The sequence below is a fragment of the Camelus bactrianus genome, chromosome 10 (genome assembly GCF_048773025.1).
Source record: "Camelus bactrianus isolate YW-2024 breed Bactrian camel chromosome 10, ASM4877302v1, whole genome shotgun sequence".
NCBI lineage: Eukaryota > Metazoa > Chordata > Mammalia > Artiodactyla > Camelidae > Camelus > Camelus bactrianus.
Genome location: NC_133548.1, coordinates 14,864,695 through 15,441,410, shown reverse-complemented (window position 1 = coordinate 15,441,410; position 576,716 = coordinate 14,864,695). Strand labels below are relative to the sequence as shown.

At 43.6% G+C, this 576,716-nt stretch overlaps 10 protein-coding genes, 2 long non-coding RNA genes and 2 other non-coding genes across 52 annotated transcripts in view; 8 read left to right on the top strand and 6 right to left on the bottom strand.

The window, feature by feature from the left end:
• MAPK8IP1 (mitogen-activated protein kinase 8 interacting protein 1) overlaps nucleotides 1-18,743 on the top strand; it is a 19,420-nt gene extending 677 nt beyond the window's left edge. The window contains exons 1-12 of one of the 2 annotated variants that reach the window (XM_074372112.1): nucleotides 9,234-9,421; nucleotides 10,517-10,622; nucleotides 12,538-12,858; nucleotides 14,447-14,528; nucleotides 14,826-15,638; nucleotides 15,817-15,892; nucleotides 16,434-16,606; nucleotides 16,823-16,932; nucleotides 17,038-17,154; nucleotides 17,249-17,319; nucleotides 17,448-17,546; nucleotides 17,908-18,743. In XM_074372112.1, the coding sequence (XP_074228213.1) occupies nucleotides 9,351-9,421; nucleotides 10,517-10,622; nucleotides 12,538-12,858; nucleotides 14,447-14,528; nucleotides 14,826-15,638; nucleotides 15,817-15,892; nucleotides 16,434-16,606; nucleotides 16,823-16,932; nucleotides 17,038-17,154; nucleotides 17,249-17,319; nucleotides 17,448-17,546; nucleotides 17,908-17,980 (2,112 nt within the window). In that variant the 5' untranslated portion in view covers nucleotides 9,234-9,350 and the 3' untranslated portion in view covers nucleotides 17,981-18,743. Of the gene's footprint in view, nucleotides 1-9,233; nucleotides 9,422-10,516; nucleotides 10,623-12,537; nucleotides 12,859-14,446; nucleotides 14,529-14,825; nucleotides 15,639-15,816; nucleotides 15,893-16,433; nucleotides 16,607-16,822; nucleotides 16,933-17,037; nucleotides 17,155-17,248; nucleotides 17,320-17,447; nucleotides 17,547-17,907 lie in introns of those variants that run through there. The other variant, XM_074372111.1, reaches the window with a different exon arrangement.
• On the bottom strand, nucleotides 18,728-22,053 carry FREY1 (Frey regulator of sperm-oocyte fusion 1). The gene is made up of 3 exons (XM_010964627.3): nucleotides 19,406-22,053; nucleotides 19,170-19,243; nucleotides 18,728-18,976 (listed from the first exon to the last, which is right to left on the bottom strand). The coding sequence occupies exons 1-3, from the start codon at nucleotides 19,507-19,509 to the stop codon at nucleotides 18,855-18,857; spliced, it is 300 nt and encodes a 99-aa protein (XP_010962929.1). The 5' UTR covers nucleotides 19,510-22,053; the 3' UTR covers nucleotides 18,728-18,854.
• Nucleotides 22,054-22,186: 133 nt separating this feature from the next.
• Nucleotides 22,187-28,630, bottom strand: PEX16 (peroxisomal biogenesis factor 16). Its single transcript, XM_074372125.1, has 11 exons — nucleotides 27,728-28,630; nucleotides 27,487-27,522; nucleotides 26,583-26,659; nucleotides 26,104-26,237; nucleotides 25,867-25,967; nucleotides 24,996-25,076; nucleotides 24,698-24,850; nucleotides 24,536-24,608; nucleotides 24,282-24,401; nucleotides 22,860-22,924; nucleotides 22,187-22,373 (listed from the first exon to the last, which is right to left on the bottom strand). Exons 1-11 carry the CDS (start codon nucleotides 27,837-27,839, stop codon nucleotides 22,315-22,317), a joined length of 1,011 nt encoding a protein of 336 aa, XP_074228226.1. The 5' UTR covers nucleotides 27,840-28,630; the 3' UTR covers nucleotides 22,187-22,314.
• A 575-nt stretch (nucleotides 28,631-29,205) lies between these two features.
• Nucleotides 29,206-33,260, bottom strand: LOC141573322 (uncharacterized). Of its 2 annotated transcripts, none has more exons than XR_012509604.1 (4): nucleotides 33,122-33,260; nucleotides 31,694-31,795; nucleotides 30,309-30,409; nucleotides 29,206-29,361 (listed from the first exon to the last, which is right to left on the bottom strand). It is a non-coding gene; the product is annotated as an uncharacterized LOC141573322 (long non-coding RNA). The 2 variants fall into 2 exon arrangements; XR_012509603.1 differs by having other exon boundaries at nucleotides 30,309-30,340.
• On the top strand, nucleotides 32,585-38,098 carry LARGE2 (LARGE xylosyl- and glucuronyltransferase 2). Of its 2 annotated transcripts, none has more exons than XM_074372113.1 (15): nucleotides 32,585-32,810; nucleotides 32,903-33,062; nucleotides 33,152-33,273; nucleotides 33,615-33,697; nucleotides 33,876-33,993; nucleotides 34,242-34,419; nucleotides 34,547-34,651; nucleotides 35,114-35,226; nucleotides 35,295-35,420; nucleotides 35,530-35,685; nucleotides 35,812-35,972; nucleotides 36,390-36,668; nucleotides 37,019-37,168; nucleotides 37,272-37,467; nucleotides 37,742-38,098. In XM_074372113.1, exons 2-15 carry the CDS (start codon nucleotides 32,966-32,968, stop codon nucleotides 37,949-37,951), a joined length of 2,094 nt encoding a protein of 697 aa, XP_074228214.1. In that variant the 5' UTR covers nucleotides 32,585-32,810; nucleotides 32,903-32,965; the 3' UTR covers nucleotides 37,952-38,098. The 2 variants fall into 2 exon arrangements, with proteins under 2 accessions (XP_074228214.1, XP_074228215.1); XM_074372114.1 differs by having other exon boundaries at nucleotides 32,586-32,810; nucleotides 33,876-33,969; nucleotides 34,248-34,419.
• Nucleotides 38,099-38,374: 276 nt separating this feature from the next.
• PHF21A (PHD finger protein 21A) lies at nucleotides 38,375-209,875 on the bottom strand. 11 transcript variants are annotated; one of them, XM_074372120.1, is made up of 20 exons: nucleotides 207,171-208,126; nucleotides 206,373-206,594; nucleotides 182,146-182,186; nucleotides 180,685-180,796; nucleotides 175,563-175,706; nucleotides 170,745-170,777; nucleotides 168,529-168,594; nucleotides 85,883-86,086; nucleotides 79,536-79,787; nucleotides 78,227-78,316; nucleotides 74,611-74,904; nucleotides 59,470-59,568; nucleotides 56,851-56,902; nucleotides 56,018-56,097; nucleotides 55,491-55,551; nucleotides 52,738-52,901; nucleotides 46,681-46,836; nucleotides 45,379-45,454; nucleotides 44,595-44,698; nucleotides 38,375-43,266 (listed from the first exon to the last, which is right to left on the bottom strand). In XM_074372120.1, exons 5-20 carry the CDS (start codon nucleotides 175,614-175,616, stop codon nucleotides 43,003-43,005), a joined length of 2,049 nt encoding a protein of 682 aa, XP_074228221.1. In that variant the 5' UTR covers nucleotides 175,617-175,706; nucleotides 180,685-180,796; nucleotides 182,146-182,186; nucleotides 206,373-206,594; nucleotides 207,171-208,126; the 3' UTR covers nucleotides 38,375-43,002. The 11 variants fall into 11 exon arrangements, with proteins under 11 accessions (XP_074228221.1, XP_074228217.1, XP_074228218.1 ...); XM_074372116.1 differs by lacking the exons at nucleotides 206,373-206,594; nucleotides 207,171-208,126 and adding an exon at nucleotides 209,367-209,756; XM_074372117.1 differs by lacking the exon at nucleotides 180,685-180,796.
• Nucleotides 70,772-70,875, top strand: LOC123619627 (U6 spliceosomal RNA). Its single transcript, XR_006728308.1, has one exon. It is a non-coding gene; the product is annotated as a U6 spliceosomal RNA (small nuclear RNA).
• Nucleotides 209,876-210,048: 173 nt separating the features above from the next.
• LOC141578842 (uncharacterized) lies at nucleotides 210,049-223,021 on the top strand. Its single transcript, XR_012509605.1, has 3 exons — nucleotides 210,049-210,356; nucleotides 214,268-214,412; nucleotides 222,010-223,021. It is a non-coding gene; the product is annotated as an uncharacterized LOC141578842 (long non-coding RNA).
• Nucleotides 223,022-324,008: 100,987 nt separating this feature from the next.
• CREB3L1 (cAMP responsive element binding protein 3 like 1) lies at nucleotides 324,009-357,566 on the top strand. The gene is made up of 12 exons (XM_074372109.1): nucleotides 324,009-324,600; nucleotides 342,957-343,185; nucleotides 346,070-346,254; nucleotides 347,977-348,055; nucleotides 349,882-350,039; nucleotides 350,709-350,858; nucleotides 351,011-351,069; nucleotides 351,269-351,337; nucleotides 353,191-353,290; nucleotides 354,266-354,392; nucleotides 356,890-357,157; nucleotides 357,340-357,566. The coding sequence occupies exons 1-12, from the start codon at nucleotides 324,499-324,501 to the stop codon at nucleotides 357,374-357,376; spliced, it is 1,563 nt and encodes a 520-aa protein (XP_074228210.1). The 5' UTR covers nucleotides 324,009-324,498; the 3' UTR covers nucleotides 357,377-357,566.
• A 3,741-nt stretch (nucleotides 357,567-361,307) lies between these two features.
• On the top strand, nucleotides 361,308-361,380 carry TRNAA-CGC (transfer RNA alanine (anticodon CGC)). Its single transcript has one exon. It is a non-coding gene; the product is annotated as a tRNA-Ala (tRNA).
• A 4,166-nt stretch (nucleotides 361,381-365,546) lies between these two features.
• On the top strand, nucleotides 365,547-406,167 carry DGKZ (diacylglycerol kinase zeta). Of its 18 annotated transcripts, XM_074372101.1 has the most exons (32): nucleotides 388,611-388,745; nucleotides 393,135-393,896; nucleotides 394,206-394,314; nucleotides 394,640-394,735; nucleotides 394,996-395,073; nucleotides 396,245-396,301; nucleotides 396,703-396,771; nucleotides 397,675-397,746; nucleotides 397,856-397,972; nucleotides 398,071-398,142; nucleotides 398,437-398,532; nucleotides 398,814-398,896; nucleotides 398,990-399,050; nucleotides 399,130-399,243; nucleotides 399,335-399,475; nucleotides 399,918-399,996; nucleotides 400,159-400,214; nucleotides 400,379-400,441; nucleotides 400,533-400,606; nucleotides 400,695-400,806; nucleotides 401,090-401,289; nucleotides 401,466-401,566; nucleotides 401,665-401,744; nucleotides 401,835-401,904; nucleotides 402,040-402,080; nucleotides 402,647-402,786; nucleotides 403,774-403,805; nucleotides 404,058-404,101; nucleotides 404,573-404,693; nucleotides 404,768-404,801; nucleotides 404,919-405,111; nucleotides 405,371-406,167. In XM_074372101.1, exons 2-32 carry the CDS (start codon nucleotides 393,154-393,156, stop codon nucleotides 405,485-405,487), a joined length of 3,465 nt encoding a protein of 1,154 aa, XP_074228202.1. In that variant the 5' UTR covers nucleotides 388,611-388,745; nucleotides 393,135-393,153; the 3' UTR covers nucleotides 405,488-406,167. The 18 variants fall into 18 exon arrangements, with proteins under 18 accessions (XP_074228205.1, XP_045380099.2, XP_010962918.1 ...); XM_074372104.1 differs by lacking the exons at nucleotides 388,611-388,745; nucleotides 393,135-393,896 and adding an exon at nucleotides 365,547-365,773 and having other exon boundaries at nucleotides 394,999-395,073; nucleotides 405,012-405,111; XM_045524143.2 differs by lacking the exons at nucleotides 388,611-388,745; nucleotides 393,135-393,896 and adding an exon at nucleotides 365,547-365,773.
• A 909-nt stretch (nucleotides 406,168-407,076) lies between these two features.
• On the top strand, nucleotides 407,077-409,479 carry MDK (midkine). 3 transcript variants are annotated; one of them, XM_045524146.2, is made up of 5 exons: nucleotides 407,077-407,199; nucleotides 407,773-407,849; nucleotides 408,000-408,167; nucleotides 408,285-408,446; nucleotides 409,141-409,479. In XM_045524146.2, the coding sequence occupies exons 2-5, from the start codon at nucleotides 407,774-407,776 to the stop codon at nucleotides 409,164-409,166; spliced, it is 432 nt and encodes a 143-aa protein (XP_045380102.1). In that variant the 5' UTR covers nucleotides 407,077-407,199; nucleotide 407,773; the 3' UTR covers nucleotides 409,167-409,479. The 3 variants fall into 3 exon arrangements, with proteins under 3 accessions (XP_045380102.1, XP_010962917.1, XP_074228211.1); XM_010964615.3 differs by having other exon boundaries at nucleotides 407,188-407,259; XM_074372110.1 differs by lacking the exon at nucleotides 407,077-407,199 and adding an exon at nucleotides 407,335-407,486.
• Nucleotides 409,480-409,624: 145 nt separating this feature from the next.
• On the bottom strand, nucleotides 409,625-421,049 carry CHRM4 (cholinergic receptor muscarinic 4). Its single transcript, XM_010964614.3, has 2 exons — nucleotides 416,896-421,049; nucleotides 409,625-412,203 (listed from the first exon to the last, which is right to left on the bottom strand). The coding sequence occupies exon 2, from the start codon at nucleotides 412,172-412,174 to the stop codon at nucleotides 410,738-410,740; it is 1,437 nt and encodes a 478-aa protein (XP_010962916.1). The 5' UTR covers nucleotides 412,175-412,203; nucleotides 416,896-421,049; the 3' UTR covers nucleotides 409,625-410,737.
• A 98-nt stretch (nucleotides 421,050-421,147) lies between these two features.
• AMBRA1 (autophagy and beclin 1 regulator 1) lies at nucleotides 421,148-573,609 on the bottom strand. Of its 7 annotated transcripts, XM_010964613.3 has the most exons (19): nucleotides 573,372-573,586; nucleotides 545,563-545,816; nucleotides 545,117-545,175; nucleotides 544,260-544,443; nucleotides 543,361-543,533; nucleotides 542,350-542,416; nucleotides 541,656-541,802; nucleotides 540,349-541,385; nucleotides 517,127-517,213; nucleotides 512,833-513,012; nucleotides 501,472-501,552; nucleotides 500,960-501,060; nucleotides 460,179-460,289; nucleotides 450,530-450,718; nucleotides 449,524-449,678; nucleotides 437,295-437,434; nucleotides 430,391-430,483; nucleotides 428,907-429,100; nucleotides 421,148-422,707 (listed from the first exon to the last, which is right to left on the bottom strand). In XM_010964613.3, the coding sequence occupies exons 2-19, from the start codon at nucleotides 545,695-545,697 to the stop codon at nucleotides 422,211-422,213; spliced, it is 3,630 nt and encodes a 1,209-aa protein (XP_010962915.2). In that variant the 5' UTR covers nucleotides 545,698-545,816; nucleotides 573,372-573,586; the 3' UTR covers nucleotides 421,148-422,210. The 7 variants fall into 7 exon arrangements, 5 of the variants coding, with proteins under 5 accessions (XP_010962915.2, XP_074228196.1, XP_074228195.1 ...); XM_074372095.1 differs by having other exon boundaries at nucleotides 540,349-541,802; nucleotides 573,472-573,609; XM_074372094.1 differs by having other exon boundaries at nucleotides 540,349-541,802; nucleotides 573,372-573,587.
• Between the last annotated feature and the right edge of the window lie 3,107 nt (nucleotides 573,610-576,716).

Here is a 576,716-nt window from a genome sequence, read left to right as displayed (position 1 = left end):
AGACATGGGAGCAGCCTGGGGTGCCCCACGGGTCCCAGTTTCTTGGGGCAACCGACAATCTGGGTACTAAAAGGAGTCGTAGGCCCCTCCTCAGCTCTGCCTGGCCACAGGGGCCTAACTCCCAGGCCTGGCATGGCCAGGACCTCTGGATTTGGGAAAGCACTGACCTGGTCAGGTGTGCGCAGGTGCAGAAGGCTTAGCCTCAACCACGAGATCGTAGGCTTGGCTGTGGGAGAGGGAGTCTGGTTTGGAGAGCCCTGGAGCTTGAGGTGGTGGGGAGGTGGTCCCTGCTGGGGTAAGGACCCTAATCCGAGGGTTCCCCTTCACCCCTCTCCCTGCCTCTTATCTGGTGTTAGGCAGTTGGGAGGGGGATTTCAAAGAAGTGGCAGCGAGTGTTGGTGGGGGAAGGGATGAATATCCCTCATAATTCTGGCCCCAGTTGAAGAAGAGGAGGGTGTTACTGCCCCAGGGCCTGGGAGAAAGAGGCCTAGACATTCCCCATTGTTTCTCCCATCTAATGAGCTGGCGCTTTCCTCTCTTCTGGGGCCCTCACCCCAGCCAGGCCCCAGCTGGGCTCTGGCGCCAGCCCCTTTTCTGGCCAAGGGGTTGCTGGCTACCCAGGTGGGCAAGGACCCCTGGGGATCTCTAATGGCATCATCAGAACTGGAAAGTTCCCCCAGGGTCCTGAGCTGAGCTGGAAAGACCAGAGGGAGGGGACCAGATGGAGGCTAAGCCTGAAGGCTCAAGGGCCGGGGCCTTTGTGGTTAGTGCCTCAGAGTAATGGGCTGAGGTCTGAGACGGACTCCACCGGACACAACACATGCTTGTGGCACGCAAACGCTGCCTTCTTTCTGGGAGGCCCCTCTGCCGTGGAAGAGCATCAAACTTAGACTGACCTGGGTTCAAGTCCCAGCTCCACCACTTTCTAGCTGTGTGACCTGGGCAGCTCTTTGTCTTTCTGAGTCTCATCTGTTAGGTGAGCTAATTAATATTGATTCCTTAATGTGCATCAAGTCAGGGCTCAACAAGTGGCAGCCCTCCACACCAGTGGGCGTTTAGACAGCTCGTTATGCTCAAAGCATTTTCCCTGTGCTGCCTCACGTAACCCTCACAGCCACCCTGGGCATCGGCATCGACGTGCCCATTTTATAGATGACGAGACTGAGGTTCAGGAAGGCGGGGTGGCTTGCCCGCGGACCCTGAGGGAGTCAGACCGGGAGGTTGCACTGCAGCCCGGGTCTGCGTGTTCCTTCCATTCTACCTCCAGGCCCTGCCTCTGCCCAGAGAACAGCTTGGCCTCCCCCACCTGCTTCCCCACCCCTAGGTGATGATGCTTTCCATCCCACCCTGGTTATCATAGACCCCTTTGTGAGAGGAGCTGAGGTGGGCGAGCCAGTGAATGTGTCCAGTTCTGGGCCCAGTGGGCGAGGGTGGCAGTGTGCCCAGGTTGAGGCGTGGGCTGGCCCTCCAGGACACCATGGCCTGGCTGCAGATAGGAGGCCCGCATGTGGGAATAATAAGAGCAGTGTCTCCGGCCCCAGAGGGCCTGCCCCACCTGCTCCAGCCGCCCCCACTGCCATTTTCCTGTCCCGCCTCTCAGAGTTCTTAGCTTGACTCTGTTTAACCCTGGGTGGGCACTGCTCTCTTGTGCCTCCAGAGGAGTCATGGACCCAGCTGGCCTGAGTTTGAGTACTGGCTTGGCCCTCTTAGCTGTGCTCCCCGAGAGTGGGGGCTGAGCCCCCGAGTCTCTGTTTCTTCTCTGTGAGGCTGGTCTTAAGACTTGGAAGAGACAACACATGTTGAATGTTTCAAGAGCTGGTTTCACACAAAACTGGTTTCTCTTTTTTCTCTAATGAATAGTTGATTTACAATGTTGTGTTAGTTTCCAGTGTACAGCACACACACATATATACACACACACACATATATATACACACATACACATATATATATCATTATAGATTATTACAAGATACTGAATGTAAGTATGGGGCCAGTGGTGCAATGGATAACGCGTCTGACTACGGATCAGAAGACATTGAATGTAGTTCCCTGTGCCTTGTTGCTTATCTAATTTATATATAGTACTTTGTATCTGCTAATCCCAAACTCCTAATTTATCCTTCCCTGCTCTTCCCCTTTGGTAACCAGAAGTTTGCTTTCTATGTCTGTGAATCTCTTTCTGTTTTGCAAATTAGTTCACTTATATCATTTTTTTAGATTCCACATGTAAGTGATATCATATGGTATTGTCTTTGACTTACTTCACTTAGTATCGTAATCTCTAGGTCCATCCATGTTGCTGTGAATGGCATTGTTTTATTCTTCTTTATAGCCGAGTAGTATTCCATTGTGTATACATACCATGTCTTCTTTATCCAGTCATCTATCGATGGACACTTAGGTTGCTTCCATGTCTGGGCTGTTGTAAATAGTGCTGCTGTGACTATTGGGGTACATGTGTCTTTTCGAATTACATTTTTCTCCAGATATATGCCCAGGAGTGGGATTACTGGATCATATAGTAACTCTAGTTTTAGTTTTTTTAAGGAACCTCCATAGTGGCTGCACCAATTCACATTCCCTCCACCAATGTAGGAGGGTTCCCTTTTCTCCCCACCCTCTCCAGCATTTATTCTTTGTGGACTTTTTAATGATGGCCATTCCACATAGGGCTTTTTTTTTTCAATCATTGAGCCTTAGAAATCTGCTCATCCATCCCCTCCCCCTTTTACTTATGAGGAGTCCAGAGAGGGTGTGTGTCTTCCCGAGAACACATGGCAAGTTACTGCAGAGCTGGGCCAGCACCCAGGACTCAGGACTCCTTGGAGGGTGGTGGTATTCTTACCCCCGTGCTGCCTGGGGGATGAGAGATGAGGCCACCAACAGCCAAGAGACCTCCTTACTTATCTCTTCACAAGGTTCTGTACACTCAGCGTTTCCTTCATTCACTCAACAAGTATTTGCACACTGCCAGGCTCACTGAGTGAGAGACACTCCAGAGGCCCAGACATGGGCCTGGCTGTTGTGCAGGCAGCAGTGTAGAAGGGAGTCAGACAGACAGACAAGGCCTTACCAGACAGGTGGTAGGTGTGCTGGTGGCTCAGGTCAGGGCCTGGAGGAGCCCAGGCTCAGTGACGGTGGGAAGGGTCAGCTCAGCTTAGGGCTGGCAGGCGAGTGAGTGTTACCCAAGAGGAAGAGGAGTGAGGAAGGAGGGAGCGGACTGGGAGGAGGGCTGGAGGCAGGGGTGTGATGCCCAGGCTGGCACAGTTATGGAGAGCGGGGCCTGCAGGAGCTCAGAGTCCATGCTGGGACCCTGGCCTGGCCACCTGCAAGCAGGGGGAGCAAGCAGGGGTCTGGGGGCATCAGGCAGGTGTCTTGGGCGGCTGGGTAGCAAGTGGACAGGGAGGCAGGGAGACCCCTGGGAGACTGGCCATCCTGTGGGTGAGAAGGAGGAATGGGGAGGATATGAGGAGGATTAAGAGGGTAGATTAGCCCACTTCTGAGGATCTGGTATGAGGGGAGAGGAGAGACAGGAGTCCGGGATGGGGCTGGGCACCTGGGGAGGGGGTGCCCTATGGGTGATGAGAGCTTGGGTGGGCGGGGTGGTGGAGTCACTTGGAGACCTGCTGAACTGGAGGTTGGTGATCACTGGGGGCCCATTTGGAGGGTTCAAGTGGGCAACTGGTTTTGGGTCCAGAGCTCAGAGGAGAGGATGGGGCTGGGGCCAAAGACCCTGGGAGTCTCAGCTGAGAAAATGAGCAATGACTACTGATGCCTCCAGGAACGTCATACTCAGGGACATAGAGTGAAGGGTGGGGCCAGCATTCTGGTGAGGGGAAAAGGGATGGAAAGCTGTCATGCGAGTTGCCCTGCCCCAGCCCCAGAGCAGCACGCCCAGCCAGCCCCAGTGGACCGGCAGTGTGCAGACCAAACAAACATGGACTTGCCTCACACAACCCAGTGGGGCCAAGGCAGGATTTCAACACCAGTTCCTGGATGTCAGAGCCCTGAAGTTGGTCTCTGGATCCTTGGGGCCCCAGTGGATCCCACAGATTGGGTCCCTGGCCCCATCCCCAATCCAGGAGCCCTTGCCCTCCTGGGGCACCATCTTTGTCTGCAGGCCCAGCTCTTGGAATCATTCAGAAAATCCCTAGGAGTGTTGGCGGTGGGCCTGGCCTCACTCAGCACCAGAAACGCATGCAGGGCACTCATGGAGCTCCCAGGGCCTGGGTCAACCAGCACTTCCTCTAATAGGCATTTATTTCGTGTCTGTGGGCTTTATACGTGGAGTTGAGTGTGGATGGGGAGTCAGAGCCTGCCCTCAGGAAACCCAGCTCCATGAGGGGCAGGCCAGCCCAGAACTAGGCCTGGGAGGTGGCTGCGGGGATGATGTTGACCCAGTGCGGAAGGTCTGTCCGGGGGAGCAGAGGACAGAAGACGTCCGGATCCTACCGCGTCTCACAGCTGTGCTTCTGTCGGTGTTTCTTCCTGGGTGTGATTCGTCATGTGGAGCCATAGGGTCATACATTCTGTCTTCTGCTCATTGTATTAGTTGCCATTTTTCACATTAATACACAGACTTTATAATGTTCATCCCAAAGGCTGTGTGATTCTCCCTCCATCCGCCCAAGGGCCCCTGACGCTGGGCTCTGCAGTTGTTTTCCATTGTTTGCTGTTACGAGGACACACATCTTTGTGTCTAAAGGTTTTTCCAGGGGTGAGATTGTTTTTTGGGGGGTTGTTTCCCAAAAGTCGCGTCACCAGATCCCAGAGTTCTTGCTCCATATCAGCACCGAGGGGTTTAAACGGATCAGATGCATTGTAACCCCAAGCAGGGGGATGTCTCTTGGGGCTTGTTTCTTAGGTTGGGTTTTCAGTGAAGATGAACCCAGTGTGGACATGGTTGAGAAGGGAATTCCAGACCAGAGAGCAAACCCAGCCTGACCGCAGGGTCCACCCAGAGCTGGGGGTGGGATGGAGAGAGGCTCTGAGGATGAGGCTGGGCCTGGCTGGCCCCTACTCCACCTTACCAGAGGCCTCCACATCCTATCCCAGATTCTGACGTGGGCACGGGGTTTGGGGAGGGGGTTGGACACAGGAAGTTGACTTGAAAAGGGAACTGAGATTTCCAAGGGGAAGATCTAGAAAGATCTGGGGACAGCAGTGGCTTATTCTTCAACAGCGTTTATTCAGTACCTGTCGTATCGGGCATCACACCTTGTTGGCCAAGACACGATCCTGCCCTCACAGACCGATGGCCTCTAAGGGCAGCCAGCCCACCCCTGGTCTCCAAGCCCAAAAATAAAATTACAGAGATCCAGGCCTACCAGCAAGAGGGACTCAGCCAGTAGCAGGGCTCTTTGGCTTGATCCGGGAGGTCAGAGAAGACTTTGTTAAGGGAGCCAGCAGGGCAGGAGCCTAGAGAGCTGAAGGGTGGGAGGTGGGGGACAATGACACAGGCCAGAGGGGAGGGGAGGCTCTGCTGAGCCTTCAGACCACAAGTGAGAATTTTGGCCACTTTCCCTAAGGGCTGGGAAGCTGTTAGGATTCTGAGCTGGGGAGGGGTGACGAGACCAGATATGCATTTCAGATGTGAGTTTTGCTGGCCTGTAGGGGAGCCCGAGGGAAGCGGGGAGCCTGCTTAGACTAGAGCAGGCGCGTCGTGAGAGCCCCCAGGCAGCTCTGCTCGGCACTCAGACAGCGGCACTCAGACAGCGGCGGCAGGTGCCTCAATCACGAGAGGGGCCATGGGACACCATGGCCAGGACCCAGGGTCATTCAGCTGGCATCCTGATATCACTCCAGGAGAACCAGGAGCAGGAAGACAGAAACAGCCTCTGGGCAGCCAGATGCCTGGCTCAGATTTGGCCTTGCTCAGCAGAAGCTTCGGCACTTTCCCACGTAACCCTTACTCCGCATGCACTTCTAACTCAGCCCACTACTGGGCTGAAACAGCAAATTAGAAAGGTTGGAACGAGGCTAACAGGGAGATGGGACAGCACAGGGCAAGGGAAAGGGCCGTGACATAAACATCAGAACACAGAGGCTTGTCTGTCCATTCAGTAGATCTCTGCTCGGGAAGTGGGAGCCAGGAGGATGGCATGTTCTGAATGTGGTGAGGACCCGGCTTGGCCAGAAGAAAGGACTGGGGCACTGGAGTGGGCGGGGATGAGGTTAACATAGAAGAAAGGGCCTGGAATATAAAGATAGACTCCAAAGGTCAGGGAGGTCTGGAGAGACCAAACCCATGACATGGAGTCACCAAATGTTAACATAGATGAGACCTCAGGAACCATCTCACTGAATGGGCAAGCAAGTCTGAAGGATCAGCTGTGGCCGTCTCCATGGGGAAGCTGCTGGGGCTCTGGATCTAGAGGCAAGGGCTGCTGACCTGACCTGTGGAGGGTCGTGTGATTCAGCATGAGGTGGCCTCCTGGTGCTCACGCTCAGGTTTCCATGGGGAAAGTGGATTGGTGACTTCAGGAGGGAACCTGCTCCCTTCCTTCCTTCCTTCCTTCTTTCCTTTCTTCCTTCTTTCCTTCCTTGTCCGCCTCCTTCCTCCCTCCTCCCCTCCATCTTTTCCTTCTTCCTCCTCACAGTTGCCCTCCTTGAACTTGGAGGGACCAAGGGCCTGTTTAGCTTTCCCCCCACAACAGGTCTCCCAGGGATTCGGCTGAGAGATCCTGATCATCTGGTGCCTGAAGCAGTGGGAAGAAAGGGCAGGGTCAGGGTGCAACGGGGATTCCGTGACCAGTTCGTCCCCTTGATCCTTGGTCATGGCCTCCTCACAGCACCCTTACAGTTCACAAACAGTCCCCTCGGTTAATCCTTCCCAGCATCCTTGAGGTGGGTGGGCAGGTAGTGGGTGGGCAGGTATGGGTGGCCTGATTTTATATGTGGGGAAACCCAAGACCTTTGGCATCCAATGACTCAGCCTTAGTATTCCTTATCTGTAAAATGGGCAGAATAAAACCGTCTTCCAAGGCTGGAGTAAGGATAAAGGGAGATGTAGAGCATAAAGAAGGTTTGTATCCCTGGCCCAGCAGCTGCTCAGGAGACAAAGTGGCCACTCCTCATCAGTGGAGTCACGATTTTATCTCAGGCTTCCCACCTCCAAACCTGTTGTGGTGGCCATTCTACCATCTTGTTTGGCTTATGAGAAAACAGCAAGATTAAAGAGCCAGCGATCAAGTGCAGGCTTTGAGCCCCAGCCTAGCGTTCTTTCCGCCATTGCCCTCAGCTAACCTCACACCCTCCTCTGTAGAGGCTGATACTCTGTCCCTGCCTGCCTCCAGACCTGCTGTCCAGGAAGCGGGAATATTGGGTGATGCTGAGGGTGTAGAGGTGAGCTGAGCAGCTCCAGCCCAGGTCTTCCTCGAACACTTGGGTTTGAGAATTCCTGGTGGAGGCTGAGACTGTCCTTGACAGACATCCAGCGGGCATGCATTGAGTGCCTAGTGTATGCAAGGTGCCCTCACCAGCTCTGCCCTCCAGACCGTGCTGGGAGGGAGGGGACCTTTATTTATCACCTGCTAGGTGCAGGGCAGGGAGAGGGTGTATGAGCTGCATCTCAGTTTGGAGCTGCTTGGTATGGGGTGAGGGGTGTGCTGTCTGATGCAAGCCTCATCCTGTCTGCCTCACCACACTGCCTGGCATCCACGCGGATGGTGACACCAGCCACAAGTGAGGGGAAAGATAGGTGACCTGTGAGTGTTGCCTAGAGGGCTGTAAGGCACTAGCACAAGAGGCCAGGCAGGCTTCCTGGAGGAGCAGGCTTAACTGGGCTTTCTACCAGCCAGCAGAGGTTGAGAGCCTGCCATGTGCTCCATCCAAGCACTGGGTTAGACAGTGGCAAGGCAGATGGCAGAGCCAGGCAGTCACACACAGAGCTGCAGACCTTGAATGCCAGATCAATGAGTTGGCCATTAGCAAGGAACCTTGGAGGTTTTGAGTGGGGGGCAGAAGGGTTGTCTTTTCGGCAGCTCTGCCTGATAGTGGTGGGTAGCGTGGAGTGGTGTGGGCTTGGGGAGACAGGCAGGCAGGCCAGAGGGGAGGTCTGGGACTGTAGGGGCAGAAGCTAGACCAGGGCTGGACAATGAGGCAGAGACACAGATGTGTGCAGGGGTCACTGGCAGAGCAGGAGATGTTTGAAGGCACCTCTGGGTCAGACACCCAGTGTCCTGCAGCTGCCTGATGCTAGCTGAGTCCCAGGGTACCTTCTCTGTGATTGTCCAGGAAGCCAGTGTGTACTGACCATTTGCTTAGTGTCCGTCACTGGGTTCCCATCCCAGGAAAGTATGCTGTGCCAAAGATCCCAAGATCCCAAAGATGCTGTCCTGCACCAGCCAGACTGAGCAGGAATACTCTGGCTTCTGGGTGGAGCTGTCCTCCCCAGCCTATCCCTACTTCCACACCATGCCCTCCCCCAGCCCTGGGACCCTACCACCCTTGGGGTCCAGGTCAGAAGAGGCCTTAAAGAGCACCTTGTCCATCCAGCCCCTCACCCTGGGCAGAATCCCTCACTGTGGGGGCCTTCCAGTTTCTGCTTTTGCCATCCCCAAGTGGCAGGAGGTTTACCTTCCAGGCGGCCCTTCCCACCCTGCGCCGAGAGCTCTGCACATAGTCTGCCCTTAACCCTGGGTGGGTGCTGAAGGACGGAGCCCTGTGGAAGGCACAGGGGCAGGGTTCTGTCTGCACCCAGGTGGGCACTAGAGGCAGCCCAGACCCACCCAAGTCAGCACTGTCTGGAGGCCACCTGGGCCCACGGAAGCCTCCCTGATGAGGTGTAGGGGCTGAGGGAGTAGCTGTGTGGGTGGGGCATCCATTTGTGGAGAATTCCGGAAGCCCCCCCCCATCTCACCACCAGGAACCCTAATTGTGGTGCTGGCCCTTTAAAACAGATCGGGTCTGGCTTTGAGGGGCAAACATCCCAGATTTCTGCCATCTGTTTACAAGCCTGGGCCAGGGAGGGGGGTCACCCCAGCCCCCGACAGGGGCATTGGAAGGGCAGGTGGAGCCGGTGGCATTGATTGCGGTAACCTGATCCCGCGGGGGAGGCGGCATCGGCAGCGGCAGCGCAAAGGGCCCGGGGAGGAAGCTGCCTGCAGCTGAGGGCTGGCCGGGAAGAGCTGGGGCTGGGGCCCGGGTCGGCGGCAGCCGCTGCCTCCTCTCCCATCTATTTTTAATGAGCTCCCCAGGCTTCTGCAGTGGGCAGGACGCAGAAAGGCAGGCCCAGGCGGTGGAGGCCCGAGGCCCCAGCCCTGCCCCAAGCCCTGGCCCCCCCACCCTTCTGGGCATGAGCCGGTGGCCCTGGGGCCCTGCAGCCCCCGAGCCGGGCAGGGCTCTCCATGCAGCTGGTGCTGAAGATGGATTCGAGCCCAGACAATGACAGCTGGTTGGAGGATCAGTGGGAGCACTGGTAGGGGTGTGGGGACCAGTGGGGGAGTGGGGGAGTTCTGGGGCAGCTCCATTGAGCTCTGGGTCTCTGGTCTGGTTGAGGTAAGAGCCTGGAGATGTGGGCCTCCTAGGTCACCTCTACTGTGTGACCTTGGACTAGTGGGTCTCCTTTGCTCTATACCTCAATCTCCTAATCTTATTGAGGAAAAGACTCAGAATTCTCCCAAATGTCCCACCCATACCAAATCAGGCACGGTACTGGGGGCTGGGGCTGAGCAGGTGAGGGGACCAGCAGGCACTGCAGTGGCTGGGGCAGGGCTGACTTGGGAGGGAAAGGTTTTCTATAACCAGTTAGAGTTTGATACTGAAGTGCTTTGGTCTGGCTCCTAAGCTCAGCACACTTCCAGCCTTCCCTGACCCGAGCCGTGCAGCCTCCTGTTCAGGGTCCATATGCTGGGCAAGAGGATTCTGTGTTTGAATTGATGAGGCCAAGAACATAGGATGGAGGCACTGTCTCTCCTAGACAGGCTGAAACTCCTTTGACACCAGATTCTCCTTTACTTGCTCCCAGGGCTCATGAGGCGGGACACTTCCTGGGCTGGGGACATGGAGTGTTCCTCTGAGGCTGGGGCGGGGCCTCTGCCAGCACCTTGGGTTTTGTCCCTGCAGGGACTGCACAGGGAGGCCCCACTCCAGGCATCTGTTGGAGTCTCTTCACAACTCTCTGCCTCCTCCATGGGTGACCTGGCCTTGGCATCTGTCTTGACCCTGGGAGCCATTCCTCTGGCAGAGCTAAGGCTCTGACCAGCTGGGCCTTCTAGGCAGGCCCCCTGGTTGGCAGCAGGATGGACAACTCCCAGCTGGGAAGAGCTGGAATAACCCAGAGCCTCCCCTTCCACTGCCATCCCAGGCAGCCTGGCTTTTGACCCCAGCCCAGAACTCTTTCACTGCCTGTTAGGTTCCCCTTGCACTGGTGCAAGTAGAACCCAGGTCCCATTCTCTGGGGACTGCCTTCGAGGGGCTGCCCCCTCAGAGAGGTACTAGGAAGGCATCAGGGGGCCTCAGCCCACTGCCAGCAGTTCCCTGAATGGTAACTTTGGCTTCCTGTCCCCATCAGGCTCACCCATGACATCAGCCTGGAAGAGTTTGAAGATGAAGACCTCTCTGAGATCACCGATGAGTGTGGCATCAGCCTGCAGTGCAAAGACACTCTGTCCTTACGGGTAAGGATGGGCTCTCAGGAGCCCCTGAGTGGGTTGGCAGGATGAACAGGGACAGGAGTGAGGGCATCCTTGTGTCTAGAGGGGCTTTCAGTCTGTGTGGCGCCCTTACTAAATGAAATAACATGTAGGAAACATCCAGTACAATGGTTGGCATATTTTGAATTCTCAGATTTTTAATTGTATTGTACTGTGTTGTATTTTTAAGGCAAGAGGCAGCTTCTTCAGCTGCCCACAAGAAGGGAGAGGGCAGGAAGTCTTGAGGTCTAGGACAGCAGCAATTAGGGCCAGGATTAAGGGAAGACTCAGACTATTCTAAATCCTTTCTAAAGCAGCCTTGGCAGAGGGCCTGAGGCAGAGCAGGGTGGAGTCTGGTGGAATCTGCAGTGCTTTGGGGCAGGAAAAAAGAGCCAAGGCACTCCCTTGGCTACCATTGCACCAGACACACCACACAGCCTCACAGTCCCTCTCTGGCCTGCAATCCTAAAAGTCCCTCTGGAAGGTTAATCCCGCATTGCTGCTGCTTTGGGCCCTATGGTTTTGTCAGGACAGATGGCTCTGTTGGCTCCCAAAGTTATGAATCCTGCCAGGACGTCCCCAGCATCTGGGGAGCCTTGGTCAGATAGGGATCCCCTGATGTCTTTTTAGAACAGGAAAAGGGGCCTGCTAGCCAGGAGATGGAAGGGAAGCACAAGGCTAGCTTGCAGAGCCCTGAGCTTCTCTCAGCCCCCAGGAGGGCGAGTGGCCCAAGTAGAGATAGTGTTGGAAGAATGGTTAGCAAAAGAGAGCTGCAGTGGTGCCTCTGTGTTGACCTCCTTTTGCCCCTAGAGAGTCTGTAATCTCTTGCCAGGCAAGAGGAAACCAAGGAGTGAGGCTAACCTTATAGTACCTGTACCCCCAAACCTCCACCCTCTGGCTAGGCCAGGAAGGGATGGAGGCAGAGGCCACTTGTTCTAGACTAAAATGGCTTCTCAAAGGTCATAACACTTGTTCCAGACTCCCACTCTGCCCTCTCCCCGGACTTGCACAAAGCAGAGCCTTGGAGAAGGTGGTCCTTGCAACAGCAGGACCCTGAGGCAGTACTAGCTCGGGGTGTACCCTGTGGGGCCTTAGACAAGCTCCAGAAGGCTTTCACATACTCTTGCCAGTCAGTCCTCACCTCTTTGGGAAGCTGGGAGGCAGTTAGCTGGTGAGGGAATTGGAGAGTCAGGGGATCTGTCCAAGGTGCCAAGGAGTTAATGGCAGAGCTGGGACTAGAACGGGGCTCTGAATTGTACAAGTTAGGCTAGCCTGAGAGAAAATCTCTGGTTGGAGGGGCCTTGGCCTGTAGACAGGGGAGGGTGGGGATGCCAGTGTCTCTTCCAGGTGCCCCTTTCTTGCTCCTCCTCCTCAGCATCCCTCTTCCGGCTACGCTCAGGTCCTCCTGTCCGCACTGCGGCCCTCCTGTTATTTCTTGCCTGGTTGAGGCTGCTTCTTCAGTTTTCCTCACTTTGCCCCCTTCAGATACTAACTATGCCCCCATCCCCTATGGGGCCCAGAACTCCTTGGCTACCCTGCATCCCCATGGCAACAGTGGTGACCTCACTCTGGGCTCGGCTTACTACCCGGGTGAGGTCACTGCCGTTGCCAAGGGAACGGGAGGGTGCAAAGAATCGGGAAGGAGGGGACCTTGGGGAGGGAAGGTGTGGACTGTGAAACACACCGACTGACGTGGGGAGGAGACGGCTTCACGCACCCTCGCGGTGGCGGAGGAGGGCGCGGCCCCCTCTCGTTGGGCTCTCGTACCGCTTCCTCTCCACCGCACCCCCCCCCCGCTTTGAGGCCGTGGAATGGACTCACCCACGCAGGGGGCGGTGCGTGGCGGACTCGGCCCCGCCCCAGCCCCGCCCCCTGACACCCCTCCGTCCGCGCCGCGCAGCCCCCACGCGCCGGGCTGCTGTCTGGGGGCGGCGGCGGCGGCGGCGGCAGCGGCGGCGGGGGGAGCAGGCTGCAGGCCGAGATGCTGCAGATGGACCTGATCGACGCGGCGGGGGACACTCCTGGAGCCGAGGACGACGAAGAGGAAGACGAGGAGGAACGCGCGGCGCGTCGGTCGGCACCGGGGCCTCCCGAGGCCGAGCTCCGCCAGGAGACGGCGCCCCGCGGCCAGGGCCAGGGCCAGGGCCCGGGCGGCGGGGACACTTACCGGCCCAAGAGGCCTACCACGCTCAACCTCTTCCCGCAGGTGCCGCGGTCTCAGGTGAGGTGCCAGTGGCGTGGAGGCGGGGCTGAGGGGGCGGCGCCCTGGGGCACGCCCGAGGGGTGTTGCGGGCAGGGGCGCGGTAGGGACGGGGAGCGGAAGGGGCTTCGAGAGAGGGACATGCCCGTCCAGAGCGGGGAGAAATCCCCCGCCTGGTAAGACCTTCCAGGGCTTCCTAAAGTGGAGGTCCCTGGGGAGGTGGTCGTGGAGGGCAAGTAGGATCTGTCCTAAATGAGAGGGCCCGAGTCAGGCTGGCTGGGTTTGGAGCCTTGACAGGAGAGGTTGAAGTAGTGAAGGGGCTGAGAGGGACGGTGGACGGATCTGGGTAAAAAGAGAAGTGGGGGATTAAGAGAACAGGAGTTTGAAGGGTTGCAAGAGTTTAGGACTTGGAACATCAGGCTGTGTCAGAGTTTCCCCTTTAGTGTATGGGGTTCCTGGTGAAGGTGGAGCACAAGCAGGGCCTGCAGAAAAGGGCATCTGAAGTGGTTGGGTGGGGAAAGTCATGGGATATTGTGAAGAGTTGGGGATGGGGAGCTGAAGCCAGTTTGAAATGTGGGCAGCTGGGAATTCCGAGAAGGCAGGGAAGAGAAATGGGAGGCGGAGCTACTTGGCTGAGTTGGGGGCCTAGGGCCCCTGGGCTGGGTGGCTGGATGCCAAGGAAGGTTGAATACGGTCAGGGAGAGCCGGCTGTGGCCCTTTGTCTTCCAGGCCCAGTCTGGAGAAGTACAGAGGAGCAGCTCAGGGAGGTGGGGCTGTTGGTGGAGGGTGCAGGGGCTGCAGGGAAAGGATTGATCCCTTTCCCAGGATCACCCGGGGTAGATTTTGGCAGCCCAACTCATGAATGTGAGAGCCTGTGAGGGTGTTGCCAGGGGAGGGTGACCTAAGTTGTGTGTAGAGAGCCTTGTATGTAGGCACTGTGGAAAGGGGTCCCAGGAGACTAAGAATGTGGGGTGGGCATCCTGGATATCCAGGAAGAAGGACCTCTGACAACATCTGTCATTTCTCAGTCATGTGCTCCTAGCGGGTGGGAGAACCATGTTCTGGATTTGTTATTTGGATGATTCACCCCATTCCCTGAGGCCAGCTGCTGGGGAGACCCTTCATCCTGCTTTTTTCAGCTCTACTAGAATGTCCGTGCCCCTTCCCTAGGCCATAGCTTCCTAAACTCCAGGGCACATGGGCTGGAAATGAGCATCTTCCCTATAAATGCTCCATATTTGAGACTGGGGTCTGGCTCTGTCCCTAGATGGCTCTTGTTCCTCCCCTCACTCCCTCCCCCACTCACCACCACACAAGCTGGCAGTCACCACCTTTGTTGAGGCTGATAAGAGCATCTCCCTGAGGGTTGGCCAGCTTCCCTGAGCTGACAGGATGGGCTGTCTAAAGCCAGTAGGCCTGGCTGGGAGGGCTGTAACTTGTCACCCCTCCTGACGGCTCCAGAGAGCTGGGGGTGAGGCCCTTGGCAAGTGGTAGGGGGCGGGGGGAGCAGCAAATGGCCTAGGGATGGCTGATGGGGGCAGGGCCAGGGCCTCCCTGTGCCGGGCACTGTTGACCGCTTCTGTCACAGGGCCTTTTGTTCCCTGCACAGGACACATTGAATAATAACTCTCTGGGCAAGAAGCACAGTTGGCAGGATCGGGTGTCGCGATCATCCTCACCCCTGAAGACAGGTAAGTCGGGATCCTTTCCCTCACCTGGACCTGACTCAGTCCCCACTGCAGACGGCAGACCCAACAATCTCTGGCTTGCAGAGTAGAGGTGAATTGCCTGTCCCGCAGGCCTGAGCAGGCCCCCCTGAGGTCAGCTGTGGCGCGAGAGAGAGGCCTGGCCCCAGAGCCTGCCGTGGGCCTATTGCCAGGCAGGCTTTATCTTGGTTTCTGTGTCCACATTCTGAGTGGAGGGAGCAGGTAGCCTGGGAGTCAGGGGTGAGGGCACCTGCCTTCAGCAGTGACCGGCCTGCTCTCCAGGGGAGCAGACACCGCCACATGAACACATCTGTCTGAGCGATGAGCTGCCACCCCAGAGCAGCCCTGCTCCCACCAAGGATCGAGGCACCTCTACCGACAGCCCTTGCCGCCGAAGTGCTGCCACCCAGATGGCGCCTCCCAGTGGTCCCCCTGCTGCCCCGCCTGGTGGCCGGGGCCACTCGCATCGAGACCGCATCCACTACCAGGCAGATGTGCGGCTGGAGGCCACCGAGGAGATCTACCTGACACCAGTGCAGAGACCCCCAGACCCTGCAGAGCCCACCTCTGCCTTCCTGCCGCCAGCGGAGAGCCGAATGTCGGTCAGCTCTGATCCAGACCCGGCCGCCTACCCCTCAGCAGCAGGGCGGCCGCACCCCTCCATTAGCGAGGAGGACGAGGGCTTCGACTGCTTGTCATCCCCAGAGCGGGCTGAGCCCCCAGGTGGAGGATGGCTGGGAAGCCTGGGCGAGCCGCCGCCACCTCCACGGGCCTCGCTGAGCTCGGACACCAGCGCCCTGTCCTACGACTCGGTCAAGTATACGCTGGTGGTGGATGAGCACGCCCAGCTGGAGCTGGTGAGCCTGCGGCCATGCTTCGGCGACTACAGTGACGAGAGTGACTCGGCCACTGTCTATGACAACTGCGCCTCTGCCTCCTCCCCCTATGAGTCGGCCATTGGGGAGGAATACGAGGAGGCCCCCCGGCCTCGGCCCCCTGCTTGCATCTCCGAGGACTCCACGCCTGATGAACCCGATGTCCACTTCTCTAAGAAGTTCCTGAACGTCTTCATGAGTGGCCGCTCTCGCTCCTCCAGTGAGTCAGCAGTGGGGAGCTGCGGGGGGACCTGGGTGGGGAGAGCCACCATGAGGGTGTTCCTGGAAGGTGGCCTCGGGCCATCTGGTTCAGGGCGTTAGGACTGAGTGCTGTCTACCTGCCCCCAAACCTTGACCAGAGGGGCCATCCTCCTCTAGCCCGTGCCCCTCACCTGCAGGTGCAGAGTCCTTCGGGCTCTTCTCCTGTGTCATCAACGGGGAGGAGCAAGAGCAGACCCACCGGGCCATATTCAGGTAAGAGCCCGGGGCTGCGTTGGCCAGGTGGCAACTGGGGCCACACCCTGCCTGCCTCTGCCTTCCCCACATGGCCTAAACCCAACCCCTACTACTTAGCTCCAGGGGGCCTGTGTCCACCCTCTAGTAACTCAGAGTATGGTGACACAGTGGCTGGGTGCTGCCAGAGTCCAGGACTGAGCACCTAATCTGGCCGGGGCAAGAGGGCACCCAACAGAGATGCCTGACCACACACAAAACCTACCCCCTCACTTCCTTCCATGCAGAAATACTTGCTTCCCATGACCTCTCATGGTGTCTCAGTGGCCCTAGTCACTTGCTCCCTCAGCCATGAGTTCCTCGATGGCAGATGCATGTCTGATTGACCTGGGTCTCCCCCCGGGAACTAGCATTGTGACAGGCACATGAAATGCTTTACAAATGTTTATTCAACCAGTGATGCCAATGCAGCTCCCTGACCCCAGAGCAGGTGAGGGGTGGATGGCTGGCTGGAGAGGCCCCTCCAGGTGGTGAATTCCTCACGTTCCCTGGTTGGGGACAGGTTTGTGCCTCGACATGAAGATGAACTTGAGCTGGAAGTGGATGACCCCCTGCTGGTGGAGTTGCAGGCTGAGGACTACTGGTATGAGGCCTACAACATGCGCACGGGTGCCCGGGGCATCTTTCCTGCCTACTACGCCATCGAGGTCACCAAGGAGCCTGAACATATGGCAGGTAGTGTTCCTCCCCTTACCTGGTGCAACTGGGCCCCACGTCTACCCGCCCCAGCTTGCTGTTGGGTCAACCTGTGCTCTAGATCTCAACCAGGCAGAGGTGACTTCAGGTCCATTTTACAGCTGAGAAAAGTGAGGCCCAGCCCAGTTGGGACATCTGTGGGTGGTGGCGCCCTCTGCTGGGTCTGCCGCTCCTCACACTGTGCTTGCTTTCCAGCCCTGACCAAAAACAGTGACTGGGTGGACCAGTTCCGCGTGAAGTTTCTGGGCTCAGTCCAGGTTCCCTATCACAAGGGCAATGACGTCCTCTGTGCCGCTATGCAAAAGGTACCTGTTCCCTGCTCCACTTGGGTGGGTGCCCACCCCAGCCCCACCTCCTCTTTGTGGGGAGAGAGACTTCTAGCGCCTGACGTTCTGGTCCCTTACCCACAGATTGCCACCACCCGCCGGCTCACCGTGCACTTTAACCCGCCCTCCAGCTGCGTCCTAGAGATCAGCGTGCGGGGTGTGAAGATAGGTGTGAAGGCTGATGACTCCCAGGAGGCCAAGGTGACTGTCCGGCCCGGCCCCCAGCTCTCCCTCCACATCTCCAGCCTGTGCCCCCACAGGGTGATGACCACCCCCTTCTCTTCTCCTCCTCTAGGGGAATAAATGTAGCCACTTTTTCCAGTTAAAAAACATCTCTTTCTGCGGATACCATCCAAAGAACAACAAGTAAGAACAAGACAGAAAAGAGGTCGAGACGTGGGGTGGGGTTAAGGGGCCACTTAAGGTCAGGCGTGGATACATGTGTGTGTGGGAGGGGTCCTGTCCCACCCAGACTGACTGCTGTCTTCTCACAGGTACTTTGGGTTCATCACCAAGCACCCTGCTGACCACCGGTTTGCCTGCCACGTCTTTGTGTCTGAAGAATCCACCAAAGCCCTGGCAGAATCCGTGGGGTATGTGTGTGTCCCGCCAAGTGCCCAGCCCTGCAGCCAGCCCCAGGCTCAGACCTGGAGCACGCTCCTCATGCCCCGTAGCATCCCTCAGTCCTCCTCACAGCTCTGCGCACTGGCTGCAGGTCACGGCCGTGGCCTGGAGAGAGGGCTTGGGTGGTCGTGAGGTCCGAACTTCTTAGCTGCTGGGCCCTTTCTTCAGCTAAAGTCTCTCAGAAAACACCATGTGCAGAGAAAAGAGCCGAGCAGCTCCCCCTGGGAGCAGCGGAGCCCCATCCAGGGACCCCGAGGCTCCAGTTTGAAAACCCTGGGTTGAGATCCCGGTTCCTCCCCAGTCATCCCTGTGTGTCTGCCTGCCTCCTAGGAGAGCGTTCCAGCAATTCTACAAGCAGTTTGTGGAGTACACCTGCCCCACAGAGGACATCTACCTGGAGTAACAGCGCTGCTCTGCCCTCTGCACCCCCCGGGCCCTCAGGCCAGTGCCAGGACAGCTGGCTGCTGACAGGATGTGGCACTGCTTGAGGAGGGGTACCCGCCACCACCAGAGGATGGGGATGTGGGGGGCTGCTGGCTGAGGGTGGGGGAGGGCAGGGGTTATGGGGAGAAGCAAATGCAGTTTATTGTAATATATGGGATTAGATTCATCTATGGAGGACTGAACAGGCTGCCCGGGGATTGGGAGGGAGCAGGGCTGGGGGAGGTATCAAGCCTCTGGCCAGGAAGGGTGCCCATCCTAGGGGCAGAGGGTTCTGTCTCATCTTGGGCCTCACTTCCCCTGCCAGGGCCTCTGGGCATTGGCTCCTGCCCTGACGAAGCCTGTGCCACCTGCAAGTGCCCACCCACCCCCTGCCCCCAATGCCCAACCCCAACCCAAGGGCCCTGAGCTCAGGCTGAGCCCAGCCACCTCCCGAGGACTTAGCAGTAAGAAAATGGCAGCAGATGGAGGTGCAGTCCCTGTTCCCAGCTCTGTCACTTGTGTGGTCTCTGGATGGCTCCCACCTCCCACCTCACTGGCATGCTGGCCCCTGGCAGGCGTGGAGCCTCACAGGGAAGGAGAGAGCCACAGCAGGGCCCACCCTGGCAGGAAAAGGAGGCTTTCCACCCCGGCCCAGGCTAGCTGGGGCCTCTTGGCTGCTTCGGTTGTAGCCTCATTTTGGTCCTGTCACCCTGGCCATAACTATTAAAGTGCCATTTCCTGTCGGGACTGCAGTGGGTGTATCTACTTGGACCCCCCCTCCCTCATGCAGCTCATTTCCGTCCCAGAAAAGTCCAAGCTTTTGCTGCACAGAATAGCTTTATAAGGGGTTCCCATCACAGGTGTGCATCATAGTAATACTCAGCCATGTCTGGCCCATCCCGCTTGCGCTGCTGGGCCCGGGAGAGGAGGGGTTGAGGCCCTCGTGGCCATGGGTGCTTGGGTCGAACCCCGTAGTCTAAAGAGAGAGAAGAGGGCATGAGTGGGAGGGAGAATCTGTTTTGAGTCCACTGAAGTCTTCCCTGAATAGATGCTGTTTGGGATGAGAAGACCCTGAGGCTGGACCTGGGTGCCCGCTCCTAAAACACATCTCCCCCATCAGGGAGGAGCGAGGGGAGAGGACGGGGTAGGGGAGGGATGAGAGATACTACCATCCATCAGGCCGGAGAGTGGCTGCGAGAGTTCCAGTGGGGCTGAAAATTCCTCGGGGACAGATTGCTGAGGCCTGTAGGAGATGTTGGGGTGCTCAGCCCTGGCCGCAAAGCGGGGATCAGCCCCGAGTGGGGGACTGGGTGAGACCTGACGCCGGGGAAGGGCAGCACCGCAAACCCTCACCTCCCAGGCTCCCAGCCCTGCTGAGCCCTGACCCTGTGCCCCCAGGAGTTACCTCAGCGGCTGGAGGCTAAGGAGCGCAGCCGCCAGGCTGAGGTAGAGGAGGAAGAGGCTCAGCCCCACCCTGGGGTACAGCGCCCCCAGCATGGCGAGAACCATTTTCTACTCGGGTCCCTGATCCCAGCTTCTGCCTGCCTTCCCCCCACAGAAGGACGGAACCTGCTGCAGCTCCCAGGGCCACCTCACAAAGGGCGTGCGTTCCATGGCTCCGCTCAGCACCAGCTCCCCCCAAGGCCCCCACCTCCACGCTGAGGTGTGCTTGACTTTACTGAGGCTGTGGGCCAACAGGTGCCAAACCATGTCTTGTGTCACTGGTTAAGGGCACAGGCCTTTGGAGTCAGATCTCAGTTCAAATCCTGACCCTGCCTCTTGCTAGGCGGACGTGCCACCTTATCTCTGTGGGCCTCACTTTCCTCATCTGTGAGGTAAGGTACATAACGTGCCCAGGGACTGGCACACAGTAGGCCCTGAGCAGAGCCCACACGCACTGACTCCTCACCAGCCAGAGCCGCCTCCTCTCCTCCTGCTCCCACAACACCCCATCTCCCCCTCCTCACCTCAGTAGTCCCAGGAGAGTCCTGCCAGCTGAAGAGCCCTGAGCGGGTCACTCAGCCCCCAGCCACTCAGAGGTGCCAGCGCACAGAGCCCACTCTCAGAGCCTTCTCCACTTTCTTTGCTCCCCGCAGCTTAGACCCTCCTGGCCCTGGGGATTCCACAGGCCCTGCCACTACCCCTGAGGCTGACAGAGGGATTTCAAGTTAGGTGGCAAAGCCTGGGCCCAACCCCTAGAATGTAAGCTTCCCAAGGGCAGGGACTACAGGATCCCCAGTACTTGACGCCTGGTGGGCACTCAGTAAATAATTGTTGAATCAATCGGTGCAGCTTTACCATAGGCTGGGGACCAGTCTCTTCACAGGCCTGATGCAAGGCCTTGGGACCCTCTGGCTCATGTCCAGCCCCTCATGGACCTGGCTTACTTCAGAAGCCACAACCTGACTTCTCACCAGCCATCTCTCTATGTCCTGAACCCAGCTGTCTCCCACAAACCTGCCTTAGCATCCTGTCCCCACGAAGTTTCACCCCTGCTGGGAACCACAAGTTCCAGATGCTCTGGCTCTGCTGAACTCCAAAACCCTCCTCTTCACTCTCCTTGCCTCTGAGATGCCATCCTCTTCTTCTCTATCCACAACCAGTCCCCGAGGCCTGGCTGGGTTACCCTGAAACCTCTGTCCCCTCTGCCATTGTCTTAATTCAGCCCCACTCACAGCGTCCTGCTCCCACCCTCCACCTCTGCCCACAGGCCACCCTACACCAGGCTGCTAGGATGAGGTTTGAAACAGGTCCCCTTCCCACCGCCTCCTAGAGGCAGGTCTGTTTCTTGCCTGGTATGCAGTGGCCTGTTGGATATGGCCCTGACCTTCCCCTTCAACACCATCCCCTTGGCTCCTGCCCTGACTCCCTACCGCCCTAGCAGTGGCTTCACGCCACCACGACACCATGAGTGCTGTTTTTGCTCACACAGCCTCCATTCCGTTTGCCTGTCAAAAATGAATGAAGATATACCAGTTGAAAAAGCCTGCTTGAATGGAAGGTTCCCTGACCAGTGTGTCCTCCGGTTACTCCAGGCAGCAGGCACTCCACCCCCCACTCACCTAAGGTCTGCCTGTGTACACACTTCCTCTTGCTGCAGCAACCTGGCGCACCAGTGCACTCACACATGTCTCCTCCACCAGTCGTGAGAGCAAGGGCAAGGAACAGGGCCTGACTCCCTTCTGAACACACAGCACAAGGCCCAGAGCTCGCCACACGACAAGTGCTGGGCAACACTTGTTAGGAGACAGCAGGTTGTGGGCCCTGAGCGGTGACCACCTGAAGGCTTGGTACCTTCATCCCCCTGCCCAGGACCTGGGTGTGGCTTCTCAGAGGCACTTGGGGGAAAGCAGCCAGGGAAGGGAGGAGGTGAGACACAGCTAACACAGGGGCCTCTTAGAACCTAAGGGGCCGCCCGTCTGGCTAGAAACTAGCAGGAGTGTGTGGCCTGTTCACAAGGCAAAGGGGCAGAGGTTGAGGAAGGGGAAAGACCAGATAGATAGTGGCCGTACAGTCCAAACCCCTCTTCCCTCCCCAGCTGCTTGCATGGCTCCAGGCAGACCTGGCCTGAGTGGGGAAGACCCCAGCTCAGACTCCCTGAACCCACACCCGGCCTTGCCCAAAGCCTCTCAGGCTCCCATCAGCCAACCTTACCACCACGCCAGCGTTGGCCCCAGTGCTGGCTGGTGCCCGACATTCCTTTTCCCGCAGGAGGAAAGCCTTTGCTCTTAAGCAGGGGTTCAGGACTTGAGGTGCTGCTCTGTACTGAGCCAGGCCCACCATCACCAGGCTCTGCCATGGAGTGGCTGGCAGGGAACGAGGCCCTGCAGGGGAAGGCACAGGCAGAGGGTCTGTCCAGAAGTCACAGGGGCAGCTGTCATCCACCGCCCCGGTTCAACCTTGTTTGTCGTCAGCAGGGACTGGTGAGAGAGAAGCAGCATTCATTCCCGCAGCAAGCAACTTCCCATGCTCCGTAAGGTTAAATGCCAGCTTTCTGTGGCTAGAGGAGCCTTGGTCCTGGTCCTAGCAGAGGCTTCTCGGCCCAGTGACAAGGTGGAGGCTGCAGTGGCTCCATCACTGGAGGAGGCAAAGTCGAGATGGTTTTACGGGAGCTCTGGTGGCGACCAGTTCTGTGTGCAGAGCCTGGCCAGGGTGAGAGTGTGGTGGGCACAGAGAGGCCACAGGCTTTGACACTGCCAGTCAGTTTTATTAGGGCAGAGGGGCCCAGGGGTCTGAAAGGCTGAAGCACCCCCTGCCCACAGCAGCAGAGCCTGCCACCCTGCCCCTCCCCACACCCTACTCGTGGAGTGTCTGTCAGCCCCAACTGTAGAAGTAAATTTTCTGCCAGGTTGGCAAGTAATCCATGAGTGGCCCTGCAATGACAGAGAGGGAACAAGTTCAGGGCTGAGGGCCAGGCTCCAACTGGGCTCTGCTCTACCCAGGCCCCTCTGAGCCACTGCTGCCCAAATACTGCGGCTCCCTCCATATGACAGGAGCCCCCTCTCCCACCTCTTCGCATCAGCAGCCATCTCTGTCTCCATTTACAGACAGGCCTCTTAGGCTCAGGAAGCCACACAGCCGTCCGGCTGTAGATGCTGACAGCCCTGGCCCAGTGGCTCTCTGCTGAGGTGGGATCTCCGAACAGTCGGCAGGCTTCATCCCTGCCATGTAGACACCACCCAGAGAAGTCGGTCTCCTATCACTGCAAGAGCTCTCACTCACCCAGCCTGACCCCCCAGGGCTCCCTCTCCCAGCTGTGCCAAGGATCAAATTACAAGGAGACAAAAGAAAACAGGAAGATGGGCCACACATGAGATCTGTGCTACTCAGTAATCATCACGCCCCGACCCCATGCTTACTTGTGACCAGGCCAATGCCTGGGACATGGTCTGCCAGCAGCTGAAGCAGAAAGAGGATCTTGGCCCTGCAAGAAAGGAGCAGACTGAGTAGGGAGCCTGGGTCCCTGCAAAAAGCCTTTACAGGTCACCTGACTAAAGGCAGTGCATCCCAGAGACAGAAAGTCACTCTGGATCAAGGATGTCCCCTAGGACAAAAGGAAGAGAACTCTGGTCCTGTTGTCCTCCAGCCACAGGCCTGGGACACTCAGACCTCAGCCCACAACTGGAAGGCAGCCTGGCTTCAGAAACTATAAAGGGGAAGAAGTTCCCTTCCCAGACTACATCTCGGAGACCCTCAGCACCCTGCTCCCTGTCTTCTGGGGAAACAAGAAATTTCTCAAATGAGTTTCTGGACCCTTCTGAGTCTAAGCAGCTGCTCTGAGGGTGCTCGGCTGGTCAGGTCACAGGAGAGTGAGCCAGACTGGCCTGGGATGCCACCTCTGCAATTACCGTCTCCAGTCCCCTCAGTTCAATGAGCTCCCCGGGCGGTAATGCTTCCTCTGTAAAGGGCAAGCAATTTGCTGGGGGAGGTCATATGATCCACGTAAGTCTCTGGAACGTTTTCTCCAGAGTACAGAATAGGATTATAAGCTTTCAAACTTAGCTGAAAATAGGAACTGCTAGGCAGTTATTTTCACTGAGGTAGTTATTAAATATGACCTCAGCTTGCTTTCCACTGTCTCAGGAAAAAACCCTGAGGCCGTATGGACATAATATTAAGTACAATTCCAATTAATACTCAGTGTTTAAGCAGCATACTTGTTAAGACCTAGACAGAGAGGGTTCTTACAGCCCCAGTCACTGTCCGGGGACCCCTCCCCAAGTCTCAGTCTGACCTCAGGCAGTCACAATGGCAGGACTTTGGGAGACCTGGCCCTGAGCCACCACCCGCCCCCAGCAGGCCACTCTGTGTCTGGCTGTGGCTGGGAACTCTGGACCTTCACAGAGAACACGGATGTGAGGTCTGGCTCTACCACTAGCTAGCTGGGTGGCTTTGTTTCAGCCGCCCAACCTCTCTGAACCTCAAGTGTCTCCTGTGAGGAGGAGAGGTGATCCCAACTACTTGACAGGAAGATGGGCAAATGAGCTGAGGGCATAGAAAGCCCAGGCCCATGATCCCTGTAGCCCTGCCCTTGCCGCCAACAATGGCTTAAGCTCCTGCATGCAGGCAGATGGCTCTGAGAACTCTGAGGACAGGGCTGGGCTGCCACAGATAAATCAGGGAGTGACTGCACCCAGGACAGCACATAGCAGGTACTCAGTGAACCCAGATCCAGGAAGGAGGAAGGGAAGGTGTGAACAGGGGTGGGGCACTGCACCCCGCTTCCCTCCCCTCTGCCTCGCTGAGGGTGGGCCCTGCCCTTCCAGGGGCCAGGTCCTCACTCGGAGAAGCGGTCATAGAACGGGGAGCGCAGCAGGTAGTAGAGTAGCAGGATGGTCCGTCGCCGCAGCTCCAGCCGCTCCCTCCGGGTCAGGCCCTTTCTGTCGCTCAGGAGGCTCAGGCTGGTGGAGGAGGGAGGGAATAAGGTTAGGGCCAGAAACAGGAGGATCAGGGGCCCCTGCCTGCCCAGGTGAGGCCAGGCCTGCAGCACGAAGCCCAGCGAAGGGAGTGGAGGCCCAGGCAGGCCCAGGCTCACCTGGTCACATCCACGACACCAGACAGGAGCCAGGGAGTCCATGACCGCTGACCCCATAGGCCTAGACTGAGCACTGACGGCCAAGGCGTCAAGGATGTCTCCAGCACATGGCCTACCCGGCCAGCGCCCATCTGTCCCGCCCCTGCCCCATGCTAAGGATACAGTGCAGCAGGGGCCGGGCAATATACAAGGACTCTGCGATGGTCTCCTGCAGCCCCAGCGGGGTAGGGGTGATGCTCAGCTCCTCGTGCTGCTGCTGCTGCCATCTCTCATGCTGCTGGGGGGCTCCCCAGTGCCTTGAGTGCAGGGATGGAGCTAGAACACAAGAGTGCACGTGAGCATCTGGGCCTGGGGCAAGGCAGGGCAGGGGGAGGGCAGGCAGTGATGAAAGCCAGGCCCTCAGGCCCATGCTGACCCTGTCAGCACTGAGATGCCTCATCTGTTTACACCCGCTACTTACTGTTCTGGAGGGTTCGCACCACTCGGTTTGACCGCTTCCCCACATATGACTGCTCCTGGCTGCCCGGGCTGTGGTCACCATCTAGCAGGGATAGACAGAAGGCCATACTGTCAGAGGGACATGTTTCCAGCAGAGCCTGTAAAGAACACGTATGCAGTGAACACTCATGGGCTAAGGGGAGAATGGACAAGCTTGTACTAAGGCAGCAACTGAATCAAGGACACTGCAGTGGGGGCTGTGGCTGGGATCTGTCCACAGTGGGGAGCATTCTGCAGCCCTCCCCAGCCTGAGAAAGGCCAGTAACACCTGGCAGATGAGCCAGCTGAGAACCCAGGCTTCCCAGGGACTGGAACAAGGTAGGGAGGACCCTGGTCTCTGGGGATCACAGCATTAAAGGAGCCATGTGTTCTTAGTCCTTTGCTTTCAACATGACCGTGAAGAGAGGAGACACAAAGAACCACCCCCTAAAGTCAGGAGAATGAGGCCCAGAGGCCAACAGCGGATGGATCCAAAGCCCTGAAGGGACAGATCTGCTGGGCAGCCTGCCTCAGGACGCTGTGGCTCTTGATACAGAACCAGGCCCAGAGACGAGGTTAGCAGGACTTCTGCCTCCTGCCGATGCTCTGTCCCCTCTTCTTGCAGCCCACAAAAAAGAATGAGGACTCTGACGTCAGAGGTCCTGAGTTCAAGTTCTGACCCCTCCTCTGACCTGATCTTTTTCTTCTCTGAAATACAGGGTGATGAGAACAAAATGAGTTGATGGGGATAGTTGTGCTCCATAAACGGACAATACCGTATTCACGCTGGTCAGCTCTAAATCCACAAATTAGTCCCATGTCCCATTCCACTCCAGAGCAGAGAAGCAGCTTACCATGGGGCTGTGCCTGAGTCTCCCTGTTCAGAGGAACGATGGGGGGTGAGGTCTGGAGGCCAGCCTTGAACCAGATCAGCAGGAACATCCGCAGTACAGCCCTGGGTTGGGAGTATGGCAGGGCTGGAGGGGAGGTGGCTAGCCAGCAGGGGGTCAGGGGTGTTCTGCTGAACACCATCTGTACAGCTGGCCTTGGTTACCCCCACCCAAGATCTGCCCTCCACAGTCCCAACATACTTGGCCAGCTGGATGAGGGCAATGACGAGCCAACGTCCCACTTCGCCCCACACTTTGGCGGCCCCCATCTCCATGAACACCTCCACGCACTCCAGCACACTCAGCCATGTCAGCAGCTTCTGCTGGGACAGCGACTGCAAGAACCCCAGGCCAAGAGGTGAGGGGGCTCCTAGTTCCAGGCACTCCACCTAGGGGGGCTTCTCTGACAGATGTGGATTTTCCCCTTTCCGAGACTAAATATGTAAGTCTGAGTTCTCCCCCTAGGACAGGCTACTCTACCCTTCTGAAACCCAGTCTCTTTATCCAAAGTGGGGACACTTAACACCAGGACACTTCACCTAAGGAGAAGGCTTGAGGCTCAGACAGATGCAGGCATGTGTCATACTCTGTGAGTATGTATAACATGTGCTACAGAGACGGGGCCATTTTCCTGCCAGCTCCCCATGCTTCCCACCCACAGTTCCTGGCACAGTTCTCACCACAGGCAACTTCTTCCGAAGCTCCTTCCGTAGGATCCCGTCATTGAGCAGCACGAGCAGGTTAGAGGCAGAGTACACTGAGAGGTAGAATGTGGCCTTGAGAGGCTGGTTCTGCAGCCTCCACCTCCTCACCCTCTCCCCAGAGAGGCAAGGATCACCTGTCACCTGCTGTACTCAGCCACCCACACACTATGTGGAAAACCAACATGTCTCCCCACCCACTTCCTCAGCTCCACACTCGCCAATATGCTCTCTTGTGTGGGCAGCTGGAACAAGAAAGGATGGTTTGATCTCTGTGACAGACTAGCTACTGCCCTGTTGGATAGCACTGGTCATCCAGCTGCCCAGAACTACCCTTCATGCTCCAAATAGCCATGGATGTGTGGTCTCATCTCCGGGCCTTTGTGCTCTGTGCAGCCTGTCCCTGAAAGTCTACTCTATCTCTACCTTTCAAAACTCAGCTCACTCTTTCAGGACCTGCACATGGATAAGTACTACTGAGGCGTTTATAGTCTGGGGATCCTGGAATTTGGGAGATCTGGATTTGAGTCCTGGTTCTGGGATCTTCAGTGGCTGTTCTCTAATCTCACTTAAACTTCTGTTACCTTAACTGAACAATGAAGACCATAAGAGTACCCACCTCACGTAACTGTAAGGAGGATTAACTGGGCAAAGGCAGGAAAAGGGCTTGGCTCAGCCTCCTGGCCAGTCAAGGTCCCTAAACATGTCCCTCAACTATAGGGACATAGAGGGCTCAGGATAGTGGACCCTGGACCTTTGTCCGATTCAGTCACAGCACAAGATGATCTAACAGGAAGCCTAGGACTGCCAGCCCTGGTGGCCACCCCTCTGGGAAGCCCTCCCAGGCCCTCCCGCCCTCTACCCAACCCAGAGTTCGGCTCACCCAGCTCTGACAGCTCGTGCGAATCGGCGAAACGACCTGAGAAGAAGGCACAGAAGGAGGCGGGTGAGCATTTGCCTCACTCCGCGGCTTCGGGTCCCTAGACGTCCCCTCCCTACGCCCTACCGGAACCTGGAAGGAACTGCCCAAGAACAGTTATCACTACCCTGACTCCGCAGGAAAGGGGGCCAGTAGGGTCAAAGGTCAAAGCCCCGAAGGGATGGGTCAAAGGTCAGGGTGGCACCTGCCAGCAGGTAACTGAGGCCCCGCACTGCCGTCTCCAGCTGGGCCGTGGCGGCCGGGTGACGAGTCACATACTCCTGGTAGCGGAGGCCCAGAAGTCGCAGCTTCTCCATCCTGCCCTCGGGACCGACAGACTCACAGACCGACAGTGCGACTGACTACGGCGCCCTGCTTCCTGCGCCCTCCTTCCTGCTTCCGGCCCTAGGCCCGCCTCTCTGTTGCTTAACTTCCGCGGGCCAGAGGATGGCGACGTGAAAGACCATTGAACCACCCTTCACCATTTCTTAAATCACCTCCCACTAGTGTAGCGTTAAGCGACTGCGGGCCTAATCCCGCCCTCCCTACTCCTTCAGGTCATTGGTTAACATAGTCCCCGCCCCCGACACCAACTGTCCGGACCCAGCTCTTCCGCCTTCCGGGTTGGCTGCCCTTGCGCCTGCGCAGTTACAGCCCCAGGACACCTCCCGCGGCAGTCTGAGCAGTTCATTCTAGAGGGACCAAGAGCATAGTCTTTCCAATAGAACGCCGAGAGGCTCGAACGGGAGGACTGGATTTTAAAGAACTCGGAGGTAGCTTGCAGTAAAGATTCTCCATTGGACGTTGGGAGGTGCGGGGACAGTCTAAAGACAGCCGGACTCTGTTCAGGCACATATTTGGCCAATTGCCTCGTCTCCCGACCCCCACCAGAGGTAGTGCTGTGGAAACTGAGGCAGCAAGGAGTCCAGCCTCCTATGCAGTCACGATTTCCTTGGCCAGCACCGTTAGTTCCCTGGCTTTGGCCCCAAGCTCCTGCATGGATTGCGCCCCGCAAAGAGTGCGCACCTGCACTCCCACCGCCACGGAGAAAACCCTGGCCTGGGCTTCTGCTCTCGGTTCGGGGTGACCTTGATCAGGATTTTCCCTTCTCTGTACCTCAGGTTTCCCCATCTGTAAAATTGTTAGAGGGCAGAACTTGGTCCTTGAACTCGCGATCCATCTTAGGCGCTTTTCTGCCTTCGGATGCACCTTCCGGTCCTCAAAAGATTCCCAAGGGTTTGGGGCTACTACAGGGAACCTCTTCCCAAACGGAGTAGACTCCTTAGAAGGGGCAGCGGCGGGAAAGGAGCGACTTGATGTGTTGAGAACGGACGCTCCGGAAAGGTAGCCGCTGATTGGCTGTGGGCAAAGGGGTGGGGCATGGATGGGGCGGTGGAGCTGCGCGGTCCCGGACTGGGGCGGCAGTTTTACCTTATTCTGAGAATAGTACTGCATTATTTTACCTAATCCCCTCCACCACGTGAGGAAAGGATCTGCTTAAGAACGCCCAGTCGAGATTGGAATCCTGATAGACTTACTATATGATTCAGCAATCCCACTCATGGGCATATTCAGAGGGAACTCTAACTCGAAAAGATACATACATGCACCCCAATGTTCATAGCAGCACTATTTACAGTGGCCAAGGCATGGAAGCAGCTTAAATGTCCATCGACAGATGACTGGATAAAGAAGTTGTGATATATTTATACAATGGAATACTACTCAGCAATAAAAAAGAATAAAATAATGCCATTTGCAGCAACATGGATGGACCTGGAGATCGTCGTTCTAGGTGAAGTAAGCCAGAAAGAGAAGAAAAATACTTTTATGTGGAATCTAAAAAAAAAAAAAAGGGTGGGAAGGGGGCCACTAATGAACTCATCTACAAAAGAAACAGATTCAAAGACATAGTTAACAATCTATGGTTACTGGGGAAATGGGGTGGGAAGGGATAAATTTGGGAGTTTGAGATTTGCCAATGTTAACCACTATATATAAAAATAGATTAAAAAAACAGATTTCTTCTGTATGGCACAGGGAACTATATTCAATATCTTGTAATAACCTTTAATGAAAATGAAAATAAATATATATGTATATGCATCACTGGGACATTATGCTGTACACCAGAAATTGACACACTGTAACTGACTATACTTCAGTTAAAAAAAAAAAAAGATTGGAATCCTGGTCTAGTCTGACCACAGAATCTAGGCATTTTAACACACCTCACCAAGAAACCACAGCCCCTCCCTTCCCCAAGCCTCCTCCCCAGCTTAGTTTTCTTCTATACCAGGTGGGGAATCATAACTGCCCTCCCTACTCATTCCAAGGAATGAAAACCCAGGGAGATGTGTCCTGGACCTCAGGAAAGGCAAAGGTCCTGGAGAATAGAGGAGGTGGCACTGGGCATCATCTACATCATTTTTCACCACCACCTCAGTGCCAGGCTTACTCATAATCGACTCCTGCTAGCAACATGGCGTAGTTGGTTTGAACTCCTTTTCACAGATAGGGAGTAAGAGGCCCACGAAGGGGAAAAGACTTGTCTCAGGTCACACAGCATGGCATTAGCCAAACAGACCACAGTGAGAGTCTCCCGTAGCAGTGCCCTCTATCCTACTGCCCACAGCCCAGCAAAAGCAGTGACTGTTGAGACCACTTAGTCACGAGCCAAGTTAGCAACTGAGATTAAGACCAGGGCTCAGGGCTTTTGGTGTGGGGTTCTTCCTCCCTTCCTCCTCACATCCCACCATCTTAATGAACTTGTTCCCAGATCTTACCAGTGATATTCCTCCAGCCTCTCCCTCTGTGGCTGTGGAGAAAGTGAGGAAGGGGACTGTGAGGTTTCTTTTGCACTCCCAGGGCTGGTGGTCCTGTGCTTCTGGGGAGGAGAGAGGCAGGGAGGACAAAGGAGCACCCTCCCCATCTTGGACAGACTATGAGGGGTGCTGGGGTTGGAGCCTGTTTCTTTTGCCTCCTTCAGGACTGGGAGGGGATCACGGGCCCAGCCAGGCTGGCAGCAACCTGGCTGCCTGAATTACCTCTTCGGATCCCATGCCTGATTAGGTCCCAGAGACAGAATGGTCATGTGTGCAGGAGGCACCTAGGACAGCCCCTCTACTGGGCCCTTGCCTGGACTTGGTCACCTGGCTGGGCAGGTTGGACCCGATCCTTCCTCCTTCACTCTGCCCTGCACCACAGTGGAAGAGAGCTAGACCAGTCCAACAGGTAAAGATGAGGATACTGAGGTCCAGAATGGGGGCCTGATTCGTTCAAGGTCACACAGCAAAGTCCTGGGCAGAGCTGGGCCAAACTGGGTCTCAGGTCTAGAAGATCAGCACCCTTTCATATGCCCATAACTATCTCCTTTCCCACCTCCACGTCCCAGAAGAAGCTCTTGGAGGACCAGTAAGCATCTCGGCACCTCAATTTCCCCTGAGTGGTAAGGCTGATCGAGGGGTGGGGCCAGCATTGTGAGTGACCAGTCACTCTGCAGACCCAGCTCCCCGCCAGAAATGCCCTGATCAGGCCCTCACTGTATGCCTTATCTGCTCTTTCACATTTAACCCCCATGACAGTCTCTGTTGAGGGTCTCACACCCACCCCAGCTCCAGGCTAGAGATGAGGGTCTGGGGACTGGAGGCTCAAAACTCCAGATGCCTAGATGGCCCTTGCATCCCCTCATCTGCTCTCAATTCTCAGATGTATGAGGAGCCTCCTCAGTCTCCATGGTAACCGTTGCCCCTGGCCTCCAAAGGCCCAAAACCAGACCTTCCTTGCAGACCCCTATTTCCCACAGAAGGGCATTTTGGCCTCTCAGAGGAGGAGATCTGGCAGTGGGGGACTCTCAGGCTGGGCTGCTTTGCCACAGCTTATTTTGGGGTTAGGGCCTCTAAGACCTTCATTTTTTATACCTGGAAGCTGGGCTAATGGATACCACCTGAGCCCCTTTCTAGGTCACGGTGGGGCCCTCTGGGTCCCATCGGGTTCAGCACATACTTACTGAGTGCTAGGTATGTGCCAGGCCCTGGTTGGATGTTGGGGACCCAGTCTGGTGAGCAGCTACCTTCTAGGGGGTACATGGGCTATAATTAAGTCAGCAAGGTCCCCTTACAAGGAGTGCTAAGAAAACAATAAAGCAAGGGATGTGGAGAGAGGATCCTACCTTGTGAGAATCTGACAGAATCCAGGCAGAAGGAACTTCAAGGACAAGTCCTAGGGCAGGAAGCCTTTATGGAGTGGCAGCTCGGAAACTGCAGGGTAGAGCCTGGGGAAGGACGGGAGGGTGTTCTAACGGGTCACTTCAGCTCTCCGGGGAAAATAATACCTGTGTCACACGACTGAGGTGAGGGTTCACTGAGATGAGGCTGTGGAACCTCAGCACAGGGCCTGGGTGCAGAGTATACGCTCAGTCAGCCGTGACTGTTCTCGTTCACGGTCCAGGGTGCCACCACCTCCTCCAGGGCCTGCGGAGGCCTGGCTGGGGCCCTCTGAGGAAGGGGGTGGTGTGGATGGCAGAGGAAGAGATCCAGGCTGGAAGCCAGGCACAGTCACCGCTACGGTCTAGGCAAGGGTAGGGGATCCCCTGCCCTGCCCAGGAGGCCCAGGTGGGCCGTGTGAGTGAGGCCCCTTACAACTCCCGGGCAGGAGGCGACCTTCACAAGGCCACTTTGTGTCACCGGGCCACCTGGACTGAACGGGGGTGGAGCAGACCGGGAGGAAAGCGGGGGACTCCAGGTGCTCCGCGGCTCCGGGCAGATCTTGTTAGGGCCCCGCCTCCCGCCGCCCGCCTCCCGCCCCTAGAGCAGGTGTCCCAGATGCCCGAGGCCCCGCATTCCAATCTAGCCCCCTCCCTCTCACTCAGGCCATTCCTTTGATCTCGGGCCGGGGTCACGGACCCTTCCCCAGGGGAAGGTAAAGGGGTGGAGATGGGGTCACAGAGCAGGGGAGAGGGGGATGGGCTCAGAGCAGGTATTTGGGGCTGGTCCTTCCTGGATGGCTGCCCCCTAGCCCTCCAGCTGTCCTGAGGGTTCCCAGGTTTCTTACCCTGCTGGAGGGGGCCTTCGGAAGCCAGGACAGGGGCGGGACCAGCCCTCCCCCTCCCCCAGGGGGTCTCCCCGCCCCTTCGGGCTCAGCCAAGCGGAGGTGAAACCTGAACCCAGGTTGGGGGCGGGGCTGGCTCCTGCTCGGACGGGGCAGGACTGCGCCTCCACCTCCCCTTTCCCTGCACCCCAGCTGGCTTCTGAAAGAGTAAGGTCGGGGCCCGCAAACCGCTGGAGCAGGTGAGAAGGCTATTCAGCGCGGGAGAGAAGATCGGGTGGCCGTCGGGCCCCGCTGCCCTAGGCCGACCCTCCTCTCCCTTCCCGGTCCACAGGGCCTGCAATGGAGCCCATAGCTCGAGGTCGCGCCCCACCCTGAGCACCCCCCGGAGGTGGCCATGCTGCCCCGAGGGCGCCCCCGGGCGCTGGGGGCCGCAGCACTGCTGCTGCTGCTGTTTCTGATCGGTTTCTTCCTGTTCGGCGGGGACCTGGACTGTGAGCGCAGCCAGCAGGGAGGCGAGTGGTGGGGTGGAGGGGTGGCCCGGGATCCTTACCCTACTCGCTAACGCCACGTGTACCTCCAGATGGGCGGCCACAGCCGCGGGGGGCTGCTGCCCTCGACGGAGATCTGCCGGCGGGCTACGGGGGCCACAACAGCTCAGATTGCGATCCCCCGCGGCCGCGGCCGCGGCCGCCCAAGTGTGAGGTAGGTAGGTGCGCACGGCCCCTGGTGGCGGGAATCTCGGGCACCGCGCCCCCAGCCTGGTCACCTGGTACACCTGTGGGAATCCCAACACCTGGCTTGGGCTCTAGCACTGATCAGTCAGCTGGGGGCGCCTCGGGTTCGCACCTCCCTTTCTGACCCCGGTTTCTTCTTTTGTGAAATGGAGTGGTGGACTCCTGCTCTGGGGAGTCCCCCTCATCACCCTTCCCTAGTTCTGATGTCAGGTGGGGGTGTTACACTGCCCTAGGCCAGGTCCGCCCACCCATGGTGCTTACCTTCTAGTGGAAGAGGGGGCTGCTGCTGACCTGGTGTCCCCTCCCCAGCTCTTGCAGGTGGCCATCGTGTGTGCAGGTCATAACTCCAGCAGAGACATCATCACCCTGGTGAAGTCCATGCTCTTCTACAGGTACAGCCAGGAGTGTCCTTTTCCTCCCTTGAAGGTGGTTGTAAGAATATCCTGAACTGGATGTGGAAAAGCTCTTTGCAGAAGTTGACGCTCCCACTTCTGAGCACCTCGGGGTGAGGCTTGTCCCATGGAGTTCCTTCTGGGGCTTATCAGCTTTCCTCCTGTGTCTTTCCTAAAGGAAAAATCCACTGCACCTCCACTTGGTGACTGATGCCGTGGCCAGAAACATCCTGGAGACGCTCTTTCACACATGGATGGTGCCTGCTGTCTGGGTCAGCTTCTACAATGCTGATGAGCTCAAGGCAGGAGCCCTGGCCCTTCTGCACTCCTCCCCAGCCATGCCCAGCCCTCTCCTTCCTCCTAAGGTTGTGAGGATCAGGGGGAGGGCAGGTTACAGCTGCCTGGGACCCCCAACCCCATCATATCTACTGAAGCTCAAACCCCTCACCCTCCTGGGGCTCATCCCTTCTTACCCGTGTCACCCTGAGTATGTTCTGGCACTCAGAGGCCCTTCTCTGCCAGGTTCATGCCCTGTCCTTCCCACCCACAGCCCCAGGTCTCCTGGATCCCCAACAAGCACTACTCTGGCCTCTATGGGCTAATGAAGCTAGTGCTGCCCGGTGTCCTGCCCCCTGACCTGGTCCGTGTCATTGTCCTGGACACAGATGTCACCTTCGCCTCCAACATTGCAGAGCTCTGGGCACTCTTTGCTTACTTTTCTGGTGAGAGGCCTGGGAACCCACCCCTGTCAGCCCCCTTCCCTGGCCCGTCCAGTCCTCCTTGCAGCCCAGCCCTGTGCCAAGGTACTGTGGCAGCCTCAGGCAGCTCCCTCATGCCCTCCCTTCCCAGACAAGCAAGTGATCGGTCTCGTGGAGAACCAGAGTGACTGGTACTTCGGCAACCTCTGGAGGAACCACAGGCCCTGGCCTGCCTTGGGCCGGGGATTTAACACAGGTGGGGACAGTGGTGGAGGGAGGCAAGAGGCGTGGGCACTGGTCATTGGGCCCCAGGGACTGGGCAGCATACAGAATGCTAGGCAGTCCCCACACGGGAAGAATTGTGCTGTGGGAAGAACACTGAGAGAAGAGCCAGAAATGACAGTTCCAACCTTGGCTGTACGTGCTGGATGACTTTGGCCAAGCCACTTGGTCCCTCTGAACCTTAGTTTACTCATTCATCAAATGGGGATGATTTTACCAGCCCTGAGACTACCGAATTTGAGAACATGGTTGTGGAGGTGCTCATAAGCTGTGCTTTGCCTCCCCTTCACCCCCAAGAGGGTTAGTCATTGTCAGAGCTAGTCCATGCTCATGTCTGAACAGTCAGAAAATAAGCACTTAAAAGACACCTTCATGTCCCCTGGCCCCAGGAGCTGGGTCATCCCAGGTGGGCATGACAACCTCTCCCTGTGAGCAGGTGTGATCCTCCTGCGGCTGGACCGCCTTCGGCAGGCTGGCTGGGAGCAGATGTGGAAGATGACGGCCACGCGGGAGCTTCTCACCCTACCCGCCACCTCACTGGCTGACCAGGTCTGGGGGAGCTTTGGAGTAGGGTTGGGTAGGCTCTGGGCCGAGGTGTGATGGCTGTCTCTGCCCAGGACATCTTCAATGCCGTAATCAAAGAGCACCCGTGGCTGGTGCAGCCCCTGCCCTGCGTCTGGAACGTGCAGTTGTCAGACCACACACTGGCTGAGCGCTGCTACTCAGAGGCATCTGACCTCAAGGTGGGTGGGGCAGGTGGCTGAATGGTGGTGATGGGCCCAGGACGGGGACTCCTGCTTGCTGCTCCCGTCACTGCTCCCGTCCCTGCTCCAACACACTCCCGGGTCCCAGGTGATCCACTGGAACTCACCAAAGAAGCTCCGCGTGAAGAACAAGCACGTGGAATCCTTCCGCAACCTCTACCTGACCTTCCTGGAGTACGATGGGAACCTGCTGCGGAGAGAGCTCTTTGGGTGCCCCTGCCCACTGCCTCCTGGGGCCGAGCAGGTGAGAGGGAGCTGCCTTCCCTTCCCTCAGGGAGGCTCTACCCCTCTGCCCTGGTGGGACCCAGCCTTGTCTGGGGCTTGTCTGCCTGCCCACCCAGCCCATTCTTCTCTCCCCACATCCCCTCAGTTGCAGCGGGCCCTGGCACAACTGGATGAGGAGGATGCCTGCTTTGAATTCCGGCAGCAGCAGCTCACTGTGCACCGTGTGCATATCACCTTCCTGCCCCATAAGCCACCCCCCTCCCAGCCCCATGATGTCACCCTGGTGGCCCAGCTCTCCATGGACCGGTGAGGGTGCTGAGGGCAGCCCCAGGGAACATAGCATGGTCTGGGACTGGGAGTTGCAAGAAGAGGGTTTCATTTGGTGGAAGGAAGAGCTCTTACTGCCTGATGCTGGGGAGTTCCAGAAGTTGGAGCCACTGGCGGTGGTGAAAGGAGCTTGGGCTTTGGGAATCATTCAGATGCCTGGAACTGCCCCTCCGTAGCTGCGGGATCATGGGCAAGCCTTAGTATCTCTGGCCCTCAGTTTTCTCATCTGTCAAATGAGAAAGTACCCACCTGGTGGGGTAGTTGTGAAGATTAAGTAAGAACAGCTCAAAAAGTGCTTGGACGGTGCTCAGTAAGTCACTTGAGGGGGGTTGTCCGCAGCAGCTAACCTGGGAGGTATCCCAGCCTTCCCTGGGCTGACCACCCCCCTCACCCCAGGCTGCAGATGCTGGAAGCCCTGTGCAGGCACTGGCCGGGCCCCATGAGCCTGGCCTTATACCTGACAGACGCAGAGGCCCAGCAGTTCCTGCGTTTCGTCGAGACCTCGGCAGTGCTCTCCGCCCGGCAGGATGTGGCCTACCACGTGGTGTACCGTGAAGGGCCCTTCTACCCCATCAACCAGCTTCGCAACGTGGCCTTGGCCCAGGCCCTCACACCTTACGTCTTCCTCAGCGACATTGACTTCCTGCCTGCCTACTCCCTCTACAACTACCTCAGGTGCGCTGGAGGAAGGAGAGGAACAGTATATGGGTGGATGTAAACAGGGTCGGGGGCAGGACCTTAGGCGAGTGCATCCCTGCTCCTTTCTGGACCACAGTGTCCCGGAAAATGGGGTCTGTACGAGGGTGGGGGCCACGTGATTTCTCTGGGCTGCCATAGGAGAGCAGAGGGGCTGGGACATGCTTCCTGCAGCAGCTCCACTTGCGTCTGTCTTCTTGTGGGCTTCAGGGTGAGCTGGCCTTTGAAAGCCGGGTCCTACATCTAATAAAAGTAAGAGAAGCACTGGATCCCATGCTGGAGGCAGAGCCTTCCCCATTCTCTCCTGTTCATGGGCGCTCCTTCCTCAGGGCCTCCATCGAGCAGCTGGAGCTGGATGGTGGGCGGAAGGCGGCTCTGGTGGTGCCAGCATTCGAGACCCTGCACTACCGCTTCAGCTTCCCCACTTCCAAGGCCGAACTGCTGGCCCTGCTGGACGCTGGGTCTCTCCATACTTTCAGGTAGGAGAGGCCACTGCCCTGCCCCTCTGTGTCCCCTACACTGGCCCCACCAGCCACGAGCTCCTAGCCTCAGCCTGGCTTCTCGCCCTGTCCTGCTCCACAGGTACCACGAGTGGCCCCGGGGTCACGCACCCACAGACTACGCCCGCTGGCGGGAGGCTCAGGAGCCATACCGCGTGCAATGGGCAGCCGACTACGAGCCCTATGTGGTGGTGCCACGTGACTGTCCCCGCTATGATTCCCGCTTTGTGGGCTTTGGTTGGAACAAGGTGGCCCACATCATGGAGCTGGATGCACAGGTGAGGGGTGCCTTGCTGCCTCCCAGCCTTGATTTGAATACCTCCAGGACCAAGGAGCTCACCATGCCTCAGTGTAGCACACTGCTCTGTTAGGCAGCACTCTTAGAAATTCCACCCTTCTGCTGAACTAAAATCGTCTGCCCTTTGGCCCCAAGTTATGCTCCAGCAGCTATCGAGTAAGCCTGCTTCCCCATCCCCTGGAGCTACCATCTTTCCCCAGCCCAGGCAATGACCATCCATCTGCCTGCCCCCAACCTCCCCCCCCCCCCAACAGGAATACGAGCTCCTGGTGCTGCCCGAGGCCTTCATCATTCACCTGCCCCACGCTCCAAGCCTTGACATCTCTCGCTTCCGCTCCAGCCCCACCTATCGTGACTGCCTCCAGGCCCTCAAGGATGAGTTCCACCAGGACTTGTCCCGCAGCTATGGGGCTGCTGCCCTCAAATACCTCACTGCCCTGCAGCAGCCCCGAGGCCCCATCTGACCTCACCCCTGCCCTTCTCGCCTTGGCTCTCACACACTCCCTGCAGACACTGGAGCAACCTGCCAGCACCCTACCCTCCCTGCTATTTAAATTATTTAAGGTCTTTGTGGGAAGGGTTGTGATGGAGTATCTGTGGGGTGGGTCTGGGGCCCCCCTTGGCTGCTGTTCTATGGCTGGGACTATGCTATAGTGTTCCTCTGCCCCAGCTGGCTTGGGGCTGATTCCTGTTTCCTCAACTGCAACATTCTTTTTTCGTAAGTAAGTGTTAATGGCTCCTTTTCATGTTCCTCCTGGTCTGGGGCATGAGGGCGTCAGTGGGCTCGAGGAGGTGCTGAATCTGGCCAGACCCTCCCAAGGAGGCCGGGACTGGAGTGTGTCTTGTCTACCCTCCCCTGCCCCAAACCCAAAACCATGAGTCTGAGAGACTTTATTTGGCTTTATTTAGTAAAATGTTAAAATAAATAAATACAAATTGATCAGCTGCTCTGAATCCCCCCCACCCCCTCAAAACAAAAATCAAACGAACAAAAACAAAAACTTTGAAGCACAAAACTCCAAATACAAGTTCTACCAAGACTGAAATCACAAAGGGCGTGGACAAGAGACAGGTTGGGGGCTGGCTGGCTCTTTTCTGCTCAGAGCTTGCTGACCTCCGGCTGCCTGTCCTGTCCTGCCTGACTGCAGCTTACCCTGGGCTGAGGACCCAACGACACGAGAGAGGAGCAGGGGCCAGAGGCTGCCGTGGGGGACCAAGAGTCCTCGGGAAGAAGGGCTTGTGGGAGGGAAGAGTGAAGTGGAATTTGTGAGCCCTGCTCTTCCTTTACAAAGGCTATTCAAGAGTTCTACCCAGGCTCTCTGCAGGGGTACCCCCTCACCCCCCAGCTTCCTCCTGTTCACTCTCTGGGAGGGCCAGAGGAATCTTCTCAGGGGCCACCCCTCACTTGGAAAAGAACTGACACTGAGGACAGCTGTAAGTCAGGGTGAGAATGGGTCTCCTGTTTCCTGCCAAGGGTGCCCAGCTGAGGGGTGGGGGTGAGGCCCACAGTCTTTTACACAGAGCAAGGCTGCCTCCATCCAACAGAAACCATGAAATATGGAGAACCCAGGGCCTGGAAAATGTACCTAGGCCACCATCCATCCTACTACCGAAGAGCCTTTTGCCCCTGGGGTAAAAGTTTCCTAAATTAAGCCCTTTGGATAAGTAAGACAGACCACACCCTAAAAGGGAGTGAAGGGAGGAAACCACTTTGATTGCGTTGTGTGAGTTGTGGGTTGGGACGAGAGCCCAAAAGCCTCTGCTGGGCCCAAGAGAGCAAGTGGCAGAGATGGCTGGAGAGGCAGTTCACATGCCAAGACTGAGGTGAGCTGGAAACACAGTCACCAGGATGGGAGAGGCAGGGGCCAAGCGACTGCGACCACTCTGCCTGTTGAGCCTGAGCCAAGCAGCAGCAGGGGCAAAGGCAGGCCCTATAGGGCGCCAGCTGGAGGCTGCTGTGGCTGTGTCATAGATAAGGCCCATGAGGGGCTGCCCCGAGCCGGGTCTCCCTGCCAGGCACAACCAGCAGGCTTGCCTCCAAAGGGCCAGATAAGGAAGGAAGAAAGCAGAACTCAATGAGCTGAGCGGAGGAGAGACAAGACCCAGCAGGCTTCCTGAAAGAAAAAGGACCTACAGGCCACACCAGCAAGAGCGTGAGCAGGGACGATGACAGCAACGTGACCTCATTGCCTCCAGGGCACTGCACCTGAGTCACAGGACTGACAAGGGGCCTCCTGACCCAGAGCCCCGTGGGCAGCTCCTCCCTTGTCCCAGACCAGCCACTCCCTGGCCTTTGAAGTGCCTGCAAGCCAGCTGCTCTCAGATGTGTTGGTCAGGGGGAAAAAGCAGCAGAAGAGAAGGAGGGAGAAGGAGAAGGAGGCAGCTGGGGTAGGGTGCAATCATGAATGTGCGTCTCAGGTGGTCACGGGGACCCACAGGTCTGGAGGGACGGAGGGGTGGTTTTCTCTTGGTGGGAAGTGGAGGAGGAGACTAGGGCCCTTTCTTTGCCGTAAGGGGTGTTTGAGACTCTTAGTCCAGAATGCAGGTTTCGGGGCAGGGTTGCATTTTTTACTCCATATTAGCTGACCTGCAAAACAGCTGACACCTGAACCTGAGGAAAGACCCATACCCCAATCTGAGACAAGGTCAGAGCGTGACTGCTCACAGAAGCTAGCAGACCCCTGGTCAGCTCTAGCCCTGCCCCCTACCCTTGAGAATCCCCCAGGTAGCTCCTTTCTGAGCAGAAGGCCTCTAGTGATGATAGTTTCCCAACTTCTTTCAAGAAGACAGGTATTACCTGGCAGCCCCAGCCTCCTGGCCCAGACAAGTCAAATGAGAGAGCTCTAAGACAGGACGTGCAGCCTTCCTCTGAGCGCCCGAACCTCGGCCAACTATTCCTCCAACTAGTCCGGGCATCTCCCAAAGCTCCCTAACTAGACTTAGCACCTTGGTTTTTGCATGAGAATAGGGAGCTCCTTTCTTTCCCTCTCAGGAAACCCTGCAGCCAGGTCCTGGCTCAGGCCTGTGCAGTCCCTCTCAATCCCATCTTCCAACATCCAGGGCAAGTGGACAGAAATGGTTGGTGGAGATGAGACATGTTTTACTTAAGAAGTGTCTCTCTGCTGCAGCTGCTTTCGGGATCCATCTCTGGGCCTAATTAGGTGAGGGGGAAACTAATGGGACCATTTCTGCCCTTCCTCAGCTCTGGCTGTTACGGGGCATGGGGTGGGCTGGGGAGAGAGGCTCCGGGAGCGATGCGGTGCAGAGCCACTGCTTCCCTCCTGTAGCCAGAAGCACACACTGGGCAGAGGTCTCCAGCAGGAGCCCACACCTGACAAAATTTACTTCCCACAAGGCAAGATGATGGAAATGGTCGGAGCATTTCAGAACCCTGGTTTTCTCTAGGAGACAGGCCAAGCCAAGGCAAACACAGCAATTCTAGCCAAAGGTCATCTAGGAAGCTTGTGGGTGGGCAAAGTAGAGCCTGGAGCCAGCAGGCAGAGAAAGCGGCTGGAGATTCAAGACTCTCTTCAAAGGCAAGAAGACACAAAGGCCACCCTGGGGCTCTCTGTCTCAGAAACACCATGTACCCTCAAGACATCTCACTCCTTTGTTCCTTCTGAGCACCAAGGGCTGATGCAGCCAGCCTGCCCCCTGTACCCTTCCACCAAGGCCAGGGTACATGGGCACCAAAGAGCTTCACTCTTCATTTCCTTCAAAGTTGTCCCCCAGGCACTCAAAATGCTGGTGGCTGAAAGACCAAGAGCAGCACCAAAGGAAGGGATCTTGTTTAGGCACCAGCCTTCTGCTCTAGCAAAATCTGAGGAGACAACAGGTGGGGCCTTGATACCATCCACACTCCATTTGGGCTTCAGAAACAGGAGCCCAGATCCCTGCACCAAGAAGAGAGGACAGTCTTTTCTGAGGAGGGGAGGCTGGTGGGAGGGCTCTGCCCCTGCCCTTCAGGGCTGCAGCCATCCGGAGGACAGAAATCACGGAGACTAGCCCACCAGTCCTGAGACACAAACACAGCAAGATGTCATCATGATCAGCAGGTTCTGTGCTAAAAAATTATAACTACACAGCATTTTCTCCAGTTCTGACACCTTTTTAATAGAAATCACTGTTTTTAGGAAACAAATAGCACTTTCGTAATTTTTTTTTACAATGTTTCTTACCTTGATCTTAATTTAAGTAACACTAGGAAGACCTCAATATCTTTTATTTTCCTTTTCAATTTAAAAAAAAGTTGTTTTTTTTTCCCCAGATACAAAGATTTTTGCCCTTGCATAAAAAAACAGTGCCCCGAACGATGACACAAGGACTCACACAGACTCACTGACCTCACTGACACTATGATTCCTATTCTACCATGCAAGGTCTCGACTACCCTTAATTGGACTGTCAGCCTGAAAAACAGCTTTTCTATTCCTTATTTTAGTTTTTGTTACCAAAAAAGTAAAATAAACAACAAAATAAAACTTCTTTTAAAGGAAAAAAGAACAAAAAACAAAAAAAAACAAAAACAAAAACAAAAAAGAAAGAAAAGAAACGTCTCCATTCAATACACACACACCTGGGTCGCGTGCTGCTTCACTCAGGATCTTCTCTTCTTATAAATATAGAAAAGGGATGGAGCTTGTTTTCAAGTAAAATCACTGATCCACCATTTTTCCTTCCTTGACACACACACCCTTCTTCCCTGCCCCGGGCAAGGGCCACCTGAGGCCTGATTCTGCTTGTTCTTGGAGAGGGAAGGTAACCGGATCGTCCATGGGGATGGCGCCCACGTGCCACAGCAGGGAAGGAACTTGGGGAGGGTGGGGGCGTCCATGGCGGGGGAGCGGAGCGCTCCAGAGAATCAGCCGGTGGCTGTTCTTGGTGTCCATCTCTCCGTGCACCATGCCCGCCCCAGACAATATGAAATACTGCTTATTCGATATAATTTTCCCACCCCGGCTCCCTCCCACTCCCTCCCCATCCCTCCTCTGGGCACTGGGTTGGTTAAATCTCGATTTCCTCTTTTTGGTTTTATAGTAGTGAAAGTTTAGAAACAGGAAAGCCCACACACTCTTTGGACTTGTCTTCTCTACCTAAACAAACGGCTCGGCAAATAAGGATCTGAAACCTGCTTTCCTCCCTCCGCCCGTCCCTGCTCCCCACCCAACAAAACAAAAACAAACCCATCGTGGCTGTGGAGGCTGCTGCAGGCACACACTGGTGTATAATAGAGAGAGTAAATATATTATTTCACTTGGCATGGTGCTGGCAAAGAACCTCCAGCTGGCACTATTTCATGTAACATGGTCCAATCTTTGCATGTACACACAGAATAAGAAGGATCAATTGGCAAACTCTGGTGCCACCTGGCACAAGCATCTTCTCTCTCTCTGGAACCAAAGAACCAAAAGAATTCTGTACTTTCCAGAAGAAATCCGGCTTTGCTTTTCTAGAGTCTTCAGTGTTTTGCTCTCCTTGCCGCCGGGATCCCGTGGCTTCTCCTAGCGGGGCTCTGTTATTTAGTCTCTTCCCCCTGGTTACAGTTCGCTGTGCAGCTCTGGGAGGAGGAGGAGGGGGAGGGGGCTGGCGTGGAGGTGGCAGCGTTGGCAGGGGGGGTGCAGTCCGGGCCATTGGAGACGGCCCCCACAGTGGCCTCAGAGTCTACAGGTTTGGAGAGGTCGATGCCGTGGATGAGGCGGATCAGCTGTTTTACCTTTTCCAGGGAGCTGTGCATCTCCTTCTGCCGGGCCAGGATGGTGTTCTTCATTTCCATGCATTTCTGCAGCCAATGAGAAGGGCAGTGGCACTGAGCCTTCAGCTTTTCTGACAGGCCTGGGGCTGCCCTCTCCAGATAAAAGAATCCCTGTTGGCTGGTGTGCAGCCCCTAGACCTCGTTCTGCTCCTCACTGGAGTGGGTGTTGCTACCCAAGGGAAGTAGGCAGCCCAGGAGGCAAGAGGGGGCAAGTGAGTGGTTTAAAAGCCAACTCTACTTGACATGAGGACTTAAAACCAGATATGAATTACCACTATAATACTACAAAGTGAAAAGGTATTAAGAAAAAAAGGTTCCTACATCGGTGCTGAAGATGGTCTGGGCAGGTCTGGGTATGCTTCTACCTTGCTAATGGTGCTGAGATGCTCAGGACTGGACTGAGCTTTCCAGGGAAGAAAACCTGGATTAAATCTGAGGGCCTACTGAGGCTCATTCGTTCAGCAAGAAATTAAGAGGCAGGGCCTGGGACAGGACAGTGATATTTAGGAGAATCAAAGACCGCAGCCAGCAGAAGCCCTTCTGCTCAGTCATGAACTTGTAGTCTCTTGCCCTCTTCTACTTGGCCTCCCACACCCGCTGGCTTCTGTTCTAGGCACACAAAGAGATGTGAACCTGCTAGCCATGGGCAGTATGATGAGGAGGGACAGCACGACTGCCACCAAAGTCCAGGGCACCACCCGGCATCCGTGAGGACTGAGGCCACCTCACTCCAACAAGGGTACCTATTCAATGGAAAAGAGAGCCTGCTCCTGGGGGAAACGCCTTTGAATCCCTGCTGCAGATACAACCCTCTTTCCCACCTGCTCAGCCAGGCTGGGTAGTATTTACTTCCAATTCTTGTCTCTAGAAACCCTACTTTCGCAGGCTGCTCAGGAGAACCCAGAAAGGCAATCTGCAGGGTGTGGAAGAGGGGGCAGGAGGGTGGACCCACTAGCTAGGGTGACTGGGAAGATTCACACACAGGGACCTGGTCTGTGCCTGCCCAGTGTCAGGCAGCTCCACACGCTCCCCACCCCCACCCCCTGGCTCCGAACATGCTCAGGAGCACATAGGGATGGTGGCTGTGCTGCTGTAGTGGCTACTTGATCTTTTCAGCCTGGGGACTGAAATCTTCTCTCAGATCAAAGTCAAGAGAATGCTCCAGAGCTTGGCTAAGGCACCATATACCAACTGGCCACCTGAACCTGAGGGCAAATTCTAACTGGAGGCAAACAGCAACCACCGAAGTTAACAGCGCTAATATGCTGAAGGAGTGAATCAGCCCTTGAGAGCCCCACGTGTGTTACGTACACGGAAGGCCCTGTTCTATCACCACAGGCACGAGGCTTACTCACACTTATAGAATTGCTGAGCTGTTTCACCTTCTGCTCTAGTTGTTCTCGTTCTTGTTTTAAATCTGAACTCCACTTAAGTAATTTCTGTTTCTCTTCTTCTTTTGCTAAAAAAAAAAAAAGGAACTTGTTTTTAACAATAAATTCTTTGAAAAGGCCGCTGTGTTCAGAATGCCTGCCAGAGTGGTATTTTCCCCGAAGGTCCCCCAGCTTCAAAGTCAGTGCACGGGTCCTTCTCACCTGGACTTCCTCTTTCTGTATGTAATGGGACACAAAAATCATCAGTGGCTTGGGCCCGGCTTTACATACTAAGATATCACTTTTCATTTTTCCTTCCCAAGAAAGTACTATAATAAACTAATTTCATTCAATAAAAACTTTTCATTTTTAACTTTAAATTTCCTTTTAAAAAAATTTACACATATGTACTGTTCATTGTTTCTAAGAACATTTTAGAGCTTTAACTTTTTAAACTTACATAGTTATCAAAGGAATAAAGCCAACCACAAAATAATCAACAGAATGCAGTAATCCAATCATAAAGGACAGTCAAATGTGCTTACACATATTCAAGAAATCAATCATCCAAGTTACAAATAATAAGTGGTTCATTTGTGTCTTTTTTTTTTTTAAAGATTCCACATATTAGCGATATCATACGGCATTTTTCTTTCTCTTTCTGGCTTATAAATTTCCTTTTGAAAACAAAAATGCTGTCTTCTAATACTTTTTTTTTTTTAAATAAAGGGATACTTATACAAAAGGGGGTATATGGATAACCTGTTACCTGCTTTGTAGGCAATATAGGAATGAACAATTGCTAAAGTTCCGGGCCATGGAATTGCTTCTTCCTTCTTCAGCATCTGAAAAGATTTTTAGAATTTTATCCTTGAGAAAGAGGTATAAACACACATCCCCCATGTAATAACAAGCAACAGTGTGTGTAGCTATTGACAGCCAAAATCCAGGAAGAATTTATGGTGGCAGTGTTGCAAAACCCTGGTCTATAGTTTCTGGACTAGAAGGTTCCAGTGAACAGCCTGAGAAAATGAGGGTCAATGGCAGTTAGAGCCAAGCCGCCTGAGCCCTGGCTTAGAAAGAAGCTGGGACCTGGCCGGGCATTCCTATCTTTTCATGCCCGCCACCGACCCCCAACTACTCCTGAAGCCAGAACCACCAAGTCTGCATGATGGCAGCAGCCACTGGCAGTTTGGTCCTTGACCTGATACGAGCTGCCTGTCTCACTTTTAGCTTTGTATGTCCCTTAAAGACAGCCTGACCAAGGAAATTAATTTTAATCTAGACCCTCGGTAGAAAATTATCAGAAGGTCACAAAGCAGCATCAGGAAGAGAACAGAGAACTGTCTCTACTATATCATGGAGATAGGAAGGATGAGGACCAAGATAAAAGGGGGAAACCAGAATTCCCTCAAATCAAGATTCCAATGAACTGAGCGGGACCCCAAAGCTTGTGAGTTACTAGGCTTATTTATTTACTACTTATACTTTTGTCTACTTCCAAGAAAGACTTGAGACAGCTAATAATAAAAACATAAAGATGTAAAGATACATAGATGGTTGAGGAAAAAAAAACAGAAACTAAACAGAGAAGGGGGGAAAAGGCTTTTTCTTCTTTCAAGTCAATGCAATATTAAGACAGCACTTCATAGTCAGTCCTCTGTTCCTGATGACAGCACAGGTTAAAAGTGAAACTGTTCTTATTTGAATTAAATGGGCACTTTCCTTTAAGGACTTTATTTCCAGAGTTTCAACCATATGCTGAGTTTAGACCATTTTTAGAGAATGAGGCAGAGAGACTCACAGACTTTCAAAGGTAAAGGTAATGAGAAGGTAAGTCATTTCAAATAAAGGGAAGCAGGGCTCTCCACCTGTACACGGAGTCCCTGCCTCATGGACGTGATAGAGATCCCCTGAGGACGGATGTTGTGTGGGTGAGTGTGGTGCTGTGACCAGGGCAGACGTGGCCTGGAGAACTTCAGGAGAGGGAAGAGACTCAGCCACTCCCCCAGCTTAGAGGGTCCTTCTCCTCCCTCCCCGTCCCTCACTCTGTCCGACCCACCCACAGTACCTGGTCCTGACATCTGGGACAGATCCACATGCCCTTGGGAATTGTTTTCAGAGGAGGGTCTAAGCAGTCCAGATGATACACACGGGAACATGTGTCACACATCAGCAACTGGCCACTTTTTCTGCAAACGCTGCAAAAATCCTCATGGATATCACCCTATGAAATTGAGAGGAAAGGTAAGAGAAAGGACAAAAAAGGTAAAATTTGTATGTTAACATGCACATTCTGGAGATATATATAAATGTTTTAGGACAATCAGATGTACCCTTCCAACTCCTTACAAGAGTGTTCAAGAAAAGCAGGAATCACCAATGGTACATGCCTCCACCTGCTCCATACAACTGGGGCTCCTGGGTGGGGCCAGCATTCTTAATTTAAAGTAGAGTTTACAGGAAGCTATAACTCTGTAGTCACCTAGGCCACAATTAGCTTTACAGGTGATAGCTTGGCATTTATGTTTCGGCAGAGTCCAAGCCACAAATCATAAAGTTTAAAGACACTGAAATCCATTCATCAAAGTGTTCCACAATATGACACAAAAAATTCTCATTACTTATCATTTTGGGGAAGTTTAGAAGGACTGGCAAAGAACAGATAAGAAATGGAGGTTTTCACTGAACTCTTTGCTTGCTCTGGGAGAAAAACAACAAAGTTCAAACAGGAAAAAGATTAAGTCACAGGCAAATTAAACTTCTATGAACTTTCTAACATGAAGAATTAAAAAAACCAAACAGCTGACAACGTTCTCTTAAAACCAGTGTCTGGCATTTGCTGTTCAATGGACCATTCTATTCCGGGAGGCTTTATTCCTCCCTGTAAAATACTTCACCAGATGGAAAAAGGAGAGCAGCCTAAGTGCACTCTGCTGGTCTCCTCTGCTCCCAGCAGTCACAGTTCTTATACTCAGGTAAGTCTGCTGGAGCCCTTTGAACAAAGGAACCATCAGAAAAAGGCAGATCTATTTAAATATTGGAGAGAACACATAAAAAAAAAAAAAATGAGGTATTTTTCAGTAAGCCATTCCCTGGCCTGGTCTCTGAGCAGGATTAACGCTGCTGCTAAGGACAGCAGAGAAGGGAAGACCGAAGGGTCGTGCCACAGATTAGGCAGCGAGGCAGACCCCTTTTCACTTCCATTGTGTTGTTTCAGGATTCTAGGCTAATACAGGAATTTTGCATAGGAAACACAGAAACAAAGAGAAATGCCCAGTTTTTCCTTTCTATGATATAAGCCCTCAACCACCACTGTTGAAGGAACATATCTTCCCAGACCAACAACTTCTCTCCAAAGAAAAGGAAAGGAAACTATCTGGCAGTATCTACATATTATCTGGTGCCTAGAAAACCAGATATGCAAAGAGTTGCAAAATACATCAAAGCATAGATGGATTTTAATCTTTTTAAGGAAGACAATGTTACCTCTGGGCAGTAAAAAAAAAAAAAAAAAAAAAGATACTCTGTACATGTGCAAAATACTGCATGAGGATTAACTTCCAGGCACTGAAAGACGTCAAAGATGGAGGGGTTCATCCCAAGAGTAACTGTTACTTTCTTCTTTCGTTCTTAAAATCAGGCTGAGGGCTGCTCTCCTCTAGAGAGCTAGCCTTTCTTGAACTTTAGCCCCATGTTTTAAGTCTGCATCTTTTATAAAAATTTTATGGTTTCCGAGACTGCTTTACATGAACCGTAAAATTATCAGTGATGAATAAATGAGCCAAACTGGACACCTTATTCCAAATACCTATCTTTTTTGGGGGGTAAAGAATTCTCATTTTCCTTTCCTCCTGAGTAAGAAGGACGTCAACAAGTGAAAGGCAGAGAGTATATAAATAAAGGTTGAATAATTTCTTTCAAGTTTCTAACAGAAAGAGAACTTCTATTTACACATCCCACAGCAGCAGTTCTTAATCTTTTTGGTGTCAGGACACCTTTAAGCTCTTAAAATTACTAAGGACCTCAAAGTGTTTTTGCATATGTGAGTTATATGTAATTGCTATTTATTGTATTAGAAGTTATAAAACTTTTTATTTTGAAATAATAATAGAATCACAGGAAGTTACATAAATCATGTACTGAAAAATTAAAAAACCCAAGAACACGCAAGTGCACATTCAGTAAGCCTTCAGAGTGATGACATCCTCACTCGTCAGGTCGTATCTGGAAAACTCCACTGTTCTAACTCTTGAGAGAATGAGAATGAAAATGGCAAAGAATGTTATCATGAAAATATTTTTCATTTAATATTTTGATTGATATTATACTTCAAAATATATACAAATATATTTTATATTTTGATGCCCCAAAAGAGTCTCAGGGAAACCCGGACCACACTTTGAGAACTACTGCCCATAGAAATGAACATAAAATGCCAGGAGATATATTTCATTCACACAGAATTGGTTCTTTGCTTAAAGAGCACAGAGGAAGTCCCACGGAGGTGCTGTACCAGGTCCAAAGGCTTAGGCTTTGGTGACTGACCAAATTACTACCATAAACCAAATAGTAAGTTGAATGATGTCTAACCCATGAGTCTTTGCTAGGAGCTGAGGACCCTGGCTATATCAACTGCAACTTCACCATTCGCTAAAAAATTTTTATAATTGTGTCAACATATCTTCCCTTCTCATAAAAAATGATGATAGTGGCAACAAGGTACATCCTGAGGATTAGTGACTGGCTGGGTCTTATATTACAACTCCTTCTAGATGGTTATTGATCCCCAGGAAATGCTTGCCTCTCAACTGAGATTGTTTAATTAATGTTGTTGGGGCTTATGCGATCCAGCAGCAAACACAGAGCCCTGTGTGTTGATTTTAATCACTGCCACTGTTGGGACACTGTCAAAGTAGAAGTCAATTATCTTTAAAGAAAATCCATTTCACCAGGTTTAACTTAGAAAGTTCTCAACGTATCTATAGTGGTTTAGAAAAGCTTCCTTTTACCTTTAGATTCCTGCAAAGAACAAAATTTGTATTTTAAGATGAAGCTTGGCTGAAACTTTCAGCTTGTGATTTGATCTGAGTGGATCCTTCAGGTTCAATCTCTCAAAGAAAACCATAACCCTCCTCAACGAAAAATCGCAAAAAACAAAACCAACATTCTTTATGAAAGAGACTCTCATGCAGAACCACCGTCATCCGTTCCCCAGCATCCATGCCTCACCCAGTGAAGGATCCCTACTATGAAGCCATGAGCTGGCAATACCTTTGGCAATGCTTCAACTGAGGAAAATGGGGATAATCTTTGGTGCCAGCAAACAATGTTTCTGACAGGGACTCCTGGTGCTCATTGACAGGACAGGCAGAAAACCTGTATCAATCACTAATGGCAAAAGCCAGGAGAGCTGGAGGAAATGCTGAATCTTGAGAGCAGGGCTGGGTCTGTAGCCACTAGCTATGTCCAAGGAAGGAAACCTGCCAGAGAAGAGAACTCTTCTACGACCCTGGTCCTGCAAAGACACTTCCTTTGTTGCTTCTGGAATTGTAACTCAGGGTGTGCATTTGGTATTCTTTCGCTCTTTGGAGAGGGGTAGACCATTAGTAAGTACTAAGAACCTTCAAGTTCAAGGGACATTTAACCTCAAGATGATCCTAAAGACAAACTCTGCAATTCACAAAAGAAATGGGGCAAGTACAAAATGAAACTCTTGGCTTCACTCCTCAATCTGCTCCTCTTGTCATTTCCAGTAAAATGGCAGCTTCATCCTTCCTGTTGTTTAGGCCAAAACCTTTGGATTTGCCCTTGGCTATTCTCTTCTTCTCACATCCCATTATCTAAGACTGCTGGCTCTTCAAAATGTATGCAGACTCAATCAGTTTTCTTCATCTTTACTTCTGCCATTTGATTAGGCCAAGTTCTCATCAGCCCTTGCCTGGATGACTGCAACAGCGTCCTAACTGGTCTTCCTGCTGCCATCCTATCCTCCTCAGTCGTTTATCCTCCTCCATATCAGACACAGCCATCATTTCAAAATTCAAGTCAATTTTTCAAACTCCTTAAAAATAACAAATGCAGGCAGGAACCATCAAAGGATGCTAAAACCACTGAGTTAACTCTGTTAAGGAACTGGGTATTTTTACAGACTAGACGTCTATCTCCACCTAAGGGAAAAGGCAGCTTTACAAGTGGAGACATCTGATGGAATCTATCTTAGGAGATGAAAATTAATATAACCAACAATGGGACAGACCGATAACACATGCCTCTTGTGATGCACTGAGAAGGGCTCATCATCACCTAGTGCTCCTGCAAAAATGAATCTATTCTTGAGGAAACAATCAGATCATTCAAATGGGAGGGACACTCTACAGAGCAACTGGTCTATCTTTTAAAAGATGCCAATGTCATGAAAGACAAAGACAGGCTGAGAAATTGTTCCAGAGTAAGGAGACTAAAGAGACAATTCCAGAACAATAAATATAAAGAGTAATCTTGGATTGGATCCTGGAGCAGCAAACACAAAGCACCGCTAAGGCATTTACTGAGACAACTGGAGAAAGCTGAGATGGGCTGTATGTTATAATAACAGTTTTATCAGTATTAGATTTCCTCAATTTGATAACTGCATGGTGGCTATACCAGAGAATATCTTTGCTTTTAGGAGACACACACTCAAGTATTTCAGGTGAAGATTCATGATGTCTGCAAAAACTCGATAAGCAAGAAAAGTGGGGGGTAGGGGCGGGGGGGCAAGAAGCATCTGCGGCAAAATGATAACAAGCGGTGAGTCTAGGTGCAGGGTATATATTTGTTCTTTGTGTTGTTACTGTGACTCTTCTGTAGATATGAAAAAATTTCAAAATAAAAAGTTGAAAAATAATGTTACTCCTTTTCTTAAAGCCCTCCAGTGTCTCCCATTTGACTTGAGAGAAGAAGCCACAAAGCCCTACACGACCAGCCCCGCCCCCTCTGAGGTCCACTCTCCCACTCCTCTGGCCCGTGCTTTGTGCTTCCTGCTTTATTTCTATGCCATACACACTTCCTCCTACAAGCAGGGCTTCTGCACTGCTGTTCCCTCTGCATGGAACACCCTTCCCCCAACAGCTACTGCCACACACTCACACTCCATTCCCATCAGACAGTCTCTCTCTCACTACTCTCCGTAAAACAGCAGTCTCCTGCCGGAACTCCTCAAGCCTCTTACGCTGTCCCAGTGTTCTTCACAGCACTTATTACTTGACATTTTATATGTTCATTTGCTTATCACCTGCCTCTGGCCATGTAATATGAGCTTCCTGAGGGCAGGGAGCTGGTTTTGTTCCCTGTTCTGTGTCTGGCCTCAAGAACAGTGCCATCTCAGCACAGCAGTGCTCAGTATCTGCTGAGTGAATTCATGGCTGTGTAAGTGCTCATCTGAAAACGGAGGGCACTAGTTTACACTCCTGCCGCTTCTGGGTGAAGGGCTACTAAGTATCTGACACTTTTTCAGGAACCTGTTTCTGATCAACTCTGCTGAATAAAGCTGCTTTATTTGTTTGTTTCTTTGTCTGTTTGTTTTATGAGGGGGAGGTAATTAGGTTTATTCATTTATTTATGTTTGGAGGAGGTACTGGGGACTGAACCCAAGACCTCGTGCGTGCTAAGCATGTGCTCTACCACTGAGCTATACCCTCCCTCCTTGAATAAAGCTGCTTTAAAGAAAAGTTTTTCACATCTTGAATTTTACTTGAAGCAGGAAACAGGGATGGCTAGGGGAACGTACACTCTGTTCACTGCCCCCATCCCAAAACACTGATGACAGAAACCTGCACACCTCTCAATTATATGAGCTGACTTCCCCACCTCATCCCCCTTCCTGAGAACTCATTTACGGCAGATAAAATCCAGACTCTGAAAACCCTGCCTGGGCTTCCTAACGTGGTGTCTAACATAATTCTCAAGGACAAGGCAGGACCTGGGGCCCCAGCAGAAAGCTGCCTTACATGGCATACAGTGTCCTGTAGGGACTACTACTATTTCAGGGCTAGTCAAGGAGATGCAACTGGTAAGGAGACACATATGATAACGGTTTCCCCGATTTAAGCTCTGAGAAAGAGTGAGCTTTTCCCAAGTTACTTACGTCTGTGGAGGTGGGGCTGGGCAGGGACACAGGCTGAACAGATGCAGGGAAAGTGAATGTGGTCTCTGTCTTTTCATTTTCAGGGGAGTCAGGATGACTGGATGGGGGGGATGTTGGGGTAAGGGCTCCAAACCCCAGCACTGCATTGTATTTTGGAGGACGACCTATATACCGAGAGAAGGGAACAAAAGGGAAAAAAGGGGAAGGGAAAGAAGGGGGAAAAATGATCTTACATACCTTTGGCCAGTGTTCCTCATTGGCTAGCATGGAAAAGGAAGTGAGGTAGCAGACAGAAGGTTAATACAATAGTCCCAAAGAGAGGAAAAGAAGCAAAGATTTAAAAGTCATTAGAAACAAATGCACGAGTCTCAAAAGAAGGGAGGATAAGAGAGCCTTGGAGAATGACAGGAGGTGCTGAGTTATGTTGAATGTCCCTGTCTTGGGCAGATTACGGTGACATTCCTCAGCTATTACAACTTGAGATTTCTAATGCAAGAACCAGATATCAAAGCTCAATGGGAGCCAAGGCTAGGGATAAGAATTTGTTTCATTTTCCCGTATCTTTTGCATACTGTTCCCTAAGGTTTTTCTGCAATCATCATTCTTATAATAATATTAATGATTCTCAGTTCTCACAAATGGATTTATTGAGGAGTTCTGCTTTTCCTTTTCTCTCTTATCTACATTTTGGTCATTTCATTGCTTTTGAGGGTAGAGAACAGCAGAGGGTGGAGGCAAAATTCAAGTTAACTATTCTTACCCCTTGCTGGCAGAGCCAGTAAGAGATACGTTCTGGGAGCAGCTGGAACCCAAGAGCTAAAAAGATGTTCTGGGCTTACTGATGAATTTAAGTACGTCTGGACTCAGATACCCTCCACCCAGTTCATCAAGAACTGTCTCCCTGCTATCCAGCACAGACATTCCGGTGGACTACATGTCTAAGAACTGGGCTGCTGTTCCAAAGTCTCAGGAAAGGCCCTGTCAACAGCAACACTGCTCACTGGCAGAGCTCATCTGAGCAAGAGCATTTTGAATCAAATCTCATGGCTACAGAGGATCTATGAATAAGCCCTGATGGTGTGGGAAGTCCAGGCCAACCACTGTTGCCTTACGATATATCTAAGCCAGGAGCCAAAGTCACAGCCTCTAAGCTGTAAGTGATCAAAAGCGTATGTCCAACACACCACAGCCAGAAAAAAAAAAAAAAGAGCCAGTGAGGTACACAACTGCCTATGAAAACTGGTGAATGGTATGTGGGATCATGACTTTGCCAACAGTTATAATTTATATGAGAATTATGCACAAGAGTCACGATTTTGTCAGACATTACACGAACATTACCTATCTGTGTTAAACTGGCACTGTCTGCAGTACAAAGACAGGTTGTACTGGTTTGTCTTTTCTAGGGAATTTGGTGCAGCTAGAAGGGGAGGTGGAAGATGAATGCTCCTTGTTTACCCACAGAAGGCACGTCCTAGGCATTGTGAATGCAGGCTTTCATCCCCTGTCCTTGGCAAGAGATATCAAGGTCTTTCTGGCTCATTTAACCCCTGTCCTCTTAGCAGATACTGCCCACTTGCAGGCCAGTTAACTGTGGCTTCTGGCTGGGGGCTCCTTTCTGAGAACTGTGTCAGAAGTCACTAAAAATTGCCAAAAATGAAATAAAACAACAAAAACTAACCCATGACACTGGTTACTACAGCCCATGAACTGATATAAAGCAATGACCTGGGGTTTCCCATCTAAATATTTTTTGGCTACTTGGAGGAGGGGGCTGATGAAACATTCAAATGGGGTCCCTAAGAGTGGGTGTGCTATCTCTCTGCGGGGAGGAGGTGGTAATGGTACAATCATAGCCCTGCCTAAGGCAGACAAAGGGTCGGGCTGACCTCCTAAGCTTCCAACAGCTCTGAGACTGCGTGTGCATACACAAAAATTAGTATGCTACTCCAGTCACTCTGCAACCTTTCTAGCCTGGAACTGTAATTCAGGGACACATTACCATGTGGAGAAAGGGAACTTGGGATGTATTCCTGACATTAAAGAACAATTTCAGAGCCTTGTTTATGAGCTCAAACTCTGAGCTATTAAGACCTATTTACACCTGCAAGGTGAGAGCAGCAGCTGCCGCCTCTGCCCTGAGAGTGAGGAGAAACGCCCACCCTGGGAGGTCTGCAATTGTGGGACGGAGCTCTTTAGGAATTTGTGTCTTGGGGAGCCTGTTTTGATGGTGACCTTTTCTTCCTTAGTTGGAGGTACCCTCTTCTCATAGACTCCAAGTTCTCAGTGTGGCTACCTCTCTCTTTCCTGGAAAGTCTGCAGCTCACAGAAGCATAAGAGCCATGTTCTGGCCTCACTGGCATTAGGACAACTTAGATACTATTAAGAACACCTTGGCAATAGCAGTGTTCTGTACATTCAATGATGTTAAAATGCTTCCTTTTACAGGGTGTTCTGTTCACCGTGCTATTCATCGATAGGCTAGTGGGCCTGGGGCAGAAACGCTGCATTAAGCCATTCCCCTGAGTCAGCTTTGCCAGAATCCCAGGAAGGGCAGCTTCTGATTCAGTATATAGAACTCTTAATAAGAAATCTCACTCTCTTGCCCCCCCATTCTCAGAGAACAACAACAAAGCTATTTTCAAGGGATACAGGCATTAGACAGGTTCTAGGACAAGGGGAGGATGGAGGGGAAAGAAACACAATACAGAAAGCAAAGCAACAGCAAGGGAGAGGTCCGCAAAGGTACTCACCTCTCTTCCGGGTCCCAGGATGCATTGTACTGTTCAGGTAGGTGACTGCACTCTTCTTACGCTTTGGGGATTGAAGAAGGAAAGGTGACTGGTTGAACAGCATGGTTACTACTAATACTGGTACACACTAAAGACCAAGCACAGCATGTCCAGAAACAAGCCACCTAGTCAGTGCTGGTCACCCCAAGGTCTCGGTGCTAGCGGGATCTACCACAGGTACCAGGCTCTGCGAAAATATTCCACAGGGTCTGCCTCTGCTTCAGAAGACACTCCTGTTCAGATAACAGGAGTTAAATTTTTAAGGTAGGTCTGTATCTACTTTAACTTTGGAAAAAAAGCTAAGGGGGAAAACAGTGAATAATAAAAATGAAATAATGTGATCAGCCAGAGAAAAGTCCATCATTCCACAAAGCTGGCCAAGTGCTATCAGGGCACTGCCCTTAAGCAGGGTTTCAGCTGGGGGCGCTGAACAAGTCATGAACACAACTGGAGAAGCGAGGGGAGGGCCAAGGGCTGGCCAGGAATACCTCTGGCTCAAAGACCGCGCCGCTGTACACTGGGTTTGCTGTTGTTCTTCTTTTTCGCTCTTGCCTCTTGCTTTGGATTTCTTGGGAAAGCAAAAAGTGCGGATTAGAAGAGGGGTATGAAGAACCTCAAATACTGAACTTTGCTGGTTATCTATTGGTTTTCCCATAACAAATCAGAAATGAGGGCAAGTCTCCTGATTTCACTGCAACCTCAGCAGAGGCAAGCTCGCTGCTGGAAACAAGCATGCGGGACCATTTACTCTCACCCCTCAGAAAGCAAGGCCACACTGTCCTACAGTGCGGCTCTGTGACTGAGAGCTTAATAGTAGATAACACCTACAAACAAGCTGTCCTGGTTTATTTTTAGATCACTGTAATATAGGTGTGGATGAACTTTACCCATAGACCTAGACTGAGTAACCACAGTTCACCATTCTTGAATTAAATAACTAGGACCGGTATAGCTCTGTGACTAGTCTTAAGATTCTGATTAAACCTAGAGTGACTGATAAATACAGACAGGCTTGTCAGAGGGGCATTTGTTACTTTGTGCTGCCAGAAAAAGAAAAGTTTCTCTAAGTGAACAGAAGTCACCTTAATCCATGCAGCTAGGGAAGCTTCCCCAGGAGAGCAGTATGCATAAATAATGATCAGGAAAGAGGCAGAACATTAGATAGAGGGAAGGTAAGTTTACTCCAAAAGAAAGTCCACACTGGTTGAACCATACTCTTATTTGTGTTCCAAGTTTCTATTCTAATAATCAATCAAACGCCATTTTCAAGAACAAAGCTCTAGGCCAGAAGCAAGGCAGCACCATGAATGTCTTCTCTTACCTTCTAGATGGTCATGTGTTACCAACCCTAGAGACACCATGAAGGCAAGTTTCTGTGCCAGAGAAACAAAAGAAGAATATACTTTAGTTTGGGTTCTCACAAAGCCAATCTCTGTTCCTAATCAGACTCCTCGGGAGAGCCAGCCCAGCGGCTGGTGGCTTGGAGGAAGCCAGGTTCAGGTAAGCACGGGGTGGGCACCCTCTACTCCTGGCAGCTATGGAGCCACTCTGATGGCTTTCGGATCTTACAGGGACCAAAAGAGAAGGACCGAGACCTACATCTTCTACTTTCTCAATGACAGAAATCAGCATCTTGAATGACCTAAGTTCCCCCCCCCCCCCGAAAAATCCTCTAAGAAAGAAGAGGACTTCACACTGAAAAAACACGTAGGGTTACAAAGAGCCTCCCATACAACAAGTTCCAAATGCTACGTATCATACCAGCTCAGGGTTTCTTACATTTTTACCTCCACTGATTGGACAATGCTAACTCAAAGCTAAATGAGTTTGGGGAATGATAGCAGGTGGCTCTGCTTAAATACTGTAATTTTTCAATCAATCATGGATCTAAAAATTATGAAGCCATGTCTCTCTGACCACTAGTCTCAGGGCTCTATCAGAAGCTAGACTGATCAGAATACTTGACTCCAAAGCTGGAATGTTAGATGCTTACAGCTGGAGAGACCAACAGATTTATTACTATTTTGCTCTTTGGTCACATGTGGTCTGGAAAATATGCCTTTATTTTCTGCTGTACCACTGCATGTGGTGGCTAAATATGCCAAATAATATACCATCAATTCTTCTCTTCAATGAATAAAACATCATCAGTTGTTAGGAGACATATTCCTGCAGAATTATTTATACCACAATTTGCTCTCTGAAAATCCTGACAATTTTACCCTCCACATTAAATATCATGATATTTGGGCCTGAAGTGGCAGGCTCAGGCTATTCAAGATACTGCGTGTTTTATGAAGATAACCCTGAACTAGCCACTTGAAAACACAGAAATGACATTTACCAGTATCCTCAGAATTCTAAAGAAATGGTTTAATTTTATTTCTTCTTCAAAAACTTAGGTGGGCACCTATCCTCCTGACAGCCAGAGTACCTCAGTAAGGAATAACACTCTTGGACTTGCTGCCCACTTTCTACACTGCATACATTTTGTGGTTGCCAATTAACTACATTCCTTATTTTCACCATTCCTTCAGAATTTAAGATTACAAGCCTAGACAGCCAACCACATCCTCTGTTAATAAAGCAGTGTGTGAACTGACATTCAGATGCACCCTTCTTTTAATCCAGTAACAGTTAAGTAACCTTCTTGGCCACTGACATCCAACTCATCTTTGCCAGTCAAGATCAAGCTCATAAAAGAATTATTAAATGGGGAATAAAAAATCTCTTCTGTGAAATAGATTTTTCAGTAATAAACAGAATTAAAAGTTGTCAAGAACTTTTGCCTCATCTATGTACCACACGTATGTCAATAACTAATTTATTCTCTTTATGGCAGTGGCTCTGTCCAACTAGAAATACCTGTCACTACACACGATGATACTTGCTTGCCCACACTGTGCCACTCACGGGAAATATCCCTGTTTCTTTTGATAAGAAATTTTACTAATGGCCTGCTCTATTTTTCCTCCTGCAAGCCTAACACTTGTCATTAACTTGTGGATGATTTTGTAAGTTTCTCAGTAATATGCATGCCTAGTTCTTTTTGGTTCAAGTTTTAGTCTCTTCTTTAAAGACAAATTATTCATTCATTTCATATCAGAAAGAATTATAATTTATACTTATTTTAAGAAAACCTGAACTAGATTAATAAATCACTGCTTTAAAAAAAAATGACACGAAGCTTTTGATGGCTTCATGCCACTATTTGACATGGTTTCATCACAAAGATCATCACAAAGAATGCACTGAGGATAGAAGGAAATGGATTGCTGGTCCAATAAAATCCAACTATCAGATATTCATCATCATATTACCCGTCCACATTTTTCTTTTATAGCTGCTTGTACAAAAGCATCAAACTAAAAAATTCCCTTGTCTAAGGACATACAAATTCACATTCTATATTTGTACCAGAGTCTCACTTGCTATTTAAGTTTATAATTCTACCCTAAGTTGTAGTACAGATGTTACTATTTTCATCCCTACTTTTATGCTTCAATGAACTACATTTGAGCTACTGATTTACTTGGGATTTGAGGATCTAAGGCAATACAAAGGTAACAATAAAAATGCACATGTAACACCAGTAATTGCTAACATGAATAGAATTTAGCTCAGTGAACTGGACATTTTACAAATGCTGGCTGAGACAAACAAAACATAATGACCATTAGGGAAGTAGTGGGATACCTGGGGAAATGGTCATTAATCTTCCAGCTCAAATTTGTGACATGTGTATGAAATGCCTGTTTGCTAGTTCATGGTCACTCAAGGCCACACTCTTAATCTGCCTGATCTGGCAATAACACTACTGATCAGTGAGAAAGCACAGGAAAAGAAAAGTCAAGTGATTCAGAGACCAAGCGCCCCTCCTGATGTGTATGACTAAGTCATATCTCATAGACTGAGTCATGCCTCAGGGGGCTGGGCCTACCTGAGGGTTCTCCTCCCGTTTTGGTTTGGGTGCAGCCGGTGGAGTGACAGTGCGGCTCTCTGTTTGTTTCTCATCTGTTTCTGTGTGGGATTTAATTGTCTAGGAGGGGAAAATTTAATGAAAATTCAGAATTCACTTTTTATTAAAAGAATAAAAGCAAACATGGTTTGTAGCCAACAAGAAAGAACATAATCGAACTGAAAGCATATTAATAAAGGAGGTAATATGGATTTCATTTTAGAAGGGGGAAAAGTAAAATGTAAGGCCCCAGATGAAATGATTAAATTGCATAACTAGAATAGATATAAATCTATACATACAATAGTCTAAATTAAATGAGCAGAAAAATCCATGGTTTAATTCCTATGTATAGAAATAAAGTACAGGCTGCTCTTTCTGATTTTAATGTATTTTAGGATGCATTGGGGTAGTTTTCCAGAAGCAAGCCCACTCTTGTTACATATGGGTCAAGTGACAGTTCATAGTGTGCTTAAGATCCCAATAACGTCAAAAGAAATCTTACATACATGCATTTCTATTTCACAACAATTCCAATCATAATCTAAGAGAGGTTGTAGAAATACCTTCACTTGGGATATTTAATAAACCTGCCTGTATCCTCCACTACAGGAGAGATGCAATTGCCAAGGAAAGGTCATCTTGCAAGAGGCTGACATCCTGATTACCTCCAACCTCATCTTCCAGATGCATCCATCCAAATAAAAGAAACACCAGTAGCATTACTATCTTCAGACACAAATGGCAGCTAGCAAACTGATAGACTGAGTTTGCATTACTATTCTTAACATGACCCAATGGCTAATTCATTTTAGGAAGCCCTCTGTAAAAAGTCAAATGATGTTAAAACAGTGGATATAAAACTATAAACACAAACCTAATTCACTTCTTCAAAATTAAAAACAATGCAGATGCAAATGATCTTTCTGTATGGCAACAAGTAATTAAATAAATGAGAGTGAAACTGTCTGATTATTGATGAGTAGGAGCCAAATGAAAGACTGGTTCTATAAGCTGGATATTAAAAGTTCTCAAAAACCGTTTTATTGTGAAATATTTTACTAGATCTGAAAAGCTAACACAGTCACAAAGATTTTTCACTTTCTTTCCTGGCCATGTCCATACCGGCCTCCTGCTTCTCATATTACTACTTTAGAAAAGTCTAAGTATCTGCTTGATTAATACTGTGGCAACCACTGTCCTGGGACACAAATGCTGCCCTGTTGTTGTTGTTTTAACCAGTGTCCTGTTGTATTCCCACCTCTGGACTATACTGCTATTTGAGAACAGGACTGTTCCACACTTCTGCACCCCTCTGCGCCTGGGCCTCCCAGAGAGCAGACATACTGTAAAGGGATGCTGATCTTCTGAGTGGGGAGTATGACCTATAAGAGGAATCTCTTACTCGCCTCTCTCTCTCTCTCTCTCTCTCATTCTCTCTCTCTCTCATTCTCTCTCTCTCTCTCGCCCCCCCTTCTCTCTCTCACACACACATGTTTTTTAACCAAAATGACACATTTCCTCCATAAAACAAACCACCAACATGTTTACAAGGCAACACAATGGGAAAGTAGTTTACAGTGACATTTTCTAAGGCCCTGGGTGCCCAGGAAGCTTATTTTCACAGCTCTGTGAACTGGAAGGACGGAAGTTCGAGGGAGGAGAGAGAAGAGAAGGTAAACAATACGGGTCTGCTGCTCCACTCCAAGGCTGTGTGAAGTCCCTTGGGGTCTCTTATATTTTATCTCTAAGGTTGAATAAAGCACGTAGTGGTAATGCCTCCAGAGAAAAGCAAACCAACTCCTCTCCATAAGGAATTATCCAGGGTTCAAATTTTCTCTCATGCCAAGAAGAGTACAATTATCTCAAGGCTGGATAAAGAATACCCAAAAAAAGATTAAACAATCAAAACACTGGGGGGTGTCTTTCTCTTATGGACCTTCCACTCTAGGGGAAGCCAGTGGCCACGCGGTGAACAGCACTAAGGAGGGGCCCACGTAGTGAGCAAGTGAACCTCCTGCTCACAGCCAGGGAGAAGTCAGGCCTGCCAACAACCACATGAATGAGTCTGGAAGTGAATTATCCAGTCCCAGTTGAGCCTTGAGATGAATGCAGTCCTGGTTATCTAGTCTGAATGCAAACTAGTAAGGGAACTTGAGTGAGGATGACAGTGCTAAGATGCAACCTGAATCCTGACCTCAAAAACTATGTGGGATGATAAATGTTTGTTGTTCTAAGCTGCTCAAAATAAGCAAAAAACATTAGGGAGGGTAGGGAAGTGACATCACAGAAATGGCAGGACAAGATCCGTCCTACTGAAGCAACCATTAAGCTGGCAGAAACAAACAGAATCAGCTTTTTAAAACTCTGGAATATAATAAAAAACTAAGAGCAACTGGGGGGCACTTACTAAAGAAAGAAGCTGCTAAGATTTACTAAGAAAACATTTTTCCTTTCCTACCTACAAATCCATCCCCCAGCTGGACAGAGGCTGTGGAGATGGTAACCTGTGTTCCTGGTGTGGCTTGCTGAACCTTGTTCTCAAAAAGTTGTGGTTATATATTCTGACCTTTCTGGTGGTTCCCTGAGGACTGGTGCACAGGCTGACCCTTGTTTGCCCACCTTAGGCTGGAATGGCTTTCCAGGTGCCATCTGATGAAAGGATCTAAAGACGTTATGTTACCTGCAGTTACCTGGTGCAAAGGGTGGGGGATGGAGTAAATAGGAGGAGAGGAGGAAGATTCTTGGAGGAGTAAGGGCTTTGAAGGCCTGTCACACATACTGGGGGATCCAGAGTGCATGGGGCATTCCCAGGGTTAGATACATATTTAGAAAATATTTGAGAGAACCCTAAGCTTGCACTTCTGGCTGGTCTTTAAGCTCTGTCCAAGAAAGAGGTCAAGCCTGAGACCGAGTTACAGGTGGCCTGGCTTAGCATTAAAGGAGCGCCCCTGCTGCTCAGAGCCAATCTGCAAAGACCAAGAAAGGTTGTTTGTTTGTTCATTTGTTTTAAATTACTTATTATTTCTTTTTTCTTCTTTTTGGCTCTAGTTATTTAAGTAAATCTAATCAAACAGAGGTTTCAGTAAGTACACATAACAAGAAACAGTCTTTGCAAAAACAGTTTGGAAAAGGCACTAAACAAACAACTGCAGCCCTCAACAATCAACAACAGTAAACCTCGGGAGGAGAATCTAATTTCCATAGTTATCACATTGTAATTTCAAAATGAAGAGTTTTCACAAATAATTAGGAGGCACACAATCAGGAAAGAATGGTCACTTCACTGGAAAAAAAGAAACCAGAGACCAGAAGGCAGTGGGATCACAATTAAAGTGCTGAAAGAGGGGTAAGTATAGCTCAAGTGGTAGAGTGAATTCTTAGCGTACACAAGGTCCTGGGTTCAATCCCCAGTACCTCCTCTAAAAATAAATAATTAATTAAACCTAATTACCTCCCCCCTCAAAAAATTTTTTTTAATTAAATAAAGTGCTGAAAGAAAAAAAACAACTATCAACCAAAAACTCTATTCCCTGCAAAAAGCTGAGGGAGTTTATTGCTAGTAAACCTGCCCTAAAAGAACTGCTAAAGGGAGTTCTTTAGGTTGAAATAAAAAGACACTAGACAGTAACCTGAAGTCATACAAAGAAATAAGAACTCCAGTAAAGGTAACTACAGAGGTTAATATAAAACCCAGTATTATTGTATCTTTGATTTGTAACTTTTCTTTTTCTTTCCTATACGATTTTAAAAAGAAACGCATAAAACAGTAATTATAACTCTGTATTAGTGGCCACACAACATATAAAGATGTAATATGTGACAATAACAACAAAATGGGGGGCAGAGCTGTATATGAACAGCTTTTGTATACTACTGAAGCTAGGCTGGAATCAAATCAAGTTATATTGTTAAAAGTTTATGAATATTAAGTATAATCCCCAAGGTAACCACTAATAAAATAATTAAATATATATACAGAAAAGGAAATGAGCAGGGCATCAAAAGAGAACACCAGGGGAAAAATACACAAAAGACAGCAGGACTGGAGGAACCGAGGTCCAAAAAAGACATAAGACGCATAGAAAACAGCAAAATGGCATAAATCCTTCCCTATCAACAATCACTTTAAATGTAACTGGATTAAACTCACTAATTAAAGAACAGAGAGTGGTAGAATGAATTTTAAAAAACATGACCCAACAATATGCTATCTATAGGAGACACGTTTCAAAGCCAAAGACACAAAAAGGTGTCCATCACAAAGGATGGAAAAAGATACTGCATGCAAATAGTAACCAAAAGAGTACTGGGATGGCTATACTGATATCAGACAAATTTCACTTTAAGTCAAAAATTGTTACAGGAAACAAAAAAGGTCATTATATATTGATAAAAGGGTCAATTCATCAAAAAGATATGACAATTTCAAACATAAATGCACCAAACAACAGTCTCAAAATATGACATCAATATTGACAGAACTGAGGGGACAAATAAATAGTTCTATATTAATAATTGGAGACTTTAATATCTCAACTTTAAATAATGGAAAGAACAAATAGAAATAAGATCAGTCAGGAAATAGAGGAAGGATCTGAACAACACTATAAACTAACTGACCTAACAGACATATAAAGAACAGCCTACTCAATAACAATAGAATACACATTCTTCTCAAGTATACATGAATCATTCTCCAGGATAGACCATATTTTAGGACACAAAAAAAATCCTAATCAATTTAAAAAGACTGAAATCATATAAAATATCTTCTCTGACCACAACAGAAAGAAACTAGAAATCAATATAAAGAAATACTAGAAAAAATTTTAAATAAGTGGAAATTAAACAACATACTCTTAAACAACCAATGGGTCAAAGAAGAAATCACTACAGAAATTTTCTAATTTCCCTGAAGAATGAAAATGAAAATAACAACATAGCAAAACTGATGTGATGCAATGAAAGGAGTGCTCAGAGGGAAATTTATAGCTGTAACAGTCTACATTAAAAAGTAATAAAGATCTCAAGTCAATAACCTAACTTTACTATTTATGGAACTAGAAGAACTAAACCCAGAGCCAGCAGAAGGAAGGAAGGAAATAATAAAAATTAGAGTGGTTAATAAATGAATTGGAGAAAAGAAAAACAACAGCATTAGTGAAGCCAAAAGTTGATTCTTTGAAAAGATCAACAAAATTGACAAACCTTTAGTCAGACTAAGAAAAAAAGAGAGACGACACAAATAATGAAAATCAGAAATAAAAATGGGGACATTGCTGTCAATCTTATAGTAATAAATAGGATTATAAGAGAAGACACTGAACAACTGTACATCAACAAATTACATAACATAGACAAAATGGACAAATTCTTATAAACATACAAATTACCAAAAGCGACTCAAGGAAATAGGAACTCTCAACAGAGTTATAACAACTAAAGAGACTGAAACGGTAATCAAAATCCTCTCAAAGAAGAAAAGTCCAGGACCAGACAGTTTCACTGGTGAATTCTACCAAACATTTAAATAATTTAACACCAATCTTTCTTAAACTTTTCCAAAAAAAAAAAAAAAAAAAAAACAAACCCAGAAAAGCAGGGAACACTTTACTCATTCTATGAGGTCAGCATTATCCTGATACCAAAGCCAAAGACATCACAAAGATTAAAAAATTACAAACCAATATCCCTTATAAATATAGATGTAAAAACCCTCAATAACATACTAGCAAACTGAATCCAACAGCATGTTTAAAGGATGATACACAATGACAAAGTGGGACTTACCCCAGGAATGGAAAATATTTAACAGATCAATATAATATACCACATTACTAAATAAAGGCAAAGAAAAACTATATAATTATCTCAATGCAGAAAAAGCATTTGTCAAAACCCAACACTCATTCATGATGAAAACACTCAGAAAACTAGAAATGGAAGGGAACTTCCCAACTTCATAAAGGGCATTTATGTGAAACCACAGATAGCATCATACTCAGTGGTGAAATACTGAAAGCTTTCCCTCTGAGATAAGGAACAAGAGAAGTATGTTCACTTTCACCACTGTCATTTAACATTGTAGCATAAGTCCTAATCAGAGTAATTAGGCAAGGAAAAAAATACAAGGCATCCAAATTGGAAAGAAGATTTAAATCTATCTCTATTTGCAGAGGACACGATCTTAGTAGAAAATCCCCCAAAATCCACAATCCAACTACTAGAGCTAATAAATGAATTCAGCAAAGTTGCAAGGTTCAACACAAAAATTTGTTGTATTGCTAATACACTGTAATTCATAATAGCAATGGACAATCCTAATAGGAAATTAAGAAAACAAATTTATAAGAACATCCCAAAGAATAAAATACCTAGGAATAAATTTAACCAAGGAGGTGAAAGACTTGCATGCTGAAAACTATAACACTGCTGAAAGAAAGAAAGAAAGAAAACATAAATAAATGGAAAAACATCCATGTCCAAGGACTGGAAGACTGATTATTGTTAAGATGGCAATATTATACAAGGCAATCTACAGATTCAATACAATTCCTACCAAAATTCCAACAGCCTGTTTGTTGTTTTTCTTGTAGGATTGGAAAAGTCAATTCCCAAATTCATATAGAGCTTTAAGAGTCCCTGAATAGCCAAAGTAATACTGAAAAAGAAAAAAGTTGGAGTACTCATACTTCCCAATTTCAAAACTTACTATAAAACTACAGCAATTAAGACAGTGTGGTACTGGCATAAGGATATATAGTTCAAAAGAATAGGACTGAAAGTCCAGAAATAAACTCATAACATCCATGGCGAATAGATTTTCGTGATATCTTTTTTTCTCATTTAAATATCATCTGTTGATTTTATTTATATATTTTACATATATACACACATACTCTCTCTTTCTCTTTCATTACAGGTTACTACTACAAGCCATTGAATATAGTTTCCTGTGCTATATAGTAGGACCTTGTTGTTTATCTATTCTGCCTATAGTTTGTACCTGCCAATCCCAAACTCCCAAGTTATCCCTCCCTCTCCCCTTTCCCTGCTGGTAACCATAAGTTTGTTGTCTATGTCTATAAGTCTCTTTCTGTTTTGTAGATATGTTCACTTGTACCAATTTTTTAGATTCCATATATAAGTGATGTCATATGATATTTGTCTTTCTCTGTCTGACTTACTTCACTTAGTATGAAAATCTCTAGGCCCATCCATGTTGCTGCAAATGGCATTATTTCATTCCTTTTTATGGCTGAGTAGTATTCCATTGTATATATATACCACATCTTCTTTATAAAATAATCATCTATTGATGGACATTTAGGTTGCTTCCATGTCTTGACTATTATAAATAGTGAACACTAGGGTGCTCTTACATAGAAATTACAGTTTAAATTAGAGTTTTCTCCAGATATACGTCCAAGAGTGGGATTGCTGGATCATATGGTAAATCTATTTTTAGTTATTTAAGGAACCTCCATACTGCTCTCCATAGAAGCTACACCACCAATTTATATTCCCACCAACAGTGTAGGACGGTTCCCTTTTTCTCACATCCTGTCCAGTATTTATCATCTGTGGACTTTTTGATGATGGCCATTCTTACTGGTGTGAGGTGATTCCTCACTGTAGTTTTAATATGCATTTCTCTAATAATTAGTGATGTTGAGCATCTTTTCTCACGCCTGTTGAATGCTCAACAGATTTTCAATAATGACGCCACAATCATTCAAATGGAGAAAGAATAGTTTCTTCAACAAATAGGGCTGGGAGAACTGGGTATTCATACGCAAAATAATAGTGTTACCCTTATTTCACACTACATATAAAAATTAAGTCAAAATGGATTACTGACCTAAATATAAGAACTAAAACCATATAACTCTTAGAAGAAAAATTAGGGGTAAATCTTCATGACTTTAGATGAGACAATGGTTTCTCAGATATGACACCAAAAGCACAAGCAACAAAAGAAAAAAATTATAATCTGGACTCCACCAAACGATATTGTTAAGAAAGTGAAAAGACAACCTATATACTGAAAGAAAATATTTGCAAGTTATATATCTGATAAAGGTCTGGTATCCAGATTACATAAAGAATTCTTACAACCCAATGACAAAAACACAAACAATCCAATTTAAAAATTGGCAAAGAACTGAAATAGAGGTTTCTCCAAAGAAAATATACAAACGGCCAATAAGCATATGAAAAGATGCTCAACAACATTAATTATTAGGGAAATGCAAATCAAAATCACAATGTGATACCACTTCACACACACTCAGATGGCTATAATTTTTTTTTAAAGGATAATACTGAGTGTTGGCAAGGAGGTGGAGAAAATGGAATATTCATACCTTGTTGGTGGGAATATAAATCGATTCAGTTGCTGTGGAAAACAGTTTGACAGTTCCTCAAAAAGTTAAACACAGAACTACCATATAATCTAGCAATCCCTCTGTCAGTTATATACCTCAAAGAATGGGAAACAGGTACTCAGACAAATACTAGTTCATGAATATTGATAGCAACACTATTCCTAATAGCCAAAAGGTGAAAATAACCCAAATGTCTATAAATGGAAGAATGGATAAACAAATTGTGATACATACATACAAACGGAATACACTTGGCTATTTAAAAAGGAATGAAGTACCAATACATGTTACAAGGTGGATAAATATGAAAAACATCATGCTAAGTAAAGAAGCCAGACACAAAAAGTCACATATTATATGATTCCATCTATATGAAATATTCAGAATAGGTAAATTTATAGAGACAGAAAGCAGACTGGTGATTGCCAGAGGGAGGGGAGGAGCAAAGAAGGAGTAACTACTTAATGAGTACTGAGTTTTATTTTGGGGTAATAAAAATGTTTTGGAACTAGATAGAGGTGGTAGTTGTACAACATTATAAAACTATCTAATGTCACTGAGTTCTTTACTTTAACATGGTTAATTTGATGTGATATGAATTTCACCTCAATTGAGAAAACAATTAGGTTGGGAAACAAACAAAAAAGATTAAGCTAAAAGTTTGGTCTCTATCAGAGATTATAAACCATTATCCAGACCAGAGGTAAGGCTGTGTTGCAGATGTTATTTTTGCCTATGTGGTGTTTAAACAGTTACCAGTACTTTTTGTTAAATCTCAAAAAATATATCTCAAAATCTCTGGATTTCTGGCTTTTCTTTAAAAAGTTTTCATCTGATAAAAATTGACTATTGTCAAGATGTAGAAAAAGCATTTAATAAAATTCAACATCCAATCATGATAAAAATTCTTACCAAAGTGCGTAAGAGTAAACATCTCAACATAATAAAAGCTATTTATGACAAACCCACAGCCAATATATTCCTCAACAGTGAAAAGCTTAAAAGTCTTCCCACTAAAATCTGGAACAAGGCAAGGATGCCTACTCTCACCACTTCTATTCAACATAGTATTGGAAGTCCTAGTCACAGCAATCAGACAAGAAAAAGAAATAAAAGTTATACAAATTGGAAGAGAACAGGTAAAATTGTCATTATATGCAGATGACATGATACACTATATATAGAAAACTCTAAAGACTCAACACAAAAACTACTAGAGCTGATAAATGAATTCAGCCAGGCAGCAGGATACAAGATTAACATATAGAAAACTGTTGCATTTCTTTACACTAACAATGAAGTATCAGAAAGCGAAAGAAAAAAAAAATCCATTTTAAAATCACATCCAAAAAAAAAAAAAAAAAGGAATAAACCTGACCAAAGAGGTGACAGACTTATATGCTGAGAACTGCAAAACACTGATAAAGGAAACTGAAGATGATTCAAAGAACTGGAATAATATCCCATGCTCTTAGACTGAAAGAATTAACATTGTTAAAATAGCCATACTACCCAAAGTGATCTACAGATTTAACTGCAATCCCTATCAAATTACCCATGATGTTTTCTCACAGGACTAGAACAAATAAGCCTAAAATTTATATGGAACCATGGAAGACCTGGAATTGCCAAAGCAACTCTTTTCTGAGGAAAAAGAACAAAACTGGAGGCATAACTCTCCTAGACTTCAGATAATACTAAAAGCTTACAGTAATCAAATCTGCATGGTACTGGCACAAAAACAGATGTATGGATCAGTGAAATAGAATAGGGAGCCCAGAAATAAAGCCACACACCTATAGTCAATTAATCTTCGACAAAGAAGGCAAGAATATACAACGGAGAAGACAGTCTCTTCAGCAAGTGGTGTTGGGAAAGCTGGAGAGCTGCATGTAAATTAATGAAGTTAGAATACACTCTCACACCATACACAAACTCAAAATGGCTTAAAGATTTAAATATAAGATATTACACCATGAAACTCCTAGAAGAGAACATAAAACACTCTCTGACATAAATTGTAGGAATGTTTTCTTAGGTCAGTCTCCCGAAACAATAGAAATAAAAGCAAAAGTAAACAAATGAGACCTAACCAAACTTACAAACTTTTGCACAGCAAAGGAAACCATCAACAAAAGGAAAAGACAACCCACAAATCTGGAGAAAATATTTGCAAATGATGTGACTGACAAAGGCTTAATTTCCAAAATATACAAAAAGCTCATACAAGTCAGTAACAAAAAGACAAACAATCCAATCAAAAAGTGGGCAGAAGATCTAAACAGACATTTCTCAAAAAAAGACATACAGATGGCCAATAGGCACATGAAAAGATGTTCAACATCACTAATTATTAGAGAAATGCAAATCAAAACTACAATGAGGTACCACCTCACACTGGTCAGAATGACCATCATTAAAAAGTCTACAAATAACATGATGGAGAGGGTGTGGAGAAAAGGGAACCCTCCTACACTGTTGGTGGGAATGTAAATTGGTGGTGCAGCCTCTATGGAGAGCAGTATGGAGGTTCCTTAACTAAGAATAGAGTTGCCAAATGATCCAGGAATCCCACTTCTGGGCATATATCTGGAGAAAACTTTAATTCAAAAAGATACATGCACTCCAATGTTCACACCAGCACTATTTACAACAGCCAAGACATGTCAGCAACCTACAGAATGTCCATCAACAGATGAATGGATAAAGAAGATGTGGTATATATACATGATGGAATACTACTCAGCCATAAAAAGGAATGAAATAATGCCATTTGCAGCAACATGGATGGACTTAGAGATTATCACACTAAGTGAAGTAAGTCAGGAAGAGAAAGACAAATACCATACAATATGACATACCTAAAATAACAGAATATAAAATATGACACAAATGTGTTTGCTTTGGCAGCACATATGCTATAATTGGAATACAGAGAAGATTAGCATGGCCCCTGTGCAAGAATGACATGCAAATTCATGAAGCGTTCCTTATTTTTTGGTTATGGTGGGGGATGGTTTGGGTGGGAGGAGGATAAATTAGGAGTCTGGGATTTGCAGATACTACTATACACAAAATAGATAAATAACAAGGTCCTACTGTTTAGCACAGGGAGCTATATTCATTATTTTGTAATAACCTATAATGATAAATATGAAAAGACAAATATATATATATGTATAACTGAATCAATATGCTGCACACCAGAAACTAACACACTGTAAATCAACTATACTTCAATTTAAAAAAAAATTGGCTATTGTCAAAAAGTAGCTGCCTCCTTGAGATGGAGTACATTACTTTGCAGTTTACCACAGTCTCTTCCACTTTTTATTATTTTCTTGACACCAAGGCCAAATTGTCAATTTTATCATGCTTGTCTTACTACTTCAAAGACAAATTAAGAATAAAAGTGGCATATCTCTTGTACTCATGTTCCCATTGAAAGTGAAAAAAACCCCACTTGTTTACTCTAAGTCTGCTTTATTCATTTATATTTCCTACTCTGCACCTGTATAAATTTGCAAATCCTGTTCTTTTTTGGTTTTATAAAGTTAGAAACCAAAAACTGGATAAGACAAGAACTAAGTTAGCCATTTATACCTTGAATTCCATATTCATCTTCTGAGGCTGAGCTGCACGTATAATCAAAATTAGGCACTTGCAAATTTAAAAAATATCCAAATAGTTTCATCAATCAAGGTTAAAAAATTTTGGATTGAGGGCAAAGTAAAGTCCATCATTTGGTCACTTGGCTCCATTTTCCCTACTATAGAACCAGTATTAAAATGGAGCGCGAAGAGTCACCAGCTCAAGTTTCCTAAGAGGGAAGACCAGGATCTGAGGATAATACACTGGGTACTATTCACAACTTGGAAGTACTCTTTTTTTTAAGAGGATACTGTGTAGGTTCCTATACAAGAGATACATGGAAGTAGGGGAATGTGTGACAAGCTGACAAATTTTTCCATAGAACCTAGGATTTCTCAAGTAGCTTAGCCTTGGGGACATACACAGAGGTCTTTATTGCAGGGGGTGGGGCGGGATGTAAAAAATGAATATAATTCCTGAGAATTAACTGCATCAGGTACAGTCTAACGGACTTTAAACGCTTTATATCATTTCATCATCAAAAGGTGTTTAGCCCCATTTCCTAGAGTGCCAGAGAGGACAAAGACAAAAATGGAGGCAGTGTGGGGGCCATAACATAAGTTTGTCTGGTTTTATCTACTTTTCTGCCTTAAATATGGTTCTGGCCCCAAAGCTCTTTAAACGCTACCACTCATTTTCTTAGCCACAATGTAATAAGGCTTCTAATAAGGGGTAAGACAGGGGCTCTCTTCTCTGAGGTAGATAAGGAAGTTGGGGATGCCTGGTGGGGGAAGGAGAAGTGAGACCACCACTGTCACAGCTGACACTGCCTCTCCCTCTCCTGTACAAACGTGGAGAGGCCTCCGAAACTACACAACCTTCCATGCTTTCTCCCCCAGAGCAGAGCCACAGTGCCTGCTCCAAAGGCACTGCAGACTGAGCTGTGTGAGGGTACTGGCTTTGACATACACACTCGTGTATTAGACAACACGTGTGGCACAGCAGCTGGCACATGATCGACACCTTTTGATAAATGGATGTTATCACCCCCAAGAAAAGAGTAGGAAGCAGAAAAGAACCATCGAGCCTGGTCACAGAGAGAATGTTAGACACAGGTTATGGTAACTATGCGCAGGCTGTAAGTGGTACTTCCATGGCTACATATTGCCCAATTATGAGATCTCTTAATGGCTATCAATGAGATACTGGAAATTAAATGTGAAAAAAAAGAAGGATAGTAGAAAGATCTGAAGTAAAAGAATTCTGAAAAGGGAGTCCAGTCTAAAGAAAATCCTTGCTGACTGAGCTTGGTAACCTGCAAGACTGCTAGTCCACGTGGCCTACTAAACTAAACAGCAATGATTGCGTTACTCTATTAGATCAACAAGAAGAGAGACCATGGAGTTCACTGCTAGAAAATAACTTTTTAATAATTTTTAAGAATTTATGGGTACCTTTTTATGATGTTATAATTAAAATGAAAAGCTCTATTAGTATGTAAGGCCAGGACATGAAAAGATATTCAAGATCTAATAAGAAAAAAGCAAGTTACAAAATAATATATGGTTTGATTTTGCCTTTTACCTTAAAAAGGTTAGTATGTGCATAGAAAATATGTGGAGTAACTTTCTGAGGGGTAAAATTATGGGGGAAGTTTACTCTCTTCATAGATGAGGGGATGCACGCTCTACAATATATGATTTCTGTAACATTTGAATTTTCTCTTACAATGAGTATGTATCATCTTTGAAACAGAAAAAATAATGTAAAAATGAAATGAAACTGAAAAGATTTTTATCTCCTAAAATTATCTTTATCAAAAAAGAAAAATAGTATTTAGTAATTGAATACAGTGTTTGAAAACCACTCTTTACAAGTCTAAGGCTCCTCAGAGGTCCTCTGAGAGCCAACACAGAACATAAGGGCAGGTGGTCTCCAAACATGTCCCCACCCAAACTCCTAAGGCTTAAGAATTTCACTTTCAATATTTTAATATTGAAGTTCTGCTGATAATAAATTTGAAAACTTCTGATCTAAAATACGTGAAAGTAACTTATTTTTGAATGTTCCTCCAAGCATTTCCTGGGGTTCAAGTAGGTGCCCCAGGAATAGAGATGTGTTCTCCATTCTATTTCCTGAGTGCAAGATTTTGGTACCCAGCTTCTTAGTGCAAGCTTGGCTGCATTCATGAGCTGCCTGGGTAGAAAGGTGGTGTTCTATGCATAAGTTTCCTCTGTTCAAGAAGGCCAAGGCAGCAGGAAGCCTTCTCATTCCCCACAATCTGGCCAGCCTCAATGAATCATGGTTAGCCACCCAGAAGCAGAAGATTCAGGATCACCAGAGACTATTTTCAGATGAATGAGGACTCAAGCCCAAGTGATTAGAAATAAGTCAATGACTTTTTAAAGCAACTTTCTTGAAAGAGATGCTTTTCTTTGCAAAATTCTTTATTGTCACTGATGTTTCTTTAAATAGAAAGAGTATGGTGACCGCCTATACATTCTTTTTCCTGTTTTCAGAACTCTTTCTGTCATAGAATACTTAAGAAACCTTTTTGGAGGCTACCTGTATTTCTATAGCTTTATATTTTTAAAAGAAAAAAATCTGATTTTAGAAATATAAATGAAAGGCTTCAATATTTGAGCTATAATGTCTGCATCCTCTATAGAGTTAAAAGAATGCATTTTAAAAATCTTAACTTTTTTTCATTGGCTCTTCATTGTCTGTAATAACCAGGGAACATCTTTGAAATGAAATCCCTTTCCTTGTTTTGTTTATCCTTCCTGACTTTCAGTGATATCTTCATCTGGGTTCTTACTGGGCCGAAACTAATGTGGCATCTTCTGTTTACTATCTCATCTGTGCTTCTTGACTGAGGGTAGTGGAATCCATCTGTGAATTTCTGCTTCAGAACCAGCAGGGGGAGCTCACTTACACAGGAATCTAAACCCATCTATAAGGGTAAAGCAACCCAACTTTCTTCAGTAAGAATGGTCCTTCTGCACTGTGAATAAATTATCACAGGAAAAGCGGTAGATAATGGTGCTGAGATAAGGAGCCCTTGAGAATATAAGATCCTTACAGACCACGCAGCCTCAATGGCAAAGCTACTGCCCGTAGCAGGTGCATGCTCTGTCTGTACCTGTTTTTCAAGGCTTGGCTTGCTAAGCTGTACAGTTTGAGGTCCAGCGAGTCTGGTCCCTGGAGTAGCTATCACAATGCTGGTGAGCTGGGCCATGGGGAACGTTTTGGCTATGGTTGCAGTCTGCCCATTGACGACACGGACGGGGTGGATGGAATTCTGGGAGGTAGGGAGGGTTGTGGGGGTGAACTTGGTCAGCATGACGGGCCTCTGGATAAGCTGAGGAGCTGCAAGCATGGGAGGAGGTGCTGGGGCAATAGGAATGTTATTCTGGGCCACAGGCTTGGGTCGAACCTATGAAGAAAGAAAACAATTATCATATTACTTAAAGGTAATTCTCAAGTCCTATTTAAGTCTTAGACATTGTCAGATCTTCTATACTATATATGTGAAGTGGTATTCAGTACAAATACTTATTAATATTCATTTTGGTATTATTAATTCTATAGCTCTCAGGATAAATAATCTTATAAAAGATGCATCAGCTCTTAAGACGATCCAAATGCTACCCTAGAATGCAGTTATTCTTATTCCAAACCTTAGCTCCCTGTCCTATACCATGCTGCCTCTTCAGGCTGAGGTCAAATGCCTAATCCAGGGACTGGTCCCACCCAGAACTTGTGCCCAACATGGCAATAATGCTGACAATGGCCTTAATACGTATTCTGAATATCTTCCTATCCACAGCTTCAGTTCACCCCCATTTCTGGTCCTCTAACTCTTCATTTTTGGCCACTCCTTCTCTAAATCTCCTTTGTAGATTCCTCTACCTCTGCCCAATCCAAAATGTAAGTATTTCTCAGGATTTTGCCCTAGAATCCCTTTTCTTTCCAATGTCCTCACTCCTCTTGGGAGCTCTCACCCATCCTATGGCTTCAATTACCATCCAGTACTAAAGACTTCCATGCTTATATCTCAGGACCGATATTTCCTGAACTTCAGAATCATACATTCAACTGCCTGTTAGACATATCTACTTGGAAATTTCACAAGAAGTTCAAAATCAGCATGTCTGAAACTCATCAACTTCTTCCTCCAACCCTTTCTTCTTCCTACAATCATCATCTCAGTAAATGGCCTTTTCTTACTAAATAAACTCCAGAATCATTCCTAATGCTTCCTACTCTACCTCTTCTTCCTAAATCCTTCTCAAATATGTCTGCTTTCTATCCTCATTGCCACTACTCTAGCTTGTGTCTGGCTTACTGAAACAGTGGCAGAAAACTGTGATTAAACACATGGGGTCAGCCTTGCCTGTGTTCAAATCCTGGTTCTACCACTTAGTTGTGTAACCTCAGATAACATACCTGATCTCTTGAAGCCAGTATTTTTCAAACTTTCTAAACTGTGAACCTGTGGGCAAAATCCTTTATCCTATGCATAAGGGTCTGACCTTCAGTTAACTCTCCAGATGTATACCCCTGGAAACCTAGTAAGAGCAAGAATGTCAACTATGTTAGCAGGCAACACTGCCTATGGTAAAAATGACCCCTTATTGCTAAATCAAATCTCAGTGGGGAGAATTAAAAATATTTGATGAGACACCATGCTTTGGACTTCCTAAAGTGGGGTGACTCATAACTGGGCACGTCCACTGCAGGGACCTTAAAAGCCATGCCTATGCAGTTGTTAAAAGATCTATTGGGCTCCTGTGAGGCATAAGGCTTCTGTGCGAGGGTGGCTCTCCCACTTTCCTGATAAAGATCTCATTTCCCTGTACCTGAGCTATCCCTGGACAGCTGTAGACACTGCCATATGGACACTATAGGGTCTCCCACTGAAGAAAAATGTCTGATGCTGTCTTGCTGTCAAGCTCTAGTTTCTGTCCTATATCATTCCAAGCAGGCTGGTGTCAAGTGTGGCCCTTAACAGTCTTGTGAGTCTGAATATTTAGCTGCACCTAAGACAACCTTGCAGTGGTTGCTGCAGACACATAACAGGGAATACAATTCACACCGTAACCAGTACTCACATACAGATATGTATCTATTCCTCTATAACTTCATGAGACAATACTTACGTGTTATGTACTCTAGTATTTCCTATTCTATTTTGCTTATTTTGTTTAAGAACTCTGCTTACAATCCACTAAATTAATTTCACAGCCTACTAATGGGTCATGACCCATCATTTGAAAAACACAGACTAAACCTTAGATTCCTCATCTAAAAAAGAGCAGTATCTGCTTTCACAGGGTTGTTGTGAGGATTAAAATAGATAACCCTCATAAAGTACCTAGTGCACTGTTACTGCTGACAACATCCTAACTGTCCTTCCTGCCAGTCCTGACAATCTCCTAACTATTCTCCATGCAGTGGTTAAGAGGGAATTTTCTAAAACAAAAATCTGATCACGTCCAATACTTGTTTGAAAATAATTTAATGGATCTCCACTGTTCCTAGAAAAAGGGTCCAATTCCTATGTATCCTACAAGGTTCCAAAGGCTGTGGCCCAATGGGCTTCTCCAGCCTCAGCTCTTACTCCTGTGCTCAGCCACATGAAATCACCTTTGGTTCTTAAGCTTACATGCATCTCTCCACCCTGGACTTGCATATATGTTCTGCCCTCTGCCTGGGACTTTTTTTTTCTTCCTCCAAAATTCTCTCAGGTTAACTTCACTGGGATTTTGGGTCTAAGACTGAATGTCAATCTTTCAAGGAAACTTTCTGTAATAACTTTTAAGAATGAGTTGGGTGTCCTTCCCATGTGTTCTCAGACCACAAGGTACTTCCCATAATGGACATGATAATTGCCTGTACATGTGTCTGAAGCTCTAGGAGGCAAAGAACTCTCCTGAAAACTGCATAACCTTCTGATAGCTAAGGTACTAAAGATTTATCTGATGAACAATCAAAATACTCTTGTATCATGTTAGCACTGTCCATTCCATCTCCAGAGGCAATTCAAAAATCACTTTTGGTCCCAAACTTCTTTTCCCTTCTCTATTTGCCTGAAAGCTGGGGCCTCAGATAGGAAATCCCAACCTTTCTACCAGGCAAGTCAACTCCCCTCAAGGTCCAGACTGGGGCAATCCTGACATTCTGCCATGAGAATGGTGAGTTCAGCCCAAATGATGGAAGAATACACTCAGGAGAATATGGGCAGGCAGAGTTGCTTGAGCCTAGGTAGAAAGTTCCCTGTGCAGTTTCCTAGTGTAAATCTTAATCAACAAGGCTTTGGGTTTAAGTATGATGCTCAATGCCATCACTTTCCAGAGCAGAACTGAGTACCTTTCAATGGTTAGTTTGGCTATTTTTCCTTCCTTACTCTCTTTGGCATATAGTGGGGGAAAAAAGTGATAACTGCATTCCTTCCTCACTGGCAGGCAGTTTTGGCTAAATTCGTCCAGTAAGTTAACATTATAAGGTTTAAAATGGTGTTATCTTAATTATTTTAAATTTAGGAAATTTTCCTTTTTCTTACTTCTTTGGTCACTGCTAAGAAACCCAGATGATAAAACAAGCTTCTTCATAGTACAGAGATCAGCAGCTAGAATATTTAGCTAAATGGGATCTGACAGATGAGCTGACAAGTGCATCACAGGCTGCTCAGAAAGGGCCCACGAGGATTTCTGTCCCACCTGACCCATCACTGGGCTTGTCATTCATTTACACACCTGTGGAAGAAAGTTCGGACGTGGAGTGAGTCTAGGAGGGGGGATAAACTGTGGTACTTTGATGGGCTGAGGAGGTGTTGCCTGAACCTGCTAAAAAATGAGAAAGATAACTAAATCAGAGAGGACAATAATTATTCAGTATCAAAGCTAGGCATTCTTAAAGTATTTTCAGTATCATTATTCTCTGGATCAGACAATATTTTCTATAAGCTTTCATTGTAGAATTAATCATCTGAATGAATACTACCTACGAAACTGTTTTACTCTCCCACTTGCATGCCTTACCCCATGTGAACCAACCACATTTCGGTTTCCTTATTCACCTAATGTAGAACACAGCAGGCTCAGCAATCTTAGACAACTTCCTTTGACACTCATGAACTCCTGCACTCAGGCATTTTAAAAGTCAAGACTGGATTCAACGTAAAAATCAAACTTGCTGCCTAGAACAAATGGGCTATTTCCTAATACAGGAGCTTTATCTAACAGTGAATGGCTTTGTTCCTAGAGAGAACTTCCTAACTCTCAGTGTCTGGCGGAGTTGTCTGGTTACTTCTCTAAAGATTCCTGGGTAAGTAGTAAGCTTCATTTTAATGCTCTCTAGTTTCACTCACCACTAGTCATTATTTAAAAGCTACCAAGAGCTCTTAGCTTCCATTTTAGGAGCGTTATGTTTAAACCACAATTTGGATATATTATCCCCAAGCTTCTGAGAACATCAGCTTCTAGATGGTTTTACCCTAGAAATCTCAAGAATGATTTTTGTTCAAGTACTTCTTCCTTCTGGGATCTTTTTTCTGATAGACCTTAGACATGAACACTGTTAATTTGTGAGTTTCTGGAATATTTTTAAAGTGTCCCAACTAACTCCAGTACTTCCTGGGTGCAATTTCAAGGAACAGCAAACTAAAAGAATTCAGCAGAGTGTTTTCCCCAAATTAGTAATATAGCACCAGAGAGCTTAAGCACTCAAGTTTCACAGGAATGACTGTGGATAAGATGGGGGAGAGATATGTGAAAACAGTGTGAATGCCTCTGTGAAGGACATTTCCCCCTCAAGTCAAGTCATACTTTGACCTCAGATAATGCCTGAAAGAGTTTTGGTCCTTGGTGTCAGGACACCTCTATAGTTACTTGAATAGACAGTAGGAATGCCATGTTCCCTTGTCAGCCCCAAAGGAGAATTTGGTATAGTATGAGAGTGATGGAGACTAGAAAATCCAGCAGAAGCATAAAATGGATATATTCTACAAATGCATATCCTGAACCCTCTCATGTGAGCACACATGAGTAGCAGCTGCTGGCTTACCAGAGTGACTGTGTTTTTTGCCACAATTTGGACAGCCTCTGCCCCAGGCCCAGTGACCTTACTAGACGTCTGGAGGTTGACTGGTGTGTTCTGCACATCAGTGCTGAGCACAGCCTTCTGACTGTTGATGGCGGTCACCATAGCAATGGTAGGTCTCTGGCCCACAACAGAGGCAGGCATGGTCGCAGTTGCTGCTTTCAAGACGAGAGGTAGTGTCTTTGTGGTAATCATAGAAGCTGTAGTTACAGTCTTCTAGGAGACACGGAGAACAGGTATTAGGACACTGAAGTGTGATCCCACTAAACAATATGCTCATCTCCAGAATGAAACAAAGCAATAATTCTCATAATCAGTCAAGTTTCTTGGTATAACAACATTTCTTTTGTGTACACAGAGCACAGTTCCTATTACAGGGAAAGGCAATCTATAGTTTGCCAGAGTTCTCAAATTTAGCTTCAAGTTCTAGTAATAACTACAGGCTAATATGGGCACAGGGTTTTTAACAAGGAAAGGGGTGGACTTACAGATACAGAATATGAGTGTACCTGTTTCTTCTGGTTTTTCTAATCCTTTGCTTTCTCTCAATTAATTTAAACTTTGTAGAAGTTGCAAATCAATGAGGTACAAACCATCTCTATCCTTAATTGCTACAACCTCATCAATATGAAGAAAGCTACCATATAATTCTGGTTATCGGCCTGCTGTGACACAAAAGCTGGGATAAAAGGACAGTGTCTTTTAATTTTTTTGAGTGTCACCCTGGAGAGGAGGAAGGGAAACTCATGTGAGAATTAGTATAATTTTTGCCTCAAAGACAGTAAATCCCAAACTCTGCATAGGAAAACCTATTAACCAACTAGTATAGTAAATACTGGCTCTTGATACCAAAGGGATATGAGTCACTACTTACAATCTTTTCTCTGGAGAACTGCTGCAGAAGTGATCAAAGACGCAGTAAGATGTGACAAGGTAGAAACAAAAACACCTGGGTTTCAAAAAGTCTTACAGATCAGAGTCTAAACTGAGGGGAGAGGACTAGACTGATGCTCCAGAAGTGCTGCTATGGCTGTGAAGCTGTATTTTTCTAGGCTTTATGTTAATTAAAGGAGTCAGTTACAAAACAAGAGAATATAAACAACCTCGTTACATGACACACACATCTATCCAGTGCCACTAGTCACTCAAGACAGAGACATTTCAGGAACATGAAAACTGATCTGGTCTAACCCGTTGGTTCTGATTTTGATATTATTCTACCTTTTTCTTCTTACTCTACACTTGCACTGTCCAATTTGATAGCTACTGGCCACATGCTGGTATTTAAATTTAATTAAAACAAAATAAAAAAGAAAACATCAGTTCCTCAATTACACTAGCCACATTTCAAGCATTCAACAGCCACATGTGGCTAGTGGCTACCAAACTGGACAGTGAGGAAATTTCCAATGCTGCAGAAAGTTCTACTGGACAGCACTTCCCTCCACCACGGAAAGGGACCCCACTCTCCCTAAAACAGATCTGGACAGATTGCTTTGTGAATGTCTAGTTCAGCATCTATGCAAGACCTCGTATATTAAGTTGTTTGCTTCTAGGTAATTTTTCCGCCTTAAACACATACACACATGTATGTATTATCTAATCTTTTAACATCTTTTTTTTTCTTCTAACCAAAAAAATGTAATAATCCGGCCTCATCTATCCCACAGCCTAATCAGCAATCCACCGATGCCTGTAATTAAAAGCACCCAAATCTGTTTCCTCTCCTCTAAGTCAACAAAACAGGAGTTTATTCTCCTTGCCACTGTGCCCTCAAATGTGAAATGGGAGTAAAAGGGGAACACTGATAATTGTTTATTTTAGGAGGTAGCAGGTTGTCAACTGCCTATCAGTGATGAAAACCAAATGAAAGCTAAATGTTATTTATCATCAGAAACATTACAGAAGTATAGCAGCAAGGACTGACTTTACATTACCAGCCATTTTTAATAAGTGTTTTTAACCCAGTGTGATATTAGCTCTATCTTTCAATTTAAAACATTTAAATACAAAAAACTTTTGAAGTGGTGAGCAAGTCCCATCAGGTGGCGTTCAATGCTGGTGCCACTATGGGTTATGGAAGAAAAGCTCTAATCAGCAGAATTCACTAATATGGATTTTAGAAACAGTTGTGCATGTTGTTACTGTTTTAAAAGAGGTCAATATACTTTTGTTTGAAACATCCTTGGTTCAGGTAAGTCATTATCGATATTTTGAATAATCCTAAAGTGATTATTCTTAAAAAGTGAGTAAAATCTCAAACTCACCTGAATTCTATACTTACCATTAACTTCAACACTAAAAAAACACTGAAACCTAACAAGTTTGTTCACATCTTAGGTTAGCATTTTTATTCTACTTTATAATATTGAGTTGTAGCTAATTTCACTACATGTATCCTAGCATCTACATAACTCTGTACATACAAGCACAAGACTTGGTACAATATGCACAAATGAAAAGTTTTTGAAGAATACATTTGTTAATCTTTCACTGACACCAGGTATTGACACAGGTTTTGCTTAGATCTTCAGTCTTAGTCTGGTCCTTATTCTATGTATTAGGAAACATAAACCAAACTCTTGAGTTTTGAGTTTAGATGACAAAAAAGAATCTAGAATTTTGATATCCAAGCCTAATGAAAACCTCTGAATTGTTCTGGCAGGAGGAAGAGAAGACACAGAGAGCAAAGGTGTCCGACAATAAAGAAAATTGTTTTTAAGGAAGCTGTGATTAGTCCTTGGCTGACTGATGCTGTGCAAGTATGATCACCTTCAAGAGATGACAGCAGTTTCCCCAATTTCTTGAAGGGGTTCTTTCATTTTGACAAAACCCAAAACCCAAATTGCATGAAATTAATGCAGAAAACACCTGGCAAGAAGCAGTAAGAGTAAAATCCTTTTATTTACTTTTTTGCTAAGTTATTATTGTTTTTTTTTTAACCTGCAAAGCATGAAGTATTGATTTTAAAAAGATTGACTCCCATCAATGTACAAATCAGAACTTAGAGGGATTGTCACTATGGGCCCTAATTAACTTCCACATCTATTTTAAACTACTCATTTAATTTTGAATGGAAGGTAAGTGTTGTACAATCAAACAACTGCCAGTAGAACCCCCCTCTTTTTACTATAAGGGTTTATTTTGTTTGGTTTTATTAACTGCATGCTCCTTTACATTTGCATTACATCATTAAAAATGACAGGGTTGTGAATATAAGTTGAAGAGTATACCTGTATTCAACTGTTCTTTCGTTTTTTTCTGTAGATTGGAAAAATTTCAAAATATACATACAAGACTGGGTTGGAGTTAGCTAAGTAAAGGGATCTGGTCCCCGATTCCTCCATGCCTTGGTACATGCTAATCACTTGATACGGAATAAAAAACTTTCTCTTCCTAGCATCTCCTCCCTGCCCACACAGATTGCTAATTAATAGTCAATCCTTTCTGGACTTAAGATATTTAATATATGTCATATATTAAAATTCCCACTCATCCTTCACTTCATGACCCTTTAATGACTCCCTGTAACTGCCAAGACCCCCAAAAGCTCTGCCACACATCAGAGAGCTTCCACAAGCTAGCCTTTCCCTTCCTTTCTGGCTTTATCTCCCTCTCCATCATTTCCTGGAATCCATGCTCCAGCCACATCAGCCTCCTTGCTACTTCCAGGGCATGCATTTACTTTTTTGGTCTATACTTCTGTTCACCTTGTTCTCTACACCTTGATGCTCCTCACCCTCTGCTCTGTCACTGAAATCTCATTTATCTGTCAAGGCCCTGGTCAGAAGCCACCTCCTTTATGAAGCACACTGACCCCTCTAGTCAATATTACCATCCTCTGGTATTTCACAGCTCCTAGGTGGTACTTCCATTTATTCTTCTTTGTCAGCTGTTTATATCTTCCTCTCTTTCTCTAAATTTTTTTGAATTCTTGAAGACAGAAACCCTGTCTTATTTGTGAATTTATCCTCTACATTGCTTAGCACAGTGCTTGCATATAGTAGAGAATCAATGAATATTTACATAATGAATGAAAATAAGTATCATTGTATACCAGATTCTAGGCAGGGATCATTACTACCGCTTTGTATACTAGAAGCCAGCACACAGAGAGCACCCAATAAACACTTACTGGCAGTTTACTATAAAAACAAACCCCAAAACCTAGCGATCTTTTGGCTTTTAACACTAAACAAAACAAAATAACATAAAACACACTTAGCTAAATCAATTAAGCGTATGAGGTGGGCTCTCAGATGGAGAGATGCCACGTTAACACTGTTCTGGGGACAGCCCTAGGCCCTTCCTGTTACCACTCCAAAGCAGCACAGAACTCAGATTACCAGAGAGAAGAGAACAGCTATTGTACGTGTTACATGAGTATTTTCTCTGATTTGTGTGCTGTGGAATGGCACTAGAACAGGAAGTTTCCATGGGTTAAAAGAGAAAACTCCCACATACCAGGAAACAATGAATTATATACCACACTCCTTCCACACAAACACTTTTTGATCAAACTGTACTTTGGGAAGAGGACAACCAATCCAACTCCATTTAAAACTCCAACAAAAGTAAACTGATAGGCAATCTTTTAGAAGAAATATAAATTCTGGTCAGAGGGCTCTTAAAGTCAGTTTGGATGCCTAATTTTCAATTAATCTTGGAGATTAGGATAAAAATGATGTAGGCTACTCTAGTTACCTGATTTACAACAGAGATTCCTCATTTTCCTTCTCTGGTGTTTTATATAATGTTGAGATTTGATTTCTTTTCTTTTCTATTTTTCATTTGGTATTGTGTGGCAGTACAGAAGACCAGCAAAAGGAGAGCTTTTCTCAGTCAGAATATGGGGGTTAAAATCTTGGCTCTACCATATACTACAAATATGATTTTAGGTAATTGCTTAATTTCTCTGTGCCTTACTTTTCTTTTCTAACAAACAGAGATAATAACAATAATAACAACAACACTGTCCTTACTAGGGTTGGGGTGCGAGCTGCGTACATTACACATGTAAAGCACTTAGGAGGGTGCCAGTACATAGTAACCTCTATAAATGTCAACGACTTAGTAATCTTCAGTATTTTTATAAGTAATGTATTTTTCATTTGCAAAATATTGTATCTGAACCAGCCCAGTGTCCATAAACAGTGAATGATCAAGTAAACTAAAATCTTTTCCTCTACATATAAAACTATAGTGAAGATGGTGTTGGTGGGTGAGAGGTATCCATGCTTAGGTTTTAGAAGATCCCAAAGTTTTTGAAACGATGTGCAAAAATGAGTGTATTAGGTATAAATGTGTATTTTTCTGGGGAGGAAATTCATGGCTTTCAACAGTCCTAAAGGGGTCTGTGACCTCCAAGAATCGAGAACCACTGCTCAAGCGTCCCATTTTAAAAGGTTTGGTCCACATTACATATAAGTGTTTGGAGATCGAGCATGAATACTTAACTGAATGTCATCCCCAAATATGTCCTTTTTGTGTACCTTGACTACTTCGATACCTTCACATCATTTGCTTGTGAAAATATCCCTTTCAGTGAAATCATATGCACAGCTACACCAATTAGAATGTTATTAGAGGGGGAGGATATTAGAGGGGCAGAGCATGTGCTTAGCACGTACAAGGTCCTGGGTTCAATCCCCAGTACCTCTGTTAAAGAATAAATAAATAAACCTAATTACCACCCCCACACACACAAAAAAACAATGTTCTTAAGCTTCCATGCCTTAGTGCTACTTGTGACCTGTAGCTTCCATTTCCTTCAGAACAGAAACGCATTCTCCTAAGAGGTGAATGTGGATTTGGAAATGAGTATTTTGTTTCTGTGAACAATGGAAACATACAACTTTCTAAATGCCTCTTTCTACCTGGTCCCAAGGGCACTGATCCTGGAATATCTCTATACTTAATTGCTAAGAATTCCAGAAAAACAATTCCTGAAGAAGTCAAGTCACACAGATTTTTTAGAACAAGTGCAAATAAATACTTTCAGAAATTCAAAGTAACACTTTAGTTCTGTTCTAACACAGAGAAGTGATTTTCCTTTGTCATTGATTACCTTTCCCCCTTCTTTGGCCAAGTGGGAAATCATTTAACTTTTACTCCTTAATAATGTTATTTCCTTCTGCCAATGAATTTCAAGTGATTCTTATCCCAGTTGTACTATAAAAAAGTAACCAAAGTAACTTTTGTTTAGTGCTAGTTGAGCTTAATACAGTCTGAAACAAGACCCAGTTGTCCGTGACCAATAACAAATCAGCCTATAGCATGAAGCTTGCAGCGCGCTCCACCCACACGTGTACCTGTGAAGCAGTCAGGTTGGGAGAGGATGCAGCTGACTGGGCGTGGTGGTGGTGGTACTGCTGCTGCTGCTGTAGCTGCTGTAGTGGTTGCTGCTGTGCTGTTTGTAGTTTGTTTTCAGATTGTGGCAATGGCTGTATTTGGAACTTGTCTGGTTGTTCTTGCTTTACTATCAGGTTCTTCCGTAGCTGTTCAACTACTCTTTTCTACCAAATGAGGATAAAAAAGAATAAAATCTATCAGAATATCGTTCTATCAGCTATATAGAAATATGCAGCAATTATATGCCTCTGACATCTTTTCTTAACCTAAAACCCGTTACATCTAAAATTTACAGATTCAACAACTGAGGAGAAACCCATGGCATAAGAAACATTTTATACATAAAGGGTAACTGAGGCACACAGATGAGAAGAAATGCTAATGGAGGTCACACAGCAGAGCTAAGATTCCTTGGCTATTATCAGCTTAGTGTGCTAGGCTGGAAGGGCAGTATAGCGTAGCAGTAAAGACATGACTTTGGAGACATACTGCCTCAATTCAAATTTCAGTTTTGCTACTTACCACCTATATGATGTTGGTCAAATCGCTTAACCTATCTATGCCTCAATTTCCTGTTCTGTAAAATGAGGTGATTAACAATGTCCTTAGGATTCCTACAGATTGGCAGGTACTTTTTTTTTTTTTGCATCTGATAACATAGATACCAGTCATTTTTATTAGTTATTAACTAATTATTACTTTTTTAATCAAACAAATATCATGTATCTATCCCAGTTTCAAACATTAAACAGGCTTTTAAACAAAGAAACCTTATTCCCAGCACTATACAATATATACAATAGACCTTCTAAATTACTGAAGCATGTAACTCATGAGCAGACTGCTTTGCTGCGACAGGATTTGTGGAAACACATACATTTGTTTAGGCTGAGTAGAGTTTTAGTTACATGGGATGAAAATTTAAAATTAAGGTTTTTTTTAATTTTCTAGACCTTGTTCAAATTAAAAAAAACTGTGTATTTGGATAAACCTTCATTACTACAATAATATATTTCAACAGAATGTAAGCTCCACGTGGGCAAGGACTTATTTTGTTCACAACTAAACTCTGCATCTAGAAGGATGCAGCTAAGTTACTGTCCTGGTTCTCCTCACATGATGTGTAAAGTGATGGACCAAAGACTGGGTAGTGGCTCAGAGAAAATAACCATCTGGGGCCAGACCTGGGTTCTGACTCTCCTGCTCTAATGTCGGGAAGAAAGTACAGGCAGCACTCCTCTCCTCCACTGTCAAGGGAGCTCATCAGCTGAGGTTTGTTATTTCTGGCAAAAATAGACTGCTATTCTCTAATACAGAACAGCATTAAATAGAGAAGAAGTGAATGAAGATCTTTAAATAAAGGGTTAAGTGAAATCGTAAGGGCCAGGTTGATTTTCACATTCTTGCTTATGAGTTTAATCAACCTCACTACACATATTCTCTAAAGAATTCAAACTTGAAGGTTACTTGCTTAACATATTTGAACATTAAGATATTTACAAAATGGATTTTTAAAACCTTTAAGTCAATACAATATGTATTCTTGGGAAAATTTTTAGTATTTTTTTAGGCAATGAAAACAGCATATAAAGGCCAATTTTGGGGGGAAAAGTCTGCTATACTTTATACTTTTCTAGCACTTTGTCTTTGAGTAGTTAAATATTAAAAAGAAAAGATGCACAGTCCAAAGTCTTCCCAGAAACCATCTGCAGAATACTAAAAATGCAAATTAATAAAAATATCAAATTCTTATAAAAATAACTTTCAAATCCTATTTCTCAAGTACAAAATGCAGAGTAATTGAATGGATACAGTTTAGGAGAAGGGGAAGTAACAGCAGTGGCGCTATGGATAATTCTGAGTGTCACTTGCAGATTTTATTGCTTAGTGACTGCCAGAACATTTCGACATTTACAATTAAAGACATATTTAGAGTTGCTTTCTGTCTCCCTCCCCAACACATTAATCAGCATTAATCAAACATATTAACAAACTAGCTAAAGTGTAGCATCAGCAGCTAGAGAAAGGGACCAAGAATTTTTACCAAAAACACAAAAACAAATCATCCCAGCTTAAATCAGGGGGAGGAGAGAAATCAGGAGTAAATAATACAACACAAATGTGATATCTGCCAAAAAATAAACTCTGAACAAAAACAGCACAGGAAACTAGATAATTACTGTACCAGGCACAAAAGGAAAGGGTGTTTTTCTCCTCTACAGCCATCCTTAGGAGATACAGGGTGCTCTCCTACCTACTGCCTAACCGGGTTAAACTAGAAGCAAGAGACAAAGCTGGGAACCCACTCCCAGTGCTATGTACAACAGAAGGCAACAGTAGGGGAAAGAACAAGAAAGGGATGCAGGCTAGAGTACTCTGCAGCCATATGGCTAGAGCAAGGTGACGACCAATCAGAACCAGAATCAGGAAAGTGGGAGTCAGTGAGTCACGTTGCATTCACAACTGTTCCTCCCCCAGGGCCTGAAACAAAGCGGGGGGTGTCAAAACCCTTGCAAACTTACATTAGTCCTTGAGAAAAGGCGGAAAAAAGGAGAGAGCGAGCTGTGCAGACTGGACATGGGTCAGATCATATGAGCTGAATAATGTCTTATTTGAAAGAAGGTGCTGGCATCTTTCAGAGAGCCGCTCAAAAATGCATTGCCCCGGCAATCCTTGCTGTGTTCACCAGAAGATTAGAAGAATACTAAGTGTGTAGTTGTCCGTGTCTGTGAAATTTTTTTAAAACATCAACGTTCAGAGGAAGCACTGATGCCTTCTGTCAATTAAACATCTATTCACTGCATTTTGAAAATCAATGATCTAAAGTTCGGGGAGCTCTGCAGTGGAGGTGCTCCTTAGGTGAAAAGAGGCTGTGCACACTCTTAAGGGTCGGCGAATAAAGGAGAGCTGCCGTGAGCAGCAGTTGGCTTTCCTAGGTTCCACAGTCCAGCCTGTCCTAGTTCAGTCTTGCAGCTCTGGCAACTACAACAGTCACATGAACTCCAGCAGGACCTCCATCTGGGCCAGTACCAATTCTGGGTAGCAGTGGGAGAACACAGCTATAATGTTGCATAAATCTTAGCTGCGTGGTATCAAGCTAGGGTCTCAGGTAGCCTCTCATCTCCACATGGAGTGAGCCTATACTTTTACCACTATGTGTTTTAAACAAAGAAATCATGACTTCTACTGGTCACTAATGAAGGTTATACTCACATGAACAATTTGATATTTTCAATGTTATTCACATATAAAGGAGCCCTTTAAACATAACTGATTATCTTGGAACATTATCCTGAAGCTTTGAGAAAAAGGCTAAGTCTCACAAACTGGCCATTCATCACTCACTAACAGGTTAATAAGAGCTAAAAAAAAAAAGTGGGGGTGGGGGTGGAATGAAAGAAATGAAAAAGGAAAAGTTGGAAAAAATGAAGGGAGGGAGAAAAAGTTAAAAATTTATCATCTTATTATGTATCTCCTTAATACATTTTCAATAAACAATAAATCAATGTGCCAGGCATCCAGGATGGCCAGCAACACCCCCTTCAATCCATCTGTCAAGAACTGCTCCATAAACCCAGCATGTGATTTCAAGCCTCCGACTCCTCTGACATTCACATCACTAGGTTTCAGCAGGGCTTGTTCAGGCAGAAGGGTTCACAGGGCTTCTGACACTTGAAGTCACAGTTTCTGAGACAGGTAGTCACCGTGATCAATATTGTGACATTCAGCGATACTATAAACATGTTCACACGACAGCAAGACAAATCACAAAGAAAAACAGAGAAGTTTATAGGTCCGATTCAGCAGAAAATTGGGTTAATTTTTCTGCTATCTAAGTCAATCATTCCAAGTGCCATGGCCTTGGTCAATACAGAAGGGAGATGCAGAGATGGAAGGATAGGCCCCACTCCTTCAATAGAGCCACCAGTTTATTTCCATCAAATTTTCACACTAATTTTAGAGAGCTTCTCTCAAAACAAACTCCAGGCATAAGGCCCTACTCTCCACAGTTGGATGCTAGTGCCTCAAGTCTCTGTTTTTCTACACAGTCACTCAACTTTTTCTACTCAGCATGATCTGTTTTTGTATCAATTATGAGAGGGCTGCATCTACTCAGACATCTTCTTACACACTATTGCCTTAAAAATTCATCCTTTTTTCCTCCATGATCAAACACACAATCTGAAATATAATATTCCCCCTTCATACCAGTAACTGAGACTTGTAACCTTTCACAAATCCAGAAAGTCAAGAGCAAATCTTACCTATCTTCCTATCTAAAATGCAGTGAAAAATCTTTCCAGGTCTTCAGACTCATCAATTGCTCAAATGAAACCAGGGAATACTAAATTTTTTGTGTGCAGAAAAACTAACAAGGAGGAATTTGTATTTATTAATGAAGTTAGAATTTACTCAAAGAGAGGGGGGAAAAAAACGTTTCTACTGTCCAACTGAAAGTCAACCAACTGCATTTATAAGTAACACCGACATTCATCAACCCTGAAGATGCAGGGAAGAGAAAGGATGACAGTCTTCAGAATGCTACCACGTAATTATCCTCTAAGGAACAGGGTATGTTACTGGCATCACTTTAACGACAAGATTACAATCCAGAGTAAAAGGTATTTGCTGCTTAAAGGCAACAGAAAATTAAGTGAAGATTCCACCATTTCATGAACAAAAACAGAGGAAAAAAGAGCAATAAAATCAAAATAAGCTCCTTCTTGATACAGTAAGTGAAACTCAATGGAAGGGTATATACTGAAGTTATTAGAGGAAATGTTCAGTGAAACACAGGACAGAATTCTGACAGGGGAGGAGGAATACTGGTGTCAGCATCTACAAAAATCTACTTAGCTAAAAATAATTAATTTCATTTATTTTATAAGGCACTAGAAAGTTTTCCCCCATACTCTCAAATATTCAATTTCAGGTTTAGAATTAGACAAATAGCTTCTAACCCTTTAAAACCTTTCTAAGAAGGAATATATTCTTGGAAAACACCACCTGTTTTCCATCTACAACCTCATCTTACACAGTGAACTGTATATGTTGTCTAATAAAGAGGATTTGTTGGGTTTTGGAGGGTTGGAAACAGACATATTTTATAGTTCTGCAAGGTGTCATGGAATTTGTACAGTACCATTTAGATGAATTAAGGAACAGTAGCAGTTGGAATTATCAATCTTTTTTTTTTTTTCTTTTTTTGGTAAAGTTCAAAATTCTCTACATGGATGCTTAACAGATGGTGAATGTATATGTCATGATACTGATTAGACTTTGGCTTTTTTAATTAGAAAATATTCTTTGGGGTTTACTCGTCCTTCAAAACACACACACACACACACACACACACACACACACACACACACACACACACACACACACACGCTGGTATTTACCATCAACAGGTTTTACATCCCATTCTCCACAGGAGATTAGACCTTTTATTCGTATCAATGGGATGTTTATCCCATTTCTATTGGGGATTAGACCCTTTATTTGATAGCCTGATTGAAATGCAGTTTATTTTTTTCTTATTTAGTTCATTCACACTCTAATAGGTAAAATAGGTAAACTCAACCCCACCTTTCCCCAACTGCTTATACATAACTATAAAAGACTGCTAAGAGTGCTATAGTCAAACTTTGTCTAAATCTAGGAACCCTTCTAAGAACTTGGGGACTGCCTTTAATTCCATAAAAAGAAAGAGTGTAGATATTGTACTCAAGAGAGATGCGGTCCCTGGAGAACTGCAGTGCTTCAATATGTAACATACCCAGAGGCTAGGGCAAAATGGTACCAACACAGAGATAGACTAAGAAAGAGCACTGCATGCTGGGAATGGTAGTTACATATTTCTCTATAATAAAAGACAACGGAAGCCAAAAGCAGAACCCAGTTAGCTTGCATTTAAGTTCTCTTTGTTTCTTTGAAGTACTAAGCTACACTGTCCTGCTTGCTTCAGAAAAATGTTAAGGATCAAATAAATTAATTGTGGGGAGTGCTTAGGAAACTGTCAAAGGCAATATGAAAATCAGAGATGATAACCAGTGAATAATACAATTTCTCTAGTGCAGATTTTTAACTCAGAGCAACAGCTAATCAAATGTGACTTTTATTTCCAATGTCAATTATTTTTCAATTGCTTTATTTTTAACATCTAGTCAAACATTTCTACATTTGTTCAAACTATGTTATTTTTTCTACTGAGTCACTCAAAAAAGTACAGGATTAAGAAAAAGAATGCTACCTGTTGCTTTTTTTTTTTTTTAAATCTCAGAAATCAAATACATCAATGACTATTTCCCTGTGTAGAAATCTAGGAATGGCCCAGATTTCTTCTATACGTCTATTGGCGGTTCAGGGCCACATTCTGAATGCATAAAACCGATGTCCAACTTAAATGTAACCTGACCCAGCAAAGACCCTAGATACAGTAATGCGAACAGCATGAAAAAAACGTAAGAATCATTTATGATCTGCACAATTTAGCTGCTTGCTAATATAAAAAAGTGCCTGAACCATTGTGTTTATATCACAATGAGATATGACACAGAGGCTATTAATTTGTAAGTTAAGCTCCAGTTCAGGAAAATGCATGGCCCTCTGTAACTATCTGTTACAGACCTGCACATGCCACCAGCTTGTCCTTCATCATTCTATGGCTCTACTCCACAACTTAAAAGGCAGCCTTGCCTGGTAATGTCAGAGTTGTCCCATATGCTATAGAAATTCTCACTGCTCTGCCCTGAAGCTGCTATGGCTTTCCTCACAAATGAAATATGATTGGAAATGGCTGCACATTAGCTGTCCCTGACAAGTTGGATATGAAAATACAATTTAAGCACAGTAATGATCCTAAAATGGGGGGAGGAAAGAAGAACAAAACCAAAAACCTCTATTATTTTACCGAACACTGCTCAGATAAAAGAGATTGTTTTGCCTACTCTAAGCCCTGGGTACAATTTGAGATAATGTAGAATGCTCTCTTATCACAGAAACATAAGACAGAATCAGATTCTGGAAGAGGTAAATATAATAGATTATTTAACCAAATTCTACGCAGAATATATGTACTAAGTTGTGGATCAAAGATTTCCAAAGTGGAGGATATCTTTTAATAAGCCTCAATTCTGCAGTTGTTTCTTAAAAGAGAAAAAGACAGAAAACAGTATTAGAACAAGATACTGTGTCACGCAGGATACACCAGGTAGAAAATATTTTGATGAAATGTAATATTTTCCTTACATTTAGACAAAAATAAATCTTGTAAATCACTAAACACTAGTATTTTGAGTTGGTAAGTATTTTAACAAAACTACATACTGAACAACACTCTTGATGTAAAAAATGACAATTTTTATCATCTATCAATAATAGCATAAGCACATAGATTAAAAGATTCCAAAGCTACTGAATAAGTATCTCTTAATTTCAAAAAGTATTCACTATTTCAGTAGTCTAATTTATCACCAAGTATTTGTTACAATCATTTAAAGAAAAAAATGAAGTGTTATAAATTTACTTTCTGACGTGACTACACATAAAACATCACAGAGGAAGTAAATCCATCACCAACACAGGCTGCCAAGATGAGGGATAGTTAACTTTAAGGGATTGGATCTTCCAAGACACATCAAAGGATGATTTGCTCTGTTCTCTCTGTATTTAGTCTTGAGTTTTCTGCATCAGAAACAGAAGAAATCTGAACTCATCTTTCAGAATTTCAGAGTAGGTTTGATTTTTTTGTTTGTTTTAAATTGTCAGTACTAGAAATTTTATTAAAGAGAGATTCAGCAATCTAGAAAAAACCCATAATAATCTCTTAATGAATAATGAATTTTTCAGACTATGAAAACCACTAAATCCAATCCACAAATCTCTATATGAATATTTAAAGTCTTCACACAGACAGACACACACTCTCTCTCTAACTTTTAAAGATGGAGTGGCCACAGTGAAAACGATCTGCTATTTTTAATCTTCTTTTAGCATACTTCTTAGTACTGAAAGTGTAACTCACGCTTTCACTATACTGTTCTCCAGTTTCCACATCTAACGGAATTACTGAGGTGCAGGGTCGAAAAAGAAGAGGACATTGTACTGAACATAAGATATATCCCCTGTTTTTTTTTTAATAGACTCAATTTTTTAAAAGCAATTTTAAGTTTATAGTAAAACTGAGTACAGAGAATTTCGCTGCTCCCCAACCCACAGCCTCCTATCAATAGTCCCATCAGAATGGTACATTTGTTAAAACTGATGAACCTATACTGACACACCATTATCACCCAAAATTCATAGTTTACACTAGGGTTCTCTCTTCATGTTGTATTGTAATATGCTATAGGTTCTGACAAAAGTATAATGATATGTATCCATGACTGTACCACGTGGAATAGTTTCATTGCCTAAAAATCCTCTGCGCTCTGTCTGTCTCTCCCTCCCACAATCCCTGGTATCCACTGATCATTTTACTGTCTTTATAATTTTGCCTTTCTCATAATGTCATATGTTGTTGGAATCATACACTAGGCAGCCTTTTCAGACCGGCTTCTTTCACTTTGTAATACACATTAGTTCTTTCTTGTCTTTTCATGGCTTGATAGTTCATTCCTCTTACCCCTGAATAATATACCACAGTCTAAATATATCACAGTAGTCTCTTGGTTTTTTTGTTGTTAGTATAGTTTTTATTTTTGGTTTATGATTTAATTTTGTTCAAGTTCTTATGTTTCGTAAATAAAATCATGAACTTTACACTGTACATAAAACTGTAAGCTGTATTTAAAAATCTTTGTCCTGCTTTAAGCTGCTTTTACTGAATCTGAAAATTCCTATTTTTCTTCAACTCTGAGAGTTTTTATTCTACTTTCTCCTTATTATCATCTCATCTACTCTCTCTTTTCCCTCCTTTTGTAACTTCTATTAGATAGATATTGGACCTTAAGGATCTCACCTCCATGGCTTTCAACCGTTCTCACAAACTTTCCATCTCCTTGTAGTAGTCTCTTGATTTTTACATACAGTCTAATGTGGCAGCTGGTGAATTGTTCTATAGTGATTACAATAAAAACAACAGCATTAATATCACGTAGGTATTACCTGCCAGGTTGGATGGACACTGGGGCTCTGAGCATCTAAGTGATTTGACCTAGGTCCCAAGTTAGGGGCAAGGTCAGACTTGATGGTTCTAGTTCCTGATCTCTAATTTCTTCTCTCTCTCCTCCCCTCATTATTTCACCTGCTGGTAAGGACTTGAAGCCCTCACATCTATATATTATATAATATAACAAGTCACAAAAACACCTAGTTAAAAAAACTTTTAAAAAATATGTATTCCCCCCCCAACCCTTAATTCTGCTTTTAGGAAAAATAAGTAGAGAGGCAGTATAGTGCAGCAGAAATAATACAAAAGGTCAAGAATCTGAGTTCTGGTCCCATATCTGTCACTAGGCTAGGTTTGTGACCTTGGGTAAGTTATTTACCTGATCCTGCCCTCAGCTTCTTTCTCCACTCAGTCTTCAATATTCTCCACTGTTTAAAATGGCAAGAATACAATCTCCTGATGTTTAGTTTCCACAGCACACTGAAAACTAATAATGCTCACTATGAGGATCTTAACATACTACAAAGAAGCTAAATCATTAAAGAATAGTGTCATTCGGGGATTAAAAATTCACATGAACAGGGTCAGACAGGTAACACAAGTGAACGAAGCAGGTCAGCTATGAGATAACAGGGAGTGATGGGGCCTAACTCATGAAGAGGGAATGCCCTGTATAAAGGCACTAATGTAAAAATTGCTTTTAACACTGTTAAAATATCTTTGCTGCTTAGATTAAGCCCATGGGCTACCAGTTTTCAACTTCTAGACAGTAATTACATTCACTGAACTGTATTTACTAGGAGAGGAATCATTCATTACTTTACTTAGGAAAATTTTCAACAATAAGAGGTGAGTCAAAAAGGATTTCAGATAACCTGAAAATTCAAATGGCGTTTGTTAAAATCTTAGCATCATTAAAGGGTTGGGTGTGACTTTGGTGGGAAGAAGCAAAGACATAAAAGCGGGTTATCTATGGGAACTGAGAAGAATATGGTGAGATAAAATATCTTAAGACAGAAGAGAGACAACAATACACAAAATATAAAAGAATAAAAAAATTAGTAATAATGATCCATAATTGTGCCAATTTTATCCAAATAGCTTTAAGTACCTTACAGCCAATTTAACCTCCTCTCCATCATGTAACACTGATGTAACAATGAACTGGAATCAGTTTCTCTACCACTGAGTTGTAGCCCTCTCTAGGGCAGAAGGAAGCAGCTGTTTAAACGGCCACATTGTAGGGGTCAGAAAAACGAAAACTACCTTGCTGAAGCTGTCCAGAGAATTACAGTAAGCAAAATGTAATCATCAGACTTGGAATCCAATCAGAACACTGGGAACATCTTCTTCACCTAACTGGTTCTCATTTCTGAGTACTCAGATTTTTCAAAATCATTTTATTTACATGATTAAAGAAAAAGGAATTTATGTTATGAGCATATGGACTACCTAGTAATTTTTCAAGAATCCTACTTTCTCAGTGAACCCTAAATGAAAAATGATGGAACCATTTTCCACAAATATTTCCCTAATGGTGTGATTTTTTTTAACTTAAGTAATCATATGCTTACACAGCACTTTACATTTGTAAATTTTTACACTCTTCTATCAAATAAGATTCTCAAAACCATGTGGGGGTGGATTAGGGCAACTGTCATTGATTCAGACAGGTAAACTGAAGTGACTGATACATACCAACCAAAAGTGACACAGTTATCTAATAGTAAAAAGGGCACCAGAATGTGGAATTCCTGTCCTCGGGAAAACTAGGGTGAATGAAGCTGTGTTCACTGAACAAAAAGCTGGAGCCTGGAGTACCTGAGCCAGTACTTCTGGGGCTGACAGGAGGTTGGGTGATATCCAAGTGGACTGACTAAATGTGAAGTATACTGGTGTGGGGAGCTGGGCCAAGGGGGAAGATGTCCTTTGCTGGACATCAGTCTCTAGACACAGTAAACTGCCAGGAAACAAAGACAGGCTGTCAAAAGCCAAGGAAGAAGAATAACCTGTACAATCAACCAAAAGGGCCAAGCAGGAGGGAGCCGGAGGATGCGATCACGGTGGAAAATGGGACAGCCAGAGGCAAGGCATGGACAGCTCAAGAGATGGGTCTGGAGCAAATCACACCGAAAGTGACCATTTCAAGGCCAAATTTCCTATAAGCTCTGAGCACTACAAGGGCTGGGAATTTTCTTAAAGGGACTGGGCAGTGCTGGATAACTTGTTTCAAAATGCCAGAGAGACAGGCTGGCGCCAACCCAACAAGAATGACATACTTCCTCATCTATGGAGTATGATGGACAATTTTAAGATTCTGTTGCTAACCTTCCACCTCAAGCCAAAAACTTCATTTCTGGAACAACAACTTTAATTTAATAAATGTAATGCATGCTGGCAACAATTAGATTGGTAAAATACCACATTCCAGTGGGTCTTTAAGGGAGTAAATCACAGCAAACTTAACATACCAGCCACTAATATAAAGCTGGATTTAAAATTTTTATTCACGAACAGATTTATCTTACTGCCATAAAAACTATATAGCTATTTTGCTTTTAAAATAGAGCATGATGATCAAAACCTATATGCAAAGGGGCTGGGAAAATAACAATATAATTATAAACCACACAGAGAGGTTTTAAAATCAGCTTCCCTGCTTTCAGAGCCACTACTAGAAATCCTGGCTGCCCCACCCCCACCCACCACACAAGACCAGGGCTCAGTCAATAAGACTGCTGTTCAAGTGACACAGCCATCACTTCTGCTTAGTCTCCACAGGCCTAATGTATGTGTTGCTGAATTGACTTATCTCAGTAGGCAGCACGACAGCCTCGCCAAGAGTGGTTATGTTTTAGACTTGGTAAGAACAAGATGTCAGGGGTTTCGTTGTTGTTGCATCATTCTGCAACACCTTATTCCAACTCTGTGCTGAGCTGGCAAAAGCACTCAATCAACCCAGCTCCACAATCCAGCTCCGCTTACCCTTCAGATGGTTCCAGTAGCAGGACGAATTTGCGACATTCACTGGCAACACGATATACTAGTACCGCAGATTTGTCTAGTCATCACACCCTTAGAATGTCTCCTTGGTCCTTGTCTGTCCTTGTAGCTCCCAGTTGCAATTTTCCTTACTAAGTATTTCTTGCAATATTTTCAACCAAAGGGCCTAAGGATCTAACTCTATCTTGAGTGTGTAATAATCCCTGCTATATGTAGATCCTGGGAGAAAGACCTGTCAGGTGGTACTTGGGCTTTGGGCTTCCTACAGTCTACTCTGCTTAGATGCTGAGAATGAGAAGAGACGGTTGTTTCCATCCCCCTTAAAAGAACCCAGCTGATTTAAGGATGGATTAAGCAAGGGTATTTGTCGTCTGATGGATATAGTGGAATGGACCTACTCGTGTGCAGGCTGTCAGCCTTGCCACTAATCAGAGGGGAGAAAGCATCTTTAGGAAAAGAAAATTGAACAAATTGAGTGGAAAAGAAGAAGTGACATGAAAATACAATGTTTAACAAGCAGCTTTTCTTGGTGGTTGAAGGTGCTCCTTTCCTAACTGAGACTCCTTGTAACAGGAAGGAATCATTCCTACACAGGGGTGCATACCTATACTTCACGGGGTATTTGTTTGTATGACAGTTATACTGTCATAATTTTAGATGGTTAAACCTCTGCTCTAGGGTTTATAAAAGATCAGAGCACTTGTCACTCTTGGTGCAGGTAGAGTGAGATAGAGTGGTTGAGCAGTTCATTTTTCTTTATAATTACACTCCATTAACCTTCCACATGAGAGCTCCCCTGTGCTTTCATACCAGCAGCACCAACTGGCAGCATTTGATAAGGCTCTACAGAGTCTGCAAGACCAGCACATGCAACAAAAGGAGCACTTTAATACTGCAGACTTAAGCAGAAGCTGAATGCAGTTCTGCAGCTCCTCTCCTTATTGGCACACATATTCAGCTCAATTATACATGTGTTGACAAAAACAAACCGACAACGTAAAGCTTGGAAACCGGCAAACAGATGATGGGAGCTTATTTAAACCAAAATGATTCCAAATCTTCTCATCATCTTTACAGTATTAAAATCCCTAATTTATTACTATTTTTCTAACCTTTGATAATGTGGCATCCTATAAAAAATGTATTCAATATACTAAAGCTTATTCCAGGTTGATCCATATTATAATTAGATCACATTGGTGTCTACAAGCTGCATGTTGTGAAGGTAATTTACTCACTTAAGTACTTCTCCTTCTGTATCTCTCAGTAACTCATTAAAAAATTGGTTAAGAACTAGCACTAAGTCCATCTCTATCCTTCTCGACAGTGGCCACGCCACATAAGTGATTTCCCTTTTAAGAGAGACAGACAGAGACCTATCCCATTAATAATGCATTCTGCTATCTTTAATGCAGTGCCCAAAACACTACTTTCCATATGCACAAAGGTAGATTAGTGTCTTCGCTATCCTGAGCAAAGGCTAGGCATTACATGCTTGAGTAGATAAAATGGAAGCCAGCTTGAGAAGTAGGTGCTGGCACAATTCATCTTGAACAGGATCCCAATTACTGGCGAAACAAACGGTAGCCAAATTAAACCTCTGTCCTAGCCAATGGCATCCACAGCCCTGACAACATCTCAGAATAAGTTTTCCACCATGGTAGTTTGTGTTTCTGGATACATCCCCAAGCACAGCGATCTAAGGAAAGTTAACGGGTATCCTGATATTACTAGTCCGTACTAACTCATGTTCTTTGGCAAATGAATGCACTGAGGACGTTGGTCTATGGTTAAGTGTAATGTGACAATCAGAAAATTAAAGTACAGGAACTCAGTGGTACAGCATTTTCTACATCAAATGTTGTATTTAAAATACTTTTCTTGAGATAAAAAACTATAGCAAAACCTTACTTTCAAAAATTAATGAGATGCTTAGTACTTCTGAAAGTATTTGGCAGAGAAATGATTGTTTGCACTTATATTTTGAAGATGGATGATTAGATCTGGGAATTCTACTACACTCTTCTTGTTTTCTATGCTTTACATATGAAACTGAAGGATTTTTCCATTAATATTTCTCTTTTGCTTAATATCATTACAAACTTACATTACTACATGTCTGTAAGACACTTACCACCACGATATCCTTTTAAAAAACACTTTTCTTAACCCAAATATCAGATTTGTGCCTGCAACTAAGTAGTTCATAATTCTTTACAACTCAGTATCAAAGACATAATTTTAAGATTTTCTTGCTGCATGTTACATGCAGAAGCCTTCAGTATAATGATGTTGAATGACCATATGCCAAGAGATAAAGCCAGCCCATGCCTATAGGAAGCAGTTCCTGAAAATGTTAGGTTTTCAATATCCAGATCAAGTGACAGTCAGATTTCTCTTCTGCCTAATAATGCATATTTTTCATTTCCTAATGAGTAAAATTTCTTTTACTAAGTACTTGTTTTTCAGTTTTAAGAGTGACAGACAAATTAAAATTCCACTCTCTACAACCATGTTAAGACTCAGGCAAAAGCCAATCTACCTGCTCGGGATCTGTCACTCTGACTCATTGCTGGGCCATCTGTTTATGTGTGCTGCTTGTCTCATGGAGCAAATCAACCTGCTGCTGGGCAGACCTGCCTCATGCTGCAAACTCATTCTGCAATTTCAGCCTCCTTCACCAGCAATAGGTCCTCTTATCGGAATCTAAAACTACCACTTCAATCAACTAGTCAGACCTTATTCTACTGCTCTTGTACAAAAAAAATGATACACCACAGGCCCACGTGCAAACAGGTCATCTCTGAACACTGGGCTCATTAGGGAGGTGGCAGCACATTTTTGCTCCTATCAAAACACTTTAGTACCATCAGCAGCAATCAGCCTGCTACACAGGAATATACATGCACTACTGTGGAGAGAGGCTAAAAAGATTACTGAATCCCAGAGGACAAGAGCATGAACTGCAAATACAAACCATTCTGGTCTTCTTTGTTTTAAAGATTGGCAACTTATTCAGAGATGGGTTTCCATCTGTGTGATTAGCACACAAATTTAAAGCAGCATTAGAAAAGGTTCTCAGAACATGCTTTGAATCATCCACAATTATCAATCTGCATGCTGTTTTGCATGCACTTTGCTAATCACTCTTTCATCTTAAATTTAAAATGATGTTAGGGCTATGATTAGGGTGGTGGGCAGTATAAGGTTTGAAGGCAATATTTATTGAATATACCTACAGAATATATAGTATGGTATTAGATTCTGTGGTATAATATTTAAAAAGTTAAACCCCTTGAGAAGTTTATTTGGTTATTTTAGGAAATAGAAAATGTACATGTAAAAGAACTATAATATTTCTTATACATTATTAACAAGTAAAATTATTGGAAGATTTAAAAGACATGTAAACAGAGCAGAGAGAAAATGAAGCCAACAAATAGAAGACAAAGTCAAACCTGGGAGTGTACATTTTGAACAATGATAAATCCAAGAGAATTTTTTTGAGACAAAAACAATTAAATATAGGCTATCTAGAGCAATTAAATTTTTTTACTTTGGAGATATGGAGTAAGGCAAGTTTAGATGCTAGTGATTAATTATAGGTCCCTGAGTATGAAAACAAATATGCACCCAGTGAAAACACATGCACATACTTCTATTCTCAAGCATAAAGAATTTTAAAAGACCTTTCTTTGAGAACAGAATGCAGGATTAATCTATATGTTTCTAACAAATGCACCTGAAAATGCATGTCTATTTTTAGAAAGAAAATTTTTAAATTTATCTATATAAGACCAAAAATTGTATAATTTAGAAAGAGCTGAATAGTTATTAGACTGGTAGTTAGAAGATGTAGAACTATGTTGATAATGTGTGGAAATATACCTAAAAACCAGATTTGAAAGAACCAAATATTATGTTGCTTATTAGTATAAAAGGTGATGACAAAGCACAGGGATGAGAGGGACTGATACCTTCGTGAGAATTTCTGTATCTTAGTGGGTGAGAAATTCATCACGTTTCATTTTCTTCAAGGTCCTATGGTCTCCAATGTACACAAACATCTTAACTTTTCTCCTGAGGATGAGTCCTAGCAGGGGTGAATAGAAGTGCTTGTTCTATTTTGTCCGTGGTAAGGCAAAGCCACAGCTTTCTGCAAGGCTGGCAGCAATATGACTTTTATTAAACAACCAGCAATATCCTTAGGTTTTTTTTTTCTTTTTTAAACAGACTCTAATAAATGGAAATAATGATCTAAGAAAGATTCTAAGTTTTAAACTGACTGGAGAGTTGAGGCTAGTATGTTATAACCCTCTCAGCTGCTTGATACTTGCAAAACAAAAACAAAAACAAAAAAATAGTACCAATCAAATTTTAAATGAAGGCAGCAAACTTTAAAGAAGCAACATGTTTAGAATGAAGAAACTGCTACATCATTTCCCACCCTATACTATGAAAGTAAATCATTCACTTCTATACTATAGGCCAAGGAATATAGTGTTATTTGGAAACTATATTCTCTTACCTTTAGCTATAACAGCAGATAAACCCTACCTCTTAACTTACACTCTAGTGAGAGTTGCAGGGTCTCTTTCATCAACATATATTCATAATACTTCTGATCTGACTGCTGAAAATGGCTGTTAGCTGCAATGTAGGGCTAAAGACAAGAAAGTACACAATTACCAGAACTAGCTAACAGTCAAATTGTAGATTTTAAAGATTTTAATGTTTTCCTTTTGAAAAACAGCAGACTTAAAACTGACCGAGAACTCACCAAGTACAACTGTCTACGATTTTCATCTAACCTTTCTGGAACATTTCCATTAGGATATAAATTTACATGTCGGGTTTTTCATTATTTGTTTTATAGTCAGAGGCTGCTATTTGTGTCATTTTCTAAATTCAAAGCCTATGTTAAAATAAGAATTTAACACTCTAAACTTTAAGTAATGCCACATCAATAGTTCAACAAATCTTAACCATCAAACCCAAATGCCTTGCTAGCACAACAGAAATAACACACCAGAACTTATTAACTCAGCTGCTTTAAAAGCAGAAACATCACAGAAGTCGGGTGTTGCTCTGATAGAGAAGCTAAAGGGAACGTGGAAGTTGAAAAACCATCAAGGTAAAGTCAAGGATTCTATGACAACCAGGGTGGGTAAATGGGGCAATGTTTTAGAATTAGGTTTTACAATCAGGGCTCTACAATGCTTTAGAAAGGCTAATGATATGGCCATTGGAACTGCCGTATCAACAAACTTCTAATGAATTACTGCTGTGTACTTAACCAATGGGCTTGTAGGTTTTAATAAGATAAAACCACATTTCACCTGACCTGAAAAATAAATAAGACGACTAATAATGAAAGCCACAGTTGTGAATAATCAGTGCTTCCGCCACGTGCCCCACAGCTTCAACAGAACAGCTAATAACACAGGGAAGAAAACAAAAACACTGCTAGCTAACACTGCATTTTTGTCTAAGAAAAGAGCAGGAAGGGGATTAACTGCATTCCTTTTTCCCTCCTGATGCTTATATTTAAAAAAATTCCATTAGTACCTTGCAGGTTTTCAAGAGAAAAGCTGCACACATCAGAGTTAACTGGTACGATAGGCGATGGGAGAATAAAACCAATAAGAAACCTTTCTGTTCCGCACTTCACAGGGCTGTCACTCGTACTAGAAAAACGTCACTTTGAAGCCCTGTTTGCATTCCATTTTTAACTAGAGGGAAGAGGATGGAGGTCTTTGGTTTCTATGACAACCCAGATGGGCCATAATACAAGATACTTACAAATGTTCAATTGCAGGGATGCCAAATCAAATTAAGGCAGAGTTAGCACTACTTCATAAAAACTAGATGGGGGAGAAAACAAAATACTTATGGCAAAATGATGCCATTTCTAGAAGTGGTTCTGAAAGATTTCATGAGGAAATACAAGAAAAAGAGTAGCTACTTTTAGTAAAAACAAATAAAACGGTAAAACTAATATATAAAAATAAAGCTCCAATTTATATGGGTAAATGCATTCATTAAATTTGACTACTCGAAAATTACTACCTCGCTTAATGTTAAAAAAATTCCACTCAAATAACATGAATTTCATTAGTGATTTAAATCATTACAATCTGGCACACTGGCTGGGCTTTAATGGTGAGTTGAGCTCCTCTGAACAACTTTTTCCTTTGCTCCATCCTCAAGATTTGTTTCTACATTTTGCTTCCATAACTAGAGTACTTAGTCCTCAAAATAACTGTGGAATGGTTAATGTTTCAGAAAGGAACTGATTTGTAACTTGTACTTAGTATAACTTGTGAAATTTATTAACTTTCTAATAGAATGGAAGAGTAAACTACCATATCTCTTTCCATTTATAAATTATTATTTATTTGAGACTAATCCCCAGCAAACACTTCTAGCTTTTAAAAGCACTATTCTGAAAAAAGGAATTTACACGTAGCCCTCTTCATTTGAGGGAAAAAATGAAATGTTTTATATTCAAACCTAATATGGGATCTGATTTAGATCATGGATCTTATCAATGGGGAGACGGGGTATCACATCTTTAACATCATAATGAAGAACTATGGATCTTGCCCCCCAAAAGGCCATATGTGCTTAAATACACACACACACATTGTGCACACATTTCAGGGAGCTTAGAGTCCTACCCTCACACTGAAGAACCTCCAAGAGCTAGTTCACATCCTTATTCAGGTCCCTTCTTCCCCAAAGCCAAAATCCTATACTTGTAACAATGAAAGTCCCCAAAACAAAACAGAAAAACTTATTATTTTCAACATTAAGTGGACAGATGGTATCTTTCTACTTAAAACACAGGTCAAATTAAGTGAATTCAAATAAAACGCATTCGTTTAATAAATATGTATCTGCTGCAGAAATTTTACTAAAGTTTGAATAGTACAGTGCCAACACTTCTGGATTTGCAGTATCCGGTGAATTTGTTTCTAGGCCTTTTTTTCCTCCCCAAATGGTATAAACCCACTGTGAATTACTTTGAGAGATTCTGAGATAGGAGAGGTTGTAAAAACAGGACTAGAACAAGTTCCTTGGTAGAACCTTTTAAAAACTCAAGATGTTTCTTGTTTTGAAAAGAAAATCTGTATTTGAAGAGTTCTATTTAAACAAAAATAACCTTGGACACATTACACCTATACTGTACAAGGAAAGAGCTTGGGCCGAAGTCTAAACGACTACAAACCAGGATGTTGGTTTTCCTTTCACCCCATCTACGTGACTGTGGTCATCACTCAGCCTCCCTTTAATATTAGTTTCTTCTGCTATCAAATGAGGATGATACCTGTCTATCCCCCACTCCCATTCAAAGAGAAAAGAGAAAAAAACCACTTTTATACCATCAGAGTTATAAAATATTCAGTATTCCTAGTACTAATAATGACACTAATAATAAACTGACAGTTTAAAAATGCTGATGAACTTGCTTAAAACACCATAAAGCTGCCCTGCTGCCCATTATTATGATGACATTTTCACAAAAGGCAGTGAGAAAAGGCTGGAATTCTCACTAGGATGAAGACTAGTACTAACAGAAGATCAAAAACAAGAATGATATATTGTGTGTAACAGAAGTAAAGAAAGAAGTGTAAGCATGGCTCAGCACACTATGGGGAGTATGATACTTAATTTGAGAGGTACTGGAGAGGCCTTGCATGCAGGCTCATACAAGTGCCTTTAAAAGCTTCATTAGACTCCGTGGATATTTGCCCTTTATCAATTGCTTCCTATGCCAGGATCTCTTTTTTGAGTGTTGCAACCTAATATTCTTCACCCAGGCAACCACAGCCTGTTTTGGAAAAGTTCCCTATTTCAGAAGTCTGAATGCTATTTCCATTTGGAAATACATCTTTGTGAAAATATGTATCATCCTCAGAACTAAAATGCTTAGATATATTAAGTTTCAGCTGTAAGTGATATTTTTAGAAAAGTGGTAATTTCAGAATCTCTGCTTCAAAATTACAGAGTAGGGTTTATTTTTTATGGCATCACAAAGTATAGAAAATTAAAAAGGTATACCAATAATTAAACTCCTTTCTTCTCTTTTCCTAATTCCATTTTACTTAAAAATATAAAAAAATTATTTTCCTTAAATTTTAAAAACCAGCAAATCATTCATATTAGTAAGAAATTTAATCAGATATCCATCTTCATAAGAACCAAACAACTTAATAAAAAAGCTCTTAACAACTGTCAACGTTCTCAGACGGTCTGACACCATGGACAGTGCTATTGTACAACAGAGTGAATCAATCTGAGATGCCTTGTACAGCACACACACACACACAGACACACACACAAAGTGTGACTTTTGACTAAAGGAAAAGGATTTCATTTTTACCACATAGGAAGAAACCACTACATTATATGCCAATTACACTTTGATAAAAGTTATACAAATATCAAATCATTGTATCACACATCTGAAATCATGTTATATGTCAATTATACCTCAATGGGAAGGAAAAAGAAGAAAGAAGAGACACTGGGGCGTGGGGGCAGAGACAAGAAGGAAGTCCTTATTCTAAGACTGTATTGAAGCTATTTAAACCATGTAAGTAGCTTTCATGAACTAAAAAATGTGATCAGTGGCTAGCAGAATATCCTATATCCTTTTCTTCAACATAACAGTTTTAAAGAACTGTGCTCATTTGACGCCTTATCCAACAGAAACTCATTTTCCTTCACATTGGTTTGCACAGCACAGGAGTATTTATTTTGCTACAGTACTTAAGTTTTACTGCGGTGGATGAGTGCTATATCCTGCCAGGACTGGACAGCATTCCATTAAACTGTCTTCTCAAGACCAAGGGACTTAACACCCAAAGATCTGTTTGTAAAATAGAGTTAATGCCTCCCAAAAAGGCGCTCTCTCCCTCTCACTACACTCATACACCTACATATACCCAAAATTTATTCCTTTTCTTTCTGGTGTCCATTCCCAAGAAGACACACAGCATGTAGATAAACTCAAGTGCTATACAGCACTGTTTACTTTCCCCTCTATAGTAGTATTTCTGTCATCAGCAATTTCTCTGGATATAAAAAACAAAATTATGCAGTTAAATTTTAATACATGCCTGTATGACATCCGTAAGTACAGACATGTGCATAAGATGTGATTAGAAAGAAATGAACTAACTTTCATAGGTCACCAAAAAAAAAAATCAGTCACAATATAGTTATGCCCTGTATATACTAAATTACCTTAGGCAGTTGCCATTTTTTGGTTATAGCTTTCTAAGATCCTAAGAAAAAGTAAAACCCTCATTTGAGATACATTTTGATTAATGGGCACTAAAATAGTCAGACTTGTCTGTTCTGATTTATAAAACACGTTATTTTGACTCTATTGGCAAAAGCCCTTGATTATTCTCAGCTTTTTATTATAACCAGTGAATAAAATTATTGGCAATCTTTTTACTAAGAAATCTGAACTGCCTTACACTGGAATAGTTAAATAAACATTAAGGGAACCATCACCACCAACCACTTACTCCCCATGAGCAATGAATAAAAGAATAATATTTGTAGTGCAATTAAGCCTCTATGGCTCAAGATGGATCAGCCCATCAATTTTGAAACAATTCTATTCTAGCTGTATGAATCTGGTTATAAAGAAAAAAATCACTTCTAATAACATGTGGAATGACTTTTTTGCATGTGTAATGTATTCATCATCACTTCTTTAAAAAACTTCATGTCAGAACTCTTAAGAACAGAAGAAAATAAAACATATACGTAAAATAGCTTAATTATTAGATCCTACTAACGACTGTGGAAAAGCACAATTTTTAAACTTTGAAATGGGCTAATCTGTAATATAAAATGGTCTTTGTAGATAATAAATAATTCAGTTCACAAAAGAGAATTAAAGAATTGGGATGTTCATTTTATTTTACGTTTATGACTAAAGAACCAGAATAACCTACAAATGCACCATCGTTGATCTAGTCCTTACAAATAAGAACCAAATGATTTTAAAATTAAATCTGTTATAAACTATATGCTGTAAGAAGTATCTGCTTCCCATTTTCAATTGTTTTCCAATGTTTCCAGAAGCCCAAATAAGAATTATGATAATAGAGCAATAAACTATGAGGAAGGAGTAAGTTCAGCTTATCTTTCAGCTGGATATACAATTAGGGCAAAGGCTAGGGTCCAAGCTAGAATTAACTAGCACCTAACAAAATACTGTAGCTTATTACAGTTTTTCAGTTTGAATAAATCTGACCTCAGCCTTCAGATCTTCCTGGTATTTCTGAATAACCTCCACAAATCACACTATATAAATAGCAAGAAGTCCAAGAGTGTACTGCTATACCCACCCACTAAAGATACCTCAAATCAGTTCAACTACATAGGAGTCTGTCTGCTTAAGTTAGAGGATGAAGTTATCACTTAATGAATTAACGCCATCTAGTGGGATCAGTGAGATTTCAGCTGAAATCTGGTTTATTCCAAGTTACTACAATCTATTCGATTGGTCAAATATCTTATTTTAAAATATACACTTATGTTAATAAGTGAACTATCTTGAATGCCTACTGTTAGAATGTGGTAAACTTGCCTACAATAAAAGTGGCACAGAAATATTTTAAAACCAGCCATTCTCTCTAAGAAGGGAATAAAAGTATTTCTGTTCTTTCCTTCAAAGGCACAAAATATAAATCAATACATACTAACAATATGTATTTTAAAAGATCTCAGAAAGAAAATGCAAAGTCAAAATCAAAGCAGCATTTGGTCAATAAGAAATTTTAAATAATAACAACTATTATTTATTCAGTGCCTAGCATATACCAGGCACTTCACAAAGTTTTAATCTTTAAAGCTATCTTGCAGTGTAGTTCTACAGAAAATTCCCTGTTATAAAAACACCTAAATTCAGTGACTAATCAAAAAAGTGATCTTTCTTCCCTCCAACCATGATGTGAATGTCCCATCTACCAACACTAGCTCACTGCACACCTACTGTATTCCTAGTAACATACCAAGTGATGATGAGGTTCTAACAGATTAAAAGTCCTGGCCTTTGAAGGAGCCCAGGCTCAGCTCAAATCCAAGATCCAGTGGTACTTTACAGAAGTTACTTACTACTACCTTTTATCATAGTTTTACTGTTAATTTCCTCACATTAAAAATAAACTGCTAGTATGAATATTAAATCCATCATGATTTTGATTCAGTTACATAATTTAACCCAAAACTTGTTAAAAAAAAAAAAGATGTGCACCCTTCACATAATCTAACAATAAAAATATTCTTTCTTTAATTTCCATAAATATGATTTATCGTTAACATTTGTAAGTCTTAGGATAATGTCCAAGGTACAGGATCTATCACAATAATCAGCGTTATTATGTTCTTTACGTTCCTAGTAGCATATCCATGTCTATGTCTTCTCTTGGCACTTCTTGGGATTACCATACTCCAGGTAAGTATAGAAAGGAACTTCAACTAAAATGTGCTCATTGTTTTTTTACTCGCTGGTAGATGGAAATTAACACAGAGTGAAATTCAGAAAAGTAACCTACAAACCATTCCGTTTTCTAAGTGAGAATGTTAGCTTTAACATTTCAGCATCTTCTCTTATACTTTATATCTATTTACACACACACAATCCTAGTCCACCATGTCAAATATTACACTAATAATATATACATTGGATAATATATAATAATAACATCAGAACATAGTGTTCTGATAATTCAATTAAATTTTAGCAACTTTTGCAGGATCTTTAAGGGTATCAAAAATTTCCTCTGTGTGTATGTGTGTGTGTGTGTGTCCGTATCCTTATTAAAGAACGTACAGAGCAGAGTTCCATACTACAAGGCATATCCAGGGCACTATCAACCATCCATGGCCTGGGTTCTGAAAAGAACAGCTAAATTTAATCAAACTCGTGTCTTCTTTTCCTGAAGGAGTCAGGAAATAAGTGGCATACATCTCATCTTGACCCAGTTTGCTTCACTAGATAAGTGCCAATGGCCTGAAAACCACTCTATGGGTCAAAAGTAGAAGATGGGGAAAGAATGTACCTTGATTGGCTGAGCTGTCAAATTTACCTGTATAACCAGCAAAGGAAGAGAAACAGGAAGATATAGTGGAAAGGGCTGGATTCAGAGTATGAAAACCTGATGCTGCTGGGTAAGTTACAACTCTCTGAGTTCCAACAGATTTATTTGTAAAATGAAAATAATAACAACAATAATAAAATTATGTTCATTGTACATAAATACATCTGAATAATAGAGTTTTGTTAGATATAAGTGAACAAATGTGAATGCAAACTGCAAAATGCTATTTTCAGCCTAATAATCTTGTCCACCCTATCCACTCTCATTCCACCACTGATCTGAACAGTATTCACCCTCCATCTTAATCAGATCCTTTTATAAGACCGGTCTCTTCCCTGCACAGTGAACTTAACAAATCTGCTCCCGTTTTTAAGCTTTTGTTGATGATATTCCCTGGGCCTAATTTACCTTTCTTTCTCTCTTCTGCCTCTGTTTGTCCATCTACCCTTGAAGGTTCTGATAAGTCCCACCTCCTCTATAAAATTTCCCTTGACTCTACCTGACTCAGATGATCTGTGAAACCCTATTACATCAAGTGTCTGAATTATACAATTTAATATCTAAACATGTAACAATAGCAGCTGAGAACACTTATACAGTACTTACCTATATGGCAGGCCATTCTAAGCATATTAACTATGTATTATGTAATTTAATCTTCAAAGCAATCCTATGAGATAGGTACTAGTAGTATCCCATTTTACAGATGGAGAGACTGAAGCACAGAAAAGTTAAGCAACTTTCCAAGGTTCTAAAGGTAGAAAGTAGCAGAGCCAGAGCAGGATTCTAACTCTGGCAGTCTGGTTCCAGAGCCATACATACAGTACGGAGTCTGCTTGTTAAATGTTTTATGCACACTCTTTTGTCTTTTGACCCAGAAAGTATGATCCCTAAGGATAAGGGCATCTCATTTAGCGTAGCTCTTCCACAACCTTGCATTTTTCTGAGCTATACAATTAGGCGCTCAGTGTTTCCCTGAAAGTAGAGATGCGCCATCAGTCACTTTATATTCTAGGGAAGAAAGTTCAACTTTACAATGAGTCATTCCAAACTTCAGTGTTTTTATTAAATATCCTAATTTGTTAAGCTTCTAATAAAAGGTTATTTCTGCTTCGAGCCCAGAATAAAAAAATTTAGGATGTCTAAGGAATATTCATTCAGTCACTTAACAATAAGTTACTTCCAAAAAATGGTGGAAAAGATACCTAATTTGAATCAGTTGTAGGAATAAGGATAATCTTCCAAAGATAAAAACTAAAGCTCTCTCCTGATTCATATCTATGAAGCAGTCTCTTGAGCATTTGAAAGGAAAATTAATAATGGAGATTTAATAATTCAATGATTAAGTCACCTGAGACCAGGTATAGAACCAGTCCAAGATATTTTTTAAATGTCAGCCTTCTATAACTATAACTGACATTACAGTTTACAAAGCCTTTTCTTTTAAATATATTATGTTATTTATACATCACAACAATCCTGTGAAGATGTTTACTTTAAAGAACAGTAAAGTGACGCTCAAGGAAATTTAGTGATCTGTCCAAAATCACACAATTACATGGCAGAACCAGGACCCACATCTTTGTTTTCTGATTCTAATGCCCACATTCCTTTCTGCTTTATAACACTGTTGGGAACAGTAGTGTGGATAACTCGAAATTAAATTAAATTTGGAGTATTTTTTTTTGAATCTCATCTTTCGGCAGCTTGTAATACTGCAAGTCAACAACAATCTTAATGCAAAAATAAAAAGAGTCCTGGCTCTGAAAGAAAAAGCAGGTTTCCTAAGCCAGCGTGCAAAGCCTTGGCCCATGGAAGTTAGAGAAGAACAAGAAGTCAAAGTAAATGTACGTTTGTACCTCTCTTTTCCCTCTATTTTGGAAGTTTCCTATTCCTGTCCCCTAAAAAGCCCCATTCCTAACCCAGTGGACTAGAGGTAATAACGATTAATTGATTTTTAAGATCAAGCTGCTAGGTGTGCTGGAGCAACAGAAGTAACCAGCAGTGACCAGTATCTCCCTCTTCACTGGCTCCTTCCCCTCCAACTATAAACGAGCACACTCAAGTCTCCTCTGTACAAAAAACTAACACATTCTCTCTCCCCTCAAGGCTGCTGTTCTTTCTCCTCTCCTTTCCTGAGAGCTGAAAATGAAATATGTGATGACAGGAGCATCCTACAGACAACAGGCATCCACTAAGTCAGAGGTCCCTTTCCCCTTTTTCACTAAACTCTTTTCTTTTTGTTGTTGTTTTTTGAAATCGTAATTTTATTATGAAAGCATCTGATAGTTGTATCAGATTATACAGTCAGTCACTTAATTTTAAAACAATGTGACCTGAAGATGTCAAAAACAGATTTTTTCCTTTGTTCAACAAATATTTGAGCACCTTCACTAAACTTCTTAATGGATTTACTGGGCTTTTTGATCTTCCCACTAGACTGTGAGCTTCCTGAAGGCAAGAATGAGCTGTTTTAGCTGGTAGCTTCACTTTTTAGCTGGCTGATGGTAGTGTGTTTAAGAAGTGTTCAATGAATCAACTGCTGAAATAAGAAGACTGCAAATTCTAAGATACCTTCTGGCTCTCAAAGCCTAGGATTTCATGACATCTCCCTGTACTAAGCATTGCTTTTCATTTCTAAATTCATGAAAGAGTTTTGGCTGAGATCCTTTTTCTTCTCTGACTTCTGCAGAATAGAGATGTTATTTCAGGCAATGTCTTTAGCTAACAAAATTTCCCCAAAGCAAAAAAATGTGGATGCCCATGAGTTTGGCATAAGGGAGGTTTAGAGCAGTTTTTATTTACTGATTGACTTCAAAAATAAAGGAATTACTATGAATTCTTGCCTTTTAAAAATTTTAAAGCTATATGCAATACACCAAAACAAAAAGGAAAGACCAAAATCTTCTTTAGTATACAACATTAATGTTAAAACACAAAAATTAGAAGCATACCCTAGATCCTTCACTCTGTCTAAACTTACAGACTACCAGTTAGTCATGGCTTCAGTACTTTCTATGCATCTTGGGACCCATGGTAAACGACTTCCACTACGCTTGCACTAGACCCTCTCTTCCTTTTGACTTTGCCGATCCTTTCTCCTGAGCTGCTCACTACTACTGGAAACAATCCTTTAACCAGGCCACAGGCTTTGCCTGAAGTTCATGTCATCTTTACCCTCACCTTCTAGTCACCCTTATGTGATTATCTATCAATTTCCCTCAAAAGCTATTCGAAGTTTTGTCTTCCTTGACCTCTTTGTGCAAGTGCACTGTTGACCATGCTCTTCCTGGGACCCTCTGCTCACCTGTCATTACTGTCCATCATCACTTTCTTGATTCTCTCTCCCATAGCCCTGAAAGTGCCTTTAAGTTTAGATCCTCTTATATCCAGGTGCCTAAAAGTTCCTTTCTTGGGCCCTCTCTCTTTCCCTCTCTATACTCATTCCCTAGGTACCAATATTCAATCTCAGTGCTGCAACTATTCTCCTTGGATAGAATTTTGGCCCTTATGACTAGCTGTATGGCCTCAGGCAAGTTAATTCACTTCAGTCTGTTTACTCACCTCTTAAATGGGGATAACGGTATCTACCTCATAGAGCTGCTGTGAAGATTAAATGAGGTAACACGTATAAGGTACCTACCTAGGGCTGTGCCTATAACATAGTAGAGGTCAGTAAATCTCCATCTCTAGCTCTGGCCTCTCTTGGAAACCCACAGTCACATTTCTAGTTGTATGATAGACATTTCCATCTTAATGCCTCACCAACATCGCAAATCTGACCTGCTCAAGACCAAACGTATCATTGTCTTCCCCTCTCTTGCCATTTCCTACCTTAATAACTTCCTAAAAGCTCAAGCTGGGGATCCTATGCATGTTCACTCCCTCACTCTCTACATCTAATTAGTCTTTGCACTGCCTTGTACCTGTATCCCACTGCTGTATTCAGGCCTCTTATTAGGACAATTTGTAACATCTTCCTAACTGTTATCTCTCCCCACTAGAGTAGATAGATCCTTTTGCTGGTAGAATATTTTCTCAAAAAGGGATCTCACCATGACATTTCTCTGCTTAATATTTTTTGTGCCTTCTCTCTAGTAACTATGGAATAAAGACTAAACTCCTAGATGAGGCATTAAAGGCTGTTAACAATTGTACTTCATCTTCCACTATATCTACTCCTTCAACCACTCTGAGTTATCTGCTATTTCTGCAGCCTGAACTGCTTCTTCTTGCCTCTGTACCTTTGCTTAAATTATTCCCTCCCACCCACCCAACACCTCTCCTACCTGTCTAAACCTCACTCATTCTTGAAGACCTAGAACAAACACTGTTTTTCACACAAAACCTTCCCTATTCCCCAACTCAGGATTAACATCTCCCTTCTCTATGTTTGCAGAACACCCTGTTTATAACTCTATTGTAATACCATGTACCATAATCTATTTTAAACTCCAATTTATAGGTTATACATTTGTCTCCTATGCTATGCTGCCAGTGTCTTGAGAGTAAGGAGACTAGGTCCTATGCATTTTCATAGTCCACTGCCTGCAACTTGGTAGCCCTCCTAGATGTCTGTTTAACTGAACAGAATAGCTACATGACTACAGTATCTAGAATACAAACCTGTAGCACTTTAAAAAACTAACTGAACAGATACTACCTTAACCAATAATCAAACTTACCATCACCAATAACAGGGCAAATGGTCATGATGTGCCCTCCTGTGATGAAGGCATTAAGTACTCTAAGCAGTATTCTTACCAAAAATGTTTAATGTGGATTTAATCATGAGGAACCAAATCAGATAAATCAAAATTGCAGGACATTCAGCACTGCAATTGGCCTGGTCTCTTAAAAAATTTAAACAAATGAGCCCTCCCCCACCCCGCCACCAAAAAAAGGCCATGAAGCTGCTGCAGCTTAAAGATCAAAGAGAAATGGCAACCAAATGTGATATATGATCCTTGACTGGATCCTGGATTGAAAATACAAAGCCTTCTAAAGAACACAATGGTCACCTACTGCGTGTCCATTAAAATGTATATCTGTTAATTTTTAAACTATCTCACAGCTCTAAAACGGTGGAAAATGAGATCTTTATCAGCACTAAGAATGAGTAAAGGTGTAGAAGTCAGAGTATACTGAAAGCTAACAAGACTGCAGGCGACTGTGTGCAGACAGAACGTGGGTGTACCCTCTTCCTGCCCTGTGGGCGAGGACTGCAGATACTCTGTTTGCAGTGGTGCTGCTCCACGAAGCTAAGTGGTCAGCTGGGACTCCTGACAATGAAGAGCTCTAGATTTATAAGGGACACTTCAGGATTTGCTCTTTTAAAAAAACTCAAAACCAAACTGGGAAAGAGATCATTATCGTTACTCACTATAACATTTTACTTCTAATTTCTACAAAATTAACAAAAAATACACACATCAAAATGGTTTTGTCCCTGAAAACTATTAAAATATGTGGACTGATAGGAAAAACTAATTGTTTCCTTAAAAATAAGCAGGGTTCAACAGAAAAGACTACCAAGTTGCAAAGTACACAATACAGTCAGCTGCCCAAATCACGTTACTGTACTTTTCCTTTTCAATTTGTGTAATCTCAATTAATGAAAAAACTTTTTTTGCTATATTTGGTTAGTTAAATTAATTACTCTAGCTGTGTTTTTTAAAAAATGTGTCCTATGCTTAAAGCTTCCTTACAAAAACATTAAAATATACCTCCCCAGAATGCCCTGAAGACCTGTTAGTTGGGTATCCTGAAGGTCTGGGCTCAAGCTCATCACTATCTTTAGAAGAATGCATACTATTACCATTTAACCTTTGCCAGATAGGCAATCTATAGGGGAGAAATAAGAGAATCTTCCTAAAATTAAAAAAAAAAATTATCTGAAGACTTCATCTCTTGTCACTTCAGAGAAAACAGCTGTCGTGAAATACCCGTCTGTACATAATTTAATTTCTGTGTCCATTCGAGTGCCTTTAAAATTCCACTAATCAGGTTGACTCAATTTCTTATGGAAAAGATTCTATACAACTATAAATACATATCACATGACTCATCAAAAGACAATTTGGAAAATACGAACGAAATCCTGAAACGGACACCAAATTAAAAGAAAAAAACAAAGAAAGAAAGAAATCTGAGACAGCAATTGATGCCTGAAGAAAAAACGATGATGCTGTACTTAGAATGACTGCAGGTAGGAGCAGATGGCAGTAACTCGCTTAATGGCACTGCTTACTGCATACCATGACACACTCTCACAGATGCACATCACCAATCTCTAAAATAACATCTCAGAGTAATGCAACCCAGTGCAAGACTTTTTATGACAAAATCAATGTATCATCACTGCAAGAAGCAAGAACACGCAAATCATGTAAGAGGCTAAAATTGTGTTTAAAGACAAACTCATTTGGTCAAAAATAAGGCAAGAGAAAGAAAGGGAGAATAAAATAAGACTTTCCCATTCTGGAAGCTTAGTCTACTTTGGGTTTTTCTAGGGGGTTGGTTCTTTTTAAATTTGGAGCCTTTGAAACTTACATACTTCATTTTCAAACTTTTGTGGATGCTAATTTCTCAGCTATTGGTTTCTGCTTTATCTTCTCTGAAGAGGCAAGGAAAGAACTGCTTTTTAATGCTTTCCAGGAGATAGGAGAAAAGACTGTCAGCTTTTTAACTTGGCAGTAAAGGCATTTTTTGATGAGTTTAGGATCTGGGTTTCAAATAAAGTCGTATCAAAATTAAGCATAACATCAAATCAATCTTTTTTTTTTCACTTGAGACCTAGATTAACCTAGAAGCTAGAGCTGTTATTGATAAGTATACAAGCCATGCCAAAAAATAAGATGGCCTTTTCGAAACTAAGTAGGGATGAACCAGGCAGGTCCACACAGCACTTGGATATGGCTGATTCTGGGCAAAGTCTGTTTGAAGTAGGCACCAGAGGAATTTAAGGACATTCTGCCATATTCCTGAATAAGTTCTGGAGTTGGTAGGTATTATGCAGTATCATGTTCTTACTGATGCTATAAACTGCACTCTACCCACTTGAAACAAAAATTTTCAAGACCTGAACACTTTACTTTTGTATCAACTTAGGAGTGAGACTCCATTCCAATCTTAGCAATGAAATTGAGTCCCATCAGTCTGTTTGGATTTGACTGGCTCCTTTGTTTTTGATTTTTATATTTCAACTTGAGAGTTCAATAGCAGCTCTGCCCTAGAAATGCTAGCACAACACTGAAATATGAGTTACATTTCCTAGGTAGCAAAGGATCACATAACCATAAAAAGCAGGAAAACCAGCATGCTTGACTTTCAGGGCTCCTAATCATCTTACCCATCATGTCATTGCATCTCAAATCCTTTTCCTTCAAGGGTGTATCACTGTTCTCTACATTTTAACTCTCTTTTTTGTGGCCATCATTTTGAAAAGACTGCTTGACCTGAATGATAGGAACTTAGGCCAATTCTGACAAGCAAAGAAACTCTAGTGAAAGCAAGTCTTCTACCACTCCAATTTATTTACCCTGGTTATTTACTGCCAGTAAACAGGCAATTCTGCCGTTCCAAAATACTCTGACTGGAAGTATGATTATTTTTTCTTGGATCTGGTCCCTATTTTGTGGCATCAGTGGTGTCATTTCCCAGTGTCTTCTTTTGTTCCCTGCTGACATTCTCAGACATGGCATTTCATTCACACATATTGCATCTGTAGACTAAGATCCTGTGACATGTTTGGGGACAGCACTAGAATTCCCTGAAGTGGCTGCTGATATCCTGCAGCAAACCAATTTTTCATCAGAACTGCCACCAAGGAACAGGAGAGCCGGCTCTCACACTGCTGGACAGGTCTTCATGCAGCAGCGCAGGGAGCACTTTGTACGCGTGCAGTAGGTGAGGGCACTCACTGGGCACGGGTATTACTGCTGTTCAGTAAAGCAGGCTCCTGGTACAACTGGCTCCTGGCACAACTGGCTCCCACTTTCACTTCTGCTCTTCTTGAGTCTAACAAGACCTGATGATCTAGAATATAAAATATTATCCTCTTCGGTCCTTTTCACCTCCAGAAGCTATGAAATTTCTCAAACAGGAACATGACTCCTAGTTTCCTATGTCTTAAGTTATGTCTTGGGAACTGTGCACCAAATGCACTGACTCCAAATTCAAAAGTATCTTGTTTTGAATGCTGATATGCTAAACCCACAATAGTTACAACTGAACAATATTACACCCTAATCTAAGTATTTCAAATACATGGAAGGGACCGTTAGACAGATTTTTAAATACCTTCACCAAATTTTTAACTATTAGCTGGTATATACCACCACCTCCACTAGTATAATGCATCTGTGAACAGGATGCTGTGCTGTGCATCACAGAAGGTGCCACAGAAATTAGTCAAAAGACAGACCTTTACCTTCTTCGAGCTCACATTTTAGGGATTCCTGAGGAGAGGCAGAATAATCTGCTTTGGAAGGAAAAAAACACCACAAGAATAAAAAATGCAGGCATTACACTAAGTGGAAGTGGAAAACCTCTGTGTGTGGTGGGGGGGGTTCCACTGAAACAGGTAATTGTATGTCAACAATATCTTCTTTAAAGAGGCACAAATGCTGTAATGAGAGAAACAAATGAGAGAATGACATAAAGAACTAGAAGTTTATTATATGCATATATGAGTGTAATTTTTCTATTACATAACAAAAACATGTTCTATTAGTTTTTATGACAGTATATCTAGGCTAAGGTCTCACACTTTGATACGTGGATCTGAAGAAATGGCAAAAATAATAAGAAAAAAGATTAGAAAATAAACAGAGGAAAAGCTAAAGGAATTTGTACTATCTAGTCTGGAAAAGAAACAAGTGACATAGGAAAGGACACAATGTAAATCCAAGCATGGGTTTCCCAGTCTTCTGTAAGACAAGACAGGGGCCAGCAGAGTGAGCTGACGGATAGTTTACTCATGAACCTCCCACTTTGAATAGTCTCTCCTGCACAAGGCTATTTTGCACAGAGTATGAAGACCTAAGCAGAAGGGATTTAAGCAACATGTTGGAAACTAGACTAATATTTGGGAACTGCAAAATCCATTTCCAAAAATAGGTGAGGAAATTAAGAAGGAAGGCTGCTCTCTCTCTAAAAAGGGTTTAGATCAGCAATCCCAAATTATGTAATGAGGAATGGTGGTATATCCCTTGAGATATGAAGTGTGTTCTTGGAAAAGAGGTTAATACGTTTGCCAAAACCCAAATTAAACACAGTTAATTTCTTTACTATAAAATTTCAGTCTTTAAATTGTTAATATATGTTAAGAATCTCTAAGGGCAGAGAGTATACAGTATCTCCTAAAAATTTCTAATAACAGAATGCTTTTTCCATGAAACCTGTTAACAAACTGGGACTTTCATGTTCCAAGGAACACAGTCTGGGAAATGCTGGTTTAGGTGCAACTAAGTGAGAAAGCAGGGAAAGGACAAGATGTGTCTGGGGATATCTCCTGCAACTGTACGATCTTATATATGCAGGGCCAACTGGGATGCTGATCTACTTTCTTTCTTCTCATTCTCACTTATGCCTTGATCCAGGCATAAACCTACCTCCCAGCAAATTATTATTTTCTCTGATTTTCCTAATTCTCCCACTTACTTGTCTAGGCTATCAAAATCTCTCCTCCTTTCCTCCTCTCCCCTCCTGCTCTTCCTTCCTCATTTCTTCTTTTTCTTATTAGTAGTCCTCTTTCTTCCACAAAAGTGCCTTTCTTTACTTTCCATCTGTTAATAAGCAATATCACTCTTCTTTGATTAAAGAACGCTTATCCTTGCTTTTCACTTAAGTCTCACTCTGATGTAACCATCTAGTTCAGATTCTCTTCTATTTTTTTCCTCTATAATTTACTTGTATAAGAGTTGGGGATTTCTCTAAGACTGAACCTGCTGTTCTGATGATTCTTTAATTTCCCTTTCCTCTACCATAATGACTCTCTATCTCTAGACTACCCTATAAAACCATCATTCCTTATTATTAAACATCCCTTCCAAAAAATAATTCCTCACAGGAAGCTGTTCAAGATGAGCATTATGTTATGCTGTTCCATTTTTTATTCTTAATCTTGTCATCATTAGACACTAATCATCAGCTATGTAGCGGTGTTCTAGACACTTTATGAAAACAAGTATACACTGCCCACCCACAAGCAGTTGTCAGAGACAACCCTGACGTGGGTATGCTGAAGGGGAACTTTTCTCTCAGGCACATGTATAATGAAGCTTTATTCTTAAAACCTTTTGTCCATCTCCCAATTGAGCACAATATTATGTCAGAGATTTTTAAAAAGGGAGGAGTCTTCCCAAGTCTTAACACCACTGACTTTCTTTGCCCAAACTTACTGTGTCCCTTTCACTCAGACATGACCAATAAGCAGGTAAACATTTCAGTTGGTTTCTATATAAAAGTCAAATTCTTACTGATGAAGCAGATAAACCCTTCCTTCCTGTTTTAGCATTAAGTCTAGACCTTCTATGATACTAGTTAGTAGAGATGTCATCCTCCTAGTAAGACAATACTAAAACCCTAATCATTTGTAGTTCTGGGCTACAAAAAATCATTCATCTAAGGAGTGATTCTCTGATATCTTGAGAACATTGTGATTTGAGTAATTATACTTTTCCTATTATCTCAATTTATTTTTCCTTTAAAAATTTTTCATTTTGACATAATTTCTGACTTACAGATAAGTTTTAAGAATGGCACAGAGAGTTCCCATAAAACTTTCAGCCAGACTCCCCAAATGTTAACTCTGCCACATGTTTTATTCTTTTTTCTCTCTCTCTCTCAGACACACACAAACACTTTTTTTTCCCCTTGAACTATCTGAGAGTAGCTGCAAGTATTATATGCCTCTACTATTTTGCTAATAAATAGAAAGACAGGTAAGATGGATGCATGAACAGACATGTGACAAAGCAAGTATATGTAATAGGCATATGACTGTTGGAGTGTTCATTATAAAATTCTGTCAACTTTTATTGTATGATTGAATTTTTTTCATAATAAAATGTTAGGGGGAAAAATCAGAAAATCAACACTGATACAATATTATTTTCTACACACCTTACTCAAGTAGTTTTTGCCAATGTCCCAATAATGTCCTTTTAGCAAAAGAAAATCTCAGATCATGCCTTGTAAGTTATTTAAATGCATACTCTTTTCTCTAATTCTCTGATGGGGCAACAGAGAAAGTCAGCTTTCTGATTATTCACGATTATGTGAGAGACCTGGGCTAAGGATAAACCAAAATACAGGAACATCCAAAATTCTGTTATATTTGGCTTTTAAATGGTCCTTTGGGAGTTAGACGTATCTATATAATTACGTTTTGAGTTTTAAAGTTAAAATTCCATTAGAATGTTCTGAAAACACCCAAGCTCAGTGGCATAGGAAGTGTTTCTGAAGTAAAAGTGTGCCTTGAGGAACACAGCCCTCGGAAAATTTGGTTGCAGACAATCTCTGACATAGGCAGCATGCTCAAGGTGCGTGAAAGCTGCCAAGAGGTGGACTCGAGGATGCCATTCCAATGCTTTAACAATCCTTTGCAAAAACAGGTGTCAAGGTTATTTTTATTAATACACCTCTTTTTGGACCCTTAAAAATAAACCTAAGGAAGAGTATTGAGGAGGGTTTTTCCCCTTCTCAGAATAAAAACGTGGAAAAGCTTTAGCCACCTCTTCTATACCCTGCTTGCTGCTCAAACAAGTTTATGTGGTAAATCGTCTCCATGCTGAATAGCTGACTGCCTTTTATCATCTAAATTAGAAAATGCCCCACCCCCAAATCCTTTAAAGTCAAGCAGTGGAATCAACATATGAGCAGAGCTCCTGTGGGCATTTAAATCCGTAATTAAAAAACCTGAGACACGTTGGCTTGGCAATCGTTATTGTCTAACGTGCACAGATAGCCAAAAGGTACTGAAATGCGACATTCTGTCCCACATGACTTGCTCACTCAGCAGAGGCAGCCTCACGAAGAATGCCGAGAAGGCCTTACAGATTTAAATGCCTGGCCCACCAAAGGTCTTACCCCAGCACGGAAAAATGCCCAGAGGTCCTGGGGGGAGAATGTTAAGTGTTTAGCACCCACAAAATCTGCTTTTGCTAGCATGTTCCATTTCTATGCAGGAAAAGGAATCCTTTTCTGAAAAATTAGAAGTCTGAGAGTAGCAGCATGTGCACATACACACACACATCATCATTCCTATCTGATGTGTGAGGGCACAGCACACAGCACAGCAATCCAGCTATGAGCCTCCCAGATTATAAACAGGCTGCCAATCCAAGCAGCAGCTGTCTCACTTTGCTCTGCTTTTTCTCCCTGATTTATTATATTTCAAAGATGATGCACAGATTTCTACAGGTTTTTCTCTGTGTTAACAGGTACAACATGCACAGGCCAATGAAATCTGTTTTTAAGATTATTCACATCAGACAATACTCCATGCTAATCTGCCATTGTTTACCTTACTTATACATGTATAAGGGGTTTAACAGGTTTGCAACTCCTGCATTTTCTGTTATAAATTAGGCCCTCAGTATTATAATTCTGCACTCAGTCGCAGTCAACCAAGAAATTGCCTTTATAAAGGCAACTGAGCACCCTGCCCTTTCTGGACTTTGAAAACAGTACTACACTCCTGAATGCCAACCCCTGCACAGGAAAACACACAAATACAATGCAATTTGATGAAGTCTTTAATGCATACAACTCTTTCAAGAATGAAGCAAACCAATCAACTAAATGTAACTGCTTAAGTCTTTAAAATACCCAAGCGCTAAAGACATTCCGATTCACTTGCCATCACATGAAGACTAACAGTCAAAGCTATGAGAAGACACTTTTTGTTCCCACGTGGATAAAGCTACCTTCTCAGAAATCAGTATTCAGTGGACACCTTTTAAAGAATGTTTCCTATCGCCTCTTTATCCTATTTTCAGTATATAATTCACATTGGGAAGATACTTAATAAGCAAAGTGGCTATTATTTTATTTTCTTTTTTATAGTAAGTACATTAAGAATTCCTTTCTGGGTATCACAGAAAATCACTCCCTGTCCATGATGGACCCTGTATCATGCTGAGGGAAAGCAGCCCAAACTACCATTTTCTTTCTTTGCCAATAAAAAATTCACTTCAGCCTAATAATACAAACAGAGTAACATTTACTACAGTTGAAATTATTTAATAGGCTGGTAGTTAATTCTCTAAATGCTTGAGTTGGGAATATCTGGGGACAAACTGTTTTTGAAAGGTAAACTTTGGAGGATACAACAAAAAAGGATTTGAAAACACTGTCTTATCCAAAAACCTTACTTGTATTCTTAATTCTCCTGAAAACTTCAGCTTTCCAGCAACTGTTTGGTGTCAGGATACAAATGATTTCAATTTTCAAGAACATGCACATACAGCTGTCATCCTTGAATTTTTAACTGGAAAGTCCTGATTCTTTTGGGAAAATCTTACATTAATTTCTATTAAAAAAGACTGTACATCAAAATATTAATAGTTGAGTTATCCTATGCTTACATGTAGTTTTTGCTTTGGTGAAATAATAGAAGGTTTTACAATAAAATATATTATTTTCATAATTAGAGTGATATAATATAGAATAATATAATTATATTATCTACTGTATTTGGCAGGGGGAAAGGTTTTCCCCTCAAGCCTTCCTGATTCAGTTGTAATGCTCACATTAAGTCTATATGTCAAAATACTTTACGCTTTAAAAGCTTGCCTTTAAAAGGAGTTTTTCATTTTTCATTTGCTTTAAGTGTGTATTACTACACCCCTGAAAGACACATGAACACAGAATGAATCCTACTGGATCTCCAAATTGAGCCAAAGGCCAATGTTGATGTGATCACAGTTTATTAGTCTGAATTTTACCTTTCCAAAACAAAACATAGCTCCTAAAAGAGTGGTATCTGCCATGATGGACTAAACTTCAGGGATTTAAGGAGTTAACTCAGGATATCAATGATAACTTCTTATCCCATACTCTTTGGCAAAATTTTTTGCACTTAATGTTCTGAGATGCTTTTTCACTGATTAATTCTACTTGATACTTACTGAGTTTCACAAAGTCTAACAATGACTTGTGTTGAATTTTTCCTCATATAATAAATAGGTTCCCAAAACAATATATTCCATTCTGGAGATCCAAATGAGTAACTTCTGAAAACAGACTATTTTTTCTTTTATCCTACTCAAAATTCTCTTTGAGCTTAAGGTTCAAAAAATTCTTCACTGTCTTTATTGTTAAACTCTATTTCCTTAAACATAACCTAAAAACCTAGCAATAAATTTCACATCATTTCTAACAGAGTACCTGCAATAAAAACAACAAATCGCCACTAGAATGCTTTTAGTTAAAAGTATTTCTTCAACTTTACTCCAATCTTTCTAATCTTATCTATTCTCCAGTTTAACAGTAAAAATAACCATAAAGGCATAAAATAAAATTAAAATGCGAATTTCTAAATTGGGGGGAGGAGGCTGATAAAATACTCTTTATTTATGACAGGTTTTTAAAAGACTTATCCTTTGAATGATGTTTTATAACTTGATTTGATAATTATCCTTCTCGCTGAAATTTATTCTCAAAACTGAAATGTAATTCTACTACAGCAAGAAGAAAGCCCTGACATATACAACTCATACAGTAGTTTGTTATTAATAACAGCCCTCGGACAAAGAATCACCACGAAATAATAGAGCAAAACTGCTAACTCTATCTGGGGAATATCTTGCTAATACACTAAAAGCTACTATAGGTTTGAATCTCAGCCTCCGAAAAGAACTATCCAGAGAATACAACCAAGCTATATTTTTGGTTTCTATTCTCTTATTTCTTTGAGTGTCAACCAACCAAAAATATTTTTTTCTCTCCATAAACTTCTCTTCTCCAATCAAGAATGCTTCTTTCACTATAAGAGGACACTGCACAATTTTTTATTCTAATCATATGATTTCCCCAGGTTTTTAACATTTGTCTAACATTATGATCATGAGATTCTTCTTTGACTCAGTGGGGGACTAAAATCTGATTTCAATAATAGTACTTAAAAAAAATAACCTGAAAACGGACAATGGAGAAAGTATTCTTTTCTTTAGCCCAAAATGTATAAATAAGCTGCTTTTCATTAGTCTACTACTGTTACTAAAATTTAATTTTATAACATCCTTGAACAGAAAACTAAAAAAGATCTTTTAACCTAAAATACATACTTCTTAGATCCTTTACAGAAACAACCTGCATCATAAACATAATAAAATGTGTTCAAATCATATTTTATGCTTTCATTCAATAATTTTTGCTTATATTTTTGAATTTGCAATTTTCAGAACTTGAACATTGTTTCTTCTAAACTGCATTTCGTGTGTGAGTGTGAGTGTGTGTGTGTGTGTATGCAAGTAATTCTACTATTGTGGGGTGGGGCTGGGACTGACCAGAAAAAAGTGCTGATTTCAGAACAGTAGCACCTATCCACATTTACTCACAAGTAAATAAATGCTTTAAATAGCAAATAATGCAGAACCATAAGGAGCTAGAGACTGTATTAGGGAGTGAAGTTCTACAAGAAATTCTCGTATAAGGGCTCATTTAGTAAAGAAGTGCTCTTGGGCCATGTGCCATACATTTTTAGCCTCCCCAGCTCAAAGTCTCAGAATCATCTTTCCTTCTTCCTCTGCCTTGTGGCCCAGATTCAACTGATTCCTAATCCCACTGATTCTCGTTCTGCACCTGAAGTACTATTCATTCCCAACCTCTCTTCCTCATACTTCTTGCCCCTTACCTGTGTCAGAAATAATTTGCTTACCCAAACTGTAATAATATGATTCTAACTGTATGTCCACCCCCCATTTCTCCCTTTCTGTACAGTGCTGCCAGATTAATTTCAAGAAAGCATAACTCAGATCGATTATGTCACTTCCTTGGCTAAAAAAACCCAACAGCAAAGAATCATAGACTATTACAGTTGGAAGGGGCCCTGATGAACCCTGAAACCATCTGCTGAGAGAGGGGGGAAGGGAAGGGAATGGAGGTGAAGCCTAGAAACAGAAACCCAAAGACAGTGCACAGGACCCAATGAGGTGGAGATCTGGCAGCATTTAACCTAATTGTTCATGCAGACTGCACAAATTCATTATCTCTCTATAAAGTTTATTATAAACATGCATAACAAGGCAGTATGTATTTTAAATTATTTAGTTAGCAGATTCTTTTCCCTTTAGATTAACAGGCACTCGAGGCAGGTCAAATCAAGAGTTTAGCTGGGACTTCCTCTGATTTTGTCTGTAATGCCTAACAATTCCTAACAAAGGATACAATAATCTTATTTTTTCAGAGACTATTAACACTATACTCAAAAGCTGGAATTATCCTTGAATTTTCAGGAGTGACACTTACCCAGAGACTATGGAAATAAATGCTTGATTACATTTCTCAAAAGGAAAAGACACTACAGTTTGACTTAGAGAAATCTAGAGCAACAACCAGTGTCCTTAGGGTCCTGCAACACAAAACGATGCCAATCTTGGAAGAAAAAGGGTGAGGGATAGCCCTATATTTTCCTGTTTATAACTGTAATGCAATTTCATTTAAAAATTTCCAAAATATTAAAATATCAAGTAATTATCCCTCTGCCTCAGAGATAAGCACTGTTAACTGTTTGATTTATTATTTCTGAAGTTTTTCTACTTTTATATAACAATATTGGGATTGTATATTGCATACTCTTCTGTCCTTATTTTAACAATATGTCATGGATGTGTTTCGTGTCAATACATGTATTCGTCTACTTCTTTTTCTTAACAACTACATTTATGAATACACCATACTTCTTTTAACCAATCCCCTAGAGTGAATGGTTTTCAATTTTCTGTTATTATTTTAAAAAGCTTTAATAAATATCCTTGTAAATAAATCTTTAATCATTTACTTGACTCTTTTCTGAGAATAAATTACTAGAAGTTAGGTTGCTGGGTTAAAGGGTAGGCGAATTTAAAACTTGGATTCCTTACTACTTAGCCATAAAAAAGAATGAAATATTGCCATTTGCAGCAACATGGATTATCAACTAAGTAAGTCAGACAGAGAAAAAACAAATATTATGTAATATCACTTATAAGTAGAATCTAAAAAATAATACAAATGAATCTATATACAAAACAGAAACAGACTCATAGACATAGAAAACAAACTTATGGTTGCCAAAGGGGAAAAAGAAGATGGGGTAGGATAAATTAGGAATATGGTATTAACGGATTCCAACACTGTACATAAAGTAGATAACCAACAAGGATTTAGTATAAAACACAGGGAACAAAATTTGGTATCTTGTAATAACCTACAGTCGGAAATAATCTGAAAAAATGTACATATATAAAAGAGACTGTAGCTTAATTAGGGACACGTGACACATTCATATGAAAAAGAAAACAATGCCATTAGGAATAGAAGTGCCAAAATACTTTTAAAGTGCCCAGTTCAGAAGAGGAGAGTCCCTGAGGATTGGAGAAGCCAGGAAAGGTTTCAGAGGGGGCAGAACTTGTGGCGACACTGCAGGTTCAACGTCACCTCCTTGTAAAGTTTCACCTGTCCCCCACTTGGCCCAGCAAAGCTAGTCCCTTTCCTCTGCTGACTCAGTCCCTATCTTCTGAAGATTTTCATAGTCTCTGAACAAATATTTAGTCATAATTCTCAAAAACCGTTCATTCATTTATTCAATAAATACTAGGCACAAAGAACACAACCACCATGGTCCCTGTCCCTGAGGCTTACAGTCTAATAAATGCACTGAAATTAAAAAAAAAAAAAACTTGGATTCCTATTCCAAAACTGCTCTCCAGAGAGGCTGTGTATTCTCATCAATTGTGTGTGAACTGCCTGTTTGTCTATCCCTTACGAGTACAAGGACTTGACACCTTTAAAATATTATCAGTTCGATAAGCAAAAAATCACTTCATATTTACTTGCCATTAATGATTTTAATACAGCAAATAATTTACACAAGAGTATATGTATGTATGAATGTTTATGTATATGTACGTACATACATACGTATCTCTAGCAAACAGGCTATTATCAACATCTTTGCATCCTTGGGAGACTCTCTCCAACTGCATTCCTCTCCTCCTGCCCAAGAGGTAGTTAACTCTCCTGAAAACATTTTTTAACCATTCTCCTTTTTTCCTTTATAACTTTACCACTTATGTAACTATCCATACACAATGTTTTATCAGTTTTAATGTATTTTTCTGTGACTTGTATGTTTTTTGCCCAATATTGTGAAATTCTCCATGTTGATACATATGCCTGCAGTTCATTCGTTTTTTAAAGTAGAGTACAGCATTCCACTGTGGGAATTTACCACAATTTATCTATACTGTTAAAGGACATCTAGATTGGTTCAATTTTCTGTTATTATTAAAAAGGTTCCTGTGAATATTCTAGTATAAGAATGTCTCTAGAGCTGCACTGTCCAATACTGTATCCACTAGCCACATACGGCTACTGAGCACTAGAAATGTGGCAACTCTGAATTGAAATATGTTGTAAACGCAAAATATAAACATCAGATTTCAAAGGAAACATCTCACTGGTAATCTTTAATACTGATTATATGTTGAAATGGTAATATTTTAAATATACTTTTATATAAATAAAATTTAATAAAATTTTTAGTTAATAAAATTTAGTTTAATAAAATACACAAATAAGATTAATCATTATATATTTAGGTATTATGTAATTCTAATTACAATTAATTATCTGTTTACTTTTTTGTAATGTGGCTTCCTAGAAAATTCTAAATTACATATGTAACTTCTGTTCTAGTTCTACTGGACAGTGCTGTTCTTGAGTATGTATCTAGGAGTAGAACTGGTAGGCCATAACATACATACATCTTCTAATTTGGTAGACAATGCAAAATTGTTTTCCAAAGTGGCTGAACCATTTTACATTTCATCCAGCATGCACATGGCTTCTTGCTGCTCTACCTTTGGCAATGGTTGTTGCTGCTGAGTATTTTAATTTTTGCCAGTCCAGCAGAAGCAAAGTGGAATCTCATTGTGATTTTAAATCTCATTTCTCTAATTACTAATAAGGTTGATCCGCTTTCATATATTTTTGCCCATTGATGTTTCCTTCTCTGTACATACACTAACATTTTTACTTCTTTTGCGGATTGCCTATTAATGTCCATCATCTACTTTTCCTTTGGGATGCTCATCCTTTTCTTGGAGATGCACAAGAACTCTTTATATTTAAGACTAATAATCCTTTGTCACACGTATTGAAAATATTTTTCTTGAGTTTTTATTGCTGTTCTTGCAATTTTGTTTTTCCTGCCTTTGCCTTAGAAAGGTTTTTCTTCTTCGTTTTTCCCCTTAAGTTATTAAGTCTTTCCCTGGATGGTTTCTGGTCTTCTTATGTTAAGGAAGGTCTTCAACATTCCAAGATTTTTTAAAAACCAACAGAACTGTTTTCTTCTAGTATTTTTACACTTTTATATTTTTATCTCTAATCCACTTTAAATCTATTTTTTTTTTTTTGGAGTGGATGTGAAATAGACAAAAATTAGGGTGCCCATCGGTTCATCACAAGTCCCTCTGCGGCGGTGGCTCTGCTACCCACTTCCTTTTCTTGAGGAGACTTTCTTCTTACCATTACCCTCCCCACAGTGCACACACTGACACGCACACATATGCCCCCACCGAAACCGACATAGTTTAGAAGCTTACTGTACCCTGTCTCCTTGGACACAGCTATTGCTCTAAGCCTTACATGGGGATGTCAGGCAAGCATGGCACCCAAGCCACACAAATCAAAGTACTTCCCTGGGGATACTGAACATGGAGGTAAGTCTAGAGAGCACTTTTCTTCAAAAGGTGACAAAGTTTCGAGCCTGGAGGCTGCCACAGGCTACATTCCCTGCCGCGTAGAGTTAGTCTACTGTAGAAGAAAATAAAGCTGAGAACATACGATGTAAGAGAAAATACCCTAGCGGCTTCTGAGTCTGTAAGGGCTGAAGAGGTTTGCTGCTTCTTGTATTCCTGAAGCTTAGTTGTTCAGCTATTCCCTCCTTTCAATAATACCGTTAAATCCTTCCAATAAATCCTCTTTGGCTTAAGCTAGTTGGAGTTGAGCTTGTAACTTGCAACCAAAACAGTCCTAACTGATGTAGGAATCTCATTTGATATTTTTCCTTAAGTGGACAGCCAATTGTTCTAATATCATTTATTAAATAATCCATCTTTCCCTACCTCTATAGTAAATTAAGTTCCAGTTTACATTAAAGTTTCATTTTTGAGTCTGTTTTGCTCTGCTGATCAGTTAAATACTGCCAGCATAATACTATTTCACCTATTGTAACTTTCTAGTATGTTTTGGCTCTGGCAATTAATTCTTTCACTACACATATTTATTGAATACAATACAGTGTGCTAGGCACAGAGAGTATTGTCTTGAATAAAAAGATGACATCCTCTCATCATCCTGAGTTTAAAACCCAGAAGCCAGAAAAGATAAATGAACAGTTACAATTAAATACAATGAATGCTAGATTAAAGGGAATAGGACGCACCAGGTGAACACCCAACAGTTAGACCTAACTTGACCTAGAGGTCAGGGAAGGCTTCCAGGAGGAAAGTTTTTACACTGAGACCTGAAGGATGCATATGAGTTTGCCAAGGTAGGGAGAGCAGTGCCTCAAGAAGTAAAAATGGTTAAGTTCAAAGGCACAGAGGATCAGGGTCCATTTAGTTAGTGAGAGAACCTCCCAAATGGCTGGTATTTGGAGTGAAAGACAGAAAGAGTGGAATGCAGAGAGGTTGGGAAAAGCAAACAAGTATCATACAGGTTTTTATGTCATTTGGGGATTCTGGACCTGGTCCTAAGAGCAAAGAGAAGACACTGAGGGGTTTTAAGCCATGGTTCAGATTAGCGTTTTTGAAGATTCACTCTAGTTACAGTAAATGGAAGGGAGGAAAACTGGAAGCAGGGAGATCCACAAAGGGGCTCTTTTAATAAGCCAGGCAAGAGATGATGATGGCATGGACTAAAGCTGTGATTACGGAGATAAGACAGATTTAAGAGCTATTTAAGAGGAAGACTGGCAGGACCTAATGACTGAATTTTGGAGACGAGTAAAAGGGAACAATCAAGGAAGCCTTTCACAGGTTTCTGGCTTGATTATGACAGTAGACAGTGGTAACGTTTACATCAATGAGAAACATCACAGGAAGCAAGCTGGAGAGAAGATAATGAGTTCAGTCTGGGACATCCTGAGTTGGAGAAGCCTGTGGGACATTCAAGTGAAGTTGTTCAGTAGCAGCTGGATTACACGTCTAGGCCAGAACTATAGAATCAATCTGTCAAATTCCCCAAAATATCCAGTGGAATTTTGAATGGAATAGTATTAAATTTTTAGATTTCAGGAGAATAAACTTCTTTAAAATTTTGACCCTTTCGATACAGAAAGAATATGGAGATCTTGATTTATTCAAGTCCTTTTATACCCCTAGGTAAAGGTACAGATATTACACATTTCTTATTAAGTTTACTTTTGTCTTTTAAAAAATTTCTTGCTTTTGTAATTAATTTTTTTCCATTATTATTTCCTTACAGGACTGCTCATAGAAAGGAAAGTTCTTGGTTTTGATTTTGTCTTGTCTATAGCCACCTTTTATTAGTTGCAATAATGCTCACTAAATTTCTTTTACCCTCACACCTAAATGATTCCTTTCTTAAATATAAAGTTCTAGTGTCACAATCTTGTATCTTCATGTTGATGAAAAATGTAATGTTTATCTGATTCTTATTCCTTTATATGTAGCTCTTTTGGTTGTTGTTATTTAACTATTGAGAAGTTTGTGGTATTTTTCTCCTTATTTAAGTATTTAAAATTTTTAGCACAAGGATGAGCCTTTTTCTTCCCCAAATAATCTCGCCTGATGCTAAGAGCTTTATTTCAAGATCTGAGGCTTTTTTCAGCTCAGAAGCTGTTCTCTTTTGCAAGTTCTTTTTATCAGTTTTTCTTCTAAAACTCCTATTATATAGATATTAAATCACTTATATCTAGTCTCCATGTTCATTTTCTCATTCATATTTTCCACCTCTGACTCTTTGTTTTGTTATAGAATTCCTTAATTTTCTTCTAATTTACTGATTCATCTTCTTGCATCATCTTGTCCATCTTGTTATTTACTCCGTCTATTACATTTACTTTTGAATACTCCTGTTTTATTTCAATCTTTCAAAAACTACTTATTGAGCACCTACTAAGAGCCAGATCACACTCCAGTCTCTTGAAGGTGGTGAAGAAGCTAGCTAGCTGTGTATCTATTTAAGAGTTTCCCACACAGAGAGAATGGCCACTATGAAGCCTGAAGGGGGAAACAGCGTAACAAGCTCAAGGAACAGCAAGGAGCCCCAGGTGGCCGGAGCAGGATGAGTGGGCTGGAGAAGAGTAGGAAAGGAGGACAGGCCCTGGGACCCTTCCAGGCCACTATTACTGGACTTCTATTCTGAGGATAATAAGGATAGTCTGTTCTTGTTTTACTGGTAAAACAATATCCTCTCAAACCTTACTGAGAACACAAATGAAAAATTTTGACAGTTACCTCCTGTTTTTCTGCATTAGCGGTTTTAGCAGAGGTGGGGTGAGGAATTTGGTCTGATTGCTCAGGTTCATTCTCTACTTGCAAGCTATTGATTCTCTTCACATAACTAGAATTTTTTTTCTTGTCCGCTTATACTTACAAATAAAGGTTTAGCTAATCAATTACGTGTGGCCAGGGAAGTCCATAAGGCAGCTTTGTCCCAGGCAAAGTGAATGTGTGGGGAAGTCTGAGAACAGACATGTAAGTACAGGGCACATCCTGAAGGAAGCAGTTTGCCATAATTTTTACGATAATACTATTTCTCAGGAAGCATGTAAGGGTCAGATGGAGAGCTCTAACTTAAACCTAGAGACCTATACTCTAATAGTCAAACTTTTTCTATCAGTCAACAGCATCTTAAAAATCAGGATACAAATAGGCTCAATGGTACATTATAAAGACCAAATTCAGTTCTATATTTCAATCCACCTTTGTCAGTAGTAAAGACAAAAGGTCACTATTATACAGAGCAAACTAAAATTACAGATCACTATCAGGATCTCAGTCAAAACTGCACAGTCTGCAGCTTTCTAGAGTCCTTGACTAAAATCAGAGAAAATAATTTAAAATTTTTCCTATGATTAAAAATATCTGCATGAATGAAAAACACTGAATGCTTATCAATCTGTTTCCTTTTCTGAATCTTCCCAAGACTTCCAAGCAATGCATCTATTGAAAAAAATCCTCAAATTAAGTTCACTGTCATTTGATATGAACAGTATTTTTGGGAGAAGAGATTAGACCTTTTATAAGCCTAAAGCACACGTAACTGAAAATGTTCCAGAAGGAGAATTTAACCTTCCAAGTCTTTTTGTGCTGGCTCTGAGTATGAACTCTGCCAGATATAACAGGGTTACTAGATGTGATTTCTTCTGAACAATCTGTGGCAGCAATCCCAACTGACTTTTCACTTCACTCCTATATTTTTGCAGGTAGAACGTAATACAAGTCACATAGGAAACAGAATTTCACTAAACCTAGTGGTCTCACCTTAGTGGTGAATGGAGGTAGGATGGAGGAAGGGTGGGCTGGTGGTTGAAGGAAATAGCTACACTACACAGTGATGATACTACTTGTAGTTATAAACAAAGAAAAACACTATGTCACACAGACTATAATAAAGTTTTTTAGGGATTCTTTAATTCCAAAATAATTTGGCAATATAATTATAAATAGAAGATATAATTTGCGGATAGTGATTTTAAAAAGGTGGGGAAGGGTGAGAGCTTGGGGCTCTCTAGCCCTTGTACAATCTACGATGATTCTGAGAGTAAAACCAGTTGGATTACTCATTGTGGTGCATTAGGGTTTAGCAACTAATACAATCTAACGTGTGGAAAATAAGAGTATGAGCTAAAAGGACTGCATTAAAAGATCCTGCTGGTAAACAGTTGCTCACAATTCAATCCTGAAGTATCTTACACAGAATTGCATACTATGGTGGGGAGTGGAGGATTCTGTATATGTTCAAGGTTAAATACCACTGCAATTTTTTCTTACAGCTCAGATTCTCTCTCATGAATTGATTATTTACATAGAAAAAGAAGAAGAGCTCCCCCTTTCCTCTTTGGTTAAATGTAAATCTAATCACCCTTAGAACTACACTGACAGAGCTCACAGTAGGATACTACACACCCACCCTCACCCACCACACAAGATTAGGGTTCTTGATCCAGCAAGAGTAAGGACATCCCAGGCTGGTCCCATCTTTTGTCAGTGTGCCAGATCTGAACACAATTGTATATAGTAAATAGGTCACCCTTGCTGACTTTCATGGTGAAGATAATACAGTAAGCACTAGATACATGTACTCCTTTCTCTCATTCTTCTTTAAAACACATACAAAAAAATCCAACCTCCTATTCTCCTTTCTTTCTCCATCATCTCCTTCCCCATTGCCCCCCAACACAATTTGAAACACAGAAACAAAACAGGTCATATTTTTTAAAACTGAATTTTATCAACACACACAAAACACAAAAGTCACTAAAAAGGAAAAAAGTCAGAGGGTTGGAAAAGAAAAGTCATTAACAAGTGAGATCTTAGAAACATCTGAGATGTATAGAGAAAGCACTGTGTTGACTATTGATTTGAGTATTGTGGTTATTTCCTTTGAGCTATGACTTTTGCTGCACACTATAAAACACTCTGAAAATTATTTTTAGTCATTTGGATCAACTTTATCTTCGGAACATCAGCCAAGGGGTTAATCTGAAAATCAGAAGTCTCTTCTCCTTGGTATCAATTATACACAGGCCAAGATTACCTGCTTCCTTGGGGGTCATACGAAGTGTGCATGCCAAGATTCTGAAGGGACAGGTTCTGCCCAATTTGATACTCTGTAACCATACCTAACATACGAAGACCCAGATTTTAAATAAATTAGGAAGCGTTTCTTGTTTTTATTTTTATGACTTTTTATTTTATAAAATTTCAAACATACAGAAAAGTTCAAAGAATAATACAATGATCCCTTCAATAAAGCAAATATCTATGTATCCTTCCACCCTCCTCCAAATCTTCGTGTGTCTTTTTTTTCCCCATGAACCATCTGAAAGTAGACAACATGACACTAAATCCTTCAATACTTTCAGTAGCAGGCATTTCTATTACAGAAAGATTGTGCCTTATAGTAAAGACATACTGCAGAATTCCTTAAAATTCTCCACTACGAGATCTGAGACCAGGATTCATCTAGTCTATTTTTTAAATCTTACATATCTGTGTAACTATTAAAAATGGCATTTCCCCTACTATATTTAACATGATTTTAGATTTACAGATAAATCTTTTTGGAACACAAAGTCTAAGAAAGGTAGGCAAGTAACTCCTCAGAATTACAAGTTCAATAATATTCTGGTTATTTTCCAGGGTGTCAGGCAGCTAAATATAGTGCTAATCATTTCAATAAAAGCAAACACATCTTGGGTCTCTGGGAGAGCCACATCACTGACCATTTTCCTCAACAGAGCATATTTCAAGTTTTTAGGGATTCCTGAACCAAACTTTTAGATCACTGGACAAGTCTTTGGGCATTTTAAAGTGGGAGCTAGAATTTGGCAACGATCAAGAAGATCCTAAAAGAAGCCATATTAGTTTGTGTGATCAGTGCAATTCTGGGAGAATCCATCAACACTCAAGTTGCTGTAAGATAGGCCATGGACACATTGTAAGACTGGACTGAAACTATCAACTCATTTTTGTAAACCCTGTGGAACTGAAGGAGGAGACTGGTGAAATGTGTAACGTTTCTCCTGCACAAGTAATTTGAATTCTCTCAATCTCATTTATGTCTTATGACTAAGACGTGGTAATCAGAGTCTCCAGAAGCTCTCTCTCCCTCTAGTACGTCCTATTATCTAACACTCCCCTTCTCATCTAACCGTCCTACCCCTCCTATCCAAAAAGGATATTTAAATTTCTAATTTTGTGAGGATAAAAAAATGACATTTATGTTTAAAATGCCTTTTGGGTCCCTTAGATATAAGAAACTCAATCAATATAAAGTACACTGTATATAATCTTTAAGCTTAAATAAATGATGTAGGAATAAGATTCACCACCGAACAGTGATCCCATTCTATCCAAAGACCACTTTCAAAAGTCATCATATTCAAATAGAGAAATAAAACAAATTTATGCAATTGTGGAATTTATTCTGAAATACCATGCATCTGAAGACACAGGCTACTGCTGTTTACTTACATTGTTGCCTTTATCATTCGTCTACACATAAAAGGTTTTTCTCAAATTAATCCTTTCTAGTTAACATACTACATTCTACATCTAGAAAAGCACACAGAAAGGCAAATAAAGCCCCTATCATAATCTTTTGGCCATTAATATCTGCAGGGCTCTCTCCTTGCACTGGCCGAGTGAAGCCTTGGCCCCTGAAGTGATAAAGATGAGCTCTGCCAAACTATTCCCAGCTCTAAGGCAGTATTAACACGTTGCAAAGTGCCAAAAGGGCCATTAAAAAAAAACTGACCCACTTTTAGAAGTCAGCAGCTTTTTCCTTCTGGTGAAGTATGAATATTTAAATCAGGCAGACAAGTCAAGGAGCAAACATTCCATCCTGAATGCAGTATGCGCACCTCCGGCTCAGGGCTGAAAGGATCCTGCTGTCATATAGCAACATGGAAATGAATGCTCAATCGGGTCTCCAGAAGGGCAGTTTTCTAATCATTTCACTGCCTTTCGGACTTGAAGTTTCACGTTTGGATGTGAGGGCAGAAAACAGTAAAAGATGGATCACAGCAACTGCTTTAAATTATATACTTAATGATTTCTATCAGATATAATATAATTTAATTTGTAGTAAATCAAGCAAACTGAGGAAAGGTTAGGTTTGTGGTTAACAGCTGTAAATTTGTTTTTACCTTAATGATATAGTAACAATGCATCAGAGGAGTACTACATTTGAGAAGATGGTAAACTCATCATAATAAAATTGGCTAGAATCAAGTTTCAACCCAACCACCGTTTAAATGAGATAAATAATGGCAACTATCAACACAAGATATAGGAAAACAAACTGGAAAATAGACTACTATTCAAAAGCCTACCTACAATACAGCTACAGGCTCCTTCTGGCTTTACTGAGAATATACTATTAAATTAAAATGTACCTTAAACAAGTAGAAAAATAAATATCAAAAATTCATACTAAGGTAAAAGGTATAATTGGAATTTTAGGATCATCTGTTCCTACTCAAACCTAAAACTGTAATTTACAACAGAAATTCCCAATCTTTAGCCTGCCAGGGCCCCCTGAACTACTACCATCCCTCCCTCTAACCACTGCCACTTGGATCCCATATTTTATCTTTCAAACGAACAATATTTCTATGTAACATCTTGTGCAACTTATTATAGGTAAATGTAAGATTTCTTTTATTCTTTCAGGCAACCCCAGGTCAGGAAACAATGTTATAAATAATTTTGCTTTTGCAACAGTTATCCAAACTCTTGAAACTTTAAACCCATTCTTTCAGTCATAAATATTCTCATTTATAAGCAAACAGGCCAAGATTTCACAATTAGGAAACAAAATTCCTTTTAAGGGGAAAATCCCTGCTCTCTTAACCTCCTTCTTCAAGACAGAGAACTGATTTAGTTCTGTGAATATATTGTTTGAGCAAAAGAAACAAACAAACAAACAAAGAAAACAGGCCAATGAAACCTTATTTCTTCCAAACTCATTCCACCCTTCAAATGCTAAAGCATTCCATTCAAAAGACAGGTACTGATCAAAGTTCTCTGATCAAGTCTGGTTCTAAGCTGGGAACAGTATGGTCAATTAAAGCCTTCTAGTACCAGGCCCTATAATAACTACTCAATCTTAATTTTCATTGTTTCCCAACACATTTTATGAAAAAATTTTAGCATAAAGTTCCTATGTTCTTATGCTGTTCTTATGTCCCTTCAGTGCCATATTCTTGCCTCAGCTCATGTGATTCCTCTTAGAATGCCTCCACTCTTTCTACCTTTCTGGATCCAGGCCCCATTTGGGTTCCCTGCGCTCTTGCGTCTCATTATCTATATCACATACTAACTCTCTATTATGCAGTATCCTCTTCCACTATGTATGTTATCATTCCTTTCTCCCCACTAAAGATCATAAGCGTTAGCACACATACTAGATATTAACACAAGGGAGGAGCTGATAAAATACTTCCTGATTGATGGATTTTACATAAAAATACAGTTGAAATTTGCTGAGTGGAGTTGGGATGGGTGGAAATAGAACAGAGAGGCTGCCTGATTCAGCAACCGATATGTTTTCAAGACTCCACTACTACCCCAGCCTGATTACTTGCTAAATTTTACCCAAGTAAGCAAGATGAGAATTAGAAAAAAATAATTATTTCTTAAATAAGCATTTTAGGTCCTAATAAATAATCAAAAGGGTGATCCAAAGCACTACAAAGTATTTCAAAAAAAAAAAGAGAAAAGGTTTGAAATAAAGATTCTCTGTCTGCACATTTAGTTAATAAAAAAGGGCAGGGGCCTAATTTCAAAGGAAATCTCTATTTGTTCTCTAAAACGTGTAGGTTACTAGACTTTTAGAAAGCCCTACTCTCGCCTTTCATGAGTTTCCTTTATGCCGCAAGGAGGATATGGCAGCCACATGTCTTAGGAAGAAGACTCTGGACAAGGTTTACCTTCTTGGGATGTGGTCACCAGAGACATGAGGACAAATTCCACTCTGGGTTAGATCCAGTGGCCCATGAGTGCACCACTGGCTCTGTTTTCTTGCTCACAGAGATAAAGCACCATATTAAAACTCAATATATTTTGGGAAGAAAAGATAAAAGCACAAAAAAGGCCCGACTTATCTTCAGAAATGCAATTCTCAGCTTTGTGAGCTCCGGCATTCAGCTAGCCAGATTACCAAGCTTATTTAAAAGCTGAAGGCTTTACCCCAACTTCGTATTTTGCTGTTTCCAGGGTTTGTTTCCATGAGTGCGCCTGAGCTTGTGTACATGTGCTTCACTCAGTTCACACACATCAGTGAACAGCGGCAGCAGAAACCCAGTCCACAGCAGGTTTAATTAACTGTACACAGGACAGTGCCAACAGCGCTGGGGCCATCTCCCCTGGGGCAGCTCACCAACAAGGCTAATATGAAAGGAACTCTATTTCTGGAGTCGGGGGAGGGGAGAGTATGCCCACATCAAGTAGGATGAGAGATCAGGTTGAGAAAACAGAAACTCCTCCAAAAAAACCAAACAACCAAAAAAGCTTGCCAGGATAGCCTAGGCAAGAAACCAAAGCTTCACTTAACACAAGGAAAGAGAAGAGTCAGAATTTTGTATTTTCCAGTAGATAGGTCAGGCTTCACTCTGCTATCTGGTGGGTTATTAGAAGCTACTCTAAGGCAATCTCATACAGGCCTTTCTAATCATCATACACGTTCCTCTCATACACAGTCTCTGTCAGAGGGGTTGGTGATGGGATTAAGCCATAAGACCAAAGTAATATTAAATGATAGCAGTGGTGAAGATCTAGCTTGTAATCCAGATGGTAAATGAGCTTGCTACATGTAAACCTACTGTAAAACTCAGCGACTTGGAAGGAAGTCTGCCTCCACCCTGTTAAGAGTGTCTGGACAAATGAGAGTAGTTTCCAAAGACTCATCCAGGATTTCTCCTGTCTACACAGCAGGACACACAGCTGGCACTGCACCCCACAGTGAATGTTCAAGTAAAAAGTTTATATTCAGAAGTTCTGTACTGTTTCCTAGTCTAGATTCAGAACAACACGGCCAGGTCAAAGCTGATCTAAAGTGATTCAGGAGGGCTATTCAAGCACTGCTTTCATATTTAACAAGTGATAAACTCAGAGAATGAATGTAATTGATGAAATAAATATCACTAGGAGCAAATAAACGAGCAAGCGGTATAGTACAGACCCAGACTGAAATAAAGGCTTCAGGCAAGTTACTTCCCCTCTCTGCACCCTAGCTCCTCGGATACCAGTTTCCTGTGTAACTCACAGGGATGTAGGGAGGATTAATTTGATAATGTCTGTAAAGGGTTTTGAGCTCCGCAGAGAAAATAAGTGATATCTATTACACCCTACCTCAGAGGTTGTGAGGTTGTACAACAAAAAAGGAAAGGAAAAACCAAGACTTTGATAGTTTATTATAAAGAATTTTTAAAGCCTGGCAAGATGTTTCATAATTGTTTTTTATTAGTTAGTCTATTATATGTCCATGAAACAGGAAACATTCCTAGTTCCCACTTCTAGATAAAGAAATCAAGACAGAAAGGTAAGTGACTTCTGAGATGTGGGGCATTCTTATCTCTATTTTCCAGAAAAGGAAAGCAAGAGAGAAAGTGAGTGACTTTTCTAGTCATATTCAAGAAGTAAAAGGGTTAAATAAGCATAATTAAGAATCTGGAAAACATTAAGGGTCACCATTACTTTCTTTGCAATGTTCTGACATTGTTCTGACCAGAGTGGTGTGACCAGAAACCAGAAAGCCTAAATTAAACACTTGCTCTATCATTTATTGGTTATAAAATCTTAGAGAAATCACTTTTTCTTTATGTGTATCACTTTCATCTGCACACTGGGGTTCAGCGGGGATCAAATTAGATAAAGTACATGAAAACTATGGGTAAACAAGGGCACACTGTGCAACTAAGTTATTACCTTTATTAGATTGGTATTCTTATTGATAATATGGGTTCTCCTAGCCTCTACAACCTTAGGAAAGACAATTCAGTGCCTACAGACCAAATGAAATATGTAGTAATAATTTTTAAAATAGCTTTATTGAGATATAATTCACATACCATACAATTCAACTATTTAAAGTGTACAAATTCAATGGTGTTTAGCATATTCACAGTTATACAACCATCATCACAATCAATTTTAGAACATTTCATTACCCCCAAAAGAAAGTCCAAACACATTAGCAGTTACTCCTCATTCTCCACACACACACACACACACACACACACAAAACCCTCCCGCTGCCTTGGGCAGCCATTGATCTACTTTCTGCCTCTATAAACTTGCATATTCTAGACATTAATAAAAATGGAATCACATTATATGTGGCCTTTTGTGATGTGCTTCTTTCATTCAGCATAATGTTTTCAAGATTCATTCATGTGATAGCATGCATCAGTACTTCATTCCTTGTATTGCCAAGTAATATTCCATTGTATGGGTAAACCACATTTTATCTAACGATCTGTCAGTTGATGAGTTGTTTTCAGTTTTTAGCTATCATGAATAATGCTGTCATGAACATTTTGTACACAAGTTTTGTCTGGACATATGTTTTCATTTCTCTTTAGTATATACCTAGGAGTAAAATTACTGAGTCACAGAGCAATTTTATGTTTAACACTTTGAGGAACTGCCAGACTATCTTTCAAAGTGGCGGCACCATTTTACATTTCCACCAGCAAGGCCTGAGGAGAAGGTAACTGAAGGGAGACCACAGAAGGTAGACCATTAACTGGGTGACTGTTCAGGGAACAGCTAAACTAGTACTGTAGAATGACAACTTGTGTTACTGACAACAGGGATGAAAATGCTTCACACCAAGTCTTAGAAAGAAGAGATACTGGCTATTGGGGTATCTTCCACCTTTTCTTCCCCCCTTGCCTAGGCCCAGCTTAAGACCAAGGGAACATAAGCAGCTTTCTTACACACAGACTAATACTGCTCCCATCTCTAACAGGAAGTAATGCAGAACTTGCAGAGCCAGGCTCTGAAAAGTCTTTTACCATTTCTCAGATTCAGGTATTAAGATATGTTGTCCTTCTGTGTTACTAGAATTAGTGTGTAAAATTTCCGAAATTTTACATGCCGGACCCTCACCATTCCCTTCCGTGCGTCAGGCTGAGCCCAGCCCAAAAAATACATACGTTTAGTACAGGTCAAGCATACGCTAGCTCCAACACAGTGTATTCCTGTATAGTGGCATCTGTAAGCCAAACAGAACTGGTAGAGGAAAACAGATGGCTTCTAAAAGGAGAAGAGAAGAAAAACAGAAGGTCAGGTAGAAAAGGGTGGGGGGAAAGAAGGGAATAGAAAGAGGATAAGAGAAAGGAGAAGCATATTTTCTGGTTTGCTCTCCCCACCTGTCACAGCACTCTCCTTGCTGGTTGCCAGCATGCTCCCTTGCAGACACAGCTGCAAGTGACAAAGAGCAGCCACTGTCCTACTCAGGGGGTCCCTTCCATGTTCCATGTTGTAAACTGTACTGAAATGCCAACTGCTTACAAGAAAGGGAATTATACACCCATTAGAGCCACTAGTAGCAAAATGCCGTCTATATCCAACTAATTAGCACTGAGACCCATAGGTTTCCCACAAAATCATGTACAACTACCCAGAAAAGAGTAAAAAGCAACTAAATCAAGAGATTACATACTAAAAATGTGGCTTATTTTAATTTTGTAGATTTGTCAAACCTGATTAATTCAATCAATATAAGATCGTATTGTCATATATTTCCTGTAGTCACCACACATTCAGTTTGCCGTGGGGCTCTGCTCTTTTACAATTAAAAGAAAATTACCAAGTCTCCCCCCAGCAGAGATAGGGATTGCCGCTAGGGATTACCAATGAAGGGAATGCTTCACACCACGTTTTACAAAGGCCAGATACTGGCTGTCGAGGTATTTTCTTTTTTCTCCCCCCTTGCCAAGGCCTAAGCCAATGCCAAAGCTAAGGCAAAGGGAACATACACAGCTTTTTACACACAGACTAATGTTGCCAGCAGCGTTCCAGTGGCCTTGCTCACGGCAGGAGAAGGCACAGTGACTAATACCGCTGGGTCTTGTTGAAGAAAAGTGGCTGGCTTCCTTTGATCAACTGAGTGGTATGCTGATCAGTGTGATTTCCCTGTTCTGCTGACTGTGAGCGTGTTGGGGAGAGCAGGAGAGCTGGCTTCTGAGAGACCCATGCAGGGAAGCAAATTCCATAGCTGCCGAAATCACAGAAAGCAACAAGAAATAAAAGAGGGCTGAATTGGAAGCAGACACCTTAATTCTGCCAGCATGTTACTCACTGATATAAGGATCTTTGGGAGGGGAATGAAGTAGGTGCTTCTATAACTTTATCAATTGCAGTACTATACATAACTATTCAACACAATGCTCAAGACCAGAGTCCAAGCTCCTGAAACTATCACTTAACGGAAAACTTTTAATCACTTCATTTTGATGGATGAGAGGGAAAAATGGGAATTAAGATTTTTTTTTTAATTAGAACTGAAAAAACAGGAACTCATCAGCATATGTGGCTCTTGGCATAGTTTCTGAGACAAAGGAAGTATATCCAGCACCTGAGTGTGTGCAGGACTACAGCTGCATACCCTCTCTTCTATTTGCCAGAGAAGCAGCTGCTGGATTAACACGAGTTAATCTGCTTGCATGCTACACAGATTTTTTTCCCTAGTAAATTGCAAGATTTACCTAAAGATAAATATAGAAGTCTCCTAGTTCTCTGCTCCATTCAGCTGCTGCTGAGAAACACTTCTGTTATCTCAAATTTCATCAGCAGATTGTACTCCTTTCTGGGGAACAACAGCAAAAAGTAGCTTTCTAAAAGCATAGTTAGTCTCTGAGGTAAAATACATCATATTTAAATGACTTCTTCCAAAAAGGATAACTTTCCACCTTTAAAATTTTAATTCTTGATAAACAGAGTATGTGATTCCTTACACTAGATCTAATCATTGCTGCTTTAAAGAGTAAATAGTCAACTGCAAATTGAACAAATTGCTTTAGCTATCCTTGTACCAGAAATGAAATGGATTAGGTCAGCAGGTGGCATGTCATTTCAGTGCCGCCTGGGGGCCCAAAATACAGTTAGGTCATTTTTATTCTGGTGACAGCAGGAATGAAAACTAGAGCATTTAACATTACCTCCACCTCCATTCTCATAGCCATCTTGGGCACAAAAGAGTTCCCAGAAGCCCCTGCATCTCCAGTGACTAAGCTGCTTCTAGGGCCTCCTAGATACCTGAGACGAAGCTTTCCAAGGAAATCTGGGACAGGATACTCTGATTCTGATCTTCAGAGTCACAAAGCTTCCTGTCCACACAAGGAAAGTGAGTTCTCATTAACAATTTGTATGCATGTCAACATGCAATTCCATTCTGTAGTACTTTCCTTAAAGGAAGAGACTGGTTATTATGCCTCTACTCAAGGAGACAAGGAAACTGTCCAGCCTCTGCACTTACGGGGGCAGTGACTGGAGAAAGGAATCAACTTAAGCCAAGAAACAAAAAGGAGTGTGATGCGGGTGGGAAGAAGGCAGGGGAAGACAGGTAGGAAAAGACAAGGTGAATTAGAAGAAAAATCCTTCTGTCCAGAAATCAGGAGCCTCTCACAATGTTGGAAAATTTAAACAATGCAACAACAGATTTTCTGTTAAGCCTCCTTTCCCCTATATGTATGTCAAACTATTAGCAAAATTCCAAAACTTAGTAGCCTCCAAAGCTTATTTCTATGATAATAGTCAAAATGAGATCAGATTATTTAATAGTGTCTAGATTCTAATGATGTTAGGAGACGACAATACCCAACTTGCCAGGAAGAAAGAAAATGGGTTTTTATATTAAACAATTTACAGATTTCAAGATTTTATGTCCTATCTTCAGACAATTGTATTTATTTTTGTGATTACTTCCCTTGCCATTTTAGTAGTAGTAAAACAGAAAATACCATCAGCTTTAGAACCAGAAGTCAAGGCTCAGTAACTTACCAGGGACCTTATTTTTTTGCCTTCCCAGTATCTTTCTGGAGAACTACTCTTCCTCTACTCTCACATACGTAGTTCATCTAGGAGTGATTTCAGTCTTGCTTCAGGGGTGGCATGTGGCCCAGGCCTAGTCAATGATAAGACTCTAGTTCCCTGGCCACCATGAAGGATGACTGGTTCAAGAATGGGCCTGAAAATCATGTCCACATCTTGTGCTGATACTTCGGGAATAAAAAAAAAAACTTAACTCTTTTCACTGGGGTTGATAAAATGGCAGGTTGCAAACCAAGAGCTGCCAGAGGCAGGACAGTCTATACACAAATGAAGCCAAAAGAAGGAGAAAGTGTCCTAAATCATTTAAGCCCCTAAATGCAACCATGCCTGAAACCAGCCACATCCCTCAGCTTACTAGTAATGTAAGCCAGTACATTCACTTTTTTGTTTCAATAACTTTCTGCTGAGTTTCTCACTTGAAACCAAGAGTTCTCATTAATATACCAGCCAAATAACCTTGGACAAGTCACTCAATCTCACTGCATATCAGTTTTCTGAACTCTAAAGAAGAGGGAAAAAACATTTTTGTTTACCTTACAGAATCGAAGACTGCTAAGTACTACACAGGAGGCATTGATATTTTAACTAAAACAGAAGGTAGAGATAGAAGGAATAAGAGATTCATGGGGCTAAATTGTTCCTAGCTGCTACTGCTGATGAGATAATATCCTACTTCTATTGGTTTTCTTACTATTTGCCCTGGTGAGGCCTCTGAAATCTTTATCAAACCAGTTAATCACCTAGTAAATCTTTAAGTATTTTCCCTTTAATACTAAGTCTTTAAGTATTTTCCCTTTTATTTTCAGTTGCCAGGACTTTTCCACCTTCCTAGACATCTCTGACCAAGCTACCTATGTAGCTTACCATGATGGATAAGCAAAGGGAAAATTAACAGCTCCATCTTCAAGGGGTATGTCCATACATACATACATGTGCTGGGAGACGAGGTAAAGGAGTAGTTCTCACATGAAGGCAAATCAGGGATGAAAACAAGCTACCTCTATACAAGATGAAAACCTAAGTGCTTCCTTCACCTAGTGTGCCAGACCATCCCTTCCCCCAAGGCATTAGTATTCTAAAAGCAGAACTGAACTACTAAGATTACATTTTCAATTCAGAATTCATAATCAAATGTAATGTGTATTTTGGAATTTGTTGTAGTGTCCTGATAAATGCTGAGTTTCACAGAACACTAGCTCACATCTCTCATGGACAGAATATTGATAGTTTCTCAAGAAAGAATAAGAAATTTTCTCTAAGAATGTATCCGATCTACAAAACATCAGTATCAAAGGATTATTAGTGAAACAAACAGCTGAAAGTAAAGGTACTAACTTCTGGGGTCCTCTTTTGAGTGATATAAGTGGGAAAATAAATAAGAAAAGCACAACTACATTTTACAAGAACTAGGAAAAAAATAATGAATGCACTACACTTTCAACTTTCAAAGTTTCTGGGCCTAAAAATTAAGTATGAATGAAATTATTCTTTAAAGGTTTTATTTCAAGACATTTTGAATATCCTTGACATCAATTAGCTTTTGTTCATCATATGTAAAATTATAACTACATGCTACAACTGGTTAAAAAAAAAAAAGAACCCCATGGCTCAGCACTTCCTAACCTTAGTCAGTGTTTCATATAAAATGAACATTAATATTTTGAAGCAAACGAAAGATATGATGCTTTTCTCAAGATATCTGACTCACTAAAATGTTTCTAAAAGCTAAAATACACTGGTAAAAGTTGCATACTTCTAACTATAGAGAGAAGTCAAAGAAGAATTTCAACCAATTCATTATCTTTCATAAAAATTTTTTTCTACAAGAAAAAGCTGAAAAGCCTGAGTACTAATAAAACAGTTTCTTCTCTAGCAAGATTCAAACAAATCATTAACTCTAACAAACCAACACCGTATATATTTGTCCCCAAATGATTCAGAAATAAAAATGCTATATCTAATCACTTATATGTGGAATCTAAAAATAATAATAAGGACACAAATATATTATTATTTATAACTTAGATGAATAATTTCTTGAATGTGTAAGCACATTTGACTGCCTTTGTGATTGGATTACCGTACTTTGTTGATTCTTATTTTGTGGTTGGCTTTATTCTTTTGATAACTATGTTAAGTTTAAAAAGCTAAAGCTCTAATCTGTTCTTAGAAACAATGATCAGTACATACATGTAAACTAAAAAAAAGTGCAGTATATTGTATATATGTATTTACATGCAATATAATGTATATGTACAGTCAAATTAATAATTCTACCTAATAAAACTGAAAAAGGAAAAAAAATGCTGTATCTAATTGGCTGGGGGTTATCAGATTTAATTTGGGCAATATCAAGTAACTTTTAACTAAACGCAACTTGCCTTTTCCTACACATCTCTGCATGTTAGGGCCCCACTACCAGAAAGTCCAATCTAACTGGTCTAAGATGGGCCCTGGATGCAGTATTTTCAAAAGCTCTTCAGGTTATTCTAGGGTACAAGCTAAGGTTGAGAACCACTAGTCTGCAGGTAGATTTAGCTTTGACCTTCAATACAAAAACTAGATTTCATTTTGATAACTATCCTACAGCTGTTGAGAAAATAGCTGTGGAGAAAATCATTACTATTCAAATCACTATACTTTGACTAAAATGCCACTAGAAAGTAAGCTCCTTAAAAACAGAAATCCTATCAGCCTTGTTTAGTACCAAGGCCAAGTACAATGCCTGGCACATAATAGGTACTCCAAAAATATTTGTGAATCAATGAATTAAAAGCTGAAAAGTACACTCACTTTTAGTAGCCTGAAGCAACACAGAAGAAGCTCTCTTATATCAATAATGATTGGGACCAATAATTGTTCAGGTAAGGGAAAAAAAGTCATATAAATCAGTAAACCATAAAAATATGGTATCCACACCTAAGCATTTTATTTTAACTTAAATGAACATTCTTTTGCTAATCTTGTAATAGAGAACCAGGCCTCTTGTTTGTATGAACCTACACATTAAAGAGTGTCAAAATGTCTTTCTTTCATAAATTATAACCATAATGTGTCCTCTACCTTATCCACTCTTGGCTTTTAAATTATAGTAAGAACTTAAGATGTTTTAAAGCATGAGAGCCCTTTTGGACATTAATAATTTATCTCAATTCTTTTAGAGCTATCTTACCCACATGTAACTAGGAAGCAATTTTTTACTAACTCACCTTTATCAACTCTTTTCAAAGCATTCAACTTGGTTTTCATAAGTCATTGCTTTATGGAATAATTAAATTGTGTCATTACAATAACCAGAACAAATGGCATAAACAGGTTTAGGAGCAAACACATCTCATTCTTGATAAACATTCTACAACTGATGGGAGACCCTATCAGTACCCTAGACAGCAGCCTACCGGTCACAGGCATGCAGAGTGAAGAGTGACAGACAAGCCAGTCCATCAGTTGAGGCTTCTTTCCACAGAACTTCTACTGTTACGCAAATGCTAACCACAACTTTCTTTCCACTGACCCTTTCAATTCCCTAGAGCATTCGATTCATCCCTTCACTAATAGTTCATCTGAACTGAGACCCAACAAAAAGTATCACCAGGTCATTAGAGAATCATCAGGCGTACAGGCAGCAGAAGTCGTGAAATCTTTCATTTTAATCTGTAACAAAACACCCCAACAATATACATCCAGATTCCCTAATTCACATGTAAGGCATTTATAAGTTAACTATTTAGGAGATCCATTTAAAATAAAATAGAAGATGACCTTAAAATCAGAATTTTTTAATGCTCAGCATAGTATTTTACTCACAAGCCTCAAAAGGATACAGACAAGCAGAGCAGGTCTGTTGTGCTAATTCAGAATCAGTTCCCATTCGGCAGGTGTCTCAAATGAGGACATTCTGGCAAAAAAGAACTACTGCCACCAGGAGGCTCTGCAATGTGCCTTTTATTGAAAGTCTTGAAATTTAAAATATTCTTGCTTCCTTATAGCTAATGTGATACCTTTTCAAGTACAAAGTTTTCCATGGAAGGTTTTTAAAATAAACTTACAGCATTCCTGGTTCCTACTCTCAGGTAATAGGACCTCAGATTTTGAATTCTATCTTGTAAGAAAAAAAGAGAATTTTTTAAAAATTTAATTAGGCAGCAATTTTGTTTTTATTTAAACCTTCCCCAGCAAAGCTGATAACTCCAACTTTATTCCATGGGACATCTGACAGAAGACTTTGAGAGCAAAATAGACTGCATTTTCATTGGCTTGGGCTGTATGGGCCAGCATCTAAGACAAATTAACACAAATTATTTCTAGGCTAAATATGAACCTGATGAGAAAGGCAAAGGCAAAATTTTCATTCTAACAATCTGTAAACCTGGACTGTTTTCAAATTAGTCTCAGCTACTATCACAGTCAAGATTGTAAAACAAGGACCTAAACTTTAAAAAAAAACAGGTCCTTGTTAACATGTTTTCTAAAAGGAGAGTGGGGAAATTTGTTAAAAACTGTCAATTTCTAGGAATTTAGACTTGTTTAAGATGAACATGTCCATTGTCCACAAAACATTTCTTAACCTGTATGTTTACTTCACCAACACTGGCTCTCCCAATCAGTGAATCAAGATTTAGCTGTAAAAATACAGTGTAAATTTCATAGATGCTCATGTTTAAAAGAACTTTAGACAGGGAAACGTTAAGATAAGCTACAAAATCCTTATGCTTTGTGTTAGTAAACAAACCACGTGCTGTCCTCTTCCCAGGGCTTAGTTCCATAAAACAGTTACATTATTTACAAGCGGAATAGTTTTGCCTTTTGCTGGGCTAATGGGCTTTTAACTTATCTATTTTAAAAACTAATCAAGTGCCACATCTTACAAAGATAACTGATTTTATTTGCTTTAAACAGTAAAAAAAAAAAATTAAGGTAAAGTAAGTGCTGAAAAAGACCAAAATGTTAACATAAAAATTAAAATGTTACTGTTATTAATCTATTTTGATTAACAAACATCATAAACCATAACTGGATTTTTTTCCCCAAGCTCATACCGGACTTGATTAGAGCAAACAGCAGAGTAGTTCTTTTCAGTAATCATGTCCAGCCCAGCATGCTCTTTCTTAATGCCTGAGACCTTATTGTTTTCCATCTTAGAATGACATAAGTCATATCACTGCATACTCACAAAGCTAAAATCTTTGGGTGTCTGTGAGTTTTATGGGAGAGTTTCTTATCATTTTAGAACAGCCTTTCTCAACCAGGAGTCTTCATTTGAACCACAGAATACACAGACGTAGTGACTTATTTCCTCAATGATAAAAGAATAGTACAGAACTAGTAACATTCTAGATTCATAGGAATGTTAATTCAATACATATAATGAATGTGAAGAGCATTAGGGCTTCATTCCCCCACAGAACCCAAACTGGTTTAGAAACTGCAGAAGAGAATAGTTCCTTGAATTACATATAATATTATACATATATTATAATATATGTATAAAAAACCTTACACTTTTTGTTTTCCATGTTTTACTTTCTGAATAGAGAAAAGAGAGAATTGGTGTCTCTTTAAAAATGTCATCTATAATATGGCTCAAGCTGTAATCATCTAAAATCCTAAATCCAGCAGCAGCAAGAGGTCTCCCAGGTGCAAACAGATAGTAGTAGGCTGCTCTAGAGCTTGCCCCAGCTCAAGTAAAGGAGGTGTGCCCCATCTAAACTGAGATGGGATCTCATGAGAAGGCTCTATCCACTAACCCTGGCTTAAATGCAACATAGATTTTCCGAATGAAAGCCAACTCAGAGCAGAAAAGTATAAAAATATGATTCTTGGGGGAATTTTCCTCTAAAACACCAGGCTTGCACAGCACACTTTCAAGTTTGTCACTGACTGACCTATCTGCTAACCTGACTCATTGGTACAAAGCACTATCTGGAAAAAGTCTAATCTGTTTTTAATGTAAGCTCAAAACACACCTCTTTTCCTACTTTGCAGAGGGTTTTCTGTCGGTTAATTTTCCAACTTGGAGGAGAACTCTAGTCCTGTAATATCTCACCTGTGAGAAAGTCTTGTTAAATGAGAAGGATCTCACTTAAACTTGCAGAAAACAGAGACCCATAGCCTGAACACCTCCCTGCACCCTACTACTGCCCTACCACAGAGGTGGGGAAGGAGGAAGGATAAACTGTTAATATTCTAAGATGTCAAGCAGCATAACCTCACGATTTCCCATCACTCAGGAAAAAAGGGAACAGATATGTCCAACAGAGGAAGCATTATGACTGTTTCCTTTTTATAACTAGGCGTAAGTGTGTTTTAATATTAGTAAAATGAAATATGATTAAGACTCTGAAGGGCAATTGAAAGTGTATTAAACTTCTAACATGACTAAAAGAAAAGCTGAGACTTACAGGACTGACCTACAGTTGACCCGTAAACAACACAGGGGTTGGTGCACTGACCCACCTAGAAGTGACCTCTGCATATATGGTTCCTCTGTATCCATGGTTCTGCACTCACAGACTCAACCAACCGCAGATCATGCAGTACTGAAGTATTTACTATTGAAAAAAATTCACATGTAAGTGGACCTGTGAAGTTCAAACCCATGATGAAGGGTCAGCTGTACTCTCAGCATCCAGAAGGATGCCTGGTATATGAGAAGTAATATCTGCCAAATGAACCGACTGTTAAAGCTTTTCATTACATTCAAGGTAGAATTTCATACAGCATGTTGAATACTGAAAGCTAGAACATCAATGAACAAAACAAGTAAAAATCCCTTTCCCTCATGGAGTTTACAGCTTTAGGGCTTTTAATACATTAAGGTATCACTTTATGGGCAAAGACGTTACATCCTATGGGGCTAAAGTCATGAGCAGTAGTATGTTTTTATTATGTTTTATTATTATTAGAGACTAAATCTACTGTCCACCCAGAAGAAAAGGCCACGTTTGTCTCTCTTGTAGACTCCTGAGGGATATCAACCAAATTTTGGAGTTGCCTGGTGGCTTGTACTAATAAAAGTGAACAGGAAGAGTTAGAGAGGCCCAAGCAGAGTCCCTAAAATTGTCTGGGGTGGTGGGAGGCCAAAGACTTAGTCAGCAAATGACCTGCCTTGGGAGTCCAGGGTTATCCCACTAAGATTAATAAACATCTTCTCTAGTAAGTCCAGACTTTCATTTTTCTATCTAGTTTTTTTAATTGAAGTAACATAAATACATAGCTTTAAAAAAAATAATATAAGACTTATACTAAAAACATCAGTCCCTTGCACCAACCCTCTCCAACTCTCTAATCCTAATCCTTTCAGGAAACCACTTGCAACTCTTTTAGAGATTTCTTCAGGTGCTTATCTTATTTGTAAATATATCCCCTCTGTGATTTCTTGATTTTTCACTGTAATTATTACCTACTGAATTCCGACTAGATAACTGAAATTTAGTTCTACTACTACCTTCACTCTTCACACTCCCTGCTCCCATTATAGTCACATCAGTTTTTAGTTAAATCCACATTTAATGTTTATACTATTAAAATTATGTAAATAACATTAATTGGTGAGACAATTGATATACTAGAGTTATTTTTTGCACATTTGTTATTTCTGTAACTAAGAATGCCTTGCTTTGTCATTTGGTTTTCTATATTCCTATCATTAATTCTTCCCCATACTCTCCAAAGAAGCTGTAAAACATCTCTAAATAATGGCTTAAAATGCATCATATAATCTATCAGTCCACTTTTTTCTTGCCTACATCTTTCCTAGAGTCCTCCATTCCCCGTTCAACCTAAACTGATTGTTCTTTAAACCTGTTGTACAACAGTCATCTGGGTTTTCTCTTCATCAAATAGGGGATTTTCTTCATCTCTCTTTTGTAATGAATTCCCTGTTTTCTGGATCCATGTCTTCATCTTTATTGGTTAATTTTCTTGTTTTGATGGAGAACATCCTTCAATATCTTCCTCAAAAGGGCGCACAGGAGGTAGGTTTGTAATCCTGCACGTCTGCAATGTCTTTAGTCTACTCTCAGACTTGATCAGAGTTGGGATGGGTATAGAATTCTACATGGGAATTATTATTACCCTTGAATTCTAGCTTCCTGTTGCCGAGAAATCTGATGTCATCTGACCCCTAGTCTTTGTTCATAACCTTTTTTTCCCCCTTTGAAGAAGCATTTAGGATCTTTTATTCAAATTGTTTTTCAGAAGTTTCAGTGATGTGCCTTAGTAGGGGGGGTGTGGGTCTTTTTTTGCTCATAGTTTTAGGCACTCAGTAAACTCTATCATAACCTGGAATGTATGCTCTCCAGTTCTGAGAAATTTCCTTGTGTTTGTTGGATGATTTTCTCTTTTCCATTTTCTGTTCTCTTGTCTTAGAATTTCTATTAGTCAGGCATTAGACCTTCTGGATTGATCCTCTAAAATTTTTTTCTCTTCTATCATCCATCAGTTTGTCTCTTCTATGCATTTATTGAAAGACTGCTTCAATTTCATCTTCTAAACCTTTCATTATTTATTATCAAGCATCCTTTTTGGTATACCTGAAACTAACACAACACTGTAAATCAACTATACTTCAAAAAAAAAAAAGAGCTCTTTTTGTTTTCTAATTGTTCCTTTATTCCTAGCATCCTGTTCTTGTTTCAGAGATGCAACATCTTCTCTTACTGATCTAAAGTTATTCTGAATTGTCTCTTCCAATTCTCTGGATCTGTTTTGACTTTTATGTTAGTGGCTTCTCTTAAATATCTGGGATTCACGGCTGTTATGTTCATATTTAAGAATAAAGGGCTAAGACTATCTACAAGAGCCAAGACATGGAAGCAACCTAAATGTTCATTGACAGATGACTGGATAAAGAAGTTGTGGTATATATATACAATGGCATACTACTTAGCCATAAAAAGCATAAAATAATTACATTTGCAGCAACATGGATGGACCTGGAGATTGTCATTCTAAGTGAAGTAGGCCAGAAAGAGAAAGAAAAATGATATCACTTATATGTGGAATCTAAAAAAAGATACAAATGAACTTATTTACAAAACAGAGACAGACTCACAGACATAGACAACAAACTTATGGGGGGAAGGGGGTAGGGAGGGATAAACTGGGAGTTCAGGATTTGCAGATACCTACTACTACTAAAACAGATAAACAATAAGTTCATACTGTATAGCACAGGGAACTATATTCAGTACCTTGTAACAGCCTATAATGAAAAAATATGAAAAGGAATATATATATACATACATACACACATATATGTATCTGTAACTGAATCACTATGCTATACACCAGAAATTAACATTGTAAGTCGACTATATCTCAATAAAAAATAAATAAAAATAAAAGCATTAAGGCAAACACACAAAAAATTTTTAATTAAAAAGAGAATAAAGGGCTAAAGATATAGAGCAAATGAATTCTCATACACTGCTGATGGGAATGTAAAATGGTATAACCACTTTGAAAACATTCTGGCAGTTCCTTTATAAAGTTAAAAATACACATACCGTACCACTGGAGCCACACTTAAGTATTTACCTAAGAGAAATAAAAGCATATCTCTATACAAAGACTTGTATGTGAATGTTCATAGTAGCTTTATTTCTAAATAGCTAAAAACTGGAAAAAATCCCAAAGAGTGCATACTGCATAAATGTATTAATTAAAATTCTAAAATGTGTAAACAATCTATAGTAACAAAAAGCAGACCAATGTTTGCCTAGAGACAGGGCTGGGAGGGGAGGGAAGAGAGGGATTACTAAGGGACACAAGGAAAGCTTTAAAAGTGATAGATATGTTCGTTATCTTGATTACACTGATGGTTTCACCCCATCAAAAATTATACTCTTTAAAAAATGTGTGCAGTTTATTTTGTATTAATTATGCCTCAATAAATATATAAAAGAGGAGAAGGGGCAGGAGGGACAGAGAAGAACAACCCAAAATAAAAGAGGCTTTAAAAAAAATGAACTGAAAACTGTGGGGCTGGCATGTGTGTGTGTGTATGTATATACATATATACATACACACACACACACACACACACACACACATATATATATATATATGAGGGCCTTTTCATTATTCGGTATATACCCTGTTTCCAGTGCGGCACTCACTCCAGCTCTACACTGTTATACTATGACTACTATCTCTGAGTCAAGTGCCTCTCTGGTTAAATTTCTCTCAAACTGGCAACTTTTTCTATAAATGGCCAGGTCTTTGCTACAGCTACTCAATTTTCCTACTGCAACCCAAAAGTAGCCAAAGACTATATGTAAACAAAAAGATACGTGGTTGTATTCCAATAACATTTACAAAATCAGGCAGCAGGCCAGATATGGCCCAGGTATAGGCCACAGTTTGCTGATCCCTGCTCTAGAGAATTATACTAGTCTTTTCATCTTAGGAGAACTAATCAATTTCTCTTCAGAAGTCATGGCTATAAAATGCTTTACACCTAAAGAAGACAATTAAGCAAGTAAACAGAGGAAAGGAAGTAATGAAAAGGGGATACTTTAAGAAGAGTTATAGATCATCTTATCAGCTATTAGCAGAAGATTAGGCTCAGGGGAAGTATTTCTGATAGCTTGCAAACACTGTCTCATCTGATGAACTCACATCTAAGATAAACAGAAATCAGAGTAAGAAAAGTATGTGTCTTCAGAAGTTTATATGAAGGTGCTTATAAATGACTTCCAACAGTTACTTTTGTCTACCTTGACTTTAGTTGGGGGTTTTGAGTGTGAGTAATAGTCTCGAAGATTTCACTCCAGATGAAAAAAATCAAACATTCTAAGGAAAAGGTGAACTGCTGAATAATATTTTTTTAAAAAAGAAGTAAGACTGCTACCTCATTCTTAATTATAAGCAAGTGATAGATTAACTCAAAATCTTCATAAATGTGTCTCAAGTTCATGACCCAACTTCTAGAATCTATAATAAATGAGACACAAAGAAAAACGAATGTCTATTTCTGTCAATTAATGCATTCCCCCAATTTCACTCAATTCTTTCCCTTCAGGCAATACAACTTTTCAGGATAAGTTTATCTGTGCCTGATGATTCCATAGGAAAGGTAGTGTTAATTTCTCCTCCAATTACTGTATCAGATAACAGAAAAAATACATAAAATGAGATCAGCAATAATCATTCACTGCTCATGGGAGAAGTAAGTACAGAACTGATCTCTACCTTTGGTGTTCTCCTTGGTCAAAATGATATAGTTTGTTTTGGTAAAGGAAGAGAGGTTTTTAAGAAGGTGATAGAAGTGGGAGTAGGAGAAAAGGTGACAAATTAAACACATTAGTTGAAGATTTCTAGGGCCTCATTTTTTAGAGTTTTAGAGTTTGGTGCTTACCTTATAGAAACTAATAACAACTCAGTCATTTTCAGATAGAGCTAAGTATAAGAGAGGTTAGCCAAACCCTGCTGATTCACACAAGCATTTGCTTCCTGAACTTACAGTAAATCAACTTTGGGGAACATAGCCTCTGTAAAGGTATTTCTGCAGGGCAGCCTCTCATCTAATCAGCCACCATATGAAGACAATAGCTCAAGAGTAAACTTCTTTTTCCTGTCTGGTTCTCTTACCCTAATCGGAGGGAGGGAGGAAGGGAGGGAGAAAGGAAGGAAGGAAGGAAGGAAGGAAGGAAGGAAGGAAGGAAGGAAGGAAGGAAAGCAGGCAGGCAGGCAGGCAGGCATGAATCTGTGATTTGGTCTGTCATTTATAGCGTTAAACCTTTAGAAAACTGAAATCCATGAATACCACTGGGTTTTCCTGAATAACGCAGGTGGTGAAGGTACTGTTAACCAAGGGACATCAGGCTGCGATGCTTCAAAGGCATGGAATATTATTAATAAGTGATGACAATGACAGTTTACAGACATAATTTTTAAATATCAAAAAACTTCAAAATAATTTATAGTTCACATTTGAAATAAATTACATTATTTTCCTGGTAACAGATTTGCCCTTATAATAATTTATTACTTTGGCAAAGAATAAAATTATTTTTACTTTCCTTGCCCTAAAGCGGGTTTCAAGCTAGGGTGGCAAAGGGAGACTTTTCTAAAATAATCCACAAAACCACTAACAAGTACTAAGGGCTCACACATCTTCAAATATACATTATATTTAATTTATATTAGGAGAGAAAACTAATATATATGAAGGCAGACATTGCTGACTGCTTTTTAAAATCCATTATTCTCCATCTCTTTCCTTGCTAACAAAAACTAGTATTGTTTGTGGATCTAGCCTCCGAATGTTTGAGAGGTGAATCCTCAGCTCCAGGATATAAATCACTCTTGGATCCACTCTTCCTGCCAGTCACTACTTTAGACATTGGCATGTGACAAAACTGCAGTCAGTGAGATGCAAAGTCTGTTCAAAGTCTTTTAACTAAGTTTTTCCTTGCTCTTAAGAAGCGACATATAAGAACTGGGAGGATATGAAGCCTGAAGCTGCAGCAGCAATACTGTGACAAGCAATGTTTGCTGACTTGCTAAGGTGGCAGAACAGAAAGACGACCAGAACATGGGTTCTGATGTGCTGCTGAGATGCTGAACTGGACAACTCTAGCAACGTACTATGCGAATTACTAAGTCCACTTAGTGTTTTAGCCACTTTTAGCTGGGTGCTCGGTTACGTGCAGCTAAAAAGCATAGGAACTGACACAATTATATGCCCATATTACAGCTGAGGAAATCAGTTCAGAGGTTCAATAGACACAGACCAGTAAATACATGGCAGAGCCTAGAACACACAGAATAGAACCTCCTGCTTTTCTTTGACAAATATTGTTTAAGTACCACTGTGTGTGGAGCATTAGGCATACACTGGGTTTTAAGGATGAAAGGAACACAGTACTTAGGGACTCACAATCTAGAAGGGAGATAAATACACAAACAAATAATTAATGAAATGTGACAAGAGCAAGAAACTATCAATTCACAAGAGAACACATTTAACAATATCAAGAAATTTTAGGGTGGGTATATCCAGGAGATGACACACTTTCATTCTTCAGTGATTTCAAATTTCAAAAGACAATTTCCTGTGACTCTATAATTATTTTTTAAAGTTTTTAAAAAACTTCCAAAGAAACAGATATAATCTTTTAAACATAATGCTGAACAAAATAAGCCAGACAGAAAATAGTACACCCTATTTGATTTTAAATAGGCAAAATTAATCTAGGCTGTCAGAAGTCACAACAGTAGTTTCTCTGGTGGAGGAGGGCAGTGAACTGAAGAAAGCACAAAGCAGTTTCTGTGGTGATGGTAATGTTCAGACACTGATATAGGTGCTAGTCACCTGGGTGTTTCAGTTTGTAAAAATGTATCTGAGCCATATGTACATACATATAAATGAATACATATATGTATAAGTTTTTGTATTTATATTATACTTCAATAGTTCAAAAAACAAACAAAAAAAGAATATACAAAATTAAAAGTGCCAGCTTCCTTGGTCACCTCTTTTGAATCCCGTTTCTTAGAGGTAACCTGTTAACAGCTCCATGTAAATGATTCTAGATAGTGTAGACCTTTTCCCACATATTTCCAAGTATAAATGATCATGAATGTATATATACAAAAATGGTTTTAAAATATTTTGTATTTTAAATAATGAATCATAGTGTACATCTGTTTTACAATTTGCTTTCTTCACCTTCCAAACATCTTTCTATTCAGTTAAGCACCTCACAATACGAATATATAGCTTTTATATTTACTTGCTAATGCATCCTCATTTATTTGTTTTCAATTTTTCTTGTGCAGCTATTTCTGTACTATATGGTCCTGAAAATGACCCTATGGTCTCAAAAAGCAGAAGGTTTGCACTAAGCAAAGAAGATAGGAAAGAACATCCCAGGTCAAAGAAGCTATAGAGCATAACCAAGAAAATGTGTATGTGGCAAGTCTGGATGAAAAGGTACATATGAGTTCGGTGGAGAGGCAGGTATGGATGAGATAATTTAGCGGGGTTTTCTGAGCCATCATAAGGAGATTGGACTTTTTCCTAGAGTACAAGGGAAGGTGAGCTACTGACTGAAGAATCTCCAGCAGGAAAGCAACATACAAGGGTTTTACTTTAGATTGTCCTGAAAATAGTGGAAAGGTTGATCTCAAAAGATAGGGACTGGATGCAAGGCAACGCCATGGAAAGGGAGTAGGAGAGTATGGGCAATACTGAGAAGCCTGAATAAACAGGACTTGGTAATTATGGATGAGAAACCAAGGGAGACAGAGAAAGAAGTCCGTGATAATTTCCAGGTTTCTGCTTGGCCACTGGATGAATGGAGTACCATTAACCAAAAAGTGAAAGAAGGAGAAGTAGAATTTGAAGGGGAGAGATTTGGAGTTCTGTTTGGAGAATATAGAGCTTTGGGACATCCAGTCAGCAGAAGCTGAAAATGCACATCTGTTCGGAGTGCAGGAAAGAGAAAGGAAGAGGAATAAAGGTTTGGAGTGGTGGCACTCAGTGGTGGTTTAAGGCAGGATATCACCCACTGGGGAAAAACAGAGTTAGGGGAAAAGGAAGACATGAATAAAATATCACAGAATATTAATTTTTAAAGGTAGGCTGAGGAAGAATTGCCTGAAAAGGAAACTGAGTAGATGCATTCAAAGAGGTAAAAGGAGAACCAGGAAAGGAAGGCTCTTGGTTCTCTGAAGAAGATACTGGTCATTAAGATGAAATGCTACAGTTAGTTCAAGTAAGATGAAGTGTGAAAAACTTCCTTTAGATTTGGCAATTATGTTACCAGAAGTCTCAGTGAGTTCATTACAGTAGAATTCCAGGCCGATAAAGGACTAAAAGGCAGAGGAAAAGTAACATCAAATAGAGCCTGAGTTTAATAATGTTTAATAATTTAGTAAGTTTAACAGTGAAGGGATGGAGAGGAAAGAGAGGGCAATGGCAGGAAGAAATTAAGAAATGAAGGAATTTTGTTGTTGTTTACGAGAGATGTAAGCGTGTTTTACAAGGTCAGGAGAAGAAACCTGAAGAGGACTCAAAGAAGGTACAACAGAAAGAGCTAAGTGATAGAGCAACACTGCAGAGGAAAACTCTTTCTAGATATATTACATTTCCAGATTGCCGGACCCAGACTCATTTACTAGTTTATGCTACTTCACTTCATAGACGTTTTCCTTTCCTGGAACGAAGATAAAGCTGCTCTGAATTGGAAAAGAGGTAATAATGTTATTGAATGTTCTTAAAGCATTAAGTAGGAAACAATATTGAGAATATTTTTCCCCAAAAAAGGAGGAATTGAACTATTTGAACGGAAATCTCCTTTTAATGGTAAAACACCATCATACTTGGCCACCCCACTAGACTACTAGCTTCTTGAAAGCATCATGAATACATTCAAAAATGCTTGTTACATATCTACCATGCTAGGCTTGAGGGGCACAAATAAGAGCAAGACACACTCCCTGTCCTCGAGGAGCTGACAAATATATAATTACAATACAATGCAATAAGTACAAATAAGAGAGAGGCAGGCACAAATACCATGGGTACACAGAAGAGGGATATCTAACTCTGCCTGGAAAGTGGAAAGAAGTCAAGGAAAGCTTTAGAGAATCTTTATTCAAAGGATATGTAGCAAAGTCTTCAAAGGATATGCAGGAATTCACCAGGCGAAGAGTAAAGAGAATTCCAGCTGTAAAGAAGCACGTGCAAACACATGGAGTTTTAAGAGAGCCCAGTGAATTAAGGCAACATCAGGGAACTCAGAGGGTATGCATGGCAGGAAAGGATGCAAGAGAGGCAATCAAGAATGAGCCACCGAAGATGTTAGGGCTAATAAGCCTGCACATCTTGTAGGTGATGACTAGTCACAGGGAAGTAACATTGTAAGGTTTTCATCCTCGGCATCCTCCGTGGGCCTAGTACCAGCCCTTTCACCACAGAAAACTTTCAATAAACGTATGAAAGATGAGTCAGAATCCTAGAATCATAAAAGAAATTTGAAAAAAACACAGACCCTAGGGAGAAGGGAATAAATTAAAGGGAATTGATTATTTAAAAGCACAAATTAATTCACTGACAGAGTGGAGAAGTAGAGTCAAGAGTTACATTGGCTAAGGCCCTGTAGAACATTTGTTGTGTATACCACCTCCCATCCAAGAATTAGGTTAAAGTTCTCCAAAGAGTCAAAGTGAAAAGTCCCTAAACATAGGGATACAAACTTGGGCTTTGATTAGATTTTCATAGCTTGAAGCAACTGCTTTCCACTTACTAAGGGATGAGTAAAGAAGAAAAAATATACACTGGATTCCAGTAGCCCAGTATCAAGACAAGCAATACCTGATAACAAGGACTAAGAATTTCAAACTGAATTTAAAAGTCATTCCATTTACTAGCACCAAAAATAAATGACTGTGATGACCTGAGAAGATTACTCTATCTACGAAGCAAACAGATTGCTGCATTTGGTACAAGTCACCAACTTACTTGATTTCCTCCACTATGTTCAGGTAAAATGTCCTACAATAAGATAGCACAATATTATTAAAATATGAGTTCTTTCATCAAGCTTCTCTATATTAAAGAAATAATCAAATCTTTGACCACTAGGTTATAACTACAGGCCACAGAAAATCACTCCGAGAATAAATTATGGTTAAAACCCAGAAGTTAATGCAGCACCAAGCACCATAGTCACATCACAGGCACATGATCTCTCAATATTCAGAAACTTTATGTTCTTGGCCAGTATTTAAGCCCTTCCATTCATCTCATTTTGGTTGAATATAAGCCAACAGGATTTCACCAGGAGAAATTTGAAATAATACATTTCCTGTATTTGATGCAAGGGAGAAAGAACTGACGTACACAAGAAGCAGTAAACTCAGCAAACATTTGGACTAATGGTTTCACATAAATATTTGTACAGAAAGGATGAACTAGATTAAATCCTAGGGAACTCCTAAAGTCTGGAGAAAGATGAGGTTGGACTCCCATAAAGTTCAAAGGATCTCTAAGAAAATGACAATTCCAAATTCTAATGTGACATATCAATCACATTAGTTTGATGGGTAGTTTGGAGAGGGTAACATTCTATGGTAACTGGTATCAGAGGCTGGAGACAGTCATGTATCAGGTTACCAATATGAGACTACAAGAACTAATTTACTTACTTGACTCCAAGGCAGTGAAGCTTAAAGGCAATGTAATTATTTTGACTAATGTCCTATTTCAAAAAAATTTGATAGATAAAGGTCCACAGAATAATTTAAGAATATACTAAATAAAAATGAATGAACAGTACAGTGATCTGAAATCTAGTCCTGAATTTGATACAATTAATTACATAATCATGGCTAAGTTACAAATAGTCTATGTCCCAGTTTATGTATTACAGTGATGTACTCATGACTGAGTTAAATGTGAAATGTTCTAAGCTCCTCAAAAAAGTAGTACGCTACTTATAAGTTGAAGGTAATTTACATATGAGAAGTTAACCACCATGACTAAAGCTAACATTTTCCATTTAAATAGAACTCACCTCCAAAAATATTCAGTGCACTTAATAGATACATGTTCAGTAACTCTTAAGATGCATTACTTAAACATTCCATAAATAAGGAAACAGACATACTAAATTATTTAATAACTCAAAATCTATCAATAAGTATTACAGAGTAAGGAACAGAATCAAACTCTCAATGTTCTCCCCACACAACCCAGTCCATTGCTCAGCTCACCTACTTATCTTAAATTATGTTGTTCTATGCATCAGAAACATAGTTATGACAGGAACAGAAACTTCTCTCCCAAAGGCTTCAGAATCCATTTTACTAAAGTATGTTCAAATTTAAAATGAGAATGGTTCCATAAATGGCAACTATTTATTAAACCCAGAAAAATATTTCATCCTGTATTAGGTTAAACAGTCTATAAGGAATAGAGACTGTGATTTTTAAACATAGAGTCAGAAAAGCAAACCAGCAGCAAAGACCAAAGACTATGAAAGGGTCTACCTCAATCTTAAAAGAAGTAAGAAAAATACAGGAATGGGTGAAAGAAAAACAAAACCTAAAACTAAAAGCTATTCTATGGAAGACTATGGAGTATCTGTACCATGGACAAATGGCATGAAAAATATACCTTCAGATAAGCATCTGATACATATTAATCCATCTTCCAAAATAGCAAAGTGCTTTTCTCCCCCCACAAGATTATCTCCTCAGGAAAACCAGGTACTCTAATACATGCTGTTACTCCAATAAAGCTTTTTCTGAAAGCTATTTAGAAATAAGTAGTAAAGTGGGTTTTTTTTTTTAATACAGTAAACTTTTTTATACCCTCTGACCAAGAGTATTGGATGGATTATTGCTCTCAACTCTTCATATTCTGTCATAAAATTATACATTCACATGCTTTGTCATGTAACTTCGCAAGGCTTATTAGCCACATGATTTTTGTCTAATGGGACTTGATGCCAGCAGAGGCTTAAAATGCATTTTGGTAGTTTGGCCTGTTTCTTGCATGCTGGTGAGAAACCATGACATGAGTATGCTCCAGGTGGCTGCTGCCCTTTCATGATAGGCCTCAGAAGAAACATATTTAGAGCAGATCTAACCCTACCTACAGCCTGAGGCAGGGCCAGCCACCCCACAAACTGAAGTAGATGTAACTGGCCAAGCCCAGCAGAGATCAGAAACCCAGGTGATCTACAACCCAGTGTGAAAATAAATCCTTAGTCTTGTAACTCAATGAAACACTGGTTTGTTATGCAGAACTGTCATGACAATAGATGGCCAATACACCCAATAATTTTACACCTGAGAATGTATCCTGAGGCAATGAGAGAGAACAGATTCACATACAAGGGTATTTATCAGAGCAGCATTTATAATAACAAAAAGCTGTAAACATTCTTCATCAAATAATAGAGTGAACAGCTAAATAAGTTTTGATCTAGCCAGACTATTAAATATTTGAAGCAATTAAAAAATTATGTTCCTAAAGAACACTCAAAAACGTATGAAAATGTTCATAGTATATTTTAAGTTTAAAATGTATAAAAGCAAGATGCATTGTTTTAAAAAATATCTTTAAGTAGAGAAAAAGATAAGGTAGATAAAATAATTCATTTAAGAAATACATATGCTTTTCTGTGCTAAATATTATTTTATGCTAAATATTATACTAAACACTATACTTGAAATAAAGAAGCAAATAAGAAAAGTATGTTCTCTGACTTCTTGAAACTAATAGTGTGGTGAGGAAGACAGATACTAAAAAATAAAAATCACAGACATGTCATTACAAATTGTGATAAACTATTATGGCAGAAATTGCTAATTATCCACAATATTTATTTCCCCCTTCCTGCTAAGTATTACAGTCCCTGAATTTTATATGCCCACGGCTACCTGGAATAGACTATACTTCCCAGCCTTCCCTGCTCCTAGTTGGGGCCATGTGACCAAGTTATGAGCAATGGAATCTAATTGCAAGTGGTATGCACAACATCCAGTAAATATCCTTAGAAATAAAAGGCTTGCTTTCCCCCTTCTTACCAGATGGAGCAGCTATTTTGGATTATGATGTGGAAGCTTCATGCTGAGAATGGCAGAGCAAAAGAGCAAGAGGAGCCTGGGTTCTGTGGCACTGTGGAACCACTATCCCCAGCCCTAGTACACCTACACAGCTTCTACATGAGACAGAAATAAAATTCTACCTTGTTTAAGCCATTTTCATTTTGGGTTTTCAATCACTGACAGCAGAACCTAATCCTAAATGGCACAGCTATGAAGGAGACTCAATGAAGGGGTCAGTGAGAGATTATAATAGAAACAGTTGATTTTGACAGGAGGATAGGGTTTCAGGGATAGGTCCTCTGAGAAAGTGACTTTTAAGCTGCAACCTAACCTACCTGATGCCTGGTCAGGAGAGTACCAGGTGAAGGGAGGTGGTGTGGCAAACCCCTCAAGGCAGGGGAAATCAAAGATGAAACTATTATGGCTTAAGCCTGAGTCACAAAAGGAATATAAGCAACAAACTTTGAGATGTTAAGATTGCTTCTACAATAAATGAATTAGAATGAAAGCAGAGCACTAATGCAACTCAGTGTATCGGCCCCAGTATTAGAATCTCTATTCCGACACGCAAAAGACCACACACGTATGTCAAACATGAGAGGAAAGGGGTGCAGAATGAGAATGAACTCTGTTAAAAAAATTAACAGTTGCTTCCACACTTCAGTATTACTAGTGTTTAAAATAGTTGGATTCTCTGATTAGAGTGGTTCATATACCATGAGAAGAATGTTACTACATTTTTAAACATTAACCATCCCTGGAACAGACAAAGAGTTTGGTGTTAAAAATTTTTTTTAATAATGTTTCTTGTCTATTTCTGATTATAGAAACATATTTATTGTAGAGAATGTAGGAAATATACATAAGCATATAAAGAAAAAAACAACCTACCTGTAAACTCATCACCTCCTAACATTTTACCTGACACTGTTTTTACACACATTTACATGCCTACATACATATATACACACAACACACAAAAATGAGATTGTAATGCATATGAAGTTGCATGTGCTTTTTCACTTATTTTATCTTGAGCACATTCCTATGTCATTAAAATATTTTTGAAACCATGATTTTTAATGGCTTTGTAACATATAATTTATTTAGCCAATCAAGTTTGGGGTTAAAACTGAATTAAAACTGTCAACCACAAATTAAAGCCCTGTGGGTCAAGAATATGACTTCAAAAACTGCCATGGAGAGTTTCTACTCAGAAATCTCAAATTACAGTTTGAAAGCACTGAAACAATCTAAACAAGAATTCACTGAAATTCACTGAGTTTTAGCCAAGAAGGATGCTCAATAAAGACTGTATTTTCCCAAATGGAGTGCACCATTTCATAATTGGTCTTGAGGAAGAAACTGAATAAGTAGTAAATACTGAGGTAGCAGTAACAAATAAGAACTAATACTTGCCTACTGTAAGAATTAGTGATTGTCTGCAATGTTTTTTTTAATAAAGCAAAATAAGAGAACATATGCATTTATTACTTCTGTAAGTTTTCAAGTGGATCTGGAAAAATGATTATAGAAAAACACATACAGAAAAAGAATGGAAACAAACACGACAAAGGGTTAACAGCTGTTAATTCTGGAATACAATGCTCTTTGAACTTTTCTATATTTGATTTTTTCTCAAAACCAAAAAATATTAAATTAAAATATCAGTCATGTGAGTAAGGTTAATTCAGATTTTAGTAATTAAAGTAGAAGGAAAATCAGTAAGTTTTGCCAGAGGCTAAGTGGATCTTCAGAGAAAGAAAAACAAAAAGCTGGGCATACAGCATTAGGCGTCTGTTCTAAAATAAAAACTATTTTAAACAAAATATCAATGTTCCATGTTGGAAATAATTCTGAGGAAAGACCAGATTTTGAACTTTGTATCTGTGCTTCCTTCATGTACTATCCTACCTAAAAATGATATATTTTCTGTTCTATCAAAAAGGTTGTTTCAACAGTTAAGCAAATACTTTAAAAATTGCAAGACTGCATTTTAGTTTCTGATACTTATTTCCTTTACTTTGTAACCTAAAGTTTTCCAAATGCTTAAACCCATTTTTAAAAATTCTAATTTCTAAAATCCAAACTTAGTTCAGGTGACAGAGTTCACCACTTGATGAAATGTCTTACTGAACATAAATGTTTGCAATTTTCTATTAAGTGAGGTTTCTAGCAAAAGAAAAATTAAAGAATTAAAAGTTACAGAAGTAAACCAAATCTTTACATTAATTCTTACAAAAATTTCAAATACATGTAAATTTTAAAAAATTGCCCCTTTCCCCCAAACGTAGCCTTGGGTTGCCTTAACTTTGTGACAGCATCCCTCATCCCCTATTTCTCTCATCAGTTCTCACCTTCTTTCCCTGCTGAAACACGTGAATTTTTCAGCCAAAGTGACTCATTCACTGGCATCTTGTCAAACTAACCCTGAAACTCTAAGGAGGCTCAACATTAACAGAATTTTAAAGCTAGAACACTTTCACTAACACACATCATTTTGACTTTAGAGAACTGAATCACTTTCAGAGTCAAATACACCTAACAAAACTCTGTTTATATTTTTCCTTATAAATTGTTCTCCACCATGCTACCTCCACTTAATTTTAGTTTAGCAATTCCCTAATGTAAAACACCTCCTGTCTCTGAAGAAGACAAGATGGGGAAAAGTAGAAGCATTAGAAAAGGAGGGGGTTGAAAAAGCAATTGTTCACTTAGCTTGGAAAAAGATTCTTTTCTGAAACATTAACAACTCATATGTATTCCACAGAGTTCTCAAAAGTTTACTTCTCCCCTTAGTTAAATGAAAGTACAATACAATATATAAAACAAACACAATCAGAAATCTCCAGAAATAAATTATTCTCATTGTTATTATTCTCAATGTCATTCAACAAAAGTTTAAAAAACAACACAAGTATCAATTATTGAGAACTGTATAGCTAAAAATCTTCAATAAGATGTCACTAGCATGAACTATAAATGGCAAATCACTGTATCGTTTTGGCTCACACATTCACCTACTCCAAGATAGAAGACCTCTACCTTTTAACCAGAGGGAGAGTGATGGGGAAGGAACAGAAAACACTTTGTCAGATTACCACAGACTTTTACTTATAGCTCTATCAAATGTCACACTCCACCTGGTGGCAGGAGCTGTCTGAATTGGTGAAGCAATTAAACAAGAAATTCCTAAGAATATTTTCCAGATGTCCTTGCAAAAAAAAAAAAAAAAAGATGTTCTTTTTTTTTTCGGCCTATATACAATAAATCTAACAAGGCTTCACCAAAGTTTTTTCACATAATAGTAGGTCAACATCTAATAAAGATTAACATAAAGGAATGACAATCAGAATGGGAGACCTACATTTAGAGCAATCTGTTTACAACGATTCTCTCCATCTCAAGCCTTTAAAACAGGTAACAAGGCATATCCAGCAACTATAAGATTCTCTATTACATCCTCCCATTAACTTTCTTTACCCGATCCCCTATGGGTAAGCTATAGAGTTTAATTAACACAGTTAAGAGCAGCCTGCCACAGCACTTTTAGATATTTGCCAGTAACATATACCCATGGGATACTCTAGAGACTGATTTCAACCAAAAATAAAAATAGATAAACAGAGCTCAAACAAAATTAAAACTGAGTCTGGCTGCCCACACTTATTTTCACACATGAGGAAAAATAGCAGTTCTCCTAGAAGCCTCGAGCAGACATATCTTTAGAACACAATGTTAAAAATATGCCCCCCTCCTTTTTCCCCTACCTGTTTCTCACTCAAAGCTGTGATTTTGGCTTGAAGTTCATGAAGCTGTTTCTTTAAATCAGCATTCTGATTGGAAAGAAAAAATATCTGTGAGGAAGATATTTCATTTGTTAACAGAATAGTAGCAAGAAGACTTTATGCATACTGTATTACAAATGATGAAGCAATCTTAAGCATTTAGCCAATCATATGTGTCATGCATTAAACTGTAGTCATATTACTACCACCTAATGCATTTATCCTAAATGTAGGCTGCTAACACTAGAACAAGGGTAACTCCTTTGCACTTATTTTAAATTACAAGAAGTTTTATATTTTAGCATCTTGTACTGTAGTAGTACTCCTTTCTACCAAAATAGTTATTCTTTATAAGAGAGAATCAGTTGACAGAAAACCTTAAGTTCCACTAAATCAGACAAAAGCAGGAAAATGGAAGTTATAAGTATGAACACACTGCATACTTAACAGCATTATCAATGAAAAAAGGTCTTTCTCTGCATGCCCCTCTCCCTTATTTAGTAGTGTACATTTGTTATTTTAGCCTAGATTTGAAAGCTGTCAGTGCTGCAACTGCCTTAACACTACATCATTCAAATTAACACACTGACTAACAGGGCAACTTCTCAGTTCTAAAATGCTGGGAATCAAAAAGGAATACTATTTTAAATGAGATACACTGAAAATGCTTGCCTTTTACTAAAGTGGGAGAAAAATCCAAAATTAAAGTTTTCAAAAGTTTATGTAGCAGGATAGCCTACTGACTAGCTGACCGAACACCACCCCAATAAGACTATTTTTCCTTCATCATTTCACATACAATTCCTTCAATTCATCCTGCCTCGTCTTCTGACAGGGTCGGGGCATACACCCTCCCTCTCATGTTTTCTCCATGTACTCTTTTTTTATGAAAGTATTTGATATAAGGCCTCTCTAATGAGATCACCCACAAGATTGTCCAGCAACTTAATGTCCCCTCAAGTTCTTCACACTAATATCTCTGTTACATGATTCCCAGCTATATCAGAAATGCTAAAGTTTTCTAATAATATTTCAGTTACTGATAACATAAGTTACCACATTAAATATAAAATAATCTATTCATCTAAGGTCTATTGCCTCTTAGTTCCCTAAATCTAATTTAAATTATAATATATTTTTTAAATTAAAATGGAAAAGCTTCTCAAAGAAGTTGGCCCGTCAAACAAGAGTTAAGTGGCTATTAATGACAGCTCTCAGAATCTATGGATTGTTAAAAACACAACAGTTAAGCCACTGGGTGCTAAATTTGTACAAATGGGTATTATTTCCCACTTACAAAAATCAATCTGCTACAGTAACATTCTTCAATCCAAGAATCTATTTTATTTAACTTTACAATGAGGTATGAATGCTATGTTTAATAAGCTAAAAAAAAAAATACACACACACCCATCAGTGGGTCTATGTGTTCTGTGAACAGACTATGAGTAACCAAATGCAGAGGAGAAATCCTGAGAACGTGTGATATATAGTCTCCACACCTGTGACCCACTGTCTCATTGCTGCAAAAGAGATACCACCTGAATGATAAATATAATCATCAAAGATGAGGTAACTTTTTAGGGAGATTTCTCTTCAAAGATAGATAATAAAATGCTCAAGTCAAAAATGCCTATGAAACTTTAAAGAAAGGTAGTATTGATGGATCATTATATAAGGTTCTTTTAAACCTTCTTTAAGAGCTCTTTCAAAAATAAAATCTTTTAAAATGGTTTTTAAAAAGTATTCTAAATTCTCACTCTGAACATACTGGAATTAAGTATTTAAATGTTCTGTACTATAAACTATAAGAAAATAAAAAATGGTTCTGGGCCATATTTAATAATTTTGAGACGACAGAAAGCCTCACTAACTCTGATTTTGAGTAAGGCGGCTTGTGGAAATGAAATTTAAGCTATATGAAGAGTATTAACTCTCATTTTTTCCCCAAAATACTCAAAGCAACTAACATTAAAGCAAAAGAGCAGTAACAAAGATCGAATAATAGCTATATTATAATAGAATGACTAGATTTTTCTTAACTCTTAAAACATGAAGACCAATGTGCTAAAAATAATTGCTGTTAGAGATGAGATAGTTTTTAAAAAAACTTATTAGTCTATATTTTAGTATTTTATGATTATTTTATTTTAAATTATTTTAATTTAAAAATTAAATGAATAAAAATAGTATTTTACCTGTGGATCCTGCTTCATCTGAGCAACCAGTTTCTGATAATAAAGAGAGAAAAAGAGGCATCAGTCTCACACAGTAACTCACTATGGCTAATCAGGTTTAGCCCCCCAAATCTAGAGTTTTAGGCCCACACAAAAAAATGAGTAATACCACAATCAGGATAGACCATGAGCTTCTGTGGTCCATACAAAAGGTTAATGAAACACTCTTCCTAACGTTAAAAAAAAAAAAATCAAACTACCACTTTATATTTGAAATGAAGAGCTTCCTGCTTTTAAACAAATCTGGAGATGGAATGGGAGAGGGGGGCTTTTAAAAGGCAATTTAAACAAGCTGGATGCTCCAAAAGCGAAATATCCCTTTTAAATGTTGTCATTGTCTAGAGTCTCAAACAAGGCCTGGAAAGAAGCTGCTCTGTACACAGCAAACAGATTTGGCAAGTCTGTTGGTTTGGTTCTTACCACAGAAGAAGCCTAGTGTCAGATGTGACTTTGCCACTGACTTCTCTGTGGGGTAGCAGGGAGTACTCAGTGAAGCAGTGATGGTCAGTATTTGAGAAGTGAAAGAAGTGAAGGAAGCAGTAATGCAAAATTCTACCTACCTGGGTTCCTCTGGGAAGGAGAATGTTACCAGAATATTGAATGAGAAAGAGCTTTACTAGGGAAAATGTAAGTCCAAAAAAAGAAAAACAAGGAAAATGGATGTTGATTGACCCAATCTAACTTCTGAAAGTATGACTGCCCAGAGGTAACAATAACCAGAGACACAAGAATTTGAGGCATAAAGGAACATCAGAAGGCTGATTGCTAAAAGTATATGGGAATAAGCTGTTCTCCAAGTGACTTTTTCATGTAACTGAAAAATCTGTCCCTCTCTTTGGGTGAAAAGACACTTTTAAAGTTTTTAGCCAAAAAATAAAACCTTTCTAAAATATATACTTATCTGCCTTATTAAACAGAAAAAAGGCAGGTTTATTAATACTTACAGGCATGACTACATCAATACACTATTCTGCAAACATTACAACTAAGGACCTTACAATGAAGGCCCCAAACTACTATGTTTTTTAGAGTTCTTGTGACTGAATTTTAGTTTTTTAGTCTACTCCTTAATGCCAAGCAGTCAGTTAGCAAATCTTGCTACTATTATTATGCCCCCGTCTAACAGCCCAAGAACCCCAATTCAAATTTGCTGCTTCTGATCTGCTGTGTAATACACTTAGTGAACTAATTCTAAGATGAGCAAATAGGGTGTAATAACCTAAGAAATCCCCCTTGAATAAAATGTATAATCTCTGGTGAATGACTTCTGACATTTATTCTAGCTTGTCAAAAGCCTTACTTCAGGTACTAGGATACATTTTGGATAGCTGAGATTGCCAACCATGATCTCCAAATACAGAAGACATATGTTACTATACTCTATTTCATATGTGACAGTGGTTAACTCTTCTATATCTTGGTCTTAATCTACAAAATAGTAATAACAAGCATTCCAAGAGCTCAATGAGATAGAAACACAAGGTTTTATATATATACATATTTTTAAAATTTGGGGGGAGGAGGAGGTAATTTTGTTTGTTTGTTTAATTTTTTAATGGAGATATTGGGGATTGAACCCATGACCTCCTGCATGCTAAGTATGCACTCTACCACTGAGCTATATATACCCTCCCTCCCATACATATACATTTTTACTAATGTAGTCTAAAGGCCAGTCATATTCTTCAATGAAAAAAGTCCTTGGCTGTCCTTTCTGATTTGGTTATCAGAGAGTGGACTTCTATACTAAAGTTTCCTTTTTAAAGCTCAAAATGGTTTTCCTCAATGACACTGGAAATTAAAAAATGACTGATAACCAAACTCAGTCTTTTCTCTGGAGGAAATAAATAAGCCAACTTTTCTACCTATACTCAACCAAGCTGCATTTTAGACCATTAGAGGCAGGACAGAACAAGCTGGGCGGCTTAATTAGACCATCCAAATCCCTAGTGACTTCAAGCTGCCATTGTGTGTTATCAAAGTTAACTTACTTTCCACTGTAAGATGCAGCAATTTTTGAGGATATACTTTATGTCAAGGGTTGGCAAACTACAGCCCACAGGCAAATCCAGCCTACCACCCATTTTTGTAAATAAAGTTTTATTGGGGGGCAGCCACACTCATTCATTTATATATTGTCTATGGCTGCTTTGTCTGTACAGCAGCAGAGCAGAGTAGTTATGACAGAGACCACAGATGACTTGCAAATATAGAATACTTCACTGCCTGGCTGTATACAGAAAATGTTTGCTAATCTCTGCTTTATACTATTCTCCATTCCAGGTAGAGTAAATACTCCAAAAGTTTAAATAGGACTTTCATTAAATCCACATAAGAAAAATCAAAAAGGCAATTTCTCAAAAAAGATGAGATACTCATCACAGGCCACTATTATTTAAACATCCAGTCAACATCAACCACGTGTATGTTGCTACTTTTTAAATCCTCTCCCTGTCCACAGAGAACAAAAGTACTTCCACCAAAGCAAGACCAGGTAGTTCTGTAACACACATTCTATCTAGTAAGCTCATTTTCAGCCCTAATTTCATTCCCTAAGTGGAAATGAGGAAGGGGTGGCCCCAATATTTAGTCAAATGTATGATCTGGCTTTGCCCTCAGCCTAATACCCAGTGCCTACTTTGATGTCATTTCTGGCATCCCTGAATTTGTCATGACCCATGATCATGTAAGCTACCACATATCCAATCATAATAACAACATAAAATTTACAAGAAAGGCATGTCACTTGGATTTACTGTTAATACTTAAATTTTTTTAAATAAAAAAGTATTCTAAATGTAACTGGAATGAAATATCTTATATACTTTCTATGTTAAAATACTAGCAACCAACATTAATAAACATAAATAAATGTTTATTACTGCACAAACAAAATGCTCTATAATAATTAAGGGTGAATATAAAAGCTATTAATTTTATGCTAAAAAATAAATATATAGGGAAATAATTAATGTGAATATTAAGAGAGTGATAACTTTAGGAAGAATATTATATTCCTTTTGAGCAAACAAACATTAATTTTAAACTTTAAATTAGATTTTAAAACAATAAACATATTTTTCATAACTATAATCTTCATAAAATTTGTATGCTTGAATTAAAAATATGAAACAAAATAATACTTAAGAACTCTTTAATTTTTAGTAATTTAGTTCAATTTGGGTAAAGAGTCTTTCAATAAAAGTCTCATTTGGACTTGTTCATACCTTCTGAGGATGAACTAAAAGTATAACATTAATTTCATCATCTCAAAATTTCTTGAGAGGCAGAATATCTCCAAAAATCACATATAACTTCATTAAACTATCTTTGATCCATGTAAACTTCAGATTCATAATTTTTCTCCAGAAATTCATCCTGTGATGATGTCAGCTTTGAACAAATCTTGAATTTAACTGTCGTCATTTGCCCTTCAGCCAAATTGGATATTCAGCAAACCAATATGTTAAAATACTTTCAACAGGAGAAAAAGACAAGTTTGTTTTTGTAAAGGGGTTTTTGTTCTCCTCAATAAGTACCAGAAGCAAGGCCAAATAAAATAAAATGTGCATAACTTTTTATATACTAAATTTCTTAAAGTTACCATAAAAACAAAACACACTTCACATAGAGAAGCCTGCCTATACACAGCAAATGCTGAGACTACTGCTGAGCAGGAGTTTAATAGGATCCAAAGCAGCAGCAGGGATTTTTGAACATCAAGAGACAATGTAAAAAGTACAGCTATCTGTCTATCTATAGATATATGTGTGTGTATATATGTACTTTTGAAGCTTTTTTTAAAAGTTCTTATCCATCCTAATTCTGAGCAACCTGCAAATTTAGTAGTTATCGAAAGCCCAAGGTGTTCTTCCAACAACTTCAGAAATTAACCTTACATTAGACTATTCAGATAAAAGAAGGAACACCATATCTAAGAACAAACATCTTTAAAAAATAGTTCCCTTCTCTCTGCTCACACTGAACATTCAAAAGTAGTCAACTGAGCATCATTTATCACTTTTGATTACCAAGAATTATGTATGTGTGTGTACCTTTGTCTTGAACCTAGGACCATATCCAGCTAATGTTTAGAAAAGAGACTGTAAACAGTGTTATTTCTGTTTACAATATAAATGATTTAGTTATTTAAGGATAGTTTTTTGTCTTGGTTACATTTATACTAAATAAAATGTATGTATTTAAAATCATATATTTTATTAATATAATTATATTATATAAATATAGTAATTATCAATGTTTTTTATTTATATATTTTAAAGATTTGTTTAGCCTAGGTCCCTAGGGTAAAATGTAAGAATAGTGAAATTTGAAATTTAAACATTTGTGAACACATTTTCTTTGTTAAGGATTAGAGTCAAGTCATATAGCTGAATTATGAGTAAAACCTTCAGGACATATGGTAGTCAAGTTAATTACATCTTGTTATTTAAAATACGCAAGTCACATGAACAAAGTCCCTCAGATGAACCAAAAAACAGAAAAAAAGAGAGTTGGGTTTTTTTAAACACCTTTAACATACGAAAAAAAATATTTTCAGTTCTTTTCTCTGGAAGAGAAGTCAGGAACGTTTTAGTAAATTTCTTAAAAATATTATCAATGAGTTTGTTGAGTAGTGATAAAAGATGAATAACATAACTCTTGGACAAATGACTGCAAGATGATTAAAAACTGTACTAAAAATCAGAGATGTCCTGCTTACCAATTTTAGCCATTACTTACTAACATGATGTGGGAGAAGCCATGAATGCAGCGTACCTGGTGAACCTGAATTTCCACTTTAAGAGCCTCCTGTAGAGTCTGCAACTCCATCCTCTACCTTCTCCACTTTTTCTTATGTCTGTTAATTCTATAGTTTCTTCAGCCTCTGTTTAAAATAACAAACTCCTCTTCTCACTGCAGCTGTAGAGATCAATAAAATATTTTGGATCATTATGTTGGGCATAAAGGAAATACTCACATTAAATAAAATAAATTCTATTAGTCTAAAATATTTGAATGTCTAACAAGGGCAAGAAATTTCCCCAAATAGATTTCTTTCAAAAATGAATAGTTTTGCACTGAATTGGTACCAAAACTTTCTGGGTTTATGCTTTGAGTATTCCTCTACAAGATACTTAAAATAATTAGGAAATGAAGAAAGTGTGTTTAATCTGGCCATGAAAACATCTAAGCACTTACTACATGCTCAGCACCGTGTTACATACTCCTTTCTGAGGACACAGTGCTGAACAAGACCACTTCTGTCCTGGGTGAGCTGGAAGTCTAGAGGGGGAGAGGACAACCATCCAGGACACACTGTTCTTAGAAAGAGACACATAACAACATGGTCATACATTTTTAAACATCACACAGAGTGAACAGGATATTGCAAGGTCTCTCAGAGGTTAAAGAAGGTCGGAATACTTTCATTTGGATGACTCTTACTCTATTAATAAAGAAACTCAAAATGGGGGAAATTCTGGTATAATCGAAAGGTTTACACTTTACAAATTAGTATGTAACACAAATACACTGCAGTGTAACTCTGCTTTCCACAAAGTTATGACAGGGACATTAAAAAATAAATCTATCATGCACAATGGATGAGGTGGTCTAGCAACAGAACAGACACTTCCACCTTTACAATAAACACCATCTTTTCAAGCCTGAAGGTGCATCTCTTTGGCTGCATATATAACTGTGTGCAGAGATGATGTCAAAAGTGTAGATTTGTGAATGTGAACCTTTCTACTCTGCACTGCAATTTAAATTAACTCAATGGCTAATTCTCAATTTTTTTTTTCTTTTTCCTTGAACATGGCCTTAGGCATGATTTTAGGTACTCTCCCAAAGCAAAACTTTACTGGGATAAATTTAAACTTTACCTCTTTCTCCTTTCTTCTTTGTACCTATAAAATTTGTAGTTAGCACAGCTTTTCAGCATTCTTACTAAGGAAAAGGGAACTAAGGGACTAAGGAAGGGAACAATCAGGAGGCATCTTTATACTTTCTAACAATTATTTATCTATGGATAAAGTCTGTAGTCAACCTAAGTTTTCTTAAAACTTCTTTAAAACCTGATTTAACAGCTATAAAGCAATCATTGACTACAGGCTGTATATTTGTGAATATTAGTTTCCTTTATACTTGTTTAATCTCACTAGGCTTAACACATCACTGACAATCTGCCCCCTAAGGCTTACATACTATATTATGTAATATCAAAACACTCTAATCTAAAAAACAACAAACTTCACAAGTATAAAATTCCTTCAAACTTACATTTGTGAAGGCCAAGAAAGGATTATTATACAATGACACTGTGAACCAAAAATTTTCATAAAAGTAGTATGCTCAGGGGAGATAATTTGGAAAAGGGAAGATATTTTGATGAACATGCCTAGGTTTTTCAGCTATTTATTATCTAAAAAAAATCCTTGGAACTACAATGAATAAATATCAGAATCATTAAGTTACTAACTTAGACCAAGATTTTTGTTGTCATGTAAGTTTACTCTACATAAAAAAGCAAATAGTTCTTCCTGGACACTACTTAAGTTAGTTTTAAGATGCTATCAGAAAATGTGTCCAAAAGTGATTCTTTGTAATTGTTGTCAAATTAAGAATCATCTTGAAGGATTATTTTCAACAACTGAAAAGCCACATTTTATTTTACTGGTAGTAACATACAACATCATAGCTCAACTCAACTAATTAACTCTAGAAACAAACAGGATGTTAAAAACATGAAGAACTTATAATTATACACAACAAAGAGTTAACATAATTTGTACAGTTAGAGTGCTCACAAATTAATTTTTTTAAACTATGAAAAAGCAGCTAACAGAAGAAATAAGAATGACCAACATGAAAAATATCTATCTTCAAGAGTCATAAAAACGTACATTTTGTATATTTTAAGAAGACATGTTTTATCTATCAAACTGACAAATATTTGTAAAAATAGTAATACTCTGAGCTGTCTAGAGTTTGGGTCAGGTGGCACTTTTTAATTTGCTATTAGTTATCTCTTAGGGTAACACTAAGGGATACTTACTTTCTTCTTTTCAAAGTATCAATATTTTTGAAATTTTCCATAGAAAATATGTACTTATTTTTAAGTAACAAAAATTAACTTAGGATTGCTAGATAAAACATCAGAAAATTTTATACTGATGAAACAAAATGTTCAGGAAGAGAATAAATAAAATCAAGGTTTAACCTGGAGGCTCTAAACGTCAGAGGGCCTCACAGGATAAGAAGCCTGAAACTCAAGAGAATGAGGAGCTGACAGCTTTTACTTCCTTCATCAGATTGTTGTCTGCTTATTAGAGACACACAAAGGCACAAAATTTTATTTGGCATGGATTCTAAATGCCAATTACTCATTTTATTTCAAAATAAAACTGAAGGGTTAAAAAAAGGTGACTAGTTACTGAAAAACTTATGAAGGATTAGTAGATTGATCTGATATCCTTCTTCACAAAAGTCTTTTTCTAAATAGCAATTTTAAGAGATTGGCTTCTGCCTAAAGAACAAGTTATATATATACATTCATAGCTTACAAAAACAAGGCAAGCACATACTGAATCCTTTTAAAAAATATTTTGGGTGTTTAGACAACACATGCAGCCATCATGTTATGACCATTTGGGGGCAGTTTATAGCATTATAAAGAAGGCATTATTTGCTAAATTTGTAAAAAGATGATTTATCATAAACTGACCAATTCTAATAAATTACAAATAACAAATCAACTGCTGAAAGGTAAATATGAACAGACTTACAAAACAGTTTATTGAGGTACAATGCCTTTCACCACCCAACAGCTCTAAATACTACCATCAGAGAAGGCAAGTGCCTAGAACAAAATACCAACATTCAGTATCTTCAAAATTGTACAAGTCAAATCACTAAGACACCTAATGGCCTCTCACCTTCAAATAACAAAAAACCAAAAACAGAAACAAAAAACCTCTGCAAACCAACCAAACCAAACCAAATAAATATATAAATAAATAAATCAAATCAAATCAAATCCCACTAAAAGAGGCAGCTGTAACATCTGGAAAGAGCATTCGCTATTCTCCACCCCCCCCCCCAAAAAAAAAACCTGATTCCACTTACTCACTGTGTAGCCACTCTCAGCTTCAGGTTTGTTTGTTTGTTTACAAATCAGGAAAATGGGAACAGTATCACCTACTTCACAAAATTATTATGAGGTTTAAATTAGGTGAAAGCGTATGAAAAGCCTTTTGTAAACTATAAAGTTCTACATTATTCTTAACATACTTAACTCATTCATACACACAAACTTTGTATAAACTTCTCAACACGGTATATTGCTGAAAAGACTGTAGGCTTTCTTATTTTCAAATTCTCTAAGAAAGGGCCTTCTAACTATTTTTCTGGTTATAGTTCTGCCTGAAAATAGGTGACTTCTAGGTCTTTCATTATGATTCTAATAATGCAGTAATGCTTTAACTCTGAACTTACTAAGAAACACTGCTGTGTTTCTGAATTGATATAAACTTTTTCCAATCAAAACTCAACTCATCAATCAAGTTTCTTTAACTAACAATAACTCCATAATATTGTGCCTCCAGACTGAATTCCCTAAAAATGGTCAGCTCAGTGTTCTTTATATCATATGTTTACTTGGTATAAGACTCCACTTTTGATCTATAGTCTTAGAACAGTGTCTAGAGTGAGTTTAATTATTTAGATATGAAAAAGCAGAAAGTATTGACAGATCTATGTATTCTTACTTGTCACATGCCTAATACTAAAATAACAGGTTTCAATTTTGGCAAAATACTCACTGCTTACTATGTATCTATCATGCTGGGGGATAAAACAGTATCTTTAACTTTTAACTAATAGTTTTAAAAATTGTTAACTATTGATAAAAATAAAAAATTATTTTAATAGCACTTGTTGAAAACTAACATTTACTAACATGAATCAACAAAAATGGTATTAAAAACAATGTACATCTGTTTTCTTATTTTCCTGGTGGTATTCTATTGTGATATACCACAGGTCAACAGAAAATGCTACAGCACAAGGAGCCAGGCAATCCTGATTTTAGAAGCTACCCTCTGAATCTGGCAAAGTTAGTATGCTCAAATCCTGGTATTACAAGTGTTTATAAAACTCACCTCAGCTAGTGAGACTGACGTTTCTTAACCATTAAATTAAATTTCTATACACGCACAAAAAAATGGATTTATGATATCTGAATGCCTGAATGTCTTTGAGTATAAAATATGTATCTTTCTTTTCTCTGTTTTTTTGAGGGGAAAGAGGGCCACATCTTCATTAAAAGTAATACCTACACAGGTCACACCATTCCAACAGGAGGGTGTGGTATTTTGGGTCGAGTAGGGGTTTCCACAGGTCTGCTGCAGTGTCCTGCACCTCTCCCGACCACCAGTGTGCACTGTAACATACAGTTCCTACCACAGCTTCCTAGCCCAGGCCTAGCAGGAACACATGCATTCTTCTATTTCCCACCTTTCCTTACAGAAATCAAGTATGCCTACCAAAATCATCCCAACTATACCCAACAGCAAGAATGTTGAAGTAAATTTTAAAACTCACAGCAATTCAAAATGAAGAAGGCTAAATAGCATGTAAGAGCATTGTGACAATGAGGTCGAGATTTTAGAAATGGTTGCTACATTTACCAGAATGCTACCTAATGACAAAAAATAGTCCAGACAAACCTGGCCAGAATCATATAAATAGTTACTACACAAAGGATTACATAAGAGGGTGTGGTGGTCTTGGCATAACCAATAAGTACTTAATAGAAGTGGAAGTTATGGGAGAGAGATTTCAGATCAATTTAAGGAAGCGCTAAGGATTAGAGCTGTACAAAAAAGGAATGGGTTACCTTATGAGGTAGTGGGCTCCCTGTCATTAGAAGTATTCAAGAATGCTGCATATCATATCCCCCTCTTGGAGATTCACAATGCACATTAGCATATTAAAGGTTCTGAGAAGTCCTGCAGTAAAGAAACCTGTTTAACTTTGTTTAACGCAGCATTTTCCAAATTATTTGACCACAGAACATTTTCCCCACCTTCACCCCACCTCAAAAATATTAACTTCTGTGGAACTACTGTTCCTCAGAATACATTATAGAAAATACAAGCTACATTTTTTAAAAAATGTAGTATTCAGTATGTACCCGAATAACAATCTGTCAGGGATATAGGAGAAGAAATTGCCACACCCAGTAAAAGGCTGAAAGAGAAAGCCCTTCAGATCCCTGCTTCTCTAAGAGTCTGATTCCATCACATCTTGAAGTAAAGGGCTATAGGGTCTTGATTATTTAAAACGTGAGAGAAAGGCAAGTAGAATTAAAAGGTAGTAAAATGCAAGGTTAACTAGTTCAAATACCTCCCTTTCATGTTCAAAGCCCAATTTCTAAAAGGTAAGAGATAGCTTAAGGACCATAAGTTATGAAAAAGAAGCCTTAACCAAATATCTGCTCCACCCACTAAGTTAATTACTATCTGAGAGAGGGACTTAAAAAAAAAAAAAAAAAGAGTAGCCTTGCATTGGAGGACTACCCTATTCCAGCCACCTTGTTTGAATTTAGTTTATCACAATACGTGCTCTCCAAATAAGGTTAATATTTGTTTGATCCTTAGTTATTAGACTGCCCTGTGTAATCTGTGATCTTGAATTAGACATTCAAAGAAATGATTAAGTGTGATGATTTATAAGCCGTTAGATATTAAAGTTGATACTAGGGAAAAAATGTGTTTGCCTACATGCCGCCCAAATGGTACATCTCATCTCTCTTTTTATTTTTTCCTCTTCAAGAATTATACAAAACACACACTGAAAATGTAATATCAAACATGAAGCCAACCCAATATTAAATTTAAGAATATAAATGCTTACGAGCCCCAAATTTCAAAGTCAAGGTTCCCATAGTTACATTAACCTAGCCATTCTGCACATATACTAAAGCCATCAAATTTAACAGCATATTAAGTAATACAAAACACAATGGGAACCTCAACTTTTGAATTTCCTGACTTTTGAATTTACAGCCCTAACCAATGCATTAAGGACATTTTTGGCAAAGGGGACCTTTACATTTTAACAGGTTATCGAATGCAGGAACATGCAAGCTGAGCAGTATTATTAGAAACACAAATTCATTTGAGACACGGCTATGTGAAATTAGACAAAAATTCACTTTCACTCAGTGCAAAGAGCAAAGCCTCTTTTTCATTTCTGGGAGAGAGCTTTTTTGAAAAAAAAAAAAAAACCACTGAATATTTAAATTATTATCCAACTAGTATTAAGCACACTATGCCTGCCTGGAAAAGGTACTTACCAGTTCTGGGGAAATTGGCTCTCCTTCAGTTCTCTTGCTCCCTACAACAGAAAAAGGGGAAAATGGAATCAGACTACAAACACAGATTTATGACTTTGTCACCAAAAGCTAATGACTTAAAGATTTCCATCTGATTTTTACAAGAAAAAGCCAAAACACATAAAAATCTCCAAAGCTTTAAAACTCAAAACAAAAAAAACAAAAAAAAAAGAGAGAGAGAGAGAGAGAGAGAAAGAGACAGGTAGTTTTTTTACAGCAAGGAAAGAATTCAAGGGCAGTTAGATCTCTTAATTTTCCAGTTTTTTAACCTTTCCACAGTTTTTTCAAGACAAGGAGAAGTAAATAGTTGATGATTTCCCTTTCCTAAGAGACACAGAAATGAAATGCACCTCAATCAAAAAACACAAAAATACACCCTCATCCTCAACAAATGACTTTCACTGTTTATTGCTTTATATTAACAAATTAGGTTAACATCATTGGCCCTTAGTTTGGTCTACTTAAAAGACCTTTTTAAATTAATCTTGAAATGGATTTGTCTTATAAAAGGCTTTAAAATTCACAGCATTTTATATGTACAGCCGTAATTTTAATTAAACTTTTCATTCACATTCTTAAAGTCTCACCACTTTATAGACTGTAAACCACGTAACACAAAACTTGCCCTATGCCACATATTTAATCAGTGATAGAGCCAGAAAGAAAACCAAGGTTTTGGGATCCCAATACAATGCTCAGTAATGCTTTTATCAATTGCGTGTGTGTGGTTTTTTTTTTTTTTTTAAGATTAATTAAACTCCATTAAGTTGATTTCAAGTTCAGAAAAATCAAGTCAGGCTATGTTTGCTTTGTTTTTTTCGTGGGGGGGGAGGTCTTACTGCCTTTATTCTCTTAGACTGAAGACTTCCATTTCCTAAATGGTTTCAATATTCAATATTTGTCATTTTGCTCTCATTTCAATAGTATAGGTGCTTTTAAAACTTTTATCCACACATTGCCTTTGTCATTGAAAAGTTCTAATATGAAAGACACTGGTTAAATCCAACTATTTGTTTTTCTCCAATCTCTCTTTTCTATAATGTTTATTTTTAACTCTTCCTTGCCTTAAATTTCTTTTTCAGTTAAAAAAAATTAGGAAACAAAAATTAAAACTTGTCCCTTAATATTTTAGTACTAAATTATTTAAACTCTACATACCATGGTCTAAATCTGTAAAGTATCGTCCTCATGCGTTAAACATAGTACATTTGTTGACTAATGTTAGTCCAAAAGTGTCAATTCTCATTTCCTTAAGGGATATTTCAAAAAATCATGTCATCCAGATTATAAATTTTTATTTAATCATGCAAGTCATATAAAACATAGTAAAACGATTTTAAAGGGCTCCAATTTGTGCAGGTAACATTCATTTTCCAAAAGAAATTCAATTTGTTGTTTTATCCTGCCCTTTTTTCAAGCAGCAGTACTTTTTAAAGTTCTAAAGTCCATACAAATGGCAAGTTTAATCACGAAAATTAGAATGACTCCCAACCAAAAGAAAAATGATGCAAGAATCTGTAGAATAATGTGCTTATTAAAAAGTAGATTCTCATAAGGAAAAAATTTAACTATGTGTGGTGATGGATGTTAACTAAACTCAATGTTAATCATTTCACAATATATACACATACCAAATCATTATGTTGTACACCTAAAACACAATGTTTTATGTCAATAATATCTCAATTAAAAACAAAAGTGGATTCTTAACAGTACAGATACCTATAGGATTCTATACCACTCAAGACACTACCAGGCACATAGTAAATGCTCAGTAAATAGTTGTTAAATGAATGAATTGACTGAATAGACCCTTTACTCTCTATTGCAGGCTTTTCTTCCTTATTAGGCATTTCTTGTTAGCTCTTTCATGCTGGGGATAATTTCTTATGCATTGATCTCCCACAGCATTATTTGGTAAATGAATGACTCTGGATAAAAACAGTTGATTATAAAGTAAAATATTACCGTCTTAAAATATAATGAAAAGGAAAAGACATATAAATTGGACCAAATTAAAATTCAGAACTTCTGTTCATCAAAAAAAAACACCATTAAGAGAATGAAAAAACCAGCCACAAAACTGGAGATTTTAACAGCAACACATATAATAACAATGGCTTATACCCAGAATACACAAAGTATGTTGAAACTCAAAGTGATCAGTATGGGATTGGGATTTTAACTTTTACTTATAGGCATTTGAGACAGTACAGTCAAAAAAAAAAAAACTTCTGAAAAGTCATATTCAGTAAAAAGGCACAATGGATGCACCTTATCTTTCGGGCATTTTCTCCAAAAATCAGTAGCAGAGTCAATCCCTTAAGTGACAAAGAATTTTACTTGATGTCATGAAACCAACCTACTCATGAAACTGTTTGCAGGGGACTGCAGAAATCACATTGGAAATCAAAACCTTAGAGGTTAAGTGATTTCCCCAAAGGTCTCACAGCTAGTTGGTAGTAATGTTGGAGAAAAGCCTACAGATTCTGAGATTCCTTTGACTGAGCTGGCCTTTCCACTAAACCTCAATTCCTCTTAACCAGCTGCAGCAGTTAATCTTTTAAGAAACAAACTACAATAAATACTGACCAAATATTTGGGGGAAATCTTGCATATAAAGTTTTAAAGAAAAATCATGTAAGTAAGCTATCTAGGGCAGGTTTAAAAACTGAGATCCTTTATGCCTAAGGATCCCCGTGAATGGGCTTCAGAGGTGTGTACCAACTCCATGATACTACATGCTCAATTCTGAATGTACAAGAATTCTGAGAAAGGGATCCACAGCTTTTATAAGATTCACACAGGTTCAGATACCCAAAAACAGTAAATTATTTTTAGACTAGTGATTCTTTTTTTTTGGAGGGGGAAGGTAATTAGGTTTATTTATTTAGTTAGTGGAGGTACTAGGGATTGAACCCAGGATCTCATGCATGCTAGGCATGCGCTCTACCACTGAGGTACACCCTCCCCCCAGGTTAGTGATTCTTAAACACTGTGCATCAGAACTACCAAAGTGTTTCTTCTGAAGACTAATTATTAATTTGACTATCATTTGGATACTGATTAAAAAAAGAAAAGTGAATATTTTATTTCTGTAGTTTAATGAGTTAGCAGCAGAAAAGATTTATATACAAATCTGTACTTTTTACACTATCCATATGCAAAACATATATAATTCTGAAATGCAAGTTTGATTTCCTCATATTAAGCTGATTCAAAGCCCACTTAATTTGTTTCTCACATACATTTCACACTTGTAGCTAAGGTAGTTCAAAATTTTAGCCTTATTTGCTTAAAAATTTTTAATATAGATTTGTTCTTGAAAAATACATTCAAAACATATAAGTTGGAGTAAATGAAATAATTTTTGCTTTTAGAGATGAATACTATCTTGCTAACATAACTTCATGATTTTTTGCATACTGAAGATTGTTCACCTCTCCAGAACTTCACAGGTAGTTGCCTTAATTAGAGCTGGTAAAGAAATGAATCATTCAGATATCGGATATGATTGTAAAACTTAAAATACCATCAATAAATCAAAGGTAATTAATAACTATTTTGTAAGTACCTTTTGCAAAATATCTAAAACCTTTGTGTATGAAGAATGTACATTAAACAATAAACAAATTTTGCAGAGAAAAAGTTCAGCACTAAATCATGTTTTAAATTAGACTAAAATCCACCCCACTACAAATTTTGAATGATTAAGTTTATAGTCTGTGCTCAATCATAAATTTTGATAAGGGACTAGAATAGCACAGATAATTGTCATTCAAAGACACTTTGAAATGTCACCTTACACAGAAGATTCAATCTCTCCTCTTCTACTACACCAAGCTGATACACTAATTTTATATACAGTAAGTTTTACTGCTTTTTATCTGCCTTTCCTAACTTCTAATAGAGAGTATAACAAGTTTGAAATAAATTTAAATGCAAATAAATGCTCAGAACAGAAAGCAGAGTCCTGCTAATGAGATTTAGCCTGTTAGACCTCAATATCATAATTGTCCCTCTCTCCCCCATCCCTCTGAATCCTACCCTCTCATAGACATCCCTCTAGCAAGCACTTCTCCCCTCACTCTCAAGAAGCATCAATTTTTCTCTCATTACTGGATCATTTTGTTTCTTCCATCTGGGAAAAAGAAAAGCCCATGACTCCATATCCTAATCTCTAGTTATTGTCCCGTATCTATGCTCCCATTTATAGCAAAACTTCCAGAGTTAACCAAAGTCACTGTCTCTAGTTCCTCTCCTCTCACTCTCTACTGAACCCACTCCACTAGGGCATCTGCCTCCTTCAATCTTGTTAAAATCACCAGTGATCTCTCTGTTGCTAAATCCAGTAGTAAAGTCTCAGCCTTCATTTCCTTGTTTGATCAGTATTATTTGACCCAGTTGATCATTCCTTCTTTCTCGAAACCCTTTCGTCTCTTGACTCCCAGGACACCACCCATTCTTGATTTCCTTTCTAAACTCTCTAGCCACTTTTCAGGGTTTCTTCTGCTAGTTCTTTCTCATCTCTCAAGATCTCAAAATGTTGAACTGCCCCAGGGCTCAGTTCTTGGAACTCTTCCTATTAGGTAATCTCACCCAGTCTTATAGCTACAGAAGGATCTGTATACTGGTGACTACCAAATTTTCATCTCCAGCTCACACCTTTCCCCTGATTTCCAAACTTATATATCAAACTGCTCACTCAACACTTGTCAAATTGGCTTCTCAAGCTCAATAAGTTAAAAACTAAATTCCTGACTACCTATCCCCCAACTCCTCCCCAGAGTCACCCCCATTTCAATAAATGGCAACTCCATCCTTTCAGGTCAAAACCTTAAAGTCATCAATGACTCCTCTTTTTCCCACACCTTACATACAATCCAGTAACTAACCCTCTTGCCTCTACGTTCAAAATACATAGACGTTGACCATTTGTTTCAGCACTGCAACCACCTCCTTGGTCCAAGTCACCAACATTATTCACCTAGATTATTGCAATAGCCTCCTAATCCATCTCATGACTTCTATCTTTATCCCCCAAATCCTATTCTCTCAGCAGCCAGAGTAACCATTTTAAAATCTACGACAAATCTGGTTACTTCTCTGATCAAAATCTCAATGGCTTCCCATCATACTCAGAAAAAAAAGCTGAAGTCCTTTACAATGGCCCACAAGGCTCTAAGTGATTTGGGCCTCTGCTACTCTCAGACCTCATTTGCTCCCCTCTCCCCACTGCTCAATCTACTCCAGCCACACTGGCCTCTTTTCTGTACTTCAAAAACTCCAAACAAGTTTCCTTCTCAGGGCTCTTCTACTTGCTTTTCCCTATAGCTGCAACGCTCTACCTCATCAAATATCTTCATGGCTCACTCCCTCAAAATGTTTAGGAAATATACAGCAGTTTCAAGAGTAGAATACCAAAATAAAGACTACAACAGGCAGCAGAATTGTTCCCCTCCCCCAACTTTCACTTTAGGGATGCTCTTTCTTATACCAAGAATACTCTTTTTCACCTTCTCTCTGCCTATCCAAATCTCACCCAGTCCAGATAAAGAGACTAACTGATTAATGCAGACCTTCTCAATTCCCAGTTCTCCCTTTGAATTCTCAAAATGTTTATCATCTCTTATGCCTCTTAGAATTTAACCACACAGTCTCATACTGGAACTTATGTCTTATTTCCCTAACAAGATACACACGTACATCAGAGTACAGTAGAAATAATGCCTTGCACAAGTAGAGGGAGGGTATAGCTCAGTGGTAAATTGTGTGCTTAGCATGCACAAGGTCCTAGGTTTAATCCCTAGTACCTCCACTAAAAATAATAACTTTAAAAATACATAAATAAACCTAATTACCCCCTCCGAAAAAAGAAAAGAAATAATGTCTTGCACAAGTAGTTCTCAAACTTAGATCAGGATAACTCTAAAACTTCAAAAAATATATAGATTCACAGGCCATACCCTTAAAGATTCTAAATTCATTATGTCTGATTTGGAGACCAGATATCTGTGTATTTTTAAAGTTCTCCTAGAGGATTCTGATGGGTAGACATGATTAGGAACCACTGTCTTATAGTCCTCTATTTCCTTCCATATCTAGGAAAGTAGGCCTTTAAATAGTCTAAAGACAGAATGGACATCCCAGAGTACCAGATCCATACTTTTATTTCATCCAAGAAGTCTGGATGACTAGCCAAAAGCTACAAAGAGAATAAGAGGCAAAATCCCGTCTAAAACCAAGACATACTTCTCTATCTAGGCATCCATTAGACTATGCATAAATAAATGAAGTAATAAAAATCCATAATTCAGATAGGCATAGTAAACAGTGATTATCTAATACTTGACCAGTGATTGCAACATCCATGCGCTAAGACAGTGCACATTATTAGCTTCAAGATGATTAAAAACGTGAGCAACATTAGCTGACAAAAGACTTAAAAGGCTAGAGAGTAATTGTGGAAAGGCTTACATATAAAAAAGTAACTTTTACTAAGTCTTCTTATAATATTTACAAAAAACCTGTAAAAATTTTGTAGTTAAGTATTAGGAAAAAATAAATAGAAAAAAAAAATCTTCACCATGCTATAAAGCACAAAAATCCTTATTCATAAGCATCCACAGTTCACAAAGGTGTGAATGTTTTCTGAGTCTAATCATCGTAACATAAACTTCTTAATTACAGATCAGACTTAGTAAATTACCCCATATCCCAAGACAACTCAAACTCTTATCTTAATAATCAGTTAACCTCAGGACCAAAATTCTTGCCATCAACAACAAAAACCAACTCAGGTATCTATAAATCATTACAAAAGAGTTTGGATTTATCCTGGTGTATAGGGATTTAAACAAGTACCTCCTATTAACACTAATGGGAGTTCTGGGTGTAAACCATAGGCACCAAGGAGGAGGATCAAGGCTCAGCACTGCATCTGTGAAAACCCTTTCTGTTGCACTAACTGCAACTACTGGGAGTTGTTCTCTCAGAGATGGGATAATAGACCCAAATTCCTATGTCTCCAAAGCACAAAGATAATTCAAATAAAAGTCACTAAGGAGGGTTACTGGTAAACACCTGATTTTAAAAATATAAAAGAAAAAACTAAACTAAAAGAACAATTAACATATAAAGAAAATTTTTATAAAATAGCACCAACATGCACAGAAGAAACTTATAAACTGCTGGAGATAAAAAACCTCACAAAAAAATTCAACAGAATTAAAACAACCAAATTTTTAAAAATTAGAGCACAGAAAACTCAACTGTAGCCAGAAGCTTGTCCAAAGAAACACAATCACACACGCGCACACACACAAACAAAAAAACTGCTTCCCTGATGGAGCCTTCCGTACACCACAACCCTTGCTTTTAAAACACAGAAGAAAACTCCTGCTGCATTGATAGCCGGGAATAATCACAGAGTACTTCCAGACAAACGGATAACAATCACAAGCTGCCAAGGACGGCCAAAACTAACTAAATAAAAATTATAGCACCTTATTGTGTTCCATACTGCCTCACTTCTCAATATAGCACTGCTATACTCACCAGGCTGAAAAATGAGCAGGTGCCTTTCAGGCTACAAAAAAATTAGTGAGACACACACACACCCCAATCACAAACACAAACACAAAGGGAATGATGTTCTTTCACATGAAGGGGCTTAAGAAATGCAAGGCTTTGCTGTAGGCCCAGAAAACTAAGAGTAGGCCTTACTGCAGCAGTGAGGATAACGCCAAGGTTTATCCCAAATCCACATTCAAAGACTAAAAGAATTAACACTTATTTCAATTAAAAGGCTTTGAAAACAATCCTTTTTTTTTAATGAAAGAGGAAATTAAGATTTTCCCCATTTCTATCCCCAGAAGAAAATTAGAATCTTTCTCTCTGAATACACAGGTTTAGCTCCACAACACTAATGAAAAAGAACCCTGACTTAAGGCCTGAAAACTAAAAATGGTTTCATAATATTCACATTAAAAAAGAAAACCCATGAAGTCCAACATATTGATTCTTTATCATCACTGCTATCATTAATAAACATTGAGCTTTTTATCTGTACTTTGAAATGTCAATGAGAAATTGAAACGGCTACAATATGCCAGGGATTTTAACTTTTGAAACAAAAACCACAAAGAAACAGGAGTCTGAGGCATAAAGCCTCAATCATGCTGGTAAGTAAGTGGTCCTAAAACTTGAAAGTGAAAGCAATACAGACCAAAAAAAGAAGTTTGCTTGATATTAATGCTAGCCTTTAAAACCAAAACTATGTTCTGTTACAGAAGACCGAAATCAGGGCTTCCATTAACCTTGTTTAAAAAAAAAATCCCATGAGCATGGATTTTTTTCCTACGTCTCTTCATCAGAGCAGCATGGGGTCCCATTAGGCACCCTATTTTACTTCCACCTTATAAATAACGTTAGCTATTCGCTATTTCCATGGAAACCAAGTACAGAGAAACCCACTTAAATGAATACCGGTTAAAGGAATAAGTTTTATTTTAGAAAGGTTTTGCTGCTCTAGATGAACTCTACTGGGGAATACTACAACGTTGTCTTAAGTATAATTTTTTAAAAGATATCTTCGATACAGAGGGAGCTTATTAAGAGTCCTGTTAAATAAGTATACTCCTTGCACTAAACTAAACATGCCAAGCAACATCATAATGTGAGAAGACACCTTTCAATGCACTGCACAGGGGTTTAGATGCACAACTACCAATGACTATGCTTCTTCAGGCATTGGGGTGGAATAATTATCCCTATGGGTCTAATTTAAACTAATAAAAGCTGGGAAATTTAGATATGAGGCTACCATCACCTCGTAGTAACTAGTAATGAACAGGATCTACAACTGAAGACATACGCACAATTTGCTACCTCTCCAAAGAGAAGCAAACAATGACTTAAGTTCTAAGTTCCCAATCACTCACTGTTTACCAGATCCAGGGATATCAGGTAGTCAAAATTTCCTCCTCAACAAACTATTTCACAAGTTATAATACGTATTCCTTAGTTAGTCAATACATACACTTATGTGATATAGAAATAGAATATGCAGAAGGAGAAATGCAGAACAAGATTTAGTGATTTCCAACTTTACACTAACTTAAATATTTCCCAACACTCAAGAAACGATCATTAGTGGCCCATACAAAGGTTGCAGATAGGCAAATGTACCTAAAGTGAAACTCGTAAGAATAATAAATTCAAACCTAATAACCTTGAGTTTCCAAAGACAGGGTAGTAAGAAAACTAAAATCCTTCCAGAAGATACCGTTCTCCATTAAGCTGGTGGTGGCTCAAACATCTTCAGTAAGTTAAAAGACAAATGAAAGCAACATTATCCTAAAAGGTGATTACCAGTATTAAATTTACAGTGTATGAAAAGAGTTAACATTTGTGCACATACACTTTTCCTCCTTTGAGTATACAAACTTATCTATCTGTAGTACATGCTAAAACATAAAATTACTTTCCTTGTACGTTTCATACTGGAAAGTTTGCAAAATGCTGGTAATTGTTGAAGCTGGATTAACAGGTATGTGGGATTTGTTAATATTACTCACTCTACTGTGTATGTTTTTTAATTTTCATAAAAAGTCGTTTTTTAAAATCCTTTAAAGTTAAGACTCTTGTCTCAAGTATGTTTTTCTCTGTGTGTAATTGAATAATGGATGAAATGCCTGGTATAGATCTTAGAAGCTACTGAATTTAAGTCCAACATAACCATTAACATGTAACCACAGCTAATTCCCAAATTTTACTTTTCTTACCAAGACAATTCAGTTAATAGTTAAAAACCACTAGGAGAAATCTGAAAAGGAAAGGGTCTGCTATTTTCAAAGTACCAACAATGAAACGAAAGCCATCAGTGCATAATAACAAGGCATCATAGCTGTATTTCGTACTTTACAAACTATAGAAAGAAATTATACTAGCCCTCTCTACTACTAAATCAAAATACTTTCAGAATCAGCAACACCAACATTTCCATTTTCTTCTCCACTTAGGTCCACAGGACTACAGAAGGCAATCTAACAAATACTTCCTATTTCCTTTATCTTGGTTAAGTAACAAGGCTACCTCCTCCCCAACTATGACCCCACTTCACCCCTACCAGAAAATACAGCAACTTCTGAGGGAAAAAGTTCTTTTTCTATTCTCTCCCTTAGTCCAGATAGAAAATGTATCAAAAACACTGTTACTGTGCAAGTGATTTTAAGCTACTTGTTTTATCCAACTCCTGGCTGAGGGCCCTAAATGGAGAGGTCCACAAACTGTTAAAGCTGTAAGGTCTTGATAACAGCTCTCTCTGTTTAAAAACTAATAATTACAATGGTGTTGTGTTTTGTTTTGTTTTTAAGAGAAATAGATTAAGATGGTGGTTGTTTTGGAGGGAGTGATGATCAGCAGACAGGGAATAGCATACACGGAGAAGAGACAGCAAAGACAGTAAAGAAGCGGGGAGAGGAAAGCGATGGCGGGCCTGTGCACGGCCAACTGCTGGCAGCATCTCTCTAGAAGATGCATCACTGAAGCCGACAGGTTTCTGCACAAGTGTAACAGGACTCCAGCCCTGTCATAAGTAGCCTAACTTTTACAAATTAGGCAGGGACAAAATGACTTTCAACATTGTGTATTTCTTTAAATCAACCCCAAAGATACCATGAGGTCTATTTTCTAACCCCTGTTATTTGTTAAAACGAAATACCAATATGCTCTAAACTTTGTGCAATTCCACTCAACCAAGAGGAGCAAATTTTATAGGCCCTGTGTACGGGCTGAAGTAAAGGGAAAATTTAATATTATACATATGCTATGCTAATTTAAAACTACAAAGCTTTACTTACTGACTACTCTAGCTATTGTAAAGTGACAATTTTTTAATTGAAAAAACACTATATAACTGGCTATAAAATTACTTAATTTTTAAAATATTTGTTGAGCTAAAATATAGCACTTTATTAAAACAAACTTGTTGGAATTTCTGCTCAGAAAACAGAAACAATGTTTTAAGAACACAGACAAAATAAAATATAGTAAATACATCTATCCACCTACTAGGCCTTTATCAAAATAGTGCAGGTGGGTAAATGAGAACAAAAAGTTAATGGAAGCTGTTTTTCTATTTTTAACTCAAATGCTCACTAGTGGTAACATATACCATATTCAGGATGTTTTGGTAAGCTATTACAACTATATTTGTTGAACCCCAGGAAAAAAACTATATAGATCAAAGATCAAAAAAGTTTTAGATCCAAACTGGCAGTGAACAAATAAAATTAATTTTATTTCATACTTAGTGATCATTCTACTTCCCTCAACTACTGGTTTCTCTTACCAGATAGATATATACACTTATACAGACCTTCATACTAATGGATATATTAAAAACTCTAATTCTTCACCAAAAAAAAAAAAAACTTAATTCTGAGATCACTGTAAGGCAGAGACTTAAAGTATGGCTTTTCTCATGATCAACTTGTTCTCAAGCCTAGTTTCTTTCTAGGCTCAATGCAGGTAACATATGATGATTAAATATAGAAAGAAAAATAACAATTACTGTAAGAAAAGACCAAGCACCAGATGAAAGGAAATTTCACAAAGGCAAAATGCCCAAAAGCAGAAGGCAAATAAAGTGTGTCCATCATTACTACAAAGCATTTGCATGCCACTTTTATATCTCTGGGGTTCTACACTTGTTTCCAATAGTTATTACACCAAGCATGTGTTCTCAAGGGTTAAACAAACACAAATAATTTGTCCTGAGCAGTAGTCCCAATGGACTGACCAGCTGATTAGCATTTTGGACTTGTGACTTATACTGCCTAGCCTATTAGTGCCTTGACACTAAGTGACCTACTGTAAACTGCACCAGTATCTCAGTGCAAAAAAAATCTTTTATCACTAAGAATTTTAATAAAGTGCCCTGAAGTACTTTTTAAAGTCTCAGTTAAAACATATGCCCATGTATTTTATATTTCTCTCAGTGATTTTCACAAATAAGAATTTAGTAGATCACTTTTACCATCCATACCTTTTCTCATCATGACACTTCAGGAAAAAACCCTCCTTTCTACCTAAGTTGTTCCATATTTACTCTTTTCCCATAAATTTTTAGTGGGACTGTAACAGTAAGAATGATAAAAGCAGATATTCCTTAACAAATGTCTTAAGATTTTCCCATTTTATCTTCACATCAAGCCAAGGAGGGTGGTATTATCATCCCTATGTCATAAGTAAAGAAACTGAAGTCCAAGTGAAGAGTACAATGCTTGGTATACAGCATGTACAGGAGACATCTTTGTTGAAGGGAGCATAAATAATTAGTCCAAGGTCACACACTCAACTTTAAGTGGTTGTACTGAGATTCCAGTCAGACCCCAAGCTAAGGCTTGGTCAGACCCCAAGCTCAGGCTCTTTTCCCACTATGCAACATTTGTTTCAAGCCTTAAGAAGAGAAGAGTCCAGAATTAAGGTTAAGTAACAGTAGCTACCATTTATTTAGCGCTTACTATGTGTCAGGCACTTATTTATTCGTCATAACAACCTCAGAATAAGGTACATTATTTATTCATATTTTAAAGGTGAATAAACTGAAGCAGAGGCATGGAGGGTGAAATGATTTGGCCATTGTCACAGAATTAATACAAAGCCAGACTGAGCAGAGCAAAGCCAGGATCTGAGTCGATGTAGACTGGCTCAAGCTCCAGCACCCACTGTGCTGGAGCATCCACTTAACCACTGTGCTCTACTGCCATGCTAAAAACTTCCCTTCACTTGAATTGCATGAAAACAAAACTTTTAACCTTTTCAACAAAATTACTAAATTATAAGTCTTTGCACTTCCACTAACTGAGAGAACCGGTAGTGCTTTTCTGAGTATGCGCACCAGACTTCTTTACAGGCACACAGGATATGCCCCTGGTGATTAGATCACTGCACTGCTCAGGAAGTGGCACACTGTAAATCTGGTTAAGAGCCCCCAGCCCATCTCTCTCCACACTCAGACCCACACTAACCATGCATTGCAAGAAATAGGCAATTCAGAGATGTCCCAGTGTAATCTTCTACAAAATGAATGTCACTCTGGAAGTATCCAAGTATGTACAGTACCCTTCTATCACCCTTTCTTCTTCTTCCCAAACAACAAAAAAACACAGCAAAAGGAATGAATGAATCTAAGCTACTTAAAAATCACAACAAATGTCCAATGATAACTACAAATTTAAATGAGAAAAAAATGCAAAATTCTTACAGTTTTGTAACTTTTCCAAATTCTACATTCAAAAAGCACTAGGCCTCTTTGAAAGCCTCAATTCTTAGACTACCTTATTATCATAAATGTGCCTTGAAGGGTATAGAGAAAAGCCCATTTTTGCCTCAGATTCTTTATATATTGATATGCATATTAAAACAAGAATCATTACTGTTAGATTACAAGTTATTGGAGTTTTACCCTAATATCTATTAGTGTGACAATGCATTTAATAACATAAAACAAAAATATTAAGCATGGATTTAATATCTGTACATTCACATGTAACATACACAGAAAATAAATATACAGAGAAACGGGTCTGGACCTGGAGGTACTGAGAACTTGACACAATGAGAACAGAAACTACTGCAGCTCCCTCCATTGACATCGTAAAGTTGCCACATTTTCTGGGCTCTCTTTTGAATTAATGTGGCATCTGTTCCAAGTACAGCATGCTAACATTTTACTAAAAGATATTTTCATTCTACATTTGTATCTGGTTTGCTTTTTAATTTGAACTCCTGTTTTATTTCAGTGGTCATTATTTCTTTATACCAAGTTGTCAATTTGGCATTCCTGATCTATCTCCCCTGAGCATAAAAAGGGTGGGGAGGAACCATCAGCTTAAATCCCCCTAACAGCAATAATTACAATATGCTTTGCATATAGATTAAATAAAGAAAATAAGCAGCACAAAGATTTTTTGTGGGGTTTTTAGTATCAGGTCCTGATAAGCTAACGGCATCTGTTCCTTTCAGAAGAGAATTTGCTCTGAGGTATTGAGGGGGGCAGGGGAGTAGTAAACAAATACTAAATAGAATAATTCAAGTTACAAAGTTTGGTCTCCATGATACGATGATTTCAATAATTTTCACATATCCAACTCTATCGCGTGATAATTGCTTTTTAAGACAACCTCAAAAATGCTGCAGCAACAAGCCAAATACAACCACTTGTACTTAACATGCATGCTGCATACTCCACAATGTTACGTCACATCAGGCACGGAGAAGACGCTTACCAAGCTATCCTGCATGCTATAAACTGCCTAACAACAACAGAAAAAGGCAATGCTATCTCCATAGTGGGAGTAGGAGCTGTCCGGGTAGGCCAGCCTTTTCCTTTTGGTCAACTCTGAAGAAAACAAATAAGGCCTACATTTCTGTCTTTTAAGCTAACCTCTCTCAAGGCCTTTACTCTCGATCTTTCAGCCTTCACAGAAAGAAAGGCTGTTTCTTTAAAATTAAAAAGCTGTAAAAGATCACTCCAACTTAAAAGCCCCACATCTTGTACCAATTGTCCTTCAGGTGTCCCCATGGCTACCTCTTCTGCCGAAGAAGAAAGGCCTATCTAGAACGTTAGTCTCCAAGTGGGTGTGCCCATCCTGGGGAAGGAAGGGGGCCACGGGAAGAAATTATCACAACTTATCATTCTTAAATCTCATCCTTTTAAAATTTCAAATTTCCTGTATGTTTTATAACACACATAAAATACCAGGTTCAGGAAATTATATATAAATATACATTTACTGGTGGCCATAGTATTTAAAAGTTTGGGTACTACAGAAGACCAAATCTAGAATAACAAAGTTAGGAAAATAAGGCTCTGCTATTAACTTATTTAAATTCTTGTCTCTGCCTCAGTTTACTATCCACGACATGAACTGAGGCATTTGTACACTTATAAAACTATTATGAGAAATAATAAAATACTCTTCTCCAAGGTATGGTCTGAGCCACACAAAGTGAAAAGCACTATAAATGCTACCAATGAGAAATACCCTTAACTTGGCTTGTTAAAACTAGTTAACTGCTACATGCTATCAGATCCACTTCTTAGAATTTTAAGGCCATGCTTTAGCACTTTACTAAATATGGATCTAAAGAAGTATAAACCCCCTTAGATATGACTGCATTCTAGGCTTAGACTTTTTTTTAAAACTTCCATAATGAAAAACTTACTACCCATGAAATAAAATTTTTTAATTTGAAAGTTACAAAAGTGAATTATGAATAATACCCTTATCAACAAGTTAAAACTCTCAAAGTCTGAATCAAAAGATATTTAAAAGGTCTTGAGTATGGTGTGTGTGTGTGTATAATTATACATATACATATATATATATGCACACACACACATAAAGCACCAGAAAAACTAATTATTAGCATTCAATAAATTGTTTGCACTTCCAATAATTTACCTTTTTTTCCTCTTCTTTAAAAAATGCTAGGTTACCAGTACAGCATAGCATGTGAATGTGGCTGAGTGAGCAGGGCTAGAGATGAGGGTGAGGTCTGCAGACACTACTCATATGAAAAACTAATTCCTAGGTAGTGTATCCATCATGCCAATTAAGCAGTACTGGTTTGAGTTTCTATTAATTAAAATAGTACAAGTATTTTCTTGGTTTTAAAACTCTACTGGGTACATGTTGAATGAATGCCTCCTAACAATCAGGAAGAGAGACTACCAGTTTTAAAAAAGTTATCTGAAACCACAATTAATCTCTTTATAAGAAACTACCAGAATAAAATAGCAGAATTTAATTCTGAAATGATGTCTCCTAAATTACCTGTGCAGGACAAAACAAAGTTGTCATTTTACAACAACTGACATTCTTCAAAATGTCAAAAATAACAATGACCAGTTCTAAAGCATTAGGTGCAAGTAAAGAAAACAAATACACACACACACCCCTTAAAATGCTTTTTGGCCCATAGGTAATGATCAGGCAAGGGCATTACATTCATAACCTTAATGTTTATATATTAATCTTACCCACCTCTCTTCCTTCCAACCTCACTCCTACTTCCCACCTGAGCCTTATTTTCAAAAACAGGCAAGTTTTTAAAATAGCCACCTGAAAAACATAAACTTCAAGAGAGTATTGTGGTGTAATTCTACTTATCTTTAAAATGTATACATATTATGCACATTTAAATGCACAGGAAACTTTTTAAGCAGACTAAGAACGGGATAACTTTAGTTTTCTACTTTATACATATCTATACTGCAAGTATTACTTTAATAATTCCAATGCCCTGCCTTTTAATATTTAAAAAAAAAAAAAAAAAAGACAGCAATCACTTCTTGGCCTTTTGGCTAAGATCAAGTGTGAAAAAAAAGACAGCATCAAACCTTCTAAAATGTTGAAAATTACATAAGGACTAATTGAAATAACCAGTGTAAAACTATCTGCACCTACTAAGAAAACATAAAATAACCTACCATGCTACAGTGCTCAACTTTCAATCTTTAAGAAAGAGATGTTAGACCCCACTCTATACTAGGTACTGTGCTTGGCAATGGGCATAAAATGATGAACAGGACATACCTATCCCAAATGCCTTCATTTCATTTCATTCCATTCCAGTGCTCACTATTTCCAGAACTTTCAACCTAACTCAACCAAAATCAGATGAAACATTTTTAAAAGGATATTTCATAGCTGTTGTCCTTTCAGTAAACTGAAAACTTTTTTAGTAATTCACTTTCTAGGTTTCTATGGGAATTACACAATTTAATACAGCATTAAGAGGAGGGGCTCTAGAATCAAACCTGGCTTGAATTCAGATTGTATCATTTGCAACCGATGTGACCCTAGGGAAGCCTTCATTTCCTCATCTGTAAAGTGGCGGGGGGGGGGGGGGATAAGATAATAAGAGTAAATCCTCAGAATATTGCTGTGAGGATTAAAATTAAATGAGATCCTACATGTAGAAAGGCTTAGCACCACCATAATAAACACTTAGTAAATGTTAAGTTATTATTATAACAACAGATAACCTGAAAATAGACAAAAACTATTCACAAACTGCCAAATATTTAAAGCCTTTTATCTGTCATTTCTCTAAGAACAAATATGTTTGTGTAAGTCTGTATATTTAACATACAAAAATATTTTTCAACATAAAAGCCCATAATTGAAACTTTTCATTACCATAATACACAAGTACATTTATGCTATTTATGATATTCATATATATATTTATATATATGATATATACACACAAATGCATCAGTGCATATTGTCAAGAACTACACTGTAGACATACATTAAGAAGTTGTCTGTTGGGGACAGGCTATAGCTCAAGTGGTAGAGTGCATGCCTAGCATGCACAGGGTCCTGGGTTCAATCCCCAGTTATCTCCTCTAAAAATAAATAAATGAACCTAATCACCCCCCCAAAAAAAAATTTTTTAAAAAGGGAAAAAAAAGAAGTTGTCTGTTGACTGTGGTGGGGGGAACTAGCTCACCAGTTAATTCTAACTCACATATTTAAATTTTTAAAAATACAATCATTGTTAACACCATATAGACAAATATCTTAAAATCCAGCCATCTATTAGTGATTAGAAACTCAATTTATATATATTTCTTCAGTCTAAACCTTTCATTCATGAGTACTATCTCATCTAATCCTTTTAACAGCATAGTGAAGCAGGCTTTTACCAAAATCTTCATTTTACTACAGTACCGAGAAAACTGAAGTCCAGCTAGGCTGAATTTCTCAACAGTACAGAGTTAGTGACAGGCTTGGTCTTGAAAAAGCCAGGTCTTCTGACACCATTACAACTGTTTCATTTACAGTGGCCTGGGACATTTCCAAAAAAAAAAAAAGAAAGAAAGAAAGAAAACTGTGCTCAATAGTTTAGGTGTGTCAGAGGACTCCACAGAGAATTACATATGGCTGCCCAATTTTTACTCTCCTTATTTCCTCTCCTTGCTTTCAACTTTAGTATTTCAGGAATCACACAAGTGTGCATAACTATAAAATGTATGTAAGAATTCATCCAAACTTCTTGCATCGGCCAATTAATAGTAGAGAGTATTCTCTCCCTTACACTTAGCCTTTTGAATTTAACATCTTTGTAATCTCCAAATTTATTTCGTTTTAATATTAGGTATTGAAGAGACAAGTTAATATAAAATAAATAAAACCATTCATAGTGCGGAGGCATATCAGATTCCATAAATTTATGACACGTCTAAAGAATCTAATGTCCAATATACAAACATTAACAAATTTCAGTTCACATTTATGAGGAAAAATAAAGGTTAATATTATTACAGTGGGTTGGTTTGTTGTGGAAACAAGTACTTAAATAATTACTACCAAATACAGTTTTCTTAAATAAACACAACAGCCCTCAGCAGGCAATAACATTCCAGGAACTCTGCCGGAATAGACACTGACCAAGTAGGTAAGAATGACACTTCCCTGATTCTGCATACACTCAAACTGAGGCACCATACATCACAACTTATGCCTACATTTTTCAGTACTCCCAGGTGTCCCTTTCCTTTCTCATATGGCTAAAAGCCATGTAGATAAAAATATCCGTGAACAAGTTCAAGGGCCCAAAAGAAGTTAGAGTGTCCCAAAAGAGAAAAAATAATGTAAAGACTTATGATTTCTTTGAACCTAACATTTTAAGTACAACTCAGACCTGAAACTACATTTTCTTTCTGGGCCTGCTCAATGGCCTCCAATACATCAATCCTGTAACACTGTGAGCTGTGGTGATAGATGAGTTCATGCCTCTAAACACAACAGAATTTTTCTAAGGTTACATACACTGTGACACAGGGAACATATCTGCAGGATCTTATTTTCATTAATCAACTAGTTTGGATGTTCTAACAGTGCAAACATTACGAATGAAGAAATTTTCATTATCTTTTGAACTTTCCAAAGTCAACCAAAGGCCTCGGTACAGTGGCAAAGAGTACTGAATAGGCAGCACTGAATTCTGGTCAAAATTCTGCTCCTGGCTGGTTGTCCGACTTCGTGCACATATCACTTAGGGAGAAACTGAGGTGGAAGACATTTATGTACAGTGAAAAATTCTAAGGAATTACCACATAATTACCATTGGCCAAAAATCTCTAGGCCTTGGTAGAACATCCTGGGCCTCTGATCAAATAATGTAAGAAGAGAAGAAAAAATGTAAAGCATGCTACTTTTTTTAAATAACAATAACCACTACTACTACTGCTGCTGCTAATTCTAAACACTTACTGAGCCTTTCTTACATGCCAGGCACTGTGCTAAGCACTTTCACAGACTTTAACATTTAATCTCTGCAACAATACTGATATTAGTTAATAAAGTAAGAGTATTAGAATCCTCAAAAGGATAGAAATCTTAATTTCACAAATGAAAATAAAACTATTAAAGAAAACACCTTTTTCTCTACCTTTCAGACTATACCTTTGAGTATTAAATTCACAGTAAACAATATCTATTTTCAGGAATCTGTCTTCCATTTAAAGAGTACTGAGATTTAAGATGTTGACAATCATTAAATAAGAATAAAAAAACCTAAACTTAAATACTAGCCCCAAAATACCCTTCCATTCAACTTTAACTACTGAGTAACTGTCCCCATTCAAAGGAAAGAGAACAGCATATATATATCAGGCTCTACAATAATGGGCTTCTAATTCTAATGCCCATACTAGCCATCAGTTAATGCTGCAATTATAATGAGACCTGTATCATCACAGAAAAAAAAATTTACAATTGCTAAGTCAAGGTGTGAATATATACACGTATATTGTTATTTTACCAGTAAATCTTACAGTAACTGATTTTAAAAAACAGCAAACTCATCGAAGGTAAACTAAAACACTATGGTGTTTCTGAAGACTCACTTTAGAATATAAGCAGCATAATAATCGTGGTATTAGCAATCAAACTTTACTTAGCAGAAAGTTCTTACAGGCTTGGGAAGCTGTGTATAAAATGGAGTAGACAAGAGGGAAGGGTTCCCTGTGCTGTTTAAAGCAACTACAGGTCCCAGCATGCAATGCTCTAATCTGGAGCAAGGCAAAAAAAAACCGCAGTGCATCTTGGGACTTGTAGTAAGTAAACCACTTCACCCCATCACGTAAGTCCCAACAAAGTCTGAACTATCTAGCACAAATTGACAAGAGCTTATTATCAGGGCCTGGTCAAATTCACATATAATTGCTCTTTGCTCCAGCACAGATTCTTTAGCATATACTGGAAAAAGTATCAATTAATATTTAGACCAACACTGTCACATTAGAAAAACTTTATAAGGGATAAGCATACAACAGCATAAGCATAAAAAAGAAATACTTAAAAAGCAAAACAGATGCGATTACAACTTTTAAATTATATTTAAAGATACAATTTTTAAATCAATTTTTTTTAAGTTTGGCTTGATCAGTTTCAAAGCTTTCTATTCCCCTCTTCAAAAAAAGTTTTGTTTTACCGTGCTTTCTCTTAAGTCATTCAAGTTATGTTTAATAAATAATTTTTCTTGAAGAAAATTCTCATATGAAAACATTTTCCATACTCTAATACTGCCCACTACAAAATATATTCTTATAGTAATACATACGTATATAACACCATCTCATACACATACACACACACAAAAACTAAAACCAATCATACTGAAGTTCTTTTGTCAAGTCCTTGCTCAATATTTAAGCCCTCCACTCCTCACCCCTCATTTCACACACACAAGTTTCTGAAAAGAACACTTAGAAAAAAAATTCCAACTACAGACCCTTTTTTCTCATCCTTCTAAAAACACAAGTTTTTTTTAAGCTAAAGTGAATAACCTTGAGCTGTAATTTATGTATATAGTTTCTACACACACCCCTATTTTCTGAAAGACTGAGGAAGGAGGCTGGGAAAGAACTAAGTGCAATCTGCATCAGGAGGCCTAACACAGGTGGTGGGTTATTTTCAGGCAACAGCACCTTCACAAACATGCTGTGGAATACAGTCCAAGAAATTCCTAACAAGGAAAGATAAGCTGGCACACAAATTTAACACAATCCAGCTAAAAATCACCTGCAACACATGCTACTACATTTCACCATGAAAGTGACAGGCTACTACAGGATCTGAAGCATCATCAATACAACATACTGTCCATAAGGCCTGAGATAGCAGTTGCCATGGTTACTATCACCCACTTTTATCAGGAAATTATTGTCACTATTCTGAAGTTTTTGGTACTTATTTAAATAAAAAAAAAGTTTAGAGTTCTGACTGTTAATTGAGTGAGAGAATCAACTACTGTTTGATTTGTAAGCGTGCTGCTTTAGAGATGCACATGGTTAACAATACTTGGATCTGCAGCAAAAAAAAATCAATTCCTTTCTGCTGCTCCTTCTCCTCAAGTACTGACAGTTTGTATTCTCAATGCAGCCAAAACAATAAAACAAAACCCATCTTTTTGGCTTCTGTGTTTAAGTTATTTTTCTCCCCTAGGCCCACAAACAGAGTCAAAATAAAGCCTAGATCATCAACCTGTTAGGCCCCATCCCCTTCCTATTTCCACATTATCAGTTCACTTTTTTGTCTACTTTAAAAAGCAGAAAAATATTTCCACAGATGATTCCGAAATATAGGAAAGAATACTTTCCTTCAACCAAGACCTGCTAACTCACTATTTTTTATTTAAGGGGAGGGGGGGAGGCGGTGTGCTTTGCAGTGTACTGGAGGGAGAGAAGTGAAGGGGCATTCAAACTGCCAAACAAGTGTCTAGTTTAAGAAAGTTGCTTTAGAAAAGCCCAAAGGATGACTTAAACTCACATATTATCTCTAAAAGAGTTCCCCACCACCTCCAGTTTAAGACTGACCTGATAGACAAGCAATATAAAAGTTATTCTTAAAGGTCTACTTCAACATTCTCACAAACAGTAACTGTTCAGAAATTCAATACACAAATAAGAAAAATGTGAAAGCCTACAAAATAGTATGGGCCACATATACATACAAGTATACAAAGAAGGAAACATACACTATTTAAGAAATAATTATCTACAATAAATTTAATAGTGTTAACATATTACCTCTTAAAAAAAAAAAAAAAACATAAAGCAGTACCTGGTAAAGTTAAAGTGATCAAAATACATTGCTATGCTCCCAAAGAATATTTAGGGCCTACCAAAAAAAGTGCCTGAGAAGTCAACATAAATCATTAATATTTCCCAGCACAAATTAATATGAAGATTCAAACATGTTTCAAGACATCAGCTCTGTATATAGATATAAAGGAATTCTGTCAAAGGTTAGAGACCTAAAACTTTAATCCCTTCCTTTTTTCCTTTTCAACAGTAATTAATTACAAAAGCCTTTGGCAATAAAATACTAAGGATACAAAATTTTAAAGCACATTAATACAACCTTAATGTTAGTATTTCTTCAAAAAATGCTTTAGTATTCACTGCCTGTAGGATGAAAAAGTTAACGTTACCCTGAGAGGTTTCATTTTTATCTAAAGAGTTAAATGTTTTTCTCACCCTTCACAGAAGCAAGTTTCTATATTTATTTTCTAATTGAGGCTATTTCACAAAGAGCAGTCAATTCTAAAATTTAAGATACTATACCTTTTGATATACTCATAAACATAGGGAATCCCAATTATCAATGTTATTTTATCTTAGTTCAAATTTGTAAACAGAGTCTATTAAGAAAGCCAGAACTCAAAGCTTTGAGTTTTAAACTTTTGGGTTATTTTTATACAAAAATATTTCAGTGCACTCCTCTAGATTTGAGTAGTCATTTCCTCAGACATCCCTCTAAAGAAACAAAAATTATATACACACGTACCGAATACTAATGCATACTGACATATATATATATCTTTTTCACTTTGAAACAAGTTTGGAAGGTTTAAGTTATTAAGAATTTCTCAGGAAGTTAGCAGAATCAGTCAAAACAATCAAAATATTAACCATGACATCTGTTACTTGGTGTGTTAATACGAATCTATAGAAGAATCTGGAAACTTAAATATTCACTAAAATCAACTACCATCACAGCAACGGAGAAATGAAGAAAAACCTTAATAGGTGATACACATTTCTACAAAAGGAAAAATGATCTTCTTTTTGAATTAGGGGAAACTGCCTAGGCAGCATTTTTTAAACAAAGCTTCAAAACTGTAACAAAGAGCTTTTTGGTAACCACAGCAGAATTAAAAAAAAAACACTCATAAAGTGTTCCTGGTGCACTTTTAATGCACTCATTTCTCAAATGATATAGAGAAGGTTAACATTTTTAAGACAGAAGCTTCTGCCCATGTATTAATTAGCCACCTATCTCAACAATTTAACATCTGCATGGCTTCTGACAATTTACAAAGAACTTTCACATGTATTATCTCATTTGATCTTAATGAGAAAAAAGTACAGTATTATTCCTAGGAAACAAACAAAATTCAAAGCAGGTTCATCAAATTTTCTACACATTCCTAAGTTTTTAAAACTTTCTAAGCTACCACAGTAGCATGATATTTCCAGTGATAAACCAATTCACTTAGCACAGAGTTTCAAAGGATCATGTGCTGTAAATGCTATGAAACTACTTTCATCTTTATTCAGTTATTGTTAAGTGTTACTAATGGACATATCAGCAATGACTTATACCCACAGATATAACTTTATTTATAGTTCAAGAATCTTAGTCTTTGGAGGCCAACTCAAATGCATCAACCAAATGTATTTATAAGTTTATAAGAATTTATCTACTAAGATCACTGTCCATAGACTGGAGGGAAAAAAACACAAAAAGTCTAAAAATTTTTCTATACAATATTTCCCTAACCAAAATTTCAAATACTCTGTATCTTACTTGTATTAATATTATAGAGATGACCACAAAACTTAAAGCCCAAGTCATACCAACTACTTTTGTTTCTAGCCATTGCACATAATCTTTTAAAAAACTGTTCAACATCCCACTCATCAAAAAGAAACTAACTCCTCTTCAAAATAAAATAATTCTAACAGCACTCTGTACCTAAGGGCAGTATCCTTAACCCAGCCACAATAAGCAATCTGCTTTGTGTAATACAGTAAGCAGGTAAAAAGCAGTCAAAGATTTCAGTTTCAAATGGAAAATGTAATTTTTCAATGGACTTACTCAAAAATCTTTCTGGAACTTTAAAGTGTTAATCCTGTTGCTTAGTTGAAGCTAAGTAGAGCTGTAATAAGTAGCAAGACCCTCAAATTTCAGAAATTGCCTTTCTTGCTGCAGCACCTCCTGCTGGGTAACATTTAGAGTTCTTCATGTAAGCAGAAGAAGAGTATTTCTGAGGCAGCTCTTCCAGATGATTGAATGAGAAAAAGGACAGACTCTTCAAACCTAAAGAAATAGGGCCCTGTCCATCACTTATACTTCTTAAAAATAAAATTTGGCACAGGTAGGAGTCTATTACTATTACTATTCCAGTTTCATAAAGACCTGCATGAGTCCGAAGTGCAACATGTTTAAATGAAGTTTGCAAAATTATCTAAAAACTATCTTCAGAAGCACTCAAGCAAAAGACTATTAAGGCCATCCAAGCAATGCCAGTCGTATTGCAAATACTATTAGGTTAAAAAAAAAAAAAAAGGAAAAATATGACATTAAAAAAAAGCATCTGGAATATTCTGAACATGTTAGCCAGAAGTTTGTGTTTTGAGAATTTTCTGCACTATTACTACGCTCTTCGTTTAAGGATAGTTGTACATCTACAAAGTTTTAAGCACAGAAAATTTTTTATAAACATGAGCATAACTGCACACAAAAATTTCATCTTTGCCATCAAAAGATGTGTCCTGAGATTTTAAAATGCATTCTTTAGACATTTTAAATGGCCCTCAATAAGCTAGTTTTAAGCCCACAATGTAGATTCCATATACAAATGGAGACCGAAAAAAAGAATAGAAAGGAACTTACCAAAATCAAAATGAATAACAGTATTTCCAGTAAAAATGTAGTAACAGTTTCCTACAATGCTGTGAAACCAAGTAAATTGTGAAACTTAAAAAGGGGGGGGGGCGAGTCTTCAAAAACCAAAAGTAAGGCTGACCTATTTATTTCTACTGCCCAAACGTGAATGAACACCAGATGTAAACAAACAACAGAAACACTGAAAAGTATACTTAGATATCTTAGCCCCAGTTTCAGACCCCTTACCAGGCCCTCAACGAAGCTACAGATGTTGATGAGTATCCTCTCTAAAAGGAGATTTTCAAGCTCTGCGCCCTAAAGAACCCCTATAAAGTGTGCCTATGAAAAGGCTTCCTTCCTAGAGTGCATAACTGCTTTAAAAAAAAAAAAAAACTTTCATCAGCCCAAATTAATCTGATTCTAATATTCAGCTATCAATTATTAATACATAAATGTTCTTCCTTCTCTAACGTCCCCAGCTTAAGCATCTACATTCCTGACACCTACTATTAACAAAAATGCACAGCTCGCATCCCAGCTATGGGGCAAATCTTTGAAATCCAAAACACAGCCACAAAGTTCACTGTCAAGGCCAGTGCTAAGGCCCACACACGCCCGGACCTTAACTCACATTTGAAATTCTAGAAAGCATACTTGCAGACATCATTTAAAACAACACAATGTGGACGTGCAGAGTAAGATCCTCTACTTCAAGACCTAAACAAAGAATATTTCAACATATGACCGGAATATGATGACACCAGATTCACCAATGAAAACAAAACCTGCCTACCATTAGCAGTCGTACCCTCATCTCAACAACTCAACTACTTAGAAATCACTCTCTGCACATCTGCACCCCACAACCGGCGTGTGGCCTTCTGCGGGGGTGCAAACCAGACAAAGTTGAAAGGAGACATTCTTCCCCTGGTGCCCAATCGCGGTATCAACCCCTCCCCTACCAGGGCCACCTTGCTGCTACCCACCATCGCGAACGTGGTCAGGGGAAAAAAAGAAATCCTAACAGCACCGCTCAGCAGAATAAAGAGACCAAAGAGAGGATGACGAGAAGTGTTGGGAACTGCGTGCACGACGGGGCTGGACCAAACGGAAAGAGTCCCACTCCGCGCGCCCCTCCCCCCGGCGGGGGCGCGGGCGGGGGAGGGGCGGCCGCGGCCCCTCTCAGAGCGGCCTGCGGGCCCCGGCCCGCGCGGGGTCCCGGGGCGCCCCGCGGCCACGGGCGGCGGGGGCGAGTGCGGGAGGGCCGGCCCCGGGGTGAGGGGTGCAGGCAGACTCTCCGGAATAACAAGTTGCAGAAGAAGAAGAATAAGCGGAATTTCCCCAACGCTGCTCCGGCCACCCAAGACAAATGCACCAACACACACACACACACACACACACACACACACACACACACTCGGGCCCGGCAGCGTCAGCAGCCTCAGCTTTTTTTTTTTTTTTTTAAACCAGATCCTTCAGTCACCAAACAAGATGGTTTTCCCCCAAAAAAAAAAAATTAAATAAATAACCATAATAAAAACTTCCCCCCGACAGCATCCCGAGGGGGGGTGGGGTGGTGAAAGAGCCCCGGCGACCATCCCTGGGCCAAGGGAGAGCTCAAGGGGGCGGACGAAGCTCCGCGCCCCCCGCCCCCGCCGGCGGCCCCCTCCCCGGCCGCCCGCCGGGACAATGTGACGCCCCCTCGCCGCCACCCCCGGCGCGCCGCCTCTGTCACCCGCTCCGGCCCAGCACTCAGCGCCCAGGCTCCTGAGGCTGCTCATAAACTTACTTCCAATTTATCCTGGGGAGGGGTGGAGGGCAGAGGAGAGGAAGGGGGAGACAAGGTTTTTCCATTGTCTTTTTTTTAGGGGGGGAGGAATAGGAAGGGCACGCAGGGGGGCGCCCCGAAGGGGAAGTTACTGCTCAAATCTCAAGTTGACTGAGGGGTCCTGCCGAGAACACCCCCCTTTCCCTCCTCCCTCCCACACACCCCTCCCCTCCCCCTACCTCCCCCCCCACAACAAACTCCAAGCAAGCAGCCCCTGTTCCTCCCAGAGACAAACACCAGAGACAAGACAGAGAGAGAGGGAGAGGGGGAGAGGGGGAAGGGGGGAGGGAGGGGAAATAGAGCTACTCCAGAAAAAAAAAGAGAGAGAGAGAGAGAGAGTGAGAAGAGAGAATGGAAAAGCTGGGATACTGCACCCTCCTGCTGCTGGCTGGCTGTCCCCCCTGGCAGCTGGAGGCAGGAACTCTGAGCAGGAGAAGCAGGAGGAGGAGGAGGAGGGAACTCTTCTTCATGGGGAGGGAGGGAAGAAGCTGGAGCTGCTGCTGCTGCTTCTGCTGCTGCTCTGGGCCTCTCGCACTTTTTAGATATTAGTGTGTTAAGATGGTAGGTTGTTCCCTTCTCCCTCCTCCTCCTCCTCCTCCTCTCCTCTCCTCTCCCTCTCTCTCTCACTCACTCACTCTCTCTCTCCCTCTCTCTGGGCTGTTTCTTTCCTCCTCTTCCCCAGGCAAGGGGGGGTGGGGAGGAGGGGGTGGGGGGAGGAACTGGATCCTCCTCCTCCTCCAGGAGAGACACACACAGGCCCCGGGCCGGAGTGGTGGTGGGGAATCAGAGCAGCAGGAGAGAAACTGTGGGAGACAAACAAGCCCAACTCTTCATCCTCCTCCTCCTCTCAGCAGCAGCAGCGAGCACCACCAGCCCATTCACCACCCGGCCCCGGGCCGCAGCACCTCCGCCGCCTCAGCCCGGGGATCCCTCCGCCCAGGCCCAGACACACTCGCCCGCGCGGGAGCCCGCCGCGCGGCCCCGCCGGCCCGCCGCCGCCGCCGCCGTGCGCGCTCCCGCCGCTCCCGAGAGCCGGGCGAGAGGGACTGGGGCTGGGAAAGCGGGGACGAGGGCGGGGGGAGAGGAGGCGCCGGGGTAGAGGGGCACGGCGAGGTGGGAGGGGGCCGCCGGGCGGAGTTGTACGGCGGCCTGCCCAGGCTCCCGCGCCTCCGCCCGCGGCTCCCGGGACGCACGGGCCCTCCCCGGGGGCGACGGGGCGGCGGCGGGGGGAGCGGCGGGGGCCCGCGGCGGCGCTCGGGCGGGCGGACTACTTGACGTGTCGGTGCGGCGAATTTATTTCACTTTGCCTAAGGAACGGGGTGTGCTGCGGCCCCCATTGCCTAGGGAAAAAACCCGGATGTAAAGTGAGTGAAACTAAACTAGAGTGAAGTAGGGCAGCAGCAGCCAAACTCCAGTGCAGCGGCGGCGGCGGTGGTGGTGATGGGGCTGAGCACCGAGCGGCAGCGGCTAAACTCCGGGGCCGCCGCAATGATGGGCCCGTGCAGCGCTGCAGCTCGGCACCCATGTAGCTGCAGCCGAGGCGAGGCCAGAGCCCGCTGCGGCCCCCCCAACTCCGCGGCCCGAGCCCAACTCCCCCTCCCGCCGGCAGGAGCTGCAAAGGGGCTCCGGAGCGGCCCCAACTCCCTCCAGTGCAACAGCAGTTTGAAGGGGGGAAATAAAGCCGCGAGGGCAGGGGCGAAGAGAAGCTTATGGGGAAGCACTGCAATGGGGGAGCGTGGTCCAGGCAACAGGAGAAAGATGCAACCTCAAGTCGAATGCAACATGCAATCCCCGGCCGCCGCTCGCCTGCTCCCTCCCCTCACCACCCCGCCCCCTTTCCAAATAACTACCCTTGAACCACTTTATTAGCAGTACTTAGTCCCACACTCGCTTTGGGGAGGGGCAGAGGATGGGGTCCTTCGTTCACCTTTATTTATTGCTGCTTTCTCCCCCCTCTCCATGTTTTTTATTCCTAAGTTCTTTTGTTCTAAGGGGGATGATGGCATTTACTTTTCTGCTTTGTGTAGCAGGGCAATCACTGGGAATCGGCCACGTATAATCCGGCGGTTTGTCATATTTTATTAGTGAAAGTATTTTATGCCTATTCTACCTCTAAGGACTGTAACATGGAGAACTGCAGGGAGGAGAAAAACATCAGAATTCTTGTTTTGAGAGAATTCTTAACGGGGCGGGAGGAGGGTCTCTTTTTTTTTTGCGGGGGGGTGTTATTTCGATTTTTAAATCGATAGTTTTCAACTTAAAGCTGAATGTTTCTGTGTGGATATACTATTGGATTCTAAAATAACCTCCAACCACAATAAAGGGGGTGGGGAGTCCAAAATCTTATATTTAAAAAAAAAAAATCCCTACTAGACAGTGTGATATTATCTGTTACGTGCAGCACACTGGACTTAACGTAGTGTTGGCCTTCGAATGTTAAATAACAATAAGCCCCAACCTCAACTGAATACAAATGGGGGGTGGGGTGGTTTTGTTTTTAAAGCTCAGCACTTTTGTAGCATCTGCCACTACGCATTTTCCAAGCATTGATTAGCCATGTAACTCCCATAGGCATGAAGTCCAGTTTTTGCAGATAAAGAGCAACAGTGGAGAGATGATTTGCCCAAAGTCAAAGTGAGTCATTGACGGTACCAGAAATAGCCTTGGACTCTATGTGTTACTAGTCCCATCTTTTCCATTAAATAGTATTTCCTCCAAGAAATAAACAGTATTTAAAAATAAACAGACTTTATCTTGTTATGTATTTCCACCAGAGGTGCTTTGAGATCCTTGGACACGCAGGCATTTTCTTCTGTGGCCTGCAAAATTAAGTTCGGTTTCTCAAGAAAAAGCAATTTAAAAAAAATCTGGTATCTTAAAGCTAAAAAATAAAAGTATGGGCTTTACTTTACAGGTGTAGGCCATTTAGTACTCTGAGCTTTATGTTAAAAAAAATTCACAGCAGAGAAAATGTGTAAGAGTTTGAGATTGAAAATGAAAATCCCTATAAATGATTCAAGAAGCCTGGATGAACTCAAAATGTTGTGAAACTAAACCCATAACGCAGTCAGTGTGAATAACGGAAGGACTGGTTGGTAGTAAGACGCAGCTTTATCATCTGGAGATAACTCTAATGTATCTAAAAGATGAGTGAAGGCAGGAGCCTTTCAAGCTGGACCCACTAAGCACTGGACCATAATCTAATGGTGTCATTTCAAATCAGACCAGGCTGTCAAAATTTTTTCAGAGCAAGAGTGCTTTAGTGTTCTTCCTGGAGGGAAAATAAAAAAGTTTAAAATGTTTCAGAATTTCACAGAAAAAAAAATTCAGAAACTCAAATTGTGCCTGAATGTGTAAATGCTACAGAACAAGTGTCAGCAAACTTTTTTCTGCAAAAGCCCAGATAGGAAATATCTTAAGACTTTGTGAACCATGTAGTCTCCTTTACAACTTCTCTATGCAGTTGTAACACAAAAGCAGCCATAGAAAATATGTAAACAAAAGAGCCTGGCTATGTTCTAATGAAGGCTTTATTTATGGGCCCTGACATTTGAATTTCATGTACCTTTCACGTGTCAGAAAATATTCCTCCTTTTCAACCATAAAAAAAAGAACGTTAAAACGTTCTTAGCTCGGGGGTCTCACAATACCAGGGTTTGGGCAGGATTGGGCCTACAGGCTGTCATTTACCAATCCACTTTTGAAGACTAAAATCTCTGAACTTCTTGTACCAGGTATTTGGTTATTAAGATGCTTGCACAGTAATCAAAATTCAATGCCATGCAAAAATCACCTTTTAGATATTTACACTTAATTAAAATATTTTAACTGAATAATTATCTAATACTCATATAACTACCAAACTCTATGAAAAATAATTCTCTAGCTTGTGAATCATTTATAGACCACGTTCCCATTTACATACTCTGCCCTCACTCTAAGATGGTGAAGAGGAGTGGAAGCAAGTGGACTTGAATTCCCACACCTAAGAAGTATGACTCCTTTTCAGCTAAGGCACCTTGGACTAGTTGCTTAACCTTTCAAAGCCTCAGTTTTCCTATCTTGTAAAATGCAGCTATTAATACCTACTTTGTAGGGCTGTGGAGAAGATTGAATGAAATAATGATTCACCTAAAGTGCTTAGCACAGTGCCTGGCACATAGGACTACATCACACATCCTTTTCCGTGCCTTCAAATTCATTTTCTGAGTTAATGTAACTCAAGAGAAGGTGAACACGTGGAGTCCCAATAGCTTGTCCAGTGCCGATGTGGCACATGCATCCAAGGAGTCTCAGGGTGACTCAAGGTTGTGGGGTTAATATTGTGATACATTTCACTGGATCTTTCTCTAGCTCTAAGTGTACCTTTCCTGGGGCACTCAGTAGACACTACCTGTGTGGCCTCGTGCAAACACTTAGGCCTTCTGAACACTGGTGTTTCTCATACATAAAATTCAGATAATACTTTGTAGGATTTTTGAAGGGGCTAACTGGCATAAATGCTAAAGAAAAAAAGGTAACAATTAGTATCAGAGAAGATCCCAGAGATAAGCTGAAAACTGAAAATTTACCATCAGAAGCTCCTTTGAGATAAATCATTCAACTTTTTTTAAACTGCCTTCCTTTTTGATTAATTTAGTTTTTTTTTTAAATTGGGGGGTTAATTAGGTTTACTTATTTATTTATTTATTTTTTAGAGAAGGTACTGATGATTGAATCCAGGACCTCATGCATTCTGAGCTTACACTCTACCACTGAGCTATACCCACCCCCATCATTCAACTTTTAGACATAATATCAGGTGCACAATAACTTAAGAGTTTGCTCTCCTATCACTTACTTACCCTCCAAAAACCATTTAATAGTCATCAAAACCTGTTGAACAAAGGTAAAACTCAGTCTAATGCAGAGATATAAATATAGGAAAAATATAACAGAAGCATTACATATTATAGTATCACATGGAAGCATTATGTATTAGAGAATAAACAAGTTTCTTAATTTTTTTCTTTTGAAGTTTTGTAGTAACATAGCACACACCATACGCTAGATATTAAGTGTTTTTTGTACTTATATTTCTATATAATTGTCAATGATATTCTGCAATTTGACAGTATTTCAAACAACGTAATGAATCCTGCCCTCCTAGAGGACAACTTGAACAGCTTTCTCATCCAACTCCTCCCTCCCACCCCCAACCCCTGCCTGTCTTTCACTCAACCACTATCCTGTTTCCTACTTCAGGCTGAAAAGAAACCCCATTGTCTCTTAAAAGGTCACACTAAAGAAGATTTGAACACTGTCTGAAAACCTGAGGGTCCAACCAGGGAGATAACTACTGGAGTTCACCGAGCCTTCTTTTCTAATTTTTATTGGGCTGGAATAAATGAAAACCTGGCTTGTACCAAAAAGATTCTTAGGTAAGTAGAGGAGACATATCAGTGTGATTTTTAAAGAATTATGACAGAAAATCCCCAGTGACTAGCAGAAGTTGAATGTATGTTCTTTCTCTCCTCTGTCTCAATGGTTTCTGATCTTTTAAAAATCTCTTTAACTGTCTTGTGTGTGTATTTACTGTAAGCTGAAATTATAATTGGAAATGGATCAGATATAACTTGTAAATAAATAAATATTGGTGGAGAAGCAGTCAACCCTCTAGAGAACACCTTAATTTTGTTACTTTGCCATAATCTCCACCGTCAATTAAATCCTAAGCAGCTTCAGGTGTATGTGTTTTTTTTAGTAGAATTGACTAGACCAGGGCTCCTCAACCTCACGCTATTGACACTTTGGGCCAGATAATTTTTTGTTGTAGGGGCACTGAAAGATATTTAGCAGCGTCCCTGGTGTCCACCCACCAGATGCCAATAGTACCTCCCCCACAGTTGTGACAATCAAAAATATCTCTAGACACTGCCAAGTGCCCCCTGTGTGTGTGTTTATGGGGTGAGGGAGAAGGGTAAAATTGCACCAGGTTAGTGGTGGGGAGGTGGGGGGGACGGGGGATTTCAGGTAGTGGGGGTTGAGAACCTCTGAACTAGACTGAACACCACAGATAGATCTATCTGTATGTGTGTGCCCTCCAGAGAAGCAGATCCTAATTCTTTTTCCAAGAAGAAATTGATGTGGATCAGGGAGCCTAGGCCAGTCTGTTGTTAAAAACTAAAATGGTTACAATTAGAGCTGTAGAAATGTTGCCTTAAAGCTGCTGACCTGCTCCAAGTATCACAGGCAGATCCTCCAAGACTGGGTATGTGGAAAGAATTTTATCATCTTGTTATTTGCACCTTTAGTTTATCTACTATCAACACAAATAAATTGTATTGTGGGCCTTGAGCAAGGATGTTATAGTGGAAGGCATTCCCAAATTCAGAGTGTGAGAACCTGAGCTTGGGTCTGGGTTCTGCAAATGTCTAGCTAATCACTTTATCTCTCTGGGCCTATTTCCTTGTCCAAAATGGGGAAAACAGTAATACTTAATCCATTGGGTTGTTGTGAAGGTCCAAGCTGTTAATGAGAAGTAGCAGGGCTTATTCTCGAGGAATTAGGAACATTGGAACCATACAGTCCTGAGTTGACCTTGGGTAAATGATGCACTACTGTAAGCCACAGTTTCCTTATGTGCAAAATGCACAGATAATCACATGACTTCAAGAGAGTTGTTATGGAGGTTAAATGAGACAATGTATGTCATATATGCTGGATAAATATTATTATTAGTCTTTGGTAAATTGCATCACATTGCACAAATACATATCATTTTATTGTTATTTCTTTTCTGTCAACATTGAAACCTGGAAATCCCAAGAACTAATTAATACATCTATAAAACTGAGACCCTGTTTATATATATGTTACATCCCAAACTCCAACCCAGTTAAAGCAGCATTAAACTGTGGTGTGAAACCTTCTACCTTACAAGTTAAATCCAGACACAGGTTTGTTGTGACAACATAAGGTTCTCCTCCCCTTCTTGAAATAATGTTCTAATAAGTTTTTTACAACCTCTGTATCACATAAAACACATGGGGTCAGATATAGCATGCCCAGCTAGCACAATGTATGTCCATCCTGAACATTTAAATCTGACTACGTGCTGTTGCAAAATTCACCTTCCCCCAAAGCACTGGCAAATTGCACTGCAGCCCTAAAGTGGGGTGCAAGGAGGTGTTTTCTAAATTAAAATATAAATAAGGGGATCTGAAGGTATTTTTTATGAAACTTTTTAATTAAAGTATAACGTTCATACAAAGAACTGCACCAGTCACAAGTCATACACATCAGTAAATTTTCACAAAACAAACACACCTATGTAATCATTGGGTGTTTTTAAAGGTCTGAGAATTCTGTAACAAATATGTGTTTTATCATTAAGGGTGTCAGAAAAAAGGTTATCCTGAATTTGAAAGAAAACAGAAGAGATTTTCCCAGACAAGATAGCAACTGTCTTTGCTGTACAAATGTGATTTTGAATTATCATGTGGCAGTTTTGCAAAATGATCAATTGGAATCTGATTGCCCAATCATATCACCATTTACCACCTGATATATAATTCTGGGCAATTAACTTCAAGTGCTTCAGTCTTCTTATCTGTTAAATGGGGGTGATAATAGAATTGGTATTAGGATTAAATGAAATAACACTTGTAAAGGTTTGGATGAGTTCTGGTACATAAGCTTGAGTGTAAAATATTATCTATTTAGGATGGTGCCTCATGGGACTATAGGAAGGAAGTTACAGAGATCTCAAGAATTCTTTTAGAAAAAAGAAGAGTTTTGTACAGAAGAGGAGCTGGATCAGAATGGCTTAGGGGTGCTATCACTGAGCCCCAGGACCAACAGGGAAGGAGAGTCTGTGGTAAAGGCTAGAGAATGATGCCTGAGACAAAGCAGAGTCCCTGGAGGTGATAAACCAAGGAGCTGTAAAGATAGTGTGGTTCTGAACAGAAAGCCACAGGGGTGTGCCTGGCATCCAAACAGGACATGACCTGATTTTTCAGAGACCAGAGTAAGGTATAGGAGTGATTGTTTGTTTGATGTGGGCCTAGAGAGAAGAACGAGAGAAGCAGCAGCCACAGGGATCATAATCCCAGGGGTCAGATCCTTGCAAGGCCTGTGCACTGAAGGAAGAAGACTCACTTAGGGCTTTATCCACGGCTAGGAGACTAGAGCAACTTAGAGTTTAGGAATGACCTCAGATATATCTCCTCAGTCCTGCCATTCCTTCATGCTGAAATACGATGGAAGTGTGCACTGGGATGGACTAAGATCTTGAATGAGAGAAAGAGATACTACTAAAGATGAAAAGAACAGAGGCAGGCAGAGTCTCAGGACTCAGACACAGCAGAGAAGCCTCGCTGTCTGGATGATGGTCACAAGGAGTTACCCCAAATCCAGTCAACAGCCTGATTTGTCACAGCTGGATCTTCAAGTGTCCTCATTTCTTCTTCATTATCCCAATCTTGTATATGGCTTATCATCGCTCTAAGGGTCTTTGAAAGGCGGCAATTTGGTTTCTTTTTCCTTGATTGGTTGTAGGAGATGCATCAGAGTCTAAGAGTCAGCAGGACAATTTTGGTGACTAACTGTGACCCAGTGTGCTCACTTTGGGAAACACCTGTCACTGATGGGTAAAGGGTACGATACAACCAAGCCAAGAATGGCAATTCTGTGTCCTGTGCGTTTCCCAGAGCCTGAACTTGGCCTCAGAATCCTTCTCAACACAGTGCATCAGACAGCCATTACCAATTATTTGGAGCCTACTCCAGATAGAAATCCATTTTGTCATACCTGGACTTACCCCTCATCCCTTGCTATAGTAAAGCACCTATCCTATCCACTTCTCACCAAGTCCAATGCAAAGGGTATCAGATAGGTAATTTGCTTGGCTTCAACTCTGCATATTTAAATTAAGCCCTGGATAGGTAACAATCACCTCTCTATTTAGGGACCTGTTCTCAGATTTCTGAGTTTATAACTGATTTATGACCTATAGATAGTCACATCAACCTCATTGCTGAATAATTTACATACTGAGGTCATGATCTCTGGATGAACCTGACACCCATTAGTGTTAAACTCATCATCCGTGTGCTTCCCAGCTAGAACACTTGGAGAGCCACACCCCAACATGGTGGGAGTGGGAAAGCAGAAGGCCTAGATTTTAGTCCTTCCTTTTAAGTCCAGCCAATTTCTTTCCTTTCAGCTTCATCTCTAAAATGGGATATTTCCCCACAGGTGGCAATGCTAAGAAAGCTATCCAAATGATGAATGTTTTTAAGGTTCTCAAAACTCAAAAACTTTGGACTCAAAGCATTATATCCATAGATGTCTATTGATGAAAGCTGTATTCCCCACCAGGGCTAAACATTTGTGTTTTACACTTCGTTACATGAAGAAGCCAAATCTTTTCTGCACTATGAAGTTGATGAGATGGGACAGAGGTTGTTCACTGCTTTTGAGCACAGTCCACTGTTGTTCCCATCTGTAAAATGGACACATCATACTGCCTTTTTCCCTCTCTTGGCCTGCAGAGAACTGAGGAGACAGAAATCACAAAAGACTGAGTTTACTGAAAACCAGTGTTGTAAGTGAAAGAGGAATTAATTAAATTTTAATTTAAAATAACACTACCTCTGCTGTTCCAGCATCTGGATGGGTGACTGAAACTAGAGGTAGTGGGTTAGGGATTTGGGGCTAAGAATTGCATTGGTGGATATGGAAATAACACAGAGAAGTAGGGACCTGAAACAGCAATATGTCCTCCTAACTTATTGAGAGTGAGAATTAAAATACAAGAAGCATTTTCCAGTAGCCAACTGGGGACTTTTGACTCCCTGAAGGTACAGGGGTTATAAGTCTCAGGGCCACAAACACTTTATTTTAATACTACTTCCTCAATTAGCAGAAGCACAGACTTGTTTTTCCAAGTACATTGTGTTGTCGCTGTTCATCTAATAGAAAAGAAAAACTCATTCCAATTCCAATCTGGATGAAGACTACATTTCCTATGACAAACGTCAGTGGGTTGATGGGAACAGGCTCATTCCAAGCTGAAATGCTCGAACCTAAGCTTTGTGACTAACTGTGCCTAAAGACATCTCATTTCATCCTGGAGTGTCCTCGCCTCAGCAGCCTAGGTAAAACCGAAAAGACCACAGAGCAAAATCGACTGAGAGTATGACAGCATGAACATGGAGATTTTATGTTCATCTGTTATTGGAACGTAAGTCAATTTACAAAACTGCTGTTTTAAGGGAAAATGATTTGGACTGTGTAATTGTGAATAACAAGAAGAAGTAAACAAATGAACAAAATATGGTAGTGGGTAATACAAGTGGGCCCTGCTTCCAATCTAATTTTAGATCTAATTTTTAAAATTAAAGTTTCTCATTTTTCACTTAAATTTACAATTTCAGAGAAATGTTATCCTCATTCCTGATTGGATTTCAATTGGAAATAGCTCCCAAAGTTTTAAATCTGAATTTCCCTGCCTTCTCAGGTGCATTTAGCTGTTTGACACATCAGGGTGTCAAATTTCTATGAACTTGGAATCCAGGTCCCAGCTCTGCTATATGCTAGCTGGACATTGAAAAAGTCACTGGCTTAACAGGTTTTAGTTTTTACATCTGTAACACAAAAATGTCTTATCATACCAGGATAGTTGGGGGAGTTAAAACAGGGATCCCTAAAATTTTCCTGATGAGTTTTTCTTCCCTCCGTGAAGACTTACTGTTAATTATTAATAGTGAAAATAACAGCTGTCATTTGCTAAGCATTCTGGGCCAGATGTTTTGTACATACTTAAAATTTTATAGATAAGAATATTGAGGTACAGAGGGGTTAAGTAAATTGCCTAAAGTCACATAAATAGTAAATGGCAAAACTGGGATTCCTGCCCATGGCTACTTAGGTTCAGGTTCTGCTTTCTAATGGGAATTTCTGTGAGCCGGGAGGAGGGAGATATGGGGTAGTGCTAGGCTAAGAGATAAATCAGGCAAGGCTTTAAAAGGAATGAATGAATTCGAGACAAGGTCTCCAAAGTAGAGCAACTCACTACTCTTTGGCAAGAAGAGAAGTAAGTCTATCCCAGATAGGAAGACACATCGTATAATAAAATGTAGAGTTTGGAGTCAGAACGGCCTGGGTGAGAATCTTGTCTAAGTAACTATTTAACTGAAGGGCTTTGGGCAGCTTATTTATCCACTCTTAGCCTCATTTTTCTCACCTGTGAAATAGGGACAATAATACTTGCAGAGTTGTTTTGGTGGTTAGAAATAATCCATGTAAAGTGTCTTGCACATGGTAGGCATACAATTTATGGCAGGCAAAATATCATACCCTTTTGTAAGTATCTCTGCAGCATTTCCTAAAGTGTGTTGTTAGTAGACATTGGGTAAAAAAGGAGAAAAGATCAAAGAAATTTTAAGTGTGAGAACAATTTGGCAGGCAAGTAAATCTGGGAAATGCTGCTAAGCAAAGTTAAAGTGTTTCCTTACTGCAGGACTTCTCAGAGCCTTTAAATTGCAAAGATGCAGTAGAAATCTCCAAGAGGAAACATGGTCCTAATTTATTTGATTATATAACCTAATTTTGTCTTAAGCATTTTACAGGACCGATGTTCCTGTGAACACATATTAGGAAACATTGGTCTGCTGAGTTTTGGAAGAAGCTGGGTTCCTCTGGTCCAGTCATTATGATGCATTTGCTATTTTGCCGTACCTCCACAGCCATGGAGAAGAGATTCTCCATTTATTTCTCCCTAAAATAGGACTTCCCCTTTTTACAAATGTCACAGAATGAAACTCTAAAGAGTGATTTCCAGCATCCACTCAAGTGAAAAGTTCAGCTCCCAACAGGACCAGGCAACATCCACAAAACAAACCAAGGCAGGCCCATGGGGCCATGGCATTATTGAGCCTCTCAGGATGGCAGGATACAGATGCTTCTTCCTGACTGCCAGAGAAGCTTTTAAAAAGTGCAGGTTACTCCACAGACCAACAGAGGCACTGGCATGGAGAAAAGAGAACCCATGTCACCTACCCAGAGAGTAAGAGGCCAGCCCATCCAGAGTGGCCCCACTTAGGCTCCTGTCCCTGCCCTTGTCAAAGGCCAACCCAGCACAGAGAGGGGGAGAGAATTAAACAGAAGATCAGCTTTTTATTTTCATGTAAAAAGCACTTGCCCTCAGGTTATAAATGTTATTGCATTTGTGTAGCACTTTACTGCTGCCCTCAGCTTGCAAGCATCACAGGATCCCAGTGGCAGAACTTTTATAACCCTTGATCAATAGCTTATTTCTATCGCCTTCGGTCCCAGCTGCCAATCCGTTCTGTATAATGCGGGAGGCAGACTTTGCTGCTCTCCAGCTGTACATGCTATGAATGTAAACTGTGAGAGTAACATATGTATGTGCATTGAGTGGGGGACAAGGGATTTTTGAATAAGGACTGATAAAAATGGTCCCCTTGTTCTGGGAGACTACCACAGAATTGAGAGTTTTCTTTCTAGTGAGTGCTTTTCTCCCTCCCTTTCTTTCTCTCTCTCTCTCTGAAACCACATGCTTGGTATTCTTTGGTGGGTCTAGACAAATGAGACACGATTCTCTCTTTTTGTGTGTGTTTTTATTTTATGTATATTTGAGGGTGGTGGTGAAAAGTGGTGTGCGAAGATGTAGAAGTTCCAAGAAAGGGCCATAGCCGTCTTGTTCATCACCCCCTCTATACCCAGCCCCTAGACAGAGCCTAGCACAAAGTAGATGCTCAAGAAATATTTGTTGAAGAAATGAAAGAATTCCAGTTGGCAGTGGGAGGGGAGGAGGTGAGTCCAGGAACATTCTCCTGGGGCTGCCTGAGCAAAAAGCAAAGGACAAAGGCTTTATGTTGCCAGCAGCACTGGGAACCACAGACAGCTACTCCGTGTCTGCTTTATTTAAGGCTCGCTGCTAGGCACCACAGGAATGGCGGAGAAATCAGATCACTAAGTGTAACCAGCTTCTGCTGTTCTATTTTCCCACAGAGCAGAGTCAGTACTGCAACCCCTTATAGGTCAGATGCCTCGCCTCACCTTCTTCCTCCCACTTCAGAAACCAGTTTTAGGACCAACCCACTATAGGAGACGCCTTGAAGCAGGCCCCCAAGGCTCCCCAACATTTTCCACCGCCAGGAAAACGACTCCGGCTAGCAGTAAGGCAGTCCAGCCTGCCCTTGTCTGAACCTGCGTCCTTGAGACTCAGCCAAACCTCTCCCGGCTTGGCGGAGGGATGTTGAGGTGACATTCTTCTCCCTGCCACTCAGCATCTTTTAAACAGTCCTCCTCCACCTTGGGAGAATATGCATGAACTCACTGCAGACGAGCACCACAGAAGCTGAAAACTCCCTGTCTCCCTGGGAGGGGAATTCATCGCAAGTGAAAACTAAGAATCTGAGATGTTTGCAAGTTGTTCTGAAGTTCTTGTGGTTGCCAGCGGTAGGAAGAAATCTCTGTCAGGTGGAGCTAGTGAATGAGGGACCTCGTTGGCAGGATGGAGTGTCTCAGGGGGCCGGATCAGTGGGCCTCAGAAGGACCTGGACTTGAGCCCTGGCAAGGGAGGGGAAGCAGGAGCAGCGACTCCCCACGTCTGCCTGCTGCCAGCTGCACTTGGGTTTCCTCCTGTGCACGGAGTTCACAGCCTCGGGGGCATGTGGCGGGAGGGGAGCGGGAGGTTGGCACAGGCCTTTTTGGCTCTGGACCACACCGCCTGTAGTGCACCATGAATTAATATTTTTAATAAATCCTGTAATTATCTTGTGAACAGAACATTTTTTGTGGCACTATATTTTTTGGTGTTAAAAGCATTAATTTGTTCAATATAAACATTAAGAATATACCATTGGTTTTGTAACCTTGTTTCTTTATTTCTTAACGCACCAGGAGCCTCACAAAATAGAAGTGAGCTCTAAGGCTCCAACTAAGAGCTGTGCTCTGCTCTGTGTAGCCACTCTGAGTGGCCAGGCCAACTGAAGCCAGCTCTCAGGCCCTGTTCTGAATGTCTAGGAGAGACTACTCTGCTCCCCTTGGGCCAGAGGTTCACCCCGCACAGTCCATTGTGATACTTACTGCAAGGCCCCCTTAAGGAGGCAAAAGAAAAGGGGTCCCTATGAGCTGGACAGATTGACACTCCACAATGTATCTACTATACTATCCTCTTGGTGCGCTCACCCTGTGAAGATGCCAGGATGTTGGAAGTTTCTAGCTGGGCAAGACCTCAGGGACTGTGGAATCAGGGGAAGCTCACCTTACAGCTCAACTTTCATAAGTGTGCATTAGCCTGCTTCCCCCCAATCTTGTCTTTCTAGTCCATCACTATTTTCCTTGATCCTGATATTTTTTCTTTGTAATTTTCTATTTTATATTATCTTTTCTTTTGAGTTGTTGCCTCAAATCCATTGTGGCTTGACAAAAGACCAAAAAAAAAAAAAAATTAAATAAATGTGAGGGATTGTATTTAATGCCATCAAATCAACCTATCTTGTAGGCTTCTCAGGATCCTAGCTGTCCTCCAAGAGGACTTGGTCCAAGTTAGTCTTGGTTTGTCCATCCCTCCTTCCTTCTCACCTTCCTTCTTTCTTTTATTTTTCAGAGTAACATTTTTTCTATAGAAGCAATACAAATATCTTTTAAAAATATTTTTAAAGAGGGAAGTATCACCAATAAAATTTAAATTATTCAGATTCCCACCAGCCCCCCTCCCGGGAGATAACTTCTGTTAACATTTTGGTGTACCAATTTCCAGGTAATTTTCAACAAAATTAGCTCCACTCTTAAAATAACCCTACTATAACATTGATGTGTATCCTATTTTTAAACAGCAATATATCATATGTTTCTTTTCACATCATTGCATATTATTCTGGAAATGTTTTATTTCCTAAACTGGAATCCATTTTATTTTTTCTGATGTATAAAGTATTCAACCAATAGAGAAATTAATGTTCCCTTATAATCCCACTTCCTAAAGATAATCACTATTATTTTAAAAAATCCTGTTATTTATATGTATGTTATATATATAAACATATGTATATAACATAAATAAAATCATAACACATAGTGTTTTGTAACCTGCTTTTTCCTACTATCACTAGATCGTGAATATTTTTCCATGTCAATATTTATAGCAATGCATCATCCTTCTTAATAGCTACATAGAATTCCATTCCATCGAATGAATGTTCACAATTTATTTAACTAATCTCTTATTATTGGAAACATTTGAGTTATTTCCAATTTTTTTTTTTTACTGTTCTAAGGCATACTGCACTAAACATCACTGTATACACACCTTTGTCACACGTCTGATTATTCCCTTAGAAACAATTCCTAGAAGGTAAATTGCTGAGAAAAATAGGCTACATCTTTTAAAATTTGATTCATACTAATGAATGGCTATGTAGAAAACTGTACCAACTTACATTTCATCAACATGTAAGAGATAAGATGATTCTCCACACCATCTCCAGCATTAACCATTATCACTCTTTTTTATCTTTGCCAATATTATGGCTGAAAATGATATTTTATTGTGGCTGCAATCTGTAAGTTTTTGATTATTGGTGAGGTTAAATGTATTTTTATATCTTTATTTGTCAGTTGAATTTAATTTATGAATTTTCTATTTATGTTCTTTGCCTATTTTATTTTATTAAAGTACTCTCTTTTTTCTTGTTGGTTAGTAAAAGATTTTTTTATTAAGTAATAGCCTTTATTGAGGCTATTAAGCTTGACATCTATGTTGAAATTATTTTTTCTCACTTAGTTCATTGTGTCTTTTGCCATAGGAAGTTTTAATTTTTGTGTATTTCTGTCAGCCCTAGGGAACAGAAAGTCAAGTAACACAGGCTTAAACCATAAAATATGAACTATCTAATTAATCCAAAATCCAGAGGTAGGTGGTCCCGGAATTGGTTTTGTGATTCAGAGATGTCATCAGTTTCTTTACAGCTTTCAAATTTGCCATCTACAATGTGTTGATAGCGTCTCCCCTGGTAAAATGAGATGGCTTCTACACCTCCAAATATTACATCCTCATGCTCCAATTAGGAAGAAAGAGGATAAGGACTAATTTTTTTTTTTTCATCTCACAGATCTGTTATCTCATCAGGAAGGAAAATCTTTCCCAGTAGTCCCCAGCAGATTTTTATTTACATCTCATTGGTAACCAGTAGTGTCTGCCAAAATAGTCAAATCTGTCAATCATTTCCTCCATGACTGGTGGCTCAGTGCCATATTACCAAAGGCCCTTCTCACCCCCAAAATTCTTTTAAAATGTAGTCCAGTATCATCTTCTTGAACTTCCAAGTTTTTGTTTTATTTTCTTAATTTCCAAATGTTTAAATTATCTGGAGTTTATTTTGGGGGGTGGTTTAACATCACTTTTTCCCTTAGGATATTCAGTGATACCAATAACTTTTATTAAATAATCAGCACATTCCCCCACCATATTGAAATATCATCTTTGTTATATATGAAGTTCCCCCATATTCATAGGCTGATCTCCATTATCTGTCTTTTCCTGCACTAGTACCACAATGTTTTAATCACTCTAGTTTTATAGGTCATTTTTATATCAGGTAGAACAAATTATCCTTTTTTCATTATTTTCCTGGCTATTCTTCATTTGTTTATTTTTCTCCATAAACTTTAGAATTAGTTTAACTAGTCCCTTTCCCCTCCAACAAACCTTGTCTCTTGGCATTTTGATTGGAATTACATTAAAATTACGGATTAATTTTAGAAGACTTCACATCTTTACCAATATTTAGTCTTTCCCTCCAGAATCATGGAGTGTACCTCTCCATTTTTCAAGTCTTCTTTCATGTCCTTTAGCAAGGTTTTATTGTTTGTTTTTTCATAAATACCTATTTTTGTTTAAGTTTATTTGCATCCTGTTTTTTATGCCAATTGTGAATGGGATCTTATAGGAAGAGCCATTCTTGCATTCCTTAAATATACCCTATTTGGTTATGAGTATTTTAAAATATTGCTTGATTCAATTGGCTAATTTTTTCAGATTTTATTCCCAAGAGAGTTTGGGCTATAATATTTTTATCCCTCAAAGGATTTTTATAATGAAGTTTGCAAGGTTTAAAAATGAATTAGGGAACTTGCAGTCTTTACCTTACTTTAGAACTGCTTTATCCAATATAGTAGCCACTAGCCACGTTGGTAACTGAGCACTTGAAAAGTGGTTACTGCAACTGAGGACCTAAATTTCCAATTTAATTTAATTTAACTTACATTTAAATTTAAAAACTGATCCTCAATTCAGTTACTGGAAACCTTTTAAGTATGTTTGGAACAATGTAGGTATGTGACTCTACTTTTCAACTGTAAATTTCATGAAACCTAAATCTTCAGAGATCAGTATTTCTTACAAAAATTTAGCATCCTAATTGTGATATGCTATAAGTGTAAAATACACACGAAAGTTCAAAGATTTAACGTGAAAAAATAACTTAAAATATCCCATTAATAATTTTTATATGTTGAAATGATTTTTTTGATATATTGGATTAAATAAAATACATGATTAAAATTAGTTTCAACCATTTCTTTTCACTTTTCTATGTGGTTACTATAAAATTTTTAATTATATATGAGGCTCTTGTTATATTTCTATCAGACACCACTGCTCTAAATTTTTAAATAATAGCAATTATCTGATCTTTAATATTTGCTAGCATTACACTTTTTTAATATCTACATGTCCTATCAAATGGATGAACTAAACGTATTTAGCCAATCTGTCATTGTTGAATATTTACTTCTTCCTTCTATCTTTCTTTTTCCTTCCTTTCTTTCTTTCAACCATTATAAACAACTTCGTGTTTAACAAGTTGGTGGCTGTATCTTTGTGTAGAGGAATGACACAATCAGATTTGCTTTTTGAAAATCACTTTGGTTATACTGCAGAGAACAGGCTGGCCAAGACCAAGCATGGATTTAGCCAGTTTGGAAGCCACTGCAAAAGTTTTGGGGAATTGGGCAATGGGGAGATGGAAAAAAATGGGTGCTTTCCAGAGATATTTAGGACAAAGAGCCAATAGGATGTAGAATGAAGTGAATACCGGAATCATGGCATGGAAACCATCAAAGATGATTCATAAGGTTCTTGTTGGGGAACTAGAGGTTGGTGAGGTAGACACTGAGTTGGGAATACTAAAGGACTAGTTGCGGGAATCAGTTTTTGAGTTCAGGTTAGGAATGATGAGTTTAATTTGCTTTTGGGGCATTCAAGAAGAGATGTGGAATAGATGGTCGAGAGCAAGAGGAGAGGAGAGGATGGAGATAAAATTTGGGAGTCATTGGTGTATGGATAAAATTTGAAGGCTGAAATGGCCTGAATGAGGTTGTCTGGGGAGAGATCGAGATCTGCGTGTTTTGGGGAGAAGGGGAGAGATGACTAAGACCAAACCTTGAGGACCATTAGTAGTTAAAGCCAGGTGTAGAAGGATGAGTCAGGAATGGAGACCAGAGATGTAGAAGCAAAGCCAGCACAGTGTGGTGTGGATTGTCACAGAAGCCAAGGAAAGGGAGTATTTTAGGGAGAGAGTATCAACAATTGCTTGAGAGATTAAGTTAAGATTTTAAAAATACCTGTTGCTCAATCTCACTAATAGTCAGAAAATACAAATTAAAAAGTAAGATATCACTGTTCAACCACTAGATGGTTAAGATTTTCAAGATTAATAATACTTAGTGTGGGCAAAGATAGGGGAAAGGGTTACTCTCACATCCTGTTGGTAGAAATGTAATGGTATCAACTGTTGGGGTTGTCTTGACAGCATCTATAAAAATATAAACTACATACACTCTTTAACCCAGCAGTTTCTCTTCTAGGTACCTATACTAGGGAAATGCTCACTCATATACAACAGGTTGTGATTATAATACTGTTCACTGCAGCACTATTTGTAAAACTGAAAAACTGCTAGTAACATGAATGTCCTTCGGTAGAAAGAAAACAATGGCACATACTATTGAATACTGGGCAGTAGGATAAAATAATAATGGAAATTTATAGATACTTAAATGGAAAGCTCCCCAAGACAGGCAGAAGTGAAAAAGTAAGCTGCAGAGCAATATACTTAATAAAATCTTATTGGTATACATTTATAAACCTGAATATTTGCATATTTAGGTTTATATGGATATAAATGCATAGAAAGATGTCCAGAAGAATATTTAGCAAACTACTAACAATAATTAACCTAAAAAGTGGTTTAGAATTAGTGAGGATAGGTAATAAAAAAAAAAGACTTTTATTCTGTATGCTTTGGAATGGTTTGCATTTTTCAAACAAAAATTTATTAATGAATTGTTTAAGTTTTTTGTATTTTAATGCCCATGGAATTCTGAAACATGGGGATTATTGCTGGTGAGTTTAGCAAGGTTGTCTCAGGGATGAGTGATGGGGGTGCAAGTCATACTGGAGAGATTTTCCTCTTCACTTCTGTACTATTCTACTACCACCTTCATTAGACCTGTGACAGCTGTGCCTGAGCCAGGTTCTGGCGGGGCAGTGAAAAGACTATGAGCTTGGTGTTAGAAGACGCAGATGGATTTCTGGTACCGACATGTACTAGCTGAGCCTTTTCTTATCTGTCTGTTTAATGGGAGCATTCACTGGGTTTTTGTGAGGATTAAATGAGATGATATTATATTACAAACACCATTCAGGTGGTTAATTTCATTATGACTGCACTAGATCCTGGGGCCCAAAAGCTCATTTATTGTCCTGCACCTTGAAATGATCTCTCCAAGTACTTCTCCCAAGTAGTCAAGGCTTGCCTGGGACCTGGTTTCACATCAGCAAGGGTTTGTCTTACCAGCCTGCCCCAGCTGACTGGTAGTGGTACCTTGGGGAGCTGTGATGAAAAGGATGCTCAAGGCCAGTAGGCAAGTGCATCACAATCCATCAGCAAAATCTGAAGTGGATGCAGGAGAGGGGAGTGGACCGATGGGGACACACACACACACACACACACACACACACACACACACACCTCTTCTTTACACAAGGCAATGAAAGAGCCAGAGGCTTCCCACTACATTTTCCAGGACTTTGGCCCTTTCTCTTTCTTTCCACTTTTCAGCCATTCTCTTATTATCAACTGGTTCTATCTAATCTTTTCTGAGGTTTAGCCTCCCTTTTATGTCTCCCAGAACTATCTGTGTTCATGAAGGGCTTCTTGAAAATAGAAAAACCCTTCAAAATCCCCCAAAATGAATCTTTAATGGTGAATTGGAGCACAGTGGAAGATAGTCATTGAAATACTTTTGGGCCCAGAGTTTTATCCCTAACTTTTAAATCACACGTCAAAGCCTCCTTTTCTGCTCCTTCTAAAGTCAAAAGGACACTCAAGTTGTGTGATGGCTCCTATGATGGCATCCTCCCAGCCAGCCTGGACTGGCCCCAGGGGCTGCCTAGGTCCCCAGGGGAAACGTGACCTGAACGTCGCATGGAGAAGCCCCCAGGGATATCAGCCCTCCTGAGAAAAGCTGGCCGCCTTTGCCTTCCAGGACCACCGGCTTCTCACTTCATTTTGCTCAAACTCCCATCTCTTCCCTACAGGCACTTAAACAAGGCAGCGTATGAGACATAAAAGGACTGGTGTGTGTGATGACAGTGATGGCAGCTTTTATGGGGCCACCCCGGACCAGGGCACATCATCTGTGCAAGGACTTGAGCCATTTCTTTTCCTCTTTCACATAAAATAGCCCCTCTGCATGCACCCTCCTTTCAATGATTTCTTAATCTTAAAACTGACTTTCCTAGAACTATGTCCTTTCATTTTGTCTCTATCGTTAGATTTTTAAATTAATGAAAAGAAACAGACTTTCTAATAGTTGTCTCTGCCTGCATCCTTTACAGCTGAGTTATTTCCGATTTTCTTGAGTTTACTAAATGACAGCTGCATATAGTTTGAGTATTTGTCCTCTTAGAAAAAGCTTTTGATAAAATTCAATATCCATTTATGATAAAAAGCGCCCCAGAAAATGGGCATAGAGGGAACATACCTCACATAATAAAGGCCATATATGACAAACCCACTGCTAACATCATACTCAGCATACTCAGTGGTAAAAAGCTGAAAGCTTTCCAGAATCAGGAACAAGACAAGAATGCCCATTCTCACCACTTTTATTCACCAAATTTTGTAAGTCCTAGCCACAGCAATCAGAGAAGAAAACAAATGAAAGAAATCCAAATTGGAAAGGCAAAGGTAAAACTGTCACCACAGATGGGATGGTACTACAGATAGACAACCCTAAAGACATCACCAGAAGAGTACTAGAGCTCATCAATGAATTCAGTAAAGTTGAAAAATATAAAATTAGTATACAGAAATCTGTTGTCTTTCTATACACTAACAATGAACAATCAGAAAGAAAAATTAAGGAAACAATTCCATTTACCATCACAACAAAAAGAATAAAATACCTAGAAATAAACCTACGTAAGGAAGCAAAAGACCCGTATTCCAAAAACTGTAAGACACTGATGAAGGAAATTGAAGACAAAACAAACGGATGGAAGGATATAACGTGTTGTTGGATTGGAAGAATCAATATTGTTAAAGTGACCATACTATCCAAGGCAATATGCAGATTCAGTGCAATCCCTATCAAATTACCAATGGCATTTTTCAGAGTTAGAACAAAAAAAATTGTAATTTGTATGGAAACACAGAAGACCCTGAATAGCAAAACAATCTTGAGAAAGAAGAACAGAGATGAAGGAATCACGCTTCCTGATTGTACTACAAAGCCACAGTAATCAAAACAGTATGGAACTGGCACAAAAATAGACACATAGATCAATGAAATAAGATAGAAAGCCCAGAAATTATCACACATACTTATTGTCATTAGTCTACAACAAAGGAGGCAAGAATATACAATGGAGAAAAGATAGTTTCTTCAATAGGTGGTGCAGGAAAACTGGACAGCTACATGTCACAATAGAACATTCTCTAACACCATATAAAAAATAAACTCAAAATAGATTAAAGACCTAAATGTAAGACCAGATACTATAAAATTCCTAGAGGAAAACATAGGCAGAACACCCTTTGACATAAATCACTGCAATCTTTTTTTGGATCTGTCTCATAGTAATGGAAACAAAAGCAAAAATAAACAAATGAGATCTAATTAAACTTAAAAGCTTTTGCACAGAAAAGGAAACTATAAAGAATGAAAACACAACCTATGGAATGGGAGAAAATATTTGCAAACAATGCAACCAACAAGGGCTTAATTTCCAAAATACACAATAGCTCATATAACTCAGTAACAAAAAAAATAAAACAACCTGATCAAAAAATGGGCAGAAGACCTAAATGGACATTTCTCCAAAGAAGACATACAGATGGCCAGCAGGCACATGAAAAAATGCTTGACATTGATAATTATTAAAGAAATGCAAATCAAAACTACAATGAGGTACAAGCTCACACCAGAATGGTCATCACTAAAATGTCTACAAATAGCAAATGCTCGAGAAGGTGTGGAGAAAAGGGAACCCTCTTACACTGTTGGTGGGAATGTAAATTGGTTCAGCCACTATGGAGAACATTATGGAGGTTCCTTAAAAAAATTAAAATAGGATTACTATATGATCCAGCAGTCTTACTCCTGGGCATATATCCAGAAAAGATGGAAACTCTAATTTGAAAAGATACATACACCCCAATGTTCATAGCAGCACTATTTACAATAGCCAAGACGTGGAAGCAACTTAAATGTCCATTGACAGATGAATGGATAAAGAAGATGTGGCATGTATGTATTTTATATATATACATACACACACACATATATATATAATAAATAATATATATATTATTATATATATAATATATATAATAAACCAATAATAGTTTCCCCTATTATTCACATCTTACATTAGTATGGTACACTTGTTAAAATTAATGAATGTATACTAATACATTATTATTTTTATTTATTTATTTATTTATTATTATTCATTTATTTATTAGAAATTGACAAGCTGTTTCTAAAATCTATATGAGCAGGCAAAGGAAATAAAATAGCCAAAACAATTCTGAAAAAGAATAATCTGGATGACTTACACAACCTGATTTCCATACTTACTATAAAGTAGAGAAGACAGTATGGTATGTGATTTTAAAACAATAGACTATATGACTATGTATCAAGGGAGCATAATAAAAAGTCCAGTAATAGATCCACACATATACTGTTAATTAATTTACACAGATGCAAAGTCAGTTCAATGTAGAAACAGTCCTCTTTTTAACATGTTTCCAGTATATGCAAAAGATTGAATTTCTCTTTACAACTCACATTCAACACCAAAAAATTTACCCAAACTGGGTCATAGACCAAATAAAAAACCTCAAACTATGCAACATTTTGGTATCTTATAGAATCAGTCAAGTAATACATATCCTTACTAATTCTTTGTTGTGAAATTGTTCTCTTGATACCTGAGGGAGATGTGTTATAATCACCAATAATGTCATTTGTCTATTTCTCCGTTAAGATTGTCAGTTTTTGCTTCATGTATTTTAAAGCCCTGTGTTTTGTTTTGTTTTTTAACTTTTTTTATTGAGTTATAGTCATTTTACAATGTTGTGTCAAATTCCACTGTAGAGCACAATTTTTCAGTTATACATGAAGATACATATAATCATTGTCATTTTTTTTTCACTGTGAGGTACCATAAGATCTTGTGTATATTTCTCTGTGCTATACAGTATAATCTTGTTTATCTATTCTACATTTTGAAATCCCAGTCTGTCCCTTCCCACCCCCCACCCCCTTGGCAACCACAAGTTTGTATTCTATGTCTGTGAGTCTGCTTCTGTTTTGTATTTATGTTTTGTTTTGTTTTGTTTTGTTTTGTTTTGTTTTGTTTTTTAGATTCCACATATGAGCGATCTCATATAGTATTTTTCTTTCTCTTTCTGGCTTATTTCACTTAGAATGACATTCTCCAGGAACATCCATGTTGCTGCAAATGGCGTTATGTTGTTGATTTTTATGGCTGAATAGTATTCCATTGTATAAATATACCACCTCTTCTTTATCCAGTCATCTGTTGATGGACATTTAGGCTGTTTCCATGTCTTGGCTATTGTAAAATAGTGCTACTATGAACATTGGGGTGCAGGTGTCATTTTGAAGTAGGGTTCCTTCTGGATATATGCGCAGGAGTGGGATTCCTGGGTCATATGGTAAGTCTATTCCTAGTCTTTTGAGGAATCTCCATGCTGTTTTCCACAGTGGTTGCACCAGACTGCATTCCCACCAGCAGTGTAGGAGGGTTCCCTTTTCTCCACAGCCTCTCCAGCATTTGTCATTTGTGGACTTTTGAATGATGGCCATTCTGACTGGTGTAAGGTGATACCTCCTTGTAGTTTTGATTTGCATTTCTCTAATAATTAGTGATATTGAGCATTTTTTCATGTGCCTATTGATCATTTGTATTTCTTCCTTGGAGAATTGCTTGTTTAGGTCTTTTGGCCATTTTTGGATTGGGCTAATATTTTATTATTAACTAAAGTCCATACTTTATTCAAATTTCCTTGTTTTTTCACCTAATGTCCTTTTTTCTGTTGCAGGATCCCACATTACATTTAGTTGTCACGGCTACTTAGGTGCTTCTGGACTGTGACAGTTTCTCAGACTTTCCTTGTTTTTGATGACCTTGACAGTTTTGAGGAATACTAGCCAAGTCTTTTGTAGAATGGTTCTCAATTGGGATATTTGTCTGATGTTTTTCTCATGATTAGACCGGGGTTATGTTTTGGGGGAAAAGAGCACAGAAGTAAACTGCTATTTTCAGCACATTACCTCAAGGGTACATACTATCAACATGACTTATCACCACTGATGTCCACCTAGATCCCCTGGCTGGGGTAGTGTTCGTCATGGTTTTCCATTGTAACGTTACTTCCTTTCCCCCCATTTTCTGTACTGTAGTTTTTGAAAGAAAGTTGCTATGTGAAGCCTACACTTCTGGAGTGAGAAGTTAATCCCCCTCCTTGTGGGCACAGTACCTATGTAAATTATTTGAAATTCTTCTGCATGGAAGCTGTGTTTCTTCTCCTCCACTTATTTATTCAATCATCAATATCATTATGGATTCATGGATATTTATTTTATATTTGGGTTACAATCCAATGCTACTTTATTTTGTTCCTCAAATTGTTCCACTCTTAGCCACTGGGAGCTCTTTCATTTGGCTCCTGCTTTTCTTCAACACACTCTTATCATTGTGGTTTAGTCTTTGTTTGTTTCTTTGAGCGCTTCCTTACTTTCTGACACTATAGGATGCTACTGGCTTTTCTTGTATTTTTTTCTGTCTCAGTCCTAGAGTCAGCAGTCTACTAATTTTTGACCCTTGGATCATTTCCAGTTTTTTTTTTTTCTATTTCTAAACAAGACTGCAATGAACACTTTGAGAATATATAAATGGGTATATTTAATCTGATGCTTCATTTGAGTTATAAAAGAGCAGAAGCTAGAACTTAGACAAGGCCAGTGAAAGGAGTTAAGATCAAACCTTCCCCTGTGTAGCCACTTCGAAAAATAGTTTGGCAGTTTCTACAAAATTAAATGTATGCTTTCCATATGACCGGCAATTTCAATCCTAGATATTTACCCAAGAGAAATAAAAATATATCCACCAAAACACTACTACTAAATAGTCACAACAGGTAATAGCCAAAAACTGAAACAATCTAAATACCCATCAACAGGTGAATGTATAAACAAATTGAGGTCTATCCAGACCATGCACTACTACTCAACAATGAAAATAAATGAACTATTGCTCTGCATAAGAACGTAGAAATATCTCTAAAATATGCTGAGTGAAAGAAGACACAGAAGAGTACATTCAATGTGATTCCATCTCTATGGAGTTCTAGAAGAGGTAAAACTAATCTATAGGCACAGAAAACAAACCAGTGCTTGGGGTTGGGGGGGGGGGGAGTGGTGGGGGAGACTGACTGCAAAAAGATTTAAGGGAACTTTGGGGGGTGATAGGAGTATCCTACGTAGTAGTGGTTACACAGGCTTACACAGTTGTCAAAGCTCTTTGTGCACTTAAAATGGGTGCCTTTTTCTGTATGTAAATGACACCTTGATTAAAAGAAAACAACAACAAAGCTGAATCCAGATTCAAAAAAAGAACCCACAGGAGAGGAGAGTAGGCAGGGAGGACCACACTCACCCCAGCAGGCTGTCTCAGGGAAGAGGGTAGGGCCCTTCTGCCTCTCTCACCCACCCTTCCCCACCCAGAGATTCTCATTCTGATTCTGAAATGTGCCCCCACAACTCCTCAACTCCCTGTTGGAGGAGAGAAGGGACCCCTCATGCTGAATCAGCCCAGCTACAGGGCCCAGGCTTGGAGAGAACGCAGGTTACAGATCCAAAGAGTGGACCCACCATGCCCAGCATCCCTGAGGCTGAAGGTGCTTTGGGGGGTCTGCTTGCTGGGGTGCGGGGAAAAGGCTGAAACTCACTGGGACTCAAGCAACTTTGCTGCAGAACACTCCCAGACAGAACTTGGCATTGGCAAAAACTGGGGGGGCGGGGTGTCCCTCACTGCCTGTGCAGATGGGCAGAGGTCCACATCAAGGCTGCCTAGGGTGGGCTGCTAGCCTGAAATTGCCTCACCAATGGGTATGCCCCAAGTCCTGGTATGGCCAGCAGCAATGTGATACCTCCAAGAGGAGGCTGCACTGGGGCCAGGGAGGACAGCAGGCGTGTGTGACAACGGCAGGAGCAGCTCCTTGGAGGCTGTCAGGGAGACTAGGGTTTGTGGACTCTGGTCTCAAGGGACATACTTGAGTGTCCCCCTCCACCTACTGACAGGGGTGGTGAGTGATGGCCAGGACCAACTTATGGAAACTTCAAGGGGAACTCTAGCATGTGGGGGAATGGGACATTTGCAAAAGACTAGAGCCCCTGCCAATCAAGCAGAGTTTGGGATCTGAGGTATTTATGTAACATAAGATCCTTCATTCCTTCAGGAGTCTTTGTTGAGGGCCTCCAATGAGTCAGATGCTGATTTAGTCACTGGGGATAAAGCAGAGGCCAAACAGAAGAATCCCTGCTATCATAGGATTCACCTCCCATGACAGTTAGATCCTGTCATTTCAGCTGGAGGGCTTTGAAGGAGGACAAGGAATGCCTAAGGGAGGGGGGAAGCTATTCCAGTTGAGGTGGTCAGGGCCCCCCTGAGATGGTAACACTTGAGCACAGCCCTTTGGATCCACAGGCTGAAGATGCCTGGAATATACTGGTTACCAGATAAATTCCTAGCAGGGCAATTTCTGGGTCCAAGAGCATAAATATTCTAAAGCTTTGGATCATTCTCCAGAAAATTTCCTAGATTGTCGTTTTAAAGAAAGGGAGAAACACTATGTGTTTTAGGAGTGTTTCAAAGAGTTTTAAAAGTGTGTGTGTATGTCTTTGTGTATGGTGGGCGATGTCTCCTTTTCCAAAGGTCACCTCCGAAGGGATGGTTCAAGTCCAATTCCCAGTCATGTCAGACCTAAGATTTTAGGAGCTAAACATCCTAGTAGTTGAAACACCAGTCAGAAAGGCCTGCGTGTCTATCCCAGCTCTACTGCATATCGGCTCTGGTATGACTTTGGACAGCTTTTGCCTAAAGCAGTGTAAACCTTGATTTTCTCATCTGTAAAATGGGCTTTCTAATAGTGCTTAGCACAAAGGGTAACGTGAGGTTTGGACAAGACAACCCAAGTGAGGCACTTTGCAGAGTACCCAGCATGCAGTTAAGTGGTGGTGATTTTACCCTGCAAAGTCAGCAGTTCTGGCCGTCTCCTAGCACAGGGGCAGCAAGCTCCCACGTGATGTGGAGACCGTGCACGCCTGCTCTGTGCCTGCTTCCAGACACCAGATCAGTCCGTAAGACTTCCTATCTGGCTGAGTTTCCCTACCCAGGTGTGACTTAACCCAACTTTAAAAGACCCCAAAGGATGTGTGGGTTTTTGTGTGTGATTTTTTTTTTCCCAGGAAGGATTTTTCCACACTCCCCTAAGCAAAACCAGATGAGCAGAGTTAGCTCAAACTGCTCAAAAACATTCACATCTGCACTTACACTAGATATGGAATGTTTTGACCCCAAAGTATACTTGTGGGAGTGTGTGTCTGAAAAAGTACAAGTAACTTGGAACAGGGTCAGTGTGAAACCATCCTGAGCCTAAACACCCTTCAGTTATGGGTGAACAGACATGGCAAGTTTTGATTGTTTGCTTGTGTCTTTGAAAAACAAAAAACAAACAAAAACCTCAAATGCAAATACAGCCATTATTTTACCTGGAATTCAGACATGAAATGTTCTGCCTCTGCTTTCTTCACATACTTTTGTGCACATCAACTTCTCACACTTGCTCTCTAATCATCCCAAGGTCCCCCAACTCAGCAGTCACACCTCAGTAGCTCATTAAACTTAACACCAAAAAATGCTCTGCTCCCTCCTTGTCTGCCTACCCCTCCCCACCTCAGAGCAAGTTATCTACAGTAAGGAAAGGCTCATCTGGAAAGCCCTTCAGAGTTGTCAATGAACGCAACAGTTCCCAAATGATCTGTGATGTGTTTCCACTCGTCCCTAGTGAGATAAGAATAAGAACAATAATGCAGAGAGGTTTTCATAGGCTAAATGTATTCCATTTTTAACTCTTAAACGATGTCCGCTATTTTTTGCATTCAAATATTTTTTGTGAAAATAGATGGAGGTTAGTTGTGTTGTCTTTTTTTTTATATATTGTTCTTCCTTGGCAAAATTAAAAAGTTGGCAAAAGAAGAGGTTGGCAAACTTCACACTCATCAAAATGTATTCTGAGATTTTCCTAGTCTACAAACTCCAAGAGTCTGGGAATCACCTGGAGAAGGAGCCAAGCGCATGCACTGAAGGAAGCACACTAAACTGGGTACCCGCGCCACGCTGTGCTCATGAGCCACTTCATCTCATCCGTAGGGCAACACTGGAGCTGGTGATGGTATTCCCATTTGATGGATCAGGAAAGCAAGGCCTCTTGCGGTTAAGGGACTTGCCCAGGGTCACTCAGCTAGGAAGGAGGAGGGGGAAGGCTGGGATTTGAACACAGCCTGCGCGAAACTAGCTCCAGAGTCCCCACCTCCACCTCACAAGGTCTATCCTGAATTCCCACACACAGCAGGAGACTCCGCAAAGCATCTAAAATTGAAGTCGGTGTAGAGCCTTATTCAGAAGCCACTGTGAATAAATACATGCATAGATCAGGAACACTCCTTCCATCCACAAATGAGAGAGGGAGAGAGAGATGAACTGCGGTGTTCCATGGTCGATGCACTTTCAATAAACACAATGGCTGAAATTATGAAAGTGTTAAGTGTTGAACAATCAATCAGGGACAAGCTGATTCACAATGCAAAGGGGCAGGGGCGGGTCCTGAGCACTCTAACTGCCCTCTTCACATGCTAGGTCCCCAGAACAGGAACTGGACACGGCAGCAGCTGCCTCATTACCAGACAAATGTAGAGGAAGTGGCAGTTTAGGGAAAAACAAGAGTGATTAAGGGATGGAAGAATCCATGAGTAAAGACGAAGAAATAATTACGCGCAGCTTGGCTAACTCCTAAATCAAGGATGATCATTCCACTACAAACACCAGCAAGGTGAAAAGAATCAAAGAAGGATGGGCTATTTCATGTGCATTTAAAAGTGAGACAATGGCTGGAATTAAGACAGTGCTAGAAGCTGAAAGTCAGGGACAAGCGGACTCACTGTGAAAAATCACCTCCCCAGGGGAAGCGGCCAAAACCCCAGGGAGGCTGAGACACCAACAAGATTGGACAAAAATGTCAGAAAAGGCGCAGCGGGGAGCAGCCCTGCTCCAGGCTGAGACATGACCCAAGTCTCTTCCCTATCTTCCTCTTTTGGCTTCCCCACCTCTCTCCCTCCTCCCCTTCACCTCAGGAAGACAGGGTGGCAATCTGAGGAGGAAAACAGTGTCAACAAATATTGTAAGGTGTCATAACATCAGCCCGTGGCTGGGTTTGATCTGGGCCGTGGCAGAGGAGCGTTAATTATCCCCAGGAAACCAGTCCCACAGCAGCACGGTCCTGTGGGCAGAGGAGCCCCTCCCGGCCTCTCCCCTGGAGCCAGCAGGGATCGGGTGACCAGGCTTATTTATCCAGAACCAGCTGTCACAGGATTTACTGCCGGCACGCGAGGGGTTCCCCATCACTTCAGGCAGAGGCAGGCGAGATTTGGGCAGAGTTTGGGCTTCTTCAGCCACTGAAATCACCTTCTGCCTGAAAGTGCCTTAGGCGTGCCTGGGCCCTGTTCCCCAGAAAAAGAGGGAAGACCAGGGATTCTGCCTCCTTTCCCTGGGATCAGCATTGGGCCCAACCTGTGAAGAAGCGGTTCTTGTTCCAAAATGCCTCTCTGACAAAAAGGGAGGCAGGTGGGAGAGGAGGCCAAAAGGTTCAAATGTAGGCTTAGGAAGAGGCTATGGTTCCTAGAGCTGTGGAGGCCTTCCTGTGAACACACTGAACACCAAGGGAAAAACAAAAAGCCACAGAGACATGGAGAAACACAGAAACCTAGTTGAGCTTGTGTTATAAGCTCGGTTATAACTGGGAACTAACTGCCCATTTCTTACATTGTCGTGCATACTACTGGCACTCGGCAAAGGTTTATCATCAATGGCGTAATTAAACAAACATCACAACAATGCGATGAATAGAAAGGCTCCATGAAAAGTGGGACAGAGGACAAGCGAGGAGCTAAATAAGGCATGTGGCATAAATAATAAGCATATTGAGGGCAGGGAATTTGTCTACAAATTCTCTAGCTTTTCCTCCCCACAGAGCTCCAAACATTTAAGGGAGAAATGACGCCGGTTAGAGTCAAGCATTTTAAAATAGTGACAACCCCCATGAGGTGCGTTTCAGTCCTTTTCCAATTTCTCTCCTCGGTCTCTTAGTGATTTTTTTCCCTCATAAAACAAGCAGTCCAAGTTTTTAGTCTGACGTGCTTCTCAGAACAGCCTGTTGGCTTTAAATAAGTGAAAAAGAAATAACAGCCCTGGTTTGGAACATTGGGTCCAGCTGTCAATTGTGTGGCCAAGTGGCCTGGCTGGAGAGTGCTGGACCCCAGGTGCTCCATCCCCACATTTTCATGCTTAGATCCATTCACCAAACCAGGAGTCAGTAAGCACAGAGGGCGGACAAGGCATGGTGCTGCTGTTTGGGGATGGAGAACCAAAACACACAGGACACTAGGAATGGAGACCCTTGAGGACAGGAGAGGAGGACTATTCATTTTTTCTATTCTTCAGTATCTACCCCTGGTAAGGACACTGCAAATGACCATGAGTTATTTACTACTTAGTACAGATGAAGGCTCAGAGTAAGGTTAGTATAAGGGTTTTTGAGAGAGAGAGAGAGAGAGAGAGAAAGACAGAGTGTGGGGCCACAGAATGAGGGAGCACAATCCAGGGTGAGGAGGGGAGGACCGTACTGGAAGACTAGAGGAACCCGAGATGTCACGTAACTTCATTAATTAATTAAACACACACACCCAGAGAAGAAAAAAAACTTACAAGTCACCTTACTGGAATCAAAGATATAAGCACAGACCCTTGGAGTGATTGCATATGTGCGATCACATAGGACACAGAAAAATGTAAACAAATATCTATAAAACAGTGTGATGAGGGAGAGGGTATAGCTCAGTGGTAAAGCACGTGTTAGCATGCATGAGGTCCTGGGTTCAATCCCCAGTACCTCCATTAAAAAAATAAGTAAGTAAATAAATAAACCTAATTACCTCCCTCCTTTGAAAATAAATAAAATAAAAATAAAATAAATAAATCTATTTTTAAACTGTTTTTTAAAAAGCATGCAAACTAACAAAAAATAAAGTTGAAACAAAAAAATCTTTTAAAATGTGACAATTGTTACAATAAAGTAAAAGAAAGGGATAATAGATGAAATTTTAAAATGAACAGTGGATTAGATGTATTTGTATCCATGTTAAATATTTTGATTTTGATGACTGTACTGTAAGCTGTGTAAGAGAATGTCCTGATCTTGGGAATTATACACTGAAGTATTTCAGGGTTAAAAAAAGGGTTTTTTTTGGTTTGTTTCTCTTTCTCTCTTTTTTTAAACTAGGCACGTGTTTACAACACCTGAAGAGCACAGAGGATGAAAGACTGACTCCAAGGGGGAAGAGGACTGGAAGGAGAGTAGGGAGGGGCTTTACCCAGGATTCGACCTTTGAGTACAACGCAAAAGACAGAGAAGGAGTTCATGGGGAGAGGGGCTGGAGAGGGCGGGTTGGAAAAGGGCATGAGCAAAGGTGTGGCATAAAAGCACAGAGATCGTGGTCCACCTGGAAACCTTCAAGAATGAAGCCTAACTAGAGTTTCCTGGTGTGAGGAAGAAGGTGGGTGAAAACGAAGACAGGAGGAGACTCTTTGGGCTGGTGAAGGGCAAGCTCTGCAATTGGAAAGTCAAAAGAACTTCCTTGGTAGACACAATTCTCATCTACAAAATAACCACTGTCTGTCCTGTGAGAGAGCCTAAGCCTCTAACACATGCAGAAAAAAGGCTTAAGACAATTTTGAAGAAACAGTTTTAAAAATCAGGGTCACCTGAGGCAAGAAGCGCTCAGAATTGAGTGGGTAAACTCAGTTTCACAAGCATTTATGAGCAACTTCTTGGTGCAGGCTGGACCCTGGAGCTACAGAGATGAAAAGATGTGGTCCCCACCCTCAAGGCAGATCGATCACAGGCTGGTAATCAAGAAGAGCTTCTTAATACGAAAATGAATATATGTATGTATATGCATGACGAGGACATTATGCTGTACACCAGAAATTGACACATTGTAACTGACTGTACTTCAATTTAAAAAAAAGAGCTTCTTAGACACTGAGTTTTGAGCAGGAGAGAAGGGATATAGATTGACAACCAGCCAGATCTCCAAGGGCCCAGCTTCTTCACGCCTGCCACTGACCTCCAGCGGTATGTCTGGCTTTACTGTGGTTAGTAGCCAGGCACCAGTGCATTGATGTTGGGAGGGAAAGCCAGAACGGAAAGGCCATTTGGTAGCCAGCAGAGGGAAGAACGGCCTTCTAAACTGGAGAAAATTGACCTGCGCTAAGCCACAGTGACAAACCTATTGGAGGAATGTAAAGAAATTAAATTGGTCAAGAAAATGAGAGGCCAATCTCATTTATTCGCTTAGATGCAAAAATCCTAGAAATTGAATTTGGCAGTGTGTAAAAGAGATAATGCATCGTGATCAAGTTGGGTTGATCCTAGGAATACAAGAGTGACTTAACATTAGAAAAGCTACCAATATAATTCACCACATTAATGCATAGAGGAGAAAAACCATATGGTTATCTAAACAATGGAAGGGAAAAACATTCGCTAAAATTTACCACCAATTCATAATGAAATTTCCTACCTGATAAAGGGTTTTTTACCATATAATTACAGCAAACATCATTCTTCATGGTGAAATGTTTGAAGTATCGCTTTAAAATCAGGAACAAGACAAAAATGTCCACATGAAATCTTCTTTCCAGCATTGTACTTGAAGTCCTATCCAGTGCAATAAGAAAAGAAATAAAACATATAAGTTTTGGAAAGGAAGAAACAAGACTGATCTCTTTATAGATAATGTAATTGTTTATTTAGAAAACACAAAAGACTTTATAGATAAATTTCTGGAATTTTTAAAAGTTCAACAGGCTGGGTGAATAATATAAACTGATTGCATTTCTATACTCCACCAATAAACATAAAGCATAATTTTAAGAGACACCAATTATTATAGCAACCAAAATTAAGATACTTGGGAATAAACATGATGTAAAATGTGGAAGACCTTTATAAAGAAAAAAAATAGCTTTATTGCAAAGCGTTACATGAGGCAAATAAATGGAGGGATGAGACTTGTTCATGGATTAAAAAGTCATAATCTGAAAATAATGTCATTTATCTTCAAATTGATCTATAGAGTCAACTCAACCCAAGTTCTTCTCTCAAGAAGGGTTTTCAAGCAACTTGACAAAATAATACTAAACTTTATATGGAAGAGAAGCATCCTAAGAGTAGCCAAGACATTTCTGGAAAAAAAAAAGAATAAGGTATAAGGATATTCTCTACTAGATATAAAAACATAATATAAAGCCATAGTAAGTAATATAGTGTGGTATAGGTACAGGTACGTATTGACCAATGGAATTGAACAGAATGCTCCAAAGCAGAACTACACACATATGGAAACCTGATTTATGACACAGATGGCACAGCAGACCACCAAAGAAAGGACCGATTATCCAGTAAATGGTGCACAGTTTGTTATGTACATGGGGAAAAAAGATGGATCCCTATCTCACACCATATCCAAAAGTAAATTGTGTGAATTAAAAAATGAAATGTACAAGGCGACACTTCAAAATTTTTTAGAAGCTGCAAGTACTAACTACTATACATAAAATAGATAAACAACAAGTTTATACTGTATAGCACAGGGAACTATATTCAATATCTTGTAGTAACCTACAAGAATGGAAAAGAATGTGAAACAAATACATATATGTATAACTGAACAATTATGCTGTACGCCAGAAATTGACACATTTCAAACTGACTATAGTTTCAATAAAAAAATTTTTTAGAAGAAAATATAGACAAATTTCTTCAATATGTTGAGAGAGAAGGGTTTCTTATACAAGGTCCAAAATGTACTAACCATAAAATTAAAAATTGATGTATTAGACTATATTAAAAATAAGAATGTCATTCATCAAACTATATCTTAAAGAAAGTGAGAAGGCAAGCCACAAAGTGGGACAGGATGTCTATAATGCATACAACTGACAAATGAATACACAAGGAAATTTTCCTACAGCTGTCTGCATGTTCATTTCCTGGTCTGCTTCAGAATCTTGCTCAAATGTCATGTTTTTCATAAAACCTTCCCTGGCCACTGCTTCAAAAATTGCAAGCTCATCACCACTCCCTGCCCTGCCTATTGCCCTTTCCTGCCTTATTTTTAGTCATAACATTTATCATTACCATACATACTATCCATGTAACTAAATGATTTGATTGCCTGCCACCCACTGTCCTCAGTAGACTATAAACTCCAAAATGAGACAAGGAATTTTGATCTATTTTGTTCACTGCTATATTCCCAGCATATAGAAGAGTCCCTGGCACATAGCAGGTGCTCAATAAATATTTGTTGGATAAACAAACTCCTACCAATCAATAATAAAATTACCAAGAACCCAATAGAATAAATGGGCTAAAGACTTAAATGGGCATTTCAATAAGAAAAGAAAAAATACAACTTGTCAATAAACATACAGAAAGATGCTCAAATTTACTAATAAACAGGGAAATGCAAATTCAGACCAAAATGAGATACTATTTTATACTTACCAAATTGGCAAACATTAAGAATTCTGACAATACTAAGTATTGGCAAGGTTGAGGAGCACAGGCAACTCTTAATACACCTGCTGGTGGGTGTGGAAATTGTTTCCCTCTTTAGAAAACAATTTGGGATTATCTTGTAAAGGTGAGCATGTGAGTAGCCTGTATGTCAGTGTATCTGTTCTTGGGATTATACACTGGGACAAGGCCACTCAAAGTGCAATCCACAGACTGGTGCCAATATATGAATGAATGGTCTGTTATCAGCCACCATGAGACAAGTATGAAAATTGACAGTAAGGATTAACAAAATTTGATAGCAACTTGACACTACCATCTTATATTTGTTTTTAACTTTTTAGACTTTTTCATTGTGGTAAAATATACATAGTAAAAAATTTGATCACTTTAACCATTTTTCCTCATTTTTAAAAATTGAAGTATAGCTGATTTATGTTGTGTTAGTTTCAGGTATACAGTAAAGTGGTTCAGTATATATATACACACACACACACATATTCTTTTTCAAATTCTTTTCCATTATAGGTATTGAATATACAAGTTATTAAATATAGTTCTGTGTGCTATACAGTAGGTCCTTGTTGTTTATCTGTTATACATATAGTAGTGAATATCTGTTAATCTCAGACTCCTAATATGTCCCCTACTTCCCCTTTTGGTAACCAAAAGTTTGTTTTCAATGTCTGTGAGTCTATTTCTGTTTTGTAAATAAGTTCATTTGTATCATTTTTAAGTGCACAGTTCAGTGGCATTAAAAGTACATTCATACTGTCATGTAACCATCACCATCATCTCTCTAGAACTTTTTTTTCATCTTTCTACACTAAAATTCCATACCCATTAAACAATAACTCCCCTTTCCCCTGCACCCCCAGCTTTTGGCAACTATTCTTTCTGTCTCAATAAATTTGACTACTCTAGGTATCACATATGAGTGGAATATCATACAGTATTTGTCCTAATGTGACTGGCCTATTTCACTTAACAAAATGCCCTCAAGTTTCACCCATGTTGTAGCATGTGTCAGAATTTCCTTCCTTTTTAAAGCTGAATAATATTCCATTGAATGTATATGCCACCTTTGGTTTATCCATTCATCAATTGATGGACACTTGGGTTGCTTCTACCTTTTGTCTAGTGTGAATAATTGCCCCACTATATTTATTGAAATATAATTAATGTCTGCTGAATATAATAATTTAAAATTGGGCTTTATGTTTGCATTTTTTGAATTTTTAATAATCTCATTTTCCAAGTAATTCATTTTTATGGTATTTTACAAAAATATCAATCTGCGACAGATTGGAATATTTTCCAAATCCACCCACAGATGGCTCAAGAAGCACCACCCCAGAACAAGGGTTTCCAGACTTTTCTAAGAACCACAGTAAGAAAAACTCCACATCGCAGTGCAGGACACATGAACACAACTGAAACAAAAGTCTCACAAACAATACTTAATCATTTCTACAGGAAATGCACTAAGGTAGTTATGGCTTTGTTTCACTTTTTAAAAAAATCCTGGTTGAATCTATTAAATTGATTTCACAGACCACTGACTATCACGAATCTTGGTAGGAAAACCAGTGCTCTTGAGAAATTCTTGCACATGTATGTCAGAAACCATGTAAGAGAATATTCCCAGTAGCATTAGTTGTAAAAGAAAAAAAAAAAAAAGGAAAACAACCCAAACATCCATCAATAGGAAGCTAAACAAATAAATTGTGATATATTCACCTAATACAATATTACAAGGGTTCAATCAATGTTTATTGAATGAGTTAATAAACAGCTATGAAATGAAGTTCAGCTGCATGGAGCAGTTTGGACGAATCTTAGAAATACACTGTGGAGTGGACAAAGCAAGTCACAGTGGACTCTATACTGAACAAAACCATTTTTTAAAGCCTAAAAAGGTAAGAAAAAGTAAACACTATATTGTTTAGGGACCCATGCATGTGATAAAGCTATCTTAAAATCCAGGGATCAATAAACACAAAATTCAGGACAATAGTTACCTCTGGAAGGTAGCCAGAAGGTGGGATTGGGGAGTTCACAGGTAGTTAACAGAATCAGAAATATTCTTAAGTTGGATGGTTTACAAATGTTTGCTTTATTATTGTGCTTTGTACTTAGATATATGTTCTATGTATTCTTTAATCTATCAAAACATTTTTTAAAACATAGGAATGAAGTTGATGAAATTGGAGGACAAAGAATTCTACCCACAATGAGCAAGCCACATAAATCTTTCATTAATATATCAAAATATCTCAGAATATATAAACAGCTCATATGACTTAATAAGAAAAAAACAAACAACCCAATCCAAAAATGGCCAAAAGACCTAAACAAGCAATTCTCCAAGGAAGAAATACAAATGATCAATAGGCACATGAAAAAATGCTCAATATCACTAATTATTAGAGAAATGCAAATCAAAACTACAAGGAGGTATCACCTTACACCAGTCAGAATGGCCATCATTCAAAAGTCCACAAATGACAAATGCTGGAGAGGCTGTGGAGAAAAGGGAACCCTCCTACACTGCTGGTGGGAATGCAGTCTGGTGCAACCACTGTGGAAAACAGCATGGAGATTCCTCAAAAGACTAGGAATAGACTTACCATATGACCCAGGAATCCCACTCCTGGGCATATATCCAGAAGGAACCCTACTTCAAAATGACACCTGCACCCCAATGTTCATAGTAGCACTATTTTACAATAGCCAAGACATGGAAACAGCCTAAATGCCCATCAACAGATGACTGGATAAAGAAGAGGTGGTATATTTATACAATGGAATACTATTCAGCCATAAAAATCAACAACATAACGCCATTTGCAGCAACATGGATGTTCCTGGAGAATGTCATTCTAAGTGAAATAAGCCAGAAAGAGAAAGAAAAATACTATATGAGATCGCTCATATGTGGAATCTAAAAAACAAAACAAAACAAAACATAAATACAAAACAGAAACAGACTCATAGACATAGAATACAAACTTGTGGTTGCCAAGGGGGTGGGGGGTGGGAAGGGATAGACTGGGATTTCAAAATGTAGAATAGATAAACAAGATTATACTGTATAGCACAGGGAAATATATACAAGATCTTGTGGTAGCTCACAGCAAAAAACATGTGACAATGAGTATATGTATGTTCATGTATAACTGAAAAATTATGCTCTACAGTAGAATTTGACACAACATTGTAAAATGACTATAACTCAATGAAAAAAGTTTAAAAAAAATCAAAATATCAGTTAAAAAAAATAGGGCCCCCAATCTTCTTCCAAGACTGTGAAAAAATGGCTGATAAGCATCTTATTAGGCTGAAAAGAAGAGTATCTGGACAAGGTGTTGAACTGGCCATCATTTCTCCTTATGGAATAACTGCTCCAGTCTCCTTATACTCATCCAGCAAACTCCCACCCCCTGACTGCTTCCAACAATCATGGAATGTTCTTCTTCATCCCTGACTGTTGGTTGTTCTTAGAATTCTGGGTTAGGGATCTTGTGGAAGCAACAGAAGAACACTGCAGTCCCTCAGGTGTAGAGGCCAACCCTTATTCATCTTCATGTTTCTAATCTTCAGCCCAGTCCCTGTGCAGAGTAAGTATTGGATAGTTGTTTCCTGTATAAATGAATGAAGCACTGAATGAAAGAATAAATGACTATTGCAATTAAGGTAAGGATGCTATACCTTTTCTGTCACGGCCGATACTTGAGACTCTTTCAGGCTGTTCTGACTCATGATCTAACCCGCAACATAATAGTGGGCGTGGCTTTTCCCAAGGTATTTATGAATTGAATATTTGAGGGAGAAGGTAAGATGAGGTCACAGGATAAAAGTGGGGCAGCAGTCAGCTTTAAAATAAAAAATGAGAAATCTTGGGAATCTCTAAACCCCAATTGGTCATATCGGTAAATTGGTGATTATCATTTTTATCCCCACTTTAACTTTTATCATGGTACATCACAAAGTGTCATGAGCAGAGTACAGTGGTTAACAGCATGGAATGTGGAGGCATTTTCTAGGTTTGAATCCTGGTTCCTCCACTTACTGGCTAAGCTTGGGCAAATGACTTAACCCCACTGTACTTCAGTATTCTCATCTGTAAGTGGAGATCATGATAACACCTACTTCATAGAACTATAATGACAAGTGAGTCAGTGAGTAGATATTCATAAAGAGAACAGCGCCTAGCACACAGCAAACACTATAACAGTGTTGTTAAATAAAATCCTTACCTAGATCTACACATACACACTGGTATGCCAACACGCCTCCTGTCCTGTCCTCTTAAGGTTAGTTGCCATGTGAGTACTCAGGCTTGTACTGTGGCAAAGCAATTTCTGTGGTCTTTTCCATGGAAAGCCCTTGAAAGTTTTCATCTTTATGGAGCTTTGCTATTAGGACCCTTTGCTAAGCACCCTTGAGGTTCTGCTGTCCTTGCTGACACCTTCTAAGATGACTATCTTTAATGTATATATAGATTCCCAACAGTCCATTTTCAAAATGCCTGTCCTCCACCCTTTTTTTTTTTTTTTTTTGGTGTGGAGGGTTGAGGAAGTAATTGCGTTTGTTTGTTTGTTCGTTTGTTTGTTTACCACCATCCTTTCTTTTCCATTCTCTCTCTCTCTGCTTCCTCTACCCTCTTGAACCGTTACAACAGCCTCCTAGCAGCTTTCCCTGCCTCTATCCTCTATTTCTGCTAGTTCATCCTTTGCCCCAGGGACACATTAAATCTTCCTCAAACAACCCTTTGCACACATCATTCTCACCCACCCCTTCTGCTTAGAACACTCCACACCTTTGCCGTTGTGTGTAAATCCCTCAGCTTGACTATCAAGACCTCTATAGTTGACTTTAGCCTGGCTCTCCCAACTTAGCTCTTTCTACCTGCCTTTACAATTTTTTTTTTTTGCAGCCAAATCAGCCTATCAATTGCTCCATAGTAGTCATGCCTACACCCACCCAAGCAACATCATTTCTTCGACTCCCAACCCTGGAATGCTCTTCTCGTGACTTCAGAGTCTGGGGAAGACAGACTCTGTATGAGGGGTGAGATAAGAGCACCAAAATGGAGACTGGGGAATATCAAAAGCAGATTTTGTATTTGTCATTTGTTCCTTGACTTGGCCATGATTTCAGGAATGGGGGAAGGATTCTTTCCTTCTAGAAAGGCACAGAGCATGGGGGTTAAAAGCGTGGGCTCTGGCTCCGTTACTGCCTGGCTGGGCAGGTTACTTCTCTGTGCCTTGGTTTTGCTCATCTGTAAAAGGGGGTAGTAACTGTACCTTCTGGAGTGGATGTTGGCAGTGCTCTACACAGGTCCCCCTTTGAGACCGAGATACGGATTCTCCCAGCTGTAAGAGGGCTAGCTGCTGACCGTTCACACTGAGTGCCTTACAGGAATTGCCCTCAACCACAGGAAGCTGCACCATCCAAGATGATGCTTTCTCCCTGGGGCAGCATACATCCTGTGATGGGTCAACAGGGGGTACAAAAGCCTGGCATCCTTGCCTTGATTGGATAACTCTAAAGGGCCATCCCAGCTTCTGATCTGCTCATTGAATCCACTGAGGCCTCTGTTGTGACTGCATCAGAGCCCAGCTTCTCTCTCTGTTCAATCCAGCTTCCTCTTCTTCCCCTTCCAGGTGTTCCTCCCAAAACTGCTACTCAATAAACTGCATGCGTGCAAATCTCTGCTCCAGAGGCTATCTCCTGGGAATCCTGACCTATGGAAATTGGTTGGTCTAAGAAAGCAGTCCCAAAATGAGATTCTGGAGCAGTATCACTTGCTGGCTGACTGGCACTGAGGACCTCATTATTAACAGTAGGTAGACACTGAAAGCACGGGGCATGTAGTTTGGGTGTAACTGCTAACATTTTCACTGGTGGCGACCAGGGATGGGGCACAGTTGGACGTGAATGCACTGGGGGTGCAGCTTATCAAGTATGTGAGAGGTTCTGCTAAGAACTCTTTGTAAAGATTGTAGAATGAGATGGCTGTTGCTGGGGGCAAGGGGAGGGGCGGGGGATTGATTCATTGGAGAAAGACAATGAAAGGCCTGGAATGATTAATCACCAATATAAAGCAAAGTGTAAAAGCTTGAGGGTAACATATATAAGGCAGCATATAAAGAGACTCTTAGCTCCTGTACTGGAGGGCAGAGAAAACTAAGGATCAGACCCAGAACTTAATTATAAGAAGATTGAATTCTCAACTTCAGCAAATCTGCTATGCCAAGGTCAGGGGTCTGCTTGGAAAGAACGGGACCCTGAGACTCTCATGAGGCTGAAATGAAGATACGGGTCAGGGCTGCAGTCATCTCAAGGTTCAGCTAAGACTGGGGCATCTGCTTCCATGATCACTCTCATGGCTTTTGCAGGCCCTAGAGATCATTTACGAGGCTCATTCCTGCAGTTGCTGGTAGGCCTTGGTACCTCACCATGTGTCCTGGTGTCCTCACAACACAGCAGCTGGTGATCAGAGACAGAGACAGAGAGAGAGCAGAGGGTCTTCCAAGACAGAATCCACAGCCCTTTTGTATGCTAACCTCGAAAGTGCCATTTTCTATTCATCAGAAGCAAACCACTAGGTCCAGTCCACACACAAGGAGAATAGACGAAATCAGGGAGGGAGTGCCAGGAGGCGGGGATCACTGGGGACCATCTTCGAGGTTGCCGATCATAACCTGGCAGACCTTCTCCGGTTCTAGCGACAGCATGTCCCACATTTGAGGATATTGTTCAGACCCATTTACTTAGTGACAAGGAAAACTGTCAGCTTTCAGTGGGGTCCAGGGCAAGAGAGGGCTCAACAGCAGGTGCAGGCTGTGGTGCAATTGACTCTGTGGTACTCGAAGCATCTATGGTGGGAAAAGAAACTGTGTGGAGTTTATGGCAAGCCCCAAAAGAATCACAACATAGACCCCTGGGGTTCTGGAGCAAGGCCATGCCATCTATAACAGAGAATTGTATATTCCATTCCAAAAACAGCACCCACTATTCTACTGAAGCCTGGTAGACTTAACACCTGATTATGGGACATTAACTGACCTTAAAGCCAGAGATGCCCATCCCAAGATGGGTTCTGTCAGAACCATCAAGCCATAGAGTCACATGGGCTTGGAGCGCTCCATCACAAGATGGAAGTGGTATATCCAGACACTTTGTCCACAGCAGAGAAGGTGTGTGGTGGGTATCAGAACCAGCAGAGAAGCAGCAAGTGGAGAGTGGGCACCTGGGAGAAAAGTCTCTGTTCTCTGTGTGTTGAGGGTGGCAGCAATGCATCTCCCTTTCAGCATCACTCCCCATTCCATCATAACTGTCTAATAATTTTGCCATTCACCTATAATATGAGAATTGGGGCCCAAGAGTGACATTGAAGCCCAGCTTTCACAAAACTTGCTTAGCAAAGCAAAAGTTGTTTCCCAAATTGGGTCTTATTCTTCCTACCTAGACAACTCCTGCAGCAGTGTTAAGACACCCTGAGCCTCCTTGTTCTCTCCTTCCTGAGTCCTTGAGGAGTATCCCAAATCTCCATTCCACTTACATCCTCCTCAACCTGACCCTTCATTTTTAAGAGGCTTACTGGGTCCCACATCCATCCAGACTGTGATGTCCCAAGTGAGAAGGTAACAGGCTGGCACGCACTGATCCACTGACCAAGAAGAACACCACTGTCCACTCACGCACCCCAGCTCACCTCGACTCCAGTCTTGCTGAAGGAGGCTAGCCTTCCCATAATTATTTCCTACTCCAAATAGGATTCTTTGGTTGCAAGCAACAGAAATACATTTTGGCTAACGTAAGCACAGGGATGTATTGGGAGGATGAGGCCAGTTCACGGAATCAAGAAACAGCTGAGAATGAGGCTGGAAGAGCTAGGAACAATGACAGCCATGACATCCTGGAATAGGGGCGAATCAACTGCCTTGTTAGGGTGCTGCTTCTTGTACAACATTATACTATCCTTCTGCCATTCTGGTTAAGATCCCAAGTCCTTCACTCTGATTGGCTTGGCTTGAGCAAAATGCCCTCTCCTTTGCCACCTTGACTGACAACCCAGCTGAGACTGCATCCAATGGGACAGAAGCAACTTCTGTCCAAAACAGAAGTTGAGGCTCTCACAAAAGAAGGGAGCAGAATGTTAAGCAGCCAAAAACTCCATGTGTTCCAAACACGCCCAGCCTCTCCCCACTTATACAATTTATTTATCTACCAAGATTCCAGGTGCTGTGTACGAAAAGTTGGTAGAACTGTAAACTAAAGCTGGTGATAGACAGGAATGAAATCAGCAGAAGGAAGCTCAGTTTGAGGAGGAATTGGGCTTTTTGTGTCAGAAGACCCATATTCTAGTCCCTGCACTGCTGCTAATTGTGACCTCTGTTTCTTCATCTAAATGGTGGGGTGAGCAGTGATCCATCCAGCAGGTCATTATAAGCCTTAGAATAGATAGTGCACTTGAAGTCTGTTCAACATGCGAAGTTGAGGGATGGTTATCGGTCGTTTAGGTCTTTCTAATTTATTTTACAGATCTCATCCTATCGACCAGTTAACCTGAGATTGCATTTGGCCAGAAACAGTGTAGTTCTGACCTTAGCTGGCAGACAGGCTGCAGTGAAGCGAAATGAAGGAGAGACAGCTCTGCAGGTAATGCAGTGGGCAGTCTTATTTCAGCCTATTTTGCAATGCAATGATCTTAAGGAAATATTAGGATGCAGTTCATAGAGAGTTCTTACTAACTCAGAAATATTAACTCCAGAGAGAGCCAAGAAATAGAAAACTGCCAGAGTGTAGGAAATAGCCATTTGGAAGAACGCATCATATATTCAATATTCAACACAGTGGCAATGTAGCATAGTCGTTCAGAACACGAGCTTTGACTCAGGAAGACCTGAGTTTGAACTCTAGCCGCATGCCTTGCCTCATCTATATGAGTCTAACAGTGATCCATTCAACAAATATTTATTGAGGACTTATTATATGCCAGGTATTATTTTAAGCACTGATGATATAACAGTGAACAATATAGATGACAAACCCCTGCCTTCATGACCTTTACATTCTAGTGGGAGAAGAAAGTAAATAACAACGACAAAAAAAGTTAAAATATATGGTATATTAGATAGTGATAAATGCTATGGAAAAAATAAAGCAAAGAAGAAGCCAGTGGGGTGATTGGGGAAGAGTTACTATAATCTATAGGGTGATTATGGGAAAGACTCACTGTGATGGTGACACTTTAAACCAAGAGTTGAGAGAAGTGAAGGACTGTGCTGGGCAGGTCTCTGGAGGAAAGCTGTTCCAAGTAGAGGGAATAGCAAGTGCAAAGGTCTGGTGGTGGGAGCACACTTGGAAAGGCAGTCAGGACGGCTGAAGGAGAGCTTGTAGTTGGAGAGAAGATGGAGATCAAGGCAGAGTGTTGGAGACAGGGCAGATGTGTAGGGCCTGGTAGGTCCAGGACTTTGACTTTCACTGAGTGAGATGGGGAGCCACTGGAGAGTTCTCAGCAGGAAAGTAACAAAATTTACCTTACATTTTAAAGTCTCATTGGAGCTGCTATGTTGTGGGCAAGGGCAGAAGAGGCTAAACCAGTTAGGAGGCTACAGCAAAAATCCAGAAGAGACTTCTAGCTTCTGGTCCAGCATGTGAGGAGCTTGGAGGTTGCCGCTTTGTTCTAAAAAGTAAAAGGCTGAAAACAACCCTTCCCAGATCCATCAGAGAAGTGAGGGCTCAAGGCAAACTGCTGCTGGCCCTCCCCCCAAATTTGGATAGACAGGTGAATACGTAGAATCACAACTTAGAGCAGAGGCCATGAGCAGAAACCTCTGTGGGATGCAGTGCTGCGGTAGGAAAACCTGACCTGTAATTTACAAACTGCTGGAGGCTCAGTGTACACAAATCTGAGAATTAAAAATTCTAGGGGACCCAGTTATTGAGAGGTGCCCACACTTCATGAGTTTTATCTCTAGGGACTCAACCAGGTTCTCATGGTAAATTTATACTTCTGGCTTGGGTAAAGGAACAGGAAGCATTTTGAAATATACCAGAGCATTCTGTTCTTCTTAACAAGGCCTGCCCTCAAGAAAAACTATTTCACCAGAACCCTAAAAAATTGGGAATCTTCCAGAGCTTAATCAATATGGAGAAAGGGAAATACCCAACTCCAGCCTGCTCTAGTCATCCTTTCCCATCTAAAGGGGGGGGGGGGGGGGAGAGGCTGAGAAGCACTTGTGAAATTCACAGTCCAGAGGCACAAACTCACTGAAAGACTGAGACTCTCCCTCAACACCTTACCCTACATTACTTAAGACCTCTTTATTACAGTTCCTTTTACCCAGTACATCATGCCCAGCTAACAAGAAAAAATTACAAGGCATATCAAAAGGCAAAAAAGAGCTTGAAGAGACAGTACACACATTAAAACCAGACTCAGAGATGGCAGAGACGATAGAATTATCAGACTAGGAATTTAAGACAACTATGATTAGTATGCCAACGGTTCTAATGGATGAAGTAGAGAGCATATAAGAACAGATGGGTAATGTAAGCAGAGAGATGGAAGTTATAAAAAAAATCAGAAAGAAATGCCAGAAAAAAGAAAAAAAAAACAAATGCCAGAGATCAAAAACATGGTCACAGAAATGAAGAATCCCACAGATGGGTTCATTAGTAGACTGGACATGGCTGAAAAAAGAGTCACTGAACTTAAGGATATCTCAATAGAAACTTCCAAAATTGAAAAGTAAAGAGAAAAAAGACTGAAAAAAAAAAAAAAGAACAGGATACCTAAGAACTGTGGGACAACTACAAAAGGTATAATATACACTCAATGGGAATACTAGAAGGAGAAAAAACAGAGAAAGAAAAAGAAGAAACATTTGAAGCAACAGTGACTGAGAATTTCCCCCAAATTAATGTCAGACACCAAATCACAGATCAGGAAGCTCAGAGAACACCAAGCAGGATAAATGCCCCGCACTCCAGAAAAAACTACACCTAGACATATTATATTCAAAATGCAGAAAATCAAAGATAAAGAAAAAAAATCTTAAAAGAAGCCAGAGGGAAAAAATACCTTATCATAGAGGAACAAGGATAAGAAATACATCGAACTTCTCCTAAGAAATCATACAAGTAAGAATAGAGCAGGGTAAAATATTTAAAGTGCTGAGAGAGAGAAAAAAAAACACCACCTTAGAATTCTGTCCCCTGTGAAATTATCTTTCAAAAGTAAAGGAGACATATTTTCTCAGACAAACAAAAAAATGAGTAAATTTGTTGCCAGTAGACTCGCCTTGAAAGAAATGTTAAAAGTTCTTTAGACAGAAGGAAAATTGCATAGGTCAATAACTTATATTTACATAAAGAAAGGTAGAGCAACAGAGAAGGAACAAGTGAAGGTGAAGTAAAAAATTTTATTTTTATTATTCTTAATTATTCTAATAGATAACTGTTCAAAATAATAGTAACAATGTATTCAAAGTATGTGCATCTCTGTGTGTATATGTGTGTGCACCTATTTATTTATAAGTGAAAGGAATGACTGCAATGATATAAGGGACAGGAGAGGAAGAAATAGGATTATTTTGTTATTATAAGGTACTTGTACTACCTATGAAATAGTATAGTGTTGTTTGAAAGTGGGATTGGATTAGATATAAATATATATTGCAAACTAAAAAGAGTAATAAAAAAAAAGTAAAACTGATATGCTAAGAAAGGAGAGAAAATGAAATCACATAAACTGCTCAGTTAAAACCACAAAAGAAGAAAAGGAGTAGAAGACAAAAATAGGAATGAAGAACAGGGCAATGAATAACAAATAGTAACAAATATGGTAGATATTAATCAAACTATATCAATAATCACTTCAGAATTTAAACATCTGTGGTCTAAATAAACCATTTAAAAAACAGAGATTGTCAAAGTGGATTAAAATATATGTTTTCTACAAGAAACATACTTTAAATAGAAAGACAAACACAAAGTAAAAATAAGTGGATGGAGAGAGATATACCCTGCTAACACTAATGAAAAGAAAGCAGGAGTAGCTGTATTAATTTCAGACAGAATAGACTTCAGAGCAAGGAAAGTTATCAGAGATAAAGAGGAGCATTAGATAATAATAAAAGGGTCAGTTCTCCAGGAAGACATGTCAATCCTTTACGTGTAGGCTCCTAAAAATAGAGTGTCAAAATATGTGAAGCAAAAAGTTATAAAACTTCAAGGAGAAATAGATTAACCCACTATCATATTGGAGACTTAAATACCCCTCTATCAGAAATAAACAGATCCAGCAGGTAGAAAATCAGTAAAGACACAGTTGAATTCAACAGGACCATCAATCAACCAGATATAATTTACATCTATACACTACTTCATCCAACAACAGCAGAAGGTATATTCTTCTCAAGTTCACATGGAACATTCACTAAGATAGATCACATTCTGGGCCGTAAAACACACATTAAAAAATTTAAAAGAATAGAAATCATATATTGTCTGCTGTAGACCGTAGTTGAATTAAACTAGAAATCAATAGCATAAAAATAATTGGAAAATTCCCAAATACTTGAAGATTAAACAACACACGTCTTCTTCTTCCTTTTTTACCTGAAGTATAGTCAGTTTAAATATTGTGTCAATTTCTGATGTACAGCATAATGTTTCAGTCATACATATAGATATATATGTTCCTCTTCATATTCTTTTTTGTTGTAGGTTACTACAAGATATTGAATATAGTTCCCTGTGCTATAGAGTATAAACTCATTGTTTATTTTATATATAGTAGTTAGTATCTGAAAATCTCGAACTCCCAATTTATCCCTTTCCACCCTCTTTCTCCCCAGTAACCATGTTTGTTTTCTATGTCTTAAACAGCACACTTCTAAATAACACATAGGTCACAGAAGAAATCTCAAGAGAAAATTTTAAATTTTTGAACTAAATAAAAATGAAGAGGAGAGTATAGTTCAGTAGTAGAGTGCATGCCTAGCATGCATGAGGTCCTGGGTTCAATCCCAAGTACCTCCATGAAAAATAAATAAATAAATAAATAAATAAATAAATAAATAAATGAATGAATGAATGAATGAATGAATGAATAAATAAATAAATAAATAAGTAAACCTAGTTAACTCCTCCTGCAAAAAAAAGAAAAAAAGAAAAAAGAAAGAAAGAAAGAAAAGAAAACACAATTCATTAAAATTTGTGAGATACAGCAAAACCAGTAAGTAGAGGGAAACTGATAGCAAAGAATGTGTACATTACCCAAAAACAAAAATCTAAAATCAATTATCTGAGCTTCCACCCTAGGAAACTAGAAAAAGAAGAGCAAATTAAATCCAAAGTAAGCAGAAGGAAAATAAAGCTATAAAAATTAGAGCAGAAATAAATGCAATTGAAAATAGGAAATCAGTAGAAAAAAATCAACAAAACCAAAAGTTGGTTCTTTGAAAAGATATACAAAATTGATAAGCCTCTACCAGGCTAAGTAAAAAAAGAAAGAGGACACAAATTACTAGTATCAGAAATGAAAGAGACAGCATCATTACAGATCCCATGGACATTAAGAAAATAATCATCCCCAGTACCTCCTCCAAAAATAAATAAACTTAATTATCTCCCCCCCACCAAAAAATAAAAATTAAAAATTAAAAAAAGAGAGAATAATAAAAAAATACTATGAACAGCTCTATGCCCACAAATCTGATAACCTAGATGAAATAAACAATTATTTGAAAGATACAATCTGCCAAAAGTCATACAAGAAGAAATAGACAATCTGAATAGGCCTATGAAAATTAAAGAAATTGTGTCAATAATTAATAACCCTCCAAAACAGAAAGCATTAGACCAGATGGGTTCACGGTGAATTCTACCAAAAATTTAAGGAAGAAAGTATACCAATTCAGTACAATCTCTTTCACAGTATATAAGCAGAAGGCATACTTCTTAGCTTCTTCTATGAGGCTAGCATTACCCAAATATCAAAACTAGACAAAGACATTATAAGAAAACTATAGACCAGTATCTCTCATGAACATAGATGCAAATATCCTCAACAAAATATTAGTAAATCTAATCCAGTAATGTATAAAAAGAATTATGCACCATGACCATGTGGGATTTATCCCAGATATGTGAAGCTGGTTCAACATTTGAAAATCAATTAATCACATCAATAAGCTAAGAAAAAAATCACATAATCTTATCAATAGATGAGGAAAAATTATTTGACAAAATGAAACGCTCATTCATCATTTAAAAAAAAAACCTCTCAGCAAACTAGAGAAATAGAGGGGAATTTCCTCAACTTGGTTAAGAACATCTGCAAAAAAAACTACAATTAATATCATACATAAATGGTAAGAAATTGGGAACTTTCCCACTAAAATCAGAAACAAGGCAAAGATATCCCTCTTGCCATTCCTTTTCAACATCATCCTGGAAATCCTAGCTAATGCAATAAGATAAGAAAAGGAAATAAAAGGTATACAGATTAGAAAGGAAGAAATAAAACTCTCTTTGTTCACATATGACATGATTGTCTATGTAGAGAATCTGAAAGATTCAACCAAAAAATCTCCTGAAATGAATAAGGGATTATAGCAAGTTTGCAGGATAAAAGGTTAACTGATCTGTGACAAAAGAGTAAAGGCAATGCAATGGAGAACAGACAGTCTTTTCAACAAATGATGCTGATACAACTGGACATCCATATGCAAAAAAAAAAAAAAAAAGGAGCTAGACACAGATCTTACACCTTTCACAAAAGTTAACTCAAAATGGATCATAAAGTAGCTGAAGACATTTGAAAAAAATGAATCATAGACCTAAATATAAAAATCATAGACCTAAAAAAAAAATTTTTACTCTCTTGGGTCATGCACTAAATATAAAAAGTACAAGACTAAAACTCCTAGAAGATAACAAAGGAGAGACTCTAGATAATCTTGGGTTTGGCAATGACTTTTTAGATATAACACCAAAGGCATGATCATTAAAGACATAATTGATAAGCCAAATTTCATTAAAATTAAAAGCTTCTGCTCTATGAAAGAAACAATGAAGAAAATAAGATGTCACACACTGGGGGAAAGTTTTTGCAAAACATAAATCTGATAGAGACTGTTATCCAAAATATACAAAGAGCTCTTGAAACTCAACAATAAGAAAATGAACAACCAGATTAAAAAGCAGGCCAAAGACTTTGACAGACATCTCCCCAAAGAAGATATATATATATACACAGATATCAAGGGGCACATGAAAAAAATTATCCACATTATACGTCATTACAGAAATGCAAGTTAAAACAATAATAAGATTCCACGGCACATCTGTTAGAATTGCCAAAATCCAGAATATTGACAACACCAAATGCTACTGAGGATGTGGAGCAAACAGGAACTCCCATTCATTGCTGGTGGGAGTGAGAAATGGTACAGCCACTCTGGAAGATAGTTTGGCTATTTAAAAAAAACCCTAAACATATTCTTAACATACAGTCCAGTAATTACAGTCCTTGGTATTTACCCAAAGTAGTTGAAAACCTGTCCACACAAAGACCTGCACACAGATGTTTAGACCAGCTTTATCCAAAATTGCCAAAACTTGGAAGTAATCAAGATGTTCTTCAGTAGATGAGTGGATAAACTGTGATACCCAGACAATGGAATATTATTTAGCACTAAAAAGAAAGAATCTATCAAGCCATGAAAAGACTTAAGTGCTTATTAAGTAAAAGAAGCCAATTTGAAAAGGCTACATACTTTATGATTCCAACTATATGACACTCTGGAAAAGGCAAAATTATGGAGACAGTCAAATGATGAGTGGTTTCCAGGAGCTAGGAGGAGGGAGGGATGAATAGGCGGAGCACAGAGGATTTTTTTAGGGCAGTGGAATTATTCTATATGATACTCTAGTGAGATAGATGTCATAACACAGTTGTCAAAACCCATAGAATATACACCACTAAGAACCCTAATGTAAACTATGGACTTGGGATGATAATGATGTATCAATGTAAGTTCATTGACTGTAACAGATGTACCCCTTTGATGAGGGCTGTTGATAATGGTGGGGTGTAAGGGTGCAGGGGTTGTACAGGGACCATCTGAACCTTCCACTCAATTTTACTGTGAACCTAAAAATACTCTAAAAAATCAAATCTATTTTTAAAAAAATTCAGGTAAGAATTGATGGTGGTTTGGCAATAGTAGCAGCTGTGCAGGTGGGGAGAAGTGGTTGGATTCTGGATTTATTTTGAAAGAAGAGCCAACAGAATTGCCAGTGGATTGGATGTGGAGCATGAGGGCAAGTGAAGACTCAGCCTACAACCTAGACAAGATGAGATGTGACAAAGACTTCACACAGTGCCAAGCACATATTAGACATCTAGCAAACACCAGCATCTCATAAAATTTCAGAAGCGATGATGGTCCTCAGCAAGCCAATATCTTAGTTAGATAACTGTTGGGGGTGGGGTTTGGGACACACAAGGAACTTGAAAGAAGAGGATGGCCAAGCTCTAGTCAATCCTAGTAATAAGTCCTCTTTTATATGCAATATTTTCTTGTGGTCAGTAGCTCAGTTTTAGAAATAGGAGATAAATGGAGTAGGAGAAAAACAAGAATGATTCATCCCAGGATCAGGACATAATAATAGCTCCAAAATAAGTAAGTAACAGGGATGTAATGTACAGCACAGGGAACATAGTTGATAACATTATAATAACTTTGTATGAGGCGTATCTATAAAAATATCAAATCACTATGTTGTGCACCCAAAACTAATATAATATTATGAGACAACTATACTTCAATTTTCAAAAAAAGAAAAATAAAGTAATGCCAGGCTTAAAAAAATGATAACTCCAAAGGTAACACTTATTAGTAATCACAGTGGCAAATGTTAGCTAGACAGGAAGAATGTTGTTTTTCGAAGCCCTGTGGAAGGCCAGCCTCTTCATTGCAGTGCTTTCAGCATGAGGTGGACGAGGAGTGATTTATGTTAATGTATGAAAAAAAAAAAAAGGCAAAAAGATTAGTTCACTAAACATTGGTCGTCAATTCCCAAAGGATACACTCTCCTTTCGTTGGAGCATTCCTATCATTTTTGAGCCCCTACTATACATTAGGCATATATATTTCTCTAGTGCTGAAATCAGCCCAGCTGATTTCAAGGTAGATATTATTGTGTCCATTTTACAGATTGGAAAAGTTAAGGCTTATACAAGGTGATCACCAGCTAAGGAGTCATGAACCTGGGTTGAAACCCAAACATATGCGTTTCCAAAGCTCAGGCACACACCACCCTGCCTCACTTTTGTCTTGTTAACAATAACCAACTTTCACTGAGCACTTACCTCTGGCCAGGCTCTGGTGTTTCACAGCTATTAATATGATGAATAGCATTTTACAGATGAAGAAATTGAGGCCTAGAGAAGCTAAGAAGTTCACTGGAGACCCTTCAGGTGCTATGTCGGAACCCAGACAGTATGGTTCTAGACAGTAGGGTCCATACTACGTTTTTTTTTTTAAAGGTGCTTTTTAAAATGTAAAAGTAATATATATTCATGGTAACAATTTTAGAAAACACAACAAAGGAAAAATAAACAAATCACCTATAATCCTACCATACTGAGATAACCATGATTTCATTTTTATGGATAACCTTTTAATCTTTTTCTTACACATCCATCTATCCATACACACACACACATTTTTTTACAAAAATAAGATCGTATTATATTTGCTTTTAACCTACCTTTCACTGTCTTACTTAATAATATGTTGTCAACATCTTTCTGTTTTAGATATTTTCTACAATGGTGATTTTTTACTCTCTTGGGTCATGCACCTATTTGAGAATCCATAAGAATCCTCCCTTTCATCCAAAATGTGCGCGCGCGCACACACACACACACACAATTTTACATATAATTTCACAGACTCCCTAAACCATGGGCCCTAACTGAGAGCTCCAGTTCTACAACATCATCTCTAATGCCTGAACAATGTTCCATTATGGAAGGATGCCCTGTAAGTTATTGAACCAGCCTAAGTCAGTCCCCTGTGATTGAACAGTTAGATTATTTCTAGTTCTCCACTATCATAAACAACATTGCAATGACTATTCCTATGGATAAATCTTTGAGTATAGCCCTATTTGTTGCTTTGGGATCAATTCCAAGAGTACGATCATTTTTAAGGCTTTTGATAGTACTTCCAAATTGCCCTCCAGAAAGGTTGTATCTATTTACACTCCTGCCAGCAGCATCTAGAAGGGCCCATTTCCCCATATCATTGCTCACATCTGGTCTTATAAAACACTATATTCTGTACCTTTTTAACCCTGGCTCAGAACTTTTCTTTCTCTTTTTGCTGTCTTGAAGGCAGCGATTTCTGGCTCAAGGAACTGGAAACAGCAGTCTTTGGGGAAGACTCCGGACTGGGAATTGCTGTCTTTTCTTGTTTCAACAAAACCACAAAGGCTGTGGTTTCCTAGATTTAGCAGAAGACCCTTCTTTGCAAATCCCTTGTCTTTCGTAGAAAAAGTATTGCTAAGTGAAAAGAAAAACAGACTAACCTCTTTGGGAAAAAAAAAAAACCCTTGGTTGATTTTTAAACATTTATATTATGAAATGTTTGTCCCCAAAGGAACCAGGAGGATTCCTTTTAGTAGATCTTAAAATTCATAGACAAGTAATTCTGTAAAGTGACTGCTCCTTCTCTCCCACTCTAGACAGCCAAATCTGGCTCCTGATGTATAAAATTTACTAGGAAAAAAAAAACCCTTAAGTTTGGTTTAAGAACTCCACAAGATGGTTATAATGAGAAATCTCTTGCATATAGTAGGCACTCAATAAATGTTTGTTGAATTGCACCGGAAGGCTTAGACATGCACTCTGGAGTAATAGGGGATTTCATGTACGTGTTTAACTACCAAAGCTTTCATTAACTGTGGCAGTGTTAAATACAGTCGGTACTAATGACGGGGAGTGGTGACCTGGATACACCCAAACAGAGGGAAATCCCAGATCAACTCTATTTAGTCCGGAAGTACAGTCCATGAGTTTTTTTTTTCCTGTAACAGATGTACCTTTCCAGCTCTGTTTGCCTTAGGCGAATATTATAATAAGCTTATTTTCCACCAGCCCACAGAGTGACTGTGATGGGCCAGGCAATTGTTGGGCTAAATTTAAGTGTCGCCAAAAAATGTTAACATACTAGATAATATAAAGGAATTATTGTTAGCTGTGTTAACTGTGATATTGATATTATTGTAGATATGTAAGGATATGTTCCTTTAAAAAAAAAAGCACAGTGGAATTGACAAATAAATAAAGTTATCATGGACCAGTTATTATCTGCATGAGGGATAATAAAGATTTGACTATATTATAACTACTATTTACTGGTAGTTTTTTGTGCAAACCAGTTCAGATGTATTAACTCAAATCTTTACAATAAACAGATATCATATCCCCATTTTACAGATGAATGAACTTGGGCTCAGAGGCAGTAGTGACAATCCAATATTTCTGCCCTGATTCTGCCCCAGTTCTCCTTCAGAGAACTCCCCTCTTTCATTGATGAAATCAACAGCCAAAGTACCCTGCCCTTCTGCCCAGAGGTGCGGGACCCACAGCTCTCCTGTAATCATCAGCCTGCATGGAGTAATTATCCGGCCAGTGCTGGTAGACAGTCTGGAGAGCTCAACCATCAGCCCTTTCTGAGGTCAGGGTCTGGGGCTTTTCTGTCCATTCTGTGACCTTCCTCCCGTCTAAGCAGCCACAGTTGGTTTCTACTGCACGCAACCAAAGAATGCTGATCGTCAGAGAAATGTTATCTGACTTACCCCGTACTGCCCGCTAGGAAATGGCAGAGTGAGGATTTGAGGACTGTTTGATGTCAAAGCTCCATGCCATTTCTCAAAGGACATGCATAAGAGGTCAAATTCATGTGCCTTCCAAGTCCTGACTTTCACTTTCCCTGCCATCTGCTTTTTCCCTATAAAATTCTTACACGCTTACCTCCATGTCTCTCTACCCACAGGGTGTAGCAATACATCACTGCACTAATGTAACCACATCTCACACAGGGACCCCAGTGTTTAATTCAGTGATTAATCCATATTCCCCTAGACTAACAAGCTGTTACTGCTACTCATAATCCTCTCTTGTAACTAGAACAAACAACACTGAAGGGGAGGCATAAATGGGTCATCTGGTCCAACCAAGTTCTGGCCTCAAAGAAACAATGCCCTAAAATCAATAGAATGTAATCACATGACAGAAGTCACTTTTGCCATCACCAATATCACAAGTCTACTGATTACCATCAACCTTACAAAGTGCCATGTGCTATTCTAATACAGAATGTGTAAGCCTTAAAAAGACAACCTAAAAGAGAGAGCCTCAGAGCCTCTGCAGGTAGTGGGAAGACTGCAGGCTCTGCAGTCAGAGAGGCACATCTTGTACTAGGTGTGTGACTTTGGACTTTCCTTCCCTGAGCCTCAGTTTCCTCATCTGTAAAATGGGGATAAGAATAATGTTGCCAACCTCACAGACTCTTGAGATACTTGTACCAGATGACAAAATTAAACCACCACCTGATACACTGTAAGAGCCAACAATGCCAGTGCTTCCCTTCCTAAAGAATTTAGGACAGTTGATCGCTTATTCCTATTTTTAAAGATCTCCAAGGAAGGAGAAACCATAGCATCCCTTGGTAGCTACTGTGTTTCACAACCCACTTAGATGATGTGTGAATATAGCACAGAGGCCCACATCCAAGGAGGCTGGCGGAGGCTGGGAGGCATGCCAAGAAGCTTGCTGGACCGCTACCATCCTATCCCTTCCCCCGCCAGTGCCTCCTAAATATATATATTAGCTTAGCCATCCTTCACGGGCCAACCTCCTTTTGGAAACCCTCTCTGATAATCCCCTGGTCTGAAATGTTTTCAGTCTTCTAACTGCTATAACACCTGATGGCTGTAACATTCTTCAGGCATGTACCAAAAACAGGCTGGTACTATAACTATTTAATTACTTAATTGGTTAATTCGATAAATAGATATTGAATGCCTTCTCCATTGCCAGACAGCATCCTAGGCACTGGGTACACAGCAATAAATAAAGTGGATGAGGCCCCTGCCCTCATGAAGCTCACATTCTAGCAGGGGTCAGGGGGACAGAAAATAAATAGTGTGTCAGGTGATCAGAAGGGCACTGGAGGAAATCAGAACAAATTTGGAGGGGGTGACTATTGTACACATGAGGGATGGTGAGACCTGGCACCTGCCCACCTCACACTGGCTCCTTCTGGTTACCTGTGCCCCATGCAGCCTTTCTCTCAGCTTGTTCAATTCGCCACATTCCTTCCAGCCCCAGGACCTTTGCACACTTCTTTTGTCTGGAACACTTGTCTCTTCCTACCTGGTTAACCCCCTCTTTTTAATGAAGTGACATTTGATCAGAGACTGGAAGGAAGTGAGGGGACTACTTATATGTGCTTGGCTTCTCTGGGAAACTATAAGCTCCTGGAGGGTAAGAGGCGGCGGTGGGGAGCGGTGGTTAGAAATACAGGTTCTGGAGTTGGGATGACCTGTGTCAAATCCCTGTCCTACCACACCTTAGTTGTGTGACAAGTTTCTAACTTCCCCAAGTCTCAAAACTGAGATAGAACCATATTTATCTCATAGGAATATTGTGAAGGTTCAATGAGATCATGAGTGTACAGTGCAGGACACCAAAAGCAGATTTACCCTAAAGCTAATGAATCTACAGTAATGTCTCTCAGAGGGCCCCTAGCAGTGAGTTTGCATGGTCAAATGTTTTGTAAGACATGTTAACAATCAGTTAAAACAATCGTCTCAAGGGTGGGGTTGGGGGAAATGGATAAATTAGGAATCTGGGATTAACAGATACACACTTCTGTATATAAAATAGATAAACAACAAGGACCTACTGTATAGCACAGGGAACTATATTCAATATCTTGCAATAACCTATAACAGAAAAGAATCTAAATATATATATATATATATGTTTAACTGAATCACTTTGCTATACGCTTGAAACTAACAACATTATAAATCAACTATACTTCAATTAAAAAAGAAAAGACTGCTGTCTCTTTCCACTTTGACTTCCCTTCTGTCATGCTTCTTGTGTCAAATGGTACTGGAGAGGACGCAGGCCTTTTCTGTTCATAATTCAGATGGTGAACTCAACCACTGCACCCCAAGAGGATGGGAGATCAATCTTCTGGGAAGGTGACTGGGTCATCCAAGGATCCCTCCAGAGAGCTAAGGGCTATGGGCAGGTGCTGGGATTGCCCCACCCACTGGAAGAGGAGGCTTTGGGAAGGAGGACAACACCCCTCCCATGGGATCCTCAGCTCTAAGCCTTGTACTCAGAGCTCAGGATACTCTGGGATCTTCCTGAGTCATCACTGACAGAGAGTCAGCCCCAGGGTCAGGCGGTTCTCGTAGTTAAGCTGAAGGGTTCTTGAAATCTACACCCAGCATGGGAAAGAGCTGTTTTCCCCTGCTAAGGACTGAAAACAGCTCATGACCATCTTCCAAAGGAAAACCTCCCTACTTGAAAGCAGTTATAAAATGACATCTCGGCTTTTTATTTCCCAGCCAAATGATGCCAATTACTAATACCAAAGGGAAAGAACGTGACTCATTGATGTTCCCAGTTCTGACGGCTGATTGCCGTAAATTCCCAGGCCTCTAGATTTCGCTCCGCCTTCTCTTTTCTAACGGGTCTCCACAGTCATCGGCCACAAAGGCACCCTTTCTGCTTGCTTTTCTCCAGGAGACTTCTAGAAGGACTTTTTAAGGTCTATTTGCAAGACTGCACTAAGTCCCTTTGCTTACCTCCCAGACAGACTCAGAGAAGGCCTTGATTTCAGTGTCCTCGTGTGTATTTGTGCGTGTCCAGGCACATTTATCCCTAGTATCTATTAAATAAATAATCTCTGTCCATCCTCACCTGCCTCTGGTCCTACCCACTGTCATCTCCTGGGTTTGTGTCTCCCAGCCATGAACTCGGTGGGTTGATCATCATTCACAGTACACAACCGCGACAGGCAGAAGCATATTAGCCTGCAATACCTCTCTGAAGGGACACTCTGCTCAGAAGGAAATGACCCCCTGATCCTTTGCCTCCCAAGAGGTTGAGGCCTCATTCTCCCCTCTGCTTTCCTGCCCATCCCCCAAGTGAGAGTAAGACTTGCAACTCACAGGAGCATTTGCCTTTTTTGAGGGGAGGAGGGGGAATAACTTTGGTTGATTTTGAAATATTGTCCTAATGTACTGAACTCGTGGCCAACAATGTTAGGATATGTGTCACTCTAAAAGTATGATCATAACCTATAGTAAAAAATAATATGAAAAGGAATATATGTATATACATGTATGACTGAAACACCATGCTGTACACCAGAAATTGACATGACATTGTAAACTGACTCTACTTAAATTTTAAAAAAAATTATCAAAGTGTGATCATGTCTTAGTGAGGATGGGGGGACTACTTCCAGTAATCATTTTCCCCTAACTTTCTGGAACAATCTCAATAGCTGGGCATATTTGTTCTTAACTGAGGCAGTTTGTTAAATGTGTAATTAAAATGTGACTGGAATGTATAGCTTTGTATATACTCTAAAAAAAAAAGTCCTTTGTCAGACCATGTGCCCTGATTTGGGATTCAGAAAACATGATCCCTGTAACAGGAGAACACTGTATCCTCAAGTCCGGGAGCTTTTGTTGATGGATTCAAGAAGCTGAAGCTAGGGTGGAGGACGTGAAGATACTTTGAAAAGACCTTTAGTGATACAGATGCAAGCGTTTATCATCATCATATCATCATTATTAGCAATAATAAGTGGATGGGGGGGTCTTTTCAAATGCAAATCTAATCACATTGTGCCTTTCATCCAAGGCCTCCCACTGTTCTTAGGACAGAAGCCAGAGGGTACCACAGCTCTCCAGGCTCTGCGTGGCCTGGGATCCTGCCCGCCTCACACTGGCTCCCTCTCATTCTCTGTGCCCCCACGCAGGCCTTCCCTTGGCTTGAACCCACTCCTTCAAGCCCCAGGACCTTTGCACAATCGTTTTGTCTAGAACTTTTGTCCCTCCCTACCTCACCCGGTTATCTCCCTCTTTTTGTCCCAATATCAGTGTAATCACACTTCCTCAAGGAAGCTTTATCCACCTCTCCTGACTGGGTGAATCCTTCCCTTCTTCAGTCTCATAGAATTGTGTACAGACATCCATCCACTCATTAACTCATGTACATTGGGTGCCCACTATGTGTCAGACAGTATTCTTGGGGCTGGAAATATAATGATGAACAAAAGAAGTCCCTGGAGAGCTTCCATTCTAACAGAAAAGACAATAATCAAATAAATAAGTATATGTGTAACTGAAGGCCAGGCAGTGATCTGTGCTAGGAGGAAAATTACACTGGATAAGGATTGGTGTGGTGGCAAGGGTAGGGGTAATCAGAGAAAGCCTCTCTGAGCAGGTGACATTTAAATAGAGACCTCAGTGAAATGAGGGAGCAAACCATGGAAAGGTGTGTGGAAAGACGACTCCAGACAGAAGGAATAGCAAGGGCAAAGGCCTTGGGGCAGGAATGAACTCAGTCAGCCCGAAGAACGGCAGACAGCCAGTGTGGCTAGAGTTGAGAGAGCAAATCAAGAAAGTACTAAATGAGGCTGGAGGACCTGTGGACAACTCTTCTGAGGAATTTTGCTCAAAACAGAGAGCAGAGAAATAGGGCAGGAGCCAGGGAGCACAGGGAGGGTGTTTCTGTGCTGGTTTTTTGTTTTTTGTTTTTTTTTTTTTGTGTGTGTGTGTTAAGATGGGAAGTATTACAGCCTATTTGTATGCTGAAAGGAAGGCTCCAGGAGAGAGCGATGTTGGCGATTCACAAGAGGGGAGATAATTGCAGTCAGTCCTTGAGCAGGTGAGGAAGAATGCAGCCCAGGGCCCAGTTGGAGAGCTTTGGCATCACACAGGCACAGGGATGATTTGTCATTTGCAACAGGAGAGAGGACACAGCAAACATGTATCAATGCAGGAAACTGGTAAGTTTAGTGGTGGGGAATGAGCATTGTGATGGCCTGTTTTCTCAGTGAATAATAAGATGAGATCATTAGCTGCAAGCCAGGCCTGAGAAGGGCACTGGAGCTGGAGAAAAGAGAAGGGACAAACAGCCATCTTAGAGGGTGGCAGAGGGACTCGGCACTGTCGCATGATCACTGGGCATTGCTGAGGCAGTCCACTTACTTGTGGACTTAAATGTAAAATCAGTCCTGTGTGGGCAGTTGTGGGTGTATTCTCTAGCCATATTCCTATGCCCAGATTCAGGTGCCAAGGAGGTGCTCTGTGGGGCTTAACCAGGGTGGGAATTTGGGCAGGTGGATACAGCAGAGCAAGGGAGTTATGAAGCAATCATAGTACTAAGCCATGGAGTCCAGGTTGGATAAGGAGGAAAGCAAGGGCCTAGGTCAGGGGTGGTAGAGGACAGTGTAAAAAGTGGTTGAGGAATTGAAGATCTCAATAGGGTCAAGGAACTGTTAGAATGGGAATCCTGGGATAACTGAGCTGGGAAGGTATGTGCTGATGGTCTGACTGGGATGGTTGGAATGGAAACTCCAGAGATGCTGTAGTTATGGCAACATTTACGTGTGACTCTATGGCTGAGGTGGAGTGGAGGTGGGGAATCGCGGCACTGAGGCATCAAGAAATGAGACACAGGGTGATAGATCTTATGGTCACCATGGACAATGGCAGGAGGAGATGTACACAGAAAATGAGTGAGCCAGGTGGCCAAATTGCCAAGAAACACATGAGCAGGAAGTAGGCAAAGAGCACAAGACATGGTCTCATGATGGGGGCTCATATTTTTCATGTTTATATAATTATTTGCTTGATGTCGATTTCACCCACTACACTGTACATTCTATTAAGAGTAGGGCCATGTCTGTCTGTTTGTTTTCATCACACTTATCTGCAGCATTTAGCTCAATGCCTGGCACATAATAGGTACTTAACAAAAACTTCTTGAGCAAATTAACAAATACTATTCTCTGGAATTGAAGAAAGAGAGAGCGTAGGGGGCATTGGTACAATAATTTGTCCTTTTCTCTTCCCCTTAAAGTCTTCCATATAGTACTAATTTTCAGAAATTTCAGTCAATTGTCACTCAACTATGTATATTATTTGTGTGAAATGCCCAAAATTGGTAAATTAATAAAAACCGAAAGTAGATTAGTGATTTACAGCAGCTGGGGAAAGGGGGAAGTGGAGAATAACTGCTAATTGGTACAGGGTGTCTTTTGGGGGTGATGAAATGTTCTGGAATTAGATAGTGGTGATGGTTGCACAACTTTGTGAATGTAGCAAAAAACCCACTGAGTTGTATGTATTAAAAGGGTGAATTTTATGAAAAGTGAATGTATGTGAATTACAGCTCAATATTTTAAATGTCATCTGGTGTCCCTGTGGCATGTAGGTCATGCTAAGGGATGTGAATTAAACCCTCCAGGCAATGGACAGTTTCTTAGTAATGTGTGTGTGTGTGCACGTGCATGCGCAGGCGAGCGCATGCAGGTGCACACGTACACATACAGACACTCACTCTTTTTCCACGATAGCTGGAAAATCAGGAAGGTGAAATCAACAAAAAAAATCCCACGTGGTGCTGTCATCTAGAAGCAATCAGTATGAAAGTTTGTTGTCTTTCCTTATGCTCTTATTTGTTTTTGTATTGAGATTATATTTTATGTACAATTCGGTATGCTGCTTTTTTTTCATTTACCATAAACTTATTCTAAACATTACTTAAAAATAAATTTCTTATCTAATTATAAGGGTTACTTACAGTAGAAACTTTGGAAAATATAGAAAATTATAAAGAAGAAAATTAAAATCATCCATAATCCCACCAGTTACAAGTAATCATCACTAATATTTTATTTTGTCTTATTTTTCTATGAGTTAATGTCATTTTTAATGGCTATATAATAGGCCATCTAGTATCATAGATTACCTCTATTGTAATATAGTTAGGTTATTTCCAGTTTTTCTCTATATAAATAATGATGTCATAAATATCTTCGTGCATAAAGCTTTTTCGTAGATAGGGTTATTTCCTTCGCCTCTCAGAAATGGAATTACTGGGTCAAAGACTGAATATATTTAAACTCCTATAATATATCCTTAAACTACATTCTAAAATGATTCCACAAATTGCATTTCTGTTAGCAATAAATGAGATTGCCTGTTTCACAGCATCTTCATCAGCACTGCAGTTATACTTCAAAAAATTCTCCTTGTTGCTTTTATTTTTATTCTAGTAGATGTTTCATAAGAAAGAAAGTAGCATACTCAGGTTTGTGTTTTAGGTGATAAAGAGGCTGGACCGAAGAGCAGAGAGAGAGTGGAGAACAATGAGGAAAATGTACTAGTGGAAAAAAGAGCTGTACACCAGACATTGATGCAACGTTGTAAACTGACTATACTTCTAATTAATTTTAAAAATATCAGAGACAAGCAAAAAAAAAGAAAGAAGGAAGGAAGGAAAGAATGAAAGGAAGGAAGGAAAGAATGAAAAGGAGGAAGGAAGGAAAGAAGGAAGGAAGGAATGAAGGAAGGAAGGAAGGAAATAATACAGCCAGGCAGTGAGGATGGGTGGGTTTAGAAGACGTTTAAGATTAGAAAGACATTTCTAAGAAAGGATGGGTTGGATTTGTGACTGTTCTGAAACTGGCAGGAAAGAAGGGAGAAGTGTCAAGTTTGACTCCAAAGTGGTGGGTGATAGCATTAGCCCAGACAGGGAAGATGGAAGGAGGAACAGGTTTAGAAGGAAAAACAAAGCTTCCTGTTTGCAACATGTTACTTTGGGTGCCTTCCAGAGTTCCAGGTGGAGATGTCAACTTACCCGTTAACAACATGAGTCTGGAGCTTGGAAGAGAGGATGGCGCTGGGGATAAAAGTTTGGTAATCATCTGTATGTAAATGGTGATGAGTGAGTTCACTGGAGGATGAGGAATAAACTCTAAGGAAAATCTACATCTGTACGGCAGAAGAAGAATAAATGAAGGGAAAAGAGCTGCTTAGGAAGCAGGAGGGGAACCAGCAGATACTGGTGCCAAATGCCAGGAGGATGGAAAGATTCAAGGAGGTTGAAGGGACAGCCATGTTAAATGCTTCCAGTGCTACAAGGGACGGAGAATGAAGACTCCCATGGAGGATCTTAAAGAGGAGAAGCTGAGGCTGGGAAGGAAGTCGAGGGTCCAGGATATGCAATCAGAGGGTGCAGAGTTATCTCGCAGGCAGTTTGGGGGCGTCGGGAAGGTGTGGTAGAGGACTCTAGCTCAAAGGGAAGTCATTCTCCTCAGGTTTTTCTCTCCCCTTTCATGGCAGTGCGAACTAGTCCGTGACCACACTCTTGACTGCTCACCTCAGGGTATACATGTGATGCAACCAAAGCTGAGGACGATGCTGGGAGGCCTGCTCTCAGTCCTGCTCTGCTGTCATCTCAACGTCTGATTTGGGCTCGACCTTTGCTCTCCTCACCTATAACATGAAGGAGTTGGTGAGTCAAAATGTGCCTGAAGCTGGCCTGGGATCAGTGTTGGTCCACACCCAACCTGGTTTCACAGGACTGCAGTGAAATGAGAAAAATAAGGTCAAGGTTGTGCATTGTTCATGAATGAAGCTAACTTTATGCAATGTGAAAGATAATCCTTTATTCTGAGATTACATCTTTCCCACTTTTTTGATGGTACATCATCTTTCTTTTGTGAAATGATGGTAGATGATAGCTGGGGTTTCTTCCCCCCTGGTATATCTGTTTCATGTCTTCATTTAGCAAATAAGAAACTGGCAACTCTGCTGGTCCACCAAATCAGTTTGGGAATGTTACTGTTTTATGGATTGCCAAAGTGTAGGAATGAGTGGCCTAGATATGTTTCAGGGTTTTACCTCTAAAATCCTAAAATCCCAGCTCTCTGAAGACAATCTTAAGAGGGAAAATATAAAGAAGGAAAATATATTGGTACAGCTCAGCTAGTGTGGGGTGAAGAGGCATCATTGCTCTGTTTCACCTCCCTCCCCAGAGAGCAAGCACCTTTGGCCCGTGATGCTACATTCCCGGCCTCTTTATCCCACAATCTTCAGTGTGCTCTGTGGGTCCAGCCACCCAGGGCCCCGGGCCTCCATCACTACTGCTCCTGCTAAGCAGCTGGGCTCAAATACAGGCTCATATATGCAGTAGATGAATTCCCATATTCTCCACAAGGAAACTAACTCATCCCCAGCCTTAAACTCCTCAAGGACAGAAACGTTTATTCCCAATATCTAACAATAGTCCTGGCGGGTGCTCAGGGAATATTTGAGATTTGTTATTTTCCTAACACTGCTAGGCTAATGCGTGGCAGAAACTACATTTGAACCCCCAATCTTTTCACTCCAGCCCATTGCTCTCTTTCCCCACTGGCACCCCAGAATGGTGGGACATCCATCATCAGTTAGGGACCTGCGAGCAGGACAACCATTCCAGGCCTCCTCAAGTCCAACTCAGAGAGCGGTGTAAGCATGAGCCAGGTCTCACTTCTGGTGGCGATTTTGTTCAGACTGTTCAGACTGGCTGACGTGAGATACGGAGTTTTTAAATTTCAGCTTTATATTTCTCAGTGAAATGATGGCTCCCAGTTTAAGAAATCAAATTGTACTAAACACACCTTTAGTGAAAAACTGCTCCTCTTGGCCTGCAGAGACAGCCACAACCACTCTTTTGCACATTTCTTTCTGATATGTACCCGCATGTGTCTAAAGAACATGCTTAGAGGCTACATCCCGATTTGTCACATTTCCCTGTCATCTGTTAGCCAGCACCACGAGTGAAGAGTCCGCTCTTCACAATACCTGTTCCTCTTCTTCTGCTCAGCATAGTTATAACTCTTGCTTAAGTTAACACTCAATGTTTACTTTATTATAATATTTACATGCTTCTCTTCTTGGACAACTTCTTGTTCACCCTGAAGTTAGTCATTAGGTCTTTTTTTTTCTTTCTCATTTGCTTAATATTCTAGCTCTAACGGTAACTTTTCTTAGACCTTCTAACAGCCTTTTAACATTTCCAGATACCAGGCAATCAGGCCATCTCCCATTCTGTTTTTTTCCCGAAGACCTCCCACCTGGAACACTGTTTTTCTCCTTCCGTTTAGTCTGGTCACTTCCATTTTCACTCATCCAGGAAGCTTCCTTCGCCACTGTCTTAATATGGACTCCCTGAACTTCATGTCACCCTCTTTCTTGGTTTATTCCAAGAAAGATAAACTTGCATGTCTAAAAGCTTCCCCTCAGGGGGAGGATATAGCTCAAGTGGTAAAGTGCATGCTTAGCATGCACAAGGTCCTGGGTTCAATCCCCAGTACCTCCTCAGAAAGTAAATAAATAAATCTAATCACCTCCCCCACCGCAAGAAAATTTTAAAAAATAATAAATTTTTTAAAAAAAGAAAAAGGAAAAGAAAGTCCAAATGCCCTATAAAAATTAAAAATAAAAAAAAAACCACAAAAAAAAACTTCCCCTCAACGCTTAATTGATAATTGAACCTAATACAGAATTATAGGTTAGAATCCCTTTCCCTCAAGATTTCAATACCTTGCTCTATTTTCTTCTAGCTTCTGATGTTTTTATTGAGCCAGCTGGGGCAATCCTGACTGCTGATCCTTTGTAAAAAGCCTACTTTTCTGTGTCTCTTGGGAAGTTTTTAGGACCTTTTCTTTATCTCTGAGGGTCTGCAATTTCCCCATGATGTGCTTCAGTGGAGTCTTCTGTCCATTGTGCTTGGCACCGAATGGACCCTGCCAAACTTATATCCTTCAGTTCTCAGGAAATTTTTAATATTATGTATCTTAGTAATTCCACCCCCCTCCTCACCTCCATTTCTGTTCTCTCTTTCTGAAACTAGGCAGAGTGAGGAGGTGGAGAGTAACGGGAGACACTGTTTTGGACCTAGTGGCCAGTGGAAGTCTCTCTGATGAAGTGACACTTGAGCAGAAATTAGAATGAGTATCTTCTCATCCATCTGGGCAAAATTATACTTTTCTTTTGTTCTTTGCATTGTCTCTTTTTCTTCTCAGTTTCATTTATCCATCTTTTTTGGCCTCTCTCTCTTTTGAGAGACTTTCCTCACATGTCTAGTGTCTGGTGATCTCTGGCTGAGCGATCACATTAAGAAGGAGACACCAAAAGCTGCCGGGCAGCCACCGGTGTGACTGGGCTTGTCAATGGTGGAGGTCAGTGTTAGGTGACCAGGAGGCACGTTGGCTTCTTCACTGGGGAGCTCCTCCCTCTAGGATTGCTTAGTTTTTCCAGAGAATAATCTTCCAGTCTCCTGCCTGGAGGTGGTGATGGAGGGCAGACATGTCCTGGGCAGGCAGAAGTGACCATTCATTCATCCAGACTTTCACCTGATTCCCTTCACTCCACCGTCAGTGATTCCCTGGAATTCCTCGGCCTTTTTGGGATTCTGCAGGGCAAGCTTTTTGTCCTCCATGAGCATTCCCCCTGCAGGCTCTGCAGTGTCTGCTCCTTCCATCCCTCTCCTGTCCACTGGTAGCCCTTTGCCTGTACTGTTCTTCCTTATCACTTAGGTCGGATGTTAAGAGCACATGCACATAAACATGTATTCAACCTACTATGTATACTATGTTTAACCAGAACAGAAGATACTTTGTGAAATAACTTCTAGCAAACAGAGTACACTAAGAAAAAAGAATTAAAGAAAAAGAAAACCCTTGCAAGTTATCCCTCCTGTAGCGAGACCACGGTACTTGACAATCATGGAACTTTATGGGTGAAATGACTTCAGACATTTTCTACTCTCACCGTCTCATTTTACCGATATAGAAAACAAAACCCAGGCAGCATAAGTCTTGTCCAGAATCATAGCAGGGAAATGTAAGAGTCTCTGTACTTTGCACTTGTAATCCTATGCCTTTCCCACTACCATTCGGCCTTCCCTCAGGCAGTAGAAATATTTTCCTCCTAATGGGGCTTCCAAAGCAAATGCCTGTTTGCCTTCTGGGTCGTTCTGACCCTGATCAGCCCCATCTGGAGAAGAACCGTGACAATGAACTAGACATTGTTTCTCAGCAAGACCAGGAGCGTTCCTGGCATATTTAAACAGAGATCATTTCTTAAAGGACAGAGTCAAGATAACAAATCCACCTTAAAATAAACCTCAAGTCAGATGACCAATTAACACCTAAATGTATTTAAGTAGAAATAAGTTTAATTGTCTAATTAATTTTTCACCAATTAAGTCCGTTATTACGTTTTGCATTTTACACTGGCTGGGCAATGAAAGTAATTGGATCCCTTTATAACCATTTTACACTTCCTGATTTGCTAAGTAGTTCAGTACTGTTGTCTACAAAAACTTTGCATCACCCCAAACTGGTCACACTGCCACTTTATGAAGTTCATAAAGTACTGTGGGGGGGCGGGGTGAGTGGTGGGGAGTAGCTGCCAAGATGAAAATGACAAGATACGGTATGATTGAGTGGGAAAAAAATGTCGGCGGTAGGCAGTTGCTAACATGGTCCTCAAAGATCCCTGCCTCTTGGCTTTCACACCCTTGTGAAGTCTCCTCCGCTAGAGTGTAGGCTGACCTAGTGACTCACTACTGAGGAGTAGAATATGCCAGAATTGATGGGATGTCACGTCTGAGATTAGGTTATAAAGATTTCCATCTTGGTTGCTTTTTCTCCCTTTTCCTCTCCTCCTCCCCCTCCTTTTCTTTCTATCTCTGTCTTGCCCTCTCTTTCAGGTCCCTTCAGTCTGGGTAAAGCTATGTCATGAGCATCTCTGTAGAGAAGAACTGAGGCCTCCTGCCAAAAGCCACATGAGTGAGCTTGGAAATGGAACCTCCAGCCCAGGTCAAGCTTTCAGACACTGCAGCTTGAGAGCAGCCTCCTGAGACCCCCAGCTGAGCCGCTCCTGAATTCCTTACCTTCAGCAATTGTGTGAGATAATAAATATTCACCTTTTGAAGCTGCTAAGTTTGGGGATAATTTATTTTACAGCAAGAGTGGAGGAAACCTAGGTATGAGTTCTGACTCTTCCACTCCCCTGCAAAAGCATCTTGTATGTGTCCTTTAGCATCTCTTAATTATGCCTGTTTCCTCATCTGTAAAATGGGGAGGGAGACCTTATCTATTGCACAGTGTTGCTATGGAGTTCAGGGGCAAGGAAACTAATATTAAATAATCATGAAGCATTAGGCATGTTTAGCTAGGCTATCTCATTTAGTTATTTTCAAATAAAAAAAAATGTGAAACATTTCTGGTAAATTAGAACACCATGCTAGGATTATTAGAGCCAATTCATTTTATGATTTATTAAAACATTGTTTAAGCAAACATCAATCTTGGATCAACCTTAAATAAACCATATGCTTTTTAGAACTGATGGGCTTAATTAGTTTCTTAATTACCATGTGAGAAGTTTGTAAACCTGTTAGTTTTGCTATCAAATCCAGAAGGACAAGCTTTATATAGTTTCCATGAGAGGTGCTCTTCAGGGCCAAGGTTAAGGCCTACAGGCCCCTCAAGTTAATATGGCCCGAGCACAACTCTATTCCACAACCTCCTTCTCACAGCCTCATTAATGACACCACTATCCTCCTGCTCTCCAACTGGGAAACCAAGTCATCCAACCAGAAGCCTCCCTTTCCACTCCTCACCCTGCATCTTGTCATCAAATCCTGTCATTCTAATTCAGAAACATTTCTTCCCTTCCACCCCCATGCCACTGTTTTAGTTCAGATTAATCTCATCCTCATTTAATCATTAATAGTATTATAATATTATATATAATTATAATAATATGCATTAATATAATATTGCATGTAATTATGCTACTAAAATAATTAATATTAATAAGCAATATTTCTCAACAGTGCTTTATGTTTCAGAAGTTGAGCTCTACACTGGCGATCAGACTTACAGGCCCTTCTCTTCATAGATTTAACAGGCAGCTTCATTCAGCTTTGTAAGGGCTAAACCAGATTAAAAGTTAAGAGTAGGCTGCCTCAGTCTAAATCTTGGCTTTTCCACTTACAGTGTGTCCTTAGACAACTTACTTAACCTCTCTGTGCTTCAGTTTTCCCACCTGGAAATCAAGGATAACAATAGCACCAACCGCACAAGAATTAAGAGAGTTAAAATATTTGAAATGCTTAACAGTGTTTGGCAATCAAAAAATGTTAACTGTTACTATTTTGGGTGCATATCATGTTTTCTCCAACACCTACCTCTCTCTCGAGGCCAAACCATCCTTTCTAGAGCAGTCTGGCTCTTCTGCCTAAGGAGCCATTTAACCATGTCACTGCCACTTCCCTAGCAAACGTCAGTAACGTGCACCTTTCCATGCCCACCTCTCCAGCTCATCCTCCACTTCTCCCCAACCCCGTCTCCCATGCTCCTGCTCCACTGAATGTCTTACTGTTCCCAAATACACCACTCTGAGCCTAACTTTGTGTCTGTGTGGAGATATAGTAGAGAGAGGATAGCTTCCCAAGTGGTAGCACAGACAGCATCCAAGATGGCGGCTGGATGCTCCCACTTCTTTCAAGCTCCATAAGAAAAAGACTGAAGAGGGTTGAAACGTAAGTACTTCTTTCTGACAGGTGGTAGCACAGGCCTTAAAATGGCTGGGGATTTTTGCTACCAAGAAAAATCAGAAGAAAAGAAATTAGACTTGCTCTTACTGTCCTTGGGAGCATGGAACTGCCTCTGCTCTCATCAGAGAAAAGAGAAGAAAAGAAGGAAGAAAGCCTGGATTTTAGAGTGAGATCTGTGTCTAAATCCTGGCCCCACCTCTAGCTAAGCAAGCCCAGTACCCTCAGTTTCTTTGGCGGGAAAATAGGAATCATGATGGTTCCTTTGCAGTGTTGATGGGAGGACTGAATGAGAAAACTTTTGTGAAAGTACCCAGTACATCACAGGCTCTAGATGAAAGGCCACCTTCCCATTTTCTCCTGTCCTGTTCTCTGTGCCTGTGAAGGTCTCCCCGCTCGTTCTCCCTGACTTCCTGGTGAGCTCCCATTCAGTCTTCAAGTCTCGGCTCAAAGTCACCTTCCCAGAGAAGACTTTCCTGACTTTCTTGAGTGGAGATCATGGCTCCAGCCACTGTCTCTCACTGAACTGAAAACTCCTTCACATCAGGAATCCCTGCTTAAACACCTTCAGATCCTCAGAGCCTGGCATCATTCAAAAACTAAATGTCAGGTAGCGTTCTATGATTTCTTTGTGAAAATGAAGGATTCTTAGGTGCTTTAAAATATTTTCATTACAGTACTATTTGTAATAGAGAAGAGTGGGAAGTGGCATTCATGTCTAATAATTAGAGGTTAAGTAAATTATGGTTCCTCCTAAAAATGTGATGGTATGCTGCCATTAAAATCATCTTGTAGAAATGTGCTGTTGACATTTTTTTTTAATGTTCTCAATATACATTGTGAGGAAAAGAAGTCGTTTTCACAACAGTACTATGTACAGAATGATCCCGTTTTGTGGTAAAAATATAAATGTTTATGTATGCATAAAAAAGGTCTGGAAGGACCCAGTGGTTGTCTCTGGGTGGGTGGAATTTTGCATGTTTCTTTTCCTTCCTTATGCTTGTATGTATTTTGTGATTTTTCTATAATGAGCATAAATTACTTTTGTAGTAAAAAAAAATTTTTTTTAACTACCAAAAATTGTTTTTCTGATTGTAATGCATTTTCATTGTAGAAAATTTGGAAAGCCTGAAAACAGTAAAAAAGAAAAGCTAATTATGCATGTTGTTCTACCAAGAGAGTCTGTTAACATTCTAGTACATTTCTCTCTAGTCTTTTTTTTTTAATGCATGTATGAATTTTTTAACTATTGGAGATCACACTGGTATATAGTTTAATATCCTACAATTTTTTAATTACACTGTAAATATTTTCAAAAATAATGACAAGTTCTAAATATTAGATGTCTTACAAAGGGCTAGAAAAATCATCTAGGAAAAAAAATAGAACTAAAAACAGGGTTAATGCACAGCACGAGGTATTTTAAAGATTTTCCTAGGCCCTAGAGAGGCCTTATATTGTATAAAATACGTAAAATATTCCATATTAACCATTTGAACTGTAAAATTTTTGAAAGGGCTTTTAATACTTTTGCTACTGAATTTGGCTAAACATATTCATTTAATTTACAACTGGTGAACAACTCAATTTACAATTGACCATAATTGCTCAGTAACTATTGTGCATGTTTGGGAACTCCTACAAAGTGAGAAAAATCCAACCTACAAATTATTTTCAAATATAAAGAAACACTAAATTTTAACAATTAATGAAGTTAGCACAATGTTACATTTTATAGATTTCTTAATTTCAATAACACTTCTTGTTTTTACAGTTTTTTACAGTTTTTACAGTTTCCTTTTCATATTTTGGCACCAATTAAATTTTTTCAGATCTCAAATTTTTCCCCGGCCCTTGAAAAAGCCCCTAGGCTTTGGGCTCTGTGTCTAACCTGCCTCGCAGAGGAAGACATCCTGTGTGAAATCCTTTGGCTACTGGGCAGTCATGGCAGACAGACATCAGAAACTTTCAACAAGGGTGGAAGTCACTGCAAAGGCCAGCAAAGAGAGAGGCCAATTTATGCAGCAGAGTTGTTTTTTCTGTGCCAACCTCCAAATACAAAGTGGAAAGGTTTGGACAGGGGATTCCTGCACAGTAGGTTTTCGCTGCCCAAGTACAGCAGGTAAATTGGGGAGAAGGAGGAGTGGTAGGATGGAGAGGCAGAAAAGGAAGAACAGAAAAGAAAAAGAGGAAGGAAAGAGGGGGATGGCTGGGAGGAAGGCAGGTTACTATTCAATAATTGCTTGTTACTGCCATGCGCTGAGCTGAATGCTCTAATACTGCATTCCATTCAATACTCACAACAACCCTTGGAGACCCTTGTCTCGCTCTTTTTACAGATAAGGCTCCTGAGGCTCAGAGAGGTCAAGTCATTGGCTCAAGGTCACACAGCTAGAAGGTGTCAGAGCTGGTCCAAGACCGTTCATCTCCACAGCCTGTATATTAACCCTATACCACTTGGCCTCCCCAAACACACCTGTCCTATCTGTCCCTCCTCCTAGTTCCAGAAGGACAGAAATTAAAGCTAAAAGAGCCACATGAAATCAACTCACCCTTATGGTGTTTACCTTTACCAGAGCACCGCTCACAAGGGAACAATTTGTTCTCTCCCTCTGAGGAGGCAGGCACCCCCCTGGGGCACCCTGCCTGGCCCAGAAAATGTGCTCAGGATAAGTTGGCTGAATTAATGAATTAACTAAATCTCTCATTTTGCTGAAAAGAAAGAGCAGAGAAGGAAATGTGGGAGACCACACAATGGGGGTAATTTGCCCACGGTCATCCAGCCAGGTAGTGACAACAGACTCAGGATTAGAATCCCAGCCAGTGCTTCTTGCACTGTCCTACTTGAATTTATACAGGGTTTCCCACTTTATATTTTTTCATTTCATTCTCTCAACAACCGTGTGGTTATTATCATATGTCGTCAAATCTAAGATCGTTAGTAAGACATGCCACTATTTTATGTAACAATGAGAAAAAAAAATAAACAGCACTGCCATGTATCCTTGAGAGACATCATCAAATGTAAGATGCATCCCTAGAATGTGAAAAATATGTGATGTTATCCACATTTTATAGCTGTAGAAACAGAGGCTCAGAGGCATAAAGTGGCACGTCTTGGTCGCACAGCTATTAAGGGTCAGATGTGTGTGATTCAGGTTGGTCCTGGGTTCTCTCAACGATTGCACCTCAGGGCACTATGATTTGATGTTTGGTTTTTCGGTTTTGGCTTGTTTTATTTCTGCTATTTAAATGAGGATCTTATTTAGCTGGTGACACAGCTCCCTCCCCATGGGATTATACAGCTCGTTTTCCCAGCACCCAGCACTGGCACTGGCCCAGAGCCAGCCCTCAAAAATTATCTGAGAGATGGAGGAGGAGGTCACACTATGAGGCCCTCTCAGAAGTCCAGAAAACAGGGTCTTGACTTAGAAGTCCACTGAGAGTGGCCATTCCTTTGCGGCTGACACCAGGGGAGGAAAAAGGTAGGTGCAGAGTGAGAGTGAGCTGGGGTAGGAGGCCCTGTACTTAGAACGAATCCTGAGGAGGACACACCTAGTCAGAGTCCCCACTGGTAGTTACCAGCTACCAGCTGTGGGATGTCGGGGGAGTTATTTCATCCTTCTGAGTCTCTGTTTCCTTGTTGGTAAAACAAGAATAATGCAGTATTACCAGTCATGTGGGGTGGTGTGAAAATTCAATGAGAAAATACACGTAAAGAGTTTAGCAGAGTCTGGTGCATGGCAAACAGTCAATTGATCACTGCTAAAGCCAAGTACAGGAAGGAATGTCTGTCTTACGTCATCTCGAACAAACCAAACTGGCTGGTCACTGGGAGATTTGGCTATTGTGAACACTCAGCCTCAGACTGGCCACATAAACAGGCAGCCCTGCAGTAGAAGACCTCCCACCAGCTTTCTAAAGATCAAATACACAAAATAAGAAATGAAAGTTGGGCAACCACCATAGACACAGAACTAATTAATAAAATAAGCATTTACCTTGGCCAACCTAAGCAAAAAAAGAAAAAAGAAAAAAAAAGTTTAAAGCCCTAGGTTGAATAGATAATTTTCCAGGAAAATAGAAAACATTGCAATTAATTTCAGAAGAGTTTTTAAAAATATACTCCAGTAAAGAAAATGTGGTATATTTATACAATGGAATACTACTCAGCCATAAAAAATGACAACATAATGCCATTTGCAGCAACATGGATATCCCTGGAGAATGTCATTCAAAGTGAAGTAAGCCAGAAAGAGAAAGAAAAATACCATATGAGATCGCTCATATGTGGAATCTAAAAAAAAAAAGGAAGAACATAAATATAAAACAGAAACAGACTCATAGACATAGAATACAAACTTGTGGTTGCCAGAGGGGATGGGGTGGGAAGGGACAGACTGGGAGTTTGAAATTTGCAGATACTGACAGGCATATGTAGACTAGATAAACAAGATTATACTGTATAGTACAGGGGAATATATACAAGATCTTGTGGTAGCTCACAGTGAAAAAGAATGTGACAATGAATATATGTATGTTCATGCATAACTGAAAAATTGTGCTGTACTCTAGAAATTGACACAACATTGTAAACTGACTATAACTCAATAAAAAAATAAATAAAAATAGAATAATAAAAAGTCAAAAAAAAAGGGTGTTTTTTGGTTTTGGCTTGTTTTACTTCTGCTATTTAAATGAGGATCTTATTTAGCTACTGACACAGTTCCCTCCCCACCAGATTACACAGCTCGTTTTCCCAGCACTCAGGGGGCAGTATAGCTCAGTGACAGAGCGCATGCTCAGCATGCAAGAGGTCGTGGGTTCAATGCCCAAGTAACTCCATTAAATTTTTTAAAAAGAAGTAAGCAAACAAACAAACCAAAAAAACCAAGGCTGTCCTAGCCAAGGGAATGCTAAGGGAACATGACACATAAATGGAACATGGTATCATGGATGGGATCTTAGAACAGAAAATGACATTAGGTAAAAACTAAGGAAATCTGAATACACTATGGACTTCAGATAGTAATAGAGTATCAATATTATTTTCTTAATTACAGCAAATGTGTCATACAAATCTTTAAGCTGTTAATAATGCAGGAGAAAGTGGATGAGAAGCAGTATGAGAACTCTACCTTCCCAATTTTTCTGTAAATCTAAAACTATCCCTCCAAATAAAGCCTTTTCTAAAAAAAAAAAGTGTGTGTGTATATATATATATATACTCCAAAAGACTGTAACATGCTAAATCCTACAGAATAAATTGAGGATGTTTTCAAAGAGCTAAACCCCCCAAAAATGTCAAGTCCAGACAGTTTCAAGGGTGAATCCTACCTGCTATTTAAATTATTCCAGAGCAAAGAGAAAGCAGGAAAACTTCTAAATTCTTTTTATGAAAGCTAGCATAACACTGTGTGAAACCTGACAGAGAGAACACAATAAAAGACTCAGAAAGAGACACTAGAAGCTGCCTCTCTGCAAAGTCTGTAACTAGAAGCATTTCCCATAGAGTCAGGAGCAAAATGAAGATTTCTACTTACACCATCAGTATTTAACACTGTTCTCAAAATGCTGGCCTATTCGATTATACAACAGAAAGAAACAAGAAGTATAAAAACAGGAAAGGAGAAAGCAAAATTATCATCATTATTTTTAGATGATATGATTGTACACCTAGAAAACTCAAGATAAGTCAATCAGGAATTAGCAGTATATTTAATATCAATAAAATAAGATGACTGGTTATATGACCAATATACAAAAGTGAGTAGCTTTCTTATATGCAGTCAACACCAGTTAGAAAATATAAGAAAATATTCCATTCATATGAGCAACAACACAAAACACAACTATGACAAATATGTTAAATCTATAGGAAGAATGCTTTAGAATGCTACTGAGGGACTTAATAGTCTGAACAAATGTAAAGACATATCCTATTTTTAGATATGAATGTACCATTGTAAAGATGTCAGTTCTCACACATCATTATTATTTACAGTGATTCCAATGTTTAAAATATACTAAAAAAATTGCTTTTGGAACAAGAGGAACTGATTCTATAGTTCACATGAAAAAAAAATAAAGCATGCAAAAATAGTCCAGAAGGGTGAGGTGGGTTGGAGAGACAGTGAGGATAGACTATCAAACATTAAAACATAATGTAATTTCTTAGATATGACACCAAAACCACAAACAACAAAAGGGAAAAATAGATACATTGGACCTCATCAAAATTAAAAACTTTTATGCTTCAAAAGACACCATTAGGAAAGTGAAAATACAACTCACAGAATGGGAGAAAATATTTGCAAATCACGTATCTGATAAGGGACAGAATATATAAAGAGTTCTTACAACTCAATAAAAACAAAAGACAACCTAAGTTTTAAATGGGCAAAGAATTTAAATAGACATTTATTTAAAGAAGATATACAAATGTTCAATAAGCACAAGAAAAGATGTCCTACATTACTAGCCATTAGGGAAATGCAAATCAAAACCACAATCAGATACCATTTCACACCCACAAGGATGGCTATAATCAAAAAGACAAACATTAACAAGTGTTGGTGAGAACTGGATAAACTGGAACCCTCATACAGTGCTGTTAATAATGTAAAATAATGCAGCCACTTCAGAAAACATTCTGGCAGGTCTTCAAAATGTTAAACATAGAGTTATCATGTGACCTAGCAACTCCACTCCTATATATGTGCCTAAGAGAATTGAAAACATATGTCCACACAAAAGCTTGTACACAAATGTTCATAACAGCATTATATATAATAGCCAAAAAGTGGAAACCATCCAAGGGTACATCAGTTGATGAACGGATAACTAGAATGTGGTAGAGCCACACAATGGAATATTATATGGCACTAAAAAGGAAGGAAGTACTGATACAGGCTACAAAATGAATGAACCTTGAAAACATGCTAAATGAAAGAAGTCAGTCATAAAATGCCACACACCATGAAACTCTATCTATATGAAATGTCCAGGATAGGCAAATCTATAGAAACTGAAAGTAGATTAGTGATTGCCAGGATCTTGGGGCAGGAGGGAGTGGAGAGTGACTGCTAATGGGTACAGGGTTTCTTTGTGGGGTGATGAAAATATTGTGAAATCAGATAGCAGTGATAGTTACACAACTCTGTGAATATACTAAAAAACACTGAACTGTATACTTAAAGGGGTAAATCTCATAATATAGGAATTATACTTCAATAAATCTGTTATTTAAAAAATATAATGGAGATGACTGGATAAAGAAGATGTGGTGTATTTATACAATGGAATACTACTCAGCCATAAAAAACGACAACATAACGGCATTTGCAGCAACATGGATGTTCCTGGAGAATGTCAATCAAAGTGAAGTAAGCCAGAAAGAGAAATAAAAATACCATATGAGATGGCTCATATGTTGAATCTAAAAAAAAAAAAAAAAAAAGAACATAAATACAAAACAGAAACAGACTCGTAGACATAGAATACAAACTTGTGGTTGCCAAGGGGGTGGGGGGTGGGAAGGGACAGACTGGGATTTCAAAATTTGTAGACACTGACAGGCATATGCAGAGATAAACAAGATTATACTGTATAGCACAGGGAAATATATACAAGATCTTGTGGTAGCTCACAGCGAAAAAAAATGACAGTGAATATATGTATGTTCATGTATAACTGAAAAATTGTGCTCTACATTGGAATTTGACACAACATTGTAAAATGACTATAATTCAATAAAAAAATGTAAAAAAAAAATAAATAAAAAACATAATGGAAAAGTTTAGTAGGCAAAACATTTAGCTCAAAAGACCAGAATAGCTACAATTACCCACCGGAATTTAGTAAATAATCAAGGTGGCATTTCCAATAAAAGGAAAGATGGCTTCCTCTGAAAATGATACTAGAACAACTTTCCTTGATGGGTTAACAATTGGGGGCAGGGGGAGCACTTGGGACCCTACCTGGCTCCTTTTAACTAAATATATCCAGATGTGTCCAAGACTTAAATGTAAACATTAAAATCATAAAAACATGAGAATTAAACAGAAGAATTTTTAAAATCTTGAAGTGGGAAAGTTAAGACACAAAACACAAAGGCCTCAAAAGAAAAAAAGGTATAAATTTGACTTCAAAATATTTTAAATTTCAACATGGGAAAAAAATCAAAAGAAAAATAATAAACTGGACAAAAATATAATGCAAGTTTCCAATTTCCTTGTTATATAAAAAGATTGTATGTATCAGTAAGAAAAAAGTAAGCCCCTAGAAAAATAAACATGAACAGACCATTTCCAGAAGTTAAAATTTAAATATAAAAAGAATCAACAGACACTCAGTACTATATATAAAATAAATAAACAACAAGGACCTACTGTATAGCACAGGAAACTATATTTAATTTCTTGTAATAACATATAATGGAAAAATCTGAAAAGAAAAAATATATATGCATGTATATGCATAACTGAATCACTTTGCTGTACACCTGAAACTAACATTGTAAATCAACTACATTTCAATTAAAAAAATTTTTAAAAAGAATCAAACTTCACACTTCATTAAAAAATGTACATTAAAACAATGACTAGATACCATTTTCATCTATCAGATTAGCCAAGATGAAGAAGTTTGCTAAAATACTGCATGTTCAAAGGTGTGAAAAAAACTGGCACAGTTGAAAAACTTATGTCCACACAAAAACCTGCACACTGATGTTTATAGCAGCTTTATTCAGATTTGCCAAATCTTGCAAGCAACCAAGATGTCCTTCAACAGATGATGGATATACAAACTGTGGTACCTCCATACAATGGAATATTATTTAGCAATGAAAAAAGAGTTTTCAATTCACAAAAAGACATGAAGGGATCTTAAATGCATAATGCTAGGTAAGAGAAGCCAATCTGAAAAGGGCACATACTGTATGATTCCAACTATATGACATTCTGGAAAAGGCAAAATGGAAACAGTAAAAATATGAATGTTTGCTAGGGGGTTGGCAGGGGAGAGGGAGGGATGAATAAGCAGAGCAGAGAGGATTTTTAGGGCTGTGAAACTATTGTGTACGATACTATAATTGTGGATACATGGCATTATACATTTGTCAAAACCCATAGAACATACAGAGCCAAGAGTGAATCCTAGTGTAAACTAGGGACTTTAGTTAATAATAATGTATCAACATTGGCTCATCAATTGTAACACACATAGTTCCTCAATATAATATGTATATAATAGGGGAAACTATGGGGAGAGGCATGTAGAAACTGTATTTTCTGATCAATTTTTCTATAAACTTAAAATTGCTCTAAAATAATAAAGGCTACTAATTTTTTTTAATCGCACTGATACACTGGTGTTAGGTGTGCAAATTGGTACAATCCTTTTAGAGCAAAAGTTGACAATACCTTCCCAAAACTTTTAAACGCATGCCCTTTAATAGACACCACTTCTCAGACTTGCTCTTACATATATACCCACAGGCAGGAAATATAAAGACATTCATCAGTTGTTTGTAATAGCAAGACAGCACATAACCTTGTGGAAGGCAGAATAATGCCCCTCTCCAAAAATGTCCACATCCTAATCCCCAGAACCTGTGAATACACATGGCAAAGGGGAATTAAACTTGCAGATGGATAGGATTAATTCCTCAAAATAGGGAGATTATCCTGGATTATCTGGGTTGGCTCAATGTAATCACAAAGGTCCTTAAAAGTGAAAAAAGGAAGCATAAAAGGAGAGTCGGAACAATGTGGCTTAAGAAACGCTCTACCTATGGTTGCTGGCTTTGAAGATGAAGGAGGGGGACACAAGCAAAGGACTGCAGGTCTAGAAGTGTCTAGAAGTGCCTGGAAGCTAGAATGGACAAGGAAACAGATTCTCCCCTAGAGTCTCCAAAGGGAATGAAATGCTGCCAACACCTTGCTTTTAGCCCAGCAAGACCCCTTCTGGACTTCTGATCTACGAAACTGCAAGATAATAGGTTTGTGTTGTTTTAAGCTGCTAAATTGGCAGTAATTTGTCATAGCAGCCAAAGAAAACTAATATAAACTTAAATGTCTATCTGTAGAGGGCTGGCTAAATAAATGCAGTGTAGTACTATGCAGCCTTAAAAAAGAATGAGGTAGCCCTGTATATACTGATAATGAATTAGTTTCAGGAGACATTGTTTATGAGGTATCATCTCACACCCATCAGAATGGCCATCATTAGAAAGCCCACAAATGATAAAGGCTGGAGAGGTGTGGAGAAAAGGAAACCCTCCTACACTGCTGGTGGGAATGTAGTTTGGTGCAGCCGTTATGAAGAACAGTATGGAGATTTCTTAGAAAACTAAAAATAGACTTATCATATGATCCAGTAATCCCAATCCTGGGCATATATCCGAAAGGAACTCTAATTTGAAAAGATACGTGCACCCCAATGTTCATAGCATTATTTACAACAGCCAAGACACGGAAGCAACCTAAATGTCCATCTACAGATGACTGGATAAAGAATTTGTGGTATATGTATACAATGGAATACTACTCAGTCATAAAAAAATAATAAAATAATGCCATTTGTAGCAACATGGATGGACCTGGAGATCATTATACTAAGTGAAAGTAAGCCAGAAAGAGAAAGACAAATACCATATGATATCACTTTTATGTGGAATCTAAAAAAAAAAAAAAAAAAGGAGGGGCACAAATGAACAAATGAGACAGACTCACAGACACAGAAAATAAACTTATGGTTACAAGAGAAGGAAAGGGGTGAGAAGGGATAATTGGGAGTTCAAGATTTGTAGATACTAACGACTATATATAAAATAGATAAACAACAAGGTCCTACTGTATAGCACAGGGAACTATATTTGATATCTTTTAATGGCCTATAATGAAAAAGAATGTAAAAAGAAATATATATATATATGGTCATTAATATATATATGAATCACTATGCTGTACACCAGAAATTAACACATTGTAAATCAACTACACTTTAATTTTAAAAAGATACATTGTTTAGGAAAATACATATATATATATACACATACAGAATGTGTAGCATGTTATCTATATAAAAAGGAGGCAAGGTTCATAGATCCTTATATGTGCATAGACTATCTCTGGAAAGATGCACCAGAACCTGGTAACAGTTATTGTCACCAGGGGAGGAGAAATGGGTGATAAGAGGTTCCAGAGGGAGAGACACTCATTTCACTCAACCTTCTTTCAAGCTGTTTGGTCTTTTGTATTTTGGTGGGTTGTTTGGGGGGTTTTGTTGTTGTTGTTAATCATGTACAAGTACATAAGTTAATATATATATTATATATATGTGTATATTAATCGTGTACAAGTTTAAGAATAAAGAGGGGAATTTTTTAAAGTAAAGGGAGAGAGCTCTGCTCAGTCTTAAATGAGTTTGCAGTGTTTTCACCTTTTTCATGAGTATTGATTGAACCCCTTCCACAAGTGACACACTGTCATGTGCCTTCTCTTGTTTAATCTTCCTAACAACCCTGACAAGCTGGTGTAATTATTATCCCTAGCCCTAGTTGAGGCGCTGAGGCTCAGAGCCCAAACTGCACAGCTGGTAAGTTTGCAGCTGGGTTTTGAAGCCTCGTCTTCGGCTCCAGGGCTCTCCCTTCAAAACAGGGCACAGTTGTGGCTGGTTCCAACAGCCGCAGTGGGGGCTGGCTTAACCTTCAGCTGCTACTGCCGAGCTGTCAAACAAGGACCTCAGCCCCCTCCGTTGCCTTCCTTTGGGTCTCTTTCCCAGATCTCTAAGTTGAGAAGGTCAGCCTCCAGAGAGGCCCTGCCTACACTGCTTTCTGGGTTCAGCCTACCTTCTCCTGTTACATCTCTCAGCAAAATTCCTTCCAGGCCTTCTGGGGAGAGGCTGCCGCCTGCGGTCGGTCACCGTGACTTGAATTGTTCTCTCTGGTGGATTCACATTGCAGTGGGCCCAGCGCAGCCACCTGCTTTCCTCTTGCGAAGATGAAACCCTAGAGATGGCGGGCCTCCGAGTAGTGTTACATGTTGATCCAAAAAGGCTGCCCTGAGATTGCTCATTCCTGCAATCTGGGGCCAGAAATGAAGGGGGTCTCCCTGTGTCTGTCGGTAACTTATGACTCTGGGCAAAGAATTCACCTTCCCCAGCCTCACTTTCTGGTAAAATGGAGGTCAGATTCATGCTGCACGGACAGATGTTGCTGGGCCATTTACCTATTGGGAGTACTGTTTAAATATAGCCGAACTGCCTTTCATGTTGAGGATCTCAAAGCTTTTTTAAATGAGTCATTAATGAAGTTCAACCTCCAGAAAAAGCAAGAATTATTATCTTCATTTTATAAATAGATCAAAGGTCACACAATCAATGGCAGATGTAGGAAACAGATGTAAGAATCCTGCTTTTTGTCCCTGGCTGCAGCCACTAAATCCCACTCCTGGTATCACTGACAGACCTCTTTTCTGCTCTCTAACTTCTGGCCAAAGACGTGGAATTGGCCTTTATATGTTTCCACTTAAAGGTTTGAATTCTATGTATGGTTCATATGCCTTTGATATGTCTGGAATTTATAAAAGAAAGGGAGAAGAATGATATTTGATGCTTTTCAGAGATCGTTTTGGGACTGAGCCTTATATAGTGGGTCAAGTGCCAATAAAGCGAGGGGAAAAAAAAAAAACCTGCTCGCCAGATCTTCAGGAAGTTCACTTTTATTCTCTCTCTGAAAGGCCTCTGTCTGTTAAAATTAAACAGAGTACATCTTTAGTCACCAGAATGATTGTTCTGGGAATAATGAAAGTCACCATTTATTGAGCGCTAACTGTGTGGTAAGCACTGCTCTACTTACTCAAATACATTATATCATGCGATTCGCACAAACAGCTTAGAAGGCTTTTATTATTCATTCATTGTATAGATAATATAACTGGGCTTAGGGGTATAAGACAGGCTGAGGAGAAACAAAAGACAAGAAAGAAAGCTCAAAGGAAATTAATTCAGCAAAAATGATTGGACATATACTTTGTGCCAGAGGTTTTGTGTGGTGAAAGATACAAAGATGGAGACACCAAAAGTAAATAAAATAGTTCCAGATTCCTGTTTTCAAAGAGTTTATAGTCTTGTGGGTCATTGAAGGTGAGAGCTGAAGAGACGAGCATATAAAAAGACAGATAATGTCAATACAACTCAGTAGAGAAATATTTATTATTAAGTTCCTAGTGTGTGTTAGACTCTGCGTGAGTTGCAGGGGATGGTCTCTCTTCTAATGGAGCTGATAGTCTAGTGGGAAAGTCAGACATAATCAAATAATCACACAGATTTAAAACTGCACTTGAGTGGAGTCAAAGACACCAGATAGGCTGCAGCCTGACAAAGAATTAGTATCCAGAATATATAAAGAACTCCTACACAGAATAAAAGATACTCCAATAAAAGCACTGTCAAATAAACCGAGGGGCAATTTTAAAAAGCCAAAAGGCCAATAGCCAATAAACAAGTCTCTCTTGTAAACAAGGAATTGCAAATTAAAACACTGCAATACCATTTCACACCCACTAGCTAGGTAAAAATTTTAAAGTCTGACATTACCAAGTGATGTTGAGGAAGCCAAGCATGGGAAGTCTTATATATTGCTATCAAAGTGTAAACTGGTATAACCACTTTGAAAAACTGTTCAGCCATGCCCAGTAAAGCTGCCAATTCACATGCCCTGAGCCTAGCAATTCCACACCCAAGTATCTATCTGGGTGTGTATCTTTCACTTTCACACAAGGGGATGGGTACAAAAAAATATTAATTGCAGCATTGCTTCAAACAAGAAAAAAATGTGAAAATAAACTGAATGTCCTCCAGAAGGAGATGGGTCAAGTGTGGTGAACTCATCCAATGGGACCCTAATCAGCAGTGCAAATGTACAATCTAGAACCACATGTATCAATGTGGATACATTTCAAAATGTAAATCATAATGCTGAGTGAAAAAAGCAAGTTCCACAATGATATATCCAGTAAATGGCATTTTGTCAAAGTTTACAAACATGCCAAACAATTCTATAACATGTCTATACACACAAACATATGTAGTAAAAAATACAAAAGCATTTGTGGGAATGATAAACCCCAAATGCAGGAAAGTGGGCACCTAAGGGGAGGGACAGAAATGGATTCCGAGAGCTCTACCTAGATCTGTAAAGTTTTATGTCCTTAAAGATTTGAAGAAAATACAGCTAATGTTAAACTTTGGCGGGGGGATGGCAGATAGAGAATAAACAGGAGTTAAGGATATTATTCTCTGTGGTTTTTTAATGCTTTGATCTATGGAGGGAGAATCTGGATTGAGGATGGGTGGGGGAGGGGTCAGGGAAGGTGTCTCTGAGGAAATGATGCTCACTTAGGATGACAGCCAAAAACTGAGTCCAGAGAAAGGGCAGAAAGGTACACCAGGCAGAGAGAACAGGCTGTACAAAGACCCTGGCGTGGGAGGGTGAACACAGAGACTAGGAACCAGGTCCCCCAGGGTGGCCAGAGCAAAGGGAGAAAGGGGCTGGAGTTGGGGGTGGGGGATGGAGCACAGACCATGCAGGGCCTCATAGGCCACCTTGAAAGGTCAGGCCTTTATGCCAAATACGACTAAAGTGGCAGGGATGGAAAGCTTTGGGGGCCCAGAAACAATTTACTCAGCCAGATGTAGAACAGGGAAGGCATTCTTGAAGAGGTGACTCACATCTTGAGCTTTGGAGAATGAGTAAGAGGAAGCCAACTAGGGGAGGAGGGGGAGTGAAGTATAAATTTCCTTGATAGGGCCAGCAGCAGTGAAGATACTAAAGACCTTAAATAGTGTGGTCCCAGCAGAGTCCAACACCCAGGACTAGCTCTGAAAGGTGTCAGACAGAAAATGTCAGATGAGAGTGTCCCTGACCAAAGAGAGGGCTTGAGATCCCAGGCTGGGCAGCCTTCAGCAGAGAAAGGCATGGCCAGACACGACTGTAGCTCATTCTAGCGGTGTGTGGAGGGTGGATTTGAAGGAGGCAGGGGCGCAGCAGGGAGATCTTTGAGGGGAGTATGTTAATAGCCAATGGGAGAGGGCCACCTAAACCAGGCTGACTGGAATTAGGATGAAGAAATGGAGAGTGCCTGAAGAGGCGTCTGGGATGATAGGGTGGGTAGTAGTGTCATCACTGAGATGGACAATTACAGGAGCAAGACGCGGAGAGTTGGAGGCGCGTGCAGGGCAAGCCAAGTGGAACTGTCCGGCCCGCTAAGAGATGGGCGCGCCAAGGGCTGCAGATGGAGCTGGAAGTGGGAGGCGCCTCGTGTGGGTAGTTATTAACCACTCACAGCAAATGAGTTGGTCCAGAAGGAGGGTAGAGGAAGAAGAAACTGGGTCGCTGGGGATGAGAAGGAATGAGATTGGGGCGGGGCGGATGCGGGGAAGAGAGGACGGGAGGGGAAGGACCACGCAGACGCTGAGAGGCCTCGGGGAGGTCAGCCCCGCGCAGGGTTGGGCGGGGGCCGTCGACGGCATTTCCCGCCTCCCCGCGGGGCTTCAGGCGGAGCCCGAGTGCGCCAGACGCGGGCAGGCGCTGGAGAGCCAACCCAGGGCAGGGCCTTCCCGCAGCCGCCGGGGACAGCAGGGCAGCCGCGCGGCCCGGCCACCCCGGCCATCCCGGCCATCCCCGCTACCCCAGTCCCCCTGCGTGTCCAGGCCGCGCCTCCCCACCGCCTGCGGACCTGGCGACGTCACTGCGGCTCTGACGCGCTAATGGAGGCACGGGCGGAGGTGGCGTGGCGCGGGCGTCCTCCCGGGAGGTCCCGGTCTTTACAGCCCGCGGCCGCGTTTTTGGCCCTCCTCCAGGGGAACCTCGATTTTCCAAACTCGGGAAGGCCGGCTGTCCTTCGGCTACTGATAAGGACGCGAGCGCCTGGTAAAAGATTTTAACAATGGCCGGAAAGAAAAAGCTGGACCCAAGAAAGAAACTAATAATAGCCGCCAGCTTAGAGTTCTGCTCGTGTGCTCAGCGGTCTTAAGAACAATAATAACGACAACAACCACAATAGCCACCATTTATTGAGCGCTTACTCTGTGCCAGGCACTGTGTTAAGCGCTTTGCAGGCAACAACCCTCGGAGGTAAGTACCGTTATTATCCCTATTTTGCAGGAAACCAGGGCACAGAGAGGTTAAGTAACTTGCCCCAGGCACACAGCTAGCTGTTGTCAGTGCCAGAATTCCCACCCAGGCTGTCTGATCCCATGTAATCGTCATGACAACCCACTAAGGTCGGGATCATTTTCTCCATCTTAAAGATGAGGAAACTAAGGCACATGTAAATTTAAGTACCTTGCCCAAGGTCACCTAGCTGGAAAATGGATGAGACAGAAAGCGAACCCAGGGCTCCTCTCTGTCCGCAGAACCCGCGGTCTTGGCCATAGGCGATGCCACTTCCAAACCGCCTCCGATAGCCCAGCAGGCTTTGGCCCGGGGCCCCAAGAGGCGCAGCCTCTGCGGGGTTTGGGTGGGTTCCCGCAGCCTCCGATCCCGGGTGAATTGGATGTTTCCCAGCATCGTCTCTGCTAAGCCCGCAGGCGTCAGGAGGGATGCGTCTCCCGAAATCTGGTCGGGGACCGGGCCGCGCGGTCCTCGGAAGGGATGGAGCGGGGGCGGAGGCAGCGGGAGGGATCCCGGGTCCCACCTGCAGAGCGGCGGGGCTGTTGGGTTGCCCCGCGCGGCCGGCAGAGGGCGCTGCCGCACGCAAATCGGGTCCCACGGTCACCAGACACCGGGGGCGGGCTGGCAGCCGCCTGCATTCGCGTAGACTCCGAACCCCGAAGCGGGAACCTTTCTTTCCTGGTAGCTGGCACCCCATCTGGTCCATCACCTCAACCCTGAGCCTGCTTTTCCTAACCACTCTTCCCCACCTTCTGTGCTCCTGCCGGGTCATCAAGGCTTCCCCTGTCCCAACCCTGCTGGTTTGGTCACCACTTGAGAGGAAAGAACACTGATCCCATCCCATTAAAAGGCCCGAGTGTGTCTGCAAGTCAAACTCGCCTAGTCTCCCCTTCTCATAGACCCTTTGGTGATGCAAAATGGGCAAAAACCATCCATTGGAACAGGAACTAACTTTCTGTCCTTCTTCAAAATAGAAGATTGGTTAAGAAAGGCTCACATAGATAAAATGATCTATTTTTATAATAGCCATAGAGTATTAAGTGCTGTATCTTGACTCCTTAATCCTCACTACAGCCCTGAGAGGTATGCATCATAATTCTCATTTGACAAATGAGGTCACAAGACTGGTAAGTAGCAAGGCTGGGACTCCACCAGGGGTATCTGACTTTAAAGCCATGTCCCCATCATCGAGAATGTACAAGCTGATACAGCTGAACAGAAGAGGTAAGGTACAAGCCATGCAAAAACAAACAAATATCTACCCTAAGAGTGCTCAGAAATACCACATGTGAATCAGGGGCTTCAATAGCTTTCTGAGCCTCAAGCTGGGACTTGATTGTCTAAAAAAGAAAAACAAATCCTCAAGGTGCAATGAGAGGAGAATAGGAATGAGGCATTTAGCTTTCCCTTGGAAGAGCATCTGGAGAGGCCCACTCACTTTCTGTGTCTGGGCTCTGAGGAAATAAAGGTGGTTCTAGGAAAATCTGAAAAGTATGAGAGGGGAAAAAAATCCTTTCTGTGGTTTTTTACTTTAACCAAGCCTCACTTTGCTATTTGTGTTTTATTTTAAAACTAATGTGGCTCTCTCCACCCTTTAAATTGGCACGTAAATAGCAAAAAACAGAAGGAAGGCCAGCTACAAACTTCAAATGTGGTGGATTTCTCAGGAAGGAGGTACATGACTTGAAGTGGAAATGAGGATTAAATGAGGTGCCTTAAACATTTCAAAGACAGACTTTCCACAAGGAATTTAGATCACAAGGCTTTAGAACGGGAGCTTTGTCTGGGTTTGGGCTCAGTATAGTGTTGAGAACTCGTGAGTGTCCCCAATGTGGGGAACAAATCACACTTTAAGTATCTGTCAGCATCATCTAATCATCTGGGCCAACACTTTGCTTATGGCTTTAAAGGATGGCTTCTGGGGGATTTTCCTGTCCTCTGGATCTCAGTCACACACCCTCCCTCAGACCCCTTACTTTTCCAGAAGTTTACTCTGGGAATTCAGTCAAGGTGAGGCAATGGTGGATGATGTCACTAGGTTTGGTGGAAGAGATTGACTGGCCAACTCTGGAATCACCAACTGGAGGTTTTTCCAAACAAAGAAACCAGAGCAGAAGGGACTTCATGAGATTTATCACTTAATAGTCCTGACTCTCTTTCCCTGTGTCTTTGAACTAGAAGGATTCCCCTCTCACCCAACACAAGAGAGCCCTGAACCTCCTAGGCTGCCTCTTGCAAAATTCTTGGAGTTCTTTGACCTTTCCTCTCTCTGCTGCTTCTCTCATTCTTTCAGTGTATTCATTCTACAAACATGCATCGGTGGCCCAGTATGTGTAGGTCCTAGTGGCACAGCAGAGAACCTAACATGAGCTCAGAAGCTTACTGTCTCCCATGCCCACCTGGCTTCTGACCTCATGGTTCCAACATCCATGCCTGGAGAGGCCCCACTGCAGTAAAAGACTCACTTCTTCAGGTGAGGACTGTGGCTCAGACATCTCTGACATTCTGTCAGTGCCTAGCAGCTCCCTGAGGTCACAGCCTGTGACACCAGACAACACGGTGGTGACACCCCTTTAGTAGAAGGTTTAGGTCCTGACAGACCTTCAGAAGCAGGGCCCAGAAATGCTCCAGGTCCAGCACTTACCCGCACTCCTCATCCTTTTCTAGTTGTCATTCCTTCAATTTATAAGATCACTGTTGACCAAAATAGCTCCGGCCAGATTTATGAAACATCTATTGTGATGCAAAATCCCATAGTGCCACAACACCCCACTGTCCAAAAGAAAATGTTGGCTTAAACAAACAACAGTGACCATCTGGCAAAGAGATGTGTAGGATAATGGTTATGAGTCTTTTGGGTCATTTTTTTAATTGAATCTTGGGATGAAATGATTCATAATAATGAGGGGAAGGAAGAACACTAGGCCTGTTTTAGCTGTCAAGGGAATAGATTTTCACCATCAACACCCTAGCAAAGACAGAATGCTTAAGGTAAATTGCCAATTTTTGTCTTTTTGGAAAATCCATTAATCTTGGTTTTAACCCATTCCAAAAAAAAAAGGACGACTGAACAGTAGGATTCAGATTGTGTCCCTGGAAATCCTTTTAGAAAGTAGATTCCAAATCAGTACTCATTCTTGAATATCCCACCCCCAAGACTGTCCCACCCCTTTTAGATACAGCATTATTTTTTCTCCCCTGGAGGAAGGCAGTGGCCCAGAGACCAGAAGAATGAGGGAGAGTAAGGAGGACTTTTCCATTACCGTTTGAATCTAGAAAACCGCATAAGTGCGTTGTGTCTGCACTGAGTTCACGGTTATGCATTCCCTGGCTAATGTCCAATGTCTCCATAACATGGGGCCTGAGATGCGCCAAAGATAGCCTATCTGTGAAGAAGGACGTGTGTCCACCCATCATGAAGTTTTTGGTGGTCGGTGTCTGCGTGTCCAGCTGCTCGGGTGAAGAGATTTGGAAACCACTGAACATTCCTGCTGGGATCTTTCCAAGCCCTTTTGGGAACCGGCAACAGGACTTGTCTGGGGAAATTAATTTTGCACTTTCACTGAGAGATTCCTCAGGGGCATTCTTGTACTTGGTAAGCGAAATCAAATTCGGCTCATTCCTTCAGGGTCCATGCCCTTAATAAAGCAGACCGAGTCCAGTTCGGTGGGTCCAGCGTGGGGCCTTGGGGTAGGGGCAGGAGCAACGAAATTCAGAGAATTTCACCTGTGGCTAAATCCATCTCTGGACTGGCGCAAACTTGAGATTTCAGGGGATCGTGTTACCAAGTATGTAAACACTTTGAGTGACGGCCAACGCTCCCAAGCGACCAGAGAGGATCTCAAACCCTTCCTATCTTCCTAGAAACCCTGGCGGCCCGGCCGGCTGCTTGCTGTCTGATGCAACAGTTTGCAACGCTGTTCTGGGAGCCGAGCCTGCCGCGGGGCGCTAGGCGTCCTGCCGGTGCGCATGCGCGGACTGCGGCCCGCCGGGCCCGGCGGGGGGAGAAGCTTTTCACCAGATGTGCTGCTGGGGGCGGGGCGGGGCGGGGCGGGGCGGGCGGGAAGACCTTTGGCAGCTTGCGCCGGCGATCTGAGCTTAATTAAACTTCTCCCGAGGCATTGGCTGACTGATTGACCCAGTGATCCAAAAAAATCAGAGAGGCCTGAATCGCCCTAAACGCGACGGGAGAGCGAAGTTGGAGAGTTGGCTTTTGGTTTCCAGAGCTGGGCCTTTGGATTCGGCCTCCCTTCCCCGAGCCGTCCCGCCGCCCCCTCAATGCTCCGGGTTCCAAAGCTGGTTAGGGCGGCAGGCCTCGCTAGCCGGGGCCCTCCTATCAATTTCTCAAAAAGGGAGTGGTTACAGAGGGGAAAAGAGGCAAAGTTTTGATAGCATCTAGATCAGTATCTTTACTGCTTCATTTCTCCACCCATGTGTCTTAGAAGGTTTTATAAGCAAAAAGGAACATGGCATCGTGGATTATTTTCCAAATTGTTGAGCCATTTAGGTATTGCCTGCATTACTTTCTTCCATACCCATATTCCTCCTATATTATATATTTTAAATTGACTTTTATTAACTTCCCTTATTTTTTAAATTAACTTTAAATCGATTCCCTTTTTCTACATAGCCTTGCCCTAAGCGACAGCATTACTGAAACCACAGCTTTGATGAGCTAATCATATATTTTAATACACTTGAAAATAAACTCATAACTATTCAAATAAAAATGTGTATGTTAGTTAAAAGTTTCTTGTCTACTACATTTGAAGAAAAATTACAGAGATAATAATAGCTAACACATGTTGAGTGATTGCCAGTGTGGCAGGCACTAAGATTCTAAGTTTTCATGACATCTTAGAAGATGGGGTGTTGTTTACATTTTACAGAGAAGAAAAGTGAGCTACTGAGAGGTTAAGTAACTTGCCTAAGGTCTCAGCCAGGATGCAAACTACTAGCCTGACTCTGGACCAATACTGCTGGCCTAGAAAGAGGCTAAGTTACCGCTGGAGATCACCCAGGTGGGTAGCATAGCTGAGATTTGAACTCAAGTCTGGCTGCCTGCAGAACTGAATTTTTCCCTAATATGTGGGTCTTTTTTTTTTTTTTTTTTTTTTTGCCTGTTTTCCCAAATCTCACCTTATACAGCCTTTGTATCTCTGCCTCCTTGGGAATCCAAAAGGTGCTTCCAAGTCTTTCTCTTCTCACTTCCTATATCTCCCCTCCCCCATCCCCTGGGAGGGACAGAGCTTCTCATTTCTAGAGCTTTCTTCTTTTCTCTGAACTAAAGTAGCCCATAAATCTCTGATTTCCCTGGGAAGCCCTCCTTTGAAGATCCTATCTTATCTCCTCCACTGACCATGGAATTGCTTGAAATTCCACCTATCAGCATCAAAACTACATTTCCCAGACTGCCATGCTGTCCTGGAACTAGAACAAAAATCCTATGTCAAACCATGTGGCTCCCATTTCAGGGTTGGAAAATCTGGTCACTAGCTTGGATAAAGATTGGTATGCCCATAGACTAATTCTGTGGCCCCAGGCAGATATAAATTTCCCAGGCCTCAATGACTGGGGGTAGGGGTGAGTTATTTCGGCAAACAAAACCTTCAATTAGGGGCTTAAATGGAGACTTGGCATAAGACTTCGAGAAGATGACTGACCCCTGCCCCATAGACATATTTTCTCTCTGCAACAGCCCTTACCACCACCCCTTCCCTCTCTCCTCTTCCTATTCCTCCCCTTTCTTCCAGATTCTTCTCTTAATTGTACCATTGTGCCACTCCCTTGTCCCCACCCCTGCCCCCATGCCCACACCCACTCTTTAACTGTTTAGTATAAAATCCAGCCCACCAGACTGAGGTTTTCTTCGACCCAAATGTTATTTTCAGAAGGAGCCATTGAGGTTGGGGTGTAATTGCAGCGTTGGGCCTCTGCAAGCCAAGCTGAAAATAATCAGTGAGGCAGATGGGGTGGGAAGAGTGTGTGGTGGCCGCTTCCACCAAAAAGCAAGAGAAACCCAATGGAGTGAGTCAGAGAGAGGCGAGTGCCAGGCTGGGCCTCCTGGGCTTACCGCTGGGAGTTGAGTTAGGGAGAAACTACCCAGGGTGTTGGGCTTTTGGCTGAGACCGATCCAAGGTGGTTCCTGGCTGCACATCACAAGTCCATATTTCTTGTGACAGCCACTAAGCTTCTCTTGCTCTTCCTCAATTGGGTCGTAGCAGCCAGTTTGCCCAGTGAGCTCTTGGCCATCCAGTTAGCTCACTCATCTCTAGACCAGGGTTTCTCAACTTGGGCACAATTGGCATTTGGGGCTGGATAATTCTTTGTTGGGGGGGGTACTGTTTAGTGCATTGTAGGATGTTTAGCAATATCCTTGGCTTCTACCCACTACATGCAGTAGTGCACACACACACACACACACACACACACAGAGTCAGGATTACCAACAATATCTCTAGACATGCCAAATGTCCTTGGTTGAGAAAATCGCCCCTGATTGAGGACCACTGGTCTAGAGTAATCCAGTCCTAAAAAAGGATCACATAACCCATCCCCATGCTGGCCTCATTGCTTTGCATCACATCTGAATGGGCCCTGATAAAAACTATTGGCCAACTCCTATTTCCAATGACAACTGTTGAATACCTCAAATCCAGCATGAGTGCCCACTGTGTGCCAGGTGCTGGACAAGGTGCTGAGAATGAAGCCACAAACAAGACAGACGTGGTCCCTCTTGGAAATGACTGAGGGACCTGAGTGAGAGGCTTGTAAAGAAAAGAAATGGGAAACTATAAGAAAATCGAAGACGGTTTCTCACCTAGCTTGTGGGGGCAGTGAGAAAGGCTCTTGGAGGAAATGAGGAATTAGCCAGTTGGAGATCTGAGGATGAAAGAGTGTGCCATGCAGTAGGGAGAGAAGCCCTGAGTTAAGAGAGAACCTCGTCATTCAAGGGACCCAAAGAAGTCCGTTGTGGACCAGGCTGAGGACGGTGGCTAGTTGTTTTTTCCTCTCACGCCCAAAACTTGCTTTCCCGGTACTCCTCCAGATTTCTAGCACAAGCATATGGACTTAGGATCATATTTAACCATATTTAACCCCCTACATCTTGCCCTTGCTCAACCTCCCTCAGTCACTCGATTGCCAAGTTCTGTCAGATCTACCACCAAAATCTCTCTACAAACTATCCTAGTCTCTCTTCCCCCCTACCACAGCCCTGATGCAGGCTCTCTTCATTACTCAACCAAATTTGTGAAATAGCTTCCTAACGAGTCATCCTCCAGTCTCTACCTCAGAAAAAGACACAGATCTAACCATGTCTCCGCTGGTTTAAAAACCCTACATGGCTTCCAGAGGCCTGTCAGACAGGCTGCTGCCCACCACCCACCCTAACCCCTCAGATGCCAATCATTAACTGGTCCCAGGGCAGCTCCCACCCTCCCACTTCCTAGCCACACCCTGCAGGCCTCAAGCCTCTGATTTTGCTGTTCTCTTGTCTGAAAGGCCCTTCCCCAAACAAAATCATCTGGGGAATTCCCACATTTCCTTTAAGACCCAGACAAGAAGAACGCATGATACTCTCCTATCCCTTCTTAGAAGCCTTGTCTTGATTCCCTCCTCTGTTATCATTGGGATTTAGGGCCTGGAAGGCAGATATTGTAGTGTCAGAGGGCCTCGAAGGCAGGTATTGTAGTGGACCCCGCTGGCTGGTTACCCAACACCCATTCTCCTCCTTCCAGCTTCCTAAGAGAAGCCAAAGAAATGCAAGGCACCGTGTATAATTTAGTGGACAAGCTAAGCTGCCATAACAAACAGACCCAGAGTACAGAGGCATAAAAACCCATGTGCCTCAGTGGAAGCTGACCCTGTGCTGACCCCCTCCAGGGGTGGGCCCCCCACCCTACCCAATGAGCTGGTTCAGGAATCTGGGCCTAAACTAATCAGTGTGTGGTATACTTCTCTGGTTCCCTAATACCCACTCTCCCCTTCTTTAATAACATGACTTCTGATTTGGGGCCAAACCAATAGCTGCCTGGTAAGGACTACATTTCCCAGCCTCCCTTGCAGCTTGGTGTGGCCACGAGTCTAAGTTCTCAGGGTCCCCAGCTGTGGATGGGGTCAGGGTCTTCCTGGGCAGAGTGATGATGTCTTAGTCCATTCGAGCCACTATCAGAAAATACCACAAACTGAGTGGCTAACAAACAACAGAAATGTATTTCTCTCAGTTCCAGTAGCTGGACATCCCAGGTCAGGATGCCAGCATGGTGGGGTTCTGGTGAAAGCCCTCTTCCAGAAGGGCTAGGGAGCTCTGTGGGGACTCTCCTAAGAGCACAAATTCCTTTCATGAGGCTCCATCCTCATGACGTAAGCATCTCCCAAAGGCCCCATCTCCTAAGATGATCACCTTGGGTATTGGGATTTCAACATACGAATTTGGAGGGGACACAAACATTCAGACCATAGCAGGCAGGAAACTCCTGAGCATCAGGATGGGCAGAAGCTCCATCCTGCAGCCAGGCCACCAGAGTGCCCTTTGAGTGCCAGGTTAGGTAACCATGAACAGAATGGAGCAGCCCCCAGCAAGACCCCATGGATCCCAGACCAGGAGCCTTGGCAACTGGTGAGCCATTCTGCCCTCATGTTCTCCCAGCCTCAGTAGAATCCAGCTGGACTACTTCTTCCCTGTGCGGCCAAGTCACTTAACCCCTCTGGACCTCAGTGCCCTCCTCTGTGTTATGGGGATAATATAGTACCCCCTCTCGGGTTGCCATGACAACGAAATGAGATAATGCCTGGTGCCATGACTAGCACAGAGCCAGTGGTCAGTAACAGAAGCAGCAGTCATAATTGTTGTTAATAATCATAATAGCCTGGGAAGCACCAGAGGAACCAGTGACTCATCTGTGAGGATCTTCAGAGAGCAGGGGCAGAAGAGATATGGTGGGGCCTGGTGTGGGGCAGTCAAATGGGGAAGCAGTAGGATTGCGGGTTGTGCATCCAGGGGCCACCTGCTGGTCTCCCACCAGGACTGGCACGCATTTCTCTAGCACCTCAGACTCAGCCACAGTTCTTCCTCCAGCTGGTCCTCAGACATTATAGCTGACATGGTCCTGAGCACAGGAATACTCAATGCTGAGAAGGGGATGGAGGTTTTGTCCCTTCCCTGCCACTTCTGAGTGAAAGCTGGATCCCGAGGCAGGGCTGGGGGTGGGAGAGGCAGAGGGCTATGCAAGTATGAGGTGCCTCCACTGGGTATTTGCTATTTGCCAGACTCTGTGTGAAACACATACACTTCCTGTGTACTATCGGGTCTAGTCCTCCAGCCACTAGAAGAGGAGGTATGTGTCTGTTATCATCATCATCAACAAAAACAACCCCGTTTGATAAAGGCATTGAGCCTCAGAGAGGTTAAGGAGACTGCCAAGTTCACAAAGCCAGAATTCAGCAGAGCCAAAATTTAAACCAACTCTATCTGCTAGAAGACTTCACATCCCCAGGAGGAGTTAACGTGATTCTTACGGCCCATGACTCTGGCATCAAGAGGGTCATGGTCTTGGCATTTGAGTCAAGGAAGTAGGAAGCCCATAGGGAAATGGATCACTCACAGAGCTCATCCATGACCCAGCCTGGGGCTACAAGCCTGTTCCAACTTTGGGATGTGTGCCAGAAGTTGGAGACAAAGGGCAGGCTTGAAAATAGTGGTCCACTGTGAGGTTGCCCCTGCCGATGTTTGCGTGTGTGTGTGTGAGTGTGTGTGTGTGTGCGTGCGCCCACTTATACACAGGCACATGTGGACACACTGGCCTGACCCCCATCTTGGCCCAGGAGGGGACAGTGAAGGGCCATGTGTTTGGCAGGTGAGTGGGAAGGGCTGAGTGGCTCCATTCTCATCCCCTTCCTCATTCTGGGGAGATGCTCGGGTATTTTTCTGAAGAGCTGGTTATGAGCCTGGAGGCTTTTGCTCTCCACAAAGTCAAGAAGAAAGGACACTGAGAAACTCCTTCTCCAAAATTAGTTCAGTCTTGCCCAACTTCTCTGAGCCTCTGAGCCAGACAGTGGCCAATGCTGTTTTGAACTCACACGAGTGAGGACCAACTGCCTCAGAACATGTCACCCCCAGATCCCACCACCTCCTGGGAAACAACCTCCAAATGACCCCAAGCCTTGCTCCAGGCTCTGAGCCATGCAGAATGGCTCCCTCCTAACTACCCCATGACATAGCCTGGTGTGGATGAAGGAGCGCGAGACTCAGGGTCATCTGAATCTCAGCCTGGACTGATAGGAGCTATGAGACCTGGGGCAAGTGACCCAGCCCTTCTGAGCCTCTGGAGGTAATAACCACCCACGGAAGGTCTAGGAAATGTGAGTGCTCCTGCCTATTCCCTTTTTCTGGATCTCCTTAATTCTACTGACCACTGCACCACCTAGCTGCGGGCCCCCATTTCCCAGCATCCTCCCAGCGGCAGGCCAGCCTCCGAGCCTCTCAGGAGACAGTGGTTTTGCCACCCTTCGCTTGTGGCCTGCCGTGGGCCAGCTCCCCTGAGAGCAGAGGCCTCAGAACTAGGCGACTGGGGACCCCACCCTCTTTGTAAACACTAGTTGGGCACCAACTGACCTCAGGAGGGAAGAGTTCGCCTGGGACCCTCCTCTTCAGCCCTGCCTGCCACTATATGTTCCAGGGGAAGTGCCAGGCAAATCTGGCACCCTTGTACCCAGGCCGCCTCCGTCCTGGAAATAGGCACTTGGAGCCAAACCCTTGGCTGAAGGTGGAAGGAAGTTAACAGGCCTTGAATGCTTCCCTCCTGCCCTCCCACAGCCCCACCCTGGCCTTCCCAGACAAGGCAAGTTCTCTCTAATTTAAATGTTTTTAATGGTCATGGTAGACATACATAAAGAGGACTTTATTGTTCTTCTTTGTTTCTTAAAAATAAAGACATGAATTTAATATAACAAAATATTAATTATTTTAACCTGGGCAGTGGGGATGTGTGTGTTGTTTGTAGCATCATTTTCTGGATTGTCAAAATTTCTCTAAATAAAAACATAAATAAATAAGATTCATATAGGTTTACTGGGAAAAGATTTAGAAAATAGCAAAAAGTATAAAGAGAAAATAAGAATCACCAGAATCTCTCCTTTGGAATCAGACCATTTATATATTGCCTTATCTTCTCCTGGTCCTGTTTCTAGCATCCATTTATATCACTTAATTCTTTTTTTAAACTAGATATAATTGGCATATAACACTATATTTGTTTTAGTTCAATTTTCTTCTTTTTACAAAAAGAGGAAAAAACCCTGGAATTATACTGTTTAATAATCCCTTTTTCTCTTAACAATATATTTTAAACATGCCCTTAAATGTTAATATTTACATTTCTTTTCCGCCTTTTTTTCTACATAATCATGAATAAGGTATTTTTTTATGATTTGGATCCACATGGATCATACCATTTATACTTTTTATTATTTTTTCTTATCTAAAAAGTACTACTTCTGTTGTAGCTCAGTTAGAAAGTACAGATAAACAGACAAAAGAACACGTGAAATCCTTGTAGCCTCACCATCTTGAAATAACCTCTGCTGACATTTCAGTTTTTAACCTTCCTGTCCACTATTCTATGTACATGTGTAAATATATGTAAACATACATTTAAAAATAAAATTTGAATCATACAATTCATATTATTTTGAACGTGCAGGTTTTGTTTACTTAGCAACTTATCTCTATTGATTAGAATTGTTTCAGCTGCAACTGACAGAAAACCCAAAGGAACAGTGGCTTAAACCTGTTAATTTCTTTTTTTAATTAATTTATTTATTATTGTATTATTTTTTTATTTTGGCAAGGGGGAGGTAATTAGGCTTATTTATCTTTAGAGGAGGTACTGGGGATTGAACCCAGGACCTTGTGCATGCTAAGGATGAGCTCTTCCACTTGAGCTATACCCTCCCCCCAAACCTGTTAATTTCTCTAATAAATGTCATCCAGAGGGAAGCAGCCCAGGCTGGTACAGCAGCTCGGTGACCATCAGGGACCCAGAGTCCTTCTAACAAGGGCTCCCCATCCTCAGCACGTGCCTCCTACTCGTGACCCAAGACAGCTGCTTGAGGAGGAAGAAGCAAAGAAGGGAGCTGCTTCTCCTCAAAGGACACTTCCTGGGACTTACATGCATCACTTCAGCTTATACTCCACCAGCCAGAGCTCAGTCCCATGGCTCCCGGGAAACAGGATCTTTTCTAAGTAGCATTTCTATTAGTATGGCAAAGGGGAGAACTGATGTTGGGGGACAACTGGCCTCTCTGCCACATTTCACAAACATCTTTCCAGGGCATGTAGTTTTGTATTCTGTATTTTTTTTCTTATTTTTTTGGTGAACATTTTACCACATCATTAAATATTCTTCAAAATTCTTAATTTTTAATGGCTGCTTAATATTCCATAGTATGTGTATAGCACTGCTTCTAGATCCAGTGCTTATCACTTGATATTTGGGTGTTTTGCTCTGATAAATAAGCCTCTTCTATAATTAAAATTTGTCAGAGGAAGAGATTCCAAACTTTGCTCTGTACCCTGTGGGTACCCACCAAAGTCATTTGGCCAGGGAGTCAGGCTAGTATCTGTCTTGAAAGCTGGCTTATGGGACTGAATTTGTTTCTACAAAAAAAAAAAAAAAAAAAAAAAGAAATGGAGCTTTTTGGCAACAGGGTGTACCCTACTGCTCCCACTACAGGGGAAGTCAGGGGAGTGGGCAGAGCCTAGTGGGCAGTTCTGATCAGGGTGGGGGGTGGAGGATGGGGTGCGGACATGAGGAGTGGGTGGGGGTGGGGGTAAGGAGTGAGTAGGAGACAACCATGGACTCTCAGGAGCTAGGGGAGGGCCTGGCCATGAAGAGGCTTGGGGGACTCAAGGGGGCCCAACTCATTTTTCATTCAAATCCAACAAATGCTATCGGAGCCATTACTCAGGGCCATGCCCTGCGCAAGGCCCTGGAGATGTCTCAGAGAACACACGGTCCCAGTCACAACTCTAAATTCTCCAGTGTTAGAGTTCAACATGGGGAGTTGCCTAAAATACAGAATCTTAGGGCCCACACCCCAAAATCTGATGCAGTAGATGTTGGAAAGCCTAGCTAGAATCTGCATATCTTTCAGTCACCCTAGTTCACCCTAATGAGGGTGATCAGGAACCATTTTGGACGGGAAAATATCAGTCAAGGTTCTTGGAGAAAGTCTCTTAAACCAGGTAAACTTAGAGCCTCTATCTGCTCAATAGGTAGCTTGAACCCCAACTGAGCCTTAGGCGATAGCAAAATAATGAGGACGCCTGCAGACACACCTGAACCCAAACCTTAGTTCCATCCTTTGGTAGCTGAGTGACCTCAGACAAATTCTTTAACCTCTCTTAGCCTCAGCTTTCTCATCTGGAAAATGGAGATAATCATAGTGCTTCCCATGTGAACATAAACATTAGTGCTTAGCAGTGTCTATCAGTCAATAGATGCTAGATATTAGCATTGAACAAATTAAAATTAATGAATTAATTAAAATTGCCTCTAGGAAAGTAATTACAGCAAGGGAGACAAGGTATATAAGGCATCACTGCCTGACTCATGGTGGTAGGCACTCAATAAAGGGCTACTATTATTATCAGCATACACACATTCATTTTAATTCTAGGCCTTACCATCTCTGCAGCTGTACACACCACACAATTTTATAGATCAGTTGATCTGAAGCCATGGATTTGTGGCTTTAAAATGGGGGCTTATGGCTACCCCTGGTACCTGCCCCAGCATGAAAGAGACTTTCTCAGGTCTTTCCAGAAGGATGTGCAAGCAGCAGGCAGGTAAGCATGAGTGGGACCCTCAGGTCCCTAACTTCAACTGTCTGCTTTTAGGGGAGCCCAGGCCTAGGCCTGGGCCATTCACCCAGCCCCAAGGGTTAGGGAGCTACAGAAGCCCAGGGCTACTGTGAGGTAAGAAGGAAGAGGCAGGGTTGCTGTTGATAACTTCCTTTTCAAGTGCTCATGGATGATGTGGTTACCATGGTGATGCTGGTGACTCTGAGCAAGCTGTGGCCTCTCTTGAGTTGTGAGTCAGGTTCAGCATTATTTATTAAAAAAGAAAACCAACACCCTGACCTATGAAGGACAAAGTGAAACTCCACATGGAGCCCGCAGCACTCACTACCTGGGCGTGAATCAGCAGCGCTGTTCAGTGTCCACCAGTCCCCTGACCACAGCTGGCCCAGCCAGATACAGGGCCTGGAAAAGTTCACAGAGGTAAGTGGGGAGGCCAGCATCTCAAACTATGGCCCAGCAGAGGAAGCACAAACTGAACCTATACTGCCAGTTGGAAACCTCTTACTAGGAAGCAGATCTCATTTCCTGGCTCTGACCCAGGAGCCCGACTCCTTCAGGGAACTCTGCCCCATTCTGCTATGAAAGTCCACAAGACCCAGGTTGATGGGGCCCCTGGCTCACTCTCAGGCAATTGAAGACCAGGGCCTGGCCTGGATATGACCAGTGCTAGCTGACCCACCCACCAGTATGCACCCATTAGCAGTACCCACTGTGAGGGGCAGGGTCCTCGAAAGACAGGGGAGGCTGCAAAAATGTTCTCCCAAGGCTTGAACTGTGGGGTGGGGCCCCTTTTCCCAGAATTCCTGCAGGGAAAGAGGTAAAGGCAGTAATGACTTCAGCCCCAGGAGAGACGTCTGATGGAGCCCAGTCTCACATCAGCATGCCATGTGAAGACCCACAGTAAGAGTACCAGGGATACACTGGAACCTCCCCAAGCTTGGCCACTGTCCCAGAATCCCAGACCTATAGCTGCAGGGTTCCTCACACCTGGTTGGTTGGTTCATTATTGATCCCATTGACCAGTGTCCTGATGGGCCCACCTCTTAACCAGCTGTGGACTCCAAGCTCTTGTCTCCACCCACTGCCTTCGTCAGAGAGCAGAATATTGGGTGTTGAAGTCACTGAAGTCAGGGTAGATGAATTTACATCTTCCTTCTGCCACTCACTAGCCTTGTGACTGAGCCTCTGTACCTCTATCTGTAATACATGGGTAGTCATTACAATAGCACCTACTCCCAGAGTAACCATGAAAATGAAATGCAATAATATTGCAAATGTTTAACACAGAGCCTGGCTGGCACCTAGTAGGCACTGGTTAACTGTTAGCCATTGTTAACTTTGCTCCAGACCTTATCACAGGGTGGGGGGTGGAGATAACAGCAGCAGCCTCCTAACTCCACTTGCTGATTCTAGTCCTGCTTGCCTCTAATCTATTGTCTACACCACAGCAGAGTGGTTTATCAAAAATGCGATCCTGATCATGACATTTTCCTCTAAAAAAATCTGCCTGTGTCTCCCATTTGCCTTCAGGGTGGTGCTTAGAATTCCTTAGGGGGCCTACCAGGCCCTGAAGGATCCTGCTCTCAGCTACTCTCTCCAGCCCTATACCTCACCACACCCTCCCTGCCTTGGTTAAGTTTCCATCACACCCAACCATCAGCAGTATCCCAAAGGTGCCAGATTCTGCCTTACCTCCAGGATTTTTACCATAATGTTCTCTTTGCCCAGAGTGCCTTTTTCTCTTTTTGTTCACCTAGAAAACACCTATTCATCCTTCAAGACCCACATCAAGAACCTCCTGTACTGTGAAATCTTCCTGTCCTCCCATCAAATGCAGAGCAGACTCCTCCCTCCTCTGAGCCACTTTGGTTTCCTCCATAAAGATATTTATCACTTTACATTGCAGTTGCTGCAGTCCGTCTGTGACACCTTTCAGATTCTTGTGGGCAGCACTTACTCTAATGAATATCTGTATCCCTAGAACATACCATGGTACCGTAACATTCACAAGAGATGACCGTGAGTGAGTGAATCAATGAATCAATGCATGAAGGCAAAAGCCCTGTTTATACAAGAGGAAACTGAGGCCCACATAGGAGCAGTGACTTGGCTAAAGTAGAGTCCAGATGCCCTATAACTCCAGGCCCTTCTGATTGCAGGGACTGTGGACCACTCATCCATGCATCCATCACTTACAAAGTACCCATTATACACCAGACACTGTGTGGTTCCTGGGGTACAAAGAACAAGGTGTTGTCCCAGCCCTCTGGAGCCCACCGGCAGGTGGGATAGAACAAGTGTACAGACAGTCCTCACACCTTTCACTGTGAGCTGGGACAGAGGATGTAGAAGGGGCTATGGGAATTCCAAGGACCCCAATATGGAAGGGTGGAGAGAAGTCACTGTTTCTATGTCTTCCACTCCCTCTCCCCAAAGTCTGGAGGTCAAGTTCCCATAGACCAATTGGCCAAAGCAGCAGCCGTCTAGGTGCTGTCACTGCAGGTAAACAGACACACATGCAGGTAAACACATACCTAAGACAGCGACACGGGCATGACATGCCCATGGGGTAGGACAGCCACAAGGACACATTTGTGCCCCTAAGCAGCAACATCAAGAGCCGTCACAGGAGCAAGGACAGACAGAATCAGACAGCAGAGCATTTTCTGACACTTTCCACTGCACAAAGTCCTTTCATACACCAGGTCACATTGGACCCCCACTAGGTGAGGCTCCCCAGATAAGGCAGATATTGCTTTCTCCCCCATTTCCAGATGGACAAACTGAGACTCAGAGAGATTGAAATGACATGCCCAACCTCACTGCCTGGTCAGTGGAAATGCCAGAACCAATCCTTTGCTGGGCATTTAGTCTGTGGCAGGCCCTCTGCTAGGCATGAGGGACACTGAGGCAAATGGGACACAGTCCCTGCCCCTCGTAGGAGATAATAGCACAGTGACTATTGATAAAAGAAATTGTCACATGTTGAGGTACGGGGAAGTCATTCTGTCTTACACGTCAGTTAACTTGAATTTTATGCTAACTAAAACAGCCTATCTGTGGCCTATCAAACATACAATGTGTATCTGTTTTAATTATTAAAGAAAAGGGCACACTGACCAGAAGTAAATGTTACAAGTAAAGATTAAATGCCCCTCTTCCCAGGACACCAATGCTGGTCCTTCTGTGATGATAAAACTCCCTTCCCAGGTGCCAAGGCCAGACTGAACGTGCTGTATATGTACGTGCTGGTCTGGTTTTTTTGAAACCTTGAAGAAATGTATCCCTGACTTGTTTAACGTTCTTGGTTCTGACAAGATATAAAAACTGCTGAAAACCCTGCTTTGCTTCTCTGGAGCAGTTTCTCAATGTAATCTGGGAGGCGGGCTTCCAGGCTGGGCTGTAGTTCGCAGTTTGGCTCAAATAAAACTCTCTTCTGTTCTTATTATTGATGGCTTATTGATTATTTTCATTGACATTACCCTCAAGTCAGACAGAATCTGCATTTCAATCTTGATTTCACCACTGACTAGCCATGGGAGCCAGAGCTGGTCATCAGCTTCCTCCACTTACATTTTGAGTCGGTCTCCTGCTCAACCCTGCCAGCTGCTCCTGTCACACCCAGAATAAACTCTAGACTCCTCAGCCAACCCTGTAAGACCTAGCTCCTGCTCCCCTACACAGCTCACTTTCTAGCACCGTCCACCCTGCATCCCAGAGGCCTCCGGGCTATGCCTGGATCAAACCAAGAACCTCCAACCTCTGCCCTCTTCCCCTTCTCTTCCTTCTCCTAGATACTCTTTCTCCACAAAGTCACATGGCTAACTCCTTCCCTCCATGCAGGTCTCTGTCTCCTCACACCACTGAGTCCAAAACAATGGCCTGTCACTCTGGACTGTACCTTCTTTTTCTTCAAGGCCCTATCTTTACACTATATAACCTGACACTATGTGCATTTGACCATTTGTTGATGACTGATCTCCCCTCCTAGGATAGAAGGGTAGGAATGTGCCTTTTTTGTTCACTGCTACTTTCTCAGTGTTTAGAGCAGTGCTTGGCACATAGTAGGATCTCAATAAATTTTTATGAACGTGAATGAATTAACAATCCTCCGTTTCCTCCCCCTCCTCCTGCAGCACATAGTCATAAAGATTAAATGGTGTTATTAATGGAAGATGCTTAGCCTCGTGCCTGTCACTTGGTTGGCATGCAGTAGTGCTGTTACTGTTGTTGTTGTTGTTGTTATTACTATTATTATTATGCTCACAGTCTCTTGGGGGAGACAGATGTAAAAATAAATTACACAATGTGATGACAAAGCTCTTACTTCTGAGACCTCTCTTCCACTTGGGAGCCCAGGCAGCAGCCCCTCCATCTGCCTGAAGGTCAAGGCCCAGAGCTCTCACCCTGTCTGCTGAGGTCACCCTGGGGGTCTGGTCCTGATGGTTGGGAGACCTCTGGGCCCCGCCTGGGCTGGGGGCAGTGGGCAGAGTCCAGACAAGGCCTCAGCCAAACCCTTGATTTCCCCCCTGGGAGCAGGCCCCACATCAAAGCCAATCTCAGAAGGGCGAGGCCTTGAGATAAACGGAAGATTAAAGAAGGCAAGGTCTCCACAGGCCACAGGGAGAGGCGGCCGGCAGGCGACCACAGCAAGGAGGCCCTGACACAGCCTTGGCAGCAGCCATTTTGGGGGGCAAGAGACAAGAAGGGAGCCCAGCCCTGGTGGACAGCTACCTGGGCCCAAGCCTGGCCCTCCATGATTACACTTTGGCTTGTCCCTCCAACCCATGCCTGCTTCTTAACCCTTTCCCAACCAGGCAGCAGCAGTGATGTGCCTCAGAGGAACCCTTGGGCCTCTCTTTAAGAGAGTTTGTTTGGTCATTGGGTTCGGTCATTGGGGTTTGCTCCATCCAGCAAAGGAGCCTGTAATGAGGACCTCCTGGCCCTGGTCTTCCTCCCCAGGGAAGGTCTGTAATTAGTGCAAGAGGCAAGGCTGGGGAAGCTCAGACAATGTCATTTGAACCAGGATGAGACAGGGCTCAATTGCTAGTCTGCACATTTTTTTTCTGGTGCCATTTCATATACAAAACTCTGACAGGCTTAACCCTTTCCTGGCTGGGCCCTGATGCTGGGGCATGGCACACCATCCTTTCCCAAGCCTCGTGGGCCATTCTCACTTCCCCAATTCAGATGAGCCGTGATTTCCAACTTCCCTAACATCCAACAAACTGGCTGACAATCAATCATCCAACAAACTTTTGCTGAGTGTCATCAGATACTACAGATACTAAGCACCAAGAGGAGGGGACCCAGAGGGAAGTCTCCCATCTTGCCATCAAACAGATGACAATCCTCTGAGTGATGGAGGAACGCACACTAGAAAACAGGTGGCAAGAAATGCAAAACAGGGTAGAACCTGGTGGTGAGGACCAGGGTAGGGCAGGGAAGGAGGCTGTGTGGAGGCAGAGCAGACAAGATGAGCTCAGGGAAGACTGGTGTGTGGTGAACACTCTGTAAATCTGTACTGAGGGAGCTATCTTCCTGGAGCAGAGCATTTCTGTGATCAGAGTCTAAGGGCTGAATCCACAGGGAGAGGGGAGGCAGGCAAACCTTGGTAGCTCTGAGCCAGCCCCACATGGGCACAGATGTCAGTCTATTGGGACAAGTAGAGGCTATTGCTTCCTCACACTGGCTCTTGAAGCAGTCATTTGGAATCCCTGAACTACAGTTCATCTCACACTGGACCACAACCTGTCTGATTACAGATCTGGTACCTCATCGGACTTTAGGCAACCTGAGAACTTTGTATATTCATCTCTGGTTTCAAGTGCCTAAGCGCTGAACCTGGCACTCAAGAGATCCTCGGTGAATGTTCATTGATAAAAGCCTGGGCTTGGATGGAAGGGTGGAGGTGTGGAGAAGAATCCACCCCCACAGCCTTTCTCAGAGGGGATGCCAATTGTGGCCCCATTATCCCTGCAAATCATACCACAATCTAACATATAAAGAGCTTCTAGAAATCAATAAGACAAGATCGACCACCAATTTTTAAAAAGTCAGAAAATATGAACAGAGTCTACAGAAAAGAAAACATAAATTGTTCAACATAACATAAACATCTAAAGAGATCCTCAACCTGACTAATGACAAGAGAAATGCAAACCAGAAACCATTCAAAAGTTTGATAATATCCACTGTCTGAGAGACTGTAGAGAAACCGACACTGCCATTATTGCTGGTGGGGGTGTAAATTGATATAAAATATTTGACAGTATCTGTCAACATTACAAATGCACATTCTTTTTGACACAGCAATCCCACTTCCGAGACTTTATCCTACAGATACACAGTGTTTGAACAGGGTTATCATTATGGCATTGATTGTTATAGTAAAGAAATTGGAAAGAATCCAAACATCCATCAGTTGGGGACAGGTAAATATATTATGCTACAGTCACACAATGGGTAGCTATGCAGCTATTAAGAAAAAAAAAAAAAAGAATGAGGAAGTCCTCTTCGTACTAATATGGAAGATCTCCAAAACAGATAAAGTATGGGAAAGATGTAGAACAGTGTATGTAATATGCTCCTTTTTAGTTAAAAAAAGAGAGAGAGAAAATATGTATATGCACACATACACCCCCTCCCACCAAAGGATGCCCAAGAAAGTAATAAAATTAATTATATGTTGGTTGAAGGGTGGGAACTTAGTGGTTAGGACATAGGCTGTAGACATAAGAAGATTATTTTTTGTTGTACTCCTTTTTTATTTTTTGAGTCATGTGATGTATTGTATATTCAACAGATTTTAAAAAACAAAACCAAAACCAAAAAAAAAAAAAAAACCCTCTACCTAGATACTGAGAGTTCTAGGTTTCCTCCCAAGTCGCTGGGTAGAGAGGATTCCACCTCAGCTGGCTGCCCCTCCCTCGCTGTCCCTCCCTAGTCCCTGCCACGTTTTCCTGAGGCCTTGGGTCCCAGTAAATGGTGACTATCATCCCCAACTCGTACCTTAGGCGCACAAACTATGAAGTCAGACCAAGTCACTGTGTGACATTGGACAAGTGACTTGACCTCGCTGAGCCTCAGGAAAACAGGGTAATCATGGTATCTGTCTCCAAGGGTTGTGCTGAGGCTTAAATGAGAAAATGCAGAGGAAGTGCTTAGCATAGATCCAGGGACATGATAAATGGTACTGTATAAACGTACCAGACTCACTGTTCATATTCTTTGTCAATATTTTTATTGGATTGTTGGTCTTTGTCTTATTGATTTATAGGAGCCCTTAATAGATGCAGAAGATTGAGATTCACACTGCAAACAAGCAGAGCATCGAAGGGCAGTGGGCCCACAATAAATGGCAGTTTGTTAAAATCATTATTTCTATGATTATTTCTCCTCCAGACCATGCATGCTGGTGTCTGAAGGCACCCACATGGGAGACCTCGGGGTGAGGAATGGAGACCTCATTGGCTCAGTGTCACTGCGCCTGCCTGCCAGGGTCCCCTCGGTTGTCTGAGACGGTCATTCTCCACTGCAGCTCTCAGAACAACACCGCCTTCCACTCTAGATTAGGCTCACCTTTGTGCCTTCCCCAGGAATCCCCAGGTTTGTGGAACACTTGTGTGGTACCAGCCCCTGTGAGGAATAAATTCACTAATAGGTAAGTATAAGGCCCCTCCCAACGGGGGGATTCCTAAGTCTTTGTCCAGGGGATCCCAGGGGAGACAGACTCCAGGTGCACAGATCCAAAGGGCTACAGCAAAGGATCAGGGTGCAGAACACACAGCATTGGAGCTGCTCATCCTGATCTTTGGATCCTTGGTGCTTGCTTGCCATAGAGCTGGGAAAAAAAATGCGGCTCCCCTGGGCTCACATCCATTCCTTTCCTCCAGGGAACTGGTCTGCCCTTCAGTGCTGGAGGCTCCAGAAATGTTCCTTGGAGCATCTGGGATATATATTTGTTTTAACTGGTGATTGCCAAGACCAGCTCTGCTGGTTTGCTATTTATTCTGCTTCCCTACAGGGGCTGGGGCTGGTCCTTGAAGACAAGGGATGCCCAGGACCCATAGGATCGCCTCTTTGTGCATGACCTGGGATGGGAGCCCCGACCTGGACCTGCTGTTCAAGGAGGGGAGCTTGGATGAGGGCCAGTGAGAGTTAAAGGCTGAGTCTCCAAAGGCTCCAGACTCCTCCCAACTCCCTGAAAGCCCCCTGATTGCTGCACAACTTGTCCAATCCTAGAGTCTGGCACAGTGAAAAGATTAAGTCAAACAGACCCAAGATCAAATTCCCAACTCTCTTGCTTAATAGCTGTGTGACTTTGGACAAATAACATAACCTCTCTGAGCCTCACCTTCTTCATCTATAAAAGTAAAAATATTTTTGTATTTACACCTTGTCTCACTTCAGGGTCTGTTAAAGGTAATTGAGAAACCCCATAGACAATGGAATTAAATGACTTTTAATAGAGGGGAAAGGATATGGAGAAAGGGGAATAAAAACCTAAGATGAAACCAGGCATGCAGTTAGTTTGTACAATGCATCCCCACGAGACCCTGTTGCAAGAACTGGGCCCCAGAAAATCCATCTCTGAGCATCCTGACAGTCCAAGTAAAGAAGGAAATGCAGTGAGCTATAAAACCCAGAGTGTGCATTAGATTTAAAATAGACCCACCTCTCAGAAGCAGCCAGCTTTTCTGGGCCCTGAAGTAAAAAAAAATTCTCCCTTGGGCCTTCAAAAGGGACAAATTGGGGAAAGGGTAGTGTGCGCGCAGTGGATGATACTATCTCCTCGGCCATTGTGTGTTTGAAATAAAATAAAATGCCTGACGGTGACCCTCAGAGTGGCCAGCACATGGTAAGTACTTAAAATGTGCCCACTTCCTTCTTCCTACCCAGTCCTCCATCTTTTCCCAGGTAAGAGTATCTGAGCTCTCTCATGCATGTGAGCAGTCAGCTATTCATTCATCAAACCCTAACTGAACACCTACTATATGCCAGGCTCTGGATGAGGCAAATGTCAGAATGGCCCTAAACCTAGTTAGTATCTTCCCTCTTGTTTCCAGATCCTTAGTTTTAGAAACTCCTTCCCCCTGCCACCCACCCTTTTGGGTCTCAGGGCTCTGCCTCCTCCCAAGGGTGTCCATAAACCCCAGGGAACCCTGCTTCTGTGGCTTCCCCCTCATTCCCCACATAGCTTCAGGCTGCTCCCTCCAACCACCACATTCATGGAGCTCAGCCACGTGCAAAAGCACAATTAATATTCCACTCAGTCTCCCCCAGCCCAGCTGCCTATTGGAAGGAGATGGAAACCAGATTTGCAGCCAAACGCGCTGGCATGGATGTGTACAGAGGGGTGGGCCTGCTCCTAGATGTAAACGGGTGCTCTCTCCTCCAGAGGTTCATACATGTGCATGAACGGCAGAAGCCCCACACGTAGGTCCACACCTCCAGGCACAGGATCATCCACCCACTCAATGTGTGCATGCAGGGTCACACCACTATGGGCGGCACACTCAGCTCCCAGCCAAATCGGTGCCCAGAGAACACATGGGCTCTTCACACACAAGGCCCATATTTGCTTTCTGGGCAGAGGGAGACAGAATCATTGCGGTTCAGAGCTGGTAGGATGGAATTTGAGAGACTATCCTGTCCAAAATCCTCATTTGACTGGGAAGACTCTGAAGCCCTGGCTTAACCTTGACGGTTATCAGTCCCCACTGAACTGAACTGTGCCTGGTTGCATTTTAGCAAAGCCTTTGATTTAAAAGCCTGGTGCTGCCTGCTTCCTGGTGACTAGCCATTTGGCCTCACCAGCTTGGAGGCCGGGGAAATCGAGGCTTGGGGGCAGGGGTTGGGGGTTACTTGGCAAGTGCAGTAGATCATAGGCAGAGTCCAGCCCCTGACTTTCCACACCCCTGCCCTTCCCCTTAGTCCCACAGTTTTAGCTCTGCCAGCCCTAGGTGGGGCAGGATTCACAGAGGAACGTCCCCAACATGAGGGCTCATGGAGGCAAGAGGAAAGATTTGCCTTGTTGATTTTTCTCCCTTGACTTTAGACTTATAGAGCAAGGGGGATGGAGGACTATATGCCTGAATGTATGTCTTCTAAGTTGGAGCCAGCAGCCTGGGTGACAGAGGCATCAGAAGCAGAGTTGGTGCAGGTGATTCGAGGTAGAAGAAAGAAGGGTGAATTCAGAGCAGAACTGAGAGCAAAGCAGGAAGCGGGTGGAGCTGTTCCCCAAGCAGCAGGCAGACAGAGGGCCAAGGGGCGGGCCTGCTTCCAGTCCAAAGATGGGACAGTGGAGCAGAAATTCAGGGAAAGAAAAGCTAAAATAATTACCAGGAAAAGGAGCTGGAAGGCAGACAAGTGCTTTCTTAGTCCTTAAGGAACTTCAGTCTTCAGAGAATTTGGAAAGGGGAAAAAATCTATCTTTAAGGCCCTTCTCCAAGGCAGGGTGGCTGGTGATTCACTAACTGCTGAGGAAGGCCCTGGAAGGCCCTCCCCTCTGCTGCCTCTCCCTAGTGAGCAAACCCAGTTCATCTGGGGTGAGTGGAAAGGGCCCTGGGTGAGGAGCCCGGAGGCCCCGATTTCAGTCCTATCTTTGTCTCATTGAAGCTGGCTGACATAAGGCAAGCCTTCTATGGCTTGAGGCCTTGATTTCCTGCAAAATAAAGGAGTGGTAAGTCAAATAAACTCTCTGAGCCTCAGTTTTCTCATCTGCAGACCGGAGATGATAATAACATCATGTTGCATCAAATCTAAGATATCCTCAATACATTACACCATTGTTTTTTTTTTTAACATTTTTTATTGATTTATAATCATTTTACAATGTTGTGTCGAATTCCAGTGTTCAGCACAATTTTTCAGTTATTCATGGACATATACACACTCATTGTCACATTTTTTTCTCTGTGAGTTATCATAACATTTTGTGTATATTTCCCTGTGCTATACACTGTAGTCTATTCTACAATTTTGAAATCCCAGTCTACACCATTGTTTTTTTGTGTGCATTAAGAAGGAAAAAACACTGTCCATTCAACTATAACATACTCCTCATTATAAGACACACATTCTGATTTCAAGGATGTCTAAGTGTCCACCTCAAAATCAGTGCAATACAATATTTATCTCAGAAGCTTGTTCCAAGAATTAAACGAGATAATTTAAGTCAAGAATTGAGTGCTTGCCACAAAACAAGTACTCAATAAATATCAGGTATTTTTATGGTTCCAAGTGGAGCAGGGAAGGAATCACTGGCCAAGGGAATGGAGAAGAGTGAGGCTGGGGTCTGAGGCCCACCCCACCCTCCTGGCAGGGTGTCACCCCAGGGACTCCACATCTTGCCCAGTGTGGGGCCCAGGGAAAGCAGCCATGCAGCCCATTTTAAGAGCCATCAGAAAACAAAGGGCCCCGTCTGTGCCCCGGAAGTCAGCCTAATCTCCAGGATGAATATGTTTTCATTTCTCAGAAGTTCCTGTTAGAGTGTGCCAAAGCATTTTTCCCTTTACAATCCAGGCAAACAGGGCAGGTTTACTTTGGGCGACCTTCTCACCACCACCCAGGGCCTGCCTACCAAGTGTAAACACCCAGCCTTGCACCCTCCTGGAGGATCCGGGCAGAAGCCTGGAAAATTGGAGTGCCTAAGGAGACAGGTCCTTCACCCCACGTCCTCTAGTCCCTGCTGGCCCCAGCCTGTTAAGGACACATTTGGAAAATCCTTGGAGAGACAGGTCCCTAGGGCTATTAACACCTCTCCCATTTTATAGATGTGAAAACTGAGACCCAGAGAAAGGCAGTAACTGTCCAAGGGGTCAAAGTATGGCAGGGCCCAGCCAAGCCCCCTACCCTCTCTCTCACACACACACACCATCCCAGCTCAGAGCTCAGCCTGGCAGGCGCCACTCTCTCCAACTGACCTTCAGTGTCTGGGACCAGCAGGAAGCTTATCTCTGCCCTTTCTCTCCTTTGCGTCACTGCCTGGGTTGGGGTATCATTATGCATTTCACCTCACAGCTGGAGCCACTGCCTGGGAGCACCAACCAAATGTTCTTGAGCCCATAGCAGGAGGGGCTAAGGTCTGCAAGCTTTTCTGGACCTGGAGTTTTGGGGGTGTTTGCAGAAGCCATCTTGGCCTCCTTCCCCTGACCCCTTCAGATGTAGAGAAGGGGCCTGAGGCATCTGGGTTGTAGGACCAGGCTCAGGACTGGCATGGAAGAAGCAGGCCCTCCCTGTTGGGTCAGAACCCAAACTCCAGACCCCCCAAGCTGTCTAATTTCCTCTCCTGGAAAATCTTTAAGAGAAGTAGAAACAGAAGGGATGCTCTGTGACAGAAGACTTCAGATGGACTCTCTAATCTGAACATGCACAATTCTTTCCACTACTTGAATAGGGTAGAAACTTGAGCCTCAGTGAGTCTGTAAGTACCATAAGTATTTGTGTAGGGCTGCGGGGTTTCCCATTCCTCATCTGTCTCCCATGTCACTGCCTGCCCCTCCCAGGCTTTCTCTCACTTTCTCTTCTACTTGTTGTTCCCTTTGTCTGGAATGCTTTTCCCTCCATTTTGCCCCATAAATGACTCCAGTTCACGATTCGGATCTCAGCTCACATATCACCTCTTCAGAGAGGCCTTCCTTACCCACTCAGTCATATCACACTATTTTATTCCCTTTATAGTCCTATCACAATCTGAAATTATCTTCTTAACATTTTTTTTTACCCATTCTTTCCTCATTCATTCTAGAACATAAGTTCTTAATCAGCACTGTATCTACAGTGCCTGGTCTAGGGACCATTCACAGGTGCTCAATACTTGCAGACCATGTGAATAAACCCCCTGCCATCCTCACCTTTCTCATCTTCCCTGGCACATGCCAGGCTCCGCACTGCCTGTTCCCATTCTCTCCTCTCCCCACCCCTGCCCCCCAGGATTTCTCTTGGGAGATCCTGCCTCTCAGACTCCACAGGAGGTACCGGAACCAGAATGTCTCCCCAGGATTATTTTCAATGGTTTCCTGGGGTGTTCACCTGGGTAAGAATCAGGAAAGAGAGAGCACTCTAATCTTATTTATTTAAAACTATATAATCTTCCCCAATCACTTAAGTGGTGCCTGTGTCTCTAATTACAGAGCAGGCTGGGAGGAACACAGGCACAATTTCCAGCCAACCTCAGGCCGAGGGGCACTTTTGTTCCTCCTGGGGGCCTTCAGGGACTCCAGCTCAGGAGCCAGGACTCCAGACACCTGCAGCCACAATCTCACCCACTGTAGACTGACTTGTCCGCCCACCAGAGACCGCACCCACCTCCCCACAAAGGATCAGCCATATTCTCAGTGTTTGACTTGTCCCCAGTTGTGATGCATTTGGAGAAAACATCGGTGGTCTCAGTACCCCAATTCTACTCGCCAACTGTTTTGAGTGTGAACTGATTTCTTTTTGGCCCAGCCGAACTTTTCAGAGTTACATTACTGGTGAACTGGTCCACAGAGCACCGGCTATATTCCCAGCTTCTCAGGAGCAAACTCTCCAGGAGGCCTGGGTGCTAATAGTCACGTGAGGGTCAGAACTTCATTGTCCAGAACTATGTCAAATGGATCATGAGGTGGGGGGAAAGCCACAAGCCTGCCTGCCTGCCCCAGGCAAGCAAACAACTGCTGTCTCAGCCTAGGTGTGTGCCCTTTCCCCACTTTGGCACTGAGAGAGCAATTTGGGTGACATCCCTGGCTTAACTGCATTGACATCGTTAAAGGCCTTTTGGTTCCTGAGCTAATTAAAAGCTCCAGACAGGGAGGATACACTTAATCCTATTAATGACTTCTGGGCAGGAACCTCGTGCCCAGCCCTCTGAGGGAGTGACTTTCTGACCACTTCCATTTGTTCAGGTGCCTGGTGATTGTTTATCAGCCCTTTCAAGAGATTAAGCTGTACTCTGGAGCAGGCCACTTAGGTAATGGATCCAGGGGGCCTGGGAGTGTCCGGTGACCATGGAGCATGCAGTCAGCCAGCAGGTTGGCTCATGCAGACTCCATGGCCACTATTCTCCAACTTCTCGCTCTTCAGAACCATTAGGAGGACTTAATGAGTGATGAGAAAAGAAGTCCTTACCTCATCTCTGCTGTTCCCCTAGCCCTTTCACACATAGGAAAGCTGGATACAGTCCTTGCCTTGAGGGATCTCAGAGTCTAGTGGGGTCATAAACATGTGAGCAAACAATGAAAATACTGCATTAGACTCGCCACAGTGGAGGTAAGCACTACAATGTCCTGTGATTGTATGGTAGTGGTAGCTGCTTCAGCCTGCAGATCAATGAAGGCTTCCTGGAGGAGGAGACATGTGAAAAGCTCCCCATTTCTCAACAGAGGAGTCCATGAGATGGCATTCCCTGACTTTGGATTTGGTTCAGGCTCTAGCACAAGCCTGGAAGAATAGAAATAACTCAGTTCCCTCATGAACTTATGGCAGAGTGGTTGGCAAAGCCTTAAGAAGACGAATTCGAGGAACACAGTTACTGGCTCTAAGACAATCTTGCTTCAAGCCCCTACCTAGAGTGTTCAGAGAAAAGAGCTTGGCAAAGACTAGCTCGCAGCTGTCTCTTTAAAAGAGGAAGGACGATTCCTCAGGCCACTCCCTCTCCTCATTAATATGAAATTATCGTGAATATTGATATGGGGGCGTGGCGCCTCGGCCAGCTGGGCTAACAAGCTAGGGGTTCCCGGTTTCACTGAGAGGAAAGTGACAGAAGCGGTGCAGAGGGAGACGTAGAGAGAGCGGAGCGTCCAGCAGCCACCCAGTCTCGGGGGAGCGCTCAGCTCCCCCGCCCCCGGCTCCTACCCTGTCCGGGGGGGCTCTCCAAGCCCTCAGCCCCACTCCTGGGCTCCCCATGGAAGCCAGCTGTGCCCGCGGAGGAGCGGGAGGAGGAGGAGTCGGCTAAATGCCCGCGGTGCGCCCGGGGCCCCTGAGCCCAGCCCTGTCTGAGCGGCTGCCCTAAGGCCCCCGGGCCCCTTGAGCCCCCTACCCAGGGCCGCGCCGCCTCCGCCCGCCCCTCTCCCGGGGCTTCGCCCGGGACGTGCCCCCCGCCCGCTTGCCAGCGCTCAGGCCGGAGCTCTGGGCCGGGCGCGCCGCCGCCCTGGAGTGAGAGAAGCCCAGCCGAAGGGGGTCTCCGGAGCCCGCCGCGATGGACGCCGTCTTAGAGCCCTTCCCGGCCGACAGGCTGTTCCCCGGATCCAGCTTCCTGGACTTGGGGGATCTGAACGAGTCGGATTTCCTCAACAATGCGGTAAGATAAAGGGTCTATGTCCCCTTTCCACCACTCCTCGCTCCTCTTTGTAGTGTTCCCGGGGCCCCCTGAAGGACTGGACAACACATCACTGGGCAGAAGTGGGGGAGGGGGCTGGGTACAGTGTCCCCTTGAGATACACGTGCTTAGAGCTCTGAGATTTGGTGACTAGATCCCTCGGCACCTCCCTGGACCCCGAACCTGGACCGGAGCCTCTGAGCTTGCGCCAGTGCACGCTCCTCCTGGGGGCTCCATCCATGGATAGACTGGCCCCCGCCTTCTAGGGGAAGGGAAAGTCTAGGCGTCGGGGCCATCCGATCCTCGGATATGGGCTCAAGAGACACCTATTCTTACCCCCCCCCCCACCGCCCCCACGTCTTCTAGTCCTCCTCCACCCACCCCGGGGTTCCGGGACCAGACTGGGCGAAAAGTGGCGGCACCCTTTCCTGTGCCCCCTTTAGGACCTCGGTGGCTCCGTATCTGGTTCTCCGCTGGGGGGCGCACAGGGGAGCGTTCGAAGGGCCAGAGACCAGACACCCTCGGGGGGCCAGAGCCAGGGCGGGTTTTGAGCCAGACCCGGAAATTTAGGGGTACTACTGTGTCCGCCCCAGGAAGTCAGGCCAGAGATCCCCCAGGCAGGGACCTGATCCTCAACTGGTTAAGGCAGCACCGGGCGATCGCTCAGGCAGGGAGGTCTTTCTCTAGGTCTGGACTTTCTGTCTCTCTCTCCCTATGTCTTCTTCGTGTCTGTCTCTGGGTTTGTCCTTCTCTTTCTCTTCTCCTCCCTCCCTAAGGAAACATGGCTGGCTTCTCTCTTCTTCTCTCCCTCCCTCCCTCTCTCAGGCTCAGCCCTAAGGCCCTGGTTGGGAAGGTGGAAGGATGAACTTGATAAGGGAGAAAATATTTGGGTTCAGAAAGGCCTGCCAGGTTGAAACGCAGGCAACTTGGGGAATCTGGTGGAATTCCACCACCACCACTGCCCCCATGCAGTGAACTGCCAGTCTCCCCCCGCACCCCGCTCCCCACACCCAGTGATCATTTCAAGGGTCTCTTTTGCTGGCCTTTACCTCCTGGGACTAAGATAAACTTGGCAGACAAGAGCCAAGTGCATAGAGACTTACAGGATTAGGCATCTTGGACTTCCACTTAAACTGCTAGACTGACAGTGGGGAAGGAAATAAGCCAAGGAACAGGAACCTGAGTCAAGAAGGCATGTGGTGAGAGGTCTCCCGGTCCCTCATTAGGCAGCAGATCCAGGTCACCCTGCTCTCTGAGGAAGGCCCCAGGTCCCAGTCAGAGGGAGCACACTTCTGCAGACAAGCCAAGTGGAGGAGGGAAGAGAACTTGAACCAGTAGTGGAGAGACCTGAATTCTAGAACTGCTTCTACCTCTTCCTTTCCTTGTGAGCCTAGGCCGTGCAACCGGCTTTCCTCTCTGGGCCTCAGTTTGAAAGGTTGGATTAGTCTTTCTAAGGATGGTCTGGCACAGATCCTAGGAATGAAGTGGCAGGGATCTGGGGTTCCATACACCCCTCCTGGAGTTGGTGACCCATACGGGTCAGAGGGAGGGGGCTTGTTGGAGGTGTACCCTTGCAGCCAAGGGGGCTGGTAGAGCCCCCCTGTGAGGTTCCCTCAGCCCTCGGCAGCTCTGAGTTGGGATTTCTTCTGAATGAACTCTGCCGCCTACAGCCTCTTCCTGCTGCTCCATTCAGCCTTGCATCCCCAGCTGCTCATCTGGGCCTTGGTCCAGCGCAGGAAAGGAGGCATAACCATGATCAGACAGCGGTATCCAGCACTGGGTCTGGGGAGGGAAAGCCCTGCAGGGGAAGCTTCTGACCTCGGGCCTAAGCAAGGCCAGGTAAGGCAAGGGTAGAGAAAAGAATTTCTAAAGAGAAAGAAAACTCCTGGGCTAGGATACAGGAAATTTGGTTCTAGCTGTGCTTCTGCCACCAGCCAGCTGGGCAGTTCACACAAGTGACTTTTCTTCCTGTGGGCCTTGGAGTCCTTATCTGAAAAATGGAGATATAGAAGCTTCCCCATAGTGTTATTGCAGAGATTTAGTGAGAAAACTAAAGATTAATGTAGGATGATGCCTGGCAGGTAAGTTTCCGTTCTTAACACACTCTGGAGATGAGATGGGGTAGGGATAAGAACTACTAAAGTAGGAGTTGCTGGGTGACCCTGTGCAAGTCACCTTCCTTCTCTGGTACTTCCATTTAGATGTCTAAAGTCCCTCTCAGTTGGGATGCCATACCAACCCTATCCTCAATTCACTCTTCATTCTGCATGAGGATGGGAAAATGTATCCAGGGTTAAAGATGGGCAAGGGTGGAGTCTGTGTGCTTCTCAGTCTGGAATTTGCAGGGCAAGATATTCAGTATCCTTAAAAATACAGATAAAGGTCATAAAGTCACAACGGAAATCGTATGTGCTCTGTTACTCTGTACAAAAGGCAAAAGGCAAAAAGTATGTTCATTCTGAACACAGCTGTGTAAGAAATATGCTTTTGCCTGGACAGAGACAGGAGAATGAGTATGCAAAGTCATGTGCACTTGCAGGTAACCAGGATGCTGTATTTTTTTCTTCTGTGAAGATACCTTCATCCTGTTGCAGTCTTGTCTATGTGATTCTCAGAGACATCCCTCGAAAGAAGCTGCCCTTCCTACCAAATGAAGGGGCTTCTCCTCCCATCTCCTGCCCACTCTCCCACAGTTCCTGAAGTGGCCTCCCTGGAATCCTCTTTCCTTGTACCCTGTGATCCTTCAGCCCCTGGGCAAGTATGAGAGAGGGCCTGATGCTTTGGGCCTCAGATGAAGGACCAAAGGGAGAATAGGTCATGTGTCCAGATAGAGACACTAGGTTCCTCCTCTAGTCAACTAAGGGGAAGAGATGACTCTGGTTTCTCTAGAGGGAAATGGCTTTGGATCCCAGAGAAGCCCCAGCTGGGAGGGTGTGGGGAGGAGGAGAAGGAGGAAGAGGAGTTCTGTTGTCTCAGAGGGGAGCAGCAGGAAGCTGCAAGGATGTTTGCCCAGCACACTTATTCACCTCCCAGCAGATGGGGAGGCCAGGTGTGGGAATGACCAGGACCAGGGACCAGCCCAGGGGAAAAAGGTGTGAGGGCTAAGCCTGACTGCTGTTTCCCAGGCCCCCAGCCTGGCTTCTCCTAAGCTCACCACCACTACCACCACCCCCTCCCCTCCCTCCACCCCCAGCCTTTGGGGGATTTAGGGAGATTAGAGAAGTATGTGCATTTGGGTGTTCCTATGTCTGTGTGTGGGCCTTTAACAGCCCTTAAAAGGGAAGGTGTATGTGTGTTTCTCTTTAAATACTCACCAACACAAAAGAGGACCCAAGGGCCAAGGAGCTCTGGTCTCCAAGTAGAATCCACTAGGAAAGAACTAATAGAGAAAAACTAATGGAGGAGCCCAGATCTCAGGGCTCCTGTTCAGGAAGGGAGCCCTCCCCAGACGCCTCCTCCTCCTCCTCCAAAACACTGAGTTTGTTTGGGGCAGCTTTTTATTTTGTTTTTGCTCTCCACTGGGATATGAGCTCATGAGGGCAGGCATTTCTGTCTTGTTCACTGCTGTATCCCCAGTGCATGGTACTGAGCTTGGTACAGAGTAGGCTTCAACCAACTATTGCTGAACAAATGAAAGGGAGCCCAGGCCAGACCCCACATATTTTAGAGAGGAGGGAAAAGGGTGCTTAAGCTTATCTGCTCCCAGCCATCAGGGTTCTGCAGCCCACACAGTCTCTGAAATTCAGGACAGTTTCCAGTGAGTTGTCATTGCCTTGAGTCATTCCCATCCTTGGCACAGGCACAGACATCCACAACCCCTGGTCTAGGACAGTCTAGAGCTGACTGATCCACAGCAGATTTGAACTTGTGGCTTAGGCCTCACCCTTGAGCACTGGTTCACTCTAGGGCTTCCATCTTCCCCAGTTTCCTCTTGTTCAGGTTGCTCTGGGACTCCTGGATCCACATTCACCCAGCTTAAAATTAAGTCTTTTCAGGGGGAGGGTATAGCTCAGTAGTAGAGCACATGCTTAGCATTCAGGACATCTTGAGTTCAAACCCCAGTATCTCCATTAAATACATACATACATACACACATACACACATACATACATACATCTAGTTACCTCCTCCTGCCAAAAAAAATGTAAAAACTAAGTCTTTTCTAGTCCTGGCCCCAGGGCCTTTGTACATGCTATTCTTGACATCTAGAACATGCTTTCCCTCCAGTTCTCTCCATCTCATCTTCCTTAGTTCAAATGTCACCTCTCTAGAGAAGCCTCCCCAACCACCTCAAATGGAACTCTGTATTATTTTCTGTTGGTTCTTTGATTTATTTATAGCCCTTATCCCAATTTGCAGTTATTTTATTGGCTTACTGTCCATTTCCTCTGTGAGAAAGCAAGTCCCATGAGAATAGAGACCATGACAGTTGTGTTCATTGCCATTAACCTAGCACAGTACCATGGCACAAAATAGGCACTTCATATAGCAAAACTCCACCATAAGGCAATGAGCAGAGTCCAAAATTTTCAATCGTGTAAAATGTGGAGTAATGTTATTGCAGGATCAATGAAAAGTAGCATTTTTCAGTGGGTCTATACTATCAGAAAAAGCACACACATAAAGATTGTGAAACCTTAGTAAATGCAGCAGACCAAACTGAGGACGTTCCAAAGGAGTGTGAGGCGGTCACTTTTTACCAGCCCCACAGAGAAAAGAGTTTTGCTCACCTTTATTTGAGATGGGCCCCACGCATAGGACAGAAGCCAAGTTTTGGTCACATGGTAATGGACTTTGCTCTATGTCAAAGACTGACTGTATTTGTAGAGAAAATTACTTCAGACCAGGGCAGTCCCTATAAGGGAAGAGTAAAATGTTTTTTTTAAAAAAAAAAAAAAAAGACCAGGCCTGAGTATTCAAGAGGTGTATTGATAATTCCAGAAGGGGATTTGGGATTCTCAGGGTCCTGGCCCAGCCAGCCCTGGGTGATGGGGATGCTGAATCCCACAAAAATGTCTGTGCCCTGATCTACTGTGAAGTCCCTCTGGCTTCCCTGGGCTAGCCGGGAATTCACTTCGTTATTTTTCAATACACACATTAGTCTTTTAACAAGTGGGAACTAAAGGAGCGCCAGTGCTGGTCACTATGCAGAGTGACCTCCAGCCACTCACTGCCAAATGAGAGAGAGAAAGACGGAAGCAGACAGTAGCAGCACCGTTGGGCACCATGATAGAGCAGAGCATGATGGGAGCCCTAGGAGAAGCATCCAGCCAGGCTAGAGGTCATGGATAGTTCTCAGAGGAGATGATCTCCGCATCCTCCCTCCCCAATATCCCCACCCCTATTGGCAAAGGAGTTATTGGAAGGCATTTCAGCAGCAGAGAGGACTGGGGCTGTGTCCCTTTTACCGAGCTTTTATAGAGGCAACATTGTCCCCTGTGCAGATGAGAAAACTGACACTTACAGAGGGGACATCTTAATGCTGTTCTCAGGGCAGGGTTCCCATGGAGTCAAGGAGGAAAAAGCACCATCTTCCCTCCTGCTCCTGTTCTGGTTTGAACTTGGCCCTCTAGGGCAAGGAAAGTTTGGGATCTCAGATATCAGAGGGGACCTGCCTTCGCCTTCACCCACTCCCATCCTTAGGGCACCATGGATGCCTAGAGCTTTAAGGGCAGGGCCAGCACATTGCCTGGCCTGTGAGAGGAGAGCCTTCACATCCCATCCCCTGCCCTCGTTCATCCTTACTCTGGGATGCTGCTCCCTGGCCTACGTGGGAACTTGGACCTTTGTTCTCTGCAGCTCCCAGGACTCCTCAGGAGGATCTGTTTATGTCTACTGTGCCAAGAGAGGGGAGGATGAAGGACAGCCTCAGTTTGCATCTTCCCTTCCCCATATGATGTGCCTCCTGCAAGTCCTGGTACCAAAGCCCTTTCAGAGCTTCCCTCTCTGGGACCTAGCTTGCCCCTGAACTCCCCCCGAGAAACCAGCTCCAGATGCTGGAGAACATGCTGTTCTTCTGGAAGTCTTGGCATTCCAGGGGACAGGATGGAGAAGGAAGATTTGGGTGGAGTTAAGTCAAGACCATGAGCATTGCTGGAACACGATGTAACCCACTTGAGCAGGCAGAGTAAGTGGTAGAACCCTTGAGCAGGACTAGGGAGAAAGTAGACACGAGGGTGTCTGGTTCAGGGGAAGTTGGGAGGGACAAGATATGGCCCAGAAGTCTGACCACAAGAGAAAATATATGAGAGGTGATTTCCTTGGAATGTCAAAGTTCCTGATAGCCATGACCTGGACATACCATATCATCAGCAAGGCCATCTTGACAGCTGGCACAACACTGGGCTTCCCTGCCGCCAGGTTCAACGTGCCTCCTCTCCCAGCTTTCCCGGGACAGAGCCCTTGCTGCATCTTCCCTGGCCCCTGGCTCTTGGCCCAGGAGCCATTTCACCCATCACAGAGTGGCTGACACATCTGGGCTGGGCTGTGTGGTCCGCCAGAACAGCTGGACAGCAGCAGCTGTCCCCCTCTTCCCCTTCCAAAAGAATAACAAAAATGAGAGCAGCAGTGGAGTAAGGCAGGCTCTTCAGGCCCTCACGGAGAGCCAGGAGGCAGTTTTAAAGCAGAGACTGAGGGGGCTTGCTTGGGAAGCAGACAGGCCCAAGCCATTCCCCACGTGTTCCCCTCTGCCTGTAATGTTGTCACCTCTCCTCACCTCATCTCCCTAACTTGCTGTGTGACCTTGGGCAAATTGCTTCCCCTTTCTAGGCCTAGGTTTCCTCATTGCTGAATTAGACTGAGAGTCCTTTGAAGGCAAGGAGTGTCAGGCAGTTATTTCTGTCTATTCCCTGGTTGTAGCTATAGCGACTGAGTGCTCAGGAAAGGTCTACTTATTGAATAGATGGAAGGAAAGAGGGAAGGAGTGAGGAGGGGTGATGGATGGATGAATGGGTGGGTGGATGGAAAATGGGAGAAAGGACTCTTCCACACTCCCAGCTTTGAGGGGAATTTTCTTTTTTTAAGTGGATTTTATTTATCTATCAAATAGTGAATCTTAACCTAAATCTCACATCTACCTTTCACTCTATCATGATGGCCTTTTCTATTATGAAATATATTGTGCACATAAAAGAATATATATAATGCATGTATATGAATTACAAAGCATAATAAAATGGATACCTGGGTACTCACTACCCAGATCTCAATATCCTGGATGCTCAACGCTGCATAAGGTTGTGGAAAAGTTGAGCTCTAGACTCTAAATCCACTCCCACTGGGCAGATTCTGAATAGGAATTCTGAGACCTGGTGCCTACTCCCAGACCCCACCTGGCCATACAGCAAATTTACAGGCCAGATGACAGATACCTCGACAAGCCCTGGGGAGCCAAGTCATACTTAAGGTGGGAGGGGGGGTGACCATCAGTGGCCAGCTTTAGCCCCGCCCAGACATGGGAGCAAATGGCTCTCACCACTTGTCATCTGTGTGAGCTTGGACAGGTGCCTTAACCTCTCTGAGCTCATTTTCCTCATCCATAAAGTGAGGATGACCATAGTACATGGGTTCTTACAAGGATTCAATTAGAGAACCCTTGTGGGGAGGGCATGGTTCAGTGGTTAGAGTACATGCTTAGCATGCAGGAGGTCCTGAGTTGAATCCCCAGTACCTCCATTAAAATAATAAATAAATAAACCTAACTACCTCCCCCCAAAAAAATTGGAGAAAAAAAGAGAGAGAACCCTTGCAGAGAACCTAGCACAGTGTAAGGCACACGGTAAGCACTTCTATAAACAGTAGTTGTTGCTGCTATTTTTATTCTGACTGTTGTTGTCATTGCCTGAAAGGAAGGTCCCCAGCATTGGACAGTCCCTTTGCTGAGCCCTGATCATAGGGATTTTATTTGCCTATCTATTTGGCCTCTCTGGAGCTGAAAGTCTGTTTTCTTTGGGTAAAGGCAAAAGACCCCAGCCACCTTCTAAGGGTTCTGTCTTTCTGAGCATCAGGAGAGGGCTGGCCAAGGATGAGCAAACCCAGGGCCCCAGGTGAGGACCCAAGGCATGGAACAGGGGCCCATATTTTATATCTGGCCCTATACTAGGTCCTGGGATGGGTCAACTCTGGATGTTCTTTCAACAAATCCTGGCTCAATCACTTGCTAACTGAATGAACTGGGTAAGCTACTTAACTTCTCTGTGCCTCAGTTTCCTCAGCCAGTAAATGGCAGTACTAATAGTATATACCTTCTCTTCTGAAACTTAAATGAGATACTACATGGAATGAGCTAGAACAGTGCCTGGTATATAAATGTTAGCTATTATTATGATCATTACCATGAGGTATACTATATGCCAGGCCCTATATAAGGCCCTGCAGATGGCTAAAGGATGAAATCCATCCTATATCCTATCTTCAAGGTGGTTAACGTTTATAAGGAGAGATGAGTCCTCTTGTGGGGATAATTAGAGATTAAGGCATGGTATTAACCAGTGACCTAACCATCTATAAATGCTACGGTGGTATAAGGTGGAGAGGACTCTTCCAGCTGGGTGGTCAAAGAAGGCTTCTTTGAGGAAGCGGCCTTTGAATTGGGCCTTAAAGGATGACAGGAGTTAGAATAAGGAGATAAAGGGCAAAGGCCTTCCAGGCACAGGGAATGGTACAAGCAAAGGCCCTGCAGCCATGAAGAAGGCAGCAGGTCTAAGGAGCTGGGAGCAGTCATCCAACAGGCTAAAGGGAATGGAAAGATGAGGGGTTCCAGCTCTAGTGGGAAGCTGAAATCAGTTGTGACAGACCCTGAATGCTGTGCTTAGGAGCTGGGAGTTTTTTAGCAGGTAGGAGGGAGCCAGTGATAGTTCTGAGCTGGACAAGGTGGTGGTCCCAGCTCATCTGAACTGTCTCTCTGCTAGGAGATCTAGAATCCATTAGGGTATCCGAGCTGCCAGCCTGTCAGGATGACCAGGACCTCTCCCCCAAGAGAGCAGCCAGTGGCAGCAGCTGACCCTGGTCCTTTCCCTTTTCTGATTTCCAGTGACTCTCACACTGGGCCTGGAGTTCCAATTCCCTTCTGGCTCTTTCAACCCCAGCACTCGGGGCCAGGCTGGCCTTGGGACGCCCAAAGCAACTCCACCCTTGCAGAGGGACAAGCTGTCCCTCTTTGGGGTTGAGAGCTCTGGTCTGAACCATGTCCTGCCTCCTGGCCCAAACCCCAGGCCCTAATGAGGTTCCCTCACCCCCTCATGCAGCACAGGACTGTCCACTACCAAGCAAAGCATGACCCTATTGACTCCAGAGGCCTAGAAGGATCTGAGCCCTCACTCTGAGCCCAGCCCAGCCTGGAACCTCACAACCCATCAGCTGGGACAAGATATCCAGAGCCCCTTTCATCATCCTCCAGGAGAAGAGGCCCAACCCTCTACCATTCCACAGCCTTACCCCTTTCTCTCCCAGGGCTGCAAATCAGTTCCACATTTGGGATCTGGCATGCACTATCTGCTCAGAACTTTCCCCTCCCAGTTAGCTCAGGCTTCCATCTCCCCCCACCCTTCATGATCAGCCCATGGGGTCTGTGGAAGGGGAAGAGCTCTTGGCTTCAGTGACCCCTTCAGAGGTCTGAGAGGGAGCTGAACTGTAGCAAGGTATCAGAGGGACAGTGGACACAAGGCCCTCCCAGGGAGAGATGAAGTTGGAAGGGTAGGGGGTGGGGCAGAGGCAGAGCTTGAGCAAGCATCTGAGGGGATGAGGGGTTGGGGGTGGTGAGGGAAGGAGAGAGGTAGTTCCCAGCTCAGCACATTCCTGAGACATCTGGATGTGCTGGAAGGGCCCCAGCTGGCCTGCATGGCTGTGGCTCCAGCTTCTCCTCTCTGTGATGTCAGGACCCAGCATTCCCCCCTCCTTGCAGAGTCTCACTGGCCTGGGGTCCACCTTGGGGCTGAGTGCTGGGGTCTCTACCCTGGACTTCTCACCCCCAGTGAGCAAGAAATAAGCCTCTGCAGCAGTGGAGGAAATGGCTGAGTCAGAGCAGGCTGGAGCCTGATGCAGGAGGCAGACATGGAAGACCCAGGGGTTTGCCCATGCGACTGACTAAAGGAGATTCCTCCTTTGGGCTGATGCCTGCCTCCTCCCGTCTCCTTGGAAGGGAAATAGAGACAGAGGAAGAACTCTGGGAATAGCTTACCTTGAGCTGTGTGATCCTGGGCAAGTCCACTCCCTTCCCTGGCTCTCAGTTTTCTTTTCTGTAAAAAAAAATACAGTAGTAGTAGTAGTAGTAGTAGTAGTTACATTTGAAGAGAGACTTCTACATGTCCTACATCATACAAAGCACTTTACAAATGTTATCTCACTTAATTCTCACAGCAACCACACAGGTTGGGTAGATATTAGTAAGCCTATTTTATAGCTGAGATGGAGGTTCAGAGAGCTTAAGTAACTTGCCCAAGGCTACACAGTAGGTATCAGAGGCAGGATTAGAACAGGGTCTGTCTGCCTCTCTTGCTCACAACCATTGAACTACATTGCCTCTACAAGTAAAAGGGGATGGACCTAATGACACCAGAATTCCTTTCAGCTCTAAAATTGTAATGATTTCTCTTGGCTATTGTGGGGCTCTTCAAGAAGGACAGGGGCAGGCATTAGTCACACACTGGGTGGGGGAAGGAAGGCAGAGGCAGCTGGCTTTGAAGCATCAGATGGGTCAGGAATCTTTGGAGGTCCCCTCCCTTGGAACCTCAGAGAAGTCCAGACCCCAGGGGCTGGAGTCACAGCCTGATCCCCAGCCGAGCCCAGGGGTCCCACACCTTCCCTGAAGGAAGAGAGTAAATAAGGAGAGAGAATGCGACTTCTTCCAAAAATAAAACCTGAGGACAACTCAGACAGGCCGGGACCGCTGAGGAAGCCAGAGGCCAAATGCTGAGTGCACAGAGGAGAGGGAAGAGGCCAAGGGAATTCCAGCCAGAGCCTGGTGGCAGGCTCCAGCCCAGGATGGCCTTCCAGCTGGCCAGGGGCTGGGAGAGCAGCTTGGCCGGTTGGCCACTGGGCTCTGTTTATACTCTTGGGCCTGGCCTAAGCCTGGGGACAGTCCCTCCAGCCCTGAGTCAGAGGCTGTGGTCCCCGAGTACCTAGTCTGGCTGGGGCTTAAGAGCAAAAAGGCCCCAGGGAAGAACAACCTGGAAAATGGGTACAACAGGCCCCACTAGGGAGGAGCCGAGGGAAGGCATCCAGCCTCATGGAAACTCTGCCTGGAGCAGGAGCAAGCTGGCATCCAAGCGGAATTCAGGGCAGTCATTCCTGGAGGCTCAGCTACAGAAAAAAAGGCCTCAGTCCATTTGCTCATTGGCACATTCCTTCATTCACCCACTCATTCAGTCAGTCAGTCATTCAGCAAACATCTGAGCACCTACCATGTGCTGGGACCAGTGCTAGGCTTTGGAGACACAGATGAGAACTGGACACAGTATGACATAGCAGCAACATGGCTGGATCATTTTCCACTATACCAAGGAACTTGGAAACTATCCTCAGGGCAGTAGGGAGTCATCAGTAGATACTGAGCAGGGGAGTCACATAGTCATATTTGTGTTAGAAGATCCCTCTTGATGCAAGGTGGAGAATGTTCTGGAGACAGATCAGAGTTCAAGCCTTGGACCTACCTTCATAAATGGGTGGTCACATCACTAGTCAAAACGCCTTTTGTGAGGAGGAACTGGGCTTTGTTCATCTCTGTATCCACAGGGTTGGGCACACAGTAGGTCCTCAGGAAACACTGAACAAATACATGAGTGATGAGTAAATGGATGGGATTTGATGCCCTTATTCTCCAGAGGGCCCCAGCGCCAGCCCTGGCACTTAGTCTCCAGTGTCCTGAGTTGTCCCACAGGGATCCTCTGGCCACTGCCTATGGACCAACATCTCCAGCAGCCAGACCGTGGGCTGCTGTGCCCTCAGTAGTGCCAGTCACAGCTAATCCTAGCCCTGGGCGGCGGCACTAACTGCCATCACTTCTTCCTGCCCAGACGGTACCTGGCACCCACCCCAGGGTTGGGCCACAGCACATGGGTCAGAAGATGCCAGGGGCTGGCCGGGAAGCTGCAGGCCTGCTCTCTACTTTCTTGAGGGACCTGTGGCCTGGCCAGGGAAGGGTTACCACAGTTTTGGGAGGGGGAACTACAGGGCCAGACTAACAGGGTTGGGGGCTGCAGAGAATGTAGACCCTGCTCTGCAGAGAACCAGCCTGTGGTGGGTGCCAGCCTACCCTTTCCTCTCTCCCTTCTCTTCTCCAGAACACAGGCACAGAAAAGCTCCTTCCCTGTGGTGCCCAGTCCTCTAGTCCCAGCCCTCATTGTCTCAGCCCCAGGCGAGCCTGGGACTCCTAGCGCTCCCTCGCTGGGGGTCATATGACTCAGGCATGTGGCTTGGCACAGTCAGCAGTCAGTTCTGTGATGTTTGTTGTGATATGTTGTGTATGTTCATGTGAGAGTGTGCATGACCGTGTCTGTGACCGTGACTGTGTCTGGGGTGACTGCACGTATGTGTGTGCCCATGAGTGTCTGTGTCTATCTAATCACATCTGAGGAGTGTGTTCTTGTTGGGTCTGTGTTAGCGCCTGCCAGTGTCAGCCTGTGTGAGCCCAGGAGAGTGTATATGCACAACAGCACCTGTGCCAGGCTGTGTATGGAACCATCTGAATGTGTCCATGGGGCGGGGATCTCACATTGTGTGGTGTCAGAGATGTGATGTTTCCCTGTGTAAGAAGGAACCTCAGAGCCCACATCTGTATAGCGTGTGCATACATGCGCACGCACATGTGCGCACGCGCACACACACGGAAGCATTTCTGCTTATTTGGACTTGGGCTCTGTGGTAAAGAGTTCGGTAGGGGGAAAATATGAAACCTCAGCAGCCGCCTTGCCCGGGCCTGTGGGGAATGGGGGATGAGAGTGAGGTTGGAGGTTGGAACAATGTGCTCCCCTTCACCCCCATGCCCTGCCAGGAAGGATCAGGGAGGGGCTGGCTCCAGGGATGGGGAAAACTGGCTCCTGTCTCTTTGCAGTCCCCAGAGAGGCCAGGGCAGAGGAAAAGAGCCCACTTTCTGAGGACTAGTCCACTTCACCCTGTGCCTGCCGCCCCTGCCTCAGTAGGAACACAGACTATAATGGATGAGGAAACAGGCCTGGAAAGGAGGCACCACCTGCCCCTGCCCAGGTCTCAGAGAACAGCTGGATCTCCAACTGGGGCCTCCTGAGTTTGAGTCCAGGGCCTTTTTTCCTTCACAGGACAGCCTTCAAGCCTAGCTCTGGGAAGATGCCTGGATCTTCCCCCCCAAATGTCGGGATGGTGATGCTTAAGGACAGGAAAGGCCTGTCTGACAACTGGGTACCCAGGGGCCCACCTCCCTTCCCCAGCCCCCCCACCCCGTTCTCTGTTGACCCTCCCCCTCCCCCCCTTACACATACACACATACTCAGGGCACAGCAGTGACTCAGACTGGTGGCCCTTCAGCTTGAAATGGGGGCAATTTTCTAGTGACCACGAGGCAAGTAACCGTCCCGGAATGTATGGGTCAGTTGGGGGGTGGGGGGGGGCAGCCTGCGGGGGAGGGGAAGGGGGAAATGTGAGAGGACTCTCCTCCCAACTCTCCCAGAGCTCACTCTCTCGGAAGGAATGTCCGGGCTCGGCATTCCCCCCACTCCTTATCCCACAGCTCAGCCTGGACCCACTCCGGTTTCCTCCCTCTTTTCCCCAAAGACAGACTGAATCAGCCTGGACCGGGGGAGGGGCAGAAGCCAGGGATGGGGGTGCAGGCTCTGAGCGGCTAGCAGCCTGAGGGAAGGGGGCGCTCTGAGGCTGCGGCAGGTGGGGAGAACCCCTTTCCCACACACACCCTCAGCTGACAGCCGCGCCCCCAGCGCTTTTCCCTCTCTCCACATTGACCTCCAAGGAGGAATCAGGGAAGTAGAACTGAGAGGAGCTTCAGAGGCCCTATTGCCGCCCAGCAATGTCCCGCCTCCCTCTGCCAGGGGCAGAGACCCCGGCTGCCCCATCATTGCGCCCTAAGGTAGGATTATTCGAGGAGGGGAGGAAGGAGCTGAGCTGGACGAGCCGCGAAGGGACGTTAAGAATTGGGGCCGGGCCTCGCCTTCGAGCTGGGAATATCTGAGGAGACCCTCCCTCTCCACTTAACCTGCGGGGTCAGGGCCACGCAACTAATAAAAGACTTTAAATCACCATGGGACTGCCAGGCCCACCTGGAAGCTCAAAAAGGCCATTTCTGCCTCTGGCCCAGGTGCAGAAAGGGACACAAGGCCAAGCCCGGTACACTCTGCCCTTTCCGTGCCCGCTCCGTCTGTCAAGACGGCACACCCTCCCCAGCGCGAGCTCGGCGCTCCTCCGGCTCCCGCCCCGCGGCTCTTGCGGCTGGCTTCTCGCAGCCTCCTCCCACTGGCCACGAGCTCCGCGGATCCGACCAATGAGCAGGCCGGATTCTGGCGCGGGGCGGCCCCCAGGGCGCTGGTGTTAACCTCTTGGGCTTCATTCGGCAGGCAGGACCCCGTCCTTCTTTAAATTTAAAGGGCCGGTGACTGAGATCCGGCTCCAGGAGGAGAAGCTGCTTAGGGGAAGTGGTGCTCGGGGCTGCGAGCCTGAGAGCTCAGGACCTTTGGTCCAAGAGAGTGGAGCCGGCGCCGGCTGCGCGTGGCAGCCGAGAAGGAGCTTATGTTGGCAAGACTGTAGGAAAAAGTCTTTAACAAGGAGGGAAACAAATCATAATTCCTTCTCTGGCTTCCCACCCCAGTTGCCTGAAAAGGCACCCCCACAGAACGCTCACCCCCAGTAGAACCCTTTCCGCCTCAGAACGTTGACCACGATTCCCTGCCGCTTATAGAATCCTGCCTCCCATCCCCAATAATTTCCATCGGATAGCCTGAAACCTTAACTTTTTCTGTGAGAACTGGAGGAAGAGCTGAGTGTGGTTTTGAGGGGTTGTGGGGTGGAACAAGGGACTCTGCTGGAGTTGAGGAGGCCTGAGATCTCCAGAGTGGGCTTTCCAGGGGTGGGGGTGGGGTAGAGGAAGAAGAGAGGACAGAAAGAAGTTGCTCCACATTCCTCTGCAGCCCCAGAGCTGCAGAGAGCCCCTCCCTCAACATCACCAACTCACTGTGTGACACTCATAGGTGGCTTTCCCTCTCTGGACCTCAGTTTCCTCATTAGCAAATGGGGAGGATGGGGTGTGGACCATGGCCTTTCTCAGGTCCCTTTTGCCTCTAAATTGATGGTCTAAACCAACCATAACTGAGCTGCTCTGGGAGACCAGGCGTCAGATAGAAGCAGGGCTACAAATCTCTATAAAGAGAGGCCCTCTGGCATGCTCCCTGAGCAGGAGGTGGGCCTGGGGGTGATGGGACATACCTACTGTTGCCACCAGAGGTCCACCCAGCACACAGGGAAGCCCCTAGCAAGAAGAACTGGGTTCTTTGAGTGTCCCCCACCCCCACCCTGCCTGCCCCTTGGCTGCCCTCCCCTTCCACTTGGCTCCCACCAACTGGAGGCTCTGTCCTGCTGGGCCTTGGCTCTGGTTTCCAGCAGGTGGGGTGGGGGCTGCTCACAAAGAGGGGCCAACTGAGCTCCCTCAGCAGGTTCCTATGGGCACCCCACCAGGGGTCTCTGAGAAGGACCTGGCTCATCTGCCTGGAGCCAAGTCCTTTAGAGACCCCGATCCAGACTAGAGGAAACTTCTATCCTCTCCCAGGCCCCGGGAAAGGGATTGGCAAACACTTATCGCCTGAGAAGCAGCTGCTGGAGAAATACCTTAGCAGCTGACTCACTGGACTCTTTGCAACCCCTTCACTCTGGGCCCCACACTAGGCCTTGGAGAGACCCTGAGAGAGAGAGAGAGAGAGCACCCCCAGCTGGGCTGGCCAGCCCAGACTCTGCTGAGGCTGTGGCTAGCAGAGCCCAGGCTGTGTGGTTGGGGGGCATTGCACCCTGTAAATGGCCTTCAGCTGGGATCACGGTTATTTTTAGAGACTAGTTCTGCTGAGGCCTCTGACTTCCTGGTACTGCATCACCCCAGGCATTGATGGACCATTGACATGCTGATGGCATTGCCCTGTGGGGTACAAGGCCAGGTCGCTCCACCAATAATTGTTGAGTGTCATGCACCAGGGGCTGGGACCCAGCAGGTGAACAAGATCCAGACCCTACCTCAGGGAGTTTATTCCTGATCAGGGGAATATCTGCTGGGAGGACTGGGTGATGACTGGCTGTGGACTTGTCCCTGTTCTCCTTGGCTCCCTGGGCCTCAGTTTCCCTATCTGTCAAATGCGAATATGCAACTTCCTTGTCTCCTTAGGTAATTGTGAAGATTAAATAAGACAATGCATATGAAAGCACTTTGGAAAGTTAAAACCATAAACAAGAAAAATGCCAGCTATTGGTAGTAAGTTCTGGCAAACTGGGAAAAAGAGAGAGTAGTTAGGTCGATGGGTTTCTGAACTCATTTTATCCTGGATTCTCTGATCTGTGCTTTGTTCTAGGCGGAGGACCAAGCCACCTCCCCACATTAGCTTCAAGCTCAGTTCACCTCAGGCCCAGAGTTAGGCTTTGCATAACAATGGCCAACAATTCAGTCACTACATACTAGGCAATGTTCTCAGTGTTATATGTATATGTATGTTATATGTATACACATGTTATATGTATTTCCTCACTTCATCTGAATAATCCTATGAGGTATTAAGCACCTAGCAAATATTTGATCCTCATGACAACACTATGAAGTGGGAACTTTTATTTCCCCCTTACAAATGAGGAAACTGAGGCCCAGAAAAGTGAAGTAACTTAGCAAGGAGTGAGCTAGGAGTCAAAAGCAAGTCTATGTTACTCCAGAGCATGTGATCATCCCCTTACCCTCATAGAAAGATGCTCGGGTGGCTCTGAACCTTATTCTCAGACAGAGGGCTTTTCTGCTCATGCCTTCTGGACAGGGACAGGCTCTGAGTATTCTGGGCCAGAAAGTCAACAACTCCGGACCCAGGAAGCCAGACCTTACCCACTCACCAGAGGGGACCCCAGAGCCGGAAGCAAACCCCTCCACCATCTCTTCCAACCCACTAGCAAAGTCATTCAGTCAGTAAATAATGAATGAATAATAGTAACATTTCCTTACAGATTTAGAATTCTTTAGAGAGAGAAAACAAGCACCCACTATGTACCAGCCATTGGATACTTTATTAATAATAAGAGGTTTGTTGAGTAATTACTATGTACCAGGGACTATTGTAAGTGCTTTACATGTATTAACTTGTTTAATCCTCATAGTAATCCTTGTGGATAGGAAATATCATCATCCCCCACCACCCCGTACAGAGGAGGAAATGAAACATAAAGATGTTAATTAACTTTCCCAGGATCACTGAGACCAGTATTTTTCAGACTGTTTTGTTTCTGGGAAATATACTTTACACCCTTCCCAAGCACACAGATACACACAAACACATAACTGAGCTAAAAAATTTACCAGGTTATTTCACTTCCCTATGTGCCGTGCGCTCTGATATTACTCTATTCTGTTTTGTTCTGTTTTCTTTTTTCTTAAATTCTGGTCGTGACCTGCGAAATTGATTTCACAACCCATTAATGAGTCACCCCCACACTTTGAGAGCACTTAGTCATAGCTAGGAGCATCAAGACCAGGATTTGAATCCAAATAATATGACTCTAGAGCCTAATCTTTTAGAATAAAGAATGCCGGGGAAAAGGGAGACCCTGGAGACCGGAGGACAAGTGCGGACTGTGCTAGTGAGGGGAGCAGAGTCCTGGATAATTCCATCACCTTGCATTCCAGCAAAAGATAATACGAAAATCACTGATATTGCCTTTGGAGTGCAAACTTGCTGCCATTGATACAGGTATTCTTTTAGTGCTTAGTCTTCCCACGAAGGAAACAAGGTGGACTGAGAAACAGACTTGGGCAATCTAAGTGATTTGACCAAGGTCACAGAGACAGAACTAAAGCCCTGTGTCCTGTTGCCTGGATTCTTACACACCATCCACAGCTCACTCTGCAGGATACTGATGGCGAGGCTAGAGATGGTGGTGGAGGTGATAGTAGCTGTGATGTGATGCTGGGGTAACAGTAATGATGGAAATGATAACAGTTGGTATGGTGATGTGGGCAATGGGGAAGTTGGTGGCAGTGGTGGTATTAATTATGGCAGGGAGAGTAATGGGGAAGTTGCAGGGACGGCGTTGGTGGTGGCAGGGCTGGTGGCACCACTGTAGCAGCATCCACACCCCCTTTCTAGGATAAGCTGACTCCCTCCTCTCCCCTCCTCCTTCCCTAGCACTTCCCTGAGCACCTGGACCACTTCACAGAGAACATGGAAGACTTCTCCAATGACCTGTTCAGCAGTTTCTTTGATGACCCTGTGCTGGACGAGAAGAGCCCTCTACTGGACATGGAACTGGACTCCCCCACACCGGGCATCCAGGCTGAGCACAGCTACTCCCTGAGCGGTGACTCAGCACCTCAGAGCCCCATCGTGCCCATCAAGATGGAGGATACCACCCAAGGTAAGAAGGGGTGGCGAGGCCCAGGACACCAGACCCAGAGGAGCCACCCACATCCACCTCTCAGGGGAGGCTGCCCCCTGCCTTTTTGTTCTCCCTCAGATCAAACCCAGATGGGCCCTTGTCCAGAGGGTCTTAGGTCAGTGATGTGCAAAGGGTGGTTCCCAGACCAGCAGTAGCACCCGGGAATTTGTTAGAAATGCAGATTCTCAAGTCCCTCACAGACCTGCTGGATCAGAAACCCTGTGGGGAGAATCCAGCCTTCTTAGGTCTGAGAAGCAGACTTAGATGAAACAGCTTGGGGGAGGATGGACTACACAATAAATGTGGGCAAGGTACCAAGGCTCTGGAACCTTACCACCTCTTCGTACGGTGATGTCCTCTGAGATGTTACCTAGGAGAGATGCCTGCACCCGACTTTCATTCCCGAAGGTCAGGTTCTCTAAAGCTCTCTTCTCCCTCAGCTCTTTGCCCTTTGGGTCTTTCCTCGCAGGTGATCAACATTCGGGAACTCCAGGCTGTGCCCCACCTAGAAATGGTCTCTTTGGGCATTTCCTCAGATACACGTGGTGCTGGCTCCAGCATATTGGGCTGGGTGATTGTGGACACATCTCTTGTTTCTTCATCTACAAATGGGAGTAACAATAAACATTTCTATCACACTCTCCAGTTTACAAAGTACCTTCATGTTAATTATCTCATTTATTTCTCATAACTCACAGGTGAGGTCAAAATCACTTTGATCATAATCCCCATTTGTCCAATAAGGAAAATGAGACTACAGGAAAGTTGAATTGTTTAGGTCATACACACAGTAAAATGCAGGGCATGGACTTGGGAGTGGGGAGGCCCCTACACCCTTGTCACCACCACATTTGCCAGCCTCAAAGGGCAGAAAGGGGTACTGGCTTTGGTGCGCATCCTGCTGCCTCCACTACCTGCTGTGTGATCTTGAACAAGTTGCTTCACCTCTCGGGGCCTCAGCTCCCTCAGTTATAGAATGAAGATACTAGGTATCTTGAGAATTCTGGCAAGGATTAACAATGTATATACGTAAGATCCCAGCTCAGCACCCAGCCCATTATAAATGCATCTGTCAATAATAGGCAGCTATTTTCATTGTGCATATCAAAGTTCTATTAGGAATATGGAACCATGAACAGGGTTCTTATTCCGCTTTCCCTTCAGAGGACAATGGTCTTGAATGAGTTTTTTAATATTCTCCTCTATTAAGTGGGCAGACTAGCAGTGCCACCCCCTAGGATGGCTGGGAGGAACACACAAGTTCCTACGCAACTAGAGTTTAGAATTGGACTTCGTGCAAGAAGTGTGAGCTGCTTCTGAGGGTCTTTGAGATTCCCCAGGGGCAGAGACAGGACTTTGTACCCCACCCTCACCCACCCCCTTGAGGGCAAGGACACCTCCTGGGGCTTTAAGTGTCTCCAGGGCTCGTAGCTGGGGAGGTCTCAGCTTCCCTACATGCTCTGACCTCAGCCAAGCCTCTGGAGGTCACCTGGTGAGGCATCAGGCCCCAGCCTGGGGAAGGACAGCATGTGGGGTGGAATGCCTCCCAGCCCAGCAACTCCTCACCACCCCAACTCTATTTTTAGAGCAATTTGTCTGTGGGTCCCTTGCAGGGGGCAGCTTCCCGGAGGCCAGTGGGCTGGCCCTGTAATTTGGGAAGATTGTGGGTGTTCCTGGAACCCAGGGGCAGCCTGTGGCCCAGATCTGGGGCCCTCAGGCTCCCAGCAGGGTGGGGCTTGGCCTCTGAGGTGGGATGAGGGAGCCGCTGACCCCTCTCCCCACCCACAGCGGGATTCCCCCAAGGCTAGAGTCCCTCCAGCCCTTCCCCTGCATGCTGGCTTCTCAGACCTCTGGGTCACCAAAACCAGGTGTCGGGGCCCCTGTAGGCAGGGCTGACTTGGAGCAGAGGACGGTAGGCACCCATCAGGAGAAGGGGTGATGCCCTGACAGCCCTGTGGCCCAGGCTGAGGCCAGGAGACCCACGAGGTGGGCAGGAGGTGGACGCTGCCCTGGGAGACCTGAGCATCACCCCTGACCCCCGACATGCCCCCAGGCATCAGGTCCCATGGATTCTTCCCTCTAAATTTGTCTCCAGTATGTTGGTTCCTCTACATCACCACTGCCAGTGCCTTTGCTCCCGCCTCATCTTCTCTCGCTGGACAATTTCAACAAGCTCCTATGGGTCTTGCTGCTTCCATCTCACCTGTAGCCAATCCGGTCTGCACACACTGGCAGAGTGATCTTTTTTAACATTATAAATCTGAGCATGCTTAAAACTCTTCAGTCCCTACCCCACCCCCACCCCCACCCCCAGTACCTTTAGGACAAAGTCACTTCTCCAAGCCCAGCCTCCAAGGCCGTGTCACCCCTGCTGGCCACTCTGACCCCATTTTCCCCTTCCCTTTGCATTCTAACTGCACTATGCTCATGTCTCTTACCAAGTCCCTAGCACCTAGCACAGCACTCAGCACGTTTACTGAATAAAAATAATTGTATTCACACTAGCTGCCATTTATTGAACATTGACTTCTTGTCAGATACTTTTACAGATGAGGAAGCTAAGGCTCAGAGAGGTTTAGCAACTTGCCTAAAGTCACACAGCACTCAGGAGGGGTCCAGGTCTGTTGTCCAAGCCCATACTGTAAGCTGCTGAATGAAGAAGATGCCCCCACCTCTTCTGGCCCCAGCTTTCTCTGCCCTCCCACCTCACAAGCATTGCCCTCCTGCCCTTTTCTGCCTGCCTCCTGGTGCCTAGCATCTCTCCATTGTCCTGTCCAGAGTAGTTCCCAAGGGCCAGGAGTGGGGCTGAGCCCTCTGCTCTGAGGGTCAGTCCCCTGAGCCTGGGTCCTGCCCCCTTCCCCAGACGTCGAACATGGAGCATGGGTGCTGGGACACACACTGTGCTCCGTCATGGTGAAGCAGGAGCAGAGCCCGGAGCTGCCCGTGGACCCTCTGGCTGCCTCCTCGGCCATGGCTGCTGCTGCTGCCATGGCCACCACCCCGCTGCTGGGCCTCAGCCCTCTGTCCAGGCTGCCCGTCCCCCACCAGGTGAGCCTGGGGACTGTTTGTAGGGGCTAAGGGAGGGAGGAGGGGTGATGGGTCTCTATGGGAAGAGCCTTCCAAAGCACCGTGCACCTCAGGGCTCTATGAAAGGGGAGCAATGTGACCCCAGACCAGGCCTCTGCCCACTCTTTGGGCCACCCCTTCACCATCCTAGGATGGGCTCAAACCACAGCACCCTCAGAGTAAGCTGGGGTCCTCACTGTGAGCAGAAGAAAGATTCAGGGACCTAAGCAGGGCTAGGCATCAGGGGCCCAGTCCAGGGTTTCAGAGAAGGAGATGGTTCACATCACTTAATTTCTCGAAGTGTCAGGATTTTTAAAAAGGAAGAAAAACCAAAATGGAAATATAAAAATTCTGCCATATTTCAATTGTTTATATTCATGAGATTAATATTCTTAACCCACACTGTCATGCCAGCCGTCATCCCATAAGTGTATAGACAACAGCATTCGGGCTATGGAGCCAAAGCTGACATCTGAGGACCCTTCTGGGGATGTGAGGCCCAGACCCAGGTGCCTGGAAGAGGCCCTGCCTGTGTCCCAGCTCCATTCTCACTTGTGCTCTGGGCATGTTTCATCCCCTCTTTCTTCCTCAGCTTCCTCCTCTGTAAAATGGGAGCATGAATTACCACTAAGGAGCTCCTATCCCTGAGCCTACTACAGGAGAGGCATGTTAAAATCCGTAGTCAGGGTTTGGCTAGCACTGCCCCCTGCTGGCCACATGGCTCACCTGATCAAAATGTATAAAGTCAGCCCCTCCCTACTCCACTGGGACCTGAAGAATAAGGGTTGTCTGCAAATGGGGAAGATCTTTTGGGACAATCTCCAGGACTGGCTCAGACTCCTCAGGCCTTGCCATAGCAGGAAAGGAAGGCATGAGGCAGCGGCATCCAGGATTTTGAAAGTCGGGCACATGCCTCAGAGAAGGAATCTGAGGCCTGAGGGGTTAAGCAACTTGCCCCCAAACACACTGTCAGAAGCAACGGAGCTGCATTCCAAACTCAGCCCCCAGACCTCGAAGCCCGCACTTTTCACCCTAGTGAGGTCATGACCCCTTAGTGGAAGGCACAGGAATAGGAGTTGGTATGGCAGTAATGAGCATGTGACCCACATAAGAGCCAGTGGGGCTCTCTCTGGCCTCTGTGTCTCTGCAGATGCTTTTCCTTCTGCTTGGAATGCTTTCCTCTCACCTACATCCTGCCGGATCCTTTATCTGGAATACTCCTATTTATACTTCAGGACCCATTTCAAACTTCAGCTGCTCAGGGAGTTTCCTCTGGGCCCCTAGCCAGTGAAAGCCTCCTTTGTCTATGCTGTTGTTACCATTAATTGAACAGCTCCAATCTGCCTGACATGACCTCTCGTCCTCATGGCAACCCACCCACCGAGGCCTGCGTGGCCTTCAGAGTAAGTGTAGGGTCAAAATCCATCAAAAAGATGGCCCTGGCCTCAAGACCACAAGAAGCCCTCCTTCCCTGAGCTTGAGGGCTACACTATGCTACTTGGCCACCATTCTCTTAGGTCTGACTTGGCTTCTCTAAGCACAGGAACTGCTCCTTCGCTCTGGGATGTGCCTGGAACCCTGAGCCCAGATACTTTATTAATGCTGCAGGGCAGACCCCCAGCCTCAGGGATGGAGGGAGGTCGGATGGCATGGTGGGGACAGCCCCAGGGGCAGCTGATGGAGCTGGACCTGTCTCTTTCTCAGGCCCCGGGAGAGATGACTCAGCTGCCAGTGATCAAAGCAGAGCCCCAGGAGGTGAACCAGTTCCTCAAAGTGACACCAGGTAAGTGTGTCCAGAGAAGGAGTCTTCCTCTCCAGTCTTGGGAAGATCGCATTCCTCCTCCCTTGGTCCAGTCCACCCATCTCCCTCAACATCCCCACTCTCTCCCCAGAATATCCCTGCCCTGTCTGTTCTCCATCCCTCCAGTCCCCTCCTTACCCAATCTACAACTGTCATCACTATTATCAGCACCTTCTCACCCTGTATGCCAATCCCCTCCTATCATTCACTAATTGAAACCCACTCTATAGCCATCTGTTCATCCATCCATCCATCCATCCAACCACCCATCCATCTGTTCATCCAATCATCCATCCATCCCTCTATTCATTCATCCATCTATTTGTCTGTCCATCCAGCTATTCATTCCTCCATCCATCTAACTAGAGTTCATTGGGTATCTCTTAGTCCCAGGAACTGAGGATGCAGAGAGAGAAGATAGCCCCTGAGCCCAAGTAGATCACAGAGTAGTGAGGGTCACAGACAAACCACCAATTATACAGCAGTGTTATGGGTTAAAGAAGCACATCTCCAGACCTGACAGGGGAGAAGGGAACAGAGGAAACTTCTTGGATTGACCAGAAGGAGAAAGGGCTAGCTTAATCTTTCCAGTCTCACCTCATTAATTCATCAAATACTGATTAAGCATCTACTGTGGGTCAGGCCTGGACTAAGTACCACACGGTTTAGAAAGATGAATAAAGCCCAAGTTTCACTTTCAAGTTGCTCACAGCCTCGGAGAGAAGATAGAATTCACAGGAGGTAGAAAGGGACCAATGTGAAACACCTTATGTTGTGGAGTGCCCTTCAATAAAGTGTGTTCACACACATTAGCTCATTGCATCCTCACTACTCTGTGCAGGGAGTCCTTTCACCCCCTTTCAACAGCAAAGTGAGGCTGAGAGAGGTTAAGTAACTGTAACTATAGGCCACACAGTTGGGCAATGCAACAGTCAGGACTTGAACCAAGGTCTCTCTGATTCCAAGTTCAGTTATCTTTACTGTATGGCATCCATAAGAGGCAAAGAAGAGCTAAAGAAGGGAGCGAGGACTCCTGCAGGAGGCCACCATGGGCGGAGCCGGAAGGATGCCGTGGTTCCACCTCCCAGCCTCAGCCCTGCTCTGAGGCTCAGTAGGCTCCAAATTTCCACACCTGGAATTATCTGGTCATTCTGCGCCATTCTGGGGTCTTCCCTGCAAAAAGGCCCTTGGTCCTCTTGGCTCTGCCCAGGCCTCTTCCTGACCACCTGCAGAGTGTCAATCTTCCTGGTGCTGTGGCCACAGAGAGGCAGCTTAGAGGGGGAGACTGGGGAGAGCAGTGCTCCTGGCAGGTCTGCTGAAAGCCCAGTGCCTACCTCCCTGGTACCCTGCAGCTGGAAGTGGCCACCCTAAGCACTTTGCAGTGGAAAGACAAGGACAGAGGCTGCTGCTTACCCAGCCTGATCCCCATGAGTGTCGCTGTGGGCAGACTCCAGTCACCTCCCAGGACTGCCATGCTGGAAGCTCAAAGACCCTGAGCCCTGTGATGTCAGGGATGGGGGAGGGACACCAAGAATCCAGTCTCTGTGATATCTCCATCAAGGACCAGGCTTAAAGGAGCCAGGCCTCTGTGGTGTCAGAGATGGGGCAGCACTCAGGAATTGTCTTCCGGGATGGCAGCTTGTCTTTCTGACACACCAGAGGGCCTTCTGATGTTATAGGAGTCGAGGCCCCAGCAGTCCGTCCCTCGAGAAGTCAGGGCTACCTTAGGCCCACACTGTGCTGAACCCTGATGTGTGACCAGAGTTGTGCTGCAACCCTGCTAACCTGGCTTCTCCTGCTCTCCCCAGAGGACCTGGTACAGATGCCTCCAACACCCCCCAGCAGCCATGGCAGCGACAGTGACGGCTCGCAGAGTCCCCGCTCTCTGCCCCCCTCCAGCCCTATCCGGCCCATGGCCCGCTCCTCCACAGCCATCTCCACCTCCCCCCTCCTCACCGCCCCTCACGTAAGCAGCTGGGGGTGGGCTGACCCTAGAGGCATGGAATTGAGTAAATCCACCTCAGCACATGATAGGGCAGGGAGGGTCTGGGGAGCCCCAAGCCTGATCCCCACCCCCATCAGGAGTCAGAGATACCTTCCTGGCAGATGGGAGTGAGAAGCTTTTCATAGTGCCCTGGGGTGAACAGAAATCAGGTAAAGTCCAAGAGGCCTGCTGATCCCACACTATTGCAGAGCCAGGACTAGAACTTGACATTCCTCACCCCCAGGGGACAGCCCAGGCTGGCTTCGAGGAGCACTGTTTGAGGAGCAATGTTCAGGAGGCTCAGAATCCACTGGGATGGGTGTGGAAACTCCCAAGACTAAAGGGGTCTGGGGGTTGCTGTTTCAGGGGACTTGGATGAGTAAGCTTTGAGGCTGTGGATTCCAGGATGGGATTTAGGGACCACCCCCTCCCAACAGTATCCTGAGGGCCTAATATGCCAGGCTGTCAGCAACATCCTAAGTACTTGACACATGCTACTGGATTTAATTCACAGCCACCCTTTTCCAGATGAGGAATCTGAGGCTCAGAGATTTGAGTGCCTGGCTCAGGTCACCCGAAGAGTAAACGGCAGAGGTTATATTTGAACACAGGACTGTCTGGTCCCTAACCATCATGCCCCTCTTTCCACAGAAATTACAGGGGACGTCAGGGCCGCTGCTCCTGACGGAGGAAGAGAAGCGTACCCTGATTGCTGAGGGCTACCCCATCCCCACCAAACTTCCCCTCACCAAAGCTGAGGAAAAGGCCTTGAAGAGGGTCCGGAGAAAAATCAAGAACAAGGTAAAGCATTAGCCAGACCCTGGCCCTGCCCTTAGGCTTTCTTGGTGGGCAGGGGGCCTCTGCTCCCTTGGTGATGCCAGCCTTGAAATCAGGGAGCCCCAGGAAGTGGATATGTGGCTTGATAACTCCCATTTGGGGGCTTCCGCCTCTAGATCTCAGCCCAGGAGAGCCGCCGTAAGAAGAAGGAATACGTGGAGTGTCTAGAAAAGAAGTAAGGAGCCTGGCGGTTGGGGGACCTGGGGGGTGGGGGGCCTGGGTCCCAGTCCTCAGCCAGGCCTGCTCGCTCCAGCACCCTCTCACAGGGCACCAGGGGCGGAGGCACAGGGAGTGGGATGCTGGTGCGCAGGGTGGAGGAGGCAGCAGTGAGTCTAGGCCCTGCCTCTGAGCCTGTGCCTGCTTGGCCCCCACAGAGTGGAGACATTTACATCGGAGAACAATGAACTGTGGAAGAAGGTGGAAACCCTGGAGAATGCCAACAGGTAGGTGGTGCCACCTGCATCCCCCATCCCCCCCTGCCCTGGCCCCCTGTATCCCCCACCCCTCCACCCTGGCCCCCTGCCCTTCTGTAGCCAGTGCCTGGCTCTGTCTTAGCTCTGGGAGACAGGAAAGAGGAGAGGTCACTGAGTTCAAGATGATGGAACCCCAGAAACAGGGATTCTGCAGCCTGGGACCCTCAGTTTCCCATCTTTCTTTATCCGCACATAACTCTATACCCCAGACAAGGCTGGTGAGATGCTTAAATGATATGATACAGACCGGCAGCAGCAGCAGCCCCTGGGAATTTGTTAGAAATGCGTATTCTCAGGCGTCATGCCAGGCCCATTGAATCAGGAACTCCAGGGGGCAGGCTCAATGATCTGTGTTTTAATAAGCCCTCTGGGTGATTCTGATTCCCCCTGAGGTTAGAACCACCAATGGACATGCTTGCTACCCAAAGTGAGTTTCTCAGACTGGCAGCAACAGCATCATCTGGGGGCCTGTTCGAAATGTAGCATCTCAGGACTTTCCCCAGACTTGCTGAATCAGAATCTGCATTTCAACAAGATCCTCCGGTGATTCGCGTGCACAATTAAGTTTGAGAAATATTAGTAAGAAGGCCGCACAGGACATGGAATGCAGAAACCACATAAAGTCACCACGCTGGGTGCCATTTTTGTGATCGGGTGAAAACTGTTTACATCTCTCTGGGCCCCAGTTTCTCTGTCTAAATGGAGGTGATAGAAGCCATGTCTCAGAGGATGCGATGAGACCTCACAAGTGAAGGGCCTACCCTGTCCTTGGCATTTGAGAATGCTCCAGTCACGTTAGCTTTTCTTCTTCTTGTCTTATTATTATTCTGAATTCTTGATAGTGACCAGCCCTGAGCCCAGAGTAGGTCTTTAACAATTATTTGCTGGGGTTAATTAAAATAACAACAGCTGGTATGTAGCAGGTGCTCAACAGAAGGCTTTTTCCTTCTTTCCTTCCTTCTCCCCTAGCTTCTCCAGCGGGATCCAGCCACTCCCCTGACTGACCTGGAGAATGCCCCTGACTCAGGGAAGGAGGGGGCGGGAGCCCTCATCCCTCACCCTCTACCTCTGGCCCAGATGCCTCTCTGGCCCAAAATAGGACCAGGCTCTTGGAGCTATTTTGCCACCTGCTGTGCATTCTGGGAACTGCAACCCCAACGACAGGCTAGGTAGAGGAAAGAGATGATTAAACATCTGTTCACCCAGTAGGGTCTGAGCACCTTCCGTGGATACTGAGAGGATTCCTCACTGGGAGGGACCCAGTCCTCACCCTTAGGGGGCCCACAGTTAGCGAAGGAGACTGACATGGAAATTCATAAATAAATGAAGTGTTACGGGTGCTGTAATAAAAGCCAAAACAGCAACAAAAGTCACAATAATGGTAGATACCATTTACTGGACACTTGCTATTCACCATGTACCAGACAGCTACCACACATGCCCTTCTTATCAGCTCACTGTGTTGTGGATGCAAAGGAGGGTAGGTCAATTTAGCCATGACTGATGCAGGGTAAGAAAAAGAATGTGACCCCAGCCCAGGTGGGGGAGGCCCCCCTCCAATCCCCACTTTGGCCAGGAGCATCGCAGAGCACCCTTGAGCTCCCATGGGGTCACCCAGCTCTTCACCATGAGGCAGGCACCAGGTGCCTCAGCCACATCACAGAGGAGCCAAGCAGGAGGTGACCTTTTCTGTCTTGACTGAAATGGGCACCTGGTATGGAAGCCAAGTCTGGAGCCAGCCTAGGTCCTCCCGGGGAGAGCTCCAGGAGGCAGAGATGCCTGCTGGGTCAGAACCTGGCAGGTGACCGCTGTGCCCTCCTCAGGACCCTGCTCCAGCAGCTGCAGAAACTCCAGACTCTGGTCACCAACAAGATCTCCAGACCTTACAAGATGGCTGCCACCCAGACTGGGACCTGCCTCATGGTAGGTGCTGTTCCCTCACCAGAGGGTCACAGGTGGACGGGTCTTCCCCAGGCTGACTTTCTAGGGGAGTAGGCAGAGTTCTGAGGGACTGACAATTTTGTGGGCAGTGTCCCTGGGGTAAACCATCCTAGCACCTGGTACACGGGCTCCAGCAGAGCCCAGACTCTTTCACCAAGCCCATGGAGCCTTCCGGAACATGACTTTCCCTGACCAGTTCAACATGGTGTGGATGTGTAGTGACTCAGGTGAGCCCAGCCTGGGGATGGCAGGGCAAGTCCCACGAGGAGGCGGCTTCCAAGGGCCCAGTGGTCTGATGGGCTTGGGAGGATATGGGAAAGTATGGACCTGGTTCTTTCTGGAATGGATGGTGAGGAGAAGACTGAGCAAATCCCTAGAAACCCAGAGAGTGCCCAGGGTGTGACTCAGGCCTCTGCTAGTCCCTCTTCCACATTTCCTGGAGCAGTACAGCATGTTGCCTCCTAACTAATGACTCCCCAGGCCCTCAGATCCTTGAGCTGTCAGGAGGCAGAGCCACCATAGAGGCAGGGGTTAGTTTGGATTTTGTGACTCTTAGCTCCTCCTGCTGGCCAGTCTTCCTGGGAATACTGCTGAGAATCTGGCGTGAAGATATGCCCCCCTCCCTTGCCCCAGCCTCAACCCCCACCCACCCCTACCCCTTTCTTCCTTTCTGGATTCCTCCACCGTATAGGTGACAACCACACTGGCCAATCCCCCCTCTTCTAGAACTGCCTGTGCAGCTCCCCTACAATGGGCCAAGATGGCCTGACAGCCTCCACCTTCTCCAGAGACAGGGGAGACCCCATATGTAGGAGATGGTTGGCTCTGGAACCGCTTTCCTGGAAAAATACCAGTGTTTTGCCCTATGCCATTGGTTTAGGGGGAGGAAGACTAGGGGTGGCCAGGGTTGCAGCCCCTCCCCACCCAGATCTGACCCCACTCTCCCTCCACTACCAGGTGGCAGCCTTATGCTTTGTTCTGGTGCTGGGCTCCCTTGTGCCCTGCCTCCCTGAGTTCTCCTCCGGCTCCCAGACTGTGAAGGAAGACCCCATGGCCACTGACAGCGTCTACGCGGCCAGTCAGAGTGAGTGCCCTGAGCCAGGCTGCCCTCTCCCCCACCAGCCCCCAGCTCTGGGCAGAAGCCAGACACAAGAGAAGAACCAAGTGTGGGATTGGCATTGTCTCATTCTACCTCCCCATTTTGCAGATGGGGAAACTGGGGCCCCCAAAGGGTCTATGATTTGTTCAATGTTAGCTATCGGATTGGGACTACAATGCAGAGCCCCTGATTCCCAGCTCACCCAGGAGTGGCTTGGGCTGGGTATGAGGAGGGTAGTTTTAGGGAATAACAGGAATGTTCCCACACTAGCCCCCATGTACTATGGTGCCAGTTGGTATGGGTCATCTGCTAAGGACCATCAGTATTTCACAACTGGGATAGCAAACGAGTTTCAGCTCCAGGGCCATTTTTAGTAAGATGGTGGTGCCTGCCTGAAGGACTCTGAGGTACCACTCAGGATCAATAGGAAGGAGTGCCAGGATCCACTGGTAATGTCTATCATGGGCAGAGGAGGAGTAGTGGTGGTATGGGATGATATTTATCATCCCATGGAGGGTGTGCAGTACAAGGGTTAAGAGCATGGAGCTTCAGAGTCAGCCATACCTGCTGCTGCCAGTCTCTGTGTGACCTCGGGCACGTGTCTTAAGCATGCTAAGCTTTGATTTCTTTATCTCAAAAATGGGAATTCCAAGTTCTACCCTTACTGAGCATGTTTGCTGCGAAGACCGAATGACATGGGGCATGTACACTCAGCATGGCACCTGGTACACAGCAGGTGCTGACTAAATGAGCACACTCACTCCCTTTTCGATGAGCTCAGAAGAGGAGAGAAAAGATACAACATGCAAATATAGGGCACAGCAAAGAATAGTATGGATTTCCAGAGGCAGAAGATACTTCAGATAGACCTACAGAGGAACTTCCTGACGGTCCTTCATCATTTACCAGGAGTGAGTTATCTGGCAGAGCAGGAGGAATAGGAAACAGATGGGAGGTCAGAGAGAGAGGAGCTGGGGAGAAGGGCATTTCAAGAAGGAGGGATACTGCAGGGAGGATGAGATAGACCTTGAGGGGAGGAAGAGGCATGGGGAGGGTTAGGGGAAGAGGAAGCAGAGGTGGGAGTGAAAACCACTCCCTGGAAAAGAACAGCCTGAGAAGGAGAGAACAGGACAGTTGCCGAGGGAGGCAGACAGCAGGGATGTAAGGTCCTGAGAGTCACGTGTCCATTTTTCCAAGGCCAGAGGGAGCTAGGTGTGTTTGGAGGTAGAGGGAACCTTGGCAAAGGAGGAGTGGAAATCAGGAGGCTGGGGATGGGGGAGCGGAGGAGTGTTGATGGCCAAAACCAGTCAGAGGAGTGAGGGAATGAATGAGCCACTGGGGGGGAGGGGGTGATCGCAGGGGTTTCAGGCCCAGCATCTGGGCAGGGCAAGAGGAGGACATATCTGCAGGAGGAAATGATGTTTAGAGCAGGCTGGCTTACAGAGCTGGGGCACTGCACCGCTCCAGGGGGATCCTCTGGCTTAGACTGTGAGGTCAGAGCCCTGAGAGTGGAAAGGGTGGTGGTGTTCCTGGAGCCAGGCAGACCTGGGTTTGCCTCTCACCTTCAGTGAGGACTCGCCTGGGACCACCTGGAGCCTCAATTACCTGTTCTGTGAAATGGAGCTAAAAATATCTCATTCTGAGGGGAGGGGATAGCTCTGTGGTAGAGTGCATGCCTAGCATGCACCAGGTTGTGGGTTCGATCCCCAGCATCTCCACCAAAAGTAATAAATAAGTAGATAAATCTAATTACCTCCTTCCCCAAGATAAAAAAATTTTTTTTTAAAAATATCTCATTCTAAGAGTTTCTGTGAGATGTTAATGATTTGATTATTAGGTTAAAGGATGCCTACAAATGCCTGGCATATAGTAGGTTTCCAACAAATATGGGGTTTTTTGTTTGTTTTTTTGTTCATTTCCCTGAAGGGCAAACTAGGGCCTAGAATGGGGAGAAGGTTTATTCAAGGTCTCATAGGAAGTGAGCGGTAGAGCAGGATCAGAACCCAGCTCTGTTGGTGGGGTTGTACAGCTCAGTGGTAGAGTGCATGCTTGGCGTGCACACCGTCCTGGGTTCAATCCCCAGTGTCTCCCCTAAAGGAAAAAAAATGTGGTTTAAAAAAAACCCAAAAAACCAGCTTTCAGATCCCCAGTGCAGTACCCTGTGTTACCTTCTGCTTAGGAAGAGCTAACTTCCTCTGAGTGCAGTTTCCATCACTTCCCCTCTATTATCTCAGTTAAACCTCACATCAACTTGAGGTTGGCCCTAGTATCCCTGTTTTACAGATGAGCAAACTGAGGCTCAGAAAGGTAAGACCAAAGTCATGACTTGCCTGAAGTCACACAGCTCGGAGTTGTTAGAGCCAGGATTCAGATCCAGGCCTGTGAGATCCTGGTCCGTGTCCTTAACTATCAAGCCCTGAATGTGATCTGTGCGGATAGGGAGCCTCTTGGCACCATGGCTCACCCCAAGCTCCCTCTCCAGTGCCCTCCCGAAGCCTCCTGTTCTATGACGAGAGCGCAGGCTCGTGGGAGGACGGCCCCAGCGCCCTGCTGCCCGTGGAGCCCCCGGATGGCTGGGAGATCAAGCCTGGGGGGTCGGCAGAGCAGCGACCCCAGGACCACCTGCAGCACGACCACCTGGACAGCACCCACGAGACCAGCAAGTACCTGAGTGAGGCCTGGCCAAAGGACGTCGGTGGAAACAACACCAGTCCTGACTTCTCCCACCCTAAGGAGTGGTTCCACGAGAGGTGGGTGGGTGGCCCCTTCCCTTCCTGGGGTCCCAGGCTCCACCTGCTCTCTGCCTGCCCCTGATCGCCAAGTCAGCCACACTCTGCCAAGGCCCCATCCCTCCCATGTCCAGATCCAGCTTGCAGAGGGGTGGGAGGGGCTCCCTGGGCCACATCACCCCTGACTTATCTTCTCTCTCCAGGGATCTGGGCCCCAACACCACCATCAAACTCTCCTAGGCCGTGCCAAGACCCAGGACCCAGGACATACCCTCTGGCCCCCGGAAGGGGGTCGTCTTGCTCACCAACCCGGATCCGGCTCATACCCCTGCTCCCTGGGGTCCCATCCCAGGAGAAAGGGTTCCACTTCTCCCCAGCCAGTCTTTGCCCCAGATCTTGACTGGGGCCTCTCCCCCAACCCCACATTTGGACTGTTCCCTTGGGCCAACCACTCTGTTCTCACCCCTCCCGCCCAAAACCATCCGTCCTTCTCAGATAAACCACTCAGTGGGATACCCCTCTCCTTCATAATGACCAACAGGACCACTGCCTCCCTGCCCCACCCGCCACACACACACAGACACGTCAACAGACCAACACACACACATACACCTCCTCTCCCCTCCACTGTACAGAGACCAAGAACAGAAATTGTTTGTAAATAATGAACCTTATTTTTTATTATTGCCAATCCCTAAGATATTGTATTTTACAAGTCTTCCTCCCCCTTTCACCCCTCCCTTGTTTTATATTTTATGAAGTTAGTGCGGGCTTTGCTGTTCCCTGGCCCAGGAAAGAGGGTCTCCTCCCTCACCTGGCCTTCCCCTGCCGCTGCCCAAGCCGCTGGGCCTTTTAAATTGCCAAACTGCTTCCCCCATCAGCTCAGCACATGCTTTAAGAAGGCAAAAGTAAAAAAAAAAAAAAGATGCAGCATCAATTCCTGACTGTGTGCCTCTCTTTGTGGCTGGGGTGGCAGGGATAGGACTGAGGGATAGAGCAGGAAGGGTATGTTTATTTTATACTCTGATTGGGGGTGATTGGGGGTGAGGGGTTTGAGAAAGCATTTGTATTGGGTTCCCTCTTCCAGCCAGGTGCAGAATTCAAACTACATTGTCAAAGAATTCTGCTGCAATGCCCCTACCCCGAGTCTCCTCCAAGTACCTACTGCTGCTGAGTAGTGTGGGCCAGGCAGACACTTTACACCCAGAACCTGGGTTGGTCCTCCTAAGACCTGCCAGTTTCTTAGTTCTTGTATCCTTTTCCTCAGCTGGATTAAAGGCACAGACTTCAAAGTAAGAAGATCTGCTTTGATTATGGGAGCTGCCACTTGCTAGCTGTGTGTGTTGGGCAGAATTCTAATATGGCCTCAAGGATGCTGCCCCCTGGTGTACACGCCCTGTTTAATCTCTTCCCCTAGGGTAGGGAGGAGACCTATAAGTTTGAGGGGATGTCACTCCCATAATTAGATGACCTTCTATGGAAAAAAGTGAGGAGATTTTTGCAGATGTCATTAAGGTCCCCAGTCAGCTGATTCTGAGTTGATTAAATGGGAGATTATCCTGGGTGGGCCTGATGTAATCAGATGAAAGCCATTAAAAGAAGGACTGAGCCCTTGCTGAAGAGAAAGTCTCCTGCTGGCCCTGAAGAAGCAAACAGTCATGTTGTGTACCACATGGAGAGGGTGGCCTCTAGGAGCTGAGGGCCTCATGCTGTGGTGGCAAGGCACTGAATTCTGCCAACAACTGGAATAGCTTGGAAGAGGATCCTACCTCCAGACGAGACCCGAGCCCAGCCAGTACCTGGATGCTGCCTGGTGACCGCCTGAGCACAGGACCCAGCTAAGCTGTGCCCAGACTCTGAGCCATGGACACTGAGCTCATACAAGTGGTTTTTTTTTTGTTGTTGTTTATTTGTTTGTTTTAATTTATTTTTATTTTTTATTTATTTTGGGTCAGAGGTAATTAGGCTTACTTATTGTTTTAAGCCACCTGTGTTTGTGGTAATTTGTTATGCAACATAGGAAAGTAAGATACTATGTAACTTGAATCTCTCTGAGCCTCCACTTTTCCATTTGTAAAATGGGAATATAATTAACACTCCACGCATGAGGCTGTTGTAGGGATTCCATGAGGTAAATCATACAAAGTGTTTAGAGCAGGGCCCAACACATAGTAAATCTGAGAAAGATTAGCTGTGCATTTAGAGGCAGGATCAATACAGTGAGCTAAGGACCAAGCTAGGGATGCTATTATTGCACAGAGGAGGGTGCCTCACCCAGACAAGCAGCAAGGGCTTCCTGGAGGAGGTGATGTGAAGGACTGTTGGAAGTAGGCAGGAGAGAGAAATGGACATTCCAGAAAGGGAACAGCCTGGGCAAAGGTCTCAAAGGTGAGAAAGAGCAGGAAAACGTCAAGGAAACTCAAATAGTTCAGAACAGCTGGAAGGTAGACAGCAGGGATACTGAGAACTGAGGCTGGATGGTGATCAGGCGCCAGATCCAGAAAGGCCTTAGGTAAGGCCTAAGGCATGTGAACTTTATCATGCAGGCATGATTCTTTCATAGTATGAAGCAGGGCCAAGGTGGTAGGATGATGCCTACACCAGCTGGCCACCAGAAGGAACGCTGGACAAGACCAGGCAGAACTATGGAACCTCACAAGCCCCATTCCATCCCCCTTCCTCCCACAGCCTCATCTTGACCACTTGATGGGGAACCTTTGTCTGCCGCTGGCATCAGTTTTAACTACTAGAATACGCAGGACTTTATACAACGCCATTAAAGCCTGGGCTCAGCTGAAGCTACTATTGTTAATAATAACTTTTAGCATGCCCCCTTTCCTGATTGATTCATCCAGTCCCTTGATTAGTCATTCAACAAACTGCCTTCAACACTTGCCCCCAGGCTGGTGGAGGAGGCTGGGGAGTAACCAGTCATCAGTGTGATGGAGGGGTGTACAGGATGCTAAGAGGATGCAAAAGAGTGTCATGTAATTCAGATTTCGTGGGTCAGGGAAGGCAACTGGGAGGAGGTGGCCCTTTACTGAGTCTTAAAGGATGGGTAGGACTTGGCCAGGTACAGAAGGGGTTAGAGTGTTTGAGGAAAATGTCAAGTGCAGACATGGAGCCACAAAAAGCAGGGCCAGGACTGAGGTGAGGCAAGGGGGTGGTTAGGGTGCCAAATTTAAGGAGGCACTGGTACGACCCTGAGAATGAGTACTTCTTTAAACTTGGCACCTTAGGAACCCAGCTTGCTTCACCCTCGTCCTGGCCCTGATGGAAAGGAAGGCCCTTGCAGAATCTAAAGAAAGAACATTTTATTGTGAAGATGATGGAGAGCCAGTGAAATTTTTAAGCCGGGAGAGTGAGATAATCAGATTTGCTTGCCCTGGGGCTCTGCAGGGGGTATAGTGAAGATGACACAGATTCCAGAGCTAATTAGAAGGAATTATCCACAGGCTTTGACATCAAATTGGCTGTGGAGTGCAAGAGCGAAGGCGGATCCTGGCATGACATTTGGGTGTCTGTCTTGGAGGCCACGGTGGCGGATGAGATGGTTCACTGAGACAGGGAATGCAGGAGGAAGAGCAGGTTTAGAGAGAAAAAGAATTCATTTTAGCACATGTTGCATTTGAGTTGCCTGTAGAATGTTCACATTAGCATGCAAGTCTAGGGCTTGGCAGAAAGGCATCCCAGGCGGAGATTAGGAAATTGTCAGCATCCAAGCGGTATGTTAAATAAAGTCTTGGGTCTGCATAAAGGGAAGAGAGATGCAGACAGAACTCCAGGGAAGAGGGCCATTAAGAGACAGCGGAGGAAGAGGAATGCAAAGGAATGGTTGGAGAGAGGAAATAAACAGGAGAGGTGAGTGCCCCAGAAACTGATGGAAGAGAGAGGTTCCAGGAGCCCTGCTCACAAGTATCAGACGCCATCTGAGAGGTTGGAAAAGATAAGACAATGTGTCCATTTGCTTTGACCATGAGGAGGTCACCAGTGACCATGGCTAGAGCTGTGTTGGGGAGAACTGAGGCAGAAGTGAGATCTGGGTGGAAGTGGGAACAGGTGGAATGGATGTAAAGACTTGAGCCCGTGGGGAATATAGGTAAACACTTGTCACAGAGGATGGCAACTAGAGGCAGGATGCAGGTGAGATTAGGAACAGTCTGGGGCTGGGGGAGGGTATAGCTCAGTGGTAGAGTGCATGCTTCGCATGCACAAAGTTCTGGGTTCAATCCCCAGTACCTCCATTAAAAAATAAATAAACCTAACTTACTTCCCCCACCCAAAAAAAATTAAAAACAACAGTCTGGGGCTGCCCTTCTAGATGGGAGAGAGTTGACCATGGTTATTCCTAAAAGACAAAGAACCAACAGAGAGGGAAGACGATGGATGAGACAGGTGGGGAAGGGCTCCAGGGAGCAGGTGGAGAGATCCAAACTGAGGGGGGTCCCTCCATGGCTGTGAAGTTTGGGAATGGGGCAACGGGGAGCGTTGATGTGGGAGTTGAATTGGGGGAAAGGGGAAAAGTTTGAAATAGTCATTCAGAGGAATCAGAGACAAAGCCTCATCACTCAACAGGTATTTCTGTGCTATCCCTTCTGTGTACGGCACCATGCTGACCTTGGAGCACAAACAAGACCCGGCTCCTGATATCAAAGGGCTTGGAATCTAGCATCCTTCCATTATTGACTTGTAACCATCTTCCAGGCATTGGACTGAGAAATTTACATGTCCCAATTAGGAATCAAAAGAATCCTAAAGGGTGAGCATTTTTACAGATCAAGAACCTGGCGTTCAGAGTGGTGAAATTATTTGACCAAGGTTATACAGCTAGTAAGTAGCAAAGTGGGTATCTGAAGACAGGTCTGTTTGGCTTCAGAGCTCATGTTGCCCCTCCAGCTCCCCGTCTCTTACCTCAGCACCTTCCCTCCAGCCCAGCTTCTTATTCTTGCACAAGATCCAAGCACTTTGGGGCTTTGTGGATCCCAGGGTTTGGCAAGCTGGTCAGTGTGGTCGTCGGCAGTCACCACCCTATGCCTGTCCATCCCAGGCAGTCTTCCCTGCCTACCTTAGGAGGCAGGGTTAATCCCCTTGTACAAGCCACTGGTTGACAGCCCACCTCCTCAGGGCCTTGTGTCATCGCCCCTGAGGGGGTGCATCCCCAGGGCATCCCTAGTGATGGAGCTGCAGCCTCTGCACTCTATTGTCAGCCCTGGCAGCTTGTCTTGCTGCACACACGTGTGATGGCTTTCACAGGGCCAGCCATCCTCCTCAGATTGCCACAACAAACCCTTTGTTACACCTGGAAACCAAAGCTCTGGCAGCAGGGAGAACAACTGTGGGCGATGCCTGGCGCTGGGATGGGCCCTGGCAAGCCTCCAATTCCAGAGGGTGGATGACCCCAGGAGCCATCTGGCCAAATAGAGTACCTATCGGATGTGGGTAAAAGGTACCCCTTGGGTCACTGGGAGGGAGAAGACAGGCTGGCAACTAACCTCCAAAGGAGACTGAGTCTCTTTGTCATCAGAGTGGCAGTTAAGGGCCTGGGCACTGACAACTGTGCTGCACGTCTGTGTGTGACCTTGGAAAATTACTTAACCTCTTGAAGCCTCAGTGTCCTCATCTGTAAAATAGTACCCACCCTCAAAAATGTGCTGCGAGGGGTAAGTGAAAGCTTGCACATGAAGCTCTTAGCACAAGGTCAGTTATGCAGTAAACACTCAAAAGGCATTAGCTATCATTTTCTGAGCACAGACGGATGGGCTGGACTTGTTCAGAGGAGCAAGCTCAGCTGGGAGAGGCTGTGACAGGTGGTCAGGCTGGTGTGGTAGGGGGAGCTTTCATCTTTCCCTTGGATTCTTGGGAAGAGGGCAGCCAGAGCCACAGCTAAAAAATAACGCTATCAGCAGCTGGTCCTACATGGGGGAGGTGTGAGGACAGAGGGGAGAAGCTTCACTTTAAAAAGGATTGACTGGGGAGTGCTCGGCAGGAAAGAGCTGAACAAAAAAAATCAACCTGGAAACCCAGCAGCTAAGCAGCTGTGAGGGAATGTCAAATCCAGCCAGAACTACCATAATTCTTGGTATAGGAGGCTACCCTGGGCCCGGCTGTTTGGAAAATTAGCAATCCTAAAGGCAATCCCAAGAGCAAAGTGGGGCAGGGGGAGCTCCCAAGTGCCCAGCCCTACCCTCTCCAGTAACTGGGCTTCCTTAGAACTTGGCTTTAGGGAGGAAGCTCTCCTGTGGCCAAGATGTTTAATGCAATTTCATCTATTCCATTCATCCAAGATAGGATTGCTGGACCAGGAGGGGGAAGGCAGAGCTGAGGCAGCTGCCTTTTGGGAGTTTACCAATGAGGGAAACTGGCAAATGTGAGGCTGTTACTGTGTGGGAGGCTGCATGGAGGTGGGGTGCAGTGGACAGAAGAGTATGAATTCTGGGGCCCAAAGACCTAGGTTGAAATCCTGGCTCACCACACACTCACCTCACCTGAGCCATCTTGAGCAAATCAATCACACTTGAATGATATCTCAGCATCCTCCTGTGTAACATGGAGGAAATGATAGTATCTACCACCCAGGGTTGTGGTTAGAATCAAAGGAGATGTTACTTATTGTTTGAAGGTGAAGGGTAATGCCCGGAGAGGGGCCCAGGAAATAGTTATGGGGCTGAAAAAGGGAGAGAGCATCTGTAGTGGAGTGCCAGGAGGGGTTCATGGGGGATGTGGCACTTGAGAATGGCCTTGTTCGATGGACAGGATTTCAGAGAAGGAGATATACTCCAAGCCATGGAAACAACCTAAGCAAAGGCACAGAGCAGGATGGCCACTGTAGGGCTCATAATAGTTGGAGGAGCCTAAGTAGTACAGCTGTCCCCCTTTGTAACCCATTCTCTTTCTCTGTTGAGTCTGGTCACACCCACCTTCCTGGGCTCATAGTCGGTGGGGAAAGATGAGGGAGACTAGACTAGACACCAGGAGCAGAGGGCAAAGGGGTCTGAAAGGAAGGAGAGTATGGCTCAGCTGGAGCCATCCAGCAAGACTTCCTGGAAGAGCAGGTATTTTAGCAGATCCTCAGAATTTGAAGTACAGCAACAGAAGATTTCAGATGAACAATGCTGTACAGATCTGATGCCAATTACCAGAATAAGGAGCACAGATGAGTGGAAGGAAATGGATGAAATTGGAGGATAGGATGTGGGAAGATCAAGGTAGGCAAGGCGGGGCCATTAAATACTGCAAATGGAGAGTAAGTGCTATGATCAAAGGTCGACTTTAGAAAGATGAGTCTGGGGTGGTGAATAGGAAGTGTTAGATCTGAGAAGCTAGCCAGGGTCTCATCATCATACAGATGTGAGGTTCAGGTAATGCACGTCCCAATGACAAGAGATGATGCAAGGGGGAACCATAGGAGTTCCAAGGGTAAGAAGATGGACCTCAAGCTCTAGTCTTTCCTTCCGGAGCTGGTTGCCCCCTCTCCCGACCCTGGACCAAGAACCTCAGTGGGGGAAGGTCACAGGAGGCAGCCCGGCCTTGAGGAGGCTGCCGGGCTCCAGAGTCGGGAAGCTCTCCAACCCACACCCACCCCCAGCTGGGTCCTTCTCTGCGCAGGGTTCGGAAGAGCTCTAGGCCTAGAAACAGTGTTAACGGCAGTCGGGTCCATCCCCAAATTCAAGGCGTCCCAGAGTATGTTCCCCTTCCTGTGACCCTTCCCCAAATCTAATTGCGTCTCTAAATTCCCATGGCGCCGACGGGGTTAAAGCCAGCTCGTGTCACCGCCCCCGCCCCCGCCCCCCCACCTGCCCGCAGCGGCGGCGAATGCCGAAGCCGGAAAGCGCGGGACGAGGGGGTGTTCATCACAGCCGCTGAGTGACTGGCAGGGCGGTGATTGGCAGCTGCCGAGCGGCGGGTGCCTGGGAGGGGGCGCGGGGGTGGGCTCTGGCGGGCGCCTGGGGCAGGGTTCGTGCCCGCCGCCGGCTGGGCCGGACTCGCTCCTCCGGGGCCCCGAGCCGGGCTGGCTGGGCGGGGCGGCACCCTCCTCACCGGACCCCTTGGGCTGACGGGTGTCTCTAAGGTGACACTCCGGTGCGCGGCAGCGGCGGCGGCTGCAGGAGCTCGCTCATCGCCCCGGCTCGGGCTCTGCTCGGGTTCCACTCCCTCCGTCCGGGGGGCGCCCCAGAGCTCACGACGCGGCACCCCGGCACCTATCAAAGACCCCACGCCGGGGCGCGGGAAGATCCCAGCCGGCCTTTTCCAGGCGCAGCGCCCGGCACCTGGCCGCTCCCGTCGTCTGAGCCCCGGCGTCGGGAGGGACGGGCAGCAGCTTCCCTCCCTCCCTGCCTCGCGTCCCCGGGCCCAGGAGGAAGGGAGACCGAACTTGAGCAAGTCTCCCCGAAAGGCTGCAAGAGCCGCGGTAGAGGGCGGCCGCAGGATGGCCGAGGGGCCGGGCGGCGGCGGGCCCCGCGGGGACGCGGCTGGCGGCGGCCGGGCAGCAGAGGAGGAGGTGGTGCGGCGGCGCTGCAGGCGCGGGGAGGAGGCTGGGGTCTCGCAGCCTTGGCTTGAGGCACCCCGGGGCATGGCTGCTGGACCCCCGGTGGAGGAGCGGTTCAGCCAGATGCACCTACGAAAGCAGGTGTCTTACAGGTAAGATGAACGCGGGCAGAGGGGAGCTCAGCGCTTGACACCACCTCCCTTTCCAGTCAACATTCATTGAGCACCTGCAGCTTGCCTGTCACTGCTCTAGGCCCTAGGGATTCAGAAATGACCACCAAGGGGTCTCGGCTCTCTGTGTCCAAAGGACACACTTCTGGGACCCCTTCTCTAATGAACAGTGAAAGCCCTGTTCATTCAACATGGAATTACTGATGCCAACTGCATACCAGGCACTGTACTAGGCACAAGGGAGAAAAATAACCAAGCCATGATCCTTACAGACCTCTGTCTGCTGGGGAGAGCCAGGAGATGTTCCTGGCCCTTCTTCTGGGTGAGAGAGAGGACCCCCCTCCCCCTGCCACCACCAGTCATTCAATAGGCCATACTCAAGCTTTCCTGTGGGCTGACCCTGTGCTAGGCACCAGCCTGTGGGAGGGACTGAGATGGTGCTCCCTGCCACCATGGCTGAGACCCGGCTGCCTAGTGATGGGGAAGGAATCCCCTCCTGGACCCCTCTGCCCAACCAGACCCTCACTGGCATCCCCGTGGCAGACTGAACCTCTCACTCCCACCTGAATCTTCCTTTTTAAAAAAAAATTGGGAGGGGGTAGGTAATTAGGTTTATTTATTTGTGAAGGAGGTACTGGGGATTGAACCAAGGACCTCACGCATGCTAAACATGTACTCTATATACTCCTCCCCCCATCTGACTCTTCTTAAATGTCTTCTGCCTGTGGAAGAACCCCAGCCTCCCTGGCCCTACCACCTGTGCCCAGAGGATTCCATGGAGGACTCAGCCGGAGTGGGCCCCAGGGGCCACTTTTATAATTTGGGGTGGGGCGGGGGAGGGCTGCCCCTCAAGTAAGGGTGGGTAAGTTACACAGAGGAGGGATCTGCGGAGGGACTGGAGGCAGGGGGGAGGCAGGGCAGGGGAAACCCTTACCGTCTTCTTCCTCTCCCAGACCACAGCCTCAACCTGGACTTGGTGCCCCTCTGGAGCTCCTGGCCCAGAGTGCCTGTCATTGGAGCGTCCAGCAGGGACATTGAGGCACCTGCAGTCCTTGAAGCCAGCAGCCTGGTTGGAGAGGACAAGTTTCCTATCTGTTTATTTATAACCCCAAGGACATGGGGTATGTCTGAGGCTGCCCTGTTTCTGCTGGGGCTTCTAGGAAGGTGTTTCATAAAACTGCCCCAGCCCTTGGAGTTTGAAGGGCCCCAGTAGCCTTAATGATTATGAGGCCATTAGGCCTCCATCACCTGGGGGGAGATGAGAGAGCAGGCAAGAGGATCTTTTCCACCATTATGAAGTGAGATGCTCGGAATAAGTGGGCAGGAGGTTAGGTTCCCGTGGGCCCCACCTTCACTGTCTGGAATCTACAAGAAATCAGGAGTACACTGGGCCCCATTATTGAGTTCGTCTAGAACACTGTGCTGAGAGGAGTGCATCATCTGTCCCCTAGCTGCAGAGAGAAGAGCCCCTGAATGTCCCTTGCGGGAGGAGAGAGTAAAGGGACTGATGTGTGATGGGGCATAGAATGGAAGAAATATTAGTCTGGGGGTCAGGAGACCTGGCTTGTATTCTGACTTCTGCCAATGACTTGTGTGTCCTTGAGCTAGACAGTCATGCTCTCTCTGGGCCTCAGTTCTTCAACCAGTGACCTAAGAGAGTGACCCAAGATTTTCCTTAGCTGTGGATCAGTGACAAACAGCTTCTGGAGCTGAAAAGGGAGCCAGAGTAGGGCAGAGACTTAGAGGAATGAGGGCAGGGATTAACCAAAGGGCCAAGAAATGGAAGATGCTGCCTAGGTGTGCTCACGTGCACACGCACATACACACACACACATACACTCAGAGGCAGCCCCCAGGGTTGGGATTCCCCTGGGGTGGTCCATGAATGGAGGGCCTTCCACTGCCCAAACTTGAGGCCTCCAGTCACTAAGGATGCAGGGTCACCAAGCTGTGGCTCCTCTCTGGCTGTGAAGGCATTAGAAGACCTCCGGGTCACCCTGTGAGGCCTGCAGAAGACAGCACCAGGACTGGTTCCAGCTGTCACCCCTGGACAGATTAAGCAAAGCACCTCCTCACACCCTGTGGTGAGGCCAGGAGCCCAGTCTTAGGACCAGAGCAGGACAGAGCATCTAGGTAGAGGGTGGAGGAAGCCCTGGGAAAGAGACAGAGCCCTGGGCTGCCTAGGGAACCCCAGTGGAAAGACTCAGCCCTCCCATGTGGCTACAGCCCTGAGCGGCCTGGTGACTGATGCCACTCTTCATTGTACAGGCCGCTGGGGGCTGGCAAGAGCCCAGGCTCATGGTGGCCCTTTCCACATCCTCTGCCTGCTACAGTTCCATGCAGCTCTGGCTCACAGCTAAACCTCCCACCCTGCTGTGAGGAGTTGCTAAGAAAAGCAGTTGAAAGCCCTTCAGAGAGAAAAGGCTTTTAGACAGAAATGCGGGGGCAAAAAAATCTGAGGGCGAGGGATGGGAGCGGAAGCGGGATTGGGGCCTGGCTGCCTCTGACGTAAGTGAGGACGAGGGTTTTCAGCAGGACAGTAGAAGCTTTTAGGGATGTGGGGTTACTGGGAAATAGGTTCCCTTCACCCTCCAGCCCCAGTGTGGGCTTGAAGAAGCCCTGGCAGCTGCTATAGGTGGATGGAGAGACGGCAGGTTTGTGCCAGTAGAAACTCTCGTAGGGGAGGGAGAGAGGAGGACATCTCATGTCTGCATCTGGGCAAGAGGAAAACTCCCATACAATCAAGGAAGTCCTAATTGCCCAGGGTTGGGCTCAAGAGACCATTGGAGGGCAGCCTCCGGCCTGGGAGAAGCCAGGGGTGCAAGAGACATTGAGTTTGGTCTGAAAGGACCAGTCAGAAGATGCAGAACCTGGACCTCTGGAACTAAGCGCAGTGGTTCCCAAACCAGATCTGATGAGGATCTCTTTTCAAATAATTTCTAAAGCCCTATCCCTGGGGATCCTGATACAGAGATCAGGAGGGCCTGAGCATCTCAACTTTAAAAACCTCCCCCAGGTAACTTTGATAGTCAAGTAGGTTTGGAAACCACTAGCTTCACCTGTGAAGATGCTGGAGGAAAGAGAGAAAGGGTAAAATGTGTGGTGGATTATTGGGGTGTGACTGGCAGGGGGCTTCCCTGTACCGAGTGCCATTGTGACCTCAGAAGGACCTTGAAAGAGGACCGGCATCTGTGCCTGGATCTCTGATCCTGGGCCAGGCACTGTAGGAGATGGAAGTGTAGGATATGGTCCTTCCCTTGACAAAAATATGATTCAGTACAGGGCCAGGCTGTAAATATTTTCAGCTTTGCAGGTCACATAGTCCCTGTCACTCTGCTCCGCTATCGTAGCACAAAACCAGCCGTAGACAATAAGGAAACCAGTGAGCATGACTGGATTCCAGTAAAATTTTATTTATAGACACTGAACTTTAAATTTCATATCATTTCCACTGTCACAAATATTATTCTTTTGCTTTTTTCCGACCATTTAAAATTGTAAAGACCATTCTCAGCTCAGGGCCATACAAAATCAGGCAGCAGGCTGGATGTGGCCCATTGGCCACAGTTTGCCAACCCCTGATCCAGCATATGGGATTGGATAAACACATGGGAAAGACAGCCGATGGTGGGCATTGGGCAAAGTGGCACATGCATCGCACTGAGAGAGGCAGTGCGATGCACGTGCGTTACGTCTTCAGGGTCAGAGAGACCTGGGTTCGAGTTCCAGCTCTGTTCCTTCCTGGCTAGGTAAGTCAGTTTCACCTCTGACCCCGTTTCCTCTATGGAAAGTGGGAACAGTAATACCTGCACGAGAGGGTAGCTGGGAAGATGGAAGAAGATAAGAGATGTAAAGCTCCTGACTTATAGCAGAGGTGAGACAGAAGTTAGAAAATCCTCTGCCCTCTGTAGCTGGCCCTCCTTGTGGGTTGGAGGGGGTGGGCGGTGGTTATCTGGGAAGGAGGTTGGCTCTGAGCCATGGAAGGGTGGTGAGACCTGGGGCTGGCAGAGTTTAACAAAGACTAAGGTCAAGGGCTGGTCACATGTGCGTGTCCCGGACTGTAGTCCTCTCCCTTCCCCCTCCACCCCCACAGCAGGGGCTGGGGGAAGCAACTGGGGGTGCCCGCTGGCAGGGGAGGGTGCCCCCTGCTGTGGGCATGGGACTGTGGGTACAAAGCTCCTTGAGGGAGGGGCACCTGATCTGACTCTCCCTGCTGCTATTTACCAGAAGCTAAAAATAACCCAAGAGTGACAGGGAGATGGGGCCGATTTGTAATTTAAATAGCAACAGGATAAAGCAAGGAGCTGCAAGAGATCACATTCTGTCCTGAATTAAAAATGCAAAAACCGGGGGCAGAGAACTGAGCTGGAGCTGAAGGAGGGGGCCCGCTGCCAGAGGAAGCCGGAAGCTGGGGGTCTATCATTTTCCTTCCTTTGGGAAGGGTGGAGGCCCAGGCCAAGCCCGGAACTCCTTCCTCCCCTCAGGGACCCAAGGTTCTTGCTGACTAGTGAGTCAAAGGCCATGGATGGCTATGCCCAGAGGTGGGGCTAGGCTTGTGAAGGGACCTTACCTGACCCTGTTTTGGCCCAAGGTGCTTGGGACAGCCCCCTCTCAGCATCTTATGCCCCCCATTCCTCTCACCGGGGGCACAAGCCATCTGGGCCTTTTAGAGGGGAGCTGGAGGGACCAGTTCCAGCAAAGGCATTTTAACAGGTTCTTCTCTGCTCTGCTGCTGAAAGGGAATCAGGAAGCCTGCGTTGGAGTCTCATTTTTGCTTCAGTCGGTGCAATTGCAGAGCAGAGAATTCAGGGAAGCCCCTCAAGTATCCAGGTCCTGAGGACAAGGGTTGGCACAGGCTTGGGAGGAGCTGTCTTCAAGGGTGCACAAAGTGGGTAGGGAAGCCACTGGGACCAGATGCAGCTTCTGCTGGGCTCCACTGTCTTTGAGCAGTGCTCTTGGCCTATAGATGTTTGGAGAAGAAAGACTAAGCAGGATTCATAGAGTAGCTGGTGATTTGAGGACCACTGGGCTGCATCCTACAGATGAGAAACTAAGCCTCAGAGGAGTTAAGCAATTTGCTAAGATCCCACAGCCAGTAACCAGTACAGCCAGGATCCAGACCCAGATGGGTTTCACTCCGAGGCCCTCTGTCAGGCTTCCAACGTTCTGGACGTTCATCCTTAAGAGTCTTTTCTTTTGGCTCTATACTAAGTGCACATATCTCTGGGAGGGGTAATGGGAGGGAGTGTGGAGGCTGAAATGTGGTTCTGCAATCAGGGCTTATGATCCAACAGATGGGGGTGGGAGGCTTGAAGGGCAGGACACCTACTAATTTTGCCCTTGGAGCTTGGTGCTATAGCCAAGTCGGGGCTGAAGGAAAATCCCCAGGGTAGATCCAGATGACCTCAAGTCAGGGGAGAGCCACTAGGCTCCTCTCACCTCCAGCCTGGGGATCTGGGAGGTGTCAAAGGACAGTTTCCAAGAGAGATCATGGTTTGAGGGACCACCCTTGACTGCAGAGCTGCCAGTGCTATACCCACAGAGGGAAAGGGTCCCCAGCCCCTCCTCCAGATCCACACCTGATTTTAATGAGACTACCCAGAAGGAACCTAATCAAATTTCCATCTGTCATTAGCCAGCGGCACCTGCAGCCCAGCTCAGGTGCATCTGTCTCCCTGTGGGGGCAGAGACCCAGCACCTGGGCGGGGGGCCAAGATCAGCAGGTAGTCTTGGGCTTTAGATTGCTCCCAAGGGTTCAGCAGGTACCTGGATCATAGGCTTAGCTGCTGGTAAAGGACATGGGCTCCAAAACACCCCCTAGTCTCACCACAAAAACTTATGCAGACAGGAAGCCAGTTTCCCTCCCTCTGCTCAGCTTATTGGACACCTATATTCAGCTCATTTCAACTTCCATAGGAAGTTACTGCACACATACTGTGCACCCAGCACGGAGCTAGGAGCAACACTGGGTCCAAGAATCTCATAAGGAGACAAAACTAATATATACAAAAGGTCACATGAGAGAGGAATATTTAGGGGGAGAAAGGTGAGTGTCAGAGATACATAAATGGGGTGGGAATGTCTCTGGAGCAGCATTTGACACTTAGTAGGTATTTATAAAATATGTATAATATGAATGAATGAATAAGTGAAAACCTAGAGATCAGGGAAGGAGATTCAAATGAAACAGTCTGAGCTGGACATGATCTTAGAAATCATCTGATGCAACCCAGAGATGTTAAGTAACTTCCCCAGCATCATACAGCAAGGGCTGGAGTTTGAACCAACTCTTTCCACCTTCTCACTTTAGCCTTTTGGGCTGAGGTTTTGAAGGATGGAGATTTTGATTGGCCAAACTTTATGGGCAGATAGGGCAAGGAGAGCAGCATAAGCAGAATGGCGGCATGTTAAAGGAAGTGTGAAAAAAGAGGGAAGAAATGTTTATTGAGTACTTACTGTGAGTCAGGCACCAACATGGTGTGAGCTGAGAGGAAATCTCTGCGGGGAAAGCTTAGACAAAGAGGCAAAAAAAAAAAAAAAGAACAGAGCGTAAAGAGCCTTGAAGGTCAGGTCAAGGAGGTTGGCTTAGCTGGTTTTGAGAGCAGAGGCTGTCCAGATCATGGGTTGAGTGGTGCCCTGGTACATTTCTTTTCCCCAGCTCCCACTTCTCATCCAGGCCACAGAAAGTAGAACACCTCACCCTCTGGGGCCTCAACAAAGCCCAGAATAATTTTCTTACCCAGATTCCTCTTCCTGTTTGTATCTGGTTGGATTCTGAGGGGTCCCCAACTCCCCAATGCTGGTACATGTTGTCCTAGGAACTGCCAAGGGCATCCTCCCCAGCCCTGTGCACCTGTCCCTTCCGGCCTTGACCTCCCCACCCCACCTGCCAAGTACTGACATCTTCCATGAGTACAAGCCCAAGGGGATCATGGTCCCACAGTCAGGACTGCTCTGCCTCTCAGAGTCTCCAGCCTGCCTGGCTTCCCCTCCAGGAGCCACATTTCCTGCTCTCGGCTGCTCCAGAGCTGCCAGAAGCCTCAGATCAAAAACAAGCCCAGCCCCATTTCCTCTGTTTAACTGTTCAAGCTTCTTGCAGAATCCCTGGGACAGGGCCCTGCAACAGCCTCCTTCTAGAAGAGGCCTTGGCCTGGCTGGCAGAGTCTCTGCTAGGCCACAGCATACAGGATCCACCTTGATGATGGACTGGAGGGAGAGCCCCTGGGAAAGGGGATGTCAAGCCTCAGTGGCATCACCTGGCTATATCCCCAATCCTAGAATGGCAATGGGATGTCTTATTTAGGGGCACAGACTCTGGGGTGAAATTCTTACTTCCCCACTTACAGGCTGGGTGACTTTGGACAAATGAACTTGGCCACTCTGTGCCTCAGTTTCCCCATCTGTAAAAGGAGGAAAATAACAAGATCTACCTCACAGAGGTGTGACAAGGATTCATGAAGTTTCCTGGCACAGAAATGTCCAAAAAATATTAGCTATTGTTTCATTATTACTAAGTATTAATTATTCATAACATAGCATTATTAATTAAGCAAATGTTTACTGAGAAATACTATGTTTCAGCCACAAGGGACACAAAGTACCAGATGGAGGTTTCTAAGGGCTGGGATGGCATTGTATATATCTCAGGGTCTGCAGGTTCTGTCGTGGAAATGTTTATTGAACTGAACTTAACTGACACCCTTTCTGTCCTCAAGAAATTTACAGCCTTTCTAGGGTAACAAACACGTAGAGTGCTAAAGAAGTAATTATAGAGCAGTGTGATTGAAGAGTGCTTGAGGAAGGTACAATTTCCATCCCAGAACCAATCCTAACAATAAAAAGTGTCTGCCTTACTGTGTATGTACCAAATCCTCACGATGGCCTCCAAGTTCAGCCCAGTGTGGCCTTTTTTGCTATTCCTGAGACGCATCAAGTACATTCCTACTCAGAGGGCTTTGTTCTTTCTGTTCCTTCCACCTCAACTGCTGTTCTCCCAGATACTCACATAGTTTGCTCTCTCGATCCACTCAGGTCTGTTCTTAAATGTTACCTCCTCAGAGAGGCTTTCTCCAAGCCCCCTCCTTAAGTAGCACTGCCGTCATCATTCTCTTCCCCCTTGTGGTTGGATTCATTTTTCTCTATAGCCCATCTCATCTCATTACCTGACATTATTTCATATATTGATTATTTGTTTCCTAACTGTCTTCCCCACTAAGCAATATGAGGTTAGAGCCCTGGCTCCTTGCATACACCTATATAGTATGATACAGTGCCTGATGCATAGAAGATACTCAATGAGGTTGGTGGGGTAGAGTTCATTGGTAGAGCGCATGCTTGGCATGCACAAGGTCCTGGGTTCAATCCCCAGTACCTCCGTTAGAAAAAAAGAAGAAGAAGGCATTCAGTAAACATTTATTGACTGAATTAATTTATAAACCCTTTCACCTCTTCTTATTCAATCCTTATAAAACTCCCCATGAGCTCATTTATTACTATTGCCCCCTTCCATATGACAGATGAGAGGACTGAGGCTCCAAAAATCTCCCTGACACATGTATTCATCAGTTTATCTCTTTATAGCCTACCTTATTCCAAAAAGGATTTCAGGTGACCTGGAGAGGTAAACCTCTCTGACCTGATCCAGGATGGACACTGGTAAGTGGCAGAAACAGTACGGGAGCCCACATCTTCTAGCTCCATCCTGATACTCTTTCCACTCCACCACTATCCGCGTGCCTGAGCCTGTGTTAGACGGTGTGGTGAGGGGAGAGAGAGCTGTGTGTGGGCAGGGCGCTGCCCGCCAATGCCCCGGGTGTTTGGGATGAAGTAGGAAACCTCAACAGGATGGAGAGGTGAAGATCAGAGTGGTTAGGTGGAGAGGAAGGCCAGGCGGGGGCCGAGGTTGAGGTTCAGATTCCAGCCTGGGCAGGCCCACTGGCTGCCTAGCCGTCTCTTACTTGGTATCATCTCCTGGCTGCTGGGCTGGGCTTGTTCTCACCTGCCTCTCGCCCTCCTGGCAGCTCCTCTTCCCAGCCAGCCTCCTGCCCCGGCCAGCGGAAGGCGCCTACCAGGCCTGTGGTCCTCTCCGGGGGCAGCCAGCCGGCCTCTCGCAGGGCCCCCTGGTCAGGAAGTGCCGAAAGAGGAAGAGAGTCGCCGGGCAGGATGAGCGCACTGGGGGCCGGCCACAGTGCCGGGGGAGGCTGCGATGAGGCTGCAGCTCTGGGCCCCGTGGAGGCTCTGGAGACAGAAGAAGGGGAGCGGCCGGGGGCACTGAGGCAGATGTGGCGCTACCGTTCCTGGGATGTGCCACAGATCCCAGCTGAGGCCTCCCAGGCACAGTAGGTACTTGGGTGGCCCGGGAATGGGCAAGGGACCTCTTGCCATCTATGAGTCTTTTATCTGGCGTGGAGAGGGTAGGAGAAGCGAGGCCACCCCCTCCCTGTGTCCAGTGGCTCTTCAGAAGCTCAGAAAAGGGCAAAGGGTTTCCTGGCAGGGTGAGAGGGGCTCTGATGTTTGAAGTGCTGGGGGGCAGTGTGGGGTGCTGGACTTGCTGAGTTGACGGAGCTAATAGCAGGGAGATCTGGGAAGAGGAGCCCCCATGGAAGTGTGGTGTTGGACCCAGTGGGGTCTTCAGCTGCCTCTGGTCTCCTCCCTCAGAACTTGGTGTCAGAACTGTTGGGAAACTTTCCCAAAAGGATCCGTGCACCCCAGGAAGACTGTCAGGCCCACTTGTGGATTTCACTGCCACCTGGGCACTCGAGGCTGATGGGAGGGCTGGTGCCTACCCGCCTGGTCAGACTTTCTCCAGGCCCAGAGGAAACCTGAAGGAAGCTGAGAGAAGGTTCTGCGCTTGTGGACACTGGCTATTTCTCAAAACGGCAGGCTTGCCCACATGTCACAACTTCCAGCATTGGCTATACGTGGCTGGCTAAGGCTGGAGAACAGGCTGCCAGAACCCCAGAGAGGGTGAAAGTGAAGTGACACAGGATGTGGCTTCGCAGAGAGGAGTGCTAACAGAAACAGCGGGCAGCTGATATGGGCATCAGGGTGGCAGGATTTGGGAGGGAGAGGACCATACTCCCCAGCTTCCTGGCCTCCTTTTGTCAGCCCTGCAGGGACTATCAGAGGCTGTCCCCAAGCTGCTGATTCCCAAGCATGTGTGCTGACTGTGCCACCACTGACAACTGCTCTGGATCCAATTGCTTTCCTCATCTCTAGAGGGGGACAACCTCTGCTGGCCTTGAGGGGGTGTTTGTATGTGTCGGCAAGGTGTATTTCTGGGCAGGTGATGTGTGTGTAAGAGGGATGTGGCAACGTGTAACTGCTGGCCTGGGTTATATCTGTGTACAGGAAAAGATGTATATGTTTTCTGAGGGCATACGTGTTGGTGAATGAGAGTATGGTCCTTATGTGTATGTATTTTTGAGTGTGTAAGAGTTGTGCAGTGATTCCTGTAGTTTAAGCTATCTACAGATTCTGCTGGATATTGTGCTGGGAAGGTGCTACGAGTCAGGAGTGTACCAAAGAGGAACAGCTTTGAATGGCTGTGGAAAGATGAATTTGTAAGAGAAATGTGTTGTTGGTGTGTGCCAGGGTCACTAAGTGACTTTGGTCCTGGTATAAATTTCTGAGTCTGAGAGGCTGGGGTGGGAAGTGTTAGTTTGAGTAATAAATGAGCGTAATTGTGTGTGAGAGGCGGGTTTGTTCTGTGTGTATGGGGAGCACTGTGTGACTTTTAGTTCCGTGGGCGTGATTTGGGAGAGCCAAGGGGGTAGTGGTGGAGATTGGAATGGCTACGACAGGCACAGGGTGTGCGAGAGAGGTGTCTATTCCTTGTAGATGTGGGAGGGGAGGTGGTGACAGCCGCCCTCGCGATTGTTCACTTGTGAGCATGTAGGCTGTTTCGTACATGTAGGGGTAGAGGGGGCTAAGAGGAAGGGAAAAAATGATTGCGTGTGTCGGCGTTCGCGCAGTGCGGGTGTGTCAGGCCGGAGAGTCTATCTGATCCGGGCGGACCAGCCCGGGCGTGGGCGGGGCCTAGGGTACCCCGCCCCTTCTTGGCCCCGCCCCTGCGGGCGGCCGAGGTAGGTTGCGGCGGGGCCGGTGGCCGACAGAGGGCGCCGCGGGCCAGTGCCACCGCGCAGCGGAGGGGGCGTGCTCGGCGGCGGGCAGGCAGCGGCCCGGCCAGCTATGCGGGGTCCTGCGGCCGCGGCTGGCGGCACTTCCTGGAGCGGCGGCGGCCGCTTTCCGAGCACCTGGGCGTGGGACGCGGGGGCGCGCGGCGCGGGGCGGGCGGAGCGAGCGCGCTCCATGGCCGCGGCGGGCGGCGCGGAGCCGGCGTGCTGAGCCCCGGCCGCCGGCCCGGCATGGGCGTCTCCCGCGGGCCCGGCGCCGGCCGGGGCTAGGGCCGGATGGAGCCGCGGGATGGCAGTCCCGAGGCCCGGAGCAGCGACTCCGAGTCGGCTTCCGCCTCGTCCAGCGGCTCCGAGCGCGACACCGGTCCCGAGCCGGACAAGGCTCCGCGGCGTCTCAGCAAGCGGCGCTTCCCAGGGCTGCGGCTCTTCGGGCACAGGTGAGCGGGGCGGCGGCGGGGTGGGCACCGCGGCACGGGTGGATGTCGCGCCTGGCGTCGGGAGGCATTCCTCGGCCACCTCGGTACTGACACGGAGCGGGGTCTCCTGGGGCACCGGCGATTTGAGCTGTTCTGGCATTGGCTCGTGTGAGGGTCATCCCCCAGCGTCCGGGCACTGGCACCGAGTGGGGGTCATTCCCTGGCACCGGCAGCTTAGCGCGCTTCGTCTCTGATACTGAGGCTGGGGGGGCTTCCAACTCTCCAGCAGGGAGACAGAATCCCCTTAACCCCCTGGCACCAGCAGGTAGGGCCACCATGACTGGTCACGATCTTCTTCTTGATTGACACTGATGGAACAGGGCCCTCTCAATCTACTGGCGCCAGTGAGGTGGGCAGTCATGTCGCCACCCTGGTCCTCTCTGTGGTCGGGATGCCTACCACCACTGCACAGCATCCGCAGAACATGGCCTCGTTGTTACTACTGTCAGAACACATGCCTGTCCTGGACCATTGGTCACTGACTTAATCATTCAGCATTTTAAGCCTCTCCTTGGGGTTGGGGATGGCTGGTCACCTGTTTTACACTGCTCTTAATTAGGAGGAAGACCGCAACTTCTCTGCCAGGCAATGAGCATCTCTGCCCCTACTCTCTTCCAGGCCTGCTGGGAAAGAGATGGGGTGGGCTGCAGTCTAGAATCTGTGCTAGCTCAAGTTCCATCTTGCCCCCTCCCCCAGCACACCAAATGTCACCATCTTGTGCCTGTGACGGTTTTGACTGGGACTTTGGTGAAGAATTGGGGGGAGGCTGTGGAAAGATTGAGTGCAGGCAGCCCGTGGCGCTGGTGTTGGCCAGGAGCTGCTTCCTGCCTATGCAGCCCTAGTGTAAGGTAAGGGGAGGTGGAGCCCTGTGCGTACCCCCAGCTGGCTCCCTGGGCTCTTTTCTGACTGACCTTGTCCTTCTCCAGTGGCCACGAAGCTTGCAGCCAATCAGCTCAGGACCCCAGAGCCAACTCAGACTGGACTCTGACCACTTGGAGTCTGCCCAAGGTCTCCCTCTCACTTTTCTTTAGTTGTCGAGGCTTCATGGCCGTTGGCCCCCCGAGCTTTGCCCTGTCCCTTCCCAGAGGTGACTTCACCCACCAATAACATGAGCAGTTTTCTTTTGTATGGGTTGGTGTCCCTGTAAAGCTGACCTATGCCCTCTGCCTGCCTTACCCTAACCAGGACCCTGCTCTTTGCACCTGCACTGTCGCCAAGCACAGAGAGCTGGATCCTCACTCTGGCAGATGGAGCTCCATAGGCTCCTGTGAAGTCATGCAGGCTTCAATGTCATAAAAAACAGGGCAGGGTGCGAAGCTTCTTATACCTCTGTTTTGTCACCCACAGCCCTGCAAGAGGGAGCAGTTTACACCCAGCTCTGCAGGATGTAGCCTCCAGTGTTCACAGGCTTGTGAGGGGGAGGGAGGGGCTCCGCCAGAGGCTTCCTGTCGCTGCCCACAGGGTACCAAGTATTGGGCTATTCTGACCTGTTCCTGTGCCCCTTCTGAAGGGCACAGGTGTGCGCATGTAGGGATGAACCTCAGTCAGAGTCAGGAGGACAAATAAGAAGCAAGAGAACGGCAAGTACCTTTACATCATTCTCCAAAATAAGCAGGATGGATGTTATGTCTCCATTTTTACAGATGAGAAGAACACAGGATCAAAGATGAGTAGTTTGCCCATAGTCACATAGCAGGTGAGAGGCAGAGATAGAGTTTGAACTCCGGTCTGATACCAAAACCCACATCCCTTTCTCTATACCAGCTTCTCAAACAGAACATCACAATGACCTAGGGAGCTTTAGGAGATACAGATTCCTAGATCTTAACTTTGGCATGTCTGACTCATCAGGTCTGGAGGTGGGGCTGGGCATTTTATAAAGTTTCCCAGGTGTTGTTAAGGTGCTACTAAGTTTGAGAACCAAAGTGTTACTCTGAGGATGATAAGTGATCTGATAGGATGCTTAATGAGAAGAAAATCAAACAGCACCTCTGAAAGCACATAAGGAATGTTCCCTGCATTGTGCTGGGGCAGTGGGGCATTTAGAAGTGAATGTATTTGGAAAACCCAGTGGAGTCAGGGAGAGGGCAATGAGGGGGGAAAGACTCTCTTGATAGGCCTGGGAGCTCAGAGAATCAGGTGTCCACAGGGCTGACCTCCCTCCCCTTGCTTTGACTGGAGGGAGTGGGGACAGGTATTTGGAATAGTGCACCTGTCTTGGCACTGCCCCTTTAATGCTGTTTATTTGGTCCTGCCACCTTCGCTGGTTGCCAGTCTCAAGTAAAACTCCCCATGCCCCAGCTGAAACCAGTCCTCCGTCTTTCCCCCAGGCTTGGTGCTCATTCTCAGCCTGGCTCTTGCTGCTCGTTGGGCATCTGCCCTCTGCGTTTCCCCTGTCCTGCTCGCCTCCTGCTCCTTCCCATACATACTTCAGGCCTTGTGGCTGCGGGGTCTGCTGAGTGAATAGACAGTGGCTAGAAGGGAAGATCAAGGGTAACAAATAAGTTGGTGGTGCTGCTGAAGCTGTGTTGAGAATTCCACATTCAGATCTTGGCTCTGTAGTAGAGTTCTAGAATCGATTAGTGCTCTCTGCTGCGGGCTTGGAAGGGGTAGTGATGGTACATGGGCCGCGTGTTTGGCCACATCCCTGGCCCAGCCAGGTACAATGGTCTCTGAAGGGCAGCCTCTTTGGCACCTTCCTTAAAGAGGCTTTTCCCTAAAGCCTACCACAGCCACCCGCATCTGGCTTCACTCTCTTGGAATCTGGGGAGCAGCCTGCCATCTCTCCTTTTTATTTAGCCCAGTATGACACACGGCTGAGCCGTGCTCCTCCCCAGCTCCATTCCACCTTGCCTATCCTTGCTGGAAACCATCGGCCCCTCCTGGATGAGGAGGTATAGGCCCTGCCCTAATACCAGCACATCTGGGTTTTCCTCTGTTTTTACCTTTCGATTCTATTGGCCTGAGGGGTGGTCAGTTGGAAGTGGGATGAAAGTTGACTCTGCCTCCTTCTCGTCTTCCAGGGCCCACCTGGAGAGGACTCCCTAACCCTCTGGCCTGGTCCCAGCAGCCTGACCCTGGGCAGGTCATGCAGCCTGTGGATTAGCTGATTTTGCACTCCAAAGGCATCAGAAATTAGCTGGCACTTCACACATCTACACAGAAGGAGCCTCTGCACGCAGAGCCCTTGGGAGCCTGAGCGTTGGCTCTGCCACCCCTGCCCTTCATTAGTGCTTAAAGTCATTAGCTCCCAGAGGGCAGGAAATGCACTTGTGGAACAAGTTTGAGACAGTAGGTCCCATTTAGAGATGATGCTGCCCAGGGCCAAGTACGTATGGTCCTGAAGTCCAGGACAGCAGAGTGTGCCCCCCGGGCAGCCTGAGCAGAAGCAGCCCCAGTCAGTTGGGGTTGGTTTTGCAATGATCTGGAAGGGACTTGTTGAGGGATGCCTCATGTTGAGAGGCGAGAGCCCCGTTTGTGGCGCCAGGATGTCTGGGAGCAAATGGTGCCTCTCTGAAAGGTCTGTCTTGCTCAGGTGAATACTGGGAGAGGCCCAAGTGGCCAAGGGAGGCAGGTACAAGCCTGAGTCCCTGGGGTCCTGCCAGTTGGGGAAGAAAAAGGGGCCTCAGTGGCTGAGCCGTGCATTGGCTCACCTCGCCCTGCCCGCTCCCCACGTGCCAGTGTGAAGCCGGCCAGGTCAGGAACTCTGGTAGGATCCCACAGTCTTCCCCCAGTCTCTGGTTACAGGTCAGGGGAGGGGATAGGCAGCTCTTGTCATCTTTCTGTCCGTGTCATACTCCAAAAAGGTCAAATCTCAGGATGCAGAGCTGCCCAAGACTCTCACTTGGCAAAAAAGAGCGTGAGAGTGGGTGTCCTTCCAGGCAGGGACAGAGGAAGGACTGACTGACCCTGGGCAGCCCGAAGTCAGGAAGAGGAGGCCCAGCCTCCTCTGCTTCCTGGAGCCCTCTCCAGAATTCACGAATCACCCTCAAGCAGAGGGGGAGGCGAGTGGGCACACAGGCCCTGAGGCTTAGCCTGAGCTGGTCCCTAGGAGAAGCAGAGATTGGGTCCCTGTACCTGGACAAAAGCTAGAGAGTTTCCAGGTCTGGAAGCTGACTGAGAAGCTGCCCTGCACTATTGCTAGAGTGTCACAAGGGGGCGACAGCTACCACCATGGGGAGGGCAGTGAGGGGGAGAGTCTCTTTCCAGCTAGTCCCCTTGTGCCAGAAGCCTGCTGTGGGTGGAGCCACGCATACCTTGGGCTGCTGAGCTACCTGATGCTCTAGCTGCGAGGGCGGGGCCAGTCAGTAGGCGGCAGAAGGCAGGCTGGGCGTGAGCTTCCACATCACCTGGCCCAGCCCCTTTCCCTCCCAGTCCGCCAAGATTGGGGCCCAGTGAGGGGGCCTTGACTGGGCCACTGTCTCACAGCTAGCTAGGGGTTTTCTGGGACTTCAATGCCAGTCCCCTGACTCCAGGGTCATGTCAGTCTGCTCCACATCACAGGACCCCAAAGCCTTTCCTGCTTTCTGAGAAGTCCTCACTTGGTACCTTCCAACCTGCCCTCTGCCTCCCCTCCTCTCTGCTGCCTCTGCTTCTCACCTTGGAGGCTGCTGCCACCACCTGAGCAGTTCTCTAAGCCTGCACGGGGAGTCCGGGGGTAAGAAGGCGTGAACGCTGCACCTGCATCCAGGCTCACCAACTCCCCTTGTTCCTGGGAGAGATTAGCAGGTGCGCCTCTGGCTGGGGCCAAGCACTCATGTCTTCTCCCCTGTACTGCTTCCTCTGTGTTTCATGTGGGGACCTCTGATGCCTGTAGGGTTTCAGCATCACATAGGGCCTGAGATGTGGTTCCCCACCCCCACAGTTCTCAGCACAGGGCCTGCCTGGCACTCCAGTCATGGTGGGAGCCTTAGAAGTTTCAGGTAGGAAAAAACAGACCAGAGCAGCGACCAGATGCCCTTGACCTATCAGTCTGCCATCTTTCCTCTTCTGCCCTTTTCCTTGGCTGAGGTACCAGAGGCATGAGCAGGTGTGATGAGACCTGGGCTCTGTGGCCCAGGTAGAGGAGGGAGAGGCTGAGGTGATGGGCCCTCCCACCCCTGCTTACACTCCCCTGCCTCCAGGTGAGTGGTGTGCCAGCTCATCTTTCTCTGGTGATTAACAGTGGCCAGAAGCTTGTAAATCCATCCATTTCATGTAACCCTCTCAACAACCTTGTAGTTGATTTTATTCCCATTTTACAGATGAGACACCAAGGCTCAGAGAGGTCAGGGGCCTGGCCCAGGATTGTGCACCTCATGCCAGAGCCCAAATCCAAGTTATCTTTTTGCAACCCCAGGCTGGCCTACTTACTAGTACTCTTTTCTTTCATTCTTTTGTTTTCCCATCACCAAACTGCCATGGAGCCTAAGAAGGGGTTTGAGTGCTCCTTGAAATTGCGAGATTTTTGTCTTGTGTGGGAGTCAGGTGAGGCCCTTGAGGTGGTCTGTGCCTGGACCCCAAGGGAGAACTGCCGCCAGGATCCTAGCTTCAGAGGGAGCAAGGCTGGGCTGGGGAGACCCTTAAGTAGAGAGATCGGGGTTGTAAGCAGGTTGTCATCTGGCTCCCTGGCTGGATCTAGAGGGGAGGAGCAAGGCTGAGACCTTTTTATCTTGCTTTCAGAGTGCAAGGAGCAGAAGACTCAAGGGACATGTTCGGAGGAGCCCCTGATATCACCCTGGGGTCAGTGGGTGACCTGTGCCTGGGGAGAGGTGCTTGGGAGGAGGGCACAGCCCCCTCCCTCCGTCCCACCTTGCACCTGGCAGAACACCAGTTCAAAGCTCCCACTTAGAGGCCTCTCCCCTGCCAGGGCTGAGCCAAAATAGCTGTCTGGGAGCCTGGGCCTGCGCCGCCCACGCCCCAGCATCTCGTGGGTTAACAGCTTGCCTGTCTCTCCACACCCCCAACCCCCTTCCCCAGCTTGCTGCTGACATTTTACTGAGGCGGGGGTGGTTGTGAAAGGGGGCAAGCTGGTTCCTGCTCCCCCACCCACATAGGCACTCCAGTGACATAACCTGTCACCTGCTAGCCCTCCTCTGAAAGGCATCCTTTCAAGGGGGACCTTCCTTCCAGCCCTGCAGACATGGGGTTCCTACCGTGAGACTGTTTAAGGAACGCTTGGGGTTCCCTGCTGCTGAGACCCGTCCGTGGAAAACCCAGGGCAACTCTAGAGAACTATTCTTCCTCTGGGGGTCATTTTTTTTTAATCTTTTAAAAAGCATTAAATATTTTACCATGAGTAGAGTATACAGAATAATGTAACACCTACCACTTCACTTGGTCAAATCTTAACCACTATGCGTGTTTGCCTTAGAGATGGACGCCTCCGTGTTTCTCTCTCCAGAAGAAGCCACAACCCTGATTTGGGTGTTTATATTCTCATGGCTGTTTCAAATTTTTTCCTACATATGTGTGCATTCATAGCAACACATAGTGTTTTATATGGCTTTGCACTTGAGTTAAATGGCATATCATACATATTCTGATTTTAGGTTTTTCCCTCCATATTGGTTTGGAGATTTAACCGTCTTGAAACACGCGTTCTAGTGTGAACCCATTTTAACTGCCAATTATTATTCCCTTCTGTGACTGGCGGCTTCTTTGCCCAGTCTCCTGTTGATGGACATTTAGGTTGGTGGCAGGTTTTTTGCCGTTGCAGGCAAGCCTTCAGAGACTGCTGGTACACAGCTTCCTGTGTGTCTGTCCACCGGTGCTTGGTTACAGGGCGGTGTATCTTCAGCTTAGATAGTTGTTGCCAAGTTGTGCTCTAAAGTGGTCCTAATTTTTAGGCCTCTGGAATTATTTTCTGTCTTTAAGGTTTTGGTAAACCAAGGAATGGGTTACCATGAACAAACACTTTCTCTTTCAAGCTTGCAGTAGTCCCATGAGGAAGACAAGCTGGGTGTTATCCCCATAATCAGGTGAGGACGTTGAGGCCCAGCCAGGGTAAGAGACTTGGCTTGAGGTCTTAGAGAGCTGATCAGAGGCCAAACACCTCTGGACCTTGGAGTCCAAATCCTTAGAAAAGATCTTTGACCCCTATGACCTCTCTCAGAGATTTTAGACAGATTTTCTGCCTTTGAGGCAAGGGAAAAAAAACCCTGTGTGGAGCATGTGAAGCCTGGGAGGCAGGGCAGGGCCCTGGGGGTTGACAGCTGATTCTGAGAAGATCTTCAAGGGGTTGGAGGAGGGAGCAACTTGGTCAGAAGATTCAGAGGGGGCATTAAATTTTGAATGAGGGAGGTGGGGGTGGGGGGAATGCTGCTCCTGGCAGATGGGGAATGGGAGCCTGTGCAGACACAGGAGAAGGCAATGAGAGGGACGAGGCACAAGGGAAGGGGGACATGAGGCCAACAGGGACTTTGTAACCCTCCCAGCAAGGTGTCGGGAAACTCAGAGGGAGACATACCGGTATTCCCATCAGAGATCTGTTTCAGTGTGTGCCTCTGAGACAGAAGAGATCAGCCCAAACCAGCAACTTGTCCACCCAGTGCTGGCAGGAGGGCCTCAAGGGCTGGCCAGCTCCTGTCTCTCAGTGTGATCCAGGAGGCTGAGCCTGGATCGTTCTCTTTTCCCTCCATTCACCCTTCAAACCACCTCCGGCACTTCTGGGCCCTGGGGATGCAATTACGAGCAACACATCGTCCCCGGGGCGCACAGTCTGGTGAGGGATACAGAGTCGTAAATCAGTGCTGATGGCCCAGAATAGCCAAGAGAGGGCCTGAGCGTGGGAGCAGCTAACCCCATGGGAGAGGAGGCTGGGGAGAACTTTCTGGCAGGGCGGATATATCTGAGCCAACTCTGAAAAAATGAGAGGAAAAAGAGGAAGGAACGTTCACTGAGCAGAAGAAGAGAATGGGACTCCAGGTAGAGGGACTGCCGGGTGCCAAGTGCACAGGCAGGAAGAGACCCGTGGAGCTTTGTTTGACAGAAGCATCTGGAGGTAGAGTTAGGGTTTGAGAGCATGGACTCTGCGAGATGGCAGGCAAGGTATTTAATCTCTCTGTGCTTGAGTTTCCTCGTCTGTAAAATAGGGATAATAATGCTATTACTTTTATGAAATTAAGTGAGTTAATATTGTAAAATGCTAGAACAGTGTCTGGCACAGAGTGGGCTATATATTTGTCAATAAAATGTAAAAAGTATGAAAGAGGGATGGGAGAGGAGGCTGAGACTGTTGACTGGCAGGCCCAGGTCTTTACATTCTGCTCCGTTAACAGTAGAGCCAATCCAGGGTCAGTGGGCACTTTAGAATGAATTCTAGTGGCAGTGGGAGGATAGCTTGGAGGGGAGGCTCTGAAGAAATGAGTCAGTCAGTCATTAATTCCACACACATTTCTTCAGGGCCTCCCAGGAACCGGGCCCTGGGACGGGGACTCAGGATGTGAAGGAGAGAGAGACTGGGGTGGGGGGAGTTTCAGCATGGAACTTGGAGCTGGGGTCCTGGCTGGGCCCCCAGGCACCTGAGGCAGCCTCTCCTCTACCCTCCTTGCCCACACCCCCACCTTGTGACTTCATGTGGCCAAACCCTGTTGCCAGGTTTCATAAGGAAAGCTGTGGAGAGTGCAGAGTTGGCAGTGGCACCCAGCCCAGAAAGGGGCCTCAGCTGTCACTCTGGGTCCTCTGGAGAGAAGAGGAAGCAAGGTCTCTGCTAAAACAAAGCCAGCTGCCACCCCTTTGTGCCCAACAAAAAGAAGTAGCCTGGGCCTTGTGGTCAGCCCTCAGGTGCGGTACCCAAGGTGGAGGAAGCCCTTCTCTTCCCTTATGGCTCTGGCCCCTCCCCCATGGAATTCCCTGTCCCGTCCTCCTGAGCTGATCAGTGGTAAACACCAGACTCACTGCCAGACACCATGCTGGGCATGCCTGGATGCTCTAGACCAGGCCCCTGGCCCCCCAGGAGCTTATAGTCTGGTGGGTAGGAGGAACAAGGCATATGGATTTGAGAGAATCGGGACTTCCCAAGAGTCCCCTGGCTGAGGAGCCAGATGGGTGGTGTGGTGTCATCAGTGGGAGTGATGTACTCTTGGCTGGGCAGCTGTGAGCAGGTGGGATTTTGATATGAGGTGGGGAAGGAGGCCAGTATTCCAGGCAGGAGACATGACATGTGCAAGGACACAGCAGTGAGTTTGGGCTCAGCCAGATTAGCAGACAGAGAATAGGTTGCCTTGGTTAGAACCCAGGGTTGTGTCAAGATGGAGGAGGCCAAGTTAGTGTCACATTTGCTGGGCAGGAGGCTGTAGAATTCGTTCAAATCAGGAGTTCCCACAGTGTGGTCTTGGGGGTGCCCCTGACCCTTACAGGGGATTGGTGAGGTCAAAACGATTTTCATAATAATGCTTTCAGTGCTGCCCCGGTTTGTGCACCTTTCACTGTGTTAGTGTTTGTACTAATGGTGTGACAGCAATGTAAAGGGAAGCTGCCAGAATCTTGGCACAGACCAAGGCAGTAGCCCCAACATAGATACGTAGCCATTGTATTCTTCACCCCCCACTCACAACAACAAAAAATACCGTAAATATATTAATTTTATAAAGCCTAGATCCTTGAGTATATATCTTTTTAAATAGCCTGTGTGAAGAAATGTGAAATTTACATAAGGCACTTTTGCTGCAAACTGAACTATGATGGTTGTCTTGAAAAGCACTTTTGTGACTGAGTTGCAAGCTCTATTTGTCCCTTTTTTAAAGGAACACCATTTTGACTTGAAAGAATACCTGACAGACAAAAACCCTTCAGACTTAGGTATTTGGCAGACATTTTCTCAAAAATAAATGAAGTTAGCTTATCACTTCAAAAGCAGTATCAATATTTGTTGCTACTGATAAAATTTGAGCTTTTGAGTGAAAATCAGAATTTTGGAAACTTTGTATCCAGTATCCAGAGATCTGCCTAACTCGGTAAACCAATATTTTCGAATGACCAATGTTTGATGTTTCAAAATTCAAAGTGCAAGACAGACCAGTGAAAAGTTCATATCGTTTCAGATCCCATGTAGCTGCTGACCTTTGAGAAACTGCTTCTTGTCATATTTTGGTGTAGTAGCAGAGAATAATATCTGTAATTGCCTGAAAAGGCTAGTAAAATGCTCCTTCCTTTTCTAACTACATGTCAGTGTGAGGCAGAATTTTCTTCATATACTTCAACCAAAACAACATATCACAACAGATTGACCACAGAGGCAGGTATTAGTATCCAGTTTGTCTTCTGTTAAACTAGACATTAGAGGTTTGCAAAAATTTAAAACGTCACTCTTCCTGCTAATTTTTTTTTGTTTTAGAAGATACAGTGAATTTTTCATAAAAGTATGTTATTTATATTAACAGGTCATGGGCTTATTGTTTTTAAATTAACAAATAGTATTTTAACCATTACTCAGTATTAATTTCTAATATGGTAAATATTAATAGCTATAACCCCCATAAATGAAACCATTTGGGGATCTTCAATAATTTTTAAGAATGTATAGGGGTCCTGGGACCGAGAAGTTTGAGAACTGCCACTCTAGACCCCAGGGGCGAGGAGGGTAGACTGAGGGGTAGCATTCTGGGTGGCGTGAGTGTGACATGAGCTGGCCTCTCCTGGATCTTTCAGGCCCCCTTAGCAGGACTGAGAGGCCCAGCCCAGCCACTTCTGAGCTATGGGAAATCCCAGGCCTCCACCAGCCTCAGGTACCCTGGTGGTTCAGCTGGGACCGAAATGCCACTTGTACTGGGGAATTATAAGCCTCGTATCTGATAGTGCTTGTGAAAAAGTACTTTGTAAGTTGAGAAACACTCCACAGATATTTATTTTTGTGGTTATCCTGTCTGGAGCCAATGCTTAGCTGTCTCAGATGCTTTCCTCAGACCCCAGAAAACCTGACCAGTGGGTGACCCCCACTCCCCCCCGCCCCCGAAGCTGAGGCAGGGGCTGCGCTGAGACGGGTGCCAGGTAGACGGGAGGCTACTGGGCTGTTGCTCAGCCTGGCTCTGGGGACTTTGGGAAGAGAAGCCAGGAGGCAAGGCGCGTGTGTGCCCGCCCGCCCACCGCCGCCTGCTGCACTGCTGGGAGAGGAAGTGCAGTCGGTTACCAATCGGGTTATTTTCATAACGGCTGTCTCAGGCTGGGGGAGGAGGGTGGCGAGGGGGTGGGGGCAGAGGAGCAGCCACAGCAGCTCGCTCTCCAAACTAGGACTTGCTCAGCCGGAGGCCGGTAGCCTGGAGCTGGAGCTGGAGCTGGAGCCAGAGCCCGGCTTGCCTGCCAGCAGGGACCCTGGCCCCCACCGGCTCCCCCACCTCCTGCCCGCCGCCCTGCCTTCCTGATCAGGTCAAAGGGGCTCCCCTCAACCCTTCCTTGCCTTCTGCTCCCTCCTCTTCTGGATCTGTCTGGGTGGGTCTGGGTCTGGGTGGATCCGGGTGGGCCTAGGCACCACCATCCCCAGTCAAGGCTCCTGAAGCTGATGGAAAGGGAATGGGAAAGGGTAGGCTAAGCTCCTGTCCCTGAGCCAGGGCAGCCGCTGTTGAGGTAAACATTACTGGCCCAGTTGCCTCCTTCACCTTGCATCCAGGCCCCCCTGTTCCTCAGTGTGCATTTTGGTTTGGCTTGGTTTGGTTTGATTTGGGCAGGATCCCTTTAGTGAGTAAAGACCTGGAAACCCTGCTTTGCAGGCCCCCAGGCAGGCCCCCCGCCTCCTTCCCTGCAACCTCAGGGCTGTGGGAGCAAAGCAGCCAGAGGTGGCTCTGATCAGCCGTCCCCTAGGGAAGCTGCTCCAGGCCCCAGCTCTGGGGCTGCTGCAAGTGTGGCCACCACACACCATTCCCAGCCTTCACCAGGAAGAGGGGCATGTGGGGCCCTGCACACAGCGTAGAATGTGCACTCTGGCTGAATCCCACAGGGTGGCCTCTAGTGGCAGAGGAGTCCCTAGGGACCAGGCCTGGTGCCAGGGGCAGCAGGCATTTGTCAACAGCATGAGCAGATACCCAGGTGGCTCCTTCTGCCAGGCTCTGTTCCTCGTGTGGTGGGTGGTGGCCATCCTGGGTACTTCTGCTTCCCTTTCTGGATTCCCACCCCCACTGTAGGCAGAGACAAACCCCAGGGGGTGGCATGATCCACACACCCTGATGTCTGCTGTGGGTATAGGCCCTGCCATGTCCCTTCTCAATGCTGGGCATTGTCAGGTACTTTATACCATCATCTCATCTGAATCTCCCTTAGATTAAACCTTCTAAACTATGTAGTATCATGCCCATTTTGCAGATGAGAAAATTGAGACTCAGAAAAGTTTGTTGGTCAGTCCAGGAAAGCAGTGGTAAACATAGGATTCCAAAGCCCATGGGCTCTTCCACTGAAATGAACATAGGGGATGAGACAGTTTGGGCTGGGAGGCCAGGAGTCCCAGCCTTTCTAGCCAACAGCTGTTGAAGCTGGGACACTCATGTCCACTCACCCCCGGCAGCTGCCTCAGCTCGGCCGCCCGCAGCCGCACTCGTTGCTGTTCATCAAGGGTGCAAGCCAGACAGCACCGTGCATGTCTCTGTGTGGCATCCTCTGTCCTCCCCAGGCTCCCTGCAGCCTACCGGATGTTGATGGGGCCCATGAGTCCTTTCCCCACTATCCTCTTTGGGTGTGACAGGCTTCCCCCAGGTTCCCCACCAGGAGGCTGTGGGGCAGCTGTTTTTCTCTGCTGTTGGTGTCAGAACCCTGTAGGGCCTCCTTCGGTGACCTTTACATGTACTGTGTGGGGAGTGGAAGGTGACAGAGCATGAGGTGAGAGGAAGCTGCCGCTCAGGCCTGTGCTGTGGGAAGAGGCTTCAGAGCAGGCGGAGGAAAGGCTGGGACAGGCCTGAGATCAGGCCTGGCTTCTGACCCGACTCAGAAGAAGCCTCGGCAGACGTAGGAAGTCAGGAGTCAGGCAGCTGCTGACCAGAGGACAGGGGTTTCTATGGAGACCAGAGGAACAGGAAGCCTCGGGCCTGGGGGCAGGGAGTGCTGGGAGTATAGAGGCGTGGGTGCCTTAAAGGAGAGCTTGTCATAAAATGTCAAATCAGCCAGTCTGACAACCTCCTTGGACAAACAAGGAAACTGAGACCCATGAGGGGACTGCTTTGCAACGGTCACACAGCACCAGCCTGCCTTGCTCCCCCTTGTAGTGACCGCAGCTTCAGGCAGCTGAGGACACCTGTGGGCAGCATGTGGGCCAGAGCGCCAGGGAGCACTGTGTGGGGAGGTGGTGGGCAGGCAACCTCCTCCTCCCAGCCCCTCTTGTCAGCCTGGGTCTGGGGCAGCGGGCAGGGTCACCCCTCACCGCCACCGCAGAGCGCCTGCCGCCCCTCCCCCCACTGACTGTGGCCTTTTGTTTTCTGGGTGACACTAGCATCAGGTGGTGTGTTCGGGTGACTAATCTCCAGGCTGGGCAGCTGTCACGGGGCGGCCTGACCAGGCGGGTGGGGAAAGCTGACACCCTGGGGGAATGCTGGCAAGCCTGTGCTCTGGCAGCAGGGGGCAGCTGGGCCTTCGGGCTCCTCTTCCTAGGTGCAGAGTGGACCCCACGTCAGCAGACCTGGGTTCAGGTCCAAGTTCTGCCGCTGACCAACTGTGTGACCTTAGAGCCTGTTACTGCACCTCAGTTTTCAGTCAAGCCTCAGTTTCCTCTTCTCTGTAATGGAGCCATTGATCTGCTCACCTCAAGGGTGGCAGAAGGGCTCAAACGAGATGATAAAGGAAAGCACTTGGCCCAGGGCCTGTCTCATAGTAGGTGTTCAGTGAATGGGACCATTACTGTTCTCACGATGGCTCCCTTCCCTCCCCCACCCCACCATAAACCCAAGACACAGGACCCTTCTCTCCGCCACATCTCTGAGCACAGGCTTTGCCCTCAGGTGGAGGTGAGTTCCAGCACTGGCTCCACACCAACTAGCTGTGCACTTTGGGCAGGTGACCTCCTTGTGCCTCAGTTTCCCATCAAGACGGGGACATGATACAGTATTCTTTAGGATGTTGAGGTTTATAAAATGGTACATGTGTTTGTAAAGGGCTTAGTACAGTACCTGATGCGTGTGGGCACTCAGTAAAAGTTAGCTGTGAAGATATTGATTTTAGGAGGAAGCCAAGAGCTCTCCTGCCCTTCTCCCTGTCACCTGCAAAGGCTGGGGACTGTAAGGCAGAGGCCCAGAGCAGGCAGGCCCAAACACTGCCTTCACCACTCACTGGTCACAGGAGCTCACACACCTTGGCCCCCATCTGCCTCCTTCTCAGTACCCTCCCTCCCATCCAGGGCCCCGGCCTGCCTGACCCACAGGGCAGTAGCAAATCAAGCATGGGGATTGCGGGTGGGAGGAGTAGGTGCTGGACTTGCAGCCCAGGCCTGATTCCTCAAGCCCATCATCTCCCACCATTTATCCAGGGTTTCAATCCTCCAGGCCTAACTTCTGTGAGAGGCCCTCTGCAGCAGAAGTATTTCTCTCTTCAGCCCCAGGCAGATGTCCCTTGGCCATGGCTCAGACCTCCTGGTGGCTGCCAGGACCCAAGAGAGTACTTGATGGCGGGACACAGGTGGCCCTGGGCACTCTGGAGACATTGCCCCCCAGAAGCGTGCCAGGCTCCCTGCCCTTCCCCCACTATGAGGAAGAGGTGAGGGCCACTGTGCAGAAGGGGCAGTGGGCTGGGTGAGCTGGCAAAGAAAGTGGAGCCCATGTTCAAACCAGGTCAAGGTGGGTAGCTTGAGCAAGAACTGTCCCCAAGGCTCCTGCAGGAGGGTGCTCTGGGCAGCTCAGTGTCCGGAATTCTGAGCATTCAAGTTTCTAGCACTGGCTCCCTGGTCCAGTTGCAGTTCGCAGACTCCCTCAGTGGCAGAGCTGGAAAGGTTTTCAGACATCGCCCAGCACTTTTACACACAAATGTCTGCACTGTGCCTCTTCAGAAGGATGAGACCAGAAAAGTTCCTACCATTAGCCCTTCAGAGACAGAGCACGCACACACCCAGAACCCAAAGGCTCTCTCTTGGCTCAGGTCCCTTGCGGCTTCCCACACCAAGTCCCTCCGGTGGCTTCCCGCACTGTACAGCTGCCTCTCCAGCTCTCGGGGGCCTTGCTTCCCAGGGGCCTTCCATCCCTAAGGCAGATGTCAGATCCTCTCCATTTCTGACCCCAATACTGAGGCTGAGAGTCTGGGGGTCGTATCAGGACTGAACTTTTCTTCAGAGAGCCTCATTTTCTTACCATGGCTTGGTTCGTGCCATGTCCCTGGAGGGGACACGTAAGCCTAACCTACTCTGTGTTGGTGGCAAAATAAAGGCCCAACAAGAGAAAAAGCCTTGCCCTCAGCCCTTCAGTCTATCTAGGCTGACTGCAGGCTTCCAGCTTCCTTTTTCTTTTCCATCAGCTTCTGTCAAGGGAGTTGAAGTCCTTTAGGCCAGAGCTTTATGGATCATGGTGCCTGGACTGGGGGAGGCAAATGGGTAGCTGTACTCCTGGGGCAGCATGGGGCGGAACCAGGGAGAGCGCTAATGCATCCAACAGCAGTGGCTGTGGGCTCCCTGCTGGATCCTCTGGTAGCCCCAACACCCCATTTACATAGATCAGAGGCCACGTACCACTCCCTTTCCTCCTAAGTGTCCCTTCTCTGCTCAGAGGGCAGAGGCTGTGATTGGGCTTCTGGGCACAGGACAGGCCCTGGCCTGACCCAGCTCCTGATGCTCCCGGTCTCTGTGCCCAACAGCGACCCGCCTGCCCCTGCCATGGAGACCTTCTTTAGGAGACGCTTCCAGCGGAAGGCGCCAGGCCCTGGAGAGGGGCAGCGGCGGCCCAGTGGCGTGGGGCTGCCCACGGGCAAGGCCCGGCGTCGCTCGCCCGCCGGGCAGGCCTCCTCCTCGCTGGTGCAGCGGCGCCGCTCCAGTGCACAGCTCCAGGGCTGTCTCCTGAGCTGTGGCGTGGGGGCCCCACGCTCCAGCCGCCGGCGCTCCAGCACCGCACCCCCCGCCTGCAACCCCCGCTTCACCGTGGATGAGGTGCCCACCCCACAGCCTGCCACTGTCCAGGCCCAGCTTCTGGGCGCACCCCTGCTGTTGGCCGGGCTCGTGGGCATGGACGATGATGAGGAGGAGGAGGGGGTCCAGGAGGAGGAGGTGACAGTTGCGTCACTGAGCGCTGCCTGGCCAGGCACCAAGGGACCAGGGCCACCCTCGCATCAGGGCGCCCTGCCCCTGCTGCCTGTTCCCCGCTGGCGCCGGCGCCGGGCATCCTCCCACCTGCTGCCCGCCGATGTGGTGTACGACCACGCCCTCTGGGGCCTGCACGGTTATTACCGGCGCCTCAGCCAGCAGCGGCCCTCAGGCCAACACCCCGTCCCTGGGAGCCGAAGAGCCTCGGGTTCCACAGCTGGTCCCGGGATGCCTGCCCGCATGCGCCCACTGTCCCGCAGGCGCCAGGTAGCCCTGCGCCGCAAGTCAGCCGGACCCCAGACCTGGAGTGCCCTGCTTGTGTAGGTATAGCTGCGGCCAGCAGGGCGAGTGGTGTGACCTCTGGAGGGCTGCCGTGAGGGCCCCTGGCTCATTAGTGGCTCTGGGCCATGGTCTGAAGCCCGTGCACCACAGAAGGGCTGTGAGGAAGGCTCAGTCTCCTTGGGGATCTTTCAGAGTCTTGGGCTCCATGGGGCGTCCTCTACCCTCCCTGTTGCCCTCCCTGTCTTGGCCTGGAGTTGAGGTCACAATGAGGGCAGAGATCCCAGGTGAGAGGAAGGAAGCAGAGTCGCCAAGTGCTCAGCCAGCCTCAGCGTTCTCCTTTTCTGTAGGAAAGCCATCACCAAGTCGGGCCTCCAGCACCTGGCACCGCCTCCTCCTGCTCCTGGGGCCCCGTGCAGTGAGCCTGAGCGGCAGATCCGGAGCACTGTGGACTGGAGCGTGAGTGGCCCGGAGCTGGGAGGGGTAGATGGGGACCAGCCCTGCACCAGGCTCAGGGCCACAGGAACTGCCGGGGTTGGAGGTACTGTGGGCAGCTGCAAGAGGCCTGTGGGACCTTTGGGGTCAGGCCAGACTTTCTGGGGTGGCCACGGTTGAGCCAGTCCTTAAAGCAAAGGGACAGTGGGGAAAACAGGATGGAGCAAAGTAGATTGTGGTGGCTGGAGCAGATCTGTCTTGGGAGAGGGAGGGTTGGTGGGGCAGGGCAGGGGTGGACTGGTGGTCTGGGCAGCAGACGTGAACTGAGCATGCTCCTCCCATGGTTTAGGAGTCGGCAACGTATGGGGAGCATATATGGTTTGAGACCAACGTGTCGGGGGACTTCTGCTATGTTGGAGAGCAATACTGTGTTGCTAAGATGCTGGTGAGTGAGCTCGGGGTGGCACGCTGCCCCCTGGTGGTGGACCCGGGTCTAGAAGCGTGTATGCCGGCTTGAGTGCCCCTGCTGTGGGCTGCCCAAGGATGGCGAGAGGAATGGGGGCTGTGTCCTGATGCCAGGGCTGGGGCTTCCCTGCACATAGAGGGCAGCTTTGCTGGGGCAGGTGCCAGGATTTCTCTGCCTGCCGTGAGGCAGCATCCTGGATGGAGTTACCTAGTGCCTCAGGAGCCCTCTCTTTTCTGCAGCAGAAATCAGTGTCCCGGAGAAAGTGTGCCGCCTGCAAGATTGTGGTGCACACCCCCTGCATTGAACAGCTGGAGAAGGTGAGTATGGTTCTTAGGCTTTCCTGTCCCTCCCCTCTGAGTACACACAAGTTACCTGTACATGTACACTCATGTCACACAGACATCGCCTACCAGGGGGCCCTACTGTGCAGGGCGGTGAAGAACCAAGGACCCTGGAACCAAAAGGCCTGCATTTGCAGCCTGGCTTCCCCCCTTTTATTTGCTGCTGTGTCCGCACTGCTCAGAACAAGCCTAGCACAGAGTAGGACTCATTAACTAATACTCTACAAGATGAAGTAATGAATGATGGCCAAGACATAATTTTGTCAGTTCCCAAACTAACACTTAGAAGGGACCATTGCCTTGCGGAAGCTTCTTAACTCAGCTGTGTCTAGGCCGGTCCTGTGTAGCCCTGAAGCCAAGCTCTGTCCCCTACAGACTGCCACTGTAGAGACCATACCCCAAGGACCATTGTCCACAGCATGTGTGCAGCTGGGGGCACGTCTGGGCCCTTAGCTTCTAGAGAGGGAGGTAGAAGGAATGCTGGGCAGGGGGTTCCAGGCAGAGGGTGGGAGGGCTGCCATGGCCCTTAGGGTTCTCCAGGCAGCGGAAACCCAGACCAGCGTAAGAGAAATCCCATAGGCCTAGGAATGGCAAGAACAGGGCTAACATGGACTGCTTCCCCCACTCCCTGACTGTAGGGTGAGATTTCCCGCCAATTTTGCTAAGGCTGGAGCAGTTAGAAAAAGAAAAACAAATGTAGCCCCAGGCACTTGAGACCCAGCACCATCTGCTAAGGTGAAAATCAAACCAGGATTCCACAAATGAGCTAAGATCTCCAGGAACCAGTCAGCAAGCAAGGAGTGGGCTGCCTGTACAACCTAAGTTGGAAGTGCTGAAGGGTGAGGAAAAGTATAGGAGGGGTAAACCTTGGTGCCAATTTAGTCGGGGAGATAGATACAGAACTTGTGGTCTCCCTCATCCCAGAAGACTGGGCAGGGGAAGGAAAGGTTCCTTCTGGAGAGGCGCAGGGGTGCCAGAGAGCTTCTCAGTACAGGTGTCTCACATTCTCAGGGCTCCCAGAATGATTGGTGGCTTTCCTTACCTTGTGAGGATGACTCTGAATGACCCTTTCCTGGAGTGGGTGGCCAAACGCCTGACCCCACAAAGGGAGTTCTGATGTTTTGGTGATTGTTGCAATGTTTCACAGATAAATTTCCGCTGTAAGCCATCCTTCCGTGAATCAGGCTCCAGGAATATCCGTGAGGTAAGTGCCCAGGATAGTCAGGGCCCCAGTTATCCCGAGTGGACCTCTCTGCAGTGTCTTCAGAGTGCCACCAGGGGGTCAGCTCCTTCTAGACTGCTCTGGGGCCCAGGGTACAGGCTGAGACTCTGAGGCTCTCAAAGGGGCAGGCCTGGCCTGCCCTGCCTGCAGAGAGGTGGGGCACCAATGGCCTTTGTGCCTGCTAGCTCTCTCTGTCTTTCCTCAGAGCCTGAGCCCCTCCCTCCAGGCCATGAAGAGAAGTCTTCAGGCCCTTCTCACTTACATGTAGGACTGCAGAGAGCTTCCCTCAGTGCCATCCTCACTGTTGCTATATTGAGGGGTTCAGGCCATACTCAAGGCTCCCACCCCTTACTTACTCCAGTGATGCTTCTCTCCTCCACCAGCCAACCTTTGTGCGGCACCACTGGGTACACAGGCGACGCCAGGATGGCAAGTGTCGGCACTGTGGGAAGGTGAGGCCCAGTCCAAGGAAGCTGACTAGCCTGCTGCCCACTGGTTCTGGGCCCTGCGGCCCCCCGAGCCTTGTGTGGCCCATCCATCACTGACCGCATACCCCAAGTGCAGAGTCCCAGCGCCCAGCCTGGCTGTGGTGCTCAGTCAGTGCCAGAACACCCAGGCCCCTGGGCTGAGCCGGGGAGCAGAGGGAAAAGCTTTCTTCTAGAGCAGGGTATCTGTTCTGAAGTCAAGACAGAGCCCTTTGAGAAGCGTATAGACTTCTTTATTCATTAACTCAGCAGATGCACACTGAGCACCTACTGGATGCCAAGCACCGAACTGGGTAGCGGGTCCCTGTCCTCCTGGAGGAGGTGTAGCTCCCAGACACACTGCTGGCCATCTTCCTGAGCACAGTCCACAGTGATTTTGCTGACTTATTTGTCGTTTTCTTCTTGTGTGTCTCTCCCTCAGTAAGTGCAGGCTCCAGGAGGCTGAGAGGCCTTGTCCCTCTTTCCTCCATCCACTCTGTGTCCAGCGGCATCTGGCACACAGTAGGCCCACAGTAAACATGCATGGGATGAACAGGGGAATGAATGTGATTGGTACTATAAAGACTTGAAGAGCACACCACGTGGCCTGGTGGGTCTGGGCTTGGGAAGGAGGGATCCTAGTCAGGTAGGCGTTATCTGTGGACCCACTTCCAGCAGATCATACGTGCTACCCGACACTTTGCAATTAACTTCAGAGTCCTGGGTGCCTGGCTCAGCCTCCTGCTCTGTAACTGTAAACTCATTTTACAGTTCTTTTATTTTTAAAAAATGTGCTCAGTTTCTCTGGGTGGAGAGAGGTTAGTAACAGACAAGGACAGGTCTGCTGCTCTGGGCCCGGCCCCGGTGCCCTGACCACCCTGTCCACCCTAGGGCTTCCAGCAGAAGTTCACCTTCCACAGCAAGGAGATCGTGGCCATCAGCTGCTCCTGGTGCAAGCAAGCAGTGAGTGGTGCTCACCCTGCCCCCTCAGGCTGTGCCCTGGGCTATGCTGAGTTGGGGTCCCCAGGTCTCAGCTCTGTCCAGCTCAGCCACGCCCACCGCTCTCCTCTAGTACCACAGCAAGGTGTCCTGCTTCATGCTGCAGCAGATTGAGGAGCCATGCTCCCTGGGGGTCCATGCTGCCGTGGTCATCCCACCCACCTGGATCCTCCGTGCCCGCAGGCCCCAGGTGAGTCCTGCCTGCACATTGACAGCCCCCCACACTTGGGATCTGCCAGCCACCCCAACCCACTTGCCTTGTCAACAACACCCCTGCTTTCCTTGCAGAATACCCTCAAAGCAAGCAAGAAGAAAAAGAGGGCATCCTTCAAGAGGAAATCCAGCAAGAAAGGGCCTGAGGTTAGACCTGGGGCCCTGTGGGCAACGGGAGGGGAACAGGAGAGAGGGACCTATTTTTGGAATACTGAGGCCCCTGGGTTGATTCTACCAGCTTAGGCATCGGTGGGTCAGTTTGGACTCTGGGGCCCTGAGGAGGGTGGGAGGTCAGATCCAAGTTGCTTCTCTGTGGTCAGACCCACTGTAAGGTCTGACCCAGAGGTGTCACTCGAGGGGGGCACCCAGGGGCATTGCTGAGAATGGGCACAGGGTCCACCAGGACAGGAAGGAGCCTTACGGGTTTTCTGTGTCTCCAAGGAGGGCCGCTGGAGACCCTTCATCATCAGGCCTACCCCATCCCCCCTTATGAAGCCCCTGCTGGTGTTTGTGAACCCCAAGAGTGGGGGCAACCAGGTACACATGGCCTCCACCCTTCACTGAGACCCTCTGGGGAGGGATGGGATCAAGCTTGCTGTCCCCCTCCCCAACCCCCCCCCCTCCAGCAGCTGTTCCCAGGTTCTGCTGCAGGCTTCTGCCTCCTCCCTCTTTCTGAGGGATCCTGAGAAAATCCAGTTCTGTCACCACCCATCACTTCTTCCTGTGCCTGGTTCCCACAGCCATGTCCTTCTCCCCACCTCAGCCTGCCACCCCTGACTCCCTCCTCCCTGTCCCTGTTGGCTCCTGGTCTCCCACAGGGCGCCAAGATCATCCAGTCCTTCCTCTGGTATCTCAATCCCCGGCAAGTCTTTGACCTGAGCCAGGGAGGACCCAAGGAGGCGTAAGTACTTGCCAGGGGATGGTGATGAGGGCTCACCTGATGCTCGGGGTCCGGCACACAGACCCTGACCCCGTTCCTGTCTCCTGACCCCAGGCTGGAGATGTACCGCCGAGTGCACAACCTGCGGATCCTGGCATGCGGAGGGGACGGCACGGTGAGTGCTCCTGCCCATCCCAGGCCTGGGCCTGGGCCTCGCCGCTCTGACCTGACCTCCTCTGCTCTGCCCCCTCCAGGTCGGCTGGATCCTCTCCACCCTCGACCAGCTGCGCCTAAAACCACCACCACCTGTCGCCATCCTGCCTCTGGGCACTGGCAACGACTTGGCCCGCACCCTCAACTGGGGCGGGGTGAGAACCCATGGGGTGGGGAGCTGAGGTGGGTGGGTGGTGGGGGAGGCCCAGCCTCAAGAGGAGCTCAGTTCCCACCTCCTCCCCACAGGGCTACACAGATGAGCCTGTGTCCAAGATCCTGTCTCATGTGGAGGAGGGCAACGTGGTACAGCTGGACCGCTGGGACCTCCGTGCTGAGCCCAACCCTGAGGCGGGGCCTGAGGAGCGAGATGAGGGCGCCACCGACCGGGTGGGTCAGCCAGGGCAGGCCGGGGGTGTCTGGGATTCTGGGGCCTTGGACGAGTCTTCATTTCTCCAGACTTTGGCCTCCTCACAGGAAGAGGGAATAATGGTACTCACCTCAGACGACACTTGTTAGCCACTTGGCACACATTTACTGAGTACCTACCGCTGTTGGGCACTGTTCTAAGCAGAGAACAAAACCAAGTCCCCACTTTCATGGGCTCCTACAGAAACATCAGGGGAGGAGGGTCATGGGGGAGGTGAAGCCTGGGAAAGGGATGCTCTTGTGTGTGGGGCACTCGGAGCCTCCCAGGAGCGGAGATGGCAGGGCCTGAGGCGGGCAGGCTGGGGAAGAGCTTCCCGGATGTAACCTGTGGAAAAGGCCTCTGAAAACACAGGGGCTGAGCGAGCACAGCAGCCCTCATGCCGGTCCCTCGGCCTTTCTCCAGCTGCCTCTGGATGTCTTCAACAACTACTTCAGCCTGGGCTTTGATGCCCACGTCACCCTGGAGTTTCACGAGTCTCGAGGTTGGCAACATTTTGCTGAGGAGGCCTTGGGAGGCCAGGGAGGGAGGGATACAGGAGGGTCCCCAAGCCCTCTCTCCCTACCCCAGCCTGGGAAACCCCAGCCTGGGAAGCCCCAGCAGGCTCAAAACTATTGACTGTCCCCTATTTTTTGTCACCACCCAGAGGCCAACCCAGAGAAATTCAACAGCCGCTTTCGGAACAAGATGTTCTATGCCGGGGTGAGTCTAGGGGTCTACCAGCTACAACCCCCTACTCCTACGCACACCTGTCCTACCACCCATGCCTCCCGCCTGCCTGTGTCTACCTGGCCTCAGGACCCCTGCCAGGCAGTGGTGAAGGAAATTCCCTGTCACCAGATGGTGACGCCCTCTGTCTCCCACAGACAGCCTTCTCCGACTTCCTAATGGGCAGCTCGAAGGACTTGGCCAAGCACATACGTGTGGTGGTGAGTGGGCCATGCTGGTGGGCGGGCCTAGCAGGAGGGAGACCACCTCGGTACATATACCCTCAACACCCTCTGCCGTTCCTGCCTGCAGTGTGATGGGACAGACCTGACCCCCAAAATTCAGGACCTGAAACCCCAGTGCATTGTTTTCCTGAACATCCCCAGGTGAGGAGGGAAGGGCTCTGTGTGGGCCCTGCTGTCTCCATCCTGTAAGACTGTCCTCTGAGGCCCATTGTCTTACCCTCCCCTCCAGGTACTGTGCAGGCACCATGCCCTGGGGCCACCCTGGGGAGCACCATGACTTTGAGCCCCAACGGCACGATGATGGCTACCTCGAGGTCATTGGCTTTACCATGACGTCCCTGGTGAGTGGGCCAGCACAGGGACTGCCCAAAGCCCGGGCCCTGCTTTGCCCTCTGTCCCCACAGTGCCCAGGAAGAGAGGGGGTGATCAAAATTCCTTTCCTCAGCCAGGATGGGAGAGTTCACCCTCTCCTCCTTTCTCTGGTTGGGGTCTCACCCTCCCTCCGTTCTCTGTCCGGAGGTCACTCTACCTTTATCCTCTGGCCAGAGTATCCCTGGGAAGAGCAGAGCCTGGGATCCCGCCAGCCCTACCCTGGCCCCTGACCTGAGCGTCCTGCACCCACAGGCAGCACTGCAGGTGGGCGGGCACGGAGAGCGGCTGACACAGTGCCGAGAGGTGCTGCTCACCACATCCAAGGCCATCCCAGTCCAGGTGGATGGTGAACCCTGCAAGCTCGCAGCCTCACGCATTCGTATCGCCCTACGCAACCAGGCCACTATGGTGCAGAAGGCAAAGCGGCGGAGTGCCGCCCCACTGCACAGCGAGTATGTCCCCCACAGCCACCCCCTGAGGCCAGACTCTGCCCCTCCCTAGCCTTGGTCTCCCCATCCGGAAAGGAGGCTAACAGTTCCCTAGAGCAGCTAGGAGGGGGCACGTGGTTCAGGGACTGGCAGCCTGGGCTGGGCCCTTGCCAAGTGCCGTGTGGTCGCCCCGCCCACAGCCAGCAGCCGGTGCCGGAGCAGCTGCAGATCCAGGTGAGCAGGGTCAGCATGCACGACTACGAGGCCCTGCACTACGATAAGGAGCAGCTCAAAGAGGCCTGTGAGTGGCCAGCAGGGCTGAGGGTGCAGAGGAGCCGCCGGGTCCCCTGAGGGCAGGGTGGTGGGGTGCAGCCAGCTGACGGCCACTCTGTCCTCCAGCTGTGCCACTGGGCACTGTGGTGGTCCCAGGAGACAGTGACCTGGAGCTGTGCCGCGCCCACATCGAGAGGCTCCGGCAGGTGAGGAATGGGCCGAGGGCCTGCCCATGCTGTCCCCGCCTGCTCCAGGCTCTGGTCATCTCCAGCCCCGGCCTTTGCTTCTCTTGACAGGAGCCCGAAGGTGCTGGAGCCAAGTCCCTGACGTGCCAGAAACTGTCCCCCAAGTGGTGCTTCCTGGATGGTGAGTGGCCCCAAAGGGCCAGCTCATGGCAGTTCCGGGCCTTGTCCTGCCCCCTCCCTAGGGGGTCCTGGGAGGGGCAGCAGAAGACCTGGGCCTGGACAAGGGCCCCTCCCTCAGCTAACCCTCTCCCCACAGCTACCACTGCCAGCCGCTTCTACAGAATCGACCGGGCCCAGGTGAGCACTCACAGTCCTGCTCCATCCACCATGGGTTCCGGGGGGGGGCCCCCGTGTCACCTCTTCTGCTAGCCCACCCTCCACAGTCAGGCACACCCCGCCCTCACATTCCCTAGTGCCTTCGCACTGGCCCATGTCCACAGATGGGAAGTGCACAGGGATGGTGCTAACAGGAAGAGGGAGCTGGTGTACCCAGAAAAGGCTCTCCGGGTGGGTGGAAGGGCCTTGAAGCATGGGGATCATCCAGCAAGACACAGAAAAAAAGGCACTTCTGGCCAGAGGCCAGGTCACCTGAGTAAAGGTTTAGCAGTGGGAAGGGGCTGACAGGCTGGTGAGCCCACTGGGTCAGAGGTCAGGAGCTGGGTCACGTGGTGGGAGAGGAAAGGAAGGGGCTGGGGAGGTGAGGGGACGCAGGACTGGCAGGGCCACTGGCCTGGCTGCCTCCTGTCGGTGTTCGTGCTCGCAGCAAAGGCTTCTCCAGGTCTTTTGGCCTTGCTGCCCCTTCACTCCCACCGTCAGCTACCCTGCTGGGCCCTGACCCTCGGCCCTGACCTCCCCACCCACAGGAACACCTCAACTATGTGACTGAGATCGCACAGGACGAGATTTATATCCTGGACCCTGAGCTGCTGGGGGCATCTGCTCGGCCTGACCTCCCAACCCCTACTTCCCCTCTCCCCACCTCGCCCTGCTCGCCCACGCCCCGGTGAGTCCCCGGTTTCCTCCAGCCCCCTGGCCCTAACCACCACCTCCTCAAGCTGCCAGCTCCTTAAGTCCTGCCTTCAGTCCTGACCACTTCCCCAAGCACCAGATGTACATGTGTAGCTGCCTTCCGGGTCCCCACCAGCCCTGCCCTGCTGACTCATGGGGAGCAAACTAAACCTGGCCACAGTCCAGCCAGTGAGCACCCTGCCCCCCAGGAAGTGGTGTCACCATCTGCGCTGCTGCACCGGCCAAAGACCTGGGCTTCCTCCCTGGCTGCTCCCCACCCACCAGATCTAACCTTTCACAGGACCTGTCAGCTCCCCACCAACATCCGAGCACACCACCCGTCCACACCACCTCACCCCTGGCCTCCTGCTCTCTCCCCAGCCTGGAATCTTCTCTCCCAGCACCCTGCAGTCATGTGCCCTCCCCTTGTACCCAGTCATTTCAGTTCATTTCATCCTGTGCAGCCTGAGCATGCTGGCCTCTGACCCCACCCCTCCCCTCCATCGCTACAGTCCAGCCCCACTCGCCTCTCAGTTCTTTGAGACCTCAAGTTTGCCTTCCTCCAGACTTGTCCTTGTCGCCTCAGACACGCCTCCCAGATCTTCACAGAGCTGCCCCTCCATTCAGTAGCTGTGGTGTTTCCTCAGAGAAGTCTTCCAGGAACCCAATCTGAAGTTGCTGTTCAATGACACTACCCTGTCTCATATTCTTTGCAGCACTTCCTGCTCTCTCACAATACCTTATTTATTTGTTTGCTTGTCTCTCTGACTAGAATGTAAGCTCCCTGAGAACAAGTTCTCCACCTGTCATGTTTACTGTTGCATCCAGCGCTCAGAATAGCACTTAACATGTAGGAGGCACTCAATAAACTTCTGAGAACAAAGGGTGCCCCGGGTTGGGGCCGGGGAGGGTGACAAGCTGGGCCTGTGCTGTAGCCCTGTCCCCTATAGCCCTGTCCCATCTCATCCTGCTCTGTTTGCAGGTCACTGCCAGGGGATGCTGCGCCCCCTAAAGGTGAGGCCTCTCCCTGCGGGGCCCCTACTTCCTCCCTGGTTATAGAACTGTGTCTCAGGGGGTGGGGTAGAGACCATATACAGCCTTACACAAACACAGCTATGGCCACATTCACCGTGAGCCCACAGCCCTTGGCATATGTGCCCCAAGAGGCCCATTTCTCTGCACAATAGTACATCACCCGTATGTTCACACACCAACACAAGGCCAGGCCTCCAATCCCAGAGTGTAACGGGCAGGTGTTCCGTGCAGGTGAAGAGCTGATTGAGGCCGCCAGGAGGAACGATTTCTGTAAGGTACTACTGCCAGGGCTCGGGCTTCTTCCCCTTGGCAGCCCCTCAGGCCCTGGGGAGTGGGGCCTCTGGGTTGGGCCAGGAGCAGCTCTGTTCAGGTGCAATCATCTCTCAGTGCCTGGCCATCTACAGGGTCTCCATTGTGATTGTTCCATTCTGCCTTACCCTGGTCCCTGTCTGGCCCATAACAATGTCCTTCTGTAGGGGCTTCCTAGCTCAGTCCACCTGTCCCCAGTGCTCAGAAAGGATCAAGTCTTAGAGGAACCGCAGGCTCCAGGGCTTGGTTGTCAGTGCTCCCACATAGTCCGGGGCCACCTGGGGTGAGAGAAGCCCATCATCTCTCCCCTGCACTCCAGAAAGACCCCCGGAGGCTCCTAAGAAGCCTGAGGCCTGTGTGAGTTGGGGGGGCATTTCTGTGGCTGGAAAGGAGGGTGGTCTAAGGAGCCCCAGCGCTGCTCTGCTTCCCGCCCTCAGCTCCAGGAGCTGCACCGAGCTGGGGGTGACCTCATGCACCGTGACGAGCGGGACCGCACACTCTTGCACCACGCGGTCAGCACTGGCAGCAAGGAAGTGGTCCGCTACCTGCTGGACCACGGTAAGCTGTGCTGCTGGGGCCCCCGGGGGGAGGGAGAGACTGCCAGGCCTCTCTGACCTCCCCCTTTTCTCCAGCCCCCACAGAGATCCTTGATGCTGTGGAGGAAAAGTGAGTATCTGGGCAGTGCAGGGCCCTGGTTACCCTGGAAACCGCCCTCCCTGTCAGAGCCCATAAATCCTTTCTGGCCACATCTGTTGTCCTCTGGGCCACCCCCACTTGCCCCAGGACCCTGAGTTTCCTGCCCTTTCTGATGGCCCTCGGGAGACAAGAGGGCCCAGAGAACTGGATGGAGTCCACAGCCAGCCCCTGTTCCCCCAGTGGGGAGACTTGTCTGCACCAGGCGGCAGCCCTGGGCCAGCGCACCATCTGCCACTACATTGTGGAGGCCGGGGCCTCGCTCATGAAGACAGACCAGCAGGTGAGCAGACTAGCAGGGCAGGGAGGGAATCCACACAAGCACAAAGCAACCCTTTCCCAAACTTGCCCTTGTAAGAGGGGAGCCTTGGGGGAGGGCCACCTCTGGTGATTCAAAGCTGTCTACAACCAACACAGTCCAGACCCTGAGAACCCAAGTCAGCAGGGCTGGGGCTGCCTGACCCCAGGGGAAGAGCCCCTGTCTTCTAAGCCTTTTGGAGCCCACATGTTCCTGAACTGACAGCAGCTCCCCCCTCATCCAGGGCAACACTCCCCGGCAGCGGGCTGAGAAGGCTCAGGACACCGAACTGGCTGCGTATCTGGAGAACCGGCAGCACTACCAGATGATCCAGAGGGAGGACCAGGAAACGGCTGTGTAGCTGTGAGGCCAACACCAGAGCAGCAGGAAGGATGAACCGGCCAGAGGATGAGTCCCTCCTCGCGCACCTCACTGCCACATTCCAGTCGGACAGCCACGGGGACGGGCAGAGGGGACCCAGGCCCCAGGAAAGGAGCCCTATGCTGCCCCCTGAGAAGCTGCCAGACCTAGGGCTGGACTCTGAGGAGCTGGGGAGTCTCACCTGTCCCCCTGAGGTCCCAGCCTAACCCAGAGGCCCACAGGGAAACAGGAAACTGGACTGGGCTGGGCAGGCCTTTGCAGGGCTGGGGCTTGGACACTTCAGAACGGCCCTGACCTTCACTGCAGCGGGTGTCCTGGAGCTTAGGAGCTGCAGCCAGGAGGACAGAGGAGCTTGAGGCCCTATCAGGGAGCCTTCAGGAAGAGGCTTCCTAAGCCTCCTGGTCCTTCAGAACCCCCACTCTGAGGCTCCTGGGAGCTTGGGCCCCCTCTCCTGCCCTGACCCCACCCTCCCCAGGGCTTCCTCCTGGAAACATGGAGCCTGCTGCGTTTGCCTGCCCGCTGCCCTGCTTAGCACCTACCACGTGACCTCCTCCTGTACCCAAGTCATTTCACCTCGACTGTGTGGCCTGGGGGTTGGGATGGGGCTCTCACGGAGACATGTTTACAGCTGGGTGTGACTCAGTAAAGTGATTTTTTTTCCTTTCTGCTTTTCTTTTTTCGCCGGGGAGGTCTTCCAGAAGTAGCAGGGATCTGCCTGGTTATCCTCGGTGGGGGACTGGACACCGTTGACCCAGACCCGTATCAGGGAGCCCTGGTTTAGGGGTGGGATCGGAGGGGCTGCCTGGGACCTGACCTCTGCCCGGCTGCCTCGCCTGTCGTGGCCAGGGGGAGGAGCTGATTTCTTCTAGCTTCCCGCTTCCCGCTGGGATGATAACAATGAAAGTTAAAGAAGTAGAGCAGGGAGCGAGGCCTGGTTTCTTGGGCCCATTGGCCCTGTGACCTAGAGCAAGACCCCTCCCCCTGGCCTCAGTTGCTTTGGCTGTCGGATGAGGTGATCCCCGAGTCCCCAGAATAGAAAGGGGTTGGCATGTGCAGCCGCTGCCGGGCCGGGTCTGGAACTTCTCAGACGGCTCTTGTCAGCTCCAAGTCTTACCAAATACAGGCCTCCGACTCCCCCACCCCGCCAACCTGCGCTCCGAGAAAGGCGCAGGGGCCTCGACGCCCCCCGACCCGTGTGCTTTTTCTGAGGCTCCCTGTCCCAGCCCCCACCCCCAACACTAAGCCGAGCATCTCCCTGCACCCTTGGCGAGGCGCTCCGAGGTGGAGGCTGGCGCTCCTTCTCCAGCATCTAACGGAGCGCTGAGGACAGCGGGCCCTGGGAGGTGGAGCGGAGCCTCGACGGGGTTCAACCGAGCACCCAAGGCCTCAAGGGACGGAGCCGCACACAGGCTCGAATGCGGGACCCCGCGCCGGGACCTGGGACTCACCCAGGGCTCTGTTCTCCCTCCCGGTCTCCACCTAAGGCTCGGCAACTGGGAAGGGAAGCTGGCGTCCATCTGGGAAAGGGGACGGCCCCGGGGAGGGAGCAGAGGGCGGGGAGGACAAGCAGGGGATGGGGCCTAGGGAGCCTGAGACTGGGATCGGGGACATGGGGTGCCAAGGCAGGACGGAGTCCCATGGGCCATGAGGGCCCGGGTTCGGAGGACGGGGGTCCAGGAGAGCACGGCGCCTGTAGGCAGAGCGAAGCGGCCGGGCGAGGCGAGGGTGTGGGGCCCGGCGGCGCTAAGCGGGGTAGAGGCGCTGGGGGTACGGGGCGGGAATGGAGGCGGGGACGCCAGGGTCGGGGGGCGGTGCGGGTTTGAGGGGAGGGGGCGGGGCGGGTCCTTCCTCGGTGGTGGGGAGGGGGCGGGGGCCCATGTGACCGGCTCAGACCGGTTCTGGAGACAAAAGGGGCCGCGGCAGCCGGAGCGGGACGGGCCCGGCGCGGGAGGGAGCGAAGCAGCGCGGGCAGCGAGCGAGTGAGCGCACGGGCCCCCGGAGGGTGCGCGGCGACCTCGGCCTTTCGGTCGCTTGCCGCCCTGGTGGCTAGAGGCGGGGTGGGGGTCTGAGCTGCGTCCCGGGCTCCAGTAGCCCCCGGGGAGACGCTTCCCGCCGTGCACTTCGGCTGGCGGTGAGGGGCCGGTCCCCCAAGGCCGCCGCCACCGCAGTAGCAGCCCGACCCTTTGGGCCTGGAAACAAGAGAAAGGAGGTGGGAGGTCCACGCCTGCGCCCCAGGTGGGGACTCAGCTCGTGCTCTCCCCGCAGGATGCAGCGCCGAGGCTTCCTCCTCCTCGCCTTCCTCTCCCTGCTGGCGCTCACCTCCGCGGTGGCCAAAAAGAAAGGTGATACGGGGCGTGGGGGAGCTGAATGTGGGGATGAAGCCGGGCAGGTGAGGCCGGAAGCCTCGGTTCCGAGGCCAGGATCTCGAGAAGGGGTCCCACAGTGAGTCTCTCCTGGCCCAGGTCTTGAGCTCTGTTCCCCGTGCGTTGTAGACAAAGTGAAGAAGGGCGGCCCGGGGAGCGAGTGCGCGGAGTGGACCTGGGGACCCTGCACCCCCAGCAGCAAGGACTGCGGCGTGGGTTTCCGTGAGGGCACCTGCGGGGTTCAGACGCAGCGCATCCGGTGCCGGGTGCCCTGTAACTGGAAGAAGGAGTTTGGAGGTGAGGTGGGGCACAGGTGGAGGGTAGGCAGAGGGGCACAGCCGCACTGGAACCTGGGCAGCCCTGTGGAGGGGGCCACAGGCCACCCAGCTCTGACCCCAGACACTCTCCCGCCAGCCGACTGCAAGTACAAGTTTGAGAGCTGGGGGGCGTGTGACGGGGGCACAGGCACCAAAGCCCGCCAAGGAACCCTGAAGAAGGCTCGGTACAATGCCCAGTGCCAGGAGACCATCCGCGTGACTAAGCCCTGCAGCCCCAAGACCAAAGCCAAGGCCAAAGGTCAGCAAAGTGGGGGTGATCATCGCAGGGGGCTGCCCCCACTTGTGAAGGGAGTGTTTAAGCCTGTTTTGGATCCTGGCCAGTGACTTCTTGCCATCACTACACTGTTTCCCTGTGGGTGAGATGCCTTAGATAGGCAGTATTGAGTGCCCCGCAGAAGGTGCTGAGGAGATTGAAATCCTGGCGCAAGTGAGGACAAAGTCAGCTGTTCTGTTGGAGCCTTTGGCTTAGGATTCAGGGAGCTCATCCTGGAAGGGCTTGGCTTTGTCATCTCTCTGGCAGGAGGGAGCGGTGTGGTCAGTTCGGCCCTTTCTAGTGTGGGAAGGACTCCACAGCCCACGCTCCCTCTATCCCTTAGCTTCACTCCTCATTCTCAGCAGCCCTGGAGGCCAACAGGGCAGAGGTGACTCTGCCCACTTCTCAGGTGAGGGGACTGAGGCTGTTGTCCAGGGCTCTTGGGAGCAGGACTGGGACCAGGAACTTGAAGGTTTTCTGATCCCAAATGGAAGTCTTTAAGTGGGGAGTGAGGACTGTCCAGCATTAAGTACCCTATCCCACTGGCTTCCAGGTCAGCTAATAGAGAACCACCAGGGGGCAGGGTTTCTTCTCCCTGATGTGTTTGTAAGGGGAAGGGAGGGGTCTCCACTGGGTCACCAAAACCCTGCTAACCTGGTATTTCTTTCTTGTTTTGCAGCCAAGAAAGGGAAGGGGAAGGACTAGCAGCCAGGCCTGGATGCCAAGGAGCCCCTGGCTTTACTCGGGGGCCTGGCCCACTCCCTCCCTCCACAGGCCCAAGATATAACCCACCAGTGCCTTTTGCCTACTCATTAGCTTTATCAATCATGCCCTGCTTCCTCCCTTTCACTCGCCCACCCCTACCCCAAGTGCCCAAAGTGGGGAGGGACAAGGGATTCTGGGCAGCTTCAGCCTCCTTCCCCAAAGGGATTTGATTCCCCATACCCACTTTTTTCCTCCCCCCAATGATGCCATTACTAAGAAACAAATAAAATAAACTGTTTTTTTCCCAATAAAAGCTTTTCTTTTAATATATAAAAGCCCCTTCCCAGGGAGTTTGCTGTGATAACTTGTTGGAGGTGGGGGAGTGGTGGAGAGAAGGCTGGAGGGAATGGCGGCTTTCAGGGGGTTGGGGCTTGGCGGTGAGTGCCCCCCCAGAGCTCACGGAGAAAGAAGGGCTATGAAAATTTCTTCCAGGTCCCCCTACTCACCTCTGGAAGGTGCCCCCCCATCAAGTCCCCTGAACCTTTCAGTCCTATCTCTCCAGGGGCCACACAACGGTTGGGAGAGGGGACCTGGGAGACTCACTAGAACTGACAGCTTCACCCAGGTCAAGGGCTTTTGGTCTAGCCCACTGCCAATCTGAAAATCCCTAGGGTTGGGGGTTGCCTCACTACCCCAACTCCCACTGTCATTGAAACCTGTGTGTGGGTCAGATCCACCCCAATTTTCTCCCTGGTGACCCAGGCATCCCTCACACTGGGCAGGGGCCAGCAGAGAAGAACACCAGGGCCCCACCTTCACTATGTGACCTCTCTCCTTGGGGGAGGGGGAGCAAACGCTTCAAAATAACACGGGCCACTCAGCTCAGGTCTGGGACCGTGGGTGGCCAGATCACAGTTCCTGAGTAAACAGCTGGTCTCCCTGCTGGCCCATCCTGAATGTGACCAGGGCAATGCTGCGGGGTGGGGGGAGGGGTGTGCTCAGAGCCCACTCTCCCCAGCCTCCAGCCAGCCCACCCACCCCACCCAGCCAGAGCCAGGCTGAGTAGCTGCAGCAAGGGGAGATTTCTGCCCCTGGAGTTGGGTTTAGGAGGAGGGGGCTGAGCCTACATGCAGGGTGCAGAGGGGCAGAAAGCACCGATTACAGCAGAATGGGGGACCCTCCCATTCCCTTCCTGAGCCTCCTTTCCCAAGCACTGGCCCCTTTGCTCCTTCTGAAGGGGTGCTGGGCTCTGCTCCTCTCCAGATATCCCTTCTTCCAGCCACACTGGCTGGTCACAGTGGGGCAAGTGCCCCCCAGCTCCCTGAGGCAGGGCAACAGAGGTGGGTTAGATAGTCGGGTTCAGTCACTTCCTGGGGCTGATTCTTCTCGCCTGAGCAGAGATCTGGTCTCTCCGAATCCAGCCTCTTCATGAGCCTCAGAGTCCTGGGGACCTCAGTTCTCTTCGGCGAACGTGAACACGGAGAAGCACTTCCAAATCTCTCCTCCACAGCAGCTGAGCCATGTGGTCCCCCAGCACACACACCAGCACCTCCAGTGGCACCCCTGCCTGCCTACCTGGCAGTGCCGATGTTCCGATACTGGCATAGCAGCAGGTGCCTGAAAGTCTTTTTAAAGGTGGCGTTGCAGAGGGCATAGCAGGCCGGGTTGATGGTGCTGTTAACGTAGCAGAGCCAGTAGCCAATGGACCACACAGTGTCAGGGATGCAGCTCTGGCAGAAGGTGTTCACCAGGACCATAACGTTGTAGGGCGTCCAGGTGAGGATGAAGGCCAGGAGAATGGCAAAGATGGTCCGAGTCACCTTGCGCTCCCGGGCTGCCATCTGCCGCTTCTTGCGCACCTGGTTGCGGGCGATGCTGGCAAACTTGCGTGCCACATTGGCCGCCGGACGCATGCCAGCTGGTGTGGCCGGCACAATCTCGATGGCTGTCACACACTCGTTGCCTGTCTGTTTCGTCACAATCTGGATCTTGGACCATTTGGAGGCTGGATTGAGGGTCCGCGGCTGTAGGGGAGGGGCGGGAGTGGCAGGCGTGGTGGCCTCTGTGGTTGACAGCTCCGTAGGTGGTCGTTCCTTGGTGTTCTGGGTGGCGCTGCCCGAGCTGGACTCATTGGAGGTGTCTTTGTCAGTCATCGGGCGCGGCGGGGGTGGCAGAACGGGCGGAGGGGCCTCCTCTAGCTTCCCGTTGCGCAGCTCCCCACGAGCAGCTTCTCCTGGGGGCGGTTTCTTGACACTCTGCTTCATCAGGGGGCTCTTGAGGAAGGCCAGGGTCTTGGCCTTCTTCTCCTTTGGGCCTTCTGGCCGGTGCTTATGAACTCGGCTGCGACTGGCCAGGGAGATGTGGATGTAGAGCACCGTCATGATGACCACAGGCAGGTAGAAGGCAGCGATGGCCGTGCCGAAGGTCACCGCCGGGTTGGACAGGAACTGGATGAAGCACTGGTTGTCCGGCACCGTCCGCTTGCCCACCACAAACTGCCAGAATAAGATGGCAGGTGCCCAGAGCACGAAGGACAGGACCCAGGCAGCGGCAATCATGAGGCCCGCCATCTTGGTGGTGCGCCGCGCTGGGTAAGTGAGGGGCTTGGTGACGCAGAAGTACCGGTCAAAGCTGATGATGAGCAGGTTCATGACTGAGGCGTTGCTCACCACGTAGTCCAGGGCCAGCCACAGGTCACAGACCACGGCGCCCAGGGGCCAGTAGCCCTTGATGATGTACACGGTGTAGAGGTTCATGGAGAAAGCGCCTATGATGAGATCGGCACATGCCAGGCTGAAGAGGAAGTAGTTGTTGACTGTCTGCAGCTGCCTGTTGACTTTGATGGACAGCATCACCAGGATGTTGCCCACAACAGTCACCAGGCTCAGCGAGCCTGTCACGGTGGCAATGAACACCATCTCCACGGTCTCATAGCGGTTATGGGATGATGTGACCAGGCGCACAGACTGATTGCTGGAGCTGCCATTGACTGGTGTGAAGTTCGCCATTTTGGCTAGCAGCGGTGGGCGGGCGGTGTCTGGAGGAGGAAGGAGAAAGGAAATGATTGAACTGTTGAAGTGGATTAGAGGGGTGAGGTGGGGTGAGCTGGAGTCAAGGTGACAGAGGAGCCTTATCCTGCAGAACCTTAGAGAACTCTGTCCTATCACCTCCTCATATGGGAATTCATCCATCCCTACTGTGTGCAAGCACTGTTGTAGATGTTGGGGTTATCGAGGTGAACGAGACACACGCAGCCCCCAGTCTCACGTAGCCTACAATCTGATCAGGGGAGGCATACAAACACGTGAGCAATGAAAGAGTGCTAGAAAGAAAACAAGGTAGGTTATAGTGAGTGAGTCTGAGGACAGACAGGGATGGGTCCCCACTGGGTGATCAGTGAAGGCCTCTCTGAGGAGGTGATTTGGATGATGGCGAGGAGGCAGCCACGTAGAAAGCTGCAGAGAGTGGCCTACTTAAGGGCAATGGCAAGAGCAAAGGCCCTGAGGCATGTGTGAGGGATGGACAGAAGGCCAGTGTGCGGCCACTGGGAAGGAAGTGGTCCCAGGCATCAGCCTGCAGCTCTGGTCAGAAGTGCTCATTCATTCACCTACTCGATCATTTCTTAACCAAACCTTCCCGGGAACCTGTCCTCCAATCCCTACAGAAGGCATTGGGGACAAAGGCAAGAGTATATATGAGCAGCTAACATTTATTGTCCACAAAGTACCAGGCACGTTTTACAAGTATTAATTCATTTCATCCTTGCAACAAATCTATGAGATAAGTACTGTTATTTTTTACTACTTACAGGTGAGGAAACTGAGGCACAGAGATGTTAAATAACCTGTCTGAGGCTCCACAGCAACTTGACTTCATGTTGCTGTCCCAGACCTAGGGGTTTGGGCAGAGGAAGGCCCAAAGAACCTCAGAAGCCAGTGATCCCACCTTGGGGAAGGCTTCCCAGAGGACCAGAAGAGGTGACATGGAGCTGCGAATCCAAGGAGGAGGAGATGGCCTTGCAGAGAGACTTACTGTGGCATCCCCTCCTGGAGGACCACTGGGTTCCCATCCCCAAGGCATGAGGGTACAGTACAAGGGTAGCTGGGGTCTGTCAGCAGCCAGGGGCTAAGACCCGTCAGGAATTAGAAGCTTAAAGGGCCCATCAGCTGAGGAAGGACACACATCTCTTCCTGGGGGCCAGCACCCACCCCAAGGCCCCACTGGGAACACTGAGTGTCCCAGAGGGAAGAGAGGGGCTGCAGCAGGGGAGTCCATGGCCAGCCCCTGACGTGCCCCCAGCCCACCAGTACAAACCCCAGCACCCCAGCTGGGGTCCCCCAATATGAGGTCCCTCCCCAGAGCCTCTTTATGTTTCCTCCCCCTCTTCCTCTCCCCTACATGTGAGGGAGGCCCACGCCCAGTGTGCTGTGCCAGGGCAGCAGCTCAGCCCAGCCTCCTTCACACCCGCCAACACGCGCACCATTACACACGCACACGGGCCCCATCTCAGCCCTGCCAGCCCCGCAGCTCACTGTGTGTCTGTGTGAGAGAGAGAGAAACAGAGGGAGAAGCAGCAGGGTGTGGATCATGCACTGGAGGCTGGAGCCAAGTGCCAGGGTGACCCCTCCCCAAGCCTGGCCTCAGCCCCCCTAAGCCACCATCGCAGACACAGACACAGCCTCCTAGCCTGGTAGTTCCAATTCGCATGCCCAAATCCTTGGTCCACAGGAGAGGCTCAGAGAGGGGTGTTGCCACCCTCAAGGTTGCAGAGACGTCAAGGGCAAAGACCAGATACCACCCCCTCTTCTGAGGGTCTCTGACAGCCCTTTTCAGCATCAAGAGACTCCAAAATGGAATCTCAGGCACCACCCTCTGAGGTGGAAGGGCAGAGCACCCAACGTGCAGAAGCTGCCCTCCCCAGGCACACACAGTGTGAGCAGGAGCGATTGGTCAGCCAGCCCCAAGGAAACCCTCACCTTAGCCTCCCAGGGTCAGGACACAGGCCAGTGAGATCAGAAAGGGGCTGGAGGTGCCAAACAGGAAAATCATAGCTCTTGTTTATTGAGTGTTAACGATGAGTCAGGAATCCCTCTGAGCTTTTTATATAGATTATCGGGTTTAATCTTTACAGCAGCCTGAAAAGGCAGGTAGTATAAGTATCCTCGTCTTACTGAGGTTAAGGATCTTTTACAGATGAGGATAATGTTAATTAACTTGCCTAAAGTCACCCAGTGTGTAAGTAGGGGCGAGGGCAGGATTAGAACCCAGGAGCCACCTTCTTAACCCCAAGGCGCTAATGTCTCCAGAGTTGGTTTCCTGCCTCTACTCTCCCCACCTCAAAACCACACCACTAGCTGTGGGTTAGGGGAGGCCTCGATAGGATCCTTTCCCATTCCCTGCAGGCTCCTCAACTTAGTTTTCCCAGAAGACATGAGACCTCTTGTCTCCATCCACAGAGTATGTCTACAATCAAGTAGTCAAGGGTTTAGTCCTGCTCTGGGCCTGTTTGGGGAAGCTGCCAGCTGCAAACAGGACGAAGCACTCCCCACCCCAGCAGTCTTTTGGACCCCTGGGGGTCACCCGCAGACTTTCGGACAGCAGCCCCTTCTGGCACGTTTCTCTGGGATCCTAGGAAGGCGAGCAGCCGCCTTCGGGGCTGTGCGCACCGCTAGATGGCAATGTCGGTCCCTGGGTTCCAGCTCCGGACCTGGAGCAGTCGGCTATTTGCCCTCGCCCCCAACTCCAATGCGACTGGGAAAGCAGAGGAGGTCCCAAGCAGGACCTCCAAGGGGAGGGAGGTGGGGCCCCCTCGCCAGGCCCCGCCCTGGAGCTGCCTTTGGCTCCGCGCGGGGTTCAATGGTGGGAAAGTTAAGGGCGCAAGTTCCAGCCTGCACGCAGCGAGGAAGGTGTGGGCGGGAAGGCGAGTGCGAGTGCTGCTTGTGTGTGATTACTGGGGAGCGCGAGTAGACGCTAGTAGCTGTCTGCATGTGCGTGTGTGTGCGCTCGGCCACGCCTGGATACCAGCGCGCCCGTGTGCGTGTGAGCATGCTCGCGCCGAGCGGACACGTGCATGTGCATGCCTGTGTGCCTGGAGTGCTGTGGCCTGGGGGATGCACATGGTTCGGGTGTGCCTGTATCTGTGAGCTTGTGCACACCAGCAAATGCAGGGCCCACAGTGGGTGACCCGCCACATTCTAAATGCCACTGGCAGGAAGCTCAGCCCAAACCGCGGCTGTCTGAGCCCGAAGGTCGGCAAGAACCGACGTCTGGGTCGCGCCCCGCCGCTGCATGAGGGAGGGTCGCCGGCAGGACGACAAGGCCAGACCACAATCTGGGCTGTGACGGACCCCTGGACCTTGGGGCGTCTTAGCCGAGCGCCCCTTGGTGTCTAACCCCTCAACCTTGAGAGTGGCAACACCCCTCTCTGAGGGGTGAGGAGTCCCAGACTGGGACTTACTTCTGCCGAGGGGCCGCGGCTAGGGCCGCTTAACCCGGCCTTGCGGAACTCTAGGTTCAGCTCAGTGTGCGTACTGCGCAGTTACTGCCAAAGGGCACCCAGTCTGCTGGCAAGAGGGTGGGGGAAGCACCCGTATAATTGTGAGGCCCAGTAGGAACTTGGGTCAGGAGTGTGTAAAATTCTTCCCCATGCCATACTCCTAACCCCGAACCCTGCCGGAGAGGCACCGCCCTGCCCCAGTAGCTAGAGTGGGCACCCAGTTTCTCAAGCTCTGGGGCTGAACAGGACTCGAGTGCCGGGTTGGGAGTTATTGCTGGGCCCATCTGGAGGCTCCTCCATGTCTCCCTTGGTGGTCTAAGGGGTCCTGGCTCTCCCATGCCCCGCCCTCTCCACCCTACCACGGAGCGCAGTTCCTGCAGCCTCTGGGCGTGGGCACCATGCTTTCCCGGGTTTAGGAGCCCCCCTCTCCCGGATGCGATGGGAGGGTGTTCACTGGACGCCGTGGAGGGGGGGTTGAAGTGGGGGGTGTGGGTCCTTGATTCCTAGGCGTTCACTCTAGGGCTCCAGGAAGGCGGTAGTCCCTGGATCTGTCCCTGGGGTGGGAGGGGAGACTCAAGGGTTCAGGGGAGGGAGAAGAGGCGCAGGGGATTTGGCAGCGACATTGCGCCTGACACTTCCGCCAAGGGGCTTGGGGCTTGGGACTTGGCGCTGGATTTCCCAGTCCCTGAGCCTGGGCAACAGCAGGGAGAGTCCTGGATGGGGGAGGGGTGCCAGGAAAGGGCAGGGGTATTTTCCGTCGGGGTTCAAGGTCGCTGATGGAGGACTCCATGGACTGGAGTGGGCTGGCAGCGCAGGGGGAGCAGGGAGACGGGCGGGAAAAGGCTTTCTGGGGCTCCAGCGCCCGGCACCCTGCAGAGCTGCCAGCGGAGGGCTGAAGTGCGGGGTCCCGCCCCCGACGGCTGCCCCTGTCTCCTTGGGGGGGAGGGGTGGCTGTGGGCGCGCACACACATTACCACCACCCCCCGACCTACTGAATGTCCATTCCTTCCCAGTGATGCACCTGGAGAAGCCTCCGAGCGACTCCCGGCCTTTCTTCCAGCAGGCCCCTCACCCTCGGGCTCTCTGCAGCTCCCAGCACCGCTATCGCCCCCAAAGAACCCTGGGGCCCTGTTCCAGTCGGGCCCCCCCTTGGGGACCCTCGGTGGGTCCAGGAACCCCGTGTCCTCTCTCAACCGAGTCCCCCCGCCCCCGCGCCGCCGCGGAGTCACTTACCAGACACCTCCACCCCGTTCCCCTCGCACCTGACAGACGGCGGGACGGGCGTGTGGCCCTGCGGGCCAGCGGGCGGGGCGGGCGGCCGGGCCGCGGGCCGGGGGCGGGGACGGGGTGCAGAGGGGCGGCCCCTGCTCCGCCCGCAGCTCCCAGCACTGTGGCTCCGACTCGCGCTCACGCTCGCACTTTTCCCCGAGCCGCGTGATGTCACGGGGAAGCAGCCAATCCTGGTGGGGCCGCGCAGCCCGCCCCGGGCCGGCCACCCAACGGGGACGCGCGGGGGGCACCACCCGGGGCGTCGGGGACCCCAGCTACGCACGCCTCTCACTGGAGCCGGCCGGCAGCTCTGTACTCGAGCACTAGGGGGGCACTACCCACAGTCACCAGTACTGCTTAGCGGGGGGCGCTGCCCTCACAGGAGGTTGGTAGGGGGGCTGTCCGCGTTGTCATGGGGACACGGCGCCCCCTCGCGGGCTGGGAAGGGAGCTGGCAGCCCTGTCAGGCTGCGCTCCCGCCTCCGCTCCGACCAACACCCGGGACCGGGAGTGGTCTCGCGCCCCGCCTGGACCTCACTCCTTACACTGCCCTGCTCGCAGCCGAACCACGGAGGCGCGAGTGTTTGACCCCAACAGGAGGTTATGGGTGGGTGGGGTCGGCTCTTCCGCCACAGTTCCGTCGGGGCAGAGTCGAAGGCCAGTAGTTTCGAGCCCTGGGGCTGCGTGTTGGCCTGGGAAGAGGGGCGCCGACGGGGCCTGGGAAGGAGCTGGAGAGAAGCCAGGCGAAGGTCCCCAGGGAGAGAGGAGCCTGCTCATCGCACACAACCCGCCCGCCTCCCCACCCTCCATTCCTGCCGCCCGATTCCCTGCCCCCACGCTCCAGGCCGAGGAAGGGGTGCGCACCCTTTCTCCAGACTCGGGATAGGACGAGCTGCCCATCCAGCTGCGGCCTGGAGGGCAAGTTCAGCGATGTTTGTGAGGAAAAGCCGAGTGTCCAAGGTCACCTGGGGCGGAGCCCGAAACGAGACCCCAGGGGGCAGGCGGCCAGTCTCTTGAGATGTCCGGGAACCTCACGGGCCGGAGCCTCGGGACTTACGGCCTTGCCTGAGCAGAGCAAGGAGGACCCGCTGAGACGCTCGCGGGACAGAGAGGGCGGTTTCAGCACCTTGGAGAGCTCAGTCCCTGGCCCTGACCTTGGCGGCTCCGCTCCACCAGCGCAAGCATCAGTGTCTCTTCCTCCCTCTGAGACGGCCCTTTCTGGAGCCGGCTAAAGTCTGACTCGCCACCCTCCACCCCAACGCCCTGGCCCCGAGGCCTGTCACCCCAAACTCCCTGAGCGCAAGCACCCGATTACCTTAAGAGGGATGATTTTTTCTGGAAAAACAACACAAGTCCCGCCCCTCCTCCACCCTCACCCAAGGGTTGGGCGGGGGGCTGTCTGCGTTGGGGAGGTGGAGGCGGTACGGAAGCGGAGGCGGTGGCAGAACTGCCAGAGAAGGGGCGGGATCCCAGGCAAGAGCCAGCCCTGTGGGGCTCTTGGTGTGGAGTTCTCCATGTTGAACGCAGAGGCGGAGGCCTGGTCCCTACTGCTCCCAAGGGCGAGGGCTGGAGTTGGCAGTCTGGGCTAGAGTGAGAAGCCATCGTCCTTTACATGAATGATCTGGTCTCCCATGATCTTAATAACCAAGGATGAAAGAAGCCCCATTGTTCTTGCCCCTACTTCACAGATGAGGAAACAGGTTCGTTCGGTTCATATGACAATTAGATGACAGTCTCCACCGGTTTCCCTTTTCCATATCACTCCTAGGGTCTAGGAGAGGGAGGTGCTCCTAGGAGGGTGAAAGAATGTGTGCGGGCGTGCACGCTACTATGCACTCACAGGATGGAAGCAAGATACTTATAACTGGCAGATGGAGAAACAGACCATGGGAGGCCACAGAAACTAGAGAAGTCTCCAGCCACTGCCTTGAGTTCTTCCAGAAGCTGTCAGGCAAAGCTGCTGGTTTCTCCAAAATCCCTATGAGGTAATAAGGCCTTTGGCCTCCTCCAATTCCAGAACCCACAGTGGAACTGAGGAGAGCTGAGTTGGGTACCAGGGTACCTGGTTTAGCCTTTTACTCTCTAACTTTGATCCAACTGGGTCCATAGACATTTTGGGTCCACAGGACTGCTCTGACCTATTTCCTCATCTTCAACTGGGGTTGCCGAGCTCTGTCCCGCTGCCCCCAGTCTCCTTATGATATGCAAGGGGGCATGTGAAGGGTCTACTGGGGAGGCTCTACTCACCAGGCAAGGGCTTTTTAACGAAAGGGGTTGGTGTAGGGATGGAATGTGGTGACAGGGTACTTCGACAGGTAGGGGCTGGGTTCGTCCTCGGCCATTAAGGACAAAGGCGAGGCCATGTAGGAGTGAATTTAGATCACAACCACAAGACATCTTCATATCCCCTTTTCCAAAATAACAGAACACATCAGGGTCCCATTTGGGTTCAAACCCTGGCTCTGCCAGTTAGTTGTGTGGTCTGGATGTACCAGTACCTACCTCAGAGGGTTTTCGTGATAAGGACTGATAGATAATAAACATTGAAACCTTGGCACACTGTTTACACTCAACAAATTCATAATCCCCACTGTCAAGACTACATAATTCTTCCTCTCACTGAGAGGAGTATGTGGGTGGAGGGCAGGAATTGCAGTGGGGTGCCCTCCTCCTTCCATCCTTTAAAGTGTAGCTCAAATCTCACCTCTTCAAGGAGGCCTTGTCCTAACCACTCCAGTGCTCTCAGAGCTGGAAATAACTTTAAGAAATTGCATAGTACAAGCCCTGCCTCCTACTATATGGGAGAAAGTGAAGCAAGAGAGAAGGCAGATGGCTTACCCCAGGTCACACAGCTAGCTGATGTCTTAGTCCAGAGTGTGCTGGAATAATTTTCTAAAATATTCTAGTGTTCCTCACCATGTAACTCTTCACACTGTTTTGTATTACTTGCTTGCACATTTCACTTTTTGGTTTTGTCTCTGTTCGAGCAGAACCTGTAACTTTGCATGCCCCATAGTGTCTGGGACAGAGTGGAGCACACAAAAGTTACTCAAGAAGTACTTGCTGCTAGCAAAAAGCCCTGGAGTGGAAAAAAACAAAACAAAACAAAACAAAAAACAAAAAACAGCCCTGGGGTGGCTCTGATTTTCCTGTATACCTCTGTGAAAGGAGGGGGGCAAATAGCCTTCTCCCATTTTCTAACTGGTTTTTATTTATTTCTTTTGCCTGTTTATGTTTTTACTGGAGGCTCAGGTGGCACATGACATTTCATTAAATGGCTTCAGAGGTAGAGGGTAGCAGGGAAGCAAAAAATAAACTGGGGTGGGAAAGAAAACCAACCACGAGGAGGTAAGAGCTGGCTGGTTCCTTCTCAGTCTGATTAGGGGAGGGAGTTGGTGCCTCTGAACAATAAGGATGGATTCCCTTCTTTCAACCCTTGGTAAGGGAGAGAGAGAGAAGAAAAGAAAAAACAAAAAGGCTGTTGATTTGGCCCTCCTGACTCTCAAGGAAAAAGGAGGAAAGCTGGTGTTCTGATGTCATGAATAACGGGAAAGGGGGGAGGGAGGTGCTGGGTAGGATGTAGGTCTGGTGGATAAACTGCAGGTACCAGATGGTGGCTCTGGGTGTCCTTTGAGTTGGAATCACTCCAGTATGGTGGTTGGGGGAGTCCCCACCGTGGATGGGGGCTGAGGTCTCCAGGGCTGTGGCCAAGGCCCATGACAGCAGCAGGCTCCTTGGCCAATGTCCTGAGAACACTACCTGAGTAGCCAGTCAATGGCGTCTTTGGGGGATGCCTGCAGGTAAGTCCAAGCTCCCTGTCAGCCAACTCAAGACACCCATTATGGGTGATTTTTCAGGACTGGAGGGGATCCAGCTTCCTGGATGGTTACATATTCACTCCAGGCCCATCGTCCTGGGTAGGAAGCAGTCAAGATGAGTGACCGTCCATCAGTCTTACCTACCCACCTGTTACTGTGAAGGTTGCCCCAATCCTTAGCAGGTCCCCGGGAAGCAGGAGGTGGTAGCACAGAGATGCAGCATGAGGCAGAAGTGGCAGCCCTTACCTGAGCATCTTCTGTTGAGCCATCATAGGGCTCCCCACTTGGGACAGCAGCACCAGAAACAGCACCTGGGAGAACCGAGTCAGCTCAGTTCAGTGACCCCCATCTCCCCTCCAACACCCCCTCTTCCAACCCCATGGAAACAGAGGAGCCTGGTGAGGGGCATGTCATCATTTTAATGATGTAGATCTTTGGTGTTTCCCTCATTTACAGTCAGACTATCCCCTCTCCTCCCACCAAAATGTTTCTATGATGAGTTACAAACAGAAAAGAAATCACATTTTCATACTAAAAACAAAATAATCAGAGCCTTGATTTCTCCACTAGAAACTACACGTACAGTTCAGGATTCCACATGCAACACCTTAAATCACAGACCAAGACCTCACATTCTGACCTGGAGTCTCATCCCCTCCCCCAGCCTTGGGCTGGCTTTGGCCTAGGATCAGGTAATACTGACACCCACAGGTGCTGCTCTAATGGCCTTCGGGGTGGTGGGGAAGGAGGAGCTTGGTGGACAAGCCCTGGGGGCTGGCCAGCCTACACCCCCCACTCCTGAGTGAGGACCTGCCCACCATCCCTTGACCCCCTCCTGTATCAGGCAAGCAGGTTGCCCCCTTCACTCCATGGTTGTTCCCCACCAGTAAGTACAGGAAGTCCCTGTCCTCAGGAATCGGGGAGCCTGGCCTGACCCCGACTGTGGTCTCTGTAGGGTAAGATGATAAAGAGAGCTCAGAGATGAAGGTGGTTTCTGGGGGCCAGGTTGCTCCTCTTGCTTTTGGGCTCCTAGTGGCTCTGCCCACACAATAGGTGAACAGGGCGAAGCTGTCCCCTGGCCACTGTCCAGGATGGCTTGGCCCAGATCTGGAAGACTGTCCACCTTTCTGGGGGCTCTCTGCCCAGGGCTGAGTCCCTTGAGCCATGCTTCTAGGAGAAAGGTGGGTTCGTGGCAGGGATGCCTACTTCCTCCTCCATTCACACTGAGCACAGCAGCATGTGGCTCCCCTGGGCTCCAGATCCTGGAAGGTTCTAGTCTCGAGGCAAGCCTCGCCCAGTGAACTGCCTCAAGCCCGCCGACTTGGACTCCCTCTCAACCCCCCACCCTCTTGCTCCTGTTCCCTGACGCAGCCTGCAGCTCTTCCGCGTGTCCAGTTCCCAGTCAGCTGTGAGGTCTGGTTTCTGCTCAGCGGTTCGAGGGGAGGCACCAGTGCATATGTCTCTACCTGTTCCGTGGCTCCCCATTGGGGCCTGCAGCCTCCCCCCTGCTGCTGCCCCTGCCATCAGGAAGGTGGTTGTTATTGGTCAGGTCGCAGTGCAGGGTTGGTCTCTCAGTGCTGGGAAGGGGTAAAGGAGGAGGGACAGGGGAGGAAGAGGGCAGGGTTGGCTGGGGTGGCTCCCGCCCAGGGGTACCAGGCTGGTCCCAGGAGGCTGTCCGGGGGCTCAGGCCTCGCTCTGCCAGCTGCCCAGGTTCCAAGAGCAGTCCCCGAGAGGTGGAGGGCTGGGGCGAGGAGGCCCGCGCAGCACCAGGCTCGGTGCCCGTCTGGGAGCTGCGGTGAATGCGGTGGCTGACAATGATGTTGTTGCCGAAGCCCCCCATGGAGGCCATGGTGGTGCTCTGCTCCCGCTGCACCACGGCTGTCATGCCCCCTTCTGCCATCAGCCGCTGGATCCTGCTAAGAGCGTCTTCCCCACTGGCACCATACTCTGAGCCCTCACCTGGAAGGCACAAAGCAGAAGACAGGGAATTAGGTGCAGGCCTGGGCCTCGGAGTCAGGCCGGCAACCACTAGTAGGAACTGGGGGATTCTAGGCTAAAAGAAGAAACAAGAAGAGGGACAATCCCTCATTCTGAGAATCAGAGACTTGGAAGCTAGATAAGGCTCCCCAAGTGATCATAATTCATGTTTCTGTTTTATTGGTGGGGAAACTGAGGCCCAAGCTGCTCAGCCAGTTAAGAGGTGGGGCTGGACCAGAAGCTGGGAGTCTGGCTTTAAACCCTTCAGCACCAGTGGCATTAGTGGCAGGCTGGTCATACAATGAACGGAGGCGGCTGAGGTGAGCCCAGACGGCTCACTGTCTGCCTCTCTCTGTCTCGGGTAACCTGGCAGATCTGGCCCTGGGATAGGGTGTGCTGCCTGGTCTTTGGAAACTGAGGGCATCATGTGGGGTGTGGCCCAAAGGCAAACAGTCTGCTCTGCTCCATCTCAAAGCTGTGCTGTCTCTTCTCACTGTTGTTTTGTTAATGTTACTTCCTAAAAGCACAGGAGGAAGACTGGATTTTTAACTGTTCCCTAAAAGGCACTCTGTGTCCTCCACTTCCGCTTTACTCACCAACTTTCCCAAGTTATTTCCCACACACTGTTCTCCCGGGGCTGCATGCCTGATACCCTCGTCTTTCCCTGGAGGCAGCCAACTGCCCCAGCCTGGGTCTCCAGCCTGCATCTCTAGGGAGGAAGAGAGAAGGTTCTGCTCCTTCCCCAAAGGCCTGAGCTTTCTCTGGTGTGTGAGCAGATGAGGCTTTGGTTCAGAGCTCAGTTCTGCCACTCACTAGCTGTATGACCTTGGACAAGTCCCTTGCCACCCACATCCCTCAGTTTTCTCACCTGCAAAAGAGGGATGAAAACATCCAGCCTGCATGCAGCCAGGCAGAGGGAGTGCGATAATTCTCGTCAGTACTGGCACACAGCAGGCGCTCAGTCGGATGGCTGTTGTGAATAACCTGGACTCTGCAAGTGGAGCCCCATCCCAAGGAACCTTCCTCCAGCTTGTGCTCAGCCCCCACTGGGCAGGTAAGTGGTCCAAGCCTGTGAGCAACTGTGATCGTGGCTCCCGGGCTGCCAAGGCTGCTCTACTAAACCAGATTAGTATCCTTTAGCTACCTGTTGGCCACTTTGGGATTCTGCAGTCTGGTGGGCTTTGATGGTGAATTTTTTTCTCTTTTTGGGTATTTGTTGTCTTTCCAACAGTTGTCTTTGCAAGACTTTCTTTGCTCCCTCACTGTCCAGTGCCTTCTGTAGGCTCGCCTTGTCAGAGCTGAAGCCCGTTAGATCTCCCCCTCCTCCCAGTGCTTGGCAGGCATGTGCTAGCAGTTCTTCCTCCAGGTCTTACTGAGACAGTTCTCCACAGCCCTGGGTGGGGACGTCACCTGGGCTTTCGCTTATGTCCACTTGCTTTTCTCCATATTCCTGGTAAATTCTACCCTTCCACCCCCCAAGTCCTCAAGGCAGCTGCCCTCACACGTGTCCCCCTCAGCTAGCTCAGCACCAACTCCCAGGGCCAAAGGAAAGAGAACATGAAGGGCTCCCAGAGCACTGCTCTCGGGGGAAAAAGCCGTCCAGCAGTGGGGAGGGAGTAAGAGGGAAGGTCAACCAGGACCTCGATGCCAGCACAGCTTCTATCCTGTGAGCCAAAAGGGCTGCCTGGGGAGGGCCCACAGGGACCTCCCTGTGCTCACTGCCACGCCGACTGCTTTCTAAGAACTCTATGCACAGAGGGCCTCCCCAGCCTGGTCTGGGGTGTGCAGCGGGCTGGCCCAAGGCCTGTTGGCATTGAAGCTCACTGGGCTGGGCTCTGTGCCTGGTGAACTATCAGCTCTATTCATGCAGATCAGTTCGAGGGGCCAGACGGGACTGCCTTGAGGCCCTAAGGGAAATGCCACAGCCAGATCCATCCCTGCTGCTGGCACTTGGGTCTGGGCCCCTCTGTCCTTTCCCACTGTGCCTGTGGCTCCAGTATGAGCCATCTCTCACCACGACTGCAGCTGTCTTTCCTAACTGGTCTTCTTGCTTCTCATCTCTCTCCTTTCCACCCAGCCTTCATGCTGCTGCTATTACTATTTTAATGAAGCTCTGATCCACTGAGTCCACACTCTGTCCCAAACCCAGCAACCCCAAAAGTCCTCCAAGGAGTTAAGACTCCTTAGTGTGACATTTAAGGGCCCTCTGGTCAGTTCTGAGCCATTCCCCTGACCATACCCTCTTCCTGCTCCCAGTGACCTTACTGAGGCCGACTCGGTGCTGCTGTGTGCCCATCTGCCCCTCCTGTATACACTGGAGATGCTCTACTTGCCGTGCACTTGTCCATTTCCTTATGTCTAAAGTCCACTTCTTTTTAACATGAGTACCACCTCCTTCCCCTGGTCCTCCGTGGTCCCCAGCTGGGAGTGGCTGCTCCTTCTCTGAGCCCTTGCAGTGACCCACACCTCCTTGTGTCAGAGTTATCTGTGGCTGCAGCATCTCCCTTCTGGGTTCTAAGTTCCTGAACATCTTGGACTAAGTTTTATGCATCTTTGGGCCCAATGTCTAAAGTGTGGGCTTGCTCTCGGTGTCTATTTGTCAAATGAATGTGTGAATGAATAAAGGGCTCCCAGGCTGTCTACAGGCGTTCCAGACTTAAGGTGGCTCCTGAAAACTGGTCACATGTCACTCTGCTACTATGGAGATGCACTTAAATGTCTATTTCCTTTCTGGACCTGCTTTTTGAGGGAACAGACATGGCTTCATCTCTGAATCTGATTCCCTCTGCAATACCTTTGGCTTCGTGGTGTCTGATACAATGCCAGACATAAAGTAAGTGCTCAAAAAAAATCCAATAGAAGAATTAAAAATGTACACATGAATGGTTTCCTCAGAGCTGGATGTAGATAGCTTCAGCCTAGAGAGCTGTGATCTGTGCTCTCTTTTGGGAACTCTAAGCCAAGGCTAAGGGCCCTGCAGGCAGCCAGCACATTCTTCAAGAGGATAACACAGGGGCCTGATGGAAACAGCAGCCAAGGGATCCAACTTATTAGCCCCAAGAGCAGTGGTGGTCGTAGGGGTTAATTCTTCCCTGGAGCAAAAGCGTTTCTTTTTGTCTTTGAAAAATGGGGGACTGATTTAATGTTGATGTGAGATCGTTTCCTTAGCAAGTTTTAAGGTACGTTCTGGATGCAGAGGCCAGGATGGGATCAGGAACTTCCCATAGTGCCCAATTCTGGGGGTTTCACAGCTCAGAAGAGGGAAGTGAGCTTGAGTCAAAAGAGGAGCTGCCCTTCCTGACCTCAGGAGTCGTGCTGTCCCTCCCTTTGCACATTGCTTTTGCCTGGCCCAGGGCCCAGGCTACTGCAGCTGGCCTATTGTCTTCACCAGACAACAAAAAAGGTCTAGGCAACCTTCCCAGAAGTCAGAGGCAAAGCCATGGGCTCCCCAAACAGTGCAGCACAGCCAAGCTCAGGGGCAGGGCCTTGCCTCTGCACAACTCATTCACTCCACACACTTCCTGAGTGCTCCCTGCATGCCAGGCAGGCACTGTATCAGTGCTGGGGGCAAACAGTGAGTCCAGGAAATGCCTTGCCTCCCTCTCTGAGTGACAGGGCAGGGAACCTTTAAAGCCAGACAAGCAAAAAAGTCAGCAGCTGCAAATGCCCCCTGTGGAGGGCTCTTCCTAGAGGTCCTAGACAGAGCTGAATAGATTTTAATCAAATTTTTATAGAACATGAAAATGAGGAGTAGCCTGGGAACCCTTTGGTGCTAGCTGATGGGAAAGGGCTAAGGGAGAGACAGGCCACAGAATGGTAATCACCACAAGCAGAGCTGGTCTCCCACACTAATAAATCCGGTGCCCGGTGTGTGTGTGTGGAGGGAGGCACAGGCAGAGGTGGTATCCCCAACTGCCCCACCTTCAAGCTAAACGCAGAAGCAGGGTTAACCAGCCTGGCCAGCAGCTTCCTCTACATGTTCTTGCAGATGTGGCCACCAGTTTGCCAACAAGGAGAAAGGAGACAGGGCTGGGACGGGGTGCTGGTATTCAGTGGGGTGAGCACCTCAGGACAAGTCTCCTGGCCACAGGAGAGACCAGGCTGGCCGGTCACATCTGTCAGTCAGCATCCCACACGTCTTCTCCCCTTATTTCTTCCTAGGTGTGGGGCTTTCTGAAAGGGACAGTGATATTGTCCCTTTCAGAGGTGGCGGTCTAGAGCTCTAGGCAAAGTTCCCAGGGCCACAGACAGTCATGGTGAGCCATCTGAGCTACTCTGCTGAGGCTCCGGCTCACGACTGCTCCCCCTGCTGGAGAGCACCTCTGACCTCTGACTGACTTGCCCACCACCACCCGCTCTATTTTGTAGGGAGGAGACTGGGAGGGAATGAGGTTCTGGCCTCTGGAACCAGGAAGGAGAATCTCCTTCCTCCTGCCAGCCTATCTCCCCTACTCCCAAACAGTAAGAAAGGAACTTATAATTGACTGGCGGTCAGAAACGAGCTGATGCTAATCAAGAAATAATCAGAGGCTACTTTGGGAGGTGAAAACACCAGAAGATGCCCTTCTGCTCAAGTGGGCAGCCCCCACTGCACTTTACCTCCAGGGTGAAGGCCTTCCTCCTGACCCAGGTCCTGTAATCTGCCTTCCCTGCTCATCCAGCCTCAGTTCTCAACATGAGCTGACAGACCACGAACATGAATCCGCTAGTGGTTCTTGGTGCAGAGTGTAATGTTTTTGAACTTGGTGTCCTTGCAGGTACTACGCCCTCTGCCAGGAATGCCTGCCCCCTCCCATCCCTCTCCCACTTTGCCTGACACTTTCCTACTTATCTTTGAAGGCTCAGCACAGGGTCACCTCCTCCAGAAGTCTTCCCTGAGCCCCACCTCCTCTGTGCCCCGAGGTCCTGATCACACTGAGTAACTTATCTGCTGGGTGTCTGCCTCCCTCTCTAGACTTCTAGTTCCTTGGGGAAAGACCAAGGCCATTTGTTTTTGCAGCCACAGTGCAGATACATACTAGATAATCAGTAAATGGCTATGAGATCGCACCAGACCGGGCCGCCTCAGACTTCTGCCTGGGGCTGGCTGGACGGGCTTCAGCTCTCTCCTGCTCAGCGAGGCCTGGAGCTGCACCGGGCTGCTCCAGGTGGCACTGCCAGCTGCTATGTTCACACCAAGAGGCTTCCATCCAACAGAGTAATGGGCCTCAGTTGTAGGTGGCCTGGGCCACAGACCAAAAAGGGGCTTAACTGTAAAAAAAAGTCAGTTTATGGCAGCAATGGGGACAGTGCCTGGTGGTAGGGCTGTGATAGAGAAAGCTGTTTCCTGGAGGTAACACAGGCAGATTTGTTACTCTTTGCGCGGTGCACACTGTGTCTTTTCTTCTCGTGGTCTCTCTTGAGCAAATGGTTTAACGTAGACCTAGAAAATGCATGTCTGTTTGGAGGCTGCCTTGTTGGAGTCTGGAGCAGCCAGGGGCTGGAGTAGGGGGTAAGGAGAGCAACTGAGCGAGAACAGCCTATTTAACACAGCTGCTGACAGACTCCAAAGGGGCTCAAGCACTACCGCTGGGAAGTGCTAATTGGTTCTTAGCAACGAGGCCGGCGCAGAGCACCAGGGCCAGGCTGGCTGAGCCACGCCTGCACCAGGGGAGAGGAAGAGGCTGATTGTGTGCCAGCTTGCAGCCAAAATGGTGATGGACCACAGGCATGTGAGGGCCCCACCTGTGGCAGTCCCGAATCCGCCAGGCTAGTCAGCGAAGACAAACTAACCTGTGGGGTGGCCCTGGGAGCCCGAGGTGCGAGTTTCTGGAAGGAGAGCTCACAGCAGTCTCTCTTGTGGCCTTTTCTATCAAGGTGACTTTCTGTGGTCTCTCTGTGGAAAAACAACCTGGGCCCTCCAAGTTTTAGAGGATAATGAGGTCAGGGTCCTTGGTGGGGGCTGAGCAAAGCTGTAAAAAAGGTCAGTTAACTGGAACTGTGACCCAGACCAGGGAAATGATGTTCCTACCTGAAGAGGCTCAGCGCCACCACGTGAGGGGGTACTCACCCTGCCTGGAGTGGCACTCTCCCAGCACCACCTGTCTGTGTGCACTGGCCGGGAGCCTTAGGGAGGGGTGACAATGGTCCCAACTGCCCACCCCTCAGCCTTATTTCCCCTCTGGCATTACATGGCCCCTACCTTCACCAGGACCCGAAGCTGCTGTCCCTGGCTCCTGTATCTCCCTCTCCGTCTGTGTTTCGGCATTCTGCAGCTGAAGGGCCAGAGTCTGGGTGCCCTGAGATGTCACTGAGGTGGTGGGGTTCCGGGGCTGCAGCCCAATTGCATTCATCAGTCCCATGTCTCTGTCTGTCCTCCATGTGGCTCTGCTGGTTCTAGGGAGAGAAAGGCAGACTGGAGTCAGGCAGGGCTTGGGACAGCAGCCCCCGCAGAGCTCTCAGGGCACAGCCTGGACCAGGGCCTGCAGGCTGGGAAGAGAAGCCCTGTACTCCTATGGCCGCCTCCCGATGGCAGTGAATTTGAGTCCTTTCTCCTTCAGATCAGTCCATTCCCTGGGACAATGAAAGGAGGCTTCAGAACCTCCAATTTTGCAAACCCAGTTGGTCCAGTCACTTCCTTAAATGAGGACCTTTCTGGGGAGGTAGAGATGGCTAATCTTAAAAGTCTCTTAAACTTAGATTCAGGAAACCACTAGCTGAGCTCCATGGACAAAGGCTGAGCAGTGGAAGAAGGTCTTTCCTCTTTAGCTTTTCCTACATTCTAACTCTATGCTGACAAGACTCCAGTTTAAATTCTTGGGACTTTCCACTTAATCTCCACTTTGGAGGAAAGGCACCAGGACTCTTATGAGGCTGTTCTGGGATCCTCCCTCAGGGCCTCCTAAAAATAGACCCTTGAAGGCAGGGAGCACAAGGCTGCCCCATGGGTAAGGCCCAGGCCAAAAGCTTTACCCTCTATTCCTTGGGCATTTCCCAGGCAGTGACCCTCAGAACAGCTGGAGCTGGCAGCAGAGGGAGCCCAGGACTTTAAAGGCGGTCACCAGCCATTCATATTTCTAGCTGCTTCTGGATTACTCCTCCAGCTGTGCCCTGTACTTCCTTGAGGAAGCAGTGATTGCCTTGGCTTTATAGTCAACCCAGCATTTTGTTTCCTCAGGATGTCCCAGTCTTCATTAATGAATTAAGTGATAAGAGAATCAGTACCAGGTTCTTACTCTCCAAGTGGCCTCTCGGGAGGGTTTGTCCCTCGGTTGTAGCTCTGGGCAGTTTGGTCCCTGAGGCCCTGGTCACGTGGGAGATGGCCCATGAGCAACTTCCAAGGGAGCACATCCCCCTCCAGTGCCTTGTCTTCTCTCCTCACCCCAGTGCACCCAGACACCATGGCCAGGACTTGGGGTGGGGTGGGGGGGCAGTGTACCAGCTTGTCTCAAATCAAGACTCAGATAGCAGAGGTTTTGTTCTCTTTCTTAGCCATGAAACACTTTCCTCAAATGAAATCGTGTGCAAAAGCTCAATGCATGAAGCAGATCAAAGAAAAGCTGCTCTGGTTGAGGACAGGAACCCACAGAGCCCCAGAGCACAGTCTGAGGGCACTGCTCCAGAGCCCACAGGAGGCAGGAGGGCGGGCCTCCAGCCAGTGGAGCCCCTCCTCCTTCACCAACTCACCCTGGCCTCTCACTGCTCCGGCTGCTGGAGTGGACAGTGAAGACAGTCTCGTTCAGCTGGTCCCAGTAGTACTCAACGCCAGAGTTTAAGGCCCTGTAAATCAGGTGGGAAGGGTGGAGGAGAAAAGGTAGAAGGCATCAGAAGGAATGGCCAGAACTCCTTGCAATTCCGGGGCTTTGTGGACTGGCCAGGCAGTCCTTCCTCTCTCCTGGGGCTGGGCTGAGACCAGGACCAGAGATACTCCTGCATCAGGATGCTCAGTGTGGAGCAGACTGGATGACTCTCCAACAGCCCCAGTGGCTGGAGTGGTGTTTTAGCCTCTTCCTTTCCCCAAAGCCTAACTGGCTCCTCTCTGGGGCTAAGAGAGAGCTAACAGATAGCCATGCCAGACACAGGCAGTGGGTTCTTAGTGTTCTTCAGACATATAAGAAAGCAGCTAAGACGGCACATGAGAGGCCAGAAAGGCTCTGGAGATACAGGGTGTCACTATGGTCCTGTTTAAAGGCCGGGCTTGGTGCTCAGAAACAGAGTGCAGGCTCTCACCACCTGGTCTCCCCTACAGACATGGGCCTGAGAGAAAGGAAAATGAGGGCACCTTGACATTCTTACTTTGCCTGGAGGAAGTCTAAGTAGGAAAATCTCCCACTGAGCCAGAGTGGCCCACATCTCTTTCTATTCTGACTCTAGCATCTCCTCTGCCAGGCGGGCGGGACAAGACACTGAGAGAAGTGCTCGCAGAGCTGCAGACAACCCCGTAAGCACTCACAAACTCCTGAGGGAGGAAGGAGGGAAACTCCAAGAGCGATGCGCTGGACTGCTGACAGCACAGAGAAGAGTTTCTGTCCATCAGGTTCTCTGGGCAGCCAACCTTTCCTTGGTTCCTTCTTTCCCTGCAATGGAGTATCAAGCAGTTCCTTCCAATCCCACGTGGGCACAGCTGCCAGAAGGGAAGCAGTGGCCTGTCTTCTTTCTATACTCATGTGCCATCTCACGCAGCAATCCTGGCTGGGTCTCAAAACACAAGACAGCTTTGCTTTTAAAGATTCCCCACTGGAAGAGATGTTACCTAGCACCAATCACCACGGCTGAGGGTGTGGTGCTGCTGACAGTGGTGAACACAGGCGGACAGGAATTGGGAAAGAGGTGTCTTTGAGCCCTTTGATTAGAACTCCAGTGTCTACGTAGAGATTGTAAGAGATGCTCAAAATAGCCAGCTCTGCTCCTAAGTGGGGCAGGGTGTGCACATATGCTTAGAGAACTCTGCTACAGACTGAATTGTGTCCCCCCAATTCGTATGTTGAAACCCTACTCCCACTGTGACTGCATCTGGAGATAGAGTCTTTAGGAGGTTAAGTGAGGTCCTAAGAGTATGGCCCTAATCCGAAAGGACTCTGGCTTTGTAAGGAGAGGAAGAGAGGGATCTATCATCTTTCTCTACCATGTGAGGACAAAGTTAGAAGGTGGCCATCCGCAAGCCAGGAAAGGAGTCCTCACCAGAACTCAACCATGCTGGCTTCCAATCTCAGACTTTCAGCTTCCAGAACTGTGAGAAAATACATTTCTGTTGATTAAGCCAGCCAGTCTATGGTATTCTGTTACGGCTGCTCAAGGAGACTAAGCCAAGCTCCAACGAAAGCCAGCTTTTAAACCTAGAGGCCTAGGTCACTGTCCTTTAATGACAGAACTTCTTTAATAAAGAACAAACAAATGAAAGTCAGTGGGCTGTAAGGATTAGCCAGGAAAAGATGAGTTGTGAGGGGGTCATGGAGGGGGATTCATTCATAAATGTGAGGTTAGACAGTACAGGGATCCAGCGGGGCCTGCATGATGAGCAGCTGTGAGTAGGAGGCTATGCTACCTCAGGTGAAAGGAACTGCGCCTGGGCACTGAGCCCCCAAATCCGTCCCTAGAGGGTCACTGAGATTCTGGGGACTGGGCTTTGCCTGTGGGAAAGAGCCATAGCCAAACAAAAGTGCTCTCCCTTCCCCTGATCTGGACTAAACCCCTCCCAGCTCCTCACAAAGGGCAGATTTGGTGTGATCTTTTTTCAGATGAGCCCTCTAAAAAGGTAGCATTTCCTTCCTCTTCTGAATACTCAGCTATTTTTGTGGGGGTTGCCTGAGAAGAACAAGGGCACTGGAGGGCAAAGGTGAGAAGAGATCTAATGTTAGGGAAGAAGCCAAATGGCCAGAAGTCAACAGCAGAGACCCCCCCCAAAACAAAGCCACCTCCGCAATTTTTGATGAGCAAATCCTGGCTGCATGAGGCACCACTTGAAGCCAGCTGCCAGAGAGCCTCTGATTTACAAACTTGTCAAGATTTATTGACAGGTGGCAATACCATGTGGGTCCTCGCCAAATCCCTCCTCTGTAACTCTTATTAACCAGGAGTGGTTAGTGACAACAAACTGTTCTCACCAAACCAATACCAAACCATGTACTGAATGACCAAGCACCTTCCTTTCCATTTCAGAAAAGATGCCAGCTGAAGGCATACTCTCTGAGGTGCCACTGCCACCATGATGCTGATGGCCAAAGTGCTCAAACACTCTCTATCTGACAGCATGTGGCATCAGCTCCACACTGTGAACTCCACGCATTTACTGACGAGGGCAATTGCCAAACAGAACAGGGTGACAGAAACTATCCGTGTGCTGCCCCATTCTCCGCCAGACCCCAATCCTCTCTGCTTCCCACCAACAGGTCCAGTTCTAGCCATGGTTTGTTTTACCTTCTGTGGTCAGACCAGCTTGACTACAACATGCTCACAGATTTGGTTGGAATTCCACATACTATGCCAAAGAACAGAGTTGAAGACACCCTCTCTGGCTACTGAAACTCTTAGTCTTCAATACCCAGTATCATTGATTTGCATCTGTAAGCTAAAGAATGGTCCCAACCATCTCCTTTCTCCTTGGGCATTAGGGAGGATGGATGAGTCACCACTGTTTGCTCTAGGTTCTTCTTGGAAGCTAGACAAACACACAGAGGAATGGAGAAGAATGAGAAAGCCAATTGGGGTCAGCTTTTTCAAAGAGACTTCCATTCAGCACCTGGATTCTTTCAGCAGCCTTTGTGAGCTGTGCTTCTGGGCTTGGCCCAATGACTCCCACACAACTGGAACCCTCAGGGCTCCCCAAACACAGCTGAGAGCCCGCCTGGCTTCCTTGGTGGTGACAACACTTTTACTCAGAACTCTGACCCTGAACGTCCCAACTTCTAGGGAGTGTTCCTTTTGAGAGCATTCCTTTTTCATCTATCAGGAACATGGCTGCAGAGGCTTGGACCACACAGCTCTCTCCTTGGAAAGAACTGTTTCCAAGACCAGTGTTTACCTCCCCCATCTCTGTAATGTGGGAAACGGTTGGCAGCTGGCTATTGTGGGTCAGCCTGCAAAGTGCAGTCTCTGCGGCTCCCCTTTTGACTCAGAGGCGTGCCTTCCCTGGCTGATAGGTAATGCTTGATTAAAATCACCACTTACAGTGTTAGCTCCCTCTTAAAGGACAGAGCTAGGGCCTTAACAGGTGTCCTATACTCAGCCAAAGGGCCAGATGCCCCATGGTCTCAGCCCACTTTTCTTCTGACATGAGTCTCTGAATTCTGTCTTCTGAGCTGACTCTGAAAAGCAGTGGTCTTCCCAGCAACACCTGCCCCCCAACTCCCATTTGTAGGGCTGACCTATGAAGCCAGAAATGAGCAGGCACCTCCTCTATCAATCTGGTACTTCTCACCCACTATGGTTATTGGTGGGAGTTTGGCTTGACTAGCGGTCAGCCAGAGGCACTGTAGCAGCTTGGAAGGAGTGGCAGGTTAGGAAGTAAAGCAAAGGAGAAAGGAGCACCTTTCTGCTAGGAAGGGTGGGTGGCTGGGCCATCATCTACTGTACTGGCTTTGTACAGGGGCTGAAGAGCTAGTGGTTCATCTCTTTACCTATCCTAAGAATTTGCCTGGAGAAACGGAGTGTTTCCTGAGGCCTTTTTCTACTGTCAAATGAGGTTTTAGTACCATCAAGAGATGCCCAAGGAGCCTATTACTTCTGTCTTTGTGCTTGGAGACAGTGCCGAGGCTAAGACAATGGAGGAGAAATCAAGAAGAGGACTGAAAGCACAAAATGTGGTGCAGCTGCCTGTGCCTGAGACAAAGGCAGACAACCACCTGTTCTGGAGGGAGGGCTGTAATCTCATCCCAGCTGGCTTGCGTGCCCTTGGGATCGGGTGTGCCAGGGAGCCGCATCACACACAGGGGGCCAGGCAGCAGGCCTCAAGCAGCTGATTACTTAAGAGACCACAACCCTGAGCTTCTACTTCCCTGTTTATTTGTCCTCCTCATTCTAGGCCAGAGACCAATCACAGATTGTTTGAAATATGTAAACATTCATTCTTATCCTGTCTCTTTTCCCACTGCATCAATCACCTGACCCTTAAACGGCTCAGAGCGATCTAGAACCGCGTTCTTCACCTGAGGTCTTAAAAGAGTTACAAAATTACATGCGTGCTCTTGTGGTATGTTTTTCTGTGGAAGAGAGTATGTTGCTTTCATTGGAATTTTAAAGGGGTTTTTGACTGAAAAAAAAAAAAAGGTTTCAGAACCTGCTGGAGGAAAGAACTACCAATCAGAAAGTTAGGAAGCTAATTCTGTCACTGATCTGCTGGGAGGCCTTGGGTGAGTCTTAGCTTACTTACCTGAATATTGTTCTAGTATTTCCTGCCTAAAGGAAAAAAAAAAACAAACAAAAAAACTGTATAGTTATGAAGGGGCCTGAGAACTAGAGAAGCTTTGAACAACTTGGGACAAAGTCATGTCCATCTTAATTTATATGGTACCCTTAGATACTGGCCCTAACGTCTGAGGCATTTGTTAACACAACCCAAGAAATCAGGAAAAACAGCAACATCTAAAAGGCAGGCTCAAGTCACTCCCTCTGAGTCCAACACAACTTGGTCTGTGATGGGATGCTGTGCACTGTGTCAGACACTCGTGCTATCTCATCATGTAAGAGCCTTGAGTTGCTGGTGGGGAAGAGAGCTCCCCAGGCAGCCCAAGATGGCTCCAGCCTGCTGAGACTCTGGATGCTGAAGACAACATATGGGGAGAAAAGAGAGGCCAAAGCCAGCTTCATGTTTGGCTGAGGTGTCTGTGACTCACACCAAGTATGTAGGCTGGGGTTTTAGACATAAAAGCCTTTGTGGGCCCACGACAAACTATGAGTAGAGATTCTCCAGGGGAGGGGGCTGTGAGTTTGGTTGGAACAAAGGTTAGTGGCTGGAGCCACAGACGAGACAACAGTGCTGAGGAAGGATGTCTTGGAAAAACAGGGAAAGAAGAAGTCTATAACTACAGTGTTGGTAAGAGTAAAATTATGACATAAGTAAAATTATCCAGAATTCTCTCCTAGTTTTGGAGAAGATGCCTGTTAGATTCCTCTTATGTATTCCTAAGAAAAGAGGAAGAGATAAGACAATCAGTCTAATGTGCTTTGGGGAAAAAGAAATATTTCAGGGCAGACTGACCCTGGGACTATGGACAGGCCAGGGGGAAGGGCAGCAACGGACAGATCAGGCATCTGGACTAACAGTGAACAGCCATGAAAGAAGCAGGCTGTGTTCTGGAAAGGCACAAAGAGCTAGTGAAAGCGGCTCTGTGGACGGAGACTGAAACGAGTGCGGCCGGCAGAACCAAGCAGACTCCCAGCAGCAAGAGCTGCTTGACTAGGTCAGGCTCAGGGAGCAGCCTCAAATCTTTGGAAGGGGCTCTGAAAATTCAAGGTGGGATGAAAAAGCTGCCCTCAGAACCAGGTTTTCCTTCTCTTGGGCCATCGACCTAGCTCAGCTGACAAGGGCTCAAACACCAGTCACCTACCAAGCCACAAAAACTGACCCAAATACATACTTTGGGAAAAATCACCAAGGGCCCTATCAAAGAGACCCTACCAGACCAGTCACACCATGCATGCTCTGTGATTTGCAGAACACCCTCGGAGAAGACTCCATACCAAGTGAAGGACGGCATTATGACAGCCTGGAGGCAGAAGTGGTATTTAGTCGGCTGGAACCCTGCAGTGGCCCACGCAGCAATCAGCCTGATCTGCACTGAAGTGCAGAGTTTCACACTCCCCACCTGGCTGGGTCTGGAAATTGATGACAGACCTTGGCTGACTCCCAGGGTCTTGAGTGAAGACTGCCTAAATAGACCTCCAACCTCCAAAAAGCTAGAGGAAGGGGAAGGGGTGTCATCAGGACTTAAGACAGAGATGCTTTGGCTTCCTGTCCCCTCCTACCCACCTACTTCAAGACCAATTAATACCCATCTTGATTTTAAATCGAGCTTTTCAATCTGCCTTCACTATTATGAACCAGAGCCCCATGCCAAAGGAAAAGTAGGCAGGACACAGACAGAGCCAGGCTGTCAGAGATCAGTGGCTTGACAAATTAGGGCTTTAGCAATACTCTATTTCCAATTTTATTTCCTAAGTTAATGTCTATGGCATTTACACAAATGCAAGACCACCTGTTGAATTTTTCAAAGAAAGATTTAGAAAACAATCTTTGATATCTATGTTTTTGCCTGCAGGGAAACTTTACTATCACTAGGAAACCAAAGAACAAGGGAAAACAAAGAGGCAAAAAACCCCACAACACGACTGCCTTAGATTTAAGAAGACATAATAATCAGACCAGTCTTTTGAAGATTTCTGGAATGCAGAGCTAATCTTAATATCCCGTAGGTTAAAAGGACCCTTTTAAGGAATGACACTGAGAATGAGGCAGGCTCAGCAGGATTCAGATTTCCCATACAGAAGACCCCACCTCACTGGTCAGATCCACTGGCGAATGCTGATGACTCCAGTCCTCCGCCTGGATGACCCCCTGAGCCCCTCACCCCGTCAGCCCCCTTGAGCCACTCACTCTGGTCGGCAGATCACCAGGTCTCCTTTGTTGGTACCATAGGCCAGGCCGAGCCCTGGCTCGGGCAGCCACCGGGCAGAATTGATGCTGACATGTCTCCGCTGGTCAGCAGGCATGGGGTAAAGGACGTTGAAAACTCTCTGGGTGGGAGAGAAAGAGGGAAGAAAAGAGAATGGGAGGAGAAATAGTCTGTTACCAAGAACAACAAAATCCAGGGAGAAACCAAGTCCCTTCTATGACCTGAAGCAAGCTAGCCACAGGGAGGAAAGGAGATGGTTAGGCTGTCAATGGAATGACTTTTAATATATATTTGAGAACTTGGGGAAGCACAGGGGAGGGTGGGACCCTCTTACTTGAAGTGAAGGCAGGAAGTATCAGGGGCACACTTGGACTTTTCTGCATGCAGCTCCACTGTGCTCTCCTCACAGCCTTTAACTTTTCTCATTTCACTGCTTTTTAGGAACCCCCTGGAAGGCCCCACGCAGAGCCTAGCACACCAGGAAGGACTGCCCAGAACTTTCCTCTGACCACACAAACCAGTGAGAGCCAAGCTCCACTGGTAGTCCGTTACCATGGAAATCATAGTGCTCTCATGGTGCAGTGGGGAACTGAAGGTGAGAGGGGGGCAGAAGGGGGTGATAACATCAAAGAATATTCTTAATTCATCTAATTAAAAGCAATGTTCAAACTGCTATTGTTAAGGAAACCTAAAAGGTGCAATGAGATGTAAGAAGCAGGGCAGAGAGGAATCTTGAACACAGAGGTACAGGATTTCTTTCTAGCTTATATAAATCACCATTAAACAGATCATTTCCACTTCTCAAAGGGAGTCACCTTTCATTAGTCTATGTCTTTCCAAAGCTACTATTCTCTCAGGGGGCAGTTTAGCTATGTCTCAGGTTGGGCTGAAGGTGGTATTTGGCTACTGACCAACAAGATGTTCCAGAAGCAACTTCAGTCAGAGACAAGGCAGGGCAGTGGAAGAATGAAAGACATACTTTAAGAGTTAGAAAGACCTGGGTTTGTGTCCTGACATCACTGTATAACACTTTCTCTAGATCTCAGTTTAAAAAGAGGCAGCACCAACACTCAAAAAATGGGAGTGATGAAAAGAAGTATATAAAATGCCTGGCATGGTACCAGCTCAAATGTGGTAACTGTCGTTATTATTAACAGAAACCTTTGTCTGGGGCTTCAAAACAAACAAACAAACAAACAAAAACAAATAAAAAAAGTCATCAGCGCCTATGAAACGGACACGAGGCTGAAAATCTATAAACTGGAATTTTAGTCAATACGTTTTCTCTTTTAGTCTCTTCACGTTTTAATCTATAAACAAGGGATGAACTCATCTGCCTTTGCTTGTCCCTATGGGTTGATGAAAGGAAAGAAAACCAGAATAAAATGAAAGCATGATTTAGAAAATAATATTAAAAAATGAACTTAGGGTGGTACAATAATTTTTCTGATTATCCTCATGAGGGACCAAAAAGAAAAAAGTAAATATTGAGCTAGGGGTCCACGTCATTTACACAAATCAAGTGTAATGTGCAAGTCCTGCTTTTGGGAACACTTGTTCATGTGCCATGGGTTCCTATCTGAAAGTAAAACCAGGACAGCCTCTAGACTGGAGAAGCAGCAGCATTCTCAGTGTGCTGACACATACAAGGAGAATCCTGTTATAAAAATGCTCCAGCTTTGTGGTGCCCAGAAACATGCCTGGGCAGCTAATGACACAGTGCCGGAACGGCCCTGCTAGGGTCCTGAGGTTGAATGGGTCTTCTGCAGGTATGGAACTGGCTCCGGTTTGAGGCATAAGACTGACTGCCCTGTGGCTGCTGCACCAAGAAACTCCTATGCCCTCCCTAACTGACTCAACTCCAAATGTAAGAATTAACCAGGGAGCCTGAAATCTTTAGTCTGAGGGGATTGCTGAAAAAGACCCCAGTGGGGTTTATGAATTTCTAAACTAGTCATCTAGAACGTGGTTCCCTGACCTTTGGATAATCTCTTCCTTGCACACACATGTGGCATGAGCCTGGAACAAATCCGTGGCTACGCTTCTCCACTAGCTTCACTCACTGACTGTCCACAGAGAAGGCAATGCCAGTCTTTTCCTTTTGCACCTAATCAACTCTTTTCCTTCAAACAGGGGGATGGGTGTGGTGCTTTCATCCTTTCTCACAGAGCTTTTCACCTTTCCAGAAGACAATCAATGGTTTCTGCCTTGGTATACACACTAAAAGGACAAAGCAGTGGTGATCAGACAGTTGTGGCTGGGGTCACTTAATCTGTTTAACTTTGCTTCTCCCAAAGGTCAGATGATGGAAGTGGGGATACACCCAGAGTCACAGAGGGATGTGTGTTAACTTCAGTGGGTTGTATGAGAGGAGCCTAGTCTTAACCTGTGGCAGCTCTACTGGGCTTCACAAGAGTCCCCCCTGAAATTGTAATGGTTCGTAATTGCAGAGAATGGGGCAAAAGGGCCAAAGAAAGTGGTCTTGCAATAAGGGGGGAGGGGTGCAATAAGGGGGGAGGGGTGCAATAAGGTTAGGAAATCAAATGCTTTAAGGTTATGCTGAGTTTCTTGATGGAGGTCTCTTAAGAATAAGAAAACTCTTTTCTATTAATGCTCCAGACCAGGAAAGAAGCAAACAAGCCTCTCACATGTCACAATTTACCTTTTATAGTCTGTTGCTGCAGAGGGATTAACAAGCAAATACTATCAATTTGTTTCTAAGTACAGGAACTTGCTCTGGGGACAAAACCCACAAGAGGCCAGTGTGATGGATGACCCAGCTTAGACGAGACAAGGTCAGAGGGATTGGAGAGAAGTAATTAAAGGTTGAGACCCCTAGATCTTGCTGCACAGATATTCACAACCTCCATGGCTACAGGAGTCATGGGGCATCGATTTGTCCTCTGGCTATGACAGCCCCTCCCCGCTCCCCCACCCCAAGCCCTTAAACAGTGTTGAAAGGGCAGCTCCCTAGAGCCCATCTCCTCCAATGTTTGGGTATTAGGCTAAATCCTGCTCCATGGAAGGAAGCCAGAAAATGCCACGTGAAGATCAGCAGCCTCCAGAATTCTTGATAAGCACTTGCTTGCTTATCACACTCTCATGTGGGGGTGGGAAGGAGGGAGATGAGGGCAAAAAGATGAGGGCGGGATGAGAGCACAGAGGATGCAGAGTGGGTAGGAATCACTGATTTATAGGTCCTGAGAGGTCATCTGGTCCAGTACTCCTTATTTCACACATGCCTGAAACTAAAGGACCCTTTAGGGGAATGAGAATCTGGCCCATTTTGAAAACCACCCAGAGGTGTAATTTCCATTCCTTTCTCTGGCCAGAGTTTAACAGCTCTTAAAGCACCTCACAGAGGGGAACTACTCCTCACAACCAGCCTGAGAGATGAGAAAACACCTGGGCAACAAGTTCCCCAATGCTGACAGATGGCTGGGTAGCTCTGGCTGCTCCCAAATCATGTATGGTTTCGGCCATCAGTCTTTCCAACCCAGTGACTTGGAGATCTGTGAGTCTCCTCCCAGATTTCAATGGGGACTGGCTCTGTAAACCCAAAGTCCATCAGCACTGTAACAAGAAAGAAGATCTGAGACCATGGTAAGGGAAAGCTCTGGCCTTCGTTTTAAGATACGCCAAGTATATCTCAAGTAGAGCATTCCTTTAAGGCTGCCTTTGTCAGGGCACCTGAAGCTCCCCATGGGATGTTAAGGACAAAGCTGGGTGGCCTGCCAAAAACTCCCCCCTGTCTCTGACAAAACTGACACCCCCAGGAAGCTACAACACCAAGTTCTATTACACCGGGAGAGAATTATCAGGACCTGGGGGCCCTTTGTGGGGCGGGATATAAAACCCAGCTGCCGATTCATGTCTGCAGAGTCCTGGTTTCAACCTCTCAGCTGTAGCTGTTTCCTGGTATATGGCAAATGCTGACAGAAACCCCCTCCTCAAGCAGACTGTTCTCATTTCTGTCCAACATTTATGAAGGGAATTGGAATCAATCAGCTAGAAGGAACAAAGTTTTTAGAGTCAGTGTAGTCCCAGCATGTCAATAGGGAATGAGTCAGGTCATCAAGATCTTTATAGTTCTAAGGGAAAGAGAGAAGATGATTCTTCCACTTCTGGGGTCAAAGACAATCTCATGTACCACTTGCCCCTCCATCCCTCAAATTCTCTAATAGGAAGTAGGAACAAAAGAAAACAGTTCCCAGATCAAAAGTAAAGGGTTCTTGTTTCTTGTTCAAAGATATGAAAAGAATGAGAGGCAGCCAGAGCAGCTCAGTGGGAAACCTTCCTCTCCATCCTTTTAAAATTTAGAGGAAAAAGGTATTGCTGCCCTCAACAAGATGCTTTCTCTTTTACTGCATGTCAATAAAGCTCAGACCATTAGTCCAAGCAGCAAACTGCACTGCTCAGATCAGCCCAGATAAGAAGCTCAAAGAAAAAAAAAAACTGCAGTTATCTTGTTTACATTTGGAAAGCTCATCATCTGTAAAGCTGGAACCTCGCAACAGTGGCAAGAGGTCGAGTGCGGTCAGCAGATCTCCCTTGTTTTAACTGAGACAATGGAAGTTGGTTGGAGGAAGGGGGCAATGGGAAACTGAGGCTGGAAGGGCCATGAGAGAAGGTGAAAGCCACGGGGGCTTTGAGGAAGTAAGGAACTGTGAGGAGGAGAAATGCCTTTTGGGTAACTGTGGGAGCCAAGGGAGGCTTTAAGCTTTTAGAGAGGGTTACTAGGAGAATTAACTCTCTGGGAAGAGGGAAAAATCAATGGAAAGCAGATGCTATGAGACAGCTGACCTTTCCATTGGAAATGGATGGTTACACAACTTGTCACAGGCTGAGAAACATACACATCCCAAAGCAGACGCGGGTAGGGATACGACAGCCATCTTTTCTTTCTTTGGGGCAGTTGATTTCCTAAGATTGATGAATTATTGGAGTTTCACCCCTAGGAAAATCCGATTGTTTTTCAGAAACTCTGACTTCCTTTATTGTCTCCAAGCCTTTGGAGTTTAGAACTCACAGGATGTTGATTTTAAAGTGGTTATTTAAAAACAAAAATCAGAATACCGAGTCACTTAACTCTCTTTACTCAGTTGAATTAGGAACAAATCTGCCTAGATCACCCTTGCCTTGTTCAAACCAAAGCTCCCCCAACAGAAAAGCAGCATAAACAGATCCTTTTGTTAACTCTTGGGAACTTGTTGCCTTCTGCTGCTATTGATAACCTGCTGCTTCAAAGTTGTTTCCAGCCCATCTCCTGTGATTTGTTGAGACCTAAAGACTGTCTCACTCACCTGTTCTCAAAGAGATCCCAAGGACAGCCAGAAAACAAGAATTTTATTTTTCAATCTGCCTGATGCTTTCCAAAGGCCACCTCTGGTCATTAGGATCGAAGAACAGAGATTACTTCAGTTTAGGGATCTACTGTGCTAAATCAAATACCGAGGCACTCAATGCTCCTGGAACTCCCAGAAATTAAAATAATTACTTCCTCCTGTGCCCACACCTCTGTGCACAACTTTCTAAATCACAAAGGAAATGGCCAAATGAGTAGTTGTGTGAGATATTCAGCTTGGATAAGGGAGTCTTTCAATATATTCAAGTATTTTAGTTGATTCACATTTTTTAAAAGAAGAAAGTTCAGGATGGGGGTTACATTAAAATATTTTCAGCTCCTACAAATGCAAAAGTTGGTTCTCCTACCAATTCTTAAAAAACAAAATGTTTTGCCTTTTATTTTTGAAACATCCACTGGGAATCTTTCACCATGTTTCAGTGCTGGTACTAGAACCTTGAGAAACTCACTGATATTGGGCAGAACTGTGGAAATGAGCAAGACACTTGATTTTCATAAGAGATTATATCTAATGCTTATGTTCAATTACCATTTACTGGGTCACATGCTAGGCACACTGATGGTGCTGGTGAGTAAGGGGTGTATGTTCATGTATGTGCAGGAAATACACAGCACACACGAGTTCAGAGCAACACATGCTCTTGGAGTGAATGCTGAGTGCCTCCTGTGTGCCAAGCACAGTGAAGGATACAGCAAGTGGAATGACCAGTCAAGAAGCCAGTAGTCTAGCAGGTAGGCAACAGGAGAGCAGGGAACAGATTCACTTTGTTCACTGTATTCCCAGACCTAGCAAAGTACCTGGCCCATGGTAGGGCCTCAATAAAATTTTGCTAAGTGAAAAAATAAAACGCAGCATAGACTGCATCTACTAAGAAGCCGTGGAGGAAAGAAACCGTCAGAGCTGGAGAAATCTGTCATGGAAAAATTCGCCTAAACTATTGGCTTTGATTGCAGCTCTAATGTTATTTTTAATTTTTTATCTTGCCCCCTCCCTTCTCTGACAAATCGCATCAGAGACACCGCTGACTTCTCCCATACCCCCTCCCCCTTTTCTACAGCATCCTGAAGAAAGGAACTTTGAGGATAGATGCTTTGTACCACATCTCAGAAGTCAACTTTAAGATAATTGCAGCGGAAGCAGCTTTTAATCAACTGACAGGCAGCTTTAAGAAAATTAATGAGGACAAAATCTTAGGAAGGAGTAAATCATTTCTGACAACAAAGCTGTCTCTCTTTTATCCCAGTCTCCCCTTGAAGAAATAGTACCCTTCCAGGATACAAAAATAAAATATCTTTATTTTTGGTTTTTGCCACTCCCGAGGCCAGACACAATTAAGAAGAGGCTCAGTTCCCTCAGATTTTCTGGAGAATACTCTGGATGGAAATAGAGTTCCAGGTTACTTTTGAAAATCAGACTTTTAGAATCTAGGGAAATACAGATGATTGGACTTCATCACACACTAAATTTAGGGCAGGGAGGAAGCCATAGTGAAGATAATATATTGAAGAATGGAGCTAGGACAGGCCAAAAGAACCTATGCATGTTAGTTACATAATGCTGGTCAGTGCTGACAGCAGTGGACGCCCACCTGACCCAGGGTCTAAAGCTACAATTTAGTTATGATTAACTTGACTGCTCTGGATACCAAGCCTTTTCTGTGGTCCATTTTAATGAACTTATAATGACAGTCATCACTAGGCTGCCCTGTGAAGATGGCAATGAAATGGTATGAAATAAAGGAAGCCAACTAATGTTTCTTTATAACACAAGATCAAGATATTGCGTCCCATTTTTTAAGCCTAAGAATCTCTGTATTTTAGCACGCAGGCCAACAGGCATGGGCTCATATTTAAGAGACTGAGTAAAGTCATCTGTGGGCAGGTAAGACTTTTAATTAGAATTGAAAAAAGGCCCCATAGCATTAGTCCTTAAAGTACCATCAGTAGGATGCTAGCATGATCCAGAAATGCTGAGGACAGGAGGTACTCATCAATTTCTCAACTTCTGGGAAGTATCTGAAAGATTTGGTTAAAGAAGCCATAGAAGTAAACCGGATGAGGTTCCAGAGACAGTAAGAGACAAGGTGAGAGCAAAGAGAAAAGGACACAGCTATATTGACAGGTCAGGTCTAATTAGAATTCCCATGTAGTCGATTAGCTCTCAATCTTGACTCAGCGTGCAGACTCATGTGGAGAGCTGGTAAAACCAGGATGGTGATTGAGAACTACTGCCCAGTTAGATATGAGTAGGTTGTAGATCTGTTAAAAACCTGATGCCTAGGACCTGCTGAGGATGAGGGGGATGCATATCTTTAGAGCTGGAGCTCTAGAGGGAGAAGGTAGATGGGGACAGTCCACCACTGAAGAGCAGAATTCTTAGGGTTAAGAAGGGGTGGGAGGGAGATGAGAGAGAACAGAAGAAGGCGGAGAAGAGTAGAGAGAGAGAGAGAGGTGGGGGAAGGGAGGGGCAGGCTCTCTTTCTAACACCCTCTCCAAACTAACAATCTGTCTGGGTGACAGTCGCTCAACCATTGAATACAGTTTTACCACATGGCCACAAAAGAAAAGCTTTCAATAAAATTGATCATTAAGTATTTAAGGCTTTGCCTTAAAGAGCACAGTGCTGTTCCACAGAGAGAGGAGAACTAAACTGCTTTCTGTCTTAGGACTTTCCTCTCCCACCTAAGTCCCTTGTCTATCAGTTCTGCCCCCAAAAAATGACCTGAGAGAAAAGCAAACCAGCACTGGTGAGATTCAAGCAACCAGTGCCTCTAGGATCTGCAGGAATTATGCAGTGAGAATCCTTTTCAGTTCTTATTAAACCACTTACATATGCCTACAACCCCCCCACCACCACCACCTGTTAGGTGGTGTGGTGGTGGTGGTGGTGGTCTATGTATCTGGGAGGAAGAGCATAGCACCTGTTAATTCCTGAGTAGAAATCACTAATCCTTACTCTTGCTTTTGAGCTCAAACTGCTCTAGCATTGCCTCCCCCCAAGCCTGGCCCCCCTGCTATACTGACTTTTGCCCCTATTCATAGGTAAAATAGTACTTATTCTTGATACAAACTGAAAGAACAGTTTGGTACATGACTATTTCTGGTTTCATCAGTAATTTTATATTTTTGTTATTATGTTTTCACTTGGTTACAACCAAAGTTATTGTAATGTGCAAGTTGCCACTATTTTAGAAAATTAATCGCAGTTCTCTGTTATAATACTGAGCCTTGTTCCAATTAGAAGATGAAAGCAGAGAGGGAACACAGGCAGTTTAGTGTTTTGAGAATTCAGCAAAACTTCAGCTCAGCAATCTCCAAATGCCTAACTTAAAAACAAAACAGAAATTAACAAAGTCCTACAGCCTCAAGTGTGAGGGAGTCAGACAGTAAGACCCTGAGGCATAGACAATAGCATATCCAGCCTGGAGGAGCCTCAAATGGACAGAGGAACGGGGCAGATAAAGTATGTGACTAGTCTTATTTTTCCTGACTGGCCAGTCAGACTAAAATTGGGAAGACTAAGCCTAGCCTCAGTAAGCAGAGAAGGGAAATATCTGGGGAAGAAAAGAATTCAGCACATAGAGATATTCAAGGGAGAACTCTGGAAAGGAACAACAGCTGAGAAAAGATGGGAGGTGAAGCACAGACAGCCCAAAAGCTAAGAGTTTGGTAGGAAACAGAACATAAATGCCACTGTGCCTGGAACAAAATTAGCAAAAGATCAAAGCACCACACTAAAACCACAACAAGAAGTAAACCTGAGACTGTCTCTGCCTTGCTGAAGAGGCTGAGGGCAGAAACCTAAAATGAAGAAAGCAGTCATTAAGAACAGCAGTTCTCAAACTCAAGTGCGTATCAGAATCATCTGGAAAGTTTGTTTTACAAATACAAATACCTGGGTCCCTTCCTGCCCCATTCTTATTCTGATTTTAGGTCTGAAATGGAGTCTGTATTTTAACAAGGACCCCATGCATTCTAATGCAGGTTATCCAAGGAGCACGGTTTGAGGAGTACTGATCCAGAGGTAAGAAGAACTGCTGAGAATAAATGCGCCAAGGCTAATTGCAATTAGCAATTCATTTTCACAAGAGTTTTCATATGGGACTATGTAAGAGATCATCTCTTGGGGAGAGATGTCCCTTTGTGGGAATTGAAATAAGTTGATGCTCTGGAGGATGCTCTCCTGGGAATGTCCGTTGGCCCAATAACTTTACCTCTCTGAACATTACCGCAGTGAATTCCAAGAGGTAACACCAAAGAAAAGAGGGACTCTGGGTAGGGAAGCTAATGCATTCCTTCAAGGACAGAGCATGACATTACAGATGGAGAAACCCACCTATACTTACCTGCACAAAGAGGGAGATGCTCTACTGTCCCATTAAACCCTCGCTCCCTGTTCTCAGACAAAAATGCACTTCTTGCCTTAAACGGTGGTACAGCACAGCTATCCAAAAAAGCTGGTGTCTTCCCTTCCACCAATGACTGAATTCAGGGACATGTGCTGAGTGCTTTGGTGCCTTTGGACGTAAGGGGCAACCAAGACCTAGAAAACCAGAAACCCTTCTGTAGCGCAGGGGTTTAAAGTCAGACTGGGTGGACAAAGGGTGAGCAAAATCTTGTTGAGAAGCCTGGATCCTGTCTCTTGTGTAAGAGAAACACTTGCCAAATGGGAGCTTCCTAGTTACTTCAGCTCCCTCTCCTTAGTGGCAGATGGTGCCTACTGAGAATCAAAAAACCCTCATCAGGAGGCCTGAGAAGCAGCTCTTGTCATGAGGCATGCAGCAGCTGGCTAGACGCCTTGAGCCCCTTAGCAGGACAGCGGTGGATTACATATCTCCAACTGCATTATGGCCCCATGTGTGACAGCATCTTGGCTTCTGCCCTAGAGCTGTTTGCCTTTAGCTACGTGTTTCTGGCTACTTATGGAAAAAATGAGGAACCTTGCTAGGATGGAGAACTGGTAGGCTGTGCCCAAAAGTTGGGCAGGAGCCCTCGCTTCCAGAAGAGGCTGGAGATGTCCATTAGTGTTGCCGAAATCAGGTTCTGTCTCTTGATGATTAGAAACAATAATTCCACAATTAGACAGGAAGGGTTGGAAGAACAGCAAGGACCAAGATTCTAGGTGGTGAAAAGCAGACACCAGGTAACTTTACTATCCAAATCTGCTTGAGGTAAGATATTTAAACTAAATTCACTTTCCATCCTCTTTTATGTAGACAAGGAAATAGGCTTTATGAACTCCCCGCAAGTCCTCTCCCAATCATTCAATGTCAAATAATTTCAGTCATACGGAATTAAAGAATCAGAACTTTCCTGTCATTATGATGTCAAGAGCACAGAATGCCTTGTTTCTACCCTTTCAGAGTCATGATGGGACATGTCTCCCATCACTGGTTCTGCTAGTTCCACCTAGAAACAATAAGGACGCTTTTCTCAAGATTCTTTTTCATTTACTCAGCTTCCCCTAAGTGTCATGTGCCTTATTAGGCACCTGGACTTCATAAAGATGAAACAGACATGGTCTCTACCCTCAAAGAGCTCACAGTCCCAGAGAAGAGAATGACATGGGAATAAATGTTTGGCGCGATGAGTGTTAACATAGAGTTTACTAGGTACAGGGGTGGCACAAGGAGGGAGTGATCAATTCTGTTTAGGAAGATTCCACAAGCCTGTTGAAGAAGGTTTAGGAAGGGGAAGAGCTTGCAGGCAGTTGGGTTTCAGGGAGAAGAGGGCACTCCAGGCAAAGGCGTACTGGCAAGAGCCTTACGGAATTTAGGAGGCTTGGAAAGTGGCTCAGTAGACTTGGAAAGAGGGTCCCTGAGAAGAAGAGGCTGGAGGCAACACACTATGTCACCTACTTTCTATGGCTTTGTACATAATGAGTCCTGTCTTTAGTTTTTTCCTTTAAAACAAATGCTCCCCATTCCAGGCTGAATTCAACAAGCATCTACACGCCTGGTACTAAATGAGGGGCCCTGGAGAATATGGCCCTAAGGAGCTTACAGTGAACCTAATTGGGTGGATTAAACGTATACACCACACAGCTAAAGAAAACACAAAACAACACATAAACAAGTGCATAAAACTATAAACAGCACAGCACAAAGTGCTAAGGGAATTCACAGGTTCTTAGCTTGAGACAAAGCTTAAATACCATCTAATTAGAGAACTATTCAAATGTTCAACTCCCCTTGACAAAACCTTGGCCAAATGAGCCCCCACGGGATGTGGGAAGCTTAGTCAGAAACTAGACTGGTTGAGTCCAGAAGGCCACTAACCTCACAATGCCCAAATGGCTTTTGCGGCAATACAAGAGATGACGGCTTCAGAAGAGAAAGGGTCTTAAATAGAACGTTTCTCCACTGGAGAAATAGATGGGACAGTTAAAATCACAGCAGCTGTCCAAAGTCTTCATCCTCCATCACGACTACAACCTCCAGAAAAGAACACTTCATAGTATACTATCCACTCCTTTTTATAGCTTGCTTCCTCAAACTTTTTTAAAAAATAAGCATAACTATTTCATTGAGTTCTTTATGTATCTCCAGACTAAAGGTCTAATGTTGAGGTAAGGAAGTATTCTGTTTGGCCTTTATCCAAAGATCCTTTCAGGCCTCTGGGGACCCAGTTCATGATCTAGGGTACGAGAAAGCCCCTGCCTTTTAATAGTCCAGAGCTTCCAAAAATGAGGCCTGCTGGTCATGGAGGGGCTGGACTGGAGTATTCCTTGGTGCCTATGAGCATAAAATCTCTGGTCCCAGCTGGAAGATCACACCCTTGTCCTGCATCACTCTGCCAAGGCTAGGAGAGCTGCCATACAGTGGAGCCTTGACAATGGCACTCACCCTCATGGAGGTCTCGCCACCATGGGCCTGTTGCAGCCTGAAGACCTGGGCCACCATGTGCTCTGTGGATGGGTGCAGCAGGATCCTTCGTGAGGCCAAGCCCACCATTACATACCGACCCATCGGGGACAGACTCACCGAAATGGCATTGGGACCTGAGGGCCAAAAGAACAGAGTGACATTTCTAGGAGTTCTTGCTATTACAAGGAAATAACTTTCCCTCGTAGTCTTTTCTCTTTTTCTCCAATCTTCATCTTTTGTCATCCTGGGGTTCTCTCATAGGATTTATGGAGGAATACGATGAGAAGGCATGTAAAGTATTCAGTACAGTGTCTGACATACAGAAAGTACTTAAAAATGCTAACCAGTGTTATCATAGAATTACATTAAAAATTATCATACTGTAAGTACTATTTTATAATCTACTTTTTTCACTTCATACATTATGAATGTTTTCCCATCATTAAATATTCTTCTGTAAGAACATTTTAAAGGCCAAATGGTATCCTGTCCTATCAATGCACCATCTTTTATTAAAGCAACTCTTTACAATTGGACATTTTTCTCTATGCTAGATAACACTATTGTGAACATCCCTGTATATAACTCTTGTATAGTTTTCTGATTATTTCCTTGGAAGTGAAATTACTAGATCAAGAGAACATACATTCTGGGGGCTTTTAATACACAATGCCAAACTGCTTTGCAGTGTATGAGTGTGCCCACTTCCTCAAGACATGACCAAGAATAAAGCTCCTCCCTTACTCCTGCCCATCACAACAGGAGTACGCCGGCGATGCCACTGTCGTAGGGAGGTCTATTCTTGTGAAATTCTTCTACAGTGCCACCAGCCAGGACAGAGTGATCTGCCTTCCTCTGATCTGTGCCCAGTGAAGCAGGGGCAGAATGCGACCATTACTCCTGCCTAAGCTATGCCTCACCTAGGAATGCCCATACCAAGGTACTAGTGTCCCTCTGTCACTAGGCTGGGCTTCTTGTCCCTTACCAAATCGCTTGGTGTAGAGCATTTCGCCCAGGTTATGGGGGGCCAGAGAGTACACTGCCAGGATGCCTTCATCAGGAAAGCCCCTTTGGCTGCTCGGGATGAAAGCTGCCAGGAGCTGGCCGTCTGCAGAAATGTCACAGCTGGCATCATTGTAGATCTTGCAGTTCTGCACCAGCACATTCACAGAGGCTGCATCAGACAAAGAAAGAAATACGGGTAAGAAAGCCTGAAGTTGATGGTATGAAAAATTCTGGGTCAAGAAATCTGGGAGTCTTCCTAAGGGCCTGAACCTTCTCTAGAAATGCTAAAGGCTGCCTTACAAAACTAAAGTGTCATTCAACAAGCAACACAAAACACAGAAAAATATGTCTCTTCTACCACTTTAACAGGAAACTACAGATAGTCAACACAACTACAACCACCTGTTAAGTCTCAGTGCACACTTAGGAAATGTCACTTGAGAGATGAGAGAAGGAAAAAGTTATTCAAAATTGTTCCTGGAGAGCCACTCAATAGCAGGTATTGTCCAAAAGAGCAAAACTGAGATGAATGAAAATGCAAACACACTGATTCCAAGGAAAAGGTGATACAGGTAAAACTTCCTTGGGGGTGAAAATCCTACTCTCCACTTGCTATGTGACCTTGGAGAGGGAAACCATTTCACAGATTTGTGTGAAATCTTATTTTCTCAGTTAAGAGAACTGGAATAATTGGAGACTTCAATCTTCTGGACAGCTCTCTGCTAACACTAATCCCTAATTCCACAAGAGAGGATGAAGAGAAACAAAGCCCAGCCCTGGCTGGATGGCAGGAACTATTTTCATTTCTCACTGTGCTCTATGCCTCATCCCTACTATAAGTAATGACCATGTGCAGCCCCAGCCTGCACTTAGCAGTTACTGAGAGTTAAGCACGGGGTCAGCCAGGCAGCAGGCAGGCTCAGTACGAGGGAGTGGGGGGTGGGGTGGGGGAATGTCTGTCGTGGGGAGAATCTGTTCCACATGACAGGACTAATGAGACGTTAGCCAGCTCTGGGACTGTGCCTGCATGCTTTGTTTTGGTTTTCACTTGAATCCCTCTTCGAGGCCCATTCTGCGAATCCCTGACAGAAGGAAGTGGCCTACCCTTGACAGGAGACTGGAACCAGAGTGCCCACATCATGGGCATGAACAGAACAGCACAACATCCAAAGGGACCAAGCTCCTCTGGGCTCTGACTCATTTAGATCTATTTCATATGCACATGCAAAGAGACTAATTTACTTTCTCTCATTTGAAGGAGATGACTTGAGATGTCCACTGTCAGAAGCATTATGGTTAAAACAAACAAGGCAACTCAACTGCCTTCACCAGATTCCAGGTGATCTACTCTAGGAAGCCTAAAGGCCTGACTGGGAAGGTCAAAGGCAAGTTTTTCCAGGAAATTGCCTGAAGGAAAACAAAACAAAGAACTGCTTTCTAGGGGGGCCTTGAGGCTTATGGGATCAGGGACTCAGAGTGATTTCTATTAACTTTATATGCATCCTCCTTTCCCTGTGTGTTGTTAATGAAGCCACAGAGATGACAGAGTAGATCAAAAAAGACAGCAGAACACATTGATTAGGCTATTGTGCCAACCCTCGGGGGCTGACACCTACAGCACCATTACACATTAAACCGTGGAGGGACCACAAGGATGGTTCTGTTTGCTAACTAATAAAATAATGACATCCAAATACTCATTGCTATCACCATTAGGGCTCTGTACTGCTCAACTTCCAACCCACCATCTGCTCGAGCCTGTATGGCTAGATTTATCTAGTTAGCACCAAGACCGTCTGCTCCTTACTCCAGGTCCCAAGCCTGTTGCTAAAAAGATGACAGTCTCCTCCTCCTTCCCAGGACTGACACATGATTACAGTTGAGGGTACAGAACCAAAGCAACGAGAGGAGCTTTAGGAGTGAATCCATCTTGGTTTTATAACCTTGATGTTGGCACAATCCTCAGAAAGATAAAAAGAAACTGCCAATTTAGACTGTAACCATCAAAGGTGGAGAGAGGAAGTAAATAAATCACAAATATTAAGTAGGACATGAAAATAAACAGGGAAGGAGATGGGACTCTGTGGGCTTTAAGATAGCTCTGCATGCTTACCATTTTATTTACATTTAGTATCTCAAAAATGCCTGGTGAGTATTTTATGAAAGTAGGCTTTTCTCTCTTGCTGTTACAGAGATCTAGCTCATGTATGTGAACACGCAATTCAGTCAGACATACAGAAGCCTACAATGACCCTTAAAACTCACCACCAACATTAAAAAGCACTGAACTACCTACTGCCAGATTAATCTCTACGGGGGTTGAGGGTGGGGAGTAAAGTACAAGGAAGGTCTTCCTTCTTCTGGGAAGCTTGGCTCTAAGCCCTTGAAAAACTGGGCATATAGACAAAAAGCATTTTGTCAGCCTCAAATCCAAGCCACTGCATTTGTGTTTGTACTATATTATGATGATTCCAAGTCAATGGCCATCTCCCAAATTTTGTCCCCTCCCCTCAACTCCACCCAGTTTCACAACTGCTCTCAGTTCCTGCAGTGAGCTCAGAGAGGGAGGTGCAAATAACAAATGAAAAGAGAATTGTGAAAATTAAAGCAGAGCTTCTCCAGCAGCATGTGCCGTTTCAGGACCTGTACAGCTAGGGATCTAGGGTTTCACTTCTACCCTAATGAAGGGGATGTGGTAGGCACAGAGTGATCTGGTAGCTTCAGCGAGCACTGGGTGGTATGTTTACAGTTTCATTAATATTTCAAAGCTCCAATTAGCAAACTTACATTTGCTGCTTGTTGTCTATTAATTTCCCACATGGAAATGGAAATGCTCGGCTACAACAGTGAGTGTTCGCTGCTTCAATTTGTTCGTGCAGCTTCTTCTCATAAGGCTGAAATCTTGGTGAGTTAATTTACACAGGGAGAGATTTCCTGGACCTCTGCTACTCGATTTCTGAGGCCATAGGAAAGTAATGCCCTAATGACAAAGACAGTTCATCCTTTCTGGACTCAACAATAACATAAGCATGTAGAGAAAAAGGCAAAGTGAAATACAGCCTAAGACACCGGCAACCCACACACCACTAGAAATCTTTGTTCTGCTCCCTGCCTCGCCTTACCGCAGTGGTTCTCAAGCGTGAGCACGCATCAGAATCACCTAGAGGGCTTAAAACACAGAACGCTGGAGTGAGGCCTGAGAATTTGCATGTCTAACAAGTTCCCAGGTGTCACTGATCCTGCTGGTCTAGGACCACAGTTGAAAAGTGCTGCCTTACCAAACAGTTCTTGATCCCTGAGCTGGAGCGCCAGCAAAATGCCCTGCACTTAAAGGCAAAACATATACGGGGAATGATGATGGAGCAGTTAGCTGGGCAGCTGAGAATGGAAATAAAGGCTAGGAAAGAAAGGATTTTTCAAATCAAACTGCTTAAGAGCTTCAGGGGGGAGCTCCAGGGGGAGCAAAAACGATGCAGAAGACAGCAGGAAGCCATGTTCCAGACTCTGCAATGTAATCTCCTCCTAATTATAAATGATTTCCAAGTGAAAATGCCCTAGCAGGGAATGGGAGGGGTAAAACATACAGATGCCTGGAGGAGCAGATGGCTCTGCCTTCCTATCAGCTCCATAAATTATAAACAAACACCTTGTACAAAGATCGATTTGTAGCCTGTTGCTGGCTGGCCAGATGAGGCCATGGGAGCAATTAGCAGTTGCAGTGCTTTTGCAAATGCATTAGATGCTGATTGGGAAAACCCCAAGGGGTTTAAATCAGCAAGAAAATTTCCTTTTGGCTATCTCTGAGCCCTCAGATTTCAGAATAAGACCTCCTGCACAGAGCTCCAGATGACACTAAGCAAGTACTCCCCAGCGGCACAATCACTCACTATATCCTCTGTGGTGGGTCTGCCCCACACCGCTCAGCTGCTGGGTTTCTTAAGGCCCCTTTTGGCAGGGCACCCTGGTGACCAATGCTATTCACCCAGTAAGAGTTTACTCTTAAAACCACAGTGAATCTAATGAGCTACTTTTTTTTTTTCTTTCATGAAAGTGATTTCAAAATTATCTATGTATATAAGGCCTTATTCACAAATGTCTTAACTCTTTACAGACAGTAATCTCAGTGCATCTCAGTGGAGAGAAACAGGTGGCAGATCTTTAGCCTAATTCCAGAGAAGGGTTAAATCCAATTCAGATAAGTCAGATGATCAGCAACATGGTAGCTGCTGAACACATGAGTAAAACTTAGGACCAGTGGTTTCCGGGCATGGTTTGTGCCAAAGTCAAAACGCTGCCCTCCACTGGGAAGTACATAAGGTTCAGAAACGAATCCTACTACAAAACAGACTCCTAACTTAACTCTGCCAACAGCTGAATCTATCAAAACTGTTAACTAGACTCTATTCAGAAAAACCAGGAATAGTTAGAGCCAGTGACAGGAAGCTCAGGTAAAAGTGACTGTCATTCTAGAGGGAAGAACCATGGGAAGAACACTGGCCATCATCAGATATATGTGCTCTGAACTAGAAAACAGGGTTTTCCCAAGGCCAAAACTCTATGAAAAACAGGGCAATTTTAAAAAGCAGAATTCTAACACCACACAGGATTTGAGTGAGGGAGAAAGGTGAGCCGAATTAAATGAGTCAATCTGGTTGCACGTGACACCCTCTGATCAGCTCAGGTTTTACAAGAGCCATGATCAAAGGATGTAAGAAGGAACATGGAGAATGACAGGAAGTTGTAGACGACAGGAAGTTGTAGACAGAGCAAGCTGAGGTTTGTACAAAGAATGTTAAGGACAACCAAAAAGACTGTCTCTGCTATGCTAGCAGCATATCCAATGCCTGTATTCTTCTGAACAATTTGTTTTCCTATCAAAGAAAATTATCTCCAATTGGGGACAAACAACATCAGAAGGATCAGAAGCCAATTACAGGTGAGGCAACAGGTTAAGAGAGAACTATCTTCTTTACATGAACATCACTCTCCAGAGATGGAAAATGCATCTCTCAGAGTACTGGAAACAGGGGCAGCTGTGACTTTACAATTATGGCCATACTCTTAAAGAATCATGGTACAGTTTCTAAGAAAAAGACCTAATAAAAAGAGCACTTATTGATCATTTACTATAGTAGTGCCAGGTACTATTCAGAGTGGTTGAAATGTATTAACTAACTTAATTCTCATAACAACCCTATGAGGTTGACACTACTGTAACCCTCACTTTATAGTCAAGGAAACTAAGATATAGAGAAATGAAGTAATCAAGACAAAGAAAAAGAAGAAAAAACCTGCAAATTATATTTGTAACACAAGCATAACACTGATACCAAAACTCATAGATTTTATAAAAAAGTAAAAAACAGATCTATCTCACAAATATCAAGGAAAAAACTCAATTATTAGCAAGTTATATGGAAAGAATTTAATGCTAAAGAATATACCATGCATGGATTGACCTAGAGATTATCATACCAAGTGAAGTAAATCAGAAAGAGAAAGAAAAATGGCATATGATATCACTTACATGTGGAATCTACAAAACAAAAGAATTTATTTATAAAACAGAAACAGACTAACAGACATAGAAAATAAACTTATGGTTACCAGGGGGAACAGGGGTTAGGGAAGGATAAAATGGGAGTTCAGGATGTGCAGATACTAACTACTACACATAAAATAGATAAACTCCACAAGGTCCTTCCTACTGGGAACTACATTTAATATCTTGCAATAGCCTATAATGAGAAGGAATAGGAAAAGGAATACACACACACACACACACAAACTGAATCCCTAAGCTGTACACCAGAAACTAACACAACATTGTAAATTGACTATATGTCAATTAAAAAAAAAAAAAAAAAGAATACATCATGAACCAGGTGGGATTTATTCAAGGAATGTAAGGATGGGTGTCAATATTACAGAATCTATCAACATAATGATCATATTATTAGCTCAGAGGAGAGAAAAAACATATGATCATCTTCATGTATGCTGATAAGGCCTGACTCAGTTTAAGATGCATTCTTGATAAAAAACTCACAATACAAATAGATAACTTCCTTAAAACAATAAACTAGTTCAACCCAAAAGTCAACAATACACTTAATGAGAAAAAGCTAAGAGTTTTCCTACTGAAATCTGGAACAATATGAGGATGCCCATTATTATTTAACATTGTTCTGATGGTAGCAGCCATTGCATTTAAACAAGAAAAAGAAACCACAGGTGTAAAACTCGAAATGGAGGAAATAAAATTATTACTATTTATAGATAACATACCTAGAACCTATGAGATTTAGCTATCGACTATAATTAGTAAATAAATTCAGTAAGATAGTAGAATTTTTAAAAAGCTTCTAACAATAAACTTTAAAAATGTATAAGATTACATGAAGAAAACTCTAAAACATTCCTAAGAACACGAGAGACTTGGAGAAACTGAAAATCATACCATGTCATTACATAAACAGATATAAAAATATTGAGTCTACTTGAGTTATATTCAATGCGATCACATTCATTACACTAACAGGATTTTTTTCAGGGAGGAGAAGGGAAGAGGCAAGGTAGTTTTAAAGTCCATACAGAAAAACAAAAAAATGTTCAAGTGAGCAGGAAATTTTGGATTAAAGCAAAAACAAACACAAGAGGCGACTAGTCCTACCAGATTCTAAAACGCAGAGCCTCAAACTTAAACCCATGTGGTATTGTCACATGAATAATCTCAGGGACAGAATAGACAAAAAAAAAAATACACCTAAATACACACAGGAAATTAAGAGGATAAAAGTCACATCCCAAATCAATGGGGACAAATGAATCACTTAATAAACTGGTTGGGACAAATGAATAGCCACATAGGGGAAAAGTTGGAGCATACGCTGCTTATTTGGGATTAGGCTAAATTTCTGGTGAATCAAAGATTTAAAGGTAGAAAAATGAAAATATGAAAGTACTAACTGATCTTCCTGATGATGACACAAAATTTAGGAACCATAAAAGGAAAGCTGGATAATTCTGACTACTTAAAATAAGTTCTATGACAAAAATAACCTTCAGCAAAGTCAAAAGACAAATGACAACCAGGAAACTCCTATTATAAATTCATTTTCTGATTTATAAAGAGTTCTTGTAGAACTGATAAGGAAAAGGCCAGTAAAAAATTAGGTAAAGCACATGGACAGGTCAGGAAAAGGCAACACACATAGCTAAACGTAAGAAGAGCCATACAACCTGGTTTACAATATGAGAAATACAAATTTAAAATACTTACATACTATTTTCCACCATCAGATTTGCAAATACCCCAAAATATGATACCATAAGCAAGAGTTTAGGGAAACACACATTTTCATAAACCATAGGCAAGAGTATAAATTGGTATAACCTCTACCAAAATCATGAATGTACATATTCTTTCTCCCTACAATTCCATTTCTAGGAATTTATCCTATAGATATACTTCCACATGTGCCAAATGACAACCTGCAGCACAGTTTGTCAGCAAAATACTGAAAACAACCTAAAAATTCCTCAGCAACCTATAATGGGAAAGAATCTGAAAAAGTATGTGTATAAAACTGAATTACTTTGTTGTACACCTGAAACTAGCACAACATTGTAAATTAACCACACTTCAATTATTTAAAAAATGGTTTAAAAAGAAAAAGTCCCTCAATAGAACTACTTAAAAAATGTAATCTAGAGATTCCATTTGGATAGTGGAATACTAGGCAGCCATTAAAAATGAGTAAACTCTTTACATACTGAGATGGAAAGATCACCAAGATACATTATACAGTAAAGAAAGTAAAGGGCAGAAAGAAGAATAGGTATAACATGCTAACATTTGGGTTAAACAGAGGTGGAAAAACATACATTTACATGTGCTTTTATATGCATACAATATCCCTGAAAAGATATACAAGAAACTGTTAATTGCCTATGGGTGGCGTGGTAGGTAACTGGGAAGGTTGGGAAACTTTTCACTGCATATCCTTTTATATTTTAAAAATCTTTGAATGGTGAATGCATTTCAGATTATAACTTTAAAAAGCAAATAAAATTTTTTAAAAAACAAAATAACTGGAAAAAATTATAGCAAGCAAGATCTGGGCCAAAAATCTAGAGATAAACAAGCAAACTTGGTATTTAACAAGGGAAAAGGTAGACTGCATTTGATTTCTAGCAGAGTTAGAGAAAAAAATTATTGAACATATGGCTTAAAAGCACTTAGAAATAAATTATTACTTCTGAGGTTTCACTAAGACCAGGACATAAAAAATTCAACCTCATTTTCATGGTCTGATAAGGGTGTTAAGATTGGCATACTGGGAAATGCCACAGAGACTATCTTGATTATTTTAAGGTATCTGACAAACTGTTATAATACCCTGTAGACAAGACAGAAAAATATGGGCTTCACATGTGAACAACCAAGCCTAGGTGCAAATTCATGAACCAAAATCAACACAGAGGAAGTCCACAGGAACATACCACAACAAGGCTTGGTGCAATGTCCTGACTGATGCACCAACTTTGCTAGCAATCCAAAGTAGGGCAAAGAAAGTATGTTTATCAAATTAGTAGATGGTATAAGATTGAGAAAAAAGGACTGAATCAAAGTTCAAAAAGATGTTGAGAGGCAGGAACTAAGAAGTGCAATTGACACTATTAAGGTAAAACTTAACAGAAACAAATACAAACCTTTGGTGGTTTTTAAAACATTCAAACTGCACAAGTAAGTACAGGATGGTAGTAGAGTCTTGGTTTATTAACAATTATCAAGGACTTTTAAGAGACTGTAACCTCAACAGTGGCCTGAGAAAAATCTGTCACTTAGAAGAGGCATCATTAGACATTCTCAATGGAGATTCAGAGGCAGGAGAACTAAGACCAATGAGAGGAAGTGACAGCAAGGGAAATGGTGGCTGGGTATAAGATAGAATATCTGAATAGGAATTTAGCAGTGATGGATTAGGCCAACTCATCAGACAATGTGACCTATCACCTGAAGTGTTCAAGCAGAGGCTGAACTGCCACGTCCCAGGAATGCGTGAGAGCCCATCATTAGAAAGTGAAATGAGATGCCTAAAATATTGCAATTCCAACTGAGCAACTGGGAATGGGATTACAGACTCCCCACAGAAGCTGGGAAAATGGACCGTCAAACAGACATGTTTGTGAATCACACCTCAATTGGGCCACTCATTTCATTCATTCCATTCAGATATGGATTAATAAATGAGTTTAACATCACTGTAGTCTTTCTGCAAGGGTCTGGCTCTCACTTTCTACACTCCTTTCTCTTCCTCTCAGTTCCACCCAAACTTTCAGGCTTGGAACAATGAACTACTCCTGGGGCAGACATCTTCATTTTGGTGTCCACATTAGCACTGTTCCGAGCACTGCACCTGGCATGGTTTGCTGCTTAGGGGGATACTCAAGACACGTCTGCTGAATTGCTTGATGAGAGTTGGAGAAGAGCGGCAGAAATGGCACAGGGCAGTCAGCTGCCCAACGAGATGATGAAAAATCTGATGCTACATGGGTTTCTGAGCTCTGGCTCACCAGTAAGAGATAGCCCTTCCATCAGCACCCCCAGTTCTACCATGGCTTACCATTACTGATTTCTGGGAGGTCAAACTTAGTGAAGTCCCACCACTGGAGCCGGTAGGTAGTATTGGCAATGTTACTGGCCACGGCAGACTGTCCATCACCAATCACTGCCCCTGGTGGGGGAGAGGACAAAGAGAGCACGTTATAGTGTTTATCTACATGTGTCCATTGCAAACATGAGACAAAACTGGGATTAGTAGGAGAGAAGGGAAAGGAAGAACCACGACTAAGGCTGAAGACAGCTGACAAATCCTATTTGTAAGTCTTTACCTCAGACATGTTTCTCAAGAATAATTCTACATGTAAATATAACCTTATATACTATACTATATTATATTAATATAATCAGCCTCCCCCCCCCAATTATTACTTAACATTTACTTAGTGCCAGCAATGTGGCAGGAACTGTATATATACTGTCTGATAGGCTCACAATTTAAAGAGACAGGTGAATTTGCATTGAAATGTTGGAAAAGAAGAAAGATAGAAAAAAGAAAAATGGAAGGACACCATTAACACAGAAAAGCCACACAGAAAAGCATTTTAGTCCCCGGATGTCTTTGTGACAAGCAGTGCTCTTTAGGAGAAAGCGTCTCCTCCTTTGTACATGACCTTCTTCCTAATAAAACATCTCAAAGGGGGGTTTCCTCCAGGAGAGAGGCAGCCAGAATTCAGCTGATTGGATACAGACAGTCAGTAAAGAAAAAATGAGGTAATAACTGTTAATCTCTTCTGGACCCCTGGCATGTAACACAACAGAAATTTATGAGCCTAGCTTTTCTGCATCAGAATATTTTTATTAAGGCAATATTTTATAACCCCCTGCCCCGCCCTGCCCCAGAACTCCCCGGAATCCAGATTCCCTTGTACCATCTCATGGTTTAACTTTGCCTGAGATATGCACTTCTGTATGACATTTTTTTCCTTGGTAACCAATTAAACAAAAAAGGGATTTTTTTAAAACAGGGTGACACTTTAATTTGCAGTTGTATTTCATTTTACATGAACATGTCATTTCCTCCTCCTCCTCCTTCCGAGGTGCATTTCATATACAACCACCCTTCTGATCAGACAGAGCCAAACCCTCTTGGGAGAATAGAACATTCTGTATGCTACACAACCTAAACGGCATTCTCTGCTGCAAACCAACCCCGACTTTGAGAACCTGAACTCGTTAGAGCTGACTAGCCTCGGAACAACGGACAATTCTATTCCTAGATTCTTCACTATCACCAGCTTCCTCCTCTGTATGTCACTGCAAAAGGGTCTTGTCATTTGTATTTTTTTTTCCCTTTTAGAGGGTTGCATTTATTGCTCTGCTACTCCTGGTGTTTCCTGATTCTTTCGTCAGTCGGTCAAGAGATCATTCAGAGAGAAAATGTTCTCCATACAAGCCATGAAATATGAGAAAAGTACTCTTGTCACTCTCCTCCAGCTGCTGCAGGCCACTGTCTGAGAAGACTCTTTTCAACATTAGTTTATCTATAGTCTCCTTTTCTCAGTTTCAATTTGTAAAGAAAAGTACAAACAACAATTCATTCCCAAGATGACGATACTTCTAGATCAATGTATTCTCAGCACAGGTAGTATTGCCACCATGGGGGGCGAAAACTGGCTCATGGGGCGGGGGTTGGGGTGGAATCTTAGTACAATCGCTAGTTTCCTCCAAAGTTCTGCAATATGTGAACACATACACAGCGTATCCATGACGTTAAAATTTCAAAGGAGGAGGGTGGTTAGGGGAAAAATATCTAAAAATGCTCCTAAGGAAGGTAATGATGAAATAACGGCTGAGGAATACTGTTCTAGATAAACTAATACCACCCAAACAATAACATTCTTTAAAATCTTGCAGATACAAAGACATAGTGCCAAATGGTCATGATCTCCCGGAAAGCCTAAGAAAGACAGCATCTGAGGGTTCTGTCAATAAGCCCACTGACCTCAAATCCCTACTGAGGGCCCTGTGGCATATCACACAAATAAGGTAAATATATGCCTTTGCTTAACCTTCACAGAAAATTCTGTAATAATTACATTTGACTTGGGAAATTCTGTTGAACCTCTGGGTCATGAGGAGGGTACAGGACTTTCTTAATAGGAACTTTCTTGATTTTTCCAGGCCTTCTTCATAATGAAAATAATTTTTTTAATTCCAAGGTCTACTTCCTGGGAAAGAACAATTCAGTTTCACTTGGACCCAGGCTCAATTCCACTGAGCTTGGGAATTGTTCCTCTGGCTTCCTTATCTAGATGGTTGACATCTCCAACCACTAGTCTCTCTCAGATTACTTTAGTTCCTTACAATTTCCTCCAACTTTTAATGGAAAAGCATATAACCCAAAATGGAAGAAGGCAAGTTGATTTTCTTAGTATTTGGAAAGAACTTCTAGTTGCTAAAAGAGGTTAGGAAAAAATGGAAGAAACAAACCCCGGGAGCTTAAAATCTGGGAGAGAGGATGAAAGCTACAAACAGGGAAACAGTTAAGGAAAATACCAGGTGCTTTAAGAGTGCTATGGATCTACAACTGGAACACAAATGACTGAGACTCCAACCCACAGATCCAGAAGTATCCTGTACGCCCATGCCTCAAGGAACGTCCTCTGGAGAACAGCTGTGCAATAAAATAAACATATATGGCTGTGCTGTGTGGAAGAGATTGGGGAGGTGTTTTCTGCCAGTGGTGCCAGAGTGCTGATAAGGAATGGAGTCTTGGCATCAGGGAGAGTTGATTTTCATCGCCGTGTAAACACAGATTAGGAGCTAAAGATGCCAGCAACAGATTAAAGTATCGTCACTAGGTTCTCTTCTGTAAGAACTGCAGGCCAACTGAGCCTGTCTCTCGGAAACATCAGGAAGAAAAAGTATCACCCTATTTAAAAAAACCCCAACCATTTAACAAGCCTCTGGCCACCAAGCTGAAGGTATAGGAAATGTGCCAGAGTGAATTAACAGACTGAGCTACGAAGTATTTACATAGGAGGCACTTAGTCTCGGAAACCAAATCCTGACAGAATGCCGAGAGATTGCTGAGGCCTCAAGTAATTCTCAGTAATAACAGAATGGAACAAGCTAGACTCCGGGTTTCTCAACTTCCACTAGTGATATTTTGGGCCAGATAATCCTCTGTTTAGGGGGTGAGGTGGGTCTTGTTCCCTGCAGGAAATTTAGCAGCATCCCTGGCCTCTTCCCACTAGATGCCAGTAGCACATCACCCCCTCATCCAGTTGTGACAACCAAAAATGTATCCAGACATTGCCAAGTGTTTCCTGCGGATCAAAATCATCCCTGGTTGGGAAACTCCAACCAGATAAATATAGCCTACACATTAACTCCAAGACAGGTGCTCAGAAAGCACTACTAAGGGAACGCTCACTACTAAAGGCACCTAAACTGTTAGTGACACTGATTTTGTAAAGAAACTAATAAAAGGCACAGCATTATACAAATATTCTTTTAGCAAACTTCTAGTTTTCCATTTCTGCCATGGATTAGCATCTGGCTTGAACTAGGATCTTATGACTTGTCTGTTTTTTGCATGGTTTCTAAGACTATGGACTTCAGAATCAGATGGACTTGATTTTGACACCTGCTGCTGGTACCTATAGAGGTACGACTCTATGTAAATTAATCTCTCTGATCTTAGTTTCCTTATCTGTAAAAATGGTATAATAAAAATACCTACATCTTTTAGGGCTGTTTGGAAAACTTGTACTGAAAAAACAAATGTAAAGTGATGGCAAACAGTAAGTGCCTAATAAATGACCACCATTAAAGCTATTTAAATCATTTATTCCAGTCTCTGTATGCTTTTCCTCTATAGGTACTGTTCTGTAATCAACAGCTCATAGACAGAGGTTCTTTTGTAAGAGACAAGCTCAAATAATGTGCCAGGATCAAGAAAGAAAAGCACTTAGTTTCAGAATTAAGAGCAAATTCATAAACCCCAGACTCTTTAGTAATGTTCTCCTTGAAAAACAGCTTAGGCCAAAAGAGACCACATTCTGGGCCATGAAACATACTGTAACAAATTTAAAAGAACTGAAATTATACAAAGCATGCTGTCAGAACACAAGGAAATTAAACTAGAAAACAGAAAGATAACTGGAAAATCCCAGAATACTTGGAGATTAAACAACACAGTTTAAATAACACATGGCTCAAAGAAGACATTGCAAGAGAAATTCTAAAATATTTTGAACTAAATGAAAATGAAAATACAACTTATTAAAATTTGTGGGATATAGCAAAAGCAGTGCTTAGAGGGAATGTTACTGCTTTGAATGTATGTATTAGAAAAGAAGATCTAAAAAATCAATTAATTTAAACTTCCAACTTACGAAACAAGAAAAATGAATAGCAAATTAAATACAAAGTAAGCAGAAGAAAAGAACTAATCAAAATTAGAGCAGAAATCAGTAAGACTGAAAACAGCAGCTCAAGAGAGAAAAAAAAAAATCAATGAAACCAAAGCTGGTCCTTTGAAAAGATCAATAAGATTAGTAAAATCTTTAGGCAGGCTAACTAAGAAAAAAAGAGAGAAGACACAAAGTATTAATATCAGAAATAAAAGAGAAGCTATCACTGCTGATCCCATGGACATTAAAAGGATGATAAAGAACTATTATGAATAATTCAATGCCCACAAGTTTGATAACCAAGATGAAATGGACTGATTCCTTGAAAGACACAGTCTACCAAAATTTACACAAGAAGAAACCAATAATCTGAATAGACCTACACCTATTACATTGAATCAATCATTAACAACCTCTCAGAACAGAAAATGCCTGGCCTAGGTGGGTTCACTGGTAAATTCTACCAAACATCTAATGAAGACATTATACCAAATCCCTATAATCTCTTCCAGAAAACTTAAGTTTTCCTAACTCATTCTATGAGATAGCACTGCGCTACCTCAATGCCAAAATCAAAGATATTGAAGAAAAGAACTACAGACTAATATCTTTTATGAACACAGAAGTAAAAATCCTCAACAAAATGTTAGCAAATCAAATATAAAAATGTACAAAAATAGTTATACACTACAACAGAGATGTATCCCAGGTATGCAAGGCTGGTTCAACATTTCAAAATCAATTAATATAATCCATCACATCAACAGGATAAAGAAGGAAAATCGTATCATTTCAGTAGATGCAGAAAAGGCATCTGACAAAATCCAACACCTATCTATGATAAAAACTATCATTAAACTAGGAAGAGTGGGGAATTTTCTCAACTTGATAAACAATGTCTACAAAAAACCTATAGCTATATTTAATGCTGAGAAATGACAGCTGACCCTTGAACAATATGAGTTCGAACCGCATGCGTCCACTTACATGCAGATATTTTTCAATAAATATGTACTACAGTACTACAGGTCTGCAGTTGGTTGAACAAGGATGTGGAACAGCAGATACAGAGGCTGACTGTAAAGTTATACATGGATTTTCAACTGCGTAGGGGTTAGAATCCCTATCTCCCACATTGTTCAAGGGTCAACCATATATGCTTTCCCCCTAAGACTAGGAACAAGCAAGGATGTCTACTCTCACAACTCTTCAACACTGTACTGGAAGCCTAGCTAATGCAATAAGACAAGAAAGGTAAATAAGAAATATACAGATTGGAGAAGAAGAAATAAAACTGTCTTTGTTCACAAGTGACATGACTGTTTATGTAGAAAAATCTCAAAGAATTAAAAAAAAAACAAAACCTCCTGGAACTATTAAGTGATTATATCAAGGTTGCAGGATATAAGGCCAATATACAAAAAGTCAACTGATTTCTTATATACCAGCAATGAATAAATGGAATTGGAATTTGAAATTAAAAATATAATACCACTTACACCAGCACCACAAAAAGAGAAAACCTTAGGTATAAATCTAACAAAATCAGTATAAGATCTACCTGATGAAAGAAATATAACAAATCTGAAAAAATATTGGAGAGATATTCCACATCATAGATAGGAACACTCAGTACTGTTAATTGATGTCAATTCTTCCCAAATGGATCTATAGATTCAATGCAATCCCAGTTAAAATCTCAGAACAGTACTTTGTGAGTATCAAAAAACTGATCCTAAAGCTTACCTAGAAAGGCAAAAGATCCAGAATAGCCAACACAATATGCAAAGAAAGAACAAATCTGGAGGGCACTATCTGACTTCAAGACTTACTATAAAGCTATAGTAATCAAGACAGTGTGGCACTGGAGGAAGAACAGACAAATGGATCAATGGAACAGAAAAAAGAGCCCAGAAATAAGCCCACATGAATACAGTAAACTGATCTTAGACAAAGGCAATTCAACAGAGAAAGGATAGTCTCTTCAAAAATGGTACTGAAACAACCGGGCATCCATATGCAAAAAAAAATAAATTAACCTATACAGAAACCTTACACTTAAAAAAAAAAAATTACTCCAATTGGGTAGACCTAGACATAAAATACACTATAACTCCTAAGTTGTAATATAGGAGAAAATCTAGGTGACCTCGGGCTTCGCAAAGACTTTCAACATATAACACCAAAAGTACAATCCATGGAAGAATAAATTGACAAATTTTACTAAATTAAAATGAAAAACTTCTGCTCTGTAAAAGACACTGTTAAAGAGAATGAAAAGACAATATACTGGGAGAAAGTCTTTGCAAAACACTTAACTGATAAAGGACTGGTATCCAAAATATACAAAGAACTCTTAAAACCCAACAATAACAACAAAAAACAATTAAAAATGGGTAAAGAATCTGAACAGACACCTCACCAAAGAAGATATACATATGGCAAATAAGCATATGAAAAGATGCTCAACATCATTCCTCATTAAGGAATCGCAAATTAAAGCAACAATGAGAAACCACTATGCACTTGTCAGAATGGCTGAAATCCAAAACAGTGATAACACCAAATGCTGAACAGGATGTGAAACAACAGGAACTCTCATTCCATTACTGGTGGGAATGCAAAATGGTACAGCCACTTTGGAAGATCGTTTGGCAGTTTCTTGCAAAACTAAACATACTGTTACCGTATGATTGAGCAATCATGCTCCTTGGTATTTACCCAAATGAGTTGAAAGCTTATGTCCACACAAAACCTGCACAGAGATGTTTGTAGCAGCTTTATTAGCAACTGCCAAAACTTGGAAGCAACCAAGATGTCCTTTAATAGATGAAAGGATAAATAAACTATGGTATATCCATATAATGGAATATTATTCAGTTCTAAAAAGAAATAAGCTATTAAGCCATGAAAAAACATGGGAGAAATTTAAGTGCATATCACTAAGTGAAAGAAGCAAAAAGCTACATATCATATGATTTTAACTATATGTCATTTTGGAAAAGCCAAAATTATGGACACAGTAAAGATCAGTGGTTGCCAGGAGTTGGGGGTGGGGGGTGGGGCAGCAGGGCAGAGAGGAATGTATTAGGTGGAGCACAAGATTTTTGGGGGGCAGTGAAACTATTTTGTCTGATACTATAATGGTAGATCATGTCATCATGTATTTGCCAAAACCCACAGAATTTATAACACTAGAGGTGAACCCTAATGTAAATGATGGACTTGGGTTATAATGATGTCTCAATGTTGGTTCATGGACTATAGCAAATGTACCACTCTGGGGCAGGATGTTGATGGTGAGCAAGGCTATGGGTGTATCGGAAGGAAGGAAGGTATATGAGAACCCTCTGTATTTTCCACTCAATTTTTCTGTAAACCTAAGACTGCTCTAAAAAAAAGTCTACTAATTAAAAACAGAGAGAGCACCCAAGACTCACATTCATGTTCTAGGAAATGGAGGAAACAGCAGCTGTCCATAAGCATACTGTTAGTCATAGCAGTTCACTTTTTATCACGCAACCACAGAGTTCTTCACCTGGAGCTCAGACTAAAGAGTAAATGAGGATTATTCTGACGAGAGACAAAATGAGGGGGAAAAGAAAGCTAAATCCAGTGATCCCAGCCAACCATCAGAAAACAACCATCACAAAAACCAAGCTGCCAAGTCTCATTCTCTGAGTCAGGTCTTCAACTTGTAGGCTGGAAGCCTCAGGAATGTGTCTAGGGATAAAATCTTAACAGTTATGATAGTCACATGGTAGATTAGCTCTACCAAGCCTAGTAGCCTGCATGCATCACTCTGCCTCTGCTTCCCTTAGATTCTTCTCTTTTGCTACTTGGAAAGGAGAATTAGGGAACTTTTTTTCCCCAAAACAGTTTTTTAGCCTCTCTCCCAAGATCTGTTCTAGGAGCAGGGAAATGAAGAGTATGATTCAACAGTACAGTGAAAATATGGAACAATAGGAATCATTAGCAAATCTATCAGAAAAGCTAATTTGGGAGGGTAAAGAAGGGCAAGTTACAAAGAAGGAAACAATTAAATCATATTTCAGTCCTATAAATTGTTCCACTTGAGGCTGCCTAATTCAGAATGGCCATCTCTGTATGTTGCTGCTGAGAAGACAGAGTAAGAATGGGGCTGGGGGTGCAAACACTCATCAGCCTGGAAACACAATTACTCTCTGCTTGGTTGTGGTATGAAGCCAAGAACCAGTTTGCTAATTGGACAGTAGAACTGAGACTAGAAACCCCAAGGCAGGTCCAACTGAACAACTAATCAACTTTTCAAAATTATTAGAAAGCCAGCCACAAAAGACCACATATTGTATAATTCCATTTACATGAAATGTCTAGAAGAGGCAAAGCTACAGAACCAAAAAGTAGATTAGAAATTGCCTAGGGCTGTAGTGGGGCAGGGGAAATGAAGGGGGAAGAGGGAAGTGACTGTTAATGGGTATGGGGTTTTTCACAAGGTGATTAAAATGTTCTGAAATATATAGATAGTGGCAATGGTTGCACAACTCTGTGAATATACTAAAAACCACTGAACTGTATACTTTAACTAGATGAAATATATGGCATGTGAATTATATCTCAATAAGGCTGTTATTAAAAAACACTATTCAGTATAAATTTTGGTCAATTTATGAAGTAAGTTAAGGCAATTCTATTTTTGGTATCCTTTGCATTTCTTTAATAATTGAAAAGTGTTGGTGAGCATCTTTTTGTTCCATATTTGTTTATTGGCTCTTTGTATTTCTCTTAGTGTGCACTGCCTAACCAGATATTATGTGCATTTTTATGTTTGGTTCTCTTAATTTGTTTTTCAATAGGTTGTCTGAGCTCTTTGTAAATTAGTAAGCTGGTTTCTGTCCATGAAAAATAACTTTTAGAGCAATATAACACAGGCTTATTGGGACATAAAAAGCCTTTTTCCTAAGTATATACTGAATGGCATCCTAGGAAGAACACTTCTTCTTTTTTTCAAAAAACTTTATTTAAATGCAGTCTTTAAATCTGTTCTATGAAGGGGGTATAACTAAGCACTTCATAACACTCACTTTGTCACCTTTTCACCATTAAAAAAAAAAAAAAAAAAACTCATCTAAGATCACAGTCAATTATTCTATAACCTGGGAACCTGGAAAGAGTCCCTGGTGGCAGAGAGCAGGACTTCCTCCAGAGGTAGAGTTTCTCTTAGTTCTCATTTATAGTTCTGACATTAAAGAAAATGACCCAACTATATGTAGTTTGTTTATTATTTGTGGGGAGGGTATAGCTCAGTGGTAGAGTGCATGCCTAGCATGCATGAGGTCCTGGGTTCAATCCCCAGGACCCCCATTAAAATAAATACATAAATAAACCTAATTACGTCCCCCCAAATATTTTTAAAAATCGGCAAGAGTATAAAAATCTTTATAAAAAAATAACACTTTATTGGGATGTAATTCACATACTATACAATTCACCTACTTATGGTATTACTATTCAAGGAGTTTTAGTATATTCATACAGTTGTGCAACCATTATCAAAATCAATTTTACAACAACCATCTCTACTATCTAATTTCAAGACATTTTTTTAAAAAAATCATTCCCTACCTCCCAAAATACCTTACCCATTAGCAGCTACTCCCCTCCACTCTGCCCTACTTGAGTATCTCCCTTGCCCTAAACAATCACTAATCTATTTTCTGTCTCTATAATTCTGTCTCTTCTGAACATTTCATATAAATGGAATTACACAATAAGTGGCTATTTGTGGTGGGTTTCTTTCATTTACCATAATGCTTTCAAAGTTCATACATGCTCTAGCATGTGTCGGTACTTCCTTCATTTTTATGGCTGAATAATGTTCCACTGTATGTTTTTATAACTGAACCACAGGTTCACATGAGTGTAAGATAATAGTTTTTATCTACAGAAAACACACTGCGTGGAACCTAGCAATCATAAAAGTGTTGAGGGAAACAAAATTATTTCCTTTGGAAGGAAACAGTAGACTTTCAAAGATCAATTCTAAGAATATCACCTATAGGTGAAACCGAGTCTTCATTTTTTCCTGAGGCTAAAATAAAAGACAAGAGGAGTATTCGGGGACACTGTTTTCTATAAAAACACAAAAATAAAACCACACCACTCTGTTCTTTGTTTATTTTTGTTTGGTTTGTTCACTTACTTTTGTTTCGTTTGTTTTTTATATCCTACACATAAAACTTATATAATGTTATAAACCCAATGTTACCTCAATAAAAAAACAAAACAAAATCCCCCAAAATACCACGTGGGTGATGATAAAAGAAAATTTCACATACAGGGATATAGGGAAGTCATTCTAGCTAATACGTGAGTTAACTTGAATTTTATGCTAACTAAAATAGCCTGTGGCCTATCAAACATACATTGTACATTTGCTTTAATTATTAAAGAAAAGAGCACATGACTAAAAGTAAAGAATGTCCATGTTAAAAATAAAGATTAAATGTCCCTCTTCCTGGGATATTTTGTAGATACAGATGTCAGTGACTGTATGTGCTCTCAGCAGGAATTGGACCCCTAAACCAACATAACAATTCAAACCAGGATTCTATGACCACAGCAGGGTATGCTTTATAACAGGCCAGAAGGAGGAAGACAAATTAACCTGATGGTCATCAGGGCCAGAGCAGTAGATAGAGCCTTTCTATCCAGAGTAAATAGTACAAAGAATCTGGTATTAGCTTTTTTAAAAAACTGTGGTAAAAAAAAAAAGTAACATAAAATTTAACATCTTAACCATTTTAAGTGTACAGTCAGTAGTGTTAGTATAAGTACACTGCTGTGAAACATATCACCAGAACTTTTTCATCTTACAAATCTAAAATTCTATACCCATTAAACAACAACTCCCCTTTTCCTCCATCCCCCCAGTCCCTGGTCACCACAATTCTACCTCCTGTTTCTGTGAATTTGACTACTCTAGATACCTTATATAAGTGGAAGCATGCAGAACTGGTTTTAGTTTTTAATGTGGCTTGAAAGAGGGAATGCACAACTGGACAGCACGAACACACAGTCGTTCACAGACATGATGTGAAATCAGAGTCATATTCAAACCTACAGGAGGTTGTTAGGTCTGATGGGAAAATGTAACCTCTAGGCCTGGCATGAACGTTTTCCCTTAAAAAGTCATTCAAAGAGGTCAAAGAGCAAAGGACTCGTGCCATTAGACCCAGAGAACATCAGAAAGTCCAGAGGTGGTGGGGCTGCCATAAGACTACTTTGTTTCCCAATTCAGGGATCGCCGGTGATTCAGCTGCATTGCCCTGACTGTACCAGTGCCAGCAGGATCCAGCAATGCATTACCACCCTAAAGCAAAGGAGTAAGCTGTTCTTCAATGGGTCCTCACTCCTTCCTCCCATCACATTAAAACCCAGGATTAATCTTGACTGTTGGCAGGGTTACTGGTACCTCCTAGCGCTCTGAAGTCAAGCTAAGACGCTCCTGCGTGGGTAGATGAAGACTCTGAGGCCCATTTTCATCACCATTCTGTAGACCTACCTTTCTTCGATATATATGTCCTAATGAAGCAATTATCTACACTTACACTAATGATGTAATTGGGACAAGTAATTATGAAGGCAGAACATCCATTTTCAAAGAAATATCATTACCTTTCTTCCACCCACAAACATTATTTAAGACAAAAACAAATAAGCTCATAAGAACACATGCTGCTGAAAGATTATTAGGAACAGCATTCCAAACCCCACAGTGTTTGGGAGAAATGGAGGGAAAAAAGCCCAACAACCCCAAAACAAAAACAAAAACCTGCGTTTACTCCCACCAGGTAGGGATTTCCTCAAAGCCTCCACTTCTGACAGAAGACATGCAGGTGGATAGGAGTATTGAGAATCACTCTACCTCCACTTCCATATCCCCCACAACCTGGCACTTCTAATATTTAGGTCCTAGCAACCTCTGCAGCTGGAAGGACACTGGCTCAGGCAGGTACCCGAGTGAAGCCAGGAAAGGAGTCAGGAAAGCTGTCATCCTCTCACTGTTGCACAATGGGGCTGCTTACAGGGGTGCCTCAGCAGCAGAAGGATCGGCAGAGAAGGGGGGTAGACAGGGAAAAGGACCAAGGAAGAAAGAAGGGAGAGAGAAAGATAAAGACAGCGACTGACTGACTCAAACACTGAACAGCTCTCACCAATCACTTGTCTTAAATTGCTGAGGCTCCTGCGGCTTTTATTATTTGGTGGAAGCACAAGTGAGTGGAACTGGACCAGAGGGTCTTGGGCTTGTGAGCAGCAGGAGGGAAACGACCTTTATTGCTGCAAAAAGGATGCAGATTTTAAAAGCCTAAAATCTGCAATGAAGGAAAATGGAAATGTGCTGAACGTGGGTTTGACTGGCAGCTTTCCTCATCTGTCGATCACAGGGTAATAAACACTGAGAGATGGGAGAAATGAAGATAAACGCTTTCAAGCAGCACCATTCCCCACCCTCCCCTCCTCTTCCGCCCCCACTCAGCACATGACAAGAGAGTTAAAGCAAGAAAATAAATCAGCTTCTTAACCAACTCTTTTGTTAAAACTTTCCTTACAGGCCACCTACACGTGAATTATTGCTCTATGAGCCTACATTCTCATGAGGGGGCCCAGTTTGTAAAGGGTGAAAAGCTCCTGTCAAATCACAGCTGTACATTTCAGGGTACAGCGTTTACCGGGCTAAGTCAACTGGGGCCGCCACGTAAGAAAGAGGCCAGGCCGCTCCCAGAGGGGAAGGCGCAGAGCCCCTTAAGCCTACGACACTCTCTAACTCAAGCCTGGTTCACTCAGTTTAGAGGAGACCCTGGCTCCAAGGACAGCATGGTATCACTTCACTGCAATCACTGCCACATTACTATTTATCCAGGGACAGAAAGGCTGAGTAAGTTCTGAGGGCCAACAAAGAAGCTCCTTGGGCTCGGAGGTCAAAGGTGAAGTCAGATCACAAAGTGGACTACAGAATACAATACTCAGTCTTGACTGCCAACTTCACATTCACTTTGGAATGAAGGAAATATCTATAAGGTCCACGATCTTACGGGTTTCCTGCAAGTAGGTCCAAAGGAAATACTGTGTCTTTTAGGACTTGTGACAACGAGATAAAACACCCAGCTGAAGGTCAAAAGGTTCCTAACACACGTGGTGGCAGTTGCTTATAAGATGGTTGAGAATTTTGTAAAAACCACATCCCGATTCTGCTTAAAGTGGGCCTGACAAAAATCTTAATATCTAAATTCTTAAAGACATTCTGCCCTACTGGCCCAGCCAGGCTGGTTTCCTCCAGATCCTGAGGTGGAAAAAAAGATTCTAGACCTTTGTTCTAACGTGCAGGCACCAACTGGTGGAAAGTCTGGAGCAAAAATAAGTGGGAGAAAGCTTGGTGAATGGATCTGTTTCAAACAGTAAACTGCTCAGAAACGTGAGTAGTCCCCAGAGCCAGGCATGTGCTCTGGGAGCTTGGGAGAACAACACTTGTCACATAAAGATAACCAATTTGAAATAGTTTCTAATTAAAATCCACAGCTCAGATGTTAGTATCAGACACAAAGAGGAAAAGCATTATTAACGAGCCCCATATTGAGAGTCTGCTAGAAGGATGTACCTGGCAGCTAGACAACACTCCAGATTAGCCTTTCCAGCCTTTAAACCTAAATAAAATCTCACCCCCTGCCGGAAGCTTTTCAGAATCAGAGAGAAATCCCTTTCCACATGATTTTAGCTATTTTCATAACATTTTCATATTTGTCATCTTTTTGGTTACCTGGCTATAAGTATAAAATCTGCTCTGAGTTCAGGTGTTTCTATCTCTGTGTACACTTAGCCATCGATTTTCAGTTGGTACCACCTGGTTTCTTTCCTTCTTCTTTAATATAGTGAACTCCTTGAGAGAAGAAGTCAACCTTTCACTTGAATTTTAAATACTATACAGTTGCAGGACTTAGAATATTGCCATTCATTCAGGAAACATGAAATACAAAGGGTGAGGAGCACTGACGGGAGCTGCAAAGAATGTCACTGTCAGCCTTATCTACAAGTGAGAAGATATGTCCAAGACAGTCCTTAATGTCTATATCTATTATAGGGACAGGTTGAATCATGAAGAACCAAATCATATGTTAGGATTATTTTCAGTCCAGTATATACATCCAGGAATGGGACTAAACAACTGTAGTTTGCAAAAGGAGCTTGTCTTTAATTATAAATAAACACATCAAGAAGAAAACAGTATAACAAACTATGGTCAATTACCCTGTGAAACACCATGCAGCCATTAAAAAGAATAAAGTAGATCTCTATGGACCAACACAGAAAGATGACCTTGAAATATTGTTCTGTACGATCCCTTCTCTATCAAAAAACAAAAAGAAAGAAAACTATACAGGTGTATAAATATACATATATGCTTGATTAGGCATGAAAACTTGGAAAGATACATTCCAAACCAATAAACCTTTGGTGAATAGGACTGGGGATAGGAGTGACAAGGAGAGACTTAAATATTTTATAGTACGTATTTTGATATTACCTGAATTATCTACAATGAGCCTGTTTTTTTATTTTTTAAAAGAAATTTAAAAGGAAGAGCAGGAAGAGTGAGAAGTTACCTTTATTTATAATGACCTATGAAAAAAATTATACATTTTACCATTTAATATCCCCTATATTCAACATATACATTTATTTGTTCCATGAAGCTCACAAGTTGAAGGACTTGAGAAAAACTCTTTGATCTTGCGTTTGCAATAAAATTCACAAACATCAAGTTTTCCATTTTCACCAAGTGCCAATCAGAATGGTACCCTGAGATGCCCTTCATACATCTAAGAAGTAAGAGGGTTATGTCTTTGGGAGCCAATAAATCTGTGCTTTGTGACTAAAAAGGAGCCAGAACAATTCCATCTCTGGGTAAATATCTTGGAGAAAATGCCACAGATGTACACAAGGAGATATGTCAAGAAAGCTCAAAGCATGTTGTAATAGTAAAAATCTAGACAGTTTAATGTTCATCAATAAGGGATAGATAATAAAATGTATATAAATGAATATTAGAACACTAGGCAACAATTAAAAGTAGCAAACAAATTAATCAAATTTGAATTGAATTGAATTTTTAAAGTTGTAAAAATGATATATATGGTATGATACCATTTATCTTAAAACACAAAGCAATGATTGTTTTATATATGTACCTGTATATATTTTTTAAAAAATATGTTAAGAAAATTTCTCACTACTGAAGGGAGGGAAGAGGGCTAGGAAAGAAGGAAGTAAACAAGCAGCTGGGGACACAAGAGAAAGACCTTTAAATGCTTTCCCTACAATCTTGAGTCTTGCCCAACAAGGTATGGGTGACGCAGCAATTGGCTAAAGTGAAATAATTTGGGATATGGAGTCCCACTAAATTTCAAAGGTGGGCAGAAATGGCCACATTCCATTTACTTGGAATTCCTGACATAAAAGATTTCTCCCATAGAAACATGTTCTGAGTCTCAATGAACCAAATTTATACCATGTAAAGCCTGAGCTACTGCACTGGTGAAACCATCCAGCAGGCAGCTAAGAATGGCATATGGTCACACGAACTTCATACCCCACAAAAGCGGAGACTCTAAGGTCATGGGCTTCCCGGGTTCACACTAGGAACAGTCTGTCTGCACAGATGAAACATGCAAACAGATGCCCAGCCCCAGGCTTTTCTCTTGGATGCCACCTTGATGCCTTGTAACATCTTACCTTGAAGAAAAGAAAGGCCTATTTTTAATGTCAGGTTAGATAAATTTCTGAGAAAAGCCAGTGGCAAAATTCTAGTTTTTGAAAGAGATGTTTCACAAGGGGAAGCAAAAGGAGATTAAGATATGTTTTAGTCTCTTCCTTTCTGCCAGAGCTGCTGATATGCACTCCTCAGAAAACACTGGTCCTGCTCTCACCCTTCAGGGATGCCTGAAAGCCAGTGAGCATGGTAGTGCACATATCTTTTTCAGATTAACTCTGTTGCTCGTTGTCATAAAGAATGCATGACAGACTGCAAACTTCTCTACAAGCCCCTTGGGGTGTGGGTAACACGATTAAAGAATCTTGCAGTTATCACTGAGCTCTGGGCTTACAAAATCATCTCTCCACTCTCCTTACTCCAACCCATCTTTCAATACCAGATTATTTTTTAAAGCTGAGTTTTGATTGTGTCACTCATCTGCTCAAAACACCCTTATGGCTCCTCATTGCCTAAACTGAGCTAGATTCCTTAGTTTGTTACTCAAGGCCCTCAACAATTGTCTGTCATCTACTTTTTGGTGTTTATCTCCTACTGCTTATTATTCATGTGATTTTGGAAATATGTTTTAAATATACCCCATTTTTATACTTTGGTTCATACTGTTCCTACTATCTAGACTCTTTCCTCTCTCCTCTAACAAATGCTTCCTAAAACTCCCCAATCCCTTATTCCACATTTAAGGACTCTCTCAATCCCTTTTTCTGAGAAGTCTTTTCTGATCTCACTAATCTCATATGATATTCTCCTTAGAAGCCCCATAGCATTTTGTTTCTCTCTCTTACTCCGTCATATTCCTTCTGCTCTATCTCCTGTACTCCTGTCCAGGCAGGACTCTGCCGTTACTCACTCCACTTGACAAGTATAAAATTCAGTCCACCAGAGGTCCAACTCAAAATCTCAAGCCAAGTATACCTGCTCTGTCCCTGCTCAATGCGTTCCCTGGAACTGAATCCCCACAGTCCATATATAAATAGGTTCTTTTGATGGAAAGGCAACACATAATCTCATCTTCATATCAAATATCTTGATGCTCTGCTGCAGAAAGTATGTAATAACTCCATATTAAATGTAGAAACAAAGTATTACTTTAATATGTATGATTCTTACTACTAGATTGTCAGCCCCTTAGGAGTGTTAAGGACTATCTTAACTCCCTCTGAGAAACTCATGTGCCTCTCAGTCCTCATGCCCTAAAAAGAACACTTCCCACAAAGCACATAGTTGCAACTCAATTTTTTGACTTGGAGCCAAAATACCTTTGGCTTTGAGAAATATCCATTAAACCAACAGAAGGACACGTCCAGAATTCCTAAAACCACTTTTGTTTGACTTCCGAAACTAGGAAAGTATCCAATCTCTGGAAATACACTCAATACAAAACACAGGGCACTAAGAAATTGATAGTTACACGTAGGGGAAACACTCCAAGAATTTGCTTCCTTCCTAACTGCAGCCAAAACAAAGCAGGAATGGGCAGGTTTTTGACTAAAAGTTGGTATAATGTTAAAAAGTTTCTCCCTCTGGCCTCTGGAGGATCCAAGCTGGGAGCACGCCATCCCTTTTGTCTGCCTCTGCAAGGCTCTTGCCTTGAGGCCAACAGGATTAGCACAGCCATTTCATGCTCTGAAAAGTCAGAAAAGGCGAGAAGGGGAGCTTTTCACTCGAGGAAATGCCTAGTAGTCAGAGACGGTTCTGTTTCTGTTCAAAAGATAAGCGGGGATGCTGAGGTTACAAAGCAAAATTTCCAACAATGCTTAATGAAAGGTTTGGAGACAATGTACAGAATTAGGCAATGGGATAAACTCCAAAAAGAGAGGAGCAGGTGCCAGGGCAAAAATGCAGCAGAGAATCAGCACCAGACGTTTTCATGCATTCAAAAATTTCCATGTATTTAAAATGTCATCAGGATGCCCTATGAGCATAGGCTTAATGCAGCAATTAGGGAATGCAGGCTTATCCCTCCTGGCACAAAATACCCACAAACAAGCCTCCTAGGGTAAAAGTCAAAAGAAAGCAGAAAGAAGGGCTTTGTGGTGGAGGGTAGGGGGGAGCAACTGCTACATTCTCTTGCCTTAAGAGAGAATTAATTAACCACAGACTTTGTGTGAAGAGATAGCCTGAACTCAAATACTGTATAAGACACAGAGATCACAGGGTCCAGGTTGTGTTTTAAACTTTGGGTCTAGAGAGGGTCTTCAGGAGCTCCAACAAACCACTGAAATAGCAAATTAAATTTTGTGTGTGTATCGTCTTATTAATTGTGGTTTTTGTTTTCTATATTTTATGGTGCTTTGGTATTTTGGGGGCCTTGCAGACTAAGAAACTGCCCCTCCCTGGGTTAGCTAATTCCTCGAGATAGCAAACTTCCCTACAAGCATGTAAACTAACCAACCCAGATCCTACACCCTCAATCTATATTTCCTCTGCCCTAAATCACCCCAAAGCCAGGTATGGACAACTAGGGACCACCCCAGAGCCTGCTAAAATTATCCAAACTATTTACTCTTAAATTTACTCAGCATATCTACCCTTCTTCACCCATTCTCTCCCCTGAAAACTCCAAGGGCTCCAATTCATGTGTGCCCCTCGGCTTCTTCTGCCTCCTGACTGGCCCTGACACACACTGTCGTAGAGTTCACTGTCCTCTAAAAGATTAAGAACTAGTGATCTAAATGTTTCAGGTTACTTTGGGGTTCTGGCTCAGGGGATGAGAATATATCACTGATAAAGCCTCTCTAAGACACACGTAAAGCCAGGTGGCTGTTCATAGGGAGTGCAAGGAGAAATAGAGACTGCAGAGGGCTTTGTTCTGTTTTTCTTGGTTCTTTGTAGTACAGAGGATCACGAGGCAAGGGAGTATCAAGGGGAAAAGAGTCATAAATCCCCAAAGTGGTGATGGCAATGATAAATTAGCATTTCTCCCAAATAATACAAAACTTTTGAAATGCTTAAACACCCAAAGGGTTGAGGAGATTAGGGACTGCTCATGTTATGTTTTGTAAAAACAACGGGCACATTGTGCCAACCAGTGATAGTATCATCAGCAAAGAGATAAAGCCTTGGCCTTCAACCTCACTAAAGCTGACAAAGATAGAGATTTTTAGACCAAAGTACAGAGTCTTGAGACATGCTCAGAATAAAGAGGCGTGATCTCAAACCAGAAAGCTTTTTGATGGCTGAGTGGGAACTGAATATTAAGCAGGTATCTATCAAACACAGCACAGTAGAAGATGTATATAAAATGGTAATAAGATGTCCTTCTTGCTTGGTTGGAGCGAATAAACCAGCTGGGGAGATAAGACTTTATGCCAAAAACAGTACAAACAAGAAAAGGCAACTTAAGTGTTTAATGAGTGGTGCAGACAACCAGAGAGCCACAGCTGTTTAAGAAAGGTCACTAGGTTTGGGGAGGGGAGACCAGAAAGCTTAGGGAAGAAACAGGAGCTAGGGCTTAAAGGAAGGAGTAAAAGGATTTGGAAAGGAGAGGAGGAAAATGGTTCAGGGTAGAAAGAGGCTACTGCTCAAGGCAATTCAGAGTTCAAGGGCTAATATCATTTCAGTGGAGCAGAAGATAAAGTCAGGCTGAGAAAGAGACAAGGAATTTGTCATCTGTACAGCAGGAAATAGAAATCCTTTGAAACTTTTTGAGTAAAGGAATTACAAAGTAGATAGCTTTTAAATTTTAATTTTTATCAAAGTACTACATACACATAATTTTGAAAGTTAAAGAGTATTACAAAGCTAATAAAGTTAAATAGCAGCCTCCTGCCCCATCCTCTCTCTTGATTTCTGCTCTCCAGAAGCAATTACTTTTCAAATCTTTTAGCTGTTTTTCTTCTGATAATTAACTGTCATATTTCTGCTGCTACTAATTTTCCAATTTCAGTAATTATCTACTGGCTTCCTAAGATGGGAGATGATTTCTCCTGCCCTCTTTCCTCCCTCATCCTTCCAAAACAGTTATATCCCATTTTTAGGTTAAATAATGTTAGTTATTTACAGTATTATGATTATATAAATACTCACAGCACACAGGAATAGTACAATAAATTTATATTCTTTTCACATACAATTTTGTTTTTTCTGGAGGAGAAATGTTGTCATAACTTGCTAGTCATCACCCTTCTTTTCCCATTCTCTTTATACAATGAGCATATATATTTTTCTAATTCCTTTACTGATATTTTTGAGGGAATTTGGAAGAGGATTTAAATAAACAACATTTACAACCTGTCATGTTTACCAGAAGTCTCTGCTCACACTTTACAAAGAGTAATCTGGCAAGTACTTCAGAGGTGGGAAGACTAAAACAGGGAGCCATCAGTAAGGAAACTGCAATGGTATGAAAATGGCCAGAATCAGGGTTAGGACAGTGAGAAGAGAAAGGAAGAAACAATGAGAGATACCATTAGGGATCTGTACCACATAGGCAACAGAATACAGGTGGCTGGGGAGAAGTAATAATCCACAGAAACACACAGGCCTAGCACCTGGGCGTCAAGAAGAATGTTGGTAGCATTAGTAAAAATAGGAAGGGGGAGAAACTTTGGTTTCTGACACATTAAATACATGAAGGCTGTGGGCCATTCAAAGTGGAAAGAATTCAGAAAAATGTCTGAGTTATTTTCATAAAAGTGACAACTCAGAAAACTGAAGAAGACCCAAGTAAGCAGGAGAGCTGAGTGGAACTGGTAGATGGAGAAAAGGGAAGCCAAGAAAGGTAAGCTTTCAAAAGGGAAGTGATTAAACTTAATATTGAAGAGAGGTCAGTTTTTCAAAAAGTTAAACAGAGTTACTATATGAAGCAGTAATTTCATTTCTAGGAATGTACCCAAGATAACTGAAAACATTATGTCCACACAAAAACTTGTATATGAATGTTCACAACAGCATTATTCAAAGAGTGTAGACAGTTCAAATGTTTATCAACTGACGAATGGATAAATAAAATAGGGCATATCCAAATACAATGGAATATTAGTTGGCCATAAAAAGAGAAGTACTGATACATGCTATAATATGGACTAACACTGAAAATATTATGCCAGGTGAAAGAAGCTAGGCACAAAAAGCCACATATTATATGATTTCACTTATGTGAAATATCCAGGGGAGGCAAATCCACAGAAGACAGGAAGCAGTCGTCAGGGACTGAGTGGGAGGAGAGGAATAGGAAGTGACTGCTAATGGGTATGAAGCTTCTTTTCTGGGTGATGAACATGTTCTGGAATTACATAGTAATGATCGCACAATTCTGTGAATATACTAAAAAACACTGAACTGTTTTCTGTTTCACTTTGAAAGGGTGAATTTTATATGTGGATTATATCAGTTAATAAAGAGAGAAGTCCTGGAAAAAGTCATTAATTTGGGGATAAGCCACTGGGAAGGAACAAAAAAGATAAAAGAGATCATCCACGTTCTTATAGATGAAGCTGAGAGCAGGTCAATAAAGACAAAGTAAAGAGGATATCTTAAAAAAACCTGCTTAAACACTCAGCCTAACTATATGCTCTTCAATCATCTATCCCAAGGATTTGAATCAGCTCTAAAATCACATTAGCAAGGAATGGAGAAAAGATGTTGTCAGCTCTTAATTCATTCAGTAAATATGCATTGAGTGATAACAATGTGTAAGTACAGGAACTTATCCAAAATGCAAATTTTTATAATCTAAGTTGTATCAGGAACAGGCATGTGATCCCAAACCTGGAATATTCAGTTTACGTAAAAAAACGTGATAGCTGTAATCCCAGGGCATAGGTTGCTGAAAGGTACAGAGGAAGCCCTCAGACATTTGTTAAATGAAGCAATGTTGGTCGAACAACAGTGCTCCCTTCTTTTGAGTGGTTCTGTGCACTGTAAGAAAAATAGGTGACAAAAGTGATAAGAAAGTGCAATGAGCAGTGTGTGCTGGGAGTTATTACAGAAAAAAAAAAAGGCCCATGCATCACTCTTAAGGAAAAGGAAGATGTAATCAAATATCAGATTTAGTTGGTTTGGCCTTTATACTTATATACGTATAGCTGTAATGTCCACTGAAATTGCGTCAGGCAAAATGCACTGCTGTGTGTTGAACTCTAAGTCTTCACCCTCCTTTCTCCAAATGAAACTACTGTTTTTATAACAGAATTTTTTATTACTCTGAATGTCTTTGGAATATAGCCCTTGCATTATAGCAAAAGGCTGTAACAGAAGCACTGGACACCATAAACATGAAAAGTCAAGGTTCTTGCCTTGAGGCAACTAATTTAGTGGGAGAGATAAAATATGTATACAAACATGAGAATACAAGGAAAACATTTTAAAACTGCAAATGTATTACACAACCTAGGTACAATTTGAATATAAGTTACCTTGAGAGTAAAATAAATCTAAGAATAAGACACAGCAACATATATTTCAGTTTTTTAGAGTTATAATCACCTAATATCCATATGTTCCATTTTGATATGACTGAGTACTATGGTTTACATTCATTTAACACAAATATGAAGCAAGATACTTTATGTATTAATTACTAATGTAAGTAAGATTTACATTATCTTCCTTAGAGCCAAGGAAAACTTCCTGATTGCTACCATTTTCTACATATTTATTTTGTGCCACAGGCCACATTAAGTTCTCGTGTTCAATAAATGTTCCCAATCTTCACAATTACCTTACAGGAAGTCTGTTTATTTGTTACTCCAATATTTACTGACTTCCTACTACGTGCCAGACAATGAACAAAACAGACAAAAATTCCTCCCTTCATGGGAATTACATTCTGGCAGGAGGAAGAGATATAAAACAAAGAAATGAGTTCACACTGTATGTTAAATTATACTGAGTACTATGGAGAAATATAGAACTGGGAAGAGGAATGAAAAGTACAAGGGATGAAGGGTTGGCAATTTTAAACAGGATAGTCACCAAAAGGCTTTACTGAATCCTTCTTTTACACTTGAGGGGGAAATTGAGGCTCAGTTAGTAAGAGGTGAGGTGAACTTTGAATTCGGCTGTCCTTGGTATTAAGCTATATGGCCTCTTCCCAAGTCAGTAATACATTCAGTTATACAGGTTTGCTTTATCAGATATTTCTTTAAGATTACGCTGGCATTTTAAATCTCCCAAAGGGGTTAAGGAATAACTTTCTACTTCAGTAACTGATGTCTTATTTCACATCCACACTAACTTTTATACAAAAGAGTAGGGAATGACCTTAAGATCTCTGGTTGACATTATATTCTTGGAAAAGCTGAGAAAAGAGCAAAATAATAATTAGCCAGGAAAGTCAAAGAACACTTCATGAACTATATTCAGCCTGTGAGAAGATTAGGCACAAACCCTGGACAAGTCCTGCTTCCTCCTTACTGCTGCTGTGACTGCCTGTATTAAGCTCATCGAGAAGTATTTATTTTATGTCCCAGGGGCGCCTGGCACAACTGAGATGTGCTTCAGCGACTCCTTTTATTAAGCTGAGATGGATCCTTTTCAGCCACCTGAGCCTGTCTCTTAGCAGCGCGGTGTTCCTGTGGCTGGAACATCTAAAACTAGCAGTCCCAGCTTGTCCCAAGTAGTTCAGGTACTGCAAATAACCTGGGTGCTAAGGCAAACAGCTACTTTTACTCCTTTCGACTTCAGACAATACCTTTTTCAAAGAAGGTAGAATGGTTTACCATTTTTCCCTGCTTAATCCCTGGAAGGAACATGAGGTAAGCACCGCATCCTCACCCATCAAGTGGACAAAGAGACAAAATGACTCACTCAAATTACACAGTGAATTACTGAAGGAGCCAGTAATGACAACAACCTGGCCGTCAACTTCTAGCTTAGCTTCTAACACAAGATCAGTGGTTCTCAATCTTTCTGTGTTCACAACATATAATTTGGGTGCTAGATTTTTTTGGAACTATATTTGAAGGAATTAAAGAACTCAAAACAACAGCAAAATCGACAATAATAAAAATGCAGGCACTGTGATAATAAGACAGTGTCTCACAGCACCTGTCTGGTGGCCTTCAGCACTGTATCAGTGAATGACCAAAACTGTTCCTGCCCTGACTGCTCACCAGGCTAAACTTTCACATGTTCTAGGAAACAAGCTCTTTCTTTTGGCACAAACTTACCTCTTATTCCCACCAACTTGTATCCTACTCGAGAACACATGTGTGACTTCCTCAGGCCCAAAGTCAACCTGACATTGTAATACCAATTTTAGCAAAAGTGAATTTTACACACCAGTCAAAATTTGGTGGCATACCAGAATGTTAGGTTACACAAGGAAAGTCAGTCTGCCTTCAAGAAAGCAAAGCTGCCTCTTCAGCTAAGAGGTCAACTTGAATTTAGTGGTTAATTAATACTCTAATGCAACATCACCAGGAAATAAGCAATTGACAATCAGTGCCAAAGGCACTCATTAAAGACTACATCCTCCTGTGTCACATCAGAATGACAGCCTCTGTGATAGCCAAGAAGAGAGAACTGGCCTCATGTAGGGAGGCCAAAGCTGAAAAGACACTGTACCTCCCAAAATAGCTAGTGGAAGAAAAAGCTGTTGAAGTCTAGTTTCAGTGGTAGGAACTTCAGGTGTGATTAAGAGACACAAGGAAAACTAGAGAAGTGATAACTTGCATTTCTGTAACACATTTCTCTGATGGGCTAAATAAATAGTCTATTGATATCTTTGGGTAAAGCCTTGCAATAGAACAAAGTGAATTATTTTCCTGTTACCTGTTGGGGAAATTGTGACAGAGTTCAGGGGTAAGGAATCAGGTAAAATCTAGGACTTTTGGATACTTGATAACAACAGTAATTCAAGGCAGTTAAAAGGTATGAAAATAACAATTGAATCTAAAAGTTGACTTAATTTTTTCTATTAAAAATTCCCAGCACTTAGCTTAGGGCCTTGCAAATTGTAGCACTCAAAATGTATATTCCACTGAATTTATTATATACTAACTTGAAAACAGGACTATATTATCTGTCTGAATAGCAACAAATGCAACAGTAAAATCAGTTAGTTTTGGTATTTTTCCTGGTTGATTATTTTAATAACGAAGTTGGTAAATATTAAAACCACTAAGGGAAAATAGCTTCCAATGAATAAGGGGATAAATGAACAAATAATTGTTCTGAGGTATAAGATAGATATGAACAGAACAGATCCATTCATGTACTTCTCAAACACAAAGAATTTCTACCCCAAATTCTACTCTTTGTTTTAATGGAGCTATACTGTCTAGCTGGGGGAAAAATCTACAAAGGACTAGTACTCATTCTAGATTTTTAGCAGATAAGATTAGGCTCAAGGAGAGAAATATAGTTCTGGTTCACTGAGGACATCTAACCCCTATCTATCTTCTTCTAAGGAGATGCTGGGGGCTCTTTAGAACAAGAAAGATGAGGGGAAAAAAAGCTAAAGTCAAGAAAGTCAGGGGAAAAAAGGGTCAGAAGAGAAGCAACACAACATATAGTTGAGGAATGGCAATTCTAAGGCTCAGCTTGCGAAGGTCCATAGATATCTACAGAATGAGGATGAACACATTATGTTTCCACAAGATCAACCTGAGTACCTGGAGGGGAGATGAGGAGAAAACCAGTGGGATGAACTGAACACATTTTTAAATGGGGGGAAAAAGTCACATCAACAGAAAAAAATTTTAATTAAAAAATTAAATAAATAATAAAGTATTGTAGCTTCTTCTGAAAGTGGAATAGTAACCCAACTAAGTTTAAACCCTAGCCAACCTAGCTGGCGGGCAGCCTCCAGGGCTCAACGCTGGGATAATTTGGAATACAAAGGATTAGTTATGATTAAAAGAAGAATTCAAAACTTTGGCTTCTTGCAAGAAAGCAGTTATGGATGACTCCTTAATATTTCCTAATGTTCAATATTTACAAACATCAAGGCCAAAGGAGAACATAAGCAAAATACTCAACTTTAATGTCCAGGTCCTAGATTGAAAAAGGAAAAGGGAGGCATGCATTTCTCTGGGAGGTAGACTGGACCTTAATCTCACCTGTATTAGTTTGCAGTATTCTTTGATTGAATCTATTTATGCACACAAAAAATCCCCTCCATCACAGATTGCCCAATAAAGAAACAAAAAAGAAAGATATAAGAGAAGCTCTGAGGATAATTCAATTTGTCAAAATTAGAAAGTCTAAGAATTTAAAATTTCAACATTTTTGTTTAGCGACAGGGCCACCGAGGCCATTTCCAGTTTGATAGTTTGTTTCAGCTATACTCCCCACACAAAAGTTATGAGTCACGTCAAATTGTAAAACATGAAACAGTCAGATTGTAACCAACAATGCCTAGCTCTTGCTATAATAATCCCATAATTTTTCACCATAGCCTTTTTATTTTTACTTTAAGGTCTCAGATCTGGAGAGAGGTGGAGTCAGGAAGGGTGGCACTGAAAATAAGGAGGGCAAAGAAACCAGGCATCTCTAAATAAAGGATATCCCAAGATACTACGACTAAGATTTTTTTTTTCAGGATTTCTCAACTCTGACAATTTTTCTTCAGGAGTCAGAAAAGAGCACTGTCTCTCCATAGCTACATTAGCCTTTCAGAAAAAAGTCCCTCTCCCACGTAGCAGAGAGACACTAATAATACAAAGGAAATGGTAGGCAACTCTATCTCAAGCCTGAAAACAAACACTAATGGTAAGTCCATGCTAACCAAAACTAAAACATGGCACATCTGGAAATAATCGTAGAAAGGGACAAAAAGTAAGCATGAAGTTGAGGGACATAAACAGCCAGTCAGCCTTTCTTTCACCACTATAATCTCCAAATTCTACAGCTAATTCCTCTGTTACTTCCAGCCGCTTGAGAAATGGCAGCCTGAGAAATTCTATAAATGAGCCTGAGGGTTGGCAGTTTAATAGTGGGGTGGGGACAGGTTAGGTCTTGAAGCTGCCAGCAGAGTAAGCTCATTGTTTTCACTTAGATGGTATATTTTTAGGGGTGGCTTGGGTTGCTTAATAGTGGCAGACAGGTATCTAAGGATTCCCAAGCTACCCTTGGTACTGGCTGCTTCTATCCCGTAGGACCTCAAAATTCTTCCTCAGTAAGACAAAGATTAGAATAGCTGGAAACTTCTTTAGGTGCCTTAAGCTGTCCCTATAGTCTCCCTACCTGCAACATTGGAGTGGAGAAACTGGGCATTAGAAACAACTTATTTCAAGCTTTGCGTTGATATGTTCAGTTTTAATTAGTTTACTTAATAAGTAACATAACATTTTATCAGTTTTCCCCAGTTACTTTACTTCAGCAGAATCAATGAAAATATTTAGATCAAGAAACACTTTGTGGCTTTTATAAGCTCTCAATTAGGTCTTACGTTAGCTGTATTTGTTTTACCTTAAAGAAAACCAAGTTCAAATTTGGTGACCCGTGACAGATAAAGGTAAAGGGAGGAGGGGAAGGGGACCCACAGACCAAAGACAGAAGAAAGGAAGGATATTGTCTGAATCATATCACTACACAGTCTAACCTTCCACCAAATAAGAGGTAAGCTCTAGTTTTATTTGGGGAGAGTCTCTGTCTCTTTAAGCAGTCTATACATTTCCATTCTCAGCACTATTCTTCCTTCCCAAGGCATACCACTGCTCCATCTCCTCTTGGGAGTGGAATCTTCTACATTTCCCCCAACCCAGGCTCAGCTACTTCTCTCTACTTTCTAGTAGCAAACATGGACACACACATATTTCAAGCTCTGGCAGCAGCTCCCTCACTGTCATTTCCTGAATTTTGGCTAAGCTTTGAGGCAGAGCAAAGAGCGCACTAAACCACTGGGTGCCCTGTTGAGCTGGATGAAGAAGTTCCTGTCAAAGCCGGCTAAAACCTCCAATGATAAGTATACATCTTTCCTGTACTGGGGCCATCCTGTTTTGAACTCAATTGCTCAATGCAAAATTCAGAACTCACCAACAGCAAAGCTTGCATCCCACCAGTCATGAAGATGGCTCTGAATATCAAGGATGTCCTAAAAGAATGACTAGCAAATATTAAATGTCTCTATATTCCCAGAGGCCCAATCTATGCATTTACATTTTGGAGCCCATAAAACAGCCCAATCTCATCAATAAAGCTAAGCAAAAGCTAACCCATATGCGTGAGAAGAACTGAATTCTAGCTTCTCCTAACCACTGCTATAAGAAAGCTTAATGTGCCACAGTGATTGGGCACACAAAGATCCCTTGCCTTAGTTTTCAGGAACTTTTCTTCCAATTTGCCTCTGTTAAAGGAGCTGTGGATTATAAATGATGCCACGGGTACAGGTTCACTTACAGCCAATTTAGTAAGTGCTCGCACAGTTAATTCTGTCAGTCTTACTCCTACACAGAAATACATGTGGCCCCAAGGGGCCCAACCACCCACAGAGCTCTTCTGCATATCTTTTTACCCTCCAGCACACAGAAATGGAGGGCTACATCCCAGAAAACAAAGAAAGAGAAAAGGCAGTTTCCCTGAAATGCTATGTCTAGGAAACCAGGATCCAGCTTCCTATTTGGATGTAATGTCTAGATTCGTGTCTCTGAATAAACCAGATAACGATTTAAACCAAGATGTTTGTCTGGAGTTTCAAATCTATACATCTGTATCCCTTGGTATGCTGAAATTTTCCTTTCATGTATATGTAAGGATACTTAAAAAAGCAGTTTGTTTAGGTGAGTTAACAGACTACCTCAAATCTTGAAAATCTACCTCGTTGTGGTAGAATGTTATAGTCATGGCCCCTAATGAGTCAAGCCCCCCCTGTATCCATGTCCTTAGAAAGAGTCCCTCTCTGACTCTGGGCTTAGCTACGTGGCTTGTGTTAGCTGATGGGACAATTAAAAAGAAAAATGACATAAGCAGAGGCTCACAAAGTGCTTGTGCACTAGGGCCTGACCTCCTGCTTCTCTTCGGAAGCCTGAGACACCATGTGAAGAAACTGGTGAACAGAAAAGAGACCAGTCATTCCAGCTGAGGCAACCAGCCCATCAACTGCCAGATATGCGTGTAAAGCCATGTGTATTAGTTTTCCATGGCTATCAATATGAATTACTACAAACTTAGTGGCTTAACATAAATGTATTAGCTTTCATTTCTGCAGGCCAGAAGTCCAATATGGGTCTCATGAGGCTAAAATCAAGGTGGTGGCAGGACTGTGTTACTTTCTGGAGGCTCTAGGGGAGGATCTGTTTCCTTGCTCATTTATTGTTGGCAGAATTCAGCTCCTTGCAGTTTTAGCAATGAGACTGTTTCCTTACTCCTGTTCACCTAGGGCCAAACAATCCCCATCTTCTACCACTGCATCTCTCTGACCCGTCTGCCTTTCTCTTCTACTTTTAAAGGGCTCATGTGATGAGACTGGGCCCACTCAGATAATTCAGTATAATCTCCCCAACTCAAAATTTGTAACCTTAATCATATCTGCAAAGTTCCTCTTGCCACGTAAAGTAACACATTCAGTGTCCAGGGGTGAGTACTTGGAGCTCTTTCGCAGGCCACTGTCCTGCCTATTACACAAACTAAGACCATCCACACCCAGCCAAGCCATCAACTGACACAGAGCGCAGTCAAGCTGGCTCAGACCAGATGAACTTCACTCTGGACCCAGAGAACTATGAGGAACAATAAACGCTTTTTTAAGCCAGTAAATTTTGGGGTGGTTTGTAGGGCAGCAAAAGCTAACTGATACAACGGCCAAGACTACACTGCTTCCGAGGGGTCTGTGCCACCCCTGATCTGATAACATAGTGATCTTTTCCCTTTCTCTGCTCTAGTTCAACAAGCATGCCTAAGAGGCCACTGGCAGTTTGCTGTTCTCTGAATCATAAAACAAAACAATTAAATTAGTTTTATTTCTTCCTTCACTCCAGATCTAGATATTGTTGCTGAACTTCAATAAACTCAGCCTGAAAATCTCAACAGAACCAGTGAGGGATTTTTTGGTCCACAACTAGAAGCTTCACACACAAAATATAAATAAAGAAATAAGCAAGCAAGCTGGAAGTCTGGGGAAAGATGTGAAGGAAGGGCCAATTTTTGATAGAGCAAAAGCTGCTGATGGAAGAGGGAAATTTCACCCAACCACCTTTTCCATACGTATAAAGACTAATGAGGGCTCTGGGATACAGCATCTAAGCAGGGGTCTCTAACCCTTCATTAGCCAAATATATTTCCTCAAGTGAGCTCTCCCTCAAATTTGCTGATACTTAAAGGTCTGGAAAACTTCAGTGGAAGAAAATGCCAACAGCAAGTTAATGTCCTCTTGGCTCTTTTGGCTGACTTCCCTGTGCCTGTGCCTTGCCTATTAATTGAATGCTATTCGGATTCCATCTCAAAAACAAATGAGGATGGAGACCAGAGGCCTGCCTTTCCCAGACTGATAAGAGCAGCACAGTGCAATTATACCAGAACAGCTTTGTTTTGGAATGTAATCACCGCCCCAGCCTTCTTCCCAATGGGATGGCAACAGTGTAATTACCTCTTCAGGATTCATTGTTTGGGAATGTACTTCTTCTACAGGGCTCTTTCTAGGGGAAAGGAGCTGCAACAAGAATATAAGAGAATCTGTAGCCCCCTCCCCAGTAGCAGTCTTGTAAGATGAACAAGTTATTTTTGCTTTCTTAAGGTAAAGCCAGAGTTTACATGTCAGCTTCTTTTTCTACCAACAAAGGATCACCTATATACCGCATGATGGTTCTGTTTGAAAAGCCCCAATCTAAAGCTAGACTGCTTGAGTTCCAATTCCTACTCTGTCAATTACTAGCTGTGGTCTTGGACAAATTACTTCATCTGTTTATGTCTCAGCTTCCTCATTTATAAAAATAAGTAATAACAGGATATCACTGGAATGTGAAGATTAAGTGAATTAATATGTGAGAAGGGCTTAGAATGCTACTTGACATATAAGTGATCTTGGATTTTTGTTTTGTTTGCTAGTTTGCCTTTTTTTTAAAACCACATTTGAAGCACTGTGTCCACAGTCACTACATTTTGCAAATGTGATCTAACATTAGCTCATGGTCAAATCTAAGCTTGAGTTACTACGTTCCTTCTGTCTACAACTCTTCTGCCAGTTCAGCATGAGGGGGAATGTTTTGGAAAATTTTAAATGCTGCTATAGAATTGTCACAGTCTTGGAGCTATTTGCCTAGGTAAAACTTCACTCTAATAAGCAAGAGTGACTGGATATTTCCATGTCATTCCTTTCATTTGTGTTGCTAGTCCAGGGAAATTACAATAAAGAGACATAAAATCTTGCTGTTGAGAAAATGAGCACGTACTACCAAGAACAACCAGGCAATATGGCAGATTCTGGAGAAAATTCACCTTTTTAGACAGATTTATTCATGAAAATGAATGATACATTTTTCTCAAAAGACTACAATACATTCGATCTCCCTGAAGACCTTGTTCCCACTGGGAACTTCGACCTTTTACCTCTTTGGATGTCCAGTTTTTCCTCTGTTCCTTTGCAGCCTAGACCAGTTAAATCTCTGCCTAGGAAGAATATTATTTTGGCCTGTGCTTTACCAGTCATGAGCCACAAGAGTAAAAATCATGAGTTTGTTTACCAAGTAGTCCCAAAGAATACAACCCCACAGCTCAAGACAGCAGGAGTGAAGCTAGGCCCCTTCTGCAAGGCACATAGCTGCATTGAGCTGGACTGATGATAAGCCCAGGGACCCATCTTGGTAGTTCTGTAATATGCGACTGTTTTTACAGGCTGGAGTATGTCATTACAGGATAACTTTCTGGCTCTGGGGTGACACTAAACACCTGGCAAAAAGAAACAGCCCCCAGAGAGTCTCAAAAACACTCTAAAAGGTCCCTGGTCACCCACCTGCAGGTGCCTCTTTCCACCTCGTGGCTTATACAAGATATCCATCCTTGCTCTTGGCTTCTAGCTGAGTAACACAAGGACCCTGGGGAAGAGGTGGCCTTGTGGATCAGCAGGTGTTAAAGAAAAGAGAGGAAATTAACACCCACAGGTTGGCTCTACTTTGGAGAGAGGGTGAGAGGTGCTGTCTGCCAGCTCCCATGGCATTTCCAGCCAGTTTGGAATAAATGAGACTGCCTGAGGACATGAAATGGGAAAGAGAAAGAAAAGCTACCATGAGCTCAGAGTTTTAAAAAGAAGGTAGAGGATTAGCATTTCTATCGATCACGTAGGTAAAAACTGATGGAGTAGATAGGACAGCAAAGGAGATTGTTCCAAGTCTTTCCAGAGTATGTAGAAGAGCTCTAATCTTTTTTTTTTTTTTTTTTTTTGGTGGGAGGAGGTAATTTGATTTTATTCATTAATGGAGGTACTAGGGATTGAATCCAGGACATTGTGCATGCTAAGCATGTGCTCTGCCACTGAGCTATACCTTCCCCCTACAAGAGCTCTGATCTTAAATATAAGGAGATTGGCTATTGCCTCCACTGGGAGAAAATGGGCTTTGATCTCATATTTGGCATTTCTTTCTTCACATCTCCTCTGTAGATTTCTATATTGTTGTATCATTTGTTCTGAGGGGTTGCAAAACAAGTCAAAGCACATACAAATCATAACCTAAGAAGAGAGAAGAAAAGGGTCCTGGCATTACAGTGGGTATTTTTGGATAAGAGGGCACCTTCAGCTGGCGCCTTCAAAGTGAGCAGTATCTCTAAGGAGTACACAATCCATAGGACTTAAACTGTGAGATCACTTGAGGTCTAGCAAAGCCCCAGAGTACAGAAAACTTAAAGTACAAGTAAATAGTGGGGTCTCAATCCAGATATGTTGATGTTAACATTTCTTTTTTCAGGAGGAAGAAGAGGAACAGGTGGGAAACTGGTTAAGAAGTTAGAAGTTATAGCTCAATTTCTCCTAGGAATACAACTCTTAGCAGAGCTGACAAGAACCTGTTGCCCCAGCATAAAAGCTTAATGGACTCATATTTTCTGCTGGAGAAATGCTCTCAGGTTCTGAGCTCTCATGGTCAGCTTTTTGTGTGTACCTCTACCTTAGCATTTAGCACAATGCCCACTGTCCCACAGGTATTTCTGAGCACTATGGGTTTACTCAGTAGACAGTAAGCTTATAGAGAACAAAGATCGTGTCTTGTTCATTTGGGTACTATCGTATACCTAACATTGTACCATATAAACAACAAATGCTCAATAAATGTTTATCAAGTCAAAATGGCTTATATACCAGCTGAGCACTCTGTAGGTAATAATAAATTCATTTATGTTTTTCCCCATTACTAACAGATCCAGATCCAGAAGAATTATACACCAGAAGCTCACCAGGACCCAATACATCTTAACTTCTGGCATGCACACACCTTAATGTGTTACCAAGTTATCTCTTCCCATCTCTTCCCCTCTGCCTCTGTTTCTAGCTTTAATGAGTTAATCTAGAGCAGTGGTTCTCAAATTTTCAAGTGCACTAGGATCACCTAGAAGACTCTTTAAAACAAAAACTCCTAGGCTCACAACCAGAATTTCTGATTCAATGGGTCTGGGGTAGGGACCAAGAATTTGCATTTGTAACAAGCTCCCAAATGTTGATATTATTGGTCCACTTTGAGAATCCCATGTTGCCATGGTTACAAAGGAGCAAGCACCTGGTCTGCAGAGTAGATGCTTATCTCATGAATACAATTTCTGGTGGGAGACAGAAAAAGGTTTCTCAAATGCAAACTTTGTGACTCCCCATAATTTTACCCCCATGGTTGACACGACTACAGGCAACAATGGACACATTAGCCTCTCAAACTATCAACACAGAGACCTTCAGGTTAACATCTGTTCGTGTCATAGAGCATAAGCTCCCAGTTTTTTCAACTCACTGATCACAGCAAAGGGCAGAAAGCCCTGCTTGGGACTCAGAAAGTGCACCACTGTTGAGGAAGGCAGAAGAACAGTAAGAGATCAGTAAGGCTATAATCAGTGAGGAGGCTGGCATAGCTCTAACTCATACTGGCCCCCAAGATTTATAATAAAAATCATAATGATAATAGCCAACATCTATCAAACACTTATCATGTGCCTCCCCCAAATACTATTCTAAGTGTTTCACATATATTAGTTCATTTAATCCTCAAAACAATTCTATGAAGAAACTGAGTCCCCCAAAAAGTAAAGTAAACTGATCAAGACTACACTGCTAGGAAGTAGCAGCATGAATATTTGACCTAGATAGTCTGGTTCTGGAGTCCAAATATTTCGCTCTACTGCCTCTCAAGCCAACTCTAAGCTGCAAGTGGCAGCTGTCTTTCTGGAGCTCCACTCACTCATGCTCGCAGACGCATGCAAAAGACAAATGGGTACATACTGGAATTGCTTAAACTGCACCAAACCCATAAATCCTGGGCCCAAGCCCAGGTTTAGGCTGCAACCCCTCTTCCCTCCCCTCCAACTAATTTATCCAGATTGGCAGTTAAAGTCTCAGAGGAATTTTTAAATTTTTAGTGTCAGGGTGAAAACAAAACATAGAAAATCATGCCATTCCCTGGCTAGACTGTAAACTCCCTAAGGACAGAACCATTTAATTCTTTTATAAGACTCAAAGTGCTCTAGAAAATGCTAAGCATTTAGAAAGTACTATGTACGCTTCAAAGTGACAGTAAAGAAAGAGCACAGGTGGTAAAACATTAGTGGGAAAAGATCAAGAGGAAACTTCCTAGGGTAGAGAGAGACAGAGACATAGGAAACTTAGCCATACATTATTAAAGAAACAGAAAAGTTCATTGACAAAGCTCAATATTTTCCTCTAGGAAGGCCTGAAGAAGCACAGACAATTCAGCTTAGAAACTGGGACCCAGGTTCTCAACAAGCACATTTCTTAGTAGTGGCATGAGGAAATGCAGTAAAGAGCTAGGGTAGAGAGGCATGGAAGCTCCAGTGACTAGTGAAAACCAAATGAGTAAAAGATCCTGGGTGCTGTGAGGCATCTGTGAAAGCTGGGTTCTCTGGGAGGAGTGCTGCATTTATTTCTCTGTTTCCCAGGCAACCAAGCCAGCCCCTTATCGCCTTTACTTTCATCACTGGAGCAGAATGAAAGGTAATTGGGTTAATTATTAAAGTGGCCCAAGCTAGTACCACCACCACTAATTGTCCATTTATCTAGGGTTTATAAACAGCTCTTTTAATTAATGTTGAGTTGGAATGTGCCACTCATTTGATTAGCCTGGCTACCGGGTACTAGAGAGGTAAAGAACATGGGAAAGGGTCCATCCAAGAAGATAAAGGGTCCAACACCAGAACTGTCATTCGTTTCTGTTGATACTCATTTAGGTATACCATGATGGCCTTCAACTATATTCACTACTATTCATCTTTCTCAAATTTGCCAATTCAAGTGAAGACCTGGCATACAGTAATTAAGCAATCTGTTGTATTAGACAACTATGATATCAAATTGAGAAATTAGACTAATTACTAAAAGTTAGCAAGCATAAGGACCCAAATGCCCACCTACTTGGCCAAAGTAGACTAGACAGGCCTCCTGAAAATAATTTCTTAAGGTACCAGGGATGTGGGGAATATCTAAGAAAGGATCAGTGTTTATTAAAAAGATGAAAGGAGCAAAAGACAAGCAAAAATAAAGTTAACAAGAAAAAGAAAAGTAAATTCTTGCAAAAGGGGTAGCTCTGTTTTACCCACAACAGGCAACAAACAGAAGGATGCCTGGGATGAGATTATATAAAGCAATAATGACAGCACTGTGTCTATCACTGGGTTTGTAATACATATAGATACAATACATATGGCTGTAACAGTGCAAAGAAGGCATAAGAGAATGTAGCTATAGCAGAGCAAGGTTTCTATATCTTACCAGAATTAAGTCTGCATAAGTCTGAACGGATCCTGATAAAGTACAGTTCAAAATCAATAAAGGACTTAAAATAGAACATTAGAAGCTATCCACTTAATACAAAAGAAACCAGTAAAGGAGAAACAGAGGAACAACAACAACAAAAGACATTAGAAATACAGAAAACAAACAGCAAAACAGCAGACAAAAATCAAACTATATCAATAATGTTAAATGTGAATGGAGTCAAATATCTAATCAAAGGCAGAGATTATCAGACTGGTTAAAAAACAAGATCCAACTATATGCTTTCTGTAAGGGACACACTTCAGATTCTAAGATATAAATAGGCTGAAAGTAAAAGGATAGGAAAAGATATATATTATGCAATAAATAACCATAAAAGAACTGGCGTAGTTATATCAATATAAGAAAAACTAAACTTAAAGACAATATTACTAGAGAATATAACCTTTAAAGTTGTGAATCACTATGCTGTACACCTGAAACTAATATAATATTACACATCATCTATCTCTCAAAAAAAGACAGTATTACTAGAGACAAAGAGATATTTTATAATGAAAAAGTTGATTCATCAGGAAGGTATAACAATTACAAACATCTATGAACCTAATAAGGTCCCCAAATACATGAAGGAAAAACTGACAAAACTGAAGGGATAAATACAAAAATTTAACAATAATAATTACAAATTCTAATACCCCACCCTTAACAACGGGTAGAGCAATTTGACAGAAAATCAGCAAAAATACACAAAACTTGAGCAACACTATCAACCAAGTAGGTCCCCTGGCATCTGCAGAACACCCCACACAGTAACAACAGAATATACAGTCTTCTTATGCACACAGGTAACACTCTCCAGCATAGACCGTAAGCTAAGCCACAAATTTAAAATAAATTTAAAATAACTGAAACCATACAAAGTATGTTGTTAGACCACAATGAAATTAAATAAGACATTAACAACAGAAGGAAATTTGTGAAAATTGAAGAACACACTCCTAAATTAATGGCTCAAAGAAGAAATCCTAAGAGAAATTAGGATGACTGGGCACAAAGCCATCTCTAGCCCACGACACTCAACCAGGCCCCAGTGACCTGTGGCTAGGAGCAAAAGAATCCTGACACTTCCCATTGATTTTAATCAAAATACTAAATTAAATACATCAGGCCCACATCTGCTGGGAACAGATGCTCATTAGGATGAAAGTCAAGAAGATTAAGCAGGACAGATAACTAATACTCTACATTACCCAGGTCCCTATCCCTCAGAAGTTTTTCTTCCAGTAATTACCAGGAAGATGTCAAATGCCAGGGCTTCTCATTTCACTTTTATGAGGCCTCAGACATGCAGAAAAGTATTTTAAGCATAAGAATCTTTGGGCAGATACTCCCTACTTGAACTCAAGCAAAACATGGCAGAGAAGACAGAACAGAGTTACTAGGAGTCACGTGGATAGAGCTGGTTTTTAAAGCTCCAGGTCTGCCTCTCACTGTGTTATATTGGGCAAGTGATATAATTTCTCTGAGCCTCAGTTTTCTTTCCTACAGAATGAAAACACACCATCTACTCCATAGGGTTGTCACAATCACTTAAGGAGAAACATATAGGGAAGCACTTAAGACATCACCTGGCCTAGAGTAGGCAGTCATTAACTTCGTTTCCTTCTCTAGTTATCAGTTACTACACAGAACTAGTGCTGTTAAAAAGTCAGCAGGGGGAGCTCCCTAGACTTTAGCATGTTTTCCCAAAAATATACCTGGTAGAGTTGCAGTAGCTTTAAATGTAGTTATATCTCTTTAAGTACAGGTTCAGAATTTGTATTGCTGAAGAAGGGGCATGGTGTGGACTGACAGGTGGCTGGAGGCCACCAGGAACCTACAGAACTGTGGGGAAGGCAACAAGATAAAGCAGAAGAGACGAAGATTAACAGACTATCAAAACACTTCTCTGTAGCAGCTTCTGTTTTCTATTATTGCTTTCAGGCTCTTGTGGGAGGAAGTGGGCAGAATAGATCTTAATTTTCTGCATATCCATTTTTGTTGATGATTCTGAATGGCTTTGGCTAGCGTCCATCAAAAACCCATTTGCCACTGGTCATGCCTCCTAAAACTGCAGGTGTGTATATGCTTTGTCCCTCCAGGTCTGCCAAATCTCTATGCTTCACTTCTACAAAAAGCCACTCACCATACAAAGGGTTCTGCTTTATGTCTGAAGCTGAGAACCAAATGGCAAGAATGAGGTATAGCCAACCACCTAGACTTTGAGCTACAGAAGGGCAGGGATCATGTCTGTCTTATTCTCTCTGGTAGCCTAGAATAGAGCCTGGCACATAGCGGTGGAACAAATGTCTACTGAATGTAATTGTTCTGAGACCATCACAGCCTCATTCCAATCATACAAGAGAAAGTGACTTTCCAAGAAGATTGGGAGTGCTAACTGCTAAAAGGCCAATTTGTCTTCACTTTAAAAGCCATTATTACAGCAGCTCTATTACATGATCACAGTAGTTTAATAAAAAGCAAAACACCTGTGGCCAGGAGGGCACGAAAGCTCGGGGAAAGGGCTGTTATATAATAAGATTTTCCTTAGCAAGCACCACTGGGTCATAAAAAACTATGTCTAGAAACCACTTAAAATAGAGGAATTAAAACAAATAAGAAAACCCCTAAAGATCAGCTACAGTCCCTGGGAGCTCTCTCCCTATTCTAGATTAAGGTCCTAGAAGAACAATGCTAATTTTGATGCTTTGTCCTTTACAATGACTGTGGGGTGGAAGGCAGACTAGGAAACTGGAGTCCCACCACCTGGTTCAGTTCTAGCTCCTCTGCTTCTAGCTCCATCACTCTGGGCAGGTTAGCCTCCTGTGTTTCAGTTTCCCCCACCATTAATTAGATGATAGCACCCATCTCATTGTGAGATGTGAGAAAGAAATGAAATATGACTCGGAAAAGTATTTAAAACACTCTCTTGTATACAGCAAATGTTCAATGAACATTAAGCTTTTGGGAGGTGCTGTTATTATTACGACTGGAATTTTCTCAAGAGAAGAAAAAAAGTAATACAGTTGTCACCAGAATCTGGAGGGATATCCAAATAACTACAAATGATGAGGGTGTTTAAGAAAAGACCAACAGGCACTCAGTAACACGTATCTTGAAAAAATGGGAGAAACAAGTTTAAATGTGAATGGAAACTATCCACTAATCTAACTAAAGAGTAAGCTTCTTGAGAGTCTAGATTTCCTTCCCCTCAAAGTATTTTGCATCCTTTTTAGAGAACTTTTCTCAGCAGGTTTCTTATTTATAAACAACTGCCTGCTCTGCTGGAACATAACCACTATATTCAAAGGTATCTGTAAGTGAAATTGGGCCATTTGAGGTCAGACCTCTGGGCATAAAGTAGGAAGAGGAAATGGAGGTAAGGAGTTATTAGATCAGAGGAGGGAAAAAAAAAAAACAACATACAGCTGTTCCAAAAAACTAAATGCCAAGGAAAGAGATTTCCCAGCAGTGGAGGAGCAGAAGCTGCTGAGTGGGGTGGTGGAGGCATATGTCTGGAACAAAGAAGGGTGGAAAAGAGCTCTGTAGTATTGTCTGGCAGCAAGTGATTATCTGCCGTGAGGAGCTTCCACGGGCCATTAGCCAAGCCACACAGACATGCCAAGCACGGAGAGGCAAAGAGCCCGGGGTCTGTTTACCAACCAAGGCCAGAACCCCCCTCAGTCGAGGCTATCAGAACACCACGGTGCAGTCTACTCCCCTACCAAGCCTGGGCCTAAGAAGTCCTGGTGTCTGGCAGAGAAACCATTGAGGTTTCTGAGATTTCTCAGCCTTGATGGTGGGTCAAGGATACCACTACTACAGAGAAGCCAGATCCCATGGCCTACCAACTGTCACAGCAGCTTGGTCAGAAATCATACTCCCCCAGCCTGACAGAGCCACCGCCTCACACATCCCTCTCTACCTTTAACCATCACATGGCCCAGATTCCCCAAAACATAATGTCATTTGAATTTTTTAAATAAAGATACTTATTAAAGATACACCAAAATGTGGCTTGATTTTTATACTTTTTAATGCCTTCACATACATAAATTTACAAGTTGGCAGTGGAGGGTGGCAGGGGGGAGGGGGAGAGAAAAATCTTTGTCAGAAAAAAAGAAAAAAGAATCTTCTTTGCTTCCTTCCCTAGAGATTGCCCAGAAGCAGCAGCACACACTATGTCTCGGCCCAGTCACATCATGCATATTAGCCCCAAAATATTGGTCACTAAGTTACTCAGCCACCACAAAACTGCCTTGGCTGGGCTTTGTCCAGCCCATTTTCTGTTCTGTGGAAATTTCTAAGTCAGCTCCATGGGTCTCTCTCCTCCTCCTTCCTCTGAAGATTTCACAGGGCCTGGAAACTCCATACGCAGGCAGCAGCAAGCGGTTGGAGAGGTGTGCGTTAAGCTCCTAATTAAATCACAGGATCTGGCTCTTGAGTATCTCACCAACGATACATGGACAAGACACCTTTATCATTCAATTCAAAAAATCTACTTGCTGGATTAAGGAACAAATGGTTTAAACAAATAAAAAACAAGAAAGAGATTTAAAGGAAGTGGAATGGGCAAAAAAAAAAAAAAACAACCCAGCTTTCCTCAATCCTGTAGTTTCCTGCCTTGAAGTAAGGAACTGAGTACAGACCTTAAAAAAGAGTTTTCAGCCAAATCCCAAGATACCATGAACATAGGTAAAGGAGGGGAAAGCTTTTTACTTGCTCCCTGCCCCTTGAAATTTTCAAAGTCCAAAGAAAAATTTCCTTACCTGCCAGGACCCTGTTAACAGAAGAATGAGTAGCCAGGCCAGGCTGTCCACGTTCATGAAAAATCCCAGCATAAGGCAAGTACTCAGGCAGCAAGAAACGCCTACAAGAAGGAATCACATGTTAAAAGCCTACTAAAGACTACCATAAAACAAAGGAGATATACTATCTACCAACCCTCAACAATCAAAGATAAAGGATCAACTAAGCCTAGGAATCCAAAGAGGCAGAGTAAAAATTCCTAAGGTTTGTCCTTTCACACATCTGTCTCTTTTTCCTGATCTTTTTTCTACAGTTTCCTAGGGCTTCTGTTCTTGAACAGGATGCTCCCAATGCCACTTTTCTATGTCTTTTTATTGTGATATTCTATCAAGTCTTGAGGTGGCAGAGCTGGACTGTAGGCTCACTAGGAAATACTTCCAGATGATGGACAATCCAAAGACCAGAAAGTAGATTTAAAAATCCCAGGCTCTCATAAGGGCTCCCTCAGAAAAGCTGACTACCCAGTTCTTACCTTGGGACAAAGCGTCCAAGTGAAGGTGCTGACATTCGGGCATTTCGTGGAGCTCGATGCCTGGATCTGTCACCATTGTCCCTGGAGAAAACAAAAAGACTACACATAAGAGAGTCACTAAAAGAGAATCAGACACCAGCCCAAAAGACAGACACCCCTCAAACTAAATCCCTACACTTAGGTGAAGGCCCCAGGGAAATCAGTCATCTGGTTGCTTACTAATTTGGGTGGCACACTAATACTACATTTCTGGAGTACCTCAATTAAAAGAGTTATGAGCATTTACTAACAGTTCAGTAAGGAGGAAGATTTTTCTTGAGTTAATGTGGTCTTTGAACTCTGCAGCATCTGAAACTAAAGCCAAGTTTAGATCGTCTAAGGGATTTGGAAAGGATGTACAAACTTTTTCTAGATTGAAAGATACAGGGAAACTTTGACTTTGGGGGATCTTGAAAGAAGAAAAATTCCCCCATCTTTCATTCAACAAATGGTTATCTCTAAATAAATCTATTCAGGTCCATGGTGTGGAAAAATCATTGATAAGTGAAAGAAAAACAACATGAGAAAAAGACTATGCAGCCCCTTTTTTGGAGACTGAAAAATTGGCAATAATGAAGATTATTAGATAAAGCAATCCTAGGCCAAGTCATCTGAGTAAAGAAAAGAGTCTAGTGTTTTCTTTATGGTCTGTTAAAATAATAGTAATAAACACCATTTATTACATTTATTAAATATCTACTAAGTTCTAATATAAAGGTTATTAATATGTTATCCCATTTAATCCTTCTAGCTTTCCCATTAAGTACTATTAGCTCTGTTTTACAGATAAGGAAACTATGGACTGGAGAGGCAAATGCCCAAGGTCACACAACTAGTAAGTGATGGAGGCAGGATTCAAGGAAGATCTATCTAACACTGAAGCCCTTGCTCTTTTCTTTACACTTCACTGCTTCCTACAAGAAAAGAGAAGACAGAAACTTCACGTGGCTTCGTTTCCAATGCATCGAAGGAACAATAAGCCAAAGGGCACCTGGCTGGACAGAGCAGTTAATTAGCTGCTTAACCAACTCCACAAAATAAATGAACCTCTTGAGGGCATAATTTGGGGTATTTTCTGAATTCTCCCTTTGGATTATGTTCAACTTAATGAGATAATCTTCAAATCAGCCCTGGAACCAAAGTCAAGGCAACAGTTTGGCTTTCAAATACACCACCGGGAGCCTTACAAACCAGAAATGAATGCCTAGGAAGGTCTTTATATCTTTGTGGAATTGGATGCTGAGCATTTAGAGACAAATCAGTATCAAGGATATTGGAAGCTGATCTATAAAAAGTCAGGACTTGGCTTTTATCTTCCCAGAAGAGAAAGGATATTATTGTTTTCTTTAACATATCATATTTCTTTGACTTGAAACTCTACAGATGAAGGGAGAGGCACGGGAAGAGAGATAAGGCCATATGGAAAGTGAAAAGGGGATTAAAAAGAACAAGATCAGAAGTCCCTGACCAGTAGACTGCAGCTCCAGGGAACCCACAAATTATTGCAAGGTCTTAGTAGCCACATGTACACAAGGAGTAGCTGAGTATCAAACAAATAAGACAGCTCTCAAATTAAGTATATTTTTATTTTTCAAACATATGTAGATCAAGTTGTGACCCAAGTACCCACTAAGTTAAAAGTATAAGTGAATTCTGAAACCATAAGCAAAACAAAAAGACAATCTACAGAATGGGAGAAAATATTTGCAAAAGATAAGACTGACAAGGGCTTAATTTCCAGAACATTTGAACAGCTCATACAACTTAGTAATAAAAAAACAAACAACCGAATCCAAAAATGGGCAGATCTAAACCAGCAATTCTCCAGTGAAGACATAAAAATGGCCAATAGGCACATGAAAAAATGCTCAATATTGCTAATTATCAGAGAAATGCAAATCAAAACTAGAATGAGGTATTACCTCATTCCAGTCAGAATGGCCATCATTCAAAAGTCCACAAACGATAAATGTTAAAGAGGGTGCGGAGAAAAAGGAACCCTCCTACACTGCTGGTGGGAATGTAGCCTGGTGCAGCCATTATGGAAACCAGTATGCAGATTCCTCAAAAGATGAAAAACAGACTTAGCATACGATCCAGCAATCCCACTCCTGGGCATATATCAAGAGGGAATCTTAATTCAAAAAGATACAAGCACCCCAATGTTCATAGCAGCACTATTTACAATAGCTAAGACGTGGAAACAACCTAGACGTCCATCAACAGATGACTGGAAAAAGAAGGGTGTGTGTGTGCGTGCGTGCGTGTGTGTGTGTGTGTGTGTGTGTGTGTGTGTGTGTGTGTGTAATGGAATACTACTCAGCCGTAAAAAAGAATAAAATAATGCCATTTACAACAACATGGATGAACCTAGAGACTGTCATTCTAAGTGAAGTAAGCCAGAAAGAGAAAGAAAAATACCATATATCACTTACATGTGGAATTAAAAAAAAAAGATAAACACTTATTTATAAAACAGAAACAGACTCACACACATAGAAAACAAACTTATGGTTACCAGAGGGGGAAGGGAGTGAGAAGGGATAAACTGGGAGTTTGAGATTTGCAGATACTAACTAATACATATAAAATAGATAAATAACAAGTTCATACTATATAGCACAGGGAATTATATTCAATATCTTATAGTAACGTATGGTGAAAAAGAATATGAAAATGAACATACAATTAAAGCATTATGACATACACCAGAAATTGACACAATATTGTAAACTGACTATACTTCACTAAAAATATATATACAAAAAAGCATGAGTGAATTCATGATAGCTTTTCATAATAGCATATTTTACTTACTGATGGGTACCAAAAATACAACTAATTATCATGACAGAAGTTTGAAAATATTTTGAAGTTAAAAGGGGCCCTAAGGGGGAAAAAAAGGGTTCTAAAGCCTCAAAACAGCTGAAAATTAAGTTATAGAAAGAAGTATCATGGGACAAGTCCAATTACTTTATTCTACAGCTATAAGAGAAAGCTGGCCTTTCCAGAATCATAATGTGGAGCTGACAATTTGCTTCTGCAAGGGCGGAAGAGCCCTTTCCCCCTGCGCAACAAACAGTACTCTGGCATTAACAGAGTTGAAGTGTAGGGAAGGAGAGGGGAGTGCACTGGACAGACTGGTCAGCAGCTGCCAGCACCGAAACATGACACAGAGCAGGGTGAAAGGACATATGAAGACAACTTAGAAAAATGGACAACCACCAGGCCTGGGGGGAATCTAGGTTCCTATGACATATTTCACAAGCTTCTTTTCATTGCTATTAAAACCTAAAAACAATTAACTTCTTTCTGATTCAATTTCTCCTTCCATTTTAATAAAAAGGGAGGGAGAGGGCAAAACATGGTCAGAGATAATGGCTTTATATTATTTAGAGATTACTGGAGGATTTACATACAGGAAAATAAGAACGAAATCAGCTGGCTCAGATACCAGCAAAGTCCCTGACTAATGGCACAGCTCCGAATAAACGAGAGGTTTAGAAAAGAGCAACTAATGACTCTAGACTCTATAGTCTAGAAAGAAGGGAGGATTCAAAATACAGCCAAGATGGGGAAACAAATTTCAATGTGAAGGATATTTGCAAGGGCAGGGAAAGCGATAGGAATAAGGGGAGAGGAAGAGTGGTAAGAGTTTCAAGAAAAGGGCAAAGAAATTAAAAGACTTAAAATAATGTTCAATTCAGAACACTACAGACTGTCACTCATTTCAGTGCTGATGTAAGATCAGCATGAAGCAAGGCTCCACGAGATGAAGGAGGCGATTTAGGGAGAGACTGAAGACTGGAAGGTGTCTGCCAGATGAACCGCGGGAGAAACGCGGACCGAGAGAGACCGTTTACCTTAGGAATAGTGAAGGGTACTAAATACTGGGGCCCAACATAACATAGCCTGTGCCCTTTTCAAGAGGGGACCCAACATGCAGATATGCTAGTTCTGTTCCTCCATCACAGGAGGACTTGTTCTCACCAGAATACTTTTCAGGGAAACACCAGAGAATTCCTCATCAATTTCATCAGCCAGAAGCTGCCTTCAAGCCAGCAGGATAGAAGCTGGCTGAGTTATTAATGGCTTTCCCAGTTGTTGAACTCTGTGAATCTCTGATTAACTCTCAGAGGGGTATTTGGGAAGGAGAAGGAAAAAAATAAGACTTTCTTACAGAAGATTTTATAAGGAAAAAACACCCTTCAAACAATCAAGCAACCAAGACAAGTGTCGAATACAAGAAAATGCATCTCTGAACAAGGGAGAAACACAGCAGCTACTCTTGCTAAATGCCTGGGATTAATTGCCTCATGGAGAGGTTGTAATTTAAAGGAATGGAAAATACACCTACAGACTGCTGTGTGAGTCCTGACCAGACAGTCAAGTTGCATTACTACTCAGCGACAAACGGCTCTGACTCGGGCCCTTTATAAATGAAGCTACGGCAGCAAAAAGCTCAAAATGTCATTGTCCTCTTGACAATACACAGTTGGCTTTGCTGAAAACTAGATCATGAAAAAATACTTCTTTCCCTGGGCTCTTCTGTTTCTACTCAGTCTCCAGATGCTAGAAGGCCTAGCTGGTATTCCTGTCCCCGGATGGCACGGTGATCCTGGCCAAGTCCTTTCCTTACTCGGGTGCTATCAGTAAGGCCCTGGTCTCTAGTCTTCACTTCAAAGGACTGTGCATGTGTCAGGGCTTCAGTTCCTGGGAGGAAGGCCCAGGCCCAGGTGATATCACTCACAGAGGATTCCTAATAGCATAGGTCTCTTGGAACTACAGAGCCTTCATTTTTCTCCAAGGAACAGCAATATAACAGATAATTACCACTTACACAAACTCCTTTCCTCTCTTATTCTCCCCTTAATTTTATCTGCATACATTATGCAAATCTATATGGCTATTGTGCATTTTATGTTAAAAAATAAATATGTATCTCTGAGTGACAGTTATGTCCTCCTTCCCCTCTCTTCCCTCATGGCTGTTTAATGCTTTAAATCCAGACATATTCCAGTTTCTTTCTCTTCTCCTAGCATTCCTCATAATAAATATTCATATGTATCCTACTTGCCCAGAAAGAATACGAATTCTAAAGCTGCCAAGCAATATTATATACTTCTAAGCAATAAACTCAAAATCTTCAGTAAAGAGTTAGAATTCCAGTAAGCACATATTTTATAAATATATTGGGTCCCCACAGGTACCAGGTATCCTATTCCTAATCCTCAAGAAGTCTCCTCACTTTTCTGAGATTTTGTTATTCTACCTCTGCTGAGTACAAGGGGAAATTTTTTAAGATAGCTCCAACAAAGATCCTAGAGCTTTACGGCTAAAATAAACCTCAGAGATTATCTAATCTAATTTTACAGATCAGACATAGAGGCCTAGGGTAGGAGAGGGACTTGCCTAAGATCAAATGACAGATATGAGGCTCAGCCAAAACTAGAACCCAGGGCTATTCACTAGACAATAGGTGTCAGGCTATCGGGGCCAGCAGGCACTGGCAAGAGAGCCCAGTTCCAATCACAGCTGTTCTGGGAGTCACCTGCTCCTTTACAAACTTAGTTCAAAATCGGTTCCAGCGAGAGTAAAAAAGGACTTGGGCAATATTTTATTCGGAGAAGTAGGAAGTGAGACAGCTGAGCTCACAAGCAGCTCATTCCCCCAGGAACATTCACAAACAGGCCCCACTCTAAGAAAACACCAAGGCCTCTTACATCCATCACTTAACATTCAGTCCTCATATGTTCTCGCGTGTACTTCGCCCACTGCTTTCTCACTGGTTTTCCTGAATCCATATACTTGCCACTTGCCTAACCAATGCTTTCAGAATTCACTGCCTAAAATACATGGTGAACAATGGCTGCCCCTAAATAAAAATAAGGTCAAAACTTCTCAGCCAGCCATTCCAGGCCCTCCATAGTCCATGTCTTTCTGACCTTCTCTCTCAAATTACAAACACTCCAGAGCTCTAGCCAGCTCTACATTCCCAGATCTATGCAGGGTCTCAGAATAAACCCTGTAAATCTTCTGTGTCTGGGCTTTTGCTTAAGCTACTCCCTTTGTCTAGTCTCCTTCCCTGCCCCCATCCTCCCTATCAATTCATCAAACTCCTAGGCCGTCTTCACACCCAGGTGAAATCCATGAAGCCTTGTCACATCTCCCCAAGTACTCTCTCCCTCCATACAATGCTGCCCTGTACTTTAGTGGTACCTTATTACAGTCTATCTTGTAAGCTACTACGCAAAAATCTGATCATGTTATTCCATAACTTAAAGCTCTCCAATGAGTCCCTCTCATCTACGGGATAAAGTTCACTTCCTCTGCAAGGCACACAAGACTCTCCAAGACCTGGTGCTACTCTCACTCTCGGGGCTCATCTCCTGCCACACGTCTTGGACTTCACAGCCTGGCCGTACTTGCCAACAAGGGAATTCCTGACACACTCCATACTGTTTCATGTTTCTATGACTGTGTATTTATTTGCCTTTCTTCTACGTATACCTGGAGAAAAGCCCTACTTTAAGATCTATCCTTTCTCTTTTATAAACCCACCTTGTAAAAACAATCCACCACTACAAAAATCAATTAAATAAAATGACTTAAAACTCTGGTAAAATGGAAGTGAACAGTTTCTTATCTCATCCCACTTTAAGAACTACTTCTGTACAACACCACCACTCAATAATTATAGTTGGTTGCCTGATTCTTGATGTTTTGGCAGGTTCCAGTCTGTAAAGAGAATAATCACTTTATAATGTGTTTCCTTATAGTTTCTCTTGCACTTCTAACATCAAAGAGTTTATGGTTTGTAAGTAAAAGGAAGAGACAAAGGCAACCTCACTTCAAAATGAAGTAGACAACATATCTCTCTGAAGATCTACCCTTTCTTTTCTTGGCTACGGGTTATGTGTTTGTTATTAGTACTCAGTGACTCCCACAGGAGTCCTGGAAATTTGGGGCACAGAAGAGAGAGCAGGAGCCAATACTACCAAGGACATATGGCTTCACTCCACTGGAACTTCTAGCCCCAAGGACATGGCAAAATTATTTGAGTCTCACAAAGCTGTCAGGATTTCACCTAAAGACAAGATAAGAGTAGTTTTATCGGGTTTCCAACGTATTTTCTTTGTGTGATTCAACTAAATTTCAGCTGTGGCAAAAGGTAAGATGAAGAATATTAAGTTCTGAACTCTAAAGGCAAGCAACTTCTACGCCATAGCCAATCAGGTGGCAGAGCCGAATGACAGATTTCAGAACTCTTCTCAGCTACATTATATATACCAAGAAGAGCTTTTAATGACTTCCTTGATAGAAGGTGTCTAGCAAGGGGACCATGAAAGGAGAAGATCTTTCTGGTGAAGGCCCCGCCACGCACATGTATGTAGTACTGCTAGAAAGTTTCATGTCAAACTAAAAAATCAGAACCCTTCTCGGACACCCAGCAATGACTCTCATACTCACAATGAAATGTATTTGCATACTTGGCCACAATATAGATTTCTGGGTAAAAGGAACCCAAATACAACTAGATAAATTACAATTTAAAAAATTAAGCTAACAGACTTAAGAGGCTGAAAGACTAGAATTCTCACTGAGGTTATTTTTTTCAAATTCAGCCCAGTGTCACAACTGTGAATGAAGGACTTGTTCTCTCTGTGCTAACAAGATTTTTTAAGAAGTTGAATATAATTACCTAGTGGTGGAGATATTTGTGACTGATCTAATCTGAAGCTTCTCTAGTTCTGACTGTCATTAGCTCAAGGTATCCTTGCCTTGAGAAGCAAAGCAGTTACAAAAAGAGGCAAGAAGATGAACTAGAGATGATTCTGAGATCGTAACATTTAGAACAACAGATAAAATGAGGAAGGGGGTGAGGATTGCTAGAACAATAGTCATAAAGGTACATGCAGGTCATAGAACTACCAGAACACAGCACTCCACTTGGGCTTCATAACCCTCCACTCCTGCTTTCCAAAGGAATGGTGAAAATGAAAATGTGAGTTTTCCTTATGCTTATTTGCCATCTACATTCTAGCAAGTGGCCTGAGCTCAAAAGCAGGCAGACAGCAGGGTCAGGGGCAGCCACACCTTTACCCTGCTTGTGAACATCTTTATGCAAAGACAGATTCTGAGGGCTTCAGGACAGACCTGCTGACAGCAGGTTTCTGGATGTCCTGTTTGTGCATTTTGATAAACAAAGGGATCCTGCAGTCTCAATCCCTGCTGCAGACAGAGACGAACGGCAGGAGAAGATGCCAGCCTGGGAAGATGGTCATTAATCCAGACTACAAAAGAATAGAAAATTCAACCTGATGCTGACCAACCTTCAAAGCTATCTTTCCTAGCGATAAATCTAGAGAAGTCTTGTTCCACAAGGAACAAGGGCTCAAATATGGTTGTACATCATTTTTAAAGGTTTTTAAATCAAGACAGGACAATAAAGTCAGACACTAAATATGCTTGCTCCTGATCTCTCATCTCAGACATGTCTGATTTCGGTCAAGCTTCAGTATCCTTATTTTAAAAAAAATACCACAATGGGATAAACAACTATCTCCCTGGGTTATTACAAAAAGTAAACAAGATTTGAAAATATATGTGCATATTAATGTATTTATAATATACTACAAATGTTTTGTATGTTATAAATTAGTATACATGAAAAATGATAGCTGAAACCTTTCATTCAGTGGATGATGGAAGATAACCAAAAAAGATGGGAACTGGGCGATGGCTCTCTTTATTTTCTGGGGTGTACATTTTCTGGGATGTATATTTCCCTATACACCTGGCATGGAAAAGCTAGAGAATGGCAAAATGATCTATGACTTGACAAATGGAAGGAGAGTGGCGAGGCTGAAGCAAGGTGGCAAAAGCAGGGACATGCTGTGCTATGAAGATGAGGAAACCCAGTTGAAGAACAGTCTCTCTCAATGGTACTCTAAGTGTCAGGAGGATTCCAGGCCATATCTAACTTATCTGCTTCTCTGTACCTGAAAGAACTATAAATTATGACTGTGGCTTTCCTTCTAGTTATTAAAGCGAAGGAAAATAACTGGGGCAGAGAAATTAAAATGGGTTGGTACATTCCCTAATTTCTCACTTTCTCCTTCCTCAGAGCACCCAGAAATTAAGAGAAGCAAACACAAGCAGCCCTCAGTTTACAGTAGGCGAGGGAGGGCGGGGAAAGAGACAAAGAAAGAATGAACAGATAGTAACTCAGCATTAACCAGGCAGCAGCAACATCCTTCACTAGAAGACCTGGACTGCTAATATTGAGGTGACTAATCCACAGCTGCTATTAAAAACAAGATTATAGTCTGTATCAGCTGAAAAAGAAAGACAAACACCAGGGGAGGGACTTTTGTAGGGGCATTAGAGAAACCAGCCCATTGTTACTAACCAGGGAGCAATACACGAGCCCAAGGGAAAAAACAATTGTAAGTCAGTGCATGAAAGGTGAAGAAGGGAATGTAAATTCAGGTCGTGCTGAAGCCAGGGGGAGGCACCAGCACAGGTGGGCTGTGGGGAGCACAAGGAGGAGGCAGTCTGACACAGGAAAATCGAGGGGGAAGGAAGGGGAAAGGGAGGAGGTGGTAACAGAAGAAAGAGAAGGTAAGATGAGAACAGAACATTTTAAACTAATCCAGAACTCCATTGTGAAGGACAAGTCACGAGGCAAGATACAGCTCAAAGGCATGAGCCCCACGTTTCACCACTGCACAGAGATAACACAGCCTTCCAAACGTGCGTGGAGAGAGGGCTATGCGATCTGTACTGACTCCCAGCACTCCACAGGATTACTGAGGCTTTTCAGCAGCATTAAGTCCCAGCAGCCTCGGCACCGTGCATTGAAACTGCTTCCCCGAATAGACCTCAGTGCTGGAAAAATAATCATTATCTACAGGGGGATATATTTCCCTACAGGTGTCTGCCAGGCTAAGGGGGTGGAGACTCCCTTCACTACCATGTACACATCTATGTTTCCCCAGCAGGGACTTAAGGGATACAGGTCAGCTGGGCCCTTCTCCCCCATTGGTAATGGAAGACCACCATTACCCCTGCTCCGTTTGCCAGAGCACAGCTGTTTCAGGGCATCTTTCCATTTCTTTCACATTTACATCTTCCTCAGACAAATGAACCTCCCATTTAGTCTTCCTTCTGCTTCCAAAGCACAACTCTAGTGTGTTTAAGGATTGTATCAGGAAGGCAAATTGGTATAAAGGGTGTTCCCACCTTCTGAGTCCTCTCTGGCAAAGATATTTCTCAAACACTTCATAAAGCGCTATTGCAGGAACTATCCATTCAGCTCACGAAAGAGGGAGGTAGAAGGGAGGCAGGAAGTCTTAAGATCCCAGACCGACCAGGCCATGTCAAGATGAAGGGGGAAAAAAGGATGATGACTGACAGGCTGTCTTATTCCAGTACTGCTAGCAAAAAAGATAGGGGAAAAAAATGCTTAACCATCTTTCTCTCTTTCTTGTTTTGCATGTTTGAGAATATCAAAATATAGAAATCAAAACAAGAGCCAAATGTCCAATTTGATACAAGCCAGGAAAGCACAGCTACAGGACAGAAAGAAACACAGTGAATGGCCATAAAGGCCAGGAGCAGTAGGTCAGAGAATTCAAAACTCAGCAGGAAGACTGGGGAGCTTGAATCCTGGAGCCTGGGGCTGATGGTACTCTGCTAGCTCACCCCTGTACCCCAACCAACCATTTAAAGACACTAGAAGAGCAAGGAATCACTTCCCAACCCATCACATTAATTTGACAGGCAACTTCCAAAGGATCCTTACTTGGGGTGGTGGAAGGAAACTGAGAATGTTTAGGCAAGGGAGTAGGACCTCAGAAAACCGGTCAAGGGTACTAAGAAAATGTCTTCTAGGGAAATCTGAGTATTTTTTTAATTTTTAATCTCTAGATCTACTCTGCTTAAAAGAAAAAAACACCAACCCTCCTGCCTCCCTGATGTTGTGACTACAATCCACAAGAAGCATTTCCACAGTCACCGTTCATGCAAAAGGAAAATAAAAATGTTGCTGAAAGAGCAGCGGCCGTCTTCTCCCAGCCTGGCCTGGGGCCCAGTGGGCTGTCTCTTCCCACAGGCTCCTGTGAATCAGCAATGCAACTGCCAGAGGTGGGAGTTCCCTGGGCATTAACCCTCTGTCCCTCACCCCACCCTATCACTCATAAATAACAACTTAGGGATTTGAAGCAAGAATGTCAACCACTGTTTCTCAGACGGTGGCCAACTTAGAAGCACTCACAGCTCAGAAGGAGAGGGAAGAAAGCAAGCTGAGTATGTACTTACTCAAAGTCCTCAAATTCCAAGTCGGTTCCCTCCACGGATGGACCCTGGTTGTCTGAGGAAGAGGAGGAGGTGGAAGAACGGAGGCGGTTCTGTTGGTAGCGCATGGAACGCTGGCGGATACTGTCTCTCCGTGAGAGATACTGGATCATCCTCTGGGCATAGTACGCAGCAGGAGATAATCTGAGAGAGAGAGAGATGGACAAACACAAACTAGCACTAATGTGGGGAATACTGGGAAAGACAGTAAATCCAGCTCTCCCATTGCATCTCCTTGCTGAGGTCAACTCCGGAAACATGAAAAATAAAGGGCATTTAACTCACCGGGAGGTTTGTACTGTGCAATATGCTTATCAGGCTATCACCAGTGTTTCCGTTCCAAGGCAAGGCAAAGAGGTTGGTTAATCAGTCATCTTCTGATCAATGGCTGCCCCCTCCCAAGAGTTTAACACTGGATCTTTCATTTTAGTTTCTTAAGGGGCCCCCTTTAACTTCTCAGGGCACCTTTTACACAGATTCACAGCTTTTCCTCAATCATCCATACTCAAAATATAAGAAATGAAAGGGACTTAGCTTCTTTCATTTTACAGACAAGAAAACAGGCCAAGAGATGGTGAACCTGAGATGACTAAGAAGGCATCTTCAGGCATCACCTTCACCAGGACTCCTTTCTTTTCCCATTTGTAGCTCCAGATTCGTCCTAGCTCCTTAAGATGATCTCTTTGAACTTCTTATCTCTCTTTTACAGATTATTCATATGTTTTAAAACAGAAAATATTCAGGATAGAGACTGAGAGTAAAATATACTCAGGAGAACAGAAAATCTGAAAGAAAAGAAGAGATTTTTTTATCTCTTCTGACAGAGCCTCAGAGGCTACGTGGGCACTGAGCAACACAGAGGACAGCAGTCTCTTCCTCTCCTTCCTTAAAACGGCTGCTCTCAGCAAATAATTAACCTGGACCTATATTCTTCCAACTGCGGTTAAGTGTCTTCATAGCCCATGAAAATGTCTAGTGTCCCATACAATTCGCACATTCCCTTCTTTCTCGAGTTTTTCCTCCATTTTTCACAACACATATAATTTGAGGCTGTGAACTGAGAAAGTGAGAGACGAACAATAAGAGAAAAATGTTTTATATATAATATGAAGTAGATTACTAAGAAATTTCAAGACTTAAAACCTGCCTGAGGTATACACTTTGATTCAACAATTCAACTAGAAATTTTATGCTATAGAAACACACAGGATATGAAGACATAAACACATTATTGGCCCTAGTGAAAAACTGGGAAACATCCCAAGTGCTCATCAACAGATTAAATAAAATTTATCTATACAAAGAAATACTATATAACTACTAAAAAGAATAAATTATCCCTACTACGCACAAGTAAAGTCCTCTAAAATAAAATTTTAAGTGGGGGAAAAAATTAAAGAATGGTATGTATACACTAATATGTATATAAAAATATATATTTCTGTAATTAGAACAAAAAACTAAAAGGAAACACAGCAATCCTCATGAGGATTCCTAGGGACGTTAACTCTATAATGACTGAATATAAAAGGAAAAAAGCATGTACCTTTTTTTTTAATGGAAATCTGGAAAAACTGATTGAGAATGGAAATAGAAATACTTATACCCAAATGATAGGAAAAGTATTTACAAACATCTTATTGCCTGACCTTTCATTACCCCAGGACAAAGTAGGTCTTTGGATAAATCCTCAGTAAATCTACAGACTCAGACCAAAGGAGATCCTGCAGTCAACTGCTATAGGAACTAAGGCTGCCTCTGAAATGCCTGTCATCAGAGGTGGTGTCCTGGCTAACCATCAAATGGAATTTCCAAGCAGGCCAGATGACAATCTTTGGAACTCAAACGTCTGTGTTATGGGACAACATGCTGTACTTGACACCTCTATATCCAAATTACCTCTGACTCCAATTACCAAACAATAGTAATTATTATAACATAGCAGGTGGGAATGGATGTACAGATGCCTTGGATAAGATCATCAGAGTATAAGAACTATTTCTTTAAAGTCTCAACTAACAGAAATTTCATTATCTTTTTGGGCACCTATTCCCATGCATTTGGCAAGGATGAATCAAGAACCCTAAATGTTCAACAGACAGAAGCCAAGACTCCTGAGTTGTTCCTATATCTATCAAATATACAGAAATCTTTCAGCCGAAATTAATTACTGCTAGTTAAATTCTCAAGTCGATCAGAATAGAAAAGAATGTAAAAAAAAGTTTTAAGAGGAGAATGAAGATTCTTTTTTTAGAAACGATTCTGAAAAATGACAATAAGTACACTCATTCCTCAGTTGACAGTCCACCCAAACTAATGGAAAAATTATATTATGGTGATAGAGGTAGAAATATGTTGATGTTGAAAGTAATATATAAAGATTGTCCTTTTATGTAGGGGCAAAATTTCAGCACTAGGTAGCCCCAATTGTTTAATTTCACTATTGGACAGGAATTCCCTAAGCTATAAAACTATGCACCAATGGTAAAGAAAAAAGATTCTTGGCACATTATTAAGTACAAGTACACCCTAGCCTCATCTTTTCAGGTAGAGGGAAGTTAAGGATCTGAATACCGCATGTCTCACAAAGGCTTTGACCAATACATATTATGTAGGGTGAAGTCTAAGAGGAAAAAGAAATTAAACGACCAGTAATGGGGTAATAATCATCCTCCTACTGAAGAGCTAGATAATTATCAAACTCTAAAGTGTTCCAAGTGAATATTTAAAATATCTAAATAACTCAAGTTTTCTTCAAGGAAGAATACTTCCCCCTCCAAAAATATCTATTTTGTGTTTAAAGGGCAAATGTAAAAAATACCAACACCACAAAGTATGGCCTTTCTGTGATAAAGAGACCTGAGTAGGGATAAATAGCAAATTTATTACATGAAAGGGGGACAAATAATTTTGGTCTTTAAGAATCACTGTTAAAATCTGTCAGGTTAAAAATTCTGGGGATGAGATTCCTGTTACTGTCCTAAAAGAAACCATTTCATAGCAAGAAGTTCTCTCAGTGTTTCAAAGAATTTGATTCATGAAAAATATTTCCTTCTCTTATTTAGGGCTTGCTACTTTCAAATATGAATAGAGACTAACAAACTTCCTCGCTTCAGTCACCATCTAAGTTGCCTTTTTTAAGTAAGATATTAGTTTATTAGGTTGATTACAAGGCATACCTGTTTTATAGTCAATTCTCATGTCCCTTGATCCCTGGATTTACCATTTCTGAGGAATGGAAAAGGGAGTAAGAGGATAATGGGGCATCTTTTCACTAGTATCTCTGAAAGAGTGCTCAGTATCGTGACAAAACTGTGGCAACAATAAAATCATTCAATGTCACTGCAACCAACTTAGTCTAAGGTTTTTTCCAGACTTGAAATTCTTAATCTACAGCAAAGCTTATTTAGCCTTTTCTGATATACACTGTTAACTTCAACCCCACCATTATAAATTACCCTTTTCTTCAGGCAAAGCCTCGCAATGTACTCTCGTATTACTTAAAGAATGGGCAGGTTATTCCCCTTTTGGATCATTAACAGGATTAGTAAGTCCTGCTGTGACAACCCCAAAGAGCTGCTCACTATAAATAAATGTTACACGTCAACCTGGTCCTCAGCAACCAGTATAACATAAAGGTGGGCCTTGAGCTCATCTGATTTTTTTTTCTTTTTATCTCCTAGAGAACTTTTCAAATGTCTTCTAATCAGTGTAAGGCAAGCACATTAATAATGTATCAACTCATTTTATTCAGTTATCCTTTTGTCAGTCATCTCTTCCTTCACATAGTCTCCAAAAATTCACCATCTGAATGAGCTTGATTTCTGCCTTTGGATGTTCTAAATTCCCTCCCAAGTAAGGATTTTTTGTTTGTTTTACTTTGTAAGTAATTTTCCTATTATTAAAAACTTTTGTTTCTCTTTTGGCTATCCATCTGAATGGCAACAGCCTCTCTGATCAGCAGAAAAGAAATATTCTGCGACTCTGCCAGTGGCCTCCTCAGGTCCCTCCACTAGTGTCCCACTTACAAAGATGAGCCCCAAAGGACAAGGGCTCAGTCATAACCCTCTATCACCAGAGGTTCTGTTCACTTACCTGTAACACTTCCCAATCACCTGAACCACCTGTCTCAAAACTGTAACTGAAGAGTAAAAGAGCACCAGGACCAGAGAGGCACAGAACGGGGCTTCCAACAGCTTGGCAACCCCAAGGGCAGCCCCTCCCCCCCACCTAGTGCCATTTCTCACTTTGGCCTTACCTCGCTGGGTCTGGGTAAATTGGGTGCTCTCTGGATCCTGCTCCATCATAACGGGATAATGAAATGAGGGAAGACTCCAGCAGCCTCCTAGCAGAGATTAAAAAAATGGCAATAATCCCTGTCAATTACCAACTCAGAGGTCATTCATAAGGAAAAATGGGGGGAGAGATAAATAACATCCCCCTTTGCGGGTAGCTAACACCTCTTATCTGGAATCACATCCTTCCTACAAGCTAAGTACTTAGAGGCATAAATAAAGAGCTCCAGAGCTCCCATACTGGATATGGCCACTGTATGATGCTGAATACTGCTCTTCTGTGAGAAACAAACAAGTGCTTCAGAGACATCATCTTATTTCTATTTGCAGTACCTCCAGTAGACAAATAGGAGGTTGGGATCAACATGGGAGAGGAAAATGAGGCATACCCAGAGATCACCATATAGTGCCAACATTCATCTTGGTGTTCAGTTCCTGCATGTCATCCTAATCCACATCATATTATCCTCTACTCATTCTGCTCTGCCCACACCTTTTTTGTGAGTACTCCTAGGGGTCTCTTAACAACTGGTAAAAATGGTTAATTATATAATCTAGCCCGACTGTAAATTCAATGATCATATGTGATACACACACATTTTACTGAGCACTTTTTTGGTGCCAGGCAAATACTAAGTACTTCGCATCTCTTTCTTTATTTAAATCATACCATAACCTGGAAAGGTAAGCATTACTACACACACATGAGAACAATGGGCCTAGAAGTTAAGTGTATTGCACGGTGGTACACAGCTACTGAGTGATAATGCTGGAGGGGACTCCAGTGAAGGTCTGTCAACTCCAAAATGATTCAAACCACTATGCACCCACTGAATCTAAACTACAATGTAGGTTCTGTATCACTGGCTTTTCCTATTTTTTAAGGGAAGCCAGAAATCTTGACTTTTGCATGAACTCTCCTGACTGTTAAATTTTAGCTAAAACATTTTTTTCTCCTTTTCATACAGCAAGGGCCAGTTACAACACATCTATACACATGCCTCAGGGGCCCCCCAATTTACCATGTCTGCCACACTGCTTCCCAACTCAAATGTGCCTTGGCAGCCAATCAAGCTCCTGCCATAGAACACGTTTCAAAGGAAATGGTCTCAGAAAGAAATGCATATTGTTCCTCCAGCAGCATCTTGCCTGGCTCTCCCAGGAACAGGTCTCCGGCTCCCTGCCAGACTCTTCTTTAAGGCAGATCTGCAGGATAAGGACAGCAGCTACCAATCTTTTCCAATTGAGTTAATTCAATTTACCGTTATTAAAACCAGCTGGCTTTAGGTATAGTCATGTGCAGTCACTTTATCCCAGTGACTGGCTCTCTGAAGCATTTCCCCTAACAGCCTGAGGAAGAGATACAGCAGAGGTCCTGTCAACCTGGCCTGCTACCTTTCCCACTCAGGACAACCAACCGTTACATGGTATTTTCTACCTAGACAAGGCTTATAATCCCCACCCTTATGACACGATAAATAGTCCTATCACTGAAGAGAAAGAATATAATGAAGCCAATAAGGAAGAGGTGGAAGGAATAAAATACATCTTCTCTCTGGTGGAAAACCTGAATCTTCAATGCTATTACTGTTTACAGCAGCAGAAATGCTGAGGTTCATCAATTCTAAAACACACTACCCCCCACCCCTGCATTTTAATACGTCTGAAATTGGGATGCATCTTAAAACTGTGTGATGCAGTTTAATTGGCAGGATCTTGTTCTTTCATAGAGGCACATAAAATAATAGCATGTCCTTGAATCTTGAAATACAAAATATTTGTGAGAGGAAGGGATAGTGAGAGATACACAGACTGGAGAAAGAAGAAAAGTAAAATTTTGAGAAGAGTATCTCTTCAGAACATTTATTCATATATAGTACTTACTCATTACTAATACATTAGTTCTATAGGAGCTGAAGAGCAGAAGCAAGATCTGGGAGCAGCTGACTGCCCTGGAATATTCAGAAGCTTGTTCTATCCCAAAGGGCTCTGGAGGGAGTCCTGAATATTACTGAGCCCTGTTGTATTATCTTCCAAATGACTGCTTAATAAGCAGAAGCCCTTTGGCAAGGAGCATCCTCCAGAGTGACCAATATATATCCTTCTTAAGTACTTCTGCTTGAAAAATGATCCTGCCAAATTAGGAAGCCAGTATTACCCCCTACTATGCCACAGCAGGTACTGACAGTATTCAGAAAAAATGAGATGACTTTTCAGGGATGCTGGATGCTGGATGCTGTAAAGAAGATTCTTTAACCAGAAGAGTTTGGATTAGATAATTTCAATGTTAATGATTCCATTTTATAATCCTGCAAGCTCTACTTTCCGCCCTAAATTCCCATCTTAATTAGGAAGACTTCTTAAAACAGAGTAAAACCAGAATCTTAAGCTTAGTCTCTGGGGAGTCCCTGATGAGGTTCTTTTGGAAAGTGTATCCCCTGTGCCTACTTACCAGAAACTTACTAGAATCTATTGCCACCATTTGCTCTCCAGGAAATACAGTGGACTGGCAAGTCATTTATACATATATAGCATTTTAACTGCTAATACACAAATCAGGAGAGCCAATTACTACAAATAGCAACTCCATACACATGTCACTGATGAAACATTAAATTCCATAAATTACAGTTACAACACAAACATTACCCGAAAGATTAAAAAAGACTTCTTCAGTTGGTGTTGAATAAAGAAAGAACTAGAGTGACTAGATGAGTAACTATCACCACTACTCCTAGAAGCCTCAAAGAAAGATTTCTTACCCACAGTTAGCAAAGAGCCATCAATGGGGAAACGACACAACAAAACAGAATGGGATGATAGCTGAGTGCCTTCTGCTCTGGCCACCACAAATGTGACTTGACTTAATGATCTACCAAGCAGTGCAATAATACGAAATCAGGTAGGACTTAGGGAGAGCTCAGATAAACTTATTCAAGCTTGAGGCTACTATTTCATTCTGATCTATAATCTCAATTTAGAAATGCTTTAAAGAGTCACTGAAGCTCTGACAGAGAGAAAAAACACCTTTCTCTACAAGTTTGCCTGGTTCATTTTCTAAACCAGTCATGTCCAAGTGAGGTATACCAGAGGTTATGCTATTCTGATCCACTGGAGAACAGGAAGAAAATATTACAACTTTTGATTATAATGTATAACCATAATGTATAACACACACACATACACACATACAAAGACTGCTCAAAAGCCTTTCACTAGCCAGAAGTATTTTTTTTTAAAAAAGGCCACTGTTCTATCAAACTACACACTACTTTCCATAAATTCAATATTCAATAGAATATAATAACCCCAAATATATAAAATATAAAAACTATAAGTATATAAAAGCACAACCATATTCATATACAGACAGAGCAAAAGAGAGAAAATGATAAAGCTAATGTGGTAAAATGTTAACACTTAGGGAATGTGAATGAAGAATATATGGGAATTCTTTGCACTATTTCTTGCAACTTTTCTGCAAGTCTGAAATTGTTTCAAAATTTAAAACATCCAGTATAAAAAATCTAAAAGTAAACCACTGAAAACTAAAGAGAAAACTATTCATTTTCAAAAGAATGACTTCTGAAAAAGAATTTCTTCAAACAGCAAGTTGCCCTCATGTTCTAAAAAGCAGGTTTGGTAAATTACAGGCACTGGGCCAGCTGCCTGGTTTTATAAATAAAGTTTTATCCTAACACAGCCACATCATTTACTCATTTACATATTGTCTGTGGCTGCTTTGGAGCTAGGAAGGCAGAACTGAGTAATCCTGATAGGGACAGGCCTAAAATATTTACTATCTGACCCTTAACAGAAAAAAAATCTGCCCCATCCATGCTCTAAAATCTTGCTTACATAAAATCCCTTGAAAGATAAGATGGAGTCACAAGGGATGGAAAGGAAAAACTTGAAATCAAAGTATTACACACTAGAATAAGTTATCAAAAATTAATATTAAGCCCTGCTAAAATCGTAAGTCAACAGGATCACAATTCAAGCTGTAAAATTCCTAACATTTTAAATGACTACAAGTATTTCTTCCTTCCCTGATTCATACTCTGAATATGTGCAAATATTCCCCAGATCAGCTGTATCATCTGATGACTAGGAAAACAAAACAAAACAAAAGTAGAAGAAAGCTCTGGGAAAGAACAAAGTTGTTGGGGCAGATAAAAATGGTCATCCAAGAGAAAAGAACCTTTGTTCCAAATTCAATGGATATCAGGGTTGAGGAGCAGAAAGTCTGGGTACCAGTCTAGACAGAATAAACAAGCCAGTGACAACAGTTAATAAACAATTATATCCTGAAGGTACTCTTTTAACTAGTTCTCAGATCACAGAGAAAATCAACATCCCAAAGCCAACAAACACGTTCAGACCTTCTCCAGTCACTGGAAACATTAACTGCTAAAACTCTGTGACCTTATATGGATAAGGAAAGTTGCTCCTAGAAGCTAAGATGCCACTGGTGCCCCATGCCTAAAGAGTAATTTCCCAGCCTGGCTCTCATGTCTGGGTGACATCTGCTAGTTCAGTTCAGGGGAGCCAAACCCAAACTAATAGTTCCCTTCTGCCTACGAAATAAATTCAAATTCCTCAGCTTGGCACCAAAGCCTTGCAGCCAAATTTCTCATTCCTTCTGGACATAATGTATGCTCTGGCCCAATGGTTTTCAAACTTTTTGGTATCAGAGTTCCTTTAACACTCTTAAAAATTACTGAGGACCCCAAAGAGCTTTTGTTTTTATGGGTTTTATCTATCAACATGTATTGTATTTGACATTAAAACCGATAAAAACTTAATACACAAGCACACATTCCACTGGCCACCAGAGTGACAACCTCATCAAACGTCATGTGGCCTCTAAAAAATTCCACTGAATACTCATGAAAGAATGAGAGTGAAAAAGAATGTCTCAGCATTATTATGAAGGTAGTTTTGACTTCAGGGATCCCAGGCCACACTTTGAGAATGACTGCTCTAGCTAAACTAAACACACCCTCACTATTTTCACCTCCACATTTAGCTTGGCCATTTCTTTTTTCTGGAGAATTCTTCCCCTTCTCTGCCTGTAAAAATCCTTCAAAGCTCAAATACCTGACTTTTCCAGCCAGAAGTTCACCCTCCCTTCCCCCAAACCCCATAGCATTTTAATCATCTCTTTTTTTTTGGGGGGGGGGTTAGGTTTATTTACTTATTCTTATTTTTTACTTAAGTGTAGTCAATTTACAATGTTAGTTTCAGGTGTACAGCAAAGTGATTGTTATACATATACATACATACATATTTTCAATTTCTTCTCCATTACGGCTCATTACAAGAAATTATTTATTTTTAATGGCACTACTAGGGATTAGACCCAAGATCTCATGCATGCTAGGCACACACTCTACCACTGAACTACACCCTCTCCCCTGCCCTTGAATCATCTCTTAAAAGGCCTTCTCCCAAGTCACCTTGTACTGCAGTTCTTGGTAATTATGTCTTGTCTCTGCTACTGGACTGCAAGCTACGTGAAAACAAGTATTGAGTCCAAGTCATCTTTTCATCCCAATTAAAATTCACATCCTAATTAATACACAATAGGAGACCAATAAGAATCTAAGTGAATACATCAGGAGGCCTAAGTTGATTTGGAAAAATAAGCAAGAAGACATATCCGACTGCCCCCTACCCCGATCCCCATGACTTTCAGACAAGGTTGCTAGATAGCCAAAATCTCACACTAAAATTCCTGAAGGAACAAGTTTTTCAGAAACTGCTTACATCACTCTTCATCTCTCTGGTCACTTAAGCTGCTCAGGTTAAAGTGCTGACATAGTTGTCCTGATAAATGCAGTGCAGCCTGGTGCCTGGGAGGCTTATTAAATCATAAAGTCAGAGGCTGGCTACTTGCCTAGGAAACTACCACTGATGCTCCAGGACAGCCTAGTGCCAAAAGAGACCCCACAGGGGAAAGAGGACAATGTTTTCAGGGGGCTGAAGGGGTGGGAAGCCAAATAAACCTGGATACACTCTTGCCTTCTTTGTTTCTGCATCTTGCTCTGCAAGCTCCAGATCTCTGCCTTGGCGCATGCCTGGGCTGGGAGATGACAAGCTCTTATTCTTTGTAAAAAATAATTGTGTGTTCTGAAATGACACCTCTATTATGATTTCCAAATTGACATCTTTGCTTTAAAGCGGAGGCATCCAAGACTCCCCATTTCACACACTGGCAATTATCATTTAAGTTATCCAACGATAGGCATTCATCTGATCACTATAGGGCCCCCTAGTTCTAAGGGTGCACTTACAGCACATGATGTAGTTGCCAGCAGAGCCTGGTAGGCAATTTCTGCCCCTGCTGTGGGACCGACCAAGGCAAGGTGGCACTGCTAAAAGGCTAACATCAGGAAAAACCTAGACATACTACAGAAAAGAGCTCACTGTGCCTGTCGTGTGGATCGGCCTTATTTCACCATCGTCAAACAATTCACAGGGCTCAGAAAAATGCCTTCCACCAGAAAAACTTTAAAATATCTTTACAAACATTAACATACTCCTCAATGTCTCTGTGCAGTGAGCAATAGACGGTAAAACATCAGAGCACAACATAATCACAGATACCAGGAGGGAAGAAGCTGGAAACAATTCATATGGTGTGTGCAATTGTGTATCTAGATATACCAAAGTCTTGCCTGAAAAGGCAGCCAGACTCCTCTGCGAACATCTGACCCTCTGCTGTTAGGTGCACCGTCACTGTTAATACAATTGTAAAATGATTGGTTGGGACTATGCTTAGCGCTTGTGTATCTTCAACACATCATACTATAGTTACAAAACATCAATTTATAATAAAAGCTCACTTTTGTCAGCATCTGAATTGAAAGGTCCAAGGTGATCTACACACATGTTTATTTACTCTGTCTCCAAATTATTTCTCTCTGGGAGACTTGGGAGGTCTGTCCACAGACCACAGACATTTCTAAACTGGGAATTTAGATCAGAGGCTTTTCACCAAAGGATGAATATGAGCACGTCAATGACAAGTTCCACAGCTAGTTCTGATATTGACATGCGCACATACCCACAACAAGCAGCAGCTGTGACGTGGAAGTTTGGACTTTAATTAAGAGGCAGTGCATCCTAATTGACTGGTTTCCCTCCAGATCAAGAAGAGATTTACAGAATTCGATAATCCTGAATTCTCAGCTAATTTTAGTCAGAATAATAAACAATTCCAAAAAAGTCTATCTCCATGCCCACTAATTCTACAAAGAATATGTGGTAGAATCATTTACTGCTTCAATAACAGCAAATTTTGCACATTTCTCCTTAGATTTTTCACATTCATATTCCTGACCTGAAAATTTAAAAACCGTAGAGGAGGGTCATTCAGTCCATTGACCCTATTATGTTGCAAACACTATACTCCATAATATGAAGTAAAACTTAGGGCCAACATCAGGAGGGCAGAGAGAAGTTAGTAAATGAAGCTTGCAAGAGAATGAGGAAAAAGGAATGCACAGTGGGCTGGGGCATTTATTAACCAGAGGCTAAGAGGCAGCCTTCCTGGCTCATGTCTGTTCAAGTAATGAGATTTCTGGAGTTTATAGAAATAGAAAAGAGGGCAGAGACTCCAGCTGGGCCCCCAAACAATCCACTGTTAGCCCGTGAGCCAACGCAAAGCTCAGAGTACAATAATTTCTCTTATATCCTGGGCTCACTCTGAACTGCTTCTCTTAGTGACATCTGATTTTCACTGATTCACCTCTGGGGGTATACTACTTGCCCTTCCACCCTGATCCTGACTTGAGCAACTTTCTTGATTCCTTTTGGACTCAGCATTTGACCCCACTGGAATAATTTATCCACCATTTCCCTGTCTAGACAATATGAAATTGTCATATAAGTGACACCTAAAGCACAATTAGAAAAACTGCAATTTCCACTCTCCTCCCCCGTTCCCCAAAAGAACTGCACATGCATGTCAATCAATACTACCCTGAAGGTTAACTCTGTGGAGCCTGGAAGCCACCTTACTAAGTATTATGCATTCCCCCCTCTACTATAATTAGAAGTTATAAATTGCCTTCTTTTCACTAGCACTAATGGTTATAATCTCAGAGATCTGAATGCCTGCTGAATTGATACCTGTGTAAAAAGTCCTTACAAACACATTATCCAGCTGCATTTTATTTAGCAGAATCCCAGACAAAAGGAAAAAGACAAGGCAAAAGAGGAGCGAAGCAATGAGAGAAAGGCATGACTCAAGACCATCAGAACCAGGCAGTATGTTTATAACTATCATAAATATAAGATGGTTTGAAGCCACTGCCAGTTACTTGTGAGATGTAATACCGAAACCCCCCAGCAAAGTCAAAGGACAGCAAATCATGAAATAACTTGTCAATGATTTCTAATGGGAAGGGGTTCCCCCCAGGGGACATATGTCTGGAGACATTTTTGGTTGTTGCAACTGGGTGGGGGGAGAGCACTGGCATCTAGTGAGTCCAGGCCAGGGATGCTGCTCAACATCCTACAATGCACAGGACAGCCCCCCACAATAAAGAATTATGCAGCCCCAGATGTTAATAGTGCTGCTGTTGAGAAACCTGCTGCTGTAACTTAGTAGTCTGAGATTTACCAAGGGAAACTCTGAGTAACTAATATATGAGGCAAGTCAGTTCTTCAGCTTCAGAAACAGACTGTAGTTTAATTTAACATCTTGTGTCACTTACTAGCTGTGTGACCTTGGGCAAGCTCATTATCCTCAGTGTCCAAATTTAAGGGGAAATCCCTATTTTACATGGTTGTTGTGATTAAGTAAGAACATAAGTATAGTATAGTAGCCAGTACAGTCTAATAAACAGCAGTTTTATTTTTTCTTCCCTGGATTACAGCTCCCAAAAGTGGAACATGATATACCCTGGCCACCCAAGTCACTAAGACTAAAAAGGTGATTTCCTAGAAGGACTTGTGCTGTGGAAGGATGAGAACTATAAAGACATAAGCATGGGTATCTGAGCCCTAAGAATCACATGAACCTCACCCAAATAAACCAACAAGAGCAGTCAGTCATCCATCCACCAACCTGGCTGTTGGTCCATACAACTATTGATTCAAACCACAAATAATTACTGAGTGTCTATTATCAGGTATATATTAGTCTATAAAACAGATATGGTCCCTGTAGTAGCTCGTATCCAAAGGTGGACCCCAAAGAATCATACTACTTGGTATTCTTTCCCTGTGTGGTCCCCTCCCATACTGAATCGAGACTAGTCTGTTACTTGTTTTAACCAAGAGAACATAGCAAGTTCTGGGTCTAAGCCTTTAAGAGAACTGACAGCTTCCATTTCCTCCCTCTTGGAACTGTCACTTTTGGAAGTCCAAAGCTGCTACGTTAAAAGTCTGCCTACTGTGCTGGAGAGGCCATACGGAGAGAGGAGTCCTTGAGAGGCCCAGCTGTCCCAAATGAGCCTCCAGATGACTCTAGAGAGATCTCAAACATGACCAGCAGAAGAACTTCCCAACTGAGCCCAGTCTGCCCAAAGAACAATGAAAGATAAGAAAATTGTTATTTTAAGTCACTAGCTCTGCTGTGTGGGTTGTTATGCATCAGTAGATGAATTAGTTCCTGATCATCTAGAACTTGTAAGGTAGTTACAACAGCAGCATTAAAACTACATTCATGAAATTAGTTTATAAACCTAAAATAATCACACTGGTACTCAAAGAAACCTTGGCTATCAAAACAAAACACCAAACAAGATATTTGGAAACAGACTTCAAACAATAAAACTCATTGCAAACTTGCTCACTGTGTCCAAAGCATGAGGTCTTGGTATTGGTGAAAAGGGTCAGTGTCAATTTAGAAAGACTTTCAACTCTCTTCTACCTATCTCAATCAGGCTCTCCTTTCTGAAACACACTTATGCCCTGGACAGCTCCTTTCAGTGTAGAAGGTGACCCTAGAATTTGGGACATTAAGACTACTTGTACTCCCTCTCTTTTCAAGAGGCAGAACCAGTTTCTTTTGCATAAATCATATAATAGAGTGCAGGAAAAATGAAAATAATATCTCATTCCCTTGCTATGGACCAAACTGCTTTCTCTATTATTGTACTCTCTAAAATAGACCCTCACTGTGTCTGTTGCAAGTGACTAATGGGAGTAACCAGAACCAGCCCTATCACAACAGCCATTTCTTATCCTCTCTTTTTAAGTCACCTTCACTTTTTTATGCACTTGGTTTTACTTGTGAGAGTTCAGTCTTCCCATGAAGTGTTTTCTGGGCAGAGTAACAATGGAGAGAGAAAAGAGTTGGCGTTTCTTAAGCATCTAAACTTCTAAAAGCAACTGATGTTTAACTCATTTAACCCACATAACAACAATTTTATAATTAAGGAAACTGAGGTTCAGAGAGGCTATTCAACCTACCCAAGGTGACACAATAGGGCCAGAATTTTACTCCAGTGTTGCTCAAATCCAAACCCTTCTACATGTGACAACAGAAGAGAGGGAACCTAAGGAGACTATGAGAGTTAAAGCAACACTGCATCACACATGGGACAGGAGCAAAAGGAAAATTAAAGGTGATGGGTAATGCAAATACTACAGAGATTTGAGGGCAAGTGATGTTTAAGGGTTCCTAGATGGTCTAAAACAGTGTTCTCTAACTTAAAGTATATCAAAATCATCTGGAGAACTTGTTAAAAATGCACAGTGCACACCCCCCACCCCAAGTTTCTGATTCAGTAGGTCTGAAGTGAGCTCAGAAACTCACATTTCTAACAAGTTTCCAGGAGATGCTGATGTTCCTGGTCTGAGGACCACACTTTGAGATCCACTGGCCAAAGACCACACTATTAATAATCTGATATATCTATGTCTCTCTCTCTAACCTTATCACATCCAAAATAGTACCATCTGACACAAATTTAGTGCCAAATTTAGTGGCTCTAGGAGGGATTAAAAATCCAACAACTCTGTTAGGATGACTATTACAGCAATGGTCCTTTGCCTTAAAGGAGCTAACAGAAAATGACCAGCCCAGCTTCTACCTCAATTATGAGAACTCATAAGAGACAAGCATTAAAAGGAATCAGAAAAGCATGTAGGAAAGAAACTGGAGAAGTTAAAAAAAAAGGAGTTTCTTCTTTTTTAATTTTAAAAGTTATATCTGCTGAAAAGGAAATTAAGGAAACAATCCTACTTATAATAGCATCAAAAAGAATAAAATACTTAGGAATAAACTTAACCAAAGAGGTGGAAGACTTGTACAATGAAAAGTATAAAACACTAAAAAAAAAAAAGTAAAGGTACAAATAAATGGAAAGACATCCCATGTTCATGGATTGGAAGACTTACTATTGTTAAAATGCCCATAATACCCAAAGCAATCTACAGATTCAGTGAAATCCCTAACAAAATCCCAATGGCTTTTTTTTTCCCTGCAGAAAGAGAGAGAGAAAAAAACACCCCATAAAATTCATATGGAATCTCAAAGAGCTCTGAAGAGCCAAAATAATCTTGAGAAAGAAGAACAAAGCTGGAGGCCTAACACTTCTTGGTTTCAAAACATACTACAAAGCTACAGTAATTAAAACACTATAGTCCTGGCATAAAGACAAGATATCCAGCCCAATGGAACAGAATAGAGAGCCCAGATATAAATCCTTATGTATATGGTCTAATGATGTTTGACAAGGGTACCAAAACTACACAATGGGGAAAGGACAGTCTTTCCAACAATCAGTACTGGGAAAACTGGCTATCCACATGCAAAAGAATGAAGTTGGGCCATTACCTTATGCCATATGTAAAAATTAGTTCAAAATGGATTAAAAACTTAAAACATAAGACCTGAAACTATAAAACTCCTAGAAAAAAATATGGAGGAAAAGTTTTATAACATTGGATTGGGCAATGATTTCTAAATATGACACCAAATACAAAGGTAACAAAAGCAAAAACAGACAATTGGGACTGCATCAAATTTATAAAACTTAAAGGAAACAACAGAATAAAAAGGCATCTACAAAGTAGGACAAAATGTTTGTAAACTATTTATCAGATAAGGGATTAATATCTAGAATATATAAAGAACTCCTATAATTTATTAACAACAACAAATTTAAAAGTTGACAAAGGACTTGAATGGACATTTACAGAACAGAATATATACAAATGGCCAAAAAGCATATGAAAAGATGCTCGACATCACTTACCATCAGGGAAATGAAAATAAATCACAATGACATAAACACCTGATAAGATGCTGCTGTCCAAAAAAAACAAAACAGAATAACAATGTTGGCAAGGATATGGAGGTGCTGGAACCTTGAGTACTGTTGGTAGGATTATAAAATGGTACAGCTATGAAAAATAGCACAAAAGTTCCTCAAAAAATTAAAGACAGAACTTCCATATGATCCAGCAATACCACTTCTGAGTATATATCCAAAGGAATTGAAAACAGAATCTCAAAGAGATATCTGAACACCCGTGCTCACTGCAGAATTATTCACATAGCCGAGATATGGAAGCAACATTAAGGTCCATCCACAGATGAATAGATAAGGAAAATGTGGTATTTACATATAATCAAATATTATTCAACAAAGGAAATCCTGTCATATGTAACAACATGGATGAACCTTGAGGATATTACGTTAACTGAAATAAGCCAATCACAAAAAGACAAATACCGCATGTTCCATTTCTATGAGGATCATAAAGTAATCAAACTCACAGAAAAAGAAAACTGAATGGTAGTTGCCAGGGGGTGACGGGAGAGGGAAGCAGAGAATTGTTCCAATGAGTATAGCATTTCACTCTTGCAGGAAGAAAAGTTCTAGAGACCTGCTATACAACTATGTGTATAGACTTAACAATACTGTACATTTAAAAATTAAGAGGTCAAATTTAAGTTATGTGTTTTTTATCACAGTAAGAAAAAAGACCCCAAAAATGGGTTACATCTGTGACCAGAACAAAGGAAGGAAAGGATAAAAGCCACCTTGGGAGAGTGAAGTGATCCAAGGAGACAGCAGGGAGACAGAGGGAAAATGAGAAACGTAAGTGAACATGTGTAGGGGCGGAAAAAAGTAAAAGGCAAAAAGATTCAAACTCACAGTCTCTGATGCAACAAAAGAAAAGGGCACAATGTTAACAAGCTGCAATTCTCCTTCACTGACAAGGTCATACTTTCAGCCTTTGATTCCTTTATTATTACAATTTTCTACTCCTGCTCTAACTTGATTTTAATTTTCCGTCAGGTGACAACCAAATCAATCAGCCTTTTCACTGGAACCTACCAGCTCTGTCCAAGGTGCTCTGCTCACAGGGAGAGGTGCAGACATTCTCCTCCAAGACGTTATAGAGTCCATCATTAGAGGTAGGTTACTTTCATACTGCATAACCTGACATGACAGAGATCTGCTCACTAAACTGTGCCCCAGGCAGCAAATGAGCTTGGCACCCCCACTTTCCCTCTTTGGAAACAGAGGAGGAGTTTATTAATTGTTGCTATTAAAAAGTCAGGCAGCTTCTCAGGTAAGGGGGCTGTCAGCATGTCAGCCTACAGCCAGCAGGGGAGCCCCATGTGGGTGAATTAGGTAGGATGGGTGGGGCAGAGAAGAGGGTACTGCAATGTCCAGTGCCTCCCCCTGGTGGAGCTAAGAGGTAGAAAATTTAGGCATACTGGTCTTTGCCTAGCCAGCACATTTGACTTGAGCTAATGCAGTGGTAACCAACACAAAATTGGAATTAAAAAGAAACAAATGGATGAAGTCAGCCCAGTGTAGATAGACTAAGACACAGAGAAAGGCCATGCCCTGACTAAAAGGGCAACAACAACTCGACTCCTGCTGATTGTTATTTTGTGGGAATGTAAGCCAGATCTAATTTTTTTCAACAGAATCCAGAAATCTGGATTTATGTAGAAAAGCCTGAAATATTTAGTAACATCGTGAAGGCCAAATATACCTGAAGGTTATTTTGCAATATCTGGGCCAATGTAACAGACCTACCCACTAAAGCCAAATTTGCTTATGTGAACACATTGTCAGGAGTGCTCCCAAGAAGCAAAAGTAAAATGTCCAACATCCTCCCCCTTCCCATAAATATACAAGAAATCCAGGAGGAGGAGGAGAAGCTACCTGCACAGCTCTAACTGGCTGGGACTGATTACAATAAGCAAAATACATTGTGCAAACAGAACCCCATACACCTGGTGTTATTGTCTTGGCAAAACCTCCAACGCATCCTTTAGAGCACTACTCTGAACAAATACAGCAGAGAAGGGGATCTGAAGGGGAGAAAAATGAGTACACAAGAAATTGCTCCAAATGTATTTGCAGTATACACAGATCCCACTGTAGTCCCTGTAGCACTCCAACACTCTGAGCTGACAGAAGTGATTACATCTTTTCAAGTTCTCAATGTGTATACAAAGCACACAGCCTGCTCTACACCATTCAGCAACAGAGAGAGGGATGATGGGGGATAATTTAGATCAGTCTAACAGGTGCTAATTTGACCTACAGTGGGAGAAGGGCTCATTGTCAAGCATACTGCCTGGAGGACCTAGAGGCTCACACAGTCCCCAACACCAGGACAAGCCTCCTCACTTGCAAATGATTCCCAAGACAGATATATAGCAAGGTTAGACAACCTTGCTTCAGGGCAGAAAGCAGAGGAAACAAGAAACTCTTCATGCACTTATGCCTGCTCTTAACCATCAAAGAATCTTATAAGAGCCAATACTTAGGACATCGTAATCCAAAGTACAGGAGAGAGAACAAGTGCAGTGGTCCCCACATACCTCTTTGGGCCCTCATTATCACACCACCTTCTATTACTATAGCACCTGACACTCTTCGATTCCAAATTATGTTCACATAAAGCAGGGACTGGCAAACCATGGCCTGTCGGCCAAATCTAGCCTGCTGCCTATTTTTGTACAGCCCATGTGCTAAGAATGGTTTTTATATTTTTGAATGCTGAAAAACATCAAAAGAAGACTATCTCATGACACATGAAAATTACATGAAAATCGCATTTGTGTCCATAAAAAAAAGTTCACTGGCACATTCATTCACTTGCATATTGTCTACGGCTGCTTTCATGCTACAATGGCAAAGTTCAGTATCTGCAACAGAGACCATATGGCCTACACAAAGCCTAAGATATTTACAAGCTTGCCCTTCACAGAAAAAGTCCCAATTCCTGATATAGCCAATACAACCAGGGATCACACTTCGAATTCAGAGAGGCTCAAATACTGAGTGACCTAGCTGGGCTGATGAGCAGAGAAGGTGAAAGGTTAACAGCAATGGTCCCCTCTCTTCCACCTTACCCTCACTCTCATATCACTGAAAAGGGAAGTGGGTTTTCTAACTACCCCTGAAAACAAATAACTCAAATATCTAAATGTTACTGCCTTTTATGATGGCGCAAGAAATACATGGATTCTCTCAAACATTTAAAAGACCCGGAAGACTAGGTGGCCCAAAGCCAATAAGTAAGTGAATGTCAAAGATGGAACCAAGGTTATGTCTCCCTCCCACAAGGCTGCTGGAGGAGAAAAGTACATGAACACCTCCAGGTGGCAGATGTTCAGAATTAATAAAACAGAAGTCCTGCTCAACTTTGAGGAGCAGATTCCTGAAAAACCCATGGGTAGAATTTACTCCTGAGAAACTTAAGACCTTATGGGAGAGGGGGAAAAACACAGGATTAAGGAGTTCCAATCTATGAAATTATGAATATCTATTAAATTATGTTCACTGAAGTAAAATAGGAAATATCATTTTATACATCTTAAATTAATACTAATGCAATTAATTTTCAATTACCATTAACAATGTTCATACTCTTTGGCCCTAGCCATCGTAGTTCGGAAAATTCACCCTCCTCTAGAAACACCTGCACAAGTACACAAAGATGCTTCAGCATTGTCTGTGCATGCAAAAAACAGAAACACTCCAGATTATATCAACAGAGGACTTGTTTAACCATGGTGCATCCAATTGTTGGAACACCATACCATTGTTAAAAAGAATGCAGCGGATCTATATACATCAACATGGGAAAATATCCATGATATATTAAGTGAACTATAAATGGTGGAACAGTAGATTTAACATGATATTTTTACAAATAAATAAAAAATGTGCTTTCATTGCATAGAAAAAAATTCTGAACTTACACACAAATTGTTAACAGTGGTTAGCACTGCAGAGGACATTCACTAGAGAGAGATATATACCACACATTTCTGTATTTGAATTTTTACAAATGAATTGGTATCAGTTTTGTGAGCAGAAAAAAAACAGGCATCTCAAATTTCCACTTATGATCCCCTGTTCGCTATAAATTTTTCAGGCTCTCCCTTCCTCACAGTTTCAATAACGTGCTGTCATGATTGGGGGATGGAGGGGTGGCTTTTCTGCAGATAATATGCCTGCCAAGAGGCTTTATTTCTTTATTTATTTGGCAACTCTTCATCCAAACATTTAAGGCCCTTCTAATTCTGACACAATCATTGACTCCCACCTTCTGGTTTCCACCAGTCTCAAGATACAAATTAATCTAAAAGCGTGTGATGTTGGCCTGACTTTAATTTACCCTATTTAGCAGAGACTCTTCAGGCCATTGTCAATCAGCAGCCACAGTGATCCTTTTAAAATACAAGATTTTGCTACTCCACTTCCGATGGCTTCCCAAATCACTCCGAGTAAGACGTAAAATCCCTTAAATGGCTTAGAAGGCCCTGCATAATCTGGTCCCCATTACCTCGCTAACTTCATCTTCTATCACTCCATCCTTTGCTGTGCTCCAGCCAAGCGTCTCAGGGATTTTGCATTTGCCCTTCTCTGTCTAGAATGCTCTTGCCCCCACTGTCTACAGAGTTTACCCTCTTACTTCCTTGAAGGAAGGAAGAGGCCGTCTGCTCCGATGTCACCTTATCAGACTTTCCTCTGGTGACCCTATTTAACACTACAAACTTCCACCCAGAACCCCTTACATTTTAAATTATTTTTCTCCACAGAATTCACCAGTTCCTAGCATATTAGATATTTTATTTATGTGTCTACTTTCTTTCTCCCATTAGAATGAGACTTACTGCTGGTGCTTAAATAGTATCTGGTACACAGTAGGTACTTAGTAAATATTTGTTAACCTTAGGAATGAATGAATCAACCAATCACAGTGATTGTTTCACCAGCTAATTTCCAGGGTTATAACAAGAGCCATGCTCTCTCATAGGAGCTTCCTCCTGTAAGGCCTGGGTGTATCCCATCCCTGACTTCCTTAAAACTAGCCGCTTAATTCCATCATCAACCTTCTCTCCTTTTTGATTTCTCAATACCTGGTTCTCTCTTCCCAGAAGGAATGCGTCAAGCTTTGCCCATCCACAAATTAAATTCGCTTGGTTAAGGATACTTCCCTATTCTTTGTCCTCAAATCCCAAACTTCTAAGAACTCAAAAGTTAGGAAGGGCTTATTGTAATCTGAACACCAAAGACAACAATTCCAGCAATTTTTAGAGACATCAGAAGTAAAGCAAAACTCTTTCTTAATATAAAGATTCTGCCCCAGAAAATGAGAACCTAAAATCATCTCAAAACTAAAAAAGATTCATTCTAATAATGCTCAGAACCCAAACCAAAAACAAACAAAAAGAGAGCACCCATTTTCTCAATCCCAAACATCCTACTTCTAGGCAAATTCAGTGAAAGCTTTCTACAGAAACTAAAACAAACATAAAGCACCAGTGGGAAACAGAACTTTCACATCTAATTTGGCTTATTCACATCTAATTTGAACTTTATCAAGACCGAGTAGTCCATCACTGAGACTACAGAGAGTGTTTAATGAGAGAAAAATAACAAATGCACTGACTGGCAGAAATACTAATATCACCACGATGCCAAGCCAAAGACCAACAAAATGGTCTCAAGAGGAACCTGTACATGATGCCAAGGAGTGTGCAGGACCTGAGTCAACAGTGGGAGCCAATATGAAGAACAGCTGACCAGGTGTGTGAGACTTATTACAGGCTTCAGCACAGCCAATACACAAGTCAGAAACATGGCACAATGGTGAAACATCAGAGGAACAAATTCTAGGTCACCTGAGCTCAAGTTATAGAAGGTGCCTACCATGTACAACTCTAGTTATGCCACTTCATTTATTCAACAAGTACTTATTGAGCCAATGACTCTCTAGAAGACTAAGGATGTGATAAAATAATTTTTTTTTTTACTAAGAAAGCCAAAAAGGATATACACTGCATACTGAATCGTAGGGGATATAATTTCAATTCCATTTGTTCAATTCGACTAACATTTACTGAGCACTACTATGTGCCAGGTAGCACTCTAGGTACAGCAGGGATATAGACACAATCTGCCTTCAGGGAGCTCACTGACAGAAAGGGAAACAAATACTTCTCTGTCGTGGGTGCGATGCTACAAGGAAGTATCTACATGCAGTACAGTATATAAGCAGCCAAGAAGAGAAAGTTATTCAGGGCAGTCAGAGAAGATTTCCCAAAGGAAAAAGTGACAGCTGTATTGGATTTTGAATAATAAATTCAGTACACTCCCTATCCAAAGAAACTGAGAGCAGTCTTGGATGTAGAAACCCTTTAGACTCAGGTCAGTGGCACAGAAGAACTACTTCAGCTGGACTCCAGTCTATATTACAACCATGCTGAGAATACTGGTACATTCCTAATTTCTAGTTTGCCTTCTCCCTCCTGTGGACCCGTGACTAGCCCTATGGACATATCCATTCATGTATTTCCCTCCATCAATGATGCTCTGCTGCAGCTCCCTGGAGAATCCCCATGTGACTAGAGCTGAGGGATTGAGGGATCAAGCAAGTTAGTCCGCCCATAAAGCCTCAAGAGGCTTCAGGCTGCTCCAACAAAGCAATCCCCTCACAAACAGACGTAAAAAGATGTAGAAATCTAATGAGGACTTTCAATTATAACCTTTGAGGTTCTGGACCAAATTTTAGGCTTATAACCATGAATGTTTTCCCCAGTCTTCATCTACTATAAGGGAAAAGTACAGATCAAAAGACATCTGTTCTCAGAACACACTCAATCTTAGTAAAGACTTCAGAACCAATGCCTTGTCACCTATCTGAAGAAGGAATTGCAGAAACTATTTAGTTAGGGAAGATTTAGCCCAAATTTGATCCCCTACTAGTTGAGATTTTAACAGTGAATTTCCCTAACTGGGATCACTTTAAAAGGACTAATCAATGCAGTTCTATGGGCAAATAACTAAAACAGTGTTTCTCCTGTATCCCTAGAAACATCACATTGATTACATTTACCCAGAGACAATAATTACAAATGGTCTATTGGAGCTCCAATTTCTTACAAAGAAAGTTGACTGAAGAGCCCCCTCAGGCAATGATCTGCAGGAGCAATAGAGATTTTGACAGAGAAAATTGATGTATGCAAGCACTAATTTTAAATGAAGAGGAGGGAAGAGTGCCCTCTTTAGGACCCAAGGGTTTGAATCCCACCTTTACTATAAGCACCTCTGAAAAGTCACTCCCCCTCTCTGCATCTAAGTTTTCTCATCAATTAAAAAAAAAAGACACTGGACTAAATAAACTATAGGATTTCTCCAGTTTTAAGATACCATTTAAATAATTTTCTTTTTCCTAGTACCAGCCTTTCAAGGCCACAGGGACTTTTGCCACAAGGAGCCACAAATTTAGCCCTGCTAAATCCTGGGCTATCAGACCCCAAAAGAAGTTTCTCACAGTGAAGCAAAGGGCCTGCTATCCAAGTTATAAATTGTAATCTGGAGTCACACTACGCAGACAGCTCACTCTCCATCGCCCAAAGGCTAAAGGAGATAAGTCATGAACTGGTTATCACTGCTCAGTAACACAGAGCTATACTGAAATACATACTTTTGCTTAATATTCTCACTATTTGCAAATACTACTGATTATATCTGCAGCACCAAGGATCAAAACATGCTTCCTTAGTCTATCTCCTACCACAATGCCAAAGAATAAAACCCCCTCCCTTCAAGTAGATGCATGCGCCCCCACACAGCCAGTAAGACACCTCTTCCCTGCCAGCCTAGCCCAGCAGCAGTAACAGCCCAACAGTGACACCTGCTGGGGAAATCCAAGCAAGGGCCATTCATCAGCTAGAGATCAGACCTTCTGGAGCCAGCAGCAGATGCTGATTAACACATGTACATATTAGTGACATATCAGAACGCAGCCACTCAGTTTATGAGAAAGTGGTGGCCCTTCTTTAATGGGTGTGCACATAGAATATTTTATAATATACCTCATTTTTGAGTAGTCAACCCTTATGGTATACCTCATTTAAGCTTACCTGAAAAGCAACTCCATAAAGAATGTAACCACTGCATGAATACACTATTTTATAGTAAGAATAGTGTATTTGTATATTTGAAAATAAGAAAGCATATATATAAAATTGTTTACAGCAAGATGACAAGGGACTTCATTTTCTACAGCATTCATTTCTAAATGCTTGAACTTTTTAATTTAAACCACAAACACATACTACTTTTTGTCTACAAAATTTTCTGATAGATCCTTAATAGTTTCTGTTTTGTTTTTTTTTTTAATGAAGGTACTGGGGATTGCATCCAGGATCTCATGCATGCTAAGCATGTTCTCTACCACTGAGCTATATTCACTCCCCAGTTTCTGGGTTTTAAATGGCCTACTTTATTAAGAAGTGATTAGTCATATCTTAGTCACAGGTGGCTGTCCACATTTAAATTAATGAAAATTTAAATGTTCTTCCTCAGATCACACTAGCCACATTTCAAATGTTTAAGAGCCACATGTGGCTGGTAGCTACTACACTGGACAGCACAGATATAGAACATTTAATTAGACAGCACTGCTCTAGAGAAACATATTGAAGTATTTCCAGACAAAATTATATGATGTTTGGGTTGGGGGGGAATGGGTAGCAGATATAGACAAGTGTTGATAATTTTTGAAGTCAGGTGATAGATATATGGGAGTTCATTTATACTACTTTTCTCTTCATTTTATATATTTGAAGATCTCTATTAAAATAAAAGTTAAAAGAAAAGGAAAACATAAATATGGTTCACCTAAAAATGAGATTATCACTTTAAGAAATATACGATGGAGGGCAGCTTGGAAAAATCTTTAGTTACGCACACCAGGGTTCAAATTCCCACTCACAGACCTACTGCCCATGACCTTTAACAAGAAACTTGACTTCTCTGAGCCACACTTTCCTCAACTGTAAGATAAGAAATTTAATACCTGCCTTGCACAGAGTTACTGTGGAAATTAGAAATAATTAATGCAAAGCTAGAACACACTCAGGCCCTCAGTAATTGGTATCTCTAATTATTACCAGAGTTTATTTTAAATGACTCAGGTATTTCTCAGAACAGCAATACATGAAGAAGTACTGCTAGAACAGAATGGACAAAGGCTGACCACAAGCCCACTGATGCTAGTGAAACAGACACTAGTAGGCTTTTAGAGCAATAATTGAAGATAGTCCTTTTATGGCTACCTTTAATAAACTTCCTGAATGCCTACTATGTGTCAGGCACTATGCTTGTTACCTTCTCACCTCTCTTGACAAGAAGGAAGAACAGAGTCCCAGGCTTCTAATATGGACCATCAGAGTAAAGCAAAATATTCCAAACCTGGGAATTCATTTGTTAATCCAGAACTGATCCGGTATAGTAACAACCTCAATTACTTTGTCTATCTTTCTTTATCTATCTATATCTGACCAAGTCTCCCTGTGTTCTTGTTAGTCACTGCCCTTGAATTCACCACGCCCTTTCCTATCCTAAGCATATGTTATTCCCCTAAAATAAAGAGGTCTTTCCCTTTCCAAACCTACCCATCTTTCAAGATTTGATTTTGTAAAGCCTTCTTTGATGATACTTCCCTTTCTCTGAAATTAGACTACGTTTAACCTCAGAACCATACAATGAAGCATTTGGCTCATCTACATTTTTTATATAATTACTTGTAAATAAGTCTTGCCTCTACAATACTGTATACTGCCAGTGGGCTAAGACTAGGTATTAGATTTCTTTTGTATTCCTGATAGTGCCTAGTACAGTGCTGGAAAAAAATGTAATTCAACAAATACTTCTTAGCTGTATAACTCTCTAAAGCATTCTCCCAAAATAACAAGTACATTATGTGCACAATCCATATTCCCACCCTTGTGAGAAGCTTATGTCAGAGAAATTTCAGTTGCTTCAACAGAGGATGTAATGCAGAGCAATATGCTGTTTGGATCCAACAGGCATATTCTGGGAGTTGGTGATTACGCTAGATTTGACCTTTACAGAATTACAGAAAGAAGTCCCTAATAAATTGAGATAGCTGTGCTCACAGCCATACATGGAGTATATGGTGGGCGATTAGCTACGCCCACTTTCTTTCTTCCATGAAAGAGTTGTCTGGGAAGCAGATCCAAGTGTGGAGAGGCCTTCCTTCTATGAATTCTTTTCTTCTCTGCCCCGAGGTGAATGTCAATGTCCATCTGGAAGATCTACTCAAAGAATCTTAACTAAGCAACTAACTTGCTGTCCAAAAAATATGTATCTCCAAAAAAAAAAAAGCACTTTCCTTGACATGTATACATATTATTTTCTTTTCCTTTGTCAAGCTGCAGTGTTTCAAAAGATAAGGTTTAAGAGATGAACAAAGTTGTCCAAAGCAACACAATCAAAGACCCAATACACTAATCTGTCCCAAGCAGGGTTCCCTTTTTCCTAGGCCCTCTGGGACATTTCTGTTATCTCACAATAACTAGTCCTGAACATACAATCCTTCAAAAGAGTCAAAAAGCAGGGCAGTGGAAGTCAATAGTTTTACCTCCTCATGCCTCTCTAACCCCATCTACAATTTTCCTTTAAAGCTAAAGGTCACGTGAGCTTAGCCAGAAAAGGAGCTAGCAGAGTCACCTGACTCATACTGCCAGGCCTCCGCTTTCTGCCACCAGAGCAAGATTTTCCAAGAAGACGCAATGAAAGCTAGGGAGATCAGAACCATATGCACAGATCCCAGACACTCCAGATCAAACCACAACAGCTACAGGACTGAAGGAAAAGATGTCAGGAGAAGAGTAAGGGATGCAGGAGAAGACAGGAAAGCATCTGCTCACCTCCTGAGTGAATCTTCCTCAGAGCTTTCCTCAGGCATATCCTGATGTAAGGCCTCCTGTGACACAGTTCCAGATCTGCTGGACTGGGTGTAAATTCGTTCCCAGTGGCCTGTCTCCTGGTTGAAGGCCACCCCCACAGTCCTCTCCTCCTGCGGACTAGCAGAGCTGCTCAACTCCAGCCTGCTGGAGCTGGGCGTTTGGCCTTCAGTCCGCTCAAGAGGTGGCAACTGGCTGCCACTCGAGGGCATGCCCTCAAAGGTACTGGGGACCTGCCAGGAGGAGCTGGCCTCGCCAGAGGAGTAGTTAGGTGTGCTTCTTTCCCAGCGCAGGGTATCGTTGTTGAAGGTCAGGAGATTGTGGCAAGCCCGGCAGCGGTTCAGGTGGCCACGGGACAGGTTGGAGTTGTTCTCACTGCTGTGCGGGGTGGGCTGGTGGGAGGGGCCTGGCCTCTCAGATTCAATGTTATTGTTGAGCATTTCCTGGGCCTGTTGTGCCTGGGGGGCTTCCCCACTCAGGCTCTGGTCCAGCTCCTGAAGCCGGTCATACTCCAAAAAGAAGCGTCTCAGGTCACACTGAAGCTCATGGCGAATGCTGCCCGTGTTGTTCTGGCTGGAGCCGTTCCCTCCATCTGACTCAGCTGCCAACCCCGAAGCTGGAAAACCCCTCCCTTCTGTGGCTGAAGTGTACACAGATGCTTGAGAGCCACCTTCTTGCTGTCTCAGCACAGACAGCAAACTCACTGAAGAGGCACTGGTCCTGGGCGGGGGCATGGATTCCGCCTCAGAGCGGGAGTTCAGACTGAGCACTGTCCTGGTCCACTCAGATCCGGTCAGCCCGGGAGCTAGTTCTCGGTGATACCTAGAAGGGTGGCTAGACAGAGGGCCACCCAAAGAGCGACGAGTGGGACCCAGACTGAGGTTGCGGAGCGTGTTACCGGCAGTGCTGCTCTGGACTGTACTGAAGGCAGAAGGCCGGTTCAGGAGGCCCTGGTCCTGCTGCGTTGACGAAGCCTGCTCCGGGGGATGGAAGGGCTCGGTCTGTACAAAAGAAAAGGAAGGGGTAGTAGCCCTGGCAGAAGCAGGGGGGACACTGTCCTGGTGTGGCAAGAGGGAAGGAACTCGAGTGCCAGAGCAGCGGCTGCAAAGGCACAGGATCCCAAGGTGCTGGCAGCACTCGGCTGTGGGGTAACTGACCCGCTGTCGGAGCCTGATGTAAGCGGAAGTCCTGGGGCGCTCCGTGGAGGGCTGAGGGGGAGGCGGTGGGGGTGAGGGGGTAGCAGAATCTTGCACTGTGCTTTGCTCTCCCACCTGGATGCCAGAGGAGCGGGAGGACAGCATGTGCAGGAAATTGTGGAGGAGAGGCGTCCGGCGCACTGGCTGTGATTGCAGGAGGGCACGCTGACGGTAGTGGGATAATTCTGTTCCATCTATGGGGATCTCTGGTTCATCATCACCCTGCAACGTGGACCAAGGTGGGGCGAGGGTAGAGCCAGGCAGTTAGCTAGAACTTCCAGGTAAATCAAGAAAAATTAACTACTGGTAATCATCCAAGGAAAACAAACTTCACAGACAGGTAACAACTCCACCCCTGAAGGACTAACTGGTTCCAGATTCAGAATCATCATATAGTATTAAATTATTCACCTCCAATTAGCAACATTTCTGAACGAATATACCTGGCAAACCAATTCTCTTATAAAAGGCATCTCCATTATACGGAGGCAGCAAGGGGAAGCAAAATGTCAACCAGCCAGAGGCACATAAATGACGCGCTATCCAACACTGGCTGGTTACTTCTAATGAGACGATCACCCAGGGGTTTCAGAATAGACTCCTCTGTCAAGATTATGGCTGTAACTCTGAATACACAGTCTGAAGCTAGTTCTGAACCTTGACTGGAAAGACACATTGAAAATTAAAGTCCAGTATAATTTGAATTAGAGCACTAGTTGAGAAAGTAACTCCACAGTTTAGATGGAGTTAGAACTGCTGACTAACTTACCTGTTGATTAGAAGGGTTAACAATTGCTGTGAGTAAGTAGTGTCCAAGAGGATCAAATCTCACCAGACTGAAAACAGAAGAAAGGCACAGAGACATGGACAGAGAAATAGTGTTAACCAAGAAGAGGAAACCTGTGTGAAAGTTTCTAGCAATCATTACTTATAATTATGGGATTACCCAGGTATCAACTTCATGCTAGAGACTTTCAAAACTTTCAAACAGATTAAAAAAAATAAGGCTTGGCACTTCTTGTTACATCCTCACACTTGCAAAAATAATTTCAAAAACCATTAGGCTTCCACCTCAGGAAGCAGCTACATTAAACACATAGCTGCTCATGTCTAAGAGCCCATCAGAACAGTAAAGTAGAGAATGCTCCCATGCTCTGCCACAGACTCAGGACTTCCCTCACACAGCAGCTACATTTGCAAGAAGCCTGAGTGCTGGTGACAAGAAACAGTCTCAGCATCAAGGTGCATAGCTAAGACCAGAAAGTCAGCTAATATTCAACTTCAATACCAAAAGGACCCAAGGAAAACAATGCACCAACTTTAATTCAGGCAACACGTGCACTGATTTCCAGGGCTAAATATGTAAATATCAATTAGCAGATTCGAGACATATCTACATCTCCATCTTCCAATTTGATACAGACAACCAAGGATGAGCAATTTACCCACCAATCTATCTACCACCTGAACACCTTTCAGGTTTCTGAAAATAAAGGCTTTATCCCAAACCCAGACAGTTTTGAATCTGAAAAAGATTCTAACAACCCTGGTCTACAGAGACCAGAAGATGAGGCCAAGGAACAGCTAAAATGAACAAAATAAACAGCTCCCCAGCTGGTTGGCCAGCTGCTTAAAAAGTAGGAGGAGCCAAAGGGATTATACCCCACCCAAGCAGGGATAATACAAAGATAATAATCTGTCTCCTGAGGTGAAAGCGTGTGTAAATGTTCTCTACTATGTTACTCCTACACCAGACATCACTGGTGGGCAGAGTACTCACCGGACCCGTTCCATCTCACTAGCTGTCTTCACCACTGCAAAGGGCTCCCGTCGACTCCAATCCCAGAAGTGGATCTCGTTGGCAGTGGCAATCAGCAGGAGCTGAGCCGTTGGGTGGAAAGCCAGAGAGGCAATGGCATTGTTGCTATCTGTGAACCAGCTTTCACTGCCACCCTATGAACAAACAAATCCCAAACATTCTCAGCTTACAAGCTGTGAGTGGACTGAGATGTCAAAAAAAAAAGGCCCATATAAGGTAAAATGACTACTTTTAGGGCCTACTTTAAATGTGCCCTCTGAAAACCATGTAGAATACCAATAATCTGGCAACATCACCAATTTATTAGAAAAATATTACTGTCAGCTCAGTTCTGTCACCTACAATCCATAAGCAATGAGCACCCGCACAGCTGCTGTTTTTGTAGCCTGTGAAAACCAAAGCTTGATGCACGACATGGTGCACAGCAACCCATCAGCCAGTCACCAGGACAAGGAGTATACTGCTTTGATGATCACCATCAGAGTACTACAATCCTTAATCTAAGACAAGAGAAGTCCATCCTGAAGACATCTTAGAGTGTCCTATACTACGTCCCAATGGGCTGACGGAAGAATAGTTAAATAGGGTGTTCATTCTAGAATGGAGGACTATGAACTAGACCTCCTGTCAATTAACTGGGCAATAACTACCACTTACTCACATATAGTCCTAAAAATCTGGCTAATCTCTCCTTCAGAGTTAAGAACCCAATGGTAAACAAGTCTCTGCATTTAGAACACCAAAGGTGGGGTACAGCTCAATGGTACAGTGTGTGCTTAGCATGCATGAGGTTCTGGGTTCAATCCCCAGTACCTCTATTTAAAAAAAGAAAAGAATATCAAAGAAAAGGAAACACTTACGTGTAAATCCCAGATCCTAACCTCCCCATCTAGGCAGCCAGAAGCAATAAGGCCTGAGATGGTGGGGTGAAAAGTGACACACCATGGAGTGCGGCGGTGTCCAATTAGAGAGTGAACACACTTGCCTGTCTTCACCTCCGTGATATAGATATTATGGTTTACATGGGTGGAGGCCAAGAGAGTCCTACGGAATCAAAGAGTAGGAAGTAAATGTGAAGCATGTGAGAGTTTTGGACAACACAGAAAATTGACACTGAGGGAGGGTATAGCTCAAGTGGTAGAGTGTATGCTTAGTATGCACAAGGTCCTGGGTTCAATCCCCAGTACCTCCTCCAAAAAATAAATAACTAAACCTAATAACCCTCCCCCAAATTTTTTAAATTAAAAAAAAAGAAAAGAAAAAGAAAAAAGAAAAGTGACACTATTCCACAAACCAGCGTGAAAAAAAATACACCCTGGCCATTACAAACAACAGAAACATTCTGATCTCTAAAAGCTTTTGGCTTCTCCATACTGTCCCCAAATGACATATAACCCGTTCAGAGAGTATTTTTTCCAGCAGAGAAAACAATCACACTGTTGGTGGCCTGTATCACACAGGCAAAGGATTATTATTGAAAAACTTTTCGAGTTTTGATCCTCGATATTCATAGGTTCCTTTGCTTATTCCCATGATTTTAATGGTTAGCACTGCTCATCTACTTTCTTTCCCAATCTGGTAACACTGGCAAAGCTCTGTTCATTCAGTGCTTCAAAGAGCCTTTAAGGATCTCATTCAGAAGATCAAGCTAGGCCAAACACACAGAAAGCAATGCTATCACAAGTCTTAGGTAACGTTATAGATAAGTACTAGGTACCTGTCTGGGCTGAAGGCCAGTAAAAAGGTAGAGCGTGGACTATCCGGCAGTTCTACTCTCTGGGAAACAAACAAAGTTAAAAAACATTATTTATGTATAAACTAAGGCTCACTCTATCTCAGAAGCAGCAAACCATCCTAGATTAATATTTACAGTGTGTGTCTAAAAGCTGGAATCAATGATTCACCTACAAATTGAAAGAGACAAATCTAAACTACCTTTAGGAAAAATGTCTAGCTCTGAAGGAAAAAAGCTATTTCTAGACCATTCATTCTTCCAAATCTGTAAAAACAAAAACAAAAACAAAAAAACCCCCCACAAAATCCTGTTAGATCTATCAATTCTCCTACACAAAACAAATTATGTTCCAATTTTATGTCATTAACCTATTCTAAGGTTCCGTTCTACTGTCACCCTACAATGTGGAGAATACCCATTTTTCTTACCTTGCCCTCCCATTTCATCCACCGGGTTTTATCTTCCACCAGCTCCTGCAGAAGCCGCTGAGCTCCAAAGGTCCGAGTGCCCCTTTCCCGCCCCCAGAGTATCCGGACAGCATTCTTCTCTGGAACAACCTTCATGGTGCTCAGCAGCCACTGTCACACCAGGCACAGGAAGAGACGGAGCAAGTAACAGCTCCACACGATGAAGCAGCTAAAATGAGGCCATTCAGGTCCTTGTAAGTTGTCTTCATGGAAATCTAAGATATGGACATTAATGTCAAAGAATATCTATTCTGTACTCAGAGAAGCTTCCCACTGTAAATACGATTCTAGCTCAAAAAGGAAAGTATTATTCTTTTCACACTTAATGACCCTTTCTCAGAAAAGACCCTTGTCCCAGAACTTTTCTTCCAAAAATATTCCACCCTTAAATTCCTCTCATAACCCCCATAGCTCAGTCTCATAATAAAAGACCAGACCATTGTCTAAAGCAGTTCTCTTCGCAGGCAGGAAGAACTTTTGCTACTAACAAAAAGATCTAAACCTTTGTCAAACACAAAATGAATCATAACACGACATCTGCACTCCCCTCTCAGTGCTGCTTCCCTGGTTGCTAGTACCCCTCCTTATCACTGGACAAGGTGACAGGGTGATAATTCCTATTACTCTTACAGAGCAGCTTCAATTCTACCTCGTACCTAAAAGCAAGTGCACAGGACTACTTCAAGGTACCTTTCTCATTCTCTTTTTCTCTTCTCCATTAAAGCTCCAGAAGAGACAACAGAGGAGGAAAGAAAAAAATTTCTATTTCTTTTTCTCACCCACTGCAAGCTCTTAGGTGCATAAAACTGTCACAAAATAAACAAAAATTCTACTAAAATGTCAATTAGCAGCAAAATATACACATGTGCAACAATTAAAGATTTGTGGCTCCTCCATACAATGGAACATGCAGTGCAGTGAAATGGCATTTCAAAAGAATACGTAAAGAAATTTTATCCACTGCAGCACTGTTTCTTCAACTCTATTATGAAAAAGTTCAAATATACAGAAAAGATAAAAATACAGTAGAACAAACACATACTACTCACCCCTTAGACTCAAGAATTGTTAATATACTGTCAAATTTACCTCATCTATCTCCACGGATAGGGATATGGCCATATATGGGTTGTTTTTAATTTTCTTGTGAAAGAAAACGCTTCAGCAGGCATCAAGACACTCTTAACTCCATATACTTCACTGTGCATCCTCTAGGAATGAGGACATTTAGCTTCATAACCACAATACCATTATCACACCAATTATCATTTAACACCCAGCCCTCATTCAAATTTCTGCAACTGTCCAAAAAAAAAGTCTTTAATGATGGCTTTTAAAAAATTCAGAATCCAATCAAAGCTCAAACGACGAATTTGGATGTTACATCTCTTTAGTCTCTTTTATTCTAGAACAGCCTCTAACTTTTATTTTTGGTTGGTTTTGCTTATATTCGTTTGCTTGTCTGTTTACAATACAAGCTTTTTAGACCAAGACAGTTGACTTATAGAATGTCTTACAACTTTGTTTTGTCTGATTATTTATTCACGGTGCCATTTAGCTTGCTTCTCTATCCCTAATATTTCCTGTAAATACTGAGTAGATTTAGGTTAAGTGGTTTGGGCAAGAATGCTTCACAGGTAATGCTATCTACTTACTTCATGGTGTGTATTACAGCACATCATATTCTCAGACTGTTCCACGTAGTGGGACTTGGTAAATTATACAATCATTTACCAAAACATGATCACTTGGTTGAGACTGTAACAGCCAGAGCTCTCTTTATTAAGGCATTTTTCCTCTTTACAATTAGCAATCTGTGGCTAACATTTGGCACCATGTAAATACCCTGTTCCTCTTTCAACCTTTTGCTTAATGGTTTAGCAGTCACTGATGACTCTTAAATTACTTCCTTTGAGGGCTGAAAAATGTTGATTTTCAAATTCCATCATTATTTCTACATTTATTAACTGGCATTCTTCTGTAAAAAAACTTTCTCTTAATAACTGAAGCAGGGTAATGCTTAATTTTTTTTCCTTTAATTACTACTTCTTATTGTTTGTAATAGCAAAAATTGGAGACAACTCAAGTGTCCATCTAAAGGGGACGAGATGACTAATCTATGGTCAGGAAGAGTCTCTGGGTAGTGACAACAAGAGAGCTCCAAAATACGTTGTTAAGAGGGGGAAAAAGCAAGGAACAAAATATAGTAACACTACCTTTCAATTAAAAGGAGAAATTAATGATCATTTATTAGGGACTGAAGGGATAAGGTAAATGGAGACAAAGATGGAAGTTAGACTACTCAGTGTTTCTGTTTTATGTCATTTGTACTCTTGAAATTACCTATTCAAAATTTTGTTTTTAAAATATTTAATAATGTGAAAAAATACATGTTAAGTGAAAAAAGAAGAATACAAAATTATATATATAGTATGATTCCAATTTTGTTAAAAAAATCTTTTGAGAATAATGATACAAAAGAAATATAAAAAACATTAACCATGGTTCTCTCTTGTGGTAGGATTACAGGTGATTTAATCGTCAGAAAAGGCAATGTTTTTTTCATTTTTTAAATTTAAAAAGTAATAAATGCTTACTGTAAAAAAATCATACAACAAGCAGCTCTTTACACTTCATGAAAGGCTGCAATCTAGAAAGTACACAACTAGATGCATCCAAATACAGGAAGAAAAATATTTACAGCCTGTGCTGAAAAGAGTCTTCTCCCTGGAATACTAAAACATAAAAAGCCAGAAAGATTCTACAGAAAAAAAAAGATTCCACAGAAAAACAGAACCCCAAGTTCCTAGTCAAATACAGCACAAAGTTCCCTAAGCAGTGACTGAGGAACAAACTCTAGCCCACATCCTCGTGGTACAGTTCTCATCCCCCATTAGTACACCATACAAATATGTACACACTAGGAATGTCAACACACTGCAGGCTAACCTCCTGCATAAGCTAAGGATGAACTAACTGGAAGGAAATAATCTCCTTGGTGACCGTGACAACTCCTGGTTTAAGACCAAAAGTCTAGAAGTGAAACTTCCACACAGCTGAGTAATTACTAACCAGGAAGGTGCCAGAAATACAGTTCCCATTCGTTCACCTTAACCCTTAACTGAGTCTGTAATTTTTTTTTTTGAGCCATTCTTTGACCTAATATAGAAAAGTTCAGCAGAAATGAGTTGAGGGCCCCTCATCTTAACAGTGCAACATAAAAGTACTTTCAAAGAAACACATTTAAACCACCTATAATCTCGTAACGTGGTGAAAGCAGCAGCAGCCCAATTACTAAGGAAAAAAATCTGACCTTCTGACCTCGTGTAACTCAAGAGGAAGAAGAAAATATAGGTCACAAACATCGTATGATTCAGAAAACTGTGATGCAATCCCAAGTTCCTACAGGAATCAGAAGGATGAGGAAAGAGCTGCTACAAATACCAGTTACCAAGAAAACTACTCAGTATCACCAAAGGGCTTGTCTATCAACTCCCAGGGACCTCAACACACTAATAGTTCAAACAAGAGAAAGTCTGACTGATGCCAAGAAGTCAAAGGGATTGAAACACCTGCACAGTCTCCCTTTTGTCTGAAGAAAAATATTTGCTGTTTCCTTAAAAGGATAAGGGACTTCTGATATAATCCTTATAGCCACTTGAGAAGAAGTTTTACTTTGTTCTCCATAAGAACAAAAGGAGCTAAATCAAACTGCAGTCAGGCAGGCCTATCGCTGAGGAGGAAGTGCCAGTCAAGTGTATTTTTTCATTCCTCTTTTCAAAAAGCAGGAAGAAACAAGTTTCCCAATCTGTCCCTTAAACCAGACTGGGACAAAGGGTGCCAAGAACAGTCTTTGTGATATTCTTACACAGCCCCAGATCAATTCTCAATCACCAAAAGCCTTGTGCACATAGAACCAAACTGGGGTATATGTATATAATACAAATGCCAAGATTCCACACCATTTCTAACCAACCTCCATCCATAACATGACTGATCACTCTAAAAAGATGGGAAGAAACCACTTTGAAAGGTTTTCTCTGCTTAACTCTAGGATGTAATTATATTTAACAACCCCTAATAAAAATCACCTAGAGAGTATGCACAACCTAGTGGAAACTAAAAGTTAGATTTACAGGTTGCCCTTACAATTTGATCATCTTATGACAGCAATTTTACTCCACCTTCTAGCAATATGACTTTGGGCAAGTTACTTAACCTCTCTGAGACTTAGTTGCTTCCTTTGTAAACAGGAATTGCAGCATCTGCTTCACCAGGCTGTTGTGAGGCTCCAGTAAGAAACAGTGGTGAACCATGAACACTGCTGCTGTTATTGTTGCCATTATTACTGAATTCTCTTCGGGGTTCACTATGGTTTCCCTCACCAAACAATATGGCCAACTAAAACCCCTGAGACCTGAGATGCCACAGTTCCCAAGAGTAGTAGATTTCTAAGAAATACTTCAAAGGCTGTGACCAGACAACAAAGTAAAAAGTACTCAGGAGAAGTATTCATTTGTGTGGCAAAAATAATTAAATGAGATTTGGGTTACTTTTACATAAAAAGTGAATTAAAAAAGAACCAACAACTTAGAGCTGTATCTGTAAAACCTGACTAATAATTCAAACCCAAGATCCTCCCTACCAATAGCATTCCAGGGGTGTGAATCAGAAAATTATTAGACCTGGAAGGGACTGTTAAAATGGAGTCAAATTACTTCATTTATTCGAGTAACTGCATCTCTCCCCACTTCACTATGCCCACGTAAGCAAAGTCTAAGAATCAAATCAGCCATGTAATACTGACATATATCCCAAAATAACACACAGGATTCAACCCAAGGTTAACTCTTTAAAAGAAAAAAAAATCCTTTAAATACTCAATGTAGGATCACTTGCATAAGTAAAGTTCTCCCAACAACTGGAAAATTAACTGCAAAATGTCAGGCCTTTAATTAGAGGCCTAAAAGTGGCCCAGTACTCTTCAGAAACTCCACGTGGGTGGAATACACAGGGTTTTCCACAACTGGCAGCTCTGTTTCCATTAACAGGACTTTCTACAGGGCACTTCAGGATGCTTCAGGACACTTCAAATGACACCATATAGGCTCCAAGCCCAAAATGTAAGCACCACAGCAGCAACCATTCCTGTCTCCATACAGCTCTTGCTTGACTCCTAGGACAGTCTTTCTTGACTTGGAGGGGGGCAGGAAATTTGGGGCAAAGCATCACAAATCTAGAACTGTAAACAGGTAACACATTTTGAAGACAAACACACCTGGAAGCACAAAAACTTCAACTGTTCCCTGAATTGTGTATCTACTGTGTGTGGACTATGAAAGGATAGCCTAGGATACACCAAAGTGCTAACTGCAGTTAAGTCTGGATAGAGAAACTTTAAGTAGTGTTTATTTAATTTTTTTATCCAAAATTTCTAAATAAGAGATAGCATAGTATAGTGATATATGGGTCCTAAAATCAGACTGGCCAATTGAATCTCAGCTCTGTCATTTTCTTGGTACATGAAGGTTTCTTGGAATAGTTACTTAACCTCCCTGTACTCGTTTCCTCATCTGTAAAAGGGAGTATGTATATGACAGGATTACCATGAGAATTAAAAGATTTACCAAGTTTAAAGTGCTTGATATTATATAATTCCAATGCTTATACCAAAATAATTCTGTTCTGTGATGTGAAATTACAGAATGGCAACAAGAAAAAAATTTAGGCCACAAAGTCCTATAAACAATCAGATAAATTCTTCTAGGCAAAATGAGACTGTCCACTGCAAAGCTCTCCAAAGCATTTCATATAAATAAATCTTATATTTAAAAAAATGAAAAATAACAAAATCTCAAGATAATAGTTAAAATAATAACTAACACTTTCATAGTGCTTTTCATGTCCCACTGTTCTTAGCACTTTACATAAAATAACTCATTTACAATCCTCAGGTACATGAGGCCCTAAGAGAACCAGTCACACTGTCAGTGGTGGATTCAGAATTCAAATCCAGGTGTCTGGCTCCATACCCTAGCTACTTCATTACTACAGAGAACTCCCTAATGCCTGAGATAAAACCTCCTGTATGGTCTCTCTCCTGTTTCATGTACTAGTCTCACATGTATTTGGCCCCAATCAATGTTTCACTACTTTATATTATCAATTAGAAATCAACTTGTTTTATATTTTTAATGTTTATTTCCTTAAAGGTCAAGAAATTAAAGAATGCTGAGGAAAAATGAAAAAAAATTCTCACTCTTTCTTTTATAGTATTTACATAGTTTTTGAGAGAAAAGAGGACTTCAAAACCTTTAACCAGAAATAACCCTGAATTTGATGAAGTACCAAATAAGACTATATCATGAAATTTAGCTACTATGTATTTACCCCACAAACCTACCAACTCCATCAAAATAAGAAAAATTACCTATCAGGAAATAGAGATAGCTGCCACAGTAAATTTACTTTTGTCTGGCAACTAAGATGGAACATAAATCTCAAAAAATAAAATCAACAAAGGATGTGACTGAGCATACTCTGTCACATCTGTGCATACCCCTTCATCAAACATGAAATGTGACAGTGACACAATTGAGAAGAGGAAAAAAGGAGTCTTCATGTGCAGTCTCAGGCCAGACCAACCCTTTCTCATCCACCCGGCAGACACATATGCTAGTGATTTCCCTTCACTGCTGAAGTTGGTCTCAAATTAGAATTCTCCACGACTTAGTCTACCTACCTGTGACAGATTCTCTCCAAAGACAGTTGCCATCAATTCCTTCCACTCTTTTCTTATCAAGAGATAAGAACAGATTTCTCTCCCCTTTAATCTGGGCTGACCTTGTGGCAGAAGTGATGATGTGCCAGTTCTAGGCCTGGCAGCAACCACTTTCACTCTAGGAAGCCAACCACCAGGCTGTAAGGAAACTCAGGATGTACCACTGAGAGAGACAGACTTGGATGATAATATACACCTTGGAGAGAGACAGAGGCCACATGGAAGACTATCATGTTGCCAGACCAATGAGTTGAAACCCTGTTGCCCTCTCTAACCCAGCACAACCACCAGTTGAAAGCAGACAAATGAGTTACATCAGTTGATGCAACACAGGGCAGAAGAACAAACCAAACTTGCCCTGCCCAAGTTGCTAACCCACAGGACTGTGAGAAATAACAAATTATTAATGTTTTAAAGCCACAAATTTTGAGGTGGTGTGATACTGTGATTTATAATAAGAAATACATATTTGGTCTTTGTCCCCATTCCTGGCACAGCACTCCTAAAACCCTTGAAATTTCCAAGTGATAGTCTTCTGTCATTCAAAAGAAGTCTCTTTTTAAACAATAAGTTCATACTGTATAGCACAGGGAACTATATTCAATATCTTATAGTAACTTATGGTGAAAAAGAATATGAAAACAAATATATGTAAGTTCATAAATGACTGAAGCATTCTGCTGTACGCCGGAAACTGACACAACATTGTAAACTGACTATACTTCAATAAATAAATACATAAATAAATATTATAAATATATTATATTATATCATATATATAAAAGGAAGCCTCTTTTAAACTTAAGCTAGTAACTCAGAATTGAGTTAAATTTGTAGGACACCCAGTGTCTGCTGAGAACTGGAGAAATGCTTGCTAGCATTGGAAAAAACACACATAAGTGGTTTTTGTATGAAAATGAATATATGTATATTCCTATATGACTGAAGAATTGTGCTGTACACCAGAAATTGACACATTATAAACTGACTATAATTCAATTTTTTTAATGTAGAAAAAAAAAAGAAGTGGTTTTTGTACAGCAATAGATACCTAAAATACTACCGAGCTAATATCCTGTGTGCGTAATTCCTTGTTAAGACTCTTTCTTCCTACTAGACTACAAGCTGAGTGAGGGCAAAAACCATGTCTGTCCTAGTCAGTACCTAGCCCAGTGCTTAGCATAGAAAAGAATGAATTCGTGTATGTATTTTTATCCAGCTATGAGGAAAACCCAAAACAAACCCCAAGCTTTCATAAACAGCAACAATGTAGGTTGAAAAAAATGTGGTCAGTTACGGGTGATGTTGATCAGTTCAAGGTCATAAATCCAATTTCTATAAGTCAAATAAAAAAAAAAAGAAAAGAAAACTCTGTATCATTAACAATTTCAGTCATTTCACTATGCACATGTCATTAATCAGGAGAAGGCCAGACAACAGAGTATGCACAGGGCAAATCCATCCCCAACACTACTAAGGGGGTGGAGAGGGACCTAAACTTAAAAAAAACACACATCTCAGAGATGACAGGAGTCTTTTGTACTTTTTTATACTCATATTTGAAACACGGCATATTTAGAACAAAACACAGAAGCAATGATTTTCTGACAGCAGGTTTGGGAATATGGGATATTGTATAGTGCCAAATATAAAAGTGACATGATTTCATGGGTAAAGATAAGACTAAGAGGTAAGAAGCTTCAATGACTGAGTTCAACCACTGAGTTGTTACATAATCTTGGACAAATCAGACTCCAAGTACAAAAACTGAAACACCCTCTTTCTACCTTAAAGGAATAATATCCTTGGAATATCTCAGAAGAAATGGGTTACAGAAAGTTCAAGGCAGGACTACAACTTTTCGAAGTAAAAGCCAAGTAAGGAACCAACAACAACCAGAATGCACAACAAATGGGGCTTTGCACAAAGAAGTCTGGCATATACAGCTCTGAGAGAAAGTGCGAAGGACACCACAGTGGCTATGAAGCCGAATCACAGAGTACCTCTAATCATCTGACAAACTAAACACAAATAATTTGATGGAATTAAGACCAATACAATCAAAATTATACACAGTCCTTTTATAAGCAGCCAAAGACCAGAAATAAAATGTTAAGAAAACCTGCACCTATACTGCAGACATGCAAAGCATTTATAGTCAGAATTACAAATACTCCAAAAATACAACTGGTCTGCCTCTAGAAAGTCAGTCTAAAAGGTAATAATGAATCAAGTACCTGTACAAAGGTTGTCAGCCTAAATTTACTGAAATAAGCAAGCACTGTAACCCCTTTTTCTCATATCCACCACTGCCCCCAAAGTTTTTTATATATAAACTCAGCTCAAGGCAGACTGCTACAAGGTTTACTACAAAGAAGCCAACAACCTTACAAATTGCTTTGAAGACACAAAACTAAATAAATTCTCATAACTGTTATCATAATAAAGGGGAGAAAAAAGTATCAGCTTTTCTACTACAGATTTTGCTGACTAGGGCTTCCTAAAGTAACTCACAATGATGTAAGTTAACATCTGCAACACAGGAAAGTTTGTGCTCAAAAACAAAGTATGATCAAAACTGGAAATAGAAAGCCGTAAGACCTAAATTTGAGACAATATTCCTTACTTCCACTTACCTCAGAAGGATGAAGAAAAAGAAAATGAAGTTTTATCTGCAAACTCTTCTGGGGAAAACAGTGAGCTGAGAGCACAAGAATCCCTGAAAACTCAATGAAGAACAAGGAGGGAACCACTGAATCAAGAAGAAACTGAAGCTCAATTTTTGAGTCCCAAACTATCAAAGACCAAGAAGGTTACTGTTAAGTGCACAAAAATGGCAAGAGATTTTCTATTGGCAAGCAAAAAAAAAAAAAAAAAAAAAAAAAAACCAGTAGCTTTTAATGGAAGAAACTTCACAGAGGCAAAAACAGCTTAACCCCAGAAATGGGAACTGACCCCAGCTGCCTCAGGCAAACAGGCCTAATGGCTTTGGCAACAACATATCCTTCACCCACCAACATTAGGAGGCTGAAGTAGAGCTTATTTCAAATCATGAAAGATCACATCTTTCTGTTTTCTGCATAGTCTTTGGGAAAAAAAAAGAGTCCCACCCTCCTCCCTGGAGCACCACACTGCCCCCAATCGGTTCTTGGAAACCCCTGAAGCCACAGGAACAGGCTTGTAAAAAGCTTCGAGAATGTTAAGCCAGGTATCCTCACAAACCCAGACAGATGAGATTACTCAGCAGACAAATAAGAAAATTAAAACCTGGAAGAGGTTAAGGAATTCATCTAGTTTTGCAAGATGAGTCAGTAGCCAAGGCAGGATTTGAATTCAGGCTTTTCCTTCTGATAATATCAGAGCTTGACTCCCAGTCTTTGGCTCAGTAGATACTGTGTTCAGTGTTCTCCAATGTTAAGAGTCAGCCCAGGTCAGGTTCTTGGCTGACTAGAATAGGGAAAGGAAAAATTTCCCTCAAGGCTTCAGGAAGGGGAGAAGTCAAATTATTAAATGCAGAGCTCTCATGCTGAAAGGCCCAGATGCCCTTTCACTTTGCCAATCACATTTCTCAGCCAGTCAAAATAAAGTACTGGACTTTTAAGAACCTAAGCATTTTAAGCTCTGACTAAAAGTTGGATTGCATTTCCCCAACTTTCCAAATAAAAAACACTTAAGGGGGAGGGGAAGGATGCAAAAGCAATGACAGACAGCCAACAAGTGTTTACTAAATACCGATGCACTCAGCACTGTTCTAGGCACTGAGGACACTACAGTGAACAAGAACATTCCTGTCCTCAAGAAACTTATGTGATTATTTATGTAATTAAAAATTGATGGTACTTTCAAGTACTGATAAATGCTAGGAAGAAAATATGGGGGGACAGATTAAAGGGTGGAAATCAATTATTTAGAATCACTTTCTATTTTTCTATGACAATGAGCCTGAGAAAATATGAATAACTCAGGAGAAACTTTAAAATATTTTCATACAAATTAATATGACAATAAATATAATCCAACATCAATTTCTATTTTTAAATAACTATATACAAGCATATTTCAATACTAAATTTGAAATAGCATTCAAAAAAAGTATTTTTACCTCAAAAGTTACAGCAATCTTAAAGCCTTATTAGTATATGGCAGAAAAAAATCCCAATATTTATCCAATTATCCACCAATTGATAGACAAGAGGCAGAATTCAACACATATATTTACGGTAATACTTTTATTTAGCATTCATTAAATTTTTGCTACACATGTTACAGTGCTAAGCACTTTCCTCACATCATCTCACTTCTCACAGCAACACTGTAAAGATAGCTACTATCATTATCCCCATTTCACAGATCACAAAACTGAGGCTTAGAGAGGTTGAGTGATTTGTCCATGTGGAGGAGAGATTCAAAATCAAATCAGTTGCCGAAGCACATACTCAAATCATCACACTATATTGCTTCTATAAAACAAGCATTAAACCTCAGATACAGGGAAAAAAACCCTTTCAGTGAGCCAAAAAGAGAAAGAAAAACATCATGTAATATCACTAACATGTGGAATCTAAAAAAATGAGACAAATGAACTTATTTACAAAATAGAAACAGTCTTACAGACAAAGAAAACAAACTTGTGGTTACCAGAGGGGAAAATGGGGGCGGTGTGGAGGGATAAAATGGGAATTCGGAATTTGCAGATACTAACCGCTATATATAAAACAGATAAACAGCAAGGTCCCACTGTATAGCACAGGGAACTATATTCATTACCTTGTAGTAGCCTATAATGAAAAACAATATGAAAAGGAATATATATATGCATAACTGAATCACTATGCTGTACACCAGAAACTGATACAACATTGTAAACAGCTATAATTCAATTTAAACATTTTTTTAAAAAAAGAAAAAGAAAAAACCCTCTTTTTGTGTCCTCACACCTAGGTCATAATTATAAAGAGTTAATTCAGGAGACAGAGAGAGAAGGAATAAGTCTGAATGAATCTGAGTCAGAACACACTGACTCATGGTATAACCTCAGGCAAATTCCATAACATCCATGCCTCAACCTCTCAACCCCCCTATCTATAAAGGAGCTGTCCTCACCAGCGTTAACCATTACTTGCCTGCCTCCTAGTAGGCTGAGTGCTAATTATTACATGCAATACATACACAGATCATCAGTTGAAAGAGTCAAGGAAAACCATAGCATTATTATTATTGTTTTGATGCTAGAACAAAGCATCAGAAATCAAGGTAAATAAGTTATGTGCACCAAGAATGTAGAGTTTGAATATGTACTTTGAAAAGGAATCATATAATTAGTTGTTATACCTCTAATTTTTTGTTTTTTCTTTTTAATTTGAAAAAGCAATACAGGGGGGTGGGTATAGCTAAGCGGTAGAGCACATGCTTAGCTTACACAAGGTCCTGGGTTCAATCCCCAGTACCTCCAATTAAAAAAATTAAAAAGGCAATACATACTATACGACCCAACAATTGCACTCTTAGGCATTTATCCCAGAGACCGTATATTCACACAAAAAAATCTGTACACAAATGTTCACAGCAGCTTTATTCATAATAGCCACGAAGTGAGAAAAAGCTCAGATGTTCTTCACTGGGCAAGTGATTAAACAAAAGGAGGTACATCCAAACCATGGAATACTACTCAGCAATTAAAAAGAAAGGAACTACTGATACATGCAATTTGGATGACTCTAGCTAATTATGCTGAGTGAAAAAGGCCAATCCAAAAGGATATATAACATATGATTCTATTTACGTAACATTCTTGAAATGATAAAGGGAGACAGATTAGTGGTTGCCAAGGATAACAGACAGGGCTGGGGGAGTGGGAGGTACTGGGGATTGAACCCAGGACCTTGTGTATGCTAAGCATGTGCTCTACCACTTAGCTATACCCAGGAGTATTTTCCCTTGATTCTCTATGCAAAAGCTTTATTGCGATTTTATGTACTCCACTGTTTGGATCATTATTATTTGGGGGTAGGAGTGTCTATAAAAGGGCATCAGGAGAGATTCCTTGGGATAGAAATGTTCTGTATCTTAACTGCATCAATGACAATATCCAGGTTGTGATGGTGTACTATGGTGCATGGTGTACTATGTAATATTTATAAAATGTTACCATTAGGGGAAACTCAGTAAAGGGCAAACAGCATCTCTCTATTACTTCTTATAACCACATGTAAACCTACAATTATCTCAAAATAAAAAGTTGGATTAGGAAAAAAGGTAACACAAAGGTAACACGTGCTTCTTGTAACAAGTAAAACAACAGTCTATAGCCAGTCTCCCTCCCTACTCTTCCCATTCCTACCCTCCTGAGATAATCATGCAAGCTCACTGCTCATACAAACACGCATACATGCAAGTTTTTGTTCTCTGCATCAAAATGGGATCATATATACTACACATTACCCTGCAGCCTACCTTTTTCACTTATCACCACTACATCACAGAGAACTAAAAAAAACAAAAACAAAAACTTTAAGCGCCAAGTTGGATGGCAAATATAGAATATTTTCTGACTGGGGTAAACCTGACAAATGTCTACCATGCTAATGTATGACAGCTGAGTCAGGTGCGCTCAGTGAGAGCAATACAGAAGTAGCATCTCAAAGAGATCTGCAAAAATGCAAGGTCTTTAGCAATTCTTCTAGGATCCCATCCCCCTCTCTGCCTCCTCCAGGGAACCATCCCGTGGGCTCACAGAGGAAGAAATGCTAAATGATTTCTTTTCAGCAGAAAATTGCAAGAGAGGATAATTCTCCCACGTACTCAAGCCATAGCAAACAAACTCCCCTAAAAAATATATTCCTCCCTCAAGCAGAAGTGCAAAATATACTGTTGATAACATTTAAAACATACATTTGTAATAAAAGCATCTACCACTATTAAGTGCTAATGTTTTATGGACTCTGTTTCTCAAAGCCCCCCACCCCACCGCCATTTTGTAGACAAAAACCTGGCTCAGTGTGAAACTACTTGCCATAATCAAATAGCCAGTAAGTGGTAAAGCTGGCGTTCAAAGCTACAAGACGAGTGCTTTCCCAACTTTACCAGGTTTTTCTATAATATCATATGCCAACAGAAGAGGTTCAGTAAGTTCAATCAAGAGTATTTAGGCAGAAGCCATTTTCTAAATGTCTGCTGACTTTGATTCAACTTTTTTTTTTTCCATTTAGCGTATCTGAGAGGGACTATACTACGTGCCAGGACCTATTACAGGTGAAAGGGACAGCGAGGTGAAAACAAACACAACCCAGAAAAGGCCTCCAACCTCAAAGAGCTTTCAAACTGAACTACAATATACTGTTACTATTACTACCATATTGAAATATGACAAGTGTTACCCTCAAGGGAGTACAAAGTGCTATGGGTTTGAAGACTCCAGCTATCATCCCAAAAGCAAGCGATAATCTCTCACTCTAGCTTCCTTACAATTGTTTCTAGTTTCAATTCCGATCTGGTATTTTCCAAGTCACATATTTCTCTTCTTGATCCCTGGGCAAAAGGTTGCAATGTCCTTCTATACAAAATACTGCCCTGGACTTGTTCAATTAGTATGAACAGAAGCTTCCCAGATCAAATCAGCAGAAAGCTCCTTAATGCTGTAATTTTTTTTTGATTTGGCAATGAAAATAAAGTATCTTTAACCTTTTTCATCAAATCATGGATGTACAAAGTTAAAGGTGACTTTGACATCACTTTGAGACTGAGATCTTAAAAAGTCAAATTCACTTTTCCATTGTGACCAGACTCACTCAGGGCAGTTGTCAGAAAAAGCCCAGGTCTCACAATTCACTTTATGGGGTTACTTTCCACTACTGTTTCTTTCTTTTAAGTCCAATGAAAACAAACGTAGTGAGATTCAAGTTTTCTCATTTTCATCAATGACAGATGCACCTATGAATCTTGGGCAGTTTAAAGACTAACTTTATCAAAAACAAACATGCTAAGCACTCATGATGAGACATATTCAGAGGTAAAGGACTGCCTACCCTCGATATGGCAGAAGCTGTTCAGGCACTTGGGAGGGAAATGTCAACCCGCTAAAAAACTGCCAACAGCATCATCATCTTAGCAATAGGTAGTATTTTAGGTGTATCTACTATAAGCCAGGCACTCCTAGTATTTACATACTATTTCTTTATTTTTTCTTTTAACACCTTTATTGTGGTATGGTTCCTGTACAGTAAATTACACATATTTCAAAAGTATAGTTTGATGAATTTTGATAGATGTATACACGAACGTAAACACTACCACCATCTAGATAGCTAACATTTCCATCACTCCCCAAGAGATGCAATTTTTGAATTGCCAATTTATCCCTTCCCACTCCCTTTACTTCCTGGTAACCATAAGTTTGTTCTCTGTCTTTGAGTCTGTTTCTGTTTTGTAGATAAGTTAATTTATGTCCTTTTTTTTTTTTTTTCAGATTCCACATATAAGCAATATCATATGGCATTTTTCTTTCTCTTTCAGGCTTACTTCACTTAGAATGACAATCCCCAGGTCCATCCATGTTGCTGCAAATGGTATTTTATTCTTTTTCATGGCTAAGTAGTATTCCACCATATGAGTGTGTATTTATGTTTGTGTGTGTGCATATATATATATACATACACACCACCACTTCTTTATTCAGTCATCTGTTGATGGACATTTGGATTGTTTCCATGTCTTGGCTATCATAAACAGTGCTGCTATGAACACTGGGGTGTATGTGTCTTTTTGAATTATATTTTTCTATGGGTCTACGCCCAGGAGTGGGATTGCCAGATCATATGTAAGTCTATTTTTAGTTTTTAAAGGAAAATCCATACTGTCTTCCATAGTGGCTGCATCAATTTACATTCCCACCAACAGTGTAGGAGGGTCCTATTTTCTCCACACCCTCTCCAGCATTTATTGTTTGTACACTTTTCAATGATGGCCATTCTGACTGGTGTGAGGTGATATCTCATAGTTTTGATTTGCATTTCTTTAACAATTAGCGATGTTGAGCATTTTTCATGTGCTTGTTGGCCATCTGTGGGTCTTCTTTGGAGAGATGTCTGTTTAGGTCTTCTGCCCAATTTTTGACTGGGTTGCTTGGTTTTTTGATATGAAGGTGTATGAGCTGTTTGTATATTTTGGAAATTAGTCCTTTGTCATTCTTATCCTTCAGAAACATTTTCTCCCATTTTGTAGGTTATCTTTTCATCTTGTTGATGGTATCCAGAGCTGTGCAAAAGCTTTTAAGTTTAATTAGATCCCATTTGTTTATTTTTGTTTTTATTTCCATTACTCCAGGAGCTGGTTCAAAAAATATATTGCTGAGATTTATGTCCAAGAGTGTTTTCTTTTTTTTTCCTTTTTTGGGGGGTGTGGGGGATTGGAAGATACCAAAGAAACTTTTGATTTCACCCAGTTAAACAGAGGTCACAAAAAAGCCAAGTAGTCCTGGGGGAGTAGGTATAGCTCAGTGGTAGAGCACCTGCTTAGCATGCAGGTGGTCCTGGTTCAATTCCCAGTTCCTCCATTAAAAAAACAAACCAAGAAAACACTAGCTCTCAGATTCACATGTACAAAATAGACAACAAATGATTCCAGGGACTCATGGGCTCCAGTCAGAACTACAACCTGTGAGTCACAAAGTCTCAGGGAAGTGACTCTGAAGCAGTTTATTTTAACAGCCCTGCGGTCCACAGGTGATTCCATCTCCTTCCCCCTCCTGCTCCAGTCCTGCCATGACAGTGACAGGAGCCAGCATGTGTGTCAGGAAGACACACATGATCTCTACTGCAGTGACTCCTGAAGCTCAGGAACAGCACAACAGCTCACCACGTGGTCAGGGCCCAGGGTCTGCACCTGCCCAACCACATGTCCAAGAGTGTTCTGCCTATGTTTTCCTCTAGAAGTTTTATAGTACCTGGTCTTATACATAAGTCTTTAATTCATTTTGAGTTTATTTTTGTATATGGTGTTAGAGAATGTTCTAATTTCAGTCTTTTACAGGTAGCTGTCCAGTTTTCCCAGCACCACTTATTGAAAAGACTGTCTTTTCTCCGTTGTCTATTCTTGCCTCCTTTGTTGTAGATTAATTGATCATAAGTGCATGGGTTTATTTCTGGACTTTCTATCCTGTTCCACTGATCTATGCATCTGTTTTTTGTGCTGGTACCATACTGTTTTGATTACTGTAGCTTTGTAGCACAGTCTGAAGTCAGGGAGTGTGATTCCCTCAGCTCTATTCTCTTTTTTCAAGATTCTTTTGAAAATTTTCTATTTTATTCCTATTTCCTATCCTTAAAACAACTTGTAAGATAGGTGTTACATTGTATTGTATATTTATGCACACCAGGTTTAAAGAAGAATCTCCAAATCTCACAGATACTCTGGAGCTGGGCTAGAACTCAGAGTCCTAAGCTCCCTAAGAACAGAGTAACTGCACTGCACATATGGTTATGATGTCAAGACACTTCAAACTTTGACAAAATTTCCTGATTGACAGTTATGCGATTTAGCTATCTTTTAAATCATCAGACTGTTTTAATTAATTTTCTTTCATGATTCCATGAAAGTGGTCTTCCATGCTTTTTTTCTTCTCAACTTTTTTTTAAGAAGCAAACCCCTTTTTCCAAATGAAATCTTCTGTGTAAACACTAAAATATAAAACAGATCAAAGTTGAGCTGCTCTGGTTTAAGCAGAAAGGGAGAACCAAAGCTCTTTCTTACTCTCATAGCCACCCCTTAGGCACCTCCAAAAATCACAGCTTGAAAAACACTGGCTTAATACAGAAAGAAGACTGCCTTCTCCATCTCAGCTTTGTCATTCACGGTCCATATGAGGACCAATGAACCTCAAAGCACAATTTTGATAAGAGACCTGAGATCCCTCAGGAGGCATCACTTTTTCTTGTCCTTTACAACAGAGATACCACCATCCACTTTACAGGTTTCTTACAAATATTACATGGAAGAACAAATATAAATTCCCCAGCACATGGTAAGTATGCAAAAGTTGGCTCCCCTCCCTTTTATCCCACAGTGTTAACAGTTGTCACCAATTCAAGAAAGCTCAATAAAATATATTTGATGGTATTTTCAGTAGCAGAGAAGTAAACAAGAAAATGCTCCCATAGCTCAACTTAAATAAACAAACCTAACAAACCCTTCATTAAAGGTACCAATACAATGCCTCCTCCCAGCTTAGCCCAGTCAGTCAATGACCCATGGATCTCAAAACATAATTTTGATAATAGACCTGAGAGCCCTTATGAGGTAACTTAATGTAGACTGTAAGTGTCAGGTGAATGAGTTAATGTTGTTCTGAGTACCTTAAATTTGGCATTTCCTGAGCTAAGCACTTAAATTGGCAACTTAATACTGCATTTAATGAGTATTTTTATGTTCATGTTTTACTACAGAATCTAATGTTCATTTGCTCCTCTTCTGGGCTTCTATTTCTCCAGGCACCACAAGCCAAAAATATGTTGATATCATGTGGACCTTCACCTAAGCAATTTTAAACTGGCCATTCCTAAACTAGTCATTAAGAATTTGTTAAACACCAGGCTATACACCAGAAACTAACACAACATTGTGATCCAACTATACTTCAATTAAAAAAAAAAAAGAAATGCAAAAAGAATCTATTATCTTAGTCTGTTATAGATAATGTGTTCCCTCTTCTACATGTAAAACAGGAGACCAAATACATTTTTAAAGGAAAGAGGTTCTCAGTCCCAATCTAAGCACAGCCAACTCTCAAATCACATACTCTACGGAAGCTGCAGGTGTTGGCTTTGATCCCTACAGCTTACGAAGAGTCATAACAATAATATATCATACAGTCGTGAAAAGACTCAGTGATGATAAAGAACACATCCTTAAGCATTCGACATGGGAGCCAGGAAGATTCAGAGTGCTAATCTTCTATTTTACCAGGAGACCCTGAGCAATTCACCTACTCTCTAATGATTATTTCTTCATAAGGAAAATGAAAATATACTCATTAAAATGCCAGGGATACTGTTCAACTAACCTTCAGCTATTTCCGAGGGTTACCAGGTACTTCAGCAAGTTACGTTTGTCATCTTCCTCATTTCTTAACAAGCCCACACCTAAGTCATCCCAGAAAGAGAATTATAAAGTCTTTAGGAAAGACATTTCACAGTCTTCCTCAGTAACATTCCAGTATCCTGTAGTCAGGAAGTTCTTTCTAATCTGTAATCTATATACTTTCTGTTGCAATTAAAATACATTCCTTCTTGTCTTGTCCACTATGGAAAGAGAACATCTGCTTAACACCACCTCAACAATATCCCTTCAAGAGATTATAAAATATAGAAAGCCCATTTCAAACAGCTTCCTGTAAATGCAACATGGCCTTAAATGGGTCACCAAGACAAGATGATTAAGAGTCTTAAATTCTCAGCTCCATCACTGACTTGCTCTGAAGGTGATAGGAAGTTAAAATTATGCAGATGCTGTACTTCAATTATCCCTTCAGTAAAATACAAGTAACAAAACCAGTATGTTAGAAGAACTCAATTCCTCAAAAAGTTAAACATACAGGAAAGAGATTCTCAATCCCAATCTAAGCCCAGCCGACAGCTCTCACATCACACACTATATAAACTGCTGATGTTGGCTTTGATCCCTATAGTTTAGAAAGATTCTTAACAACTACATTACCATAGGGCTCTGCAATTCCACTCCTAGGTACATACCCAAAACAACTGAAAACAAGTACATGCACATGCATATTTATAGTAGCACTGTTCATGATATCCAAAAAGTGGAAACAGTTCAAATGAATGGATAAATTATGGTATATACATACACAAAAGGTTACATATTGGATGATTCCATTTATATGAAATATCTAGAATAGATCAATCCATAGAGACAGAATGCAGATTGCTGGTTTCCAGGGTCTGGTGGAAGGGGGGAAATGAAAAGAAACTGCTCAACTGGAAAAGGTTTTACTTCGGAGTGATGGTAATGTTCTGCAACTAGACAGAGGAAGTGGCTGCACAACATTGTGAATGTACTAAATGCCACTAAATCATTCACTTTAAAATGGTTAATTTTGTATGATGTGAATGTTACCTCAATAAATTATTTAAAAATAAAAAAAAAATGCTAGGAGAACTAATGGGGACAATTATCATAAAATGTTTAGCCTTTCCCAGGAAAGTCAGCATATAAAATTCTAGATAGAATGGTATCCAAAATGTTTAATATTACCTCAGCATAGCCAGTTAGACTTTAAGCAAACAATATGTAAATGAGAAACAAAATAGAAACCAAAATAAAATCTAGAGTCACAATTATATAGTATCCTATGTGGAAATAAGAGCAAATAAATAGGTGAATGAAAAGAGATAAAGTAAATAGCCAAGCACATCAGCTAATTAACTACAGCAACAATGACCACAGGAAAGCAGTAAGAAAAATTTTAAAGTAAGGAATGAACCTTAAAAGCCAATAATATCAAAATAGAAAAGACCCATTAGGTAGGGAGGTGAAAATAGAAAGGCTAATGATAGCAAAGCTGAAAAGAACATAAACCCTTAAAGTCAGAGGCCACATATAAAGACCATGAGAACCGTTATCTCACCATCTTGCAAATATCCTCATTCCCTCACTTCTTCCTGCTTTAATATCACCTCCTGGCAAGATACCAAGGCTAAGTAGCCAAGAACAGCAAAATGAAAAGATACTGTTGCTATCCTCACGGACTTTATGATATTACTTCTTAAACTCTTACTTCTTAGGGGGAGACAGACATGCTAATAATCAGAATACAGAGATCATCTCCATTTCCTCCCTTTCCAAGTTTTAAACCCACTTCAGTCTAGATTCTGGCCCTACATTCCTCTAACGCTGTTCTTGCTATGTTCACCAATGATCTTTGTGTAGAAAAGTCCAACAAAATACAGGTGATTACTGTCTTCTTGGAACATGCTCCTCTCTGTTTCTGAGATTTTCTCTCAAATTCCTTGGAGCTTGGTCCTGAGCACTCCTCTATTCCTAGTCTATACATTTTCCTCTGGGTAATCTCATCCATTTTCCTTGGCTGTAAATATCACCCTTATGCCAGGGGCATCCAGATTTATTTCCAACGTTATTAACTCAAAGACTGCTCACTTCATGTCTCCACTTGTGTTATTTCACAGACATCTCACACTTAGTATGAGTAAAATTGAGGCCTTCATTCCACTCCCTAACTCTAGTCAAAAATTGACCCTCTTCCAGTGTTTCCAACTCAGAAATCACAACTTCATCCATCCAGATGCTCATGCCAGAAATCTGGGAATCATACTTGATACCACTCTTTTCCCATATATTTAATCCATCATTAAGTCTTTCCTGTCCTAATTTTAAAATATCTACTGGATCTACTTCCCTCCATCTCCTCTACCTAAAGCCTAATCCGAATCATCATCATCTTCTGCCTGGACCACTATAAAACACTATTAGACTTCACCCACTTCTCTTTCCAAGTTTTCCACAATTTCCAATTTCTTCCCCAACAAATTTCCAAAAATATCCACAATGTAGCCAGGGTAATTTTTAAAAATCATATATTAGGTCACAACACTCATTCTTAAAACCTTCAAAGGCTTCCAATTATACTTAGGGAAGAAATCCAAAATCCTTGACACAGTCCTGCCAAAGTCTCTATCCTCATCCTATGCCCCTCCCCATCCTCCCCAACTGCTCCCTGTATTCAAGCCACACCAATCTTCTCTTGGTTTCTCAAATGTGCCAAGTCCTTTCCCACCCCAAGGCTTTCACACATAGTATTCCCTTACCTTCTCCCTTTTCATCCTTCTAGTCTCTGCTTAAATATCACTTATTCAGAGAAACCTCCTCCAAAGCTCCAATATAATTCACATCCCACTACTATAATCTCTTTTTACCTTTCCATCATAGGGCTTTGTAATTATACATTTATTGCTGTATTTTTTGTTTACGGCCTCCATCTTCTCTGGACTACAATCTCTATAAGGGCATGGACTATATCTATTTTTTTTTTTCATTCTAGTCTTACTAGAGTGGCAGTAGTTTAGAGTTGTTTAAAGTAGTTTAGAATCAGTATAATTTAGGGATTAAGAGCAGGACACTATGGGGGTGGGTATAGCTCAGTGGTAGAGCACATGCTTGCTTAGCATGCAGGAAGTCCTGGGTTCAATCCTCAGTACCTCTACCTAAATAAATAAATAAATAAATAAGCAGGGGACTAGGGAGCCAGGCTGCTGGGATTCAAATCCTGGTTCTGCCACTTACTAGCTCTATGACTTTGGACAAACTGCTTAACCTCTCTGCGCCACCATTTCCACATCTATAAAATGGGGAGAACAAAAGTGCCTACACGATAAGGTTGTTACAAGAATGAAAAAAAAAAAAACAATGACACAAAGCACTTAGTACAGTATCTGGCACTTCAAAAGCACTTCAGTGAGCACTGGTTCTGATCAGTTCTTATTATGGTATCCTCACCACCTACCACAGAGGTAGACATTCAATAAACATTTGCTGAATGAAAGACTGAGAAAAACAGACACCACTATAATCATTAAAAAGGTTTTTTTTAAATGACAGACCAAGAACATCATAGAGAGCTGGAGATAAAAACATAAACAGATAGTTACGGCAAAGACTGAAGAAACCCATAGTTTATAATGGCATAAAAGGGTAAGAGTATTGAAACACTAACACCACTGGATGCTGTTTTTACCGCTATGCAAAAAAAATATATTCTCTTCCAGAAGTTTACCCAAGGTAATTTGGTGGCTTTGACTTTTCCGTAAATATTGTTCTTTTCCACAACTTTAATCACTTTCTTCAAAATCCTTCAAGCATGAATCACAGTTCAAAAAGATGGTAAAATTCAAATACTAATATTTTCTACCTGTTTGCAAAGAAACGTTCTTGTCTTCCTAAAATAGCTCTAGACTTTTGCTACATATATTAAAAAATCTTCAAAATTTTGCCATCTTATACCTGAATTCTTTCAGATATTGTTGCTTTCAGAGTTTTCTCTTTCCCAGTAAAGATTCATCCTCTTACTTTAATTTAAAGGACACCAAAGGGAAGGAGGGACAAATACGTTGCTTTAACTTCCCATTTTGTATTCAAGTTTTCTCAAAAGACCCTAAACTTCAATCTAAGCATCACTATTATTTGTTCTCCTTTTGAAGAACAAATAATCTCCACCTTGTTATATTAAAAATGATAATAGCTGGCATATATAGTGCTATGTGCTGTTCTAAATGCTTTACATATGTTAACTCATTTGATTCTTACAACCATATGATATTCTGCAGATGAGGAGAGATACAGAGACGTTAAGTAACTGCCCAAGTCGCAGAGCTAGTAAGTATTGGTGCTTTGATTTAGGCCCAGACTGCCTGACTCCAGAGTCAGGACCACTATGCTATTATTCAAGAGCTTGGAAGACTATTTTTCTGCCCTGTTTGCACAGGTCAGCTAGGCTGAAATACTCCAATTCTCTCCCCAAATCAAACATGCATATTAATCTTCTCCAACTCGGCAAAATTTCAGATGTTTCATTGTATCATAGGCATATATACCTAAGACAAAGTAATTCTGGTTCATGGGGAAAAAAGAATATATGTTCTATTCTGGGAAGCAGAAATAAACAAATGATGGAATCATGAAATGTGAAATTTGCCTCAGTTAATTCTACAGACAGAAATCTGATTCCAGTAAGTAGCAGTAAAAAAATGTTTGCAAAATACTTTTAATTTCTTGCAAGAAAGGTACCAAACAAAACTGTAGGTACTGGGAAGCATATAGCTGAAGTGGTAGAACACATGCTTACCATGCACAAGGTCCTGGGTTCAGTCCCCAGTACCTCCATTAATGAATAAATAAATAAGTAAACCTAACTACCGCCCTACCCCTTAAAAAAAAAAAGACTGTAGTTGTAGGTATTATCATATACACACTCAGCAGCAACCTACATCTTCCTTCTCTCAATTTCACGACAATGTTCCTAAGTCTCTCCCTTTATATAAAGCGAAATACTTCAGCTTATTCCCTGCTACCAACACCTGAAGGCATGTATCTAGTATTCAAATTCACTGAACTCAACTTCCAAGAAACAGTTATTTTGGAAAAAATTAATAAATGAAAAGTCATTAACACATTAGAAGTAAAAAATTAAACTTGTTAGTCAGGCATGCTGGATACTTATTAAGTCATAGTTATCCTTTACTATGCCAAATCCAGTGTCATCATATATTAAGTTACAGACAAATATTACATGTAGCATCTTAAATGAAGACTTCCACTGTGATGGCAACCGGGGAATTTTCATTTACTGAATTATGGTATGTTGCGACTGCAACTTTTTATGGGGGTTAAGATGCCAAGACTGAAAACCCCAATGCCCGTGAACGCCCAGTGCCTTCCTCACTCCATCTCTCTCTCTCAGTCCTTGTTTGTTTCTTTAATAGCACAGCCTAAACTTCAATCTTTGGAAGACAGGGAGTAAATATCCTTTGATTCCCCCTACCTAAACTTGCAGCATCTAAAACTTCTTTCTCTAGCACTTCTAAGGACATACTCCTTTCCACAAACATGTTATGAAGCTTCTCCAATGCTTGTTTAATGTTTGTCACCTCTACCGTCCATGACTATCAGGTACAATGCTGCCTTCAAAGAAGCAAGCTGTCCAAGAACTCAGATGACATGTGTTCACTGCTGCTATAAGGTTGCATAGAAGTTCACATTTGAAGAGCACTTCATCTTTTCAAAGCAGCTTCATATTGTTTTTCTCAATGAAAGTATTATCTTTCCCATTCTTTAAATACAGACACATAAAAGCAAAGCCTTGGATTTGTATCCCAGCTCTGCTACATACTTGCTGTGTTATCTTGGTCAAATTATTTACTCTTTGAGTTCAGTATCCATGAGGGAATTAATACCTACCTTAAAGGACTGTTACAAGTATTAAGGGAGATTATACCTGCAAGGAACATGACACAGTAAATGCTCAATAAAGGTCAGTAATCTTCGCTATGGCCTCCTTAAACAGTTTGTACAAGATTTCTTAGCTAGTAAGCTGGTAAACCTAGAACTTAAACCCAGGTTTCCTGATTCCTTAATCTGTTTTCTTCTTACCGCATCACTTTGGCAGACTGCCACATACTACTGAGCACACAAATATTTTCTGACAACAACCGATCACAAAATTTTAATCTATCAGTAACAAATTTTAGCTTTGAGAAAAGGGGAGAAAAGAGATCTAATTAACTAAGAGGGGAGAAAGTTGGAAAATATAAAATATAAACTACCCCCAAACAGTAGGACAGGCTGTACCACAGCACTTCTGTACAAACAAAATTATGAGAAGAAACAGAAAGTTCTGAGTTTATGAGGAACAATCGGAGAAAGAAACGAGAATGACTATGATTAAAGGAACTTAAGGGTTTTTTTTCCCTTGGTAAACCAAACCACTGGGCAAAAAGATTTGCATCCCATTCCAAAATAACTCTATCCAAGACTGAGACATCTCTTAAAAAAAGAGACCTCAGTGTGCTAAGAACAAAACTTTTTCTCCAATTCCTTTAAGAGTGTGATAAATGGGAAGAGAGAGATAAATTGTCAACATCAACTGCCAACGTTCATGAAGATCTTTGAAGACCAAAAATGTTTGTTTTGGATTCACTATTAGTAAGCAGCATAAAGGAGCACGATCAAAAGAATCAAAGTTTAATAAGTATCCTAACACAAGTTGAAAATATGTTCAAAAAATTATACAGTATAAAACTAGGTTATTACTGTTAATAAAAGTTACCAACTGTTTTCAAGTGATGTGCATAATTAATCTTTTTCAAGTGGTATACACAACTCCTTCCAGGACAAGTTCAAGAAAGCAAAGATGTTAACATCTTCAATAATCGTCAAGAACTTTCTTACTAAAAGAGAAGACAGAATAATTCAGTCACATTATTTGTAAATTCTGAAACGAAATGCCAGAATAGAGCTTGATCTGACACTGACAGAACACAAGATTTAACCAAGAAAGGTAAAAGTTGAGTGAATTTCTATCACAAAGCAGGGAAGAATCTGATAAGAAGCTCTACCCCTCCTCACCACAACCAAATTTCTTGTCCTCCTCAATTCAGCTTAACCTTTGCTAATTACTTCCTATGGAAATGTGACAAAATGTTCCTAACATTTCTTGCTGACACTCACAGCAAACTCCATGTATTATTCAGCATTCATTAGAAGCCACTGAGATACTACACTAATTTTAAATTCTATGCAGAACCTACCAATCCCCAGGAGGTCATGTCCCTTCCTTTTCTAAATTCTTTCCTCTGACATAAATTCTCTTCCACCATAAAAATGTTTTCAGTGAACACACATTCTTAGCCTAACTTCCCAATCTAGATTCTCCATAAAGATAGTCTGGTGGCTCTTCATTAATCCCTTTCTGGGAGCCCTGAGGTCCCACTAACTAGGAAATCACTCATAATCATTTCATTTAAACCTTGCTGACCTAATAATACTAGTAACAACAACAACAACAAAACAATAATCTTTCCAAAACCCACATGGGAATTCTGAATTTGTTAAAGAACGTAGACTTGTAGAGTTTCCATTGAAGGACTATGAATTTGGTCTCTTCTCCCTTAAGAAAATCCATTTCCTATTACTGATTCTACATATATACTATGGAAATACTTATTCAACTTACAATGACCTGCAGGTTGATTATTTTTTTCAACAAAAAATTACACAAATTAGAATCATGACACTGAATCCAATAAAAATAAAATGAGTAAGAACATTTAGTCCCCAAAGTTTCCAAGCTGGGAGAGAAAAGAAAAACATAAGAGTTCCTAGAATGCTATCAACTTAAATAGCTCAATATTTGAATAATTTCTACATACAGCCTTTTAAACTCTAGTAATATGCAGTAACTAAGCCACTAATCAAATACAACAAAACTGGCCCTTGGGTTTCATCTGGGTTCTTCCTAGAAAGCACTCTCTCAGGACAAATATCTGACTTCAAAATCTTGACCATCCTCTGTACAACATTAACCATTTAACACTGCAGTTGAAAGATTTCCACTGAGAAACAGGCTGAGGAGCAGGAGGAGAAATAAGTGTCAAACAAAAAGCAAATCAGACAGCAAACAAAATTTTCTATCAAGAAACAGAAAGAAACTGTCATTGTTACTCTAGCTAAAATGATAACGGACTTTGAAAAGCGAAACAGCCAAAAGATAGCGCGGTTCCCTTTACTTATTATTAAGTCTCTAGTGACAAAATCTATATTCCCAGGAAGAAGGGAACACAGACAATCAAACGACAAATCACTATGTGCATAATATGGTAAAATGAAAAAAAAGTGAACTGGTAAACGACAAAAAATGACTTACGGTGCATTTAAAGATCTGTCTGGAATATGGGAAAAAGTCAAGTCCCAGATCAGCCTCAGTTTCCCCAACCAAAAAAGATGAGAACATGACACTTCGCTCAGAGGAGCCAGAGGGCCCTGTTCCACCTGCCCCGACCTATTCAAGGGTCCCTTCAAAGGCCGAACTCAGAGGGAGTCCCCAGTGCAATTGAGTCAAGCCAACTGGAGCCTTTGAGGGTAGGGAGGAGGAAGGGAGGAGGGTCAAAGCGCGCAAAGCTCAAGCCGTTCCTGGAAAGCGATTTTCCCCACACACTGAGGGTGCCGACACCCGCCCCAGACCCAACAACCCTCTCCCTACCAAACCACACTGGACATCCCTCCCTCCTTCCGGCTTCTCCCTTACTTCCCCGCCGCCTCTCCGACCGCGCCCCCGAACGCAGCCGGACTGCTCCACCTCTGGCGGTGTCTGGGCGGCTGACCCGCCCGCCCACCCGCCGGCGCCAAGGTCTTCTCAACCCGGCGGCGGAAGGATGCCGGGCCGGGCCTCCCAGGCTCCTCCCGGGCCTACCTGCAAGGCGGGCGGGGGCTCGGTTTGCAGCTCAGAGGGTGGACTGAGCCACACACCAAAAGAAGAAGCAGGAAGGAAGCAAGGGGTCCGCTCTACCAACCAGCGGGAGAAAGAAGCCTGAGAGCGGGGCCCCGCGGATAAGTCAGCCTTCGACCCGGCGCAGCCGCCGCTCGGGAGACATCAACCAAGAAGACGGCGCAAAAGATCACCGAATACACGAACGCCCCAGACATCAAAGGAGGAGCGCCCAAGCAATCGTTCAAGGAACTACAGTCGAGCGCCGAAAAATAGCTTCGCTCCAACTTAAGGTCCGACTCCTGTCCAAGGCAGAAATAAACAAACCCAGATCATAATCCTTGGAGTAAAGTAGGCTGGGCTTCTGCCATTTTCTGTGTCGGTTGTCGACTATTTAAGTTGTTTGGAGAACTGGAGTATTTCTTGAGTGTTGAAGGTCAAGTCACAGTATAAAAACACTTGTTATCTAACTATATAGTTCAGCAACTACGTTTTGGACCTCCAACACTATTTATCCCCATTGAGCAAATTTGACCTTAATTTTCTCATGGAAGTGAGATGAATAAAAGAGAAAGATAAGAAAAAAAAAAAAAGAGAGAGAGAGAGGTAGGTAGACAGACAGACAGACAGACATATGACAGAGGCACAAAGAGAATGTGATAATCCAGACTGAGGAACAAAGTGAATAATCTGTATTAAAAGCACCAATTTAGCTCCCATAAGCACAGCAAAGAGAAGCTGAGAAAGCTCAGGGTTGTGAAGTCTGACCTTAAGTCAGGAAGAGAAAGTAATACACGACTGCTCTTCTCTTTTATTTTATTCCAAAGGCCTAGAACCACAAGTGTGTTTCTTACACAATGACCAAAAGTCTCTTTGGGTTCAGAACCTAACAAAGTGTGTTGATGTTTTTATCATCACAATAGCCTCTTTCTGAAATCTCTTAGTAGACAGATTAATATGGTCAGCACAAATATAGATTAATATGTTCACCCCAGGTACAACTGAATAAATCACATAGATCACTACAATATGGATTATTAACTGTTAGCAATAATAGTCTACCTTACCTCCTCCTAAGAAGGGAAGAGACTTGGAGAGTAAAGATGTAAAAAGAAAACCACAGACATGGAAAACAAACTTATGGTTACGAGGGTAAAGAAGGGTGTGGGATAAATTGGGAGTTTGGGATTGGCAGATACAAATTACTGTTACAGGATAGGTAAACAACAAAGTCCTATTGTATATCACAGGGAACTATATTCAATGGCTTGTATTAACCTGTAATGAAAAGGAATATGAAAAAAGAATATATATGTATGTATAACTGAATCACTATGCTGTACACCAGAAACAAATACAACATTGTAAATCAACTTTACTTCAATTAAAAAATATATATATATAAAAAGAACACAAGATAGTCTCAGCCTTTAAAGAGTATATAATATAATCAAAGTGAAAGACCACTTTCTTACATCAGTTTTATTTACAACTTATTATAATTAAATATATATATATATATCCTTTAAATCCATGAAAATATTTAAGGGACAACTCATGTATATAAAATGCAGGATAAGACCATGATCCACAATATAAGGAAACAACACTGGGCTTTGTTGTCTCTCATGGTTTTAGAGGACTTTTTAATGAGTAAACATTGTAGCAACATTTATAAAAGTCTAAAAAAAAAAATTTTAATAATTTGCTTCCAAAACACAAAGTTTTAATTTGTTCATGTTCCCATGCAGTCCTTGGAAATATTCTACATAATTTTTTAAAGTTTAAGCAGAGATACAACAGTGTTATTGTTCTACATTATATCATTACATTATGTAAATTAAAATCTTTAATAGTTGTTATTGTAAACAACTGCACAATATTCCGTTAAGAGAACATACTGACCATGCTCCCCATTTTGAATATGAATGTTGCTTCCAAACACTTTCTGTGTAATAGGTATTGCTGCTCCTGGAAGAGGCAGTTATAAACTTACTAATGATTATGATCTACTGCACATAAACAAAAAGAATAAGGAAGCAAAGCAGAGGTTTATTTCCCTGTCGTATAAAAGAAATCCAGAGATGTGCAGCCTAGGGTAAGGTGTGGCCGTTCAGCATCAGGGACCAGGCTTCTATCTTGTTGCTTTGACATCTTCAATAAGTGGTTTTCATCTTGGGTCCAAGACAGCTGCTCAAGCTCTAGCCATCATGTCTACATTCCAAGCAACAGGAAGCTGAAAGAGGAAAGGCATGTCTCCTAGCCATAAGGGCACATCTTGAAAATAGCACAGGACATTTCCATTTACATTCCACTGGCCAGAATGTAGTCACATAGCCACACCTAACTGAATTTGTCTTTATCCTAGGAAGTCATGTACCCACTAAAAGTCAGAGGCAAATGGATACTAGGCAACAACTAAAGCAGTCTCTGCCAAATTCCTCATGCCAGATGAGTAGCAGGCAAAGAGACTGCTTTGCTGTCATCCCAGGGCTGAATTTCTACTCTTAGAATATATGCTTTAAAGAAGCTTCCTTCTTGGAGAGGCTTGTGGACTTTAAGTGTCCAGGGCTACAGTCCTCATCCTAACTTGACCCATATAATGACATTATTTTGAAACTTTGATTTCGGTGAGAAAAACTAGGCAAACTAATTTCAAGGCTATAAGAAGTTTTTGGTTTCTCAAATCTGGAGACTTCTGAGAAAATCACCTGAAGAATATGCAAATATAAATCTAAAATCAACATCTGAAGATGGAGATATTTGAGCAGCTGAGGCTAGACTGCTCTGTGAAACCATGGAAAAGATGGCTTATTCTGCAGGCAGAATTGCATATTTACAGATAGATTTCATTAGAGAAGTGTTTCAAGTATGGATTTAAATGTCAGTGTGACAATAAACTGCTTGTTCTTAAGGAAGTCTATTTGGACAGAACAGTAGATCATAAAAGATCAGGGGTTGAAACCCTGAAACCTACAGGAATCTCCTCACACTAGAGGAAGCTCTGAGGAAAAGAAACCAGATGGACAGAAGTAAAGATTATTGTGGGATGTACCACTGATATCTACATCTTGGTTAAGACTCAATAACTTACGATGTTGATTGTTGATTATTGTATTCTGATAGGACTCTCCTGGAGAAGTGACACCCTTGAAGGTAAGAGGATGCTTCCCCTAAAGTAGGGTGACCAACAGTCCCAGTTTGCTAAGGATTAAATGGTTTTCTAGGACAGAGCACTTTCAGTGCTAAAGCTGTGACAGCTGAGAGCAAACCAGGAGAGTTGGTCACCTTAAGAATAAACATAGCCACTGTCAATCACGTGGAATTTGG

Excerpts from the sequence above, each read along its gene's own strand:
- MDK (XM_045524146.2), top strand. The coding sequence starts at position 407,774 with ATGCAGCGCCGAGGCTTCCTCCTCCTCGCCTTCCTCTCCCTGCTGGCG. Across the intron at positions 407,850-407,999 it reads CGCGGTGGCCAAAAAGAAAG|ACAAAGTGAAGAAGGGCGGC; the intron begins GTGATACGGGGC and ends CGTGCGTTGTAG. Across the intron at positions 408,168-408,284 it reads CTGGAAGAAGGAGTTTGGAG|CCGACTGCAAGTACAAGTTT; the intron begins GTGAGGTGGGGC and ends CTCTCCCGCCAG.
- CREB3L1 (XM_074372109.1), top strand. The coding sequence starts at position 324,499 with ATGGACGCCGTCTTAGAGCCCTTCCCGGCCGACAGGCTGTTCCCCGGA. Across the intron at positions 348,056-349,881 it reads GTTCCTCAAAGTGACACCAG|AGGACCTGGTACAGATGCCT; the intron begins GTAAGTGTGTCC and ends TGCTCTCCCCAG. Across the intron at positions 353,291-354,265 it reads AGACTGGGACCTGCCTCATG|GTGGCAGCCTTATGCTTTGT; the intron begins GTAGGTGCTGTT and ends CTCCACTACCAG.
- PHF21A (XM_074372119.1), bottom strand. The coding sequence starts at position 175,616 with ATGGAGTTGCAGACTCTACAGGAGGCTCTTAAAGTGGAAATTCAGGTT. Across the intron at positions 59,569-74,610 it reads AGCCAAGCCTTGAAAAACAG|ACAATTAAATCCCACACAGA; the intron begins GTACAGACAGAG and ends TTCCCCTCCTAG. Across the intron at positions 44,699-45,378 it reads CTATATTGCCTACAAAGCAG|CAAAAGAAGAAGAGAAACAG; the intron begins GTAACAGGTTAT and ends TTTTTTTTTTAG.
- DGKZ (XM_045524141.2), top strand. The coding sequence starts at position 393,109 with ATGCTCCCGGTCTCTGTGCCCAACAGCGACCCGCCTGCCCCTGCCATG. Across the intron at positions 393,897-394,205 it reads ACCTGGAGTGCCCTGCTTGT|GAAAGCCATCACCAAGTCGG; the intron begins GTAGGTATAGCT and ends CCTTTTCTGTAG. Across the intron at positions 402,081-402,646 it reads ACAGAATCGACCGGGCCCAG|GAACACCTCAACTATGTGAC; the intron begins GTGAGCACTCAC and ends CCCCACCCACAG.
- AMBRA1 (XM_074372095.1), bottom strand. The coding sequence starts at position 545,697 with ATGAAGGTTGTTCCAGAGAAGAATGCTGTCCGGATACTCTGGGGGCGG. Across the intron at positions 513,013-517,126 it reads ATTTACCCAGACCCAGCGAG|ATTATCTCCTGCTGCGTACT; the intron begins GTAAGGCCAAAG and ends TCTCTCTCTCAG. Across the intron at positions 501,061-501,471 it reads CTTGGACGCTTTGTCCCAAG|GCGTTTCTTGCTGCCTGAGT; the intron begins GTAAGAACTGGG and ends TCCTTCTTGTAG.
- FREY1 (XM_010964627.3), bottom strand. The coding sequence starts at position 19,509 with ATGGTTCTCGCCATGCTGGGGGCGCTGTACCCCAGGGTGGGGCTGAGC. Across the intron at positions 19,244-19,405 it reads CTTAGCCTCCAGCCGCTGAG|GCCTCAGCAATCTGTCCCCG; the intron begins GTAACTCCTGGG and ends CATCTCCTACAG. Across the intron at positions 18,977-19,169 it reads ACTCTCCGGCCTGATGGATG|ACTACGGGGTTCGACCCAAG; the intron begins GTAGTATCTCTC and ends CTCTCTCTTTAG.
- LARGE2 (XM_074372113.1), top strand. The coding sequence starts at position 32,966 with ATGCTGCCCCGAGGGCGCCCCCGGGCGCTGGGGGCCGCAGCACTGCTG. Across the intron at positions 33,994-34,241 it reads GCTTCTACAATGCTGATGAG|CCACAGCCCCAGGTCTCCTG; the intron begins CTCAAGGCAGGA and ends TGTCCTTCCCAC. Across the intron at positions 35,227-35,294 it reads CCACCTCACTGGCTGACCAG|GACATCTTCAATGCCGTAAT; the intron begins GTCTGGGGGAGC and ends GTCTCTGCCCAG.
- PEX16 (XM_074372125.1), bottom strand. The coding sequence starts at position 27,839 with ATGGAGAAGCTGCGACTTCTGGGCCTCCGCTACCAGGAGTATGTGACT. Across the intron at positions 26,238-26,582 it reads TTCGGAAGAAGTTGCCTGTG|TCGCTGTCCCAGCAGAAGCT; the intron begins GTGAGAACTGTG and ends GGGTTCTTGCAG. Across the intron at positions 24,851-24,995 it reads GGTGCGAACCCTCCAGAACA|CTCCATCCCTGCACTCAAGG; the intron begins GTAAGTAGCGGG and ends CTTGTGTTCTAG.
- CHRM4 (XM_010964614.3), bottom strand. The coding sequence starts at position 412,174 with ATGGCGAACTTCACACCAGTCAATGGCAGCTCCAGCAATCAGTCTGTG.